Source organism: Sus scrofa, chromosome 12 (assembly GCF_000003025.6).
Source record: "Sus scrofa isolate TJ Tabasco breed Duroc chromosome 12, Sscrofa11.1, whole genome shotgun sequence".
In the NCBI taxonomy this organism is placed as follows: Eukaryota; Metazoa; Chordata; class Mammalia; order Artiodactyla; family Suidae; genus Sus; species Sus scrofa.
This window is the reverse complement of record NC_010454.4, coordinates 59,089,060-59,653,719: the sequence shown is the minus strand read 5'-3', so window position 1 is coordinate 59,653,719 and position 564,660 is coordinate 59,089,060. Positions and strand designations below refer to the sequence as shown.

The window sequence follows — 564,660 nt, the reverse complement described above, 5'->3', positions numbered from 1 at the left end:
AGTCCCCCGCGGGTGGGCGCGAGGGGCGGGCCGCGTGGAGGCCCGGGGTTCCCGGCCCTGCCCGGGGGCGGGGGCTGCGCCTTCTTCCCCGGGCGGGGGGAGGGGTGCAGAAACCCCGCGTTGGGGGCGCCCGCTGAGCCGGTCCTCGTCCCAGAGCTCTGGGGCGCCCCCCAAGACCCGCTCCCCGGAGCGCGCCCTCCCCCCTCGCAGGCCCCCCCCCCCAGAAGGTCCCCGCGCTCGGTGTCTGGGCCGCACCTTGTGCTGGGGAGGCCTCTGGGCGGAGTTTCAAAGATAAGACAGAGATAGAGGCTCTTCTAGGAAGTTGCTTGTTAGCTGCTTTCTGTTTAGAAGGTATTTCACCCCACCCCTCTCACCCCCGCGCCGGCCAAGGGCTCAAGCTGCTTGGTCTCCACCGCCGCCAGCAAGAAATGAAGTTTGGGGGTTTGCAGCCCTTTTCCCCACTGAGTCCAGTCTCTTATTAGAATAAAACGTTTAGGAGTTCCCTTGTGGCCCAGTGGGTCAAGGACCCAGCATTGTCACTGCTGTGGCTCAGGTTACTGCTGTGCTGCAGGTTCCATCCCTGGCTCAGGAACGTCCATATGATGTGGGTGGGGCCTAGGTACATAAATAAAACGTTTAGCTCAGGAATGCATGTGGGAAGCCCATCCTTTAACTTGACTGGAGAAATGCGTGCCCCCTCCTCCTGCTCCCCGCCGCCTCCCCCGCATGGGGATGCGGAGCTGGAGACACACAGGAACTCCTTTGACCAAGAGTCTGTTCCTGAAGCTCAGCTCCGCCTGCGCCTGTTTCTGTGGGTCGCGACTTGAGGGGCTGTTTCACTTCCCTTAATCTCTCCTTTGCCAAGTGAGTTTACACGCAGATCACAGCGTTGTGTCACCAGGAGACACCCACAGAGGTCCAGGAGGTGCCAATAGTGCAGCTCTGCCGCCCTTTCATTTGGGGAAAACCTCTACGTGGGAAGTATCTTTCCCTCTGTTTGAATTTCATTTTTCAAACACGTTAATATTTTTTAAAAGGATAAAAATAACGTTTTCACGTGCCTACCTTGCAGCAGGCAAGGCGGCGGGATCCCTCCACCCTCCATCCTCGCCTTTGATGCCCACAGCTGCCCTGCAGGACGCCCACGTGCAGGCTCTTCGGGCTTCAGAGGTGGGGAGACCGAGGCCCAGGCAGCTCCTTTAACCCCGCCGAGGTCGGCCGAGGTCTGCCAGACTGGACCGCGGTCCTTCTAAATGCGGAGTAAGTTTAGAATCATAGGAAAGAGTGACTCAACCTCATGCACTAAAACAACTTAAAAGTTTCTCTCTTTCTCTCCTACCTGTACGATCAAATTTTACAGCATACTTTTTATGTTATTAGTTCCACAGTTAGTATTTTTTTAAAGACTATTTATTTCTTTTATTTATTTATTTATTTATTTATTTTTTGTCTTTTTTTGCTATTTCTTGGGCCGCTCCCGCGGCATATGGAGGTTCCCAGGCTAGGGGTCGAATCGGAGCTGTAGCCGCCAGTCTACACCAGAGCCACAGCAACGCGGGATCCGAGCCGTGTCTGCGACCTACACCACAGCTCACGGCAACACCAGATCGTCAACCCACTGAGCAAGGGCAGGGACCGAACCCGCAACCTCATGGTTCCTAGTCGGATTCGTTAACCACTGCGCTACGACGGGAACTCCATAATTAGTATTTTTAAAGTTTATTTTATTGAAGCATAGTTGATTTACAATGTTGTGTGAATTTCTGCCACACAGCAGTGATTCAGTTGTATGCATTTACACAATCTTTGTCATATTCTTTTCCATTCTGATTTATCACAGGACATTGACTATAGTTCCCTGTGCTGTACAGTAGGTCCTTGTTATCTAGTTTCCCAATTTTTTTGGGGGGGTACACCCGCGGCATATGGAGGTTCCCAGGCTAGGGATGGAATTGGAGCTGCAGCTGCCGGCCTACACCACAGCCACAGCCACAGCCACAGCAACGCGGGATCCGAGCCATATCTGCAACCTACACCACAGCTCACAGCAACGCCGGATCCTGAATCCACTGATCGAGGCCAGGGATCGAACCTGCAACCTCATGGTTCCTAGTCACATTCATTTCTGCTGCGCCACGACAGGAACTCCCTGCAATTATTTTCAATGGTGAATAATTGTTCTACTGAGTGACTGTCCTTTGGTTACTTAACTGTTACCTGTTCTTAAAAATGGGGTTGCTTGTGTGTGTGTGTGTGTGTTTGTTTGCTGCTACAAAGGACACTTCAGTAACTCCCTTGTCCATATAATTTCCCTCTTGTTTTGGGATTATCTGTAGAACAGATTCTCAGAAGTGGGATTACTAGGTCAAGGGACATGAAAGAAATTTAACAGTGCTTTGTATATGTTGCGAGATTGCTTCTGTACCAACACTGTGTGTGAGATGCCAGTTTAATTTTATCCATTTCAGTGACAGTATCATGGGGGAAAAAAAAGGGTGGGAAAAGGCAAAACAGAATCACTTGTTTGTAATTTTGCATTTCTTTTAATAGAGTCAGAATGAACAGTTTTTCATACATTTGTTTACAAGTTGTGCCTTCTCTTCCTTTGCTCACTTATCAGAATCTTAACACCTTTTTAATTTTCTTGATAATTCACAAATGTTTTTAAGAGATAATGGTTTCATCAATTATTTTCCTAAGACTATGATTTACTTTTTTAAGAAGTTTTTTAAAAAAACATACAGCCAAAAAACAAAACAAAACAAAACAAAACAAAAAACCCCCAAAAAACCAAAAAGGGAGTTGCCATCGTGGCTCAGTGGTTCATGAATCCAACTAGGAGCCATGAGGTTGCAGGTTCGATCCCTGCCCTTGCTCAGTGGGTTAAGGATCCAGCATTGCCGTGAGCTGTGGTGTAGTTGCAGACTCGGCTCGGATCCCGCGTTGCTGTGGCTGTGGTGTAGGCCGGTGGCTACAGCTCCGATTAGACCCCTAGCCTGGGAACCTCCATATGCCTCTGGTGCGGCCCTAGGAAAGACAAAAAGACAAAACAAACAAAAAAACATACAGCCGGAGTTCCCATTGTGGCTCAGCAGTAATGAACTCAGCTAGTATCCACGAGGACTCAGGTTTGATCCCCAGCCTCGCTCAGTGGGTTAAGGATCTGGCGTTGCCATGAGCTGTGGTGTAGGTCACAGACATGGCTCAGATGTGGTGTGGCAGTGGCTGTGGTGGAGGCCGGCAGCTACAGTTCTGATTTGACCCCTACACCGAGAACTTCCATATGCTGCGGGTACGGCCCTAAAAAGCAAAAACAAAACAGAACAACAACAGCAAAAACAAAGGCCATACAGCCATTTAACGCTTTACGCAGTCAGCTCTTTCCATTTTTGACTGTGTCTTCTTACTTTGGAGATCCAAGGTATCTTCTCTTACAGGATTTATTTCCTTTTAGTTTTTACTTCGGTGCATGACGTGGAAGGTAGACTTAAACTGGCCTAAAAAAATATTTGGAGTTCCCTGGTGGCTCAGTGGGGAAAGGGTCTGGCACTTTTGCTGCTGTGGCTCAGGTCTCAGCTGTGGCACGGGTTTGATCCCTGGCCCTGGAACCTCTGCATGCCACAGGGATGGTTAAAAAAAATAATGCTAGTCAGTTTTCCGGTATCACTTTGGAAGGAAAGGTATTAGGTTTAGCTTTTCAGCAGGAGAAATGACTCAACTGTCAGTGAATTCAGGGGAGATGCCCCAAGAAAGAGACGAGAGAAAGGAGGGGAGATGGGGAGTATTTGCTTATGTTGTACAGTCACAGAGGGAGGTGAGCCACAAACCTGGGACCGTCATGGAGACGGAGGGTCCCTGGGGCAGCCTGAGCCACCCCTGGGGCTGCAGTGCCGCCTCATCACGGGAAGGGCTGGAGCAGCCTGGCTGGTGGTCCCCTGGGGGAGCCTCAGAGTAGCTGGGGAGGGTTGGGCTGTAGATAAAAGTCTTTTCCGAGCCTGGGGGCTTGAGCCCGCCCTGGTACCCACTGCCCCTGGGGCCTGTCTCGGCGTCACCTATGAGGTCTGAACGGAAGCGTTCCCGGGGCCCTGGCGCGCCCCCTGCGGGCTGGGCGCCTCCTGTGGCGAGGGCTAATGGCTCTGGGCTGCGGAGCCCTGGGCATCCCCTGGTGGTCCCCAGGGAGGAGCGGCTGCTCCCGTGCCGGTCCTCCTCGTGCCTCTGTGCTGCAGCTGGAGGTCCCCAGGCTTGGGTCTGGGCTCCCGCCTCCGCCCAGCACACCTTTCCCTGCCCCCTCCTGCCACTGGGCTCCCCCTGCCCCAGTCACCTGTCGCCAGGGCGGTGGCTCAGGCTTCCCTCCCTGACTCAGTGCTGGTGGCGCCTCTCCTGGGAATGAACTCCTACAGCACTGCCCGACACCCCTGCTTTCCCTGGGACCAGCTGGCAGTGCCCTGACCCAGACCAGGAGCCCGTGAGCGGGGCTCCTCTCCCCGCAGGGTGCTCCCCCACCCCCAGCTGCCTCGTGGGTGCGCCAGCGAGTCCGGGTTCAGGGCCGACTTTTCTCTGCCCAGTGTCTTCACCTGAAAGGGGTGCGGGCAGGCGGGTTTCCAGCAGCAGTGTGCGAGTGTGTGAGTGTGTGTGTGTGTGTGTGTGTGTGTGTGTGTGTGTGTGGTGGGCTGGTCTGTGGTTTGGAAAGTCTGCTGTGCTGGCAGTGTGGTGGCTGGCGGTGGCCGTGGCCCTGGCTCTGGGCAGGGAACTAGCGATGCTGTGCGGCCCCGAGAATCAAGAGCAGAGGAAGATCTAGAGCGACTTGGAATCTCAGGGCAGGACCTGCGGCTGGCGGGTGTGGGCTGGAGGGAGACGACGGGCTGCCGTTCTGTCATCAGGGCCCGGGTTCTGGGCCTCCGCAGATGCCCCCGTTTCGAACGTGTGATTTGATGACTTTTGTGATAAACGCGTCCTCGCACAGAACCACCGCTGCAGCCGGGGTGTGAGCCGTTCCTTCACCCCAAAGCTCCCTTCGCGTCCCTTTGCAGACGGCCCTGTGCCCGGCGCCACCCCCACCCCTGAACCCAGGCAGAGCCTCCTCCGCTTCCTGTCGCTCTCCTTCTTGGTGTGTGTTTTCGTGTAATTCTCTTTGGTCTTGGCGTGTGCTTGGTCGGCAGTGTTGTGTCAGGCCCGGGCGTTGAGCCGTCATTCAGTGGTGCACGTACACCCGTTCTTCTTCAGGCCCTTTCCCGGGTCGGTCGTTCCAGAGCACTGAGCAGAGGCCCTGCGCCCGACAGCAGGGCACTGAGCAGAGTCCCTGCGCCCGACAGCAGGGCACTGAGCAGAGTCCCTGCGCCCGACAGCGGGCCTTGCTGATTGTTTTGTAGAAAGTGGTCTGTCATTCCTCATTCTGCCTCCTCCAGAATTTCTTATCCGTGGCCACGCCGTGTGTAGTACTTTGTGTCTGATCTTCTTCACTCAGAGTGAAGACCCTTTTCAGGTTCTCCCGTGTTTCGCTCTGTGTGTTAGGGCTTTCTTTCTCTTTATTGCCGGGTGTGGATGTGTTAGAATTCATGATCCAGTCACGTGTGCGTATGTGTGTGTGCATGTTGTGTATGTGTGTATCTGCATGTCTGTGTGCGAACGTGTGTATGGTGTGTGTATGTGTATGTCTGTATATGTGTGTATACATGTGTACGAGTGTGTATGTATGTGTGTGAATGTGTGTATCTGTGTATCTGGTGTGTATGTGTGTGTACTTTATATGTGTGTATATGTGTATGTGTGTGTGTATGTGTGTGTGAATGTGTGTATCTGTGTATATGGTGTGTATGTGTATGTGTGTGCATTTGTATGTGTGTGTATGCGTGTATATATGTATACACATGTATGTGCGAGCCTGTGTGCCTGCGCACGTGTGTGTGTGTGTGTGTATGTGTGCATCTTCTAGACAGACTCTCAGAGCTGCCTTTTTACCAGCCCCTGAGAATGAGTCTGCAGGGGGTGCTGTTTAGGGGGGCAGGTCCCAAGCTTGGCTGTTCAGAGCCACCCTGGGAGTTTATTAAACAGTTGGAAGCAGGAGGACTCACCCTTGACCCACTGAAGTGGGGCCCCGGGGGTGAACCCCAGGCCCCCGAGGTCTTAATCAGTCTTGCGGGTCATTCTGCCCGGCCAGGTTGGGAAGTGCAGCTCGGGGTGCAGTAGCCGTGCAGCGACACCTCCCCCCCGGGCCCCTTTGCTTACCGCCAAGAGACCATCTTGGCTGAACTCCTCCGCGATGTGGGTCCTTCTGGGCGCGGACCACACCAGTGTACCTGCCACGGGTCCTTTGTGAGCTCTTGCCACGTGTCAGGCGTCGGTCAAGAAGCTGTGTGTGTGCAAAAGTGAGTCAGGCTTGCCCCAGACCATTTGCTGCGGAGCCGTGAGGACGCCCACGACCCCGGCACACAGGCAGAAGGTGCGGGACGTGGAGGCACCTCCAGAGACCTCCAGGTGTTCATGGGTGTGAGGAGCTGGTGGTCAGATGAGGCTGCAGGGGGAAGTCACACGGGCTCAGGGGCGATTTGTGCAGGGGGCCGAGACGGTGGGAAAGGCGGCTCAAGCAAGCAGGGAGGGGCGGCGGTGCTGCTGGGGGCTGGGACGCGCAGCCTGGGGCGGGGGAGAGGACGTGAGTCGGGAAGGAAGGTGGGCTCCGACCGAGAAGGCGAGAGGGTGTCCTTACAGCCCACGCGAGCTTGGCCCACGCGTGTCCACAACCCCCAGCCCCTGGCTCTCCTGTGCAGTCAGCCCCTGCGGCCCGTTTCCCAGCAGCACATCCGCACACCGCCACGCGGCGCGGGTTCCCGCGCGGCCCACCTGGACACGGGGTAGGCCTCGTCCCGCAAGACGGGCGGCGCTTCAGACGCGGATCCCAAGTCCAGGCCGACCCCTGGGCTTCTGACCCACCACCGCAGCTCAGAGGTTGCAGGAGCCCCTCCTTGGATTCGATTAATTCGCTGCTCAGAGCAACATTTTCCTACACGTTGCGGGCTCGGTATAAAGGGCCTTATTATAAAGACACGTGCGGAAGGGGCACAGAGGGTGGGGTCCGGAGGGATTTTCGGGGAGCTGAGCCCGCAGGCCCCGCCCCTTCCCTGAGGCTGGTGGGAGGGGCCTGTCTGGCGGCCGCCCCGCCCCCGGAGCCACCTGCGAAGGCCCTCCAGCCCCTCCTCAGGCTCTCAGGCGCTGAAACAAGCCCTGCCTGGTCCGAGAGGTCTGTCCCTGAGGGTTGCTTTTCCAGGACAGGGTGTAAATGCAAACCCAGAGGAGGAAGAAGCCTTTCGAGTCTGACTCCTTTCACTTAGCACAATGCGTTTAAAACTCAGCCGCTTTTTTGCGTGTTGCCCGAGCCCTTCCTTTTTCCTGCGCGACTCAGTGAGTGGACACACCACTTTAACCCCCGACCTGGAGACACGTCGGCTGTTTCCAGTTTTTGCTGTTCTGCGCTGTCGGTGAAAACATTAATCAATAGTCACTCTAAGAAATGGCAATTTTATTCGCGACAACGTGAGGATTATAAGGTGGGAGCTGGCCTCTCAGGTGGCTCTGAAAACTGTTCCCGAGAGATAAGCGGATGCGGTACATATGTGATTTTGGCAAACGGGGTGCTTTTTTTATTTTTAAAGCACTTTTCTAAATACGGGAAGATGCAAGAATCCGGGTTCATAAAAAAAAATCCCTCCTGCGAATATCTAACTGTCTGAGGGCTGCTTCTGCTGGTTTTCCCAGAGCACAGGTGCCTCATCCTGGTCTTTGCCCCGAATTCCTTCCCGGGTACCTTGTGGGTCGGCGACTGCACTGGCCGATGACCGGGTTCGTGCAGAGCTGGACGCTGAGCAACGTTCATCATGTTGCAGTCGTCTCGCCTTACGTCTTTTTTTTTTTTTTTTTTTTTTTTTGTCTTTTCACCTTTTCTTGAGCCACTCCCACAGCTTATGGAGGTTCCCAGGCTAGGGGTCTAATCAGAGCTGTAGCCGCCAACCTACGCCAGGGCCACAGCAGCGCAGGATCCGAGCCGTGTCTGCAACCTACACCACAGCTCACGGCAATGCCGGATCCTTAACCCACGGAGCGAGGCCAGGGATCGAACCCGCAACCTCATGGTTCCTAGTCAGATTTGTTAACCACTGAGCCACAACAGGAACTCCTCACCTTCTGTCTTAATTCCCACTGAGGTTGGGACGGTCTTTAGTGACGCCTTTGTCCCAGGGCTTGGGAGTGATGGTTCCTGGGTCAGGCGAGGATTTCGGTGATAGGCCACTCCGGGTGCTGTAACGGGACCGGGCCCCGTTCGCAGTGGCCCAGAGCCTTGGGCCGCCTGTCCTGCTAGCCCGGCAGGGTCCTTCCTGTGGCTTCTTCCCACACCTAGTTACACTCTTTCGATCACTGGTCTCAAACCATGTATTGGGTCCGTCGTTCCCAGCTGCCTCATCATTCATTTCGTCTGGGGCTCAGTCTCGCGGTTAGGGACATAAGGAGCAATGAGGTTATAAAATGGGCAGAATGCAAGCAGCGTCGCTGGTGATGTCATCAAGTTATGAGTACGTTTTAAGCGAAGAACTCCCACGCGGGCAGCCCCGTATCTCCCCAGGTTGTCAGAACAGCCTGTTCTGCCCCGGTCGTTACTTTCCCGGGAAAGAATATACCGGCATCGAACATCACGTCCAGCAAAGACGTCTGCCCGTCCAAGGCGAGCAGCAGGGCATCGTGCCCTCTTTGAGGACTGAGAAAGGAATTTCATCTTCTGAGGCGTCACAGGCCTGTTGCCAGGAGAAAAATTGATTATTGTGTCTGAATGGACGTTTCTGCCCTCGGGGAGGTCAGGTCAACACAAAATGCATATTCGCAATGCACACTAGTGGGGTGGGGGGCAAAGGGCATAGCAAAAGCGTGTGTTTGAAGGTTTCCTGTCTTGCCCTAAAATAAGAGTTTTATTTCATCAGCACCCAGTCTGTGAATCAGGCTCCCGTCAGGCACAGGTTTTCTTCTCTCTTGGGTAACGACGAAGGCGTGGGGTCACTGGATTGTATTGTATCATAGGTGCATGTTTAATTTTATAATGTTACAAACAAGAGGTCCAAAATGGAGTCACTTATGCTAAGCCCCACGCCACCAAAACAAGACTGAATTAGACTCTGAGGTCTCCCAGAAATGGAATCTGAAGCCAGGCAGTCTGGAATCTTCTGCTGAGTACTAGCTCAGTTATCTGCCAGGCAGACCCCTGCTTCTCCTAAAGGGAGGTGACCCTGCCTGACATAGCCAACCTGCTCTTTTGCCAACTACAACTTCCAGTTCCTACTCCCTTCTGCCTGCAAAACTCTTTCATTTCTGCACAGCAACTCAGAGGCCCTCTCTCTCTGCTGGATGGGATGCCCCTTGATTTATGAATCATCGAAGAAAGCCAATACGATCTTTCAAATTTACTCCATTGAATTTTTTTTTTTTTTTTTTTTTTTTTTTTGCTTTTAAGGGCCCCACCTGTGGGAGGTTCCCAGGCTAGGGGTCTAATCGGAGCTACAGCTGCCAGTCTACACCACAGCCACGGCAACTCCATATCCTTCACCCACCGAGCAAGGCCAGGGATCGAACCCTCATCCTCATGGATCCTAGTCGGATTTGTTTCCGCTGTGCCCTGATGGGAACTCCTGAATTTTGTGTTTTTAACAGTGAGAAATGACTACACTGATTTGCAAAGCAGCTGCACCATTTGCAGTGTCACCAGCAGCGAATGAGCGTTCCAGTTGCTCCATATCTTCGCCAGCGCTTGTTTTTATTGTTTAAAATTCCAAGTGGTTCTAACAGATGTGTGGTAGTAGCCCCTTGGGGGTTCCGTTTGGATTTGCTTGTAACGACCAGTCACGTGAAGCATCTTCTCCTGCGGTTATTTGCCGTCTGACTGTCCTCTTCCGTGAACTGTTTAAATCTTTGACCCTCTGGTTCTATTGGTTTGTACGTTTTGTCACTTGGAGTTTTGTTGAGTTTCTTTCTGAATTTAGAGACCAAGTCCTTTGTCAGCTTTGTGTTTTGCAGCTGCCTTCCTTCCAGCGGATGGCTTGTCCTTTCGTTTTCTTGACAATGTCTCCAGAAGGGTAGGAGGTTTGTTTTGGTTTGTTTGGGGTTTTTGGCGGCACCAGAGGCATATGGAAGTTGCTGGATCAGGGACTGAATCTGAGCCACAGTTGTGGCAACGCTGGACCCTTTCACGCGCTCTGCCACAGTGGGAACTCCAAGAGCACAAGTTTTGAACTTCGGTGAAGTCCAAATTAACAGTTTAATAATTTTTTTTTTTTAATTTATGGATCATGCTTTTGGTATTGATTCTAAGAAATATTCGGCTAACTCAAGGTCACAGAAATTTCCTTCTGGGAGCTTTCTTGTTTTCTGAAGGTTTTGGTCTGTCTGTAACGACAGAGGTTACGAGGCTCTGGACCCCGAGAGGAAGGAGGCTGTCCTTTGCTCCGGGGGCCTCTGGGCGGGGAGGTGGGGCTGGGAGATGGGTTACCAGGGTGTTACTCTGGTCAGGGTGCTGGGGACCCCTCCTGGTGGGGGGCAGGAGGACAGGACCGAGGGTTAGGCTCCAGGTGTGGGATGGGAATGGGCAACCCTTGTCCTGGCAGTGGGGTGGCCACAGGGAGGCTGGTGACAGAGCAGCTGCCCATTCACCAGGCTGGGCTGTGAGTGTGGGTGCCTGGCAGGCATGGGCACAGTGTGCAGTTGGCTTCACCCCAGAACAAAGAGAAGGTGGGGCTGCTGGGGGACACGGCTCATGCCGTGTTCCCTGAGGCACAGGGGATAGTCATTCTTCGCTGAAAACCAGTCTGCCTTGTCTGTGTCACAAGGAGCCCATCCTTAGAGGGCAGCCACCCTGGGGACCGAGCACAGAGCTGCTGCCAGCCTGCTGTTCCCAGTAGATCTGCTCCCGAGCCTGGGGGTGGGTCGTGCGGGGAGCAGCCTGTGCATTCATTATTCGCAGCTATTGTATGTATTTAACACCGGCTGGCCGCCTTGAGTGCTGGGGGCAGATAGGGTGTGTTCCAGGTGCTGAATAAATTAACCCTGCCAGGCACAGCAGGTGCTGTCGTTAGCCAGAGGGCACGACAGGAAAATAGCTGAAGCCTGTGGGTTAGAAAAGAATATTTCAGGAATGCGAAAACAAAAAAGAAATCAGTACATTCAGTGATTGAACTTAATCCGGTGACAAGAGGAAACGCAGCCCTGTGAGGGCCTGGACTGGCCTGCTACCCAGAAAGGGTGTCTGTCACGCTCTGGGGACACCAGGGTGACAGCGTGGGTGCGAGTCGGGTCCCTGCGCCCTCTGGGCCTGTGGAGGCTCCTCTCGGGGTCTGTCTGCTCCTTTCTTCCTGGGGTCCAGGAGCCAGGACAACTGCCAACCCTGAAGGCAGGCTCGCTGCCCCGTGGCCCCGAGCTCCAGGCCTCACCGCCCACCGTCCTGCAGCCCAGCCCTGTGGCCCCAGGCCTGCCGAGAGCCAGGCGCAGAGAGGACAGATGCAGGTTCCTGAGGCAAGAGCCCTTCCAGTTTGTCCTGATGCAGGTCCTGCCTCCCTTGCTGGTCCCCTGGGATCCTCCGTTCCTCCGACAGACAGACTGCCAGGGCCCCCCCCAGCCCGCCTGCCCACAGGCCGGGACCACAGCACACAGCTGTGGGGCCCAGCTGACACCTGCTCTCTGAACCCTTTAGCTCCTGTGTGTCAGGGCTGCCTTTTCAAAATGATGTCCTCCATGTGGACACCTCACAGCTGCCCCGTGGGGTCCTCTGTGAGCCCGTCGGGGACACAGGCCTCTGAAGGGGAGGAGGCGGCCGACTCTGAGGGAGGAGCAAGAGGCCACCATCTGGCTCTCCTCCCTGTACAAGCTCTCAATTTGTCAAGCTCAGAACTTGCACTGGTTGTCAACCTGGTTTTTTCCACTACCACACACACACACACACACACATGCACACACGCACACAGGCATGCACACACACACACACACATGCACACACGCACACAGGCATGCACACAGATACACACAGACACCCACACACAGACACCCCCCCACACACACATACACAGCCACACACAAATACACACAGACACCACACACACACACACACACAGACCTGCACACATACACCCATGCACACAGATACGCAACACACACACACACCCCTGTCAGCAACTGGCCGCAGCGTGGGCTGTGTCGGGAGGCCGCCCTCGGGCCGGCGGGAGCGGCGGGGTGAGCCCGTTGTCTTTCTTTGGTCTTTTCGGGGAAGAGAAGCTAGGTCGTGGCGATGGACAGCCTTGGAGGAGTCCTGGCCGTAACTCAGAGCCTGGTCCTGCCCCGCGGGACTGTGCTGGTGCCCACGCGCTCACGCCTGTCCCGCCCCGCATCGGGTGGGCAGCACTGGGAGCTCCCAGTGCATTTGAATTGTTGAGCTGCCTTCCCGGGAGGGGCTGTGGGAGGTGAGCCTCGTGGCTGCCCTGGTGCCCCATTTGCAGGGTGGGGGGCACGGCGTGGGAGCTGCCCTCTGAGTGGGCAGAGAGGGCCAGCTTCTTCCTGGCTTGTGTTTTTCTTTGTCCAGAGGCCCGTGTGGTTCAGTACAGTGAGCCCAGGAGCGGAGTGTGGGGACAGGTGCCACCTCCCCACCTGTGACAGGGGCTCCGCCACAGAGGGTCCCTGTGTACACTGGTGCCCAGCAGTGCTGGGGGAGGGGACTTGTCCCTTGCCCTCCCCCCCCTCCAGTCTGGAGGGCAAGTGCATTGAAGTGAGTTGGCGGAGGGCACAGGGCTTTTGCCGGGTGCGGGGGTGTGCCCTGCCCTGACGCATTGTTTCTAGAGGAAGTAGAACAGAATGAGCCAGACGTGGCTGCCTCTTCCCTTGGACGCTGGGCCAGTGACATCACAGGGCTTTGCCCCTTGTCCCCCCGCCTGAGGGGCCTAGTTAGGAGCAGAGACACAGAGAAGGCTGCATCTAAGTTCCTTAGACCTGATGTTTTCAATTAGTGGGTCCACAAATCTGTGGTTGCCACTGGCCACCCCTGAACGAAGCATTGAGCATAAATTCACATATGACGAGGTTTCCGTTAAGATGTGGCTGAAATCGGCTCACATAAAAGTGTAAAATATCCTTCGCTGTGCCCGTGAAACTGGAACATAGGGCACGTGTTTTAAAAGCTGCCCTAAAAATAAAAAAAATGAAGTGAACACGTCGTCCTTCAGGAAGGTCAGGAGTGGAGACGGGTCGGTAGATGAGTTTAGAGATTGGGCCTTAAACAATCCTCGGAAGCGTTTCTCAAGCCCTCATAAGGTAAACTGCGATTATTTTCTCTGCGGCCGGGGCTGCAGCATCCGCGTGAGCGCAGTTTAAGGGAACGATGCTGGGAGGCCCCGCTCAGTGTCTGTGGGCTTCTCAGCCTGCGAGCAGGTTGGGGACTGGTTGAGCTGGGGGCTGCTTAGAGGCGTTTCGAGGCCTGCAGGTGGGGGCTCGGCCGGCGCCTGCTGGGGGTGCCGTGGGACCCCAGGCTGGGCGTGGGCGTGGGGCCAGCGAGGGGTGGGCTGGGAGACCCGCTCATGTCGAGACACAGACATGCAGAGACACAGAGAAGGCTGCATGTAAGTTACTTAGACGGGCTCGAACCCTGGATGAGCCGAAGCTTGAGGAGCCCCTGCTCTGTGCTCAGCGCTGGAACCTCGGAGGGAGCAGAGGGGAGTGGCCCCCGGGGCGTGCGGGGCTGGGAGGGCGAGATGGCCCGGGACCGATGGCCCGTGGTGGCCAAGGACTGGCTCTGATGGCCGGACGGGGCGGCGGCCCGGGGATGGCCAGGCCGGCGCGGTCCTGAGTGTCCGTTTGTCTCTCCTCAGTGCCGCATCCTGTGGCCGCTGCATCAGTGCTTCTCCTCCTCCCCCCCACCGGGAGCCCGGGAGCAGCGCCTGCAGGGACGGGGACAGAGAGGTCTCGGGCCTCTCCCGGCTGCTCCCACCGAGTGCCCGTGGGCTGGCTGCGCTTCTCTTCGAGGCCTCCGCTTCCGGTCCCGGTCCAGCTCCGGGACCCGCAGGCCCAGGCCGGGTTGATAACGGCCACGCCGGGTCCTGCCCCTTCCTGTGCGGCTCCTCCAGACCCGCCCACACCCTTGAACCTGTCCCTTCCGAGGGCCCCCCCTGCTCCCAGCCGATGGCCCAGACACAGGCGCCCTGTGACTGGATGTTATGACTCAAGATGCTTCTGCCCAAAGAGAGGCGACGGTCTTGGTTCCCTTCCACGCTGTACTTGCTGTGATCACATTTTTTAAAAGTGCAGTAAAATACACATAATATAAAATGCACCGTCCTCACCGTGTGTGTGTGTGTGTGTGTGTGTGTGTGTGTGTCGTTTGGTGGCGTTCAGCACATTCACCCTGTTGCCCAACCACCCGCGTCACCCGCCGGGCGCAGGACTGTTTCCACCTTACAGAACCGAAAGTCTGCCCCCGATTCAGCAGTCCCTCCCGCGTCCCCCTTCCCCAGCCCCTGAAACCACCCCTTACCTTCCGTTCCCAGGCATTTGACTGCCCCGCCTCAAAGACGGCGGTGTAATGTCCTCACGATCCATCCGTCCGCGCTGTCGACTGTATCCGAACGCCCTTTCTTTTTAAGATGTAATCACGGTCCCTGGATGGCTGCACCGGGCTTGTCCTTTTGTCCACCAGCGATGCCTCCGTGCTGCTTTCGGCTGTTGTGGATGCTGCTGCTACGAGCAGCGGTACCGGTGCCTCTCTCTTGCTTTCAGGTCTTTGCAGAACGTGCAGAGTGGACCTGCTGGATCATAGGACACATCCGTTTCTGATTCTTGGAGGAAGGGCTGTATGTAGCAGCTGCATCGCTTTGCCTTCCCAGAGCCCGGGGTTCCAGTTTCCCCACATCCTCACCGACGTTTGTCTTTTTCTGGTTTGGTTGGTTTGGGCGTCATCCTCGTGGGTGTGGTGTGGTACCCAGTTGTGGTTTCGATTTGCATTTACCTGGTGCTTAGTCCTGTTGAGCATCTTTTCACATACCCATCGGCCTTTCATATGTCTTCTTTGGAGAAACGGCTATTCGAGTCCTTGGTCCGTTTTCAAGCCAGGCTTGGTTTCATTGCTGAGTCGTAGGGGTTCCTTAGGTATTCTGGAGATTAACCCTGTCTTAGTCTGCCTAGGCTGTCATAACAAAATATTGTAGACTGAGGGGCTTAAACAACAGAAGTTTGGTTCTTAACGTTCTGGAGGCAGGACGTCCAAGAGCAGGTGTGGCTGCTGTGGTTCCTGGTGAGGCCCCCTTCCGGCTTGCAGACGGCTGCCTTCTCGCTGGTCCTCACGGGCTTTGCATCAGGACATGACAGGAGGCGCTGCTCTCTCTTCCTTTTCTGATGGGGCCACTGTCTTTTGTATCACGACCAATCCTTATCACTTCATTTCACCTTAATTTACCTCCTAAAAGCCCTGTCTCCAAATTACAATCACATTGAGCTTTAGGGTTTTGACATGTACACGTGGGGCAGAGGACACGATTCAGTCCAGAGCAAACCCGTTTGCAAATATTTTCTTCCATCCTGGGAGCAGACGTTTCACTCTGCTGATTGTGGTCTTTGAAGCCCAAAAGTTTTTTAATTTTAATGGCGTCTACTTCATCTAGTTTTTCCTGTTGCCTATGCTTTTGGTGTCCTATTTAAGAATTCATTGCCAGGAGTTCCCGTTGTGGCTCAGGGGGTTAAGAACCAACTAGTACCCATGAGGATCTGGGTTTGATCCCTGGCCTCACTCATTGGTTTAAGGATCCAGTGTTGCTGCAAGCTGCGGTGTAGGTCACAGCTGCAGCTCAGATCTAATTGTGGCTGTGGCACGGAAAACTCCGATTCAGCCCCTAGCCTGGGAACTTCCATATGCTGCAGGTGCGGCCCTAAAAAGACAAAAAAAGAAAAAAGAATTCATTGCTAAATCCAGTGTCATGACGCTTCACCCCCAGAGTTTTCTTCTGAGAGTTTTACAGTTTTGGCTCTTACATTTGGGTCTTTGGTCCATTTTGAGGTAATTTTTCTCTATGGTGTGAGGTAAGGGTTCCTTTGAGGCAGTCAAGCAGGTTCTCAGCACCGTTTTGGGAAAAGACTGTCCTTCGTCACTGGATGGTTCTGACACCACGCCATAGTTCATATCCTTAGTTACTCTTTCCATAGACCTTTTGAGGGTCTTCCTGTAGAAGGAGCTCTTGAGGTATTTCATTTCCACCTCCTTTTCTACTGCCTTGGCTCCTTCTTTTTAAATTATTTGATGTGAAGCCCCATTATATAAGTAAGGGAATAACTACTGATTAGTGGCCACCAGCTCTGTGAGATGCTGGCTTCTTGGTTCAGCTTTGGAGCCGGAAGGATGGCCCAGGGCTGTGGTTCGGAGGATTTGGTCTCACAGATTACAGATTACAGCCTCTCTCCAGGGTCCGCCTTTTTTCGGATTTAGGGACCAGCCCTATTCATTATGGATTCCACCTCCGGGCAGTGTGTCGCAGTTTCTGCCAGTCCTTATTCCATTTTGAGTTTGTTTTTGGTTTGAGAAGGTGCGGTTAGTGATATGCCCGTGTTCTTTTCTGTTTAATTTTTGGTGTTATCACCTCTTGGTTCTGGTTTTCCTTGCATGGCTTCTGCCCGTGGGATCCACGAGTTTCTGTTTGCCCTTTTCCTTCTGGTGCCGTTGGGGAATCTGCTCCTTTCCTCATTTACGGGGAAGGAACCAAAGGCTAACGGGATGCTTTTTCACCTAGAGACCTTCAGGAAATGATACATGTTGAAGTGTTTCCTGTGGCCTCCAGGCGAAGTCCAGGATTCCCTCAGCTGCTCCCAGACCAGATTTTCAGCGTTAGCATCTCAGTGTCAGCGGAGAAAGGACCCCCCCACACACACTTCTGGTCCAGCTGCGTTTCTCATCCTTGGCTCTGGACACGGTTGTGAGGCTGCCCTTTGGGGACTGGACGTCCAGCAGCATCTCTGGCTCCGCCCCAGCCCCAACCAACCAAAAGCATCTCCGCCCATCATCGCCAAGTGTCCCTCTGGGGCAGAACCATCCCCCCACCCTGCTGCAGGGTCAAGGGCACCTCAGCACAGTGCTCCTGAAAGCTCTGGCTGGCTATTTTCAGCCTCTTGTTCGCTGGCGATCTATTTCCTGCGGAGTCCCCTGGTAGTTGAGTTATGTAAGGTTCTTATTTTGTTCGTTCTCAGGCTCGCCCGCCTCAGCCCTCGCCTCCTGGTGCTCTTTACTGGGAGCGCAGACCCCGCGGCCCTGCCACTCCCCAGGCACCTTGTCCTTTGCTGTGGTCCAGAGGGCTTCGCTTCACACGTGCCCCTCTGCCTTCTTGCCTTCAACGGGTGATAAACCTGGGACCCGGAACGCTGCTCCCGCAGAGGCTCCGAGGACGATGGAGAGGCGGGGCTGCACGGTTGGGTGGGGGGCGTGGGCGGGGCCCCTACTGGCGGGGGGGGGGGGGGGGCACCTCCTGGTGGTCCTCGCTGCAGCCGCCGCCCTCCCTCGTCTTTCTCGTCTGCTCTGCTCCATGCAACTTATGAGTTACGGTTTAAATATAAGCCTTCTGCTGTTCCGGAGAAGCAGGAAGCTTGATGAGAAAATGAAATGAACAATTTAAAGGAAACGCCCCTGGGAAGGCCTTCCGTCGTCCCCGTGGGAGCAGGTTCCTAAATTTCACTGGACACTTGACCCTCGGATGACACGGGTGTGAACCGCGTGATTCCACTTCCAAGGGGGTGTTTTTCAGTGGCAGACGCTGCAGCGCAGCTCGGAGGCAGGTTCAGTCTGCGGCGCGGGGACCACAGACGCAGAGGGAGGGTCGCGGGAACATCAGGGGCCGGTCAACCTTGTCTTGCTCCAGGCTCGGCTGTGACCTCTTGATCAGTTTGATCCTTTAGGGGGGCTAGGAGGATTTTTAGAAATCAGGGGATTAATAATAGAAATCTTTTTCCCCGCATTATCCTGTACTTGGCCAGAATGCCTCTATTTTCTGTTACTAATTCACATCCATAAAAGCGGCCTTCAAGCAGCCTTCACGCTGGGCTTAGCCTTTCAGCGCTGGAGCCAGTTCTCCTAAGGTGTTCCGTCCCCTGTACTCGCCCTCTTCCAAGTTTTCAGATAAAATGGGGTTTCTGTCCAGCCCCCCGCCTCTGACCCTGGATTCCAGACCCTGTGGCTGCGTGTGGCTGAGCCCCCCTTGGTTGAACACAATCACGGTGGGGGCACTGTGGGGGGCGTCACTGCCGTTTGCTGCGTGCCTTCTGCGTGCCCTGTCCTCCTTCATTCAGCTTCGCGAGGTGGCAGCGGCAGCTCCGTCTCCGGTGCAGGTGCTGAGAGCCATAGCGTAAAAAGACGCCCCAGCACAGGTGGTGCGCAGGGGAGCCGCGTTTGGAGCAGGAGCCCTGGGTCAAAAGCCGCCTCCTTTCCCGTGGGAGGGAGATTATCCCGGAGGCCAAACCCATCCCTGGCCTGCAAGAGCCAGTTAAAACTGGGTTTGAATCCCGGCTGGATCGTAAGCTCTGCGATCGGGGCAAGTGGCTTCACCTCTCGGAGCAGAGCCAAGCCTCCCCATCTGCAGCCTGGGCGTGACCCTTGCCTTTAGGCTTACGGCTAAGGTTTGATGGCACATCCACAAAGGTTGCGGGGCAGGCCCCGGGGCACCTGCTCCCTTCCAGCAGGAGGCCGGCCTGGGAGTGGATGGAGAGCAGGGCCAGCAGTGTGGGTGGCCCCTCTGAGAGCACAGCTTCGGCGGAGGGGGTGGGCTGCCCAAGGGAGGAGGGGCAGCATCGGCAGATGGGACACCGGGAACCTGGTCCTGCGGGGCTGGGTCGGGGGTGCTTGATGAGGTCCCGGGGTGCAGCGTAGGGAGCGGGCGCGAGGCTGGCCTTCAGCCTGGCTGGAGAGGCGCCCCCACCCCCTTGTCCTCTTGTGTCCCTGAAAAGCTGCCCTCAACCTGCAGAGCCCGCTGCCCCTCCCGGCATCCAGCCCCCGCAGCCCACGCTGCACTCCCGTTGCCAGCGGCGCCCCTTCCTGGTTCTCTGGCTGGACTTGATTTCATTTCTGTATAGTCTGAATTCTGAAAGAAGTTGGAATTTGAAGGGAGGAGTCTGGCTGGTGCCTGAGTACAAAATAGAAGCCGCCCTCTGGGAAAATAACAGGAAAGATGCAAGAAGAGAAGCCAAGGAGAGCGAGCCTGGCGGGGAGGGGGGGTTCCAGGGCAGCGGGGGTAATTGGCTTGGGTTCAGAAGGTTCTAGGAGAATGACGGGAGGTGTGATGATGCAGAGGAGGCAGCCTGAGAAGTTGCCTCCGAGCCACGGCCCTTCGGCCTTTGAGAAGTGGCTGCACTGTTTCTCTGGTGATTGTGTCCGGAAGCCCGTCAGGTTTGTTGCCAGAGGGAGAGAGGAGCCTAGATCTGGAGCCTAGGACCCCCCCCCCGACCCCCCCCTCGCCTAGAACTCCTTCCTCCTTCCTTCCCTCCCCCTCTCCTCCCCCTTCATGCTCTCTCTCTCCCTCTCTCTCCCTCCCTCTCCCCCCCTCCTCCCCTCCTTCTCCCCCCCTTTCTCTCTCTCTCCCCGCCTTTCCCTCCTCTCTCTCTCCCTCTCCCTCTCCCCCCCCCATCTGCCTTTCTCTCTCTCTCTCCCCCCTCTCCCTCTCCCTCTCTCTCTCCCCCCACCGTCTGCCTTTCTCTCTCTCTCTCCCCCTCTCTCCCTCTCCCTCTCTCTCTCTGTCTGCCTCTCTCTCTCCCTCTTCCCCTTTCTCTCCCTCTCTCTGTCTGCCTCTCTCTCTCTCTCCCTCTTCCCCTTTCTCTCCCTCTCTCTGTCTGCCTGTCTCTCTCTCCCCCGTCTCTCCCTGTCTCTCCCCCTATCTCTCCCCCCCTCTCTCTCCCTCTCTGTCTCCCTCTCTCTGTCTCCCTCTCTCTCTCTCTCCCCCCCCCCCGTGTCTCCCTCTCTCTCTCCCTCTCTCTGTCTCCCCCCCGTCTGTCTCTCTCTCTCTCCCTCTCTCTCCCCCTGTGTCTCCCTCTCTCTCTCCCTCTTTCTCTCCTCTCTCCCCGCCTCTGTCTGCCTCTCTCCTCCTCCCTCTCCCCCCCCCCCGTCTGTCTGCCTCTCCCCCCCCCTTTTGAGCAGGACTCAGGGACACACTAGGAGCGGCTGACAAGGGAAACGTCTGTCCTCTTCCCTCTGCTTTGCCTCTCGACATTCTCTTCTTTCTTCTGGGGATTAACTTTCATTCCAGGGCTGGCCTGGGACAGGTTGGGGCCTGGGACAGTTCAGGAACGCGGACATGCGTGGCCGAACCGTTGGTTTTCATCCAGCAAGCCCTGCGACCACCCTTTCTGAGTAATTTTGATCCCGGCACAAAAGGGAGCCTTGGTTGAGCAGACACTTGGTCATGTCCGTGGGTCCGGCTGCCCTGTCCCGGTTCTGCAGTGACGGGTAACACTCGCCGGTAACTCTCCCCGAGAATCCCTCCCTGGGGCCGGACTCGTTCTCTTTGTACCCGGCGTCCCAATAAAACCAGTGGCCTGTGGGTCCTTCCCAGGACCCCTCGCATCGTTGCTGTGGAACCAGCATCAGAAACTGTGGCCCAGAAAGAACACTTGGTGCTAAACATTGGTAAAAACACACGGAGGGGGTTTTAGACACAACGAAAAAGCACTCATGACTCCTGGAGCCGAGCTGGGACTAACAAGGCCCGGAACTAATCCTGTAACAGACACCGTGACCAGGGTTCCTTAGACACACTTGCCGCCTTCAAAAGGCCACGATCACCCGTGGCCACATTCGAACAGCGGCCAGTGCGGCAGAGCTGCCGAAGGAGCTCCCGGTGGGGTCTTGGACACCTGCCACCAGCTGATCCCTCTAAGTCGGAGCAAGACTCAGCGGCCCTGGCTGACCAAACGGTGACCTCGGAAAAGGGGTCAAAACCAGCAGGGGCCCGGCTGCGCCAGGCTCGGGGGACCGCCTGTTCTGTTTCTCGGAGGAGTGAGCAGGTGCATGGGATGCGGCGGGGGGCAGGCCCCGCCACCATCCCTCCCTAGGGGGCACTGGATCGGCCTCGCTCGGGGCCTGTGAGGGCAGCCCCTGGAATTAGCTGTCACCTGGCCGTGTGTTTTCAGGTGCATGTTCCAGCCTGTGTCTCGTCTGCGGCCTCCATCTCCTGGCTCACATTCCTGGTCTGGGGGTCCTGGAAATGGGCAGCTCAGGGTCAGAGCGGCAGGGCCCTCAACCCAGTCCCATCAGGCTGCTCAGGATGGACCAGCTCAGAAAGCTCAAGAGACGGCCGGCCCACCTCTCAGCAAGGCTCGCGAGACTCAGGCGGCCTTCCTGGTTTCTGGAGTGGACTTCACCCCAAGACCTTTAGCTGTGTGCTGCTCCTTTGCACAAAGGGTCTTTCACGGAATATTTGAGTTTGGGGTAACTCTGTCCTATGGTGTCAGGTCTGACCAATGACAGTCTGCTCTATTGATTTTTTTTTTTTTTTTTGTCTTTTTAGGGCCTCACCTGCGGCATATGGAGGTTCCCAGGGTAGGGGTTGAATCAGAGCTGCAGCTGCCGGCCTACACCACAGCCACAGCAACGTGGGATCCTTCACCCACTGAGCAGGGCCAGGGATTGAACCTGCGTCCTCATGGATTCTAGTCAGGTTCATTACCTGCTGATCCACAATGGGAACTCCTTTTTATTTGGCTTTGCTCTATTAATTTTTTTTTTTGATCTTTTTTGCCGATTCTTGGGCCGCCCCCGCGGCATATGGAGGTTCCCAGGCTAGGGGTCAAATCAGAGCTGTAGCCACTGGCCTACGCCAGAGCCACAGCAATGCAGGATTGGAGCAGCATCTATGCCCTACACCACAGCTCACGGCAATGCCGGATCCTTAACCCACCGAGCAAGGCCAGGAATCGAACCCTCAACCTCATGGTTCCTAGTTGGGTTCGTTAACCCCTGAGCCACGACGGGAACTCCGCACCTTTTTTTTAATGCCACTTTTATTTATTTATTTTATTTTCGCTGCACCTGTGGCATGCACAAGTTTCCAGGCCAGGGATCGAATCCATGCCACAAGTGACAATGCCGAGTCGTTAATGCTGAGCCACCAGGGAGCTCCTGCACATATGCTGTTAATAGTTCAAGGCTGCTGTGACGGTGGGGGCATTAGCCTGGAGCAGAGCTGGCCTCTCGGGCGCCTTGTCCCTGTCCCCGGGACAGCAGCGGTGACCGCGGTGCTTGGGGGTGCAGCTCTGGGATGTCACTCGGCAGGTTCGGGTGTGGACACATGCTCTGTCTTTTCTGCTCTTGGACAGAAGGACCCACGGGACGAGGATGAGGAGCGCAGCCAAGCCCTGGAGCCCCGTCACCAGGCCCGGCAGCCTCGGGGTGGAGCGCGCACGGCCCCTGCCCGCCGCCTCCCCCGGCATGAAGAGCTCCAAGTCGTCCACCTCGCTGGCCTTTGAGTCCCGACTCAGCAAGGTATGCCCAGGACCGCGGGCAGGAGCCCAGCACATCTCCTAAAGCACAGAGCAAAGCGGGGGCGGCAGGGGCCCCCCCGGGGTCGAGAGGGGGAATTTGCAGGTCAACCATGTGGACTCCAGGCAGTGTTTGCCCCCGGCACCCACGAGATGGGGTCAGGGTCACCAGAGAGCCTCAGGAGCCTGAAAATCCAGTGGTTGGTTCCCAGCCCCGTCCTGCTGGACGCAGGTCAAGGCCTCCTCCTCTCATGCTCCCCTCCCCCACCCGGGCAGCACCTGGGAGGCTCCACTGCTGCCCCCACCCCCGGGGGTTCCGATGGCAGGTGGGCTGGGGTGCAGCTTCCCTCTGTCACCCAAGATGAAGCTCAGAGACGGTGTAACCTACCTACACGCCGACTTCAGAGACGTCGGTATGATACCCTAACCAGGAAACCAAAGGAACATTGTTTCTAATTAAATAATCCGCATTTCAACCCAGGTCTGCCTGGGCGCGACTCGGCTCAGGGGCCTGAGATGCTCTCGGAGCCCCACGGACGTGGCCGCTCGGGGCAGACGGATCCAGGGCTGTGGGGTCGGTGACTCAGATACCAGGAAGGCTCCGCGGAGGGAGGCGGCGTGGTGGTTTCAGAGGTCAGCCCTCCTGGTGAAGCCCTGAACCCAAGTGCCCTCTTCCTTGTTATTCTCAGAAAGCGAGTGTGTCTTAAAGGTGTGCAAGAAATGCACTGTTCTGGACATAAAACAAGGGGATGCCTTAGGCTCAGACGGATGAAAAGGCGCTCCGCCTCTGCAGGTGTCACCGGAGTCTGTGACACGGTGAGATGCAGGACAGGTCTTTGTGCAAGACTGTCACTTCGCTGTGGCTCAGCGGGTAAAGAAGCTGACTAGATCCGCGAGGCTCCCTGGCCCCGCTCAGTGGGTTAAGGATCCGGCGCTGCCGTGAGCTGTGGTGCAGGCCGGCAGCTGCGGCTCTGCTTCGACCAGGGAACCTCCACATGCCGCTGGTGCCGCCCAAAAAGGGGGTGGGGGGGAGACTGTCACATCCACGGAGAGCAGGAGGTCTGGGCCCTCCACCCCCGCTCCCAGGCTCGGTGACACGTAATGAAGGCCCCCCCATTTCCACACGCTCTGGAGGGACAGCACTGTCCAGCTGAGCCAGGTCCTTCTAGGTGGCAGTATCTGTCCTCGTGAACCCTCACTCCGTGTGGGGACGACACCAACTCGCATCTCCGGCCAGCCCTCCCCCCACTACCTCGGTGACGCTGCCTCTTAGACAAGGCGTCAGAAGGCACCTGGAAGGTGACATGTCCAAAACGGAATCCAGACTCCGTCCCTCCCTCCGCTGAGCTCCCCCTCCCCAGCTCTGTGGAAACAGCAGGTGTCCTGTGCGGCTCAGCCCAGCGTCGGGGGCAGCATGCTTGGTCCCACCTTCTCCTACATCCCACAGTCCACCTGCAAGATGCCGTCTGCCCTAGAAATATGTCAACTCCCACCAGCTCCCAGGCATCACCGGGGACCTGCCACCACCTTCCTGCTTTCGTCTCCATCCCCAGTGGAAGCCGAGTGGCCCTTTCAGCACTCGAGTCCTGTCACTTCTCTGCTTGGAACTGTCCAGGCTCTCCCCACTCACTCAGAATGGAGCACAGCCCCCACTCCCTGTCCCCTGCCGGGGACACAAGGCCTCTTGGCGCCACTGATGCTGTCCCCGAGGGGTGGGGTGGAGTGGGGTGGGGTGAGCCGGCCGTGGGAGCTGCCTGGAGCACCCTCCTCCCATCCCCTGCTCTGCGCTTCTCCTCCTGAGTCTGTGCTCCAAGGTCCCCTGCCCCACCGCGCCCCCACCCTGCCTCCCCCTAGATCACTGTCCTCTCCCCACTGGAGCCTGGAAGCCCGAGAGGGCCGGGGGTCTGCCCTTTTGTCTGTGCCTCAGGCTTAGGAAGCACCTGCTACCTGCAGGCGCTCAGCACGGGTTGGACGCCCCGGCTCTCCCCAGAGGGGCGTCGAGGGCGCCGGAACCGGAGGCTTAGGCTCGCGGAGGGTCAGGCAGGCTGCGTTGGGACCCTGGCTCCGCCCCTGGGATCTGTACCCTGTTTGCCATGAGGAGCAAATGTGGGTAAGGTGGGCTGCACATAACTTGGTTTATTACCTGTCATCCGGGACCCGGTGTCAGTCCCCTGATCGTCATTTTTGTCTCTTTGACCTACAGCGCATTTGGAAGACAGCTGTAGTACGGATTTTAAATGAATACGTAGATTACCCCCATAGCAGACCCTTAGAGCTTCTGGAATACATTCAAGTATGGTCTAGGCAGTACTTAAAAAAGGGCTCTGGGAGTTCCCATTGTGGCTCAACGGGTTAAGAACCCAACTAGCATCCATGAGGATGTGAGTTCAATCCCTGGCCTTGCTCAGTGGGTTAAGGATCCGGCGTTGCTGTGGCTGTGGTGTAGGCCTGCATCTGCAGCTCTGATTCAACCCCTAGCCTGGGAACCTCCACATGCTGCAGGTGCGGCTGTAAAAGAAAGAGAGGGAGGGAGGGAGGGAAGGAAGAGAAACAAGCAAATAACTGGGAAGGGTCTCTGCTTGGCTGGACCCCAGTCCTCTCCTGCCCCTGCCCAGTCGCCCCCTGGGAAGCAGGGTCTCACAGTTGAGGCACGTTCTCCTCCAGTCTTGGGGACCCTGTCCGTCTGAGGGAGTGGGTGCTTCACCCTCGCCCCGGGAGGCCAGGAGCCCTTCAGAGGTGAGTTTCAAAAAGTAAAACACCTCACTAATAGGTCGCACACTGATTGATAATATGTTGAATACACTGAGTTAAGAAAAGACGTCACTAAATTAGTTTGACCTGCTTCACTTTACATTTGAAAAAGTTCCCACTAGACAGCGTAAACTTTGCCCTGTGGCTCGGGTACTATTTTCATGGATGGCGCTGCCCTAAAGCCTCTGGTTCTCAAAGTGGGCGTCTCACGGCAGCACCTGGGACTCGCTAGAAATGCAGATGCTCAGGCCCTTCCCCGGACCCTGGGAATGAGAAGCTGGGGCTGGGGACGGGGGCGCGGGCAGCCGTCTGCACCTTACCAGGCCCTCCGAGGATTCTGCGGGACTCTTAAGGCCGAGAACCGCTGCTTCACGCATGACGTGTTCTACACGTTCGAAGACCGGATTATGTTCTGTGACGATTTCAGAGCGTTGAATCCCCCCGTCTTTGTGGAATGGAAGGAATTTCTTAATTCCATTCATCTGTGAGCTGTTTAAACACCTTCCCTTTGCGGGCATTCACGGGCAGGTGCACAACAGCTTACATATCAGTGAAGCCATCTGTGGAAATCTGTAGCCAACATTCCAAAGCCACCCCGAGGCTTCCATCAGCACTGCCTCTAACAAACCAGAACTCTCAAATGTGCGGAAGTTGCCTTCGATGACCAGGAAATGAAGCCAAGAATGCAGCCGCGGACGGAGAGGGAACAAGACTTAGTAACACAGACCACAGCTTTGTGTGTCTGATGTTGCCTCCAAAAACTAGCCACGCGTAAGCCAGGCTTCAGTGACTTGCTTCGGAGGACAGGTAGCGTGCGTCTGGGGTCTGAGGGTCCTGCCCCCCGGGAAAGCCTCGAAGCAATGAATCTTTCCCAGTTGGAGCTCCTTGTGGAAGGTTCCGGGGAAACAAAGTGCTCCCCGCCAAGTCCTTGTGTCCTTGTGTCTGGAAAGGACAGGACCGGGTCTGGTTGGGTGTGGAGGGGAGGACTCAGAGCGGGGCCTCAGAGCCAGCCTTGTGTGTAGAAGCAGCTGCTGTCATTTGTGGAGACAAACGTGGCTTCTTTTTTATTTTTTATTTTTAGTTTTTGCTTTTTAGGGCCACCCCTGCGACATATGGAGGTTCCCAGGCTAGGGGTCTAATCAGAGCTATAGCTGTGGCCTATGCCACAGCCACAGCCACAGCCACAGAGGATCCAAGCTGCGTCTGCGACCTACAGCACAGCTCAGGACAACGCCAGATCCTTAACCAGCTGAGCGAGGCCAGGGATCGAACCCGCACCCTCCTGGATCCTAGTCAGATTCCTTTCAGCTGCGCCACAATGGGAACTCCTAAAATGGAGCATTTTGTATATTTTGTTTCCAATTCTCACAGTAGGTGTTTGAGGTGTCTGCTGTTCCTGGCTGTGCTTGGCACACGCCCACCCCAAATGTCTCCTGGACTTCGTGGTTATTAAAAGATGAAGAGTCTGAGGCCCAGGGAAGTTAGCCACCTGCTTTAAGGCTCTTCCCTGCTCTCTGGAATCCCTGTTGCATCACCTTCCTCTTTTCCTAAAACACTCTCTTCCATTTTTGCTGTTTGTGTGGCATCTTTAGGGGCAGCCATATGGAGTATCATGTCATTGGCATATAATGACAATTTTACCTCTTCCCTTCCAATTTGGATACCTTCTATTTCTTTTTCTTGTCTGAGTGCTGTGGCTAGGACTTCCGAATCTATGCTGAATAGAAGTGGTGGGAGTAGGAATCCTTGTCTTGTTCCAGATTTTAGCGGGAAGACTTCCAGCCTTTCACAGTTGAGTATTATACTAGCTGTGAGTTTACCATAAATAGCTTAAATTATGTTGCGATATCTCCTCTCTATACCCACTTTTGTAAGAGTTTTTATCATGAATGGATGTTGGTCATTCTGGGTTTTGCTTGAATTTAACTTTTGCAGGATAACAATAACGAAAATAAGAATGATTATTAAGCATGCTGTGCATCAGAAACTGTTATTCTAAGCACATTCTATGGCCACCTCATTCAATCCGCAAAAGCTACACTCTGAGGTAGGTGCCATTGCCATCTCTGCTTTTTAGGTGAAAAAACCAAAGCCCAGAGAGGTGAAGTGTTTCGCCCTAGGTCACACAGCTAGTAAGAGGCAGAGCCAAGATTCCAACCCAGGATTCAAAGTCTGGACGTGGAGCCCAAGTCCGTAGCCACCCACCTGCTCCGCTGCCGTGACCTGCCTTCCCTCCAGCCCTGTCCCCTGGCCCTCAGCCCTGAGGTGGGGCTGGAGCCTCCCGGCCCCCAGTGGTCCCGGCTCCCGGTGGTCCCTGCTCCGGGTGGCGTTGTGGACACGCCACCCCAGGCAGAGATCCCAGCTCGGCCTCGCCCCTGTGGTCCTGAGCGAGTGAGTTACTGTTTCGGCGCGGCCAGCGCGGGAGAGTTGCGGTTTGAATGAGAACGAGCGTGGCTCAAGGACCGCGCGCTCCCGCTCACGGAGGGTCTGTCTCCGCAGCGCAGACCCGCCCCGCGCTCGCTGGCTGCCGGGCTCCCTGCGCGTCAAGCCCGAAGCCGCATCTCCGCTCCTGACCTGGGGGGAATCTGGCGGGTCCCGCCCAGGGCCCACGCACCGCCCCCATCGCGGAGCACACACGTGCGGCTGGGGCGGCCTCTCCGGGCCCGGCTCCTGCCTCTCCGGCTCTGGTTTGCGGCGCTGTTCACCGCGACGTGCTTCGCCGCCCGGGAACCGGCCGGTCAGCCAGACCTCGGAGGCGGCCCGCCTGCTCGGCGTCCGCCCGCGCGCCCCCCGGCTTCCGGTGGGCTTTCCCAAAACGCCGGCGGGGTCAGGGCCGCGGGAGCCGCCCAGCCGCGGGCCCCCGGCAGAGAAGGGGCGGGGCCTCGGGTCTCAGCTCCGCCCCCCCTCCCCCCCGTCCCCCCAGTACGTGCCCAAGGCCGCGCTGGGATGAGGGGACCCGCTCCCATCCTCACCCTTGCACCGTCTTCGTTCTGCGCCGCTCACGACAGAGGGCAGAAAAGGGCCGAGGAGTCCTGCTTCTCTCCCCGCCCGAACCCTGTTCTGGCCTCCAAAGGCGTCACGCGCATCCTGGGCCGGGCTCGCTGGGACGCTCAGACCGCTCTATCTTTTCTCTCCTTCCGCCGGGCCTGTGTTTTCGCACTAGTTTGTTTATGTTTTAAGTTGCGGCTGATTTACCGTGTCGTGTTCGTTTCTGCTGTACGGCGGAGTGACTCGGTGATACGCATTCTTTTTGAAGAGTCTTTCCCAATGGGTTTATCGTAGGATGTTGGCTGCAGTTCCCTGGAGGTTCCCAGGCTAGAGGTCCAATTGAAGCTGCAGCCGCCGGCCTACACCACAGCCCCAACAAGGGGGATCTGAACCATGTCTGCAACCTACACCACCGCCACAGCAACGCCAGATCCTTAACCCACTGAGGGAGGCCAGGGATTGAACCCACATTCTCAAGGATCCTAGTCGGCTTTGTTTCTGCTGCTCCATGACGGGAACTCCCTGTACTCTTCTTTGAAAGAGTGATGAGATGAAGAGTCACCCTCTCCCAGTGAGGGCATCGCTTGGGCTGGCTCCAAGCCGCCGCCACTGTCCTGCTGCTCTCGGTGCCGTCACCGGACCTCGGCTACTGGGCAGGCCGAGCCGCTCGCTGCTTTCTTGGTTCATAGTGCTCCTTCCTGCAAATGCATCTCTTCACCTTCTGTCTCTCCCTCCACCTCTCAGCTCAAGAGGGCCAGCAGTGAGGACACGCTCACCAAGCCAGGAGGTGCCGCCGCCTCTGGGGCCATTCGGCCGAAAAAGACGTCCCCGTCCGGGGCCATCTCGGAACTCACAGAGAGCCGCCTGAGGGGCAACCCAGGTAGGAGGGGCCCAGGAGGGGGGGATCCAGGACAGAGGAGGACCCAGATCAGAAGGACCCAGGCAGGGGGTACTCAGTCTGGGGGGCCCAGGAGGTGGGGGCAGGCGAGGGGGGGCAGGTCAGAGGGCCCAGGCTTTGCTTGTCCACCTGAAGCATCTGAGGGATCCCTGTACCCCTTCCCTCATCAGATGTGCATTGTGCACTTGCTCTGGGCCGGTATCCCCCAGGGCAGGCTGAGCTCCCCCCAGTCCCTCTAGAGGTCTGTCACTTTGCCCTCGTCCCATCCTTAGGGATCCAGCAGGGGCGATGCAGGTTGTGGGGCTTCTTGGTGCTGCAGGTGTCTCATGGGTGAGACAGCCCATGGGTCCTGGCAGAGGCGGGGCACGGCATCCGTCCTGGCTCCCATGGAACCTGGGGGGGTCCTCTGGGAAGGCTGTGCAACGTCACCTAGACGCCAGTGGCCGCTGGACCCGTGGCCTTTCTCAGTGTTACTAGATTCTTGAGAAGCAGAAAAGATTTGTTTAAACCATTGTATTCGAGTTCAGAGTATAGGAAACTGAAAATGCCAAAGAATGTATCTAATTTTCTTTTGCAGCTCATAGATAAGAAAGCTATGTTGTCTGCAGTTGAACTCAATGCAGTTCAGTTAATAATGGTTGTGTACTCACAGTGGGCTCAGGATGCAATGTGTCACTGCAGCAGCTCGAGTTGCGGGTTTGATTCTGGTCCAGGAAGGTCCACATGCTGTGGGCATGGCCAAAAAATAAGAAGAGTAATGCACTGCTCAGTTGTCTAAGATGGGAACACAGCTGAAATATGTCATTATTCGCTTCTGTTAGGGGTTGAATGGTAGCCTACTTATGATTTTTGCACTTTTATATAAAATATCACAACCCGGATTCGCTTTCCAAAGGAACTTGTTTATTCAGTTTTCAAAAAGTTGCACCTAGGAAGAGTTTAAAGGGGCATGGTCTTGTGTTTCTATGTACTGGTTTTACTTTTTTAAAGATGGGTTTCATACTAAATACATTCATTTGGTTTTTAAAATACAGCATATGAAAGTTCCACTTATTTTTATCAAGCCAGCCTAACACTGCTTCTAAAAGTTGAAGCTCCACGGCAAAACTAACAGTGAGCGACCTCACTCTCCAATACTGATGCAACAATGTGAGATGAAAAATATTAACAAGTAAAATTCCGCAAGAAATTACAAGAACAGCAGTGCACACCACAGCCAGGCAGATTTGTGCCATCCAAGGATGGCTTAATAGGAAGTTCCCTCATATAATATTAACAGACTCAAGAGGAAAAACCTCATGGTTATCTCAATGTGTCGGAAGATGTCTTTGACAAAGTTAGTTCCCTGGTGGCCCGGTGGTTAAGGATCTGGCATTGTCGCTGCTGTGGCGTGGGTTCGATCCCTGGGCTGGGCACTTCCACGTGCTGTGGGTGTGGCCCCTCAAAAGCAAACCCTTGGTAGACTCTAAGTGTGTGGGAAGTTCGTTAGTGATGGGAAATTTATGTATCTCAAGCCAAAGCCAGCATTAGACTCCGTGGTGAAATCCTAAAAGTATTACATTAAAATCAAGAAGGGGAGTTCCCGTCGTGGCGCAGTGGTTAACGAAGCCGACTAGGAACCATGAGGTTGCGGGTTCGATCCCTGGCCTCACTCAGAGGGTTGAGGATCCGGCGTTGCCGTGAGCTGTGGTGTAAGTCGCAGACACGGCTCGGATCCCGAGCTGCTGTGGTTCTGGCGTAGGCCAGCAGCTACAGCTCCGATTTGCCCCCTAGCCTGGGATCTTCCATATGCCCCGGGAGCGGCCCAAGAAATAGCAAAAAGACAAAAAAACGAGCAAACAAAAAACAAAGAATGATTTAAGGTTGTCCACGTGACTGCTAGTGTGTAAAGTTTTTTGCAAGTACTGACCAAGCTCTAGGAGAGGACGCGTGTTGGAACTGAGGATGCGGGAAGATGAATTTACGCAGAGAATATGCTGTGCGCCTAGAAAAATGCTTAGAATTGCCTGAAAGTTGTATCGCTAGAAAAAACTTGGCATGACTTGAAAATCTGTTAGATACCATAAGAGTGCAGAGTGTGACTGGTTATAGAATATAAAAAATCAATAACTTATTAGTATCAGTCAATATCACTATCTCATCAGCGATGAGTTATAAAAGATAACAACATGGGAAATTATCCCCCCAAAAAAGAAATGATCCCATTTATAAAGGAACAAAAAAGGTATGGGGTTTCCGTCGTGGCTCAGCAGAAACGAATCTGACTAGTGTCTGTGAGGACACAGGTTCGATCCCTGGCCTCCATCAGTGGGTTAGGATCTGGCGTTGCCATGAGCTGTGGTGTAGGTCGCAGACTCAGCTCATATCTGGCATTGCTGTGGCTGTGGTGTAGGCCGGTGACTGTAACTCTGATTGGACCCCTAGCCTGGGAACCTCCATATGCCGCAGGCGCGGCCCTAAAAAGAACAACAACAACAAAAAGGTAAAATACTTAGTAATAAACTTGATAAAAGCTCATATTTAAAAATAAATCTTAAAACCCTTTTGAAGGACATAAAAATATATACATAAATAGAAGGGTACGTATGGTTCTGGGATAAGAAGTTTAAATGTAATAAAGATTAAATTTAGGTAAGTGTAATGTGTTAAATAGAATAAAGATATTTAAATTACTCTGAATAATTTCATCCCAATTAAAGTATCAGTGGGAATTTGGGAGGAGTAAAACTGATGAAGTGATTTGCGGTTTATCTAAAACAGAGGTTCTCAATGCGGGGACGGTGGGGGAGGTTGGGGAGACGGGGACCAAGGTTTCGCCTCCACCCCAGTCCAAGGAACAACTGGCAAAATCCGCGGTCGGTTTGGGTGATACTGACCTCTAGTGGGTAGAGGTCAGAGATGCCGCCAAAGACCCTGCAAAGCTCAGGACTCTCCCCAACAGCGAAGATGGATTCAGCCCCAAGTGTCAAGAGGGCTGCTGTTGATAAACCCTGATCCACAGAAGAATCAATAGTCTAGAAATACCCAGAAATTTCTGAAAAACAGTGATCAAGGGGCTGACCTAAGCATCGCGGAACTGGCGAAGAAGGAGGCCATTCGGTGGAATAGTGGAGGAAGCCCGGGGTTCTCCGGAGGACTTCCTGTAGGAGAAAGACGGCGTTTTAGACCAGGACAGATCATTCACTCCAAAAAAATGACTGATTGGGTCTTTTTTTTTCTTTGGTCACACCCTTGGCATGTAGAAGTTCCCGGGCCAAGGATCAAACCCACGAACCCACGCCACGGCCGCAACCCAAGCCACTGCAGTGACAATGCCGGCTCCTTAATCTGCTGAGCCACAAGGGAACTCCTGATTGTGTCTGTGGAAAAAATTAAGCTGGGTCCCTATCTCACCTCTCTCATCAGAATCATTTCCAAGTGGATTAAAGATTTAAATAGTAAAAAGTGAAACCGTGAAAGTACGGAGAAAATACCAGATAATCAGCTGTGGGAGTTCCCAACCAGGTGCAGTGGATTAAGCATCTGACTGCAGTGGTTCAGGCCACTGCGGAGGCGAAGGTTCAATTCCTGTCTCGGGGCAGTGGGTTAAAGGATCTGAAATTGCCACAGCTGTGGTCTAGGTTGCAGCTGTGGCTTGGATTCAGTCCCTGGCCCCAGAACAACTTCTTTGTTTTTTTGGTCTTTTTATCTCTTTAGGGCCATGCCCTCAGCATATGGAGGTTCCCAGGTTAGGGGTCGAATCGGAGCTGTAGCCGCTGGCCTACACCACAGCCACAGCAACTCGGGATCCGAGCCGCGTCTGCAGCCTACACCACAGCTCATGGCAACGCTGGATCCTTAACCCACTGAGCGAGACCAGGGATCCAACCCGCGTTCTCATGGATGCGAGTCGAGTTTGTTAACCACTGATCCAAGATGGGAACTCCCCAGAACTTGCATATGCTGCGGGTGCAGTCATTAAAAAAAAGAGAGAGAGACAGAATCAGCTTGTTATCTCAGCTTTGGAGGGGCCTTTCCGGGTGGGAACAAACACAGAAGCCACAGAGGAAATGGTGCAAAATCACAGAGATATTAAACACTGCCTTGTAAAAAGAGGATTTTTTTTTTTTTTTTTTGCGAAACACGTCACAAAGGGCTTATTTACAAAGAGTTGGTATAAACCATAAGAAAAAGAAAAATAGCCCAAAAGAGAAATGAGTAGTTCACATAAAGGAACACAGATAGTCAATAGAAAGATGCTGCCTCAGTGACAGCTAAGGAAATATAAATCAGAGCAATAATTACGGCACACGATTTCCCCTGACACATTAGTAAAATGAAAATGAGTGATACTTGTCGGTGTTACCAAGGGCGGGAGCCAGCATGCCACGTATAGGTGATAGAAAATCTATCTTTGACGTTCCTATAATCTTTCCCCAAAGGTTCCTACTGCTTAGCACTTAGCATTACTGAAAAAGGATGCTGATGTGTACATGGACAAGCCGTTCGGTTGTGGCATTATTGTAACAGCAAAATACTGGAAATACGTTAGTATGTGACAGTCTAGGGCTGATTGCACAGTGAGATTTTAGTACAGCAGAATAGTATGCAGCCATGAAAACAGACACGGTAGATTTGTATGTACCAATAGGGAAAGATTATTACTAAGTGGGCAAAATAACGTGGTACATAGGAGTTCCCGTCGTGGCTCAGTGGTTAACGAATCCGACTAGGAACCATGAGGTTGCAGGTTCGATCCCTGCCCTTGCTCAATGGGTTAAGGATCCGGTGTTGCCATGAGCTGTGGTGTAGGTCGCAGACACGGCTCGGATCCCAGAAGTTGCTGAGGCTGTGGCATAGGCTGGCAGCTACAGCTCCGATTGGACCCCTAGCCTGGGAACCTCCATAAGCCGTGAGTGCGGCCCTAGAAAAGACCAAAACCAAAAAACATGGTGCATAGAGTCTGACCTTATTTAATTTTTTCAAATATATGTTAATTTTTGAAATCATAACTTTTTTTTTTCATGGAAGGACGAGGAGAGTTACCAGAATTAAAAGTGGAGGAAGGAGACTTTTCATGTTAGATCTTTCTATACTGTTTCACAATTTTCAAAACACATGCGTACCCTGCTTTAAAAAATTAGAAACAGAAATACAAATCATAACCTTTTTTTTTTTTTTTTTTTTTTGCTTTAGGCAAATCCTTCCTCTTCTTGCCTTTTGCAGTCTTTCTTTTCTTTCTTTTTTTGTTTTTTTTGTTTTTTTTGTTTGTTTGTTTTTTTCAGGGGCACACCCATGGCATATATCCCAGGGTCAAATCAGAGCTGCAGCCGCTGGCCTACACCACAGCCACAGCAACACTGGATCCTTAACCCACTGAGCAAGGCCGGGGATCAAACCTACGTCCTCGTGGATACTGGTCAGATTCGTTTCCACTGAGCCATGACGGGAACTCCTGCAGTGTTTTTTAACCACTTGTTTTTGGATTATTTAATGGCTCCATCATAGCATGCGCTGCCTTTGTCCAGCATCCCAGAGAAAGACGTTGGTTCTACTGGTTCCCACACCCCACAGGCTTTAGCTTCCTTACCTGTCACAGTGAGGAAACGACCACAAATCTGCAGCACAGTGAGGTTATCCCAAGGGTCTGTGAACGTTTTAGGAACCGCGACGGGCTCCTGGAATGTAAAAAGCAGTTTTTTAGGTGGAAGTATCGCTGGTTTACACTGCTGTGTTCGTTTCCGCTGTGTAGCAAAATGATTCCGTCACACACACACACATGTTCCTTCCATTACGCTGTATCACGGGCTGTTGACCGTGGCTCCCAAAGCTCTCCGGTAGGACCTTGTTTATCCATCCTCTGCATAACAGTTCGCATCTGCTAAACCCCAAACTCCCACCCCCTGCCCCTTGGCAAGCACAAGGCTCTTTCTTCTCTAGGCTATGAGTCTGTTTCTGTTGAGTTCTTTGGTGCCATATTTTATAGTCCACATACAAGGGATATAATACAGTATTTGTCTTTCTCTGTCTGACCTAATTCACGTAGTATGATCATCTCTAGGTCCATCCATGTTGCTGCAAATGGCATTACTTTGTTCTTTTTAGGGCTGAATAGTATTCCATTGTATGTATGTACATCTTCTTTATCCATTCAGTGAGGTGCAGTTTTATTCCTAAGGTTATCATTCAAATTCAGTTCGCTGTCTACTTGATTATAATGAAATGATATCCTTTGACTTAATTGAGTTGAATTAGAAAATTACAACTGGCTCTGGAGCTTTCATTTATTTTTATTATTTTTTTTTAATTTTTAGGGCTGTACCTGCAGCATATGGAGGTTCCCAGGCTGGAGGTTGAATCAGAGCTGCAGCTGCCGGCCTACGCCACAGCCACAGCAACGTGGGATCCAAGCTGTGTCTTCAACCTACTCCACAGCTCACGGCAACGCCAGATCCTTAACTGCCTGAGCGAGGTCAGGGATCGAACCTGCATCCTCATGGATACTAGTTGGATGTGTTTCTGCTGCGCCACAACGGGGACTCCTGGTACTTTTATTTTTAAATACGAGTGGTCCTCAACATTTTTCGTATCGGCTTTTGGACTGCTGGCACTTTTACACATTGTCACGTATCCTCAAACTGCGTTTGTTGTAAATTCGGACCCGTCCGTGGGCTGATGAGCCCACCATTCGGAGCAGCGGCCGGAGTGGCGATGCTGCAGTTGTGCAGTGGGGCCAGGTGGTCATGTGGTATCAGGTCACATTCTGTCTCTGTTTTACATGCACGAAACCCAGGGAATGAGGGCGCTGGGACTAGTCACAAAGGCGGTTTTTAAATCTCAGTACCGCTGAGACAAAGAGGGAGGTGATACCGTGTGTTAGAAACAGCGCCCCCACTGGGCGCTCCCTGGACTCACGGCCTTTCTCTATAGACTCAGCTATAAAGAAAAAAATAAAACTAAAGAAAATAAGGAAAATGCTAGCAGCATGGCCTTGATTTCCTGTAAAGAAAAGAGGTCATTATACATTATACGTAGACTCTTAGAGGACGGAATTCTTTCTGTGGCCTTCGAGTCTTAGTTCTTGATCTTTCGGCTTTGGGACACATTTTTCTGTAATGCATGGTGTGGTGCAATCTGTTTTCTTTCCAGTGTATTCACTTGGGAAGGGATCTCGTCACGCAGTTGCCATACAGAGGAATAAGTCAGTGGTTCTAAACGCCCCATAGTTAAACCTGCGATCGGCCTGTAGGGCACTTTTCCGGGGCATCCATCTGTCCTCACGGAGGAGCCCTCAAACCTGGTAACAGGGCGATGCTCCCCTCTAGGTAAGACCCATTGCGTGGCTGCTGACGCTCGCGTGTGGTGCTACCCGCCGTCTGATACGGGTGGGGAGAAGCGCCTGAAGGGGGCTGGCCCATTCCAGGTCAGGTGTCCTGGCCGAGCACCCCCGGGGACCCTGCCACCGTCTGCAGTAACGGGAGCGCAGGGGCAGCAGGGTCTGGACCGGGGCACGTGGTCAGCCCTACCGCGTGTCCCGCTCTCCCTTTGGTGCTGGCCTCACACCCTCAGCCCAGCCTCCGGGAGGTCGCGGTGTCTCATCCACATCAGGACGTGCCAGAGAGGGCTGACCACGTGCCCCGGTCCAGCCATGCCCGCCGCCCTTGCACACGGAGCATCGCTCCTCTTAACGGGTTTTTCAGGCAGTATGAGAGCATCTGAGCGCAGCCCAGGCACCTTCTTCCTTGGCTCGCCGTGGTGCCGGGGGGTGGTACCTCGTCTTGGCCCAAGGGCCTGGCCCTCGTGCTAGGCAGCTGTCCTCTCGGCCCCCAAAGCTGCAGAGGGGTCCCGCCGCTAGATGGCAGCCTCGGCCGGAGCGCTGCGCCGGGAGCCCGGCCCCGACCCGCGACCCTCCCCGCGTGCGGTCCCGGCGCGCGCACGGTTTTGCGTCCTGCTGTGTGCCCAGTACTGTCCCAGGCAACAGGGGGACGGAGCGAGCAGGACGAAGATCCCCGCGTCGGCGCAGACGTGGAAGAAGCTGCGGCTGCGGGAGGAGGGGGAGCAGCCGTGGGGGAGGGGCATGGGCGGGGGCGGGGGGCGACTGAGCCGCGGAGTGAGTCGGCCTCAGCTCGCTTTGGAAGGATGGGGGGGCAGACCGCCTCGGAGGCCGGGAAAGGTGCTGAGAAAGGGGCTCTTTTAGGCAGGGTGATGTTCCACCCCACGTAAGCACATTCTCTTTCTCCCGCCGTCATCCACAGACCGGGAACGGGCTTTAACTTCAGGCGGTGTCGGGGGAGACCCCGGGGTGAGGGGGTCTTGAACTTGGCACGTGGACTACAAGGTCCTGGACGGTGAGAGGTACCTGGTGTTTCCTGGCCCTGCGGGACCCAGCGGCGCGAGGTCGTCGGGGCCTGGCGCTTCCCTGGGGCGTCCCCCCCAGGAATAGGGACGATTTTCCAGAGTCTTCCCAACCAGAAGAGTGGCTGCCTCGCCAGTTCTGGGCCTTTCCCTGAAGTCCGCTTATTTTCCCTCCCTCCTCCGTCCTCTCCTCCCCCCAGTCCGCCTCCTTCCATTCGCTGAGTTTATGCCCAGGCTTATATCTTTATTGCTTTGCGGATGGGATGCCTTAGTCATTGTATTCTCTTTCTTTCCCCTTTTGTAAATTTGGAATTCTTCCGAACTTGCATGTCACCCTCCCTTAATCTCTCTGTCCTTCCAATTTTAGAACATGTGCGGCTGAAGCCAGCACTCACTGTATTTTTTTAATGAGGTGTTTAAGAATACTGGGTTTGTAACCGACTCCTTCCCTCACTGGTACTAGCGGTTTGCAGTTGGTTCTCACGTGTCTCCCCGAGGGAAGGATTATATCAGCCGCTGCTAACAATGCCTTTTGTCCCCTCCGTCCCCACAGCTGCCTTTTCTTTCCGATTCCTGCCGGAGTGTGTGAGTTGCGGTGTCCTCATTCTCATTTCACTGTGATTGCTTTCGGTGCTTCCCCATTAAATCAGATGCAGAAATTTGGCTTGAGATGCAGTTGTGTGTGTTCAGTTCTTCTCATCCTTTTTTGCCCAGAGTTATTAGCATTGGGTGGTGGCGTTATTACAGGGCCTCAAGGCGTTCCCTTATTACTTTAATTATTGCTTTTCTTTTCACCCTGGAGTCGCCTTCGGGAAATTCACGTATGTGTATATTTGGTCTCCTGAGTATGTCTTCCACAACACGTATTTTTTTTTCATTCTTTTGATTACTTTCATAGCTCCTCTGATTTTTGAAAGTTTATCATCTAATATGCTTTCTGTACTTCAATGATGTGTCTTTAATCTTTAGTCTAACTCCTCTCATCTCAAATTGCTGCTTCTTTACGACTTCTGGCTCTAGCCTCATAGCTGCAAAAGCTCCTTGAATTTTTTTTAAGTTTTTTTTTTTTTTTTTTTTTTTTTTTTGTCTTTTTAGGGCTGCACCCACGGTATATGGAGGTTCCCAGGCTAGGGGTTGAATCAGAGCTACAGCTGCCGGCCTACACCACAGCTACAGCAACGTTGGATCCGAGCCGCGTCTGTGACCTACACCACAGTTCATGGCCGCGCCGGATCCTTAAGCCACTGAGTGAGGCCGGGGATGGAACCTGCATCCTCGTGGATACCATTCCGGTTCGTTAACCACTGAGCCACGATGGGAACTCCAGGTCCTTGAATTTCTTTTTTTTTTTTTTTTTGTCTTTTTTTGTCTTTTGTCTTTGTTGTTGTTGTTGTTGTTCTTGAATTTCAATGAGGATGCAAATTAGAGATTTTCTAAAATTTCCTCTTTCTTCCAGTAACAGTTTCATAGGTGCATATTTATCTGGATTCCTCAGATGGCTCCCCCCCCCCCTTTTTTTTGTCTTTTTGCCATTTCTTGGGCCGCTCCCGCGGCACATGGAGGTTCCCAGGCTAGGGGTCCAATCGGAGCTGTAGCCACCAGTCTACACCGGAGCCACAGCAACGCGGGATCTGAGCCGCGTCTGCAACCCACACCACAGCTCACGGCAACGCCGGATCGTTAACCCACTGAGCAAGGACAGGGACCGAACCCGCAACCTCATGGTTCCCAGTCGGATTCGTTAACGACTGCACCACGACGGGAACTCCCAGATGGCTCCCCTTTGATGAAGTGCCACAACTTTCCATACAGATGTGGTGATTTTCTAGACTCTTCCACCTTCACAAAGGGAAGTCTGTCCTATTACATCCTGGGGCAGTGTCCCAGCTGGTGACCTTCTGTCCTGCTGGGACTCGGTGAGCTTCTCAACAATGCAAAGTGCTGTCGCCCCTTGATTCACCTGTTACCTGCATCTCTGGGAAATTCAGCGTGTAACCGTGCAGAAACTCTCCTTGTGTTCCTGTGTAAGAGAGAGTTAGATTCTGGACGCATCACAATCGTTCTTTTGCTTTCGGAATATGCTGGGTGTCCTGGTAAAGGCACGTGAGCTGCAGAAAACAGGCGTGCCCCTGGCCTTTGCACGGCCTGGGCCAAGGAGGCGAAATCAGGGCCCACTGTTTATGGGGGATGTTCTGAGCAGTAATTAACTATTCTAGGAAAGAATATGAAGCACCAGGGATTTCAGATGGTCCATTAGGGTGTGGATTTGCTAAAAATAATTTTCTGGCTCATTTGCATTGTTTTTATCAGTAAGGAGTGGATTTTTCCTGGCAGATTTTATTCTTTTTCTTTTTTCTGCTCAGCTTACCGCCACCCCGAGTTCATGTTAGTATTTTGTAATTTCTACCATTTCATAATTCTTAAGGATTCCTTAAAAGATTTTTAAAAATGTAATGGTATTCAGAGTGTATACTTTTATATCAGTTTTCATCAGAATACAAGGTCAAGTCGATATGAAAGTGGAACATGTATTTCACATGTTTTTTAATTGCCTTTAGTTTTGCACTAACTATGGATTCACATGCAGCAGTAAGAAGTAACAGAGAAAGCCCCCTCGCCTGGGAGCCTCCATATGCCACAGGTACGGCCCTAAAAAGACGAAAGAAAGAAAGAAAAATAATAAAGATTCCCTTGTACCCTTTACCAGTTTCCCTGAGCGGTACCATCTTGGGAAACGATAGTACCATGTCACAGCCCGGGAGTTCCCGTCGTGGCACAGCGGAAACGCATCCGACTAGGAACCATGAGGTTGCGGGTTCCATCCCTGGCCTCCCTCGGTGGGTTAGGATCTGGCGTGGCTGTGGCTGTGCTGTAGGCCAGCGGCTACAGCTCCGAATAGACCCCTAGCCTGGGAACCTCCATGTGCCGAGAGTGTGGCCCTGAGAAGACACTGCTGCCATTGACCGAGTGTGGCTGCAGAGGTTCTCATCACCACGAGGGCCCCTCCCCTGGAGCCACCCTCGCCTCCCTCCATCCTCTGGCTCCTCGACCCTGGCAGCCGCGAGTCCGTTTTCCATTTCCACAGGTTCTATTTCAAGAATGTTACACACACGGAAGCACGCAGTACCCAAGCCTTAGGGCCCGGCCCTTTCACGCACCCCCACCCTCTGGACATTCCTGCAGGTTGTGTGTGTATCACATGTTGGCTCCTTTTTTGTTTCTTCTCGGCGTTTTATGGGGTGTAGGTACCCGTGTGCTCACACACGCGTCAGGGTCGTCTCCCGTGTTTTGCCATCCTGAACAAAGCTGGTGGGAACATTCACGTACCGGCTTTATGGTAACGTTTTGTGGACGCGTTTTTCTGGGATGGATGCCCAGGGGTGCCATCGCCGCGTGTGTGGTTTCGGAAGACGCGTGTTCTCAGAGTGGCTGCAGAGCGGCGGGGACACATCCCCGCCGGCGAGTGTGCGGGTGAGGGATCCACTTTCTCCACGTCCTTGCCGGCGTGGGGTGTGTCACTTTGTTGTCTCAGCTGCTGCGACAGGTGTGTGGTGCTCTTTCACGGTATTTTAGTTTGCGTTTCCCTGATGGGTGATGATGCGGAACCGCCTTTATGTTGTGTCATCGGTGTATCTTCTTCAGTGAAATGTTTGTTCATGTCATTCACTCGTTTTCCAACTGCAGGGGTTTTGGGGGGGTTTTTGGGTGACCGTTGCGTTCCGAGACTTCTTTATATATTCTAGAGGGTGTAGCTCTTTGTTGGCACTGCGTTTGGCAAGTATTTTCTTCCAGGCTCTCCTTTGTCTTTTCACGCTTGTGACAGAGTCGTTCACTGAGCAAAAGTCCTTGATATTGATGAAATTCAGCTGATCGATGTTTCGTTTTATGGATCTTGCTTTTGGTGTTAACTTTGAGAACTTCTTCGCCTCGCCCAGAAGAGAGTCTCCTGTTTCTTCTAAAGGTGTTGGAGTCTTACGTTTTGCATTTAGGCACGTGATCCATTTCAGTGACATTTTCTCCGCCTGGTGAGACGGAGCCTGGGTCTGACGGTTTCCCGGATGTCCAGTTGTCCCAGCACCGCCTGATGGAAAGACGGCCTTCTTGCACTGAATTGCTTTTCCACCTTGGTCTAAAATCACGTGGCCGTGTTCGTGAGGGTTTCTTTCTGGGTTCTCTGTCCTGCGCGTCTCTCCCTCTGCCAGTACCTCCCGGTCCTGAGGCTCGTGGCTCCAGTCCTGAAATCGGGTAGACTGACGCTTTGACATTAGCCTTCTCTTCCGAAGATGTTTTGTCTAGGCTTGTTCCTCTGACTTTCCGTATAAATTTTAGAATCACCTCATCTTCCTACACACAAAAGTCTTCTGGGAATTTACTTCCTCTTTACGAGGGGAAGTCTTCCGATACACAAACATTAATGAGTTCTTCTTTGATTTCTTTGGTCAGCATTTTGTGGGTTTTAGCATACAGATCCTGTACCTATTTTGCTAAATTTATACCTATATCTTCTTTTTTTTTAAACAGTCATAGGAAGTTCCCCTGGGGTACAGTGGGTTAAGGATCTGGCATTGCCACTGCTGTGGTGCAGATCACAGCTGCATCGTGGGTTTGATCCCTAGCTCTGGAACTTCCACATGACGAGGGTGCAGCCAAAAACAAAAAATAAAAGTAATCATAAGGAGTTCCTGTCATGGCGCAGCGGAAACAAATCTGACTGGGAACCATGAGGTTGTGGGTTCAATCCCTGGCCTCGCTCAGTGGGTTAAGGATCCGGCATTGCCATGAGCTGTAGTGTAGGTTGCAGATGCAGCTCAAATCTGTCATTGCTGTGGCTCTGGCGTAGGCTGGCAGCAACAGCTCCGATTCGACCCCTAGCCTGGGAATCTCCACATGCTGTGGGTGTGGCCCTCAAAAAAAGACAAAAGACCAAAAAAAAAAAAGTAATTTTAAATTTTAGGTGACTGTATTTTTTATTATTATCTTTAGGGCCGCACCCATGACATACAGAATTTCCCAGGCTAGGGCTTGAATCGGAGCTGCAGCTGCCGGCCTACACCACAGCCACAGCAATGTCAGATCCGAGCCAAATCGACCTAGACCACAGCTCTCAGCAACACCAGATCCTTGACCCACTGAACAAGGCCAGGGATAGAACCTGTGTCCTCATGGATACTGGTCTGATTCATTACTGCCGAGCCAGGATGGGAGTTCCAGGTTACTGTATTTTTAATTTTGGTGTTCATTGTTAGAGTATTGAAGGGCAGTTTATTTTCATATATTATTTTGTATCTTGAAAATTTGCTAAACTCACTTAGTTCTAGGAGATTTTTTTTCCTTTAGATTCCTTGGGATTTTCTGTGTAGACAATCATGTCATCTACTAGGAGGGACGGTTTTAATTCTTCATTTCTGGTCTGTACACCTTTCTTTCCTTTTCTTGCCTTATTGCATTGTCTAGAACTCCCAATGCTATGTTGAATAAAAGTGTGAGTGGACAAACTTGCCTTGTCCACAGCCCTAGGAGGAAAGCATTCAGTCTTTTATAATGTTAGCTGTTGGGTTTTTGTACATGCAGTTTATCAAGTTGAGGAATTTCCACTGTATCCTCATTTTTCTAGTATTTTTTTTTTTCTAAAGGATTCCTCTCTATTCCAGGTTTGTTTTTGGTTTTGTTTGTTTGTTTGTTTCTGTCTTTTTTTTTTTTTTTTTTGGTCTTTTTTGGGCTGCATGAACAGGAATTGCAGTCTCTCAAATGCTGCTTCTGCATTGATTGATGTGATCAGGGACTTTTTCTTTTTTCGCCTGTTCGTGGAGTGGACTACGTTGATTGATTTTTTACATATTGAACTTGTCTTTCTTCCCTTAAATCCCACTTGGTCATGGTGTATAATTATTTTTATATATTGTTGAATTCTGTTTGCCAATCTTTTATTAAGGATTTTTTTTTTTTTTGTCTTTTGTCTTTTTGTTGTTGTTGTTGTTGTTGCTATTTCTTGGGCCACTCCCGCGGCATATGGAGGTTCCCAGGCTAGGGGTTGAATCGGAGCTGTAGCCACCGGCCTATGCCAGAGCCACAGCAACGTGGGATCCGAGCCGCGTCTGCAACCTACACCACAGCTCACGGCAACGCCGGATCCTCAACCCACTGAGCAAGGGCAAGGACCGAACCCGCAACCTCATGGTTCCTAGTCGGATTCGTTAACCACTGTGCCACGACGGGAACTCCATATTAAGGATTTTTGCATTGATACTCACCAGGGGCTCTGTTTGTCTCTTTTGTACTATCTTTGGCTGGTTGTAGTATCAGAATAATACTACTTCGTAAAGTGAATTGGGACATGTTCTCAAGTCTTCTTAAATTCTGGAAGAAATTGTGTAAAGTTGTTAATTCTTCATTAAACATTTGGTAGAATTCTCCAGTGAAATCTGCAGATTTTTTTTTTTCAGAGGTGGGGAGAGTTGTAAATTACAGAGTCAGAGTTCTTTAAGAGTCATAGGACTATTCAAATAACCTATTTCATATTTTGGGCGAGTAGTGTTTTCTAAGCAATTGGCCCATTTCTTCTGTTGCACATTTATGTGTGTAGAGTTATTTTATCCTCAGTCTGCAGGGCCTGTAGAGAAACCCTGCTTTGTTCCATATTGATAATCTGTATTTTCTCTTTTTTTTCTTTGTCAGCCTTGCTAGAGATTTGTCTATTTTATTGATCTTTGTTTTATTAATTTTTCTGTTTTCTGTTTTCAATGTCATTAATTTTTTTCTTATCTTTATTATTGCCTTTAACTGTAAAATGAAGCAAACGCTACCCATTTCATAGCGTGGTAAGAATTAAGTGAAGTGACTTGTATAAGAAGAATGAAGACAGAACCTGAAATGTAGATGCTTTTATAAAATGTGACCCCCCTGCCTCCCCTCCTCCCCCTCGGCAACCACAAGTCTGTTCTCTATGTCTGTGAGTCTGTTTCTGTTGTGTAGACAGGTTCATTTGTGCCATATGCTAGACTCTACCTATAAGTAGAGTCTCTGTCTTACTTCACTTTGTGTGATAATTTCTAGGTCCATCCATGTTGCCGAAAATGGCATTATTTCATTCTTTTTTATAGCTGAATAGTATTCCATTGCAGAGATGTCCGCATCTGCTTAATCCTCTCCTCTGTCAGTGGACATTTAGGTTGCTCCCATGTATGGCTGTTGTAAATAGTGCTGCGGTGAGCATTGGGTGCATGTATCTTTTTGAATTATGCTTTGGTCTGGATATATGCCCAGGAGTGGAACTGCCGGATTATCTGGTAGCTCTCTTTTTAGTTTTTTGAGGAGCCTCCATACTGTTTTCCATAGTGGCGGCCCGAGCTTACACTCCCAACAGCAGTGCAGGAGGGTTCCCTTTTCTCTGCACCCTCTGCAGCATGGGTCGTCTGTAGGCTGGCCCTTCCGGTGGTGGACCCGGGACCCGGGAGCTCCTGCGGTTTCCGTCTCTCTGGCACCCGTCCATCGTCTCTGAGTGGTTATGATAACCAGGGGGCTTTCCCCGTTCTCTTACAGCTGCTTTAGGCGGTGTTAAAATTCAAGTCTAGTTGGTTTACACTGTTGTGTTAGTTTCAGGTGTACAGCAAAATGACCCAGTCACGCACATGTTCACGTTCTTTTTCACATTCCTTTCCCGGGTTTGCACAGGGTACTGAGCATGGTTCCTTGTGCTCTGGGGTAGGACCGCCTTGTTTATCCATTGTATGTGTAGTAGTTTTGCATCGCTAAACCTGAGCTCCTGTTATCCCTCCCTCGCCCCCTTTTCTAACAGCTCACTTTCATCAAGTCTTTTCAAAGCATTCAGGGTGGCTCCTCTCTCCTCATGTTTCATTGGTTCATGTAATAATTGTCATGTAAATAGAATCACTGAGTGCATCTAGCATAAACCGGGCTGGAACAAACACACCTGCTCTCAGGACGTGAACACCCCTTGTGCAGGGGGCGGAAGCGCCTCCCAGCCGAGGCTGTGGCTCTCGCCCAGGACATTGCTCGGCGTGGCCGCGTTGGGAGCTGGTGTCGGTGCAAGGTCGGGTGGAGGGCGTGCCAGGCGGCAGGTCTGCCCCAGAGGAGTCGCGGCCCTGAGCGCCCCGTTGGTCACCCGCTGCGCAGACACGGGGCGCTCCCCGCTGGGAGCTAAGGGACTGGGACAGCGCTCCGGCCCGGGCCCCGCGTGACCCCTCCAGCGAGGACGCGGCTGGTGCCTGGAGCGCCCGTCCTGGGCCCCGGGGCAGAGGGGGCGGGGGAACGGGGGTTCTCCGCGCACACTCACGACGCCCCGGAATCGGGCCTTTGTTCGCCGGAGGAGCGCAGACACGGCCCTGCCCCGGGCCCGCTCCTCGGACCCGACCCGCATCCGCGGCCCTGCCCTGCCCGTCTGCCGCTCCGCGGACCCACCCGGGAGCGGGGGGAGGCCTCGCCTCGCCCTTTATCTCTTCTGCTTCAAAGCCTCTGTCTTTCCAGCCTCCGTTCCCGGCGCGAGGCGCCCCTAGGCTTCAGTCACGCTGATTGAAGCAGCGAGGACGCGGCTCTTTTTAGTTCAGGAATAATTCATATAGAGTCCTGACGGCTCATCCATTTATCTCCCTTGCCTTAAAAAACTCAGCTTCACTGAAGTCGAATTTCCATATCATCAGATTCACCCATTTAAGAAGTGCAAGCCCATGATTTTTGGTAAATTTACTGAGCCACAGCCAGCCATTCACTGCCCCGGGGCTTTAGAACAATTTCCATCACCCCAGAAAGGCCCCCTGTGTCTATTCCAGCCCAGTCCGGGTTCCCCCCAGCTCCAGGCAACCAGGAATCTGACTTTGCTTTTGGTCCCTATGGACGGTCCTTCCTCTTTTCCTGCTGCCTTTTCATCCCTGGAGTGGTCTTTGAGACCAGCGTGCGTGGTATCTGCCGGAGGAGCTGGCCCTCTGATGCAGCTGCTGAACTTGGTTTACGATCAGTCCTGTCTTTCTTCTTTCTCCCTGAGGAAGTCTTCTTTGTGTGAACCTCAGCTCTTGTTAGCAAATTGGCCTTTGCCCTGTTAAGAACGTTGAGATTGGCACAGTCCCCGGTGGCCCAGCCGGATAAGGATCTGGCCGTTGTCCCTGCGGGGGCTTGGGTTGCTGCTGTGGAGCGAGTTCGATCCCTGGCCCGGGATCTTCTGCATGCCGCTGGTATGCAGAAAAAAAGAAAGAAATTCGAGGTTTTCCTTCGCATTTAGAATATGGAAAGCCTGGAGCGGGTCATGTACAAACAGGTTCTGAGTATTGATTGAATGGAGCAGCCCCGGCCCCTCTGAGGCACGCAGACTCGTCTGTTGGAGTCAGGGAAGGCCACGTACAGACCCTTTATTCGTTTTGGTAACAAATAGTTTTAGGTAAGAAAAATGTTGTGTTTGTTAAAATGATTAATGCTTGAGAGTTTCAAAAGCTCGCAGAGTACAAAGACTGTCAAAGCCGGACCCGGAACGCCAGCTCTCAGAAGCAGCCGGTGTCGCGGCGGCCACGCAGCTGGAAAGGCGGTTCCTGACAGCAGCTCAGCCTCGGGGAGACAGCTCTGGGGACACTGGGACTCCAAGCCTGACCTGGGCATCCTGGAGGGAGGCTTTTAGCAAGGGCAGCATCTGACCACACGAGGCTCGGAAGCTGTGGACCCCAGAGGCACTGGGTGGGTGGGTGGGGGTGGCAGGAGTGGCCTGCGGGGCAGCCCCACGGGGAGGGGGAGCAGGGGCAGTGGGCGCCTCCTCGCTGCTGATGGAGGGTGCGGCCCGGGCCGAAGCACCTGCTGCAGGTGCGCCGAGTCCTGGCTGTGAGAAGCGCTGGCTCCCTCCTGGAGGTCAAGTCGCTCCAGGGAGACTCTGGCGTGGGCTGAAGGTCAGGTCACGTGATGAGCCATCGATGCTCGGAAGATACCTTCTCATACTGTTACTGTGCAAGACCCCTGCTGTGCTCCTAGACGCGGCCAACTGGGGAGGCCCATGCTCACCTGTACGTTCACCTGGGCGCAGGTAGCTCTTCCGTCTAGGCCCGTCTTTCACGTACAATGTGAAGGTCAGAACCTGAAGGCCCGTGGTGCGTGGGTGGTGCTCCTACGAAGCTCCGGGGAAGGTGGGGCTGGATAATAGCGCCCCCGTGGGCTCCCGGCGGGCTGGGGGGCGGCCTGGACGCGGTCGCCGTGAGTCAGCAGCCGAGACCAGCGCAGACAACGGGAACTTTGCTGGAAGGGTCGATCGTGCTGCTGACCATCCTGCTCCCGACCCGCCTCCGTGTAGCGTGTAGCGACGTTACCCGTGTTTAAGGTAAGCCCTGCTGCAGGTGGAAAGTGTGTTTTCTGTCCTTGGGGTGGGTTTGCCAGCTCTTCTCCCGCGGCTTTGCGGTCACGTATTTAAATTACATCAGGGGGAGTTCCCGTCGTGGCGCAGTGGTTAGCGAATCCGACTAGGAACCATGAGGTTGCGGGTTCGATCCCTGCGCTTGCTCAGTGGGTTAACGATCCGGCGTTGCCGTGAGCTGTGATGTAGGGTGCAGACGTGGCTCGGATCCCGCGTTGCTGTGGCTCTAGCGTAGGCCGGCAGCTACAGCTCCGATTAGACCCCTAGCCTGGGAACCTCCATATGCCGCGGGAGCGGCCCAAGAAATGGTGAAAAAGACAAAAAAATAAAAAAATAAAAAATAAATTACATCAGGCTCTTCGCTTTTCTCCGTCCCGAACCAGTGGCTCCTCGGAGATCCCGGCCCCGCTTCTCCTGGAGGCGGGGAGGTCGAGGAGGCGAGACCAGGGCTCTGGAAGCGGCAGGCCCGATTCAGCTCCAGCGCCTGCCTTTTCGGCTCCGCGGCCTGGGGCAAGTCGCGAATCGCCCTGAGCTTGAGAGAAGGAGTAGCCACCAGGTCAGGTCCGTTCTGACTCACTGGACACCGACACCGGGGGAGTTCATACCGTGTTCTGCAACGAAACCAGGAGTAGGCGACTCGAGGGTGGCTTAATTGGGGGCCAGTTCTTCCCGTCTTTCGGGTCCACCCTCCCGAGCGGTTGGCATGGCCCTCCAGCCGGCTTCCCCTGCCGCGGTGATGGGGCTGGCCGCTGCGGTGCTGGGGACCAGCAGGAGAGAGGGCAGACCCCAGGCAAGAAGAGGGCACCTCCTCCAGTCTGTCCCCTCTCCTCCAGCGTGTCCCCTCTCCTCCAGTCTGTCCCCCTCTTCCCCAACGGAGAGAGAGCTCCCGCAACCCCTCCTGCCAGTCGTCCCCAGTCACTAGCAAGGGCGAGGCAGTCACTCTGATTGGCTTGGGCCGTGCAATTAAGATTCCTTCCTGAGCTGAGAACAGCGTGCCCTTCCGTCAGTGTCATCCTGAGGTTTTTAGCAAGAAAGGAAACGGCTGATGGACAGGTGATTGCCAGCGTCTGTTCTACCTGTTTTGGGGTGTTCCTTTGAGTCTGAGGTGACTATTTGGATCATGTTGTTTTTTTTTTTTTTTAAAGGAATAGACTATTGTCTAAAGAGGGTTCGGGTTCACAGAAAATGAGTGGAAAGTATCGAAAGTTCCCGTGTTCCCTGACCACCACCCCAGGTGTCCCCCGTTCTTCACCGCCTGCATTCATGGAGCCCAGTTGCTACCTGACGAGCCAGCAGAGATCCTTTGTTATTCACTAGAGTCCATGGTTAACCCTGCAGTTCAGTCTTTGGGTTGGGTGCACATTCTGTGGGTTTGGGCACATGTATAGTGACATGTATGCAGCACGGGAGTGTCGCCTGAATAGTTTCACCACCTTAAAAATGCCCCGAGTCCGCTCTCCCTTTCCCTACTGCTTGCGTTCGTCCATGTAGTTTTGTCTTCTCCAGAATGTCACACAGCTGCAGTCACGTGGGATGCAGCCTTTTCAGACTGGCTTTTTACAGTTTGCAGTCTGCATTGAAGTTCCCTCCATGTCGTTTTGTGGCTTGGCACTTCATTTCTTTTTGTTTGTTTTGGTTTGGTTTGGTGTGAGGTTTTTCTTGAAGGCACCCTTGGCATGCAGAAGTTCGCAGCCAGGGATTGAACCCAAGCCACAGCAGCGACAATGCCAGAGCCACCAGGGAACTCCTCGTTTCTTTTTGTTTTTTAATTTTATTTTAAGCATTTCATTGAAGTATAGTTGACTTACAGTGTTCTGTTAATTTCTGCTCTGCAGCAACGTGATTCAGTTATACATAGACATATTCCTTTTCATTTTCTTTTCCATTGTGGTTTATTACAGGACATGGGGTATAGTTCCCTGTGCTATTTACTGGGTCTGTGTTGTTTCTCCAGTCTATATATAATAGTTTGCATCCGCTAATCCCAAACTCCCACTCCATCCCACTCCCTCTCCCCTCCCCCTTGGCAACCACAGATCTGTTCTCTAGGTCTGTGAGTCTGTTTCTGTTCTGTAGATAGGCTCATTTGTGCCATAGTTTAGATCCCACCTATAAGCAACATCATATGGCATTTGTCTTTCTCTTTCTGACTGACTTCATTTAGTATGATCATGTCTAGATCCACCACATTACTGCAAACGGCATTATCTCATTCTTTTTTATGGCTGAGTAATATTCCATTGTATATATGTACCATGTCTTCTTAATCTGTTGACAGCCTCTTTTTTTCTCAATTTCTTTTTAAACGCTGAATGATATGGACACATCGTAGTTTGTTTATCCATTCACCTATTGACCGTCTTGGCTTCTTCCACGTTTTGCCATTGATGAATAAAGTAGACATTTCTGTGCCAACTTTTGTGGGGCTGTACCCTTCCAATGCATTTGGATAAATACCAAGGAGCGTGATTGATGGGTTATGTGGTAAGGATATGTTTAGTTCAGTAAGAAACTGCCAAATTGTTTTCCCAAGTGGCTCTACCATTTAACATTCTTGTGAGCAGTGAATGAGAGTTCCCGTTGCACCGCATCTTTGCCAGCATTTGATGTTGTTAGCGTTTTGGATTTTTTGGCATTTTTATAAGTAAGTTGTGGTATGGATCAGGATTTTTAAAAAGTCTTGGTATAAGTGGAAATATGAACTCTGATTAGCTATTTGATAAATTATTGTTAAATTTTTCAGTTGGGATAACGGGATTATGGTTTTGTTTTTTTCAAAAAAAAAGAGTCCTTGTCTTTAGAAACACATACTGAAATATTTACTAATGACATAGGATGTCTGGGATTGCTTCAAAATAATTGAGGCTGGGGGAGAGGTGGATGATGGTATTTGAAACAAGATTGACCGTGAATTGATAGTTGTTGAAACTGGGTTGATAGGTACATAGAGAATCATTGTAGTATTTCTTTCTACTTTTGTATATGTTTGAAGTGTTTCATAATAAATATTTTAAATGAAAGTTTGAGGTCATGTTATTTTAAAAAATGGTAGAGTCTTCAGTGTTTAGTCAAAACTTCAAACTGTCTTCTATTAAGCTTTCAGATTAAGCTCATTCTTTTTTTTTTTTTTTTTGTCTTTTTGCCTTTTCTAGGGCCGCTTCCTGCGGCATATGGAGGTTCCCAGACTAGGGATCTAATCGGAGCTCGAGCCACCGGCCTACGCCAGAGCACAGAAATGCGGGATCCAAGCCGCCTCTGCCATCTACACCTCAGCTTATGGCAACGCCGGATCCTTAACCCACTGAGCGAGGCCAGGGATCAAACCCGCAACCTCATGGTTCCTGGTCGGATTCGTTAACCACTGCGCCACAACGGGAACTCCCAAGCTCATTCCTTAACAGTCTTGCGGGGAAGAAATGACCACATGTTCAATAATTGTACCTGTAGTGGATTGATAACTATTTAAAGACGACTCCTAGAAACAGAAAAATATAAGCAGTTTTACATGAAATTATTTAGGGACTACATGTGATTTTTTTCTTCAAAGTGAATTTTTCAAGTTACAAAGGCAAAAAGCAGTCCATGTGCACTACAGCAAAATAAAAAACATATGGAGAGGCAAAAAAAAGCATAAAGGACATAAAAAATCTCACCCCCTCGACTCAAATAGAGCCACTCTGATCAGACCCTTAGGAAAAAATGTTCCAAACCCTTTCCTGCTTATCTGTGTATTTGTCTCCAGATGTTTTCGTTTGTTTGTTTACCCACAAAATTGAGAATTACATCCTTAATATATGCGCCATTGCTCTCATAACTTCACAGAGAGGCACATTGTTCGGGGGCTGCGTGGGGCGCCGTCGCATGGCTGGGTCATAGGTTACTTAACCAGGCCCCCTGTGTTGAACCCTGAAGGTTTTTCCCTAGCTTTTTGCTGTTACAAACGGAAGAGACGTGCTGGACAGTTAAGAGCACAGGTGGCCTGGGCACCTGGACCCTGGGCAAAAAAAGTGCGCCTGCCAGCCTGGGCGGCTGGGCATCGGGGCTGGGCTGGCCTCTGGGAGCTTGGCTTTGAGAATGGCTTCCCCCACCCGCTGACGGCGGGGGTCGCCCTGGGTGACGCTGAGTTCCCGCCTGCCCAGTGGAAGCCTGGAGCACTCTTGTTGGGTGCGATCAGCCCCCAGTAAAACCCAGGGGCCCCGCTCTCTAGCAAGGCTTCCCCGGGGCAGCATCGCCCTGGCATTGGCGCGCCGTTGCGGAGGAGCGTGGCACAGCCGACTGGATGCCCCCGGGGGAAGCTCTCCGAGGCCTGCGTCTGGTTCTGTCGGCCTTCGCCCCACGTGCTCTTTCTCCTCCTGTAGCCCTTCACCCGTCGGCATCACAGCCGCGGGCACAGCTCCACGCGCGGCTGGTCCTCCTGGTCAGTCTCCAAAGTGGCCCTGCCCTGGGAGACCCCCGACAGGCCAGTTTCAAATCTTGGCTCTGCCACTTCATCCCTGGGGAACCTCCCGCCAGGTACCCTCTCCGTCATTTCCTAAGGTTTTGTTTGGGTTAAAAAATAGTTTTAGCTCGTTGGATTTTTGTAAGGAATTAAATCAATTAAAATATATACAGTACAGGAAGTTCCCGTGTGGCACATCAGGTTAAGGATCCAGTGTTGCCACAGCTGTGGCGCAGGTCAAAACTGCAGCTCGGGTTCGATCCCTGGCCCGGAAACTTCCACATGCTGCAGGTGTGGCCAATAAATAAATAAACAGGACCTAGAAGAGTTCCTGGCATGTAATTATTTTTCAACAAATGTTAAGAATTATTACCTTGGGAGTTCCCATTGTGGCGCAGGGGAAACGAATCCGACTCGGAACCATGAGGTTGTGGGTTCGATCCCTGGCTTCGCTCAGTGAATTAAGGATCTGGTGTTGCCGTGAGCTGTGGTGTAGGTTGCAGATGCAGCTTGGATCTGGCGTGGCTGTGGCTGGCAGCTGTTGCTCCAATTGGACCCCTAGCCTGGGAACCTCCATATGTCGCAGGCGCGGCCCTAAAAAGCAAAAAAAAAAAAAAAAAAGAAATCTTGGAAGCGAGGTATTGATGTAGATTTGTCATTTTTTTTTTTTAACACATTCCTAGAAGAATGCTGGGTTTAAGGATCTGCATTTTTTTTCCTTTTCATGTGTTCTGATCATAAAAGTAAGATATGTTTATTGTTAAGGCATTAGAGATACTTGCTATAGAAAAAGCAATTCCTCTGTGACCCTGTTCTTCAGATATGGCTGTTGGAGTAATTTGCCACATACCCGTGCAGATTTACTTCTAGATGTACCAATTGCGGATGATCTAATAGAGCGTGAAGACATAGTGCCATGAACATATTATTCTATATGCTTGAATGTCAAGGGGTCCTTATACTCAGTGAAGACTCTTAAAAACCTTTTTTTGGTCTTCTTTAAATAACCATTTCGATATAGAAGGAATAGGAAATACATACTTTTAATGTTTGATTTATCAACTTTTACACTCTTACCTTTAAAATCACACGTTGCGTAAATACGGCCACTTAGAATTACACTCTTGCTCTTTTTTTTTTTTTTTCTTTTTAATTTTAGGGCTGCACTTGAGGCATATGAAAGTTCCCAGGCTAGGGGTCTCATCAGAGCTGTAGCCGCCAGCCTACACCACAGCCACAGCCACGTGGGATCTGGGCCTCGTCTGTGACCTACACCACAGCTCATGGCAACGCCGGATCCCTAACCCACGGAGCGAGGCCAGGGATCGAACCCACATCCTCATAGATACTAGCCAGGGTCTTAACCCACTGAGCCAGGACAAGAACTCTGCACTGTTGCGCCTTCAAAACAAGCATCACAGGCATTTTCGAGGCCCCTGGAATATTTTTGCGGTCACTTACCAAGTGGAGCACGTCATCTCCCCCCACAGCCCCCCCAGGTAAGGGCTCCGATTCCCCTAGGATTGTACCCTGTGCCCCTGGCATGGGGCGGGCGGCTGTCGTTTGCCCCGCTGGTGTGATCCCCACAGCCTGACTTCTCCCAGGCCTGCTTTCAGAGTTCTCTTTAGAAGACCTGTTTTCCTCGGTGATGGCTGGGACTGGAGGTGGTGAGCCCTGCCCTCGGGAATAACCAGCAGGAGGGCGTTAAATTTCTGCCTGCTGTTGTCAGGCAGCCTCTGTCCGAAGCTAAAACCATTACTGATCAGGGCTGTTCTCGGGACGTGTCTTCCTTAAGCAGTATTTAACATCGACGGCATCCTGAGTTTTTGAAAGAAGACATTTTGGAGACGCTTGGGGAACTCTCAATAGGGACTGTATACCTTACGGTATTTTGAAAATAGCATTCTCTGTCGTGTGATGATGGGGTCGCGGGCGAGCGCGTTGGGAGACGGTGCTGGAAGCCCGTGCGGGGGAAGGGACGAGTCGTGTGCAGTCAGCAACAGCCTGCGCTGCAGAGGAGCCTGGAGAGGGGACGAGACAAAAAGCCAACGTGGTGACATGTGTGCAGTTGGGCCGAAGTGTGGGGGATGGACATAGAAGCTGGTCACTGCGGTACTTTTGTCACGTCACACTTTCCTATACACCTGCAACGGTTCAGAATGAAATGTTGAGCAGTAAAAAAAAGGACGTATAGTCCAAAAATATTCACCCATGGGATGCTTACTTCTAGGACTTCGATATTTTCCTGTGTTACCCTTCAGTTTCTATCAAATTGGAATTTATTTTTGGCAGAAAGAGTAAATGAGGCTCTCACTTAATTCGAAGGGCTACTTTAGATTAAATTTTTTTTTCACTTCATGGCTGCACTTGAGGCATATGGAAGTTCCCGGGCCAGGAATTTAAAGCAAGCCACTGCTGTGGCAGCACCAGATCCTTTAACCCACTGCACTGGGCCGGGGAATCGAACCCACGCCTCTGCAGTGACCCAACCCGCTAGTGTCGGATTCTTAACCCACTGTGCCACGGAGGGAACTCCTATATTAAATTGTTTTAAATCTGTTTGGGGGGAATTTCCACTGTGTCGCAATCACATTTGTTCTTCTCATGTAATTCTATGACATGTATTTGATCCTAATAAGGCAAATCTCCCTTCATTATTCTTCCTCTTCCAAATTTTCTTAGGCTTTCCAATGCCCGTATTCCTCCAGGTGACTTTTGGAATAAACACATCAAGTTCAAGTTTAATTCGAATTTTGTTAAAGTTATAATTATTGGGGCAGACTCGATGTTTTTGTTCTGTTTAGCCTTTTCATGTCAGTAACACAGCATTTCTCTGGACAGCAAAGAATCCTTCGGAAGTTCAAGTGACCATCACAGAACTATTTTGGGAAGTTTGGTTTTAGGTGTATTATAGAGGAAGTAAAAATATAATTTACTTTAGTGTCTTTTAGCTGTGGGTGCAAAAGTGACTAAGACAGCATTACTGCCACTCAGAGTTCCACAGTCTTCTAAAGAAGAATAGTTGAAATAACATGGTTTTTGTGGGAAACACAACAAGCATTAACAAGGGACAGAAGCACCATAAGGCAGCATTTGATTCCGGCTGGGGCGGGCAGGCATTCCTGTCAGAGAAAGGGATGCCTGGCCAAGAATTGAGAAGAACGAAGAGCCATTTGCAGGCGGCCAGGTTACAGAAGAGTATCAGATCAGAGGGAATTCAGCAGATATGAAAGCACGGACGCCCAAGACGGTAGGGCTGTTGAGGACACCAAACTGGCTTCGAGTCGCTGAGAGATAAAGCGTGGGTGTCCTTTTGAAAGCTGAGGCTGGGGTAACAGGGGCAGAGGTGGGGTTCAAGATTACAGGTATGAAGAACTGGGAACTTATCCTAAAGGCAGAAGGGCGTCGTGGGGAGCTTTGTAAGCAGAGGTGTGACGGTGGGAGTTGCACGCTCGACGAGTCGAGTGGAGGAGGGCTTAGAGTGGCAGGAAACTGAGAGCATCACGGGAGCTGGTGCTGTCGCTGATTCACTGGTGTGAGAAGGAAAGGCTGAGTGACAGCAGAGACAAGAGAGGCGCGGTCAGAACACTGTGCAGGGGATGAAACACACACAGGACCTGACTGGATATTTTGCATCGTAACCGAGCGTCATGGCTGTCCAGGATGTATCTTGGGGTGGTATCGTACTTGTCCGATTTTCTGGAAGAGACACATGTTAATTGCATAACACTTTCTGGGATTAATACGATGACTCATGGGATAAGTATGTAACTGTGCTGTAAACTGAAGTTTTGTCACAAACTCACCCTTTGTTGATGGGTTCAAAAATATCTTGGGAAGTCAACCAGCTGTTCTGTGCTTATTCTCACTTTTAAGGGGGGGTGGGGGTGGAAGTTCCTGTCGTGGCTCAGCAGTAACAAACCCGACTAGTATCCATGAGGACGCAGGCTTGATCCCTGCCCTTGCTCAGTGGGTTAAGGATCCAGCATTGCTATGAGCTGTGGCGTAGGTCACAGATGCGGCTTGGATCTGGTGTTGCTGTGGCTGTGGTGTAGGCGGGCAGCTGCAGCTCCAATTTGACCCCTGGGAAAAAGACAAAAAAAAAAAAAAAAAGGCAAAGGGGGATGTGTCGAACTTGGTCTTATGTGCATTTCTGTTCTAAAATCACCCCATGCAACTTCCTTTTCTTAGTAGACGTGCTTCTGTGTGCTCTGTGTTGTGCCAGGTTTCGTAGGTTACAGAAATAGAACCATGACTCCTGTGGACAAACTAGTTTTGTTGGAGAAACTAACTCATGAAACTACTACCAGAAGAAGGAACGTGCAAGAGGTGGTACAGTACAGCCTATGAGCTCAAGCATCCTTCCCGGATCTCGTCCTGTTCCAGGAGAGACAGCAACCAGGAGACACGTCTCTGTGTGGTTGACTAGAGGGCGGGAAGTATCCCGAAGGCCAGCAGAGGGACTGTGTGCTGAGGGCTCTGGTTACTGTGGTCTGACAAGAGAAGCTCCTCTTAATAGAAAGAGTGACATTTGACCAGAGACCTAGGAAGTGAGAGGTCTGTGCGACATAGGAATGAGGGGAAAGGCTTTTCAGGCAGGGAGGGAACAGCAGGTGCGAAGCTCCCTTGGGTGGGAGCAAGTGGCTTATCTGAGGAACAGTGAGAAGGCCACTGTAGCGAGGCCGGTGAGGGAGGGGAAGGCTTGCCCACTGGCGGAGGGGACATTGTAAGGGCTTGGCTTTTCCTCCGAGTGAGACGGAAGGCCATTGGAGCGGTCTAACTGGAGCTGTGACATGATTTGACCTTGTTTGTTTTGTTTTGTTTTGTTTTGGCCTCGCCCTTGACCTGCAGAAGTTGCCAAGCCAGGGATCCAACATGAGCTGCATCAGTAACAACACCAGATCCTTCATCTGTTAGGTCACCAGGAAACTCCTGACCTGATCTTTATTTTTTTTTAAATTTTTATTTTATTTAATTTTTTGCTTTTGAGGGCTGTACCTGCGGCATCAGGAAGTTCCCGGCTAGGGGTCGAATTGGAGCTACAGCTGCCGGCCTCCACCACAGCCACAAAACGCAGGATCCGAGCCTCATCTTTGCCCTCATCAGGGCAACACCAGATCCCAAACACACTGAGCGAGGCCAGGGATCGAACCTGCATCCTCATGGATACTACTTGGATTCGTTTCCACTGTGCCATGACAGGACCCCCGTGACCTGGTTTCAGAAGCGTCACTCTCTTATGTAAAGGGGTGGGGACAGGGGCAGGGAGACGGGTCAGGAGGCAGTTGCAGTGACGCTGGTGGGAGACGACCGTTGGCTGGTCCGGGTGGTGGCCATGGAAGCGGGCGGAGGTGCTGGGATGTGGTGGCATTAGCACGTGCGTCCTGACATATTCCATTGGTGGAGATGGTGCCTAGGAGCGGTGGGAGAAATCTAGAATTTGGTTTTGTTCCCGGTAGCCTGAAGATGCCTCTTCGGACATCAACGGGAGGTGTCAGAAAGGCAGTTGGACAGGTGAGCCTGGAGTTCAGAATGCAGTGCCAGGCTGAAGATACACAGGCGGGACTCGATGAGCAAGTGAGACAGGCGACGGCTAAGTTGGAGAGAGGTGACTGGGTGTTGGGCACTCGGCGTCTAGAGATGCCGGCAGTGAAGGGGACGGAGACGAGCACCCGGGCGACGGCGGAAAACTCAGGGCGTGGGATGTCCTGGATGCCAAGGGAATGAACTGCTGTGAGTTGCTGAGAGTGACCAGCAGTGACCTAAATGCTGAAGGAGAGCTGAGCAGGGACCCGTGTTCAGGCGATGCAGGGGTGGAGCAGCCGTGCCGCTCACGGATTTATTTCCCCAGTAGAGACCTTCCACTGCAAGATTTAGTGAGGTCCGGGCGTCTTCTCCGTCCGGCCAGCTGTGAACGTCGTTCAGGGTAATTTCCCTAAGTCATTCCTGATAGCAGTTTCTACTTGCGACTGGCGTGCATTTTTCTCACGGGTGGCAGCATTCACCTGGGAGAATGAAGTCTTTGTTAAGGCGTCTCCTTCACCACCTCCTCCTCGAAAGGAGGGGCGGTCTCTTCGTCTGCTGGGTCATTCAAAGACGTACTAAGTACCAAAAAATACTTCCGAAGCGCCTGTCCTGCGCCATCCCCAGGTTTTCCCGAAGGTCTGATTTCTCACGCGCGAGACCGTGCCTTTCTTGTGACACTTGGCCTCAGCCTCCCCGCAGTGGGGTTTTTCCAGCCTGCAGTGTCCAGCTGCAGTTCTCGGCGACCGCCCCTAGGGGCCGGAAGTCGGGCAGCGGCCGCGCCCCGCCCCGCCCCCGCCCCCCCCGAAGGCTAGAGCGATATGCAGATGAGGTGGGCGGGCCGCATGCAGATAAGGGGAGCGGGCCGCGTCAGGAGGGCCGCCGGTGTCGGGGTGGGCGGGCCGCATGCAGATGAGGGGCGGGCCGCATGCAGATGAGTGGGAGCGGAGCGGCCGGCGGCCGCGGGGACCGGAGGCGCCGGCCCTTTCTTTGACTGGAGCGGACCCGCCGGACGCAGCCGCCTCGCCAGCCCGAGCCGGCGGGAGCTGCCGCGCGGTGGACACGCCGTCCGAGGCGGCCGGCCGGCCGCTGCCGGAGGCCGGCGAGCATGGGCAACCACTCGGGGCGGCCCGAGGACCCCGAAGCAGGTCGGTGCGGCGGGCGGGGGTCGCCGCGCCCCCTCCCCGCCGGGCGCCCTTCCCCCACCGCCTCGGGCCGGGCCGCGCTGCCCGCGGGCGCCGGGGGCCGCGGAAGGCGAAGTTCCCGGGCGGGGAGCCCTGCCTCTGGAATGCGCCGCGAGGGCAGTGAACTCACCTGTGCCCGCGCCGCCACCGGGAAGCGCCGCCGGCTCACCTGGAGCCCGGGCCGCGGGCGGGGGCGGGGCGGGGCCGCGGGGGCCGGGGTCGCCCTCCTGTCGCCGTGCGCGCGGGCCGGCGGTTCGTGCGGACTTTGAGGGCATTGTCCTTGTGCGCGTCCCACACTTTCCAGAGTCCCGTGGAAGGTGGCGGCCCGTCAGCAGATCGGTTACTCATCCTCAGACCCGGGGCTAGACTCTGTTTCTTACTCAAAAATAGCCAGTGCTTATTCTGGGACACCGCACGCTCCCTGGCTTATCAAATTTTCATTTGCTCCGAGATGGAGCGAGCTTGCTGGAGAGCAGCTGGCTTCTGGTTTTCATCTCTTGGTTGGTCCTCCTGGCCTCCTGCACAGAGTTAGAGGCTGGTGACCGCGGGGTTGATTTTAAAAGCAAAGCAGAGCATATCTGCACTGTCAGGGGCAAATGGGATTTCGTTTCGTCTCAGAAATTGCATCTTGGTCAGTTGGAGAGAGATGGTCGACCTAGGACTGGAGTCCTGGGCTGGCAGGTGACAGGTGTGTGTTTCAGTGACAGAGTCAGGACTCTGATTTTTTTTTTTTTTTTTTTTTTTTTTGTCTTTTTAGGGCGGCACCCGCAGCATATGGAGGTTCCCAGGCTAGGGGTCCAATCAGAGCTGTAACCGTCGGCCTACACCAGAGCCACAGCAACGCCAGATCCGAGCCACTCTGCGACCTACACCACAGCTCAATGCAATGCCGGATCCTTAACGCACTGAGCAAGGCCAGGGATTGAACCCTCCACCTCATGGATTCTAGTCGGGTTGGTTAACCACTGAGACACGCCGGGAAGTTGAGTTTGAAGAAGGAAGTTGAAGCCCTGAGAGGCGGAGCGACTTGTCCAGGCGCCTTATCCCTCTCCTTGGGGACAGTGCCGTAGCCTGGACTTGGGTCTCCCCGCCTCGGTCTGTCGCTCTTCACTCACCTCAGAAGGGAGGCCAAGCGGGGCCAGGCCATGTCCTTGAGGCCGGGCAGAGGTGTGACCCTGGACGGATACAACCACCAGGGTGGAACACTTCGCTGCACTGGGAGATGGGGAAGAAAAACTCTAGAGGTGGGGGTACTGCGTGGATCACCTGGGGGTGACTGAGTTACACAGCACGCAGCCAAAACTTCTTTGGGCAAAACAGCCAATATTTGCAAATTAATGCCTTTGCCATAAACAGCTCTGTGATGAACTATTAGGCAAAGGCTACGTAGCATTTTAAAAACACCTTTCATTAGTACGCACATGCCCAGGTATCGTGAAAACCATTGTGTATTATTTCCTTAGTGTCAAAAGGAAAACTGCCCGTCTTGGTAGTTTTAAGAGCAATTTGGGTGCTTGTGTTCCAGTTTCTGAGTGACCTTGCTTTTCAAAGTGCTCTAATGGCAAGGACATGAAAAGGACACTCTATGCCAGTGACTTATTTGACTATTTTTCAGGGTGGGAACTCAGTTGGATTTGCTGCGGGGAAAGCTGCTGCTGTGTAGGGAAGAGTATGACGCTAGGCCGTTGTTGGTGGAGAGCGAGTGTTTAACTCTAGGTGATCTCGGGGCTGTGATGAAATGCCGCCGAATGTGCCAGTAGATCCCGGAAGAGAGTTTTGTTAAAGATTAATGCAGCCTCCATCTGCTTTACTGTGTGTGGGGCTGGGACACGGCGGGGGCCTCCCCCGGCACTTGTGCCCTGGACTAGAATCAGAACAAGTGCCTGAGCAGGTCGTCAGAGCAAGGCCCAGAGCGGAGTGGTCGAGGGGAAGGGGACAGGGAGGTTGGACGAGGCAGAGTCACACCCAGGGCTGGTCTTACGAGGTTCCTGCGTCGTGTCACTTTTGTCGTCTGAGGCGCAGACACTGATACAGAATTGGGAATGAAAGAGGGTTACTAGAGGTACCACCTGAGGGAGACAGAAGGGGTGGGAGCAGAATTGGGCGGGAAACCTTGGGACTGGGACGCAGACCCCGCACCCCTGCCGGGAGAAGGAGGAAGCAGCAGGTGTGGGCAGAGAGCCGTGCCGGTGACCAAGCCCTGGCCAACCACCCGGGGAGCCCCAGAGCAGACTGCGCAGTGGAGCAGTCCCAGGTTGGGCAGAGAGGGCTGGCCCCAAGTCCCCTTGCCCGGGCACTCTTCCCGGAGGCTGCCTAGGAGAAGTGTGCCTTCAGCTCAAAAGCCAGGCTGAGTCTGGTGGCACGAACAGCTGGAGGTGTCAGCTAACCACCGTCCTTGCAGCTAAATGCCAAGTTCTTTCTCGAATAGAGATCCAGGCGGCACACCTCATGGCTGACTCCTCGGGGCCTCCGTTGCTGGGACAGGGCAGGGCTGTCAAAGGGCAAACGAGGGAACAGCCCAGCTCAAACCCCTACCCTACCCCGCCCACCTCCAGGGGCAGGCCTGGGGCCGAAGGCAGGTCCTCAGCTGCTGCTGCTTTTCTAGCCTTGGCCTGAGCTGCCTTGGCAGAAGAGTCCTCCTTGTGGGGTCTGCGATCCTCCGAGTTGAGTCATTGTGACGTCTTTGGTATCACAGGATGAACAGGAGAAGTGGATCACGTCGAAGGCATGACGGTTTGCTTGAATGAGGGCAGCTGGGATCAGAACAGGAGGGCGCATCGCTCACTTCCTGCGTCTCAGTTAATGGACCTTCCGTTTGCAGGTCATCAGCGCCTGCATGGCCAGAGGGGGCTGCTGGGCAGTTGTGCAGGTTGTGCACTGTTCACGGGCATCTGGGAGGAAAGAAATGAGTGCACTCAGGGGAGGCTGGATCAACCCAGGGGGAGGCTGGATCAACCCAGAGGGAGGGGTGCCAGTTTATGTTCACACGAAGGTGCCCAGTGCGCTGAAGGAGGCCTTGGAAGATGCTCAGAAGGCTCTGCCTCTTCGCCCTGCTGGCTGCTACCTGCTGACTCTTTGCTTTAAATTTGCACAAATGTGTTTAAACAGTGCCTACAGCTGTTAGGAAACAAAAGGAAACGCTTCCGCCCTCCCTCCCTCAGGGAATGTCTGTATTCGCTGCAGTTGGTGCCAACTGTGGTTAAAGACGATTCCAAAACAGCCCCTTCGACCGTAAAAGCTGATTTCTCCCTGGCATCCTGGCCCCGTGACTTGGGGGCCGTCGGGGAGGCCCGGGCTTCGGTCCTCAGCGCTGGCTCGGCGGGTGGGGAGGTCTCAGTGTGCCCGGAGGGGCCAGCTCCTCTGCCACAGTCCACCAGCCCCACGGGTGCTGAGCGCTGGGATGCGTGTCTGCGAGTGCCGAGCAGAGGCCGGGGGCATCCGCTCTCAGTCTGGTCTGTGGCGGCCTCTTCTTAGGAAGCTGTCCTCAGAAAAGTGGAAAGATCACACGGTGAGCAGCCGTGGGCCCCCCACGTGGACTCCGAAGTGACCATTTCGCTACATTTGCTTCATCCTTCTCTTCATCCCGCTATCCACCCATTAGTCTCCCTTATTTTATTTTTGCTTTTTAGGGCTGCACCCGAGGCATATGGAGGTTCCCAGGCTAGGGGTCCAATCAGAGCTGTAGCCGAGGGCCTACACCACAGCCACAGCAACGAGGGACCTGAGCTACATCTGCCACCTACACCGCAGCTCATGGCAACACCCGATCCTTAACTCACTGAGTGAGGCCAGGAATCGAACCTGCGTCCTCATGGATGCTAGTCGGGTTTGTTAACTGCTGAGCCACAGCGGGAGCTCCTCGTATTTTTTTGGATGCATTTCAAAAAAATGGTAGTTATGTCTATAATTCTGCATAGTATGCTGTTCCTCTAATGTTTCCTGGTGTATTAGCTTTCAAGGCTGTCTAATAACCCTCACCGAAAGTGAGCAATTAAGCACACTTTTAATATTAGAGTCCTCTCCTCCCCATTCCTGCAGTCATACTTAAGTTTTCTAAGTCTGTTGTTAGTCAAGTGTTAGTGGTGGAAAAAAGCTGTGGGGATATCGTTGTAAACGTCTGTAAAATTCTGACTTTGCTGTGTGACATTTTCATTCAGGAGTTCCCTGGTGGCCTAGTGGTTAAGGACCTGGTGTTGTCCTGCTAGGCCAGGGAGTTTCCGCGTGGTGTGGGCATGGCTAAAATGTTAAAAACAGAAACTTTCAGTCAAAAGACAAAAATTCTAGGGCAATCTTTTATCATTTACCACGTGTGCTTTTTGACCAAGCCGCTCTGAACAAGTTCTTTACTAGGTAAATGGGCCTATGCTGTCCCTAAATTTCATCTATCTTTTCCACTCACATGCTCCAACCAGACCTATTCGTGGTCTACTTTCAGTGGTTAGAATGTTCTATTTCTTCATCCGTACTGTTAAATCTTCTGTGCATGTTTGTAGGTTGGTTCTAAAAATTGAAAACCAATCAGCATTTAAACTATAGGATCGCTTCTCTATTACTCACTGGAAAACCAGGTAGTGCTTTTAGGTGTAGAAGAGAAATGTGAGCGTCTGTCATCAGCTTGTGATCTGTGCCAGCAGGAAAACAGAAGATGTCAGGAGACTGGAAAGTACTGTTGTTACTTATTTTTAAAATTATCTTGGGAGTTCCCGTCCTGGCTCAGCGGAAACGAATCCGACTAGTTTCCATGAGGTTGTGGGTTTGATCCCTGGCCTCGCTCAGTGGGTTAGGGATCTGGGGTTACTGTGAGCTGTGGTGTAGGTCGAAGATGCGGCTCGGATCCTGCATTGCTGTGGCTGTGGTGTAGGCCGGCAGCTGCAGCTCTGATTGGACCCCTAGCCTGGGAACCTCCATATGCCATGGGAGCAGCCCTAAAAAGACTAAATAAATAAACAAATGAATGAATAAAATTATCTTGGAGTTCTCTTGTGGCTCAGCAGATTAAGCACCTGACAGTATCCACGAGAATGTGGGTTCAACCCCTGGCCTTGTTCAGTGGGTTAAGGATTCGGTGCTGCCCCAAGCTGCAGTGTAGGTCCCAGACGAGGCTTGGATCCTGTGTTTCTGTGGCTGTGGGGTGTGGTGTAGGTCACAGACGCTGCTTAGATCCTGCGTTGCTGTGGTGTTGGACAGCAGCTGCAGCTCGGATTGGACCCCTAGTGTGGGGAACTTCCTTACATCACAGGTGCAAGGGAGGCCCTAAAAACGAAAGTAGTTACCTTAGCATGCTTTTCCTCTCCTAGCCGTCTTGATTCGACAGGTCATTACAGAGAAGTCATTTTCTTCTTAAAGATGGGGGGCCCGAGGGTTAAGAGCTTGGGCTCTGGAGCCAGACTGCATATTCAGATCCCACTTAAGTCACTGGGAGACTTTGGGCAAGTGATTTCACCCTAGAAAAGGGGTAGTGGTCTAATCTCCGTCTTTGGGGTGTTGTGCTCGTTCATAGGTTGAAACACATGAAGGGTGAGAACAGGCTGACCTGTCCTAGAAAGGGCTGCGGAAGCGTCGTTGTTACTATTCCTGGCCTTGTGACTCGGTGTGCGGTTTGGACGTGGTTGCCCTCTGGTCCTGTTGCCCTGGGTGAGCCCACGGCTTCTTGAATCCTGTTTCTCTTTGGTGCCTTTCCTTGGCTTCGGCAGGAGCATCTCCTGTGATCCTTTGTTGCTGAACTTTGATGTACGCTCTCATCTCTAGGTTCACCTTTCTCTTCCAGTTTTCCTGTTGATTTTTAACATTTCATCAAATGTATTTTCTGTTTCCAAAATTGTTTGTTATGCTCTGTATCATCTTATTCATAGCAGTTTGGGGTGTGGAGTTAAGGCGGAGGGGAGTAGTGGTGGTTGGAGGGCTTGAGCAGATGAGTTATTGGCTTCTGTTGTCCTTAGTTTTAGATTTCAAGGATCCAGAAGTCTTTACAATATTCACAAAGAAGATAATACAGCATTTTTCTCAGATGTGTTTTGTTCTGTGGAAGAATTTCAAAGTGGAACTAGTGTCCATAGAGACATACTTTGGAAAAATGCAGCCTTTTAGGATTAAAAAGATCAGTTATAACACATAGTAAAAAAAATGAGAATCAAATATATCTGTGATGGGTTAAACTCACTTAAAAAAAGATCCTCTTTTTCTAGATTAAAGCAGAAAACAAAATATATATGCTGCAGAAAAGCTTATTCAGATGTTACTTTGATTTTTAAAATTACGAGAATTAAAGTTGTGAATAATAAACTAGTTCAAGGAGTTCCCTTGTGGCTCAGCAGGTTAAGGATCTGGCATTGTCACTGCTGTGGCTTGGGTCACTGCTGTGGTGCGGGTTTGATCCCTGGCCCAGGAACTTCCACATGCCATGGGCACAGCCAAAAAAAAAAAACTAGTTGGGAAGAAAGCTTTCAAGTTTAGCATCTTGTTATTTTAAATTAGGAAAAATTTAATAATCACTATTTAAGGGAATCTTTGATTAATATTTATTAACCAATATTTATTAAACAATGGAATTTGTTTAATATATTCAGGTTCCTGTTAAAGTCTGACTGACAAGTCTAGTTTTTAAAAGTTTTAAAAATTTAATAATTATTCTTAAAAACATAGTGATTCTTTTTGTTTGTTTGTCTTTTTAGGGCCGCATCTGCGGCATATGGAGGTTCCCAGGCTAGGGGTCCAATCGGAGCTACAGCTGCTGACCTACACCACAGCCACAGCAGTGCTGGATTCTTAACCCACTGAGTGAGGCCAGGGATCAAACCTGCAACCTCATGGTTCCTAGTCGGATTCATTAACCACTGAGCCACGATGGGAACTCCTAGATGCACACTTTCAATTACACATTTTATTCTTTTTTTTTTTTTTTCTGTCTGTGCCTGAGGCATGTAGAGGTTCCTGGGCCAGGGATCGAATCCACGCCACAGCAGTGACAACACCAGATCCTTACCCACTAGGCCACCAGGGGACTCATTTACGCATTGTACACATTCCAGTTACACGTTTTAAATCGGAACCACGAGGCCGCTCTATAACCCTTGGTGGGTCCAGTTCTCTGGAACATTAAACACATAATTCCAAAGTGCAGGTATTTCTCAATCCATAGTACTATTACTACTTGCTTCATTATTTTCACTATTTCTCTACTTGATTCTAAACCCTTCTCGAATTTAAAATGTTTACCCAAGTGTTATCGTCCAGATAATAAACAGTATTGGGATTTTTATCCCATGTAACTTTGGGGTTGCCTTCTCAGCCTGCTGAGGTTTCTTAAGCAACAGAGACCGTGGGCAGGGAGAGGGTCCTGGAGCACCTCTTGCTGTGGCTGGAGCACCTCTTGCTGTGGCTGGAGCACATGCCACGATGGTCCAGGCGTGGTCCAGCCTCTGAGGATCCCTCTGTTTCGCCTTCTGCCTTACTGATGCTTTGCCGGGGTGTAGCGTTCTAGGCTCAGAAGTCTTTGTAGTGTCTCTGCGACACTGTCTTTGCAGCTTGATGCAGGAAGTGGTCATGTCCTTGTGCCTTAGATTCAAATTCAAATTATGTTTTATTTATTCTTTGTGGCTCCTGGTAGGAGACGAGATCTCTGTTCCAGGCGCCTTATCACTTGATTAGAGTTTGCACTTCTTTGGCAGTTAAAATATGTAAATAGTTTCCCTCTGACTCAGAAGGCCTTTGACTTGATAGAGGCTACCTACTTTCCTGCACTTTGTGTCGGGTAAGGCGGTATCTTTCTTGATTGTAAAGCAAAATATAATTTCATTGTGACTATCTCCGTGGCTTTGTCTGACTTTACAACTGGCTGCTGAACCAATAGTATCAGTTAAAGACACCCCCGCCACACACACAAAAGAACCTTAATCAGACAGGACCGTCTACACTGATACAAGTGCAATTCAAGGAATTCCCATTGTGGCTTGGTGGTTAATGAATCCGACTAGGAACCATGAGGTTGCGGGTTCCATCCCTGGCTTGGCTCAGTGGGTTAAGGAACCGATGTTGCCGTGAGCTTTGGTATAGGTTGCAGACGTGGTTCGGATCCTGCGTTGCTGTGGCTGTGGTGTAGGCCGGTGGCTACAGCTCCGATTAGATCCCCAGCCTGGGAACCTCCGTTTGCCGCAGGAGTGGCCCTAGAAAAAAGACCAAAAAAAAAAAAAAAAAAAAAAAAAGTGCAATTCGAGAAGAAAGAAATGGCAGTTACAAAATGCCGTACACTAGCACAACAGTGGAAGCCGCGAAGCAAGTGCTGTTATATGAGACATGCCTAGAAAAACTCAGATGGAGCATGAGGGCATTCAACAGTGTGTCTTAGATGGTTCTTCCAGATTGTTCGTGGAATGGTTAAAACATTGGTCTGTCCTAGAGCAGAAAGAAAACCTCATTCGTCTCTTAGGGGAAATGTCACTGGCCCCTGTGTGATCATTAGAGCAATAAAATTGAAATTTTAAAAACGTAGTCCGTTTGGGTACCGCGTGGTGTCCATGGTCAATAGTACGTGTTGTGTATATGAGAGCTGCTGGGAAAGTGCATCACTCTGTGCCTGGTTGGGGACCGGCCAGTAAGCAGACTTCCTGTGACCACCTCGCCCCGCATAGCACAGCGTTCTGTTCCCTGCCTGAACCTTGTGTAATGGTATATGTCAGTTACACCTAAAAAACCGCTTGGATATTTTGACCGAAATAGGAACGTTTTCAGTTATAGATCATTTAGAAAGATAGTTATGAAATACTTCATGAAATTACAAAGAGTAAGTAAATTCATTCCTCTGAAGACTTTTGCTATCATAAATGAATTAGGTGCTATACACAGGGAACTGGAAAATAAACAACAAAATAAATCTGGGAAAACAGGAGGGGATTTTTAAAGAAGGCAGAGGAGTTCCTGTTGTGGCTCAGCGGGTTAAGAACCTGACTAGTATCCATGAGGTTGCAGGTTCGATCCCTGGCCTCACTCAGTGGGTGAAGGGTCCGGCGCTGCTGTGACCTGTGGTGTGGGTGGAAGATACAGCTCCGGTCCCGTGTTGCTGTCACCGTGGCTGTAGGCGGGTGGCTGTAGCTCCGATTCGACCCCTAGCCCGGGAACCTCCATATGCCTCGGTGCAGCCCTACAAAGCAAAAACATAAGAAAGTAAAGAGGGCAGAAACTAATGAAGCCGATTATGGCCCTTCTTATCCTCAGCACCTGGCACGTTTCCTGACACATGATTGGCACTTGGTAAATATTTGTTAAATGAATATATGACCGTACAAAAAAGAAAAAAAACGACGGAAAAAATCTAATAGCTTCCCTGTTAATACAATGAGGTAGATAAAACTGTAGTTAGACTAAGAAAAAAGGAAGACACAAATAGCCCAAATTAGCAGTGGAAGAATGTATATTCTCAGAGATGTGGAGATTTTTTTAAAAATAGAATAAAAAATAGAAGTTTTTGATGAAATTGAAATTTTCTTGAATTCACGAAGCAGTGAAACACTTGGGTAGAAGCGTAATCTTGGAAGACGCCGCAACGTAACTTGAGAAGAGGCTCCAGGAGGAATCCTGAACCCAGGAGGTGGTCTAGATGAAGGCCTTCAGAAAAGTCGCGTTTCTGTGCGGGTTCACGCTGTCCAGTGCATCTCTTCCCGAGGAGTACTGTACTGCAGAGGGTACAGAGGGTAGTGATTTCAGGTATAGACTGATGACTGTTTTATTTTATTTTATTTTGTTTTATTATTATTATTTTTTTTTGGTCTTTTTGCTATTTCTTGGGCTGCTCCCGCAGCATATGGAGGTTCCCAGGCTAGGGTCGAATCGGAGCTGTAGCCACCGGCCTACGCCAGAGCCACAGCAACGCGGGATCCGAGCCGCGTCTGTGACCTACACCACAGCTCACGGCCATGCCGGATCCTTAACCCACTGAGCAAGGGCAGGGACCGAACCCGCAACCTCATGGTTCCTAGTCGGAATCGTTAACCACTGCGCCACGACAGGAACTCTCTGTTTCTTATTTTAAAAATTAAATTAAAATGTGTTCATTAGAACTCGTTCATTGAATCTATGTTGCTTAGGACAAGGTTGATTAAAAAAGTGAGTCAATATTAAGTTTATACAGAAAGGTATTAAATATAAAATAGGACCGGTAAATGCAAATATAGCCAAAATTGTGCAGGTGATGCTCAAACAATAGAAGCTTGAAAAATACTTGAGGGTACATAAAAGATGGAAAACATTTTCAGTTTATTTTGGTGGAGGCTAACAGTTTTAATGCCACTCCTGATACCAAAGACTTTTGGAGGGAGAGCTGGAAGGAAAGCCAGAGGACTCACTAGTATAGATGTGCTCGTGCTGAGTGAGACATAAGCCACATTTACTCCAGCAATGCCTTTTAAAAACAGTACACCACTGCTTAAGAAAACGATGGAGGTTATTCCAAGAAGGCTATCACATACATAGAATTTACAACATCGTTAATTTAAAGAGAAAAAATTTTCGTCTCACTGTATGTCAGTAGTGCATTTAATAACACTTAACAGCTACCTCATAAACATTTACTAGGAATGAATGGATTCTTTCCGAAGATAATAAATAAAATGGCCTGAAAGCTGCACACACACCGTGCTTAACAGGAAACTAAAAGCCTTCCTGCAGAGGTCAGGAACCAAACGGCGGTGCCTTGGAGGACATTGTTTTCAGAGAGACCAGCCGAAGCAGTCAGATTTTTAAAGAATGTTTCTTAAAAATGAGACAAAATTAGCTTTATTTATAGAGGCTGTAATTCTCCTCTCAGCATAGCCAGGAGGGTTGACTGAAGAACTGTTGGAACTAGTGAGAATGCAACAAGGTAACCAGCACAGACACGCGTGTGTGTTCGTGTATGTGTGTCTGTGTGTGAATGTGCATATTCGTGCCTGCACCTGTGTGTGTGGGGGGGTGTATACAGAGCAGTAGCGCACTTTCAGTTAGTGAAAACCAGAAACAAGGCTTTATGAAAAGGTCACGGAGTTCCCTGGTGGCAAAGCGGGTTAAGGATCTGACGTTGTCGCTGCTGTGGCCTGGGTTCCGTCCTTGGCCTGGGAGCTTCCGCATGTCTGGGTGCAGCCAAAAAAAAGTGTGTGTGGGGGGGTCACATTCACGATAAAGCCAGGGGAGTTTCATCCTCTTGGTATATGCGCCCTGAGCTCACATCCCAGAGCTGGACGCCCGGATCACGACACAGATGTGCTGGCGCACGCAGGAATTACGGGTTCCAAGGTCGGAAACCGTTGCTGGACTTTGGAGAATAGCTCTTGAGCAACCCCCTTGAGGTGGTGATTTTTCTTTTTAGGCCTCAGGATCGGCTTGGTTTGAAAATGTGCACCTCATGATATTTTATTTGGTTTTTTGGTGTGTGTTTTTGTCTTTTTAGGGCCACACCCGTGGCATATGGAGGTTCCCAGGCGAGGGGTCCAATTGGAGCAACAGCTGCTGGCCACAGCCACAGCCACAGCCGCGCCCGAGCCGAGCCGCGTCTGCGACCTACACCACAGCTCACAGCAACGCCAGAGTCTTAACCCCCTGAGCGAGGCAAGGGATCGAACCTTCGTCCTCATGGATACTAGCTGGGTTCGTTAACACTGAGCCACCATGGGACCTTCTCATGAAATTTTAAATCAGATTTTTCTCAATCCTCCTTTTGGAAAAAAGTCCTTAACAGGGAAGGTGAATTGTCAGTTGACGTTCTCTCATTGCCCTCGTCGCCTGTGTGTGCAGGGTCGCTTCTGCCTCGAGCAGCCTGTGACCTTGCACTTAAACTTTCTGAGAGACACGCTTTGGGGATGGCGGAGGCGGGGAGTTCAGCCGTGGAGAGCGACGCCCGAGTGTGTTGCTGGCCCACGAGTCCAGGGCTCTTGCATCCCGTTGTCCTTCAGGTGTTCCCGCAGCTGTGGTCCCCGGGCCCAGCCATCGGCCGCATCAGAAGCAGCACGGGGCACTGGGGGCGTTGCAAGGTCCCCTGACAAGGCGCTCCCCGGGCCGCCCCCGGCCCCACCTCCCGGCTCACGCGGCCTGCCATCGCCCTCCACAGGATGTCCTTTCCCGGCCACCCGCCGGCGCAGCCCCGGCGGCCCCCTTCCCGAAGACCTTGACCGGCGGCCGGCGCCCCGCCAGCTCAGTGGGAACCTCTTGGGAGCCTGTGTCCGTCTTACTTGACGTCCCCCCGCCCCGCGCAGAGCCCCCAGCACAGAGCAGGGTTTTGAGGGGCTGATGGCAGCTGCCCCTTGCATTACCAGGGCATTTTTGCATTCTCGGCAGAAAGTAGGTTTGATATTTCAGAATGAGTGTGATGGGCCAGATACTTAACATCGAGGCTTGAAAAAGCATTTTGTGTTATGGAATCCAGGGAGAAGCTGGTCTCATGGAAAGAGTTTTTCCGCCTTCCAGGCCACTGCAGAGATAACCTGATGCCCTGGGCCGGGGCGACCCCTGGGGGGGCTGGCACGGGGCCCTTGCCCACTGTTGTCCTGGTCCCGCCTGTCCCAGAGACCCCCCGCCCCCCGAGTCCTAGCTTCCTCTGTCAGTCAGTCCTCTCCTACCTGCGTCCCTCTGCCTCTGCCCCTTTCTTCCGACCCTTGCTCTGTTTCTCTAGACAAGTGAGTCTTCCCACCGCCGCCACCGCCGCTCTCTGTGCTCCCTCGTTTCCAGCACCGATTCCAAATGAAGCCTAATTACGGATGAGAGTTAAGATAGGGGTTATGACAAACCTGGAAAGTCCTAAGTTTTGACCTGAAACTCTATCCAGCAAAGAACCAGTGCCACCCACCTCCAGGGCCCTTGAAAGTCCCCTCTTGTTTTATCTGCCAAAGAATTCATCTCCCTCCTCTAATTGGTGCTGCCTTTTTCTCTAGCACCAGCAGCCAAATTAAAAGAAAAAAAATTGGAAGGTTGAATTATCAGCAGTCTGAGCTTCTCTTCTGATTTACAAACAGATCAACAAATGGCCTATTCAGAGTTCCCGTGGCACCATTATGAAAATTATCTCTTTCCAGCCTTATTTTGGTCTCTTCTGCCCTCTCTTCGGACTGAGCACATTGCTGCAGGGTCACATGGAGCTCTGTGCTTGCAGCCTGGACCAGAGCTGGGGTGCAACAGGGTCTTTCTGCAGGTTAACAGTGTGTTGTGTTGCGGGGTGCCGCTGTGTTTGGTTTGTGTATGGCTCTCACAATTTCCCTGACATCCTGATCTTCTGTGTCTCTCTGCTTTTGTCCTGTATTCCCTGGTAGGGATGGTCCATCAGTAATTGTAGGCTACTAAGAAAAAAGAGTGGGAGTTCCCGTCGTGGCGCAGTGGTTAACGAATCCGACTAGGAACCATGAGGTTGCGGGTTCGGTCCCTGGCCTTGCTCAGTGGGTTAACGATCCGGCGTTGCTGTGAGCTGTGGTGTAGGTTGCAGATGCGGCTCGGATCCCGCATTGCTGTGGCTCTGGCGTAGGCCGGTGGCTACAGCTCCGATTAGACCCCTAGCCTGGGAACCTCCATATGCCGCGGGAGCGGCCCAAGAAATAGCAACAACAACAACAACAAAAGACAAAAAGACAAAAAAAAAAAAAAAAAGAAAAAAAAAAGAGTGAAAATCCAGTGGTTGGAGTTCCCACTGTGGCTCAGCAGGTTAAGAACCTGACTAGGGGTGTTCCCGCTGAGGCTCACTGGGTTATGAACCCTATCCATGAGGATGCGGGTTCAATCCCTGGCCTCGCCCAGTGGCTTAAGGATCTGGCATTGCTGTGGCTGGATCGTAGGCCGGCAGCTACAGCTCTGATTTGACCCCTAGCCTGGGAACTTCCACATGCTACAGGTGTGGTCCTAAAAAAAAAAAAGAAGGAAAGAAAAAGAAAAGGCTTCCAACGAGTATCTGTGAGGATGCGGGTTTGATCTCTGGCCTCACTCAGTGGGTTAAGGATCTGGCATTGCCTCCCCAGGTCACAGATGTGACTCAGTGTTGCTGTGGCTGTGGCTGTGGCCTCCTCTGCAGCTCCGATTGGACCCCTAGCCGCCCGGGAACTTGCATCTGCTGCAGGTGCGGCCCTAAAAAGAAAGAAAGAAAATGAAGCAGTGACAGTCATTGGAGCAGTGACTCCAATTTAACAAAGTCTCTGTATTGAAACGACCTCTTCTTTCTAATGTTTTCTGGTCTCCAGAGCTTCCTGCCAGCCATTGCAATACAAAATCGTCCTGAGAGTGTTACCACCCGCCCCCTTTTGTTGGCTCAGACCATCAGTGTCAGCGTCAGTTCTGTCACCAGCCCTGACCCATGGGCTCACATGCTGGTCAGCATTCTGGTCCTCCTCCCACCCCCGGGGTACCATCTGCTGCCGCTGGTCTGGCCCCGTACACCTGGACACCAGATGTGTCTAAGCCAGAGGCGCTTCTCCGAACCGGGAAGAAGAGCGAGTGTGGGGCACAGTTTGCAGCATCTCTGGAGAGCTCGTCCTGTTCCCAGTTAGTGACGACACCCCAGGCGGCTGTTCAGATGAGCCTTAAGCAGGACGCCCCCGCACACCTGTGTCGTCCGTGCCACTCCTGGTGTCCGCGGTGTCCCGTGACCCTCAGCCCCCCGTCCTTGCCCTTCGCCTGATGCGCCCCTCAGCGGACCTCACAGCCCAGCCCGCTGCAGGCTGACCGCAGGTCCACACGTCCCCGTTAGCGCCCCTTGCCAGTTGTTTGCTTGCTAGTCCTGCTGTTTTCACCCTCGGAAGTGCCTCTGTTTGGGGGATAAACTTTCCCTTCAAGCTACTCCTCAGCCTCTGCTTCCCGCCAGCCTCCCCTCCCGGGGGAGGGTCCGCCTGTGGCTGCTAAACCGCTGGGCTGGGCTGGGCTGGGCTGGGCTGGGCTGGGGTTTGTGAGAAGCAGAGAACCTCGGCCTCTTCCCACGAGAAGACTGAGCAGGGCCAGGCCGCCAGGCCGGGAGGAGAGGTTCCAGGTGGCTGGGCGTGGGGGGCCTGGGGGGGGATGAGCCGGAGGAGGGAAGGAGGGGTCTGAGGGAGGCTCCCTGGGAATTCCGCTCCCCGCTCCCCCACGAGGCTGTCCGGGCCCGACTTGAGCCATCTAGACTCTGCGTGTGCACCTCCTGGCGAGCCCGATCCCGTGAAGGAAGCAGCCTGCCTCCCCTCTCGGTGCCCGCTGGGGACGTGAAAGTGTTGGCAGGCCCTGGGGGTTCGTTTCTCCTTTTCGACCCTGGCGGGTTTCCACGTTGGTGAGACGAGGGCCTGCGCTGTGCCTGCGTTTAGAAGAGGCACCCGAATCCCTGCCGGGCCTCGGAGAGGCCGGACTGGAAAGGGTTTTGAGTTTCTGGAGGACTGTTCTGTTTTCCCCGTTGCAGGCCAGAAAGGAAGACTTCCAAATAAGGGCGCCGGAGCGATTCTGGGAAACAAAGGGAAACAATACCTAAAGTGCAAGTCCAGCCTTTGCCCCGGCATGAAAAGAATGCAGACAGCTGACTGCCCTCAGGGCTTCTGTTTTATTTCATGTCGAGGTGGAGTGGTCGGTTTTGACCATTATTCCCAAAGCAGTTTCTCTTTAGACTCTGAAGGCGTCCGTGTCCAGTTGGGTTGGTCATGTTGTCCTTGAGAGGCCAGGGCGCGCTTTCATCTGTAAAACGGCCACGCTTCTCTGTGCATCTACCGGGAGCGGTGCTGGAAAGCCCGTCCCGGCCCGCAAATGAGGACCGGACATTCCATCAGCACCACCGGTGCGTCAGCCGCATTGCTTGGTCACCTCCCCACACCACGGCCGTTGGCTGGCTGTGCTGACCCGACTCACTGGGTGCGGCCGGGCGCCGCGTGGACGGAGTTGTCAGGATTGTCCTCAAGGATGAGGGCCGTGTGGACAGGGCCGGTGCAGAGTTAGGTGGGGAGCGGTCGTCTTGGCGAAAGTGCCGACGGCGCGGGGAGCCAGACCTTCCCCGCCGCGCGTCTCCACGTGTCCCGACGCCTCCCTCGGCTCCGCTGCGCCCTCACTTTGTCTTTCAGACCTTTATTTACCTGTGTGGGTCTCATGGCAGTGGGCATTTGACCTCTGATTAAAAACGTAATGAGACTAATTAAAATGAAACAAGGCTAAATTAAAATGAAGATTATTTTAAGATAAAATAATGGACCACGCACTCATAATGAGGTTGTCACGGTCGCTTCCTGGGGAAACCGGTGGGGAGACAGATGTTTGTGAGCCGGTGTGCGGTGGGGGGCTGCCGTGGAAACAGTGGGGGGGGCTGGCAAAGGCCACCGGCGGGCAGGGGGGCATGGATGCGAGACTGTCCCGGCCACTGTCAGCCCCAGGGATTTGGGAGCCCGATGGGCCTCAGCTTGTCCCTCGGCGAGGCCGGTGGTCAGAGGGACTCTGCCCTGAAGAGGGCAGTGAGGGCCTGAAAGCAAAGCAAAGTTCACCCGGAATCTCGTCCTTAAAAAGTTCACTCGGGGGAGTTGGCTGCCCACTGACCGCAGCCTGCCCCTCCCCCCGCCCCCGACAGGATGGGTGACTCACTGTCCCCCAGGCAGCCAGAGCCAAGCTGCCCTGCAGAGCTAGAGGCCCCGAGGTGTACCTGTAGGGTGAGAAATGTGGGTCCTTCCCGGTCTGACACAGAGTCCCAAGCCCTCAGAGTGACAGGTGAGGGGGGACTTTTACTGGTAATAAGCCCCCTTCTTGCCCCCGAGCTTCCGCTAAAGCGGTGACTTTGGAGGGTGGGGGCTGAGGCCAGAGGAGCCAACCAGGTGGTTGGATGGCGGGGACCTGGACCGGGGGTGGGTCCTGCCTGCATCGGGCGACACTCGTGGGGGACGGGGGAGCTTCCAGGCCGCTGACAGCCTGCAAGGAGGGGCTCCGGCGACTCCTCCATCCGGCTGGTCCTGAGCTGCATCCTCCCTGATCCACGGAGGTGACCTGAGGAGGAAACTGTCCCCTGAGCCCTCCGAGCCGCTCTAGGGAACGAGCCAGGCTGAGGTGGGGGTGGCGGGACCCCCGTTCACAGGCGGTCGGTCAGAGGGACGGGCGACAACCGGCACGTCTTGAGAGCCCGAGCCCTTGGCATGTGGGCTCTGCGTTCAAACCGGGGCTTGGGACACCCGGTCGGCCGGGAGCGGGCCTGTCCCTTCAGCCAGGGCGCCTCTGACACCCCCGCGCCTCTGCGGTGCGCCCGGCACGTGCCCGTCCCGCCATCGGCTCTCCTTCCCGCTTCCACCGGGTCTCCCCGAGCATCCAGCGCGTCTTAATGTGTAAAAATTGGATTCATGGCATTTCCTTTTCTTAGAATGCCGGGGGAAGTTCCTTAGCCGGTCCACAGGCTCGCGCACTGCTTTCCTGGCGCGGGCGGGCCTGCTGCGCATCCACCCGGAGCCCGGGAGCCGTCTCTCCCGACACGCGTTTTTCCCTTTTACTGGGGATCGCACCGAGGTGACACTTGCAGAGCCCTGCTGCCCCACGGGCCTTGCCGCCTGCTCTGGGCTCCGCCACCCCGGCTCCTGGGGTGAGCGGCCCTGGGTCACCCGCCTCCGTCCCGCCAACTTTCTTGCCAAAAAGAGCACTTTTTCCGGGTCACGGGGCGCCTCTGAGCCCCGTCAGCTCAGGTCCCTGTGCGGGGAGGTGCGCGGGGCCTCCTGTGGACCGGCGGACAGACGGGGGACACGGACAGGAGCGTGCGTGGGGAGGACAGGCCCCAGGTCGTAGGTTCGCGCCCAGGTGGGACTCAGACTGCGGAGCACAGAGCCCCACGGAGCACAGCGCCGGGACCGAGGACATTCCTGTGATACATCAGCCAGCCTTAACCTATCCTTCGTCCCGGGCTTATGTAAATGTGCCGACGCCCGCAGATCCCTCAGCGTGTCCGCCTTTCTTCTTAATACGCAACAGCACAGGCTGTGGAGCCAGAATCCCTGCGCTCTTCTCCCGGCTCCCCGTTTGCCTGCTGGGGGTCCCGGGTTAACTGCCTCACGTCTCGTTCGGTGGCCTTTCTCTGCAGCGCGGGAGGCTAGCGCTTGCTTGAAGGATTCTCGGAACAACGCAGGTGCTTGGAGCAGTACCGGGAAGGTGATGACCTCTCAGAAAGCCTTAATAGAGCTCCCGCCGTGGTAATTGTCACCCCTCCTCCCTCACCCCTTCCTGCTGCTTCCCCGTCATTTTCCCGGAGGCAGGCAGCGTTTCACTTGTCACCAGGTGTTGACCAGTGCGTCCCCTGCGCCCTGTCCACCGTCCCCTCCCCGGGCTGCCCAGGGTGCGTCTCGTGTGGCCCGGAGTCTGCCGGCTTCCTGCTGCTGCCAGAACCCGTCCGCAGGCTCCGCGCTCACAGCAGCACACGTTTAGGTCCCAGCGGCTCTCAAACCAGGGTGTTGGCCGGGCTGCCTTCCTGCTGGCGTCTTCAGGGCAGACCCATTCCCGTGCTTTTTCCAGCTTCTGAAGGTCACCTGCATTCTCCTCCATCCTCAAGTTCCTCCTCCCAGCGGAGGTGCTGTTGTCACATCTCCCTCGTCCGTCGTTGGCTTCCCCCTGCGGAGACCCTGGTGATTGTACTGGGGCCTCTAGATAATCCAGGATCATCCCCTCAAGTCAGGACCCTGCAGAAGCCCCTTTGCTGGGGGACCTGTTCCCAGGTTCCAGGCGCTGGTGGGCGGGGCGGGGGTGGAGGGGACGCTGTGGGACATGATTCACGCCCCCACAGGGAGGAAGGCAGCGTAAACCGCATCCCGGGGCTGCCGTAAGCAAAAGAGGAGTGGCAGCAGGCCAGGCAGCAGTGTCCTGCTGGGGACCCTGGAAGAGGAGGGGCGTGCACCTGAGCCTTAGGGGAGGAAGGGCCTTTGCGGGGGGCGGGAGGGGGCCCTCTCAGGCAGAGGAAGCAGCACTTGCCCAGGGACGAGCTGCGAACACAGCCAGCAGGTGGAGGACCGCTTAGACGCTGATGTCACCAGAGCGTCCAGGAGGGATGGGGGCAGAGACGGGGAGAGGGTGGGAGAGCCGGGGCAGCGGGCTTGCGGTGCCCTGTGAGGAGAGGGGAGCGGTGGAGCTGTTGGGTGGTTGTTTCTTTTTAATACAAATATTTTTGTCTGACTATGGAAGTTATACATGGTTTATAGAAAGTGAAGGAACTGACGAACTATGTCTAGAAAATAAAAACCACTCATGATCCTGCCACTCAGAGATCGTGGCTTTTAAAACAGTTTTTAATTTCGGTCACACCTGTGGCACCTGGACGTCCCTGGGCCAGGGATTGAACTCATGGCACAGTAGCCACCTGAGCTGCTGCAGTGGCAGTGCCTGGTCTTAGCTCGCTGAGCCACAGAGAAGCTCCTCAGAGATGGTGGCTCTTAACATTGCTGTGTTACGGTGATCAAGCCTTTTTCATATGTACTTTCACGCAGTTAAGCCAAGCCATGTTTATATTCAGACTCATACCTCAACTTCTTAAAGTTAAGATAAGCTATATGGTAAGATTTCTTTGTATCATCAAATATTCCCAAATATTCTTTTTTTTTTTTAATTTTTACTTTTTATGTCTGCACCCTCAGCATATGAAAGTTCCCAGGCTAGGGGTCAAATTAGAGCTATGGTTGTCAGCCTATACCACGGTCACAGCAACGCGGGATCTGAGCTGCGTCTGCGCCAAATCCCGGACCCACTGAGCAAGGCCAGGGATCGAGCCCACATTCTCATGGACGCCAGTTGGATTCATTTCCACTGCGCCGCAAAAGGAACTCCCCAAATATTCTTAACATCTGTGTAATATTCTGCTGTACATCTTACCATAATATTTTCAGTCTTCTTATTACTGGCTCCAATATTTTTCTCTATTGTGCATAATTCTGATACTTAAGTCTGCATTTAAGTTTCTGAATATGTCTTTAGGGATATTCTTAGATAGACACTTATTTGGCCAAAATATTGGATCATTTGTAAACCTCTGGATCTGTATTCTGTGTTCTTTCTTTCTTTCTTTTTTTTTTTTTTTTTTTTTTTGTCTTTTTGCCTTTTCTAGGGCTGCTCCCGTGGCATATGGAGGTTCCCAGGCTAGGGGTCGAATCGGAGCTGTAGCCGCCGGCCTACATCACAGCCACAGCAACACCAGATCCAAGCCGCCTCTGTGACCTACACCACAGCTCACAGCAACGCCGGATTCTTAACCCACTGAGCAAGGCCAGGGATCGAACTCACAACCTCACAGTTCCTAGTCGGATTTGTCAACCACTGTACCACGGTGGGAACTCCTTCTGTGTTCTTTCTATAGGAGTGTTATACACACATTCAGCTGAGTAGGGGAGAGTGTTGGCCTCCGGGCACCTTGCCAGTACCATTATGATGCTAAATCATTTCCCTAATTAGATAGGCCAAAAAAGTATTCCATTATTCTAATTCGCACGGCTACTGAATTTCATGTATTTGTTGGTCAGTTTTCCCTGTGATTTGTCTGTTCCTGCCTTAGCGTTTCATTGGGGTTTTACTGTTATTCCTGTTTGTTTTTTGGTACGTTGACACTACCAATCCATTGCCATTATATTGTTGCAGGTAACGTGTGCAGGGTTTTGTTTTGTTTTGTTTTTTTTTTTTTTGGTGGGTGTATTGATTATTCAGGTTTTTGAAATACAGAAACCTAAACTCTGACGATGCAGACTCATTTTTTCCATTGTGATTTCTTAACATTGTTTCCAAGCTCAGAAAGATTTTTCCTACCCAAAGGTCAGATGTTTTGGGGTTTCGTGTTTCATTTTTTAATATTTATGTCTCTGTCCACTGGAATGTACTTTGACATATGACGTAAGAAAATGTATTTAAAACGCTTGGCAGTTACTCCAGCAGCATTTACTGAGAAAGATTTCTTCTCCTTACTGACTTGAATTTGTCTTTTTGTTGTTGTCTTTTTGTCTTTTTAGGGCTGCATCCACAGCATATGGAGGTTCCCAGGCTAGGGGTCGAATCAGAGCTGTAGCCACCGGCCTACAACCACAGCCACAGCAACACCAGATCCCAGCCGCATCTGCAGCCTACACCACAGCTCCCAGCAACGCCGGATCCTTAACCAACTGAGCAAGGCCAGGGATCAAACCTGCGTCCTCATGGTTCCTAGTCGGATTTGTTTCTGCTGAGCCACAATGGGAACTCCGAATTTGCCATTTCTTATTTCATGTTAGACACACATATTCTTGGATATATTTGCTGTTCTTTATATTCTGTTCCGTTGATTGCGTGATTTTATTTGTTAGAGCTATGCCGAATTTCAATATCTGGCAAATCAAGTATTTGATGCTCATTGTAATTTTTTTAAAGTATTTTTTCTTTCTTATTCTTTCGAGTGAGTAGTTGAGTCGCGTTATCTGGTTTCCCAAATACCCGTGTGAATTTTGGTGGAGCTGTGTTACTCCAGGAGGAATTAGCACATTTTCCTTAGAGAGCTTTTCCTTCTAGGGTGTAATCCATGTCTCCGTTAAATGTCTTTTATATTACCTGGTAAAAAACTTCTAACGTTCTCTCTATAAAGGGAGAAATGAATTAAAGGTGATGTGTTAAGATTGGGCGACTGGGCAGTTGGGAAGGTGGTATCCCTGAGTGAGAGCGAGAGAGGGGGCTGCAGACAGGAAGGCCGGGCGGAGGATTGGCGAGACCACGTAAAAATTCACTTTTAGAAATTTTGGGTTTAGCCCGTGGGCACATCTGGGTGGTTCTGTGAAGCTGCTGTTGACTTGGGGTGGGGGAAGTGGCTGCCGGTCAGTGGAGGTGGCCCGTGTTTTTTCTTTAGGTCGAACCCCCCCCCCCGTTTCTTGTGGGGGCGGGGGCAGCAGTCAAGGTCTCTCGTACCGATCGTTGCACCGTGGGAGCATTTGCTGTGTCTCGGCCGCACTGCCCTCAGGCTCCTCCTGCCCCTTTGAGCGCCTTGCAGCATAAGGAGTTCCTGGGCCAGGGATCAGATCTGTGCTGAGCCCAGGCACCAGCTCGTCCTTGAACCCACTGAGCTGGGCCGGGCAGCAAGTCCGGGTGCTGTATGCACAGGGCCGATCCTGTGGCGCCGCAGCGGGAGCTCCTGCCTCAGTCTTGACAATCTTTTCTGCGTTGCCTCCTCTTACCTCTTCTCTGGGAGGATGCGTTTCAGGATGACGGGATGAGGCGGGCTCGCCCGTCGTCGCCAGGATGCTGTGTGCGGTTTTGTCTGCTGTTGCACGCGTTCCCGGGTTTGGGCTCCACAGGTCCCTCTGCTCTGTTGGGAAGACCTGTCCTCACCGCTGCCACTGGTCTGCCCCCAGGCCCCGCTCAGCCGCGACCCCTTCCTTGACCTCCTTCTCGGACGCCCTGGCCGGACCAGCGTCCGCTGCTCCAGGGCCGCGTGCCTTCTTCTTCCTCCAAAGCACACCACTTGCCGCTCGGTCTCCAAACCGTCTCCCCGGGGGTCTGTCCCACGCGCGCCCGCGTCCTCTCGTACCGCGGTGCTCGGCACCCACACGGTGTTCAGGGAAGCTCTGCTGAATGCAAAGCGTCTGAGCTGCATTCGTGCCGGGACACAGATAAGGAGAAATTTCATGGATGGTTGGAAATCTTACAGCCAGAGATGACTGTCTAGGAGCATCCGCAGGGAGTGGCTACTCGAAGCGTCAGAGGGGGGTTGCGGAAATGGTGCCGAAAGGGAAGAGCAGGTATTAGCTCCGCTGCCGCCCCCCCAACCCCCACCCCATGTCCAGGGAACCTTATTTAGGTCCGGGGTCTGGGGATGGAGAGGGCAGCTTGGGCCCCGCCCCGTCTTCTGACTGCTCAGGACGGAAGGGATTTTCAGCACAGGAAAAGCCACAACCTCGTGTCAGATAGAACAGCTGGCTTTGCCCTCCCTGCATTCAGGCTCCAAGGGGCCCCGGCTGCCACAGATCCAGGAGCCTGGGGCAGGGAGGGAGGAGCGGGCAGTTGGGGAGCAGTGGCTTTCCTCTGAGACGTGACATCAGACGGATGCCCCCCATGGCTGGTGGAGGGGGCCGGTGTGGCAGTCCACGCACTGCTGGGTTCTAGAATGAAAACTTGTGTGTGACAATTTCCACCTGCCCAGGAAGCATTGCTGTGTTTGGGGGCTGGGGACCAAACCCTTGATTTGCAAAGGGCAAGTCTGATCTGCTTTGAGACCTGATAACTTGAGCTGGAGAGCGCAAGCTGGTCGTTCAGAACAAAGCAACCGAAGAAACCACTCGCCAGAAAGTGGGGATAACTCTCCTGGATCTTTTTTTTCTTTTTTTTTTTTTTAGGGCTGCACCTGTGGCATGTGGAAGTTCCCAGGCTCGGGGTCAAATGGGAGCTAGCTGCTGCCACCAGCCTACACTGCAGCCACAGCAATACGGGATCTGAGCTGCATCTGCAACCTGCGTCACAGCTCACAGCAACAGAATGCTGGTAACTCTCCAAAGAGTTCGTGATGAAGTGTTCACTAGATGAAATACAAAGGGTTGCACCCCGTATTGAGAACTGAGTCGGTTTTCTGGAAGGAGTGTTTTGTAAACCACAAAGCCACTGGGGTCGTGAGGTGGGAGCGGTAAGATGCTGAACTCGGGCCAGGAGACGGAATCACTGACAGGTTTCTAGCAGGGAAGGAGGAACAGCTGGGGATGGAAAGAAGTGAAAGCAGAAGAGCCGGCTGGGGAAGTGTCAGCCATCGGCGAAGAGGGCTCTCGGAATTCTGGAAAGAGACCCAACTTCATGGCCAGACGGCGGCAATAAAGAAAAAAATCCTGCCAGCCTCCCGACAGGAAGACGATGGGCGTTGAGGAGAGTGGGGGTGGTGTTGAGAGCCCGCCTGGGGTCCAGAACTGTGGCCCTGGGGACCACTGCTGCCGGACCTTCCTGCCTTCTGGACAAGCCCTGCTGGCCTGGGCTCTTCCGGGCAGGCCATAGAAGCTGGTTTGGTCGCTTTAGCGAGAACAATCAGTTTTTAAAGGCTGCTGAGTTTGTTGGGAATCATCCCAAGGGCTGGAAAGCGGGGTGGGGAGACGCCGCAGCCAGGAGCTAAGCCCCTAAGGCGGCGGGCAGAGCTGGCCCAGGCTGGCACGGCCCCTGTGAGCACCAGATGGCTGGTACCTAAGCCACTGCTCTCCAGGACGGCGATTGTGCTGCAGCCACCACAGCCGCCAGTGGGCACATCTGGTCAAGTCCCTGCTGTGCCCATGGCTTCCCGAGTTACAGTCTGGGGCAGGTGCACGTGATGGCAGGTCAAGGGAGTGGTGGCAGCTGAGAAGGCGAACAGGTGACGTTCTCAGCTTATTGAATGGGACACGGACCCTTATTTAATGGGAGTGGGGACATCGCCAAGCTTAGGAAAGACAGGTTGAAACCTTGGTTCCTGGAAGGGATGCCCCGCACAGCTTCTCTCGCCAGGATGAATCAGTCCAGTGAATCCGGGCAAATGGATATTTTCAGCCCCGAAGGGCCTGTGTTCCCTTCTTGAGCAAATACTCCCATGCCCAGTCAGCTGGGTACCAAGGGATGGAGGATGAAGAACACAAGAAGCCGTGGAGGAGTTCCCGGCGTGGTGCAGCGGAAACACATCCGACTAGGAACCCTGAGGTTGCGGGTTCGATCCTTGGCCTTGCTCAGCGAGTTAAGCGGGTTAAGGATCTGGTGTTGCTGTGAGCTGTGGTGTAGGTTGCAGATGCGGCTCGGATCCTGCGTTGCCGTGGCTGTGGTGTAGGCTGGTGCCTGCAGCTCTGATTCAACCCCTAGCCTGGGAACTTACATGTGTCGCGGGTGAGGCCCTAAAAAGCGGGGCGGCGGTGGGGGGAGCAGTGGAGAGCCAGAATCCTGCAGCAGGAACCTCCGTGTGCCCAGGCAGAGGATGCTCGTGCTGCCGAGGACGCGTGATGTAAAGCAGCGTTCTTGAAAAGAAGCGTTATTCTCTCGGGAAAACCTGGGAACCAGCCCGGAACTAAAAGGTCTAGCCGCCCTCAGCCGAACCCAGGATTGCGAGTGGGGGCATCCAAGACATTCGGCTGTCCGGTTACGGCGAAATTGATCTCAGTCTTGCTGGCAGGGGACTGGGGGGCGGAGCTGGTTATTTTTGATGCGGTTTGGTTAGGCCCTTAGGAGTGGCCGGTAACCACAACCAGAGCAGAAGAGCTGGAGTCCCCGGATAAGAGGGATTGCGGAAGATAACGAGGCGTAAGCGGGCCACGAAGGAATAAAGGGAGACAACATCAAGTGAGCAAAAGTGAGGGAAGGAGCAATGGTGAATCCAGAGTCAACAAACCGTAAACAAGGTGAAGGGGAGAATGAAGCCGAAGAAAGGGCTCCTCAGTCCCCAGCCGAAGGCACATTCCCCTGTTAAAAGCAGAGGAGGCGACACTAGCGCCAGTCAGAGCAGCCTGCAGGACCAGAATCGGGGAGCAGGACCACGGGAGAGAGCACAGCGGTAAAAAGCAAAAGTAGGTAACCGTCTTTAATTTTCAAGCAACAAAATACATAGCACAGAAACTGGGAATCAGAGAATGGTTTAATTAAAGGACCACCGTGTTGTGTCAGGAGCTGTGGATTCTGTGTCTTTCCGATTGGACGGGCCAGGGAAACTGGGTTACCCGCTCGGATGCCCACAGGCGCCCGCTGGGCAGCGCGGCCGTGAGTCCTGGTGTCAGAGCAGAGATGACAAGATTTCCCAGGGAACTGGTGGGTGCACGCCTTGCTGGGGGGCGCCGAGGCGCAGGCATTTTAAAGCACTTTGCCAGGCAAACAAAACCTATCATACCTTGCAGCCGGCCCGTGTGCCACCCCCGAGACCAACGCAGGGAGAAAGCAAAGAATGCAGACCATAAATAACCCTCGGCACATTTCAGCATTCTTGCTCTAGGTGTAGGGTTGTTGACAGAAGTTGATCATGTGCCTTTGTCACAGAGGCAGAAAAAAGCAAAACACGGACATCGAGATTGTATTTGCAATGACGTGTCGTCTTAATCCAGTGAAATTAGTGATATGGAGTTCCCGTCGTGGCTCAGGGGTTCATGAACCCGACTAGAGTCCATGAGGACCCGGGTTTGCTCCCTGGCCTTGCTCAGTGGGTTAAGGATCTGGCGTGGCTGTGAGCTGTGGTGTAGGTCGCAGACACGGCTCGGATCCCGCGTTGCCGTGGCTGTGGTGTAGGCAGCAGCTACAAAGAAAAAAGACAAAAAAAAAAAAAATTATTTTAAAAAACTGCATTGGAATCCAGAGACACTTTTTAAATAATCTCTGCACCAAAAGAAAGTCAGTACATAAATTATAAATCATCTGGAGATGGAGGAGAGTTTTGTAGAAAAATGTGTGGAATAGAACTAAAAATGTACTCAGAGGAAAATGCATAATTACAGATGCTTCTATTGGTGTATAAGAAGAGAAAGACTAAAAATATCAGAGTGGAATATTTGTCTCAGGAAAGTAGGGGGTAAGCCACACAAAAGAGAAATAAATTAATAATGATAAAAGCCGAAGTGAATGAAATAGAAAATATAACATGGAAAGAAGAAGAAGAAACATAAGGAGTTCCTGTTGTGGCACAGCAGAAACAAATCCGACTAGGATCCATGAGGTCTCGGGTTCGATCCCTGGCCTCGATCAGTGGGTGAAGGATCTGGCGTTGCCGTGAGCTGCGGTGTAGGTCGCAGACGCAGCTTGGATCTGGCGTTGCTGTGGCTGTGGTATAAGTCGGTGGCTATAGCTCTGATTTGACCCCTAGCTGGGAACTTCCATATGCCGTGGGTGCGGCCCTAAAAAGCAAAAAAAAAACAAAAAAAACAAAACAAAACCATAAGACTGAATATTAGTTCTTTGAAAAGGCAAGTCATGGAAATTATCTATGATTAAAGAAAAAAGAGGGAAAACATTTGAAATGAGTAAGGATCTATAATGAAGAATTCAGTGTACATTTGAAATGGAAGAATTTCCCTCAAAATCTAAATTTACAGAATTGTTCCTAGAAAAAATAGAAAACTTGAAGTATTATCACCAGTATTTAAATTGTTTTGATATTAATTCAATAAGGCAAAAACATCTTTTGGTTTAAATATTGAAAAGAAAAAACAAATCAGACTGAAGAATAAAGGAATTTATATAGGTGATTGTATGTAAAATAAATATAAAAAGAACAATAGCTTTTTTCTATACTGGCAGTAACTGGTTCACACTGGAAATTGGAAAAAAAAAAAAAAAAAAACCACACACACAAGTGCCATGAAACATCTAGCAATAATTTTAACTGAAATATTATTGAATATAGGTGGAAAATGTTAAATCTCATTGTGATTCATAAAACAAGACTTTCAGCGATGGAGCAACCATACCGTGTTCCAGGATGGGCAGAGTCAATGTTATAAAATATTAATCCTTCTCAATTAATATGTTTGTATATACGGCCCATTTCTGCCCAGTATTATTTCTTAGGAAAAAAAGAAACTGCTTAGGTTCATGCCTCACAAAGTATGATTTTTAACTGGGTGTGTCCTTAATTACTTTGTCCTGAATAACGAAGTGATATTTGAGGAAGACAGACTGAAATAAACTCAATCTGTTTCTTTAGAGTTTTCATTATAGGGTTGGCTTAGGAAAAGGGAGACAAATTTCAAACAAATTTTGTGTTTAAACTATGATCTCAGAGTTTCAAGTGTTACAGGTTGTTGAGTCGAAGCTTTGAAAGATTCTCAGACAGTAAATGGTCAGTTCATAGAGCCTCAGGTGTGTACCCACAGGAAGAATTGTTCAAAGTACTTGACTTCATATCATGCAAATATGTCTTCGTGACTTGGGATAAAATTTTCAGGGACACACGAGACGGTCACTGGACTCAAAAAGTACAGAATCTCAACTTCAGCGGCCCCCTGGCAAATTGGAATAGCTGGTTTAAAAGCAGCTCTACGGGAGTTCCCACTGCGGTGCAGCGGGTGCATGATCTGGTGTGGTCTCTGAGGCGATGTGGGGTTGATTCCCAGCCTGGCGCAGTGGCGTAGGTCACACCTGCAACCTGGATGCAGTCCCTGGCCTGGGAACTTCCGTGCGGCCACAAAATAACGTAGAAGTGGCTCTAGGAGTGATGGAGGCAGTGGTACAGAAATGCCTGTGCTGGATCTGGACAGACGTCTTCCTGAAATGTGAGCATGGGATCAGTATTTCTGAGTGAATATGTTTTATAGAATGTGGGGTGTGTGTGTGTGTGTGTGTGTGTGCTTTTTTAGGGACCGAACCTACGGCATGTGGAGGTTCCCAGGCTAGGGATCCAATCGGAGCTGCAGCTGCGGACCTACGCCACAGCCCCAGCCACGCGGGGTCCTTAACACCCTGAGCGAGGCCAGGGAGTGAACCCTCATCTTCATGGATACCAGTCGGAGTCGTTACCTCTGAGCCACAAAGGGAACTCATAGACTGTGATTTTAGATATGTGCATATAAATAGAAGTACACATTATGTAAGGCAGTAGGATAGGATATGTAAGTATAATATAGATGAATGTATAAGGTAATGAACATGTAAAGTATATCTTTTACAGGGAAATGTGGAATATTTATTACATATTAAATAAATATGATATACAGATACAGACAGGGATTTGGCTCCTTTGCAGCAGTAAAAGCTTACTCGGGTTGGTCAAAAAACTTGTATTTTGTTCTGTTTTTGTTTCTTGCTTTTTGGGAAGTAGATTTCACCTTATGTTCAGAGTCGTTGTGTATTAAGATTAAATTTGGCTGCAAGTGCCCATCCCACCCCCACCTCAGCCCCAAACAATAGAGGTTGACGCCAGACCCAAGTTTATCTCCAACGGGAAAGCCTGAGTAAGTGGTCCCAGCGGCGTGGGGCTGGACGGTGCCAGGCCTTGGCTCCTGGTGACTTCGGCTCCAGCGTGTGAGACCCTGGCCTCGCAGCCCCACAGCCTGCAGGCAAGGGGCGTTAAGGAGAGCTTCTGGAAGATGCCTCACCCCTCTGGCTGGAAACCCAGTCACCCAGGCATGTGCAGCCGCAGAAGAGGCTGGAAAATGTCCCCAGTCTGAAACCAGGTGCCCCCTGGAAGGCTGAAAAGGGAGGGGACTCTGGGATACAGCCAGCCTCTGCTTAGATGTGTAATGATCTGGGGAAGATACTGCAGAATACCCTGTGGCTGCGAGGTCCACCTAGAAAAAGTCCGGAGAAAGTCACTGCCAGAGGAGGTAGTGGGCCAGGGCTGTTGGCAGCCGTGTGATAAGCAATTAAATGGCAAAGAGAAAAGAAAAAACAGAGCTGTGGACCGCCGGTTGTCATCAGAAAGACGGACGTCAAATGCAGCCATTTTCACCCATCAAGAATAGTGGTACCTGGAGTTCCCATTGTGGCACTCCGACTAGGAACCATGAGGTTGCGGGTTCGATCCCTGGCCTCGCTCAGTGGGTTCAGGATCTGGTGTTGCCTTGAGCTGTGGTGTAGGTCGCAGACGTAGCTCGGATCCCGAGTTGCTGTGGCTGTGGCGTAGGCCAGCGGCAACAGCTCCGATTAGACCCCTAGCCTGAGAACCTCCATATGCCACGGGTGCGGCTCTAAAAAGACCAAAAAAGTATTGGTACCTGAGTTCTCTAGTGGCTCAACGAGTTAAGGATCCACTGTTGTCACTGCTGTGGCTCGGGTCACTGCTGTGGCGCAGGTTCGATCCCTGGTCCTGGAACTTCCACGTGCCACTGGCATGGCCAAAAAAATGAACAACAGCCGTGGTACTTTCTGGCGCTGGTCGGGGACCGAGAACCCATTACTCCCGGTGGCAGCTGAGTGACGGGTCTTTTTGGAAAGCAGTCGGTCAGTAGCTTTTGAGATTGAAAATACACATTTCTTTTGACAAAGCAGTTTCATTTTGGGGATTCTTCCTCTAGCAATAACAACACCTGTACTTAAGCACGTGGTGAATGCAGAAAGTGTGTGAATGGCAGTATTTTTCGTGGTGGCGCAAATCTCGCAGAGTGCGCGGGTGTGTCGCGTGGGCGCTGGGGGGTAAGGTGGGGGCGTCATTCCCGCGAAGGGCGCGTTCTTGGAGGGAGCGGGGCATCTCTGCCCACCTGCGGCGGCTGGACCTGCCGCGTCCCCTCGGGGCTTGAGGTGGAATCCACCAAGGAGCGCGCGTCCGTCGCAGTCCCAAACAGAGGACAAGCCGGTCGTGTGCCTCAGCGGGAAGGACGCACGCCTCCCGCGTCTCCGGAGGGTCGGGGTGCGGTTACTTCGGTTTGAGGAAGAGCGTGGTCGGCCGTGCGCCTCTGCGCCTTTGCGTGGCGTGGAGAAGGGAGGCCCGCTTCTCCACAGACTGGGGGACCCCAGGTCGTGTGCCCAGCAGAGCGGACCTTACAGGGCTCCTCCCTGCGCCTCGGGGCTGGCCGGCTGTCAGGAGGACGCACGCCGACCGCAGGCGGGGCGTCTCAGGGATCCGTGCGGCAGCGGAGTGGCGCTGTCACCTGCCTTGGGGCTGCAGCTGCGTCTGGCCCGCGACGCCCCCCACCTGCCCTTCCCTGGCCTGGCTTTGCCGCCCCTCCGCCCCGGAATCTCAGCCTTGAATCTGGGCAGGCCGAGGGCTGCTCCCACCTCTAGCTGTGACAGAAGTGACGCTCTGTGACCTCGGGGCCAGGTGATGGGGCCGCGTAGCTCCCCGGTTACAGAAAGACGCTCGGAGCTCAGCGCCCCCCTCCCCCGCCCCCACCGCCTGAATTCCTGACCCACAAGATGCTCAGCAAGATAAAGTGGTCGTTTGAAGCACTGAAGTCCCGGGGAAGCTTGTCCTGCACCAGAGGAACGAGGGTTTGGTGAACGGGAGCTCAACTGGGACGAGCTCACCCACCCGGAGCAGGGGCGCCTTCGGGGGGCTGCTCCCGGCTGCGCACTGTGCAGACGGATGGATCGTGAACAGCAGTCACCTCGCCACAGTCAGCACCCTGAAAGCTTGGTATCCCACGCGGTGTTTTTTCATTAAACGTTTCAGTGTTAAGTGGCCCGCGTGAGCATTACGGTGCATCGGTGCAGCGTGGGCCCTGAGTGCGCGGCCAGCGGCATGTACGCAGTTGCGTTTCAGCTGTTGGCTGCTGTCCCCGGCTGGACTCTGAACCTGGAGCTTCAGCCGTTGTCCTGGTCTCAGGCTGGGGCTCCGTCGGGGACTCACCAGCTTTGCTCAGACCACGTTACAAACACGTCCCCAAAGCGGGATGTCCCTTCCCAGCAGCTCCCTCCCTTTTCTCTCAGGAGTCTCTCAGGGGGCTCACCATCTCCCCACTTCCGGCGGGTCAGCCCAGCCCCTTGACCTCAGCGACCCAGGGACCGTCAGAGTGAGAGGTGAGGGGACGTTGTCACGGCTTCTGGGCAAGAAGACCGTCCCCGTCACGTGAGGCCTGGAGTCACCAGAGGCCTCCGCGGTGACACCAGGCGGCTCACTGCTGACGGGGACAGTCCGGGGGCAGGCAGGAGCTGGAGAGCAGTGGGCCCTGAGGACACGTCCCCATGCGGGGCCCGAAGTGGCCACTCTGGGGCTTCCCGTTCTGCGAACCACAAACCTCTCGTGTTCTTGCAGCCTCCAGTTGGGTTTTCTGTTGCGAAACCTCGTCGTGACCACATCGGCAGCGTTTTTGTGGTTCTGGGTGACACTTTGGAGGGAGCTTGCTAGATCAGAGGGTCTCCGCCATTGATCCTCGACTGGCCCCAGGGTGTGGAGGCTGCTGGGAGGGGTCAGGAATGGACTAGAAGACCAGGGCGGGTGAAAGCTGCCCTGGGGACCTCAGACGTCGTGTGGCAAAGGCCATTCGTTTGTTCTCTGGGGTTCCAGATTGTTTCAGGACTGGAGCCCACAGGTGTCCTGTTGACGGAGACAGCACTCAGCCGGGTGTAAAGGGGGTCGTCTGACCACTCGAGCGGCCCGACAGCGGGCACAGCTCACGCCGGGTCCTCTTTCACGGAAAACATGCAGGGTAATTGGAACCCGAGGACTTAAAAGAGCAGCAGAGTCGGATGCCTCGCCGGTGCTTTGTGTGAAGGGTTAGGCTGCGGGGTTTCTCCGGCTTCCAGCTCTGAAATAGCGCGATGCCCTGGCTCCGCAGGTGTTCTTGCTCGGTGACCTGTGGGCAGACTGTGCCGCTTCTCGGACCCTCTTTAGCCGTGAAATGCAGGTGGTAGGTGTACTTGCTCCGTGACCCGTGGCAGGCCGTGCGGCCCCGCAGACCCTCTGTTAGCTGTGAAACGCAGGTGACAGTTCTTTGGAGCCTTGTCACGGGGGTGCAAATGCTCTGAGAACCCAGCACTCCGCAGACGGCAGTGGCTGTACGATTGCAGGAGTGGGAGCTCCAGTTTTAAGAATGTGCACAGGTCTTGAAAGTTCTTTCTGTGTTTTGACCTATGGGTGCTTTTTAAAAAAAAGAAAGAAAAAAGTGACATTGATCTAAATAAATAAATGGTCCACCTCCTTCTTGTATTTCTCCAGTCGCAAACCAAGTGCGCCTAATGTCTCTCCTTTTTTTAATTTTTTTTAAACGATTTTTATTTTTTCCATCATAGCTGGTTTACAGTGTTCTGTCCGTTTTCTACTGCACAGCAGGGTGACCCCGTCACACACACATATACATTCTTTTTCTCACATTATCAGGCTCCATCACAAGTGACTAGAAACAGTTCCCAGTGCTACACAGCAGGATCTCATTGCTTATCCATTCCAAAGGCAATGGTTTGCATCTATTAACCCCATAATCCCAGTCCCTCCCCCTCCCCCTTGGCAACCACAAGCCTGTTCTCCAAGTCCATGAATTTCTCTTCTGTGTGTTTAATGTCTCTTACGGGTGGAACTTGGAAGTTTCTCAGTGATCGCTGGGTGTTGAGCTAAGAGTCTCACTTTATTTTTATTTACAATTTTTGGGGAGGTGGGGCTGTGCCCACTGGATACAGAAGTTCACGGGCCAGGGATCAAGCCCTCACCACAGCAGCGACAGTGCCGGGTCCCTAACGGCTCGCCACCGGGAGTTCCCCCTGGAGTCTCCCACTGGGGAGTCAGAGCTGACTTGCCATCGGGCCAGCTGGCATTTGCATCTGCAGCAAGCCTCACGCAGCCCCCGTCCCATCTCCACTGAGAGGGGCCTCGCCCCTGGGGAGGCAGCTCCGTGAATTCCCTGAACTGGCTCCTCGTGCTTCACCTCCGCTGCCCGGAGACCCCGGCTGCGGCTGCAGGGAGACTCCCGGCAGGTGCCAGGCCCTCGGGCTGGGCAGTGAGCGTTTCCGTTGATGTGGGCCACGGACCGGGGAGCTCCTGGGTGTGCAGAGCGAGGACCAGCCCCTCCCTTCCGGTCCTCTGGCCACTTGGGGCTCCAGGGAAACGAGCCGTCCCTGCGCCCGTGTGCCCCAGGGCGGAGGGAGGGGGGACACGCCGGGAGCGGCCCTCTGTGCCCGCTTGCGTCTTGGCATCTCCCGGGGTGGCTGCTGGGCGGCTGTGTGGGCCGCCCGCGAGGGGTGCACAGACCTGCCTCCACGGCCTCTCCCAACACTGCCGCTTTGTCTCTGCCTGGGCGCCCTGGGCCTGGCACAGAGCGGCCACTGTGTCCTCCCCGGGCAGAGCCCCGCCTGAGTGTTAGGGGTCTTTTGTTCAGAAGCCGCTTGGTCCCAGAGCGCTGCTCGTGGTGGCCGGGGTCCAGCGCGAGTGTTTGTGGGGAGAAGAATGCAGATGTACAAGTGTTTTCAAGTCCACCCCAGGCTGCCAAGCAAGTGGAGCAGGAGCAGGTTAATTTTACGGTGGGGGCGGGGAGGGGGATGTAGAGGAGACAGCAAACACTGATCTGCCTACAAACCATCTCCGATGGGAGCCCGTGCGGAGCAGCCGACTGAGGACCCAGCCTTGTCACTGCAGCAGCTCAGCGGCTGCCATGGTGCAGGTTCAGTCCCTGGCCTTCGAGCTCCCACACGCCGGGGGCACGGCCGAGAAACCCCCCCAAACGAGCCGGAAGCTTCCAAACCATCTCTGAATGGGACCCTGCTGGTTGCCTTTAGCGGAAGGGCCGCACACCGAGCGGGTCATTCAGGTTTATTTTATGTGCAGAATCCTTCCATGTTGGTCCCTCTGTTGGGTTTGCAGAGAGTTTCCGTGACCTTGAGTGCAAGGTGTGTCCACGCTCTAGGCAACACTCCCTCGAGACGCAAAGGCAGCCCAGCTGTGGAAAACTCCCTGCCCGGCCCGAGGTGGGGCCGAGAGCCACTAACCTGCTCAGCTCCTTCCTCGGCGCCTCCACTCACCCAGTGGCCTCGAATTTCTCTTCTGTGTCCTTTGTTCTAAGTCCAGGGAGCAGGGCTGCCTGTAAAACCAACGGCTGAGTACTTGTCTTCGCGCCGTGGCCACACACGTTTGCATTTCTTTTTCTTAAATCTTACGAGCAGAGTGGTAGGCGCCTGGGTGGAGGAAAAGAAAGCAGATGAGACCCTTCTTGTGAACAGCGAGGCCGCTGCCCCGTCCGCTTCTCATCGCGCGTCTCCATTTCCACAGGCAACCGTTGCACCGTCTAATGCTGCTGTTTTTCCAGTAGACTTTTAGAGCAGTTTTGGGCTCTGCACCATTGAGAGAAAGTCCAGAGATGTCCCCTGTGCCCCCGGCCCCACCCCCGCAGCCTCGCCCTCCCCCCGCATCCCCCCGAGCGGCGAGCGGCGGGCTTGTCCCGTCGATGAACCTTCGCTGACGCAGGGTCCGTAGTTTGCATCCGGGTTCCTTCTTGGTGTTTGTGCGTTGAGTGGGTTTAGGCAGACGAGTGAGGTCAGGCACCCATCATCTGATGTTACACGAAATCGTGTCGCTGCCCTAAGAATCCTTGTGCTCTGCCCCTTCACCCCTCCCTCCCCAGCCCCCGGCAGCCACTGATCTTTTTCCTGCCTCCACGGTCTTGCCTTTTCCAGAATGTCGTCTGGTTGGAATCATACAGTACGTAGCCTTTTCCGATGAGCCCCCTTCGCCTGGGCACATGCATTTCAGGTTCTGCTGTGTCTTTCACGGCTTGATGGCTCATCTCACTTGCGCACCGACTTCATGTTCCATCGGCTGATGTACCGGTTCATCCACGCACCGTCTCGGTCGCTTCCACGTTTGGGCAGCTGCGGCTGAAACTGCTGTCGCTACCCACGTGCGGGTTTCTGTGTGGGCCCGTTTTCACCTCATTTGGGGAGATGCCAAGGAGTGGCTTGCATGCCAAGAGGGTGTTTAGTCGTGTAGGACCCCACCAGTGTGTCCTCCTGAGGGCTGCACCCTTTTCCACTCCCACCAGCAACGAGCAAGAGTTCCTGTTGCTCCCCGTCCCCGCCGGCATGCGACGTGGTCAGCGTTTTAGGCTTCAGCAGTTTTCATAGCTGTGCCTCGGTACCTCGCTGTTGTTCTCCTTTGAAATTCCCTGAAGACCTGTGAGGTGGGGCCTCTTTCCACGTGCTCGTTTGCCGTCTTGGTAATAAGGTGTCCGGATATGTTGCCTGTGTTTTGGTCAGGCCGCTCATTTTCCTATCGGTGAGTTCTTTGTATATTTCGGGTAACAGTCCTTTATCAGATACCTGTTTTGCAAATACTTCCCGTCTGTGGCTTGTCTAGTCATTCTCCCGACATTGCTATTTTTTTATTTTACAAATTTAGGCATCTTTTGACTCTTGCTGTTACAGATGAGGATTGATTGATTTATTTAGCTTTTTTAGGGCTGCACCTGCGGCATATGGAGGCTCCCAGGCTAGGGGTTGCATCGGAGCTGCAGTTGCCAGTCTATACCACAGCTACAGCAACGCCGGATCCTTAACCCACTGAGCGAGGCCAGGGATCGAACCCAAAACCTCATGGTTCCTAGTCGGATCCGTTAACTGCTGCGCCACGGCGGGAACTCCAAGAAGAGCTCAGATTTACTCCCGACCTTTCACCTCTGGGGTCGGTGTCCTCTCTACAACACTGGGATTGATGTCTGGGTTTTCATCCCGAGAAATTTTTTTGTGGACATTGTCCATAGTAAGTAGTATAAGTGAAAATTAAAAATATAATATAGAAAAAGATTAAGAATAGCTGGTAGCAGAGGGGAAGATAAGAAATAATTCCTTACACTTCCCATTGTAAGTATTCTAAATTCCGTATCATTTCCATGTTACATAAATCTGTCTGGCGTTCAAAACCCTGCCACAGGCAGACGGGTGGCGCCCTTTTCCTGCTTGTCCTTGTTTCTCTGTGAATAGAAATGAATACGCCTCTCCCGCTAACATTAAAGACAACGGTTCATGGAGGAGTTCCCTGGCGGTGCAGCGGGTTAAGGATCTAGTGTTCCATCCCTGGCCTGGGAACTTCCGCGTGGCAGGAGCGTGGCCAAAAAACAAAAACAAAAAGCAAGGGGCCACTGAATCAGCTCAGTCTGTCTTAGTATTCGTTGGGTCTTCTGATTTCATCATCGAATTTGTGTTTCGTCAAGATCCATTAAGGACCCTGTGGGGGAGTGTTTATTTGGGAATTCGCAGCAGTCCTGTATCTCGTCAAAGGGCTCTTGTTTCCCTGCCGAGACTGTCAGCCCCGTCACAGGTTAGAGAAAACCCCCCGGTTCAAGGGGACCTGCGAAGGGTGGCTGTTGGCTTGTGTGACTGGAAGGCCAGCAGTCGGCTGGCCAGACTGAGTCTCACTCCACTGCACCCCCTTCCTTCTGCTGGGCAGCCCCTTCTTCCTCAGCAGCCTGCCCACGGCACCTCCCCTTCCTTCCCTGACCTTGACCGAGGGCCGAGCCCTGCCTGGAGCCAGCCGCTGGGGACGGGATTCCCTGAGCAGCCCAGCGTGGAGTCAGCCTCCCCCGAAGTATAGGGCTGTGGGAGGGGGCACAGAAGCCCCAGTCAGAACTGGGTGGTCCCCGAGGGAGGGGAGCTGGAGGGGGCACCAGCCGCTCAGGTCGCCGGGCCCCCTGAGCTGCCGTCAGTGGGTTCCATCCATGCACGTGGTGGCTTTGCTTCACTGGTCTCTTCCTCTGTCTCCAGGGGCCGTGGCAGCCAAACGGACAGGCATTCCAGCCCCTCGAGACCTTTCGGTGACCGTCTCAAGAGAGCGGACCGTGCCACGGGGCCCCGCCAACCCTCGGAAGTCGGCGTCCAGCCCGACCTCTCCCAGCACGCCCACCCCCGCCAGGCACCCGCGGGCCGCCCCCCCGAGGCCCAGGCAGGGCCAGGAAGGCGCAGACAAGGCCGTGCTGGAGTCCCAGGTGCGGGAGCTCCTGGCCGAAGCCAAGGAGAAGGACAGCGAGATCAACCGGCTGCGAAGCGAGCTCAAGAAGTGGGCGGAGAGGCGGACGCAGGACAGGCCGGGGGCCGACGCCCCGAGCCCAGGCCTCTCGCTGGGGGACTCGGAGCCTTTGATCCGCGCGCTCGAGGAGAAGAACAGGAGCTTCCAGAAAGAGCTCGCGGGGCTGGAGGAAGAAAACCGGGCCTTGAAGGAGAAGCTGACGTACCTTGCGCGCTCCCCGGGTTCCGAGGCGGGCGCGAGTCCCTCCGGGGACAGCAGCTGCCCCGCGTCCTTGACGCAGGAGTCCAGCCCGGGGAGCCCGGCGGGAGATGCGTCGTTTCGGGACAACACGCACGGGAGCGCCTTGCGGACGTCGGGCTCCTCCAGCAGCGACGTCACCAAGGCCTCCTTGTCCCCCGACGCCTCCGACTTTGAGCATCTCTCGGCCGACGCCCCCGGCGGGAGCCTCCCCGGCGGCTCCAAGTGCCCCGCGGCCGGCAGCGCGGCGCAGCCCGAGGGCGAGCTGTCGCTGGCCTCCCTGACCGAGAAGATCCACAGGATGGAGGAGAACCAGCACAGCACCAGCGAGGAGCTGCAGGCCACGCTGCAGGAGCTCTCGGACCAGCAGCAGATGGTGCAGGAGCTGACGGCCGAGAACGAGAAGCTGGCGGACGAGAAGACGCTGCTGGAAACGTCCTTCCAGCAGCATCGGGAGAGGGCGGAGCAGCTGAGTCAGGAGAACCAGAAGCTGATGACCCTTCTGCAGGAGCGCGTCAAGAGCGAGGAGCCCAGCGTCCAGGAGGGGAAGATCCTGGAGCTGGAGCAGAAGTGCTCGGAGATCCTGGAGCAGGGCCGCTTTGAGCGCGAGAAGCTGCTCAGCATCCAGCAGCAGCTGACCTGCAGCCTGCGGAAGGCGGAGGAGGAGCACCGGGCCGCCCTCGAGATGGTCAGACACCTGAAGGAGGAAAACGGCCAGCTGAGCGCCTTCCTGGACCTGGAGCGGCGGGACAGCGGCCTGGCGGCCAGGACGCTGGAAGAGTGTCGCGCCGCCCTGGAAGGGCTCAAGGCGGAGAACGGGTCTCTGAAGGCTCGTCTGGAGACCGAGAAGGAAAAGGCGGGCGAGCCCGGTCCCCCGGGGCGCACGGCCGACGGCTCCGACGTGCAGGAGATGTTGCAGGCCGCTCGGGCCGAGAAGGATCAGCTGGAGCAGTCCTGCTCGGAGCTCAGGCAGGAGCTGCTCAAGGCCCACGGCGAGATGAGGCGTGTCTCGAGCCTGCTGGCCAAGGTAAGGAGCGTTCTCTCTGCCGGCGTTTGCTCGCCCTCGGCAGCGTGGCCCCCCTCGGCCTTTAGAGTCATGGAGCACAGGCTCAATTCCGTTCACCAGCCAGCCTTGTAGCCCCAGGCAGGCCGGGGACAGTTTCCGACTGCGGTCGTTGACCGGATAGTCCCCACTCTAGTGAGTGGGATAGAGGACATCTTCTGGGGACAGCCCGGAGGCCAGTGCAGGAGGGGCACCTAGAATCACGTGGATAACGGGAAGGCAGTCCAGGAGGGCTTCTCGGAAGAAGTGGCCGAGTCTTGAGGAGTGAGACTCATCCCTGTCTCTTGGTTACTACGCTTTGGGAACAGTTCCCCCCCGAGGAGTGATACCACCACCAGATCTCTTTGTGTGTGTGTGTGTGTGTGTGTGTGTGTGTGTGTGTGTAGGTGTGTGTCCCACAAGTTTAAACACACATTTTAAAGAGTCATCCTGTACATATGATTAACTTTTTAAAAATTTGGTATTTTCGGGGCACATTCTCACCTTTAACTATTCTTTTTTTTTTTTTTTTTTTGTCTTTTGTCTTTTGTTGTTGTTGTTGCTATTTCTTGGGCCGCTCCCGCGGCATATGGAGGTTCCCAGGCTAGGGGTCAAATCGGAGCTGTAGCCACCGGCCTACGCCAGAGCCACAGCAACGCGGGATCCGAGCCGCGTCTGCAACCTACACCACAGCTCACGGCAACGCCGGACCCTTAACCCACTGAGCAAGCGCAGGGACCGAACCCGCAACCTCATGGTTCCTAGTCGGATTCGTTAACCACTGCACCACGACGGGAACTCCAACCTTTAACTATTCTTTGAACGTGATTTTGAAGGCCAGATTGGCTCTCTGGTCTCTGTGTCTCGTGCTTTACCGGTCACCTGTCGTTGGGCGTCGGTGTTCTTTTCCGGTCTCGGCAGAGTGTACATCTTTCTTTCTTTCTTTCTTTTTTTACCCCCCTCTGGTTATTTCCTCAGGAGACGTTCCTAGACATTGACTCACAGGTCAAAGACTCCGATCGCGTCTGGCCAGACTGCCCTCTGGGAGCCTGACACAGGTGTGCCCTCGGCCATCAGAGGCGCTTGGTTCCCTGGCCCCTCAGGTTGCTGGTCATTTGCGTTTGGACCTCACTGCCTCTGTTCCCTCCCGCATCCCCTTGGAAAGGTCTTCCCCGACCCAAGCTCTGATACATGATCACCACTTCCATATCTTAAACAGTCTTTTTTCCGCAGTGAAGATGGCTGGTGGCCGTGTGGCGCTCCGCCCACTCGCAGAGCGGTGCCGGAAAGGTGTGGACAGGCGGCTGCCAGTTTCCCGTTTCCTCTGGACGCTGGGTCTCTGATTTAGGGATCCCCTGGTGAGAGAGGTTGAAAGTATCTTCCCACCTTACTTCAGGGGCTGTCGCTCTTCTGAGAAACAAATTACGCTGTGAACGCCCAGGGGATTTCTCTGCTGCTTCATCTGCCTGGAGGCTCATCAGGTGCACCAGATCCTGGCCTTGGGCCGCCCGATGATCTGAGTGGTGGCAGCATTAGGAGTGTTTAGCATTGTCTGTGTTCTGAATTCACAGTCTTCACCAAAAGTCTGGAAGCAGTTCCCTTAGCAGGTGCTACCCAGGTGCCCATGGGAGCTGTCGGTTGGTCATTTGCAGCTTTGCGCTGAGATTGCTGTCTGGAACATGTTCCCTCCTGGAAAACCTTTAACCTCCCAGGAGCCCTTCCTGAGTCCTCATCTGTGTCTGTGGGTTTCTATTGACATGACATGACATACACGTGTCAGGGAGAAATAATTTAGCGTCTTAAAACAGTAGCTTATCTTTCTCATCGTGAAGTTATATGTTCATTACAGAACATTTAGAAAGTACAGAAAAGTACAAAGAGGACAATACCGTTAATATCACTACTTGGAGAACACACGGCTGCCATTTTGCTGTTTGTCTTTTCAAACATTTTCCTAGTTTATGTGCATTTCGTCATGCATGCCAGCTCGAACTGGCGTAATCACGCTTACCTTTCTGTTCAGGAGAATGGAGTTTGTCACTCCACATTCCATGAACACAAAGACCCAGTTGGATCAGTTTATCAATTCTCCTGTTACGCTATTTCTCATTAATTTGTTTCTACATTTATTTTTATTCTTCCATCCTGTGTTTTTTTTTTTTGTACATTTCTTTGGTTTCTTCCTAGTTTCTTGAGTAAACTTCTTTGTTCGTTTAAATTTATCCTTTCTTGGTTGATAGTGGAAGTATTTAAACCTATGAATTTGCTCCTTATTATAGTTTTGGCTAAATGAAGACCATAACATTTACAGTTTTCTAGAATAAATGGAGTCTAATGTGGAGGAAAAGAAAAAGCATTTGCTTTCTCTGTAGACTCCAAGACACAACATATGTGTTTTAAATCAAGCTCTTGAATATATTGTATGCCATATCTTTACGGAGTCCTTGCGGATAGGAATTGTCCAATACTTGCTAGTAGGTTGAGATCCTGCCTCCGATTAGGTGATGTCTCCCATACGTGGGGGCAATCTGTAATTGCAGTGAAGCCGTAACTTGTACTCATCTTTGTGCCCTTTTCTGTTGTGTAGAAAAGTAAAACCCTGGCCTCCTAGGCTGACGAGTAGCTTATTGCAGCCCCGCGGGAGAATATCAGCGTACCCACCAGCAACTGCGAACTTAGATGTTAAGACGGAGGGGCTTCGGCCCGCGGGAAACGGGAGCACTTTTAGCAGAAAACTCTAACGAGGTTGTGACGTGCTGGACCAGGTGGAAAGCGGTCCTGGATGAGCCGGGGCCTCTCCCCGCCCCCCGCAGTGCTGCCTGTGGGCGGATGTCGTGGTGGGGACTTAGGGTCCCCTCCCTGCAGGAATCACCGACTGGATACTGATGGGGAGGTTGGTGACACCTGAGTTGTTTCAGCTGAGACGTGAGGTTTCAGTGAGCTTCCGTTCAGACAGTGCCCCTTCCCCCGTGCCTTCGCTGACAACAGCGGGTCAGGTGTCGTGGTCAGTCCTGTGACCCCGAGCTGGGTGAAGCCTAAGAACCGGGTGTAAGTGGGACCCTCGCAAGCCGGGCGGAGGTGCGCCAGGCAGCGCGGCGAGGCCTGAGCCTTCACGGTAGCTTCGGGGGGCTGCTGCCTCAGGAGATTTGCCTGGGGTGCGGAGCTGGAGGCCTGCTGCCCCCGGAGCCAGATCAGGAAGGTCGGGCTGTGACCCCAAGGGCCCAAGGGCCTTTTGGGGGCAGACATGCAGGTGCATGGCCAGGACGTGGTCCCGTGTGAGCCTGACGGCCGGATCAAACCCCACCCCAAGGGCCCTGCTCTTGAAACCATGTGAAGAGGGGACCTGACCCTGAGGGTTCAGCTCAAGTCCAGTGTTGAGTTAAGGAGGGTCTGGCCGGTGGAACCACAGAACCTGGGCTCCGCCCGCCCGCACTTCCCTGCAGCCAACAGGAGGGGGCGCAGCGTCCCCCTCGGACCCGCTGGCCTCTGCCGGCCTGGGTCCCCTTGGCTGGCCTCTTCCCTCTGGGCGAGCTGTTTCCTCTGCAGACCTGTGAACGCCCCCAAACTTGGGCCTGGGTGCCCTCCTCTTTCTCACCCGACGGCGGGCTTGTCCCTGAAGCCTCGGGCGCCTCACCTCTGTCCCTGGGTGGGGTCCTGGGAACCAGCTCAGCCCAGCTTCCGAGGGTCCCTCGAGCCATCCCAGGCGACCGTTGCCGTTTCTCTCCCTCCAGGACGGAAGTGCGCACTCTGCTCCCTGGCCCTGGGGAGCGCTGTGACACAGTCGGTCGGAGATTTCATCCCGTGTGAAGGAGTCACGGCCTCCACCTGCAGTGTCTGTGCAGAACCGGGCCAGGAACGCGCAGGCGTTTTAGAATAACCACGTCAGACGTGAAAACAGACACAGCAATGACGCGCCCTTGCTCAAGCCATCCTCCCACGTGCGTCCGTGTCCTTTCATGCTCTCAGGCTTAGCACTGACTTCTTGGAGTTCCCACTGTGGCACAATGCGGGTTAGGGGTCCCGCATTGCTGCAGCTCTGCTGTAGGTCACAGCTCTGGCTCAGATTCCACCCCTGGCCCTGGGAACTTCCTTATGCCACAGGGGCAGCCAAAACAGAAAAAAGAAAAAAACTGACTTCTTCCCCGTATTGGGCATCCAGTCACTGTTGAACGAGTGAATAAACGAATGTCAGAAACTTGACACAGAACTAGGAGAGAGGGGAGGCTAGAAGTGTATCAGCGTGTTAAAAAAAAATGCAGCTTATGGAGTTCCCGTCTTGGCTCAGCGGTTAACAAACCCGACTCACATCCACGAGGACGTGGGTTTGATCCCTGGCCTCGCTCAGGGGGTTAAGGATCAGGCGTTGCTGTGGCTGTGGCGGAGGCCAGCAGCTGCAGCTCTGATTGGACCCCTAGCCTGGGGACCTCCGTATGCCGCAGGTGCGGCCCTAAAAAGACACAAAGACCCCCCCCAAAAAAATACAGTTTATCATCATGTTTTAATCACAGCTACTGTTTTAGTGCTTTAGGTATGCGAGGCACTCAAAGCCTTTCAATCATTTGATTTCATGTAATTGTCCTAATTTTAGGCTGTAGATGCTGTCGTCTAATTTTTTTCCATTGAGGAAATGGAGAATAATTAAGGCAGAGAATAAGTTACTAGGCTTAATTAACTAAATGATGAAGGCCAGGATTCAAAGTTGGGTCTCTCCCTAGAGGTCTTCTTTTTTTTTTTTTTTTTAATAAATTGACGTGTAGTTGATTTCCAGTGCTGCTGAACAGCAAAGCGATTCGGTTACTTATTATTTATTCAGTTTCTTGTGTGTGTGCGTATATACGTATGTATATCCATTCTCCCTTTATCATCCTTCCCATTGTGGTTTGTGGTGAGATCCTGACTCTGGTTCCCTGCGCAGGAGAGCCTGGTTGTATCCATTGTTTAGGTGCTACTTCGCATCGGCTAACCCCGAACTCCCATTCCTCCCTCCCCTGCCAAATGCTTGATCGCTGACTCACTCGGCTTCCTGGTTACACGCAGATAGAGCGAGGGGAGCGTATCAGGCAGAGCCGAGGGCTCCCGTTGGCTGCAGCACTACAGCCACGGCCTTTGGCTCAAAAAGGGCAACCTGTCAGGTCTCCGTGAGCTCGGGCCTTTTTTCTTGGCTGTCGACGCCGTAGAGAAATTCACAGGGAAAACCTGAGCCATCAAGACACGTCCTCTTGTTTGTCACCTGCAGCTTGAGGGGGTTACCACGGATGTCAAGGAGGTGACGCCGCAGATTGCTGGAGCCTCGGAGCCACCTGGGGTGGGCGGGACGAGGCCCTGTCACAGCTCCACCTGTGGCCTTCAGCCAGGGGGAGGCTCTGAAGAGTGTTTTAAGTACCAGCTTTTTTTTTTTTTTTTTCTCTTCCCCCAGCCTTGCCCATGGTATGTGGAAGTTCCTGCACCAGGGAACCCCTGCAGTGACAATACTGGATCCTTAACCACTAGGCCACCAGGGAACTCCAATACCAGCTTTATTGAGATGTCATTTCTATAAAGTGGACAAGTCAGTGGTTTTAGAACATTCACGGAGTTGTGCAGCCATCACCACCATCAATTTTAGTTGTTTTTTTTTTCTTTTTTTTTGGCCACACCTGGGGCATGTGGAGGTTCTTGGGCCCAGGGATCAATCCCAAGCCTCTGCAGCAACCCAAGCCATTGCCTTGACAGTGCTAGATCCTTAACCCATTGTGCCACAAGGGAGCTCCAATTTTAGAACATTTTTATCACCCCATAAAGAGGTCTGGAACCCAGTGGTGGTCAGTCCTCACTGTCCCTCCCTCCCAGCCCCTGGCAGCCCCTGGCAGCCCCTGGCAGCCCCTGCTCTGCTTTCTGTCCCCGTGGCTTTGCCTGTCCTGGAACTTCATGGTCTCGTGGACACTTCATGGTCTCGTGTGGCATCTGCCTCTTTCCCTTGGCATGGTTTTCAGGGTTTTTCCACGGCGTAGCTTGAAGCCGAATTTCCTTCCTGCCTTGAGCTGGGTGATGCGCCATTGAACAGGCGCACGGCATTCAGTTTATCAGCTTCCACCAGGGACGGGGGGTTGTTGGGGTGTGCAGGAAGCGGGGTTCAGGGCATTCCGGACCTCCGGCTGTGTGACCGGAAGTGAGATGGTGTTATTTACGAGGGGGCGGGGACCTTACTTACGAGGAGGAGGTTTGAGGAGGGACACTAGCTGGGTGTGCGGATAGTGGCGCCAGAAAGGACCTCCAGGCGGGCCAGCCAGGCTGCGCTCAGAACCCCCCATCGAGCCGCGGACAGGGAGCCCCTCTGTGCCCCCGCCCCCGCCCCACATGCATCGCATCTTTGGAGGGCGCAGAAATACGTGTAACCCGGATGCCCTCCTACCAACATGTTTGGCATTGCTGAGGTTCGAGAGTCTTGGCAGCGTCAGAGGACACGTGGTTGACGGCGGGGGTGGGTAGGATGCTTAACGTCTCGCTTCCACTCTGCCCTTGTAGTTGACCTTCATCCATCAGGGTCAGATCACCTGGGGGTAAAACCATCATGACCGTTTGCCCACCCCCTGGGAGAGGACCCGCATGCGGCCAGCCTGGCATGCTCTGTGGTATCCGCAGTGGGCGGCGGGGAGGGGGGCACTGCCGGGGGCCCCCCAGGACCACGCCCTCCCTCCCTGGCTGCAGGGAGCGGGGGCAGGCCTTGCCCTCTGCGGGGGAAGCTGCCTCCATCCCCGGGTGGCTGCATCGCCTGGCTCATCACTGGGGCGGGGTGGGGAAAGGCCAGGCCCCCCGCTTCAGTTTGGGGCTTCCCTGAAGGGCGGCCGTCCCAGTGCCGGGCTCCCGGGGGCAGTAGAGCCTTGGCGGTGCCCGCCACAGCCCCCCGCCGCCTCTGCTGGGTCCTGCGTCCTTGTTCCTGCGGGTGTGGGTCCCCAGAGCCCATGGCCCCGTCTCGGAGTCCGTTTCCGGGAGCAGCCCGTGCCCAGGGCGGTGTTGGGGCTGTCGGGCCGGAGGAAAGGCAGTGACCCTGGCTCTGTCCCCACCTGTCTGACTCAGGCTGAGCCCCGCAGGAGGTCTCCGCTGCCATCTGCTTTGGGGCTGTCCCAGGGCAGGGACCAGCTTCCGCTGGCTGCTCTCCGGGAGGACTGGCGGCCCCGGGATTTGGAGCCTGTTTGTGATGCGGTTCTGCGCGGCCAGTTCCAGAGAAGTGGCGCTTGGCCTGCACGGCAGGGACGTCTCCTTTTCAGGGTCCGCGTGCGGTTCTGGAAGGAAGAAGCCGGACCCCGTGAACCGGCGGGGGGGCCAGGAGCGCAGGTGGCCAGACCGGCCTAGGCTGCTGGACACGGGGGATTGTTCTTCTCCAGTGACCCGATTTCTCTCTCTCTCCATTAGTTACTCTGCCAGATGGACGTGAAAATACCTGCCTGTCGTTACCCAGCCCGTGCGTGTGGCTGCTTAGGGTTTTCCTCCCTCCCTCCCAGAGCTTTCCAGAACACACTGCTCAACTTGAGCGAGTGACTCCAGAGTCAGGAAGGAAGGAGGCTGCGTGTCCTTTGGAGCCGCGCTCTGACTCTAGGTCGTCGCCGTCCCCCGCGCCCGGGGCCTGCGTGGCGCCAGAGCCGCTGAGAGGGAGCAGCCTCGACGGCACGCGGAGACCTTGGCAGGCCTCAGCCTTTCCCCACCGGTCACGTCCTCTCGTGTTGCGAGCTCCCGCCGAGGGCCCCGGGCTCGAGGGCTCCACGGCTCTGCGGCTCCTTTTTCAGAGGCCGGCTGTTCACATGCTGCGCCTCTTTCTCCTTCGGAGTCTGCTGTGTGTTAGTTAGAGCAGCTACCGTAAGAGGCGAGCCTTGCGGTCTCCGACTTTCCCGCACCTGTTCATCGCAGAGCCCCGCGGACGCGCAGACGGAAGCCCTTACGACAGAGACCGACCGCGCTGGGCCTGCGTGCGCGCCGCCCCCGGGCGGCCGCGGTGCTGAACCGCTGGGCGCGCTCTAAATTCCGCTGTTCCGACGAGGAAGCCCAGGCAGGGAGGTGGGCGCACCCAGGGCGTGGCTTGGAGCAGCCTGGCTCCCCTCCGCACCCCAGCCAGTGGGAGGTCGCACGGCAGCCGTCAGGCCTCTGCCGCGCCTGCGGGGACGTGCAGGTTCGGTCCGGAGCCTCGCCCTTCTCGTCAGGACGCGAGGCTCACGGCTCAGCCTCACCCTTGTCTCTCCTGCGTCTCGTTTCCCCCCTGAACCCGAACCGCAGGAGTGACAACACCAGAGGCCACCAGGTAACTCCCTTCTTTAAATCCTTTAGTGCAACCTCCCAGTTGAGAAACCGTGCAGCACCTCCTGCTGGTGTTGGGTTACTCATCCTTCAGATGTTCCCTGGCTGCGTCCAGCAGAGACCTGCCAGCACCAAGGATGCTCCCGGGAAGACGGCAGACGGGCTCGTCATCCCCGCGTGCTTACAGCCAGAAGGTCTTGCACGTGAAATGCCAATGCAAAAAAAAAAAAAAAAAAAAAAAAATTGTATTGACTATGGACCCCCCCCTCAAATCTAGGAAGCAGTCTATTAGGTATTAAGTTTATGTTACCTGCTAAGTATATAGCTATTTAATAACAGCTATACAGGCGGGGCATAGTTTGTAATGTTAATTAGCATATTCACACAGTGAAATACTGGACAGTTTTAAGGTAGTGGCCAAGAGCAACGTGTGTTACTGTGAGTACATGGCAAAAACAGAACCAAGGTATGAACGCAGGCTGAGTGCAGTATAGGCGGGCACAGCATCGTAGCAGACAGGAGCGCCCTACGGCTGCACGGCAGGATGATAGCGTGCTGCAAAGGCGTGGTGTGGGATGGTGTCCTTGTGTAAACAGTTTAAAACATCCAGAACAATACTCTGTATGCTCATGGGTGATACCGCCATCCAGGAACAACCTCCTGCCAGTTTTAGGGTCGTGCACTCACTCGCTGGGTGGGAGGGAAAGTTGAGGCTCAAACAAATCTCGGGAAAGTGAAAAAAAAGATTTAGCAAACGTGGCACAATGTAACCATTGGTTGGTTTTGTCGTCTGGTCGCCTTTGGTGCCTTTCTGTGTGTCGAGAATGCTTAGTGATTAAAACGGACCAGGTGGACTGGGTGTGCTGTGCGCTGTTCCTGCCTCGGGTGTGCCCGTTTCTGGTGTCTGCTGTCACACGAATGTCTTGCTTCTCTAAAGAAACGCTGTGGCCTCAGGCCCCTCTCTGATGGATGGCTGCAGCGGTGTGAGGTGCGTGGGGTGTCAGCCTCATGGTTCACCAGCAGAGGGCGCTGCTCCATCGCAGCTGGGCGCTGGGGCCGCACCGCCAGGCGCGGGAGAGAAGGGTGTCTCAGCAGGTGCGGCAGGAAGGCGCCCAGAATCCAGCCTTTGGGCCGTTTACATCCATCACGGTTCTTGGCACATTTGTAGGCTCAGAAGACAGAACCGGCTCCAGGCACGGCCCGGCCCTGATGCTGATGTAGGGGGAACCTTTTCCTGTCCAGGTGACCAGGGAAGCGTCCTTTCTTTCTAGGTGGAGAAGGATTACTCCTACTTGAAGGAGATATGCGATCACCAGGCGGAACAGCTGAGCAGAGCCAGCCTGAAGCTGCAGGAGAAGGCGTCAGAGAGTGACGCCGAGATCAAGGACATGAAGGAAACCATCTTCGAACTGGAAGACCAGGTGGAACAGCACCGGGCCGTCAAGCTGCACAACAACCAGCTCATCAGTGAGCTGGAAAGTAAGTGGAACCAGGCTTGGGGGGCAGGTGTCAGGAGTGGGCAGGGCAGCAGAAGCAGCAGCTGTGGGCATGGGGTGGGGGGCAGGATGCTGGGGAAAGGCCTTCCTTTTGAGCGGGCTCTCGTCCCCCCGGGAAGAAGGGCAATTTAAAAAGACAGAATAAGGAGTTCCCTTTGTGGCTCAGTGGGTTAAGAACTCGACACAGTGTCCGTGAGGATGGGGGTTCAGTCCCTGGCCTCACTCAGTGGTTAAAGATCTGGCGTTGCCACAAGCTGCCGTGTAGGCCACAGATGCGGTTCAGATCCGGCATTGCTGTGGCGGTGGTGTGGGCCTTCGGCAACAGCTCCGATTTGACCCCTAGGCTGGGAACCTCCTTTTTTAGGCAGCTGCAGCCCTAAAAAAGGAAAAAAAAAAAAAAAGAATAATGACTCTCCTAAATTATGTAGCAAAGCAGGGATGCAGAAGAAAAGCCCGTTGATCGCAGGTGGACAGCGGGGGGCGTTAGGAGCCACGCTGTGGAGCACAGGGCAGGTGCAGACAGGTGTTACCCTTGGGATCTGATGGAGGGAAAGCGGGGGGCGCGGGGGGTCGGACTTTCCCCAGCAGTGTGTGCTCTTGGCCTCGGGGGAAGACAGTTCGAGCACGGGTCCCGTGGGTGCCGGTGTCAGATGACTGAGACATGGCCCACTTCTTGCCGACCAGGCACCCGCTCGGAGCTTGTTTGTGCGCTCTGTGCTGGTTTTGAATAGGGAGGGGTATTTTCAAGAGATTAGTCCAACATTGCCTGCTTTGTCTGAGCAGAGCCTTATCCAATGATCACATCTAATGTGTTTTCCTTTCAAAACAAAAGAATTAGTGTACAGAGCTTTTAGTGGCATCAGCCTTGCTGAAAATAGCATGGCCAGTTGCCCGAAAAGTTCCCCCGCGGGTGCAGTCTCATTATGCAGCGAAGCCTCATTTGGGAATTCACCTGCTCCCCGGGACTTACTTGAAACTCCAAGGTCAGTACCACAGTCGCAGGTGCACGCCGAGCACAGTGGACAACGTGGATCCCCAGAGGGACCCCCGGCCCAGGTGGGACGGGGTGACACCTGCCTTCCTGTCTCAACACAGACCGTCACACTTTTGGCGTCTTTATGCTTTTATGTTGCCCAGTTCACTGTGTGGCACGTGTCCTGTTTCTGGCGCGGGAGAGCCGTGCGTGCCTGCCTCGCGGAGGAAGTCCGCGTGTCAGGGGAACTCGGTTCAGGCTCCGGGTGCGGGGCGGGGAGCCGGCCATCCCTGGTGGCAATGAAGCCGTGTTCCTCGGCTCCCGAAGCTCAGCGCTCCTGAAAGCTTCCAGAGAAGGAAGGGGAATATCGCCGCCTGACCCCGAGCTGCTCCGGAAACGGCTAGAGTGGAACAGATGGGAAAGTGCCGACATTTGTGGATTCATGAGATTCCAAAAAAAAAAAAAAAAGTCGTGGACAGCACTGCTGTGACCCCAAACCAAAGAAATGTGTGGTCGGTTTCCCAGGAGAGCGAGAAGCCCTCTCAGCCCGCGCTGGCCTCCGTGGGAGGAAGGCCGCAGGCCGGCAGATGAGGCGGGTTCTGCGGGTCAGGAAGCTGCGGAAGCGTCTGACACCTGCTGGGACTTGGACAGGAGGGCGCTGCCGGTGAGCGGCTTCCTGGCATCAATGGGATGGGCTTTTTTTTTTTTTTTTTTTTTAAGAAGGACATTGATCAACAAGCCTTTCGTTTGTTGGGAACCTTGGGACCAGAGGCTCTCGGAATGTCACCCATCCTTCCCGTGGGGCTGATTCTGGGAGCCTGGCAACCTCGCATGACCAGCAGTGTGAGAACTGGCCGTGGAGTCTGCACTTGGATTTATCGGGCGGCATCACACTTCTGTCCTGTGATGTGCGGGGGCTGTAGGACACCTAGCGTCACTGTCATCCAGGCTCTTCTCGTTGGTCACATCTGAGGATAACTGGCCCTACCTGGCACCAGACTGGACAAGTACCAGATCAAACAGAAAACTGGTTTCATGTGTTTTTGCTTTAGTGATCGCACGTTGTCGAGAATTTGGTTGTGTTGTCCCCAAACCCTAAAATGTCAGCACAGACCCACCGAGAAGGCGGCATGTCGCCAGTGTCCAGAGCATGTGTTGCGCCTGGTCCCGTGGTGATGCTATGACATAAGCAAGCCGAAGAGAGCAGCCACCAAGCGCACATCTTTGGAGAAGCGGTTTAACGTCTGTCGGGGTCCTCAGGTGTAATCCGAGGTGTTCTCACCCGGAGAGGGAGGGACCTGCAAATGCATCTCCCGATACGTCCCTCCTCCCCCGACCCTTCCGAGGAATGGACAGAAAAATAGAAAGAAGTCAGGGAGCGCTGTCTTACTCCGCAGCATTGATTCAAAACACAAATCGTTAGGCTCCACGGGTGAGTCAGAGCTGCTGGGGTAGAACCTGACCACCTGTGGGTTTTCAGCGTCTCTGGTGATTCTGGTTCGGATCCTTAGTAGACAGCGACCGCTCTGGAGGGTGGTGAGGACCCACTGCAGAGTGTACACTGGTGGATGAATACGACTGGGTTTACAGTGAAGAGACTCCGAGAGCACCAGGGAGAGAGCTGGAGGCAGAGAGGGACTGGGGATGTTCCTTTTTTTTAAGTTTCTCATTCTATTTTATTTTTTACTGAAGCATAGTTGATATAATATCCTATGTTACGGTGGTATCATGTAGCGGTCCCAATGTTTAAAGGTTATCCTGGCTTGATAGTTATTGTAAACGTTGGCTCTATTCCCCGTGCTGTATCCTTGTAGCTTGTTGGTTTTATACAAAGTAGCTGGTACCTCTTCACCCCTCCCCACTCCCTGCTGAATCACTAGTTTGTTCTCTGTATCTGTGAGTCTGCTGCTTCTTTACTTTTTTTTTTTAAATTTTGTCTTTTTAGGGCCGCACCTGTGGCATATGGAGGTTCCCAGATGAGGGTCCAATGGGAGCCATCGCCACCGGCCCACACCACTGCTCACGGCAATGCTGGATCCTTAAGCCACTGAGCAAGGCCAGGGATTGAACCTGCCTCCTCAGGACTACTAGTCAAGTTCATTTCCACTGCGCCACAACGGGAACTTCCGAGTCTGCTGCTTTTTTGGTCTTGTTTACTAGTTTGCTGTGTTTTTATTTTATTTTATTTTTTCTTCTTCTTTTTTTTTTTTTTTTTTTGTCTTTTTGCTATTTCTTGGGCCGCTTCCGCGGCATATGGAGGTTCCCAGGCTAGGGGTCGAATCGGAGCTGTAGCCACCAGTCTACACCGGAGCCACAGCAACGCGGGATCTGAGCCGCGTCTGCAACCTACACCACAGCTCACGGCAACGCCGGATCGTTAACCCACTGAGCAAGGGCAGGGACCAAACCCGCAACCTCATGGTTCCTAGTCGGATTCGTTAACCACTGCGCCACGACGGGAACTCCTCTTCTTCTTTTTTTTTTTTTGTTGTTGTTGTCCTTTTGCCTCTTTTTCTAGGACCGCTCCCATGGCATATGGAGGTTCCCAGGTGAGGGGGTCTAATCGGAGTGTAGCCACCAGCCTACGCCAGAGCCACAGCAACGCAGGATCCGAGCCGCGTCTGCGACCTACACCACAGCTCACAGCAACGCCAGATCCTTAACCCACTGAGCAAGGGCAGGGATCGAACCCAAAACCTCATGGTTCCTAGTCAGATTTGTTAACCACTGCGCCACGACGGGAACTCCTTGCTGTGTTTTAGATCCCATATATAAGTGAGATCCTGCAGTGGGATCTGGTCTTTCTCTGTGTGACTTATTTCACTGAGTGGAATACCCTGCACGTCAGGTGTTCTAACCAGGAAAAGGACTCGGGTCTCCAAGAGCGCCCTTAACAGACCCCCGCCAGACCCTGTAACCCCGGAAGGCTCCGATGAAGTGGGTCCAGGTCTGGGTCCTGAGCGTCTGCACTTGTGAAAAGCTTCCCGGGGGATTCAGGGCTGTACGTGCAGTTCAGGCCTGGTCTGGCGAGCACAGTGGGTAATCAGCCGTGTCCTGGGTTGTGCAGGAGCCTCCACCTGGCACAGCAAGGGGCGGTCCGGATGTTCAGGTGGGCGGCAGAGAAGCCAGTGTGTGCAGGTGTGATGGCTTTTTGGTCCCTTCTGGGTTGCCGTGAGGCTGTGCACACGTGGTCTGCGTGTGGCCTCCCCATGCCCCCCTTATTTCCCAATTGTCCCGGGGTCTCAGAACAGCCTGCGCCCTGGGACCTGTGCTCAAGGAAGCGGAGGGCATGGAGGGGGCAGCAGCCAGGGCCTCTCCCTGGAGTCCTGCCCCTTCCCAGCTGCCCGCCTTGTTCTTTTCCAGGCAACGTGTCAAAGCTGGAGGAGCAGAAGTCGGAGCTGGAGAGGCAGCTGAAAACCCTGACGAAGCAGATCAAGGTGTGGTCAGGGCGGGTGGGCCGCCCCCCGGTGCCGCCAGCTTCGGTGTCTCTGACCCTCCCGGTCAGGGCGGGTGGGCCGCCCCCCTGTGCCGCCAGCTTCGGAGTCTCTGACCCTCCCGCCTGCCTCCCAGAGCAGGATCGTGCAGCCAGGGCCTGGGCTGCGGCCCGTGGGGGCGGGAGGGAGGTGGCTCAGGACTCGGAGCGCCCTCCCCAGGCCTGCAGAGTCAGGCCGCCCGGGCCTGCGGGCCGCAGCCCTGACCGCGAGACCCCGCTCTTGCAGGAGGAAACGGAGGAGTGGCGGCGCTTCCAGGCGGACCTGCAGACGGCGGTGGTCGTGGCCAACGACATCAAGTGCGAGGCCCAGCAGGAGCTGCGCGCCGTCAGGCGGAGGCTGCTGGAGGAGGAGGAGAAGAACGCCAGGCTTCAGCGGGCGCTCGGGGACGCGCAGGCCCGGGGCAGGTGGGTCACCTCAGGCCTTCTCACAGCCTGCTCACTTCTCGGAACGTCCGCGCTCTAGCCGTGACAAGGGTGTGTTTGCCGCAGGGGTCGCCTCCCCTCCAAGCTCCCTCTGCCCTTCTGCCTCCACTCAGATTGGCATATAACTAACCCACAGCTGGGATATCTAGTTCCCCAGCCAGGTTTAACTAACTCCCCATCCAGGGTATAACCCACCCCACAGCTGGTATAACTACTCCCCAGCCAGGTATAACTAACTCCCCAGTCGGGTATAACTAACCCCACAGCTGGTATTCCTGGACCCAGAGCTAGTATAACTAACCCCACAGCTGGTATAACTAGACCCACAGTTGGTATAACTAGCTCCCCAGCCAGGATATAACTAAGTCCCCATCCAGGGTACAACCAACCCCACAGCTGGTATAACTAATTCCACAGTGGGTGTAACTGACCCCACAGGTGGTATTAACTAGACCCCACAGTGGGTGTAGCTGACCCCACAGGTGGTATTAACTAGACCCCACAGCTGGTATAACTGACCCACCAGCTGGTATAACTGGCCCCACAGCTGGTATAACTGACCCACAGCTGGTATAACTGGCCTCACAGTTGGTATAACTGACCCACAGCTGGTATAACTGGCCTCACAGTTGGTATAACTGGCCCCACATCTGGTATAACTGACCCACAGCTGGTATAACTGGCCCCACATCTGGTATAATTGACCCACAGCTGGTATAACTGACCCACAGTTGGTATAACTGGCCTCACAGCTGGTATAACTGATCTACAGCTAGTATAACTAACCCAACAACTGGTATAACTGACCCACAGCTGGTATAACTGACCTCACAGTTGGTATAACTGACCCACCAGCTGGTATAACTGGCCTCATAGCTGGTATAACTGGCCTCATAGCTGGTATAACTGACCTCACAGTTGGTATAACTGACCCACAGCTGGTATAACTGACCTCACAGTTGGTATAACTGACCCAACAACTGGTATAACTGACCCACAGCTGATATAACTGGCCCTACAGCTGGTATAACTGACCCACAGCTGGGACGTGCCACCCAGCACCTGTCGCCTTGGTCCTTGCTGATGGGAAGCTCTTGGCTCACGGGGACCGGGGCTCCAGGCAGATCCCTCGGGGCGTGGGGGCAGGGACACGCATCACTCTTGCTCGGTGCACCTTGACCCTGTCACCCTCACTGGAGCCCAGGACCTGCTTCCTAGCAGCACCCCTGGGCGCCCTCACAAAGACCTGGCAACAGCCCCCCTTTTTTATAAGACGAGTGAGCGTGGAAAACCCACGTCTGCCTGGGGCGGCGTTGCCGTCCGTCTAGGCCATGCTGCCCCAGAAAGCCCTTCCTGATGGGTTTCAGAGGGAGCCGTTCCCAGAGGGAGCTCAGAGTTGGTTGTGCTTTTCCGCTGAAACGGTTTACGACAGGGCGGGAGAGCATTTGAACTTGAGCTGGTGCGGGCCGTCTCTCCCCGCGCAGGAACAGGGTCCGTCCCGCTGCAGCTCTGGTTCCCAGGAAGTTACGGTGAGTTTTCAGATGTCCCTCAGGATAAAGGATGGTAGGGTTTTAACTCAGATCCAGTGGGTTCTGCACGCAGATTTGGATGGTTGGTTCTCCAGGGTGGCAGTGGCCAGGCGCCCTGGGGCGTCACGGGCTTCGCCGCGGTGCCTGGAGGCCCGTCGTCTCGGCTGTGTTCTCATTCCCTCCCCACACCTGCTTCAGCCCGTCCCCCGGCCCTTTACGTAAAACAGCCTCCAGGGGCCGCTTGAGATGAGAGGCGTAGCTCGGTCCACGGCTCCCTCCTGGACACGTGAGGGTGGTGCTTTTGCTGTCAGGCCTGGACCCTGCGGCCGCTGCGGCAGGGACGGGAGCTCTAGGTGAGGGCGCCGCGGAGGAAAAGCAGGTTTCAAAGCGTTCCCGAGGAGGCGACTCCCAGGTCAATCCGGGTTGCTTGCGCGTCTGCTTTTGTTTATTTGTCCACTTGTCTCGCTTTTCTCTTGTGTGTCTTTGAAGAAGAACCACGGCGTCAGTCGCGTGGCTTCATACAAACGTTGTTCTGGTCTAGGGCCAGCCTGAGATTCCGAGGTGGCCCCACATAAGTCACTGTCTGAACTGCTGCATTTCTTACATAGATTCCAAGATGCAGGTCAGATCGTACAACTCAAGCCTGACGTCAGAGGGAGTGTGTGTGCCTCTTGACAGTTAGGGCCCCTGGAGCGACAATCCTACATCTTCAGATGCATGTCACAAAAAAAAAAAAAAAAAAAAAAAAAAAAAAAAAAACCACCACAGTGTGTTTCTCCTATGATTTTCCAGTGATTTGTAAACCTACCTCCCACATGCAATGGTTTAATCCCTTACCACGAACCTTGCAAAATCCCAGAACTGACACCAGTTCAGAGCAGAGTCTGTTCCTGAAACTCGAGGCGTCGGTGGGCCTCTGGGTGCTCATTTGCCAGGGGCAGCCCTCCGGACAGTTGCCAGCCTGGGTTCTGGTCTGACGTTGCCCTGCTCCGGCAAGCTGCCCTTTTAACCAGCTGGCCGCTGGAAAGTTCCTTACCTTGGCGTCCGGGGTTCTTGACGGAAACTCGACTTGACTTTGACAGTCGTCTAACGAGAACTCAGAGGTCGTTCTTGGTTCAGCTACAGCCAGGGACTCGCAGAGGCTTCTCTGATGGGGTCCAAGCACAGCCGAGAGGAGGTTAAGAAAGAGCTTTGGCAGAGCACGTCAGTGGAGACGTCGGAGGAGCTGCCTCGCCCTCTTGTAAGGTGACATTCTTGAGAACACGGGCCGGCGTCGGGCAGGCGAGGGCCCTGGGGGTGAAGCCACATTAGCCTTTGTTACCAAGAACTCACTAACTAAAACCAGGTGGAATGTTACCAACATAGCGTCTGATGGTTCTGAAACCCGGCTCAGCCTTCTTCAGACCTGAAGGGGTTTTTCTTTCGTAGTTAGAATAACTGATGGTAGATGCATGGGAAATGAGGCGTCCGTCTCATCTTTGCCCCCAGCTGGCACGGCTTTCTTCCCAGACCGACCCGCTAGACGAGGAGCTCTCAGAGTAGGTCCGTTTTACGGCCCCGACGCTCTGCTGTCCTGGAGGCTGTTGACGGGCCAGCCGTGCTCTGACGGAGGGTCCGAGGGCACGAGCCCGCTGTCCCCTCTTCCCGGCCAGTCCTCCGGCCGCCCGTGACACAGCGGCATCTCTGTATGTGACTGGCCTGTGGACCACCTCTTGACCTTCCAGGAATCTGAACAAGCCAGCGTAGCTTTTGCGACGAGGGAGGGATCCGTTTCGCCAGACAGACAAGTTACGGGATGAAAGGCCAGTGAGTAACTTTTTCACCTCTGGCTGCCTCTCATTTTGAACCAATAAGAGAAGCACAGTGAACTTAAGCATCAGACTTTCTCCTGAAAAGCGGCGTCCTGGGCCTGGCAGATTCAGGGAACCTACGTGCAGCTCAGCTTCGGGCTCAGAGGGGCCGCGTGCAGCCTTTCTAAGGAAGGACGCTGGTGGGACGTGCGTGACACAGGCGCTCAGGCCCAGAAGCCCTGTGTCTCCTCTTACTCTGAACCAGTGACGACCACGCTTTATGGGGACTTCCTTGATGTTTGCCGTATTTATCATGTGACTCCAGTGAGCGCACAGGGAGGCGTCTTCACGAGTTCAACGCGCTGCTGTCCACGCCTGGTTCACTGTACTGCTTTCTAAAGTACAATGTCTCGGGTCCAGAGTGTGTCCCGCTTGCACCACCGGCCCTCCCGCTGTCCCCTCTGCAGCGAGCAGACTCGAGCTGGCTTCCGACTCTGTGTGCACGCGTGCCTGCCGCCTCGCGCCTCACGTCCGCCGTGTCTGTGCGCCCCGTGTGTCCTTCCTGCAGCTGTAACGTCTCGTGGCCGCTCGCCGGGTGTCCGGAGCTGTCCCTGGTCGGGAGGGTGGGAAGTGGAGGCCTCGCTTCTTGGGTCACCGGGGTGACCGCCAGCCGCTCCCCACGGACGCTCTGACACGGCGCCCCGGCCCCGGTGGAGGGGCTGCCGAGCGGTGTCCCAGCACACGTCACACACGTGCCTCCAGCCGTCGGAGGCCTCGGGCTGGAGACGGGGCCTCTGGCATCGGGCAGACACACGCCTTTCACCCCCACAGCGCTGATGTTTTCACAGTGTCGATGCGTTTACGGCCTGAGAGAGAGAACCTCTCGTTCTGAAGAGCGGGGTCTGCTCCCTGCTCCCCCGTCTTTACGGATTTGCTTCAAAAAGTGGACGTGAGCTCCCCTGAAGCCTGTAGCCTGTAGACGGTAATAGAGGAAGAAATTATTTTTTTCTCTTTCTTCTTTTTTGGCCTCGACTCGACCGTAACGGGCCGCACAGGCCGCTCGGTCCCTCCCGGGGGCCTGAGGGCGTCGGTCCTGGACGTCTCTGCCAACCAACACCGTTGCCGTGGGCGAAGGTGTGGTGGGAGGAGCCTCTCGTGGCATCCCGACTCTGGCATTTTCTCTGTCCGGAGACCCGTGACTTCCAAAACGGATTGGAGCAGTCGAGGCTGAGACGTGTCGGTCCTCGTCCTGGCTGCGCGCTTGCCCGCGGCTGGTGCCCACGGCTGCGGCCGGTGGTGCAGGCTGAGGTGGGGTTGCCTGAAGCGAGCCCTTTACCAGCTCTCCCCGTTTCTCTCTTGCAGCTCCGTGGTCTCCGTCAGCTAACAGAGCGGGTGCGGACGAGACCGCCAGCCCTGCCAGGACGGGAAACCGCAGCCTTGGCTAAATGAAAGGGGGAGTGTGTGGCGGAGAAATGCCCTCTTTAGAAACACCCACACGCTCTCCGGGTAACACCTGCCGTGTCACAGGAGCGTTGCCATCCATCCCTTGGCCTTTTTTTTTTTTTTTTTTGCTTTTGGGGATCAATGCTGCACCAAGATGAGCCTCCCCCCCCCTTTTTTTTCCTCCTTTCTTCTCAGAAGATTCAGCACCTTTATTTGGAACATAAAATGAAGTTGTCCTCAAAAAACCCCACAAAGTACAGGCCTGTCGTGAAAACACGTTTCCGGCGCAGCCCTGGTTCCGGGCGAGGGCCGTGGCGTCGGTGGCACAGCCCAGGCTCAGGCTTTAGGTTCTGGAGCTGATGTTTATGCGTCCTTTTGAATGCGGCCTCCAACAAGCTTGGAATCAACACTATTTTAGGCAAAATAGGAAGCCCTCTGCGTGACGTCCTGGACGCTTGAAAGTTCTGCTTCCTCTGGGTCCAGATATGATTTCTCCAGGGCTGGGGTCTGGCCTCTTTGCCGTGTCTGAAACAAGCCACGGCCGCGCTCTGGGCTGATCTCCAGCATCTCTTTGGGGTTCGGTGTAAGTAGACGTTGGGCTGATGTGTCACAAACAACGTCACTGGGTCGGAGAAGAGTACAGAGTGGAACCCGAGTGCTCCCGGACAGCGGCCGCCGCAAGAGCCATGAACACCAGCAGAACCCACCCTGGAAGTGCACACACTTTGCCAACCCAGAAGCGTGTAATTCAGAGGGAGCCAGGATTCAGAGTGGGATTTGAGAGCCTTGGAGGCCCCGGCACCTGTGCCGACGTGGGTCGGGTTGAGGGCGCCGCATCGGGCGGAAGCCCCTGCAGCTGCGGGACCCCGAGGCTGGAGGAGACGGGCGGCGCTGTGTGACCCACGGAAGATGAGGAGCCGGAATGCCCTTCGTGTAACTCGGAAGGACGCCGCGGCTGTCACTCCGGAGAGCCCAGAGTCCCGGGCGACGTTCCGCTTGGCTCTTGCGGGATCGGTCCTGGTGGGGCCGGAGCTCACCGCGGGACCTCACCTCGGACACAGAGTCCTTGGGGTGATGGGAAATTCACTGGCCGGTGCTTTCAAAGAGAGACGGTGAGAACAATGCACCCTCAGCTTCCACACGCACAGCCGAGCTTGCCCCGCGTACCTTGAGCCGTCTCTCTCTGGGGACGGATGAGTATTTTTCTATGTAGGCATTGATGAAGCGCTCAATAAATGCGTTCTCACTTAGGAGAGTCTGTTGCCTGGTTTTTCATCCTGGGCCACGTTCCCGCAGGGCCTCCGTGTGGCTTTCTTCTCAGTCCCCCAGGACGTGCAGGTTCAGAACTTGAAAGCCACGTCCGGTGACTAGAATCGGGGCAGACGCCAGCGGCATTTTCGGGACAGGCTGTAGAAAGGAGCTCAACTTTTAAAGGAAAATGCGATTTTAAAAATGACTTCACTATTAGAACAAGAGAGCAAGGAGCAAAAAATACTAATTCTGCGTGAAGTGATTCTTTTTTTTTTTAATGGCCGCACTCGAGACATATGGAAGTTCCCAGGCTGGAATCCAGCCTGTGCCTCCACAGCCACCTGAGCTGCTGCAGTTGGATCCTTAACCTGCTTTGCCACAACAGGAACTCCCATAATTTGATTTTTTTTTTTTTTTTTTTGCTTTTTAGGGCCACACCAGTGGCATATGGAAGTTCCAGACTAAAAGTTAAATAAGAGCTGCAGCTGCCAGCCTACACCACAGCCACAGCAACACCAGATCCGAGCCATGTCTGAGACCTACACCATAGCTCAGGGCAATGCCAGATCCTGAACCCACGGAGGGAGGCCAGGGATCGAACCTGCGTCCTCATGGATACTAGTTGGGTTCTTATTGCTAATGGGAGTTCCTGTTGTGGCTTAGCAGTAACGAACCTGAATAGTATCCATGAGGATGTGGGTTCCATCCCTGGCCTCGCCCAGTGGGTTCGGGATCTGGCGTTGCTGTGCGCTATGGTGTAGGTCACAGGTGCGGCTCAGATCTGGCATTGCTGTGGCTGTGGGGTAGGCCAGCAGCTGCAGCTCCGATTCAGGACCTTGCCTGGGAACGTCTGTATGCCGTGGGTGTGGCTCTAAAAAAGCCAAAAAAATGGGATTACATTCTGTACAGCACTGCATGTTCACGTCCTCGGCGGCGTGTCCTGGGCACCCTTCAGGTGGATATGTGCGAATTTAACTCATTCTCAAGCTGCATGTCCGAGAATGTCCCAACACCATCCCCCCAGTGGGTATTCAAGTTACAGATTCTAGCATTTCCCCCCAATAATTCCATGGTGACCATCCTTATTCACATGTCCTTATGGACTTGTGTTTTTAATTTTTTAAGGCTGGATTCCTGAAAGTACGGCTGCTGCCTTGGAGAATACGCATACTTAAGATTTCAATGGGTGTGGCGGGTTACATACCTGAGACAGATGACACTGTACTTGAGGCGAGTGTCTCTGCTGACACCCCACTGCAGCGGCTGCTGGCAGTTTTTCTTCTTAATTTTTGCCAGTGGGGTCAGCAAAGAACAGTGTCTCCTTTGTACTGATGCGTGCGTTTCCCTGAGCGTATTTTGATAGGTTAACCGTTTGCATTTTCTCTTCTGAGAATTGCTAGTTTAGCGCTTTTGTTTATTTCTTCACTGAGCTGACTGTTTGGTCAGTTTATGAATCAGTGTTTTATTAGGCATGTGTGTTTCTCCCAGGATGCTGGGGGTCTTTTGGCTTTATCACTTGGCGTGGAAAATTTTATATCGTTATATCACAGTCTGTTAGGAGTTCCCTTTACCCCTTCGGGGTTTTTTGTTTTTGTCAAAGGTTTCCTCGCCCCTGATGTTGGTACGAGGAGGCTGTCCGGTTTTCTTCATCTATTTCACACACACATACACACACACAACACACGCACACACACACACACACACACGCGTGCACACGCACACGCGCTGAGGGCTTTGGTCCGCTGTCGTCATTTAGTCCGACGGGAGGGCGGGCAGCCAGCGTCACTTCTTACCGCCCGGTCCTTTGCCGCTGAATTGAAATCCCGCCTTCACAGCGTTAGTTTCACCGTTTTCTGGAAGACTTTCCCGTTCGCCTTCATTCCTTTTTCTCGTGCGCTGGTCCTGCTTTAAACTACTGTCAGGGCATCATTGCTGATGGCGTATTGTTTTGCACTCGACCGTTCATTTTAGTTTTTATTTTTATGTGGTCTTTTAGGGCAGCATGTGCGGCATATGTGAGTTTGCAGGCTACGGATCCCCTCCAAGCCACGTCTGCGACCTACACCACAGCTCATGGCAGCACCGGATCCTTAACCCGCTGAGTGAGGCCAGAGGTCGAACCCTCATCCTCCTGGTTACTAGTTGGCTTCGTTACCGCTGAGCCACTGCCTCGCCCGTTCATTTTAAATGGTCATCTTTGTACAGTTCCTTGAATTTTACTGTATTCTCAAGGCTTCTCTTCAGCGTCCACACCTCTTCCCTGTCCTGTATGGACAGACGTCCGCTCCCCCTTGAGTGTAGCCCTTCTCCTCATTTTCTGCGTGAAGTCCACTCGCAGGTCGGGGCTCTACCTGCCTGCCACCTGTCCCTGCTTCCTCGGGTAAAAGTGGCTCAGGACCTGTCACCTGCCCAGGATCAGGGCCCCTAGGTTCCGCCGAGGTCTGTGCTTGCTCTGCCCGATTTCTCTTAAAATCTTCTCATCTCCTAAGCTGGAAGGAAGGCTCTTGAAGGTAAATTTCATTGCTTTTAGGGGACAGAAGTGCAGAGGGGTGCAGACCAGAGGCGCCAGTGGGGAGCTTCACTGGGTCCAGTTTCTTCTGTTTGGTGAAGCTGGCGCGTGGGAGCCGCTTCTGGGGTTGTCCGTGTCGGGGTGTCCCGAGGCGCTTGTCCCTTTCTGCTACCATCCTGTGTCTGGGAGAGCCCCCCGGCCTCCTGGGACAGTCGTGTCTTGGCGTCACTGACCCTTTGCCTGACTGCTCTGCGTAACCTAACCTCGGGCACGGCTCCCAGCCCCGTCCTCGGGGACGGGGGTGCTGGTGGTTTCCCACGTCTCCATTCTCTGTGCCGGGGCGTGGGGTCGGCCCTTGTGTCGTCTCTTCATGTCCCCGCGTATTCAGTGCAGCCTAAATCCTTCAGCGCCTACGGCACACACGTGCCATCTCTCTGTCGCTTCCGGAGCCCATGCGGGATCTTTACAGTATAAGCCTGTGGTTCTGACTGTTGGGATTCGGGCGTGAAGAGGCTTGTGGTCAAATTGCCGTCGTGTCCTGCTTGCTTTTGCCATCGTAGAAATGCCCGGTTGAATTCGGAAGGGACGTGCAGAGGCCCCTGAGACACATCACCGCCTCCTTTCCGTCCGTCTCACTGTGGGGGCTACGGAGTCCTTTTAGATTGTGTTGCCCCGACTAATAAGAAACAATTCGAGAAGGTGGCCTTCTGGGAAAGGACCTAGAATGAGCCAAGGCACAGAGGCAGGACAGAGGGGGACAGGTCCCGGCCAGAGGCAGGACAGGTCTAGGCGGCCAGGCTTCAGTCACAGAGCCAGTGCTGGAGGGCAGTCCCAGGCTGAGCACGTGGCATCAGGAGGGGCCGAGCTGGGCTTCGTTCAGTCGTTCTGGAAAGTGCCATCGAGAGCACGTGGTTGGCACGACTTGGCTTCTGTACAAATGTGGTCTGCCGATTGTGAAGTCTGCCGTTTCCCAAACAGAGTTAACCTTTGAGTACTTTAAAAATAATCACGTGGAGTTCCCGTCGTGGCTCAGTGCTTAACGGCTCCAACTAGGAACCATGAGGTTGCGGGTTCTATCCCTGGCCTCACTCAGTGGGTTAAGGATCTGGTGTTGCCATGAGCTGTGGTGTAGTTTGCAGACATGGCTCAGATCTGGCGTTGCTGTGGCTGGGGTGTAGTCTGGCAGCTGCAGCTCGGATTAGTCCCCTAGGCTGGGAACCTCCATATGCTGTGGATGCGGCCCTAGAAAAGACCCAAAAAAGACACACACACCCCCAAATAATAATTACATACCAGGACCCACATGTCCATGGATCAGAACTGACACCAACACCAAGCTGTGTCCCGTGCGACGACATTAAGAGCCACAGAAAACCAGCAATACATAAAGATTCTGTTCTGTAACCAAACAAGGAAAACAGGGCATCAGAGGGATTAGACAGCACTTTAAAAAAGGAGTCCCCGTGCACCCACTGTGGTGCAACGGGATCTGCAGCATCTCTGCTGCACCAGGGCGCAGGTTCAATCCCAGGCCCGGCACAGTGGGTTAAAGAATCCAGCGTTGCCACAACTGCAGCATAGGTTGCAACTGTGGCTCGGGTCTGATCCCTGACCTGGGAACTCCACATGCCTCAGGGTGGGCAAAAAATGAAAAAAAAAAAAAAGAAAGAAAGAAAAGCGTTCCCTGGTGGTGCTGTGGGTTAGGGATCTGGCGTTGTCACTGTTGTGGCTCAGGTTTGATCCCTGGCCAAGGAACTTCCGTGTGTGGGCTCGGCCAAAAGGAATAGAAAACAGAGAAAAGAAGAGAAGAGCACAGAGGCGGGCATGTCCGGTGCTGAATCCCAGTGAGGGGAGGTGGATGGCAGCCAGCGAGTGGGGACTCTCCTGCGAGGGCACCCTTCTCGGGTATCGGTGCCTCCGGGCGCCTCACCTGCAAGTGGCCATCGTTCTCAGCTATGGTTGCCACTTCGTAAGAGCAGAATACTGCATAAAAATAAGGAAACGAACATCAGTAGTATTTTTGTCTTTTTTTAGGGCCGCACCTGCGGCATATGGAGGTTCCCAGGCTAGGGGTCTAATCGGAGCTATAGCTGCCTGGCCTATACCACAGCCACAGCAACGTGGGATCCAAGCCATGTCTGCAACCTACTCCATAGCTCACGGCAACGCTGGATCCTTAACCCACTGAGCAAGGCCAGGGATCGAACCTGCGTCCTCATGGATGCCAGTCAGATTCGTTTCTGCTGAGCCATGGCGGGAACTCCTCGGTAGTATTTTTCTTAAATACACATAAAACGTGTTTGGAGGAGAAACCCCACCGGCTTTACTATTGTTTCTAGAGCCCTGTGTTCCTATCACAGGACAGCCACGTCGTGCAGAGACGCTGAGAAAGCCACGCCAGACAGCAAGGTTTCACCACATGCAAGCCTTGTGACCTCCGTCAAGAATTTCGTCTAAAGTCAGGGATCGTAACTTAACAGAGTTTTGGTGGAAAAACTAAATTTGATCATGTCTTTAAGGCTCTGATACTGATAGTGGTTTACGTTGTACACATATTTTTGTGGAAATTGCCGTCATCGCCCTTGCACGTGCTGGGAGCAGACGGAAGACTCACCTGTTCTCGCGGTTGATTGACCGCCGTCCCCGAACGAGGTGGCTCTTGGGGCTGCGCCTGAGAATCAGCCGCGTGTGCACAGCTCAGGAAGGCGCTCCAGGCGGCGCCCTGAGGATGGTGTTTTGCCCAGTGGCATTGGCACAACCGTGCACTTGGGGTGACTTGAGGGATTTCCAGGGTCCCTTTGGCTGCACGTGTGACTTTTATCTTGCAGGCTGGCGTGCAAGTCTCATGTCTGTCTTAGGAGACAGCAGCTGACCCCAAACAAGTGTGTACCCCTTGGCGGGCCCTCGGAGATGCCCGGCTGCGCACCTGGGTGTTGCTTCGTTATCTCTGAAGAATGCAGGGGCAGCCTTTCCTCTCCCCGGGGAAGAGGGGAAGGGATACCTCGTTTACTGCTGGCTTGGCACCGGCCTCGCATGGAAGGGCCTGTGTACCTGTTCTGGTTAAAGTGCTGATGTAAATCAGCAGCGTTGTCCGCGACTGTCGTCTGTGATTCTTTAATTCAGGCTGTTTTGTGACTCCCTGCACGCGCGTGCGCGCACACACACACACACACACGCACACGCACACGTACGCCCCCCACACTGCGACACAGCCCGGTGGGGATTCAGTCCAGCCGCATCTCTAACACACTGGAGCAGCTTGCAGCATGTTCTCCCCGCGCAGACTGGCGCTGCCCTTGAACCCTGAAGGCTGGAGGTGGGGCTTTGGTTCTTGCGTCTCTGCTATTTTGTTATGGAGTCAAAATGAGTCCTATTTATCCCTGGATGTTGTGAATCACAGAGAAACTGAGGTAGTCGAGGGGACACCTCAGAAGAAGGTAGGCGTCTCTGTTTTACTAAATTATCGGAGTGGAATGAAAGTAGGTTTTTGCGAATGTCCTCCCTTGAGGAGTACCCTAAGTCTCTCCAGGCCCCGAGCTGGCAGATCGTGTACGCGGACGGGCAGGAAGGAACCCACTTTGATTCTGGCCCTCCTGACAGTGTCTGGGACAGGAATAAGAGATGATTTTCCTGCTCGGATCGGCAACCAGATTTCACTCTGCGTATTCACTCTCTCATTTTATACCGTGTAACACAACGAGGAAACTAACAAAAACCAACCCTGTTCAAATAAAAAAACTTTATTGGAGTTCCCTGGTAGCCTAGTGGGTTAGGGACCAGGCGTTGTCACTGTTGTGGTTCGGATGTGATCCCTGGCCTGGGAACTTCTGCATACTGCAGTCATGGCCACACACACACACACACACACACACACACACACAACCCCAAAACAAAACAAAAACCCTCACCAACTTCTGAAATACCTACCTGATATTTCTTTCCAAGGAAGTCATCAGTTTACTGGTTTTTTGGGGTTTTTGGTGGGTTTTTTTTGGTAAGAAAGAGAAGGCTTTTTCAAAAGAAGAGGCTGTGGAGATGAGCGTGCAGGGCGGTGTGATTGAAGTGTGTTGGGTTCTGTCTCACCTAAATTCGTTCTGTTTGCACTGATGGCAGAACAATGGGAGAAAGTTCTGAGAACTGAGGGCAAGTAAATTCAGTCGCAGGAGCTTCCGAGTAGCTGGATTCCTTTCCCAAAGATCAGTAAACAAGTATTTTAAACTTCCACTGACCTCATTAAAATACACTGCCAGGAGTATCCTGTTTGAGCCGTTCTCATAAATTAGTCATCTTCTTGCAAAACAGCTGTGGCAATTCGATCTAATAAAAAGTGATTTAGACATCGGAAGATGGCTGATTCACAGGGAGATGAAATGACAGGCCAGCGTCCCCTGGATGAGGAAGCCGTGCTCGAGGGGTTGACTCAGATGGTCTGTCTTTCAGAGGCTCTTCTGTGGTCATTGCTCCAGTTTGGAAACCCCAGAAGCCACTTAGCAGGAGTGCGTGGGTGAGCCTGGAAGCTTCCCCTCACGCATAGCTGCAGCGTTACTCCAGAGTTACCACCCTCGCCCCGGGGGCACACAAGTGGGAGTCAGGATTCTGTGGCACCTAATGGGTTGCAGCCTCTCGGGCTTGAGCAGAAAGGTGTCAGGTGACCCGTGGGCTCGTTGGGAGGGCTGGAGAGACGGACTCCAGGCTGAGCTCCCGGGGACAACACCGTGAACCGGGCTGCTGGGGACCTGCTGCCTCTGCTATGATCCTGAGCCCCCGAAGCCAGGCGGCCACTTGTCCCGTCGGAGAGCCGCCCCCAGTCACCAGCCGCAGCAGCCCCTTGCCTCTGCTTTCCTCTGTCTGGACAACACGAATGCCCGGTGCCTCTCTGCCCACCTCAGGTCCTGGCCACATCTTTCCGGCGGGTGAAGCCTCAATGCTATCCGGAATCCCGGCTGCAGGCGGGTCCGGACACGGCACCCTCCCGCCTCTGTGGGCCGGGCCCGGGTGAGACTGACCCAGACAGGCTGGCCCCTGGCGTCCCCGCCGGACAGTGAGCCGTTTCCCGATCAATGGCCTGTGTCTGGTTTTTACAGTGTGCGGAGCAGATTTACCCCCTTTTATTTAGAGCTGACGTCCAGTCACCCTACATCAAAGAACGCCGTCTCTGGCCCTTCCCAAGGAGACACGTCCGGCAAACACTGGCAGCGAAGCTGATAGAGAAAAGGGCATTTTCGGTCTGGGATTCTCTTTCCAGATTTGTTCATCTCCCCCACGTCGGTGGTCTCCCTCCGGGTCCCTCCCCCGCGGGGCGGCCGCCCCTCTTCTGTCTGATTTGCTCTTTGCCGTGCAGACCCGCGAAGGACGAGCCCGAGCCCTCCGAGGCGGACGCTCCCGGCCGGTGGCCCGGCGTCTACGTGACCAGACCTCCCGCGGCGCCTGCGGAGTCGGCAACCACCGTGAAGTCCCTCATCAAGTCATTCGACGTGGGCCGCGCAGGTATTCAGTGCTTCCGCTTCAGGAGCAGAGGTCAGATGCAGACCGTGGCCCCCGTCCCTAGCTGTCCTGAGCCACCCGTGGCCCGGGGTGCTGCAACCACACGGCCCATTCCAGGTCGCCCCATGGACACTCACTACCACCCACCTGTGGCTCCAGTGGGGCCTCGGGGGGCTCAGCCCCCCACCCCCTCCCACCTTGCTTTTCTGCCTCTCTGTCCGTTCACCCCACGCCACTCCTGTCTGCCTTCTCACCATCTCATGAGAATTAGTGTACAGGGTCAGTCAGAGGCTTCATTTCCTGGGAAGTGAGGCCTCTTGCTGGCACCCCCGGCCTTCCTTTTTTGGGGCCCACGCCCATGGCATGCAGAAGTTCCCCAGGCCAGGTGGGAACCCGTGCCACAGCTGTGGCAGCGCGCCCCTGGCCCCCCTTCCCCTAGCACGTGCTGCCGCACTTCTCTCCGCCTGCTCTCGCGTGGCCACCTGTGCTGAGCTGCCAGTCCCCCATCATGGGCACTCTCAGCTTTTCCTGGAAACACCCGAGCTCTCCTTTATCCACTGTCACCTACACACGAGCAAAACACATCTCTGGACGGCACATCCACACCCACAGTAAATAGAAGGAACCCAAGGAAACTGTATCCAGAATGTGATGCGTTTCCTCCCTTGGTTGCAACACATGTGCCCGCTGTCTTGAAAAAGCTCATCGCAGGATGTGGTCTCTGCTCGGCGGTTTGTGGCTAAAGTAGATGAAGATGAGACTCTAGATGCCGAAAGCGACCCAGGGCCAGGGAGGCTGTTCGGTCTCTGCAGGCGGGCGATGAGCTGACTGCAGGAGTGGTTTCTGCAGTCGCGTCTGTTCCTTCTCGCCGTGGGCCCCTGGTTACCTGGACCTTTCTTTTTCCTCGTGTGTCCAAGACCAGCCCCTTGTCGTGACCCCCCCCCCCGCCCCCCGCACGCGCTCCTTCCCCAGTTCGGCACTGGTTCGGACAGGAAGAGAAGGAACGAGCAGGTGCAACAGTTCGTCAGCATCCTGGGGAGCTGTTTTCGTCGCCTGGAGAGTAGCAGGCGGCCCCTGTGGTTTCTCTTTTGAGCCGAGGCAGCACAGACACGTGCCCATCTCTCTGCCTGGCAGGTGGAGCCGGACAGAACGTTTCTGTCCCCAAGGCCCCCAGGAGCCCCCTGAGTGGAATCCCGGTGAGGACTGCTCCGGCTGCTGCTGTTTCTCCAATGCAGGTATCGGAGCCTCAGGCGGCGCGGGGGGCGGGGGGGGGTGGCCGGCGACCCGCGACGCCCGGGCTGCAGGAGAGAAGCGGAAACCAGTTGGTTTATTTTCGAGGCACATTGCTCATTTTTCTGAATAACCCTCACTGAATAGCAATGAAGCTTTCGTTTTTTAATGGGATTTTTCTTTATAGCTACACCCACAGTACATGGAAGTTCCCAGGCCAGGGATTGAATCTGAGTGGCAGCAATGCTGGATCCTTTAGGGATTGAATCTGAGTGGCAGCAATGCTGGATCCTTTAGCTATTGCACCTCCCTAGAGACCCGAGCTGCTTCTCAACCCGCTGCGCCACGGCAGGAACCCCAACGATGAAACTTTCATTAAAAGTGTTCAGATTCAGGAGTTCCCATCCTGGCGCAGTGGAAACGAATCCAACTGGGAACCATGAGGTTGCGGATTCGATCCCTGGCCTCGCTCATTGGGTTAAGGATCCAGCGTTGCCATGAGCTGTGGCTCAAGATGTAGCTCGGATCCACTGCTGCTGTGGCTGTGGTGTAGGCTGACAGCTACAGCTCCGATTAGACCCCTAGCCTGAGAACCTCCATATGCCACAGGTATGGCCCTAAAAACTCAAAAAAAAAAAAAAAAAATTTCGGATTCAGTCCCTGGGCTGGGAACTTCCGTAGTCCACGGGTGTGGCCAGAAAAAGCAAATTACCCTGTGGTATCTGCCGAGGGTCCGAGAGAGACACTCTAAGTGTCGTGCAGTCTTGTTAGTGCCTCTTTCTTGGTCTCCCGAAAGATGACGTGCTCAACGTTTTCAGTTCAAGACTCATTTTTACTAGAAGCTGACACCAACTAGGTATTTTTCTTACAGAGTTTTTTTTAAACGTCCCTGGAGAGAGAGAGAATGTTTACAGTGTATAAATTCTTTCAGTTCACCGGTCCCTTTGCCATCTCCAGAATGTTTTAGACCAGAGCTTCCTGGCATTTCTTGCTATGTATTTATTATTATTATTATTTTTTTTTGGGGGGCTGTGCCAATGGTGTGGAAGTTCCCATGCCTGGGACTGAACCCATACCACAGCTGTCACCAGAGCCACAGCCCTGACAACACCAGATCCTTAACCTGCTGAGCCGCCAGGCATTTCTGAGGCCAGGGCTTTTGACGCTATGAATAACCGGCTGCTTCCTGCCTCTGCTCAGGTGATGGATGTTCCTGTCAACAGGTCCCATTCGTTGATGTCCTTAGTCGCTCCGTGTATTGTTTGGGACCTTTTAAGCTTTTGGTACTTTTTCGCCCTTTTACCACTCTCTGTATAAAACCAGAGAAAACATTTATTTCTGTTAAGATGATCATTGTTGAATAAACCTGAAAGAGGTTATGCTTCATTTTTACCTATTTTTATTGAGCTGTCAACACTTGTTTGCTGGTAAATGTTGAGCAACTGGTTCTTTGGGGGATAGAGCCCAGATCTGTAATGTTTTCCAATTTCTTTTTTTTTTTTTTTTTTGCTTTTTAGGGCTGCACTAGCAGCATGTGGAGGTTCCCAGGCTCTGGGTCGAATCAGAGCTGCAGCTGCCGGCCTACACCACAGCCACAGGAGTACCAGATCTGAGCTATGTCTGCAACCTGCACCACAGCTCACGGCAACGCCAGATCCTTAACCCACTGAGCAAGGCCAAGGATTGAACCCGCAACCTCATGGTTCTTAGTCATATTCGTTTCCGCTGCACCGCGATGGGAACTCCGTGTTTTCCAACTTTTATGGCATAAATATTCCCACCGTTGCCAATTTCAAGCTGTTTCCGCAATCTCAGTGCCTGTGGAGTTGAGAAGAAGGAACATTATATGGTACTTTTACAGGACAGACAGCAGGTATGAAAACCCCAGTAGTAATGTAATTAGGAAGCATTGATTCTTGCCTGCTTATTCCTTTTGCTTGGAGACAGTCGAGTAACAGGAGTGTAAGAGGCAGCTCAAAAGTTGCTGAACACTTACCACTTGGCCCCCCTGAGCAGGTGCACGCCAACCGCAGCTCACCACTGGCTGTAGTTCACGTCCCCCCACCTCTGAAATATGCAGCTTTTCCTGTGTAGGCAACACCAGGACAGGGCATCTTCACCCCCAGAAGGGCCCACATGCCACCACCTCGTCAGTAACCCCTTGGGAGAACTGCCTCGGGCCTCACTCCCCGCAGCTTCGTTTTGTGTCATCTCAGGCTTGCTTTCATGGCGGGATGGTTTTGCTCAACGTTGAGTCTGTGAGATTTGCTCATATTGTTGTGGGGTTTGCTGTGCAGCCTGTTCCTCTGGACAGATGTGCACCTGTTGAGGGTTTAGCCATCCCACTGATGGTGGGTCAGTGCATTTCCGATTTGTAACTCCTGTGGTTTTTTTGGGGTTTTTTTTGTTTTTTTTTCCTGTCTTTTTGCCTTTTCTAGGGCCGCTCCCATGGCATATGGAGGTTCCCGGGCTAGGGGTCTAATCGGAGCTGTAGCTGCCAGTCTACTCCAGAGCCACAGCAACGTGGGATCCGAGCCGCGTCTGCAGCCTCGACCACAGCTCACGGCAATGCCGGATCCTTAACCCACGGAGCAAGGCCAGGGATCGAACCCGAAACCTCATGGTTGCCAGTCGGATTCTTTAACCACTGCGACACTACGGGAACGCCTCCTGTGCTTATTTTTTAAAATATCTTTTCCCAAAAGTTTCCGTATAAAAGGGAAGTTAAAAATCCCACTTGCTTCCTAGCCCCAGAAATAATCCTGTTTGTGGCTTGTGTATCCTTCTAGATATTTTTCTTTGGTGTAAAAATGTGTGCGCGTGTGTGGTGTGTGTAGGGAGGAAGAGAAAGTTTTATAATTGGATTACACTACGTGTTAATCAGACACTGGCTCCTTTCACTTTGTCATTGGAATGTAATCCCTGAGGGCAGAGGGATTTTTATCCATTTTGCTTGCTGTTGTTCCCTGACTAGAGCAGTGACTGGTGGGGAGTTCCCACTGTGGCGTGGCAGAAACAAATCCTACTAGCATCCGTGAGGATGTGGGTTCGATCCCTGGCCTCACTGAATGACGACGTTACTGCGCTGAGGTATTTAACCACTGCTCCCTCAACGGGCATTTAGGTTCAGGAGCCAACGTTGCCATGAGCTGTGGTGTAGGTCGGAGACGCGGCTCGGATCTGGTGTTCCTGTGGCCGTGGTGTGGGCCGGCAGCTGTAGCTCTGATTCACTCCTAGTCAAGGAACCGCCATGTGCCGTGGGGGTGGCCCTAAAAAGGGAAAAGAAAAGAACAGAACAGTGACGGGTGGAGTTCCCTGGTGGCTCCATCAAACAAAACGAAAAACCCCCAAAGCCGGTGCCTGGCATGTAATCACATCCAGTAGACGTCTGATGAATGTGTGTTGTTTGAAGGAATGAAAGACTATCAGGCATCCTACAGTGTCGGTGTTTGGAGCAAGAGTTCATTCTTTTTCAAGGCAGGGTGATAATGCGCTGATGTGTTTAACCGCTCCTCCGCCGAGGGGCATTTAGGTTGCTGTGGATTAAGTTTATTACAGAAGCCCTGCAGTGAACTTCCTTCTACAGACTTCCGCCCACTCAAGGCGCTGCTGACCTGGACGCGCGTCATGTCGACATGGACACGCGTCATGACGTGAACGTGCGTCATGGCGTGATGTGCGTCATGTTGACGTGACGCGTGTCATGTTGACGTGAACGTGCATCAGTTGACGTGAACGTGCGTCCTGACGTGAACGTGCGTCATGGCGTGATGTGCGTCATGTTGACGTGAAGGAGCGTCATTTTTACGTGAACGTGCGTCAGTTGACGTGAACGTGCGTCCTGTTTGCCCGGACGCGCGTCGTTTCGTTTGTCAGTATCCTCCGTCAGTCCCGCCGGTTAAGCAGACCGCACCTTCACCCAGGGAGGCTGCCGGAGAGGCTTCGGTCTGCGCTGCGCTTCCGGAAACCTTCCCGGGAAAGGTCCTCTCGTGCCCCCGGTAGAGAGAGGACGGTGTCTGCCGGAATGGGGACGTCTCCTCCAGGGCTCTGTGGGTCCTCGGCTGCCGGGATCCGGCTCAGCTCCCGGCCCCAGCACAGGTGCAGCCCTGCCAGCAGGTCACGCCCTCGAGGCGCCCCCGGGCCGAGCCTGTGCCAGGCTTGCCGTCTTCTCCGAGGCGAGTCACACTCCCTCCATCGCGTGCACATACCTCGTTTTCTTTATCCATCCTCTGCGAGCGGACGGACCGTGAGGTGGCCCCCGCCTCTTGGCCGCGTGACTCGCGCTGCAGTGAGCGGGGCCTGCAGATGCTCTTCCAGCCCTGTGTTCAGTTCCTCTGGGTGGCTGGATCACGTGGTAGTTCTATTTTTAAGTTTTCGGAGAACCTCCCGCGCGTCTCCCACCGCAGCTGCACCATGTCACATTCCCACCCGTGGGTCCCAAGGTCCCAGTTTCTCACAGCCTCCCCGGCACTGGCTTTTCCCGTGTTGGTGGGTTTACGTGACCGTCCCCCCAGGTGTGGGGTGATGGCGCCTTGCAGCTGGATCGGCAGCTCCCCAGTGAGGAGTGAGGCCGAGCCTCTTTTCTGTGCCTGTGGGCCGGTAAAGAAGCTGTGTGTTGACACACATCCCGGAGTCTAGGTAGCGTGTTCCAGGAGGCTGTTTCCAGAGCTCAGTGATTCCAGAGCTCAGTGATAACAGTGCTCCGGGGGGGAAGAGCTGGGGTGGGAGCGGAAAGGAGAGGTTATCGCAGGACACTGGCTGCGGCTCCTGGTGCCGTGCTGTCCACTCTGTGTCCATTGTGCCCTTGTCTGGGATTGCAGTTGCCCCCTAGTCAAATAAAGAAGTTGTTCTAGAAGGTCCCCCCGGTGATGCTAGCGACCTGGAGAACTGTTGTCTGTGTAGGTACCCGCACACCCCCAGCCCTTGTTCACCTGTGCTCCCTCTGCTTTCAGAGGCACTCAGCCTTCAGCAGCGCCCGGCCGGCCAGCAAAGGAGCGAGCCAGCGCCTGGATCTCCCTGACCTGCCCCTCTCGGGTGAGTCACCTCAGCTGGAAGTGCTTCTGACTTGGCACCTGTGGGGTTGACGTTTCTTCTCTTCTCAGTGTGAAACTGAGCTTAGAAAAGCCATCAGCGGCGTTTACTGCCGACGGTCTCAGACTCGGGCTCTACGTGTCAGCAACGCGAGCCCCTAGCTGTTTCCTGCTGGCAGCACTTCTCCGTGTGCGAGAGTTTGGGAGACATGTCAAACTCTGGGGGTTTTTGTTTGTTTGTTGTTAAATCTCATCTCTAAAAGTAACTATTTTGAGGGAGCTCCCTGGTGGTCTGCTAATGAGGCCTTGGCGCTTTCACCACCGTGACCCAGGTTCAAGCCCTGTTCTGGGAACCGTGATCCCACATCAAGCCACTGCATGCCGCAGCAAAAAAAAAAAAAAAAAAAAGTAACTATTTTGAGGAAAAAATCTTATCTGCTTCCGAAGGTCTCTTGCTCCCGCAGTTCCTGAAAGAGGCTCCTCTGAGACATCTTTGTGTTTGCAGGCCTCTTCCTGTTATGCCTCATGGTTTCAAAGACCCAGAGCCCATGGTGAAGCCTGGTTGTGTCCACAGGCTCCCGTGTCCTTTCTCACTCCCGTGCATCCCTTGAGCCGATGGCAGGTGTGGAGGAGCCACTTGGGGACCAGAATTGGACGGCATGGGCTTGAACCCTGGCCCCTTGGCTTGGCCCAGTTATTCCAGCCCTCAGTGCTGTGGGCCCCTTGCCTCTGAAACAGAAACCAGGCTGTCTGCCTCCCAGGGTGGCTTGGAGGGGTGAGTGGCGGCAGAAACCAGGCTGTCTGCCTCCCCGGGTGGCTTGCAGGGGTGAGTGTGGCCAGAGCCTCGAAGGGGCCAGCCGCTGTCACCCACCTGCTGTTCTCGACTGAGTCAGCTCAGCAACCAGAACAGGAGGGGTTAGCAGCACGTTGAGGTTGTCCAGGAAGGTCCAGGGATGTGTGTGCGTCTGCGTGGTTACTGCTAGGAAGAAACAGAAAGGATGAAAGACCACTAGGTGGGTTCTTCCTGGTGAGAAGGAGAGAAGACCAGAAATCTAGACTCTGCGTAGGAGAAATCCTTTGTTTCAAGCAGAAGACAGCGTTCTGTCACCTCCTGTGAATGAAGAGACTCTCCCGCTGTGCTTCCTTTACGGATGTGCGTGTTTATATTGAAGTTTAGTTGATTAACAGTGTGTTAATTTCTGCTGCACAGCAAAACAATTCAGTTGTACGTAGATATACTTTGTTTTCGTATTATCCTCCATCACGATTTTTCCCAAGAGACTGGCTGCAGTCCCCTGTGCTGCACAGTAGGATCTCCTGCTGACCCACCCTAAATGTCATAGTGTGCATCTGCTAACCCCAAACTCCCCGTCCATCCCATTCCCTCCACCTTGGCAACCACATGTCTGTTCTCCAGGTCTGTGAGTCTGTTTCTGTTCTATGGACAGGTTCGTCTGTATCATATTTCAGATTCCACATCTAACTGGTATCATATGGTACCTGTCTTTCTGTTTCTGACTTACTTCACTTAGTAGGAGAATCTCTAGTTGCATCCATGTTGCTGCCAATGGCATCATTTCATTCTTTTTTATGGCTGAGTAATATTCCATTGTGTATATGTACCACATCTTCTTTAGTCATCTGTTGATGGACGTTTAGGTTGTTTCCACATCGTGGTTATTGTGAATAGTGGTGCAGTGAGCATTGGGGTGCATGTATCGTTTCAACACATGTTTTTTTCTAGATATATACCCAAGAGTGGGATTGCGTGAGCATATGGTAGTTCTTTTTTTTTTTTTTTTGTCTTTTTGCCATTTCTAGGGCTGCTCCCATGGCATATGGAGGTTCCCAGGCTAGGGGTCTAATCAGAGCTGTAGCTGCCAGCCTACACCAGAGCTACAGCAACGTGGGATCCAAGCCACGTCTGCAACCTACACCACAGCTCACAGCAAGGCCGGATCCTTAACCCACTGAGCAAGGGCGGGGATCGAACCCGAAACCTCATGGTTCCTAGTTGGATTCGTTTGTGCTGAGCCACGGTGGGAACTCCGGTAGTTCTATTTTTAACTTGCCTTTCCACCAACCCGCTGGGCTTCTTTTAGATCATATCGTCAAGCGCAGGTTTATCCTTAAAATAATTGTTTCTCCGATAGAGGTCTTGCCCTTTGATTGTAAATCCCTTCACCTTGCCACCTGATTTTTGCTTTCTTTTGCCTTCGTATGAGCGTAGAGAATTAAGTAGATAAACACAGAGGATTTCACCCAACACGGAGAACTTGGAGATCACCTGCGCCCACCCACTGCCTTTTACATGCGAGACACGCGGGCCCTGAAGCGCTTCAGTGATCTTCAGTGGCCACACTGATTTTGAGTAGCTCTGGGACCAGGTTAGGACTTTTCCTGGTTCCTCCTGCCAGGGTGCCTTTAGGTAACGAGGCTGGGGACCACTTTGCGTAGCAGCTTCGTAAAGAAGCGTAAAGGTTTGTCTAGAACGTCCAGTTGTCCTCTGACGTCCAGGAAGAGGGAGGTGGTGAGCCAGGAGCACGATGGCACGGGGTCCGGAGAGTAAGGCGGGCAGCGGGAGGCCTGCCCTCTGGTGTGCCATAGGAAGAGCTCGGCCTAAGGCCCTGCTCTGGGCCTGGGCGAGCCTGGCGCCCCGCCCCCACCGTGATAACCTGCCGGCGGTGAGACATGTACCACTCGAACCGCTTCTCGTAGCGCTAAGCAAACTTTGGTCTTAGTATTTGTGTCCCATTTTCTCTAGCATTAAAATGTCCTTTGTGTAGAGAAACCGTTCTTTTAATCGACAGGGTAAATGCTGACGCCGAGACCACAGCGGCCCCGGCACCTGTCTGCCCAGAGGATTCTGTTTACTTTGCTTGAAAAGCACGGCCTGGTGCAAATCGCTTGCTTCCCAGTGGCCTCGCCAACATGAGTCACAGAGGCTGCAGGATCAGGGTTAATGCCCTGTTTTTGTTGTTCCCTTTAGTGATGCAAACACTGTTTTTCTCTGGTCTCCCGAGCTAATTAGCCGCACTCCCAGCTTGACCCCCCGTAATTGATGCTATTAGCTGCACCAGCATTGTTTTCTCCATGACTGTTTGTGGCGTCAGAGCAGGGGACCGTGGGCTCCGCCTGGTCACTGGCTGTGCGTGGCAGCCAGCAGGTCACCAGTGCCCAGACTCCTGGTTCCTCTGTGTGCAAACTGGACAGTCTGGGGAGTTTCCCCCTTTGCTACATGTTTGTGGTCCTTCAGGAAATACCACCTGGAGGGGTTGGCCTCAGATTACCGTGACTGCAGAGGGGCCGTAGAAGAACGGTTCTGCTTACGGTGGGTGAGCCAGGCCTGGGATTGGTGTGGCTGCCCTCCTGTGAAGTCATTGTCACTCTCGGTTCCAGCCTTTTGTCTGCAGTCACCTGTCACCTGAGGACCCCACCAGGCAGGCCCTGCCAGCTCCCTCGCTCAGACGCCCGTGGGTGAGAGCGGGGACAGGGCTGCCGGCAGTGCAGGAGCAGAGGCTTAGCAGCAGGGCCTCTGTTCAGTGCTCTGTGGTGCTGTCCGCACATCCGTGGGGGTTTCGAACAAGGGGCTAACTTGGCCGTGGTCCCTGTGACCCCCCCCCCCACATCGGTCCTGCCTGGGGGCTCCCTTCTAGAGAACTCCGCATACCTGTTGGCGTGGAGCTGAACCGGTGGAGAGGTGAACCGGTCCCCCCGTGTCTGGCGTGGTGTCCCGTGTGTGGCGGCCGGTCCCTCCTTGCCCTCGGGATGGGTGACTGTTGCTCTCCCCGCAGATCTCCTGAAGGGAAGGGCCGAGGACCTGAAGCCGGACCCTTTCCTCCGCAAGAGCCCGTCCCTCGAGTCGCTGGGCAGACCCCCGCCTCTGGGCTTCGGGGGCTCGAGACTGCTGAGCGCCTCCCCCGGGGGCTGGAAGCCGCAGAGCAAACTCAGGTACCCCCGGGCAAGGGCCAGAAACCGGAGCAGCGCGGGCGGCCTCTCCGCGTCCTTCCTGACCAGAGGGGGTTTAGACTCCACTGCTGGGGCCTGGACGGTGGGGCCTGCGCCGCCGGGGACACAAGGCCCGAGAAGAGGAGTTCTGGGGCTGGGAACCTGGGAGAGAGGCGACGCCCCCAGCTCCACGCGTGTTCGGGGAGCGCCAGGGGCTGCGGGTTGATGGGACCAGACCTGCGCGAGAGGCTGGCAGTCACTGGCTGGCAGGCGGGTGGGCAACCACAGCGGGGAAGCCGCTGGGCACCATCTGCCGGGGCAGGAGGTTTGTTCTCACGTGGGGACAGTGGGAACCACTCAGCTGGTGGGGTTTCATTGTCGATTCTGAGTAGTGGGTACAATAACCAGCGGCATAAAAGGAGGGTTAGAGGGCGTTTCGGAATCGGGGTTTAAAGACACATCCGCCCCCGAGGTGATGTGAGGGGTGGAGTGGGAGGGAGGGGACAGAGGCCTGGGCTGGGGGGTCCTCCGGGGGCCTGCCTCTGCCCCTCGTTGCCTCCCAGGACTCCGGGTCGCCCAGGCCGCGGCAGGCCCCTCGCGGCTGCTGCCCCACAGCCGCGTCCCCACTCCTCTCAGTGGGTGCACTGGGCACCCCTGTGTGCTCCACTCAGAAGCCCCACCCTGTGACCCCGCTCTCTGTACGTGGGCCCTTGCTGCCCCTCCGGGTTCTCTGCAGTGTAGACCCCGCCCCTTACCTGCCAGAGCGCCCAGAAGGCCTGGCCTCCAGCCGAGCCCGGTCTCCCCGCTACCTCTGCAGCTTCACACCGGCAGCCCTGACGGCTCAGGGTCTGGCCGGACCTGCCTTCCTCAATGTCACTTGCCCCACGTCGAGCCTTCCACGAGGCTGCCGCCAGCCACCCTTTTCTGCCTCTGGTATCTGACACCTGCTTGAGATCTAATTCACGGCCGTGTGGCACATATGCCCTTGGCCCCTTGAGGTGTCATTAGTGGACAGTAAATCCTGCATCTGACACTCGGGTGTCTTTCTCAGCCCCTCCTGTGGTGTGAGCTGCACAGGGTGTTGCACTCTGTAAATGTTTACAAACAGGCGGATGTTTAAATACCCGAAACGGGCCACTTTAAGGGTACTGGGGTTTTCTAACAAACATTGGAACTGCCATGATGAGTATTTTAAAAGGATTTTATAAAAGTCTGAATAACTCAGTGCAGCTTTTGTATCTTTGGGTGTGGCCTCTATTTGGACCCAAATAGATGAAGTCATATCTTTCAGAGGTTTAATTTAAAGCCCCAGATATTACATTTCTGTCTTGTTTTTGTGCAGGAGAGTTAAATAATCAAAACAGGACGTAGGGACCAGAATTCTGAAATGGCTCTTTTCTTTATGCCAGAAATGTACACACACAGTTTGTGTGTCTATTAATACACTACTCGTATCACCCATTCATCATGAGAGTTCAGATTAGTGAGGCTATTTTGTTATCATTTGTATTTTCATGCCATTGAGACAAACCAATAATAGCAGTTCTTTCCTTTAGAAATTCTCATATTATTGCAATCCTATCTGGTTAACTTCACTCTTTTAAAGAAAACTGTTTGGAAAATGTTTTATTTATTGATGCAGAAACTCTTTTCCAAGCCTTCACTCTGTCTTTCCTAATTTCCCAGGCCTAGAAATTTGGCCCTAAGACCAAGAATTAAGACCAGGTACAGTCAACACAGGCCAGGTCACCATAGCCTCATAGTTAACAGCGACAACTCTGAGCTCTGAAACTCCTGGGCTAGAGGTGACAAATACGCCAGATACACGGGGAGAGACCACCTGAGGTCTCAGAGTGTCCCTTACTCTTTTAACGGTCATTTTGAAGAATTTTAACTTGCAAAAGTAGCAGTAATAAACATGCCCTCAGCATGAAGAGCTAACAATACAGTGGAGATGTGCCTGGGGACCCACGTTCCAGTTGGAGGAAAACCACGTCCTGTGGAGTTTCCCTCAGTGTGTACCAGCCTCTCCATTCGCGTCATCTCCCTGCCCCTGCAAGGTCACCATCGCTCGGACTTTTCCTAGAAAAGCAAGGGTGTTTGCAGCCCAGGCAGCATAAGCAATGCATTATTTAAATGGTGTATTTAAACCTTTCTGTACCTGAAAACACACTGTTTTTCCCCCTTTTTTCAAGTTCACAGTTTTCCTGTGATTTACTCATGTTTTTGCCCAGTTTTGGACTCTAGCTTTGAGCACTCCGGAGTGCCGCATCGGATGCCCTGTCGGCACCGTTTGTCCGTTGCCTGGCGATGTGACTGTTTCCACTCTTCCGCTGTTGTAAAAGGAGCTGCTCCGGACCTTCTTGTGTGTGCCTTGATGGTACATACATCTGGGAGTAAATCCTGTTACTGTTTTTTTTTTAGTTGAGGTACAACTCGACGGTATTATATACGTTTCAGGTTCCAGCATAGTGACGCACAATCTTTAAAGGTTACCCGCCACTTACAGTTACCGTAACATCCTGGCTGTGTTCCCTGGGCTGCACAGTGTATCCTGGCGGCTTGTTCATTTTACACACAGTAGTTTGCACCCCTTGATCCTCTACACCCATCACACCCCTCCCCGCTTCCCCAGCCCCGCTGTGTATAGAGTTTGTTCTCCAGATCTGCGAGTCTGTTTCTGTTTTGTTGTATTTCCCCCCTTGGTTTTATCTTTCGGATCCCACGTAGAGAGGTTGTCTCGGAGGATTTGTTTCTCTCAAGTTGTGGCCACAGCGGATGCTCCAGGTGTGCCTTGGCTCCGCCCCCGGCTCTGCCCCCGCAGGTGTGGGATGCGACCCTCTCTCGGCCGTGGTCCTCGGGCCCCACGCTGCGGGATCTTCACCTCTTTCAGTGTTTGGAAAGTTTTAGGTCACATTCAAAGTAACACAGGTGCCCACAGACAACCGAGGCTGGAACGACGTGATATAAATCCGTGAAACCACTTCTTCGGCTTAAGCAGGGGCTCAGAACTGAGTTCCTGTACCACAGACCGTCAGAGAGTGTGGGGCCCCTCTTTTGAGTCAGTTCTACTGATTTTGTTTTTCACCTCTCTTCCCATCACCTTCCCGTAAGCAGCCAACCTGGTGTTTTTAAAAAACACCTTCCCATCTACCGTTTATATGTGACGCAGGTGTGGGCGTAGCCTTGAAACATACACAGTGTTTGATAGGCGTCCTTAATAAAATGATACTGTACTGGGGGCTCCCTGGTGGTGCAGCAGGTTAAGGGTTCAGTGTTGTCACTGCTGGGGCACAGGTTCGATCCTGGCCTGGGAACTTCCACATGCTGAGGGCACGGCCAAGAAAAAAATTATGCTGTATTTAAGTAAATAAGTAAAAGATGAGAAGGATGGAGTAGCAGGTGGATTAAAAAAAAAAAAAAAAAAAAAAACCAACCCTCTCCCCAGGCTTCTGAAAGCCAAGAAGCAGAATTTAGTTATTCTTTCATCCCATGAGACATAATTAAAATGCGTTGTCAGTGTGACTGATCTGGTTGTTTCTTTCGAATCTCGCTGGGTAGACCTTTTGCTTTTCCAGTCTGGTTGGTTATTGCTTGTGTATTTGTGGTTCTAAAAGTTAGCAGCTTCTCTTTACTCTGTGCTCTCCTTTCTTGACTAGTGTGGAAAGAAGAGACCCCCTGGCTGCCTTGGCCCGGGAATACGGCGGCTCCAAGCGCAACGCTCTGCTGAAGTGGTGCCAGAAGAAGACGGAAGGTTACGCGGTAAGGGGCAGAAGCAGCCAGCGTCCAGCCGGCTGGGTCCTGTGTGTGCGTGTCACCGCGTCTGTCTGTCTGTCTCGTCACCGCGGGGCTGCCGGGGTGGGTGTGCTGTCCATCCGGGCCGCCCCGAGGAACGCAGTCCGAGAGGCAGACGGTCTCAGTGTGGACCTGCGCCCCCCCGGGCGGGGACCGCTGTCTTTGCTCCCAGGAGGTACAAACGCCCGAGCAGTGCACCCAGCAGGCTGCTGCCGCCCCAGGAGCTGCTTTCACCAAGCGTCTCCCAGAGGTGTCTTTGCCTGGTCCCCATAAAGGCCCCGCATGTGTTCCATTTCCTGTGACGTCAGGAAATGACTTGCGTTTCGTTGAAGAGTTTCCGTCCACCAGGACAGTCTTGGTTCTCTGCGGAGGTCAAACAAGGAAGTAGTGCCCAGTATGCGTTTCAGGGTTGTTTTTTTTTTTTAATTATGTGTGAGCACACGCAGTGATAAACGTGCAGTGAATACGAGTCACAGCCTCAGGAGTGACTGGGAAGTGGAGGCGCACGTGGCGCCTGCTCCCCCCGGGGCCGGCCAGCCCCCAGACCCTCTCCACTCCCCCAGCTCACTCTCGTCCTCGGGGCTTAGGGTTTTCTGCAAAAGTCCCCAAGGGCCGCGTCTGCTTGGCCTGCATTTGAACTTCACCTGGGTGGAGTGAGGAACTGCGCCCGTCTGCCTTTCTAAGGCGTTGAGATTCGCCCTCGTTGCTGCTTCTAGTGAGGGTGTGTTCCTTTTCTTCCCCATCATAACCTGCTGTACAGTCCGGCCGGCGCTTATCCATCTGGTCCGTTGTGCACAGGCAGGTGCGTTGCAGCCTGTGTGGGGCTGGCGGCGTCTCGCAGGCGCGGTCCCGTGCGCCGCTCGGACACATGCTCCCTCCTCCTGGGTCTGCTGCGCCGCGGGCCGGCCAGGGATCACGCCTGGTACAGCTTGGTGGACGCGGTTCCGAGGCCGTGGACCGCGCACCTCCTGCCAGCGGTTTACGAGGCTCGTGCTTTCTCTGCCTTCCCCAGCACGTGCTGTGGTCAGCCCTTCACTCCCGGGCGTCTGGACTCTGGAACGTGGGCTCTCACTGTGGCCGGGCTTCGTTTCCTTACCGGCGGTCAGCCTGGGCTCCTCTTCATGCCCATCGGACCCTGGGCTCCCTCTCTTGGGAGGCCTGCTCAGGCCTCTTGCCCGTCGTAAAGATTGGGTTGTCTTTCTCGTCTTACTGCTCCCAGGAGTTCTTTGTAAATTCTGGACACGAATAGATTGTAGATACTCTCTCAGGGCGGTGAACTTTCATTCTTCCTTGAATGAGTTCTTTCTTTCTCTCTTTCTTTTTATGGCCACACCTGTGGCATATGGAGGTTCCCAGGCTAGGGGTTGAATTGGAGCTGCAGCTGCCGGCCTCCGCCCCAGCCACATGGGATCTGAGCGGCATCTGTGACCGAGCTTGTGGCAACGCTGGATCCTCAACCCATTAGCAGAGCCGGTGGTGGAACTGCATCCTCCAGACACCACGTGGTGTTCTCGAGCTGCTGAGCCGCAGCGGGAACTCTTGAAGGTCTTTGACTCAGTCAGATGTATCAGTCTCTTCTCGGGTGATAGGGCATTTCGTGCCTGTGGAGGGAACCCTTGTCCATTTCAAGCTCATGAAAATACCTGCATATGTTGTTTTTTTTTTTTTTCTGGAAGCTGGATTATTTTACCTTTCCTGATGAATAGACGCCCTCTGTATAACTGCCAGCTCCCGCACGCTCCTTATCCAGGCCCCACCCCGCACGACTTCACCCCATTTTTCTGAAAATTCTGAGGCTGCCGGCACCAGGACACTCCTTTTCCAGCCTCCAGCATTGGAGGGTGACAGGGGCAGAGGAGGAAAGAAACGAGCAAGCAAGCAGCGCCTCACCGAGAGCCCGTCCGGACGAGCAGGCAGCAGCAGGTTCCCACGCCCACGTGGCCTGAGCCGCGAGGTGTCCTGGATCTTCGCCGCTGCCTCCTTTCACCTTCGGCTTAAAAGGGCAAACTCGGAGTCCCGCTGTGAGGCAGTGGGTTAAGAATCCAACTGCAGGAGTTCCCATCCTGTCTCAGCAGTGAGCAAACCCAACTAGCATCCAGGAGGAGGCGGGTTCCATCTCTGGTCTCGCTCAGTGGGTTAAGGATCCGGCGTTGCCCTGAGCTGGGGTGTAGGTCGCAGACGAGGTTCGGATCTGGTGTGGCTGTGGCTGGGGTGTAGGCTGGCAGCTGTAGCTCCCATTGGACCCCTAGCCTGGGAGCCACAATATGCTGCGGGTGCGGCCCCAAAAAGACAAAAAGACAAGAATCCGACTGCAGTGGCTAAGGTCACTGTGGAAGGGCAGGTTCGATCCCTGGCCCGGCTCAGCAGGTTAAAGGATCCAGCGCAGCCGCACTCCTGACCCATTTTTTTCTCTTGGCTGCTCCGTCTGCCCTCTCCTTTCCGAGGGTGGAAACGTCCCACCCAGGAAGGCCACCTTAGTGGTGCTTCCTCGGCCTGCAAGCCCCGATGCTCTGCCAGGGAACCGTCAGGGAGGAAAGCTGGCCACCAGCCTCCGGTGAAGGAGGTGGTGGCGGTCACCGAGAGCCGAGGATGGACGGGCCGGGCCGGCCAGGGACGGGGCCCTGCCATGGCCGAGCCCCGGGCGGCGGCGGGTGGCCGGCCGCGGTGTCGTTTCCCGATCTGCAGAAGCGGCCGGGCGAGCTGCTCGGATGAGTGTGGACAGGCAGACGTTTCGGGAGGAATTGGCCCTGGAACAGCCACGCGATCGTCACTGGGCTGCCTCGAGGGATGTTGAGATCCTCCCAGCCGTAAGGCAGCGCCTGCTGTAGCGCTTTGTCTTGTTTCGTGAACACTTGAACTGGTTTTAAAATGTCTCAAGCTTGATGAGACCCAGAACTCATTTTGCCCGAGGGTATCTTTCCTTCATTGTTAAATCTGTAAGTTTAGAGGGAAATATGAATCATACGTGTCAGATTTATTGACTCTTCGCAGGCTGTCCTCTGTCTAGACGTGTTTGTCTAAGGCCGGCCTCCAAAGCTTGTTCTCTCGGACCTGGGAAGCCAAAAAGAAGGTGCAGAAAACTCAGGCCACAGTGTTCTTGTTGCGGGGGGGGGGTCTCTTGTCCTTTTAGGGTCGCACCCGCGCCATATGGAGGTTCCCGGGCTAGGGGTCTGATCACAGCTGTAGCTGCTGGCCTGCACCACAGCCACAGCAACACCAGATCCGAGCCACGTCTGGTGCTCACGGCCACGCCGGATCCTTAGCCCACTGAGCGAGGCCAGGGATCGAACCCGCAACCTCATGGTTCCCAGTCGGATTTGTTCCCACTGCGCCACCACAGGAACTCCAGGCCACAGTCTTTTTAAGAAACCAGTTACCATGTGCGTTTTGACTGAGGGTGGTTTCTTTGACCTCACAGTGTGTGTGTGATGGGTTATATCAAAATTCCATGCATTAATTCAATGAGTTTGACGGGCCTGTTTGGTGCCACATACTTTTTTTTTATTTTCTTTGCTGCACATTTGGCAGATGTTTCCAGGGATCAAACCCTGGCCACAGCAGTGCCCCAAACAGCTCCAGTGACAGCACCCGATCCTTAACCCGCTGCACCACCAGGGAACACCTGCCGTGTAATATTTTAGATAATTAATTAGAATTAAAAGTCATGCATGGACCGCATTAGAAAGCGGAAGGTGCTGTGGAGAGAAGCACCCCTAGGGACGGGGACGGGGTGTGGGGACGCGCAGGTGCAGCTTGCACACGCAGGGTGGGGAGGTGGCTGCGGGCGGTGGCTCGGCTCCCCTGGCGAAGGCGAGACCGTGCTGTCATCAGGGTGTAGCGCACGCCACATACCAGGCCTGGGAGGTCGGGAGGAGGAGGCTGTGGCCTCAGTGCTGTATCTGTTGGAGTCTTAGTGACTCGAGGTGGCCGCTCCGATGTGGTGGCACCAGGGCTGAGGACAGCAGGCCGGACCCGCACTGAGCCCCAGGCCAGGTTGCTGTGATCTGGGGTCACCCCAGGATGGAGGTCGGGGGGTTGAGCGTGAACGGGCACGTGCGGTGGGGTGAGGCTCTTGGTGGCTCCCGGGCTCGGCGCTGGTTGTGCCTTCAGCTGTACTCCCCACTCCCGACCCCGGGAACTCCTCATCCCCCTTCCTGAGTCTACTTTGGGGTTACGACAGGTTTCCTTCTCTGCAGTAATTATCAGGAGTTCCCCTGTGCCGTGGCAGGTTAAGGTCCCAGCACTGTCACTGCGGGGGCTGGGGCCACTGCTGTGGCACAGGTTCAATCCCTGGGCCGAGAACTTCTACCTGCCACATACACGGCCAAAATACAACAAAAAAAAGTCATTACCAGAACGGTTCCAAGGGGGCAGAAAACCAGGATGGCAGGTGGGGTGGGCAGAAGTCCGAGAATGACCCACAGCGACCCTCGCCTCCTGTCCCCTTGTGGCTCAGCAGTAATGAACCCAACTAGGATCCGTGAGGACACGGGTTCGAACCCTGGCCTCGCTCAGTGGGTTAGGATCCGGCGTTGCCGTGACCCGTGGTATAGATCACAGACGTGGCTCAGATCCCGCGTCGCTGTGGCTGTGGTGTGGACCGGCAACTGTAGCTCTGATTCAACCCCTAGTCTGAGAACCTCCATGTGCCACAAGTGCGGCCCTAAAAAGACCAAAAGAAATTTGGAGAGGGGCCCATGGAAAGGACCTGAACACCTTCCACCTGCTGACCTGGCCCCTCGCCGACAGCCAGCAAGAAAACAGGGACCTCAGTCCTAGCACCACAAAGCCCGTCAGCAGCCTGGGTGAACCGGCAGGTGGGTTCCTCCCAGAGTCTCCTCGTGAGGCTCAGCTGGCCCTGGATTTCAGCTGTGGGGGGACCCTGAGCTGAGAACCCAGCGACACCTGCTGACCTTTGCCCTTCAGGAACCGTGAGATCATCAACAGGTGTCGCTGTCAGTCACAAGTCTGTGGGAAGTTGTTACGCAGTGAAAGAAAATAGATTGACTTCAAAGGCAATGAAAAAGTACTCGGCCATTTCCAGCCAAACGCTTTCAAATTACGTTTCCCATAAGAGTGAGCTTGGGGAGTTCCTGTTGTGGCTTAGCAGGTTTAAAAACCCGACATAGTGTCTATAAGGATGTGGGTTTGATCCCTGGCCTCGCTCAGTGGGTTAAGGGTCTACCATTATATTTCTAGGTATTGTTTCAGGGAAGTAATCATGGGTGCCTGTAAAGATATAATTTCAAGCGTATTTATTGTAGTTTACTCAAAATTATTTTAGGGCGTTCCCATTGTGGCATGGTGGAAACGAATCCGACTAGGAACCATGAGGTTGCGGGTTCAATCCCTGGCCTCGCTCAGTGGGTTAAGGATCCGGCGTTGCTGTGAGCTGTGGTGTAGGTCGCAGACGCGGCTCGGATCCTGCGTTGCCGTGGCTCTGGTGTAGGCTGGCAGCAATAGCTCCGATTCGACCCCTTGTCTGGAAACCTCTATATGCCGTGGGTGTGGCCCTAAAAAAGACAAAAGACAAAATAAATAAATGATAAAATTATTTTACGAGTTCCCACTGTGACTCAGCAGGTTAAGGACTCACTGTTGTCTCCAGGAGGACACGGGTTCGATCCCTTGCCTCACTCAGTGGGTTAAGGATCTGACATTGCCTCAAGCTGCATCATAGGTTGCAGGTGCAGCTCGGTTCTGGTGTGGCCATGGCTGTGGCATAGGCTGGCAGTTGCAGCTCCAGTTCAACCCCTGGCCCAAGAACTTCCGTATGCCACAGGTGTGGCTGTAGAAAAACATAAATAAATAAATTTTAAAAGAACTGGAAGTGATTCAAATGTCTAATAATAGGAGAATCAAATAGATTACGTTATGTGTGTGCAATGGAATATCGTAAAGCCTTTAAAATCATGCTTTGAGCAAATATATTTAAACACACTGGGAAAAAATGTACATGTTACATACACTTAAGTCAAAAATCAGATTCTAGGGAGTTCCCTGGTGACTCTGGGGCTGAGGATCCAGCATCGTCACTGCAGTGACTCTAGATGCTATTGTAGCTCAACCTCTGGCCTGGATACTATGGGTACAGGCAAAAGTCAGATTCTGAACAGTCTCTCTCGTGTGGCGCCCGTTCTATAAATTCGTACACATGTTAAATGTTATACAGATGTCAGTAGTGGTCATCTCTTAAAATTGATTCGTGCTTTATTGTGGTATTTTCATTTTCTACCACGAATGTGTAAATTTTTTAAAGAAAAAATTATTATTAAAATTGCATCTTTTTAAAGGAAAGAAGCCAGATGCGAAAGACTACTCCTTACATGCTTCCACTCATATGAAGTGTGTAGTGGAGGCGAATTCCAGAGTCAGAAAGTGGAGGAGTGGTTGCCTGGGGCCGGGGTTGGGGGGCGGGGGGCCCTCGCCTGCGAAGCAAAGCCACCTACCGACACCACAGAAAGCACGGTGTTTATTTGCAGGCGGCCAGCAAGGAGAACGGGCAGCTCCTGGGGGATAGGCCCCAGATCTCCCTGGCCTTCAGGGCCAGGTTTTTCAGGGCAGAGTGAGGAAGAGAGTTCCGGGTGCGGACCGACTCCCACGCCGCCTTCTGATTGAGTGGAGGCAAGGGCAGGGTGGTGTCTTGGGAATCTTAAGCATCCGCCTTCTGGCTCCAGCCAGTCTCGGGTCTAGTGCTTGTGGGCAGTGTGCTGTCAAGCCCTTCGCCTGGGTGGGGGTCCTGGTTCCTGCAGACAGGCTCCGAGATACGCAGCAGACTGTAAAGTGTACCCCTCGGGAGGAACTGGGACTCTGCTTTATGGCTGCACTAGTGTTACTTTTTTTTTTTTTTTAGGGCCACACCTGCAGCATATGGAGGTTCCCAGACTAGAGGTTGAATTGGAGCTATAGCTGCCGGCCACAGCCACAGCCACAGCCAGAGCAACACAGGATCCGAGCTGCGTCTGCGACCTACACCACAGCTCAGGGCAATGCCAGATTCTTAACCCACTGAGCGAGCCGGGGATCGAACCCGCACCTCATGGTTCCTAGTTGGATTCGTTTCTGCTGCACCGTGACGGGAGCTCCTTGTTTCTTGATTGCTCGCCCTTCCTCTCTCCCTCCCCTCACTTCCCTGATTAGTAACTGCACGAATCTGCTCTTTGGAACTCAGGAAAAGCCTGGGAGGCTAAAGCCTTTTTCTACAAATAGGAAACGGGACACAGAGGGCTTTTGTACCTGGGCCCTTTTCTGTTTCGGCCCTGCCTTTCCTTTGATAAACTCCTGAGTCCTGCGGGGAGCAGGGCGGGACGAGGAAGGGAGTGAGGCTTTTGATGGAGAGGTTCGCCATAAGCCCCGCGGGGAACTCGGTTTCAGAGGGGCCGACTGGGTACCGGTGGTGAAAACGTTCTGGCACCGGTGGGGGTTGGACAGCCTTGGGTCGTCCTAAAACACGGCTGAGCTGTACTTGAGTAAAGCTGAACTTTATGGTATGTGCCTTATACATCAATAAAGCTGGTGTCTGTTTTTCAGCCTCTATAAGAGGCTTGGCAGAGAAATCAGGGAGACGCGGGTGGGGAGGTGGGGGCGGGGCAGGAAGCCGATTGTTCAGTTATAACCCTTATCCAACTATAACTTTAAAAAAAATACACTCCTGGAGTTCCTGTCGAGGCTCAGCAGAAACAAATCCGACTAGGAACCATGAGGTTGCAGGTTCGATCCCTGGCCTCGCTCAGTGGGTTAAGGATCCGGCGTTGCCATGAGCTGGGGTGTAGGTCGCAGATGCGGCTCAGATCTGGTTCTGGCATAGGCTGGCAGCAGTAGCTGCAGTGAGACCCCTAGCCTGGGAACCTCCATATGCCGCGGGTGCAGCCCTAAAAGGACAAAAAGACAAATAATAATAATAATACACTTGCGTATTATTTTGCATGCCGAAAAGTAACTGAAAGATAAAGTGGAGAGATGCAAGGCGTGGGTACTCTAGTTTTTATTTGGGCCGTGAGATGCCAAGGCATTTGTTACTATGATTCATAATCCAAATATATTCTCTGAATCAGACTTTGTATGATGGCAGGCAGTTTGGGTGAAGCCTGAGGGAAAAGGCCGTAAAAGTGTAGGAGAGTCAATAATTAAACCGGGTCCTGAGAAAAATGTGTAAGTGGAGAACAGACACCTGTGGAACAACAGTGTGGGGAGTGGGTGTGGGGGCTGCAGGTTTAGGTTCCTGATCTCTGCTGTGCCACGGCAGAGCCATGTGACAGTTACTAAGTCGATTAAAAAAAAAAAAAAAGACAACTGCATCTTTCAAAATTCAAACAAACACAAAAGACGAAGAAAACACTTCAGGAAAATGGCACTTTCCAAGTGGTGGGCCTCCCATGTCCTTAACCCTGAGTGGCACCTACCTCGTTCTCCTGGGGGCCTGGCCCATCTAATTCTTACTATTATTTTAGCATTTTATGTCATCAAAGCTTTGCCACTTGAAATGGTGATAGCGTAGGTCTGATCCTGCAACACTAGGTGACTTTTAAGTCTCGACTCAAGTCAGGGTTCAGCCAGCCATGGTCCGGGGGCCAAATCCCTCCATGTTTCTTAGGAATAAAGTTTTGTTGGCACGCAGTCACACCCACTCGTGCACACATTGCCCGTGGCTGCTGTTGTGCTCCCAACTGCAGGGCTGAAGAGTGGCAGTGGAGCCCGTTCGGCTGTGTGTCCTCCAACGCACAGTTGTTTACTGTCTGGCCCTTTACAGGAAAAGTAGGCTGGCCCCTTCCTAGATAAAGATGTACACAGGTCTCTCCTGCTACTCAAATCATGTTTGGTTCTTGCACTTTGGATAGCAAGAAGCCAGTGTTCAGACGGCAAGAGACTTGTTTGAAAACGTATCTGAACCTGTTCAGCGTGAGTTTGTGTTGCAGGAGTTCAGCCAGCGAGGAGAGAGCTGTGCCGTCAGGAAGGCACAGGTGTCTTTTGTCTTTAACCTCTTAGCCACCAGCTGCGAAGTCTTCCCCGTGGGAGAAAAAAGCAGCCTTTGTGTATTGTCCAAAACAAACCTTATTTTGCATTTGGAAAGAACACCCACGTTGCTGGTAGCATCTGAGGTCCCAGATGCACCAGCACGCCAAGAACAAGCAGCTGTTCTGGGCTCTGTTGCTTGTGTTCTTTTTTGAGACAAGTCTCCTGAGAGCTGCAGGCACCATTCAGAGAATGTAAAGTGCTTTGATTTATGCGTCGTCATTAAAGAGGCTCTTTTCCTGACTGTGAAGCTGGGTTCCCAGTAGGAAACGCATGTCATTCTCGGCCTGTACCCTGCGGGTGCCGTGTATCACCCACTGGCTGCTGCTGCTGCTGCTGCTGCTGTCTGTGAAACGCGGGGATCCACACTGGCCTTTTGAGTGGCACCGGGCGTTGTCGCATTGTCTTACAACCGGAGGCAACCGTCAAGTTTGTTTGGAGAACAAAGATGAGAGGCTTCGTGTCGCAGGTTGAGGTGGACACGCAGTCGCCTGGCGGTTGCCCAGCTGGTCTCACCCCAGAGCCCCTTTCCTGCTCGCGTTGAGCGTGAAACATTAAACAGTCACAGGGTTTTCCGAACAACAGTGTCGGGTGGAAGGTTGTCGGTTGTGAGGCTGTGGGCTCAGCACGCGCGGCGGGTCCCCCGCCTTCGTCTTCGGGACCCCATGTGACACCCTCGCCACCACTGATGGGCATGGGAGGGCACCCAGCCTAAGCCAGGGGTTTCGGAAATAGGAGGAGAGAAGCGACTCTGTGACACAGAACCGGCCGCTGTGCTGCTGTGTCTTCACGGCCGCTCGGAAAAGGGGGGGGGCGGGTTGGGGGCCCACGGGGCTGTGCCTCCGAAGGTGATTGGCTGAGGTGCCCAGGCTGTGTCTGGGGACACATGTTGGGAGGGCCCCAGCCGGCCCCAGAGCCGGAGAGAGAGGTTCGCGGTGCCCCAGCAGTGGGTGCCAACACCGGTTTCTGTAGTCTTGGGGGGTCTGGAGTTTGGGTTCGTGCTGGGCAGAGGGTGCCCGTGTGACCAGCCTCCAGGAAAAACCCTGGTGCCGAGTCCCCAGAGAACCGGTGGACAGCCCTCAGCCCGGGTTCTCACAGCTCGTACCGTGTGACTCCCCTGGGACTGGGCTCTGGGAAGCGGGCCCTCGTCCCCCGGCCCGGGCCCCGCGGGGCTTTCTCTCTGCTGATCTTGCTCTGCCCCCTTTCCTGGTGATGAGTGTGGACACAGCTGGGACTGTGACCCTGGGCTGAGTGCTGCGTGTCCCCCCGGCCGTCACCGGAGCCGGCGTGGAGGTGGTCCTGGAGACCCTGACACGGCCTGCTGGCTGGGAGGAGACAGAGGGTCAGCCAGCTGCACGGGGAGACGTCACAGAGCCTGGGACGTCCTCTCTCCTGATTCCGGTGCGTCTCGGGGACCAAGCATCCTTTGGGGCCTCCTTGCTTTCTACGGGACCTGAAAAGCCTTAGGGCAGATCCCGCCTTTTCTGGAATCAGCTCCAGTTGGGTTCTGTCGCTTCAGAGTCCCAGCTCGTACAAAAGGGCCATAACTGAGCGTCCTGCTACTCCTGTGTTTCCTGGGGATCTTGCACTAAGCACTTGTTCCTTTTATTGTTGGGGGGAAAAGTGCCGTTTCCTTGATTCCTTAGTTGTATATTTTCCCATTTAAAAATCATAATTCTTTGGGGGAAAATGAAACATTTGTGTATAAATAGTGACAGAGCTCCTAGCGCATTGCTCAGTTCTGCCCCAAAAGTCTTTTTTTTTCTTCAATAACAATTGGGCATTTTTCTTAAGTCGGGGTTCCTCAGCCTTCACCCTGTTGATGTTTTGGGCCAGGTCATTCTTCGTCATGGGGGCCGTGCTGTGCACTCGCCCAGGTGTAGAAACCAGAGCTGTCCCTAGAGGTTGACAGAGGTCCCCAGCCAGGAGAGGACGGGGACGGAACTGCCCCTGCTTGAGAACTGCCCGCGGCTTTCAGTACACGGGTGTGCGCATATGAACTCACCTTTCCGAGTGGAACCCTGTGTTGATCTGCGATGAATGTCTCGGGTGACGTCGCGGTCATCTTCCCGTTGGCGCCCCTGGGGCTACTTCATAGCTGCGTGGGTTTTCACAAGGTGCACCACCCGTGCTTCCTCCAGCGTCTGCTGATGAACCTTAGCAGTGCTGCTTTCTGACGTCGGGATGCTCCAGACCGCGAATCCACTCAAGGTGTTTCAGGCAGGAAGGGATTTATCTGGTAAGGGTATACTTAGCTCACAGAAGAGGTGGAAGTATTAAAGACACATACTCCAGGAGTTCCCGTCGTGGCGCGGTGGTTAACGAATCCGACTAGGAACCATGAGGTTGCAGGTCCGATCCCTGGCCTTGCTCGGTGGGTTAACGATCCGGTGTTGCCGTGAGCTGTGGTGTAGGTTGCAGACATGGCTCTGATCCCACGTTGCTGTGGCTCTGGCGTAGGCCGGTGGCTACAGCACCGATTGGACCTCTAGCCTGGGAACCTCCGTATGCCGCGGGAGCGGCCCAAGAAATGGCAAAAAGACAAAAAAAAAAGACACATACTCCAGACTCACATTCTAGAAATCACTCCCAAATTGTACATGTCAGAACTGGCCTGACACGGGAGCTGTGCCCCCCGTTTTTTGGCTGAATATCAGTCCCCTGCATGGAGAGACCCCTCTTCTCCGTCCATCCACCCATCAGTTAGTGTGGGCTGCTGTGATGGTGCTGCTGCGAACATTCGTGCACGGTATTTTGTTTGAACTCTTACGTTCAACTCTTTTGGGTACATAGGAACATCGTTGCTACTTCATAGGGTAAATCTACATTCAACTCATTGCGACGCCGCCAAGCAGCCTCCACTTTACATTCCCACCAGCAGGGCGAGGGTTGCCCTTTCTTCCCGTCTTTGCCAACACTTTTCACAGTTTTCATTTAAGTTGTAATACGTCTCAGCTGCAAAGTTTGTTTGGTCCCTTTTTACACCTTCGATCCCTTTGTAGACTTTCTCATTTTGTTCCTTAAGCTCTTGTCTGTGGTCCCCTCGAGCTCCCTCGTTGTACGTAAGGCAGATTGGTTTCAAGTCTTTGTCTAGTAAGTCCCGTGCCTGGGCCTCAGGGGCAGTTCCTGGCTTGTTGTCGTTGTTCCCGTTATGAATGTGCCAGACTTTGTTGCGTCTCTGCGTACTTGAACCTTGATATGGAAAACGGGCGTCTCGAGAATGACAGTGCGGCAGCTCTGCAAGTCCGAATCGCTCCTCCACTGTTTCAGGGGTGCCTGTTTGTGTAGTGACTTCAAACCAGTTTTGTAGAGTCCGTATTCTTTGTTGAGTGTGGCAGTGCGGTCTCAGTTCCATTAGTTTAGTTCCTCAAATGTGTGGGAAACCTCCCTAGTCTTTGTAGGATGGGTCTGGGCTCACAGCCCAGCCTTCTCTTGCAGAGCCTGAAGGTCAGGCGGGGTCAGAGCTCAGGTCTTGCCACTCTCTTCTGAGTCTCTCAGTTCTCAGGAGCCCACATACCTCCTTCCCCAGACTCCCTTGTTGGTCCGTCTTTGCTTGAGAGGACCAGTAGTTTATAACAGCCTTACTTTCTCTTTTCTGTATATCCTTTTGTTTTGTCTTGTTTTATATTTCTTTTTCTTTTTCAGCTGCGCTCAAGGCATATGGAAGTTCCCAGGCCAGGGACTGAATCCCAGCCAGAGCTGCCACCTATACCACAGCTGCAGCAACTTCAGATCCTTAACCCACTGCCCCATAGCAGGAACTCCTACTTGGTTTTTTTTGTTTGTTTGTTTGTTTTTAGGGCTCCCCCTGTGGCATATGGAAGTTCCTAGGCTAGGGTCCAATTGGAGCTGTAGCTGCTGGCCTACGCCACAGCCACAGTGACACAGGATCATTCGAGCTGCATCTGCAACCTACACCACAGCTCACGGCAACGCTGGATCCTTAACCCACTGTGCAAGGCCAGGTATCGAACCCCTGTCCTCGTGGATGCTAGTGGGATTCATTACTACTGAGCCACAACGGGAACGCCTTCCTACTTGTATTTTTTTAACCATCTTTGTGTTTCTTTGTTTACTTTAGTTTTCTACATGATCATCACTCATTCAATCCAACCCTCATGGACTGTCATCATATTACATCATACATGTCAGGGCTTCCCCCGTTTCCCCCTGAGCCTTCTGACCTCCTCCAACCGCCTCCGTCCTGCTCCTGCTCGTCCTCGGTGCCTGGTGCCCAGCCAGCAAACTGGGCTTGATTGTTTCACTGTTAAATTTCTGCCTCTCCCATTTTTTGATCTCTGTTGTTCCATGCTATGTTTTTTTCTCCCTTCTTTTGGATTCTCAGTATCTTCTGAACAAGAATTCATGGAAGGTCAAATTTTATGACCTTGCATCTTTAGTTGACTCTAACACTTGGTAGTTTCATTGGGTATAGGATTTCGGGTCATAAAATATTTTCCTTCATAATTTTGGAGACATCACTCCATTGTCCAGTTTCCAGTGTTGCACTGAGAACAAGGTAGTTCCATCCTTTGCATGTGACATGGCATGTCTACAGAAGCTCGTAGGAACGTCTGTCCCCAGCATCCTGACCTTCCCAGGGTCATGTGCCTTGTCATGTGTATGTCTTCTTGTTTTTCTATCATACTGGACACTCAGTGCACCCTTTCAATAAAGTAACTCATGTCCTTAGTTTCTTGAATTATTTCTTTGCCTATTTCTTCTGCTCTGTTTTCCTTTTCTCAGATTTCTCCCAGCCTGGTCCCTAATTATTGTATCTTTCTTCACCTTTTTTTCCAGCTCTTTGACCGGTTTGCTTTCTGAGACGTTGTTAACCTAATCTTCTAAAATCTTTTAAGTGCTTCACTTCTGCTCTCATACCTTTGCATTCTTTCCGTTTGTTTTCAACTTTAACCGTGGTAACACACACACAACGTAAGATCCTACCACCTGAACCACTTTTAAGTGGACAGTTCAGTATGAAGTTAGCTTCACACGCTGGGGCCATCATCACCACCATCCAGCTCCAGAACCTTTTCATCTTCCCAAGCTGAGATCCCGGGAGTTCTTTTGGGTTTTTTTTTTGGGGGGGGGCTGCATTTTTTATAGCCTGCTTATTCTTTTTTCACAGATGTGATACCCCCGTTAGCCTTGCTGCGATTAGTAGGTGCTTCCATCCCCGTCTTCTCCCTGCTCTGATTCTTTCCTCCAGATCCCATGTCCTCTTGGCACCGTCTGGACTCTGCACCGGGGCTTTTTTGGGGGACTGGTGGTCCTGGGCTTGCTGGCCTAATGTGGGGCTTTGCAGAGGTGGCTGGTGGCTCCTGCTTGTGATGGAGGCCCTCGCTGCAGAGTGCTGTGCCTGAGCTGTGCCCTTGATGGACGCCTGGTGTCCGTGTTTTGGGCTGGTCAGATTCCCCAGAAAATGACCTTCCAGTCTCTTGCCTGAAGGCCTCAGCCTGGCAGCCAGGGTTTGGGGGAGCAGATCAGAACAGGAGACTGGTGGGGGGCTCTGAGCCACCCGGGCACCCCATACACACCTCTTGATGCCCTGTTTTTAACACATCACTCGCATCTCACCGTGACGTGGGATTTTTGTATTGTTTTCTGATAAATTCCCTCTTTTTTTTTTTTTTTTTTTTTGTCTTTTTAGGGTTGCACCAACAACATATGGAGGTTCCTGGGCTAGGGGTCGAATTGGAGCTGGAGCCGCTGGCCTACACCACAGCCACAGCAACATGGGATCTGAGCCATGTCTACAACCTATGCTGCAGCTCACGGCAAGGCCAGATCCTTAACCTGCTGAGTGAGGCCAGGGATCGAACCTGGGTCCTCATGGATGCTAGTCGGGTTCATTAACCACTGAGCCGCAATGAGAACTCACGATAAATTCCCTCTTAATAAAAGGAAGCTGGCTTCTGTTTTGAGTTTCCTGGGAATTTATTTGTAAGTCCAGAATGGAGAATAGCTGTGTTCAGTACCCCCCGTCCAGGGACCCCACATGGTGCTGCAGACTTCGGCTGAGTCGGGGGCCGCCCCAGGCTGGGCAGAGAGGCCAGACACCTGTGCCCCTCAGCGCTGTACCGGGCTTCCTGCCCTGCGTCCTGGTCTTAGCCACCTCTGTCCCCACCTCCGCCTCCAAAGTGCCTCAAGCCACTTACCAGACCTTGAGGAGGTTCTGTGCTCCAATCAGGTGGGACCTTGGCTCTTTCCAGGCTGTCTTGGGGTTCCGTTTTCTTAGGTCTCTTGTGTCTGGTCCATCTGTTTTGTAGATGCCAGAATTTGGTTTCCTTTCCTGGTTCCTTTTTCCTCGCTAGTTAATATCTTTGGGGGGAAAAGCGAAATCTCTTCCGGGTGGTTTTAGTGGGGCTTCAAGAGGGCACGAAATTAAGTGCATGTGTCCATCTGCCTTCTTTACCCATCAGTCTTCAGCTGCCTCAGAGGTTCCAAATGATCTTTTTTTTTTTTTTTTAACATTTAAATCCTTTCTTCCTTTGCAGTTTGTGTTTATTTCACTAAATAGAATGGTAACCTTTTTTCTAAATACGCAGCCTGGTGCCTTTGCATCATTTATTTAACCATCTCTGATAAACCCCTTGGTAAACCCGCGTGGAGATGGGGGTTCAGCACCTGCACTTCCGAGCCTCTTCAGCTGGTCTGTTGGTCTGGTTCTCTGCCACCACCGCTGCCGTGCAGAAAAATGAGGAGGTGACCGGGTGACCCTTACCGAGGGCGGGACTGTGGGGAGGGCGCCTGAACACCTGCTGGCCCTGCAGCTGACCCCAGAGGTCACACGTGGTCGTTTTTCATTATGTGGTTGCACTTGTCGATTCTCTAGTTTTTGAGGCCGACTGTCGCAAATAATGGTGACTTTCCCCCTTCGTTCCAGCGTTTATACCTCCTGGGCTTTTTTTGTTTTGTTTTCTTCCTACGTGAAAGTCCAGAAAATGTTGAATGATGTGTCGGTGGTGGCTGCGGGGAGTGGCGTGCGGCCTTTGAATGCGATTTCTTCTTTGTTTCCTGGTAAACACTCGCAAGGCAACTTAGTTCTCAGCTTCCTGAGAGGCCTTTCTTTCTTTCATCCAGGAAGAGATAACACTTGCATCGCATTCCTTGTTTGGCTTTTGTGGAGCAATAAATACATCAGGTGTTTTTCGCCTTTAGCCCGTCTGTGTGATTAACATAAGTGTGTTGTGTTGTGTAACAGCTTTCCCAGCAGGAGAGCATTCTTACTTTCCGGGGGCAGAATTCCAGCACGGCCCGGTGGATGGTGTTTATCACTTCGGCATCTGATTTCCTGGCTGTAGGTTAATACGAAGCACATTGTTTTCTGTGCTCTGTTCATAATGAGGGACATCTGGCTTGTCGCTTGGTTTAGGCACAGATGAAGTTGTGTCTTAGTAGGACCTGGTTTTAAGATGTTGGCAAGCACCTGTGTCGTACGTACATGGTCACACATGCAGTAGGGATGGGACCGCCTCTCCAGACCAGTTGGGCAGAATTAATTCTTAGCCAAAAGGAACGTTAAATGCTGGGATACAGGACAGGTCCATCCAAGACAGAAGCTCCTGCTGAATGAGACCCAAGTTTTCTGAAATCTTGTCAGGTCGAAGCTGGAAACGTCTTACTTAAAAGTTTCAATTTTCATCTTCTTTAGAAGCGAAGCTTGAACTTTCCTCGGGATGGAACGCTCTTCTTTCTTGATAAAAGTCCTCTGTGGGGTGGTCCTGCCTCCTGATCCCAAGGGAGCCGGTCAGGGTGCTCAGAGCCCATCCATGTCCCTAAGCATCCAGGGGCTGGACGGTGGCCTCACTGTGGGGCCAGGCGATTTGTCGAAGTCTCTCACTCTGATTGTAGTTTTTGTCAACAGCTTTGATTTCCAGGGGCTTTTTTGTTTTTGTTTTTTTTTGTCTTTTTGTCTTTTTAGGGCTGCACCTGCGGCATGTGCAGGTTTGAAGGCTGGGGGGGTCTAATCAGAATTGAGGCTGGCGACCTACACCACAGCCACAGCAATGCTGGATCCTTAACCCACTGAGAGAGGCCAGAGATCAAACCCGCTGCCTCATGGTTCCTAGTCAGATTCGTTAACCACTGAGCCACGACGACGGGAATTGCTGATTTCTAAGGCTTTTTAACTTTGGATCTTTTGATACCAGACCTAAGCGTTCCTGGCTCCTGTAGATTTTTCCTTGTGTTTCACTTGATCCCTTTGACCTGGAAGTTCACCTCCTGTGATGCTGGGTATCACTGTTGCCGTTTCTGTCCAGCTTTTATCTGCCTGGCATATCTCTGTGCTTCTTTGTTTGCAGCCGTCCCTGCTTTAAGTATATTTCCTGCGAACAGTTTTATCCTCTTGTGTAACCTGAGCGTTCCTCTCGCGGGAAGTGCGGCCCATTCCCGTTTTCTCGTGACTTAGTCGCATGGGTTTAGTCGTGTTCTTAGTGTGCTTTTCCTACTGGTTTCTTTCCTTTTTTCTGATTTGACAACACTGGACAGAGCACTTGAAAAGGTTGAAAAGGTGGGAAAAGCACAGGCGTTCCTGCCCGAGAATCTGAGATTGAAACCGAGGTCCGTTCTTGCCGGTTTTGACTGGGAAAGAGAGACCTTTCGTCCCCCATCGAAATCAAGGTTTCACAGTGTAGACCTGAAGCGGCCCATCGAATGAATGTGAAATGGTTCAGTGGTTCCCTGCAGGGTCAGAAGGCAGGGCTGGGGTCCGAGCACAGGCGCGCTTTCCGGGTGCTGCCGCCGAGCCCGGGGCACCGTGAGGAGCTGCGGCGGGACCGCAGCTGGAGAAAGCCCGCGGGGCGGGGGTGGGGGCGCCCATGAGGCCACACCCAGGATGGTCACGGCCACGGCGCTTCTGCAGGACTGGGGGCCCTTAGCGCGGGGGCTCCAGGGACGGATCGGTGCCCACAGCACCGCCAAGCAGAACGTCTGCACAGTGACTTGCAGGAGTCGTTGGCTACTGTCGCCCGAATTGGGACGATTACCGGGCAGTGTGTCGGGCAGAACGGGACGCTCTGGGAAAAACTTGTAATTACCCGGGCGCGTCCTCTGCTGTCGCCAGACCACTGAGCCGCTGTGCTGGTGTCTGGGAGGACGGGGTGCTCGGCCTGCTTGTCATTCCTGTCCTCGAGCTTGCTCACTCGCTCGCGCTCTCTCTCTTGTGAAAAAATACACATACCATCAAATACGCCGTCCTGTGCTTTTTTGGCCACACCCAAGGCACACAGAAGTTCCTGGGCCAGGGATCGAACCCAGGCCACAGCAGTGACCCAAGCCGCTGCAGTGGCAACTGGCTCCTTAACCCCCCCGAGCCTCCGGGGAGTGCCCCGCCTTAACCATCTTCAGGCATACAGCTCAGGGGCCTTGTACCCACTCACGTTGCTGGGAACCATCAGCACATTCTGTCTGCACCTTTCTCCGCGTCCCAAGCTGAGCCTCTGTCCGCTGACCCTGACCCCTCCCCGGCCTGAGTCCCCTCTGCTCCGTGTTCTGTCTCGATGGCTTTGCCCGTGGACGCGGCTCATGCGCTGTTTGTCCTTCTGTGTCTGCTTATAGCGCTTGGCCCTCTGATGCCCTCGAGGTTTGTCCACGTCGGGCAGGTGTCATCCACCTGCTTTTGCAGCCCTCCACCCACCTTGTGGGGGCACCCAGCCGGGACGCATCAGCCCCCAGAACCACAGCTCTGGGGACCACTTGCCACTCTCGATGGCTGCACTGACCGAGTAGCAGACCCCGTGTGTAGGCCTCTGGGGAGGGCGGCCTTTTCTAACATGAGTGCCTGGCTGTTTAGTGTCCCTCCCTTTCCCGGAGATGTGGAGTGTAGAACCCCAGCTCCCCCCCCCGCCCCCCTCCCCCCGTCTCCGCCACCTACTGGGAAGACTGGGGGCGTGAGTCCTCTGGGTTCTTAAGAACACGGAGGGCGTCTGGGTCACTGAGGACGTGGATTCTCGAGAGCCGAGGGCATAGAGGCCTGTGTGGAGAACGGGAGGCCAAGAAGGTCCTGGAGGCAGAGGGCCAGGTGGGTGCAGAGCCTGGAGGAGCCAGAGGCCTGGCCGCCAGCTTCTCCGGGAAGACAGGGACCCAGCAGGGGCTCAGCCAGGCAGCCACACGGGCGAGGGACGCACATAGCTCCTGTTCCAACCTGCTGACATCTCGAGAAACACAGGAGAAAGCAGGGGGCAGAAGAGATGGGCTTTTAGGGACAGCGCCAGCGAGAGTCTTGTCCAGGCTCTCGGCGGGAGGTGCTGCATCTCGGCCTCACGGGGTCATTGAAACAAAACGCCTGTCCCCGCAACTGGCCAGGGCACTCATTTTCCACGTGCAAAGACGTGTCCCCCCAGCTTCTGGGAGCAAGAGCGTCATTGTCCATAGACGACAGTGTGAGAAGATTTCCCCTTGCTGTGGCCTGAGATTGATGTCAAGTGCCCGTGTCCGCTGCTCCCTGTAGAGGGTCAGTGTCCTGCTCGGGTGGGGTCTGTAGGTCAGAGGTGCCAGCAGCCCATGTGGCACCGCCCAGCAGCAAAAGCCAAGTCATGGGTGCTCAGTGCCCTTCCCTCCCATCCCCAGGCGGCACCTAAGTCCCTTTAGATGCTAACAGCCCCAGGCGGGTCGGTCGGCACTGCCTATTTTTTGTGTTCTCTTATTCATGAAATTTCATCTGGGAAAAGAAGCCTTTGCGCCCTGAGGGGCTTGTGCTTTCAGAGGCTGAGTTCCGCCTTTCTGGGGTGGGAGGTTAAGGCTGGGTCGAAGATTGTTTGTCTTGTATAAATTGAACTTGGTCCTGGAACAGAATTCCTCAGTACAAATTGTTTAGTCATTATGTAGTATTTTCTTAGTAAGTGCATCCAAAAATATACAAGCGCCGTTTCCCTTAAAAAAAAAAAGTTTTCCCTTACGAAAAATATTCTGCTTGTTGTGCTGGAGCATCAGAGGCTGCCCTGCACCACGTTGTCCTGAAACTGCAGGTTCCCTGACGAGTATGCGGAGAAGTGGTCCCTCGAAGGTGGTGACCGTGGGGGGGACGCACCAGGTGAAGAAGGTCTCGGGGGCGGTTGGGCAGAGTCCATTCCAGGTCGGTCCCTGTGTGTGCAGAGTCGGAACCAGAGGCTGGAAACGGCCTCAGGGTCAGGTGCGTGCTTCCACGGCTAGGAGAGAGGGGAGGTGACGAGCTGGCGAGTGGCAGGCATCTGCCAACGGCCGCCCTGGTCCTGAGTGCGGGGGGATCCCGCGAGTGCAGTGCTGCCAGTCATCCATGTCCGATTGAAGGATTTGGCAGCCACGGCCTAGGGAGGGGACACCGGTGCCCACAGCCATTCCACTGTGGCTTTTGGCTGCAGAATCCGCTTTCCTGTCCTCTCCTCCGTGACCGTTGCTCCGTGTCCGACGTAAGGGCCATTCTCTGCGGCTCTTGGTGGGGGGGGAGGTCCGGATGCAGAACTGTGCACGACTTGCCACCCTTCCACAAAAGAAAGGGAAGTGGGAGTTCCCATCCTGGCTCAGCAGAAACCAGGAGGGTGCAGGTTCAAGCCCTGGCCTCGCTCGCTCAGTGGGCCAGGGACCCGGCGTTGCTGTGAGCTGTGGTGTAGGTCACAGACAAGGCTCGGATCCCGTGTTGCCGTGCCTGTGGTGTAGGCTGGTGGCAGCAGCTCTGATTGGACCCCTAGCCTGGGAACCTCCATATGCCGTGGGGGTGACCCTAAAACGCAAAAAAAAAAAAGCAGGTTCCGTTGCTCATCATTTCACAGCCGTGAATCTGTCGAACCTTATCTAGTCATTTGAAAGATGAGGAACCTAAAGCCGGAGGAGTTGAGTCATTTGCCTGCAGTGACAGTCACATGGCTGTGTTGGGGACGGAGGAAGACCCCGGCCCGGAAGCCAGCCCCAGCTCGGGTTTGCTTCTCTTCCCTAGAGGCATTTACACTTTGGCCTGCCGAGGCTAGTTCCATCTGATCATCGGTCACAACAAGAAAACGAAAACCAGACTTGTGTCTCCAGGCTTCCCAGAACCCCGCAGGGAGCCCCGTCCATGACCTGCTGGCTCTCAGCAGCCCAGGCACCAGGGCCTCCTCCACGTCCCGGATTCAGCGCATCTGCCCTGCCCGCTCCACAGAACTGGGGGGGGGGGGGGGGGCCCCTGCGGGGCCAGGCTTTGTGGTTTGTCTGTCCCCCGACCCCTGACACGCAAAGGGCACAACATACATCTGCTGTGGTTCGATTTGCAGAGCCGTGTGTTGGGCTCTGCTTCAGCCTGGTCACGAGGTTTCCTCGCCTGGCCCCGCTGGGCCCAGGTGAGCTCTCGGCCAGGATAGGGTGGGTTGGGGCGCTGGCAGATCCCGGAGCCCGGAAAGGGGTGAGTGGAGCCAGCAGAGCTGCAGGCCACTGGGACCCGCTTTAGAAAGAGTAAGCCGATGAGTGAGATGGTGACAACGAGGTCCCGGCTCAGCAGGGGCGCAGGAGAGGAAGGAGGTTCCTGGAGAGGTTTCTCCAGGGCAAGGAGCAGGGGCTGGGCCTGCGGACAGGACCTGCCAGGGAATCATCTGGAAGCCGAGCTGCCGGCTGGGGAGACCTCACCGGAAGCTGAGAGGAGCTGGCGTCCCCCTGCTGGGGCGGGAGGGGTGCTGGCCCGGGTGTGGACCGAGCTAGGTGGGTCGGAAGACGGCCGGAAGCAGGGCTTTGCAGTGAAACTGGACCCCGTGTCCCAAGGCCAAATCATGGGGGGACCCCCAGCGTGCGTTGGGTGAAAAAGGAGGAAACGGAGACGTTCCAGCCTTGCCTCGGATGTCGGCGTCCTTTGGACTGTGTCCCCAGGAAGAGGTTCCACGTGTCTGCCTGCGCAGCCCTGGAGACACAGCAGCGTTTTTGCCGTCAGCCTGCATCCTCAGAGGACGGTCCTCTGTGCCCTGCAGCGGCCCTCGGTCCTTGCACGTAAGCAAAGGGCAGTCCTTCCTCGACCTGCGGCTCCAAGCTCGCCTCCCCAGGCCTCGAGCCTCAGCTCCTCTACCCAGATGCAGGGGGGAGGATCGTTGAAAAAGGCAATCATTCCGCACGAATCTCTCCATTTAATTCCCGTTAAAACCCCAACAGGATTGCTTTATTCTTGACCTTAATTAAAAATTCACCGGAAGAACAAACGAGTAAGAACAGCCGAGAGTGTCTTGAGAAAGAGTGAAAATGAAGGCGGTGTGCTCTGCCTGGAGCGGGAGGGGGCCTGGCCCCTTCGTCCCGCTCGTGGTCACCCCTCAGCACCTCCCGAGGGAGAACGCAGCCGGCAAAGCCACCGATCTCGGCTCCCGTGGCTCTTCCTGAGAGTGTCACGGGCAGAGGGACAGACCCTGATGGGAAAGAGTACAGAAAACAGCAGAGATTGGCACATAATGAATCAACTATAATTGTTTAAAAAAGAGTATCACAGGCAGTGAGTTGACGAGATTAAATCGGCCACATTTGAAAATTTTTGTTTTTTTAGGGCCGCACACATAGCGTATGGAAGTTCCCAGGCTAGGAGTTGAATTTGAACTACAGCTGCCGGTCTACACCACAGCCACAGCAACGTGGGATGCCTAACCCACGCAGCAAGGCCAGGGATTGAACCCTCATCCTCACGGATGCTAGTCGGATTCATTTCCTCTGAACCACGACAGGAACTCCCCGTCATTTTTTTATTGTAGTTGATTTACGACGTTCTGTCAAATTCTGCTGGCACCGTGACCCCGTTATACATAGTATGTACATTCTCTTTCTCACGTTATCCTCGTGCTGTTCTGTCCCAAGTGATTGGATGGAGTTCCCTGTGCTGCACAGCAGGACCTCACTGCTCATCCACTCTAAATGTCATGGTTTGCATCTACGAACCCCAATCTCCCCGTCCATCCCTCTCCCTCCCCCTCGGCAACCACAAGTCTCTGAGTCTGTTTCTCTTTCATAGACAGGTTCATCTGTGCCATATTTTAGACTCCACCTATAAGCAATCTCACATGGTGTCTGTCTTTCTCCTTCTGGCTTAGTTCACTTAGGTCCATCCATGTTGTTGCAGATGGCGTTATTTCATTCTTTTTTATAGCTGAGTAGTATTCCATTGTGTACATGTACCACATCTTCTTAATCCATTCGTCTGTTGATGGACATTTAGGTTGTTTCCCTGTCCTGGCTGTCGTGAACAGTGCCGCAGTGAACACAGGGTGCATGTATCTTTTTGAATGAAAGATATGTGCCCAGGAGTGGGACTGCTGGGTCATATGGGAGTTCTATGTTGAGTTTTCTGAGATACCTCCATACTGTTTTCCAAGTGGTTGTACCAATTTCCATTCCCACCAGCAGTGCAGGAGGGTTCCGTTTTCTCCACACCCCCTCCAGCACTAGTTATTTGTATACGTATTGATTCTGACCAGTGTGAGGTGGCACCTCATCGTGGTTTGATTTGCATTTCTCTAATAATTAGTGATGCTGAGCATTTTTTCATGTGCCTGCTGAATAGGCCACGTTTTTAAATATCTTTCATCTTAAATCTTACGAAATAAGTCAGAGAAAGACGAATACTGTGACATCACTTATATGCAAAATCTAAAAAATAAAAGAAACTAGAAAATATAACAAAAAAAAAAAAGCAGACTGACAGATTATAGAGAACCGTCTAGTGGTTACCATTGGGCAGAGCAGAGGAGAGAGGTGAGGTGGGGAGAGAGGGTTAAGAGGTACAAACCACTATATACAAAAAAAATAAACTACAAGGATTTACTGCTCAGTGCAGGGAACACAGCCAGTATTTTATAATAATCATAAATGGAATATAACCTTTAAAAATTGTGAATCACTGTTTCCTCATTTTTTCAAAAAAATTTTAAATCAAAAAACAGATGAGAATGATTTTATGGAGTTCCCTGGTGGTCTAGTGGTTAGGACTCAGCACTTTGACCACTGCAGCCAGGGTTCAGTCCCTGGTCTGGGAACTGAGACCCCACATCAAGCTGCTGCACACTGCAGCCGAAAGATAGTCATATATTTCTTTTTTGCCATACCCTCGACACGGGGAAGTTTCGAGGCCCGGAACTGAACCCTCGCTGAAGTGGTGGCCCAGGCCGCTGCAGAGACAGCACGGGATCCTTCACTTGCTGCACCACAGCGGAAACTCCCAATAATAATTTTTCAAAATGTGCCTGGAACAGTCAAGGGGGGAAAAAGATCGGCACAGTGTTCAGACTCGATTTGGGAGCTGCTTAGCCATAGAGCACCTGGAGTAGAGAAAGCCGTGATGGAAGCCGGGGCGCAAACAGGGTCAGAAGAGGAAGGGGCCTGTGGGAAAGGCCGCCGTTGTTTGCTTGAGGAACGGAAGGTTGGTTTCTTTCTCCCCTGGGCAGCGGATGTAGAGGGTCACTAAAGCGGGTTCTGAGTTCCCCACAGCTGGGTACCCGGCCACCCCCACCCGGCAGATGAGCGGGGCCGCAGCGTGTATTTGGTTCACACGTCTTCAGCTTGGAAGAAGCCCTCTGCCCGGGCGCCCGTCTGGGCCTCCAGCGCTGGGCGGGTGGCCGCACCAAGGGAGGGGCTCCCCAGGCAGAGCTGAGTCCGGGGACGCCTGGGGCGGCCGTGACCTCGCCCTGGGGTCCCGGCTGTCCCTCCTCCCCTTTCCCGCAGAGTGTCGAGGCCAGCCCGGGTTTCAGGAGGAGAAGGAGACACCCCCCTCACAAAGGCTTTCGGAGAATCTGGGGCCGCCTTTGACCTGTCCCACCCGCGACAAGAGGCGAGGGCTCCAGCTGCCTTTCCAGCAAGTGCGGAGACCCAGGTCCCTCTCTCAGCCACAGCCCAGTCTTACTCTTGATGCTCAGAGGTGGGGGCGCTGGAAAGAGGGCAGGACTGCAGGCTCGGTTCGTATCGGAACACACACGGGTCCGGCCTCTCATCCGTTCGTTGTCCTGGACCCGCCTTGGCCCACGGTGTCCACGTGGGGTGTCAGTAATAACGTGGCTTCCTCTCCTCGCTGTAAGAGTGGCCACAGCCATTGTAGGAGCAGAAGGAAATCAGACGCGCAAAGAACTGGGCTCCCGTCCGCTCGCCGTGGTGCCTGTCTCGGGTTGCGGACCCTTCGTGGGGTCCGGACCTCTCCGTTCGTGACCCTGTCTTCCCCACCCACGTTTCCTCGCCGAGTCAGTGGGGACGCAGCGACGTGCGGGCCAACCCGGGCGGACGCTTGGCCGGCGGTTAGTGAGGAAGGCCGAGAGTCTAGCACGTGCTGCATGTAGCAGACACACCAGAAAGCAGAACACCAGGCTTCCGCCACCAGCGTCACCGGAATGCATGCCAATTAGGAAAACCGAGTTACAGAGCGTTTTTAGTGACCCCCCCCAAGTTTATTTAGCTGAATTGGTAGTAGGCTCTCCCACTTCCTCATTCCAGAGAACAGTGCTGCGGTGCACTTTCTTGTGGGTGTGTCTGTGGGCAGACGCATCGCTACTTCCTCTAGAAAAGTTGCCCAGAAGTGAAATTGCTTGAACAAACCATGTTTTTGTTAAAAAAAAAAAAAAAAAAAAGTCCTTTGGAGTCCCACTGTGGCTCAACAGTAACACACCTGACCTGTATCCACGAGGACTTGGGTTCCGTCCCTGGCCTCGCTCAGTGGGTTGGGGATCCGGCGTTGCCGTGAGCTGTGGTGTAGGTGGCAGATGCGGCTCGGATCCTGCGTAGCTGTGGCTGTGGTGTAGGCCGGCGGCTGTAGCCCTGATTTGACCCCTAGCCTGGGAACCTCCACGTGTCGCAGGTGTGGCCCTAAAAAGACCGAAAAATAAAAACGTGCTCTCAGCCGCCACCTCAAAGCTTGTGCGGGTTTGTATTCCTCTCAGCCAGGGAAGAGCATTCATTTCCTCGTGCCTTTATCAACTCGGTGAATGAACTGTCGGCTTCACTTCGTTCAGCCTGCCGAGTAAAGTGTTTCGCTGTTTCTGTTTTCTGGTGAGACCGGACCCCTTTCGTAGCTTCCCGATCGCTTGTGTGTCCTGTTCAGCACATCCCAGTACGTTCCTCTGCCAGTCTTTGCTTCTCTCTTTCTCATCGATTACAGGAATACATTCTGCGTGGTAGGAGTTGGGCGAGTGTACGCATATGTCTTGTTTTGCGTTTTTGTCATGCAGGAACTTATTTCTGTGTCATCAGCTCTCTCAGTCCTTTCTCTAAGGCGTATTGCACTTTGTGTCTTAGATGGCTTGCTGTCCTCAACATTATACACCTGCCGGCAGTTACCAGCTGGCCGTGTGGTTAGGATGCGGTGCTTTCACCGCTTCGGCTTGGGTGCAGTCCCTGGCCCGGGAGCCGAGATCCTATGTCAAGTGGCTACACATCACAGCCAAAAAAAAAAAAAAAAAAAAAAAATTATCAACCTGTTCAGCCGTATTCTGATGTTTAAGATTGGTTTACAGCTTTAGCCGTCTGGAGGTCCTTCGTGGCTCAGCAGCCAACAAGCCCGACTAGGATCCAAGAGGACGCGGGTTCGACCCCTGGCCTCCTCAGTGGGTTAAGGACCCGGTAGTGCCGTGAGCGGCAGTGGAGGCTGCAGACGCGGCTCGGATCCGGCGTGGCTGTGGCTGTGGTGTAGGCTGGCAGCTGCAGCTCTGATTCAACCCCTAGCCTGGGAACCTCCCTATGCCCTGGGTGGGCCCTAAAAGATAAATTCATTCATTCATTCATTCATTCATTCAGCCGTCTGATAAGAGGTACTTACCTCCAGGTTCTGATCTCCGGGAGGAGGGATCCTCTCCCCGTGACCCCCTGGTCACAGCCCTCTGCTTGGGGTCAGTGAGCATCACGGGGCAGAGGGGCCTGTGCTGGGGTCACAGCGGCCCTCCTGATGCGGGGAGGCTGTGAGCAGAGGGGGCACTCAGTGGGCTGGGGCCCCAGAGGCCGAGGGCAGGAGTCTCCAGCCCAGGGCAGTGCTGTCCGTGCCCAAGGCCAGAGCCGCAAGGTTCACCAGCCGCCCAAGGCTGGGCCCGCCCCGGGATGGGGTGGTGCAGAGTGTGCCCAGCGGGGAAGGGGCTGCAGGACGCCTCGGCGGCCCTCTCATGTGTGCATGTGCTCTGTGCTTTTCCCAAAAGAACCGTCAAAGGAAGCGTGGTCCTGCCAGAGTTCTCCCCACGTGCACCGAACCTCACTCCTATCCTCCGTGATCTGTAAACTCGTACATCCCCCAGAACCCTCAGTTCGATTCTACAGCTGTGACAACAGAGACCTCTCCAAGAAAGGCCCAAAGAGGTCCCCAGAGTGAGGTGCTGAGGTCACATGGACCCAGGACGGTTTATCCTGCTTTGGGGCGGGGAGTGTCTCATCGGGCTCCTGTCTTCTTCCCAGAAGCTTCTCTCTCTCTCTCTCTTTTTTAAACTTTTTAAAAACGTGTGCACTGAGTGCCCACACAGCCCACCCACCCATAGAAACCTAGCAGAGGCACCCAGGAAGCCTCCAAGAGAACGACGACGTGGGGGGGACCGAGCCCATGACCCGTGGGTCGGCTCCGCAGAGGGTTTAATGTTTTCACCGGACGTTGGTGTCTCCAGGCAACGCAAAGCAAATGAAAGGCATCCTCTGGAAGCAAATGCTGTGGCTTGTTGGGGTTTGCTTTGCTTCGGTCCTCTGACGCAGAGCGCTGCTTCTGCACCTGGCCTTCTTTCTAGAGCTCGTCCACAGTCTCAGCCACTGTCATTATTTTCCAGAATGTTCACAGGGCTGAGTTGAGCTTCTTCCCACGTGCTCTTCAGCACTATCACGCTTCTCAGAAATGACCTCCGCTGCCCCCGAGGACAGAGTTCTGTTGTCTTGCAGGGTTTCTTCTCGGCACTCCTAGACAGGTCACCCGTTTTGGAGATGCTTAGAATGTTACCTTTTTTAATATCCGAGCCTTCCTTCCCCCCGAATTTCCTCACTCAGAAGTGTCTCTGCGGTATTTACATCCTAGAGAAAGTTAAGGGTAATTCACCTTGTGCGATGACCACCCCCTTGGGAAACTAATCGGCGAGTTTCTTTTGGCGGTCGCTCCGCTTTTTCCCCCAGTAAATCTTACAGAAAGTAAATTCCAGAATGTTGGCTTTCTTTTTAACAGTCGCAGCTCAGCCCTGAAGCTGGTCTGGGTCCCTGTCTGTTTTCTCCCTGATTCTTTTCTGTCTTTCATTCCTTGTTAGGCTGTATGTTTTCTCGCCCACGCGTGTCCAGCTCAGTGCATTTTCACAAAGTGCACGTACCATGTAATTGGCCCTCGGGTCTGGACTCGCTGTGATGCCACCTCCCCGAATCCTCTTCCCGCTCCCTTCCCGTTGCTGGCGTTCAGGCCAGGATAATAACGCCCTTGGCTTATTCGGGCATGAGGGACAGGGGGACGATTGGTAACGGGTCCTGCAGGAGCCTCGTTGGCCATTTCCTGTTGTTCTCTAGTTTTTCTTTTGCTGAGGCCCCAGAGTCAGCTGAATAGCCCTTGGAGGAGGGGGACATCATTTAACACCCCTGGGCATCAGTGTCACTCCCCCAGGACAGTGCGTCTGTGAGCGCTGGGGATGCTGCCCGCAAGCTCAGCGGACTCGCCCCCACCCAGGCTGAGCCGTCCTGAGCCTCCCCAGCCACAAAGGCTTTCGTCCCCGCCCAGGGCTGGGGCCTGAGCCAGCACCCGCCGTGGTTCCCTGGCGCAGCCTCCCCTGCCCAGGGAGCTGCTGTCCCTCGGCCTCCGCTGGGCACGCTGCTCCCGCCCCGAGTCCTCTCGGACCATTTCCTTGACCTCTGTGGTCACAGCAGTGGAACCGGCTCTCGGCCCAACTGCTGGGACCCCCAGCCCCCGCCCAGCCCACCCAGGGAGGCTTTTCTAGTCCAGGGAATCCAGCCACCCAGAGACCAGTTCTGTCCCCACGGTCCAGTCTGCAGGGCGGCCTGGGGAAGCCGTGCGGGCCCACAGGAAGCCGGGGCCTCCAGGGCCACACGGTTCCCCTGCTCCTCGAGGCCATCCCGCTGCGTCCTCAGCTTCCCCCGCAGCCCCTCGCCTGCTGACCGGAGTCCCGGTAGCGCTGGTGACGGCGGCTGAAGACGGGTGAACAGCAGTTGCAGTGAGAGAGACCCGTCATCACCCACCCCACCCCCCTCATCCTTGTGAAAAGCACACGCCTCATCCACCCGTGCCAAAGCTGTGGCGACATCAGGGCCTTAACCCGCTGTGTACCTGGGAGCGCCCTAAAAGCTTTCCCTGGGAAGTAAATTTGTGCAGGAAGGAAGTGGGGGGGGGAGAGGAGAGGAGGAAGGAAGCAGCCACAGACGGGCGGGCGGGAGTGTGGCCCTGCCTCTGCTGCTGGCCCCACTTCCCTTGGCCTCAGCTTTCTCATCCATACCGGGGTCCAGCGCTGCTTCACAGCGCGTGGTTGTTCTGGGGTTTAAACGAGCCCATGCCCGGGACAGCTGCCCTGTGGACACGCGGTGTCCACTCCTGCCCTGCCACCCCTTCCACCTTGGGGCGAGCATCGTGCTTTCTCTGCGCACGCGGGCTTCCTCGTGGCAACGCTGCCTCTCACCGGCTCCCTCCCGCGCTGTCAAGGGAGGTGTGCGACCCCACGGCCTCGGGGCGGGGGGGGGGGGGCAGATTGTTCCGAGCTCCAGAGGCTTTTTTCATGCTTTTCTGTGAATGGGCGTGAGTGGCGCCAGGCCACCCTTCCTGGTCCCAAATTAAATGTCTCCCAGCGGAAGGCAGCGTCTCACCCCGACTCGCTGCAGAGCCGGAGACGGACGCGCATCTCAGGACGGTCCCACGCGGCTTCCGGGACGCCCTCGGCGCGGCTTCTAATGCAGGCCGTTTCCTCCCACAGAACATCGATATCACCAATTTCAGCAGCAGCTGGAGCGACGGCCTGGCCTTCTGTGCCCTCCTGCACACCTATCTGCCCGCTCACATCCCGTACCAGGAGCTGAACAGTCAGGAGAAGGTAAGTCCCACCCAGGTCACGCCAGTCACCCTCTAGGACACGCATCCCGGCAGGGCTGGGGTTGTGGACCTGAAGTGGAATTTGCAGTGTTGACGCCAGCACGGGTAACCACGGAGGGCAGGTCTACACGGTACAATACCGCCTTCGGCAAATGTCCTGTTTCCCTGTTAGCTAGAAAAACGCAGTGAAGCCCCATTGAGTCGTTCCTGACGCTTGCTTTCAGGGAAAGCCCGCACGGGCTCTCCCCTTCCTGGTTTTGAGACCTTTTTGGCCAACGCTTTCAAAATCTTTCTGAAGACCAGAGAGCACCACCCAAGAGAGTTCCCTGCCCAAACCAGCTTGGGAAGCTGTAAGATGTGTCACACTTCTGGAGAGTCACAACACTTGCAGAGACTCTAAGAAATGTGACTCTGTTTAGCCCAACCTGTGTCAGAGCCACAGAACCTTTTTTAACTTACCATATCATCACCCATAAGAGGAGCTGGCAAAGTTCTGTCAGGGACCAACCGGTAGGCTTTCTGGGCCTGTGGTCTCTGTCACAGCTGCTTAACTCTACCACTGTGGTGCCCACGTGGCCATAGACCTTTGTAAACACACCACGTTCCAATAAAACTTTATTTACAAAATCGAGCTGAGGGCCGGATTTGGGCTGTGGTTTGCCAGACCCTGCCCTAGGACATCTGAAATCATACCACCGAGTGTCCTCTGGGAAATGCTGTGCCAGCCCCTCACTCACTCTCAACCAGCGTCTCCTGCCCAGCGTCAGGCACGGTAACACGGACGCAGTGAACACGTAGGAGGCAGATGGTCAGTAAACAAGTGAGTCAGCCTGTTGCAGGGAACCCTGTAAATGAGTGTAAACTGAGGAAGATGTGAGAGAAACCAGGGCTCGGGGGGACAAGGGCACCGAAGGGGCCAGCAAGGCAGAGCGGGAGCTTACCCGAGGAGGGGCAGCAGGTGTAGCCAGGGACGCGGGAGGCCAGCCAGTGGGGGCAGGGGCAGGGAGGATGGCCTGGGCGGCGCCGGGGCTTCCAAGGCGGCTGGCAGAGGGCCCTCTTGCTGGTCCTGGGCAGTGAGAACCAGGGCTCCTGCGCTTTGAAGACGTCTCCGTGGAAAGGTGATTGTCATGGGGACAGGGACGGAAGCCGAGCTGCTGTTGGAGTTGAGGTGAGCGCGCACCTCCTGCTCCACCCGTTAGCGGGGGCGGGGGGGGGGGCAGCACCGCGTGGGCAGGACCCGGAAGAGTGGAAATGCGCTGAGATGCAGAATCACCCGACTGACCGCTCCCAGGGAGGAGACGTTAAAGACAGCCCCAGGCGTCTGCCCACAGGCCGGTTTCTGAGAAGGTGAAGGAAGGGAAGAATTTCCCCACACTGGGATTTAACTAAAGTCCAAGAGGTCCTTGTGCTGATGGTGATGATAACTGAACCAAGTGATAGGATGTTTGGGTGTGTGTCAGGGTCCCCGAGAAACTAACGGGGGGTGTGTGTACATACACCGTAGAGGCGGGTAGAGAGTCCACTTTGAGCCGTGGGCCCGTGCAGGGGTAGAGGCTGCCAGACGCAGAATCTGCAGGGCGGGCGGGCTGTCCAGAGACACGGAAAGCGTTGGTCCCGGGGTCTGAGAGCCGTCTGCCCGCAGAACGCCCTCCTCTCTGGGGGGCCTGGTCCTTTTCCCTTTAGGCCTTCGCCTGACTGGGCGAGGCCCTCCCACATCATGGCGGGTCATTTGCTCTGCCCAAAGTCTCCCCGTGTATGTGTTGATCACATCTGAAAAATACCTTCACAGAAACATCTAGGGTAATTTTTAGCCACACATCCAGGTACCAAGGCCTAGCCAAGTTGACACATAAATTTGACCATCATGGAAGTATTCCAATTTCAGAGCACAAATTAAATTTTATGCATGGTGCTTTGTAATCTGTGAAGCAGGCCAGGCAGGATTATGAAGCATTGGTGGGGAGTATTCTGTATTAAGTCATGTTCCATCGGAGATGTCCGTGAAGTGGGCAGGCACCTGGATAGCCACCTGGGGTTCAGAGGGCTGGTCAGAGCTGGACGGAGAGCTCTGGGGCCACAGTGAACAGACCAGCTCTGCCCAAGTGACCCGAATTGACGGGAATGTTCTCCATCCTGCCGTCCCGGCCAGTAGCCACTCTCCGCCTGGGCTCCTGATGAAAAGCAGCTCGTGGGACTGGAAAATTTTATTTTCAACTAATTAAACAGCCAGCTGTGGCAAGTGGCTGCTGTAATGAACAGGCAGGTGCAGACAGTATTCAAAGCCGACAACGGCGGTCAGCTGAGCCCTGGTCCGAAGGGAGCCACCGAGAGAGAACAGCCCTGTGTCTCCTGTGCTGCTCTGGAATCACGCTGGCCTAAGAGCTGTGGCCTCAGAAACCCCCTTCCTCCCCAACACTGACCCAAAGGACTTTTTTTTTTTTGGCTTTTTAGGGCCGCTCCTGCGGTATATTGCAGATTCCCAGGCTAAGGGTCAGATCAGAGCTATAGCTGCCGGCCTGCACCACAGCCACAGCAACATCAGATCCAAGCCATGTCTGCGATCGACACCGCAGCTCACGGCAACGCCGGATCCTTAACCCATGGAGCAAGGCCAGGGATTGAACTCACATCCTCATGGATACTAGTCAGGTTCATTACCACTGAGCCACAGCAAGAACTCCCCAGGGGACTTTAAAATAAGGGCAGAGGCCTCATTAGTACAAATGGGAGATTCCTGTTGGTAGTTGGGGTTAAAGTAAAGGCCGCAGGAGCCACATCCCAGCTCCCCCTCAGCAGCGCCGAGAGCAGCGGTAAGACGGTGCCAAGCCTGCCGTCCGTTCACCCCCTTCAGTTACCTTCAGTGTGGAGGCGGGGGGCGCGGGGGGCGCCAGGCTGGGCACAGTGACCGCAGATCAGCAGCTTTCCAAGGCCTCGGCCCCAGACTGGCGGGGAGGTGGGTGGCCCTGTCGTCGGGTGCCGAGAGCAGAGCCTGCCTCAGCATCGGGCAGACCCTTAGTCCTCAGGCCCCAGATGTGCCCGCAAGGACAGAGAGCGGAGGAGTGTGGAGCAGCCTCGCACGCTCTAGATGGAATCATTCGCAACCTGGAGTTCCGTATCCAGCCAAGTTATTAACCAGGGGTGATGGTACAAGAGAGAAGACTTCATATATGGATGCATCCAGAAAATCTCTCTCCCACGTCCTTTCTTAAGGAGGAAGCCTAAGAGTGTGCTTTAGTAGAACCAGGGGTGTTATCCAAAAATTTACACAAGGTTTACGGACCGAAAAAATGCCGCCTGCCACATAAACAAAGGGTGCTGGGGCCATCAAGCCATCAGCCGCTGCAGCACCCGGAGGGGATTCAGCATGGAGGAGGGAAGGAGGCCACTGGCCCTCGGTAGCTCAGGCACACCTCAGAGAAGTGATTTCCAAGCCCGGACTCCTGCAGCCTCCCTTCCCAGAAAGGTGCTGAATTCATTCACTTGAGCTGTTTGCTGTTTTTCTTTAAGTAGCGCGAGTCTCACGCTGTTGAGCTGCCTGGGTTGTTTGTGCAGAGCTCCCGCGCATCCGGCTCCTCTCGCCCGTGCAGAGCTGAGAGCTCGCCTCGGGGACTGAGGTCCCTCGTGCATGTGCTGGACAAAACGGGCTTCTCCCCGTTTAGGTTGTGCATGTTCTTGTCCAGTCGGTGGGTTCGGGGCAGGGTGGGGTGGGGGGCTCCAGGGCCGCAGGATTTCCCAGAGTCATGATCCAGGCTTGAGGATGTGCAAGGGGGAACGTGAGAGGCAGGCAGAGACGTGAGGCCCAGGTGTGCGGCAGTCTCGCCGCGTTAGCACAGCAAGGCCGGGTGCCGCGAGGAGACTGGCCCCGGGAGCGATGGCCAGAGTGGGGACGAGCCGAAGATGAAGAGGAGGCCCACGGGTCCTGTCCCAGTGAGAAAATCCCGACCGGGCACAGCTGCAGACAGACTGGGAGACGCGCACAGCTCAGACCTGGAGGTCCCGGGACGGCGTGCGGCTTGCGGCAGGTGGCTGCGTTACAAAGAGGAAGATCCTTTGGAGAGAATGTTTTGTGTGGCATCGCATCGCGACTGAGGACCAGCACGGGGGGATGCGACCGCGGCTGCCGTGGAAACAGCGCAGACGTCTTCAGCCTTCAGAGTCGCCGGTTAAGAGGGAGCAGAACACAACGTGGTGGAAGGAAAGCAAGCAGTCGTGAGCTTTCACGGTATGAGACTCGACGCGGTGGAGGGAAGGCGAGGGAACTGCTTATCATACGAAGTGGAGTCTGGACGTGGTGGCACAAGACGTGGAAGTCCAAGGATGTTGGCTTTTTGGTTTGGTGGTTTTGTTTTGTTTTTTAAATCACATATGTGACACGCCAAAGTTCCCAGGCCGGGGATGGAACCTCCACACAACAGTGACAGCGCTGGATCTTTAACCTGATGGGTCACCAGGACACTCCGAGGATAGGGTGTCACAACCTAACTAACAAATGGAAGGAAAACAAGCTGAGTGACTGTAGCAAGGGGAGGAGAGGGGAACGTGAGACCCGAGTCCTCACTTGTCTCGGGCGGGAGCTAGAAGGTCACACCTCTGGTTTCGAAATCCAGAAAGGGAGTTTCCATCGTGGTGCATCGGAAACAAATCCGACTGGGAACCCTGAGGTTGCAGGTTTGATCCCTGGCCTCGCTCAGTGGGTTGAGGATCCATGTTGCTGTGGCTGTAGTGTAGGTTGCAGACGTGGCTCGGATCTGGCATTGCTGTGGCTCTGGTGTAGGCTGATGGCAACAGCTCGGATTAGACCCCTAGCCTGGGAACCTCCATATGCTGCAAGTATGGCCCTAAAAAAAAAAAAAAGGAAATCCAGAAAAAGGCTGTAGGAGGAGGGAGCAGGAGGGACTGGGGGTCTGGAGTCAGTAGATGCAAACTCTTGCATTTGGAGTGGATAAGCTATGAGGTCCTGCTGTACAGCACTGGGAACTATGTCTAGTCGCTTGTGATGGAGCCTGATGGAGGATAACGTGAGAAAAAAGAATGTATATGGATGTATAGCTGGGCTGCTTTGCTGTGCAGCAGGAATTGGCAGAACACCGTAAAGCAACTGTAATAAAAAATTTTAAAAAAGTGATGTAAGCAAGTAGAGAAACAAGAAGTGCTTCTCCCGAGGACCAGGGCTGGGGGAAGGAGCGGTTTTTCATACGATGTATTTAACTCTGTGCACACATGGCTTTGGAAGCTTTTTTGATGCAGCACCCTGATGAAACTGCTGCTGACAGGCGACGGAAAGTGTACATCACAAATCTGGACAAAGTTAAAACATGACCGAATGAACAAACATTTATCTCTGATGGTTAGGAATCAATCAATAATGTCATTTTTAGTGCCAGTTGTAACTTGTTAATCTTTTTTTCCCTTAAACTGAGACCACTGGGTACCCATGAAAAACTTAATTGTTTTGGAGTTCCCTTCGCGGATCAGCGGGTTAACAAAACTGACTAGGAGCCATGAGATTGTGGATTCCGATCCCTGGCCTCGCTCAGTGGGTTAAGGATCCGGTGTGGCTGTGAGCTGCGGTGTAGATCACAGATTCGGCTCGGATCCTTGAGTTGCTGTGGCTGTGGTGTAGGCCGGCAGCTGTAGCTCTGATTCGACCCCTAGCCTGGGAAACTCCATATGCTGCAGGTGTGGCCCTAAAAAGAAAGAAAAAAAACCTTAATTGTTTTATAAATAGTAGGTAATCTAGATGGCAGTGTCTGTTGGTGTTTTTTCCTAGCAAACGCTCTATATTTTTAGTTGATAATTTCATTCTCTTTGTCTTCTTAACCTAGAAAAGAAATCTCTTGTTGGCATTTGAAGCAGCTGAAAGTGTTGGTATTAAACCCAGCCTGGTGAGTATCCTCTTTGTTCCCTTGTGATGCTTTATTCCAACTCTATGAGAAAGAACTTGATGCTGTCTCCTAAGGAACTTTTATGGAATAATGAAATCTATTTGCCGAAGATTTGTTGCTCATGATTCCTCACATAAAATTATCCAGTTGGTCTGACCACGTATGATTTAGAGTTTTCAGTGGCGATTTCACTGTGGATAAATTTCAGTTCTAGACTGAATTATCATGCAAGCCCCTCTTGCATGTCACCTAGAAACAGAGTAAAACGTAATTTTTAAAATGTCAATATACCAAGTCACCTAGAAATCTGAGTAGAATGTAATTTTTAAAATGTCAGTATATCATTAACACACTGCAGATCAACTATATGTTAATAAAAATATATTTTAAAATTAAAAATGCTTAAAATAAAAATATCAGTATACAGCTGAGCTCTCTGACGAGAGAATGGGAAATAACCAGATGGCAGAAATTAAAACAGGAGTGGAGACCAGAGCCCCGAGACACATGCTGAGACGGTGGCCGCCCCCAGGGGTGGGGCTTAGTGATGAGCAAGGGCTCCCAGGGAACGGGCACCTCATGGGTATAGTCTGGGATTGGACCCCATGTAGGGGCAGGGGCCAAGGCCCTGAGCTCCTGTAAACACAGCACTAATTCTGTGACCCCTGCACCAACCAAGGCCTGTATACAAAACGCTGCTCTTTTTAATGAAGGGGGAATAAAAATCTCCACCTGCCAGTCCAGGGAGGTGAGAAAAAAGCTTGGTCTCCACCTGGGATTTTTTTGTGCTAAAAAAAAAAAAAAAAAATCTCCTGTAAGGAAAGAACTGGGCCAGATCTGGTTTTGAATCCAAATTGGTAATATCTGCTGCAAGAAGACCCCAGCTTATCCTGTCTCTGGTGCAGGAAGCTCCTGGGCCAGTAGCACAGTGGCTGCTGAAAATACACTCACAATCCAAAAATTACAAAACACTCAAAAAAAATGATCTGCTTTGAGTTAGTCAGCAGACACAACAAATGAAGATCCTCTACCAGAATTTGAGATAGTAAGACAAGTGAGTGAGGCCAGGGATCAAACTCTGTGGCATAGGTCACAGGCCACTGTCACAAGCTGCAACTTAGGCTGCAGCTGTAGTTCCACTTTGACTCCTAGCCTGGGAACGTCCATATGCCACAGGAGTAGCTGTTAAAAAAAAAATTTCTTTTGGCATTAAAAACACCAAATTAGTTCTGTTGTATCTAATTAGTTTGGATTGAAAACTAATTAGATACAACAGAAGAGAGAATTACTAAACTGGAAAATAGATCTAAGGAAATTACCCAGAACATAAAACAGAGACTTTTAAAATTGGAAGTGTAATGGTTTTGTTAGCAGGTTTTCAACTTCAAGAGATGGAAAATCCAACTAACAGTTGCTTCAGCCACCAAGATATTAATTTTTTTTTTTTTTTTAACGAGAAGCCCAGAAGTAGCTTTCAGCATGGTTCACTGTGCAGTGTTGGAATCCAGGAGCCCAGAGTGTCCCTTCTCTACGCTCCACCATCTTTAATGTGCTGGTCCTTTTTCTCCATACTTGTTTCTCTGGGGTTTAGCATGGCTGTCAAGCTCCTGACATCACTCCCAACTGCAGGGCAGGAAGGAGGGGGAAGGGACAGAGCAGGGGCCTCACCATCTTCCCCTTTGATAAGGAAATCAGGAGACTTCCCAGAGCCCCTCCAGCTCTTGGGCAGTACTCTGTGACATGGCCACCCAGCTGCACAGGAATTTGAGAAAGTAAGCACGTAACGTTTTTCATCCTCTTTAAGGGGAAGCCTGCAAGGAAGGGAGAGGTTGGGAATGACGATTGGGTTAACCAACTGTTAGTGTCTGTCTCAGAGCTTAAGAGGCATGGAAGATAAAATCAGGCCATGTTCTGTCCTGTGTCCAGTGGGAATTCCAGAAGAAGAGGAAAGAAAAAATGAAGAGAGACAATGTTTAAAGAAGTGGTGCCTGAAATTTTTCAAGAATGATGAAAGACCATAGATTCTTTTTTTAAAATTTTATTATAGTTGATTTACCGTATTCTTTCAATTTCTGCTATACAGCAAAGTGACCCAGTTATACACATATATACATTCTTTTTCTCATATTATCCTCTATCATGTTCCATCGCAAGTGATTGGAATAGTTCCCTGTGCTATACAGCAGCACCTCATTGCTTATCCACTCCAAATGCAATAGCTTGCATCTACTAACCCCAAACTCCCAATGCATCCCATTCCCTCCTCCTCCCACTCGGCAACCACAAGTCTGTTCTCAATATCATGAGTTTGTTACTTTTCTGTAGATAGGCTCATTTGTGCCATATTTTAGATTCCATATATAAGTGATATGGTAATTGTCTCTTTCTGATTAACTTCACTTAGCATGAGAATCTCTAGTTCATTTGTGTAGCTGCGAATGGCATTTTTTTCCTTTTTTATGGCTATGTAATATTCTATTGTGTATATGTATCACATCTTAATCTGTTCATCTGTTGATGGACATTTAGGTTGTTTCCACGTCTTGGCTATTATGAATAATGCTGCAGTGAACATAGAGGTGCATGTGTCTTTTTCAGTGAAAGTTGTGTTCAGATATATGCCCAAGAGTGGGACTGCTAGATCATATGGTATAGTTCTATGTATAGTTTTCTGAGGTACCTCCATACTGTTTTTCATAGTGGTTGTACCAATTTACATTCCCACCAACAGCACAGGAGGGCTCCCTTCTCTCCACACCCCCTCCAGCATTTGTTATTTGTAGACTTATTAATTATAGCCATTCTGACTGGTGTGAGGTGGTACCTCACTATAGTTTTGATTTGCATTTCTCTAATCATTAGTTACTTTTAGCATTTTTTCATGTGCCTATTGGCCATCCGTATGTCTTCTTTGGATACATACTATTCAGGTCTTCTAACCATTTTTCAGTTGAGTTGGTTTTTTGTTTGTCATTGTTTTTTGGGGTTTTTTTGTTTTGTTTTGTTTTTGGTTTGGTTTGGTTTTGCTGTTGAGTTATTTGTATATTTTGGAAGTTAAGCCCTTGTCAGTTGTATCATTTACGAGTATTTTCTCCCATTCCATAGGTTGTCATTATTTTTTAATGGTTTCCTTTTCTGTGCAGAAGCTTTTAAATTTGATTAGGTCTCATTGGTTTATTTTCATTTTTATTTCTGTTGCCTTGGGAGACTGACCTAAGAAAATATTTGTATGGTTAATGTCAGGGAATGTTTTGCCTGTGTTCTCTTTTAGGAATTTTATGGTGTCTTATTTTTAAGTCTTTTAAGCCATTTTGAGTTTATTTTTGTGCATGGTGTGAGAGTGTGTTCTAGTTTCATTGATTGACATGCAGCCATAAAGTTTTCCCAGCACCATTTGCTAAAGAGGCTATCTTTTTCCCATTTTATATCCTTGCCTCCTTTGTCGAAGATTAACTGACCATAGGTGTCTGGGTTTATTTCTGGGTTCTCTGTTGTATTCCATTGGTCCGTATATCTGTTTTGGTACCAGTACCGCACTGTCTTGATTAGTGTAGCTTTGTAATGTCTGAAATCTGGGAGAGTTACACCTCCTGCTTGTTTTTTTCCCCCCCTCAGGATTGCTTTGGCAATTATGGGTCTTTTATGGTTACATATCAATTTTGGGGTTGTTCGTTCTAGTTCTGTGAAAAATGTCATGGGTAATTTGATAGCATTGCATCCAATCTGTAGATTGCTTTGGGTCATGTGGCCATTTTTACAATATTAATTCTTCCAATCCAGGAGCGTGGAATTACTTTCCATTTCTGTGAATCCTCTTTAATTTCCTTGATTTTTTTTTTTTTTGTCTGTCTTTTGTCTTTTTAGGGCCACACCCACAGCATATGGAGGTTCCCAGGCTAGGGGTCGAATCAGAGCTACAGCTGCCGGCCTACACCACAGCCACAGCAATGCCGGATCCTTAACCCACTGAGTGAAGCCAGGGATAGAACCTGCAACCTCATGGTTCCTAGTCAGATTCGTTTCCTTTTCACCACGACGGGAACTCCTTCTTGATGAATTTTTATGGTTTTCAGCCTGTAAGTCTTTCCCCTCCTTAGCCAGGTATATTCCTAGGTATTTAATTTTGGGGGGTGCAATTTTAAAAGATACTATATTTTTATAACCCTTTTCTAATATTTCATTATTAGTGTACAGAAACGCAACCCATTTCTGAATGTTAATCTTATATCCTGCTACTCTGCTGAATTTGTTGATCAGTTCGAGGAGTTTTTGTGTGGAGTCCTTAGGGTTTTCTATGTATAGCATCATGTCGTCTGCATACAGTGACAATTTTACCTCTTCTCTTCCAATTTGGATACCTTTTATTTCTTTTGTTTAATTGCTATGGCTAGGATTTCCAATACTATGTTGAATAATAGTGGTGAGAGTGGGCATCCTTGTCTTGTTCCAGGTTTTGGTGGAAGGCTTTCAGTTTTTCTCTGTTGAGTATTACATTGGCTGTGGGTTTGTCATAAATGGCTACCACAGATTCTTAATGAGTCTCAAACAGGATGAATAGGAGTTTCCACTGTGGCTGAGCAGGTTATGAACCCGACTAGTATCCATGGGGATGCCGTCCAGAACGTAGAAGCTTCCTACCTTATTAACTTGCTTTGCAATATCTTGATGAGGATTGAAAAATAATACATTTCGTTATATGTAGCATTTAAAAAATACTCCCAATCAGAATTGGCAGCAGTAATGATCCCAAGTCTTTGGTCAAATTCTATTAGATGAGTTAGGAAAAAGAGGTTTCACTTATATGGTATATTCTAGTAAATAGAGGTTTCTGGGTGCAGCATGTTAGCAAGGATGAGATTTTCTACCAGTGAAACCCCTACACTGTTTCCCACTTTATTTTTTTTCTTTTCAGGGCTGAACCCGTGGCATATGGAAGTTCCCAGGCTAGGGGTCGAATCTGAGCTGTAGCTGCCCGCCTACACCACGGCCACAGCAATGCCAGATCTGAGCCATGTCTGCAACTTCCACTGGAGCTCACTGCAACACCAGATCCTTAACCCGCCGAGCGGGACCAGGGATCAAACTCTTGTCCTGATGGATACTAGTTGAGTTCGTTATGGCTGAGCCACAACAGAAACTCCGGAGGTGCCTTTTTTTTTTTTTTTTTTTCCTTCCCCCCCGAATTCCAGTTGTTCATGGCTGGTATGTAGGAAAGTTCTTGACCCTGTGGCCTGAGACTTGGGTAAACTCGCATGTTAGTTTGAAGAGGTTTTTTGGTGGACACTGGGGTTTTCTGCATAGACAGTCATGTCATCTGCAGATAAAGACACTTTGGTTCTTTCCCCTCTGTACACCATTTGTTTCTCTTTCTTGCCTCGCTGCACTGGCTAGAACTTGCGGACGGTGCTGGCGAGAAGCAGCGAGAGGAGGCCTCCTTACCTTCTCATTTCTGCCTGACCTCAGGGGTGAAGTGCTCAGTCTCTCGCTGTTAAATACGTGTCAGCTTCAGGGTTTTGTGCATGTCCTTTATCAGGTAAAAGAAATTCTCCTCTGTTTCTAGGATGTTGAGGATTTTTTCACCATCACGAATAGCTGTTGAATTTTGTGTAATGCATTTTCTACGTCTGTTGATGTGACCGTAGGGCTTTTCTTATTAGCCTGTTAGTATGAGTAACATTGACTGACTGATGGGTATTGCACCAGCTTTGCACTCCTGAGCTGAACTCCACTTGATCGTGATTCAATTTGCTAATATTTATTAAAGATCCTTGTGTCTGTTCATGTGAGAAATTGGTAGTTTTCTTGTAATATCTTTAGTGGGTGGTGCTGGCTTCACAGAATGTGTGAGAGAAACTGTTCCCTCCCTGTTTCCCGGAAGAGATTGTGTAGAAATAACCAGTGAAACCATCTGGGTCTAGTGGTTTCTTTTTTGGAAGGGTTTTAGCTACTAAATCAGACAAGTGTCATGTCATGCACTACCAGATTTTTTTTTTTTTTTTGTCTTTTGTCTTTTTAGGGCCGCACCCGAGGCACATGGAGGTTCCCAGGCTAGGGGTCTAATCAGAGCTGTAGCTGCCAGCTTACACCACAGCCACAGCAACACCAGATCTGAGCCGCGTCTGCAGCCTACACCCCAACTCATGGCAACGCCGGATCCTTCACCCACTGAGCAAGGCCAGGGATCGAACCCGCCACCTCATGGTTCCCAGTCGGATTCGTTAACCACTGCACCACGACGGGAACTCCTCCTGTTCTTTTCCATTACGGTTTATCACAGCGCGTTGACTCTCGTTCCTCGTGCTGTACAGCAGGACCTTATTGTTTACCGATCCCACGTGTAATAGTTTGCCTCTGCGAACCCCAAACTCCCACTCCATCCCTCCCCCTGTGCTTGGCCATCACTAGTCTGTGCTCTATGTCTGTGACTCTGCTTCTGTTGTGTAAATACGTTGATTTTTAGATTCCGCGTGTCAGTGACATCACGTGGTGTTTGTCTTTTTCTTTCTGCCTTCACTTAGTGCGGTCCTCTCTCGGTCCAGGCCTGTTGCTGCAAATGGCAGTATTCTGTTCTTTTTGTGGTTGAGTGATATTCCATTGTGTGTAGATGTGCCACAACTTCTTTATCCAGTCCTCTGTCGCTGGAAACCTAGGTCGCTTCCGTATCTTGGCTGTTATAAAGAGTTCTGCAGTGACTATTAGGGTGCGTGTATCTTTTGGAATTACAGTTTTCTGCAGATAGATGCCCGAGAGTGGGATCGCTGGATCACGTGGTAGTTTTTTAAGGACGCTCCACCGTTTTCCACGGTGGCTGCGCCAGCTTGCACTCCGCGCAGCAGCGCGGGAGGAGTGAGCACTGCTTTTCTGTTGAGGCTGTTCCGTGTGGGTCTGGGTGGAGGTTGCACGGGGCGCTTTCCTCCTCTCTTCCGTGACCCCTGACATGCTGACTCCTTGCATAACCGGGGAGCAAAAGTGGGAAATGCTCAGACACTGAAACAGAAGCGAAAGGGCTGGTTCCAGGTCTCAACCAGTCCTGCCCCCGCCCAGGAGCAGATGTGCTGACTTCAGCCTGTCCCTGCGTCTCTGCTCTGGCTTCACATCAGGCCCTTCCCGTCTGTACTCTTGTGACCACAAAAGCATCCAAGTTCAGTCCCAGAGGCTTATTACACACATTCAGCAGCATGAGCGTCAGGACAGCCTGACGCAGCTGGTCCCTCCTTCAGCCCCGCTCTAGTCCCTGCCCCTGCTCGCTCGCTCCCCGCAACATGGGGGGGGCAGCAGTTAACATGGACTGGTGACCCTCAATTCTGGTGAAATAGCTTTAAATTGGCCCAAAGCTTTTGTGTCACGAATTCAACCGAAGGGACGGGTACTGCCTAGAGACGCTCGTTGCAAAGTCTGTATAGTGAAGTGACATAGCCACACGCACCCTGGGGGGACAGGGGACAGCCGTTCTGGACAGCACACAGCCACCGCAGTGACACAGCACGTGGTGTGGGAAGTTATAAGGGAGCACGGGGCGCCCACTGATGGAGTGGGGGGCACAGGTGTGTATTTGAAGGCAGCTTGCAACTTGCAGGGGTGGTCATTTTGCAATTGTGGAATCATGGTGACTCTTTTCAGAACTTAAAAAACTTTTTTGTCTTTTTAGGACTGCACTTGCGACATATGGAGGTTCCCAGGCTAGGGAGCTGATTGGAGCTACAGCTGCTGGCCTACACCACAGTCATAGCAACTCGGGCTCTGAGCTGCGTCTGTGACCTACACCACAACTCACGGCAATGGTGGATCCTTAACCCATTGAGCAAAGCCAGGGATCGAACTTGTAACCTCATGGTTCCTAGTGGGATTTGTTTCCTCTGCGCTATGACAGGAACTCCAGAACTTTTTAAATTATTATTAATGGCCACATCTGCAGCATGGAAGTTCCTGAGCCAGGGATTGCATCCAAGCCGCAACTGTGGCAACACCGGATCTTTAACTCACTGGGTCGGGCCAGGGATTGAACCCCCACCTCTGCAGCAACCTGAGTCACTGAAGTCAGATTCTTAACCCACAGGGTCGCCGCGGGGACTCCCAGCACTTTTTGTGGTGCTCGTCATCCTGTTGAAAGATGAGAGAGGCGGGAGGTCAGGTGACCCGTGTTTTTAGAGGGACCCCATCTCCTGAGTAAACAGGAAGGAAGAGCTTTTCTCTCACCTGAGCGCCGTCGGCCCCCGTGCAGCGTGGCTTCTGCCCCTGCAGTCCGTGTGCGTCAGGTCAGGGGCGCCCTGTGACCTCTGTCTGCCCTCTCCCGCAGGAGCTCAGCGAGATGCTGCACACCGACCGGCCGGACTGGCAGAGCGTGATGCAGTACGTGGCCCAGATCTACAAGTACTTTGAGACCTAAGGCCGCCCGAGCTGGTCCCAGAGGCACCCGGTCCGCGTCCACTGCCCGGCGCCGGGATTTCAAAGGAAGGCTGGACCCCAGGCCAGCGCACAACTGGGAATCACCGCGACGCATTTGGACTGTGAGTGGGGCCCACGCACTGCAGGCCCCCTTCCTCCAGCGGGAGCCACCCCGCTTCCAAACCCGCTGTCTTTAGGAAACTGCTGGCTTCTGCCTTTATGAGAACACTGCCCGAGCCACCCTGCCCCCTCCAAAAAACAAACAGCCAACACAACAGAGAAAGACCGTTTGCTCGCAGGCAGCCCTGAGGCCGTGAGCCCTGCCTCCTCCCTGCAGACCTCGGAGCTTGGCGGCTCTTTGCTGGTCCTGCCCCTTGTCTGACTCTTTGACGGAAGAATGTGTGTTCAAGGGCTAGAGGTGTCCCCGGGGGCGGGGGTTAGGGCAGGAGGACGTGGGTCTGGGACGCGGTCACACCAGGCCCCCGGGCTCAGCGCTGGACAGAAGTCATCAGGGAGGGTCACCCGCTGGGCGTGCCCCGCACGTGGCCACACCCCGTCTACCCCCTCGAGTTTGTCTGCTCAGGGAACTTGACAGAGTCTCGCAGGCCGGGGTGGGGTGGCCTGAGCCGGCTGGGGTCCTCGTGCTTTTTACCAACAGGCTGAAGACGCATCTCTCGTGGGACCCTGAGCACAAACACGGGGCCGTAAACAGCGTGCCACGTCTAGCTGTGCTTCTCGGCCCTGCCCCGGGTCTCGCGTTTGCAAGGCCACGGAGGCCCTTGAAGGCGGAGAGGGCTCTGCTCCGTGAGCCTGAGGGAAGCCAAGGCGCTGTCCCCAGAGCCTGCAGGCTCCGCCAGTGGCGGCACAGTGCCCCCCTCCCCGAGCGGGCGGCCGGCTCCTGGCCAGTGGGGGGCCCCCAGTGCAGTGATCACCTGGCAGCTCTGCCCTGGGGCCCCTTGGGGCGGGAGCCTCGGCGAGGTGTGTCCGCCTGTCTCAAGCCGCTGAGGCTGTGGCCCAGAAGCAGCCCACACGCCTCGCCCGCCCCAGCGGGGGAGCCTGGCCGTCGGGAGTGGGGCAGGGTTGTGGTGGGTGTGTTCAGAATCCCCGGGGAGCCCTGAGGGAAGGAAGCCTTTGGTGACGGGGACCGTGATGGTTTGTCCCCACGTGGAAGGTGGAGGCACCATCCGGGCGGGCGTAGCTCCTTCCTGATGAACTTGGCCTATGAAAGTTGCTCCCCCAGCTCCTCCCTCTGTCTCCCCAGCTCCTGCTTCGCTCATATCTGGGGCCGGGCGGGGGCGGGGGTGATACCCCAGGAGCGGGGTTGAGCTGTTGAGTCTGGAATCACTAGGGGCCCCGTGATGGGGGGCGACTCAGAAGGAGCCTGTGCAGTGGGTGTGGCCGTCTCCCCTCCCCCACACCAGAGCTGCTCCCTTTAGGTCGCAGAGGAGAGGAAGGTCTCGGGTTCTTTTTCTAACTCAAGCAAGTTGCCTGACTCCGTTTGTCTGCAGTGGGAAGGCCTGGGAAGAGGCGCCTGTGTGCGGCTCACGGGAGCCCTGGGGGTGTCGGGGCAGGTCTGGCCCCTCAGGGCTGGGGGGCCCTGAGGCCGAGGCGGCGGGGGCAGGGTACCACCCAGGTCTGGTTTTAACTGGAGAGCTCAGAGCGCAAGGTGAGTGTGGAAAATCGAGACATTGAGAAAACACGGAGGTTACTGCCAGCAAAACGTCGCATCCCTGATTCTCTGTCCTGAGGCTTTCAGGAGCCACAGTCTCTGTTTCTTCCCATCCTCCTCAGCCAGTACTCAGTCATTTCAAATTACTGGGTTGTTCTGCAGACTCTTTTTCCAGAAAAATACATTATTTTTGTATAAGAGACAGATGCACATGCAAGACCCGTAGAGGGCGGGATTTCTTTCTGGAGACACAGACGTCCGCGGCTCTTTGCATCCTGAGTTGGTTCGAGGCCGATGGCCGCCCCCAGTCCTGTGCGTGGGGGTGGCCCTCTGGGGAGCCAGGCGGACCCCCGCGCCTCTGACGCCCTCACTTCAGCAAGGGCGACGGGCTTTGGTTTGGTTCTTCGCCAGCTGTGGTTTTCTCGCCCTTGGTGAGACCCCCCACCGGAGCCTGAGTGACTCACCACCTGGTGTGACAGCGTCCGTGGTTCTCGCCCCAGAAGGTGACCGCTTTCCTCTGTGTCCCCACCGAGGGGCTGGCACCGCGCTGCCCGAGACGGAGGGCTCGGTCATCAGACACAAGCCCTGGCTCTTCCCAGCCCGGAGCGCGAGGGCCACCTTGCAGGGATGTAGCAGTGGCTGCAGCAAAGGACGTGACGCAGCCGCCTTTTCTAAAAGTGTTTTTAATGTCTCATTTGCCGGGTTCACTGTCGCTTCTGGAGCCGGGTTAGACTTCAGCTAAATCTGCAACGGCCCCGGCAGCTCGGCGGTTTGGCTGCACTAGTTGAACGGGGCCGATGTGTCTGCGGCCTCATTTCTGCAAAGAGCGCCGCGGACGGGCCAGGCGGCGTCAGGACGAGAGGTGCCGACAGAGACGTGACGTGACAGGATGTGGACCGTGGGTGGCTCGGGGCTGTTTCTAATAAATCTATTTTACTTCCGTCTGGTTGTGCGTTTGTCGAGGTGACCGTCTGCTGTCGCCGTTTTCTCCACCTGCCAGGCTCCCGTGCAGTCTGTTTTCCACGCGGCATCGCACGGCCCCTCTCTGCCCCTCCCCCTCCTCCCCTTCGCAGCCCCCTGCTGTCCTTGCTGTGACCTCTGTCTCTGTGGAGACACCCTCTGGGGCCGACGCAGGTGGCTGCACAGCCGTGCAGAGGTGGCCACGGGCCGCTCCCTCCACGTGTGCACGGGTGGGGGCGCTGCGGAGGCGGAGTTAATATGAGCTTTAATGCGCGGGGCAGCCCGTGTGTTCTGACACGAAAGCACTGTGTGCACGGATCCTGCCCGGGGGAGAAAAAAATAAGGCTAAAAAAGTGTGACTGCAGCCACCTGCCATTCGAGTCGGTCGACCCTGTGCCCAGAGCGAGTGTGGGGCCGCCAGCACCTGCTGCCCACACCTGCCAAGGCTCTGCCTGGACGGACTGCAGACCTGCAGGAGGCAGTCTTCCCTCGGTTCCACACCCCGGCTGAGTCTGCCCCCAGAAGTCCCCTCGGTGCAGCTGTCAGAGGGGGAACGCAGGGTGTCACTCGGGGGTTAACGCGTGTTCCGCCTCCAGAGGTTCCTTGCTGTCCCAGGGCTGCGGTATGGCTCTTTGGTCTGCTGCTCTGTCCCACGTGACGTGGGAGCCTGGTAGCCACTGGAGGGCCAGAGTCACGCATGAGGTCAGGGAGCAGCCTGCAGCTTCTGCGCGGGGGCGGGGGCCGTGGGACCCAGTGGGATGTACAGGAAGGGGAAGACCCGCTTGCTCCAGCCACCTTCTGTAAGCTCCTTTCTGCATGAGGGTCTAGACAAGACGGGACGTATCACGCAGCCAGGGACATTTTTCGTTTTCCCGTGCTTCAAGTCCCGTCAGCCAGGGTTTGGCCTTATCCCCTAGACCAGGGCACCCAGTTGGCCCCTCAAGGTCTCAGGACGTAGTTTGAAGCTATGCACTATGACTTTTCAGAGATCTTTTTTTTTTGGTCTTGCCCACAGCATGCGTAAGTTCCCAAGCCAGGAATTGAATCAGAGCCACAGCAGTGATGATGACACCAGATCCTTAATCCACTGAGCCACTAGGGAACTCCTACAGGGTTTCTTTTTTTTTTTTTTCTTTTTTTCTTTTTAGGGCCAGATGTGCAGCATATGGAGGTTCCCAGGCTAGGGGTCAAATCAGAGCTACAGGTGCTGGCCTACACCACAGCCACAACAACACCAAATCTGAGCCACATCTGCAACCTATACCACAGTTGATGGCAACGCTGGATCCTTATCCCACTGAGCGAGGCCGGGGAAGGAACCCACATCCTCATGGATATTAGTTGGCTTTTTTAATCTGCTGAGCCACAATGGGAACTCCAGGTCTTTTATTTTGAAGGCCTGAATTTTTTTTTTTTTTGAAGTCTTAAAAATGTTGAGGATTCATGGAGGAGCTTCCATCATGGCATAGCGGAAAGGAATCTGACAAGGAACCATGAGGTTGCGGGTTCGATCCCTGGCCTCGCTCCGTGGGTTAAGGATCTGGCCTTGCTGTGAGCTGTGGTGTAGGCTGGCGGCTACAGCTCCAGTTCCACCCGTAACCTGGGAACCTCCATATGCCATGGGTGTGGCCCTAAAAAGACCAAAAAAAAAAAAAAAATTCATAACATAACAGTGACAGTTTAATATAAAAGTGGTGACGTTTCCCCTAAAGAATCTGTGAGTGAAGTCGACATGCCAGGAAGGTTGATCACCTCGTTGGACAGCTGTGTCCCGGGGCGTCGGGAACCCACAGGCGGGCCTCGCCTCGGGGCGCGAGTCCAGCCAGAGTCGCACAACGCTGCCAGAAAGGTGAGTCACGGAGGGGTGCCTGCAGGCCTCTGGGATTGGACACTGGGGATCGCAGTGCCTCCCGGCCGCCTCAGGGCCCCTCTCACAGGTTACTGGAAATGTTCTCCAGGCTCGTTTGCGCAGGACAGCAGGATTCCTGGAACGCTTGCTGGCCTTCCCGTCCCCCAGCTGGCGGCAGCCAGAACCCATGTGCATTTCCTTGTCCGTGTGCCTGGGCCATGCGGGATCGCACCCCACCTACCCACCCCCATGCCCCCGACAGTGGAAAACTCCCCCCCAGCAGAGAGCAGACCATGCGGCCTGGGGATTTGGCAGATCTGGATCAGACCTGGCTCCGGGCATCTTTTCCATCCTGTTTAGTTTAAAGCCGCAGGCAGCCTGCCCTTCCTTAACTGGCGGCTCTAAGCAAGGAGGCGATAGGCTCCCTGCTGCTGGAGAGGGCCGCTGGGAGTGGCTGTGAGGTGGTACCCTCAGCAGCATCGCCTCCCTTGAAAATGAAATTCTCCGACCTTGAAACCAGAAGTTGGAAGATCCTTCTGCTATAATAGTGTAAATGTCAGAGTTCCCACTGTGGCCCAGTGGGCTAAGGACCTGGCATTGTCAATGCAGTGGCTCAGGTCACTTCTATGGCGAGGGTTCGATCCTCGGCCCTGGGGGCTTCCTCGTGCAGTAGGTTCAGCCAAAAAAAGAAGTGGGTTACTGGGAGTTCCCATTGTGGCGCAGTGGAAACGGATCCGATTAGTATCCATGAGGATGAGGGTTTGATCCCTGGCGTTGCTCAGTGGGTTGGGGATCTGGCGTTGCCCTGAGTATGATGTAGTTTACAGATGGGGCTCAGATCCTGTGTTGCTGTGGCTGTGGGGTAGGCCAGCAGCTGTAGCTCCAATTCGACCCCTAGACTGGGAACTTCCATATGTCATGGGTATGACCCTAAGAAGAAAAAAAAGGGGGGGATTTACCAAAATTAACCTCCTTCCAGTATTTTAGTATACTTATGGATCACTTAGGATTGGGTTAAACTGTAAGGAATAAGTATCTGAGCAATAGTGTCTTAGGTAAGATAAGAAACTTACTTATTTCTCACCAAAAAGAGCAGTCCAGAGGTGGAAGGTCCAGGTCTGGTGTGTTGGAGTTATCAAATCCTCAGGCACTCAGGCCCCTTTCCACTCTGACATCTCTGAGGGAATGGTATCTACCCTCATGAGCTCATATGGCTGCCAGAATTCCAGCCATCACAACTGTATTCCAGGTGGCAGGATGGAGGAAGAATGCCTCATGCCTTTCCAAGTCTTCCTAGAAGATGCACTTACATTTCACTGGGCAAAATTTTGTCTCATGGCTGCACCTAGCTTCAAAGGAAGCTAGAAAATGTAGTCTTTTAGTGAACAGCAGTGAAGCTGGCTAAAAATTAGGAAGAGGTCAATTTTGTGTAGGCACCTAGAAGCTTCTGTAACAATGTATATACTTTTTTCAGCTGAAAGTTTAATTCTTTGAATAGATTAAAGAACTTTGCTTGGCATGGAGTTCCCACTGTGGCTCAGTAGATTAAGGATCTGGCATTGTCTCTGAGGCAACTCAGCTTGCTGTTGAGTCACGGGTTTGATCCCCGGCCTGCGAACTTCCATATGCCATGGGTGCAGCCAAAAAAGAAAAAAAAAAAAATCCTTACTTGGCTCAAAAATGTTAAAATTATGAAAAGATACACGATGAAGTCCTCTGTCCTCTCAGACGCCCCCCCCCCCCCCCGCCAATGCTCCCTGGTAACCGCGTGACTAGTGTTGTGTTTCCTTCCCGCGTGTCTTACACGAGCTAGTGTGAACACTTCTCCATTCCCCCCTTTCCAACCTGAGATGTGGCCGCCCCACCCTGTACTCTCCTGCATCCGGCGTTTTCTTTTGTGTGTGTTCTTCCCCTGGGGATGTGTCTTGGAGACACGTTCCCATCAATACAAAGAGCTCTCTCTCTGTTTTCACAGCCTGCGGGAGCATAAATTATGTATCTGGTCCCCGGGGGTTGGGTGGCCCTGCGATCTGTCATAAACTGGGACACTTTCAAGGGGGCCAGTGGGGGGTCAGTTGAGAACTATACTGGAGCAAAGGTGTAAACTGTCCCAAGCAAACGGGGACCCAGCCGCGTCAGAGGGCACCTGCATTCAAGCTTTGGGTAGAAACTGCTGCGCCGCCTCTGTGGAAGCCCAACCGGCTTCTCTCATCATCACAGCTCGGCCCGCAGAGCGTGTTGTCAGGCCTTCGGATTTTTGCTGATCCTCAGAGGTGAGACGTGGCATCTGAATTTAGTTCTGCTGTGCGTTTTGTTGAGAACGAGGCTGAATGGGCTTTATAGTCCCCTTTGTGTCCCTTCTCCTGTGACTTGCCTTTTTGTGTCCTTTGCCCTTTTTTTCCTTACTCTTTAGCAATCTTGTTTTGGAGCTTTCTGCGTGTTAGAGAGACGATGCCGGCTGGTGATTTGAGATGCAAATAGTCGCCCCACTGGTTGCTGTCTTTGCTTATGATGGTCTGTTGGGTTTCACCACGTAGGAGCTTTTTATTTTTATCTTCTCTTTTATGCCTTTGCATTTTAAGTCAGCGCTGGAAAGCCCTTTCCTGTTCCAAGGTTACAAGGGAACTCCGTTAGGAAGGAGTGCCCCAAGGTTCTTCTCGAACTTTCTTCGGTTTCAAATCCTTTGTCATTTAGGACTCCTTGCGGTGTTCCTGTGGGGTGTGGCTGTATATGTTTTTGAGTATGTCTGTCTTTTTTCTGTAATATACAAGTTCATGGTTAAAAGGTCAAATCACAATTCCGAAATTTCCTACTCTTTCCTTTCCCTGCCCCCCCCAAACCGAGTGGCCCTTTTCTGGTCTCTCCAAAGTGTCTTTTGGTGTCACCTCCATATTTATAAATAGTACCTCACACTGCTCTGTATTCACATTACGGACGGCAGGTGTGCTTTTTTGTTATGTCACACGAGAATTTAAGTCCTGTGGCTCCACCCCCACGTCCTTAGTACTCAAATGCTTCGAAACCTGTCCACTGGGCGGCAGGTTCTGGGATTTGACGATGTCCTGTTTCTCACCTTTGAAAAATGTACTGGGTTCCCTCGTGGCTCAGCGGGTTAAGGATCCGATGTTATCACTGCTGTAGCTGCTGTGGCTCAGGTTCGATCCCTGGCCCGGGAACTTCCACACCCATCGGTGCGACCAAAAAAATGTATTAACTTTTCAGTTTTCAGGCAGTGGCCTGGTTTCGTCATTGTGACCCTCTTTTCAAAAGTATAACACCCAGACAGATTTGGGGTTGAAGCGTGGGAGGACAGCGCCCGTGATCTGATGGTCTGAAGTAGCTGCTTGCATTTGTCCTGAATAAGTGATAACCTCATGTCTGTTTCCTTGACTGAGTGCCTTCAGCCGAGCATTTCCGAGCAACCTGAGAGTCACATGCAAATATTCCACGTGGTTCTTCTGTGCCGGGTGCTAGGGTACAGTTTTGAGGGAGACGGACTCAGCCTGGGCCTTTCGGAGGTCGCATCCTGGTGGGGGAGACAGACGAGAAAAAGGGGGACACGTAAGATGACAGTTCTAGATACGTGCTGGGAAGAAAAGCAGAGCCGGGGGAGAATGGGTTTGGTTGGTGAGGGCAGGTGCTGTTCTAGGACAGGCAGGCAGCGGAAGCTCTTTGAGTAGGTATCTGAAAGACACAAGAGGGGGCCTTATGAAAATGGGGAGGGGGGGTGGCTCGAGAGGCTGGGAACAGCATGTGCAAAGGCCCTGCGGCAGGAACCTGCTGGTTGTGTTGGGGTGGGGGTGGGGCAGGTGTGTGTGTGTGTGTGTGTGTGTGTGTGTGTGTGTGTGTGTGTGTGTGTGTGTGTTGGTGCAGCGGGGGACCAGGGCAGCAGCAGAATGTGGAAGTGGCTGACTGGAGGAGGAGACTAAAAACCTCCCAGCCTCACCAGAGATCATTGGAGGGTTTCAGAATATGGTCTGACTTACGTTCTTAAACACTCTCGTTGGCAGCCAAGCAGAGACGTGACGGTGGTGGGACAAGAGTGCAGGAGCAAAACGAAAGGAATAAAGCCTGGCGAGGAGGGCAGGTGAGCGGCGAGGGAGCTCAGACAGGTGCCGGAGGGAAGATGGGAGAAGCAGGTGGATGGGGAGTAGGTTTCAAGCTGAGCCGACACGTGCTTACACTGGGCGTGGGGAGAGAGGAAGCCAGGACGCACGCCCTGGGGCGTGTGAGCCGGGCACCCGGTGCCCCCTGGTGCCGCTTGCTGCACTGGACGAGGCTGGGGATCAGGGTCAGGTTAGAGATGCCTTTTCGCCATCCCAGCGGAGAAGTGGAGTAGGCAGGACAGTAGGCATCTGGAGCCCGGGAGAAAAGACAGGTCCCAGTCCTCCAACGTGAGTAGCTGCTGGAGCAGCCAGAGACTTCCCCGGGGGGCACTGGGGAGGCAGGCACAGCCCTGGCACCGGCAGCCAGCGTTTGCAGAAAGAGGAAGTGATGGACCAACGCTCTGAAAGGCTGAGGCAGCGCTGAGGATAGACAGACGGGGCCCGGCGCATGCAGAGCGTGCAGCTGGTGACTCTGCAAGGTGGGTTTGGGGACGTGGGAGGAGGAAGTGGGGGCCCCAGACCGCGCCTGGGAGGTGTTTGCTGCACAGGAGACAGAAGAGGGGAGATGGCTGGACGGGCCAAGGTTAGAGAGGACGCAGCGCTTCACTGGCCTGTGGGGGACTGTCCAGAGCAGGGCCAGGGGGGCAAGAAGGCTCATGGGCAGTGAGGCCCAGGCTGGGCAAGGCTGCGCGTGGGCACAGGCAGGCTGTGAAGCCCCCCGGGCTCCGGAGGCTGACGGGCGGGGCAGGAGGCCAGGCAGAGGCTGTTCACCAACCCGGGTGGACTCATGTCTTTGTTTTCACAGCTGGTGCAGCTGGACATGGTCCAGGGGGCCGAGCGTCGGGGGGTGGTGGCGGGGTCTCAGGAGATGGGCTGGAGGGGGTACTGGGGAGGGGGCAGCTCACCCAGATGTCCTGGAGCTGATTCGGTTACGGGCAGTGACTCTGGGGCAGGGGGAGGATGCCGACCAGGAAGCTGGCAAGCAGGCAGGAGTCGTCGGGGAGGCAGGTGTTGGAGCCGCCAAGAGTGGAGACGTCGGAAGAGAGAAAGACAGGGATGGGGCAGGGAGGCGACTGGCCTTCCTGCAGGGGGTCGAGGGGCCAGAGGTTCTGCAGAGGGCAGCGCTGCTACCCCGGGGAGGGAGAGTGGGGGAGGGGCAGGCAGCTCGGGGTCCCCTGAGACCGGATCCCCCCTCCAGAGCGAGCCTAGGGGAAGCAGCCCTGGGGAAGGTCAGGGGACACGGTGTTCAGAAAAGAGGCTGAGGATTGGGGGCATTTTCTGGTGACACTTCTAGCCCCCAGGGGCTGGGAGAAATTTGGGGAGGCAGCCATTTGATCAGATGAGGGAGAGCTCTGAGCTGGAGGCGGTCAGCATAGTGTGAACGGGGGCAGACTCCAGCCCAAAGCCGGCGCGCAGGGGCTCTCTCTGGAGGAGTCGGGGGAACGGGTCCCCCACGCGCATCCAGGAGCCCCACGCCAACCCTGCCATGAGTGGGACCTGCACTGCAGCTCCAGGAAGAAACACACTGGGCCTGCTGGTCTGTGCCCGGCTCCCGGGGGCCAGCCTGGCTGGGGGCCCCTTGCCTTGTGCGGGAGCCCGAGGAGCATTTGCCACCTCCGTGCATCCTGTCTCAAAAGCTGCCGTGGTGCCCACCTGGCCCAGCAGCAGCATTGCCGCAGCCAGGTCTGTCCACACAGCGGGGTGACACCGAGCCTTCGGCAGGGAGGAAACCCTGACATCCTCGCAGGCGCACAACGCGGCGGACCTCGGGGGCGCCGTGCAGAGTGCGATCAGCCGGGCACAGAAGGGCGAGCGCTGGGTGATTCCGCAAAAGCCCCGTGAGACAGAAAGTGGGGTGGCGGGGCCAGGGGGCAGGGCAGAGAGCTGTTGTTTAAAGGGGACGGGGTTTCGGTTTTGCAGGATGACCCGTGACAGAGCTGGAGGGAGTCGCGGTTGCTCAGCAGTGTGAAGGTACCTGGTGCTGCTGAGCTCCGGTGCGGTTAGGACGGTTTAAAAGAAAAGTCCACGTGTGGGGAGGCCGAGGCGCCCCTCTCGCCTCCGGGCCACACGTGGGGCCAGAGCCTGGCTCGGGACCCCAGCGCCCCGTGGGAGGAGGCATGGGCGGGTGGTGACTCCGGTGCCAAGTGCCCCGGGGCGAGTGCTCCCTGGGGATGCCTTGGGTGCCGAGGGTGAAGGTCTGCATGGGGGAGGGGCGGGTGGGCACCTGGGCAGCGGCTCCCTCCCGGCTCAGCCACAAGGAAGGGCTCAGACAGCAGGCCGGGCCCTGCGGCATCTCCCTGACCTCAGCCTCAAGCTCTGGATCCCCAAACCCTCATTAAGACGACCTGATTCTTTCCCTTAGAGAACACAGTGTCTGCCGAGCTCCGTAATTCTCACCCGAGCGTGGCTGCTCGGCCGGCCGGACGGCACTTGTTTGAGAGCTGAGAGGCAGTCTGACCCGCAGAGCAGAAGAGGCCGAGAAAGTTCTGAACAGGACCACAAATGCCAAAGTGCGGTGCCAACAGCGGGCCAGCAGGAGATCTGTCCAGAGATGCTCTCGGCTCAGGACAGGCACGTAGGCTCCCAGCCGGGGAGGGACCGCCCCAGGGAGACACCAAACCCAGAGCCACGAGGGCACCAGGGAGCCTGGCACGCGTCACCACACGAAATGAAAAGCTTCTGTTCGACAAAGACACCATAAACAGAATTAAGAGATTAAAAACAGGCTCGGGGAGAAAACAGGCGGGAAAAATACTTGCCGTACATGGCGAGCAATACCCAACACTCACTACGTAATAACGGTCATACCAGGAGCCCTAAAAATAGAGAAGGCAAACAATCCAGGCAAAGGGTGGATGCACGGTCAGCGCTTCGGGACCTGGCAGGGTATCCGTAAGAAGGAGGGGAAACTTGACTTTAGCAGAAAGTCATGTAAAAAAAGCAATGACGATACAAACATTTACTTATCTGATTGAAAAAAGTTGATAATGCTCCGTCTTGGCACCATTATGCGGAAATGAGTGCTCTCCCACACTGCTGGCGAAGGAGGAAGAGCCCGTACTCATCTGAAACAGTTTCGTTTTGTATCAGTGACTCCCCGATGTTAGCCCTTAAATGTTAACATTAGAACTTCAATATACAAATGTCCGATACAGTGCTCCCACTTTTGAAAATTCAGCCCCCAGCAGCACTCATGGCTGTTCAGAAGGTGCTAAGGATAAGCGTGACAGCAAAAATAACAGCCGTGGAGTAGGAATTTCCATGCGTAGAAGAGTGATTAAAAAGTAGGAGTTCCCGCCGTGGCTCAGCAGAAACAAATCTGACTAGCATCCATGAGGATGCAGGTTCAATCCCTGGACTCGCTCAGTGGGTGAAGGATCTGGCGTTGCTGTGGCTGTGGCGTAGGCCGGCGGCTGTAGTCCAATTCGACCCCCAGCCTGGGAACCTCCATGTGCCACAGGTGCGGCCCTAAAAAGACCAAAAAGAAAAAAAAGAAGGAAACTGTGTGACCAGTAGCGTGGCAGACGGGCGTCTGTGAGAAAGGCTGGGGTAACTGTGTTCTCAGGAAGATGTCCAGGAGGCAGCTGCTGAAAACAGGTTTCTTGACCGTGGCGGGGGTGGGTCTCCTTTGATTTTTAACCATCGGCGTATGTGTGTATATGCATATGCCCCACTCACTAATCCGGGCTCCGTACCCACTTCCCGATGTAACAGGACCATCCGCAGCCTCTTGGATGGTCTGTAACAGCTGGCTCCGTGTTTGCGTGAGCACAGAACAATGTCTGGGGCAGCACTCGAACCCGTGACAAGCGACAGGACTAAGGAGGTTGCGGACGGCACTTTCACTGCTTTAAACACGTCTGTGAGTTGACATCTGTACTGTGGGCACATAGCATCTTCGCCGTATGTGAAAACACACCAACAACACACGCACCGGACCTGGCCGTGGCCACACCACCTGAGCGGCTGGAAGGCCAATTTTACGTTTCCACCCTGGACCACCTTTATTCTTAAGGGGGCAGCAGTTCTTCTGTTGTGTCTTCGTCTTCCCCAGCGTCTGTGCTCTCACCCCAGATGCCGGGCAGAACAGGGCCGGGTGGAGCCAAGTGGAGGCAGGAGCAGGTGCAGGTTGCCCCCTGCGCTCTGTGGCAGGGGCAGAGTTCAGAGTTCTGTCCGGAGGTCAGAGAGGGGAGGGGCCTTAGAGGTCAGTGGATCAGCCCTCTCCTTTCGTCACTGAGGAAACGAAGGTCCAGAGAAGTAGTGACGGTCCCGTCCTGCAGGGAGAGCTGGCCCTGCCCTGGAGACTGGGCTTTGGTCCCAGCCGCCTTCTCTCCCACGGGGTCTTTCTGAACAGATGAGCCAAGAACTAAGACCCCCTTGTCCTAAACAGCTGCGAAGCTCTGGGCTCTGTCAGATGCTTTGCTGCGAGGCCTGGAAGGGCTGCCTATCAGTGGGGCATGTGCAGCGTCAGTGAACAGACAGTCCAGAGGGAGCTGTTCTTGGAGTTGGTTGTGATGCTCAAAGCTGTAGCCAGGGACACCAGCCCTTTCCTTCATCTTTCCTCTGTCACCTTCGGGGTGTTGGTTTTCACATCGAGCTGTCACCTCATGGCCGCAAGGCGGCTGCCATAGCTCTAGAGATGAGTTTTCCCACAGCAGTGGCCAAGGCAGGAGGGGAAGGAGGAGGTCCGACGGCACTGCGCACTTGCCCTTCCGTCCTGTGGGCCAGCGTCCTCACGCGCCATCCCTTGGACCCATCACTGGCAAAGAGGAGAGGAGCATCTGATTGGCTTAGACCACGCGTGACTCATCCTCCCGCCTGTGCTTGTCACTGCCACCACCCGGGGTCAGTTAGCAACCCAGAAAGGGGGTTACTGTCGGGAACAGTGAAGGAACAGCTACAAACAGGGCATGAAGAGCGCAGGTGCACGGTGGAGAAGCCAGTTACGGATTCTAGAGTTTCCCGACGGCTCCCACAGCCTCCTCAGATGACGTGTGTTCTGCAAAGCACACAGGTGCCAAATGGCATTTCCCCCCACCCCCAGGGTCTCTGAAAACAGCGACAGCAACACGTGCCTCATTTCAAATAAAGGAGCCACGGAAGTCCCCAGAGACAGGGCGCAGGCGTGAGCTTGGCGCTGGGTGGAAAAGAGAAGCAGCGTCCCCGAAAGCACCGGGGCTCCCAGGTGGCAGGAGAGGAGGGTGCCCGTCAGCTTCAGCCGGTCCTCCCTCTGCTGACAGGACAGCAGCCAGGACGCAGGGCACAAAGGAGCAGAAGTCTGCCGTCTTGGCGCCACAGACACAAAAGGGACGAGGGGAGAAGTGCGGCGTCTAGTGCTTCAACCCCCTGCCTTCCCTAAAGGCCGGAGCCTGCATCACCCCTCCCCCAGCAGCTCTCCGTCCTGCTCCAGAAGCCCCGCCAGCACCTGAGAGCCGACACCCTTAAAGGCCCTCAACGGATAGAAACGGCAAGACAAGAGAGACTTCAGAGCGGCCTCCGTACCAGGGATCCGCAGGCAGAGCTGTCCCTGCGTCACATACAGTGTGGGCATTGCCAGGGCACCTGGAGCCCAAACAGACCTGCTTTAAGACCCGCTCTGCCCTTGACCAGCTGTGCTGGTGGCTCTGGGAAGTCCTCCAGGCACTCAGCCTTGGCCACTAACCCCTCTACCACTCGAATTCTGTGCCCGTTGAGAAAATTGGATCCTCTCTTTATCGTTGAGTTTCCATATACTAGACCCTTAGAGTTATCAGAGTTCTGTCTGTATTCCGTGTACTAGACCCTTAGTTATCAGAGTTCTGTCTGTATCCCGTGTACACTAGACCCTTAGAGTCATCAGAGTTCTGTCTGTATTCCGTACACTAGACCCTTAGTTATCAGAGTTCTGTCTGTATTCCGTGTACACTAGACCCTTAGAGTCATCAGAGTTCTGTCTGTATTCTGTGCACTAGACCCTTAGAGTCATCAGAGTTCTGTCTGTATTCCGTGTACTAGACGCTTATCAGATATATGATTTGCAAGTGTTTTCTCCCATTCTCTGGACTGTCTTTTCGTTCTCTTGATGGTGCCCTCTGATGTACAACGGTTTTAAATTTTGATGAAGTCCAATTTGTCTGTTTTTTACTTGATGGCTTGGGCTTTTTGTGTCATATTTAAGAAACTGTCACCTAATCCAAGATTGCAAGGTTTACACTGATGTTTTCTTCTAAGAGTTTTATAGTTTTTGTTCTCACACTTTGGTTTTTGACTCATTTTAAGTTAATGTCTGCATATGGTATGAAGTAGGGGGATCCACCTCTTCTCTTTTGCATGTGGATACTCCACTGGCCCGGCACCATTTGTTGAGAAGGGCTATTCTTTCCACCACTGAATGGTTATGGAACCTTTGTTGAATATCACTTGACCACAGAAATAAGAGTTTATTCCCGGACTCTCAGTTTCTATTATTTTGATCTATGTGTCTGCCTTTAGCCAGTATCACTGATGACTGTAAGTCTGTGGGAAGTTTTGAAATCAGTAAGTCTCAGTTCTCCAACTTTGTTTTTCCTTTTCAAGATTGTATTGCCTATCCTGGGTCCCTCTCGCTTCCGTATAAATTTTAGGATTAGTTTGTCATTCATTGAGTTTCTTGGATGTGCACATCAATTTGGGGGGAGGGGAAGCTTCCATTATGTCTTTAATTTTCATCTGTTGCCTTGTCTCTCTCTTCTCTGTCTGGGACTCTCGTTTGTATATGTCAGCACCCTTGGTGGTGTCCACAGGTCTCTGACTCCGTTCACTTTTCTTTGGTCTCTTATTTCCCTGTTGTTCCCCCTGGGTCATTGTAATTAATCTTTCTTTGTTTCACTGATTCCTACTTATATCAGTTCAAATCTGCTGCTGAGCCCCTCTACTAAAATTTTTGTTTCAGGTATTGTACTCTTTAACTCCAGGATTTCTATTTGATTCTTTTTCATAGTTTTTGTCTCTTTATTGAGATTCTCTACTTGGTGAAATATCATTCTCATACTTTAAATCTTTAGACTTGGTTCTCTCTTTGAACATGTTCATAACAGCTGACTTTAAGTCTTTGTCTAGTAAGTCCAACATCGAGGCTTCCTTAGAGACTGTTTTTATTGACTGTATTTTCCTGTTTATGTCTCATAACTTTTTGTTGAAAATTGGACATTTTAAATCATATAACATGGCAACTCTGAAAATCAGATTCTCTCCCCTCTCCAGGGTGTATAGTTGCTGCTGTTTGTAATTGTTGCTGTTTGTTTAGTGAATATCCCGGATTAATTTTGTAATGTCCATATTCTTTGTCATGTGTGGCAGTTGAAGTCTCTGCTCTGTTAGTTGGGTGGTCAGCTCATGCCTTAAATGCCTTGAACCCATAAGTCTCCCTGCACTTGCACAAGAACTGTGTGTGTGTTGGGGCTTTGCTTTCAGTGCTCTGCAGACAGTTGAAAACTCCACCTTAGCCTTCATCTCTTGCTTACACAGAGCCTCAAAGTCAGCCAAAAGTGAGAGAGTCGGGTATTTTCAGGCCTTTCCTGGGCATGTCACACGTATGTGGCCTTCTAAGGGACACATCAGAGCTATTCAAAGCCCCTTATGGACACCTCATTTCCTGCTTGTTTTTTTTTTTTAAGTTTGGAGGCAGCCTCTTTTTCGTCTCAACTGGTAGTGCCACCTCAGGCAGCAGCACTGTTAACCGTGCCCCTCATCCTTCTTCACACAGGCACATTTCTCTGCCTCCACCGCCACTTCCTCAATAAGTTTTATCACAATTTTCTATTCAGTCAATATTCAGTTTTAGTGCAGAATTTCTGACTAAGGGCAGTATTAGTACTGGCGTCTTTGTGGGACAGTTCTCCATTGTAAAGGGCATTTAACATCCCTGGTCTCTACCCCAAAAGTGCCAATAGTGGGCACACAAAAGTGGGGACCAAAAGCAGGCACAGATCTGTGGACGCTCGCTGGAACTCAGGGGTCTGTGTCACTAAGAACCTCCACTTCTCAGAATAGTGACATCTATGTACTACGATTGCATTTTTTTCTTGCTCAACTTTCTTTTTTACCTAGAGTTGCTCTCTTTGATGCTGTACCTGCTCTGGGACCATCTTGATGCCACGTGGATTTTGCTCTGGCAGCCGTGGGGGGATGCAGCAGGAGTGGGAGATGGGAGATAGGTGCCAGCCATTTGGAAGAGGCCCACAGAGGGTCGTCTGGCTCCCACAATGTACCCTTCCACTTTCCACAATTAAGACCCTCTTGGGTTTCTATGGCTGTAGTCCTCATTTATCCAAATGCTCCCACTATGGCAGTAGTTTTCAAGGAGTCTGGATCCTACACACAGGTGGTCACCCAGCAGGTGGTTCCTGCTGCCCCCTTTCAGCCTGACCCCTGAGAGGTGAGTATTCTTAGTCCATCCTATGCACAAGAAACTGTGGCTTAGAAAGATCAGGGAATGTGTCCAAGGTCAATCTCGGAGCTGGGCATCAAACCTGGCTTCCTTGCTGCGGAGACCTGGGCTCTGTTCACCGCACCCCCACTGCTTCTGAGACTAAACCTCGCGATTCCCTCCAGACTCCACCCTTTCTCCTTTGTTTCCTCAACAATAATTGCCTGTTGCCCTTACTGTCAGCCTGGGGGAACCTATGAGTCCAGTTCAAATCCCAGTGTCAGTTCCAGACTGGGGGTGACAGTCAAGATAATTCTTCGTGAACTTGGCGGAGACGGTGGCTGGGTGAGTGGATGGGCACTGAGCTAGGTGGGGGCTGCAGGGGGGCGGGGAGGACAGAGAGGCTCTGCTCAGGGAGTCCCAGGGGTGGAACTCAGCACGCTGCTGTGGCGCAGGCAGGGGGAGGGCGGAGCCTGGCTCCGGGGGTCCTTGCCTGCTCAGGTGATTAAGGGAAGGAGGCTGGGCTTGGAAAGGGTACAGGGGACTCCAGGCACAGCAAAGGCCAGAGCTGCGTCTCTCCCTCTACCAGCTCTCCAGTCATCACGGCCGGGTGAGGCTGTGATTATCACTGTCCTGCTCCGAGGCGTCCCGGGCCTGGCGTCCAGCACCTCCAGCGGGTGCACCCAGCGCTCCATCCCGAGCTGGCCACTCTCCTTCCTCTGCCGCCCCCCAGCCCCGGCGTGGCTGTCCCTGAGCCGGCCCCTCCCCCGCTCCCCAGGGCAGGCTCCCAACCCGGATGCCTCCTCACCTCCCGAATTGCCCAGGAAGCCGCTCCTTGCTCTCTCCCCTCCCCCCACCCTAGACCCTGACTTCATCATCTGTGTGGTACCAGAGGCCCGTGTCAATGTCACAGAGGGAGCTGGTACAGGCGGTGCTGTCTGAACTCAGCCAGGGCGTGGAGTGCATGGGGCTTCCGATATATAACACGTGACATTTTTCATTACAGCAGGAACAAAACCACCGGGAAAATAGAGAAAATCCCCTGTGCTAACCTCACGAGGCCAGGACATCTACTGGGAGGGCCTGTGGGCAATTTGCTGCCCTGTTTGACCCACAGGCAGGTGGTACCGATGGGGCTTCCTTGTTTTCGCAGCTACACTGAGATACGCTTCACGTGCCGTTCAGCGCATTCATTTCAACGCGTAGCTGCTGGGTGTGTTCACAGAGCTGGCAGCCACCACGCTGCGGGGGGCACTTTCATCACCCCAGGAGGAAATTCTCTCCCCCCTCAGCTCCTTGTTTTATTTTTTCGCTTAACATTATTTTACAAGTATCTTTCCCTGTTGCTTTTTTTTTTTTTTTGGTCATTTTGATGATTTTAATTTTTTCCCTTACAGTTGGTTTACAGTGTTCTGTCAATCTCTCCTGCACAGCAAAGTGACCCAGTCACACGTACACATTTATCTTCTTTTTCTCACATCATCATGTTCCATCGCAAGTGACTAGATAAGAGTTCCCTGCGCTGCACAGCAGGGCCTCATGGCTTCTCCACTCCCAGTGCAAGAGTTTGCATCTGTTACCCCCCCAAGCTCCATCCCGCTCCCTCCCCCTCCGCTGGGCAGCCACAAGTCTGTTCTCCAAGTCCATGCCTTTCTTTTCTGATAACACTCTTCTTAATGCCCTTGTCTGGTGGCTGCCAGCAAAAGATGTGGGGTGGGACTGGCTCGCGCTGTGTTCTGGAAGCCTGGTGTTACCGAGGACCCAGGAGCCGCGGAGCCGGGTGCTGGACCAGGGCAGCGATGCAGGAGGGGTCATGGGAGTGGGCGGGGAGGATGGACCATTTAGGGGCGACTTTGGGGTGGAGAGCAGCAAGGCTCTGGAGGCAGCTCTGGGGAAGGTGGCAGCAGGGTGTCCGCCGGGGGAGGGGGGGGCGGGGCGGGGGGAAGGTCGGTAACTGAGTCCCAGGGCGGGCGAGCAGGGGACACGGGCCTGGGCAGAGCTGAAGACGCCCTTGGTTTGGGACTTGCTGGCCTGGGCTTGGGCTCTTCTGGGGAGTCCAACAGGCGCTGGGGGGGGACCTGCGGGTCGGCCTCTCAGGAGGCGCTGGGGCCGCAACCGAAAGGTTTGGGGGTGCGGGTTCGGGGCCACGTGTGAGGTCTCGGGGGCGGGGGCTGAGCTGACCTCGGGTGAACCGGGGTGCGGAGGAGCAGCACGCTGGGTGGGTGGGCGAGGAAGCGAGGACATGGGGCAGGCGGGTCACCGGGTGGACGCAGAGCAGGAGCCGCCGGCCTGGGGGAGGCTGGCGCGGGTGCAGGGACGGGGCCGGGACGGGGAGCGGGCGGGCGGTGGCGCGGAGCTGCCGCGCGGACAGGCCAGGCGGGACCGAGCGGCCCGCGGCGCCGTGAGTTCCGGCCTCTCCTCGCCGGTCCAGCGCGGGTCGCGGGGGCCGCTGGGGGAGCCCCAGAGGCCGCAGGAGGGCGCCGCGCCCGACGGGGGCGGGGTGTCCCCTCGAGGTGGGCTCGCGGGGACGGAGGGGCGCCGGGTCGCAGGGCGGAGCGAGCGCTCGGCCACCCCGCCGAGCTGCGCGCGGGCAGCGCCGGGGACGCGACCCGGCCGGACCCCGCGCAGCCGAGCCCCGCGGCGGGTCGGAGGGGGCGGCGCCGCGGGCGGATCCGGGCGGGCGCGGCCGGTGCGCCGCTCCGCCTTCGCCCCGCCCGGCAAGCCGGCCGGCAGAGCGCGAGCCCCGGGCTCAGAGGCGGCGGGGGACTCGCGGTCCTGGCGCTCGGGGCAGCCCGGCGGGGCCGAGCCCGAGGCGGCGGCCGGGCGGCGATGCCGCTGGCGGCGGAGGACGCGCTGTACATGGCGCTGGAGCTGGCGCTGGCCGCGCTGTCGGTGGCCGGCAACGTGCTGGTGTGCGCCGCGGTGGGCGCCTCGAGCGCGCTGCAGACGCCCACCAACTACTTCCTGGTGTCCCTGGCCGTGGCCGACGTGGCCGTGGGGCTGTTCGCCATCCCCTTCGCCATCACCATCAGCCTGGGCTTCTGCACCGACTTCCACAGCTGCCTCTTCCTCGCCTGCTTCGTGCTCGTGCTCACGCAGAGCTCCATCTTCAGCCTCCTGGCCGTGGCCGTCGACAGGTACCTGGCGGTGCACGTCCCGCTCAGGTGAGGCCCCGGCCCCGTCGGAGTCCGGCCCGCTCCCGCCTGGGGACCCCAGCCCCCCACCCCCGGCGGGCGCGCGGGGCGCGGGAGCCCCAGCCCGCAGCCTGGACCCACGTGCGCCCTGCCGCCCGAGCCCCTCGGCCGCCCGGACCCGCCTCTCCTGGAGGGGACCCGCGTAGGGACAGCTCTGGAGCCCCGGGGTGCGGCCCTGGGCGCCGGCTCCGCGGGGCAGCTCCGGAGGAAGCGGCGCCGAGCGGGCGGACGGGGGCCCGGCGCAGGGCTTTGCGATCACACCCGCTGGGCTCGGCCGAGCGCTGGGAGGCCTGGGGGTGGGGGCAGGTGGGTCCAGGGCACCCTTGGGTGCTGGGGCCCGCTCGGGCGGAAGGACACTACTCACCGCCCGTCTTGAGGCTGTACCGGTTGCCCGGAGTCCTGGGGACACTGCATGCTTAGTGGGGACTCTAATTCCTACACCCCCCCACCCCCCCAACCCCCCGGCCCCCCCCCCGCCACTGCACGCGCCTTATACTTTAAAGAGAGTTAAAGTGCTTCCCGGTTCGCCAAGCCCCACAGCCCGGAGAGCCTTGTGCGTTGTGTAAGCTTGTTTGTTCTTTGCTGCCCGGTCCCAGCCGCTGGCAGAGGGCCCCCCCCCCGGGGGGGGGTTCAGAAAGGTGGAGAACTTTCGGGCTGCTCTTTCTCCCACACTCGGAAGAGGATGGAGCTGGCCCGCAAGGCGATAGGGCCCCAGGTGGGGCTGAGAGCTCCGGCTTAATTGGAAGTATTTAACCTCCGTGTCTGGTGCCTGGGGCCCCTTTGACGTTGGAGTTGGGACCCCTTTGGATTTAGAAGGGAGACGGGAGCCGAAGCCTGGGGGGTAGGTGGGAAGGGGAGGCGTCCATTAATCTACCGAGCGCCACCTCCGAGAGGCCCTGTATATCCTTGCAGCGATTCCAGAGACCAGTCCTGCTACCTGCATCCTGTTGGTAAGGGAGGGATGGGGCTCAGGATGGTACCTCTGGAGTGTGGGAGCAGAAGCCGGACTCAGCCCTGGCCCCGTACCCCACTCTGCTGTCAGTGTGCCAGCAGGGCTGTGGGCAGCGTCACTGTTTGGGATGTGGGCAGAAAACGGACTGCTGTTTCTCAAAGCGGATTCTGCTGGCAGTAAACTGTGTTTGAGGGATTGATGGGGAGAATGCTCCCAGAGCCTCTTCCACAGGCTGACATGTGGAGCCTGCTCCCTGTGGTTTGTGACCTGGGTCCCAGCGGGAGCTGGAGCCTCCTCTGCATGTCTGGGCCCTTCCACAGGCTGCTGTCCTTGGCCTGTGACCAGGGGGCCATGCGTGTCCCATCAGGTGGACAGAGCCCAGGGCTTTCCAAGGCCTGGGGTGGCAGAGTGCACCCGTCTTTTCTCTTAGGCGTCCCTTTCCTGCCGCTCGGCTCTCCCGTGGTCACTTGGTGGCCTTTTGGACTGTTTGCAGCCGTCGCGAGCCCCAGGCCGAGTTGCCCTTCTGATGGCAGCCCCCTGGGAGCCCCTAACCGGGTCCAGAGAGACCTCAGCTGCGCAGGAGTTACTGGAAGCCTCCCCTGTGCCTGCAGAGCAGGAAGTTACACGAAAGTTTAAATCTGTTAGTTCTTGTCTGGGTCTGTGCTGGGTGGAGTCTTGAAAAAAACGGGCGTGGGCGTTTTAAAGGGAAAGAAATGTGAATCACAGGCCCCTAACTTCTGTTTTGCGTTCGATAAGGGCAGGAGGTCAGCATGCGGGCATGCGGCGAGAGGGCCCGGCGGAGAGCCCAGCCCGGCCCTGCCTGCATGAGCTCCCGACTTCCCATCCCGGGGACCGGCGGCTTCTGACCTGCCTCCCCACCCGCCCTCCACCCCTACCCCTGTGCCAGGCCCAGTCTCCTGGGCTGGAGGGGTTCTCATGGCTCCTGCGTCCACCTGTGGCTGGAGCCTGGGGAAGGTACTCTCCTGTTTCAGCACTTCCTGGCCCCCAGAGCAGACTAAACTGCAGACGACAGGGCCCGGGGGGCGGGACCCTCTGGAAGCAGAATCTCTGGGGTTGTGGGGGGTGTCTTTCAGTACCAGTGTGTAACCAGGACTTCTGGTCCCACCAAAGTGTGAGGGCCTTGGGAGGTCCCTTCTGGGCACAGTGGAAATGAACCTGACTAGTGTCCATGAGGATGTGGGTTTGATCCCTGGCTTCGCTCAGTGGGTTAAGGATCCAGCGTTGCCATGAGCTGTGGTGTAGGTCGCAGATGCGGCTGGGGTCCTGCGTTGCTGTGGCTGTGGTGTAGGCCAGCGGCTGCAGCTCTGATTCGATCCCTAGCCTGGGAACCTCCCTATGCCACAGGTGCCGCCCTAAAAAGCAAAAAGAAAGACAAAAAAATGTGAGGGCCTCGGGGAGTCAGGGAGGCTGGGGCCTCCTTTCCCTACTGACTTGGGCCGGTCAGCTCACTGGCTCCAAGGCCCTCTCTGGGGTCACAGATGGGAGTAAAGCGGGAAGTGAGCTGGGGAGGAGGTGTCTCCCCCGTCAAGGGGGCAGAAACCAAGGTGATGGCTGGGAGCTCAGGCGCACTACCTCTTACCTGGGCAAAAGCAGTGCTTGGACTCACCCTGAGTGCCCCCCGGGTCACTGGTGCCCACGGCTCGAGGCCAGAGAGCCCACAGTCCCACGGGTGCTGGTCACCCAGGTGGTTACTAAGCAGGGAAGTTTCCAGAGCAGGAGCAAAGGGGAGCCCAAGGAGATGCTGGAACCACTTCTGCCCCCGTGACCAGGCCCTGCCCTGGGCTCAGGGTGGGGGTGTCCACACGCAGGAGAAAGTCTGCTGTCTCAAGTTCAAGTCTGCCATTCTGATGCTGGCAGAGGGTCTCGTCCCAGTGGTTCCCTGGGGAACGGGTGGGAGGCGGCGAGGTGCAGGGTGCTGGTTGGGTGGCGCTGTCTGCCCGGCAGCTGCTCTCAGTTTACCCTCAGGCCACTTCTGGAGCTCTTCCTCCTCCAGAATCTGACCTTGGCACCGTCTCCCCACCCCCCGCCGCCACCTGGGGTGCTGTTTGACCCGCCTGGGTCTGGGGGGCCTGCCCTTCCCATTCTGAACCCAGTTTTCCTGCACTGTGCTGCTGGTGTGGGGGGCTGAAGGGGGGTGTTTTGGAGACAGGTGGCTAGGAGGGGAGGGCATGTGTCTGTCCCTGGGCGCCCCCCCCCAGAAGCTTGTCTGAGCCTCACAGGTGCACTTTGGGAGGGAGGCCCTGGGGACTTATTAGCAAGACTGTGCCTTGAGGGAAAAGTAGCTTCCTTTTAGCTTCTTTTAGGTGACTAACTGTAGGGTGTTGGCAGAGGATGCAGAGAGGTTTTTAGGAATTTTTTTTTTCTTTTTTTCAATTGAGCTACAATCCGCATAGGATAAAATTCGACCCTGATGTTGCTTTGAAATAAAGCTGGGCGAGGTTTCAGCTCTGGTCTGCCCACCTTGGGCAGTGCCGACTTTCTCTTCCAGAGCTTTCCCACCGAGGTGGGTTGGATGGTGGCTCCCAGAAAGAGGTCCGGGCCCTGACTCCCCTGTTACCGGAAAGATGGTACCGGAGTCCGGGTTCTTTTCATGGAGCCGAAGAATGAACTTGAGAACACACAAGCAAGCGAGCAAAGTCTGTATTACAGGAAAGCAAATAGCCCCCAGCTCAGACACGGAGAAGGGAGGAAGGGTCCCCCTCGCGATTGTTCTGCGGGGGTTTTGTCCCTTAAAGGCGGGGGCACCAACGTGGGGTCCAGACAGCAGTTCTTATGCCCATCGGCCTTGCCCAGTTTCCCTGGGTCCGTCCTTGTCCAGTAGGGGCCTTCGCGGTGGATATTTCCAGGCAGTCGCGGGCTTCCTTTGGTCTTCTCTGCCCCAGACGGGGAGTCGTCATTCGCCTCATTCCCTCTCCGTCGGCTGAAGAGGTCAGCATCACCTGGGGGAAGCCTGTGGGTGTTGCTCTCGGGGACCGTAAGTCACCGACGTTGACCAGTGACCATGTCAAAGAATGTATCGAAGCCCGTGTCCTGCGCTCAGCACCCGAATTACTCCTCTGCCTCCGCCAGAGCCTGAGAAACTAGTGGGGAAGAATGAACGCCGTCCCGTGTGCATCTTGGGAGCAGGTGCTTATCCGGGATGCTCTGGCCGCTTAGAAGAGAGACAGCGAGCCGAAGGGGGACGGGGGTGGAGCGGGCGTCTGAGATGCGGCCGCAGCCTGGGGATGCTTGGCGGCCACCGGAGGCTGGATGAGGCCTGGGAGCCTCTGAGGGAGTGTGCCCCCCACCCCGACACCCTGATATCAGGCTTCTGGCCCCCAGAACTGCGAGAGAATGAATAGTCTAAGCCACTAAGTTGGCGGCGCTTTGTCACAAACGTGGCCCCAGGAGGCCACATGGACGGACTCTCCCGGACCCCAGCACAGCCGCCCTTCCTTTGCTTCCTCCCAGGAAACTTCTCTGTCTTATCCTCTAGTTCCAGGGCCTCCCTTCCGTTGTCACCACGGTGCCACTGCACTGCTCCTGTCAGGTCACCCCGCAGGGCCCCCCACCGTCAAATCCTAGGGTCCTGCTTGGGCCTCGTCGCCCACGTCCTCCTAGCAGCTCGTCTCCTCCTGCTCCATCCGGAGGGCGCCTGGGTCGCGTCCCCTCGCTGGGGTGGAGTCCAACCAGCTGGACGGTGGCCCAGGAGCCGCTGGTGCTGCAGGGCCGGGAGGATGTGGACATGGAGCCCTGAGCCCTGGGGGTGGGAGTGAGGGAGGGTCCCGGGGCCCTGGTGACCAGCGGTCCCTCTGTAGAGGCGGCCACGACGGGACAGGGCGCCTGGTCAGGGTCTCAGCAGCGTGTGCGCGCAATTCTGGAGAGCGTGGGGTCGCCTCTGATCGTGTGGCAGACAGGCGGGTATAAGGGGCAGCGTTCACCAAACTTTCACCCGCAGGTGATCTGTGGCCTCCAGGCCGTGTCTCAACCTCATGCTCACCCTTAGCCCCGGTCACAGCTGGGCTCAGGGACAGGTGTGCTCCGGACACCAGAATATGGGACACGATTGTGAGCAGCAGCCGCTCTTTGCCTTTGTCTGGGGGCCGGGCCCTACGTGTGTCATCTCCATGGGTCCTTGCGACACCCTCCTGGGGCCATGCTGTCCCCTCCCCGCTCCACAGGAAGCCTGGGTCACACGCAGGACGGGGCAAGCCTGTCTCCCCCGAGGGAGGAGCCTGCTCACAGCTTGTGCTCTCGGTCTCGGAGGCTGAGAGCCTGGAGACCCTGCCCGGGGCAGCGGGCACAGGGTAGCGGAGCACAGACGTGCCTTCGCCGAGAGAGATCAGGCGGGAACGGACCGTCGGGGCGGAGGGTGGCTGCTAACGGGGCTGGACTGACCGAGGGGCTGGGCTTCGGCTGGGGCTGGGGGGCTGCTGCCGAGTTTCGTGGGACTGGGAGGGGCTGCCCAGCCTTGGGGCGGGGGTCCTAGCACAGCAGGTCCGGGGGGCGCCTGGAGGCTTGCAAAGCACTTCGGGTTTTATCCTTAAGGCGGTGAAAGCCCTTGTTCTGTCTTTCGAGTTAGAAACCAACCCGTGTGTGAGAAGTAAGCGCTCAAAAGTCCAGGGGGTTCAGGAGGAAGAAGCCAAGTGGCCCCCACCCCGGCCCCTCCCCAGCCGCCCGGGGTCACCCTCTGCGGTGACAGCTGGCTTTGTGCTGCCGTCTCTAAACAGACTCTGCTGGCTCGACCAGGCCACACAAGCCCTCCTGCCTGCCCGTTCCTTCCAGCCTTTCTTAGCTTTTGACTCTTTCCCTGTGGCTCCCAGGTCATCCTCTCTTTTGGGTTCCTGCCCTTTGAGACGGTGGCTGTTAACGTCCAGAAAAGTGAGGCAGGTGTGCCCAACCCACCACCGCCTCCCCCTCCTGCTGTCGCCTTTGGGCGCCTGCCCCACCCCGGCCCCCTGATGGAGGTTCTACTTTCCGAAGGTCACCCCGGCCGCGGTAAAGCGATCGACCCCGGCTCGAAGCGGGCACTGCGGCACGCAAGTCCCCCGGGCTGGTCCCTGTCTCCCAGTTCGCCTGTCCGAAGCCGCTTCTGCTTCTCGGGGCTGTTTTTCGCACCCGCGGGTAGTGAACACACATTTCCAACTTCCCACCGGGAGACTCAGAGGATCTTAGAGGAAGAGCGTGGCTCCTCGTCCTGGTGGCCCTGACGCGGCTTCTTCGCGGCGTGTCACCGAGGGTGTGACCGCCTTCCGGCCCGGTCCCGCCTCCGCCGCAGGGATTCCGCGTGTGTGGTCCCTGCACCATCCTCGGGCAGCGTCTCAGGACGCGGGTCCTCACATGCCAGCTGTGTTCGGTGGTTTGACTGGACGTGCTCTGAGGTTTGGTGGCACGGCTCTGATGCCCAGGCTGCTTAGGAAATCTGCCGTGGGGGTTCTTTTTCTTCTTTTTTCTTGGCCATGGCGTGCAGCAGCTTGATGTGGGCTCTCAGGTCCCAGAGCAGGGCCTGAACCGGGGCCACAGCAGTGAACGCGTCGTGTCCTCCCCACTGGGCCACCAGGGAGCTCCCTGCTGCTTTGCTCCACGGTCTGAAGTTCCCCGAGGGTGGGTGGGTGTTGACTTTCCAATCTCCCCCTTCTGGGGAGGCAGGGGGGCATCTGTAGGTGAAACTTTGCGGTCTGTCTCCATCTCTGAAATCTTGAAAAAGAATTTTTCTAGGAGTTCCTGTCGTGGCTCAGTGGTTGATGAATCCGACTGGGAACCATGAGGTTGCAGGTTCAATCCCTGGCCTTGCTCTGTGGGTTAAGGATCCGGCGTTGCCATGAGCTGTGGTGTAGGTTGCAGACGCGGCTCAGATCCCGCGTTGCTGTGGCTCTGGCGTAGGCTGGCATCTACAACTCCGATTAGACCCCTAGCTGGGAACCTCCATGTGCTGTGGGAGTGGCCCAAGAAATGGCAAAGAGACAAAAAAAAAAAGAATTTTTCTAGATTATCTCCTTACCTCCATTCCCTCTGTGTTTCCTTCCAGGACTCTTTTTTTTTTTGGTTTTTAGGACCACACTCATGGCATATGAAAGCTCCCAGGCTACAGCCGTTGGCCCACAGCACAGCCACAGCCGCACGGGATCCGAGCCGCATCTGCGACCTATACCACAGCTCACGGCAAGACTGGATCCCCAACCCACGGAGCAAGGCCCGGCCTGGAACCTGCATCCTCATGGGTCCTAGTCGGGTTGGTTACTGCTCAGCCACAGCAGGAACTCCTCACCTTGTAATTTCTAAAACGTCTCTGCTATCAGAGGGTATATACATATGTGTGTACACACACACACACACACACACACACACACACACTTGTATCCGTTTGACTAATCTACTGTGGTCTGTGGTTTCAGAAAGAATGAGTCATTCTGAAGGAGTGTATTTTTCTCACAACTTGCAAGCTGTAAAAGTCGTATAAATTCCCTGATGTCGACATAGCCCATTGTCCAGTGTCCCCACTATCCTGATTGTGTTCTGTATAGTTTTTTAAAGGCCAGGCGCCCATGAACGATCACACGTGCATTTCACATGGGCCTTTGGTCTTCTTCAGTCTGGGAGAGTCTTCTTCCCTCTCTTTGTAGACGGCACCTTGTTTTGGGTTCAGTTGTCTCCTTATGATGAGACTCAGGTTGCACACTTTAGGTGGGGACACTGTGTCCGCCTCAGCCTGTCACCGACCCAGGCGCACGCGGGGTCAGCCTGTCCCATCACCTGATCGGGGTTTTGCCCCATCTCATCGCTGGGTTACGCCGTGGGCGCCTGGCTTCCTCACCGGAAGTCTGTGGACCATCTCGCCTGCATCAGCTGTTACCACGTCAACTGGCAATTTTCTGGTTTCTCACTCCTTCCCGCGTATCGTCTGGCTCCTTCTGTAGAAGGAGGTTTACCTTTCCCTGCTCTTCTTACATTATCTTTTAAATACCAGTGGGCTTAGGGCCCAATTTTATTTCCACCTAGTGTGTTACAAGCCCTCCCTGTCACTCACCTCTGTTCGAGTGTTCCCATCGATTTTTTCAGCACTCGCTTAGGTTCTGGCACCAAAAGGTTTTTCCAGGCTCACAGTGTCTCTTTCTGCTTTGGGATCAGCCATTTCTCCAAGGATCCCTGTTGCCTTTCAGCGGAGAACGGCGTTTGGAAGCCAGGCCTTGGGTGGGGGTGCTCCTTGCTGCTCTGGGGCCTCGGTGAACAGAGCCTGGAGAGTTTTGTTTTGCATAATGGCTTGGAAGAGCCCCTGCTTATTACCGTAGCATGCCGCCTCATTAATGGGTGGGGATGACGAGTCGAGCCGATCTTTTGGCAACTATCACAGTAATAACTGGTTCGGGCAAGAATCGTCAATAGGTGATAAAACTCCCTGGCAAAAGTTTGAGGAGGCCTAGGATATTTACAAAGTCTCCTGTACCCACCGCAAAATACCTGTTAATTACAAAGGAGTAGCGGGGGCGGGGGGGAGCCCTGGCGGGCACTCCCATCGCCACGGGACCCAAGGTGCGGTGGCCGGGAACTCGCCCCCCCATGGCTTCTAAGTCCCCGACGCTCTTGACCGTGAAGGCTCGATCTGAAGTGCAGTGGGCTTGAGCCGCAGCCACGGGACGGTGCTTTGGAGGGAGAGGGGAGGGCGGGGTGTCTTCCTCTTCTCCGCTCCGGTTTCGGGCAGTGGCCCTTACTCTCGGGGGTTCCTACTCGGCCTGGAGGAGATGAGAGCCTGGAGCCCCACAACCTTGGGCTGCCCCCGGGTCCCAGCCGAAGTGTGAGACCCACCGAGGAGACTCGCCCCAGACCAGGCTCCAGGGCGCGCTCGGCCTGCACCTGCTGCGCTGGCGGCTTGCTTCCCGCCACCCGCGATCCCATCCCTTGTTCTCGGGTGACCGAAGGGCAGGGGCATCTGCTCCAACCACCATGACCGTCAGCGTGGGCTCAGCTCAGGCCCCGCCAGGCCTGCCCCGGGTGTCAGGCGTGTCTCAGCGCGTGGAGGGAGGAGACACCTTGGGGCCGGAGGGCTGAGGGTCCCGGCCTCCTCAGAAGCCGGCCCGCAGGGAAGCCCTGGCGACCGCAGCCTGGCATCCAGTGGGTGGTGGCACCATCCTTGCCTCTGCGGCCCCACAGCCAGAGCTGTGACCACCTCAGGCTGTGGACACAAAGCGGCGTGTCCTCAAAACGTTCACCACGAATGGTAAATGAGGGGCCTCCTTCCCCCCCAGGCCTGGCCGCCGCCTCCATGGAGCCAAACATTCTTTTTGTGCAGAGGTGGCTGTGCGCGCCTTGAGTGTCTGGCGGAATTCACGGCTGAAGTCGCCTGGGACTTTGGTCGTCCACGCGGGGAGGTTTGTGAGTCCTGGTTCTTCAGCAGGTACAGTGCTGGGCAGGGTTCCTTTCCTCCCTCTGTTTGTGGCATTTGAAAAACCGTGTTAACTTGCGGGGAAGCAGCCCTTCAGCCTAAGAATGTGATACAAGTGCGAGTAAGAGGATGGAGCTCCCTGGTGGCTCAGCAGGTGAAGGACCTGGCGTTGTCACTGCTGTGGCTCGAGTTCCGTGCCTGGCCTGGCAACGTGCACGCGCTGCAGGTTGGCCGAAAGATCCAACTTATTTAAAAAAAAAAAAAAAAAAGTGAGTAAGATGGAGTTTCTGCCGTGAAGGAGCACATGGCTCTGCGGGAGGCTGGTGGAGGGTGCTGTGAGGGTCATGGGGTCCCGGGGGCACAGGGGCACACCTCCCTGCCCCCCGCTGAGGTTCTGCCATGTGGACGGCGGCGCGTGGCGGGCGGCTGGGGAGATGCAGGAGTAGGAGCAACGCAGACCCTGCTTCGGCTCATCTGTGGCTCTGCCCACTCGGGGAACGAGCTCGACAGGCTCCAGGAGGAGAGGAAAAAGCCCTCAGTGACAGCAGAGCCATAGGGGACCTTTGGGGCGCCAGGACCGAGGAGAGAAAAACAGTGCCGGCCTGGCCTCCTTCCTGGGAAAGCTGCACCCAGCCTGCGACTTGGCCGTGGCCGCACCGCCCGCGGCGCCCAACCGCTGAGCCCCCGCTCAGAAGGCCTCTCCGCCGCAGCATCTTGGCACCTACCAGCCTCGCGCTAATTAAAGTTTTGCCAGGATTTCCACTAGGCTTTTTGGGTACATTTTTAACATTCACCGTGGCAGCCTCTAGCCCCTCTGACTTGCCCGCCTGAGCAGCCCGAGGTCTTTTGTTCGGGCTGGAGTCACAACTTTCTGTAGGTTTGAGTGGTCCCTCCTAACTCCATTTTTGCAGAAGTCCTGCTATCTTTCGTGTGTGCGTTTAGAGAATATGTATGCAGTACAGAGTGTTTTGGCAGCGTGTTTGTATTACAGAGGAATGAAACTTGTGGGCGAGACAGAACATAAAGAAAAAAGTCCCTAAACAAGCAGCCGACGATTTGAAGAGCAGGACGGGATTTCGTGGGGGTTCACTCAGTGGTTTGCACCCCCGAGTGCTCTGTGCACAGGCGGTCGGTGCCAAGAGGCCCAGCAGCACGAGGGGGGCTCTGCGGCCACCACTGTCCCCGTTTTTCTGACAGCAGAGCTCAGCCTCTCTCCAGCCAGTCTGGACTGGCCAGGCTTGACGTCCCTGCCCGGGGTGGCCGCCTGTGGGGACCGGCTGCGCTCAGAAGGCCCTGCGAGCCGGGAGTGGGGACTTCCGCGGCTGAGACGGCGGCCTGGTTTGAGCCGAGGGCTGCAGAGCCAGAGGAGGCGGGACCCTGGCCCGGAACGACGCCAGCCCTTGTCCCGGCCCTTGGCGAGCCCGCCTTTCATTACATAACCGGGTGCACGGGGCTCCCTTTGGCGGCCCCCACCCCACCCCGTGAGACTGTTTGGCCCTCGGTCTCCTTGGCTCACAGCCCTTTGTGTGGACAGGGCTGGTCCTGCCGGCAGGGGCCTTTCCCAGGTGCCCCCGTGTGGGCTGGCCATGTCCCCGATCCTTTGGAGTGAAAAGCCACCTGGGTCGCCTTCATTCATTTGGGCGCTGCCTTTCACGGACCTCCCGGCACAAGTGAGGAAGGGACACGCTGCCCACCTTTCAGGACCATTTGGGGACACCCACAGGGCTGCTCTGAGAGCCATGCGTGGGGGGGGGCATGGGGGGGCATCCAGGGGAAAGAGAGAGGCATGGCTGGAAGTGGGAGATACCAGAGACCCCGGGGCCGCCCTCCAGATTCCCACTCAGCACGGGAGCTGGGCTGCGTCCCACCTGTGCCTGGGTCCACGTCTCGTGGGCACTGCCTGTCCTGCCCTTTGGAGCCACGGCTCGTCCCCCTCCCCCTGAGGTCAGCCTGGGCCCACCATCTCTTTGCCGCCCTCTAAGGGCTGCCTGCCAAGAGGGCGGCCGAGGCCCCTTCCTGCAGGTTCCTGATGCCCACGTGGCCGAGTCGGGGGTGGGGGTGGGGGTCCCTGGACTGGCAAGCAGCCTGGGCGAGGAGGGTAGAGGCGTTGGAGGAGAAGGCAGGAGCTGGGCCCTGGCTGGCCGCCCCCTGAGACCCCAGGGCAGCTGGGATTTCTGAGAAGAGCCTTAGGGTCCTGAGCACAAACACGGCTGCTTTTGACAAAACTGGAATCAGAGTAGCTTGGGTTTGGATCCTGACTGCAATTTAGGGACAGGGGTTTCTGCGCCTCAGTCCCCACGTCAGTGGCTGGAGGACGCGCCGGGTCTGGGGTCTGCAGCCCAGCCAGCGGGGCTCTGAGTTTCCCATGTGCTCTGCACAGCGGGGGAGCAGGTGTCTATGATGTGGCGTGTGGCACGTGGTTGGAAGGTGGGTGGCAGGGAAAGGACCTGCCAGTCAAGAGGAGATCAGGAAGGAGAACTGGCTTCAGGTGGAGGAGCAGATGGTGGGCGTTTTTAAGCTTTAAGTGCCACCGGCGCGTTAGACGAAAATGGAGACGTGGCTTTGACTTTGAGCTTGAGCCAAGCCTTGCAGGTCCTCAGAAAAGGACTCGATTTTCAGCCCCATGGTTCTTTATCTCCCCGGCCGGCTGGACCCGGAGTCCCACTCGCCTCTGAAGCACCGCACCCTCTGGGACACCACCGGTCCCCTGTCTCCGCCTCTTCCCTGCCTGTCCCCTCTGCCACCTGGCCTGAGCCCTGCCCTAAGCTCTGCTGCCCTGGGCCTCAGCTGGGACCTGGGGCGCAGCCTTTCTCTGGGTTCCCCCTCCTTTCCAAAGGGGTGCGCCCCCTTCCTCCTGCAGCAGGCCTGACCCTCTAGAGGAGTCCCATGTGTCCCTGCGCCCCCCGCTCCTCCACCCCGTCCCCGGCTATCGTCCCCCTCGGCAGCTACACACCCTGGCCTGCCTCCCACTCTCCCTCGGCCTCTGCTTGCCAGGGTCCAGCCTGTACCTTGTCACCAGAGGTGGCACCGCCCTCCAAACCACGGAGGCCACCTGCCGAGGGTTCCCAGCAAGGCCCCCCGCCCCGTTCCTTCCCTGCTCTGGCCGCCTCCTCCCTCAGGGCGGCTCTCCTCACGCTGCCCGTGGAAACAGCAGGTTCTCGGCCCCCAAACCCGCCCTCCCTGCACCGCCCCCCACCCCGGCCCAGCAGAGGAGTGTCCCCCCAAAGCACTCTGGCCCCCACATCCTCCAGCCCCCTCAGAGCCTTTGCTTTAATAATCTTGCCTTTTTTCTGCATCCTGCCTACTGATGACTTTGATGAGGGCTGACAGCCACCATCCTCGCCGTCTTCGCCTCCTGGCATCGCCCCCTCCAGCACTGCCCCCTCCAGCACTGCGTCAGTAAACATGAATCCATCGTCGGAAAACCGTCAGGGGTCATCCTGGAATCTCATTCCTTCCCTTCCTGCATCCAGTCTCTGCCGCCTCCCAGCTCCCCTGGAACCCGGGCTCCGTGCTGCACGTTACGCAGCTAAATCCCCCCACCCCAGGGTGCCTCACAGCCCACAGTGGCTTCTGCTGCCCCGGGTAGCTGAGGGCCAAAGTCCAGCTCCTTCCCAGGCCTGGGGAGCGGCCTGCCTGTCTTCGCTTCAGCAGAGTGCCCGTCTCTCTGTGCTTCGCTCCCCTCGGCCGTGTCCTTGTCCTCATCCAGCTCTAAGAGGCCCCCTGCGTCTAAGCTGCTGCTGGTTTTCTCTTCCCTGCACCCTCCTTGAGTTGTTGGTTTGGCCACATTCACTCTGACTTGTCATCACGCATCCGTGCGTCTACCTGTTTGTGTCCTGTCTCTTCCGTCAGCCTTACAACCCACGAGGGCTGTGACCATGTCCAGGGCCCACACAGTGCGTGCCGCAGAGGCCGAGCTCTGGGGCAGGAAGGACCTGGGGGAGAAGGGCCCCGAGAAAGCTGTGCCCCACCCCCCATGGCACTGCTGCTCTTCCTCATCCAACACGGATCAGCGGGAGAGGAGTTTTCCATACATGCCGGGCCAGGAGGTCTGAGGCTGCAGATGGGGGTGGATTCTAGCTGTCTTGACCTCTGGCAGGAAGCCCCTGGGCCCGCCGTGGGCAGAGTGCGCCGAGCATCTGGAGCTGCTTAGGAAAAAGTCAAGCCACAGAAGCAGCATAAGCTGCTGCCTGGAGCACTGGCCTGAAAGTCTTGACCAAACTTTGGTCTCTGGTTCTCATGTTTGCCTTTGCTGCCTAAAGACTTTATTTTTGTCTTTTTGCCTTTTCTAGGGCCGCTCCCACGGCATATGGAGGTTCCCAGGGTAGGGGTCAAATTGGAGCTATAGCTGTCAGCCTACACCACAGCCACAGCAACGCAGGATCTGAGCCGCATCTGCAACCTACACCACAGCTCACAGCAACACCGGATCCTTAACCCACTGAGCGAGGCCAGGGATCGAACCCGCAACCTCATGGTTCCTAGTCGGATTCGTTAACCACTGCGCCACGAGGGGAACTTCAAGACTTTGTATCTATCTCTGTTTCCTCATTTGTAAAATAAGAAAAGCTGGACTAGAAAAGTCCCTTGCGATTCGGATGAGTGTGTGTTGGGCTGCAGGTAACCCTGGCTTAAGCCATCAACACAGTCAATGACCTCTTGAACTGGGACACGAGCCCTGATGGCTCTGGGGTTGGTGGAGTTGTTCAGAGACATCCGTCTCCAAGGCCCTGGACTCTCTCCTTCCTTCTGCTGCGCCTTCGCTTTGTCTTCAGGCTCATCCCTCCCCAGGCGTCAGCGCCTCCCAAAGGCAGGAAGGGAGGGGGCCGAGGGAAGAGCTCTCCGCTCGCTGGCTCCGGTCTCTCCTTACGCGTGAAGCCCTTCCGGAAGTACCCGGCAGAGAACCGCTGCAGGCACCCGCCCCAGACCATCACCCGCAAGAGCGTTTGCTTGCCCCCAGTCGAATTCACCCCCGGGGCTGGTCTGTATTCAGCTGTAGGCAGCTCGGTGCAGCTGAGAGCCCGAGCAGCACAGGCGTGCGGGCAGGGCTGCCTTGTGGGCCTGAGCTCTGGGACTCCAGCCACTCGGCCTGGCCACCCTACAGGGACGGACTGTCCTCTCCCTGTCACTGGGGAAGCACTGGCTGGGGGTAACCGTTTCATAAGGAATGGCTTGACATTCCCGAACGAGGAGGGAAGCAGAGAGGGCTTGGAAGTGGATGGATTTATTGGCCAAGAAGAACTCAGTGAGCAGCTGGGCCAGCACCCACGACGAGCTGCATGTGGCCGAGGCTGCCGTCGTGGTAGCAGGAAGGGTTTGGGGTCGCTGGCGGCGTGAAGCAAGATCTCGGTGACCTCCGCACCCGTGCCAGGCCTCAGGCCACAGCATCGGGCTTCCCCATGGTCCTAATGGTAGAACCTTGGTTTAAAGCTGCCTGATGACAGGTCGGGAACGTGTCCGCAGCGACCACATTACTGAGCCTCCTCCGGGCCAGCACCGTGCGAGCTGCTGGCGACACGGATGCCAAGGGACAAGGTCCAGGTGCTTAAGGGGCTGAATATTCTAGTTGAGAGGGAGGCTCCTGTACCAGGTAAACACGCTCTACAGCAGGTGTGCGGACAGGGCCGGAGAGTGGGCGTGGCCAGCCCTGCCCGAGAGGTGATGGGCGGTGACCTTTGGAACAGGAACAGCTGTTTGGTCCAGGGTTGAGGTCGGCAGGGCCTGGAGCAGAGGCACGGCGGTGGGGCTGAGGCCTTCCAGGCAAAGGGGACTGGACACTTTGTGTAGACAGGTTTCAGGATAACGTGATTTCCCAGTTTTCCCAGTCGTCTTCCCAACGCTTAGGGTTTTATTTTCTCGGGACGTTACATGGCCCGCAGACTACGGACCCGTTGGCAGCACTGGTGGTGTAGTGGTGAGCACAGCTGCCTTCCAGACCACGGACCAGTTATCAACAGCAAAGTTCATACCTTCGCTACAAACCAGATGTGGACTGGTCTGGGGCACGAGGTCCCAAATGTGTGCTGTGATTTCTGGAGATTTTTCGGGAAGACAAGAGTCGGTGGTCTGAAAATAACTTAAAAATTTCGTATCTGCTAAGTTTTCTCTCAGTGTATCAGCTCTGCTGCTGGCTGAAGCAGGGCCGCGGCCAGGCCTCGGTCCCCAGCATCGTACCCAGGAACTCGGGACGATTCTTCCCATGGCGTTTGTGGGACCAGAAGGCTTCCTGCCCAGAGTCTCGGGGCGTGCTGCCCCGGGCTTTGGTTCAAGCACCTCTGATCAATAAAGCCCCCCTGACGGGCCTCGTGAGACGAGTCCTTTGCCACACCCGACCCTCCTCACTCGGCTCTCTGTCCCCTCACACCACGCGGGCTCCTTCTGACCTGCCGTACGCCTGGCTGACGTAGGTCTGCGGGTCGGCATGGCCCGTCTGCCCTGCCGGCATCCAAGTCCCTGAAAGCGGAGGCCTCCTGTGTGTCCCGTCCCCTGGTGTCCTCGAGCCCCGGAGCGTGTCTTAGAGGAGGCCCAGACCCAAGATCTGGGGGTCAGGGCGCACCCGGAGGGTTAGAGCCGAGCTGGTTGTGTTGGGGTGCGTGTCCCCAGTGTCGAGGGCTAAGGCCACGGGGTGCCCCTGGAGGCCGTGGGACAGAGGGTGGAGGTGGCCTCGGGCCTGGGTCGCGGGGCACGTGGGCTGCCAGTAACAGGCGGTGTGCTCTTGAACAGGTACAAGAGCCTGGTCACCGGCGCGCGGGCGCGAGGCGTCATTGCCGGCCTCTGGGTCCTCGCCTTCGCCATCGGCCTGACGCCGTTCCTGGGCTGGAACAGCAGGGCCATCGCCACCGGCAACTGCACGGCGTGCGGGGCGGGGCCGGGCAACGGCAGCTGCCGCCGCGTCAGGTGTCTCTTCGAGAACGTGGTGCCCATGAACTACATGGTGTACTTCAACTTCCTGGGGTGCGTGCTGCCCCCGCTCGTCATCATGCTCGCCATCTACGCCAAGATCTTCACGGTGGCCTGCCGGCAGCTGCAGCGCACGGAGCTCATGGACCACTCGCGGACCGTCCTCCAGCGGGAGATCCACGCGGCCAAGCCCCTGGCCATGATCGTGGGCTTCTTCGCCCTGTGCTGGCTGCCTCTTCACGCCATCAACTGTGCCACGCTTTTCCACCCGGGCTGGGCAAAGGAGAAGCCCAAGTGGGCCATGAACGTGGCCATCCTCCTGTCACACGCCAACTCGGTCGTCAACCCCATCGTGTACGCCTATCGGAACCGAGACTTCCGCGCCACGTTTCACAGAATCATCTCCAGGTACGTCCTCTGCCAGACAGACGGGCTCAAGAGCGGCGGCGGGCAGGCGGGGGCGCAGCCGGCTCTCCCCCTATGACCCCGGCTCCGGCCTCGTCCCCAAGGCACGCATTCACAATGACGAAGGGACGGGACACTGACGGGACGGGCCGCGGCGCTCTGAGAAGGACCCCCTCGGCCCCAGCCGCCAGCGGCTGCCTCTGTGGAGCCCTCCCTGGAGCCGCCACCTACCCAGTGAAAATGTCCCCGTTACTGGTGGGTCCCGGGGTTGGCGAGGGCACGTGTGGTTCTCTCGGGCCGCTCTTCCCGAGGGGATGATGCTGCGGCTGGAATGGACTGTCAGAGACTGATTTGGGGGGTCTTTTTTGGTACGAGTTCCACCTCTTTCAATGGTGGGAGATGCTCGAAACTATTTTACTGTGAAACACCGTGAACTATCATCATACAAATGTTTTTAACTTAGAGGCAGTGGGCAATTTGGACGTGCTAAAAGTGTATACTTGTTCCGAGGAAGGGGACCAGGAGAAGGAACCGTCTAATCAAGACACTGCTGCCTTAACTGAGGCAAACGACGCTCCCCTGGCGTCTTAGGTTGAGTCCTGTCACGGGAGTTGGGATACGCTCTTAGGTAGAGAGTGGGTTTTCCTTCTCTCCCAAGTTCAAGTTTGGCCAAGTTGCTGGAAACTTTATTAAGTACAATTATGTGATTGTGTCTGTATATTAGGTGGAATAAAAATAAAACTCAGAAAAAACCCCAAACCGCGTTTCCGGTGCTGCGTGGCTTGTGATGCAGAGGTGCACCTGCCTGCTAGTCTTTATCCCAAAGACCCCCTGGAGCCTCAGTTCACAGCCGGGCCCGTTTCCCACGCAGTGGAGCCCGGAGAGCTTCCGCTGGTCACACCGCAGCTGAGCAGAAAGGGCCTTTCACGCAACACTCACTCCTCCGGCTGGCTGGGGGGCCCAGGCCGGGGGCGGCCTCGGCTGCTAAACCAGCTGCCCCATCTGCGTCTTCACTGACGCGGTGGGTGCTTCCACGTGCACCCTGGCAGGGATGCTGCAGGTTCACGAACCGCCTGGAGGCGGGGAGGCCTGTCTTCCTGGCCCCGTTCCGTGGACAGCGTCCCCTACGAGACGCCCTTGCCCGTGCTGCTGTCCATCTCCTGTCCACACCGCCTTCACAGCCCCTTCCTGTCCCTCGGAGTCCACACGAGTCCCGCGTCTCTCCCTTCCAGCACCCTCCGGGAAGCTCTTTGGCCTTCTCGTCCTCAGACCGAACCCCCAGCAGCAGGTACAGCTTCCTTCACAAGGTGAGTTAGGCCCTCCTGTCATCCGGCTTGACATAAAGCTCCAATACTGCCTGTTTAGTAAGCTGTTTTGGCACCACCACAGGTAGCTGAAGCTTGTTGAAACCATCCCCCCGCCCAAGCCTTTTTATATTTGCTCCATTTAGCCACATCTCTGTTTTTTGTTTTTTGTGTTTTTTTCGCTTTTTAGGGCTGCACCTGTGGCACATGGACGTTCCCAGGGGTCGAATCAGAGCTGCAACTGCCGTCCTGCACCACAGCCCCAGCAATGCCGGATCTGAGCTGCACAGACAAACCACACCACGGCTCACGGCCACGCTGGATCTGAGGAGCCTCAAGGATCCTAGCTGGATTCGTTTCCACTGCGCCACGATGGGAACTCCTGCTTCTGATCTTCTTCTGGACCCAACAAGAACGCACGCTTATTCATCTAAATGTCATTCTTCTTAGCGACTCGCCTGCCATTTCAACCTCTTCAAAATCACTAGCACGTTAGTCGCTTGGGACTCTGACTAACTGTGGACTTGATGTGATATGAGGCTTTCGAGTCTAAAATGCTTGATTCCACCTGGAAATGTTTTACCCCCAGGCCTAGAGGCCGGCTCAGCTTTGTCGCGAAGGCGTCAAACTGCACGCGCACCCCGAGTCCAGCCTGCAGTCCCGTCCGCAGGCCAGGGGGCAGGGGACAGTACCAAGCCCAGCTCCTCCTCCTCCGGGTGAGCCACGCGGGACGGGCTGCGTGCGTTTCCCGAGGGGCCTTCTATTTGGAAAGACGGCGAGGCTCCACCTGCTCCTCTTATGCGTCCTGCGTCCGCTCCATCAACAAGTCGGTCAGTTGCTTGTCAGAGACGCTGAGCTGCTGACAGGTCCCCAGGACCTGGCTTAGATAAACTGCCAGGAGGTGCTTGCACTGGAATACGAAGCACACAGCCAGTTAGAACTGGGAGGGCCAGGCCGGCCAAGCCCTGACGCCCCCGTCACCCACGGGAGAGGGGCCGGGCCTGCAATGATGGGCCTTTGACCTTGCTGCCGAAAAGCTGCCACAGAGGGGGACAGAGGAAGGCGCTCTGGAAGTCAGTGGGGACAAAAGTTTTGCGTTGCCTGCTGTTCTGGGCAATAAGGTAACCCCCCCTGAAAACCAAGATGGGCTCTGTATTTCAGTTCTAAATTCTCTCTCCTCTGCCTTCAGACAGCTGTTAAGAGCAGTAGCTGACATGCCTTGGGGGGCCTGTGTTCCTCCTGGGAGTCTCTCAGGTACGTCTGACAGCCCCCCAGGGGGACAGGTCTCACCCCACTTTGTACACGGGCTCGGGGCCTACCTGCTGTGTTAGAGTCCGGGGCCTGGGGAGGGGGTAGGACCCGTACCTGAGCTGGCCTGTGCCACCTCTAGGGAGACTATCTGTATTGCAGCCCGCTTTAGTCCTGTCACTTTACAGGTGACATCAGCTGCGAAGGCGGCATCCTGTATAAAGGGACAGTGGGCTCGCCACCCCATTCCCAAGACGTGTGATTAGCGGTGTAAAGGAAAGGGGAGGAGGGCACAGATGCTGCAAGACTTAAACACAGCTGCCTGCTCTCAGGTGGGCAGTGCCCGCTCCCCTGGATGAGGAGTCCTGTCTGATGCCTGCCTGATGCCCTGGACTCCTGGGCAGTGGGTGGGGGCACTGCCGTGCCCTCCTGCCCTGTGAAAGTCAAGCTCGGCTACGGGCCAGGCTGTCTCGTGTGCCGTGGGAACAGCTCCTGGCTGGGGTTGGGGGTGTTCGAAGTTGCCCATGTCTGATTTTTACTGGGCTGGCGGATTCCCCAGGGCTGCATCTGTGATCTTGGGAATTAAAATGGGGAATTGAGGTAGTTCTAAAAACGACACTGCTTTTGGGAAGGTGAGCCAGAAAGAGGTGACTGGCTGGAGTCAAGGACAATCAGTTCTCTGCTTCGAGGAGGTGCCGTGAGACTCCTGCTTTGTGTGGCTCTCTACAGCACTGCGGTGAGGCGGGGGAGGGGAGGGGGGAGGGGGGGAGGGGAGGGGGGAGGGGAAGGGAGGGCCCGCCCACCCCATCCTCACCAGCAGGCTGTCACCCTTCCGCAGCACCGAGAAGGCAAAGGCCGGACACGAGCAGTAGTGACAAGAAGCCAAACACGTGTATGTTTTGCCAGAACTTCCAAGAACCTGGAAGGAAGAGGACAGACGGGCTCAGGCTTGAAAAGGCGTTTGGGATGCCACTGCTCTGCCCTCGGGGACCCCACGCGAGGCCGAGGAGCTCCAGGCGAGTGAGGGCATCGGCGCGGAGCGGCCTGTTTCTCGGGCTGGGGGCCCCGCTCACACGTCCCAGCCGCTCAGCCCTCGCTCCCGGCCGTGGGAGTGGGGTCGGTGGGGAGGCGGAAAGCGGGAAAGGGCCTGTGGAGATGGGGACGGGAGATGAATCAACAGGGACTCTGTACATCACGGGGGCGACACGGCAGCTGGGGGCGGCGGGCGCACAGATCCTGCGGGTGGAGGAGGCCTGGGCAGGGGCCCAAGGGGGACGTGTAGGGACACGATGCGTCTGCAGCGTGACTGGACAACCGGGAGAAATCACTTGCTTCACGTCTCTCTAACCGCCAGGCCGCCGAAGCCCAAAGTTGAGGCCAATTTCCGACCTGGACGCGGAGGGCCAGCTCCTGAGGCTTATTTACAGGGAAGTGCCGCTGAGGAATTTGCTGCGGGCTTTCAGGTTTGTTTCGGGCTCTGCGATGGCATCTGCAGGAAAAGGCCAGCGCTGCCAGAGTCCTCTCCTCTCTCCCCGCAAAGACTCCAGCAGCAGGTAGGGCTTCACCCCGGGGCAGCAGTGCTTCGCCACGCGTGGGGCCTGCTGGCCAGGTGGCCAGGGGTTCACACGACACACGGCTCTGCCAGCCCGGTGTTTGGACCAGGTCGGTAGAGTTCTCGGGGCTGTAGGATGACCCGGGAGGGCCAACGGCCGGGTAAGAAGAGGCCTTTGCAGCCGTGAAGGATCCCGGCGCCAGGCCTGAGGCGGGGACATGTTTGGCCGGGTACCGGGTGTCTGCGAGTGTCAGGAGTGTCAGCGGAGGCATTTCCCAGGGGCTGGGAAACCTCAACTGAACAGAGAGCCCGAAAGCAGACACTTCCCACCTGATCCTGGGAGAACGCCCATCACCTTGCAGCCGTGGCAGGAACACTGCCTGGGTCTCCAAACTGTTACCAACTACCACAAACTGTAGATTCTTCTTCCCACTGGACTTGGTTTCGCCAGGTGTGAGCCTCTGGAATTCCGCATGGACCTGAATGGCTCACTGTCCCTTCTTGTCGTGGTCCCCAGGCCCTCAGCGTACTCTCTGGACAAGCTAAATGCCCGGAACTCAGGGACGCAGAAGTTCTAGAGGCCCCCGTGCCAGTCCTCTCAAAGGCTGGCTAAGACTAGACATGTCCAGCCGCCCGCGGCAGAGTTACTGCAAAGGGATGGGAGATGCGGCACGTGCTGCTTCTTTATCCAGCAGTGGACAGCTAAGGAACCAACCGTCAGGCCAAGGTCAGAGGCAGACTTGTTCAGAGCTGGAAACCGGCCTCCGGGACCACCTAACCCAGTTCCTTCACCCTCTGATGGAAAGTGGCCTCCGCTTACGGGAACGGCTCCCAGTTCTCCCTCTCACGGTCTGCGATGTTTGTCCCCGGGAGGAGAGAGCTTTTAGAAAAAGAAATGCAGGGAAGCTGGACCCGTGTGTCCCCATCTCACCGAGGTTCTAAGGACAGCAAGTCACCTGCACGGCCATCCATTCCCAGGGACAGCTGGGACTGCCCAGGCCTCTAGCACCCACCCAGCGGTCCGCTGCACTGCCTGCTGTCCCCGCGTCCGCTGCCTCTCTCTGCAAGAGGACTGTGCGTTCCTGCCCTGCTCCGTGCAGGCTGGCTCTGTGACCTGCTTCAGCCAGTGACACGTGGGCAGCCGCAGAGAGGCTGAACACTGGCCCGCTCTGCTGAGACCACACGTCCCAGACCCCCGGGGACTGGGCTCCCTGAGTGGAGGAGCCCTGGAGCGGAGCTGCAACTGACTCTCAGTGGATAAGCACGGCAAACGCGATCGACCCTTCGTTTTTATAAGCCTTTGAAATCTGGGGGTCCCCGGCATCACAGCAGAACTCAGCTCCTGCTGACGGATGCATCCCTTTCCTAGGTGAACCCAGGTTTATCAGAAAGCAACTCAGGGGACAAGGGAACTGCAGCTTCAGAGTGCTTACCACTCTATGCCTGGAGGAGGCTGACCTGTGCAGGGTATCAAGGCCATGTCTGCCTGGCACAGACCCTCTGGGTTAAGCCGAATTCTTATGAGACCACTACACACAAGGAAACCACCAAGGCTGCTCTGACAGCATCTACATGGTGTGGCTGCAGCCTCACTGGGTTCAGAGTCCAAGCTGCCCCACAGTCCCAAGACGGTAGCATTTTTATGACAAATAAAGCAGTCTAATGCAGCACAGAATATGAATGATGAGAATTACGTCACGGTGACCCTGGGAGGAACACAAAGTCAATGACAACTGAAACCCTTCAAAGGCAAGCGTTTTCAACTAAAAACTAGACCGTGGAACTAGACAGTTAAGAGCCTGCTCGTGCGGGTCAAGTGTTCTGCTGATACTGGAACCGAGACAAAAAATCTGAAGCTAAAAGACATGGGAAAATCTCAAAGGCCCTTCTTGAGGGTGTATTTTAGCTACGTAAAAAACCAGAACCCAACCAAAACAAACAAACAAAAACCCACAACCCTGGGAAAGAAAACGGAAGCCCTTCCTCAGGTATAAACAATCATCATTTGCGTTCCGATTACTAATCTATGAAGTTCGCCGTGAGAAAACCTTAATGGGCGGCTCCTTTAAGCGAGTACACCCCCCAAATTTTAACTGCAGCTTCCGACACTGATGACCCCATCCTGGCTAAAGCAGAAACGCACGGGGATGTGCCAGCGGGCCGAGCCGTGCTCCAGCAAGCGAGTCCACTGAGCAAAGCCACCCATCTGCCCCAGAGGCTCAGTCCCCATTCCCTGACCATCAATCCACACGGTCTCAACGCTTTCAAAAGGTCACAAGTAAATCCAAACAGGCAAAAATTCCTCTTTTCCTGGCCTTCAGCAAGGCCTGATTACATACAAGAGCGGACGGCTTCTTTTTTTACCCTTCCAAGCCACGCACACAATTGGGAGACCACAGCCAGTGTTTTTATTTCATTCCCAACAGCTCCTTCTTTCTGTCCTGGCCACATGTACCACGGTCTCATACAGCCAAACCCGGGGCAGTGTGAGGTGGCAGTCACAAACCCCCGATGCCAGATGAGACTGCTAACTTACTTTTCTGCACCTCGGTTTCCTGCAAAATAAATCCCTTTCTGGGCTTTTGGAGAGACGGATCACTGACACGTGGAAGTGACTCAGAATCTGCTCAGAGGCTGCAACGCTAAAGCTCTATCGTAAGCTCCAGGGGGCAGGACTCAGGTCCAGGTAAACGGCCTGCATCCGGCCCAGTGTGCTCTGTGATGAATGCCTCCCGACAACGATTCTGCCAAATCATCTCTAGCAGCTGAATCTGGGCATGAGGAAGGACCTTGCAACGCATTTGGTTTTCGTTGGTAAGCAAGAGGTAACGAACAAGGCGAGGCTGTCAGCGCTTCCCCGGGGGTGGGAAAGGACCTCTGTTCTCAAACTTGAGGAAGGCTCAGGTTGACTGTGCGCCCTCAGACGCGAGGACAGCCTCTCCACACCACTGCTGGTTCGCCGCGCTGCTCCCAGGCAGAGTTAAGAGGCCATATGTATCCTATTCTACCTACCACCACTCTAATTTCACTAGGTTGGCTCAACTGTTTTTCAGTCATCCAGGAATGACTAAAAGCTGGTCACTGGCTTTCATGGCGACTCATGAGGACATTCTGTCCTAAGGGGATTCTGTTGACGGAATCCCCCCCCGCCCCGAGAGTTCTACCTGGTACACACGCCGCCCACTGGGCGATGAGATTAGGGTGATGGACTTCCGGTCTACGAGGTCCAGGGCCTGGACGGCTGAGGAGCCGAAGACAAACTTCAGCCTGGGGAGCAGAAGAAGCTTGGGATTAGACTGTGGGGCTGCAAGTCACTTCTGTAACGTAACCCCAAGGGTCATCACCAGCAGTTTTTAAAAATTCAATTTGTTTCAATTTGGGGGAAAACCCCCCAAAAGATATAATATAGCAAAAGACCAGGAATCCACCGCCCAGAATAAATGTCAGCATTTGTTACAGATGAAGAAGCCCTCTCGGAGTTCTTGTCATGACACAGTGGAAACGAATCCGACGAGGAACATGAGGTTGCAGGTTCGATCCCTGGCCTCGCTCAGTGGGTGAAGGATCCGGTGTCACTGTGGCTGTGGTGTGGGTTGGCAGCTATAGCTCTGATTAGACCCCTAGCCTGAGAACCTCCATATGCCGCGGAAGTGGCTCTAAAAAGCAAAAAAATTAGAAAGAAAAAAAAAGCCCTCTCTAGCTTCGGGTGTGGCCATTAAAAAAGAAAAGAAGCCGTCTCTATACCCGAGTGCTTCCTACCCTTCCCAGGGTCCCTCATCCCTGACGGGGTGTGTTGGCTGGTTTCCTTCCTGTGAATGTTTTTCTGTCATTATATGTAGTACATGTGTGTATGTACTCACACACACACACAAATACACCCGCATACATAAACACAAGTGGTACTGTTTATAAGGTTTAAAACATAAAAGGTATATTGTAGGTTTTATTGGCAGCATTTTTTCCTCCACCCACTGTGCTTCTGAAAATGATGCGTGTATATGTGTGTGTGTGTATATATTTTTCACTTTTGAATAACATCCCGTCGTATGCACAGAACACAGTTTATTTCCTGCAGTCTGCCGATGTGCGTTCTGAATGTTTCCCTTTTATGCTGTCATTCTCGTCCGCAGTTACCTCCGCACTGTCATTGCCTTAGTGCACGCAGAGGAGAATCCTTCCCGGGCACATAAGCGAAAGTAGAAGTGCTGGCTCTTAGGACACGTGCACTTTCCGACTTGAATAAGCAGTGGGAGGAGCCCCCCCCACGGGAGAGAGTCTCGCTTCCTCCACATCCTCCCCGCACCAGTATTACCAGGCCTTTTCAAGTCTGACCATCTGACGGGTGTTAAATTTGTACTTTCCGGATTGGCAGGAACGGCATCCAGCTGATAAATGATGTGCTGGTAAAAATCCCATACGTGGGAAAATTCTTATGTGAGCTGAGAAAGGTTGGGCAGAAAATCGTGTATTTAGAAACTCTCAATCATGCTATAAATTTTTTTCCTTAGGTAAATCCATAATTATCTCAAAATAAAACATTACATTAAAAAAAAAAAAAAGTAATAAACCCAAACGGGGAGTTCCTGTCGTGGCGCAGTGGTTAACGAATCCGACTAGGCACCGTGAGGTTGCGGGTTCGATCCCTGGCCTCGCTCAGTGGGTTAAGGATCCAGCGTTGCCGTGAGCTGTGGGGTAGGTTGCAGACGTGGCTCGGATCCCCAGTTGCTGTGGCTCTGGCGTAGGCCAGTGGCTACAGCTCTGATTAGACCCCTAGCCTGGGAACCTCCATATGCTGCGGGAGCGGCCCTAGCAAAGGTAAAAAGACAAAAAAAACAAAACAAAAAAAAAAAAAAACCTAAACAGAACAGGAATTATCACTGGGTGGTACACTGTTGATGTTGTTTATGTTTTATTTCCCAAGGACTTTTTTCTTCCCCAAGTATGGGTTATTCTTATAAACTGGAGAATAAAATGGTTCAGCTGAATTAAAATTAAAAAGGTAATATTTTAAAGAACCCATATGATTTGAAACAAAGCAGAAAGACAGCACTACTAAGGCTGTAAAATTAAGTGTTCAACTTCATTTTCCAACAAAGTAAATCTCATTACATGACAAACTTTTACGATGGGAAAATTTTTTTATTTTTTTATTTTTGTCTTTTTGCCTTTTCTAGGGCTGCTCCTGCGGCACGTGGAGGTTCCCAGGCTAGCGGTCTAGTCAGAGCTGTAGCCGCCGGCCTACACCACAGCCACAGCAACACCAGATCCGAGCCATTTCTGTGACCTAAGCCACAGCTCACGGCAACCCTGGATCTTTAACCCGCTGAGCAAGGCCACAACCTCCTGGTTCCTAGTCGGATTCGTTGACTACTACGCCATGACGGGAACGCCGGAAAAAGTTTTTTAAATTAAACATATGATGACTGTCTATGGACAATGGAAAATAAAGACATAAAATTGGGCAATAAGTTTATCAGAGATAATCCCAATTAACTGTAAAAATGGATCTAAGAAGAATTTTTTCAAACTGCCGTGTCTATTTTTTAACATACTGTGTACATCTTGTGAACGCAGTATTTTTCTCTCCCACTTCTTTTGTTTTTGGCTTTTAGGGCTGCACCTGTGGCATACGGAGGTTCCCAGGGTAGGGGTCAAATCAGAGCCATAGCTGCCGGCCTGCACCATAGCCACAGTAGCACGGGATCTGAGCCATGTCTGCGGCCTACACCACAGCTCACGGCAACACTGGATCCTTAAACCACTGAGCCAGGCCAGGGATCAAACCTGCGTTCTCATGGATACTGGTCAGATTCGTTACCCCTGAGCCATGATGGGAACTCCTCTGTGCCACCTTTAATGGTTACAAAGAATCCCATTGCAAAGATGAGTGACTTTTATTTTTCCCTAAATGCTGTTTTTGGGTAGTGAGAGTTTAAGTCCACTTTGAATGATTAGATTGTTTCCAAATGTTTTTTTCTTTTCGCTGCCATGAACAACAGTGGAAGCATATGTTTGTTGTGAAGTCTGTATGAACATCCATGACTCCTTCCCTGGGTTATGTTCTTAGAAGTGGAGTTTCTGGGTCAAAGAATACGCATATTCTAAAGCTTCTGTTGCCAGCTGCCAGATTCCCTTCCAAGTCATACCGCGCACCATCAGGGCATCAGGTAACCTTTCTCATGCTCTTGCCAACAGCTGGCACATTCTCACCAACATCTTTTCTGAGGTCACCAGCTGTACAGATGCAAAGTTACCTCATTCTTTGAATCTGTATCTCTATGATCACGAGTAAAATTTACTTCTTTTTTCCAGTGCTTTTGGTAACTTGCGTCCTTTTATTTGCGTGTTACCTTTGTTTTAAATGTAATTTTTTTTCTAATAATGCATAATCTCGGCAAAAAATTTAAGAAGTAGAGAAAAGGTTAAATAAAGCCTTTCTCCAAACCCCACCTCTTTCCTTCCCCCTAAGATGATCTCTGGTGTGGGCTGGCATATAGCTTTCCGGACTTTCAAATACGTGTTTTTGTGCAGTTAAATGTCCAGTTATTCCTAGGTAGCTTTCACTTCTTTGTTGCTATGGAGAATGTAATTGATGTTTGAACTTTGTCTATGAAGGAAAATGATTTTAAGTTTCTGTATTTAAAAAAATAACTTTATTCTTTTTTTTAAAGTAGTGCTATCACCAACAAATCGGGATAACTGTCTCTCCCTACAGACAGGTATATAGTTGACTCTTGAGCAGCCGGGGACTGGGGCACTGACTCTGAGCACTTGAAAATCTGCACGTCTCATTTCTTTTTCATGTGTGAGAGTAACAGCCACGACTTTTACAACAATGTCAGCAGCAAATGGGACAATAAGGAAATGCCTTAGACTGTCAAGTACAGTGCTGCTATTCACTTGAGACAGAGTTTTTGTTTTTTTGCTTTTCAGGGCCGCACCTGCAGCATGTAGAAGTTTCAGGGGTCGAATCTGAGCTGCAGCTGCCGGCCTACACCACAGCCACAGCCACACCAGATCCGAGCCGTGTCAGTGACCTATGTCGCACGCAGCTCATGGCAATGCTGGATTCCCGGACCCACCGAGGGAGGCCAGGGATCGAACCCTCATCCTCATGGATACTAGTCAGATTCGTTTCTGCTGCACCACAATGGGAACTCCCGGAGATAGATTTTTAACAATTGTATCAAGAAAATATTGTTTCTAGTTTAGTAAAAATATTTTTTAAAATCAAGAGCTGATTTGAAAGAATGTGGCCTTTAAAACACATTAAAGTTTAAAAAAAAACACAACAAACCAAATACACCAGGATGTATACTTACGATAATAGATGCTCATCAGAAACTGTAAAACAGGAACAGAAAGAAAGGTAACTGTGTTAAACCAGTAACCATGGACAAAAACATCTTAAAAAGACTAAAGCTAAAAAGATCTTTGTGTCAGATGGTGAACTGAGCCTAGGCATCAAATTTTACTCTTTCCCAATATTCCACTCAACAGTCACCAAAGGATAAAAACAAAAACAAAAACCAAAAACTCCCAAGGATGAAGCCAGGAGAAACACAACTATGATGAAAAAGAACTTATAAGACCTGAGAAAACTGAGCTGGAAGCTGTCAATGGGGAAAGCCAAGCAACAACCTGATTTACACCTCAAAATCTAGTAACCCCCCCAAAAAAATACCTCAGAAACGGGTGGCACCAGACAGTTCTGGAGGTCTTTGAAAGCAAGTTTAAGAAGCTAGAAGGTAGTAAAATAACACTTTGAGATGTCTGAAGAAATATATCCAACATATAATTCAATACCTAGCCAAACTGTCAATTAAGTGTGAGATGGGAAAACAACTTTTTCAGACATGCACAGCCTCAAAAAGTACATCTTGTACTCTTCTTCTGGAAGCTACAGAGTATGTGCTCTATAAAATAAGGCAGTAAACTAAGGAAAAGAAAACTGTAGCATAGGCGTTCCCGTTGTGGCTCCGCAGTAACAAACCCAACCAGTACCCAGGAGGATGTAGTCCCTGGCCTTGCTCAGTGGGCTAAGGATCCAGCATTGCCGTGTGCTGTGGGGCTTGGGTCCCGAGCGGCTGCGGCTGTGGCGTAGGCCAACAGCTGTAGCTCTGATTCGACCCCTAGCCTGGGAACTTTCATATGCTGTGGGTTTGGCCCTAAAAACGCAAAAAAAAGAAAAAAAGAAACTGGAGGATATACTAAATTTAAGGCCCAACTTAAGTAAAGGGAATTTCCTTAGATGATGGCAAAGGGCGGTCAGGAGAGAGGCCACTCCATATGAGTGTGCCCCAGGAAGCTCTGGGGGTGACTTCTACAGGAAAAGGAAGTTGCTAAGACATTTTATTCATCCTAACAGCTTGAGTAGATATTTAGAACGCTGGTATATTGAGTGAGGGAAAAAGGCATAGAAAAGTAAACAAGCAAACAAACACAGTTTTAATTCCAGAGAAAGCAGAAAGTTACAAGAAAGAAAAAGTAATCATAGCTTTGTCCATGACTCAGCGGTAGCTAGATTTTTTCCATCATCAGACATGTGTAAACTCAGGCTACTGATCTACAGAAATGATCATTACAGGACGGGGGTCAGGAAACTAGTCTAAAACACAAGTTTTTGAATAGCAGAAAACGACTCTGCTGAAAAAGAACATGAATCAGTGGTGGTGGTCCCTCTGAGTCACGAGCATCAGGGCACCCACCGTGCCCCCTTCAAGACCCTCGCAAGTGCACAGATGAATCCATTGCGATAGAGCCCATTTCTGGCAGGCAGCGTTTGAGCTGACAACGGATTGGCTTTCCCCCATCCTTCTGCGGATCAGAAAGTGTTTGAACACCTGGCTGCCCTAATCGCTGAAGCCTATCCGCTGCTTTAGTTTTAACGAGAAAGTTTACTTTAAACGAGAAAGCAAAAGTTGGCTTCCTTTTCTCAATTCTTTAACAACAGTAACAAACACTTTTCAAAGTGCAGCCCTTTTCAAACAAAAGCCATGCAAGTGAACAAGCAGGGGCAGTTCTGAGGCCACTGAGACGTTGGCTGAGCAGCCCGACGGCGGCGATGCACTGCGGTCACTTTGGGCAGGATGCTCTCATACAGGTGTGAGCACGCGGACGCCGCCGAGGTCGGCCGGGCGCCCGGGAGCCTGGTCACAGAGCATCCTCTGCTGGTCAGAGAACGAAGGCACGGTCACAGTGCCCAGCTGTTCTCCAGTCACTGCGTCCGCACACGGGTTCGCAGCCCTAAAATATTTATTCGCTGAACAAGGTGTATGCGAGGATTAATTTCAGCGAGTCTGGACTCTTAAAAGGGCTGCAGTGGAGGCGAACAGGCCGGAACCTCCCTCCCGGGGACTCCGGCCCCGGACCCCTCGACCGGCCCCCCGCCCCCGGACCCTTGCCGCCCGCCCAGCCCAGCCCAGCCCAGCCCAGCCCAGCCCTACTCGGTGCGCCGTCCCGCACCGCCGCCGCCATCTCGCTCAGCAGCTCTTCCACCACAGCGGGCAGCGTAGGAACCCCCGCTGCCACCGCCATCGCCGCTTCCGCACCAGCCGGGGGCGGGGCGAGCGCGGGGACGTCAGCGTGCGTCCCGGCGCACGCGGGCGTCGGGGCCAATCCGACGAGCGCTCGACGCGGGGGCGGGACTTCCGGGGCCTTGGGCCGCAGTGCGCAGAGGACGCGGCGCAGCCATGTACCGGCTCCTGGGCGTGGGCCTGGCGCGCGGCCTCCTGCGGGCGGCTGGGCGGCAGCGCGGGGGTCGCCCGGCGCGCCTGCCGCCGGGGCCGGTGCGGAGTCGGGTGGACGTGCCGCCGCGCCTAGGGGTGCCGCGCGGCCGGGGTCCGGGGCTGCTGCCGCTGTTGGCAGGTGAGGGGCGTGGGCCGGGCGGGGGCCGGGCGCGGGCCGGGCGCGGTGACTTCAGAGCCCCTTCCCGCAGCGCTCGCCTGGTCCTCGAGGCCCGCCGCGGCGGAGCGGGAGCGAGAGCGAGAGCGGCGGGGCGAGGGCGAAGCAGCGGCCGAGGACGCGGCGGCCGAGGCGGAGGCCGAGATCATCCAGCTGCTGAAGCGAGCCAAGGTGAGGCGGCGGCGGCGGCGGCGGGGCCCCCGGTCACCGGGGCGGGTGAGGAGGCGGGAGGCCCCCCGTCCTGGGGGTGCCTGTCAGACGCCGCAGCCGGCTCGGGGCGCCGGGCCACAGGTGCAGGTGCTGGTGCAGCGCGGGCGGAGCTGTCTATCCAGACGGAGTTAGCGGGACGTTTGGAGCTGGAAGGGCGGGCAGGGAGGAAAATGCGCCTCGGTGTGGGTTATGCGCGATTTAGTTCTCTTATTCCCAGACAGTCCTCTCTGGCATCCTCTCCCGGGTTTCCGCACCGCTTCCCTTGGGCTCGTTGACCGCCGCCTCGGGGCCGACGTCATGCACACTTGCGCTCCCAGGCTGCGGGGTGCCGCCGGCTTCACCTGCCAAAAGCTAACCTTTGATCTTAAGGGCCTCCCCGACATCTTGCTTCTCCATCTCCTCTTTACGGCCATCCCCCCGTGTTCGTAGTCATTCTTAGAACCTGGCATACCTAACCATCACTCCCCGTACAGAGTCCAGCCACAAGTCCTTAGAGGATGTTGCCATCAAATCCAAACTATTCGGCAAACCTGTCCCCTTCTGTGTCTCTCTTCTGCTGTCACCCTAGCCGCACGGCCGCAGCCTGCTCCCTCCTACTGCCTCCTTGCCATCCATTCTCCAGGCAGCAGCCAGAGTGGGTTTTTTTCCTTTAATTTTTTTTTATATTTTTCAATTTTATTTTATTTTTTAGGACCATACCGGCAGCATGTGGAGGTTCCCAGGCTAGGGGTCGAACCGGAGCTGCAGCTGCCGGTCTTTTACTACAGTCATGACAACACCAGAACTGAACTGCATCTGTGTCCTACAATGCACCTCACAGCAACACCAGATCCTGAACCCACCGAGCAAGGCCAGGGATCGAACCCTCACCCTGGTGGATACTAGTTGGGTTCTTAACCTGCTGAGCCCCAAGGGGAACTCCCTCTTTTTTTTTTATTTGTTGTTTTTATGTGAATCAGATCATATCCCTTCCTTCCCCCAAAACTTGGGACGCCTCTCCTGTGCATTTAGGGCAGAATCAAACTCCTTGCTGTGGCCTGTGGGGCCTTTCGTGAGCCACCCCACACTGCCTCCGTGTTTGGCAGTAATCCTCTGGCTCATCGCGCTCCTTTCACATGTTTCCTTTCCTCCTAGCCGTTTACTTTAGCGGGGGGGGGGGGGGGGGGCGGCCTTTGTGTGCTTCTCTGTGTTTGGGTCGTTTTCCCCACAGTCCCTTATTTGCTGGATGCTGTCTCTTTCTTCTTATGCCAGTTTAACTGCCACTTCCTTGGAAGGCTTCTCTGACTCCCATTTCGAGGAAACCTCTCCATGTTCTTTTCTGTTGCTTTTCTTTGTAGCTTTTGTCACAAGTTGTAATGAAGCTTAGTGGTCCTACAGGGTCACGTCCAGCTTTCAGGAAGAGAGAAAGAGGACGGAGGGCCAGCAGCTTCCTTATAAGATATGATAAGAATTTGCTTACAGGAGTTCCCGTCGTGGCGCAGTGGTTAACGAATCCGACTAGGAGCCATGAGGTTGCGGGTTCGGTCCCTGCCCTTGCTCAGTGGGTTAACGATCCGGTGTTGCCGTGAGCTGTGGTGTAGGTTGCAGACGAGGCTCGGATCCCGCGTTGCTGTGGCTCTGGCGTAGGCCGGTGGCTACAGCTCCGATTCGACCCTTAGCCTGGGAACCTCCATATGCTGTGGGAGCGGCCCAAGAAATAGCAACAACAACAACAACAACAAAAAGACAAAAGACAAAAAAAAAAAAAAAAAAAGAATTTGCTTACATTCCTGCAGTGTGCATCTACGGGCTGCAGTTTTGTCATATGGCCACGCAGAGTGGCGGTGGAGGCTGGCCTCCCAGTCACCGTTATTGGCGAGGGTCTGGAGCCCAGGAGGAATTAAGGGAACACGGGATGAATGAGTAGCTTCCTTCTGTGTATTCAGCTGTGCCCACTTCTGTCTGGCAGCACCTGCACTTGCTCGCTTGGTATGTCATTTTACATTATTTTCTTTGTTTTCTCTTTGCAGTTGTGCATCATGAAAGATGAGCTAGAAGAGGCGGAGCTAATTTTGCACGACGCCCTTCGTCTTGCTTTTAAGAGTGATAACAAGAAGGCCATCACTTACACTTACGATTTGGTAACTCTTCTAACCAGCTGGAGCCACTGACAGTGGAGGGTGGAGCAGCAGAAGGGTTGTTTGCTGTCCTAATTCATATTCTTGACCAGCAGGATGTCCTAAAGCTCTCTGGTTTTTGTTTTTACTAAGCTTCCTTTTGGTTTCCTCTTTTAATAACCCTTGGGGTTTCACTTATAAGACTCGGGAGTTCCCTGGTAGCCTAGTGAGTTAAGGATCCGGCGTTGTCACTGCAGCGGCTTGGATTGCTGCTGTGGCTCAGGTTCAGTCCCTGGCCCAGGAATTTCCACATGCCGTGGGCATGGCCAAAAAAACCAAAAACAAAAGCGCAATCCTGGAACCAAAAGAAGCATCATCAGTGTTGCTTTCTCAAGTGAGGAGTGCATCTCGATTGCGCCTGTTATCGTCGGGGCTGTGCACGTATTTGCTCTCACGTCATTGCTCTGCTTTGCTTCTCGCAGATGAGGACACGTTTTTGTCTGGACGGTTTTTTTCGTTAGAGGGTGAAGGCAGGTGGGAGGGGTCTGTAGCTTAAGGGATTTGAAGTAGGTCGGAACACAGTGGTCTAAACTGAAAACAGCTTGTGGTTTCTTTCAGATGGCCAATGTAGCATTTATACGGGGGCAGCTTGAAAATGTAAGTAAATCACTCGGTAATGCTGTGAGTACGTGAAGGACTCGCCTGGTGTTAGGAAGGGTGCACACCAGGCCGCCGTAACAAAGAGACCCCGACGTAGACTCAAATCAAAGGGGAGTGTGTTTCCCTCCGACACGTTCGTTCGTCCAGAGGTGGCGGGACAGGTACCTCTGCTGCACAAAGTGGCCAGAGGCGCAGTGATCCCCTCTGAGCTTTGTCCGCATCCGCCTGGAAGAGGAGGCTCCCTCCAGCCTGCAGGAGGGAGCAGGGGCTGGGGGCCAAGCAGCTTCCTTGGAGAGAAGGACTTGGAAGTTGTTCCCTTCACGCATGTGCCTCTCTTGGCTGCAGCTCATTGTAGGACCCCACCTAACTGGTACAAGTTTGGAGGCTTCACCTCTTAAAAATTGAGGGGACGCTGACTAAAAACACAGCGAGTGGGTATTAGGGAATTGTTTGCAGTCTCTGCCGTGGTGGGTCTGGATGAGAAGTTAATGTCCGAAGTTGGTTTCTACTCACTTGCAGAGTAGTTTTTAAGGGGCCCAGGGGATGCGGGGTCCTGGTACGTCGTCGGTTTTCCCACCACGGGGTGCTTTTCTCTGTGTGTTGTGAGTGTGACGTGTGTTGCGATGTTCTAGGAGTGGTGCCTCAGGCTGCTGCTTAGAGTCCAGGGTCATACAGATGGGGGGCCAACTAAAAGCCTTCTTCTTGTGTTTTTAGGCAGAAAAACTTTTTAAAGCCACAATGAGTTACCTGCTTGGAGGGGGCCTGCAGCAGGTAGGATGTTGTGTAGGATTGGGTCCGAGCCGAAGCCATTTTCACAACAGTCTTGCTTCCTGAAAACTCCACGCGGACCCCACATGTGCTTCGGGCTTTCTTTCCCCCCAAGGCCGTTATAAAAATTGCCAGGCTTTTGTGCCTGTAAAAGCGTAGTACCTGAGGAATTCACCGCTGCCCGATTTTGCCAGAAGGATAAGGACCATGGCTTTCAGGTCACATTCATTCGAGAAATTGATCTGAGAAACTCCGTGAGGAAATGGAAATTTTGCTTGTCATGAATTCCCTTCATTTTTCTTTTCCCAACAGGAAGACAATGCAATAATTGAAATCTCTCTGAAGCTGGCCAGTATTTATGCCGCTCAGAATAGGTAAGTGTAGTCAGCATCCAGGCGCAAGCCTCCGGGGACTAAAGGGCCAAAAGCTTCGACCCTGGGATGTTGCACGCTCTTCACTTGTTTCCTGGTCCTCTGGCGCCGCAGGAAACGGGGCGTCACCCTCTTGGTGTTGCATATCCATCATCTTTGAAATCTTGAGTTGTTTCTGGTTTTGCTCTGCTGAGTGGGGCATGCCGCCCTCACACCTCTGCCTGCACTGGGACAGCTCCAGCCAGGTTTCCTGCTCCTGCCTGAACCAGGAAGGGAAGTGGTAGCTGAGCTTCAGTTTAGCTCTTCCTAGGAGAGGAGGGAGCAATGTTGAAGCGGCTGGGTTGTCAGCAGTCCGGGAGGTTAGGTATCAAGGTATTTTTTAAAATTTTATTTCTTTGTCTTTCTTGTCTTTTTAGGGTTTCACCCATGGCATACGGAGGTTCCCAGGCTAGGGGTCCAATCGGAGCTACAGCTCCTGGCCTACGCCAAAGCCACAGCAACGCCAGATCGAAGCCTCGTCTGCAACCTACACCATAGCTCACAGCAATGCCAGATCCTTAACCCACTGAGCGAGGCCAGGAATCAAACCTTCAACCTCATGGTTCCTAGTTGGATTCATTTCCACTGTGCCACGACGGGAACTCCAGTTAGGTTTCAGGTTAAATGATGAGAGTCTCTGTGTCTTGGTGGCTAGCTCGGTGGGCAGTTCTTACGGTACCTGGGAGTGGGGGAGAGACCTTTGCGTAATAGGGTAGGAAATTGGTGCTCCCTTGAAAGTGATGGGTGAGTCCAGGTTCTTTAAAGAAGAAAAAGTCTGCCAGCTACACTGAGAAGACTTTGGGAACAGTTTGGATGTGTGCCAAGGATCAGGAAGACTGATGAGAGAGGCCGGTGTCCTGCATTCTCTAGGTTCAGAGAATAAGCACTAGGCTGTGAGCAGAGAACTCCTCCAGAGAGGTCTGATTTGGGGTGAATTCAAGGGAAGACCTAAGTCAGCCTGGCTTCCCCTAGGTTTCCAGATGCTGTGGAGTTGGGAACCAGAGGTTTGGAGTGACACAGCCTGGTGCTGCAGAGGTGTTGCTGTGACCCAGAACGTCCTGTTTGCAGGTCCTGGGTGGAGAGGGTCCCTCCTGCCAAGGTGTGGGTCGGGGGACGCTTTTGTTCCTCCGTGAACAGAGTAGGATGGTGGGGTCATGGGGCAGAGCGGGCAGGACCGGAGGGGAGGTGAGCTTGGCTGTGCCAAGGTCTGATGGTCTGGATGGGTACGGAATCTCTGTCGTGTTTCTGTGCTTCTCTGTGGAAACCAGCAGGTGACGCTTGTTCTGTCCAGAGTCCGTCTGCCTCCCGCTTGGGGCTCCTCTCCAGTTGGCTGAGGGTCCCTGGAGTTGGGCTCAGCGCTTTCTGGTGCCGCAGCCGGGGGCTCCATTTCTGTAAAAGAAGCTTTCGGGGGTTCCCGTCTCTGTGGAAACGAATCTGACTAGTATCCATGAGGATGCGGATTCGATCCCTGGCCCCATCAGTGGGTTAAGGATCCGGTGTTGCTGTGACCTGTGGTGTAGGTCGGAGATGCGGCTCAAATCCTGTGTGGCTGTGGCTGTGGCGTAAGCCGGCAGCTGTAGCTCTGATTTGACTCCTAGCCTGGGAACCTCTATATGCCAAAGGTGCAGCCCTAAAAAAAAAAAAAAAATAAGATTTCAGCAAAGGCCCTTGGCTTGGGAGAAGTACAGTGCTGACTCCCACCCCCCAGAAAGCACGTGAGCTCAGCATGTGGGATCCTTACTGTGGGGCCATCACCCCCGTGGGTCCCGGCCTCCCTCCCAGCAGGGCTCAGCATATCGCCATGGGGAAGCTGCCTCCCTTGGAACTGAGTTAGGGGGAGGTCCTGTCAGTTATTGAAACCATGGCAGCATTCCTGGGTTGTTATGTCTTAAGCTACCATTAACTTTTCTTTTTGTCTTTTAGGGCCGCACCTGCAGCATATGGAGGTTCCCAGGCTAGGGGTCTAATTGGCGCTGTAGCTGCTGGCCTACGCCACAGCTCATGGCCACGCCAGGTCCTTCACCCGCTGAGCGAGGCCGGGGATCGAACCTGCAACCTCATGGCTCCTGGCTGGGTTCGTTCACCACTGTGACCTGACAGGGACTCCCTGCCATTGACTTTGATGAGTGGTAGATTGACCCCTTCGAGACCCATGAGGCCGACCTCCCGCTGCTCGCCTCTCCTCGTCTTACTCTTGCTCCTGCTCGCACCCTGTGTGTGAAAGGTGAGCCGACATGGGTGATTTTTGCCTTACAGGCAGGAATTGGCTCTTGCTGGCTATGAATTCTGCATTTCGACTCTGGAGGAAAAAATTGAAAGAGAAAAGGAGCTAGCAGAAGACATTTTGTCAGGTAGGGAAGCCTGGCGTTTTTGGACAGGTGCCTTTCTGCACGGGGGTGGGGGGGGGCTCTCACTCTTTGGCCGCAGGAAAGGAAGGGAGAGATCTGAGTTGGGGGGGGCGGGTGTCATGTGTTTTAGAAATGAAGTTGCCTGAGGTCTGTTCACGGTCCCAGGGTTTGGAGTCAGGTGTGTTCGTTACACGACCTGACCGCTGTTGTTCTCTTTAACCCATGGTGCCATGCTCGTAATAAAACTGTTGACTTTCATTATATACGATTTTGGAAAACTGGGGAGCAGAAAGGGAAGGGTTTTTTTCCTCTTCTTTCGTGCACAGTGTTGCGTTGTCTCTCCTGGCAGCACAGCGGTTCCGTTCCGGTTTCCTGTGCTGCAGCAGGCCCTGTTTATCCGTCCTGCGGATGCGCGCGTTCACGTCTGGGCTCTTGTAAATCGTGCTGCTGGGAACATCGCAGTACCTGTGTCTTGAGTTCGAGTTTCATCTGGATATGTGCCCAGCGGTGGGATTGCGGGGGGTCTTCTCTTGCCTCTTGGTTCAGCCGTCAGTCACCGTGCTAGTTAAGCGCCTTTTGGTCCCAGAGACCCGCCAGGACGCGGGAGGAAGTGGGGCTCCTGTTTGTCGGGCCGTCCTCACGGTGGAGGGAAGGGCATGTGGTCCCTCTGGGAACGGAGTGGTGGATGAGCGGAGGCTCCTGCTCTTAGCCGTTTGGGTGTCTTAGTGGGGTCTGAAGCACCGGGAACTTGCAGGCTGGATCCTCATTCGGTAGCTCTGATCTCCTCCTGGCTCTGAGCCGAGAGCTCGCAGACGCTGGGCCCCACGGCCCTCCTGTCCCAGCAGTGCTCGCGCCTGCAGGGAGTCTGTGCTCAGCGGTCTTCCAGGTCGCCCCTGCACGTGACTCGGGTCCCCCGTCACTCGGCGGACGCCCCCTTTCTCAGGGTCACCCGTCCTCAGCCGTTACCTGCTTACCCAGGGCAGCCTCTCCTGGTGGGTACACCCTTCGCTGGGCCTCTGGGGCACGGGTCCGTTGCTCCCCCCTTAGCCCCCTCTGAAGTCTCACACCCTGGGAGATGCCGTGTGGTCCTGTGCCCTCTTTAAATGGGTTTTCCTCTCCAGCCCCGAGTGAGCCCGGCTGAGGTGCTCTGGCCACTGTCTTGACCTCAGTGCTCAGTGCCCATCTCGTGTGTAATGTGGCTGCGGTGGGGCGCTCTCTTTTTTTCCTGAGTTCATGTATCGTATTGTATTGTGTTTTACCTTGTAGGGCTGCGCCTGTGGCACATGGAGGTTCCCAGGCTAGGAGTCAATCGGAGCCGCATCTGCGACCTACACCACAGGTCATGGCGGCGCCGGATCCTTAACGGACCGAGCGAGGCCAGGATGGAACGAACCTGCATCCTCATGGATCCTGGTGGGATGGTTACCGCTGAGCCTCGACGGGGCCGCCCTTAACGTGTTTTTTTTCTTTAATTAAAGTATAGTTGACATATCGTCATACATAAGTTACAGGTGTGCAGATAGAGTCAGTGGCAGTTTTTAAAGGTTATACCCCATTTGTAGTTACTACAAAATACTGGCTCTGTGCCCTGCTGTGCAGTGCGCCCTTGTGGCTCATTTTATGCCGAGTGGTGTCTGCTCCTCCCCCGGGGTTTTGCCCTCACCAGCTTGTTTCCCACCAGGCTGCCCCATCTTTTGGCACCTCCCTTCGCCCAGCGCTTTGGCCAGGAGCCCGGGGCGGGAGCCCGATCTGCCCTCAGCGGCCCGGTTGCGCCTCCTCCCCCCCTTCCCCGCCGGGCCCTTCCCCACCGCTGTCCCCGGGCCTTGAGGCTGCTGCTCCCGCTCTACCCGGCCGCCTCCAGCCCCCCTGCCCGGCCGGCTGTCCCAGGCTGCGCGTCGTCCGCCTGCCTGCATGTCCTCCGAGCCTCTCCCTTCTCCAGGGCGGCGCCTTGGAAGGTGCGAGTGTGGGGTGCTTGCGTCGCGTGGCCTCTGAAAGTGTCTTTGCGTTCCCGAGTTCTAGCGTCTCGCCTCCCGTCAGAGAGGCGGGACGTCGTGGGTTGGGTCCATCCTCTGCTGAATCCTCGGACACGGGCGGGGCGGGGGCGAGACCCCGCCGACGCCGCTGCGGGCGGGGGACGGGCACGAGATGGGGGCGCCGGCGCTGCTGCCTTGGAGCTGCCCGCAGCCGGGCTCCGCCTCCTGTGCAGTCTCTTCAGAGTCGCCTCTCACGTGGAGCCGTCTTTTCTGCCTCCAAAAGGAACCCGGGGCGTTCAGGAAAAGCCTCGAACATCGGTAACGGGGAAGAAAGGTCCCTCGGAGTCATGCTCAGCCCTCGTGTTCATTTTTTGGTGTCCATCTTTCTAGGCTTGTTTTTCACATACGCTCTGTGCATTTTAGGAAGCAAATTAGGGGTCACACTGTATATACTACTTTGTAACCGCGTTTTTAAAAGATTTAGTAGTAATAGTATGAGAGCACTTTTTTCCCCAGACCTGGGGAATGCTTGTCAGAGCAAAGTAATTTCTTTTTTTTTTTTTTTTTTTTGTCTTTTTTTTTTTTGTCTTTTGTCGTTGTTGTTGTTGTTGTTGCTATCTCTTGGGCCGCTTCCGCGGCATATGGAGGCTCCCAGGCTAGGGGTCTAATCGGAGCTGTAGCCACAGGCCTACGCCAGAGCCACAGCAACGTGGGATCCGAGCCTCGTCTGCAACCTACACCACAGCTCACGGCAACGCCGGATCATTAACCCACTGAGTAAGGGCAGGGACCGAACCCGCAACCTCATGGTTCCTAGTCAGATTCGTTAACCACTGCGCCACGACGGGAACTCCAGTAATTTCTATTATCAACATTTTTACATTCTACTAGTTGTTCAGTAAAGAAAATGTGTTACATTATTATTAATCGTTTTTGTAAAGAAATACATTCTCTCAGTTTTTGTTTTGTTTTGTTTTGTCTTTGACTTTTTGTCTTTTTAGGGCTGCACATGGAGGTTCCCAGGCTAGGGGTCGAATCGGAGCTGTAGCTGCCTGGCCTACACCACAGCCACAGCAACGCAGGCTCCGAGCCGTGTCTGCGCCCTACAGCACAGCTCATGGCAACGCCGGATCCTTCACCCACTGAGTGAGGTCAGGGATGGAACCCGCAACCTCATGGCTCCTGGTCGGATGCGTTTCTGTTGTGCCACGACGGGAACTCCACCCTCTCCGTTTTGAACAAGGCGAGTCCATTATCAGATTCATCGGCTTTTTATTGGCATGACTAGCTCCATCCCAAGAGCGTGTGACTTCAGATCTCATAAAGCGAGGACTAGGGTGTGCACTTGGAACCTCACGATGTGGACATTTATGTTATTACGGGGAAATGCCCCTAAAAAGTTAAGTGAAAACACGCGTTGGGAGGAGCCAAATCTTCGGAGTGCGAGGTTAAGTGCAGGCACAGAGCAGGGCTGAGGGTTGCTGAGGCGTGGACAGTGGTTACCTCTGGGTGGCAGATTTACGGGGCTTATGTTTGATTTGTGTTTTTCTAAATAGCGTACCGTTTTTCGCACCAGATTTTAATTTTTCTTTAAAAACTTCTCTCTAGTATTACCTCTGTCTTATAAAAAGCCAGTATCGTGACTTGCTTTTAAAAAGCATTTTTTTTTGCCCAGCGTGTTCCTAGAGTCATTTTCAACTCTTAGCGATCTCTGCCGATACTTTCCTTTCTCTCTCTCAGGAACGTGTAAAATTACGTCTTGATTGATTCTGGAACCTGCTGACTTAGAAGCGGAGGTCTGCCACGGTTTCGAGGCGTGTCTGCATCACGTGACTACGACATAACATGTCAGCTCCCAGGCCACGCAGCATGCCTGGAAGTTGTCTCCTCCTTGACCTGCAGCCAGTGGCTGCCTAGGTGTTTTGTCCCCCTTTTTTTGTGTATGCGGCAAATACTCTGAACCGCGGGGCTCGCCTCCTGCGTTCCTGGTCCTGCCCGGGCTCCGGTGTGCAGACTGCGGCTCATGGGCCGTGGTCGTCATTCTCCGTCCGCCTCCCAGGGGCTCCGTCACCCCTCCTCTCTGCTGCTCCTGTCCCACAGTTCTCTGTCATCTCCTGATTCTTCTCTTCCCTTCCTTGCCGCTTTCCGTCGTTTTCACGCTTACACTTTGTGTGTTTGGGGGGGAGTTTGCACGGATGTGGTCCAGCCAGAGGCACAGTCCCGCCTCCGTTACTGGACATGAGGTCGTGTTCAGAGCGGTTTCTCAGGACGGAGTCTTAAGGCTGCAGTTGCAGGCCAGCACGTTTCAAGGTGGTTGGTGAATTTTGCAGAAGCGCCTTAGGAAGGACGGTGTTCGTGTACATTTTCTGATTCGGTGACTGTATTTGCTGTGTGTGACCTGTCAGATGTGTTTGGTCCTCAGCGCGGGATTGCGCGTAACGCTCTCTCGTGGGGCTGTTCGAAGGGTTGACCGAGGTCATATACCAAGTCAGGTGCAGAAGACGTGGTGCAGTGCCCGATACTTGGTAGGTGCTCCCAAAGGGACAGGCAGTCGTCTTTATTATCGTGACAGGCGTGCGCCCCTTCTCCCCAGGCTCACCGATGTCTGTGACCTCTGTCAGGTCGTGATAGGCTTTGATACGTGAGCGTTTCTTTGATAAGCCGAAAGGTTGGTCATTTATTGGTACTTTGATCCTGTTGACTTTTCCTTTATTTGTGTGTGTAGAGTGTAGAGTTGTTAATTTAATAGCAACGGGAAGCTAACATGATGTCAAGAATAATGAGAAGAACTTAACTACCTTTGAAGCCCTTTGCCTGCCTGGCCCTGGCCCCCTTCTCGCCGCCCCAGACGTGCCGCTCTCCTGAACCTTCATTATTCACTTGTGTTTCTCTACTTTGACCCCTGAATTCCTTATGAAGTTACTGTTTAGTGTTTGCGTGTTTCTTTTCAAACTGCACGTGTGGAGTTCCTGTTGTGGCTCAGTGGTTGGCGAATCGGAATAGGAACCGTGAGGTTGGGGGAATTTGATCTGGGTTCACTTATGTTTATTTTCACTGCTTCTGTGAATTTCTGATAAATCTTGAGTAGCTATTCAATGTTAGATGTGGTTCTAGGATTTGAATCAGAGTCAAGTGAGGCAAAAAGTCCCTGATCTTCTGGAATTTAGCTCCTGGAAGGTGTTTGTCAACTTGGAAATCAGATACGTATTCACTCTTCTTTCCTTGTAGTTTTCTCTTTCTCTCTTTCTAAACCGTTTTAACACTGTTTAATACATCTGCAATCTATTTTGCTGTGAAGCTGGTAACTACTTTTTAAAAGACAATAATCTGTCATCATTAAGTACCTAAAACGTATTGATTCGTCTGCTTGTGTTTCTTTTGGGGTTTTCATTCTGATTTATTCACCTGATGGCTCAACAGCACATGTTGTTTGGCTTACGTGTTATCGTTTGAGTTATATGTGACAGATCTCACATGTCCTTTTGCAGAATTTCTTCCCGTTTTGTTTCTCCTGGCTTTTCACATGGATTTTAGATATTTTCCACGTGAATCTTAGATCATTTTGTCAGGCCTTCAGAGTGCTTTGGGACTGAATTATTAGATTTGCGTTACAGTTGTGAATTAGTTTTGGGAGGTTACAGTCTGAAAGTTTGCGATCTGTTCTTTGACTGCAAATAGCAGAAAATTTCCGCTAAATTAAGTGAAACGGTGAGGACACCCCTGTCTCGTGTGACTGGCCGTTCAGCAGAAGGGGCAGCTGCAGAGGCGGTTGCTGTCTGGCTCCCTGAAGCCCCGAGGGATAGGGTCCTGCCATCTCTTCACCGTCACTCCCGGTGCGCTGGCTCTCTCGTCACCCCGCCTGTCGAGTCCCGGGCATCAGGAGGAGGCGGCCTCGCAGATGCGAGGTGGTGGCACACGTCCCTCCCAGGCTCATCCTCTGCTGGCCCCGTGGGGTTTCGTGGCCTTGCCGATGCCGGCCTGGGGGAGAAGCGGGCTTACCATGGCCGGCCAGCTCCGGTGGGGGGCGCACGGGAGGAGAGCGAGGGTGGTGACAGGAGGTCACCCAGGGCACCGTCTCTGCCTGCTGCGTCCCCTCAGGAGGGGACACGGGTGGTCCTGGCGTTGTTTGTCATGGACGTGCGAGAGCTGCTCTGCATTTGCTGCTCAGGGGCCATCCTGCTGAAAGAGTGGCCTTTCCGTTGATCTTCATGTTCGTGTCGATGTTGGGGACGTCGTGAGAATGGGTTTCCTCTCAGACAGTGTGACTTCCCTGTCCTCCCCCTTCCTCTTGGTCCGTTTAGTTGATTGGCTGTAACCCCAGCACTTTAGGTAGCGGCGGTGATGGGCAGCTTTGTTTCGTATCTGATTTGGTGCCAAACTGTATGAGTAGGTCGGTTGTTGACTAACTGGTGCAGACGAGGCTTGCTAGTAACGGCTTGATGGTTCACCATATACCGCTGGAGGGTGTTCAGTGCTGATGCTGGATCTAGAACGTCGGCTTGCCTTTTCTCAGGTGAGGTCCAGCGTTTCTTTCTCGAGCTGCTGTCACGGGACGGCACTCTCGTGAGGGAACGGGCTGGCCCGCTTTCTCTGTTTTCCAGCGCAGCCCTCAGGTGTCCATGGGAGGAGGGAGTCCTTGGAAGCACGGGGCACGGGTCTCCTTTACAGCGGACTCCCTGCCTGCACGCTTCTTCCACTGGCTTGACCTGGTTTCAGTACCCAGGACAGTGCCAAGGACACAGGTTCCCCAAGCATCTGCCGGAGGAGTGAATGCGTGGGCGAGAGGACTTGGGAGACGCGTCGTCCTGGAAGAAACTTGCCTAGGAGTTTTGCTGTTGCAGCATAACGTGCATAGCCTGCCGTGTATTCAAGGTCATGTTCTCGCCAGTTTTCTCTTTGAGGGATTTATTTCCTCTTGAGGAGATTTTTTCCCCCCGTCGAGTCCTTGTTCCTCTCCTTGAGATGAGAATTTCACTCATTTTCATGTTTTAAATAGATGAAAACATTTCTGGAACGTGGGAGTCATGCTGGCGGCCCTTTTGGTGTCATGGGTACCATGGCTGGAGCCGCGGCTGGAGCCGGGTCTGAGCTCCAGCGTTTCCGCTCGGAGTTGCAGCGGGACTGGACCGCTTCGCTCCCCGGCCTCAGTGCCCTCCTCCGTGACCTAAGAGCGGCGGTGGAACCTGCGGAGCAGAGTCGGGAGGGGGTCCCAGGCTCTGGGACTGCGAGCAGCTTCTGCGGGACTGCGGAGGTGGCTGCCGTGCGACGTGTCCTCAGCCTCGCTTCCCAGGTGGTGCCGCTCCTGCGTTGTGTTCTCCCCTCGGGGAGGACCTTCCCGACTGTTTTACTCATAGTTTCTCTTGGTTTTGCCGATCTCATGGACTTTTTCAAAGAGCCGACTTTCCGTTTCTTTTCTGTATTTTTTTTCAGCTTCCTACCTCACTTATTTCCACTTCCATCTTGCATATCTCTTCTGCTCGCTGTGGGTTTCTTTTGCTCTTTCATAGTTTCTTGGTGGAAGATGAGGTTGTTGATTTAGGATCTTTCTTTTCAGTGTAGGCATTTACAACGATAACTTTCTCTCTTGTGTTAGCTGCAGCCTGTAAATTGTGGTTATGTTGTGTTTTTATTTTCATGTATCTCAAAATATTTTCTAACTTTTCTTGTGATTTCTTCTTCGATCCTTTGATATTTCGGAGTGTGCTGGTGAATTTCCATATATTTGTGAATTTCCTTCTGTTGCTGATTTTTAAGTTCATTCTCCTACGGTCAGAGAATATGCTTTGTATGATTTCAGTCCTCCAATTTTATTGAGACTTGTTTCATAGCCTAGTTCGTGGTTTATTCTGGGCAATGTTGCTTGTGTGTTTGAGAAGAGTGTTTCTCAGGAGCTCCCGATGTGGTGCAGCAGCATCAGGAGCATCTTGGGAGCATCCTGGGTTTGATCCCCGGCCTGGCACTGTGGGTTAAGGATCCATCGTAGCTGACTGTCAGGTCCGGTTGGTTTATAGTGTTCAAGTCTTATGCATTCTTGCTGATTTTGTCTTGTTCTAAGCAAAATTTTTGTTTTGGATTTTTCTTTACATGCATTTCTCTGCTGTTTAGACTCCTTGGTACAGATCTTCATTGCGAATCATCCGTTCGTCAGGAAAGTGATTCTCTGTTGTCCTGTTTGAGGTTATCTGTCACAGATTTTAGCTTTGCATCATTGACTGTATCTCACTCTTAAACTTCCTGGGTCATTTTGTTTTCAGTATGTCTGTTGTAGAAGGCTGTGTTTGGGGTTTGGATTTTCAAACGTAATCTGAGTATTGTCTTGTGATAGAGAATCTTAAAACCTTTTCAGGGAGTTCCCGCCGAGGCTGACTGGTATCCATGAGGATGCGGTTCGATCCCTGGCCTTGCTCAGTGGGTTAAGGATCCAGCGTGGCCGGGACTGTGGTTTAGGTCACAGATGTTGTTGCTCAGATCCTGCATTGCTGTGGCTGTGGTGTGGGCTGGTGGCTACAGCTCCAGTTCGACCCCGAGCCTGGGAATCTCCATGTGCCGTGAGTGTGGCCCTAAAAAGACCAAAAAACCCTCAAAATACCCTATTTAAAGTGAGAATTGAAAGTGATATTTGGTCTAATTTTGTGCATTCAAAGCTTTCCACTTCTGTTACTTCTTTTGTTTTGGGGTCCCTCGTAGCGGGACTTTTTTCTCACTAGTTGCATTTTGGAAGGAACGTGTACATATATGTATGGTTTTTAGTTCTGTCAAGGGAGCCTGAACACTTCTTCAAGACATTTGGCTGAGACAAAAAAAGTGTTTTCAGCTTCTCCTGTAAGATGAGTGGGCTGCAATGTAACATTCTTCTGCCTTTCCCTACTAGTTTTTTCTCTGTGATCTGGAATTTTAGCTGTAGTGGGATTTGTTGCAGAGAATTGGGAAGCCAGCTTTATTTGTCGTCTTTTGTAGAGAGGCTGTTTTCTCCGGCCTCCTTACTTTGCACGCGTCAGGAGTTTTGAGCATAAGGTGAAGGGGGTTAGTCTCTGGATTTGGCCTGGGCCAGTCCTCGCTTCTGTCCTTGAACTGTGAGCATCACGGTTCTACGCTGCTGTGGTCTTTTTTTCAGGAATCTCGTCACCTGTGTGTTGGCCTCACTCTCTTTTTTCTGCTCTATAATGTGAAAAGAGAGTAAATTTAGTCTGTGCTCTGGGAATTTTTTCAGAAAATTCTCAGTTACTTAGAAAAGTCAGTTCTGTGCTTTTCTTCTGGAGTTTCAAGCAGGCAACTAAACTAACACATGTGCTTCAGACTCAGATGATCTGGGGGGCAGGCCGGGGGGCGTCTCATCTGCTGTACCCCTGAATTTGGTTTTGGGCTTTAGCCTGCTCAGGCCTATCTTATCACACTGTATAAACAGCGACAGCACCGAGTCTTTAAACTTGGCATGAACAGCGTGCTGTAAGTCACTGCTGCAGTTTTCTCACTCATCGTAAGTGTTGCCGTGTACACACTTTGATATCTGAGCATCCCGTTTTGCGTGCCCCGGGCCTGCTGTTAGTTCAGTTGCTTGGTTGTTTAGTGCCAGGCTGCCTGTCCTTGGGGCCACACGTGTCCAGGGGGGTAGTATGCCCTAATTCATCCCCTGGGCTGGGCTGAGCGGGGAAAGGCGGTTTGGGCTCCAGGGTGCAGCCCTCAGCTGTGCTGAGCTCCTGTGTGCTCTGCTGGGGGCAGCGACAGGGACCCTTGGGTGCAGGATACTCCCTGGGGACCTGGGGGTGGGGTCACTGGGCGAGGACGCGCGACCCACCAGCCCTCCCCAGCCTGCTCGACGACGTGCTCCTGGCACTTTGGTTCTCACCAGCGGGGTGTGAGCGTTCTCGCTGCCCCACGGCTCCGTTGTTGCTGGACTTGAGGTTCGGATGCCCTGGTGGGTGTGAGGGCGTCCCTGTGGGCTCAGCCGTGCCCCTCGGTTACTCGTGAGGTCCCCATGGCCTCCTCGTGCATCCCTGGCCATTCCCATCTCCCGCCCTGAAAAGTGCCTCTGTGTTCCTTTTGCTTATTTTTTTGAAGGGTTGTCTTTTTCTTAATGATTTGTAGGAGTGAATTTATTTGAACATTTTACATTGTGTTGGTTAAATTATTTCTCTGTGGCCTTGTCTTTTCACTTCAGGGCATTTGACAGAGAGAATGATTAATTCTATTGAACGGAATGGCAACTAATGCTGTTTTCCTTTGTAGTTTGTGCTTTCCTGTGTCTTACTCAGTAACATCCTTCACTTTTCTAAGGCCAGAAAGATAGTTTCTTCTAAATAGTTGCCTTTTTACATTCAGTCTTTAAATTACCTGGAATTTATTTAAAAAAAATTTTTTTTTCCTTGCTTTATGGGGCCGCACCCATGGCATGTGGAGGTTCCCAGGCTAGGGGTCGAATCGGAGCTGTGCCTGCCAACCTCCACCACAGCTCATGGCAACGCCAGAGCCTTAACCCACTGGGCAAGGCCAGGGATCAAACCCGCAACTAGTCTGATTCGTATCTGCTGTGCCGTGACGGGAATGCCATTTTTTTTTTTTAGTGTTACAGTTTGTTTTTCGTTTTGAGTAAAACTTAGCCACATGAGGACTTTGCTTTGTAACGTGGCGGGAGGTCACGACGTCGCCGCGCCCCACGCACAGCGGTCGGCTCAGATCTGTTCTGCTGGTCTGTCTGTCTCCGGTCTGGGGTGCCGTCTCCGTACTGGCCTCTGATGATTATTTCGTTTCCTTGTATCTCTCTCCATATTTACTGCAGGACCTTTCCGTTTCTAATGGGGTCTTTTATATGCTCATCATTCAGCCAGGCAGGCAGGAAGCCCCGACGGAACGCTGGTCCGCACCGGGCACGTTGCTGGGTAGAGAATCAGCTGGAAGGAGAGTCCGGCCACAGCCTCACGGAGGCAGGACGCCACCTGCCGACTTGGTGGCGTGCCCGCAGGTGACGCGGGACGGGCGCTGCGGAGGCCCGCTAGGGAGGAGGGCCGCCCCAGGGGCTTGTTGGGCAGGCAGCTGGAAGCAGCCGGGAGGACGCGGGCCAGGCGGGCATCCCTGAGGAGGGGCCCGGGCGAGGCTCGGAGGTGGAGCCTGCCTGACACCCGAGCACGCGTGGGCCCGCCGCTCCTCCCTCCCCGTCTTCGCGGATGTCGCACCTGCGGGCCTTCGCTGGGGCTTAGAAGTGGGCCCGCGGCTGGCCCGCGGCTCCGGCCTCCGTGGACGTCCGCGTGGAGACGCGCAGCTACACGCGGCCCAGGCCTGGGATGCAGACGTCCCTGCGGCTGCAGGTGCGGCCTCGGGGACCATCCGGGATTGCGGACACTCGGGCCGCACCCCCGCACGGCCAGCCAGAGGTGCCGCCCGCTGGGGGCTTCGGCTGCGTCCTAGCTGCCGGCCGTGCGGTGGCCTCGTGGCGGGAGCTCAGCTGCAGCTGCGCGTGTTCGAGGGTGCTCGGTGTACTTCATCGGATGTTCAAAGCAGAAGCGTTTTCAGGGTCTCGCTCACGTTCCGGGAACCCAGAGCTCCGTCCACCAGCTCCGTAGTGGTCCCGACATGCTGCTGCTGGGGGCGTGGCCAGCTGACGCGGGGCTCAGCCTAGCGGAATTCCAGATGTTGCTGGAACGTGAGCGCCAGGTAGCTAAGGGTCCGAGGTGATCATTGGTGGGGTTGGGGCAGCTACGTGCTTGTGCTCGGTTTTCCTCAAGTGGAGGTGGATGGAGGAGCCCTATTCCTGTTGTAAAAGTGCATCTGATTGTTCCAGTGTCTCACCCGTTCCTTTTACTGGGCACTCACGCAGGCCTCACTTGATACACTGGTACATTCAGGGCACTGCGCCATTTGAGGCCTTCCTGGAGGAAGTGCTGCTCGGTCGGTCCTCTCCTTAGTGCATTTGAGAATTCAGCTTGCTAGTATTTTGAGTAAAAATTCCTGTAATGCATCTTGTTTCATAGACTGATTTGAGGTTGCTCAGTTTTTTCTCCTGTGGAGGCACTAATTTGTTCCCCAGCCTGGTGCATTGGGTTAAGGATCCAGTCAGTGTTGCTGCAGCTGCGGCTGGGATTTGATCCCTGGCCCGGGAACTCCGTGTGTGGTGAGGGCAGCCGAAAAAGAAAACAAAAAAGGTTGAAGAAACAAGCCCCTCCCCATTCAGATAATCACCTGGAGGAATGCTGTCTTCTGTAGAAGCAACCCCAGTGTGTTTCTCAGCTCTTACTAGGTTATCTGATTTGTTCTCGTCTCCTGTTTTTATGTTACTATTTCAAGGAACCATATTTTGTTATTAGCTAGAAAAGGAACTTTTTTTGCTATTTATCAAAGGTAGTATGCTGGGAGTTCCCATTGTGGCTCAGTGGTAACGAACTCAACTAGTGTCCATGAGGACATGGGTTCGATCCCTGGGCCCTCTTAGTGGCTTAAGGACCCGGCATTGCTAGGAGCTATTGGGTAGGTTTCAGATGTGGCTCGAATTCTGTGTTGCTGTGGCTGTGTTGCAGTTGCAGCTCTGATTAGACCTCCTAGCCTGGGAACTTCCATATGCTGCGGGTTTGGCCCAAAAAATTAAAAAAAAAACAGGTAGTGTGCTGAATGTTTTATTATGGAGCCTTTTTATTTCTCTTGGTCCTATTTTTAGAGAAGTATATTATTAAATAATATTTCCATTTTTAATGTTACTATGATTAGAATGTAAAAAAAATAGCTAAAATTCTATCTCAATTCTTTCTAAAAAGCTTTTCTGTCTTCTAGTTAATTTTCATTACTAATAGAAGGGGTAGTAATTTTCATAGAATTACTTGTCACTTTATTCTTATACTTTTGGTTTTTTTTGTCTTTTGTCTCTTTAGGGCCGCACTAACAGAAGATGGAGGTTCCCAGGCTAGGGGTCTAATTGGAGCTGTAGCCACCGGCCTACACCACAGCCACAAAAACGCGGGATCCAAGCCGCCTCTGTGACCTACACCATAGCTCAGGGCAATGCCAGATCCTTAACCCACTGAGCAAGGCCAGGGATCGAACCCACAACCTTGTGGATACTGGTCGGGTTTGTTAACCACTGAGCCACGAAGGGAACTCCTGATCTATTTAAAACTAGCCCTAAGTTGATTTTAAGAACATGGTTGTCATTCACCTTTTATGTATAACTAGACCAGAGTAATAATTGGGGATTTCTTCTTGAAGAAAAGTTTTTTTTCCACTTGACCTTCTGGTATTATCTCAGTAGGTATTTTCATTTGCATTGTTCTGTCTCGTCAGTAACTGGTCATATTGTTTTTTGGTGATAACATCGTCTTCTTGAGAACCTGTGTATGCTCTTCCGAAGTTTCCTGAAACTTCGACCTTGCGGAGGGAAAGGTACTTGGTGTGAATGGTACTTTTCTGGTCAACCCGTCTGACCCCTCACTTGGGCGCCTAGTGGTGGGTATTACGGAAGACTATCGGAGGGAAACCTAAGAAGTAAGTCCGGTAAGCAAACACCGACTTTGAGCTGAGCTCTCGGCGGAAGCCCCTTTGATCTGGCTCGTGACTCTTTGCACCGTCTCTCTCGAATCTTGCGCAGGTTTGGCTCCGGGTCACTGGCCCCGATCTGCTCCCGGTCCCACAGCATCAGGTGTCTTACCGAGTCTGTGCAGTCAGGTCTGTGATTGCGGCCTTTACCGCTGTCCTTCCCAAGCCGGACTACCCGGTCTTTAAACTGGGCTTGTGCGGTCTCATTCCAGGATTGCCTGTTCTCCGCTTTCTCTCCGTGTTGCTGTTTCGTACCTTAGCGTTTTTTCTTTGGCCCTGAACTTTCTGTTGTTAACTCATCGTAAGTTTATCATCACCTGGTTCCGCTAAATGTTACTTGTCTCAAACTCAAGGTGATGTGTCAACGGAAAAAAGGCGCAGTGTGAGTGAGCATTGTAAATTGTTGTATTTGGGGCCAAGTGGGGACCGCAGCCCGGGAGACAGGCCGTTAGGCGGTGGAGGTGGCGGGAGGTCACTGCTGTCTGTGACCTTAGGGACGGGGGCGGTGCCATCAGGTACACCTGTTGGCAGCAGCTTGCTGCTGGTCACAGGGAGCAGATGTCTCCTTGAATGACTAGAGCTTTTCTAGGTGCGAGGCGCACAGGTTGGGCCCGTGACATCTGGAAACACCTCCCTCTCTGAAGGCCTGGAGCACAGAGCGCCTCCCTTCCGCCCCCACCCCGAGCTTGTCCCGGGTGTTGAAGACGAGCAGCTGCCGTGGCTCGTGACGTCGTCCTTGCGGAGGCAGGGGCAAGGGCCAGGTTTTAGGTGGCACATTTAGCCTATGTGTGGACCGAGTCTCCCTTCAAACGTAGGGAAGGATCGTCACTTAGTTGCGTGGTGCAGTGTTGTGCTTTGGAAGCAACGTATGTCTGGTTTTCATCCACGTTCCTGCCTCAGAGCTCCCCAGACCCTTGGGATTTGCTAGTGACGACTCGGAAGCACCTGGGGTGGGGCTGGTGCCAGTGGAGCCAGCTGCGTGCCCAGGGGGAGAGGGGCTGGAAGTCAGAGCACTGGCGGGCGGCCCACGATTTAAGCAGTGGTGCCGTGTGCCGAAGCTTCCATGAGACCCAGAGGGTGGGGTCTGGGGAGCCCCCGGGGCAGTGCAGGGACAGCCGTGCCCCTTCGCACACCCGCCCTGTGCCTCCCTCCCTCCTGGCTGCTCCAAGTCTGGCCTTTGTCCACTGGTGGTCTTGTCAGCGCTGGGCCTCCAGCAAGCCCATGGGACCCATGGGAGGGGTCCTGGGAACCTCTGGTTTCAGCCAGTTGATCAGAAGCACAGGTGACAGCTTGAACACACAGTTGGCGTCTGAAGGGGGTGGGGCCGGGGGTGCAGTCTTGCAGGACTGAGCCCCTAACCTGTGGCCTCTGCGAGGTAGTGTCAGAATTTAGGTGAATTTTTGGCTCCCCTGCTGGTGACCAACTGCTTTTTGGTGTGGCACGGCTCCCCCCACACACACACCCGTATTTGGGTCCAGCACCGATTCAGGGGTCAGTCCACCTGAGTGGTCCCCTTGGCGGCGCCGTGGGAGGCTGGGCGCGCATCTCCAGCGGGAGCTGTGGGGCTGGTGGAGGAAGGGCGGGGGGCGGGGAGCTTCGACTCCTGCTGGGCTCGTTTACCCTGCTCTCGTTTGCTTCCTAGCCGAGGAGAAAGCCAATACCCACCTCCTCTTGGGTATGTGCTTAGACAGCTGTGCCCGCTACCTTCTCTTCTCCGAGCAGCCGTCACGGGCACAAGGCATGTACGAGAGGGCTGTGCGGATTTCCGAGGAGATCCTAGGAGACCACCACCCACAGGTAAGCGCGCAGCACAGGGCGCGGGCGTGCCAGACAGGTTTCCGAATCAGGTGGCAGATGGGGACACGGGGAAGCGGAGGCGGGCCCGCCCGGCCGTCCCCAGCCCCCGCGGTCTCGAGGGGGCCTCGGAGCGGCTGAGCGGGGGCGCGTCTGCCCAGAACCTCTCACGGGAGGATAGGTTTGCACAGCACCGTATCTTGAAAACGCACTCTTGGGACAGGCCTGGGGGCGCAGCTCAGCCCGGGGCGATCCCTGCTCCCGAGCCCCGCAGGCGAAGGCCCGGGGAGCGCGGGCGGCATGAAACGGTTAAGGGCCTCGACCCGGAGCCGAGGCCTCCGTGCTGATCCCGTGAGAACAGTGCGTACAGCCACCACCTTACCGGGCTCTCAGGGTGAGGGGTGGGTCGCCGTGTGAGCGCGTGGTCCCCTCCACGCGGGACGTGGCAGTTTCACCTGGACCGAACAGGTCCCAAGGCTGGGGGTGGATGGGCAGCACGAGCTACAGGGCTGAGGGACTCGGGACGCGCCTTCACGACCGTCTCGGAGAAGTGAGGCGACGTAAGGAAGGCCAGCAAGAGTGCAGACCCAGGGCCGAGAGCCTGGCGGGGGCGGGGGCCACTGCTCTCGGCCCCCCGCCCCGGCCGCAGTCTTAGACGCTCCGTAGGAATCCGCCTAAAAGCGATAACGTGCTCCCTCTGGGGGAGTCTCAGGGTCCCCAGGAGAACGATGTCTTGGCTCAGGAAGGCCCTGGGCGCCAGGGGCTCCAGTGGCTGCACGCCCACTGGAGCAGGGTCGGCTCCTTCGGTTGCTCCGTGCTGTTCCTTCTCATTTGCTGCCTCCGCTAGATCATCGGGTTGACAGGTGACATTCGCCCGTCCGCTCCTCTCTGGATCTGTCCCACTCGGCGTGAATTCAGGGTGAATGGTGACGACTCAGCCCGGGCGGCTGCTGGGCTGGGGGCCCTTGGCCACGCTCCGCGCGTCCAGGTGAGCGCCTGGCTGCGGCTTAAAGCGGCCGCAGCTGTGTTTCCTTTTGTGTCCAGACCGTCGTGCTGCTGAGTGACCTGGCCACCACCCTGGACGCGCAGGGCCGCTTTGACGAGGCCTACGCGTGCGCGCAGAGGGCGGCAGAGCTGGCGAGGCGGGGGGAGCACCCCGAGCTCCACGTGCTGCTGCGGAACCTGGCCGCCATCCTCACGCACAGAGGTGGGCAGCGGGGAGCTGGGCCCCGGGCCGGGGGAGGTGGTGGCCGGTGGCTGTCTGCGCCGCTGGCCTCTGGGGACACGGCCGCGTGAGGACGTTTTGCGGGAGACCGGTTTCGGCAGCGCTCTCCGGACTCCCGGGTCCGGCTCCCTCGTTTGTTCGGGTCTCAGCAGGCTGTCGCCACAGGGGAGGGCCGTGCGACAGGCACACCATGCCAGGCTGCTCCGGCCTCGCCTCGGACTTGCAGACACCGGGTCTCTTACGGGAACCAGCGTCAGCGAGGCCCCTGGCGTCCCGTGGGCAGCCTCCGAGCAGTGGGTCCGGCCTGGGCCGTCCGTCGTGCTGTCAGAGTCCCCTGAAAACATGTCTTTTCCTCACTCTCCCCTTTCTCTGGTGTTCTAGAACAATATGCACAAGCAAAAGCCGTCTACCAGGAAGCGCTGCAGCGAGCAGAGCGGAAGAGAGACGAGGTCTCCGTACAGCACATTCGGGAGGAGCTGGCCGAGCTATCGCGGAAAAGGAGCCCTCCGGCCTAAGCGGAGCCCGCTCTGGGCCCCTCCTTGGTGTGGGGCGTCTCTAGGAACCGCGATCGTCCCGTCTCGGGTGCTCGAAGCTTTTGTCCTTAAGCTCCCTCAACTGAGCCTCGGTGGAGCGGGCCGTCCACGCGGCCGCACGTGCTTTCCGCGGCAACCGGTTGCGCGGGGCTGCCTCGCTGCCCGGGTGGAGCGAGGTTCCGGGAGGCCGGCCCCCTCGGGCTGGGTGCGCCTCAGGCAGGCAGTGCCTCCGGAAGGTTTGGGTCAATCAGCGTGCTGCCCTCCCTTCTCTGACGTGTCGGTACCTGGCAGACCAGAGCCGCCTGTCTCATGCCAGACGGTGAGTTACTCTTTCCTGTCATCTGTCCCGTGAAGCCAGCGTGGGTCTAACGCCTCAAGGAGGAAAAGTGCTAGTACCTTGGCTTTGCCCCCGAGCTTGCTGTTTTAAAGTGGGCATCAGGCACTTGGCAGGCTAGCGCCCACTCCGCATGAAGAAACTGAATGGTGTGGCTTTGGACGGCTCTGGCCATGTGCGACAGCGTCCCGCTGCCTGTGGCCTGCTCCGCGCCCAGGTCAGGGAAGGGCCATCGCGTGCCCTACCTGAGGGCGGCTCCGCTGGTCCCCTGGCAGAACTGCTGACCTCGACTTTGGGAGTTGGGGCTCGTGTCCTCCTGTGTGAGGCAGGGGACGGATGAGGCTAGCCCTGGGAGTGGACTTGGCTGGTGACCTGACGGGACCGGGTCACCTCGGGCTGTGTGACACCTGTCAACACAGGACATGGGGCCTGTCGTCACGCCAGCAGCCTGCCCAGGAGCCTGGAAGGAACGGGGCGTGCTGCCGGGCTCCTAATGAACCTGAGACGCCACCCCAGCACTGCACAGGAGCCGGCTCTGCGTGGCCCACGGAAGGGACCTTCCTGCAGCTGCTCCCGCTTGGCTCCCCAGTCCGCTCCTTTACCCCCCCCTCGAGTCTGAGCTGCAGACTGGGCGTTGATGGGTGATTTAAGAAAACTCGACTACTCACCTTCCACACTGAAAACGTTTTTACCTTTTCACCGTGAGAGCCGTTACTGAAAGTGAGGTTTTTGGCACCCCAAGTTTTACTGAGGAATGTCCAGCCCTCCCCCCCGGTCCCGCCGCTGGGGGCCCCGCCCCGGAGGAGGGGTTCTCTGGGCGGCTGTCGTCATGACCGCCCCCTGGGCTGCTGTGAAACCAGGCTGCGCCACAGGAAGCCTTTCGTGACTGGCCTGCATTCAAAGGTGACCTGTTGCACTGGCGTGATCAGAGCATGAGAATTTTAAGATGGAATCGCCCAGCTTACCCCAGTTCAAGCACCTTGAATCTTCCAGTCATAAGCGTGGTGGAAACTGGCCGTCAGAATACTCCCGTGGTCAGCAGGCAGGCCTTAACTTAGCGCTCCGGATGCTGGAGAAAGTCACGCGTCAGGCTGCGGCTTCCAAGCACTGGGGCTCGGCCTGCGGCGGACGCAGCCCGGCCCCCGTCCCGCTCAGGGCTGTGCTTGGTCTCCCAGCTGCGCAGAGCCAAGGCCACCACCTCCTGGGCGGTCCGCCCCGCAGGTGTGCCCGGCAAACGCTGCCCTGCCGCTTTTCTCATCCTCGACAGGGCCCTTGTCTCCTGTGCCGGCGGGAGGGGTGGAGGGAGCCCAGGCGCGTTGGGAGGGGGGCGTGTGGTTACCCGCCGCCCCCTTTGGGGTCCCCAAGTGGAGCTGCAGCGGTGAGGGGCAGGGCTCTGTTCTGACATGTTCTCGAGAACTAGTCATAGGAAGGTACCAGCATCATCTCTTTGGGACAGTTGACAATATAAATTATTAAAGTCCAAAAACTGCTGAGCAGATAACTTCAGTTTTTCATTCGCATTGAAACTATGTACAAATACCTGTAACGCTGTACCAGCTTTCCAGGCAGAGCTTCCTTTGAGGACACGGTGACGGGTGTGGGTTTGTGGGCAGAGGACTGAACCTGTGCTCTCAGCTGTACAGGAGGGACCGGGCACCCAGGTGATGGGCGGGCCTCCCGCAGCAGGCCAGGTGCCTTCTCGAGAGGCAGGCCTGGGTCTCCCTGAGCGTCTGTGAGGTGCCAGCCTGAGCACCCTCTCGCCCCCTTTCTAAACACCGCGCCATCCTGCCCAGGCCAGCAGCCCCCGTGTGCTGCTGAAGGACGCCTCCATGCGATGCCCGAGTGTGAAAAGCGCACTCAAAGCTCGCCACGCGGTGATGGGCGAGGGATGAGCCGGAACCTCTAGGACCCTCATCAGGTTCAAGTTCAGACTGACGTTCGCTGCTCCTGAGAGTCAGTGCAACAGAAACGGCTGCTGGCAAGCTCTGGCCCGCCAGAAACCGAAGGGGAGAGGACCGCGTGCTCCCCGCGAGCGCAGCGCCAGGCAGGCCTGACCACCTACCTCCACCGACAGCATCAAGCTAGAGAGTCTGGATTTTCCCTCTGAAACCTGAGACACCGAAAACCTGAAACCACAAATAATCTACGGTAGCTAAGGACAGGGCAGTCAGGTTTATTTCAAAACAAAAGCTCCGGGGCGGCTCGGAAGGCGGGAGGACGTGGTTAGTGGCCAGTGTGCGTACCCGCGGGCGCCTGAAGCAAGCCGTCGCGCAGGGCGCGCGGCACCCGTGCGGCACTCTCTGCGGCGCCACGGATTAAAGATCAAAGCCTGCGCTGGGAATTTACAGCACGGCCGAACCGCGAGTCTCCTCGTGACCCTGATGTGTCCGTGTACAGGTTTTATGCCAGGGTCTGTGTTAAAAATCTAAACATTTCCACGAGATTTTAAACATCACCAAGAATCTGGTTGAGAGGAAACAAAACGATGAAAGCACGATGCCCGTGACGGCCGCCCCGTGAGCGTGGGCTGGGCGAGGTGCTTTCAAGAGGCAGGGTTCAGAGGAGGGACGAGAGGCTAAAAAGCACCCCTGACGTCGAGGCGCTGACTGGAACGCAAGTCCACCAGAGGCTGGCGCGAGGGCAGCACTGCAAAAAGGCCGTCTATTTACAGGAGCGTGATCTGAGGGCAGGCTGGTTGTCTTTACACCCCGAGGTGAGGCAGGACGGCCCCGGAGCGGCCTGGCTCCAGGCAGCTTCTCCCCGCCCTCGTGTGACACCAGGCCGCTCTCGGCCCCGTCTCCGTCCTCCGTGGTCCAGGCTCTCCGGGAAAGTCTGCACCCAAGTCCTGGGGGGGCGGGCTCTGACCTGACGCAGAAAGGAAACCAGCAGGAGTCCCCGCGCGCAGGGTCAGTCGTCGCTGTCGGACAGCGTCTCGTACTGCGCGGAGAGCAGCGGTGCGGGCTCGCGCTCCCAGATCCTGCTCTGCTGGTGCGGGGCGGCCGGGGCGGCGGCAGTGGCGGCGGGAGCGCAGGCGACGGGCGTGGGGGGCGTGCTGCTGAGCATCCGCAGCGTCAGGGGGTTGTAGGGGAACTGGGTGGAGCCTGGCGGGAGAAAGTCGGGTAAGTCTCACCTGCCACCAGGGGCGTGCTGGGCGGCCTGGGGCCAGGGTTCACGCCGCCAACTGGTGCAAACCCGAGTCTAACGACAGGATTCTCTAAAAGCCTAACGCGAGAGCCCCTGCTAACACCAAGAACCTCCTGACTCAAAACCAAACACAGGCTCCAGCGGGCCAGGGACAGGCCACACGCCTCCCGGACCCCACTGGCCTGCGGCCCCATTCTAGGCCGTCTCATGGTCCCTGGGGAGCCTCCTACAGCCCGAGAACCTCCAGCACAGACAGGCGTTCCCACTGTGGCACGACGGGACTGGCACCGTCTGTGCAGCCGCAGGACGCAGGTTCAGTCCCTGGCCCGGAAACAAAAACAGCATGATGGCTGCCCCGAGGAAGTAACGACGAGCAGCCTACTGATGACTCACCTCCTGAGAGAGGCGTGACATCTGGTCTGGGGCTGAAGCGCCCACAGCAGCACAGCCCCCCGCGGCTGGTAGGAGAGCGGTACAGAAGCGAAAGCCTTAAACCGACCCGTTTATGTGGACAGTGAAAAGGACACCTGGAACCCTTAAGTCCGCAGGAAATACACCAGTTTTATTACCATTTCTTAAAGTCTGTTCCTTTTCAAGACTCATGATCATGATTGAGGTTTTTTCTTTTTAGAAAAGCTTACAAATAGGTACAACATAGGGACACTTAAAAATACCCTGGAGTTTTTTCCTTATTGGTTTGTACAGACATAGTGAGCTCACAGGGATAGCAGCTTTCTTTTCTTTTTTTTTTTTCTTTTGCTTTTTAGGGCCGTACCCACGGCATATGGAAGTTCCCAGGCTAGGGGTCGAATCAGAGCTACAGCTGCCGGCCTACACCACAGCCACACCAGGTCTGAGCTGCATCTGCGACCTATACCCCAGCTCACGACAACCCCAGCTTCTTAACCCACTGAGCGAGGCCAGGGATCGAACCCACAAACCTCATGGTTCCTAGTCAGGTTCGTTTCCGCTGCACCTCAACGGGAACTCCTGTGCTCCCATTTCTGACTTGGTTTCCTAGTCCTTCCCTAAGAGCCGCCTCTGGCGGTGTCCGTCGGGAAGGCCTGGGGCAGCGCTTCCCAGAGACCCAGAGACGTGCTCCCCTCCTCAAGGTAACCTAACCTGCAGTCTTACAGCTTTTAAGGCTGTAGGCGCTTTCAACTGCTGCTCAGGACGGTAAGAGAAAAGCGTTTTCTCAGCAGGCTCCAAGTCTAGAGGCGGCGTGGAGCCCGGGGCCAGCGCCTCCCTCACCTGTCGAGGAGGGCCTGTCCTCCCAGGCCCAGCCCGGCGTCTGCCTGTGGTAGTCCCCCTCTGAGTGCACGGAGGACACGGAGGAGGGCCGTTCCGTGCCCAGGTAGCCTTGCCCGGGGATCGGGGACTTGGACTTCCTGCTGCTGGACTTGCTGATCAGCTTCGGTTTGCAAACGGCTCCTAGAAGTGCAAGGAGTGACGAATTATCGACACACGGTAATTACGTCCACACCTTTGAGGTCTACCTGGAAGCCCGTTTAAGGAAAACGAGTCAGACAAGGGAGAGGCCCTCGTGCCAGAAACGCAAGCGAGTGGCAAGGAGCCGACGTCTCCACTCCTGGCTTCCTCCTGGCCTCGGGGCACAGCAGCTGCGAGGGTGGGGATCCTCCCCTCGCCTCCCACGGGCTGAGGGAGAAGCCGCCGTGCGCCCGAAGCCCTCAGGGCCCTGCTGGACCTCGGCAGAGGCCGCAAGGCTCCGCGGCCCTTCCTGCGTCCCCGGGATGTCTGGCTGGTTCATGGCCTTAGCAGAAGTTCACAGCAGTGGGGAAGCCCCGACCGGGCTCTAGAACACTCTGAAAAGATGCCGGAAGAGATTAAGCCCAGGCCCCAGCAAAGGTTTCCCTCCGTCCCAGCAGAACCACTTCACTGTGCCCACCTCCTGCAGGGTACAGCGGCAAAGGGTCAAAAGCAACTCCTCTCCCTCTGTCTGGAGAGAGGAGAAAGGCAAAGTCCTTGCTAAGGAAGAGGATGTAACAGAAAACAGAAGAAAAACCGCAAGATGCGTGAAGCAGGTTCAGAAAGGAAGCTGAGAAACGGGTAGCCAAAAAGGAGGAGGTGGGAGGCTTCGGAACCAGCGTTCAGCAAGGCTCAGACTAGACGAGGGAATCGGCAACGCAGGGGACAACCCGAGAGCCTCGAAGTAAAAGCAGCACAAACAGGTCAAGGCGACCGGGACCAGCGGGAGCCAACGGGCACAGAGGGCGGGCCAGCCGGTGCGGCGCTGACGTGACCCTGAAACCACCCCACAGGGGACATCGACCTGGAGATGCAGACGCCCTCCCGAGAGCAGGAGGCTGACTCGGGATGAGGAGCAAACACTGAGGTGCTGACGGCTTGTTCACTGAAACCGAGGGAGAGGGAGTCCTGAGGCGGGTAAACTGCCGCCACCAGAAGGGGGCACATCTGGTCTTCCTTCGAAGACAAGAGCGAATGCCAGCTTGAACTTGTGGCCTCCAAGCCGTCCAACACGAATGCAGCAAGAGGACAGCACGGAGGACGGCAGATCCGGGGAGACGGCAGCCTTTGTGAGTGACGGAAGCGGGGACACGGCTCCAGAGGTCACCCCAGCGGCCGACTGTCCCTGTCTGAGCCACCAGTTCCGCAGCCTCTCACACCAACACAAGTCGGAGGTGAGAGCAGAAGTGGGAAGGCAGCAGCTCCCCTCTCGGAGCAGGAGGTGCGTCCGCACAGCTGCCGACCTCCAGGTAGCCCTGAGGGGGCAAGGATCTCCGACGGCCGAGAGAAAGGCTCTAGAGACCCAGGCGCGGGCACGGCTCCGCGTGCTCCCGACGGGATGGACACGCGCCCTTTACACCGACCGCCACGCGGCTTTCTGGGTGATGGGAGCTGAGGTGAAGGCTCGTTCCCTTCCTCCTCTGGCTTAAGACTCTCCCGCTGAGGCTGTCATGTGTATTGCAACAGTAAGTCTCTCTCATTCGAAAGCAGGATTTGGAAGGACGGTGTTTTCATCAGTCACCAGGTGCGCACACAGATAAGGACCAGGCCACAGACCAAAAGCCTCGTGGGTTGGAAGGTGTCGTTTTGGTAAAAAGGACAGTTGGCAGAGGTTTTCGTCCTTCCCACTTCGGGTCCCTGCCCTGTCTGAGCAGGTAACGGAAGACCCTCCCAGGTGGCCCAGCGCAGCGGCCTCTAGAGCCCGGGCCCGGAGGGCTCTCCCCCGGGAAGGGAGGGCAGCCCCGCGGGGACACTACCTGCGTGCGGCGGGGGGTCCCCCTCCTCTCTCCGGGCCTCGCCGCTGCTCACGACCGAGGTGCCGGCCCCGCCGGGCACCACCGCCCCCGGCTGGGGCAGGACGCCGCCGTGCTCCTCCACCTTGTCGTCGAAGCTGCCCATGAGCGCCTTGCGGATGATGTCCTCCAGGCCCAGGTTGCTGGCCGGGTCGGCGAAGGTGTGGCCCCTGGAGCTCACCGCACCTGCAGGAGACGCGGGTCAGCCCCGGCCCCGGCCCCCCGCGTCCCAGAGCCGCTCAGAGGCAGGCCGCCGCCGCCTCCCCCACGCCGCTCCGCCTCCCCTCGCTCCTCTCTGTTCTCAGCAAGCGTCTGCTCGTCTCGGGTCCCCTCCTGCTGCTGCTGCTGCTGCTGCTGCGGACCACCCTCCCCGACTGGGGGACAGCGGAGCGGAGCGGCCCCCTGGGTGCGGTGGGACGCAGCCGTCCCGTTTCCGGCCGGCAAACAAGGTCTTCTGAGTCGTACCTGAGGTGGTGACAGCTGGCAGGTTAAATATCTCCGTTCCTGGCTGAGCAGCTGCTGGATGGAAACAAGCATTCCAGTTACTGGGGCGGATCACAAACATCACGGAGAGAGCCCCCCCAAGACCCCCGGTAAAATCAACCTTCCTATTTTCCATGCTCTTCATTTTCACCCATCTAGTGAAGATGAAGCGAGAGAAATACTTTTTTTAAAAGGAGATCAGGAAATGAATCGGGTGCGGTAGGAACATCAGAAGAGTGGCGCTGGACCCACGCGGGAGAAGCTGCCAGAGGAGGGACCCAGGGCTCCTGCAAACGTCCAGGCTGGAGATGCGACCGAGGGGAAGGACGCCACTGGGGACAGCACGAAAATGCCCCTGCCGAGCGTCCCAGGGTGAGACAGGTCCCGCCTGTGCCCCGCTCCGTTTAATGACAACAGCGAGGACAAGCTGGATGCTTCTCACAAAGCACAGGGTGGGTTTTCGTCCTGTCTTCCGACGGGATGCTGAGAACTTGAGAGCGAGAATGCAGGAAGGGCGCGGGTGGCTACGGAATCGGCCCGGAGGACGGGCAGCCCAGGCCCCAAAACGAACGTTCTCGATCCGGAGAACGTCACAGCAGCCACACGGGTGGCGGGCTGCCGGCTCTCAGGTCGGCAAAGGTGATCCTGACGCGCACCGGGGCGAGGCCAGGCTCGCGCTTCTCCCCGGAGCCCGGAGACCAGGACGCCACTACCTCACAGGCAGTCACTGAGTGGTCATCTGGACGAGTCAAAGCGCAGTCACCTTGTTGATGCCGAGTGGCCGATGAGGGCCACTTCCCACCCCTGGCTCAGGCATCGGCAACGCGGAGAGACCGCCTGCAAAGCCCGGTCCTCGACTCCTGCGGGCCTGGCACCCGGTGTAGACAGCGGACCCGGCCATCACTCGAGGAGGGGGAGCAGAGCTCTGGGTGCAGCCACGAGACACTCCGGGCGCAGAGAGGCCCACAGAGGTCTGTGCGTGAGCTTAGCTGCAAAAGCTCAACTCCAGACGGGAGTCGGGAGGTTTCCGCACGGTGTAGACCACCAGAGTGGAGGCGGTGTGCAGGGCCAAAGGGGGAAGGGGCGAAGCCAACGCCCAGGACCAGCAGAGCAAGACCTGGATCCAGGGGGAGGTGGGGGGCGAGAGACCAAGAACAGGAGGCGGCAGGACCTGAGAGCCGGGCAGGGGCCTCCCCGAGGTCAGCGGCTGTCTGTCACATCGTCCTAAGCAGTCGAGGTGCTGGCATCGGGGCAGGGGGCAGTGGGGGGGGGGGTGCAGAGCTGAAACGAAGCTGCCCCCGGGACCCCGTGAGTCCACCTGTTCCTTTGACCTCAACCCCCCAACTGTCCCTTCTCCACAAGCAAAAGGCCCTGGTCCCCTTGAGACGTGAAAGAACGTTTATCTCCTGCTACAGTCTCGTCACGCGTGTCTGGAGAGCGGAGATCAGCTGTCGTCCCCAGGCAGCCCCCGCTCAGCACATGGTTCCCGAGCTAACGAGCAACTGAGCAATGCCTGCGACAACGGGAAACGCTCCAGGAGAGAAAACTGTAAAATCAGCTTCAGCTCATACATGGCATTTTCTTCTTGACAAGTCTTGCTGCTAAAACGGCCAAAAACTCAGGAGGAGGCGTGCAAACCACGTGATGCCGAGAGGCGCTGACTGGCTGCTCGGACACCTGCGCGTGCCCACCTGTCATCTCTCGGCTCTGAATCTGAAGGTCCCCACCTATGTGCTGAGGACGCCGAGCCCCGCGTGAAGCCACTCAAGACTGGAAATGGAAAGACACCCTGACGGTGTTTTTTAAAGAAGGAGAAAGGCTGTAAGCTTGACAGCAGCTCCGCACAACACCCTCAAGTTCTCTTTGAATTTATTGCCTTGAAAAGGCCAATCTCGTCACTGAGAGCCAGGATGAGTGACACTGGCTCTCTTTTCTTTCTGTTTGACCTTCATCAGTCACAAGCTGTCACAGGTGCACCTGGCAGCGTAGGCTGGCAGCCCAGTTTCCCTTCTTCTGAGCGTCGGGACAGCTGCAGAAACAGGGCCCCCACCTGGGCCTCTGGATCTCTGGGTAACAGCGAGGGGGAGGCGGGCTCCAGTGAGCTCAGGCCTGTCGCCCTAAGGGAAGGCTGGACGCTGCAGGCTGGACCCTGGTGGGCACTGCCAACAGCGGGCGAGGTGCCAAGGGCAGAGTGCCTACCAGCCGGCCTCAAGCCTCAGTTTCCCTGCCACTGAGGGACAGCTAACCGCGACATGGCCGTGTGGGCCTTAGGATGCTGCCTGGGGCACAGGTAGAGCTGCAGAGCTGCAGCGGCTGCACATGCAGGGAGGGCAGGAAGGGCGCCTCGGCTGTGCGGGGTGAGTCAGGAGGCACGGTCAGTGCGGGGACGTGGTGTCCGCGTTGACACTCAGTGCACCCGGCCTCGGAGCACACAGGCCCCCGGCGAGATGCAGCTGGGACGGGCCCTGCCACGCTGCTTGGAACTACGGGAAAGGCTAAGCCAGCGAGGGACACACATGGATGGTGGAGACACCAGGCCTCGGAGAGACTGAGGGACCTGGGGACATCTGCAGAGGCCTCCAGACAGCTGAGAGCCCACGTGGTGACGCAAGGCCAGCGGATCAAACCAGGGAGGGCTACGCCCGACCCCAGAGGAAGCAAGTCTGGGAACACAGACAGCTTCGCACAGGAGCGCGTGCTGGCTCCGAGCCGGAAATCCCGGGCTGAGAAGGGTCACGTGAGCCTGGACGGGGCCTAGAGGAGCCTTCAAACGCAAGGGCTCCACACGAGGCCACCCTGGAGACACCGCTACTAACGCCGGTTTTATTGGGGGTTCACGAAAGAAATCCCACTTACCCATATCAGAGTCACCTCCACCAGAGGAGTTCAACTTACGAAAAATCTCCTGCTTCTTTGATTTAACCATGGGGGACGTGTTTTCCAGCTTGGTGAAGAACGAAGGCAAGTAGCTTATGCTCCCTGGCGAGCGGGAGTCGCTCCTGTTGGGAACAGCTCTGGGTCACTGTCACGTGGGACTGCCCCGCCCCGCCCCGCCCACCTCTGCTAACAGCCCCTGGAGCAGCGAGGGACCACAGCCCATCTGGGCCCACGGGAACTGCAGCGCCAGAGGTGGCACCAAAGGAGGAGGCCTGGGATGGAAGTCACCCAGAACCGGGGTTCGGGACAGGGCCGGAGGAGCAGCGGCTCCCGGTGGGGCTCAACGGTACCGAACCCGACGAGTATCTATGGGGCCTTGGGTTCCAACCCTGGCCTCACTCAGGGGGTTAAGGATCTGGCGTTGCTGCGAGCTGTGGTGGAGGTCACAGATACAGCTCGGATCCCAAGTTGCTGTGGCTGCAGTGTAGACGGGCTGCAGTGTAGACGGGCAGCTAGCTCCAATTGGACCCCCAACCTGGGAACCTCCATATGCCGTGGGTATGGCCCTGAACAAAGAAAGAAACAAAAGAATGAAAACAAATGGGAGTCGCCAGGCAGCACTTATCCTGACACTGTCTGCACAGCACACACGGAGCGACGTGTGGTTGCTGTAGAAACCGGGAACCCATGTGCGAGCAGAACTTCTCTCAAGTACAGGAAGACGGGAGCTCAGCACACTTGCCCGTAAAGAGCAGGCCGGCACACCGAAGCCGTCCACAGTCCGACCGGAACAGAACGGCTGCCGTGGAGAAATAAAACTGCCTTCTCCTTGGAATCTTTTCGAGCCTGTGACCAGATGAACCCAGGTTCATGGGAAGGGTGTCCGACTTCACTGTCAGCTCCTTGTACTAACACACCAAGGAACACAAGGTTCCCCCGACAGCTCGAGGCCACCCCGCCTCCGCCCAGAGCTGGAGACAGCCACAGAGGACAGGCGGGAAGGGGCTGCCACCCTAGACGGGCCCATCACCCCCACGGGAGGACACCCACCGTGTCCAAGTCAGAGAGAAGGTGACAGAAAAGCGCCTAAGACGGGGTGGTCCCTGACCCCCAAAACTGTAAGCTTAGGGGGAACATGCAAACGCATGACGGAATGTAACGCTGCTCCCTTTCCAAACCCGGCGTTCTTCCCACTTCTCTGAAAGGCACCACCGTCCATTTGGTTGCCTGTGAGTCACACACACAGTGAGTAGTGACTTCCACCGCCCTGTAAACACGCACGAACCCCCTGGCTGAGACCCTGGTCTAACGCGGGACTCCCCCTGCCTGCATCGGATCACCAGCAAACCCCGGACGCCCCCCCAGAGCATCGGGGCGGGTGCTGCACAGCGAGAGAACTGCACGGGGACAGACAGCGCGTCTGGCGCAGAGGGCGAAGCGGGGTGGGGGTGGGGGGGTGGCAGGAGGCAGGGGGGACGGGGGCCTGGTCGCAGAGGCGCTCACTGCCACGCTCACAACCAAGGTCCCCACTCGACCAGGCGTCTCAGACGCATCCCTGGTGTGGACCGGACGGGGGCTACATCAAGGCGTCTAAACCCGATGGGAATAAAAACCGAGTAATTCACAGGGCTGGGCCAGGGTTAGACATGGCTGAGGCGGCCCAGCCCGAGTGCCCACCGTACCCACCCATCCCAGGGTGCGGGCAGCACTCAGACGGGGGTTCCAGGACCACCCAGACAGAAGGAGCGAGAAGGACCTCACTTCGAGAAAAGCAAGGACCGATTCTGTTCCGTACCCTATTGAAAGCGTGCACTGGGAAAACAGACGCGACATCCTCCTGCCACGGGGACCCAAGCGAGGACAAGGCCAAGCCCTCGCGCCCGCGGCTCACCCACCTCTGCTCCGGGGGCTCGGGGCCTCGCGGGGCCAGCAGCAGCACGCCGTCCTGCTTCTCGTGCGCCGCCGGCACCTGTGGCGGGGACACGGGCTCGTAGGGCTCCGAAGAGATGTGGCTCCTCTCCGGGGACTTCCCAGGCCTGAGGCTGGAAGGTGAAACACGAGACGTTTCTCGGGGCTCACCCGCAGCTCTCCCTGAGCCCAGGCTGCTGCACCTGGTGCCTCATCCATGCTGGGGAACCCAAGTCCAAAGCACACAGCAAAAGCAGCCTCGGGTGCCCACCAGGTGCCTGGTCATCTCCAAGTCTGTCCCCGCTGCTTCACACCGAGGCTGCCAAGGGGAGGCACGGTGCAGACGGTGTGGGGCCAGGCGGCGCCCAGAACCCTCAGCCCTGGGCTCCCTGCCCCCAGCTGGCACCCAGGTGAGCCAGGACCTACTAGCTGTTGCCATTTGGTTCAAAGGTAAAGGCCCTGACAGCAAACGGAAACCCGAGGAGGGTGACGGGCGAGTGCGGAGCCCTCAGGGCTGGGCAGCTGCTGCACCTGGATGCTCCCCCGCCACGGCGCCAGGGCGGACGTGCGAACACACTGGGCCGGCCCTCGGCAGTTTCTGGCTTGGTGGTTAGACCCTTAGTTAAAGCCACCCGTGACCTCGAACGTCTGCCTTTACGGCGATCACGGGTAACGACGCGTGTTCGGTTCCCTTCCACGGAAGCTGCTTTTAACCTTGAACTCTGCGTAGCCCACGTGGCTGTTTCTGCAGGATTTACAAGTACGTTCTGTTCTAGAACTCTACAACAGTTCCTGTGTTTTACTCACAAACAAACATCTCTTTGGCTCAAGGATTCAAAACGGTGTTACTAACACTATGGATTGATTGTGACCCTTTTAAACGATACGACAAGGTCATCTGATGAAAACCAGTGAATCATTCGGCTGGACGGGGAGTGGAGGTGGCGGGCACAGACGCCCAAGGGGTTCTTCTCGGGAGCGGCCTCGGCTGGTCGGAGTCCTCCTCGCAGCGTTTTGTAGCAAGTGGGCCCCGAACGACGCTGCCCCACAGCTTTCTGCTCTTTGGTCACTGAAGTTCTTTTGGTTTTGTTTTTTGTTGAAAGAGAGTTTGTTTTCATCTTATCCTTAAGCCCATCCCACCTCTGGACACAGTTAGGGCGTCTGAGACGTGCTTCGCAGCAGCAGAGCCTGATGCGAGCAGGTGGAAAGAGAGGGAGCCGAGAGGCCGGGCCGGGGCCCCCGAGCAGGGCGGTGGGCGCACAGAGGCGCCTCGGCTGTTGCCTCAGCGCTCCTGCCTTCAGAGGCCCACAGTAAAGGTGCTCTTTGCCCCGAATGGCCCCTGTCCGCCTCTAAATTCGCGACTCTTACGCCTTTATGTTGCGAACTGGGGGGGACAGGCCCGAGAACTGCCTCTGCTGCTAACGGCCCTCTTGCTGCCAGAGCTGTGGCCCCGCTGCTCTGGCTCGCCCACCCGGACACCTGCAGAACCTCTGGCCTGCTGACCCCCAGCCTCGTCCTTGGAGGAACTTCACGGCTGACCGCGCCGTGCCGCATCCGTTACCAGGTGCCCTGGCCGAAGAGCCCCGAACCCATTTGGTTAAGTTCTGAGTGCAGGGCCCTGGGTGAGAAGACACGCGCTTCTCTTTGCAGAAATGAGCTGCTTCTTGGGGGGCCTCTCTCGGGCTCACTTTCACTATGTCACGTCCGTCTCCCAAACATCTGAACATTCTTACGGTTCTTAAGAATCCCACTCAGTGTCCCTGTGTTACCCCCAAAGCACACGTCCTTCTGCAAACCCACCAGCAGCCGGAGTGGTCACCTTGCGGCCTCGTATCAAAGACAGACTACTGACTGCCCAGATGGGCCTTCCGAGAAAAAGAGACAGGAAAACCCTCGCACACGTTCCAGGGGATGAAGGCAAAGACACTTCAGGTGTAAGAAACGGATCCCCTGCCTTGTAGACATATTCAAATTGTTTCACTGTTGGAAAATCTGAACATGGCTCGAAACAAGGACCATACCTTCCCCTGGGTTTGTCCACAAGGTTTTCCGGAGAGACCCTTGAACCTGGTCTCTGATGGTGGACAGACGGAGGCTGGGACTCTGGGCTGTAACGGTTGGACGTCTTAGGCCTCACAGGTGTGGACACCAAAGCAGAGGGAGAGTTCTGGAATGTAGAAGTGGGGGGCTGCTGGGGGGGCTGCGCGGAAACTTGATTTCTAGCAAAATCTTGAGTGATAATTTGCTGTGAATGAGAAAAGAAGGAATTGGTTAAATCCACGGAGTACTTCCCAAAAAATGTCACATAAAAAAATCTACGCATCTTTCTTGGGATTCTGCATGCAAGGCACCTTCTGCCTGATCCAAACGGAAAACCAGGGAGACCAGGGGACGCTTACACAGATGTGATCGGCGAGCGTGATGAGCCGGTGGGTCCTGGGCACCTGCCCCGCCCCCTCGGCCTGCGGGGCCGCGGGCGGCGGCGACTCCTGCTGGGGCCGGTAGTGGTGCAGCGGTCCCTCATACTGGCGGGTGGCTTCGTCTAGCAGGGGACAGACAGACGGCTTACTCCGGGGAGCCGCCTCGCTCATCAGCAAAGAGTAAGCACGAGGCAGAGAGGTACACGGGAGGGAATGCCTATCTGATTTCTGCAGAAACTACTGTTTGCTCACTGACAGAAATCACAAGACTAGCAGAGAATAAGACGGAAGGCATGAGTGGGCAAACGGAGTCGCTCTCAGCTATTTTCTGCATCATTACAACACAAACAAAAACCTCATCGATAACGGCTTAAAGACAGGTTGCCCTCAGTGCGCTTTTGCGCTTCTGGACTCACACGAGATCACTCTAAAGAAAACTAACAAGCCATTTCCTCAGTGCCCTGGACAGAGCGTGGGAAGCAGGTGGAAAACGCGGGAGGCCTACTTTCTGCCGGGCTCGCCTTGACGACCTCGGGCTGGTAGGCCTGCAGTCTCTCCGGGGGCGGCGCGGGGGAACTGGCAGGGCTTATCACCTCAATGGCATCACTCGGTGCTTCATACCGGTGAGAAGATACTTAAAAAAAAGAGAAGAAGCTCATTTTAAAACTAATCCTATGAAGTCTTAGAAGTCCAAGCTCTTCAGACCTGCTTTCATATTTTCGTTTTTTTTCTCAGAAACGCTCAACGGCACCTAAGGTTAAGGATTAAGACAAAACGCAAGAGCTCCACGGATGGTGTCAAAGGTCAGGAAGTGCTTCCCGGGGCTCCTGCTCTTGGGAGGTCTGGGGTTTCCCGAGATTCTGGGGGCTCTAAGACCTCTGGGTGAGGCAGAACACAAGCAGACGGGTGCCCTCCTCCTGGGAGCTGGAGGGACGGTCACCAGGAAACGCATCAAAAGAGATCAAACAAGCGAGCGTGGATCGCAGCGGTCCGCTGTCTGCAGGAACTTCCGCTCTTCTTTACCATGACGGTTTTAAAGCCGCAAAGTAACATCGCGTGATTTTCTCAAATCACTGAGTGCTGCTGATAAAAATACCTCCAGGTTTTTAGCACCAGGGCACACGGTGGCGTTAAAGGGAAACGGCAGGGAGTGTCCGAAGGGAGCAAGTTCCGTCAGAGCTCCTCTAAGATGCGGCCCAAGGACACTGAAGGTCTAGGCAGCAGGGTCCAGGCAGATGTGAGCGCCCGCTCAGGGACCTGACTTGAGAGTGCTGCCTGCATCTTCACTGCCCTGCAGAGTCAGGAAACCGTCAGCCCACAGTGTGTCTGACCCGGGCCGGGTCAGCAAGTGCGACCGGTCGAGGCATCCTGGACACAGGGCAGAAGGCGCGCTGAGCTCTGCTGCCCGACCACCACCTGGGCCTCCAGCCCCTTCCTCCTGCCCGTCCAGGCCACAGAAGCGCCCTGACCTGGGGCCCAGAACACAGAGACCGCAAACCTGGGAAGTGGGCTGGGAACTAAAAGAAAGCTCTACACGCAAAGGACTTTATCCCAGTCCGTGAGTGGCGCTCATCACTGTGAAAGTACCAACGCCCTAACTCTGCCCCACGCCCAACACCCAGTCAGCGCAGGGTCTGGTGCCCAACTGAGAGCAAAGCCTGAGGAGGGAAGTGGAAGCCAAACCGGGCAAGTGGGAAGAGCCTGGGCCTCGCGCAAGGCAGCAGGGATAAGAGAGAACCCGCACATGGGCGCACCAACGCCCAGGACGAAGCCAGAATCTCTGCTCTCCGGCTTCTGCGGTGCAAACTGAAGGGACGTGTTGTTGGGGACTGGGGGGCAGGGGGTAAGCCCCAGGCTGGGTCACCACAGTGTGCTGTACGGGTGACATCTCTCCCAAAGGCCCATCCACGGAACTGCAGGCCCTGCTCTGCCGCCAAGTGTCTGTGTGTCTAACGCCTAGTCCAGTTTTCATACCCCCGGGCTAAGGCATGTCTTCCACCTGCACAACAGGCTACCAAGCTGCCCCCTTCTCTCCAGAACCTCAGCGATGAGGCGTTTACCCAACCAAGTTCCCATCAGGCACGAAGCACACAGAACCGCTCCCTCCCACCGGCTCTATCCCGCTCAGCCTCGCAGAAGCGCGAGGTCACCACCTAGGTCACGACGTCAAAACATCGACGGACTTCTGCGTAAACACCTGCCTGGTCCTTCAGGAGTTTGGGCTACACTTAAGATTAAAATTGAAGCAACTCTGTCTTTTCTGTCTTCCTTTCTTTTCTTTTTTACAAGTGGCTGCACCTGCCGCCTGTGGAAGTTCCCAAGCCAGGGGTCGAGCCACAGCCACTGCTGAGGCAACGCCGAGCACTTATGCTGCGAGCCACACGGGACGTCCTAAAGTGGCTTCTGGGCATTTCACTGTAACCTGTGGACACTTCCACTTACAGGGAGATGGCAGCGTGGCTGGATCGAAGGCCGACTTGCAAAAGGGGCCAATGTAAATACCCGTGGCCACCGAGGTGGTCTCACGTCTCAAAATCTGTATCTTAGAGAAAGGACAGAGGCGGCTTTGGGCTATCGGCCTGAACACTAAGCCACGTCCCAGGAAACGTCTCTTGAGAAACGAAGCCTCAGTAGCCCAGAGCTTGAGGACACATCCGTCACCTTCCAGGTGCCTGAGAGTGGCTCGTGAGCTCTGCCTCTGTGTACGTGGCAGCCTGAGCTCTGTAAGGCACGTGGTTTTCTCGCGGAAAACACCTGGACAGGCACACGCAGAAACCTGACACTTAAAGAGTCCCAAGAGCAGGAAGCGTGGATGCCCCCTGCGCCCCGGGGCCTTCCTTCGCCGCCTCGCCCCCCGTGCGGTCCTGCTGCCCCTCAGAGCCAGGCCACTCCGTACTCGGAACCGAGGGTCGGGTGATACATACAGCTACCGGAAGAGTCTGAGCTCTGGGAGCCTCGTTCCCTTCCGTCCTTGTCGGAGGCAATCTGCCGGGTGATGATCACGTCTATGAAGTTAGCTGCCGTTATGGTGGTCTTCCCTCGGGTCCTTAGCTCTTCCTCATATCTGGATTTTGGAGGAGGCCCTTTCTCTCTCCCAGCCTCAGAGTAAACTACCGCAGGATGAGGCTGGGGCTTGCCACTCGGAAGGGCTGAAGACGTGTACAGACCCTGCCCGGGTCGCTTCTCCGCCTCCAGGCTTTTCTGCTCTAGCTGCTGCTGCTCACTAACTGCTGCTGACCTGCTCCTCAAATTTTCTTCTAACCTGGCAGCTTCATGCTTACTCTCTTTCGTTTTGGACACGTCCATCTGGGGAGCAGAAGCTGCGGCGTCCACAAGAGCAGCCAGGGCGTCTGCAGCAGTGTTGTAGCGGGAGGCTGGCAGGCCCTGGCTGATGGAGGGGCCCCCGGCAGGCAGCGGCCTGGAAATGAGACCAAAGCAGAGTCTGTGAAGGGGAGCCTCCTGGCGGCGATGGGGAGACGGACGAGAGCGGGGCGCGAGACCACGCGGCTGCCCGTCAGCCCCCGCCCTCGCCCAGCGCGCGCGAGACGGGACTCGGGGTCCCGGTGAACGCAGAGACTCACATGATCCGAAGCTGAGCGCTGGGGTCCAAAGGGGTGATCACGCTGGTTCCGTTGGTTCCCTGGAAAACGCTGGGCCTCTGCTGCAGCACAGTCTCCTGGGCTCGCACGGAGGGGGATGGGGAGCGGACGTAGCCGTGACTGCTGGGCCGGCTGGGCTGCTCGGAGCCTGTGGGGCAGAGGGATGCAGAGACCAGGGCCGTGAGGAGGCGGCCAGGGAAGTGGCGTCCAGGCACCGCTAACTTCCTGATCCTCAGCAGCAAACTGGAAGACGGGAGGAACGCGACACCCCGCTCTCCGGCCTTTCTAGAGACACCCTCTGGGAGTTTTTCAATAAAGATGCCATAAAACCACACGAGTAACGTGACCCCAAGTCCCCAGCTATCTTTCCCTGTCGTTGCCACCTCTGGCAAGTTTCCACCTTGACTCCAAAGGGGCGTGAGGACAACACGAGCCACGAAGCACCGACACACACCGGCTCCGCTCACCTCGCAGACCTTTCCCCGCACTCTGCGCGTCTGCCACTTTCAAAACAAGCATCGTAGTGACACTCACGCATGGGAGCTGCCCAGGGCCTGCTGCCGCTCCCTTGCCCACAGCCTTGGCCTTGGCCCCGGCTCCTCAGCCCCCCAGCGCCCCTGCCCCTCAGCTGAGCCCCGCTTGACAGCAGCTTTTCCATGGGAAGCCAGGATCAGAACCCGTCAAACGCCTCCACGCAAGGCCTCAGGCTCCCGGGGTCCTGCTGCCTCCTCTCGCCCCCACTCTGATGTTCTGAGCGGACGGACGGGCCCCGGTGTTCTGAGCAGGTGGCGCCCAGCACAGCCGCTTCGGCGGTGCCCTCCCCTCTGACCGTGTGGTCGCCTGAGTGTTTCTACAGCGTGTGTTCCTGGAAGTGGACTCACTACTCGAATGTTCATGTCTCCTACACAAGTAACCCCCTGCACGGCCAGGGACAACGTGGCAGAGTCAGCGCTGCTTCAGACACCTCGGAACAGAACAATCATCAACATTTTAAGTGTCTGATAGAGAAAAATGTCATTTTACGGAATTAAATCTGCACGTTATTCATTAGCAGGATCACAAGCGTTTTTAAGATACGGCTCCTACAAAAATTATGTATGATTTGTACTTGGCTTTCTTTAATTAAACCCACTTGGGCGGTTTTTATAGAATCAACATATAATCACATTGTGTCACCCCGTGAATCACTAAAGCACTTCTACGGTCGGAACCGTGCTAGGCTTTCAGCGACAGACCGACAACAGGTCTCAGCAACCTGGCCTTGGACCCTTGCAGCTGAGTCCCCGGGAGAGGCGATGACGGCTCTGAGCTGCGTCTCCACCCCCACCCCCCCCCAAGTCCAGCGCCCGCCTGCTGACACCACAGGAACGTGAGTCTCCAGCGGGGCTCTGGTCCCCTCCGCCTCCCCCTCGGGCAGCACCCCCAGAAACACCTCAGGATGGCCCTGCCTCTCCCCACGTGCCCCACCAACGGCGTTTGAGCCGGAGTCCCCGCTCTCGCACGCGTTCCTCTTAAGTGCCTGACCTGTGTGTCTGGCCACATGGACACAGCCAGCGCTCTGGTCTCACAGACTGAACAGCCAGCACGCGTACAACAAATGTTCGGAAGGCGGTCCCTGAGCCAGAGATGACTGTCTCCCGCCTCCACCAAGCCTGTTGCCTTAAGTGGGCACGCGCTCCGCACACCCAGTTGCTGTCGAGTCCTCCAGAAATGGCGCAACAATGTCCGTCCAGGCTGCGCCCCCCTGGCCATTCCCAGAGTTAGCCTATCTTGGGCCACCGGCTTCCTGTCCTCCAGCATCTCCCCGAAAGCCACACGCACGTCACACAGCCTTGTGCCCATGCTCTGTGCCCGCCCTTTAGGCCCCGGCTCCGCCACACGCTTGTGCGCAGGTCTGGGTGAGCTCTGCGCGTGGCACCTTCAGGCCAAGCCTCAGCCAACGGCCAGGGCCACCTCCAAACGATGCCATCGCCATCGTGGCGGCAGCTCCGGCTCTCACGGCGCCACCTCGGCGCTTAACCACCTGTCTGGGAACCCTCCTGGGGGAGACCGCCTGGCACCCACCTGGCCGCAGGTAGAGGTCCGAGGAGGCGGCGGCGGCGGCGGCGAGGCGCTCCCGCTCCTTCTCCCGCTCCCGCTCGGCGCTGGCCGCCACGGCAAGGTGGGTCGAGTGGCCTGTAAAACACGCAAGCCTGCAACTTGAGGACAGAACTTTGTCGGCCTGGCAGGTACATCACGTAAGTGACCAAAAACCTTCCAGAGGGCTCCAAATGCGAGACGTGGGAAACGGGGAGGAGTCTCGGGAGACTGGCTCCTGGCACGAGCTCCCAGAGCCCCCCGGAGTAGCCAGGGGACAGCGCGTGGGGACGACCACCCAACACCAAAGGAAGACAGCTGGCTGTCGGCGGGGAGCGCCCCACCCACGGGGGCTGGCAGCGGGTCCCCGGGGCGCAGGCTGCGCACAGCAAAAAGGTCTGAGCCACGGACCTGGTGACATGGAGGCGGAGTTGTAGGGCCTGGGCGGGAAGCTGATCTGAGTGCCAGGGATGTACGTGATTCTGTCCATGGGGGGCGTGCTCGTCCCCCCCGGATGGGGCACCAAAATCGCGGGAGGCATGTTGGTCAGGTCGATGATGCCTGTTGAAGAGAAACGCGAAACGGCCTTTCCCTTAAGTGTCATGCTAGGGGCAGAGTGCCACACGTGGGTGTTTCACTGTGTTCGTCTCTATAAGCCGAAGATGACGTGGCAGGAATACAGACACAACTAAGAGCATCCCTTCTGTGTAAGGCCTTCTTGTCCAGAGAGAGACCCGAGGGGATCGGCCCCCTCCCAGCAACCGGAACGCGTGGACAGTGAGTGGAGGCAGCTGGTCAGACCACAGCTGGGAAGCCCGTCTCTGACACCAAGCACCCCCTCCCCCATGTCCGCTGCCCGCCCTCCGGGGCCCAGGAGGGGCTCCCCCGCTCCCGCCCCCCCCAACCGCTGGGAGAGAAGCGGGGAGCCCCGGCGCCCATCCGTCCGCAGAGACACACACCCCTGGTTGCCGGGTACGGGAGGCCCAGCTGCTGCTCCCGCGGGGACAGCCCTCGGGCCACGTCCGGGCGCAGGCTCACTTGCATCTGCTGCGAGGTGATGTAGTCATTCAGGATCGTCTGCCTGGTGTTCTCCATGGCGTAGAGCTGGTACTGGCTCGGGTAGCCGGGGGTCGGTGACAGCTGCCTCTGGAACAGGTAAGCGGCAGCTGCTGGTGGAGAGAAGGGAGACAGGTGTCTGTGGTCAGTCTGTGTAGAATCCACCCACACAGAAGGAGCAGGAAAACCAGCTGGTGAGCTAATGGGCCCAGCAAGCTTCTGCGGGGGGCGGGGGGGCAGCACTAAGGGGGCCTTCCTGGGCCTGGACAGGCCGGCAACACGAAGACGCCCTTCTCGTGTCAGCACTAAAGGAAACCGGGAGGGCAGAGGGACCGGACGGGGCGGTCGCCCTCGTGGCCACGAGAGCAGTAGCTGACAACAGTCCCCACTGCTGGGCTTTGCCAAGAAACTGTTCCACTTCACCTGGTCTCCAAGAGCTGGGTTTGAAAATGAACCTACTGTTCGTTGGACTGGTCATCTAAGACAACTACATGGAAATGCACGGGAGAACACTTGGCAGCAAACAGTGACTTGACTTTCCTGGGGTGAAAATGATTAGCCTACAAGCATGTGCTGAGTGTGTCCGAGCAGAGACCAGCCTGCAGAGGCCCGAGGGTCCGTATCTGGGGCTCTCCCGGTCTCCCTCCCTCGTGACGCAGCTCTGCTGCTGCCACTGAGAGCAGCCACAGACAGAACAGAAACAAATGGGTGGGGCTGCGCCGTAACAAAACCGGATGTGCACAAACAGGCAGCAGCAGGATCTGGCCCCCAGGCTGCCGTCTGGGAAGCCTGGTTTAGAGCAGGACACGGAAGCTGGGACTGGGCGGTACGGGGACGAGCAGAACGTAAAACACACAGAGAACTTCACCAGCGCCGAATGTCAGTTACACCTCAATAAAACTGGAAGGAAAACAAAGTAGGAGATGATGCCTCTAAGCCTCCAAGCGTTTATGATCCAGTTCAAGCTCAAAGATGCTCAGCAGGGAAAGCGCTATGCAAGAAAGGACTACGAGACACACTAAATCCAAGACACATGCACTTTGGTCTGGGAACTCGCGAGAACTGCTTTACATATAAATGTTCTGCCTAGAAAAGCCGCTCTCTGAGCTCCCTCCATCCAGACCACCAGCCGGCCGCCTCTGAAACTCCGTGTTCTCATGCGGCAGACAGCATGACAGGCTGACATCACAACAGCCCGGCAGAGACTCTCGTCCCTGCAGGCAGGGCCCACGGCCTGGTGCCTGGCGGGCAGCATCACAGAGCCCCGTGCAAGCCACTCGCTCCTATGCCTGCCAGAATCACGTTCCCTCCCAGCCAGGGGTGCCTGTTCCAAGGCTCCTTCCCACTGCACTTGCTACTGTGATTATGTCACTGAGGTCGGAACAGTCTGTCAATCTCTGACAGAGGAGTGAAGGGTGGTGTCTCCAGGAACCGGGGGACTGCTTTGGAAAGACGCGATACAGACGCCGAGGGAGGGAGGGACCAGACAGTTTCAGAAGACTAGGGGAAAAGTCTAGAAAGATTCTGTAGTTAGACTGCTTTGAAGTCTCTTGAAATTCTAGCTTCATTTAAAAAACCAAACCTGGAGACGTAACATTTACACCAGACAGACAGTGGCGAGGTTCACTCAGAGCCCGAGCGAGTGCACGCCAGTGACTGTAACTGAAAATGCATAATGCACGCCTGCGTCATTTAAGAAGGGTTCTTTACGAAGCGCCCTGTGGCGCAGCAGGCTAAGGATGCCGTGCTGTCACTGCAGCAGCTGGGCTGCTGCCGTGGCGCAGGTTCAGTCCCCGGCCCAGGAACTTCCACGTGCTGCAGGCACGGTCAGAAAGTAGCAGTTCTTCAGATCAACTCACTCTTCCAATCACTGAGCCAGTTGTCATCCGGTAAGAAGCCTTTCCATACACCTAGTACTTTCAGTTCTTTAAGGGGTGCCGGTAGCATTTTGTCTCTTGATGTGGGAGCGGATTATATGTGAACAGTTGATGAAAATCCACTGAAGTGTACACTAGTAAGTTTAAAACGTCACACAGGCATATTCCCTCTTGGCCTGAACGTGCTGCTAGACATATGCTTACCAGGATCCAGAGCCCGGTGAAACGGCATGGCTGGGTCCAAGTGCGTGGGCAGGTGGCCCCGATAGGCCTCCCCCGGGGCCCCGGCCCTGTGGTGCGGCTCGAAGGGGCTGTGGCTCACGGCAGGGTCCACCCCAGGCACTGGGGACTTGGCCACAATGCTCTCCCTCTGGGTGGGGGTCAGCGTCGATTTTCTCTCATGATTGGTCGACTTGCCAGAAGCAATCGTAACTGGAAGAAAAAGGGCCGACACCGCAAATTCTTACGCAGACTTGAGGAGGGTGCCGCTCGTCTGCTCCTTGCCCGTCCAGCACAGACCGCGAGCATCTATTCGGAAGTCTCTCTCCACCAAACGTTAACGTCTAACCCTGCAGCGCTGGCTGATGTGAGGCACGGGCAGACACTTCTGGAATCTGGAGACTGGGCCCTGTCGGCTCACAGCCCCAGCCTCACTACCTCCTGTTAAGACCGAAAATGACCTTCAACGCTCTTTCAACCCCATTACACACGACCTTTTCTCCGCGTGACTTAATAGTCTCCGTTCCCCCAGGGCCGCACGTGCGCTCTGCTCTGCCTGCCTCGCCCCCGGGCTGCGCCGTGCTTCCCGGCCCTGTCCTCTCGCCAGACCTTCCCGCCAGCAGGCGGCCTCCCAGCTCTTCGTCCCTGATGCTGCTGTTCAGAGGCTGGAGGCTGGGTGACTCCATCAGTGCTCTGCCATGCCAACACTGTCAGCCGCCACCATTTCAGGAATTACGATAAAGCACACGGAACGCAACTATTTTAGCCACTTCAAAAGGCACACGTGGAGACATGAACACACACCCAGTGCTGTGCTAACACCAGCACCGTCTAAGCACTAATATTTTGGTCATTTCAACTCTGCCACGATCAGACGAGCCTGCCTGCCGAAACCAAGGCATCACGACGGCTATTACACCTCTTCACGCCCCAGCGTGCCTTTCCCCCTGCAGGCGATGCTCCTTCCAAACCAGGGCCACAGGGCCTGGCTTCCCGACTGGCCCCTCCCTCCGCCCACCGGCTCTCCACTCTGGGCTCCGGCCCGGTCCAGCCCAAGCCCCTACACATAAGCCCTCAATAAATGAGTATTGCCATTTTATTTTATTATTATTTTTTTGTCTTTCTTTCCCCCCCTTTTCTAGGGCTGCTCCTGCGGCACACGGAGGTTCCCAGGCTAGGGGTCCAACCAGAACTGCAGCCACTGGCCTACACCACAGCCACAGCCACGCGGGATCTGAGCTGCGTCTGCGACCTACACCACAGCTCACAGCAACGCCGGATCCTTAACCCACAGAGCGAGGCCAGGGATCGAACCCGCAACCTCATGGTTCCTAGGCAGATTCGTTAACCACGGCACCACGACAGGAACTCCGAGTACTACAACTTTAAATGACAAGTGGAACCATTTTCGAGAGCCTCAGATTCCTTGAGGGACCACCAGGTAAGAATCCATGCCTCTCCCCCTACTGATGTACCTGCGGCAGCGGAAACCCCAAGGAGGTGTGGCTTTGCAGCGGTATCGACAGTAACAACAACGGCTCGCACGTTTACTCAGTCCTGCCGGCAGACTAGGCACCCTTCCTTTCAAGTCCTTTAAACCCACTACCTTATTGTACCCTCACGACCACCCGGTGAGGTAAGCGAGCCTCCGCACTGCCGACCACTTCATGGAGGAGGAAACGGAGGCAGGAAACGCCAAGGCACTGTGCAAGGCAGCCCAACAAGAGAGACCCTGGATCCAGCTGCAGCAGCCTTGCTCCACGGGCGAACGTTCGGCCCCCTCAGCAGGCCTCGCTGAGGAGGCCGTGGTCCAGCCCGGCCGCCAGCAAACCTCCCGGAGTGGCTGACAGTCCATGCCCAGCACGACTCATCCGCGAGCCCTTCTGGACCAACTGAAACGTGAGGCATTTCACCTACCGTCACGCCTCCTTTTCATCTGGGGCCAGCCTGCCACAGCCCTGGCATCAAGCACAACCTACAGGGCACGTGCCCCTGGATGGGCACGCGGGGACCTGCCCGCGTGCGGGGTGCACAAGCGCAGTGAAAGCCTCAGCCCAGGACACACGCGGCACACACCGTCGGGCGCCCGGCCCAGCATGGGCGAGCCTCTGGACGCGGGGCTGGCGTAGCTCCCCGGAGTCCGCCGGGCGCTGGCCTCGTCGTAGATCCCGGGGCTCAGCTGGGCCTTGGGAGCTTCGTGAAGCGTTGACCTGAGAACCGAGGGGCCCGAGCTGACCACTGACGTGTGCCGGGAACGCACCGGCTCGCCCGCCTTCACATCCTCGTACTTGCCCCGCTCCACCGCCTTCGCGCCCTCGGGCACCACTTCCAGCGGCGGCAGCCCGCGGGGCAGCTTGCTGGGGCCCGTGATCAAGGACTTGACGTTGTGTTTGATGGCAGACTGGCCTGAGCTGCTGTCAAACTTGATGGGTGTGCCCTGCGGGGAGAGAGCACCTCGGGCGTCCGTGCCAGGCCCACCGCTGCCCCCGGCCACCCCCTTCCCACCCCTGAAACACCAGGGACAAGACACACACAGCCGCCACGCTTACTGCCCAGAGACCTGTGTCTCGACAAGGACCGGGAGCCCCCGCGGGGGCGGCTACCTGGGAGATGGAGCCCTCGACCAGGGGCCTCGCGCCCGGCACCACCTCGGGCGTCTTCCGGCTCTCCTGGGTCAGGGCGTCCTGCCGGGGGATCTCGTGCACGGAGCGCCCCATCTCTTTGATGGTGGTGATGCCGTCGTAGGGCTTCCCTTTGGAAATGGCGCCTTCAAAGGCTCTGATGGGCGGACTCTCCCTCTTAATCTGTTTGGGGTACTTGAGGCCGTCTTCGAAGCTGTCCGCTGTCGCCCTTGGCGTGCCTTCGGAAAACACTCGTGTTAAAACAGTGCCACGGAGCCATACACTTAAGAAACCAGCAAAATGGGAAATTCTGTTGCATGTAACTGACCACAAGGTAAACAGATTCATGCCTTTTGCCATCTTGCATTTTCTAATCCATTTTCTGTTCACAACAGATTCTTAAATAAACATTCACTGGTCTTTATTTTTCTTTCGGACTGTTCAAGATCTGATCCATCACTCATCCCAATCACGGAGCACTTCGGACATAATGAAGTGGCCTCTACATTCAAAGATCAGGCAGCTCTCGTCCCCAACTAAATGACACAGCTCGGAGAGCTATGATCAGGACTTAAACACCTGATATTTCCAAAGGGAACATGTCCTGAGCAAAGGTTTCACGCCCCGTAAACCAATGCCAAGGACTCCGCCGGTGCGGCAGCCGTGAGCAAGAGCGAGCGAGCAGACGGTTTACCCTGCATTATGGAGCCGGACGGCACGGTCCTTTCTTTGAGGTCAGGGTGAGGGCTCCCCCTGGGCAACGCCCGACATATCAGCCCTGTGGGAAAAGAAAGCAATTCAGGCGTCAGAGCAGGACATCAGGATGGTCCCGGAGCAGGCGCTGTGGATACGAGCTCCCTGGGGAACCAGGAGTCGTTTTAAATTTGGGGACCATTTAGGAGAACAGCATGGAAAACACAAAAGCTGAAAGGACCCCACGTGACAGCGCCCATTTCTTTCTAAACATTTTCCCGAACAGAAAATGGCCACAGAAGACACCTACGACGGGTCAAAAAGCAAAGGACGTTTTCAAAGTTAAACCTAGATTCCCAGCGCTTTTTCATTAAGGTGAGAGAACACAGAGGAATGAGAAATCACTGCTCAGCTCTGAAGTTCATCTGGGAGAAAGGGAAACCGTGATAAATGGACACCTCAAAAAAAGGCGAAACACATGCAACGAAACATGCACGTCAAAATGGAAGAGGTCTAGCAACCTCCTGAGAAGTTTCGTGTGATGCTGCCAACAATCTGAATCCGGAAAATAAGGAAAAGGGAGACTGGGACATTTTAACTACAGAGAAAACCCAGCTCTTCGATAACTTCATAGGCTTTCCAAGACTGAGGAGTCTCTATTTTGTCTGCATTATTTCATCTAGATTGAAATTAAACAGTTGAGGCAGGTTAAAATTTAAGAAGAGTGAGCTGTTATCAAAATGAAGCCATAGCTACTATCATTTAATAAACACACACGGCATGATCAGCATGAGGCTGGAGACCAGACTCCAACCTCACACAACGGCAGGTACGACCCCTTAATTCAATAAAGAGCGAGAAAGCAGCCAAGAGTGAACCTGGAATTCAAATACATGTCTCTGTCCATTACACCACTCCATCGGCCTCACAATAAACCCACTTAAAGAGGAATCTGCAAACTCGAGGAACCGTCTAACTGCTACCTATGCTATGACCGGTTACGCTGAATTGTTACCTCTCTCCACTCACATACCACTTGATTTACATGTAGAGATGAACCTAATTTAAATGCTGGTTAACATGTACATGTCATATCAATACACGAACGTGTATTGATACGACATGCGTTAATAACACACTGCTATGTTCATGCGTCGTTCACATACGGATACAAAACCTCAGGCAGGAAGGAGAGACGGCACACGGCCTCGCCCACGGGGAGCCCGTGGTACAGAAGCCGGCGTCGCCAACAGGGCTGTGCACGCGTTTTACCCTCGAGCGGTGTGGACCCAGGAGACTCCCTCACGGGCAGGCCCTGCTTTAGAGCTCCTTCCACGGACTCGTAGCTTCTTTTCAGACTGATTTCGTGAGCCGTTCTCGGACTCCTCGTCCCTTCCCGGGCATTCTTAATATCTGCAGGACAGACACGAGAACTGCTTGACGGAGCCCAGGGTCCACAGGACAGTCTACGGTGTCTTCATTTCAGAATCTTACAAAACTAATGGTAAAAACTGCTCTTAACCTACCACATACCCCCACGCAGACGGCATGTTTAATGAGACATGTACTGAGCGTCAGGCATAAACGAGGCTTGCAGACGAGGCTAACAAACTAGGTCCCTTCCCTTGGAACGTACGTCCTACAGAGGAGGGAGCACTGCGGACAAGGGGCGGCGGGAACGCTGGCGGGGAGTCCTGACCGCCCGCGGATACCCGAGGCGCGTGGGCCTCCGACAAGGGAGAGCCGCGTGCTGGGGGGACAGCTCCCCATCTACCGCTCAGGACGACGTCTAAGTGTTCAGCTCCATCGAGCCGTCAAAGACTTAGACCCGAGGAGAATTCAAAGGCAGTACTCCCTCCAGGATTAGCCAACTGTTACCTACCCCCCAATTCTTAACACGCTACAGCGGTATCCCTTTAAAATACAGGGACTCTACTAAAGACTGTTTTCCTAAGCTGAATCAGCTGGCCACAGGCGACACCTGAACAGCATGCTTTGCACTGTCCGTCACCTTTCACGACTGTCTTGGTTAACTTTCCACAGAAGCTTCATGAAACGTCCTAACATTAACCTTTTTTTATTTTTTTTGTTTTTGGGGCCATAGGTGCAGCCTATGGAGGTTCCCAGGCTAAGGGTCGAGCTGGAGCCGCAGCCGCCAGCCTACACCACAGCCAGAGCCCTGCCAGATCCGAGCCGCATCTGCGACCTACACCACAGCTCACGGCAAGGCCAGATCCCTGACCCACTGAGCAAGGCCAGGGATTGAACCCGCATCCTCAGGGATACGAGTGGGTCGGATTCGTTTCTGATGCGCGCCCCAACGGGAACTCCTACCCTTTCTTACATCACAGTGAGGAAACCTGGGCTCAGGGAAGGAAAAGGAACTTTCCCAAAGCAGGCCCGTGGGGAAGCAGGTCCTGGGCACCCGTGCCGGTGCCAGCTTCCAGACAGAGGTGCGGTACTTACTGTCGTAGGATAAGATGTGTCCGCTTTTGCCCTCGTAAATGACATGGCCTTTGGATGCAGCCTCCTCTCGGCCCTTCTCAGGACTGCTCTCTTCAACAGACAGTCTGGAAATGGATCCCTTTACCAACGCCTCCGCTGGAATGCCAGCTTGGGACAGAGCTGGGGTGCCCTGTCATCAAATCAAACACAGCCACCACAAGGGCCACTGGAGTTTACAGGGAACACAAGACCCTGAGAAAAGGTAAAACCCGCCTCACCAAGAGTCACAGCAAGCCATGACCTCAATGAGAAAGGCCAGCACACGCCTCACAAACACAAAGAAATGCTGCACCTCCATCCCTGAACCCGCCATAAAAAGTGAGTTGAATCAGTTTTCTTCCCCCACCTGGAAGTCAGACCTCCATGAGGACACTTAACTCTGCGAAGCAGAATTTGTCTTAAGGCCTAAGATCATGCAAATGTGCAAAAATGTTCTCAAAGTTTCTAAGAAAAATGAGATGACAGCACAGGATCCCGGGCGTTCCTGCTGTGGCGCAGCGGTTAACGAACCCGGCTGGTACGGGCAAAGCGCTGCAATGGGCAAAGCGGGGAGGCTTTTCTTGTGGTTTTCTCAAAAGCTGCTTACCGCTCAGGGTCCCAGACAGGAGCACGACTAACCTGGGTGATGGAGCCCCGCAGAGAAGGGACGCTCTCCACAGGGAGTTTGCCGGACGGCGTTCCCCGGGTTATGCTGCCCTCCGCAATGGCACCTGTGGAACCTGGATAAAAGCAAAACCATGAGCAAATCACAGCCCTACACCTGCAAAGGGCCAAGCAAAAAGCAACGGCCCTGCTCGAGCACGAAGAGAAGCAAACGGCAGCACAAAAAGAGGAGTTTTACTGGATCGAAATGTACTTCTAACGTAATTGTGCAATTATTAGGAAGGACTACAGAAATGGGAAACCTCCACGTTTTTAAATCATTTTACACAGAAAGCAAGCTTAAATTTGGAACTCAAAAGCCCATCGTTAAAACATACTAATGACTCCCTTTAATGAATTTAGTGGGGACCGACGCTCGCTATTTCTGCCGAAGGGCAGGCACGTTTACCTCTGACCACTCCTTCGTGCTGGGCTCTGACCAGTAAACCCTCAGGCTGTGAGTTCTGGCTTCGGGGAGAAAACTCCTCCTGCTTGATGTAGGGCACAGCAGCTGCGGAGCAAAGCCAGAGAAGGCGAGGGATCAGGCCCGCGTCCCGACGGCCGGGCTGCTCCAGCGCCGAGCCCCGGGCGGGCCTCACTCACCTGGCTTGGCGGCCTCCTGCGGCCGCGGCAGTCCCAGGGAGATGGAGCCCGCCGGGGGCTTCGCTGCCTCTGGGGCGTAGGAGGCCTGATTAGGAGAAGGCAAGTAAGTGCCGGGTGTCCCCTAAAAACAACGTGAAAGGACGAGGATAACACCGCCTTTTCGCAGCGCAGCGTACACACTTGGCTGTCCAAACACCTAACCCTCCCCACCAAGTTAACCGCAGGCATTTGGGAAACAGGACGCTCCTCGTCCCAGGTGAGTAAACGAAAACGGTCTCTTCCGCAGCGGCCATCGTCTGATAACAAGCTGCGGGCCTGCCCGCACGGGAGCGGGCCACTGCCCACGACATCGGGCCCTCGGACGAGGGCCACGGGGCCATGACGGCGACAAACACGGTGGAGAGAGCGCGCCAAAGCTCTCGTCCAGCGAGGCGGCAGCATCCTAGCAGACTCAACCTCCTGACAACTCTTCAGCCTAAGACTCTGTTTATTTATTCGAGAAAGGGGCGGCATGCAGGTGCGCAGAGTGCCACGGGCTCTGCGCCACCCCCGCACCGCCTCACCCACGCGGTTCGACAGCAAGGCTCCATTTTCGCCTGGAAAACCCACAGCCCTCGATCCCAGCAAAAGCCAGGAGCCTGGCCTGGCAGGCACCACAGGGGAACGAGGGGACTTCTCATTCCCAGACACTGTCATCACCAGACCGGTCTGGCGGCTGAGAGACGCCCTGGCAAAGCTGCCTGTATCTGGCCTGACCGCGGCTGGGCGGTGGGGGTGCAGCTCTGTCAAAGCCGTGGACTAACCTCTCCACGGACTGAGGCAGGAGAGAACAGCCCGAGCGAAAAACATGCCAATCAACAACCGAAGACATGTGCACAGGGGCTGGAGAAGCCCCGCGTCTTCCCAGGGGCCTCGGGGACCTTGCAGGCCGGGTGCCGCCAAGGCTGTGCGCCTCCGAGGGGCGACCGGAAAGGCGGCGCGCCCGCGTGCCTGGCCGAGCCCACGGCTCTGGGGCAGCAGCAGCGAGGACCGAGGCCGAGGCCCCCAACCCAGACTGAGCCCTCAGGTGAGACTGGGACGCTCACTGCTTCGTGGCGCGGAACGGCAAGACCGCTCGCGAGGCACACAGAGACGCCAGGGCCCGCGTGTGACACAAGAAATCAGACTTCACAGAAGTAACAGCAACAAAAGGACACAGCAACAACCACCAATCTCAGGGAGAGGGGAGAATCTCATTTCCAGAGTCACCGCATTATGTTTTTTTCAATCGAAAATCACCAGACATGCAAAGAACGAATGACCCACACATCGGGAGGGGAAAAAAGGCAGTGAATCACAACTGCCTCTGGGCTAGAAAAAGACTTTAAATCAGCCACCCCAAGTATGTTCAGAGAACTCAGGGAACCGCACGCGAAGAATTAAGGGAAACGGCGACCGTGCTGATCCGTCCAACAGAGACTCCCAACAGAGAGACCCAGAACCACACAGATGCTCGGGTTGAAAAGGGTAACGACTGCAGCAAAAGAAGCTCTCGGCAAACTACAGACCCCGGGGAGAGCCCGTCGCCCTGACGGGCCCGGAGAGCGCGTGGCTCACACGCCTACGCGGGACGTGCTGAATGCCTCCCTCCCAGCCCGGGCACCACGGAAGGCACAAGCTCTTCACCACTTCCCTAAACACCGTTCTCAAAGTGCCGCCCTCATCGGTTTCAGAAAAGGAAAGAAGGGCACGGCCTAAAGCCCGGAAAGGAAGAAGTCGGACTGTCCTTATCTGCAGATGACACGCACACAAAGACTTAAGAAATCTACCCCCTAAAACCCAAAAGTAAGACCACAAGTCTCTCCTAGAAGCAGTAAGGGAATGCCACAGGAGATAAAGTCCAGATATGAAAATCAACTATTTTTCTATATAGCAGCAAAAACTAGAAAACAAAATTTAAAAAATGATATTTATAAAAACATAAAACATATCAGATATAATCAAGTTAACTGATAATAAATATAATAAAATAGGCACAAAATCTCTACAGTGAAAGTTACAAAACACCGCTAAGAGAAACTCAAGCCCTAAATAAATGGAAAGATGAGCATGTGCATGGGTGAGGCTCCATTTTCTCAGGAATCTACACGTTGAATGAATGCCAACCAGGTCGCAGCAGGTTGCACCGAGGTCCCGCTGGAGAGCACGGGGGACTATACCCAGTCTCTTGGGATGTACGTGATTCAGGAAGACAGTATGAGAAGAGGAATACATTTACAAAGGGCCACTCTGCTGCACAACAGAAACTGACTCAACGCTGTCGATCAACTGTACTTTAATAAAACAACAACAGACTCCCAGAAGGTCCTGGTGTGGCTCAGTGGTAACCGACCTGACTGGTATCCATGAGGAGGTGAGGGTTCGATCCCTGACCTCACTGTGGGCGAAGGATCCAGCACTGCTGTGAGCTGTGGTGTGGGCTGCAGATGCAGCGTGGATCCCGAGTTGCTGAGGCTGTGGTGCAGGTCGGCAGCTGCGGCTCTGATGTGACCCCGAGCCTGGGAACTTCCATGTACCACAGGTGCAGCCCTAAAAAAGAAAAAAAAAAAGAAAAAGGAAAATCCCAGCAGAATTTTTTTGCAGGAATTGACAAACTGATTATATAATTTACATGTAAATACAAAAGACACAGAAGCGCTAAAACCATCTGGAGAAACAGAAGCCCTGCAGGACTAAGACTACATCATCTCAAGACTCACTCTAAAAGCACAGCAATCAAGACTGTGGTGCTGCTAAGAGGGCGGACAAGTGGGCAATGCGACAGAGCAGAGTCAGAAACAGAAGTGAACATGCAGTCAGGTCACTTTGGACAAAGCACGGAAGCAATCAACCAGGAGAGAGAGCAGACTTTTCAGCCAGTCGCTGGGGCTGCAGGGCCACCTGATGGGTAAGGCCCATCCTGGCCTCACACTGTACAGAGACTGGTTCCACGTGAAGCACAGAGCTAAATGTAAACACCCAACTACACAGCTTTTAGAAGAACATCTGGGAGAATATCTCCACAGCCTGGAGGCAGGTAAAGACCTCTTAAAGAGGAGTTCCCGTCGTGGCGCAGCGGTTGGTAACGAATCTGACTGGGAACCATGAGATTTTGGGTTCGGTCCCTGGCCTCGCTCAGTGGGTGAAGGATCCAGCGTTGCCGTGAGCTGAGGTGTAGGTCACAGATGCGGCTCGAATCCCACGTTGCTGTGGCTCTGGCGTAGGCCGGTGGCTACAGCTCTGATTAGACCCCTAGCCTGGGAACCCCCACATGTGGCAGGAAGCGGCCCTCGAAAAGGCAAAAAGACAAAATAAATAAATAAATAAAATGTTCATTAAAAAAAAAGACTTCTTAAAGACATCGATTAATCATGAGAGGGAGAAAAAATTATAGGTAGATGTCATCAGAATTTAAAACTTCTACCCATCAAAACATACAAGCCACAAAGAGGAAAAAAAGGGTGTGTGGGTGGGGGGGGAGAGAGAACTTTCACCCAAGATAATATAAAGAACTTCTGCAACCAAATAATGAAAAGACCCAGTAAAAACAGACAATAAGACTTAAAAACAGTCACTTCACCGTCGGATGTACAAATGGCCACAAAGTCTATGAAAAATGGGCAACATCACGTGTTTATCAGGGACACGCAGACCAAAACCACGATGAAACCACACGCCTCTTACCATGACCACAACACAAAAGGACGACCACAGCACGTGGGGCTCGGACCCTGCTGGTGGCAGCATCAAACTGGAGAGCCACTCTAGAAAACGATAAAGTGACACATACACAGACCCAGACATTCCCTCTCAGGGACTCTGCGAGAGAAATGAAAACACAGGTCTACAAAGAGCGCAGTACAAGAATGCCCGCACCAGCTCTACTCCTTGTAGCCGAAAACGAGGAGCAGTTCAAATTTCCAGCAACAAGAAAACAGGTACGCAAACTGGCATGCTGGCCCAGGGGAGCACTGGTCAGCAGAAAAAGGAAGACAGTCCCGGTGACCCAGCGACCTGGACCGATGCCTAGAAGCTCTACGCCAAGTTAAGGGAGACAGGCCCACGAGCGTGCCCGGCTCGTGACGCCACCGACAGAAGCTCAGGAAAGGCAGCCTAGCCTGTGGGGCAGAAAGCGGCTCGAGGCGGCTTCCGACGGGAAGAGCAGAGCGCCTGGGAAGGGGTGGACAGGCTCCCTGCCTTGGCGGGGCGCTCCCCGGCCATGTACCTGCTCGGCCCTCTGCACCCCAAGGTCAGACCCTGCTCCGAGGAGCCTTTACCTGCGAGATGGAGCCTCCCAGGATAAAGGACGGTTTCTCCGAGGCCACGGCGGTTTTGGACGATGGGATGAGAGGAGGCGGCGGCCGCGTGGGGCGAGTGGTCGGAAGCCGAACCCCTTCGGGGAGATTAGCTATCACTTGATGTGGAGCAGGCTGGAGGACTTGTAAAGGGAAGAAAAACACAATTCAAGAGTCCGTTTCCGCGTGGGTGCCAGCGCGCCCATCTCAACCGCTTCCCAACTTCTCAAGCACAATGAAACCCCGCGTGCGAGACGAAGCCGGGGCGAACGTTGCTGCTTTAAGCGTCTTGCCCCAACTCAGGTCACGAATGGTGCTTGTGAGGCGGAAACACCCAAAGCCCTGTCAAACCACAGCTGTCAAACTGATGCCCGTTTCCAACTATTTCTGCTTAACGTATGCAAATGGCAATCTAGTAATTTCTTCCCTCTCTCCATCACTCTTTGGACCTCACAGTGGAGGTGAGAAATAGGGTGCATCTTAGGAACAGCTGCTGTCACAACCCCAGATAATATCGATATGATGACAGCCAGTTATACGTCCTCTTTGCATCCTGCATAATTCGAGAAACATTTACTGATTCTGACTCTTGCGGACAGTTTTTTTTTGGGGGGGTCTATCTCAAGATCGGCAAAGTACATGTATCTTAAAAGGAAAGGCAGTCGAGGCCACAGCATCCACGTGTGAGCACAAACCCTCCCGTGGCCCGGTGAGTCTCAACTGAATACAACTGAGGAGGAAATGCGGAGAACGGGAACGTGACTCTGAAAGGGCACGGACATGTCCTGGGGGTAAACCCCCCACGGCCAGCCTGAGGCCGCTGGGCAGCAGCCACGGTGCGGGGGGCGCTATCTGCCTGGCGGGACACTAGGGCGGGCTGCACGCACACCGGGCCGTGGCGCGGCGTTACTGCCTTCCCTCGGAGGGAGCCTCCACGGCGGCGCTGCCCTGGCTGCGGGGCTGTGCAGCTGGGCTTCCTGCCCTAGACACGTCTGACCTCAGCGTAAGGCATACAGGCGACTGATTTTCCCACGCAAGTTAAAGTTCTCAAGATAAGGGAAGAACCCCAAATTAGAAGCGTAAGAGCAAGAGGACCGAGCCCACACCGTCCAGGGGCAGATCCGATTACACACTCCGATCACAGTCTAAACCGCGTTGGGGCATCCACCCGCAGAGAGGCTGAGAAACCCTAGAAGCCTAGCTCTGCTGGGTGAGCACCAGAACTGCGACCTAATGAAATCCTTGAAAATCCAGTTACAATTTCTCCCTTCAAAGGACAAGAACTTCTCTTTCCTCTCATTAAGAGAAGCAAATATTCTCACACATGCAATAAGGACCCTCATAACAGGCAAACGTCAGGTCAGCCAGCCATTCTGTGACTTCAAGTATGGCCTTAATTAGAGGCCACAGCTCTGAAGATTTCGACTCTTCTAATCAGCCTGCTGAAGCCCACTGCTTCATACTCAGAGAAATAAATGTCATCGAGAGACGGAAGGAGGATTTCAAAAGATGCAGACAAATTCATTGAAAAAAAAAAGGCTACACAAGCTTAGAAAACTATGGATTTTGGAGTTCCTCTGCAGCTCAGCAGTTTGAGGACCTGGCGCTGTCATTGCAGCAGCTGGGGTCCCTGCTGTGGTGTGGGTTTGATCCCTGGCTCCAGAACTTTCCCATGCCACGGCCAAAAAAAAAAAAAAAAAAAAAACCTATGAATTTTACTGCAACAATGCTAATGAAAATTACTTTGCATAACTTACGTCCACATTAAGCACAAGAAAAAAACTAAGCATTTCAAAGGCACATGAGACATGCAGTTATATTAAGACTTAAAAATAAGATACACATATATAAAATAAGTGAAATTGACATAACTTTGGAAAATCAGAAACGCACACAGAAGAAAGTAAGAATAATCCATAACCCACATCAGCTTAATCTGTGGCACTCTGACGTCTGCCAGAACAAATTTCCATTCTTTTTTTCACTCTTTTGCTTACCTGTCTTATCCATTAATTCTTCTAGAAAAATCTAAATTTAAAATCATTTTGAGTACTTCCTCCCCAAAGTATCAATGGAATTTTCACTGGACATGCATTAAATTTACAGATACAAGAGGACTCCTGAGTGTTCTAGTTAAGGACCTAGATGTTTTTCATAATTTCACGAAACCGTTTGTAGGTATTTCGTACTTTGTGGTGAGGGAAACCATCTTTTTACTGTATGTGATCGTATATATATTGATATACACTGAGTAATGCAGATACACAAGAAAGATGTGGACTTCTGTCTATCAGTGTTTTCCTGAGAAAGTTCATAAACTTTCCTCTCAGCTCTAATAACTTCTCAGTTAATTCTTGTGGGCTTTCTAGGTGAATAACCTACCCCGTGAATAGTAACTCGCCTCTCCCCTCAAAGAGCTGACCTCCTTTTGGGCTCCTTTCCCGGACTGCACTGTGGCAGGGACGGTGGACACCGTGCAGACCCCGTCTAAAGAGAAGGGCTCCAGCATTTCAGCGTTAAGTGGAAAAAAGCGCGTGGCCGGTTTCAAACAGTCATCAGCCCGAAGCCTGAGAAGCTCTTTGGTTTACTGAGATACTCCAACAGCCAGAGAGGACAGTCATGTCAGCTAACGGGAAGCCGTGCCACGGGAAGAGCACCGTGCATCGCAGCAGGTGCCTCGTCCAGCCCTCGGGACTGGCAGGATCGTACTCGCCGTCTGACAGAGGAGGAAGCGGAAGCTCAAAAGAAGCCCAGCTGATGGCCCGACCACGGCCGAGAGCAGTGTGACTCCTGGCCCTGGGCTCGACACCTCAACGCAGCGTCTCCCCGAGCCCCAGGGGTCGACGTTTCCGACGCCTCTGGGGTGACCGGCGGCGCGCTCCTCGCTCCTCCTTGGCCGGATCAGCGTGATCACTGAGCACCCGCGTCCTCACACTGTGCGGACTCACGAAACAGACTGACTTCAAAGGAAAGCACGTCTCCCCTTCCTAGAGGAGACGCGGAAAGTTAACTCGACAGTGAGTGTGCTCTAAGGTTAGCGTCTGAGGTTTTTACCACTTCCAGTAAGTCTGCAGAAAAATACACTTTGTCCTAAGTGTTAAAGACGGACATTCGGATGGTTCTAGACACAGCGATTTAAATTGTGTACGCAGCTGAAAAAAGAAATAAAAGCAACAAAATAAACTAGACTGAGTTTCACAGAAGCATCAATTCCCTTTTTGTTTTTGCTTTTATTTTTTGGGGCCACACCTGCCCTACAGCCCAGGGTAGGGGTCGAATCCGAGCTGCAGCTGCCGACCTGCGCCACAGCCATGGCAACGCCAGATCCAAGTCACATGTGCAACTTACAGCACAGCTCGTGGCAACACCGGATCCTTAACCCACTGAGCAAGGCCAGGGATCGAACCTGCATCCTCACGGATTCTACTTGGGTTTGTAACCTGCAGAGCCACAACAGGACCTCTCTCAATTCCTATTCTGATTGGATATATATTTTTTTAAACCTGCCTTAGAATTTCACTTCTAACTCTATCTTGACATGTATAACTTTGAGTTCTTTCCCTGCAGAAAAATGGCTGCCAACTAAAGCAGGAGTCAACTTGAGTAAATGTTACGAGGAAACTCTGAGGGTTTTTTTTTCAAGCTTTTCTACAAATGGAAAGGCTTTAAGCCACTTAAAGGGGCATATTTATAATATCCTCGGTCCCACTGACATGAAGAGAAGGGGAACACAATCTAACAGGTGCTGCCTGCTACTTTCTAAACGAGCCCATGAAGGCAAAGGCCAAACCATGGTCCTAACTCAGTTGGACTAGTCCAGTTTGGTGATGGCTTATAATCCTTATCCTCACTGTACTTAACACTCTATGATGCTGCACTGGAAACACTGTATCAAACATTCTACACACCAGCAAGTTAACTGCAAATACATACATGCATTTAGGAGAAAGCCTTTAACTGAATTCTAGGAGAGCTATAAATCCAGAAAAGCCCTGGGCACATGTTAAATAAACGTGCAGTGATGAACATACTAGCCAGATGAGCTAAAACAAAACTTAACCTTAGGATAAAATGTAATCAACCAACTCAGTTTGTAGAGAGTCACCTTCAAACAAAGGTTTTTAACAAATACTGTGGTGTTATACGGATCAAACATATCACAGTCTGGTTTTAAAGCCAGGGTATTATGATTAAAAATAAAGATGCCATTCAGATCCACACCACGTGGATTAATGCGGCAGACCACAGGGAAATGCAGTTCACAGTTTGGAGCCTCAGAATTGAGGGCTCTGGCTCCCAAATACAACCCATTCCACAAAGGAGATAAAGAAAAGAAACTGAAGGCCTTATAACTACACAATATAGACATATAAGAATGATCCAGGTATTATCAACTGAGTAACACTGAGCTTCAGCATGAGTTCAGCAAATACCTTTCTTTCTTTTTCCTCTGCTGCACCTGCAGCATGTAGAAATTCCCCAGCCAGGGACTGAACTTGTCCCACAGCAACGACCTGAGCCACTGCAGTGACACCACCAGATCCTTAACCTGCTGTGCCACAAGTGAACTCCATCAAATACCTTTTGAATGTCATTCTTTTCTGTTTTAATTCTGCCTCACAAAACTTATTCTAAGTAACTTATGTAAAGAATAGATAAACAGACATTTAAATTATCCTATAATTTATGGTTCTCATAATGACAGATCCTCTCATAATTGGAATGCTTAAAGGACAATCACTTCTGCTAAATCCATTTATATCTATTTCATTTAATTCATTCCTTTAACATGTAATTCCTGAGTACCTACTGTAACAATTACTGAGTCAGGGATTAAACATTCTCTAGATGCAATATACTACAAGCCCAAAAGTTAACAACGTTTTTTTCCAACCTTCATTCAAGAAATATTCGTGTAGCATCTACTGTACTCAGACCTGGTGGGTATTAGTAACTCCGGTTCACTTTTTATAGAATTAAGATTTATACTGAAAACACTCCCAACCTTATATTTAAAACTCTCGAGGTTCCACGTGTCATGTAACTAGTAACTCACTACTGGAGTGATGGGGGAGGGAGCCAGCAGGTCAGTTAAGTACCACGGTTCCTGTTCTCGGCATCTATTAAATAGCCCTCGAAATGCATGGCATTCTAGAGCTGACAGCTCTTACATCTACACAAGGTTCTGCAAAGAGTCTTCTGACTCATCACCAAGAAAACAAAGCCACAATCAAGGAAGGCCTTCACAGTCTTACACTCTGGGCACATGGTACCAGACAGTCCTAAGTTAACTATTAACCAGCACGCATGTGCCATTTTCTAACCACGCCAGAAGAATTTACTGAAACTTGGAAATCACCTTTCTTCTTTCTTAAAAAGAAACTTCTTGAGTACACAAAACTCAAATCTGTCACTTGGGGTAACAACAGGGACACGCAATGAAAACAGCACCTTCAGGGCCTCTATGGTACCACACATGTACTAACATGAGAATGCCACATACTGTGTTACATACAAAATCATGCTGTGTTCTATACCACGAAACGACACTGAATGCTCCCTCCTTCTTATGGGGTGTAATCCCCACAAGACAGGGATTTAGCTGGATTAGACAGCTGGCCATATTGTCTGCACTTGGGGGCTGAGAAAGGTCAGGTGGCTTGCCCACGGGGCACACAACTGGTAAATGCCAGGGTGTGGGGTAGCTCAAGGTCTGATGGGCTAAATGCCACGTGACGTTGTCCCCCATCCTATCAGAGACTTAGAGCATGACCCTGTCATGCAGGTGACGTGCTTGGAGAACCGGGTAACTGTCCCCGACTCTGAAAATTCAGAGGAATGTAGCATAAAGCACGGCTTTTATACAGTGATCTCGCTCAGATGAACATCAGACGATTCACTTGAACAAGAGGTCTACGGAAACTGTCACTGCCAGCCTTTAATAGTCACTAATACTGGCACTTCTTAAGAGTGGGCCTGAGGTCAATGGAAAGGAATTTTGTCGTTCGGGATAAGAGCCATAAATCAAGTTAAAAGCACTATGGACACTACTTTTGTTTTTGGCCACACCCGCGGCACGCGGAAGTTCCCGAGCCCGGGATTAAACCCACGCCACAGCAGTGACCAAAGTTCCTGCGGTGACAACACCGGATCCTTAACCCACTGCGCCACCAGGAAACTCCAGGACACTGCTTTTATTTATTATTTTTTTAGGGCTGAACCCACAGCATGTGGAGGTTCCCAGGCTAGGGGTCCAATCGGAGCTAGAGCCGCCAGCCTACACCACAGCCACAGCAACACCCGATGCGAGCCGCGTCTGTGACCTACACCACAGCTCACGGCAACACCTGATCCTTAACCCCCTGAGCGGGGCCAGGAATGGAACCCGCAACCTCACGGACACTGGTCAGATTGGTTACCCCTGAGCCACGGCGGGAACACCCCAGGACACGCCTTTTAAACACAGCTTTGTTTTCCGTCAAGAAGGTCCTTTGTGGTGAGAGCTCTACCCACCTTCCCACTCCCTGCCGGGACTCTTGGAGGCCCCACAGGGGCTGGTGGAACCTCTGCACTCCAGGTCTATCTGCTCTTGTCTCTGCCGCTGTTCCTCGAGGAGTGCCGACTCATGCATGGCTTTGATGTGTCGCTGGTAGAGGGCATAGCCGCTCACTGGAGTTCCGACTGGTATGTTACACGGGGTGCAGGAAACCTACAGGAAGGAAGAAACCCTGAACCCACCAATGACCAACAAAACAGTAAGCACCGCTGTTGTCAACAGCGCAAGTGTCTGTGACATGACCGGCTGAAGTGGTGTTATCTGCTCTGTTTTGTTTTTAGGGCCACACCCACAGCATGTGGAGGTTCCCAGGCTAAGGTCCAATAGGAGCTGTAGCCGCCGGCCTACACCACAGCCACAGCCACGCCAGATCTGAGCCACGTCTGCGACCTACACCACAGCTCACGGTAACGCCGGATCCTTAACCCACTGAGCAAGGCCAGGGATCGAACCCACAACCTCATGGTTCCTAGTTGGATTCGTTTCCACTGTGCCACAACGGGAACACCGATTTTATCATTTTTTACAGCAAAGTAATCGTCAAGCACAACGGTAAAAATGCAGAACGTGGAGTTCCCATAGTGGCTCAGTGGCTAACGAATCCGACTCACAAATTTCTGAGACGTTTCTCCACAAGTTCCATACTCACAAACTGCCTACCTAACGACTCCATGGATATCTCAAAGCCCCTCAGAAGTCTAACCAAAACAGCACTTTTCATTTCACAGTGCCAGTCCTTAACCCACTGTGCCACAAGGGAACTCCTGAACTCAACTGCTTTGGTCCAACTGGAACTTCTTTCCTACATGGAGTCCTCTTTAAGTGTCCCATTAAGAAGATGCTCTCCTTCCTCTCAACTGCCCATAGAATGTTTTTCAATCTAACTGAACATCGCATTTTAAATCTTTTAACTTCTCATTGACTTTCTCTATACCTTCTTATCAGGACAAATGTCTAAGTTTCCTGAAGTCGGAGATTATGATACAGCATTGAAATGTTATCTTGAACTGGGCAGACGCTCAGTAAATGTCCATATGACTAAATCAATGAGTGAACATTTAATGATTATTTATGTAAGCATATTTACCATAAACATGCACTTAACTTTTCTTTTTTTTGTCTTTTGCTTTTTAGGGCCGCATCCATGGCACATGGAAGTTCCCAGGCTAGGGGTCCAATTGGAGCTACAGCTGCTGGCTGTACACCACAGCCAGCTTGTACACCACAAGCTCACGGCAACGCTGGATCCTTAACTCACTGAGCAAAGCTAGGGATCGAACCTGGGTCCTCATGGATGCTAGTCAGATTCGCTTCTGCTGAGCCACGACGGCAACTCCAGCACACACTTAACTTTTACATGTTATTGTGACAGGAAATAAATATTTATCCTCTGAAACCAAGCAAGAGCTAGAACAAAACTAAGAAACTGCGACCCAAGACTGGAATTGAGGATCAAAAGGAAGTCAAGCGCGTAGAGATTATTCAGATGTGAACTTACAACTAAAAAGAGTTCAGATAGTAAATTTCTCTTTAGGGCCACACCAGCAGCATATGGAGGTTCCCAGGCTAGGGGACTAATCTGAGCTGCCAGCCTACACCACAGCCACAGCAACACCAGAGCCAAGATACACCTGCGATCTATGCCCCAACTTGCATGGCAATGCCAGAGCCTTAACCACTGCGTGAGGCCAGGGAACAAACCCGCATCTTTGTGGATACTATTTGGGTTCTTAACTCACTGAGCCACAACGGGAACTCCAAGATATTAAATTTTATATGATTTTTTATAGCTAAAAAAAAAAAAACAACAACAAAAAACAAGCACTAGAATTCCTGTTGTGGCACAGTGGAAACGAATCCAACTAGGAACTGTGAGGTTGCAGGTTCAATCCCCGGCCTTGCTCAGTGGCTTAAGGATCTGGTGTTGCCGTGAGCTGTGGTACACGTTGCAGACACAGTTCGGATGTGGCATTGCTGTGGCTGTGGCGTAAGCCAGCAGCCACAGCTCCGATTAGAACCCTAGCTTGGGAATCTCCATATGCCAAAGGTGCAGCCCTAAAAAGACAAAAGACAAGAAAAAAAAAAAAAAATCAAGCCTCCAAAGCTCTTCGTTTCTCAGCTCTGCTTTTCTTACTTACGTTAGAAACTTACCATTGGTGGGATAACAGCAGCTCGATGCTGAAGCTGCGGCAGGTCCAGCGGATTTGCTTTTATTGGGGATGAGACCAGCATAGATCCAGTGGGGTTCAACAAGGAGGGCTTTGAGTCCAAAGGAAACATTCTGCAAATACAATAAAAAGAAGATAAATTAATATATTCTTTTTTTTTTTTTTTTTTTTTTTTTGGTCTTTTTGCCATTTCTTGGGCCGCTCTCACGGCATATGGAGGTTCCCAGGCTAGGGGCCTAATCGGAGCTGTAGTCACTGGTCTACGCCAGAGCCACAGCAACGTGCGATCCGAGCCATGTCTGCGACCTACACCACAGCTCACGGCAATGCCAGATCCTTAACCCACTGAGCAAGGCCAGGGATCGAACCTGCAACCTCATGGTTCCTAGTCAGATTTGTTAACCACTGAGCCACGATGGGAACTCCAAATTAATATATTCTTATTTAGGACTCTAAACATATAATCACCATAATTCCTTCTAAGTTAATATGTGTACATGCACACACTGTATCATGTCAGCTGTATGAGATATCTGAAGAGCAAAGAGAAAGGAATCAATGATGCTAATTTTCCAGGTAAAGAAACCCAATATTGACTTACAGATTGGAATGCATCTGAATTTAACCATCTGTACTTAACCAACAGAACAGTCTGAATAAATGACATCATAAAACGATAGGTCCTAATTTACCGCTAACATAGGTTACAAACTAGCTACATGTTACAGAATGTTTTCCTAGTATCACCGCGTATTTTTTAAGATATCTGAATAAACCACCACCACTGTAAAAACGAGAATTTCACCCCAAATTCGAGACTCCTGGTTTCCCATGGAAAATGGGCAGAATGGCAAAGCAGGAAGAGGCAGCAGCCCTCAAGCGACGGCGTGCTCACCTTGCAGGGCTGCCCTCCACACAGCGTGTACCCCACTCGCCCCCACCACCTGGCCCTCCACCCGCTGCACCGGTTTCAGGACTTGCAGGTGAGGTCAGGACACCCACTTCTCGAGCTGGGAAATGACACTCTAGAGCCACACCTTACAGGCCCCGTCCTACTTCCCAGTGTTGTCAGTGACGAGGGAGAGAGCAACAATTTACAAGGCGTAAATTGATCAGAAAATCAGAATGTGTCGAAGAACATAATCTACACTTTACACAAAGAATAAAGACAGTATTAAGGACACAGGACACTGGCGTTCCCGTTGTGGCTCAGGGGTAATGAACCCCACCACCATCCAAGGATGCGGGTTCCACCCCGGCCCTGCTCAGCTGGTTAAGCATCCAGCGTTGGCGTGAGCTGTAGTGTAGATCGCAGACACGGCTCGGATCCCATGTTGCTGTGGCTGTGGTGTAGACCAGCAGCTGCAGCTCCGATTCGACCCCTGGCCTGGGAACTTCCATATATGGCGGGTGTGACCCTAGAAAGAAAAAAACAAAAGACACAGAAAATTGCAAGTGTTCTTTTGGTAGTTTGGAACTGAACTTTAGAGTTCCACCCGGAGACCACACGTTTATACAGAATTTCACGACTCCTTCAAGTTCTTTTCTTAGGGGCCCCTCTCCCTCAGGATTGCTGCCTACGTCTGATACGAGGGGGGCAACAGCGTGCAGCAGGCGGCCGGTCAGACCCTGGCTCAGCCCTCAGCCTGGCGCTCGCCAGCCGTGGTGCTAGAACACCATCGAACATCACAACGATTTCTGGGAGACACTCAAATTTTCATTCCACGAGAAAGGAGACAATAATGGCAACCACTGGTTTTTCAGAAAATTGAAGGTTCTGGCACTTTTCCCTTTTCATCCCACAGCAACTGAGATTTTAACTGTCCCAGGCTTTAGAGTAAATCATCAGTGGGTTCGAGCTGCGTGGTCCCTCTTTAAGCATGTTTTTCCGAAAAGTCTCATCTAAAAATAGAATTATCTGTGTTTTGCACTGTTGGCTTCAGCAAGATAAATTTATAAATGAAGGAAATAATTATAAAAAAGCCTCCTTGGAGACGCCACCATTGTCACGTTATTATTCTCGCATCAAGTCGCATTCTAGAATATGTAAGATACAAAATACACTGGGTGCAGACAGAGCACAGTGACACCACAACGCCACAGTGTGAGCTCTGAACAGAGTCTGGCTGTTGAGTGGCTTATTTTCTTCTTTCTTATTAAAAAAGGGGGGAAAAAAGAACAGCTGAATTGGGTTAAGTGATGTTTTCATCGAATTCATTTTTAGAATTTGCACCGATCGAACGTTCTACTGCATTCTAGGTGATTCCCCTTCATTCAAGGAAAAGGAAGCACCCAGGAAATAAAATATACCAAATAAAGCAGTATCTGCTCTTGAAAAATATATCTACTTTCACTGTAATTTTTAGAAAAACCAGGCATCTGCATATTATTACTGTGATTAAAAGTAGTTATAAACTACCTCGTACTGTACCTGATATCTTTAGTTACAAAAATGCAACTGGCGCCAAGGACCAGCACCACCAGCACCAGCGCGAGGGGAGGTTGAGCCTTCTCGGGCCCTGCACCGCGCGCGGCTCACGCGCCCCTCCCCCGCCCCCCCCCCCAATCTCCAGGCACCTGGGGGGCTGGGCCAAGTTGGGGCCACCTCCCTCCTCCACCCTCGTGCCCAGAGACGCGCACCTGCGGCGGAACCCCTTTTCCTACCACGTGGGCCGCAGGTCACGACCCCCTCGTTTCCCTGGGAGCCAACGACCCCGCAGCGGACTGTGCCGCCCCGGCCCCGACGCCCCCGCTCACCGCTGCCTGTCCGGCTCGGCGTCCACGTCCTCGTCGGCGCTGCACGTGGCGCTGGAGTCGTGGTCCGACGCGGGCTCGGGCCTCGGGGCGCCGTCCTCGCGGGGCTCCGGCTGCACCGTGTCCCCGTCCACACGGCCCGGGCTGCCCGGCGCCCGCGGCTCTGGGTCCGCTGGCTCGGCCGCGGGGGGCCCCGGGGCAGGAGCCGCGTCGGCCCCGCGCTCCTCGGGCCCCGCGTCCATGGGCTCCGCCGCCGCGGCGGCCAGGTCGCCGGCCGGGGCCTGCTCGCCTCCGTCCTCGGCCGCGCCGGGGGCGGCCGCGGGGGCGACGCGCCGGGCGCCGGGGCCTCTGGCTGGGCCGCGGGCTCCGTGCGGTCCTCGCCGGGCTTGACAGCTTCAACTGGTGAAGGAGAAGGAGCACTTTCTGTATCAGAACTATTTTCAGCACCTTAAAGATAATGATACAGCATAAAGATCTGATAATGAACACGTGTCCGGTGGTGGCAGAAGCCGAGCTTCAGCGTACATCGTCCTCTGGTGACCCCCCGAGTCTAAGGCCCTGGGGAGCGAGGGGGACGAGCGGTGACCCCCCCCCCCCCCCCCCCCCGAGTCTAAGGCCCTGGGGAGCGAGGGGGACGAGTGGACCGGCTAGGCCTTCGCAAACTGAAAATGCTTTGCATGTCTAAAAGCAATTCATAGGGAATTAGAAAAACAAGGAAAGCCAGAACAGCACAACCACACCAAAAAGCACTCCCCCAAACGCTAACACCCCGGGTCGGTTCTGCCGGCCTGGTCCCGGGCTTTTCTCTCTACCCCAGGGAGCTGCAGGTGGGGACAGCCCTGCCAGTGGAACACAAGCCCCCCGCCAGTCGCTTCTCAAACTTCAGTTTTTCGGGAGGGCACGTTGACAACGTAAAAAGGGAGATAGGAAAAAGCAACTTAAACGATATACTTTATTTAACCCAATATATGCAAAATGTCACCATTTTAAATGTCACCAGTATTGAAAACCCGTAATAAGACGGTTTACCTTCTTTGGTATTAGTCTTCAAAATCTGACTATATTTTCCAATTTCAGCACATCTCAGTTTGGGCACAGTCATGCCTTGGTGTCTACAGGGGACTGATTCCAGGACAAGCCCCTCCCGCACCACAGGTACCAAAATCCACAGGTGCTCAGGTCCCTCAGGGCAAACGGTCTGTATTTGCAATAACCTATGTGATCCTCCCTATACTTTAAATTACCTCTACGTAACTTACAGTACCTTACAAAAGAATACAAATGCTGTGGAAATGGCTGTACATACAACATAAATGCTACGTAAAGCGGTGCCACTCTGTGAAACACAAGTTTTGCTTTTTGGAACTTTCTGGAATTTTTTTTTTTTCCTGAGTATTTTCAACCCATAGTTGGTTGAATCTGCAGATGCAGGACCCTTAGATAAAGAAGGAAGAGAAGTCACATTTTAATAACTCCATGGCCACATGTGTGTTTGCGGGCTACCACATCAGACGGCAAAGCTCCAGAATAATTACTACATAATTTTTTAGCTAACATGATCACACTGGTTCTTTCCCATTGTTTGTGCCATTTTATAAATATACCCTTGATGCCCTGACCTCTTTGGCCACGTGTCTCCAAGGAATCACAACTTCAGTATGTCCTACACGGGACATGTACTGAGACTCCCAACTCCCGGATCAGGTTTAGTGTTTACTATCCGCTAGAAACCATAAACCTAGGAGTCATCTTGTAAACCTTCTCCCGCTTATCATCATGTCCTGCCTAGATGAGTCTCAGATACTCCCTCTAAAAATATTCCTTTAATCCAGCCACTTCTGTCCAATGCCACAACTGCCACGCGCCTCCAAAAACAACTCTTCTTCTCATCTCCAGCCCAGACCATTCCTACGACAAAGCCAAAATGAGCTTTTTATTTTTAAATTTGTTTTGGTTGTACCCACCCACACCATGTGGAAGTTCCCAGGCCAGGGATGGAACCCTTGCCACAGCAGTGACAACGCCAGATCCTTAACCCCGTAAGCCATAAGGCAAGTCCCAGAGTGAGCTTTTTAAAAGCCAAATCTTGCCCAAACTTGCATTCCCTCCCTCTCAAAACATTTCACTCTTGGGATAAAGTTCCAAACTTTGGAGCATGGCCTTGTTGCAGCCCCCTGGCTCCATCAGGTGCCCTGAATTCTCTGTGTCCCATAATCAGCGGCCTCCTCTCAGTTCTGTGACTGCCCCATGTGGCCCCTAGCACAGATGTCACACGTTCTGGATAGCTTTCAGCACTTTTCCCTTTGGATATTAGACCAACTATTACATGCTTTAAAAAAGTCTTCTATCATTTCCTTAACAAAGCTGACTTTTGCCACGATGACTCCAATACCGCATGTACTGATAATACTCACATTTTACACTTACTCACAATTACGTGATGTGATAAATACCCTAAGGGCAAGGATCATATATTTTGCTCATCATCTAAGTCTTAGTGACAGGCACAAGGCCGAGTGCCTGGCACCGAGCAGACTCCACCACCTGCTGAAGCACAAATGGCACGAATGGCTGTGAGTGTGTCTACACACTGTGTTCACCTTCCTCTACTTCTGGACCTTTGGGCTACTTCCATCCTGACACCGCCATAAAGAGTCCTACGGAGTGTTCCCTTCAGCACTAGGTTTGATTATCTTCTTCAAAGAGACTACAAGACAACAAAAAATCTATATCTACCTAAAATGAATACACCTCTAATAAAAATCCCAATGAGCTATAAAGAAAACATTCTTAAACTAGATAAACCAATTTATACGAATGAGTCTCTGAGAAAAAAACCAAGCAAACGAGAAGAAAACAAAAGTGCTTCTTGCCTCCCCAGATACTTAAACTTTCTGTAAGGCCAACGGACCACAACATGCTTGGAGCCGCCACAGAGCAACAAACTCAATCAGTGGAGTGGAGGACAAGGTCCAGGATCAGGTTCCAACGTGCGTGAAAAATTAACACATGCCAAAGGTGACACTTTAAATCACTGATGACTTGTTTATTAACAAACTAGCTTTCCCAGAATCGGCTCTTTGTCTAGAAGAAAAACATGGACCCTGTCTTACTCTATGCAGAAAAATAATTCCACGTGGAATAAAGATTTTTAAACCTCTAAGATACGTACTACAGGATACGTATAACCTCAGGAGGTACGCGGCAGTCTCATCAGCAAAATGCAATCTTTGAAGCTCTGCATGTGTCATTTACACAAAAAACAGTCAAATGAAAACTTAACCGACCATTTGGGAAAGAATGCTTTCCCTGCAGAACATCACATTTCAAAACTCTACAAAATTCACTCTTTCCTTCATTCGAATATGTACTAAACACCCACCACGGAGGGAGCTGTTTGAAGTCTTGGTGACACGGCAGTGGGGAAAAAAATTACACTCAATGGAGCTGAAATTCTACTGTGAACAGACCACAAACAATAAAGAGGTGAGGCGTCAGGTGGGCACAAGAGCAGAGACTAGAGAACAAACGGGGGACCGGTGGGTAAGGAGGCACTGGCGAGCTCAGGGGACATTTCAAGAGGCCCAAAGGCAACGGGGCAGCTCATCCCAGGTAGAGACTGGCACGCGGAAGAGCCCCTCAAGTGGGTGTTCACGTCGGTCGGGAGCAGCCGAGAGGACGGGCGGGGGGGGGGGGGGGTCAGGCCCTGTGGACTCTTAAAAAGAGAGAAGTACAGACCCAGAGCAGGACCGGTGGCCGTCAGAGGCAGGCGGGGAGGGCGGGCTGAATGGAGGGAGGCGCCCAAGGTACCCAGCCCCGGCAGGCACCTACGTCCTGGCGATGTCACGTTCGGCGTGGTGACTGCAGTTAATGCTGTGCTGTGAGTCTCAGAGCTGCTACGAGGAGCATGAAAAACTCCCCTCACAAGAAAAAAAACTAGCTGTATGTATGCTGGGTGTTGAGCAGACCTGCTGCGACCCATTCACAACATACACACACATCGAGAGAGTATGCAGCACACCCGAAACTAAGCCACTATTCGGTGTCAACGGGGTGTCAACCGACACCAGCAGCAAAGAACGTGCTGAGCAAGCAGAGGGGCCTCTGGTGGCTTTTATCCTCCACAGGTGAGAATCCGGAGGCGGGGACAGCTGATCGGATTTACACCATGTACGGTCCACCCCGGCTATTCCTCAGAGGAAAAAATACAACGGAACAAAGAGCAGCAAGCATGTTCTAGGACCGACCCGAGGCTCTGCCTCCAGCGGCCGCCTCACCCCCCTTGGGCCAGAGCCTGACCGCACAACCGACACGGGCTTCGGCGGGGCCTCCGGCGGCGCAGGAGGACGCAGCCGGCTGGAGGAGACCGCGCTGTACTCCCTTCTCTCTGACACTTTCCAAATGAAACTGAGTCGAAGGAACTGGAGGACCCCCCCATGCCCGTGGCAACTTCGCTTCCTACTCACAGGAAACCACTCTAGACGCCACAACACAACCACTCGGACACACGGGCACGCGTGACCACGCCGCCTGCTCCAGAGCCACCGGAAGCATTCTTTTCATACCTCACTTAACCTTAATAGCCCTACTTGAAGAAGTGAAAAAAGCTTCACACTGAGACAAAGTAACAGGAAGAAAACAGCAGAAAAAAGTCACTTTGTGGTGCTCAGTCTCTGAGACTCTGGGAACCCACACGCATGGGTAGGGTTCTTGGTTCTGAAATAAACATATGTATGATAAATGGGGGTGGCCCTTGTTATGAACTGAATTGTGTTTCCTAAAAACGTTTGTTAAAGCCCTAACCCTCGCAACGCTGTCCTGGGAAACAGTGCCCTTCAGGAGGTAGTTCAGGTTAAATGAGATCCTAGGGACGGGGCCCTAATCCAACAGCACTGGTGCCCTTCTTTGCGGAGACACCAGAAGCACAGGGGTACTGAGAAAAGGCCAGCGGGGGACAGCCAGAGGCGGCGTCTGCAACCAGACAGAGGGTCCCCAAGCAGCGCCGTCACACTGATCCCAGCCTCCAGAACTGCGCGGAAGCCACTCCTGCAGTGTACGCCACCCGGTCTGTGAAACACGGGCTTCCTGCACATCCGTGGCCCAGGGACCACGAACTACAGGCCACGAGTCCACGCAACGCACACTCTGCTGACCTCTTCCCGGCGGCCGGAGCACCTCCCTCCAGCCTGGGCTCAGCCGGCTCCACCGTTCCCTTCACTTTTGAACACCTGCCTCATTTTTCACAAAACCTCAGAGTTAAGTTTACTGATTGTTCAAAGCCAAAGCCAAATTTCAAGACAAATTTTAAGTTTAAAATCCAACAACTGGTAGGAAAAAAAACCAAAACCTAATATTTTTAAAACTCCCTGAAGTTAGAGAACCTCTTAAGCTTAAAATATGAGCCTGCAAAGGAAAATGAAAACAGCTCTAATTACCTGCAGAGTTTAAGCTCTGGTAATTTAAAGATAAAAGAAAAAGCAAATGGGAGAGAGAAAATATATTTACACACACAAAACATGAAAAAATTTAACGTATATCCTAAGGAGCTACACCTTTGCGAAAACTGTGAAAATCTCCACTTCGGAAAAGGGCGATTTACAAAAGAAACCCACAGAAACTTCGATCGTAAAGTAAGCTAAGATGAAACAGACCTCTTTTTTTAATTAGCGAAAGCTCAAGAAAATAGTTACTTTTTAAGAAACCTGTCACTAGTTTGTTCAAATTGGCTTCTCAGATTGACATTTTTTTCTGCCAGTGCTTCTAGGGTCATGACAACTTTTTATGCGAGAATATGCGTATGTCGTGTGGGAGTCTTCGTAAACCCGGAAACAAACCAAACCCGACGGCCGGAGATGGAGCCGATGTTGCTGCTGGCACACACCCGTGTGGCAAGGCCAGGGCCTCTGGTCGGGAGGGCGCCCGGCCCACGAGGGCAGCCCGGCCTCGGGAAACACCACCCCGGGTCGCGGGTGCCCGGCTGCGCCACGGAGACACTGATAGGCAGCTTCCTACACAGTCAGGTGACCAAGCGCACGTCACCCCCTGGCGGCAAAAGCCACAGGCAGGCGCGAGAAGAGGTACCTTCGCTGTCCTCGGGGTTCTCCTCCTCGTTGGAGGCTTCGATGTCCTCGTCCTCCTGCGCAGAAACAGTGGACGCCACGCTCTCGCACTGTGACACGTCCCGCTCCTCCCGGGGCTTCCGCGAGGTCTAGGGGAGTGAGACAGGCCAAGGCACTTAGGGTTTTAAACAGCGAAAAGCAAAGGGACCCCTGAGCAGAGGCAGGACTCGGGCATGCAGGCAGCAGAGCGCCGGCAGTGTCCGCCCTCCGGGGTCCACTAGCTGACCTTGGTGCAGGGAGCTCACGTCCAGCACACTGACCACAAGTCCCATCGGAGCCATCTGGGGAACCGCGCGTCACAACGCAGGTACCGACAGCCTACATCACAAAACTCCTGCTCATCTCCCCTCCGAGCAAATGTATTTTTCTAATAAAAATAACGTGGTGCAAGACACAGAAAACTGTTAGGAAAAATAAGAACTGTTCATAATTCTGGCAGCTGGAGAAGAAAGAACACGGCTGCATTTCCTCCCATCTTTTCCGTGCACGTGCGTGCGCGCGCACGGACGCTCACGGGCGCCTGGGAGCAGAGCCACAGGGGCCTGTGCAGACACACACCCTGCCTTCTCTTAGCCTAATACAGCCATGAACTGAACAGACTCCTACACTCTCGAGTCTTCAAAGCTACTGTTTTTATGAATGAATCCATTAAAACGCTCTGTACCCACACGTATTGCAAGTTCTCCTGTTGAAGGCATTTAGGGAGTTTTCAAATTTTAGAGTTGTTAATCGGGCTCAGCAGCCTTCCTCACTAGCATGAAGAATTCAGCACTGTTGCTGAAGTGGTTTGACTACTGATGAGAACGAACTCCCCCTTTTTTAGAGGAGGATTTTCCCTTCTGCAAACTATGTGTTTACGTGAAATTACCCATCCTTCTACTGGGATCATTTATCTGTAAGAGTATGTTTATTTACGTCATGTAGGACGTTGGTGGATCATTACATTTCTTATCTCAGGTGGCCAAACAGAAGACGTAAGATCTCCTGTCCTTGCAGGTCCGAGGGCCCCACACCTGGACGCTCTCTGTCCCACGCTTCCGCTAGATCCCATGTTCACCAGACTCTGGCTGCCAGCCTCTCCTGGGAGAGTCCTCGCAGAAAGGAAACAAACTATTACTACCCACCACTAAAAATTACCGGTATCGTCATTATTATTTTTCTTACTCTTCCTTTTTTTTTTTTGCCACACCTGAGGCATGCAGAAGTTCCTGGGACAGGGATCGAACCCGCACCACAGCTGTAACCAGAGCCACAGATAGCAGTGACCACACCGGATCATTAACGCACTGCACCACCAGGGAGCTCCAGCTCCTCTTCCTATTCTTAGTTTAGATATGAATACACTATTTAGGATCCAAACTAAAGCACGGATTAGGTCGAGAGAAATTCATCTTCTGAAGTCAGAGAAGAGAATCAGCAGGAAGTCTGAAGACTAAGAAAAATCCATCCTTATGTTCTGGGCAAGAACACAAGGGAAGACTCCCCTGGCTCCACTTTTTAAGCCTGCGGAAGACCCCTTGAACGCTGTACTCGAAGCAGTAGCTAACAGCTAGTATGTGGGCTTCCTCGTGTCCAACCGACAGCCCACTTTTGCAAGCCTCCACCCATTCTGGCTGGCCCTTTGCTCGGGGGTCACAGAAGAGACAGCAATTTACCAAAAATGTGCCACACTCTTCACATGAAATAATCTAGTCTATCTCCGAGCATTTTCTTTACTATATGAGAGTATTCATTTTAATGCAATTATTCAAATATACGGAATATAACATCTATAGATCTTCCACTGAGTTTTAACAGATATCAGATGTTGTGCCATGTTTCATGAAAGTGAGAAATCACCCAGAGGTTAGTTGCCACGTGAAACCTGAAGCCGTATCAATACATGTTTTGTACTCTATTAGAAACCGCCCGTCTTGTCTTATTCTTTGGCGGATTAAAACCATTCATGGACCTGCTGTCCATTCACGACATCCACAGTGACGTCATGAGCCGGCCATGTGAAAAATAACGAGTCATGGATTTTTCTTTTTTCTTTCTTTCTTTCTTTCTTATCTTTTTTGAGCCATACCCAGGGCATGTGGAAGCTCCAGGCTAGGGACTGAATCAGAGCTGCAGCTGCTGGCCACAGCCACAGTCACAGCGACCCAGATCCCAGACGCATATGCAACCTACACCACCACAGCTCATGGCAACACCAGATCCTTCGCCCACTGAGTAAGGCCAGGAACTGAACCTGCATCCTCATGGCTACTAGCTGGAACTCCTGGATTTTTACAATTTGGATACATTTCATGATACATCAAAACATCACACCTGCTACTGTTAGCACTGACCTCACGGAAAAGTCTTTGAGTATCGAAAAGATTTTAGAGCTAACAGGGAGGGATACCCATTTTCCAAAATTCTAAGTTTTGCTAGGAAGCTCGAAATTTAAAAGCGGTAACAAATACTATTGGTTGTTTTCTTTCAAGATAGGCTCACCCATTTTCAAGAAAATGTCCGCAAAATATTCAGGTCTGAAAATCCACAGTTTGTCATTCTTTTAAACTAAAAGTGCAGTCCATGAAACGGGGGAGACTTGGAGCTCCCGTCATGGCGCAGTGGTTAACGAATGTGACTAGGAACCATGAGGTTGCGGATTCGACCCCTGGCCTTGCTCAGTGGGTTAAGGATCCCGCATTGCTGTGAGCTGCGGTGTAGGTCGCAGACACCCCTCGGATCCCGCGTTGCTGTGGCTGTGATGTAGGCTGGTGGCTGCAACTCCCATCAGACCCCTAGCCTGGGATCCTCCACATGCCGAGGGAGCGGCCCAAGAAAAGGGAGAAAAAAGAAAGGCCCTAGAAAAGAGAGAAAAAAGAAAGGCCCTAGAAAAGGGAGAAAAAAGAAAGGCCCTAGAAAAGGGAGAAAAAAGAAAGGCCCTAGAAAAGGGAGAAAGACAAAAAAAAAGAAAAAAAGGAGGTGGGGGGAGACTGGTTTGGCTTGAGCTTGAACTCTAACAACTGCAAGAATGCCCTGCTCTGGGAGCCACCACCACCCGGGACACAGCAAGGGCTCTCTGCTCCCTCCCATCATCCTGTGGGCGGGGGGCAGGGTTCACTACGGCAGGTGTGCTTCCTCCAGAACAATCTTGCGAGAAACTGCCATTAAGGCCAAACAAGAAAAACCAGCCACCAGCAACTGCTCAGAGATGCCAACCATGCAAAGCGGAATAAGGCGGTGCCCCGCGGGGCTGGCACGAAGGTACCAGCGCTCACTCACAGCTATACTGACACCTCGGAACAAATGGCAAGACAGTAGGAAGGGGGAACCTTCTTCGTGTTTTTATGGAAACAGTTTTGACCTCAAGGAACCTCAAAGAGCTCTGTGGACTGTAAGAACATTGGAAATTCCTGCTTAAGAAATTTTCAGTCATCTTACACTTGCTGGTTTTAGTATTTACCCCAAAGAGTCTTTCTGAGAAAATGTTTTTTTAATAAGCCAGACCAGCTCATTCAACATCGTCAACAGAACTCCAAGGACGTTCTCAGTCCAAACTGCATGATGCTTATGTACACTTTTCCTGTCTTTCCTTCTGCCCCCCCCCTTTTTTTTTGGCTGCAACCGTGGCATGTACAGAAGTTCCAGGGTCAGGGATCAAACCTGAGTTACAGAAGCATCCAAGCCAGAGCAGGGACAAGGCCAGATCCTTAACCCACTGAGCCATCAGGGAACTCTGAAAATGCTTCTATTTTTCAAATCCAATCTACAGTAATTCATAAGTACTGAACTGCCATTCCCAGTAACAAATTCTACACCATGGGCAGTAAATAAACAGTCAACTTGTGCCCAGAAACTAGGGTATCCTTTACAGGTACACGCAGTTAATAAAAATACAAGATAGAAAAGTTTCCTTCAAAACCAATCTTTGAAGCTAAAGAAAGGAAAAAATAGTAAGTAAAAGACTCATTACCTCAGACATACTCACTTTCTGTTTATGCTGCTGCAAGAGGTTGTCAAGATTGTGTCGCCTCTTATAGTTAAAATAGAAGTTTTTACATTGGGCTTCACTTTTCGTTCCCACCATTTTGGCAATTGCTGCCCAGTTTCGACCGTGTTCTACTAGACCTGTATTTCAACAACAGACCAAGCATTAAGTGAACAGTCACCTGATAAAGCAATCAAGAAAAATAATAAAATCAACTGAATCACTGCATTCACAATCATTAACACAAAAATTTATTTTCAATGACATTTTTTTTCTTTTCTTTTTTCTTTTTCCCTTTTACGGCTGCACCTGCAGCACATGGAAGTTCCTGGGCCAGGAGTCAAATCGGAGCCACAGATGGGGCCTACACCACAGGAACACTGGATCTGAGCTCATCTGTAACCTACTCGGCAGCTCGCAGAAACGCCGGATCCTTAACCCACTGAGCAAGGCCAGGGATCAAACCCACATCCTCACAAAGACAATGTTAGGTCCTTAACCAGCTGAGCCACAACAGGAACTCCCTTTTACTGAACGACATACTTCAATACCTGTTGAAATGTGATGGATACAAAACTCAACAGCTCTTGTCTTTCTAAAGTTGAGCCATGCTCACTAAGAGTAGGGCTCGGCCTCCTCCTTGTTCTGTATCTCCCAGAGGGTTGGGGCAATGGCAGACACACAGCAACAGCTCGAACACTGTAAACTGAGGGATTAGATACTTCTCAATCTTTGGAAATAGCCTCTCAATACCAGGTTAAGAGGTGATTGAAGGCAGAAGATGCACACAAAGCACAGGTGGACCTAAGGACCTGTCTTCAGTCCACTCTCGGTCTCGGAGGTCCTCCAAGCATGAGCCAATGCTTCTGGAAACGTGCTGCACCACCATGCCTCACAATCTGACACGTCTTCCAAAAAATAATACATCTGTGCACACATATACAGGTGTGCAAGAAAGAGGATATGTAAATGCATAAATACAGAGAGATATTTTATCTTATTCATCTATTTTTGCTTTTTAGGGCCCCACTCAAGGCATATGGAGGGTCCCAGGCTAGGGGTGTAATTGGAGCTACAGCTGCTGGCCTATGCCACAGCCACAGCAATGCCGGATCCTTAACCCAGGGCCGCGAGCCGCATCTGTGACCTATACCACAGCTCACGGCAATGCCAGATCCTTAACGCACTGGGCGAGGCCAGGGATCCAACACACAACCTCACATTTCCTAGTCAGATTCGCTTCGGTTGCATTATGACAGGAACTCCTCAGAAAGGTACTTTAGACACAGATATATCCAAGCTGGAATTTCTAGTACAAATTTAATAATTCACCAATTTTTCAAGGTTAATGCAAGTAGCTTCTTTAATAACGATCTTTGGAAGATCACCTGCAGATCCTGCCAGATGCCCAAGTAAGCGATGAAAGCAGTGGTGACTGAGCAGCGGTGTGTAGGGACAACCACCTGAGCCAGCCCTCAGTGACCTTACTCCATCACACTTCACGGTGACAGTCAGATGAGAGTAGCATATGTAACTGTGACAATCACTAATGTGCTAATTCTGGCCCATAAACTCCAAATAAAATTACCTGAAGACAGAATTTTAAACTGCTGTATTTTGGCAAGGTTGGCTTACAGGGTTCTTAACTGTGTCCCTCATTACCTACTACACAGAAAATACGGCTCAGAGGTAATGAATCCGACTAGTATCCATGAAGAGGCCAGTTTGATCGCTGGCCTTGCTCAGTGGGTTAAGGATCTAGCATTGCTATGACCTGTGGTGTAGGTCACAGACTTAGCTCAGGTCTGGCACTGCTGTGGCTGTGATGCAGGCCTACAGCTGTAGCTCCAATTCGATCCCTAACCTGGGAACTTCCATATGCCAAGGGTGCAGCCCTAAAAAGCAAAAAATAACTAACTAAATAAGAATAATAAATCTAAAATACGCCACTAAAAGGTTAAGCTATTCACAATAACTTCTCTTTGGAACTACAAGGTAAATCCTTAACCCCCAAAGGAGCTGGCCAATCTTTTTTTTAATTTATAAAACTTTTTTTTTTTTTTGGTCTTTTTAGGGCCGCACCCTCGGCATATGGAGGTTCCCAGGCTAGGAGTTGAATCAGAGCTGCAGCTGCCAGCCTCCACCACAGCCACAGCAACGTGGAATCTGAGCCTCCTCTGCAACCTACACCACAGCTCACGGCAATGCTGGATCCTTAACCCTCTGAGCAAGGCCAGGGATCGAACCCACATCCTCATGGATACTAGTTGGGTTGGTTAAGCACTGAGCCACAAAAGGAACTCTCAAATTTTTAATCTACTAAAAATCTTAGTTCAATTTCAAACTGTATGACATTTATAAGCAACAACGGAAAAATACACGACTCATCATGTTCTGGAGTAAAATGAAGGCCACACAGCTGTGACGGTGTCAGCGGTGGGACTGGAACCTTTGTCTGGCTGCAGAGTTCATTCTCTCTCCTCTGAATCACAGTGCGATTTCTCGGTAGTTTATAGTCAAACTTACAGCTTAGCCTAACTATAAACTGAGACAGTATTTATCGTTCCAGTAAATGCAACTTTTAAATAATAGAGACTTTTCAGGAGTTCCCACTGTGGCACAGCAGGTTAAGGATCCAGTGTCATCTCTATGGAGGCACGGGTTTGATCCCCAGACCCATGCAGTGGGTTAAGGATCCAGCATTGCTACACCTACTTACTGCTCGAATTCTCTTCTTGGCCTGGGAACTTCCATGTGCTGAGAGTGGGGCCTTTAAAAAAAAAGGGGGGGGGGGAGACTCTTTACATCAAACACCTTTCAAAACAACTCTACTACCATTTAATTACTACTATCCTGAGAAAGCAAAAGTAGCTATCGACTCTCTAATAAGACATTCAAAATAAAATGAGAACAAATCTTAAATCCCTCAAAAATGGGCCGTTTTTAAGGGGTACTTTACAAGGCACCTCCCCATCCAAAAGAACTCTTAAATATACTTCTAAATTCTACTCACCATTGCGGAAGAACTTTTTTTTTTCCGATGAAAAAATGAGTTCCATCTCACCCATTACTAGTAACCCTAAAACACAAACCTGAGGGACCGGAACGGTCATCATTTTACCTTTTTTAGCAACTTCCATTTCTTCTTCTGTCCATCGAGAAGTCTCTACGGGTTCTGTAGAAACTGAAAGAGAGGCACCCAGTGAGGCCAAGGGGACTGAAGCCCTTCACACCTCACAGATTATACGCTACCGACCATGTAACCATCACCTATTTATCTGCCGGGAAGCCTGTGTGGAGACGCGACGGAAACAGGATGCTGCCAGCCTCGCCTCTGCTCTGCCACGGGGAGAGCCCGCATCCTCAGTGTTCTGAGCTCCCTCCGGGCTCTTTAACGCTCCATCCAGGCTGCGTGCTGGAACGCAGTCCATGTCCCGAGACGTCCCGCCCCGGCCAGGGCCTGCCGACTTCTGGGATCTCTGACCCACCCCAGGGTCGCAAGGAGGAACCACCCCCGTCCCGTCCAGGCAGGCCCAGGTCTCTGCTGTTCTCTGAAACCCCAGCACCAGCTCTGGAGGCCCTGTGTCCATCCTCAGTTCCCACCACCTACTAAACAGAGGGACCGCAAACTGAACAGTCTCCTTTGCACTTTCAGAAAGCAAATTCAGATGATCAGGCCCCAAATGAGCCCCTGCTGTGTTCCCTCCTCAGTTAACAGTGCTACCATCCACCCAGGCTGTCCAATTAGCACCAGAATCTCCAGACTAATTTTGAAGCCCCTCCTCCCATCTGGCTCTCCGGTCAATGACCTCTGTCAGTTCTCATCTCCTGAACATAGCCCTCCTTGCCTGGCCACTGAAAGCATAACGAGGCCCTTCCAGCTGGTTCCTCTGCCTCCAGCCCTCACTCCAAACCCCCCCACCCACACACACACAGCGGCACCAGAGTCATCTCTGTAAAACCCAGTCTGATCACAGTGCAGAACCTCGTAGGCTCCTCGCCGTGTACACAGACAAGGCCCACCGTGACCTGCCCCCCTCTGCCTCTCCCATTACCCCTTCACTTCATTCTTGTCACCCCCAAGTGTTTCCTTCACACCTCATGCGATGATAAAGTCGGGACCACCGGAGGTGGTACGTCAGTAATCTGCCCTTTTATAAACTAATGAAGGCGGCCCTTGAGAGAGGAAACGCCTGCGTCAGGGGCCGTTCTCCCTTGCCGAAGAACTTGCTCTTAGGAAAACTAATCTCACAAAGAAGCTCCGTGAAGGAGGACTGCTTTTGTTTTAAGGCTGTGCCTCTGCTAGTTTTAAAGGGCGAGGGGCCATCCAAGCGCTCAGCAGCAGGGCACAGACCGCCGACAGCCGGCAGCCATCAGAGGCGAAAACGAAGACGGCTTAGAAACCAGGAGACATGTACGTGCCCACGAAACATGCGAACACAAAGAGGCGGGTGCGCTAGAGCTACAACGAAGCAAAAAGAAAACCAGCTGGAGTGGGTAGTAAGACTGGGGCTGCTGTTCTTTTTCAAGACGCTGTGATATGAAAGCCTGCCGCATTTGAAGGCCAGCCCTTCTGACCCTATTTCTAGGCTGTCAATAGCAGAGGTCCCTCCTGCCCTGTCCTAGGCCGGAAACAGAATCCCAACAAAGTCATGGTCTGTTCCCTCCAGCGGCCTCCACTCACTGGGTTCTGGTGGCGGGGGCAGGGGCGGCGGGGGCTCCTCGGTGGCCGCGGCTGCCGCAGCACTGGCAGCTGCGGCCTCGTTGGTCATGGACCTGGTGACACGGCCCTTTCGGCGGCCCTGACTGTTGGCGGTCTTTCGGCCCCGGGGGGTGGCCTGCTCTCTCTCCTCAGCTTCCTCTGCTGTTCCTTCTGTCTTGTCCTTTTCCTTGGTAGTTTCTCTAGAAGCAACAACGGATGAAAAGTTGTGTGATTTAAAAGGATACAGATGTTAAAAAAGATTACGGCTTTGAAAATTCTTTAAATAGAAGTTGAATGAAACTGCCCCAGCATCGGCAGTTCCTTGCAATGAGCACCTGGGCCTCCCCTCAACGCAACCCAACCCACCCAGGCCGCGCTCATCCTCACTGCCTGCCTCCTGCTGCCCTGCCCCTCCGGCCGCCTGCGGCTGGCGGCGCCCCAGGCTCATCATCCCTCAGGTTACATCTGCAGCTCTCCCTGGTCCGCTATTCCTAATGTGACCCAGGGCCACGTCATCTCGCTCATGCTCTTCCCGGCTCCGCCAGCTCTATCTCCAGTATCGCGGGCTTCTTCAGTCCGTGTTCCGTGGCAGCCTCCGATCCAGCCATGCTACACGGCCAAAGGACCCACATTCTAGCATGAGCGCTTTGGCAACAAACCGTTTGTGTCATGCACACGAATCCTACCTGTTCCCAAACAGAGCCACACAGCCTCGCGAGAGAGGTCCACGCTCCGGCTTTCATCAAGCTTTGCACGTCGAACCCCAGCCCACCTCCACTTTCCTCCCACAATCCAGTCTCGTGAAACCACCACCTGCCGTTCCCAGGAGGCTGTCCACTCACACCCCATTCTATCCTACCCACATCAACCACTAAGTCCTGCACCAAGTCCTCCAAACTCTCCAGGCAGGAGTAAACCTCAACCTTCTGACTTACTTGACGGGTTCCGCTCATTCCTTCTAGGCTTCTCCTTTCTCTTTAAGAGTCGCTGTGTCTTGTCTAGTCCCCCCACTGGTCTATAAACTACCTGGGAATAGTACATAGTTTATGTACCTCCGCATGCCCCATACGACTGAGCTCACATTAGTAAAAAAGGAATGCTTACTAAATAAACTAGGGATTCTAGGAAAAACGACAATCAAGGTATGGCGCTTCCGTATAAGCAGAACCAGAATGCCTGGGGGCGCTTTACCTGAATAACTAAAACAGTTGTTTCTAGGTATCATCTCCTCAAGCACAGAACTAGAAGGCACATATACCCAACTCCTGAAAAACCATGCAAGTGATTTAGGCTGTTTGAATTGCCTCAAAACAGTATAAACATCCAGTATTTCCAAGAGGATTAGAGCAATAACACAATAAATATTAAAAAGAAACAAACTACTAACACAAGCAACAACCTGCATGGATCTCAAATTCATTATGTGAAGTACAAGAAGCCACAGGACAGGAAGTTACATACTTACGCTCCCATTTATATGAAATTGTGGAAAAGGCACAAGAGATGAGTAGTTATTGAGGGATGGGAAGGGGGGGAGACCCGTGCAAACGAGATCAGGGAACTTCTGCAGGTGACACTCATGTTCTAAGTCACGACTGCATATGCCACTGCATTCAGCTGTCAGAACACATCCATGTGCACACTCACAGCTGGTGACATTTACTCTGCAAATTATGCCTTACTACAGCCGACTCTCAGAGGAAAAACAAACCGAGCAGCTGCTAAGGACTGCCCCCCACCCAACCCCACCGTAGTATGTACACGAAGGCATCAACAGAAGCCACCTCTGACTGGCAGAATCACGGGTCCATTCTCATCATATTTTACCCTCTCTTCCTGATGGTCTATAATGAGTAAGAATCACCAGGAGTTCCCTCGTGGATTAGCAGGCTAAGGATCTGGTGCTGCGACTGCTGTGGCTCTGGTTACAGCTGTGGCACGGGTTCAACCTCTGGCCCCAGAACGTCCAAAGGCCACAGGTGCAGCCAAAAGGAAAAAAAAGATTTATAACCAGGAAAACCACCACCATGAACAAACCAGGAAGTCTATTTTATATGAACACTGAGGTCGATAAAGCTAGAACATAAAGTACCACAGAAATGAAAACCCTTTGTCACACTTTTACACGGATGTACACCACCCAAGGTTCAAAAAAGTCATCTCACGGTATCTTCCAAATCAAAGGTTAAGTTATGCTCAGTATGTCTCAGTGACACTGTGTGTTACTGAAACCTCTCTCTTCTGAAAAGCAGTATCTCAGGTCTGGCAAATAAGCCCATGAAGCCAAAAGTTATACCTACTGGAATATTCCACTACTTAATTATGTCACATAACTAACAGACGGCTGAAGCACACAGCCTATTGATTCTTTTATCTAAAATTTCGTATCTTCAATAGACTCAATCCCGTGATTTAAAAATCACTGTATTTAACTCACTTTGAGTCCTCCTTTTCATCTTTTTCTTCTTCATCTTTCTTTTCCTCCTCTTTTTTTTCTGTTTTTTCTGCTTTATCATCTTCTTTTTCTTCTACTTTTTCTTCTTGTGAGGGTCGGGCAATTTGCTGCTAGAATGAACCATCATTTGTAAAATTGAAATGTAAAAAGAAACCGCTCCTTGAATTGCAATGATGAATAATAAATATCTATACAAAAATTTAGCATACAATATAATTAGGGGCAACGTATTAAAATTAGTCTAATGCTCTCTATTTTCTTTTCGCTTTTTAGGGCCGTACCTGCAGCATATGGAAGTTCCCAGGCTAGGGATTGAAACAGAGATGCAGCTGCCGGCCTACACCGCAGCCACAGCAATGCAGGATCCGAGCTGCATCTGCAGCCTACACCACAGCGCACGTCGACACTGGACCCTTAACCCACGGAGCGAGGCCAGGGATCCAGGCCGCATCGTCATGGGTACTAGTGGGATTTGTTCCTGCTGAGCCACTAGTACTCTTTAGTACAGTCCATAGGTAATGTGTAAAAAGTCAGTCACACACACACACACACACACACACACACACACACACACACACACACACGCTCATCGTGCCTGGAGCCATCAGAGGTGACGATGAGAAGATCCCACTTAGAAACCCGAGGTTGGTTCCCTCTCCTCGTAATTTCCACATCTCGTTTGTCACTTAAGCATTTCAATTCTACCTTGAAATTTGGTTAACTCTAATTTATCAAACCATCGCCCCTAGTGTTAAATACAAAATATGTTCCTTTTCTTGGTCTTTTTAGGGCCACACCCACAGCATACAAGGTTCCCAAGCTAGGGGTCAAATCGGAGCTGCAGCTGCCGGCCACAGCTGCAGCAACGCGGGGATCTGAGCCCATCTGTGACCTCCACTGCAACTCACAGCAACACCTGATCCTTAACCCACTGAGCCGGGCCAGGGATGGAACCGGCATCCTCACGGGTACTAGCTGGACTTGTTACCGCTGAGCCACAGCAGGAACAACTGTTCCCATTTTGTTCATCGTCATGGATGACACTACGAGGACGTCTTTACGCCGTCCCTCTTGCGCTCCCTCCTCTCCAACGGAACAGCAGGAAGCCAGGGCCATCATCAGTCTCGATAATGGAATTTGGAAAAGCTGCTAAGGATGTAATACAGTGAAAAGGAAAACACTCAAATATGCCTCAGCTGTAATTACAACGATATACCTGTAAATATGTACATCGACAAAGACTGGGAGACACTAAGATTGCGGACCTTTCTATCTTTGCTGTCTCATTTGCTAACACTGTGACTCCGAGAGAGAAAAGTGCAGTTGAGTTTGGGTTGAGTATTATTATTTTACCTAATAAAGAAATCGAGGCTGGCTAATGAAACGGGACTGAAGTCACGCTCACAACAGGCAGGCAGGCACCGACTCCGAAGCCCAAGCCTCCCCACAGCACGTGCGCTCCGACCTGCCCTCAACACACGCAGCATTTTCATGCCTTTGCCCAGAACCAAGTCCAAGCTTCCTCCACTTTCAGTAGCAGCTCAGAGTCGTCCATCTATGCACCCAAACTAAAACCTGGCTTTGGCCAAGAGAACAAAGGCCTTCCTGGCCTCTCCAGCAGAGGCCTCAGGTTACGCCTTCTTCTCGGCCAGGGCAGAAGGAAGAAGGGTCTGTCTACTTCTCCTCCCTACTGCCACTTCCAGAACACTGGGGGGGGGGGGGTGTCTTTTTGCCTTTTTTCTAGGGCCGCTTCCCGTGGCATATGGAGGTCCCCAGGCCAGGGGTCTAATCGGAGCTGTAGCCACTGGCCTACGCCGGAGCCACAGCAACGTGGGATCCGAGCTGCGTCTGCAACCTACACCACAGCTCACGGCAACGCTGGATCCTTAACCCACTGAGCAAGGGCAGGGACCAAACCCGCAACCTCATGGTTCCCAGTCGGATTTGTTAACCACTGCGCCACGACGGGAACTCCCCAGAACGCTGTTTAACTGCGACATTTTTAAAACTTGCTTTTATGAAGTGGAGGAAATCTACCTCTGACGCCTCTCCTCCTCGTCTGCTGTTACGGGCTGACTCTCAGACCCCGGGAACACAGGCGACTTTATCACGTGGCTCATCGCGCTTGTCCGGACTCTTGAGGTTTCAGGATGCTGGTCAGCGCCTTTTCTGCCAGCATAACGTCCTCCGCGTGAACCACTTCCAGGTCGTGCCCCCTGAGCCTGCCATCCTCAGGGGGCACTGCTCCACGTCAGGACCCTGCAACCCGACAGCCTGCCTACAGCCACCAGCACTCAGGGCCTCCCGGCCCTCGCGCCCGCCGTCCCCGACCCCGCCTGCTGTGCTCAGCCCTTTATCCTATGAAATGTCCGCGGTCCGCAGGGACTGTGTCCACTACTCCACTCTGACCCCTGCGGAATCGTCTCAACACCGAGACTCCCTCACTCACCTTCTCTGCCCTCCCAGGGCCTCGGCCTGGGTCACCACCACTCTCCTTCTCTCCTGCGTACATATTAGCACTGGGGAAACAACAACAGCAGGACGACCTTCAAACGCGTGCTTGCCAACTGTGACCAGTTCTGCTCCCCGACTGGGAACACTTTCTTCATCTCTGACTCCCTAGCACACCGCAGGGGTCACAAACCCTGTGTCCAACGCTAACAATCTCGCCCTACCCCCACCAACACAGCATTCATCTGTCACACTAAACCAAAAAGCTGAGCCACCAAGACAAACTGCCCTCTGCCCAGAAAATGGGTCGGAGCCGAAAGGAATGAGGAGGAGGGTTGCCGGCCCTGAGACCCGGACAGCACAGCTAACTGTGCTCTCCCAGCACTTTGCGCTGGTGATGCCAGCCAGGTGCTGATGTAAGCAAGCCGTCACCCACCTCCCCTGCTGCCTGAAGTGCAGCCCACGGTGGACCATGCTCCGGACAGACAGCCCAGCCGGAAGAAGGCAGGGGCCCTTCTGAAACGCAGCTCTCAGCTGTGCAGAGAAGGCGCTGCGGACAGTCGGAGCAGGACGTACACTGCGGCCCGCCCACCCGGAGGAGAGGGGCGACGGGGGCTGGCGTGCAGAGCGCACCAACCCGGGAGACGCTCGTCCAGACCCGCAGCAGTGACTGCCACCACCACCACTCCGGCTCTAACAAGTGACTGAAACCACTTTTGCTTCAGGCAAATCTGTAAAGAAAAGTGCCAACGCCCAGGGTCCGCATGGAAGTTACAGCCGGCATCCCCGAGCCCTTTCGGCGGCTGCCCGGAGCGCAGGTTCAAGGCTCCAGAAGGACTCTCCAAAGTCCCCCTCACAGACACTGGCTCCCGAGAGCTTCAGGAAAGACCTCTCCAAAGCCCAACACTTGACAGGTAGTTTAAAAAGTTTCGTTCTGTTAGGGAGGTTCTCCCAACCGGAAGCGCTCCCGTCAAACCACGAGCTGGTCACTACGAATGCCAGGGCACACGACAAAACAAAATGAAAACGCCGATGAGGAAAGCGCACACGTGCTTTGTGATGACAAACGAAGAGCCGGGTCAGCTCCGGATCCTCCAGGGCGACATCAAACGCTGGTCTCCGCTGGGCCTTAACCACTGCCCCTCACGGAGCTCCAGCACCCAACACCCGCAGGGGGTCGCCTGACACCTGCTCAGGTCTTCGGAAAACAGGCAAACAAGGGCACCCCCCCCCCCCCCCGCAGACAACGAAGCTGCCAAGAAGTGAAGTGACTCAATTGAACAGCAGGGAGCTAGTTAACTAACAGCGTACCAGAGGCAGAAAGAACGAAGAGCGGCCTCAGCCACGGAGCTGTTGTTTTTAACTACTTCAGGCAGTAAACAGAAAATAAGGCAATCTTATCAAACTATACGAATAACCAATGCCCCCAAACCAACTGAATCTCAGGCTACTTACTTCCTGAAGAGCGCGCGCCCTCCGCCACCGAGAAGCACTCCCGGCTGAAGGCGGAAAAGGCCAGAGCCCTGCGTTCACGGGCGGTCCTGGTGCCCCGGGCACTTGGCACGCAACTCGTCTGCAGTTGGCCCTGCGAGTTGGGTGTCACTGCTCCTGCTCTCACAGATGTCACCAGCGGAAGGGACATGTCTAGGGGGGTCACAGATAACAAGAGGCAGAGCACCTGGAGACCTCAAGCTTTTCCCATCATAGCCAATTTCCTGTCTAAATCATCTTTCTATCTAGGATATCGCCAACAGTTCAGGCAAGAACTCAAGCTCAGCAATGCTACGTTCGCATAAGCACAGCTTTCTGAATCCCTCTGGGGGGGAACCAAGCCGCACATTTAAAGGGGAAGATGACGTCCCCGGGAAGGGGGAGCACAGACGCTCGCAAAGGCAGTCGGGAGCTGGAAGGGAGGGTGGTGTCTCCACAACGACTTGCTCATTGCAGGTTCCACAGGACTTGCCTCTGCGCAGTCACAGGCTTATCAGATGGGAGGGAGTTTATGCTGGAAAGCACGACGGAACTCTAACTCTTACGTCTAATAAAAATGCTACACAAATTACTACTTGGCACGGTATTTATAATTCTAGATCTCAAACGGCAACACTGAAGAGTGGCTTTCAGCGTCCCGTCTTTGATATGCATTCGCTGCCTCGACTACAATTTATAAAGACCCTACTTGGTCTCGCCACAGGATGCCAAGAAGCTGAACTATAAAAACGGTTTGGACAGTAGCTAACAGAATCTTGAGAGAAGAGTTAAAACGTTTGCCAACAATAATCTCTAGACACAATTGTAACAAAAATATGAGTATTTCTCATTTCCCTGAGATCCTATTTTCTGAATAGATAATACGCAAGTTTCCCTACAGCAACGGCAGGTTAAAAACTCACTGACATCGCATCTCTCAGCCAAGAGCAGAGGACATATTCATCTGCTGAATACAAATTCCTCCCCATGGGAAAGAGGCTGGGAGTGGGGCATGGGAGCCGCCCCGTCAGCAAGCTCCACAGTCAAGGACAAACCCGCTCCAGTCACTCCGGGGTTCCCGAAGGCAAGCAACCTTGAGTGGATATAAAGCAGAAAATGGACTTTCACTACTAGGCTCTCTACACCCCCCGGGGTAAAAACACTCATGCGAAATTCTCAACTTGTAACTAGATTCTTCTTTAAGTCTCCCTGAACTTTTGTCTACATGGCAAATTCTTTATCTCCAATCCAGATCATGCTAAACTCCAGACTTCTGTATCTAACTGCCCACCTAACGTCTCCACAGGGACAGAGTCTAAATGAGTACTTAAAATCTAGCAGAGGGGCCAGTTACCCCCCACCTGCCCCTCCGTCCGTCACGCCCAGCACAGTCAAGGCAACTCCACAAGCCAAGACCTCGCAGCCCCCAAAATCCATCCATCACCGAAACCCCTTGGCCTCACCCCCAAAAACATACCCAGAAATTGGCCAGTTCTTTTCCCCTGCCCCCTTCCCAGCCTAGGCCAAGCTGCTGAAATTATGAAAACAACCCCCCACCTGGCCTCTCTTACCATCTAGTCTCACCAGAGCCACCAGAAGGACCTGGTCACAGCTGAAACCTGCCAGTATGTATCTGTTCAGAAGTCGAAGGGCTTCTCTCCCCTCCTCTGGCTTCGGCCCTCATCATTCAACCCCAAGGAGGGCTACCAGCGCCCAGCAGCCCCTGACGTCTGAAAAGCTGTTGTCTATTTTGACACAAGCAATCACCAGACACGGTTAAGATTCTTTTGGTCTGAGAAGGTCATCTGAGCCCATCATTTAATCCGCTCCTCTCCCAAACTCCCAGTGAATCGACCAGAGGAATACACAAGCAGAGGGAAATCTTCCAGGTAAGCAGAAAAGCTCCAGGACGAGCCGGCTGGGCGCCCGAAGCCTGGGGTCACGGCGAGGGTGGCAGGGACACGTCGGTCCTGCACACGCATTCGGGGACACCAAAGGCGCTGGCAGCCAGGACGAGTAGGGGACACCGCTGCTGGAGGGCCACGAGGACAAGCACACGGAGGGAGGGAGATGCTGTCCCAGAAAACCTTAGCACCGAAGACCAGGGGCTCAGAGAAGCAGAAACACTCCTGACACAAAGAACCTCCAGCTCTACCCCACAAGCAGCACGCGGCTAAGTGGGCCAAGGTGAGATACAAGAAATGCCAAATTATCCCCTGACGCTATCTGCAACTGAAAAAACCAAACAGTAACACAAAGAATCTCTAAAAATAAACATTAGAAACACTAGTTTGAGTTCCCGTGGTGGCACAGCAGAAACAAATCCGACTAGGAACCATGAGGTTGCAGGTTCAATCCCTGGCCTTGCTCAGTGGGCTAAGGATCCAGCATTGCCATGAGCTGTGCTGTAGGCTGCAGACTCGGCTGGGATCTGGCATGGCTGTGGCTCTGGCCTAGGCCATCGGATACAGCTCCGATTGGACCCCTAGCCTGGGAACCTCCATATGCCGTCGCTGTGGCCCCAGAAAAGACAAAAAGACAAAAGGAAAAAAAAAAAAAAAGAAAGAAAGAAACACTAGTTTGTAATTAGGACCAGAACTGCTATTAAAAATCAGCAGCTGAAACTTGCTTAAAATGCAGAGGGGCTCTACCAGCCCTGCCAGAGGACATGATCCCACCTTCCCTGTGGGCGATGGGCAAGCCGGGCTCCTCCAGCGGGTCAGTGCTTCCAAGGTCAGTGCCAAGGCGCACGCAGCCCCGCCCTCACTCAGCAGGCCCTCCCGCCCGCAGGCATCCCATTCTGGGTCTCTGCAGCACCGATCCCGAACCAGCAAGCACCCCCCCCACCCCCCGCGGCCCAGTAGCCCCACCACCCATGCCCTGCTCCCTTTCTCAGGCCCATCTCCCAACCAACAAGGGGCCCAGGGACTCCGCACGCCCTTCTGTGCCCTCCCCAGGCCACCGCAGCCTGTTCAAGCTCTAGCAGCGTTCTTCACTTACTCATGAAACTTGAGCTATACCTTTTCTTTTTTTTTTTTTTTTTTTTTTTTTAACCAAGAAACACTATTGCTAAAGAAGACGTCATGGCATTTTGTGAGGTGTTACTGTTCTACAGGAAACAACGCCCCAGACAACGCCGAGAGGTAGCGACCACGATCGCAAGAGAACGGCATCCAATAACCCAGGCCTGGCCGCCAGGGAGAAGGCGGGGGACTGTGGGGGGACGGGGCGCGCTAAAGACAGCAGAGGCTGTCCTGTGCACTGCTCTGGGGCGCGGCAATGGGGATGTGGTGACCCCAGCAGCCTCGAGGGAAACCAGCTGAGAGCTGTGACAGAGGCTGATCAGCTCTTTCGGGAAAATGGTTTTAAAGTACAGGACTGCAACTGTGAACACAGGTACTGCACTGTATTAAAAACATTATCTCGGGGAGTTCCTGTCGTGGCGCAGTGGTTAACGAATCCGACTAGGAGCCACGAGGTTTGATCCCTGGCCTCGCTCAGTGGGTTGAGGATCCGGCATCACCGTGAGCTGTGGTGTGGGTCACAGACACGGCTCGGATCCCGCATTGCTGTGGCTGTGGTGTAGGCCGGCGGCTACAGCTCCGATTAGACCCCTAGCCTGGGAACCTCCATATGCTGCAGGAGTGACCCTCAAAAAGGCAAAAAGACAAAACAAACAAACATTATTTCGGAGTTCCTGTCATGGCTCAGTGGTTAGTGAACCCAACTAGCATCCACAAGGACAAGGGTTTGACCCCTGGCCTTGATCAGTGGGTTAAGGATACAGCATTGCTGTGAGCTGTGGTGTAGACCGGCAGCTTCAGCTCCGACTGGATCCCTAGCCTGGGAACCTCCATATGCCATGGGTGTGGCCCTAAAAAGACAAAAAATAAACAAACAAACAAAACCAGTCTTTCAAGGTCAAGTGCTTTTAAGACTACCCAACCCCCAGAGTGAAGTGACTCTGAAACACAGTCAGGCCCCAGGTATCTCAGGCTCCAGCCCTCGGCTCCGGCCAAGGCTCCACCCTTCTCCCTGCCCTCCGTGGACCAGTGGACAGAAGAGGAGGTGCCCTAGGCGGCATGGTCTCATGCGCCGTCACGGTTCCTGCCACCTGTGACCTGCACACTTCAAGACCATGGCACTAAAAAGCTTCTCATTAAATTTATGTTATCGGAAACCTAAAATACACTCAAAACAGAAAATATGACACAGTAAAAGTAGTCAAGACATGGTCACAAAACTCTAACTACTTTAACAGCAGTGTGGACCCCTAGAGTGCACCTTGTCACAACCAAGCCCCTGTCACAAAATCTGTCTTCATGTTCCCAGCAGCCCGCAGCAGCCCCCCAGCAACGGAACACACCTGGTTTCTTCCTCTGCGTTTACCATAGTTCCTTCTTACTAGGGCTTTATAGTTTTCATTTTTCTTGGTTAAGTAGTAATATAAAACACAATCAGGAACACTCTACAAAGAAAAAATTATTTTTAAGAATCCAATGAAATAATTTCTTTCAAAAAATCAAGTAACACTTTCATAGAAAAAAAAAATGTCTAGCATTCTCAGAGTGTAAGCTGAAGAAAAATACACGTGGCTCCTGGCGTTTTCAGGCATGTCTAGGCATATACATGTGAGTGTGTGTGTGTCTATGTGTATATTTGCACAGAGTACCTACTATTTTAATGGATGATTACAGTTATCTTAACACAAATTATGTAAAAGATACCAGCAACTATCAGAAACATTGAAGCAATTTCTTACTAACCAGTAACTAAATTCTCTTTCTTCCTGTATATATGCAAATATTCCAAATGTCTCTTATTTTGCTCATAAAAACAACAACCCGCTGTGAAAAAAATTTAGGGAAAATCAAGACTGAAATTTTAATCAGAAATTTAATGAAGTTCAAAAAGTACTGTAACCTGTGTGTTTTTAAGGAACTATATCAGGTCATTTTTGTTAACCATGAAAATCAGTCTTGTGCTTAGAATTTGTCATCGTATAATTGTAAATATCACTATTCACAGGAGAAACTTTTCTGTATGAAGCCCGTTGCAAAAGTTCTATTTAACTACTTCTATTTCTGTTTCACCTGTTCTGTGCATTAGAGCACAAGAGCTTCAAAGCAGTGACCATCACAAACCTACCAACGCTCTCAACGCAAAGCATTTCTTACCTTCCTTTCCAAGTAAGATGCGATTAGTCCGAAGTTTTTAGGATGTTGGATAAATCTGAGTAAAAGGAAAACAACGCACACATGCACACAAACATTTACCAACTTAAAAAGAGGGGGAAAACCCCTGAGACTAGAAATATGCTATAGACTAATTCCTAGTGACTCCTAAATGCTAACCTCCAGAATTAAGAGTCTTTTAAAGGGTACAGGGTCCTGGGCCCCACCCTCCAGGCACTGACTGGCTTGGTTTATGGTAGAGCACAGAATCTGTAAGGTTTGTTTTTTTTTAGGGCCACACCTACGACATATGGAAGCTCCTGGGCTAGGGGGTTGAATCAGCTGCAGCTGCCAGCCTATGCCACAGCCACAGCAATGCCAGATCCAAGCTGCCATCTGTGACCTGTGCCATAGCTTGCAGCAATGCTGAATCCTTAATCCACTGAGTGAGGCCAGGGATTGAACCTGCATCCTCGTGGAGACGAGTCAGGGTCTTAGCCCACTGAGCCACAAAGGGAACTCCAGAAATCAATTTTTTTTTTTTTCTTCCCCCAGAAATCAATTATTTTAAAATGCATCCCCACGTTTGGGTTCGACTCCTAAAATGACTCCACAACCCCACCCTGACCTGGTATGTGCATTCTCATCTACAAACTCAGAGCAAGGCCACGTCAAATCTATCTTCTCTGCTCTCCATGGTACCCGTTCAAATGCCAAAACGGGGCCAATGTTTTTGGGGAAACGGTTTGTTTACATGTAAATGCCATTAATTTTTACTAACTTACGTAAGCTTCTATTAAAGGATAATTTAAAAATTAAATTACTTGTCCTTAAAGATCTCCTTCTCATGGTCAGTCCAAACATTCATGAACTGCCTATCTTTATAAACCTTCATAGGATCCTCCATAAGCCCATTCATGTTAATGAACTTGACCCGTCTTTGTTCTGCATCAAACATCATAGGTGGGATTACAGAGAGCTGCCGCATTTGTTTCTCATTATTCTACGGGAAAAAAAAAGAAAGAAAGAAGTGCAGTCTACATGGAATAAAGGGGGCAGAGACCAACGGTCTTAACAGACATTGAGGCACTATGGACATACTTTTAACTGACAACGGCCGTGGCATCATAACACCTAACAGACACATTACACACGTATCTAATAAACACTCACTGAATGAAGAAGAGAGGAAGAGAATACATGTGTTTTTGGTTTTGTTTGGTCTTTTTTTTAGGGCCACACCCGTGGCATATGGAGGTTCCCAGGCTAGGGGTCCAATCGGTGCTACAGCTGCTGGCCCACACCACAGCCACAGCAACACAGGATCCGAGCCGCATCTGCGATCTACACCACAGCTCACGGCAATGCTGGATCCCTAACCCACTGAGCGGGGCCAGGGATCCAACCCGCATCCTCATGGATCCTAATCGGGTTCGTTAACTGCTGAGCCACAATGAGTACAGCTAGGAAGACTCGGTGTTAGGACGTGAAATCGATTCTTCCTCAGCCCTGATTTATGAGCATCACGTGAGATCTCTCCTGCAAGCTCACTGAGCACTCTCTGAACATGCTCTCAGAACCTCAGAGAGCAAAACCCAACATACAAACACCTGCAAAACACATGCTCTCTGCTATTTCAGGACGTGGCCCCGCCAGCTCAGTCTCCCCACCTGGAACTGGGGAGTCACTGCGCACTGCTCTTCCGCCAACCTCCAGGCTGCATCCTGCCCACTCTCCACTCCCCCTGCTACAGCTCTCTCCTACCGGTCACCTCCCACACAGCTCTACCACTGCCGCCCTGACTCAGGTCCTTATTTCATCCTGACAGCTTCCTCACCTCTCTCTGGGCCTCCCTGCTGCCAGAGCCACCTCTGCCAGGTGCCAGTGTCATCAGAGGACAGCTTCGTGTAAAACCTTCAATGGCTGGCCACCAACTGTGGCACAATCCAAACTCCATAAATGCTCCCTCATCTACATACAAATACACCCTTAGTTTGTGGGGTATGAAGCCAAAATACCCGAAGAAGTAATAAATCAGCTTGAATTAAATCAATTGACTGTCTTACCTCCTGTTCAGAGAGCCCATCAATAATTTCAGAGATCTCATGTTCACTCCTAGCAATGGTGGCTGAAAGACCAGCTCCCCTCTGCCCAACTCTAAATATGAGGGAGAAATGAGAGACATGTGTAAAGGCCTTTGATATCTTTATATAGACATATCAATTATTCTGCTTTTACACCAATTTCTTTTTGCTTTTTTTTTTTTTTTTTTCTTTTCCCTTTTCAGGGCCGCACGTGCAGCTAGGGGTCGAATCAGAGCTACAGCTGCCGGCCTACACCACAGCCTCAGCAACAAGGGATCCGAGCTGCGTCTGCGACCTGCACCACAGCTCACAGCAACACTAGATCCTTAACCCACTGATCGAGGCCAGGGATCAAAACCCACAACCTCACGGTTCCGAGTGGGACCTGTTTCCACTGCACCACAGTGGGAACTCCCTGATCCCTTTTCTGAATGGGACTTTTTAAACTAGAAGTCAGAGAAGAAACCCAAAATGCTACTAACTACTTTTAAGTCATATATTTGAGTTTTCTATAAATTTAGTAACAATTTAAATGCTGAGATTAAGATTTAAAAATTACATGTCCAACTGTTTACAGAACTGTTTACAGGCAACTTCTGGAAAACTACAGTTATTGATGTCATTTCCATTTCAAATGGCAGTCGTGTGTCTGCCTTCCAGAAAACAGGACAGCAGACTTAGAAAAATAACAAAACGTTTTTAAAGGGAGGGGGAAAAAACCCACAATCCTCATCCTTCACAAGAACCGAATTGTGATTAACAGGCCTTCGTGGTTCACCGACAAGCCACAGCAAGGAGAAAACTAAAGCTTCTACCTTAGAAGAAGCACCTGTTCTCTAAAAATAAAAACAAATCAGAAACCAGGTACCAACATGAAAGACTTCTAATTAGCAATCAAGGTAATAGTTTTGAACATGTCAGGAGCATTTTCAAGAACCGAAGAATTCCTTTAAAAATACTCACAAATTTAGATTCAACAGCATCGTTAAATATAAAAACATTAAATTCACCACGACACAAACCTGCTAGTTGATAATGAAGTTTTATATTCAAAATAAAAGTTCTTTATGAACTTTCTTAATGACTGGATTCAGGCAACAGTAAATACTGCGAAAGATCAAAAGTATGATTCAAAGGCAAAAAGCAGAGCCACTAAACTTACCGCTGAAACCTTTCCTGCTGTTCTCTTTGTTTTCGAATTTCTGGAAACTGCTTTTCATAGTATTCCCTTGTTTTGCTTTCTTTAGCTTTCCTCCGAGGATTATTTTCTATTCTGTCCACTTTTTTCTCCCATGCTTCCATGAGCTGATCATAACGTTGGCAGATTTTTTGTTCCTATTAAATACCCGTAGCAAATTAATAATTAAACTAGACTCTGTGATCCTGACAAACCTAATACTTTAAAGCAAGGGCTACTTCGTAAGGCTAAGTCAGAAGTGCGTTTGGCCTACGACTCATTGTGAATGAAAAGCTGTCCTTGATCTGAAAGAAGAGAAGGAGCTGTTTTTAAGGAAAGATCAGCCAATGAAGCCCACGGTGGCTGGACTTTCTAGTTCACATGAAGACTATACACGGGAACGAGCCACAGGATGGGTCACTACTGGTCAGCGACCATCTGCTTTGTTTTCTTTTAATGGCCACACCCGCAGCACATGGAAGTTCCCAGCCACGGACTGAATCCAAGCCGCAGCTGGGGCAACACCAGAACCTTTAACCCACTGTGCGAGGCCAGGGACTGAACCCTCGCCTCCACCGTGACCCGAGCAGCCGCACGTGGATCCTTAGCCCACTGCGCCGCAGCAGGAACTCTACGACCAGCTAATCTTATTACTTTCCTGACAACATCTTCACTGTCAAAATAAAAAAGGAGACAGAGATGCAGAAACATGTCCACAGTCTGTGACCCCCAAGGCGACAGGTTAACACCCTCAGACTTCACCCAACCCTCTACTGCTGGAAGTTCTGGTTCCCCACAGTTTTTTCTTATTATACATAGGGCTATGGAATGAGTTTTTTTCTTTTTTAAGCTGCACCTGTGGCACATAGAAGGTCCCAGACTCGGGGTCAAATTGGAGCTGCAGCTGCCAGCCTACCCCACAGCCACAGCAACATGGGATCCGAGCCATGACTGCGACCCACCCCACAGCTCACGGCAACATCAGATCCTTAACCCACTGGGCGAGGCCAGGGATCGAACCCAGATATTCATGGATAGGAGTCGGGCTCGTAACCCAATGAGCCACAGCAGGAACTCCCGCGTGCCATCTTTTCAACTCCTGTCAGTCTCCTCTGCCTCCACCTTCTCTCAGCCCTCCTCTGCCACCCCTCGGTCCAGGCCAACATCATCCCCGCTCTGGATTAAGGCAATGGCCGCCCACCTGACCCCCATGCACCCTGAGTGCTGTGACCAGATGCAAATGCTTAAAATACAAACTGAACACTGTACTTCCTCAGCTCAAACACGTAAAAGATGCCCTCGCGGTGGAGCCCAAAGCAGCCCTGACGGTCCAGGGCTGTATGCAGCCTTGCCCTCGTCTCCCCACGCCTCCCGTCACACCGAGCCTCCCGGCTCAGCCTAAGCCCCGGCCGTGCCCGAACCCGCCACACGCCTTCCTCTCCCTCTGCTTGTCCAAGTTTCCACAGGACTGGTTCTCCCCCGAAACAACCCTCACGACTCACACCTGCACCAGCTGTCCCTCTTAACATGCTCTCACAGTCCCCTGCAGGTCCTGAGCCACCGTACGGTCACAATACTGTCAGCGCCTGCAGCCTCATCTGCCCCAGCTGTACCTTAGGCTCCTCGAGGGCTAAAATCAGGTGGCTACCCTGCTCCCTTTGCAGAATGATACATGGGACACAGTAAACAGCCAAGAAATATTTACCAAGCAAATCAGTGAACAGATAAGCTTTATAACTAAACACTCTGGGAATTATGGTAACAAAGTCTGTGCTTCCGTGTTGTGTCTCGAGATAGTAAATTTAGCAATTACTACAATTACACCCAAATTATTGCACAGGAAAAAATACTTGAAGCCTAATTGCAAGACCAGTAATTGAAGAAATATCTAAAGACCTAGACTGGCAAGTTAGAACGTGAGACGTTAGAGACCAAATGAAGGCTCTCACGGTCCATTCAACTGTCAGGACCTTAAGTTTGCAGGGGACAAAGTTCACTTCTGATGTGGGGCAAAGACCATCACTTGCTCACTACCCGTTTACAAGAGATTTGTCTACGGTAGCATGAACACGCTCTAACGACAAGAATACTGACGGTTTCTTTAAGTTTCATGAAGATTATAACCACAAAGCTTTTAGACTACAAGTCATACAAAAACTATGGAAAACGAGGTAAGTTTGAAAAGGCTGAACTTGAGCTGACCCGGTTTTTAGTAAAACGAACAGCGGTGTCTCAGCAGCACGACCGTAACTTACCTACATTGGTCTGCGGGTTAAGAGACTAAGGCAGAGCGTCCTATTTCTCTTTCACACTTTTTACACTACTCACCATTCTCTTTATTCTGGCTAGACGAAAACGCTATACAGAGATGACCAAAGACATTAACCGATAACGACGCTGAGTGTGATTTACGGCACCAGCGCGTGGCCAGAGCAGATTTATGGTTACGTCCGTCTACGGTTACGTTCTCCGTCAGCACCTGCTCTGAGGGTGGCCAGGATCCGCTCTCGCTAACAGGGGGGGCGACGCCTGGAGAAGCGCGGGCGGGAAGGTGGCACAAATGTCAGTGAACAAGGATAGGACCTCACCCTTTGTTTTCTTGCATGATTTCTTCTTTTAAAAAATAAAATGAGTTTTTTCCTCATCACCTGGTTTCTAGAAGAGAAAAATATGGTTGTGTGACATTAAGAAAAAGTACAACGGAATAATGCATTCGCGTTTTTGTGTTCAGACACTGAAAAACAAGCAAAGATCACTTAAGAATATGACGTAATCAACGTTAATCCTAATTTTTTCACCCTGCAAAATAAGACTCCTGCAGTAATTAGAACTGACTAAAACTCCTCCCATTCTTCAACAAGACTTCGTACAAAGGGCCCGTTTTCTATTATTACACTCAATTATGAGGCAAATGCTATTTTCCAGCTCTAGTTACACAGCTACTGGTCCTTGTTCAGAATCCTTGACAGGCAGGTCTTGGTGCACCCCTGGGGGAGGGAGGCAGAAGAGGAGGAAGAGCTCTTAGCGCCCAACCTCAGGCACAAGCTGCCACCCTGCTGAGGGAGTATGCCAACAGAGACGGGACCTCTGCTCCCGCCTCACTGAAGCAACACCGTCCACTCTAAGGGGCCGCAGGGGGCAACGTGACAGGACGGAAAGGCTTCTTACAGCCTAAGGGACCAGCTTTCACTTTTTAAACGTGAAGCACTATAACCTTCAAAAAGCAACGACATGCAGGTTCCGAGATGAACATTTACACCCCCTACTTCCAGCAAAGATTTCAAGCTGATGATTCAAATACAAGTACAAAGCCAAGGCAAGAAGTAATTTTTTGGAGCCTGCCACTCGGGACTAACGCTGACACGGGCTCTGTTCACATGAGCCTGTGCGGAAAGTGTAACAGGTACACCTGCTGTTTCCTACCAAGCCAACGATGGGATCAAAGACCAGAGACTGAACAACCTGTATGCACGCATGCAGCGGAGGAAACGACACTCCACAGGGGCACGTACAGCGCAGGTGTTACCACACACTCAGTTTGCCACTCAGAAGCAAGTGACAGTTAATAAATGCAACGGAAAATGGGTCCCAAGACTTTAAGTGAAGACCGCTGCCGTCTCAGCACAGTGTGCTAAGCACTGCGGCTGGCAACGCAGCTCCATGACACCACTCAGACAAGGCTGCTCTGCAGCTACCCTCAGGGAAAGACAGAACACAAACATCACGGAAGCTAGGTGGGGGGAAAAAATCATTGAAAGTAGCCAACTCGATTTCATCTGCTATTCTCATTTTTGAAAATGTTAAAACAGATAAACTGTTCCAAAACAAGGTACATTTTGAGTTTTGCCTAACCTACTTCTAAGGGTTGTCAAGACCATAGCAGCATCTCTCAGAAAAATTCTTAGTATATGACTTTTATTATGAACCACGTACTTAACAAAAGTTAAAATTACTCAAATTTCTATTTTTGTCATGCATACTACCATGCAAGTTATATTTGCCACCAGTTCTGCAAAGTAGTCAACTACTGCACATACTCTCAGTACAAAATTTTTTGAAAAGAAAAAAAATATATATATATATAAATAGCAATGTGCTCATTAGTAACTGTACCAATAAATAGTTATAATGTTCTTGTTATACTTAATAAAACATATAAAGTAGAAATATCACATTTTTGTTACAAATTAAGAATAACTCATCTAAAATTATCTTAAAATATGATAATTGTTTTTAAAAAAAGAGAGCTATCTAGCTTCCTCTCTTACTTTCAATCAGATCAAGAAATTAGGTTTTCTTTCCACTTATTTCTTATTCCATAAAGGCCTGGTGTCTGGGATGAGCAAGGCTAAGCAGACTACATTCTGGAGCAGCCTCCACACCCACAGGAGGTGGCTGAGCACTTCCAAGGCACCAGGACATGAAATGGCAGAAGGATCTACAAATACCGTCATTAGCAAGAGTCATGGAAGGGATTTCCCTAGAATAGGATTTTGAATAATGATAAAATGATCCGTGGCACTTCTACTTTGCAATGGCAGATGTGGCTTGGTGGGGACGGTGTCATCACTAGTCTTAAATGAAAAAGCTTCATTATCTTACTTCATCATGCGCCTTGCAGGTACTCCACTGAAAAAAAGACAAAACAGGAGGCAAAAAATTCAAGCCTCAAGGTAAGCCATTTCAATGTTAAGTATTCACCTTTTTTTTTTTTTTTTTTTTTTTTTTACTAGCAGATTATAAAACCAGCTAGTTTTATGCAATAATTTATTTCATTTTTTGGCCTCGGAAACTCAAAGCTGTTTCCCCAACCCCCAAGAAGCCAGAGGAAGATAACATATAGTAAAACGACAGCAAATTACACAAATCTAAACACACCTACACTATATTACAAGGCTACGTCAGCAGTAACATAACAACGATCTCTTTACAGAATATATGGTCTTTAACTGAGGAACTCCGAAGACGATGGACACTTACGTCTTGATGTTCTCGTGGTACACCTTGGTATCTGACGGCTGGTTGTAGAGCGGCTACAAAGTAAATCAAACGTTGATACATACAATGTTGTACATGTCTGCAAGGCGACAAAGACACAATTCCTATCCTAAGAGAATCCTGGGTAAAGCACTGACGGATGTAACAGATGCCCTACCGAAAACCTCCAGACTCTTGGGTCCCCTGAGTAACTCTGTCCACTCAATCCCCTCACAACGCAGCAGCAATGGCTGTAAAATGTTTCCCAATCCACCGCACCCCAGAATGAATACCGTCATCCATAGACTCAAAGGCAAAAGAAGACAAAACGTCAATATCACCCTAACTTATGATGCAAAGAGCTTTCTACTCCTGTTCTCACTTCTTGTTCCCGCTACCCGAGTGATTAAATGGCTGCTTAGGCAAAAACACCATCAAGATAATGCCTCTACAAAGGCAATCACGTCTGTGCCCATTATTTTAAATTTATCACGTTTACTGCCCAGCTGCACAACCCTCATCCCAAAGTAAACAGACCACATTCCATCTCATCCCAAGAAAAACTACTACAAAGAGAGCACTAGACATGAAAAAGGAAACGTCTTACTTACCAGTTCAACTTTTGGGCCAAGACCTTCAAATATTTTATGAGCTTCTTCTGCTTTTTTCTACAGATAAAAACATTATTACATTGTATAATTAAAAATTACATGACCTAAATGCAAGATCACTACTAATTTAATAATACGTACCTAAAGACTAACCTAGAGCTAAACAGATCTTTCTTTCCAAATATTCTTCTTTCACATGATAGGCCGAATGAAATGCTCTCTGGCTTTATTTTCATAACTTCCTCACCAGATTCAGTCAAAGCTTAACGTCTGCACTGAAAGCAAACCCTGAAGAATTGGTAAGTTCTTAAAAGCAAACAGACTCTAAGATACCAGAGAGAAGGAGCACAGATTCACTCTTAGAAACGAGTCTCTCTGGCATTTTCATACTTCAACTCTTAACGTTTTTAATAAAAATTTAAAAACGTAAAACATGAGAGTGGTCAGTCTTCACTGTAGTAAGCCAAACTGACCGACCTCTTTGAAAAAAGCTTATAATGAGCATATTTTCTCATAAGAAAACCTTAGGAGTTCCCCTCGTGGCTCAGCAGAAAGGAATCTGACTAGCATCCATGAGGTCGCAGGTTCGATCCCTGGCCTCGCTCAGTGGGTTTAAGGAGCCGGCGTTGCCGTGAGCTTCGGTGTAGGTCACAGACCCGGCTTGGATCTGGTGTTGCTGTGGCTGCGCTGTAGGCTGGCGGCTACAACTCCGACTGGACCCCTAGCCGGGGAACCTCCATATGCTGCGGGTGGGGCCCTAAAAGGATTTTTAAAAAAGCAAAAGAAAGAAAACCTTAGTAGTAACAATAGAGCAGACAACAGTCGAATTACTTCAAGTGCCCAGCAGTCAATAAAGGTGCATTACATTCTTCTCCATGCCTTTCTCACGAGTAGAACCATCCAGACCAGGGCACTAGCTACCAAGTCTTCTTTAACAGACAAACATGTCGGTGGCTCTCCACGTCCCCCCTGCTCCACAATGCTGGGCAGGGACGGGCCCAGGGCCTGCGGCAGAGGCCCCAGCTCCGCACGCAGTGGCGGGGAGACGCCCCCCCGACTGCGGTCGTGACCGAGGAACGGGGGCGGGATCGGCCAGGATCCCCAGGTATGAAGGAAGGCGCTCTCTTAAAACACACATTCTCCTTTCAGCCATGAATTCCATCAGCCAGGCAAATATTTACTTAGCATGTATGATGTGCGAACTATGCTTCACCAGCCTAAGAAGCTCAAAGGAGTGTAATGCACTCTCCAGACTCTAAGAAACTAAAATGTTAAGCTGAGAAACCAACATCAAAAACGTCAAATACAAAAGTACAAAGCCCACTACATTTGCAGCGCAGAGTCAATGTGTGCAGAGTTTTAAGGCATTTTGTTGCCCTTGGCACTGTTGACATTTGGGGGTGGATACGTCTTTGTGACGGGGCGTCCTGTGCACTTCAGGCTTGTCAGCAGTAGCTCCGGCCTCTCCCCGCCAGGAGCACCCCCCCCCAAGTCACAACAGGCAAAAAGGCCTCCAGTAGAAACCCACTCTGCTAAACCTCAAGAGGCCAAACAGAACTATCAGATGACTCAACTTTGCCAGCTTCAGGTATGTATCAAATAACCCACACATAACACCATCACCAATGACGACTCTGCGAATACCTCACGCCTGCTACTAACTCTCTCTAGGTGACCTAGGCTCAGGGGTTTCTGAGTTTCCCTTCTGGGGCACTCTACATTACACAGTCTAACTACAGACAGGCAGACTAAGCAGGATTATATACAAATAACACTGAGCAAGGGGGTGGAATTACATTAAGGCAAGTATTTACTGGTGTCCTATTATGTAAAGGCACTTACCTCTTCACGGCTAATTTCAAAGGCTGGTACTTTGGGTGTTTGCAGATCCCAACCTTTAAGTTTTGCAAAGTTTTATTAAGTATCTGACTTCACGTTTGGCTTAATTGCTTAGAGCAGATTAACCTACCAATTGTTCGGCAGTAAAAGTTTGAAGTCCCCACATCTACATACTGTGCCTTTTACTCGAGGCCTCCAGAGAGAAGTAATCAAGGCCTCAAACACACGCTGGGTACATTCCCGGGCCAGGTGCTCGCCAGACCCTGAGGAAACAATGATTGAGGTGCCCTCCCCGGGAGCCAGGAGCCAGGAGCCGAGAGAGGCTTCTGCAGGAATCGATCCTCGAGCTGGGTCCCAAGGAGGGCCCGCGGCAACAGGAAGCCACGGGGACGCCTGAGGGCAGCGCAACCGCCCGGGTCAGGTACTAACTTCAGGGGCGCTCCTGCCGGCTCCAGAAGGAGGTACTGGGAGAGGAGGACTGGGCCACGGGCCCGCTGGGCAGCTACAGCCCCGACCGAGAGGTTGGCTATTCTGCAGAAGGAGGGAAATCATTACAGGATTTATCCGGGGAATCTCATACGGGGACCAAATATGAAGGATCGATTAGAAAGGCAAACAAGCCTGAAGGGAGTTCCCGCCATGGTTCAGGGGGTCAAGAACCCAACAGTGTCTGTGAGGAGATGGGTTCAATCCCTGGCCTCACTCAGTTGGTTAAAGATCTGGTGTTGCCACAAGCAGCGGCACAGGTGGCAGATGAGGCTCAGATCTGGCGGCTGTGGCATAGGCCTTAGCTATGGCTCTGATTCGACCCCTAGCCTGGGAACGTCCATATGCTGCAGGGGCGGCCCTAAAAAGAAAGAGAAAAAAAAAAAAAAAGAAGGAAGGAAATTCCCTCTCTGTGAGAAGTGGGGGCTTAAACTAAGCTACTGCCAAAGAAGGAAGAGACAAGCGATGGACCAGACCAGTATTTAGGAAGCAGGACTGAGTTCTTCACTGATTCACCCAATCTGCAGAGTGGCAAAGAGACAGCAACAGTTTCCAGGAAATGGCCTCAGTGACCAGAGGTTGGTGGCACTAAGTACATTCTCTACTTTCCATCTTTTCCTCCTCGTGCCACGTTAACTTGCAAATCATTCAATCAAAATATAAACAAGATGCTTCTTGAAACTACACTCCACACCCTTCTTTGCCACATGTGTCATCATTCTGCAATCAGAGCACCTACCAACACTTTCGGAGCCTGCAACTGGGAAGGGTAACAGCGAACTCAACTGTCAACAACAGGCCAGGAGGAGAGTCTGTTCAGAGAGTAAACGAATCTTGGCCTCAAGTTTAAATATGATGCAATGCAATGTTTCTCTCAGGAAGCCAACTTTAAAATTAAGTCACTTTTGGGTAGTTTTCTTCCTCCCACTTTTTTTTTTTTGTCTTTTTTCCATTTCTTGGGTCGCTCCCGTGGCATATGGAGGTTCCCAGGCTAGGGGTCGAATCAGAGCTGTAGCTGCCGGCCTACGCCAGAGCCACAACAGCTCGGGATCCGAGCCGTGTCTGCCACCTACACCACAGCTCATGGCAACGCCGGATCCTCAACCCACTGAGCAAGGCCAGGGATCGAACCCGCAACCTCATGGTTCCTAGTCAGCTACGTTAACCGCTGCGCCACGACGGAAACTCCCCTCCCACTTTCTAAATAAAAGAAAGCGGCCTCCTACAAGAGAACGGCTCCCATCTCTTAGGCCACATTTGGCTTAATTCCCAATTCTGTCAGATAAGAAAAAAGGAGATGGACTCTTGTCAGCTCCCATCTCCTTTCACCTGTCAAAGCAGGTAAGGTCATTTCTTAAAAAAAGCCACGGAGGCAACGAAGGTCTTGGGGCGGGAGGCGGTCAGCAGCGGGGAGCCCTGCCCAGGCCCATCTCCAGCCGCACAGGCCCGGCAGACGACCAGCAGCAAGAAGCCAACGAGAACAGGCTTCTTGAAAGATGACTCCTACAGTGACCGAGTTAAAGACAGCCTTCACCCCAAGTCTACTATGAAGACACCCCAAGTCTACTATGAAGACACCCCAAGTCTACTATGAAGACAGACCTCAAGTCCGGTCCCCCCCTTCCTCGAAAGTGCCACCCACTGAAGTCTGGACGTGCTCAAACGGAAAGCGGGGCTGGAAGGAGCCTTTCGGTTTTGCTGACGAGCGTCACCTGCCTGACCCACGACCGACCGCGCCGGCAGAGCGCGACTCCCCAGCAGAGCGCGTTCAGTCGTGTTGGGCCTCGCATCCTAGTCAGGCAACGGAGGATTCAATGACACAGGAACCGTCTAGCCTGCGAAGAAAGGCTCACTGAGAAACTCAGTCAACTAATAGATATCGCTGAATTCAGAGGACTTGAAAGTAACCCACACTAAGAAGTCAATCCTTTATTTTACTGTACTTAACGTTCCCTTTCCATCATTATCAGCTCTCATCCCTATTGACTTTGCCCTGAGGCCACCAGCTAGCCAGGAGGCCCATCAGCCCACTCCGGTATCTGACTGTTCTCTGGCGTTTTTTTTAAAGCAGGAGACGTCACAGGAGACTCCCTGTTCTGGCTTCTCTTAAACAGGGGAGCACCTGAGGGCCTGGGCCACATGCCTGCAGGGACGCCAGTGCCGCAGCCTCTAGGTGTGGCCTGAGGTGGTCCTCAGCAGTCACCACCCTCACTGGACCCTCACTGGACCCTCACTGTCCAGGTCCCTGTGTCCAGTCAGTACACTGGACTGACTGAGTTGACAGTCACTGCCCACACTTCTGCCTGTGACACTGACTATTCTCTTCGGTATCACGCAGCTGCTGCCTTTCACTCCTGTCTACACACACGCACACACACCCGAGTCCAAGATCATTCCTATAAATGTTTACTCCATGACTGCTGCACAGCTGCTTTTCTTAAGGCCAAGTTCCTCGAGGGGCTGAGCTCACACAGCCAGAGGCTGCCCGGGTAGGGGGTACCGAGCCTGGTGACTCTACTCACCAAAGAAAGGGAAGCCAGACTGCCCACGCTCGCCCTGGTCACCTGTAGCTAACAAGCTAAGCTCTCCACCATGGAACTTAGAGCATATGGTTCTTTCCTGAACCGAGGGCTTCCGGAAGCCCAGGGTTCAACAGCTCTGTTGGGAGGTTTTCTTCAGATGAAGGAGAAATTAGGGTCCCTTTAACCGCTGGCTCCAGGCTTGATTCTAGCCAGAAAGTAACTTCAGCATCACCAAACTATTCACAGAATTGAGGCCCAGCTTTCCTAAATCCATGGACACTTTTAACTATGAATATGGATGAAGAAACGGTTTGAATAAACCGAAAAAAATAAAAGCTACCTCAAGGTCCACGGCCTCAGGCTTTAAGAGCCAAACCACAGCCCAGCCGTCAGTTCCTAAGCTGATACTGCGAGTCATTTCCACGCCCAGGGACCCACCTCCATTAGGACAGTAGGAGCACTTGGCATCAAGTGTCCCTCATAAAGTGAAAAACGACCGAACGGCTCTTCTGGCCTACCACCCTCTGTGCAAAAGGGCACAGCCTCAGCTGAGGGAATCTCACTGGCACGAAATACCATTCACACAGCACATGAACCATTAAATAAGGTGCAACTGTCCACTTTTCCTCGGCGCCTAAAGGAAAACAGGGAGGTGCGGGGTCGAAGCGCATCAGGAGTTCTGACCGACCCCGGCTCCGGGACCATCGGCACCGCCGGGGACACGGACGCCTGGGAAAGGCACAGCCCCGGCCTCTAAGGGCCTGTGCCGTCAGGAATGGCATCGACTTACCCGATTCTCGTCATAAATGATTTGGACAATACTTCGGTGCTTCTGCTCCACGGGAGGAGGGGACACAGGCTTCTCAGGCTCTGGGGGTTTAGCAGCTTCTTCTTCGAGCTGTTGCTACGAGACCCAAGAAAGGAAGCGTCAGGCGTCTGCTGCACGTCCCCGCCACTCGCGATTCATCGCCAGAGAGAACACACTGCTGCTTCCACAGGGTAATCCCTTGATCTCCTAGGGCCTAATGGACCCAAGGGCTCGAACAAACCCAATCAGCCTTATTTTGACTCATAACTAAGACATATAAGTCATAATTTGATAGATAAATCTGTTAATATTTTAGTTCTGATAAACTCAGAGCAAACTAATGAGAAACCCTAAACACAGGAAGGTGCCCCATATCCTCTATCACCATGTCCTTTGGTGCCACTGGAAAAACACTTCTGTGTGTTACACACACACAGTATGTGTGGAAACCTGATGGGGAGAGGACAGCCGGACGCTTAAGGGTGCACAGCGACAGGCCCCACCCCACTCCCGAGCCGAACTCCACGCTCCGTCCACAGTGATGACACCCTGGCAGAACCAAGAGTACGGACTGCAGGTGAGTGCAGTGACAAAGCAGAAAGCCACCTGAATTCCTCGGCCAGGTTTCAGCCTTGGGGTCACCCTCTGCAAGTGGTATGACCCTAGTCCTTCCCGCAATCTTGAGCAAGTATAAACCCCTCATGTGTAAAGCAGGGGCACTAACCTTACCTACCGCACGGCTCAGGGAGAGGCTTAAATGACTCAGTATATGGCAAGCGCACTACCACACGTGTTCAGCAAACATCACCCGCTGTCATTACCGAACCAGGCAAGGACTTTGCTTTTGCTTCAATGCGTTGTCCCTCCCAGCACCTAACGAGTGCCTGAAACCTGGGTAAACGTTCAACAGAGAGACACACGGATATAGTCCGCCACATAAGCTGATAAACAGACAAGGGTAGAGACAGCAAGTCCACTCTGCACCACCGAGGAAGACTGCCAGTCAAGCCTCCAGGTCACGGAAGTCAGGCCGCAGCCAGACGAAAGGACAAACTCCTCTGAGAGAGAAGCTTTGGGGACCGTGTCCACTGGCACAGACGGTGCCCTTGCAATCGCCTATGGGCAGAAGCAAAAGAGAGACATCTGGAGCTGTGAGGTCATTTTTATGGGAATGGATCTTCAACCATGCCCTTTCGCCTCTTTGCTCAGAGGGCCTTCTTCCAGAATCCCTGCTAAGTGGGTGTAGAGGGAGAAATAAACAAGCTTCTGGAAATCACATTTTGTCCTGAGCAGTTAAGGAGCCCCGGGACAAAAACCACTGTAACAGAAAGGCTTAAAAACAAACAAAAAACCAAAACCAGGATCCTCACCTATTTATCCTTTTATATTAACTTCAAAATAACTTTGGCAAACTTTAAAAAATTAGTTGGAATTAATATTGAAATTGCATAGAGCATGAATTAACATATCAGGAACTTTTTTTTGGGTCTTCAGGGCCGTACCCGTGGCATATGGAGGTTCCCAGGCTAGGGGTCAAATTGGAGCTGCAGCTACTGGCCTGCACCACAGCCACAGCCACACCAGATCCGAGCCACATCTGCGACCTACACCACAGCTCACGGCAATGCTGGATCCTTAACCCACTGAGCAAGGCCAGGGATCGAACCCTCGTCCTCATGGATCCTGATCGGGATCGTTTCCGCTGGGCCCCGACGGCAACTCCTGAGCGCACACTATTAATCCTGTTTCCATGTGTTTCCATGTCTTCACTCGAGTCGTCCTTTATTTTCCTCAGTAACCTGTACAGCTCCTGTCCACCTCGTGAGAGTCACACCGTACGTCTCTTTCTTTTGATGGGTCACAGGTCACTGACCATCGTCGTGTGACCCAGGATACAACACGCTCGTTACCGCAACCCACACAACCGTCACATGATCCAGACGTTAATAGGAATAGTATTACTATTTAATACACGAAGAAACTAAGTAAAAACGAGACCAACCCAGAAGAATCAGACCTAGTAAGATTTAAAAGAACTGTCAGATGTATTACTATAAATCTAATAGACTGAATAAATAAGAGAGGGCTCAACATATAGGAAAAAAGGCAGTAGAATTTTTTTGGGGGGGGCTCTTTTAGGGCCACACCCATAGCATATGGAGGTTCCCAGGCTAAGGGTCGAACTGGAGCTACAGCTGCTGGCCTACACCACAACCACATGAAGAAGGGAGCCAAGCCTGTCTGCAACCTACACCACAGCTCACGGCAATGCTGGATCTTTAACCCACTGAGCAAGGCCAGGGATCAAACCTGCATCCTCATGGATCCTAGTCGGGTTCATTAACCACTGAGCCCCGGAGGGAACTCCAGAAGGAAATTCTTTTTAATCACCAAGCAGATTTTAAAATGGGCCAGCACTAAAAACATACCTACTGAAACTGAAAATATATTTGACAGCAGATTTGACAGAAATGAAAATATTGCCCACAATGAAGCCCAAAGAAGGAAAAAATGGGAAAGAAAAGCAATTAAGAGACCCAGAAGACACGAGTGATAAAGTACTGCATCTAACAGGACTTTCAAAGGGAGATAACCAAGACATTGTAGGAAAGAGTTTTATAAAAAAGACAACAGTTTAGGAATTTTCCAGAACTGATGAAAAACTTAGGAAGTCCAGTGAATCTCAACCTGGACAGATTTAAAACAAACAAACAAAAAACACTTCTAAATACATCATCATAAAAACACTAGCACCCAAAGAAAAAGACACTGAATGCAGCCAGAGAGAAGATTCGCTCTCTACAAAAATCAACAAATTACACTAAGGGCTAATGCCTTTGCCATAGAAGCCAGAAGACTAGAGAAAACCGAGAAAACAACCCCATTCCAAACAAAATTCCTTTCAAAAAACAGGCAAACATAAAAGATGACAGTTAAGCCATAGAGACCACACAAATCCTGACTTCGCCAACGAAGAGACCCTCACGAAAGCAAAGTCCAAGGATGTTCTTCAGCAGGAAACATGTTCCCACAAATGCAAGAAGGTCTGTGTGGCAGGCAAGACGCAATGACGGGCAAAGAAGGGACCGCAGCTGCGGGTGAGCCTCAGTGAAGACTGGCCACGTCAAAGCATCACGTCTCGGCCAGTTTAAAAACAAACAAACAAGAAAGAGCTGAAGTGTAGGCCGACTCTCGCACAGAAGCCGGGAGGAAGAGGACGACCTCAGGAGGCTCTGTGCCTCGCACGCCTCCAGCTGCGGGAGACGCGCCTTTCAGGCTTCAAGTCACACAGGCTGCGAGGATGTCTGGGGAACCACAGGGAGGGGAGCAATCACGACCACCAGCTTAAAAGAACCGAATCAGCCCGTGGAAAGACGGCCTGCCAGGCTGGTTAAAAACGTGAAACACAGGAGCTCCCGCCGCGGCTCAGTGGCTTAAGAACCCAACTAGAATCCGAGAGGAGTGGGTTCGATCCCCGGCCTCGATGAGCCGGCCAGCAGCGGCAACTCCGACGCGAGCCCTGGCCCAGGAACTGCCATATGCTGCAGGTGCAGCCATAAAAAGAAAAACAGGAGTTCCCGTCGTGGCGCAGTGGTTAACGAATCCGACTAGGAACCATGAGGTTGCGGGTTCGGTCCCTGCCCTTGCTCAGTGGGTTAACGATCCGGCGTTGCCGTGAGCTGTGGTGTAGGTTGCAGATGCGGCTCGGATCCCGCGTTGCTGTGGCTCTGGTGTAGGCTGGTGGCTACAGCTCCAATTCGACCCCTAGCCTGGGAACCTCCATATGCCGCAGGAGCGGCCCAAGAAATAGCAACAACAACAACAACAAAAGACAAAAAGACAAAAAAAAAAAAAAAAAAAAGAAAACAAAACCAGCTACAAGCCTACAACAGAGAAACACCTTAAATGTAAGCGCAGAAGATAAAGGGAAGGAAAAAGATTAACTAATACCAACCACAAGAATGCTGATCAAGCTACACCATCATCAGGCAGAGCAGACTTCATGGCCAGCCAAGCACTGTGAGCACGCGGAGAAAAGGGACCTCGGGCACTGCTGGGAATGCGCACTGGGAGAGCCACTATGCAAGCAGTGGGTCGATTCCTCAAAAAATTAAAAGCAGGAGTTCCTGTCGTGGCGCAGTGGTTAACAAATCCGACTAGGAACCATGAGGTTGCGGGTTCGATCCCTGGCCTTGCTCAGTGGGTTAAGGATCCGGTGTTGCTGTGAGCTGTGGTGTAGGTCAGCAGCTACACCTCTAATTCGACCCCTAGCCTGGGAACCTCCATATGTTGTGGGAAGCGGCCCAAGAAAAGGCAAAAAGACCAAAAAAAAAAAAAAAAAATTAAAAGCAGAAGTCAGTATGACCCAGCAAATACATTCCTGGGCATTTATTTACTCCAAGGAAATAAAAACATAAACTCAGAAAGATACATGCTCCCCCACGTTCATTACTGTATTGCGGGCGGGGGGCTCATGATTAAAATGGGCCCAAAACGGGAAATGAAAGGGAGGGTACCAGAGTTTAGGGCTACCGGGGCTGCTGCACTGCAGCCTCGTGCCAGTCTGATTCCTCCTCCTGGCCCCTGGAGCAGAAACACGAGGATTTCACAAAAGCTGAAGCAGCGCCCCTTGCAAATGGAAAGGGGTAACTGGGGGCTGCTGTCCCCGTCATGAGAACCCAGTTTGGTTGGCGAGCCTTCCTACACGGCGCCCACTGTAGTTTTCAGACTTTTGTCCAAGCACAACTCTTGCTGAAGGCCTTCCAAACGCAGGCTTCCCCGGGGATGAGAATCCCCGCAGATTCGGCGGCTTGCTCCAAACAAGCCTCGTTCTAGGCAAATGAAGTTTCAAGACAATTTAGCCCCAGCTCTTCCTTGCAAGCACACTGCCATTCCTGAGTCTTTTCTACAGAGAATTCTTGCATCTGTCACTGTATGAATTTCTTCGAGAGCTGAGCTGAAGGCAGAAATCTTGGACTCCTAGCATGCGTCTGAGTTTAGGCTTGGACACATTTTCCTGGGGCATATTTTGTGCTTGGTTTCCCTTTTATGACAGAAGAGATGAAGAGAAGCATCAGTAAAATCCAGGGCCCATGTTTCTACATTAATATGAAACTGCTGGTCGTGGAGAGTCTCTGGAGAGGCACAGGGTGGCCAGGGCTCACCCTGAGGACACAGACACTGGCAGCGGTCACTCTTGGGAGCTCCCCCCACGGTGTGGATGCAGGCACTGGCAGCCCCACTGTGGCACTATTTACAAACCCAAGAGATGGAACAACTTAAGCGTTCAACAGATAACTGGGTGAAGAATGTGCTGTACAGGCACTGGAACATTTTTCAACCACAGAAAGGAATGAAATCTTGCCATTTGTAACAACGTGAATGGACCCTGAGGGCATGACTTTAAGCGAGATAATTCAGACAGAGAAAGACAAATGAAGGCGGATCTCATGTGTGGAATCTTCTTTTAAGAACACAAGCAAGCTCACAGACACAGAGAACAGACCGGTGGCTGGGGGCAGGGGGCCCAAGTGAGCGAAGGGACTCCGAAGGTAGAGCTAACAAAACTGTGCTGTCTATGCCAGAGCTGCTGGGAGAGTGGATCTTAAAAGGTCTCATCCCAAGAAAGAAACTGAGTAACCACGTGTGGTGACGGATGGCGAACAAGCCCGATTCTGGAGGTCACTCTGCAATACGTGCAAAAATCAAACCATCACGTTATTCACCTGAAACTAACAGAATGCTGTACGTCAGTATCACACAATTTTTTAAAAATTTGACAGATACTGGGAAAAAAGAGAAATCCAAAATCATAGTGGTAATTGATAAGTCACAGACAAAAATGAGAGAAAACACGGATTTTTGGGGGGAAGGGGGGTCTTTTTAGGGCCACACCTGTGGCCTACGGTGGTTCCCAGGCTAGCGGTCAAATCAGAACTGTAGCTGCCAGCCTACACCACAGCCACAGCCACACAGGATCCTGCGACCTACACCACAGCTCAGGGCAATGCTGGATCCTTAACCCACCGTGTGAGGCCAGGGATCGAACGTGCATCCTCGTGGATGCGAGTCAGATTTGTTTCTGCTGAGCCATGGCAGGAACTTCCTATAAAGATAATTTTTTAAAGAAAAAATACATACTCTTCTCAAGTATTTTTATGAAAACCAATCATTATCTAGGCCAAAATTCAAGAAACAATTACTACAAAAGACTGGGCCTTAGAGACCATGCTCTCCGGCCACAATAAAGTTAGAAATCAAAATAATCAAAAATAGTCCAAAAAATTATACACTTACCAATTTAAAAGAACACTTCTATTAATACAAGGGTCATAACAAAAAAGAACAGAATAGATAATAAAAAAAGTAGTACAAATTGGCAGTTCCCGTCGTGGCTCAGGGGTTAACAAATCCGACTAGGGACCATGGGATTGCGGGTTCAATCCCTGGCCTTGCTCAGCGGGTGAAGGATCCGGCGTTGCCATGAGCTGCGGTGTAGGTCGCAGACGCGGCTCGGATCTGTCGTTGCTGTGGTGGAGGCCGGCGGCTTCGGCTCCAATTCGACCCTCAGCCTGGGAGCCCCATGAGCTGCGGGTCCAGCCCTAAAAACCTAAGTAAGTAACTGACATTGCTCATTCTATTAATACAGTAAAGGAGAACAATACGATCAACACGTGCAGAAAAAGGAATGAACTTCAACAGCTCTCACGATGAGAACTGTGAGCTGCCAACCTCACAAATGAGGGAAAATGTCCACAAAGCCGACATCACCAGGTGTGGTTCACAAAAGACATTCCTACACGGCAGACGAGAGCAAGGAAGACCACTTTCAATCCCGCGCTGCGCCTTAAGCAGAGCGCCAAGGCAAGAGATAAGGAAAAGGTTTGAGAACGGGAAGGGAAGAAACTGCCTTTTTCTTTCCACTGTTGATATGACCATTGCTTACAAAGAAACCCCCAACATCATCTCCGAATAAGTAACCCGCATTAAAAGGATAATTGAGGAGCTCTCTCATGGCTCACTGGGTAAAGGATCGAGCGTTGTCGCTGCTGCAGCACGAGTTTGATCCCTTGCCCAGGAACTTCTGCAGGCTGTGGGCACGGCCCAAAAGAGAGAGAGATGGGGAGAAAAGAATAATTTCGGGAGGTTGCTGGTATGCAGTAAAAACAACAACCCTGCAGATGAACAACAAGGACAGGGAGAACACAGGGAGCTGTACTCAGTGTCCTGTGATAACCTAGCACGTGAGAGAAGAACGTGAAAGAGGATTTATATGTATTTATATACAACGGAATCACTGTGCTGAGACTAAGGCACTACTGTAAATCATCTATACTTCAATCTTTAAAAAACAAGTTATTCTAGCATGTGAATAAAAAAAACTCCAACAGTGAGAAAAAATGTGATGTTTAGAAAAATATTATTAATGGAGTTCCCCTGGTGGCACAGCAGCTTCAGGATCCAGCTGTGTCACTGCAGCAGCTTGGGTTGCGGGCTGCAGCCCGGACCAGGAATTTTCACATGCCGTGGGTGTAGCCCACCCCCAATATATATAAAATCCCTAGAGTTGATTCTAATTAAAGCATATAAAATACTTATGGACAGAAAGTAATAAAACAGGAACACCCTTCGAAACAAATGTAGAGCTATGCCACAGCCGTGGACTGAAAGATTCATTCACACAAAGATAGCATCAGTGTCAAGTTGATGTCTACATTCTATATGACTCCAACAAAAATTCCAGAAAGATGTTTTGCAGAACTGAAAAAGAGGATTCTAAAAGTTATATGAGGTGGTAAAAAAAAAAAAAAAAAAAACTTTACAAAGTTAAAACATGCCCGTAGAAGTAGGGTTTGTCTGTCTGGAAAAAAAGAGAATTATTATAAAGTTCTAGTAATTAGAAGGATATCTATCATATTCCTACATCACAATCCCACAAAAAGGCCAATAAATAAGAATGCAAAGCCCAGAAATCAATCCGCACAGAGCTACGAACCTGAACTAGAACAGAGCTAAACGTGCAGCGGAGCTGGCAAAGGAAGAGCTTTTCGATTAACTATCCACACAGCGTTAACACTCCTGTGGACCACGGCCTTGAGGCAGACACGAAAATTCAATTTCTGGTGGACTGAGAGTCATGTAATAAGCAAACTGTAACACTTTTCAAAAGACAACACAGTAAACTTTTAATGATCCTGGGGTTGTCCCATACAAAATCTAAAGAAATTATGTACACCAAAAAAGGCTGACCAAAATACAAGAGTGAAAACTGTGGAACTTGGAAGAGAGGACGTAGGTATAAATCTCTGGGACCCTGGACAGCACAACCTGGATGGTGCTTCCGAGACACGACACCAAAAGCACAGGCAGCGGAAGAAGACAAAGCCTGGACCTCCTCCCGACTGCAGACTTCGGCCCTCAGGAGACGCTGTCCAGCTGGGCTGCCTCTGCAAGGGCCTTCGCTTCTCTCCCACCTAAGAGATGCCCCCGGGCCCCAGACCCGCCTCCGGTGGTCCACCAAGGACCAGCAGAGACGAGCACTTTGAAGTGGGCAAAGGTGCAAAGGAGCAGTTATCCTTCGGAAGGGTCAGTGTGGGGGCGGGGGCGGAGGATGCAGACGTGTCGCTGACAAGCAGCCCTGGCACAGCCATGAAAACGTCGGCACAGCCTCTGGCTGCCCTGGGGGGCCCTGAAACAAGGCCGCCTCTGGCCAAGAGCGGTTCGGGGCTCGTACGCGGAGGGCAGCACTTAGCAGCTGGGGAGGAAGAGGTGGAGGAAGACGACGAGGAGGCGGCGGACGCCTAAGCAGGGCTGGAAAGGAAACTGCCTCTGAAGGGCCTGCAAGGTTCCACAGAAAACAAGCAAAACCTGCAGAAGGAGACGCTGAAGAGCAAGCTCCGGGACAGAAATCTACACAAGGTACTCTAGCCGAAAAGGCACAAAATCAAACCAGAATGGACAAGACTCAAAGCCATCAAACACCAAGACCAAAAGGTCAAGAACCCTTCAAAAACCAGGAAAACAAACAAACACCTTCTAAAACACCCAAAGAGCCATGGTTCTGTAAAAGACATTAAAGTCCACGTGCTGGCAAGCCTCAGCAAAAGCACCATCGACAGTCTCAAGAGAAGAAAAAGAGAGACAAACACAGTTCAAACTGAGTATCTCGGGCAATTCCAATGACGTCTTCTTTTTAATCCCAATCCCACCCACCCGCGCCCCCTGCAGGCTAGACGCAATCTCACGCCTTATTTCCCAAGCACTTTCATTTGACTTGACTGCCAGGATTCCGTGAATCTCACACTTTGGTTGCTATCACTTATTCTTTCGACTCATCTCTTTGATCATGTTGTAATCACTTTTGTATCTCCCTAAATAGTTGCTTAATAAATACCTGAATGAATCAAATAGGAAGGGGGAAAAACTGCTGCACATCCATAAATACTATCAGGAAAGTGAAAAGACACCCTACACAATGAGAGAAAAGATCTACAATCATATATCTGAGCATCCAGGATATATAAAGAACTCTTACAACTCAACAATCAAAAGATAACCCAGCTTTAAAAAAATATGGGCAAAGGATCTGAGTAATAGTTCCCTGAAGAAGATAAAAAAATGGCCAAAAAGCACATGAAGAGATGCTCACCACTGTCACTAAGGAAATGAAAATGAAAACCACAATGAGATACACTTCACAGTTACTAGGATGGCCATTAGAGAAAAAACACAAAACAGTTCCCTCGTGGCACGGCAGATACGAATCTGACTAGCATGCCTGAGGACACAGGTTCCATCCCTGGCCTCACTCAGTGGGTTAAGGATCCAGCCAGCGTTGCCATGAGCTGTGACGTAGGTCATAGACGCAGCTCGGATCCTGGCGTTGCTGTGGCTGTGGCGTAGGCCGCCAGCAACAGCTCCCATTTGACCCCTAGCCTGGGAACCTCCCTATGCCACAGGTGCAGTCTAAAAAAGAATAAAAATTAAAAATAGAAAAACAAACAAATAACAAATGTTGACAAGGAAGTAGAGAAAATGAAACCCTCCCTCATAGACTGCTGGTGGGAATTTTAAATGACATAGCCACTTTGCAAAACTGTCACTTTCTAAAAATTTAAAGAGAGTTTTTTTTTAAAAAAGGGAGTTCCCATGGTGGCTCAGTGGTTAACAAACCCAACTAGCTTCCATGAGGATGCAGGTTTGATCCCTGGCCTGGTTCAGGGGGTTAAGGATCCAGCGTTGCACTGAGCTGTGGTGTACATCAGAGACGTGGCTCAGATCCCGTGTTGCTGTGGCTGTGGTGTACGCTGGCAGCTACAGCTCCGATTGGACCCCTAGCCTGGGAACCTCTATATGCCACAGGTTTGGCCCTGAAAAGGAAAAAAACAAACCAAAACAAAACAAAACAAAAAAACAAAAAACAACCCCCTCCCCAAAAAAAGCAAAATGAGAAGCCAAAAATTAGGGGTGATATCCATACACACAACTGACTGGAGACTTCAGAGGATACTAAAAGTAAGAAAATGACAAAATAACAATCCACATAAGGAACACAAATAACCCAGAAACAAATGAAAATGAGCTCTGCCTCATTCTTAATCAGAGAAATGCAAACCGTCTCTTTCACAGCCACGTGAGGGCAAAGACATGCACGAGCAGCAGCTTCAACACGCTGCTGACCGGAAGGGACACGGCGCTGCCTCCTCAGCAACTTGGTCTCATCTAGCATACTCACACACGCGCGCACACACACATGCACGCACACACGCACACTCGGGTCAAGGAGTGCAATTCCTGCGCCTGTGCCTGCACGTGAACCAGAAACACAGTGCCACTGGGCGGAAGGGCAAGAAACCAGAAGCAACACACCCAGTAAAAGATCAGACAAAATGGACAAGAAATTCTTCTCTCTATAATCACACCATCAGACAGCAAGGGAAATGAACTAAGGAAACTAAGAGCAAAAACATGCAAGTCACAGAACATACCAGGCTCGATTCCCTTTACATGAAGTTAAAGCTACGGAAACTCAACGTTATCTTCCTTAGGGAGACACACAGATTCCTCGACTCGGGTAAGCAGTCAAACCAAACACTTACCTGCTTCTTTTTCAGTTTAAGGATCTGCTGTTCTACTTTCGCAATTTCTCGATCGACACGATCCATGCTCTGTATCAGCTCTTCCTTTGACAGTTTTGAAGGTGAGGCATTCTGATCATCTCCGCATGGCTGCCCAGAGAGGGGAGAGGAAGGAGCTTCATGTTTGACTCCAAATGCCGGATCCTTGAGAGAAGAAAATCAACAACTGATTTTTCACTAACAGCCAAGGTCAGCATCAAGATTCTCCTGAGAAAAGTCAGCTGTAACCCTTAACAGAGCCACGGGTGCCGTTTCTCCGCGAGGGGGTCCTGGGAACACGGGCTGTCGTTCCCTCCCTCCCCCGCCTCCCGCGGGCGCACAGACCCCCCCGATGTTTACACACGTTTATAGTTCAGACACATCCGTCCCGGTTCTGAAGATGCTAGAAGCTATCCAGAATGAAGGCGCTAAGTGGCTGATAAGCCCTTCATACACTAACACTGAGACTACAGAGAATTTCTGCAGAAATAACAATCCAGTCATGACAAAGGAAGCTACCAATTCCTCAGCTGTTTCCTGGTAAGTTTCCTCCAAAAGGTGTGAACATGTACCCTCTGTGTGCCCACTGCCCACACAAAGTAACGGCTATGATGTGGCCAACAGTTCCTATCAAACTCCTCAGGCTTTCCAAGGCCCATTACTGAGGTACAGACTTCAGAGAAATGCCCCAGAACTCTCGGGGCTACAACACCCGGCAGGCCTACCCCCATTAAGGGCAACGAAGCCTGCCCACCCTACAGTGCACATGGCATCTGTTCAGCCAAAGACACCACCCCACTCCACCCCCAAACCAGAGGGAATTGCAACAGACTGAAGGGCCCTCCCCGCCAAATCTAAGACCCCCCGCAACACACACACACACACACACACACCAGTCTCCAGTCTAAGGGGAAGATATAAGGACCATGGAAAGCAGACGAAAGTGAGATTACGGTACTAGTTCTGCTTAGGCTGTAAGAAGCCAGAGGAGCACTTTCGTCGGAATAGAGAGCCCTCAACGTATTAAGTAATGATTAAGCGACTCTGAGAAATCCGTAGTTCTAACCAGGAATGCGCTCAACCACACCTGGACAGTTGTTCCGGGACACCTGGGAACAGGTATTTCACTGCAACATAATATGTACAGTCCTGATAGCTGCAACAATATAGCTGAATATAAGACTGCTGGGGAAAACGGGACATAATTATTACTTAAAACCTATAAACGCTAAGCAGAGCACTCACAACAGCAAGAGCAATTCTAATAGAAATAATACGACTCTTAAAGCTCCATCTGCATTCTGACTACAGTCAATTCTTTCACAGCCGTCAACCCGGCACGCCACGCTTCCTTTCTTAATCCTTGAGGTCATCTGCTTCCAGTAGAAAACAATAAGCTTCACCAAAACCAAAAGCAGATTCAGGGTATAAGCATTTTCATCAACCTTTAAAAACAAGAAAGTATACGAGAAAATGTCTGCACAGTTTATTCTCGACATTCCAGGCCTCCTTAAACACAGAAAAGCAGAGCAGGTCTCTAGAATTACCTATGCCCGCTACTGCCTGCACTACATGAAAACTCTAAATCCAGACCTTCCAAATCTTCCTAAGGTCTTCACTGACCTCAAAGACTACTTCTTAATTATGAGACAGTTTGACCCCGAGAGCTTTAAAACATTCACGTGCAGGAAACAGTCACTCACGAAGCATTAGGACTTCCGTGCTCTATAACACCATTCTCCTACCACAGGCATACGAGCTCACTGCTGGAAGAGCAAAACAAACTCTACTTCAACGCAGCAGGTGCTGCAGATGCTCCGCAAGGGAATCTGATGCATACGCCCTAAGAACTGCGACTATAAATCGCTATTTCCCCTGACTCCTTCTCTAGTTAAATATTCAACAGAAACCTAATTCCTTGAGCACCTACTATGTGACAGGCCCTCGGCAGACTGGTGACAGAACAGGAAGGACGCTCACCTTCAAGGACCTTACAAGCTTGTGTTGGAACTTTCTGATAGCTATTTTGGGGCAGAAGTTAGATTCCTACCTCACATCTTATGTCACAATGAAAGCCAAAAAACCGCAAACATGTATGAGATGTATTACAAAATCACAACAAGTCTCAAACCAAAAAAGGTATTCACATTATCTTGAGCTCAGGAAAGCGAACAGCAAAGATATTTACAAAAAAAAAAAAAAAAAAAAAAAAAGAGTTCCTGCCGTGGTCCAGTGTGTTAATGCCACGGTGTAGCCTGCAGCTGTGGTCTGGATTCAGTCCCCGGCCTGGGAACGTCCATACCCCATGGGTGTGGAGGGGGAGGGGAAGATTGCTGAATTCAAACAAAAAACCTAATTTTCTCTTTATCAAAATTGTGGTAACTGTAGTTCCTGTGGTGGCTCAGTGGTTAAAGAACCCGACTAGCATCCACAGGGATGCGGATTCGATCCCTGGCCTTGCTCAGTGGGTTAAGTATCCGGCGTTGCTGTAAGATGTGGTGCAGGTCACAGACTTGGCTCAGATCCTGTGTTGCTATCTATGGCTCTGGCGTGGGCCATATGCTGCGGGTGTGGCCCTAAAAAAAAAAAAAAAGTGCACCCAGGTTAAAGAAAAATATTACAAAGTTAACAATGATTTCATCTAACTGGGGAGGCTGTAACTTTGTCCTTCAAGCTTATCTAACTTAATTCTTCTATAAATCGTGTACCTGGGTTTAATAACAATATTTTAAAAAAACCTAACAAATGCTAATTCTTTCAAAAATCCCTACTTCTAAAAAACAGAAACTCACGATTTATAACTTAGGGGCAAAGGGCGCCAGAGGTCCTGGTTTTCGCTCCAATTCAGGAAATACTTGCTAGTCACTCAATTCTCCTCAACACCTGTCCTCCCCACTATAAAATGGCAATCAGCTACACTCTGACCCCACATGCCACATTTTCATGGACGAAGGCTGAAGATCTCTATCTGCCAAAAAAAAAAATCTAGCTATGAATTACATTTGTGCTAATTTATTCAGCCTTGGAAGAAGACCTTTATTCACAGTATTTTTTTTCTTTCCTTCTTTTAAATGCTAGAAACATGGAGTTCCCGTGGTGGCGCAGCAGAAACGAATCTGACCAGGAACCATGAGGCTGCGGGTTCAATCCCTGGCCTCGCTCAGTGGGTTAAGGATCTGCCGTTGCCATGAGCTGTGGTGTGGGTCCCAGACTCAGCTCATATCTGGCATTGCTGTGGCTGTGGCCTGCAGCTCCAATTAGACCCCTAGCCTGGGAACCTCCATATGCCGTGGGCGTGGCCCTAAAAAGAGAAAAGATAGAATAAAAATAAATAAGTAAAAATAAATAAATAAGTGCTAGAAACATTCGCTATAAATCAAAAGACTATAATACAGATATTTCACATGGTAAAGCTCGTCTCAAAATTCCCAGCTTAGCTCATCTCTAGCTTAACACAGAGCTTTCCCCACACAACTTATTATGCTTTTTGTTTGTCTATTTTACCTTTTTAGGGCCGCAACTGTGGATATGGAAGTTCCTAGGCAAGGGGTCAAATCAGGGCTGTAGCCACCAGCACCAGAGCCACAGCAGTGCCAGATCCGAGCCACCTCCGACCTACACCAAAGCTTACAGCAACACCAGATCCTTAACCCGATGAGCGAGGCCAAGGATGGAACCCACATCCTCATGGTAATTCGTCAGGTTCCTTACCGCTGAGCCACCACGGAAACTCCAACTTACTGTTCTTTAAATTTTCAAATTGATACAAAAGTTAAAAGACTAGTGTAACAGATAATCAATCACCCTTCACCTAGATTCACTAGGTAACATTCTGCAATATTTGCTTTGTCTGTAACACTTTCTTTCCCCCAGTTGATCTATCTGAAAGTAAACTGCAAATGTATTCACTATGTTTTCAATCACTTTTCACTGCATAAAAATTTAAGGAAAATGTGTGGGTACTCACCTACCTGGTATCAGGGTGAAAAGGGCTATGAGCCATAAAGATAAACGAACTTTGCAGGAAAGCGATTTGACAACAACAAGGCAAAAGGATAAAAGGTATCAACATCTGACAATGGTAAAAGAGTTTTAAAGAATTATTCTTCCTAAAACAAATCTTTACTTCCTGCCTACGAAGTGCCAAGCACATCCTAATCTGCAGATTCGATGATAAGCACGGCAGGCAGCTGAACACGACAAACCCAGAAACAGAACTAGCACATAATCCACAAGCATGCACTTCACAAGAGAAGAAGACAACATGAGAGGAAAAGAGGTTGGATCTTGATAGAACCTTCTCTAAAATCCACAACACACATTGTGTGGAATGTCGCAAAATACAGCTGCATATTAAAGGTAGTTGTCTTCAGGGAGTTCCCATCCTGGCTCAGTGGGAACCCGACTAGGATCCAGGAGGATGCGGATTTGATCCCAGGCCTCGATCGGTGGATTAGGCATCCGGCATTGCCATGAGCTTGGTGTGGGCCAGCAGCTGCAGCTCCAGTTGGACCCCTAGCCTGGGAACTCCCATGTGCCACAGGTGCAGCCCTTAAGGAAAAAAAAAAATTAGTTATCTCCAAGACAGAATTATAGATAACTTTTTCCAGGAAAAACACGCAGGAACATTTATGTAAAAAATATTTTTTCGCATAAATTAGAAAAAAAAATTTCATATAAATTAGAAAAAAATGTTCTTTACAAAAATTATAAGCACTGTTAAACCTTAACTAAAACCTGCCTTGTTTCATGTAGCAAGTTAATAAACTGCAACCAAATTTAAGGGAATTGTTTTAAATTTAATTAAATCTAACGAATGTGTGGTGCTCTGGAGTACCCGTGACCACACTTTACAGCCCAGCACACGGGTACAAGATGCTGGAGAGCCACTCAACAGCAATTTTTCTTGCTGTGTTCATTTACCAGAAAGGCAAAAGTACTGACTTGTAAAAAGTCGGAAGCATTAAGTCTGTGGCTTTCAGTTTTGTTTAACCGAATTTTTACTTTCCCATAGCACTAACCTTTAGAGACTGGCATAATGGGACTTTCTTGGAGGCGCTGTGCCGGAACACGGATAAACAAACATTTCAGACCGACAACTCCACAGGGTAAGAGCACAAATATTTACCTTCTTAGCATCGGCAGAAGACCTCAGTCCTTCTGGCAGCGTGTGCACCAAAGGGAGGACGGCAGCACTGATGCGCTGGAAGTGGGAGTCGGAAACCTGCTCCAGGCGAGGCCGCTTGGACTCCAGCGAGTCATGGTCCACCGGGGAAGGGCCCGGGTGGAACTGCTCGTATCCACTTCTCCTTTCCTGGGGCCTAAGGCACAAAGACGACAATCACTGACCACGTCTGCGCGATGCACAACTTGCGGCTAATACCCCTGGGTGAACTCTGAAAGCAAGCACAGCTTTTCATTCCCTTCCAAGTGAATTCTCCCACCCCAGGAGACCAGAGGCCCCCACCCTGAAGTGCTATGAAACCTCTAACTCCGACGGAAAGAGTTTCTTCAGGGGAGCTGGGCGTGCTGGTGGTAAAATAGTAAAAGATGTAACCGAAGACTTCCATTTGCAGATTTATTTTGTTTTTTTATTTTTTTGCTTTTAAGGGCCACACCTGCCGCATGCGGAGGTTCCCAGGCCAGGAATCGAATCGGAGCTACAGGTGCCGGCCTACACCACTGCCACAGCAACGTGGGCTCTGAGCCAACCTGGGCCTCCTCCCTCCCCTTTGCCGACTGTCGGGTGGTGGCGGCTCACGTCCCTCCCCCTGACTGCGCTGCACCCCCACCCAATCCCACAGCCTGTCCTCCTCCAGGGCTCTGGCACGTGCTTCCAGTCCCTCAAACGCATCCTGCACAGAGCAGCCAGAGGTGAAGCACCACACCCAAGCACCCTGTGCAGAAAAAGGCCAACCCCCTGACACGGCACGGAGAAGAGAGCTGCTGCTGGCCTGCTCGGAGATCTCCTGGAGAACCTCCGTTAGCACTCGCTGCCCTCTGGGGCACAGAGCCTGACATTCGGCCCCAAAGGGACCCCAGCCCGCCGGTGTCCCTTCAACTGGGCACCTGTTTAGGACACAACCTACCAAAGGTGACCTCCAAGGATCACGCTGTACCTCCAGCCACTCCACCTGGGAGATTTACCAAAGCCGGAGGGCAAGGTATACCCAGTGCTGGGGGCCTCAGGAAGCCAGGGCACGGGGCAATTCAGAAAAGCAGAGTCTGGAAAGCTCTCGATTCATCAAGAGGTCAGACTATTTCCCATGTCAGCTTGCCAATTCTTTCTAGGAGGAGGAAATTATTCATGCATAAATAAGTAAATACGGGAGTTCCCCTTGTGGCTCAGTGGTAATGAATCCAACAAGTATCCCTGAGGATGTGGGTTCAATCCCTGGCCTCGCTCAGTGGGGTTAAGGATCCAGCACTACCGTGAGCTGTGGTGTAGGTCGCAGACTCGGCTCCTATCTGGCACTGCTGTGGCTGTGGTGTAGGCTGGTATCTATAGCTCAAATTCAACCCCTAGCCTGGGAACCTCCATATGCTGCGGACGCAGCCCTAAAAAAAAGGCAGCAACAACAACCCAAAAAACTCCTAACATCCAGAGTTTCCTAGTGCCTCAGCAGGATAAGGATCCAGGGTTGTCACCACTGTGGCTCAGGTCACTGCTGTGGCACAGGTTCAATTCCTGGCCCAGGAGTTCCCGTTGTGGCTCAGTGGTTAACGAATCCGGCTAGGAACCATGAGGTTGTGGGTTCGATCCCTGGCCTCGCTCAGTGGTTAAGGCTCTGGCGTTGCCTTGAGCTGTGGTGTAGGTTGTAGACGAGGCTCCGATTTGACCCCTAGCCTGGGAACCTCCATATGCCGCGGGAGTGGCCCTAGAAATGGCAAAAAGACAAAAAAAAAAAAAAAACCAACCAATTCCTGGCACAGGAACTTTCAAAAAAAAAAAAAAAAGAAAGAAAGAAAGAAAAGAAAAAAGAAATGAGTTAAAAAATGTGCATTAAAAAATATCTAAATAAAATAAAAAAATTAAAAAATATATCGAACACCATATAATGGTGCAGCCACTTTCTAGTCTGGCAGTTTTCCAAATGGGAAACAAACAGACCCACCACCTAACCCAGCAGCTCTGCTCCTAGTCCTTTTTCTTAAACGAGTCCATGCACAGCCACACAAAGACCTGCACCCGAATGTTCACAGCATCATTATCCCCAACAGTCCAAAAGTGAAAACAACGCAAATTATCTACCAACTGACAAACAGAAAAATAAAATGGAAGCTTTGTTGGCTTCCAAAGTCAACAAAAAGCCCACCAGCTCTTCATACTGAAAAGTCTCTATAGAGTTTTAAACTTAAAATTTCCTATATTTTACTGACTTTCATTATCTCCTAAAACATTTAAATTATCAAATGGATTTTTTACTGTAATATACCTACACTTTATCATTTTAATATTAAAGAAAAGGTAACCCTTGGAGTTCCCGTCGTGGCTCAGTGGTTAACGAATCCAACTAGGAACCATGAGGTTGCAGGTTCGATCCATGACCTTGCTCAGTGGGTTAAGGATCCAGCGTTGCCGTGAGCTGTGGATCAGACAGCCACAGATGTGCCTCGGATCCTACGTTGCTGTGGCTCTGGCGTAGGCCGGTGGCTACAGCTCCGATTCGACCCCTAGCCTGGGAACCTCGTGGGTGAGGCCCAAGAAATGGCAAAAAGACAAAAAAAAAAAAAAAAAAAAAAAAAGGTAACCCTTATTTAGGGAAATATGTCATAAAGTTTATAGCTATTCAAAACAGTGGCCCACAAAGACAATCGAGAATTACATCAATTTATTTATTATTTCCAGCTAAGGAAGGCTATCTGAAACTAAATAATTTCACTTTAGTTTTAAAATGTATAAATATGATTTGGCTTCCTTGGTAGCTGAAGGGAAAACCGAATTTTCAGTAAATCTATTATAACACTTAAAACTATCTCAACTATTCTGCATTGGCTTATCTAACTATCCAAATACTCTAAATGTTATTGAGAGCCATTTTTCCAATGAAATCTAGGAAACATGATGGATGATATTCACACAGAAATGACTCCTTATAACCACTGTGTTTATAAAATGATATAAATTTGCTAACAAAAAAATTCCCAGAAGATATATAACAGCACTAAGTAGCAAATCACATAGAAACAACGCTATAATCAGGGATGAACGGCTTCCAAGACATCATTTTATGTTCATATACGGATGGATGGACAGAGAAGCAAAAATATACTCAGCCATAAAAAACAACAAAATAATGCCATTTGCAGCAACATGGATGCAACTGGAGACTCTCATACTGAGTGAAGCAAATCCGAAAGAGAAAGACAAATACCATATGATGTTACTTGTATCTGGAATCTAACATATGGCAAAAATGAACCTTTCCACAGAAAAGAAACTCATGGACTTGGAGAACAGGCTTGTGGTTGCCGAGGGGGAGGGGGAGGAGTGGGAGGGACTGGGAGTCTGGGATTAACACATGCAAACTATTGCCTCTGAATGCATTAGCAATGAGAACCTGCTGTATAGCACTGGGAACTCTATCTAGTCACTTACGATGGAGCATGATAATGTGAGAAAAAGAATGTATATGTATGTATGTACGTGTGACTGGGTCACGTTGCTGTACAGAAGAAAACTGACAGAACACTGTAAACCAGCCATGATGCAAAAAATAAAAATCATTTTAAAAAAGCAAAAATAAAACAGAAGAATCACACAGAGTATTTTTAAAATACAGAGTATTTGGGAGTTCCCATCGTGGTTCAGTGGTTAACGAATCCGACTAGGAACCATGAGGTTGCCAGTTTGATCCCTGGCCTTGCTCAGTGGCTTAAGGATCCGGCGTTGCCGTGAGCTGTGGTGTAGGTCGCAGACACGGCTGGGATCCCGCGTTGCTGTGGCTCTGGTGTAGGCCGGTGGCTACGGCTCAGATTAGACCCCTAGCCTGGGAACCTCCATATGCCGCGGGAGTGGCCCAAGAAATGGCGAAAAGACAAAAAATAAAATAATAAAATATAGAGTATTTGGTTTACTTTTACACAAACATATTTTAGAAATGAAATAAAGCTTAAAAATGGAAGGGACTGCTATATTCCAGGTAAATGCTCTGTTAGCACAAGAAATCAGTCCCTAAAAAATTTTTGCTAAAGTGTAAGGAAAATAATTATGAAAAGCATTAAGAAGGTGGAACTCTTTTTTACCTAACATGTTTCCATTCTGGAAGTCATCAAATCACTTTTCAAATGAATACCTTTTTTGTATTTTTTTACTGAAGTGCAGTTGATTTACAATGTTGCGCCAATTCCTGCTGTTCAGCAAAGGGACCCAGTCACACATATACACACTCTTCTCCTCCTATCTCCCCATCATCACGGTCGATCCCAGGAGACTGGATCGAGCTCCCTGTGCTGCACAGAGGCCCTCACTGCTCATCCACTCTAACGGAACGGTTTGCCTCTACGAACCCCAAACTCCCCGTCCTTCTCGCCCCCTCTCCCTTCCCCCTGGCAAACACAAGTCTGTTCTCCAGGTCTGTGAGTCTGTTTCTGTTTTGTAGATAGGCTCATTTGTGCCATATTTTAGATTCCACAGATACGTGATATCATATGGTATTGGTCTTTCTCTGACTGACTTAATATGAGAAATTCTAGCTGCATCCATGTTGCTGCAGATGCATTATTTCATTTTTGTTTATGGCTGAGTCATATTCCACCACGTACCACATCTTTTTAATCCATTCGTCTGTGGGTGGTCATTTAGGTTGCTTCCGCGTCCTGGCTGTTGGGAATAGTGCTGCTGTGAACACACGGGTGCAGGGATCCTTTTCAACGGTGGTTCTGTCTGGGTATGTGCGCAGCCTGCTGGGCACATGATGTTTCTGTTTCGTTTTCTGAGAACCCTTGACACACACATAGCGGCTGCACCACTGTCCATTCCCACCAACAGTGTGGGAGGGTCCCTCAAACGCACACCTTTGAACATTCTCCCAAGACTCACCACACCTCTGATCTGGGTAGTTACCTTCTTTTCACTTTGGCAGGATTTACTCCCGACACTCGGTTAAAGAACCATGATTACCTAGGTGTTACCTGAGTGGTTTATGGCTACGGTGGTCCTTTGACCACAGCTCCCAGCCTCTCTTTGACCGAATTCTACCACTTAGAAATTCTTCAAGGTTTCAGATGCTCAGTGTTTTCACATCAAAACACGTCTGCCCGTCGTTTTTAAATGCATCTGATACAATATCCTTGGATGGAATTTTTCTCAGCACTGTGTAGCTGCTACTCTGCTGTCTTCTCAGATCCACCACTGAGGACGTGTTCTGCTTCCCGGTGTCCTGAGTCTCTTCCTCACCCTTACACTCCAAGACACTCAGCCAGGAGCTGTGCTGCTACTGACCACTTCGTGCACATTTTTCTTGGAGCAAGGTATGTCCCATCAACCTACGAAGTTCTTCCTTCTTCAAGGGGAATAAAAGGCTGCGGGGTTTTTAAACCATGAATATGTTATTTCCTTTCCTTTACCAGGGTCTCCGCTTTGGAAACACACGTTCTTATGACGTGGGATGATCTGAATGTGTTCTCCGTATTTATCAACTTCTTTCAACTTCTGTCCTTTTCTTCTGCATCCACTCATCACATCAAAGACTTTCTTCCCAGACTTTTTAACCACCTGTTCTATTCCTTGTTCCTCATCACTTTACATACCAAATTTAAAGTGGAGGGCTGGGAGTTCCCGTCGTGGAACTCCCTGAATGAACCTGACTAGGAACCATAAGGTTGCGGGTTCGATCCCTGGCCCCGCTCAGTGGGTTCAGGATGCAGCGTGGCCGTGAGCTGTGGTGTGGGTCGCAGACGCGGCTCGGATCCCACCTTGCTGTGGCTGTGGGGTAGGCCGGCAGCTGTAGCTCCAATTGGACCCCTAGCCTGGGAACCTCCATATGCCGTGGGTATGGCCCTGAAAAAGACAAAAGACAAAAAATAAATAAAAAATAAAATAAATACATACATACATACAATGGAGGGCTTAGGGCACAGGAGAGTCCGGTCTCTCACTTCATCTGACACGGCTGTCTTACTCTGTTTCTGAACCCTTCGGTGTTAAGTGCTAGAGGCACACACTCACGGGGCCCGCTCCTTCTTTCTGCCTTCTTGCGGACGGCGGTCTCTGCCTTTGGCAGACTGCACAGCTTTAACTTTCCTCTCCAGGAATACGCCTTCCCTGTGCGCGGTGGCCCTCACCCCTGCTCAGGCACACTGTGGGCAGCCCTCCCCAGACTCCCTCTTTGCTGTGGACCAGTGTGGGGGGTTCTCCTCACGCCTCCCCACTTTGCCTGACTTGCGTCTGTCTACACATCAAGGACTGGAGGTGGCTTTCTATACCCTTTTCCACAGCCTGAGGCAACAGAGGAATGGGGCAAAGGAGGAGAAAACTCACTCGGGGCCTTCGCTAAGGGCCCTGGCCCACACCACCTGCCACACGAGTACCCCAGTCCTGAGGTGTGGACACTGGCACACGGTGTCCGCCCTTCCTGCAGGATGGCATGAGGGGTTCCCAAGCAAACCACTCACCACACCCTTCCATTTTCCCAAATTAGGGAGCGTTCAGCACTCCCTTTGCTCCCCACTGCTTCTCTGACAACGGCTGGAGCCAGGAGGCCACACTGCACACGGGTCTCCTCAGTCCTTCCTCAAAGGCCACGTCTCCGAGTTTATGGCTGTGCTGTGGCCTCTCCTTCTTTATGCAAGGGACATTTTTAGCCCTTTTTTAAAAAACTATTTTTGTATATTTGCTAGATAGAAGGGGGAAAACCATCTGAATTTTCTCCACAACCTTTACCAAGAGATGTATTTTATGATAATTTTAAACATGACCAAATAAGTTCAAACTTTTTATCATTTTCAAACCTAAACAGTAAAAACCAGTTTTAAAGTAGAAAGTCAGGGCAATTCCCAATGTGGAGCACAAGGTCAAGAATCCGACCGCAGAGTTCCCGTCGTGGCGCAGTGGTTAACGAATCCAACTAGGAACCATGAGGTTGTGGGTTCGATCCCTGCCCTTGCTCAGTGGGTTAACGATCCGGCGTTGCCATGAGCTGTGGTGTAGGTTGCAGACGCGGCTCGGATCCTGCGTTGCTGTGACTCTGGCGTAGGCCGGTGGCTACAGCTCCGATTCAACCCCTAGCCTGGGAACCTCCATGTGCCGCGGGAGCGGCCCAAGAAATAGCAACAACAACAACAACAACAACAAAGACCAAAAGACAAAAAAAAAAAAACAAAAAAAACAACAAAAAAAAAAAGAATCTGACCGCGGTAGCTTGGGTCACCGCAGAGGAGTGGGTTCAAATCCCTGGCCCAGGAACTCCCATATGCCCTGGATGCGGCCATGAAGTAGGTCCGTGATACAAGGAAGCAAGAGAGGTGATTTAATAAAGGCAGCTGTACTTCGAGGTGCTTTGGGTTAAAAGAGAGAATGGAGTAAAAGCAGAGATGGTGAGGCCACTGGAGAAGATGAGTCCTTACCAGGGACCGGGGCACCGGTACCTGACCAAATACTCACCATCCCCTGCAGACAACGCCACTGTTACCCTCGTTTTTACCGGGAGAAAACTACGGCCCGAGGAGACTAAACCCCTCAGTGGGCAACCCTGGCCGCAAACGAGTGACTTGGGCCCAAACCCAGAGAGTGATGTGATCACTGAGATGAGACTTAGGCACGTTTTGAAACCTCCCCAAGTGGCTCTACACGCAGCCTGAATTGACAACACGGTTCACGCGATGTGACCGAGGCCACGGCAGCCGGCCACGATTCACGGCTAGGTCTCCCCGACGTCCAGCCACACAGCATTAACTCGGAACTCTGGTAACGTTACGGTCAACTACTCTAAGAGAGCAAAAAAGACAGACGATAGGAGTTCCCGCTGTGGCACAACAGGACCGACAGTGTCTCCACAGCAGCACCAGGACACAGGTTAGATCCCAGGCCAGCCCAGAGGGTTCAAAGGATCTGGGGCACAGGCTGCAACTGCAGCTCAAGTCGGATCCCTGGCCTGGGAACCCCATGTGTCCCACGGCGGCCGAAAATGAAACAAAAGTACAAAGTGTAAATGGCCAGTCACAGCACTGTTAGTAAGATAATAAAATAAATACAACAAAATTAAACTTCAGGTAATAAAATAAATGAAACCCCTGTGGAGTTTACACACACTTCCCAAGTTCAGTCTGGATGGAAGCAGCACAGAGAGCCCCTTACCTGTCGGAACCCGGGTGAAACTCGGAAAGCAGGGAAGGCCGTCTGCGAAGCTGCTGCTGCTGCTGCTGCTGCAAGAGCTGTGACGCCTGACTGACTTCAAGATGAGAAGAACGGTAGTCAGGGACTGCAAATTCCTAGTAGTAAAATAATCAAAAATTAACTCCTAACCAAGCAGTGGAAAGCATCACGAAACCAAACCAAGTTCAACTGCACACAGACAGTTACGGACCACTAAGTACGGACAGAACAGTGATGATGGCAGCACTCCGGCACCCACCTCATTCCTTCCCATACACCTGAAACGGTCGGCAGTAACTGCGTATCACTCAAAAGAACTCAAAATGCTTTGCTGTGGCTCTGGCGCAGGCCGGCGGCTACAGCTCCGATTCGACCCCTAGCCTGGGAACCTCCATGTGCCGCAGGTACAGCCTTAGAAAAGGCAAAAAGACAAAAAAAAGAAAAGAAAAAGAAAGAAAAAAGAATTCAAAATGAGACTTCGTGTTCAACCTATATTTGATCTATTCCCCTAATAATACATCAGAGTAACTCCCAATCTATGTTATTCACATAGTAGGTTCTCAAATCCCTATGTTCACTATGAAATTCTAAAAACCATTTCTTTCTTAAATGCAAAAAGGGTAAAGCTGGAAAGGTCACAGAAGCCATCCAGCTAAATGCAGAGAATCGACTTGCTAGTTAAGAGTAAGAGCTTTTCCATCACTCTAGGTGGGAGTTTTTATGTGTCTTTTCCTACTTTCTTTTGCTGACTTTTTATTGAAAAGATCAAAGGTTTTTCTTAAAAGAAAAAAAATCTAGACGCAATCACAAACATATAAATCCACAATTATCAAATAATCTAGGAATTTCACTCTTAGGTATGTAGACAAATTAACTAAAAGCATATACCCAAATACAAAAATTTGTACACAAATTTTCAATGCAGAATTCATCACAACAGCCAAAACAAGAATCCCAGTGTCGGCTGACTCACACATAACCGTGCGGTGTGTATCTATACGATGGAGTGTCATTCAGCCATTAAAAAACGAAGTACTGGAGTTCCCCATTACGGTGCAGCAGAAACGAATCCGACTGGAAACCGTGAGGTTGAGGGTTCCATCCCCGGCCTTGCTCAGTGGGTTAAGGATCCCGGCCTTGCTCAGTGGGTTAAGGATCTGGCATTGCCGTGAGTTGTGGTGTACATTGCAGATGAGGCTCGGATCCTATGTTGCTGTGGCTGTGGCGTAGGCCAGCAGATACAGCTCCAATTCAACCCCTAGCCTGGGAACTTCCACATGCCGCAGGTGCTGCCCTAAAAAGCAAACAAATAAATACATAATTTACATCCAGGAGTTCCTGCTGTGGTGCAACAGGATCAGCAGTGTCTCTACAGCTCTGAGACACACACAGGTTCGAACCCTGGTCCAGCAAGCACAGTGGGTTAAGGATTCAGCATAGGCCACAACTGTGGCTCGGATCTGATCCCTGGCCTGGGAGCACCATACACCACGGGGCAGTTACGAAAGAAAAAAAAAAAGAAAAAATTTACATCAAAAGACACAGATAAAAGATTTAAAGTCAAAGTAAAAAAGGACGCAGAAGTATGACTAATACCCTCAAAAAGAACCTGACAGCAATCAAAGAAATTAAAAAGGTGATCCCTGAACTTGAACAACAGAAGAACAGACACAGGTGCAGGGCTAAGGCAATAAGCAACAGCAGGACCGAGGGACTCTCTCCGAGCACAGCAGGGCACCAAGACAGGATCACAGGTTCAAGTCAGAAACGGCCCCTGCAGTCCACGGGCGAGCGGCGGTCGTCTAAGCAGCAGCAGAAGAGCACTCCTCCCAAGTCCGCAAAGCCTGTCCTCAGATGAAAAAGGGCCTGAGAGAAAAGCTGAACAGATTCCTTAACATGAGTCCACAGCGAACCTGACAAGATTTTAGAAAACCGAGGACGAAAGAAACGACAGAAACTCTACTACTGGTCCTGAGAAACACACCTCCCGCAAGGAAGGATCCTCTCACCAGCAGCGCTGGGGAGAACCAAACAAATGCACATTCCTAGTTCGGAGCAACACAAACGTGAACCCACAAACTCGGTAACAAAGGCATCATTCCAGTTTTAGGGCTACAAACTTCCCAGAACTCAAGAGCTCAGAAAATTCACCAAGCACGGCCTCTCCGAAAGAATTTCTAAAGGATGCGCCCTTACAACCGAATTCACCCTATAAATCAACAAGACTTCAATAAAACTTGAAAAAAAAAAAAAAAAAAAGGAAGGAAGGAAGGATGCGCCCAGCAAGACAAACTTAAGAGCAAGGAGGGAAATGGAGCAACACGGTGCTTCCGCCCAGGCAGCGCCCTGCAGACCACACGCGCACAGCAGCGGGTAACCCGGACACAGGGCAGGAGCCCTTTCGGCCCCGGGACGGCAGGCGGCACAGGACTGGCCCTGAGCAACGTGACACACATGGGCCGCCCTACCATACCCTGGGCCTTCCCTTCTGGAAGCAAGTCCTTCCGGGAGGGACATTCAAACAGCACCCAGACTCTCATGCACTGGAGCAGCCGCCGGGCGAGGGCAGGAAAGCACAGCAGAGAGACCCTCTCTGGAGACCTGCGGAGAGAAGGCGGCGACACAGAAAAGGTCTCCTGAAACATGAACTGGGGTTCCCTCGAGAGCTGGGCTCAGGGCCAATCTGTGAATGCCCAGCCGCGAGAAGCGGAACTCCCGCTGAGAAACCGTGAGAAGGAAGGACACGCCACCCCCAGGGCTCACACAGGACCAGAACGCATTCGAATTTCCTCCAGTCAGAGAGTGAGCTCACCGAATACAGAGACACTCAGGAGATACCCCAGGAGAGACGCGTTCAGGACTGGCGGATAAATGAGACCTAGAAAAGAGAGACTACTCTAAACTCGCCCCAAGAAGTTTAAAAATAAACCTCAAAAGTAACTTCAGCGTTAATGAGAAGGAACCCAACGTCCTCCAAGGAACACGCAAAAGCCAGCGATGGTCATACAAAGCTAAAAATGAAAAGTCCGGTGCCTGCAATGAGGGCTTCACAGGATGATGTCAACAGTGGGCTGGAAATTATAGAAGAAAAGATCCCTGGATTTGCCGCTGTGGCTCGGAGGTTACAAACCCAGCTAGTATCCATGGCGACATGGGTTTGATTCCAGGCCTAACTCAGTGGCTTAGGTAAGGACCTGGCGTAGCCATAAGCTGTGATGCAAGTGGCAGCTGAGGCTCAGATCCTGAGATGCTGTGGAGAAGGCCTGCAGCTGATTCGACCCCTAGGCTGGGAACTTCCACCTGCTGCATGTGCCCTAAAAAGACAAAAAAACAAAAACAAAAACAAAAAAACAAACACTGAACATGAGGTCACAGCAAAATGAAACAAACGGATTTTTATTTTTATTTTAAGGAGAAATCTTTGCTTTTTTTTATATAATTTTTTTTTCCAATATAGCTGACTTACAGTGTTCTGTCAATTTTCTACTGCACAGCAAGGTGACCCAGTCACACATACATGTATACATTCTTTTTTCTCACATTATCATGCTCTATCATAAATGACTAGACATAGCTCCCAGGGCTACACAGCAGAATCTCACTGCTAATCCATCCAAAGGCAACAGTCCGCATCTATTAATCCCAAGCTCCGCCTCCATCCCACTCCCTCCCCACCCCTTCAGCAACCACAAGTCTGTTCTTCGACTCCATGATTTTCTTTTCCGTGGAAAGGTTCATTTGTGCCGTATATTAGATTCCAGATATAAGTGATACTATGTGGTATTTGTCTTTTTCTTTCGGATTTACTTCACTTTACGTCTCTAGTTCCATCATGTTGCTGCAAATGGCATTATTTTGTTGTTTTTTATGGCTAAGTAGTATTCCACTGTGTGTGTGGGGGTGTGCGTGTGTGTGTATACACATATACACACATACATACCACATCTTCCCTAATCCAATTGTCTGTCGATGGACATTTGGGTTGTTTCCATGTCTTGGCTGTTGTGAACTGTGCTGCAGTGAACATGCAGGTGCATGTGTCTCTTTCAAGGAAAGTTTTGTCTGGATATATGCCCAAGAGTGGGATTGCTGGGTCTTATGGTAATTCTATGTATAGATTTCTAAGGTTATCTCCAGACTGTTTTCCATAGTGGTTGTACCAGCTTACATTCCCACCAACAGTGCAGGAGGGTTCCCTTTTCTCCACACCTTCTCCATTTGTCATTTGTGGACTTATTAACGATGGCCATTCTGACTGGTGTGAGGTGGTATCTCATGGTAGTTTTGACTTGCATATCTCTAATAATCAGTGATATTGAGCATTTTTTCATGTTTTTGTTTGCCGCAAATGGATTTTTAAAAAAATGAAAGAGGAGTTCCCACTGTGGTGTAGTGAGTTAAGGATGTGACTGCAGCAGCTTGTGTCACTGTGGAGGTGCAGGTTTGATCTCTGGCTTGGCACAGTGGGTTAAGGATCCGGAGTTGCCACAGCTGTGGTGTAGGTCACAGCTTCACTCTGATTTGATACCTGGCCCAGGAACTTCTATATGTCGCCAATTCAGCCAAAAAAAAAAAAAAAAAAAAAAAAAAAAAAATCATGGATTAAAAAAAGAAAAAGGCCAGCGGTTCAGTGACCTAGAGGATAGCAGAAGAGTAACTGGTGGCTCTGAAGGAAACTAGGAATAGAGGAGACAGGAAAACATACCTGAAGAAATAATAGCTGAACATTGCCCAAATTTTATGAAAATTACAAATACACAGAAGCAGAAGTTCAGTGAATGCTAAAAACAGTAACATATACATTCAAAAAGTACAACAACGCATTCTGTAATCAAACTACTGAAAACAAGTGAAAAAGAGGGAAGTCTTAAAAGCAATGAGAGAAGGAAAAAAAAAAATATATATATATATAAATAAAGGTAAGAATGGACAAAGACTTCCAGTCAGAAACCATGAAGGCCAGGGCACAACCAACAACATCTCTTGATGCAGAAAGAAAATAACTGTCAACCTAGAATTCTATGTCCACTGAAAGCATTCTTCAAAAATAAAGTGGAAATAAACTTTTTCAGGTAAATAAATGGTGAGCGAGTTCACTGCCAAAAGACCTACACTGAAAAAAGAAGGTTCTTCAGGCAAAAAGAAAATGATAACAAAAAGAAACCTGGAAATAGGCAGTGAAAGGAGTTAAATCATACACATGTGGGCAATCACAGAAGGAAGAAAACATGGAGCAGAAATCAGCACTTTCTTAAAATAGTGTAAATGGATGAAGCTAAAGCTGGTTCTTCAAAGAAAAGAATCTACTAAATTGATAAGCGTCTAGCTAGACTAATAAAGAACAAAAGGGGAAAAGAAACACATTACCAACATGCGGAAAGACACCACAGCAGATCTGAAAGACACTGAAACGGCATGGAAATAAAGAGCAGAACAACGTATGCCAAGATAGTTACTATCAGAGCTCCCGGTGTGGCTCAGCAGTAACAAGCCTGACTAGCATCCATGAAGACACGGGTTGGATCCCTGGCCTCGCTCAGTGGGTTAAGGATCTGGCGTTGCCATGAGCTGTGGTGGAGGTCACAGACTCAGCTCGGACTTGGTGTGGCTGTGGCTGTGGTGTAGACTGGCAGTTACAGCTCTGCTTCGACCCCTAGCCTAGGAACCTCCATATGCCGCAGGTGTGGCCCTAAAAAAAAGGCAAAAAAAAAAAAAAAAAGATATTTAGTATCTTGAACAAAAGTTACCCAAAGTGACTCAAAACAAGTAAAGAATCTCAATTATAACAATTAAAGGACTTGAATTCTTAAGTTAAATTCTTTGCACAAAGAAAATTCTAGGGGAGTTTCCCAGTGGTTAACAAATCCAACGAGGAACCATGAGGTTGTGGGTTCGATCCCTGGCCTTGCCCAGTGGGTTGAGGATCCAGTGTTGCCGTGAGCTGTGGTGTAGGTTGCAGACACGGCTCGGACCCCACGTTGCTGTAGCTCTGGCATAGGCCGGCAGCTACAGCTCCAATTCGACCCCTAGCCTGGGAACCTCCATGTGCTGCAGGAGCAGCCCTAGAAAAGGCAAAAAGACAAAAAAAAAAAAAGAAAAGAAAAGAAAATTCTAGGCCCAGATGGCTTTGATTCTATCAAACATCCAAGAAAGAAAAAATACTTATCCTACAATGACTCTGTAAGAAAATACAAGGAATACTTCCCAAGCTAACAACATCCTTCCTTAATGGTGAAAGACTGAATGATTCCGTCTTAAGAACCAGGCAAGGACGTCCACTCTCAGCCTTCTATTCTACGCTCCACTAGGGGTTCTAGCCAGTGCAATAAGCAAGAAGGAGAAAAGACATCTGGTTTGCAAAGAGAGAAGCAAAGCTGTCTTTATTCTCAGGCTACAGGATCATACATAGAAAATCCTGTGGAATCCATTAAAAAACCAGTAGAAATAACAATTTTGCAGGATACATGATCCATATACATAGTAGCAGTAAAGAGCTGAAAGCTGAAATCCAAAAAGCAGTACAAGGTACAACTGCATCAAAAATATCAAATATTGGAGTTCTTTTGTGGCTGAGCAAGTACAGGATCTGGCATTACCACTGTAGCAGCTCAGGTGGCTGCTATGGTGCGGGTACAATCCCTGGCCTGGGAACTTCCACGTGGGCAGCCAATAAATTAGTTAATTAAATGCTTAGGAATAAATGTGACAAAAGATGTACATGACCTGCACAATGAAAATTACCCAACATTACCGAGAAGCATTACGGCAGACCCACATAAATGGAGGGAGACGCAATGTTCACGGACCAGAAGATTCAAAGGGAAGATGTCAGTACTCTCCCAAATTAATTTCCAGATTTAACATAATCACAGTAGAAATCCAGGAAGCTTTTTTTGCAGACATTGACAAGCTGATTCTAAAATACTAAGGACATCACAGAAATATAAAGGACCATAAGAGACCACTACAGGCAACTATATGCCAATAAAATGGAAAACACAGAAGAAATGGACCAATTCTTAGAAAAGTACAATCTTCCAAGACTAATCTAAAGATGAAATAGAAAAGATGAATGGACCCATCACAAGTAATGAAATTGAAACTGCGAATAAAAAACTTCCAACAAACAAAAGTCCAGGACCAGATGGCTTCACAGGCGAATTCTATCAAGCATTTAGAGAAGAGCTGACACCACTCCTTCTGAAACTACTCCAAAAAATTGCAGAGGAAGGGACACTCCCAAACTCACTCTATGAGGCCACCATCACCCTGATACCAAAACCAGACAAAGATACCACAAAAAAAGAAAACTACAGGCCAAGTTCACTGATGAACATCGATGCAGAAATCCTCAACAAAACACTAGCAAACTGCATCCAACACGACATTACAAGGATTGTACATCATGATCCAGTGGGATTTATCCCAGGGATGCAGGGGTTCTTCAATATCCGCAAATCCATCAGTGTGACACACCACATTAACAAACTGAAGAATAAAAACCATATGATCCTCTCAGTAGAAGTGGAAAAAGCCTTTGACAAAATCCAACACCCATTTCTGATAAAAACCCTTCAGAAAGTGGGCATTTTTCACAGAACTCGAACAAAATATTTTAAAGTTTGTTTGGAAGCACAAAAGACCCAGAATAGCCAAAGACATCCTGAAAAAGACAAATGGAGCTGGAGGAATCAGGTTCCCTGACTTCAGACTATACTACAAAGCAACAGTCATCAAAACTGTATGGTACCTGCACAAAGACAGACATATAGATCAGTGGAACAGGATAGGAAGCCCAGAATTAAACCCACGCACCTACAGCCAACTCATCGATGACAAAGGAGGCAAGAATACACAATGGAGAAAAGACAGCCTGTTCAATAAGTGGTGCTGGGAAAACTGGACAGCCACATGGAAAAGAAGGAAATGAGAACACTCCCCAATACCATACACAAGAATAAACTCCAGATGGAGTAAAGACCTAGATATAAGACCAGACACTATCAAACTCTTAGAGGAAAACATAGGCCAAACACTCTATGACATAAATGAAAGCAACATCTTCTCAGATCCACCTCTTAGAGTCATGACAGTAAAAGCAAAAATAAACAAATGAGACTTAATGCAACTTAAAAGTTTCTGCACAGCAAAGGAGACCCTAAACAAAACAAAAAGACAACTCACAGAATGGGAGAAAACATTTGCAAATAAAATGCTAAGGACTGGAGTTCCCATTGTGGCTCAGTGGTTAACCCGACTGGTACCCATGAGGACGTGGCTTCAATCCCTGGCCTCGCTCAGTGGGTTAAGGATCCAACGTTGCCATGAGCTGTGGTGTAGGTCACGGATGCAGCTTGGATCCCATGTTGCTGTGGCTGAGGTGCAGGCCAGTGACTGTAGCTCTGATTTAACTGCTTGCCTGAGAACTTCCCTATGCTATGGGTGTGGCCCTTAAAAAAAAAAAAAAAAAGGTGCATATGCTCTCCCAAGGATACTGTAAGAAAATAAGCCAAAGCTTATTTATGTAATCTAGATACAACATACACAGATATATACTTTCTAAATATTTTTATTTGTGATAATCAAAAATTGGAATAAGTAGATAAACAAACTGAGATGTATCCATACCCAGCAATAAAAAGAAAATAATTATTATGATGTGCCAAAATATGGCTAAATCTGAAAAACATCATGGGAAGCAAAAGAAGCCATTGATAAAAGAATTGCTATGAAACTGAAGACAATTCTAATCTGTTGTGATACACAGTTTCCTGGGAGCTGAGGTCTGGGCAAAGCTGGGAAGGAAGCCTGACCTCGATGGGGCACGAGGGAACTTTCTGGAATGACAGAAATGTTCATTTCTTCATTTTGGTACTGCTGTTATGGGCGTATGATTCTGTCAAAGTACAGACATATAATAAAATTTTATTATATACAACTAAGTCCTAAAGTTGATTTTCTTACAGCAATAGCAGCAGCAATAATAATCCAGGAAATCAGTGATGAGATGAATAGTACTGGAGCAGGGAGAACACACAACCAAAATTCAACCCCAGTCACAGTAAGACTCCTCAATCCAGCAACAGTAAGTGACTTCTTCAATCGCCAAAAACATGCAACGAGCATTATACTTTCCAGTGAAAGCTGAAAGTTTCCCTAGACAGAAGCGAGACGCCCATTCTCAGTGTGCACTCTTGACCACAATTCAAAGGAGTCTTCAGTCGTGTCCAGTAGAACCCAACTGTATTTGCTGGTAATTTGCTTTCATGGCCCCTCAAATAACCATTTCATTCCTTCCCTTCTCTTTTTCCACAAACCTCTCACACCTCTGCCCCTGGTCTGCTCTAAACTGATAACTTCACCTGTTTTACTGTCCACAAGGTAACACAATACAAACTCATCTTCCTACCATCAACTCTCTCGAGAAGGTCGAGGTTCTTTAATTTATCACAAATAATAAAGTAGCTCATAAAGTAAACACACATACTTAAAATCTTAACACAGGAACTGACTCTCACTCAAGAGAGGCCAAGTAAACCTTAACACTGAACCAGAATTTAGGGTATAAACATAGGTCTTAACTTAGAAATTCTAAGCAACTGATACTTTTTTTTTTCTTTGTCTTTTTAGGGCTGCCTCTGAGGCATATGGAGGTTCCCAGGCTAGGGGTCAAATCAGAGTTGTAGCCAGTGGCCTACACCACAGCCACACCAGATCCAAGCCATGTCTGTGACCTACACCGCAGCTCACAGCAACGCCGGATCCTTAACCCACTGAGCAAGGCCAGGGATTGAACCTGTGTCCTCAGGGATGCCAGTCAGGTTCATTTCCGCTGAGCCACAACGGGAACTCCAGCAACTGACACTTTTCTATCAACACCTCCTACAGTCAGAAGCAAAGAAACTGGAGTAAAGCCACAGGAAGAAGACAAAGATACTCATCCATAACTTCTGGTTTCCCACCTTTGAGAGTGGTTTTTGCCGCTAAAAAATATGTGACAATTACGACAATTATATTTGGTTTCTGACCAATAAATGTACTAAATAGGAAAAGTAAAGAAAAGCAAAATCGGAGTTCCCATCGTGGCGCAGTGGTTAATGAACCCAACTAGGAACCATGAGGTTGCGGGTTCGATCCCTGGCCTCGCTCAGTGGGTTAAGGATCCGGCAGTGCCGTGAGCTGTGGCATAGGTCACAGATGCAGCTCGGATCTGGTGTGGCTGTGGCTGTGGTGTAGGCTGGCAGTTACAGCTCCACTCCAACCCCGAGCCTGGGAGCCTCCATATGTCACGCGTAAGACCCTAGAAAAGACAGGAAAAAAAAAGAAAAGAAAAGAAAAACAAAATCTCTATGCAATGTGCATAATGTTTGTTCCTTACCTGCTGGTGACGGGCGCTGGGAAAGGTGTACTGAACCGAGTGCGAAGGGTAGCGACTCTGCTCTGTGCTGAACGCCCCCTGGTTGGGAGGATAACCTGAACTTGACATTCTCAGGACAGAGGCCTCACCAGGCTGGGAGGTCAAGGGCAACAAAAAACCATGCTTCTAGGAAATCACCTAAACAGGATCAGGGAAAAACAGAACAGGTAAGAATTATAGCACCAGGTGTACTTCTAATAATCTAGAACTACAGTTACATACACAAAACCACTCTTATCAATAAGAGCTCTCTCTCATGTAGTTGCTTAATGTAAAAGAAGTTACTGGAGTTTGAGAAACATTAACAGGTCTTTTCCTCGACACCTAAAAAAGGTTCTTTAACACACCACAAATAATACCAGTAGCTACATAAAGTAACCACATATAAAATATACACCCGGGAGCTGGCACATAGCAACTGCTCAGTAAATGTCTTTTTTAAAAAAAAATGTCTGAAAAATAAATTGAATATTACAATAACAAAATTCTATGGCTGTAAATTTTGGGATTGTGAAAAAATCAACTGTTAGAAGGGTTCAAGAATATTTATAAGGTAAGCATTTGTGCAGAGGAAATATTAGCTTAATTAAATTACTCTGCCCCAAAATAACACGCCAGGAAGGTACTAGGGAAGGAAAAGCTCTCAAGGAGGAACAAAGCGAGCCTGAAACCTCAAGGGAAATAACTGCCAAATTTTTTTTGAAAATTTGGATTTTGGAAAAACTTGCATCTGCCACCAGAAGCCTGACCTCTCCCCTCATTTAAAGACGCAGTGGTTAACGAATCCAATTAGGAACCATGAGGTTGCGGGTTCAAACCCTGGCCTCGCTCAGTACATTAAGGATCTGGCGTTGCTGTGAACTGCAGTGTAGGTTGCAGACATGGCTCAGATCCTGTGTTGCTGTGGCTGTGGTGTAGGCCGGCAGCTGTAGCTCCAGTTTGACCCCTAGCCTGAGAACCTCCATGTGCCGCGGGTGCGGCCCTGAAAAGACACACACACACACACACACACACACACACACAAAAGACATCTCTGGCAAGACTGGTGTTGATATTAACAAGCCTGAGTTGCTGATTTTACACAATGAAATTTAAAGATCTGCATAATTCAATGAATCCATATTTTCTGAACGACCAATACAGAATCCTCAAGTACAAAACAATTAAATGAAACGTAAGACAAACCAATAAATCTTTAATGTGACAGAATATGAAAGGTTTTATTGATATGGTTGCAGATTCCATGCAGCAACTAATCTTTTTTTTTTTTTTTTTTTTTTTTTTTTTGTCTTTTTGCTATTTCTTTGGGCCGCTCCCGCGGCATATGGAGGTTCCCAGGCTAGGGGTCGAATCAGAGCTGGAGCCACCGGCCTACGCCAGAGCCACAGCAACGGGGGATCTGAGCCACGTCTGCAACCTACACCACAGCTCACGGCAACGCCGGATTGTTAACCCACTGAGCAAGGGCAGGGACCGAACCTGCAACCTCATGGTTCCTAGTCGGATTCGTTAACCACTGCGCCACAACGGGAACTCCAACTAACCTTTAAAAACTTACCACTTGTCCGGTTTGGGTGTGATATCAGAGGATATCCACAATTATGTATAAAGTCTATTAAAATACCCCCTACCGTTTATTTTTAACGTTTTTGTCTTTTTTAGGGCTGTACCCGAGGCATATGGAGGTTCCCAGGCTAGAGGTCTACTTGGAGCTGTAGCCACCAACCAACACCACAGCCACAGCAATGCCAGATCTGAGCCATGTCTGTGACCTACACCACAGCTCAGGGCTATGATGGATCCTTAACCCATTGAGCGAGGCCAGGGATCGAACCCATGTCCTCATGGATGCTAGTCGGGTTCGCTACCCACTTAGCCACGACAGGAACAACCCACCCCTCCCTTTTAAAATCGAATACATATCTATGTGAGGTTAGTTTTTCCCCATAAACTTCCATCAAAACAACACACTGGAGGAGTAAATGAAAAAGCAGGAGTGAGGATCAAGCTGTCTTCTCAGATTCTAAAGGGGTCTGCACATCTGCACAAAGGTAAGACAAGATTTTGTTCGGTTCTTTTGGAAAATACTCATATAAAAATATTATTTGTGGAGCTCCTGTTGTGGCTCAGCAGAAATGAACCCTACTAGTATCCATGAGGACACAGGTTCAATCCCTGGCCTCCCTCAGTGGGTTAAAGATCCTGCCTTGCTGTGGCTGTTGTGCAGGCTGCCAGCTGCAGCTCCAATTCGCCCTCTAGCCTGGGAACTTCCATATGCTGCAAGTGAGGCCCTAAAAAGACAAAAAAATAATAATAAAATTAAAATATATAAACCTCAAAAAAAGTAAAGCTTAGTGAAAACAACTTAAAGCACGATACATATATCAGAAACATAAAACAACACTACATACTATTTATATATACACATAGTTATTCTTTGCTTCCATCACTTAAGGGATTTGGGAAGACAGCAAAATTCAGCCAGCCAACTCAATCCAACTTCCCCATTTTAATCAACAAATTCTTTACCCAGCTAAGCTTAGAAAATAAAATTTTCTAGAGGACTGCCTTTCACTCTAACCTTAAAACAACACTTAAAGAAAGAACTTTCAGGATGTTCCATGGTACCAGGCAACACACATTTTAAATCACAGGCCATCCCGACTACTCACTGCACTTCCCAGGGGAGGAGCTAGAAGACAGACCCCTGACAGGTTTGCCTGCTCCCTCCCAAGGCCCCAGGCAATGAAGGCAGAAAATCCAAGTATCAGGAGGCTGTCAGGTTGACCCAACTAACAGCTCGGGAATCTGAAGCATGGAGAAATTCACTAACTTTTCTATGCCACAAAGCTGTGTGCAGCAGCAATGGGAGAAGGCAGTGTTTCCTGTGATGCTGTGCAGCTTTCTCGGCAGGTAGTGGCTACTCTGAGGAGCTGAGGGGTGGCTGAGACCACACATCAAAACCACCCGGGCAGCCCTCCCACACCCAAACTTGCAAGCGAAGGGGAAAAGCCAACACGTGGGGTTTTGTTGGTGGGGGTGTTCAGTTTGTTTTGGGAAACATATTCTATGTATGATTTAAAAGTTTCTAAAAGTACCATAAAAAATCTCCTCCAGGAGTTCCCGTTGGGGCTCAGTGGTTAACGAATCTAACTAGGAACCATGAGGTTGTGGGTTCAATCCCTGGTCTCGCTCAGTGGGTTAACGATCAGGCGCTGCCGTGAGCTGTGGTGTAGGTCACAGACTCGGCTCGGATCCTGCATTGCTGTGGCTGTGGTGTAGGCCGGTGGCTATGGCTCGGATTAGACCCCTAGCCCCGGAGCCTCCATATGCCGCGGGTGCGACCCAAGAAGAGGCAAAAAAAAAAAAAAAAAAAAAATCTCCTCCTCACCCTCGTCCCAGCCTCTAGGCCGTTCTCGCCCCCGGAAGGCAACCAAAGTTTCTAGTTTCTGTTACAACCTCAGAAATAGCACATGTGCGTGCGTGCGTGCACACTCTCTCTGCCCCCAAATAAACGGTAGACACAGACCACTATGTATATAAGATACAGAACACTGTGCACACAGTATAAATAAGACATATAGTATATACAATAATACATAACATTATACAGAATGTTCTATGTCTTCCTCTTATGAGGCCGTAAAGAGCCTCTTTCTAGTGCAGTAGAGTGTTGCCCTGCATGAATGTTCACAAGTATTTTATAAAGTTTTCCAAGTAATTCCGATCTTCCCCTAAGAAATGCTTATGTGATGTGTCTCTAGCTCTCCTCCCACCTCAGACGTCCTAAGTAAATAAAGCTATAAATGGAATGGAGAGGCAAAAGGAAAGACCTTAGCTCAAGGTCATCCAAATTTTTTTCCATCCGTGGCCTACGGGATGAGAACTCTACGCAGACCGTGTTGTCTGCGGGTTGTTTTCATTCTCAGTAATGGTGAGTCCTGGGCTCAACACGTGCATTCAGTATCACTCAGACATGAGTCAAACGATCTGTCCACGTTTCTCCAGCTCTCACGACATCCTAGTTTTCTGATATGACTTGTAGTTAAGTTTAACTCGAATGTCTTAAAAATAAAATAAGGTTAGTTACCATCAGCCCAGCACAGGTGGAATAAAGCATCAGCAAAACTGGAGAGGAGCCCTCCTGGCACACCAATTGCTGTTGGCCTCCGGTCACAAGAACTGCACCTTGGAGCCCACTACCACCTTCTTCCCCAAAACTTACCCATGAGAAGTACGGCAAGAGCTCAGACCTTTTCGTTTTTTAACCAACACTCTTTCCTCAAACATCTTACATGGAAGCCGAATGTATAAAACATGCAAAGAAATCCTCTGAGTCAGTGAGAACCAGGAACCCAGCAGGCGGCTTCTCAGTCTCCGCCCCACCCCGTCCTGCCTCTGGCCCTTCCTCCAGTCCTGGCTCACCAAGACCTCGCCGCAAAACACTTTACTGTTTGAAAACAACCAAAGTGAAAGAATCCAGTTTAGTCTGGGACGCAGTGGAAAAGAATCCGACGAGGAACCAAGAGGTTGTGGGTTCAATTCCTGGTGTCGCTCAGTGGGTTAAGGATCTGGCATTTCTGTGAGCTGTGGTGTAGGTCGCAGACGAGGCTCGGATCCCGTGTGGCTGTGGCTGTGGTGTAGGCCAGCGGCTACAGCTCCAACTGGACCCCTAGCCTGGGAACCTCCATATGCCTCGGGTGCGGCCCTAAAAAGCAAAAAAAATGAATCCAGTTTAAAGTAAGGCTAAAGAGGAAGGAAAAACCTTAAATGGCAGATTCAAACTTTTCAGTTCTGTTCATAGCATCAAAACTCATTAACTCACAGTTAGTTGTATGCTTGACTCATGAAATGTAAAAACTCTGTGAAATGTTTAAGAAACCTGGTCAAGGTTTTATATACAATCCTCATATCCTAAAATATACAGCCACAGTTTAGGATGAAAATAACACACTAAAGCCAGAGGTCATCGGCGTACGTGAGGACAGCACATTTTTTGTGAATTTCAGAGATAAACTCAGAACGACTCTCCAACATTGTGCAAAGAGGTAGTAAAATATAGTAAAATGAAATCAGTCTATTTACATTTTCTTAATCTTCCCCTATTAACGTAATAAAGACACACACACACACACACACACACACAAATTACTCAGAGGAAACTTATTTTAAAAAACAAAATTTCAAACGCAAGCCTAAAAAAAAAAATCAAATCCCTTCTCACCAGGAACTCTTGGCTTTTGGCCGACAATCTCTGCATAACCAAAATGTACTTGGATAGGTTTTCAAGGTGGCCTAAGCTATCTTGGAAAAAGAGCTAAAAATACACTTTGTCGTGGCAGGACTACAGATGCCTCTTTAGACAGCAAGAGGGACAAGACTGACAACAGACGTGGCATCCGCATTTCTCCAAAGCAGAAAAGGGACCCTTTAAACACACAACTCAATTTTCTTTTAAATGATCAAATAAAACTTTGGACTCAAGCGTGGGGTGGGGAATGGCCTCCGACATGGAGGATGCCAAACATGAGGTCTTCAAATGAGGCAAACGGGGCTGCCTGATTCTCACAAAGCAGCTCAGCTCTGTCCAACTCCCAGAGGGCGTTAGGCGGGAGGCTAAGAATCTTCCAACCAAGATTTGGAGAAAGCCTATCTGGGCCCGTCTTGGGGTGCAGCCTCCAGGAGAAGAGACAGAGGCCAGAAACCAAGTGACTTCTGTGATTTGTATGAGATCGGAGTGGCGTGCCATTGGACTAGAATGTCTCCTGTAAAAGAACCTAAAGCTTTCTTCCCTTTAGGGAAAGACAAAAACAAAAAGAGGAGCTACTCTGGGGGCAACGCCATTAGCAAGGCGTTTCCTTTGTGGCCTCTTCTGACTTAATGACATCTCATTTAGCCTGTCCTACCCCAACAAAGTACAACATTGAAGGAAAAGCGTTAATATGGGCACAGTCATCTGATTAATCTCAGAATGAAATACACGATAAACACGTCTTGAGTGAAAACAACACGACTCCACCCCTCCCTAAGGTGAGAAAGAAGCTTCCCAGACGGCCGCGGGAGCCCTGAGAACTCCGGCGAGGGGGCGCTATACCGACCTGAGCCTCTAAACTGAGAGACATTCAGAATGAACAGATTTCAAAACCAGAATGGACAACCATTTGCCAACTCTCTCCTCCATCAGCACAGAGAAAGAAGAGAGTACTGAGATCAGAAAATGTTTGACTTCAGATGCTTGGCCAGAAGTACTGGATATGACAATGGATATGACAATGCCACTTGTCAAGCCTTTGTTATACACCAAGCGGTGCAAACTGAGAAGGCGGCCAGCAGGAGCTCACCTGCAACACCAGTTCCTTCCCGTCGCCAAGGAAGGCTTCGGCAGGGCTAAGCAACTTCCCTGGGTTATTTTCTTAGCTCAGGAACAGGTGGAAGATCGCACTCTGCTGCTTTCCCTCTGACCCACTGAGAGACTGCTAACAGTCAGGAAGCACATAAAACAAGGCGAACGAACAGACACTCCTTCTATGATACATAGGAAAATAAAGTAGGGGGAAAAAGCAAATGACTTAAAAAGGACTGAGTTCTACACAGAACACCCCCCCACACCTGTGTGGGCAGGGACGGCCCCAGCACCTAGCAGTAACACCCAGCCCAAGGGCAAGTCCCAGTCTTCCCCATACCGCCCCCAGGCCCCCCCGCCCCCCTTCTCCAACTCAACCACCCTCACCCTCGTCTCCTGCTGCAAGAAACTCCAAACTGGACCTCCCATGTCAATGCTTCCTCCACTCAAAAAGCCCGACTTCTGTAAACCATGAATCAGAACATGCCACTCTGCTGTTCAGGGCTCCCCAGGGGCTGCCAGGCCCAGACTCCGACTCCTCCCTGCGCCCTCGAGGCCTCCTGAGCTGCCTGCTTCCTCCTGGGCTGCTCAGGAGGGCCAGCAACTCGAGCTTCCTCCCAGCTCGATCGCGGTGCCAAGCCCTCCCTCGCCTGGAATGCTCGTCCTGGCTCAGGCTTGGGCCTGAGGACGCCTCCAACTTGGGTCTCAGTTCAAAGGCCGTCTCCCGGAAAGGCCTTTCTCGACCACCCTCCAAGACAGGCTCCCACTCTCTTTGTTCCATTATAGACGAATCATAATTTGAAATAGGTATTTGTTTTCCTTACACTGTCCTCCCCTACCAGAATACAAATTCTGTTTGATTCTCCACTATATTTGCTGGACAAAAGAAAGAAGGACCATGAAGAACTTACTTGAAGAAAACCTTGAAAATCGACAGAAAAGCATAATCGTCTATCTGAGCAAAAGGAGAGGAAGTACACAAAGGTGTCAACATTAACCTGGGAGATCAATATTCTCCATCAAAGCCTCAGCCAGATTTCTTTTTTGAACATCACAGAACGGTCCTAAATCCAAAAGAATACGCAAACCAAAACCGCCCAAGTCAGAAGAAAGAGGAAGGAACAGGTGCCTGACCTTATCGGTATTAAAATCATGAAACAACAGTCATTTAAAGGATAACGTACAACAAGAGATCAAGAAAACAGAACAGATGAAAAACACTCCAAATATACTGAGTAAATGACAAAAAGGGCAAATCTAGTCACTGAGGCAAAGACTGGATAGTTCACAAAATAGTGCAACACAACCAGTTATCTGAGGGGAAAAAGTACAAACCTACATCCTTCCATAATACCACCCACCTCATCTCCTGTACTAGAAATATATTCCAGATGGACCGAAAAATTAGAAATTTAAGAAAAAAATAACAGCAAAAGAAAAGCAAGAGTTCCCCTCGTGGCACAGCAGACACGAATCCGACTAGGAACCATGAGGTTGTGGGTTCGATCCCTGGCCTTGCTCAGCAGGTTAAGGATCCGGCGTTGCCATGAGCTGTGGCGTAGGTTGCAGACGCAGCTCGGATGTGGTGAGGTCGGCAGCTGCGACTCCGATTTGACCCCTAGCCAGGGAACTTCCATGTGCCACAGGTGCAGCCCTAAAAAGAAAAGAAAGAACGAAATACCCCAAAAAAGTATACAGTCAAGTCTTCTAGCTCATGTGTCTCCGTTTCTCAGTCTCCTTCCTACAACTACTGACATTACCAGTTTCTTGGGTTTTGGCTCAGAAATATTCTGACAGGAAAGCAAGTGTGTATACATTATTTTTCCTCCTTAAAACAAGCATGAGCGGCGTTCCATGGCTCCGTGGGTAACGAACCCGACTAGCATCAATGAGGACGAGGGCTCGATCCCTGGCCTCACTCAGTGGGTTAAGGATCTGGTGTTGTCGTGAGCTGTGGTGTAGGCCGCGGACACGGCTCAGATCCTGCCTGGCTGCAGCTGTGGCTGTGGTGTAGGCCGGCAGCTGCAGCTCCGTTTCAACCCTTAGCCTGGGAACCTCCATGTGAGCATGTGCAGCCCTAAAAAGCAAAAAATGAATAAATAAATAAACAAGCAAGCAGTAGCATACTATACTTAATATTCCTCCCTTTGCTTTTTCAGTTCAATAGATGACTATTTTATTTTATTTTTTTAGATGAATATTTTAAAGCTTAGAGTGAGGAAGGTCCAGGCAGAGCATGAAACTCAGAAGCCACACAGAGCTCAACAGGGAAGACAGCCCACATTCACTGAGATTTTGCTGACTGTGTGCCAGTCACTACGCTAAGTGCTATTTACAAATAAGGAAATTAAGGCTCAGAGGGTCAGCAAGGCACACAAGGTCACGAAGCCAGCACACTTCCCGGCTGTGTTTATCTGACTATGTGATACTGAAAAGAACAGCTGGGAGCTAAGGAGAGGGGCACATGTATGAAAAAAGTGAATGCCCTCATATGTAAACAGCTCTTCAAATCAATCTGAAAAAGACCAACAATTCTACCAAAAATAACCAAAGAACAAAAGCAGGTAATTTCAAAAAGAAATACGACTCCAGTCATCAAAAAATGGTCAAAGTCAAACATGATTGATAAAAGGCCAAGAAGAATCACTTTTTTCCCCCTACTTCTTAAACCCAAATGTTTTTTGTTTGCTTTTTAGGGCCGCACCTGGAGCATATGGCAGTTCCCAGGCTAAGGGTTCAATCAGAGATACAGCCACCGGCCTACACCACAGCCACAGCAATGAAGGATCTGAGCAGAGTCTGCGACCTACACACAGGCAATGCCAGATCCTTAACCCGCTGAGTGAGGCCAGGGATCGAACCCACAGCCTCATGATTCCTAGTCGGACTCACTTCCACTGAGCCATGACAGGAACTCCTTAAATCGTCAAAATGTTTTAATGTGTAAATCCAGGGCTGGCCAGAGTCTAGGGCGTCCCCATACGCCTGTGACAATATCCATCCAAATCTACACTGTTCGTGTAACTCCACTGTAGACACCTACGCCACAAAGCCGCTTCCATAAATACACGTAATACACACACACACACACACACACACCCGACTACAGCTTTGTTTTCCCAACAAAACGCAACACCAGTGGCCATAAAATGATTGAACAATTGATGGTATTTTCTTTCACAAAAGGAGTACCATGCAGCTATTAATGACAGAAGCCACTCTAGACACACAAAGGTCCAACAGCAGTATACACAACAACAGTGCATTCTAAGTCCATAACATAAAAAACAGCACACACACTCACAGAAAAGAAAAAAGAAAAAAAAAAAAAAACTGAAAGAATATACACTTAGCAAATTACATCAAGGAAGCAGCACTTTCAATTTCTTTATATGCTTCCATATCATACTTGTGTAAAATAATGTATCACCTACAATAAAAAAGACAAGACTTTAAAATAACACCCCCCTTAACTGAGTAAAACGGTTTCCTATAACAGAGTAACTGTATCCTTCCCTCCCCCTACCCCCCCCACTCCCCAGCCCCCCACCCCCTCATTTTAGTCCCCCCTCCCTTCGCTCCTCCCGCCTCTCCCCCTAAACAACACGAACTGTCAATGAACTACACACTCCCTACCTCTGGCATATTTGTGCAGTGTATATTTTAGGCCATAACTCCTAGAAAGCACAAAGTTCTGGTTTCATTCCAAATCCATAAAAGTCATTGTTATTCAAAATGGAATTAAAAGAACTTAATCAAAAGTAACACAAAGTTAAATGTCTCTGAACTCCCGCCGAAAGACACAATGATTACTATTTTAAACAAATATTTCAAAATTATACAAATCCATATGCCATTGCCAACAGAAACAGCTGCCTGAAACAGACGACTCTGACTCTGAACTGTATGATACCCGAAATGTCAAGAAAAGAGTCTGTCCCTTAAATAAAACGTCTGGGAGTGGGAGGCAATCTGTAAAGGTGACCCTGATAACAAATGAGTCAAATTTTCCTAGAAAAATGCAACCGCCACAATTTATTCTGGTCCAGTATCAGTTTATTTAAAAACAAAGAAAAACAAAAACAAAAACAGAAAAACAGCCCAAATTTTGTTCCCCAAGCAGAAACTGGGAGGGGAGCAAGGGATCAAAATAACTTGGTAAACTTTTCTCTTCCTTTGCTGCAACTGACTAATCTAAAGATTTAATTTTTGTATAAAATTAATCAAGTACTATTCTTTCAAAGGGATCCCCTCAAAGGGATTCTATAATAATTCCATAAACTAACTATTCCTAATTCACATTTTTCTCTGGCACTAAAACAACTCCAAAATCCCCTGCATATATAAATTAACACATTTTTGTTCCAGCATTACCTGGGAATACAAATAATCTGAGATGAACCAATCCAACACTTACTTCCTCTTTCTCCCCCAAATCCTAGTAAGGTGAAACACTTTTTAAAGAAATGCTTTGATAATTCACTCATTACAGACATTTTATCTCACTGACCTGAGAATTTCTACCTGTTTTTTAATTTCCAAAGACTATTTACCATCAAATTCTCACACGTGTATCAGTCAGCTTCCACAATAACCACACCAAATACCTCTAGCAGCTAGGCTCCTTTTCACGCATTCAACAAATTTTTACTAAGCCATTTCTGGGAAGAGTGTTATTCGGGGAGTGGTGACGGAGGAAGGATCAAAAAAATCACAGAGATACAGACATGCCCACAACCGGCTTAGAGTCTACTGAGGACTAAATGGACACGTACATAAACAGCCATGATGCTCTAACAGAGGCAAAAGTGAAGCATTAAGAATTTCCAGGAGTTCCCGTTGTGGCTCAGCGGTAAGAACCCAACTAGTACCCATGAGAGTGCGGGTTCAATCCCTGGCCTTCCTCAGTGGGTTAAAGACATGGCACTGCCGAGAGCTGCGGTGCAGGTCACAGGCAGATGCTGAGGGGCTCTGACATTCTTGTGGCTGTGGTGTAGGCTGGTAGCTGCAGCTCTGATTTGACCCCTAACCTGGGAACTTCCACATGCCTCAGGTGTGCCCCCCCCCAAAAAAAAAGATTTTCCAGACCCAAAAAGACAGGTTTTCAGAGAAGAGGAAGGAGACTTCCTGGAAGAAGTGATATGTGATCAAAAACCCTCAAAAAATAGGCAGTACGTAGGTGTGACAGAGTTTGGAAGAGTAAGGTAGGGAAACAGGATTCCAGAAAAGAGCATAGAATGGGGAAAAACAACCCTTCTTAATTCAACACAATATAGCCATTTTACTTAACAGCCCAAAAGAAATAAAATGCCACGCTTCAGTATTCATGGGAGGACATTAGCTGAAAAAGAATATGCCTTTTCCTTTGCAATAAATTCTATGGCACAAGTACCTATAGAAAACTAACATTACATAAGAGCTCTACAACGCAGTATTAAGAATATAGTTTGCGTTCACATGGCTTATCTAAGCTTTTATGTAACAACTGAAGTTTCTCACACTTAAGAAAGACAGAAAGTCCAGAAGTTTGAGAGCAAGTGAAACAAGCAATTTGCTAATTTATACAATGATTTAACCCATCTATTTGTATCTCAAACGCCTAACCTTTGGCACAATAAAATTTCCATCACTGTCACAGTGACATTCCGTGAAGGGCCAACGGGTCCAAATAACCTCCAAGGCGTTATTGTTTAAGAAGACATCCATCGTAGCAGATTAAAAATTCAACACACTAATAATTCCCAGTGACCGTATTACTGATGTAGATCAATGCAATTTTTTTCAAACTATTATTTTCACTGCAGAAATTTAAACTTATGGAAGTACCTAAATTCAACACCTAAGCTGAGTAAGTGAACTCCCACTCCCCACCCACCCTGATTTTTGTCTGAAGTAGTTGTCAATCAGCACACTGAATCACCCCACGGTGTAACAGAAGGAGCCACCCTGGATGCCAGAAGCCCGGCTGCTGCTGCCGGCCAAGGGCAAGAGTCTATGCAGACCACCTCTCTTCTGCGACCCTCCGTTTAGTCACCAGAAAAACAGTAAGAAGAGGTCACCTACATGACTCTACATTCTGTAATTCTACACTAGCGGCGTTTCATTTCAACCCGTTTAGACTCGTTTTTGAGATGACTTTCAGGTCAGAGTCACAGCACACACGTGGAAGAGTCACACTGAAGAACCCCAGGAACATTCCCATGCCTCTGTATGGTCTCATTTCCACATGCAAAGAGAATCCCAAAAAAGGCTGCTGGATCTGAAAACAATCCAAGTAATATCCAAGTAATATTTTGACCACACAAGCTTCTGGGGCAGAAAAAATGGGAAAAGAGTAAAAATGCTCAAGGAAAACCACCACCAGCAGTAAACCAAAATAAAAAACAGATGCTCTACCGTTACTGCTGCATGACAGAAGCTTTTCATAGCTTTTCGATTCTCCCAAGATGTCCTGATAGAAAAACAATGTTTTCTTAACCATCTATCTCAACGTACTTTGCGTCCTCAAACCTGAAAAGGACGAAATGTGAAACGCTCTATTGACTGAGTTCTTTGCGCACAGCTACAGCTCGTCTGCTCAATCTTCTACCTTTCCAGCGTTTAGAGATGTGCCCTGAGCAAAAGCACGCCGCGCCAGCTGGACAGGTGAACGAACTACACACCAACAAAGAAGCCCATACATAATAAACCCTCACCAACCCCGGCTCCTGCTTCGTACCACATTCCAGTAAAACCCAATCTCTGAAGCGAGTGAATTCGAGGTCTCCGTCAGCCTCCGGCAGCCGTTAAGAATTTGAAATTGCCCTTAAGACAGACGGCAACATACAAGTAAAAATGAGTAACAAAACCAGCACACACAAAAAAGCCGAGTGACAAACAGCCTGACATTTACCTACATCAATCCTTGGCCTATTTAAAGCCCTCTGCTTTCTCCTGTAGACACAGCAATGGGAAGACAGCCTCACCTCGTCACAAAATTTAACAACAACAAAAAAACTTGATTCATCTCAATTTGCCTAGCTGTGGAACAAACTTTTACGCCACTGAATTCAAAGAAACATAGTTAATTTTGAGCATTTTGTGCTTTTTCAAAGAATTGTGTGAGCGGGCCAAATTCTTCAGTTTTACTGTATGATTAAATTCAACAAGACAGCCAGTTAAAAATATTTATTCTTCATAGGTCATGGAGAGAATCACAACCACATAGCTATGTCACAGCCGATTAGCAGGTGTACTCCGGTTAGGTTGTAATGCGGAATACACTTTTCTAACTAGAATACAATGTTTATTCATTCAATAAACATTTGCTGTGTCAATATCATACGCAGTGCCTTAGAGTCAGAAAAGGGCCTATCCTGCCTTTGAGAGCAGATAAAACAGGCACATGAATACCTAACTACGAGGTAGAAAGGGCAAATGCCATGAGAAGAGAGAACGCATTTCAGGAGTGCAGAGGGAGCTGTTACCAAGGCACAGAAATGTAACCCTTTCAATCTTTTTAAAGCAATGTCATAACTATTAGTTCTCTTAGGCTCACAGCAACCTGGGAGAGCAGATGTTTCCCTACTATCTGTCATGATGAGGAAACTGAAGCAGAAAAAGGGTGATCAAGCTCCAAAATGACACAGAGTTAAAGGAAGAGTCAGGACTCTGTACTGTATTGTCTCTGGGGGAGGAGTTCAACATATGGCAAGCCTTTTATAAAAGCAAAGAGTATTTTGGAATTGCAAGCAATCCCATCGTTATGCATGTATGTGCATATTATTTATATGCACGTCTGTGTGTTAACCTGGATTTCCATTAACAGGTGTACTCAGAGCGAGGCAAAGTAATTGTCTACTGTAAATACCACAATAAATAAATAAAACCCCCACTGGACTTTAACAGAATGAGAAGATCAACACACTCTTTCTTTCTGCAACAACTTGTGGTTATTTCTTCTGTACTCTTTACCCACGTCTAAAAGGGGTCTGCTCCTGAGCCCAGGCACGTTGGTTCAGCCAATAAATACCTTTATGAAAGGATACATGAAAACATTCTCAAAAAACTATTATACATCAAATAAGGCCATCAACTCTTCAGTTACCCAAGGGACAGTCACATGTGACCCAACAACGGCAGCAGCTGTTGACCAGGATATGTTGAACGAATGAATGACTATTTGGAGGCCTTTAAAACATCCCAGGCCTGTTGCTCTTTACACACGTCCCGCCTCCCATCAATGCCTCACCAGGGCGCACACAAGGAATGCAAATTTCAATACAATTAGGCTGCAATTAGGGAAGCAAATCTGATGCAGGTGAGTAGACTAATCCCAAAGATTAGAATTACCCAGACCTCTACTCGCCAAGGTTAACTCTGCCGCCGCGGCCCTGCGGCGAGCAACACCAGGAAAAGAAAGCTGACACTTCCTGTGCAAACACTTTTCACAAATACCGCTTATTCCCATCCGCACCGTCAATACACGACGCTACCTAACCCGGCTAATTCCAAGAATTCAGTCTCCGCTCCCTAAACCCCGCTCCCCAAGTGCACTTCCTCAAACCCCGTACCCCAGGGCGAGAATTCCCCGACTCCGCACGTCCCAACAGCGGCGCTCAAAGGCAGGAGGGCCCGGGTTCCGAGCCCGCCGTCTCCCCCGCCCACCTTCGCCATTACACCCGGAGCGGCGCGGTGGGAACCGGGAGCCGGAGTTCGCCCTCCGCGCACTTGTCCGCCGCTGTCACCCGCCCGCGGCCACCAGCTCCGCCCCGAGCGAGCGCAGGCCGCCACCTGCGCCGGCCCCACCCGCCGCGGCCCGCGCCCGCCGCGGCCGCCGCGGGCCCGCAGCCCCCTCCCCGAAGGACAGCCCTCGGCGCCCCGGCCCGGCCGCAGCCCCTTCTTCCTCCCAACTCCACGGCCGCCCCCGCCCGCCGGCCCCAGCTCCCCGCCGCGCCCGCCGCCGAGGCGAGAGGCCGGCGCCGGCGGGTCCCGAGCCTCCGGCCCGCGACCGCCCTCGCCGGCCGGGGAAGCCGCCCGCGGCCGCAGCCCCGAGCCCTCGGCGGCCAGGCGAGCGGGGGCCCGGAGGCCGGCTGCGGGCGCCGGGCCTACTCACCGGGAGCTGGCGGGGCGCGGCGGCCGGCGCGCCCCCGGCCTCAGGGGCAGGACGCGGCCCGCGCGCGGCCCTGCCCGGCCCTCGTCGGCGCGACGAGCCGGGCGCTCACTCCTGCCGCCGCCGCCGCCGCCGCTGCTTCGCCACCTCAGCCGCCATCTTGACTCAGCCCCTCTCCTCCCCCCGGCCCGGCGGCCGCGGCCGAGGCGGCTCCCGCGCCGGCTCCTCCTCCTTCCGGAGGCTGGGAGGCCGCCACCCTCCGCCGGCCGAGCGCGGCTGCGACCGCGGCCGGGCTTCCTGGGTCGCCCGCGCGCGGCCATCGCGCCGCGGCCGGCGGCGGCGTGGGGGAGGGAGGGCGCGGGGCCGCGGGCGGCGGGGAGCGGGCCGAGGGGCGCCCGCCCGCGCCGGGGCCGCGGACACGCCGCGCGAGGCCGACCCGCCCGCGACGTCGGTGCCGACTCGGGCCCCGCCGGGGAGCCGGGGCCTGCGCCCGCCGAGCGCGCCCTCGGCCTTCCCCGTCCCGGCAGCTGCCGGGACGGGCCTCGCGGCCGCGCACTTTCCTTAGAGAAGCCGCCGCTCCACGCCCAGAGTTAGGAAGGAGAAGCGGGGTGGTGTCCCCGGGTAGTCACCACAGAGTCCGGGCTTTAAGACACGAGTGATAAAATGGTTCGTACTCAGGACGTCGGGGGCCTTTGCAGACGCTCCCCGCTGAAGTCCACGGTACTGTGTGGACGGCAAGGGGCTCGGCTGGCCCTGAAGCCGGGCGGGCAGCCGAGCTCGCAGAGGCCGCATCGAGCAGAGGGAGCCGGAGCGAGGTGCTGGGAGGCGTCCGCGTCCGCGCACACCCAGCCCGACGCTTAAAGCCTCCGGCCGTTGGGGCAGGACGGCAGGACCGACTTACACTCGGAACGCAGCTTCCGCGAGCGCGGTTTTCCCGCCGGAGCCCGGCTCGGCTGCAGCCTCGCTCCTGCGCAGGCGCAGCGCTCCTCCCGGCATGGAAGTGGCGGGGGTGCTGCTGTGTCTGGCGGCGGCGGTCCTGGCATGGGGCCTCCTCAGGGTCTGGGACGCCTGGGAGCGAATGAAGAGTCAGGAGCAGGCGGGCCTGCCGGGAGGCGGAAGCCGCGCTCTCCTGGTGACCGCGCACCCCGACGATGAAGCCATGTTCTTTGCTCCCACTATTCTGGGCTTGGCCCGCCTGGGGCACCAGCTGTCCCTGCTCTGCTTCTCTGCAGGTAGGAGGATGTAGGCCCGGGGCTGGGAAGGTATTCAACCTAGGGAACCAGGCGCTGACAAAGGCGGCCCCTTCTCTGGGCGCTTACCGAGAATGGGCGGCCCCAGCGTGGGACCTGCAGGGCCAGCCACCCAGGTGAGCTGTGGGACGAGGGCAGCATTCGCGCTCCACTCCCCGTCACCTGGGACTGGAGAGCCCAAGAGAGCAGTCCACTTTTGGGTCCACTCAACACTTGCATCTCCGTTGGGAACTGTGACTGTAGCCGTTATTCTGCGGAATCCTTTTATTTATGAGGAGGGCCAAGGATAATGACCAGACAGACTCTAGGTTGTGTCATGCCCGCTCAGCCCAAAAGTTTTACTTATAACGGGTGCAAAAGACCTCGCACTGCTTTTAGAGTCAGTTCTGCGCAAGATGCATGTGCCAAACTGGAGAGACCATTAGACTAGAAAATAATTGTATAGGTCATTTGACAGTCAGCTCCACCCAGCTTTCACTGAAAGGGCTTTCAGAGACCAAGTCCTCCTTTACCACAGAGAAAGATGAAATGAGCGAACAAATCATGGTGATAACTGCACGACTGTATAAAGAACTGAACTGTACATATACAGTGGGTGAATTGTATGGTATGTAAAATCATACCTCAATAAAGCTGTTTTTAACAAATGCCCAGTGACCTCTTCCCATTTGGGTTCATCTCCTACCAATTCTCTTTCTACGCAGATTTTTCTCGAAAGCACGTTTTGTACAATTTTGTGTTTTTCACTGAACATTACTGTTTCATTCATTTCTCAAATATTTATTAAGAGTGTACGTGCAGTACTAGCTATTGGGGTGGCCAAAATCCTGAACAATGACAACACCAAATGCAAAGGAACTCTGGTTCATCATTGGTGAGACTGCAGGATGGTTCAGCCACTTTGGATGGCATTTAGTTCGGCAGTCTCTAACAAAACCTGACAGATTCTTCCCAAACCATCCAGCAGTAGCCCTCCCTGGAATTTACTCCAAGAAACTGAGAACATGTTCACACAAAAACCTGCACACATATTTAGAGCGGCTTTATTCATCACTGCCAAAACCTGGAAGCAACTAAGTTGTCTTTCAGTAGGTGAATGGAAAGATAAACTGTGGTGGTGCCTCCAGACAGTGGAATATTAGCGTGAGTTAGAAATGAGCTATCAGATCATGAAAAGGAGGAATCCTAAGTGTGCCCGAGTAATTGAAAGAAGACAGTCGGAAAAGGCTTCCTACTGTGGGATTCCAACTGTATGACAATCTGGAAAAGGCAAAACTATGCAGACAGGAAAAAGATCAGCAGTTGCCAGGGGTTGGGATGGGAGGAAGGATGTATGGACATAGCCAGAGGACCAATTTTTAGTAAAAATACTCTGTATGGTGCTTTAAGGATGGATATAGTCAAACGTTATTACACATTTGTCCAAACCCATAGAATGTACAGAACCAGGGGTGAACCCTGATGCAAACTCTGGACTTTGGGTGATGATGGCGTGTCAGTGCAGGTTCATCCTTTGTCACAAAGGTACCATGGGGGGAGAGATGCTGATAAGAGGGATGGCTGTGCACGTGCGGGGGCAGGGAGCATACGGGAACTCTCTGTACCTTCCCCTCAATTTTGCTGTGAACCTAAAACCGCTATTTAAAAAGTCTTGATTAAGGGAACTTGTGATGGAGCCTGATAATGTGAGAAAAAAGAATGTATACATGTGTGTGTGACTGGGTCACCTTGCTGTGCAGTAGAAAATTGACAGAACACTGTACACCAGCTATAATGGAAAAAATAAAAATCATTATTAAAAAAAACTCTTGATTAAAAAAAAACTTTTTTTTTTAAATTAAAAAACGTTGTTCTGGAGTTCCCAATGTGGCGCAGTGGGATCCACGGCATCTTGGGAGCACGGGGACACAGGTTTGATCCCCAGGCAGCACACTGGGCTAAGGATCCCAGGTTGCTTCAGCTTAAGGTCAGCAGTGTGCAGCTTGGATCTGCTCCCTGACCCCTAGAACTCCATATGCCATGGGGCGAATAAAAAAGAAAAAAATAGTAGTAATAATAAAAAGGTTTCCAGGACTTACTCTCCGCCCTAGGTATAAAACCGTGAAAACAAGCTAGGAAAAGACTATGGCTTTGTGGAATTTATAATTTAAACCTTTACCCACGTTGGTAAGAACTGTATAGCCTTTTAGGTGATTTCACAGAAATAAATCTTAGTTTAGTCATCCTTATGGTATATAGATTTAGGAGTTTTTTCCTCCCCAGTTTATCCTAAACCTCTATATGTTTATTTCTTGATTTGATTAACATTTTTCACCAAAATCTCTGGTTGCCAGGAAGATTAAACTGTTTTCTGTGTATATTGAGAATTCTGCTTTGAACACTTTTCCTCTCACTTTGTGCAGTTCAGGATATTAATTGTAAATAGATGCAAGTAATGGCCTCATTTTTTTGTTAGCTTTTAATTTTACTTATGTTTTATACCTCAACTATGGGAATCAAATTATAAGCAACATTAGTTTTGAGATGCCTGGATTTTATTTACAAAGTACTATAGGTACAGTGGATTCTTTAATACATTTCTCCTTATTTTTTAAGAGGTGAGGACCAAAAATCAAAAACTTTTTTCAAATTAAAATAGATAAGGAGTTCCTGACATCGCTCAGTGGAAACAAATCTGAGTAGTATCCATGAGGACGCAGGTTCCATCCCTGGCCTCGATTGGTGGGTTAAGGATCTGGCATTGCTGTGATTTGTGGTGTAGGTCACAGACAAGGCTCGGATCTGGTGTAGCTATGGCTGTGGTGTAGGCCGGCAGCTACAGCTCCAATTTGACCCCTAGCCTGGGAACCTCCATATGCCATGGGTGTGATAATATTATTATTTCAAAAAAATAATAATAATAAGGCCAGGAGTTCCCACTGTGGCTCAGCAGTAATGAACCTGACTGCTATCCATGGAGACTCGGTTCGACCCCGTGGGTTAAGGATCCTGTGTTGCCGTGAGCTGTGATGTAGGCCAGCAGCTGCAGCTCCAGTTCCACCCCTAGCCTGGGAACTTCCAAGGGCAGAGGTGGGGCCCTAAAAAGCAAAAAAATATATAAGGTCATGTTCCTTAACACATGCTAAAACGCACTGTCCTTGCTGTCTTTTATCCTCTCCCCTGAATGGAACTTCCCATTCAAATTGTTTTCTCTTGTAATGTTTTAAATTACTTTTTACAATCCCAACTCATTAAAAATTGAATGGATTAAACATTACCCACCTTCATAACGAATTCTGACATGAAAAGCAGGAAACTAATAACGTGTGATGTAACGTAATGACAACGAATTGTGTGACATGGAAACACTGTGGACGTGAAATGGGGAAAAGCACGAGCGCTCTTTGCAGGGGCTGGATTAACGAAACTTCTCAAAGGTTTTCTTTTGAGCTGGTCTTTAAAAATGGGACTTAGGAGTTCCCGTTGTGGCACAGCGGGAATGAATCCGACCAGGAACCATAAGGTTGAGGGTTTGATCCCTGGCCTCTCGCTCAGTGGGTTAAGGATCCAGCGTTGCTCTGAGTTGAGGTGTAGGTCGCAGACGCAGCTCAGATCCTGCGTTGCTATGGCTCTGGTGTAGGCTGGCAGCTACAGCTCTGATTCGACCCCTAGCCTGGGAACCTCCATATGCCGCGGGTGCGGCCCTAAGAAGACTAAAAATAAAAATAAAAAAATAAAAATGGGACTTAGGTATACAGGAGATGGGCCAAGTCGTTCAGGGCAATAGTAACAGCTTAAGTAAGCCTTAGACTCATTTGAATAATTCATTCTAACTACATCTCCAGTTTTAGGGGTAGGGAGAGGCAGAAGAAAGTATATTTTGTTACTAGTGGCTCATTTAATACTCTCAGCAATTGTATGATAGGTGTTATTAAATATACAAATTCAGTATATTTGGGATTTCTAAAAATATGTGATCTTAAGTATTAACTACCTTCTCTTAGAAATGGAATAGCAGTTGTCTCATGGCACAGCAGGTTAAGGATTCAGCATTGTCACTGCAGTGGCTTGGGTCGCTGCTGTAGCACAGGTTTGATCCCTGGTCCAGGGACTTCCACATGCTGCAGGTATAGCCAAAAGAAAAAAGAGAGAGAGAGAATGGGATAAATTAGTAATATTTTAAAACATGAAGAGAGTTATAGAAACTAAAGAACAAGACCCAAAGGTTACATCTCCGGCCCTATTTTGTAAAAAAAAAAAAAAAAACAATAAATAAATAAATAGATACAGACAGCTATAAAGTATATCACAAATACTGAAACCTGGACAAGGAAGTCAGAGAACTAAAGTATTTATGAATGGCCTGCACATGGAGGGCAACCCCCCAATTCGCCACCAACCCCGGCCATGTCCCTGCTCCTCCTCGAACCTGTGTCCTTCCCAGAGCCCCTCTGGTGCCCGGCGCAGCCACGCTCCCTTGGCAGGGTCTGGGAGAGCCCGGGTATTCAAGGACCCGCACGGGCGAGTGGGTCTAGATCCCCAGCCCCACCTACAGGGCGGGACAGGCTTTACAGTCTTTGTTTCAGCTCGAGGCTCCTCATAAAGCCAGTCTGCTGGGTCCCTGTCCTCTTGCTGGTTCCATCTCTCAAGGTGGACATCGGAGGGCATCATCCTTCCCCGCTGCGCGCACACGCACACGCGCACACACTCAGGCGCCTTCCCCTAGGGTTTGGGCTGATAGGATTTCCATGTGATCAAGCCAACTAAAGAACACACAGGCTTCCAATGACTAACTGGAAACAAACGCCTGTTGATAAATGTTGGCACTGACAGGTTAACTAGCAGGTTAAGTGATTAAAAGAATCTTATGTATCTCTAAGTATGTACTTACCTACCTTTTTTTATGTAATTCAGCTTAGGATGTATATGCCAGGGAGCCTCTTCCACACACCCCCAGTTTGAACCTAACATAGCATGTAAGTGTTTATAAAAATGTTCACATCTTGCTGAGTATTTATTTAACTGCAGAATGTTACATGCTTTCCAGAGCTTTTTATTTACATAATGAGGTCGAATTTTTTAACTGTTATAAAAATAAAGGACTTGCTTAAACTCTGAGAAAGCATAAAAGAAATGCTAATGAGAGTTCCGTCGTGGTGCAGCGGAAACAAATCCAAGTAGGAACCATGAGGTTTCGGGTTCGATCTGTGACCTCACTCAGTGGGTTAAGAATCCGGCATTGCCGTGAGCTGTGGTGTAGGTCGCAGACACGGCTCAGATCTGGTATTGCTGTGGCTCTGGTGTAGGCTGGCAGCTGCAGCTCTGATTAGACCCCTGGCCTGGGAACCTCCATGTGCCGTGGGTGCGGCCCTAAAAAGCAAAAAAAAACAAGGAAATGCTAAAGAACATTAGGACAGAGGCCATGCAGAGAGGAACTGCACACTGGCCCAGATGGCCTGTAAACAAGGGGGAGGAAAGATGAGGGTGTGAGAAGGAAAGAAAGAGCTGCAGGACGACTCTGACAGACACAGACTGGGAGTACCCAGCCAACCAGAGGCAGGTGTCCACAGGGCCTGCCCTGCCTACCGGCTGCAGGGGTGGGACACGGCCCTCACCAGCGCGTGCCTCCCGTCCCTTCTGCTGCAGTGCGCGGTGGTGGTCAGGAGGCACCTCCCCGTTCGTTTCCCCTTGGGAAGGACCATCTGTAAGGCACAGATCAGAGAAGCCAGTGAAACAGCGTGTTTCTGTTTGTCAAAGTCAAGATTAGCATGCATCCCTCTGGGGAGCAACGAGATAACACAGCACTCAAGTCTGGGTGTGCTGCACATACGCCAGCAGCACAGTGCCAGCGAGCGCAAGGGGGGCTTTGGTTTGGTTTGGTTGCTTTTTAGGGATGTTTCCAGGCTAAGGGTCAACGTGGTAGCTGCAGCTGCTGGCCTACACCACAGCCACAGCAACACCAGATCCAAGCTGGCCACACTGCAGCTCATGGCAACACTGGATCCTTAACCTATTGAGCGAGGCCAAGGATTCACCCTGCATCCTCATGGATCCTAGCTGGGTTTGTAACCTGCTGAGCCACAACAGGAACTCCGAGAGGGGCTTTTTAAAATGCATATGTGGCTCTGTTTCTTTTTTTGTTTGTTTGTTTTTGTCTTTTTGCCTTCTCTAGGGCTGCTCCCGCGGCCTATGGAGGTTCCCAGGCTAGGGGTCCAATCAGAGCTGTAGCCGCCGGCCTACGCCAGAGCCACAGCAACGCGGGATCCGAGCCACGTCTGCAACCTACACCACAGCTCACAGCAACGCCGGATCCTTAACCCACTGAGCAAAGCCAGGGATCAAACCTGCAACCTCATGGTTCCTAGTCGCATGCGTTAACCACTGCGCCACGACGGGAACTCCAGCTGCTCTGTTTCTTTTGGTTTTTAACCATGTAACTCTTTTACCTATCCAGAATAATCTTTTAAGGTAAAACAAATGTCTACCTTTATACACTGTGGTGTATAAATGTGGGTCATTACAAAGTGACTTTAATTTCTATTAAGTGTCATTATGTTTGCTAGTGATTACTAAGTATGAGGTATCACAGACTGGAAGACTTCCCTAGGCAGACAATTATCCATAAGCTTATGTGCACACGCACGGCGTGCTTCTGTTTACATCAATCTACATTCACCCCATGTACTTCCTGCCTCCTGGAATAATGACCTGCAAACTTTTTTTGGTCACATATTCTTATTGGTAAAAGCTTTTGAGCATATACTCCAATTATATGTATATTTATTTATATCAATGGAATTAATGCATACATTATGAAACAGTAACAAAAGCTGACATTTATGAAGGACAGAGCAGACAAACAAGAAGTTCCAAAGCCTTTTCTCCAGCCCAGCAGAAGGTCCTGTGCAGCCCAGATGCACTGGGAACATTCTCCTCCAAAGTGTCGGTCAGGAGCTTCCTCCACTGAAGTGCCCACTTGTTCACTGAACTTGGTGAAAAGGTTTAAAATGATCTCTGATTTCATCTCCCTCACTTGTTCTAAGTTCCTCAATTCAAACCCAAAGCAGAGAGTTCCCATCGAGGTGCAGCAGAAACGAATCCGACGAGGAACCACGAGGTTGTGGGTTCGATCCCTGGCCTCACTCAGTGGGTTAAGGATCCAGTGTTGCCATGAGCTGTGGTATAGGTCACAGATGCGGCTCAGATCTGGCATGGCTGTGGCTGTAGCCAGCAGCTGTAGCTCCGACTGGACCCCTAGCCTGGGAACCTCCATGTGCCACAAGTGTGGCCCTTAAAAAAAAAAAAGCAAACCCAAACAATAAAGCAATGCCACCAGCTCCATGAATGCACTGGCCTCCCTGCTACACAGCTTCTCACCCTCTCAGTCAGAGCCCGACCTCTGAGGTTAGAAATCGCATCACAGGTGTACCTGAGACTCTTCACCTGCCATAGACATAAGCGACCTTAAGACAGAACTGCAGGGCAAACGTGTGTCTATTTGAGAGGAAGCTATGATATAATGGCCATCACCAAATGGATGACAATTTGTATCAGACTTTTTAAAAAAAAGGAACTCGGAATTCCCATCGTGGCTCAGAGGTAACGAACCCAACTAGTATCCATGAAGACAAGGGTTTGATCCCTGGCCTCACTTAGTGGGTTAAGGATCCAGGGTTACCATGACCTGCATGGTAGGTTGCAGATGCAGCTCAGATCTGGCATTGCTGTGGCAGCTGCAGCTCTGATTCGACCCCCTAGCCTGGGAATTTCCATATGCTGCAGACGCAGCCCTAAAAAAAAATAAGTTCAAAAATTGCAACGAGGGCAGCATAAAATTAAGCTGTTATCTGGGGTCCTTCTGTTGGTTACAACATAATGAGTGTCTCCTATCTGGGTTCAAACAGTTCAAAACTAGCCCTCAAGTAACCCCTGCCAAAGTCGAAAGGTTTCGCTTGGGCGTTCTCTCTGAGTTTTCTGGAACAGGAAGCAAAGCCACTGTCTGCTTAGGGCCTCATGAGCGCCTGCCATGTGCTGACACAGGGTGATTCAATGCTGAATGAGACCGTGACTTTCGAGGTCAATGACATCTAGGAATGAATAATCAGATCACAGAGAAAAGTCCATGCTCCTCAGCAGGAGCCTGGAAATGATTACTCGCCAGGGAAAATAGCAGAAGGCTCCCCAGAGGGAATGGCCTCGATCCGGACGAAGAGAATGGATTATGGTTCAGGAGGCAAGGAAGGGGAGGAGGGGAAAGCAAAGCCAGAGCCGTCAGCGAGAGAGAAAATTCACACGGAGCACCGAACACGCGAGTGGCATGTATCGTCATGAGACCCTCAGGAGGTGGGAGGGAGTGGGATGGAGGGAGCGTGTGGGGTTCGTAGCTGCCGACGATTCCACTTAGAATGGATAAGCAGTGAGCCTCCTGTGCAGCACGGGGAGCTCAATCCAGTCTCGGGGATAGACCCTGATGGAAGAGAATACAAGAAAAGGAATGTATCCAGACCTACGACTGGGTCACTTTACTGTACAGCAGAAATGGGCACAACATTCTAAGTCAACTTTACGTCAACAAAAAAAATAAATAAATTAAAAAAGACAAGCCTCAGGAGACTGCCATTATCCCTGCTTTACGGTGGAGAGACTGGCTCGGGAGGGTTAAGCAGCGGGCACGAAGCACACACGCGGTTCCCTCTGGCGGTGAATTAGAGGGCGCAGGAGCTACACAGTTGCTCTCACGTGCTATTTAAATGACACCAAAACACCACTGTATACAGTATTTGTAAGGATACAGAGGAGTGGCACTCGGCAGAACTATCCTCGGAAGCCGCGTGGAGTGCGCTGTGGGCAGGATCCCCAGGGCATCCGGGACAGCTGGTTTCTAAACTCTCCCAAGGAGGATATTTTCTTACAATACTGAAATACTATTACATTATATTATTTAGAAAAGAGTATTATAAAATAATTTTATTTAGAAATATGACTCTATTATAAATATTATAAATAATATTTGCAACATTGTGATATTTATGTTAATATATTGGTAATATAATTTATATTATTTTATAATTTATAATAATATATTGATATTATTAAATAATGGTATGAGTGTTATTTATAAAATATATTAAAATATTGTTATTTATTATATTATATTATATGATTTATTATTATTAAATAATATTATGAGTATTATTTATAAAATATCATTATATTAAAAAGTACTGTTATTATTTTTTAATATTGAATAATATTTTTAGGAGTAGCACCCTCTTCTTTCTCTATTTACTTATTTTTGGCCACACCTGCAGCATGTGGGAGTTCCCAGGCAAGGGACCAAACCCACACCACAGCAGCAACCCTGAGCCCCTGCAGTGACAGCATGGGATCCTTAACCTACTGCGCCACAAGGGAACTCCAGCAGTGTCTTCTTTAAACAAGTGTTTATCAGATACTTGAGGACTATCAATTTAAAGGAGCCTAAACTAATACTGTGTCCAGAAACCCACCTGTTCTGAGAGGTTATTGAAGGGTCAGGCCTAAATCTGCTTAACCCCCAAGCCCGAGCTCAAAGCCTCTAGCATGTGACTGAAAGGCAGACAGACAGACACGTGGATAAGAAAGAAGGGGAGGAATTCCATGGTGACAACAAAGACGGTGTGTCTCCAGGAGCGTCTGATGCAACTTAGTGTTGCATTTTCTTCAACCATTTATCATAACCACAACATTTTTAGGCAACTTAAATCCTTTAGGGAACAAGATAGGAATGAGTGAACCAGGAGTTCCCATCGCGGCTCAGCGGAAACGAATCTGACTAGCATCCATGAGGACGCAGGTTCGATCCCTAGCCTCGCTCAGTGGGTGAAGGATCTGGCGTTGCCGTGAGCTTCGGTGTAGGTGGCAGACTCGGCTTGGATCCCACATGGCTGTGGCTGTGGTGTAGGCCGGCAGCTATAGCTCCGATCCGACCCCTAGCCCGGGAACCTCCATATGCCATGGGCGTGGCCCTGGAAAGACAAAATAAGAATTAAAAGAATGAGCGAACCAGCGGATCTCCACTTAAAGAAATGTACCCCCGTCTGTTTGTCATCCTCAGGAGATTACTACAATCAAGGGGAGATTCGTAAGAAAGAACTCCTGCAGAGCTGTGACGTGTTGGGGATCCCATCCTCCAGCGTAACAATCATTGACAACAGGTAAATTTCTCTTTTCACAACGCAGAAGTTCATTGGCAGTAGACATGCAGTGGGACTCTCAAAAGATGCCCAAAAAACCCCTCATGTGGGTAGATAAGGACATCTCATTTGAGAAGTCTACTGGAAATAGTTTCACATTTGTTTTTAAATGACAGTGTGATGCAAGTGAGTTTTTTCAACTGCTGTTCAGATTGGGCGTCTTAAGACAGCTACTTCTCTTAAATCTTTAAAAAAAATTTCCCTGTAAAAAATTTCAGAAATACAAAGACCAGTATTGTGAACCCCCTCGGGCCTCTTACCTGAGGACTGGTAATTACCAAGCCTTTGCTACACGTGTTTCCTGTGTTCCCCAGATGCCGTCTTGTGTGTGCGTGTTATTTTTTTAAAAACCCACCCACCAGGTGATGCTGTGCCTACCTCCTTAGGTGTACACCCCTTAAGGAGGTGGACATTTTTTTCATGTATCATCACCCCATCTGACAAAACTGACAGCAACGGCAGTTCCTCGGTTCCTCCAACACCCCGTCCATGGTAAAATTTTCTCCACGTAGCTCAAAAATATCTTTTTACAGCTCGTTTGTTCAGATCAGGATCTAATTCACACTTTACAGCCGGTCGGTTGATAGACTCTGCACTTAATTGCGGTCCCCTCCTCCCCCCGAGACATTACTGACGGTTGAGAAATCGGAGTCCGAGGTCGTGGAGGATGTCTGTCCCGTCGTGGCACCGAGTTGTTCTCTGTCCCTCACATTTCTCGCAAACTGGAAATCGGCCCTAACGTTCCAGGCCAGAGGCTGGCCTGTGTACTTTCTGCCATCATTTCAGGAGACACGTATTGTCCCACTTTGGGTGATTCTGCAGTTGATCAGTGACCTCGCATGGCAGTGGATGCTCTTTTCCTTGTAAAGGCCAGACATCAGCCTTTCAAGTGGTGTTTTCTTGGTCGCTTGCGTCATTAATTTACTGGCAGCTGCAAAATGGTGACTTTCTGTCTTACGCGTTCTAGATGTACTAGCTGCGATTCTTCTGGAAAGCAGAACTGTATCCACCGGGGCTGTTTAGTTACCCTGAGGTACAGTTTGACCCCAGAGAGAGGCTGAGTGCTGCACTCTTTCCCTCTCGCCGCCCTTTTCCGCGCGAGGAGCTGCTCCCCTGCGTACCTGCGGTGCTGAGGCACGGGCTGGCTCTTGGGTGGGGAGGGCCCTGCCTTATTGCCTCAGGAACTTAGGTGGTCATGTGTTCGGTTTTTCAGTTTAAGTCATTCTGTTCTTAGATGCTCCAACTGTCTCCTCTTTGGCCGCTGAGCCTCTTCATGGTGACTCATGTGTCCTTTTGATAAGAAAGTGAGATTCTGACTTCATTTATTACAATTTTTAAATCCCCTGAAGATCCTGCAGCTTCAGCAACATCCTCTGCTCGTATAGTGCTACAGCAGAAGAGCAGTAAACTTGTTAAAAATAAATACTTTCAGGAGTTCCCGTCATGGCTCAGTGGTTAACAAATCCAACTAGGAACCATGAGGTTTCAGGTTCGATCCCTGGCCTCGCTCAGTGGGTTAAGATCGAGCGTTGCCATGAGCTGTGGTGTAGGTTGCAGATGTGGCTGCAGCTTGGACCCTGCGTTGCTGTGGCTCTGGCCTAGGCCGGCGTCCACAGCTCCGATTCGACCCCTAGCCTGGGAACCTCCATATGCCGCAGGTGCCGCCCTAGAAAAGACTAAAAAATAAAATAAATACTTTCAAGGACGCTGCTTTGAAGATTCAAGGAAACCAGGTGGCTTAGTTGGCTCAGGCTGCCCTAGCAAACCTAGACCAGGGGCTTACACACAGAAATGTGTGTTTTCTCACAGCTCTGGGGACTGGAGGTACCAGGTCAAGGTCTGGCAGGGTTGATTTCTGGAAGGGTCTGCTTCCTGGCGCAGTGGCCGTCTTCTCACCGCACACCCCCACGTGGATGCAAAAGAAGTTTCCCTCTTCCTCTCACATGGCCACCAGTCGTGCAGGGTTAGGGTCCCACACTGCGACCTCGCTTAACTTGAGTCGCCTCCTACACACCCATCTCCAAAGGCTGGGGATCAGGGCCTCAGCAGGTGCATGCAGGGAGGACCCGATTCGGCCCCCAGCAGCAGGGGACTTTTGGTCATCCAGCCTCTCGTTTCCTAAGCAGAGCTTTGGCGTCTCGCTTGGGGTCACTGAGACGCGTCCCAGGGCTGCACGCAGACGAGGGAGAGAGGGGAACGCTGTGTGGAGGACCTCTGCCCGGAATCTGAAGGCAAAAGCATGTCCTAACTCATTACAGTCCATGGTCTGCGTTCACCTTCAAAAGAACCCACTGTCCCCACGTGAGACCCGAAGCCGAGGCCTCGTGAGAGGCTGAGCGTCTCGCCGAGGTCGTCCGGCTCACCGCCTGGTCACTCTGCTTATTGTCGCCTCGGTGCCTGAGACCCAGGTTCACAACCATCGTCTCATTTGGTTCTCCAGCAAAGGACAGGTTTTATCATCCTTTTTTCATTTCACATGAAGAAAGGGACGCTTAAGAGCCTCCTCGGAGGTCACATGTTACTATGCGGCCATCGGCACTGGGCAGGCAAGTGACTCCCGAATGCCTGGCTTTCTGCAGGGAAGCAGGTCGCCGCTCTGCCACTGTGTGCGGGCGTCGGGCGTGTGTTTAAGGCGACCCTTGGTAGGCGTGGTGCACGGTCAGCGCTTTCTCCCACTGATCTGAACTGCACGGCTGGATTTCAGGGAGACATGGAGCCAGAGGGGCTCCCCCACTAAACCCCTCCCCTGACCCCTTAAGGAGGGAAAAGAGAAGGCCTGGCCTCAGCAGTGTGACAACCCAGTGGATTTTTGGTACCTTTACCTGGTTCCTTACCACCCAAGTTCTATGAACTTGCCCAGATCGGGGCGGGGGGGGGGGGAACACCTTTGGTGACAAGCTCGTTGTCCCATCATATCCTAGCGTACACACCATCTTTCACTCTGCACAGTAAGCCCCTCTGTATCTTTTATTCCTGAAGCCCCAACCTCCATCCTAACCCCTGACATACCGTAGCTGCTCGTTTCACGTTGAATAAATGGATGACTCGCTTATACCACAAGCGACACCACGTACAGGTGTCGACTCAGACAACCTGAAAGATACCTAAGCCCCAGCCCCCTTGCCCCACTGTCTGTGTTTACCCAGAAATGGTGATGAGCAAACCTATTTCTGAGACTTCAGTGAAACGGTTTTCACGTTCTTAATTGCACGGAACAGTCTGGATCCCTGACTTACTGGTTATTTTTTTACCTTATGGGACGTCCTGAGTGAGAACTTTTGGTAGAAGGATTTTCGCCTTCATCTCTTTGCCATTCTGTAGATTTGCTCCACCGTCCTGGGGGTTCAGCATCATGAAAACCTCGCCTCTCCCGGGGCTTGTCTTCATATCACTCTGGCATCAACAAGCCCAAAGCGACGGCCGACTAATTTTAGCTGAACGAGGAAACGGAACCCAGCTCCCGCCAGGAAACACGAGTGAGCCTGGCTTGCTAGCAGCTCCTGGGCATCCTCGTGTTTTCCAGCAAATGCGTGCCCATCTTACAGTGAAAGAGAAGCCACAAGGCAGAGTCGGGGACTGCCGGGGACATGATGGTAATGAAACCCAGTAAGAGCGTTCCCTCACCCAGCCCTCCAAAGGCCACGCGCACACAGCCAAAGCGGGCCTGACCAGGCAGCCTCTCACCGCGAGACCTGAAAGCCAAGCTTCCCGCAGGCCGCTCCTCCAGATGCAGGGTGACTGGGCCGAGGCACCAGTCCCAGTCCCCGCTGGCAGGAGCCAGGCAGGGCTCGCGTCCTCCCAAAGGGCGAGCAGGGCAGGGCCGTTTCCTAGAGGAGGAACCAGGGGAGGGGACCGAGGCGGACCCGGCGGACACAGAAGCTGGCTCCCCTGTCAACACAGAAAACTGCAGCACGGCCACTTCAAAGGCAGATGCGGGAGCTGAAGGGAGGCTGGGTCTCTAGGTCCCATGAGTCAGTGCAGAAGCAGAGTGGGACCAGGGAGGGGGGCCTGCTCCTTGAAAGAGGTCGCAAAGACACCACAGACAGAGGATTGTCCTCATTCTGCCCGACACTTTTCTCCCTGCTTTGCGTTAATTAACTGCTTCGCTTCTCAGTCCCGCGACGTCGTCACTGCTACTCCTCCGCTTTGACAGACGAGGAAACCCACACGCCAAATAACGGGCCCAAAGCACAGCAGGGCCCCGCGGCCTCGCCCTCGGCTTTGGCCTGTGCTCCCAGCTCCACGGCCCTGGCTCTGGGTCCAAACAGACCCACCGCAGTGGCGTTTCAGGCAGGGGAGGGACTCCGTGGGCCTGGCGCCGCAGAATTACCTGTGTGCTTGTTAACGCAGGGATGCGGGGACAGAGGAGGCTTAGCTGGTCTTCCTGCCTGGAGCACAGGCCTGGGAGCCAGCCCGGGGCCGGGGAGGCGGAGCAGGACGGCCTGTGAGGGGGATGAGGACAAGACTGGAATCGCCAGTCCCGGGAGCTCCTGGAGGAAACCTCCGTGTGTCAAACAAAGTCCCCCCCCCACCCCCCCAACAGACAGCACAGCCTCAGCTCTGTCCTGTCCCCTGTCACAGGACACTTGGTTCTGGGTCCTCAGAGGCCGCTCCCCCCGCCCCCACCTCTGCTTCCTTCTGCCCCACAGAGGCGGCTGAAGATCTGCATCTTTCACAAAGCCGGGCTGCGGGCTCACTCTTAATCTGCCGTCGCTTCCTCCTTGTCACCGGCCCATCCAGCGTCTTCCTTGGCTTTGGAAACCACAGTTTTTCGGAGGCCAGGGTACGGCAGGGACACACGTCCGTGGGTCCTCGCTGAGCCCAGGGAGAACCAGGTCTGTCATTACTCCTGTGACACCACCCACAGTGTGCACAGGGGCGCTGTCCTGGGCTCGTCAGGTGACAAGGTGGGCGTTTTTAACCCCTCAGCCTGCGGGTGGGCTGGACCGCATTGTCCAGGAGCAGAAGTCAGGGCCAGAGGCACCCCCAGAGCCAGAAACATGGAGCATCCGTGCTCCCTGGGGCCCCAGGGGCCCAGCCAGAGGGTGGACCCGGGGGGCTGAGACCGGGCTGTGGCCAAAGCTCGCAGCTTGCTGTCTGGCCCCTCAGCCTCTGCGGAGACGGGAAGCCAAGGGTTTGTTTGAAAGAATGAGTCGCTACCTCGGTCAGGTATCCAACCAAGGCCGACTTCCTAACCTGAGCCCCTATGGAGTTAGACGGCTGGGCCCAGGTGCTCAGGCCTGACCTGAGCGTTTCAGGTTATAGCCTGACGCCAGCCTGGCCGTCACGCTCAGCTTCCCACTTCCACGTATCTGACCCCCACCCTGGCCTCCGTGCCTGGCCTGGGTTCTCATCATGCGGCTGGTTTCCTGGACTGGTCCTCTGTGATCCCCCAGGTAGTTTCAAATGACGCGATGGGAGCTGAGATGAATGTACGGGGCCTATTTTTTACCAGATGTGATGAGTCACCTACGCACAAATGCGCGAGCCGTTACCCGCAGGAACTTGCGCAGACACGGCCTCTCCCTGGACTCGGGGCCAGCAAACTGTCACCTCTCAGCCCCTCTGTGACTGGGATGCTAAACGGGCCCGCTCAGTGCGCCGAGCACGCCCGCCTTAAGCGCGCTGAGCGACATCACCGAACAGACAGTGCGTCCCTCTTTACGGCAAAATGAAGTGACGATAAGACCTCTGAGAGAATTTCATGACGTCCCTGGGGCTCGCCTCCCAAGCAGAACTGGCAACGTCTCCTCCGTGACACCCCCCACCTGGGGACTGTGGGGTCTGGGCCCCCCGCCCCCTCCTTACCAGCGAGGTGACAGCAGGCAGGCAGATCTGCGCTCGCCCCGTGTTCTTCCTTGAGATAAAATAAGGATGCTGAGTTAGAGCATCGCCGAGGTCTGTCCTCAGAGCCAATGTCCTGTGATGCAGTAAACACAGGACCGTCCTGCAAAAAGACAGGTACCTGAAACAGGGCTGCCAAAGAAACTACAAGAGGCCCAGTGGCATCTGTTTTAGACAAACGGTCATTTTTGGTAAAATCTAAGTATATCCCACGGGACATAATTATATTTTGAAAAGGAGGCACGGTTTATCTGAAAGGCAGGTTTTAGCTGGCATCCAGCCTTGGCAGCCCTAACCCCAGATGCCATTCCTCTGATCTCATTTCTGAAGGTGGGCCTCGCCACGTCCCCACCTGTGCCTGCTCGTCCCCTGGCTTTTTATCCTGAGCCCGAAACAGGCCGTGAGTATCAATTGCTGCTCCCTGGGTGGCCTCACCTAGGAAATAAGCTCCCAGAATGTAGAGGGGATGGCTACCCACTCCCTGTTTCCTAGAACCAGCTGCTCGGAGACACCTGGCCACCTGTTACTTACAGCCTTGCCCATAACCGCGCCTTGGCCACGTGCCTCGCTGCAGCCGTAATGAGCTTCGGGAGAAATTTTCCTTGGCTTCCGTGTGTTATTTCATGGTTGTGGCAGCTTCCCGGATCTGTCTGTTCAAGATTCCCTCATCATTCAAACAAGAAGCCCTCCGCTCGACTGGCGCGCATCTGTCCCTGCCCCTCTCTCTTGCTCTGAGTCAAGGATCGTCCGTACTCACCACTCCGGCCTCACCTCTTACCCTCCCCGACGCGGTGAGGTCTGGCCCACGGCACTCACGCCTCCGCCCCCGAAACCCTTCTTTGTCACAGTCACCCTAACGTCCTCATTGTGCCATCAGTAGGCCCTTTTCAGCCCAGTCTTACCAGCCTCCCGGCAGCCCTGGTGAAGGCTGACCCCACCACCACCACCTCGGGAAACTACATTGGCGTCCGTGACAGTTCTCAGCCCCAGCTGTCCCCTGCCTCCTTCCTTCCCGGCCACCCTGTGCCGTCGCCTTCACATGCCAGCCGCAGGTATGGGCCCGAGCTCTGTCCACAGCACCTGCACGCCCCCTAAGCCTCCCTTCCCCATGCTGGCGCATGTCCCCACCATGGTCCCCAAAGCCCCGGGCGCCGTCCAGGCTCATGAGGGAACAGCCTGAGAGCACTTGGGCCTCCGTGTTTCTTTACTGATCTTTGAAACATGTTCACTCGTTTTATCTTCACACGCGGCGCACCTGCTGGATCTCAGATGCCGGAGGAACGCAGAGTGCAAAGCCAGTCCCTGCCCCCAGGCTCACACTCTAGAACATAGAACATGCATTGGGCAGAGGTTAAGGGGTCTCCAAGTTTCTTAAAACCATGAAAAGCTTGGAGTTCCCGTCGTGGCTCATTGGTTAAGGAACTCGCCTAGGAACTAGGAGGACGCATGTTCGATCCCTGGCCTCACTCAGTGGGTTAAGGATCCGGCGTTGCCATGAGCTGTGCTGTAGGTTGCAGAGGTGGCTCGGATCTGGCGTTGCTGTGGCTGTGGTATAGGCTGGTGGCTGTAGCTCCGATCAGACCCCTAGCCTGGGAACCTCCATATGCCATGGGTGCTGCCCTAAAAAGCAAAAAAAAAAAAAAAAAAAAAAAAAATAGGGAAAGCTTGATGTGATGTGCCACGAGAGAGCTCTGGGACTACCCTGGGGGAGCACAGTTGGGGGACAGGGACCTGCTGGCATCATCAGGTGAGAGAAATGCAGCGAGGGGGGAGGAGACGGAGAGGGAGGCAGTTCCAGGGTGCCCCCCTCCCCAGGGACCAGCAGCAGCCCCCCCCCGCCCCCCGCTGTCAGAGCTGGGAGCCAGGTGTGGACGCGGCGCCTCTGTTACGACTCGTCTCCCTCCCCCGCCCGTCAGACCGACTTGACACCAAAAATGCCACTACCTGCAAAAGGGAAAGAAGTATTTTTCCAAGGCCTGAATTTCCCGCTTCTCCTACCGCTAAAGTGAGCCGTCAGAAACGTGCCGGGGGCAGGGGCGTCAGAGCCGCAAGCAGGCTTCCTGGGCCAGGTGGGTCCGGGGGCCCAGCGGGGAGACAGGCGAAGGGCTCCGGCGGTGACCCTGGCGCTTGCGGGGCAGGGAAGGTGTCCTCTGACGTGTCCCCAAGGGGCCCGTCGCAGATGGAGAAGCAGGTTGCAGGAAGACACTGTCAGGGGTCGAGTCTGACCAAGGTCAGACACAGCAGGAGGGAGCGGGCGTGGTGGGGACAGAGGCGGGGGCAGGACGCCTCTCCTTGCAGCTGTTGTCACCGGCCGCTGATTCTGTCGTGTGAGGGCCGCTCTGTGGGGCGTAAGGGGAGGCTTGCTGGCATCACGGGACCGTGCCTTCTGCGTGGATCAGAGACTCACAGGGCCTGGACCCAGATCTAACCTTTCCGTCCTCCTCACCTTTGCCTTTCATTTCTCTGCGCTTCCCGACAGAGGGTTTTGGATGCGTGGTACACATCAGACCTGAGCTCAGCCCCCGCTGCACCCCCCCCCCAGGCTGTCCCATCGGCAGGTGTGGCCGAGGGAGGTGAGGAGCTTAAAGGCACCAGTGACCACCGCCCTGGAACTGGACCCGGGTCTGTTTCCAGGCCCGATCTAGTGGGTGAGACGCTGCAGCAAGCGTCTGGCTGCCAGGGTGGCTTGAGTCGGGCAGGTGGCCGGTGGTGACTCTGAGATGACCTTGTTTGGAGCTAGACCACAGCCGGCATCCGTGATGGCAAGCTAGGACAAGGCCCTCCGTTTTAACATGTGACCTCACCGCGCCCACCGAAAACATGCCTTCAGTCCAGGCCCTACCTGCTCCGGGCATGTGTCCCACTGAGCCGTGGCGCCTGGGTTCCCGGTGACCCCGCGCAGAGGGGCTCAGGGTCCCAGAAGACGGCGGAGCAGGGGGCTGGCACGGCGGGGTTAGCCTTGAGTGCCTAGAGCCCGAGGGCTGGTTCCCCCACAGTGCTGTGCAGCGGGGTGTGCCCATCTCGGGGGAGGTAGGGATCTTTTTCTCCTTCTAACTTAATTTTCTGTTCACGTATAGCTCTCATATACCATCGAGTCTTTTAAAAAAACCAGCTTCAGCTCTTTGTGAACACATGTGGTCTCACACCCATAAACACAAGTGCTGAAGTCACATGAACACATCCGCTTTCTTATCAACGAAATAACCACAGCTTTTTCAGATTGTTATCTCAGTAAAAACATCTTTTTCTAAGAAGTGCTGGAGCCCCGAGACTTTGGCTACAGACACGCAGGACCTCAGATGAAAGACCCTGCTGCAGAACAACAGTTGATTTTGAAATCAGGTCTTTACAAGATAGATTTTGACTTGTTTTAGATGTTCATTCTAGGAGTAGACCTTGCCTAAGAAAAGTCTAAGTTGTTGTTTCTTTGGGTTTTGTTTTTTTTTTTTTTTTTTTTTTTGGTTTTTTTTTGCTATGAAAGAGTATCAGCTTATTTTATGTTTCAGAGGCGGGGAAGTAGAGGTGGCTAATGAATAAATTCACCCCATCCCTGAGAACGTGTGTTGCCACCTAAGCCAGAAGCAACATTCCCAATAACGAAGACGGTCTCCTGGCCGCACGGCACGGGCGCCTTGCCTACATTCTCAAGTACCCGCGCCAAAGAGAATGAACCCAACTGGGGAGGATAGTGAAGTGGTCTGGATTCTTTCTGGAGTATTTTCCTTTTAAGTTCCTAGCCTGGCAGATGTGTATACTTTTTGCTGCAGGATTTAAGACTTAGTTCTTTGCTTGTGTCTAAGAAATACTAATTTTAGAAGGATGTGGATGCTGATACGGGTGAATTTTTTACAAGACTGGTCCAAAGGAGAAGAAGAAAAAAGGGGTTCCTGATAGAATTTTCCACAAGAGGGAAATAAGGCCTTGCTCTAGTGCAGAAGAAAGAGCTGGCGCTCTGTACACAGCTGGTGGTGCCTGTTGTGGCAGCCTCTGTGTGATAAGAAGTGAACAAACCACAGGTGCACCAGAGCAATGAAACCTTTGCACACTCAGCCTCAGAAGTTCTGAGTCTGATCTGAGAATGGAGGGAGGGGACAGAGGGAGGGCTTATTCACCTGTTACAGAGTTAGCGACAACTGGGAATCCTGTTGACCTGGAGGAAGAATCCCCTTGGGTTCCATCAGAATCCATTGATCAGTGGTCATCCAGAATCACTGATCCATGAGGCGCTGCTAAGATGGGGCTGACCCGTGGACCAGCACTAACTCGTGGACCAGTGTAGACTCCCTTTCAAGAAGCATTTGCCGTTTAGAAGCCATCTGAGCACCAGCAGAGAGGGTCTTCCTGGGACATGTCACATACCCCAGACCCCCTCAGCCTTGAGGTCCTCTCAGAGGCCTCCCTTGTTCTGGGCTGAGGGTGCCCTGGCCCAGATGCCTCCGTGCCCAGATTCCCAGGGACTCGGAGCAGGAGGGCACTGGAATAGTCCCTACGTCTTCACAACTTTGGAAAAGCCCTAGTTGGAGCAGACACACAGCGAGATCCTGACTTAGAAACGACGATGGGTCTGGCCCTTATTTCATCAGGTGGCTGATACCACTGTGGAAAACCTCTATTTCTATGTAGCCTAAATACCTATACACAGACAACCTAAATGGCTGCAAACAGAGCCGTTTCACCTCCCAAACCCTCCAAGGCGGTGCTGATTCCCCGAAAACGGCCCAGAGCGACTCTCGCTAAGGCTAAGAGCACAGGTTAGATGACGACTCCAATCCCTTCCAACCCCTGCATTCTCTGGGTAACAAATCCACAGTCCCATCTGGCAGGAAGGTAGTCTTTCCACGGCCACTCTTTTATTTAATTTTTTATTTTTTTGTTTTTTTTTTTTGCCACTTCTTGGGCCACTCCCGCGGCATATGGAGGTTCCCAGCCTAGGGGTCCAATCGGAGCTACAGCCGCCGGCCTACACCACAGCCACAGCCACGTAGGGTCCGAGCCGTGTCTACGACCTAAACCACAGCTCACAGCAAGGCCGGATCCTTAACCCACCGAATGAGGCCAGAGATTGAACCTGCAACCTCATGGATACTCATCAGGTTCATTTCCGCTGAGCCACAGCGAGAACTCCTCTGTAAACACTTTGAGTCACTGATTCTACTAAAGTTCTTACTGAGCTATTACCGAGTTAGGGACAAATATGGAAGCTGCTGACGGAGAGTAGGGATCCCCTCGCGTCCCACTGGAGTCCACTGATCGAAGTCCTACCCCAGAGTTCGCCTCCCGGCCTCTCTGTGGGAGACGCTGGGACCCCCCCGTGCAGGTCACTCCTGACACTTAGCTGCCCCTGGCCAGCCCCTGGACTCGCATGCCCTCTCAGAGCTGCTGGCGTTCTTCGTGGGGCCTGGGTGGAGGGGGCTCCGTGCCTCACCGCAAACCTGCAAGGCCTGCAGGACACGGCTGCCTTAGACACGGTCGGGCCCCGAGCACACTGTGCTCGTGACCAGCACCCAGCCTCGCCCTTGGCGCTAAGGTTCCCAGTCCACGTCTGTGTCCATCCAGAGCCATCGGACAAGCAAGTCCAGCCGCTCCCCTCAGCCTCCCTCGCAGCCACCCCACCTCTTCCAGGCGGCCTCAGCTCCATCCCCCACGGAGGGGACCCGGGTCCCCACTGCTTCCTCCCCTGCTTCTGCTCAGCCTCCTGCTGTGTCTCGGTTTCTCTCCATCTCGGGACCCCCAGCACCTGCACCCAGGCCCTCGTCTCCTACCTGGGCTTCTGGAGAGATGTTCCCACCAACATCTTCCTGGGTTAAGGCCCCTTCGGGTCACACGGGACTGCCTGCTGCTGGCGGCTCTGCCTTGCGGCCTCGGCCCCGCTGCCCATTTCCTTCCTCAGCGGGGAATCGCCTTCACAGACCGTGGGCCTGGCTCTGTCCTCAGTGTCTGTCAAGCATCCTCTCGGCTCATCCTCACGGCGACCCGATGACCGGCGTTAACCGGGCGAGCCCGCCACCCTCTGCTAGCAGGTGCCTCCCCCACAGCCATGAGCTCCTGCCCTGCCCTCCGTGGCCCTCTGCCAGCTCTGCCCCTCTGCTTCATCCCCACGCAGCCTCCGGGCAAGACAGACCTTCCCCACGACCTGGGTCCTGGTCCGGTGGCCTCTCGCCTCTCACTTCCTCCCAAACTTCTCCCCTCCCACTGACCTCGTCCTGCTGTCCCTCCTGCCTGTCCTGCCCTGCTGCTTCCAGGGCCACCGATGGTCCCTCAAGGGTGACATCCGGCGGCCTGTGCTTCCTCAAGCCCTGAGCTGCTGGGCCCTCTGCCTTTCCTCCACCAGCCCCGTCCCGCCCCATCCCGCTATGCTTCTGGCTCTCGCTCCTCTCAGGCAATCCCCAGACCGTTAATCCAGTGGCTGCACCTTCTTCCTGAGAATTCTTTTTGAACGTGCTATTTCAATTTTGATGATCTTAAACCCAAAAAAGTAAGCACCATTCCCTGGTATTCCCCGGTGGGCTAGTGGTTAGGATTCGGCACTTTCACTGCCGCGGCCCAGATTCAAATCCCTGCTCTGGGAACTGAGATCCCACCTCTAGCCGCTGCATGCCGGGACCAAAACCGAAAAAAAGAAAGAAAAAAAAAAAAAAAGCCCCATTGGCTGAGCTTTGCCTAACTGGGTAGCGCCAGTCTCACTGCCAGCCTGTGTAAAGGAAACCACTGTTCCCGAAAGTGGAGCCCTCGGCCTTTCCCCCCCGCGCGGGTACCGCCCTGAGCTGCTAGATCCACCGGAGCCTTCTTCAGTGAGCGCTCTCGGTGCCTCGGGTCCGCGGTCCCCAGGGCCACGTCCTCTGGACCCCTGCCGAGGCCTCATCTCTGCGCCCCCCTCCCCCAGCTTAGCCCTCATGTCCCCAGGCTGGTCGCCCAAAGCCGACTGGGTCTGCCACACCCCTGTGAAAGGTGCCCTCGGCCACGGCCCTGGTCTCACCCCCCGGACCTCTGCTCCGCGGTCTTCCTCTTTCTGTTCAGCCTGATCAGCAGAGACGCCTCTGCCGCCAGCGAACTGGTTTCCATCCGCACTGTACAACCTTCCGTCTCCTGTCCGATCCCCAGAGCGGCGTGTCTGCCTCTTTCTTCCACGGCCTTTTCGTCCTGGATTTCGTTATCTGAGCACCGATCTGATCCTTCCGCCCACTTTCACCTCCCACGGCGCCAGCCCCTTCTCCGCCCTGACCTTCTGCGGGTGCCTGCGCCAGCCCCTTCTCCCACCCCTGCCAGGGCTCTCACTGGGCGGTCGGGGCTCAGAGGGACGCCAGGCCCCGGCCTCTGACGGGTTGTGTGCTCGCGTTTCTTGGCATGTGAAGGTGTTTCAGGTGCCAAAATCTGGGCGGAACCCCTTGGCTGAGGCAACCCTAAATTTGGCTCTTTTCTCAAAAAGGAATGAGGGAGAAGTTGCAGGCACCGGAAGATGGGGAGCCCGGTCAAAAGGTTAGGCCTCTGCTTTTGCTTGGGGTCTAGGTAACATCACACAGCCTCTGCTTGGGGGAGCCCTTGTCTGTCGGGGTGGGCACAGGGAAGGAGGGGTCGGGACCCAGGCCTGGGCCCCCTCACCGCTGAAGTGAGTTCAAACAGCAGGTTCCGGTTTTCAGCTGCCACCCAAAGCAGTAAACTGCCGATTTGGGAGAACGATTCCTCCCAAGGATGTTGCGAGCTTCGCACACTTTGTACTCGTGTAAAACTCGTCTAAGAAGGGCGAGCTAGGAGTTCCTGTTGTGGCGCAGTGGTTAACGAATCCGACTGGGAGCCATGAGGTTGCGGGTTCGGTCCCTGCCCTTGCTCAGTGGGTTGAGGATCCGGTGTTGCCGTGAGCTGTGGTGTGGGTCACAGACGTGGCTTGGATCCCGAGTTGCTGTGGCTCTGGCGTAGGCCGGTGGCAACAGCTCCGATTAGACCCCTAGCCTGGGAACCTCCATATCCCTCGGGATCGGCCCAAGAAATGGCAAAAAGACCAAAAAAAAAAAAAAAAAAAAAAAAAAAAAAGAAGGGCGACCTACACGCAGTACGGCAGGGTGACAGCTCACACTCCTGGTTTGCAAATCGCTTTTGCCCACTGAGAAGGGAAAATCCACTCTGTGGTCAGGGCGGGGCGCCCCTGCGGACCAAGTTCCCTGCGCCCTGGGTCTCAGTGCGGAGGGGCCCTCATCAGCCGGACACCGGTTTTTATGTGACTCTTTGGCGGCCCTCTTCCTTCTGCTCCTCTTTTCCTCTTAGGCTGTCACTGGCGCGGCGCGGCCCGGCCTCCCAGGTCCCCGACCTCTGCCCGCCTTGGAGGACAAAGGCGGCCGGGGCTTAGGAACGCGCTGGAGAGGCGGCGGTGCACCAGCCGCGACACCAAATAAGGGCTGCGGGCGCCCAGGGGGCGGGTGCGGGGCAGCGGGAGAAGCCGGCCCCGGCCGTCGCCCCGGAGGCGATGGAGGGGCGTGGGGGGCCGGGGTGAGCCCCCCGGCAGGTGTGTGGGGCAGAGACCCAGGCGGCTCCGCCAGCAGGAAAGCACTCAGTGTCCCTGCGCATCAGCGCCGCGCTCGCTCCCTGCACGGGGCGGGGGCCGGGGGACAGGACTGCAGCGTCCGCCCTCCCCAGCCACGGAGGCCGGCAGGCCGGGCCCCTGAAGTCCTGGAGGAGCGAACCCGAGCGCTAAGTACCTCCCTCTTTCTCCGGCCGCAAGATTCTAAGATGCTCTCCGTGCCGCCGGCGCCCCCACCTCGGGGTCGCCTCCCGTGCGGCTCCCCCCGCCCGCCCCCCCTCTTCCGCTCACACCCCGCGGGCCGTGGTCCTGACTCGGCCTGCGGGGAGCCCAGGCCCGGATCCCTGGGGACCTGACAACCCAGGGCCCTTTAGCCAGACGTTTTCGCGCAGACCGGCCTCGTTTTCAAAAGTCAGCTCCTCTAAATCTAGTTCCCATCATTGGCCGGGAAGGCCGGGCAAAGTCACCCTTAGGAACTCGGGGTCCTTCCTCCGGCTGCGCGTCAGCATTGCCTTCCTTGGGTGTAGGGATGCTCTCTTTGCTTTTCCCTTGAACAGACCCCCAAACTCCGGGGCGTCCTGAGCATTTTCTTGGCCACAGTCCACGAAGTCAGAGCAACTGCTCCCTGGCGGCAGGAGGACAGATGGTGGAGCCCCTTCCCCCGCAAGTGCAGAGAAAGCCAAGTCTCCACCTGAGCTGACTCTGACTTTAAGGCGTCCCTGTTTCCTCAGAGCAACTTTCCAGAAGGATAAGGTCAAAGGGCACAGATAATCCCCAGAGGCCAACCACCTTCGCACAGAGATGCGGCTGTTTAAACTCGCCGGGTCTGGAGCCGGACCCCTTCCGCGTGCACTTGTGTTTGTTCGTTCGTTTGCCTGTGTCTGGGCGTCGGAGACCGCTTGCATCCCCTGCTTTGTAAGAGGCCTGCTTCCTTCAGACAGCCTTTCGCAGGCCTGTCGGAGGTTCTGGACAGTCTCCAGGCCTCCTCTGTGACCCTGCAAGTGCCGCCCCCATTCTCAGCCGTCCGCTGCAGGCTTCTCATCAGGAAACCTCACCTGACTGACCTGAGATGCAGAATGAGGGGCGCAGGGACCTGGGTCTCCTAATTAGAAAGTCTGGGTTCAAGGTGTGACTGGCCAGGAATGTCAGAGCTTCCCTTTGGGCATGTCCAAACTGCAGAGGAGTGCTCCTGAAAGGGGGCCCATCAGCAAAGGGCCTGCTTTGCTGTCCCTGCTTTGCTTGGGCAAAACCTGCCCAGAAACTTTTCAGCCCACCGTAGTCTTCTGTCTCAGCCAGAGTTTCTCAGCTGCCCATCTTAGTGGAGTTACCCAGACACGTCGCATCTGAGGGGTTTCCGTACTCTTTTACTGCAATTGCAGTAGAAGCTGAGGAGCTTGCTAATGACCAAAGGACATTTCTAGAGCCTCTCCATGACTTCATCACCACCCCTGCAGGCCCGGCCGATCTGGATCCCGGGAGAGTGACGAGCAGCGCAGGACACCCGGCCGTCAGTGACGCAAGCCACCGCTCAGTTCACAGTTGCCTTGGGTGGGGAGGCCGTTCCAGGCGTTCCTTTTTTTCTTAAATTACTTAATGAATTTATTGCATTTATAGTTGTACAATGATCATTATAATCCAACTTTATAGGATTTCCATCCCACAACCCCAGGGCATCCCCCCACCGCCCGAACTGTCTCCTTTGGAAACCATGAGTTTTTCAAAGTCTGTGAGCCAGTATCTCTTCTGCAAAGAACTTCATTCTGCCCTTTTTTCATATTCCACGTCAGTGAAAGCATTTGATGTTGGTGTCTCACTGTCTGACTGACTTCACTTAGCTTGATAATTTCTAGGTCCATCCATGTTGCTAAAAATGCCGATATTTCGTTCCTTTTAATGGCTGAGCAATATTCCATTGTGTGTATGTACCACCTCTTCTTGATCCACTCCTCTGTCGATGGACATTTAGGTTGTTTCCATGTCTTGGCTGTTGTAAACAGTGCTGCAATGAACATCGGAGTACATGTGTCTTTGCGAGTCGTGGTTTTCTCTGGATAGATGCCCAGGAGTGGGATTGCTGGATCAAATGGGAGTTCTATGTTTAGTTTTCTGAGGAATCGCCATACTGCTTTCCACAGTGGTTGCACCAATTGACAATCCCACCAACAGTGTACTAGGGTTCCTTTTTCTCCACACCCTCTCCAGCACTGATGGTTTGTAGACTTTGGGATGATGGCCGTTCTGGCTGGTGTAAGGTGGCACCTCATTGTGGTTTTGATTGGCATTTCTCCAATGAGTGAGGTTGAACATCTTTTCATGTGTTTTTTGGCTATCTGTATGTCTTCTTGGGAGAATTGTCTGTTTAGATCTTCTGCCCATTTTTGGATGGGGTTATTTTTTTTGGTATGGAGCTGCAGAAGGTGTTTATAAATTTTGGAGATTAATCCGTCAGTCGATTCATTTGCAAAGATTTTCCCCCATTCTGCGGGTTGTCTTTTCGTTTTGTTTCGGGTTTCCTTTGCTGTGCAGAAGTTTAATTAGGTCCCATTAATTTTTGCTTTTACTGTCATGACTCTAAGAGGTGGATCTGAGAAGATGTTGCTTTCATTTATGTCATAGAGTGTTTGGCCTATGTTTTCCTCTAAGAGTTTTATAGTGTCTGGTCTTATATCTAGGTCTTACTCCATCTGGAGTTTATTCTTGTGTATGGTGTTGGGGAGTGTTCTCATTTCCTTCTTTTCCATGTGGCTGTCCAGTTTTCCCAGCACCACTTATTGAACAGGCTGTCCTTTCTCCATTGTGTATTCTTGCCTCCTTTGTCATCGATGAGTTGGCTGTAGGTGTGTGGGTTTAATTCTGGTCCTATCCTGTTCCACTGATCTAGATTTCTGTCTTTGTGCCAGTACCATATGGTTTTGATGACTGTTGCTTTGTAGTATAGTCTGAAGTCAGAGAGCCTGATTCCTCCAGCTCCATTTGTCTTTTTCAGGATGTCTTTGGCTATTCTGGGTCTTTTGTGCTTCCAAACAAACTTTATTTTGTTTGAGTTCTGTGAAACGTGTCCTTGGTCATTTGATAGGGATTGCATTGAATCTGTAGATTGCCTTGGGTAGGATAGTCATCTTGATAATATTGACTCTTCCAATCCAAGAGCATGGGATGTCTTTCCAACTATTTGTGTCATCTTGGATTTCTTTCATCAGTGTCTTAGAGTTTTCAGAGGACAGGTCTTTTGCCAGGTGTTCCTTGACTAGAAAGCTCCACTTCCCTGGGCGGCCTGATTCCTGCTTTCCTGCTGGCTTCGAACCACACCCGGGGATCTCCCAGGAGTGGGGCTGGGGTCCTGACAACACTCCGTCTGGCCCTCGGCGCCATGTAGCTCACCCCTGTCCAGCCAGCTCCCAGCCCCCTCTGGCTGTAAGGGGCCAACCAGCTGGGCTTTCAGGGAGCTCACAGGCTAAGAAAGTGGGTGTGAGACACTGGAGGTTTTAGGCAGCCTGGGGCTCCTGGTAAGAGCTGTCCCTGTTGGTCTCTCCCTTCAGCCTGTGAAACACCCATATCTCTCTCTCCCTGGTGCTGCACTCGGGGTAAGTTACCTGGCTGCCTGCCTTTTTTTTTTTTTTTTTTTTTTTTTCTTTTTGTCTTTTTAGGGCTGCACCTGTGGCACATGGAGGTTCCCAGGCTGGGGGTCCAATCAGAACTGTAGCCACCGGCCTACACCACAGCCACAGCAACACGGGATTCGAGCTGCATCTACAACCTACACCACAGCTCACAGCAACACTGCCTCCTTAACCCACTGATCAAGGGCAGGGATCGAACCTGCGTCCTCAGGGATGCTAGTCAGGTCCTTTAATCACTGGGCCACAACGGGAACTCTCACTCCCTCGTCTTAACAAGGAGATCTACCCAGGTTCTCTTCACCTTGGACTCAGAAGTTACATCCCTCTGCTTTTACCCCATGGAAATACCGAGATGCATACAAAGAGTTATGTACAGAGATACCAGTTACCTTATTTCAACAATAAAAATTGGAAACAACCTAAATAATCAAATGGATGCCTCAAAAAATGATGGCATATTTAAATCAGGATCTGGTGATGCAGAAAATGACGGCATAGCCACAAGTACCCCAAGAACTGTGCGAGGCAGTGCGCTGTCTGGGGCGGGGGTGAGGGACCGGGTTCCTTCTTGTCGGTCACTCTGCTGTGTCCGGCTTTCGTACCCAAGATTACTTCCTGGACCAAGGAGGCTGCTTAGGTTCCGGCCCGCGGCGCACACTCCAGCCAGCGAGAGGCAGGACAGCGCGGAGGAAGTGGGCCAGAGGCCATGGCCAGCTCTCCCTCAGGAGGGGCCAGCGGCTGACTCACACCGGTGTTTCCATTCCGCCAGCATGTTTCTCTAAGGCGGACTTGTTAATCCATCAGAGAAGAAAAGATCCATTATTGCAAAAGTTATTACTTGGAGCCAAGCCTTGAGCTGATTAGGGCTGAACTTCAGGCAAAAGACAGCTCATATAGTTGGTTTCAGAAGAGTCACTTTTTCTACACTGAGTAGTTTTAAATTTCCCATTGTCAAGCTGTGTCTCTCTCTGCCTTGGAGGCAAGTAGTCCCAGTTGGGATGCCTTGCTCTTCTCAGCAATTCACACTTTTTTTTTTGCCCCTAATCTGTTTTATAAAATTGCTATCTTCTGGAGTTCTCCTGTGGGGCAGTGGGTTAAGGATCCGGCATTGTCACTGCCTCAGCTTGGGGCACTGCTGTGGCATGGGTTCAATCCCTGGCCTGGGAACTTCTCCATGCAGCCAAAAAAAAAAAAAAAAAAAAAAAAATTATCTTCCACAGCTCTTACTTGCATGTTCCGACCCCCAGAGAGGGGTGTAGAGAACTGAAGCCTGCCACCAGTACAGCCCCTTGACACAGAGCTTGGCGCCTGGTCAGCCTCATTCATTGTCGCGTGTGTTTAAGTGAACCACTCTTTGACTTGAATGGTACAAAGCACACATGCGAACTAGGGCTGTGAGGCGCAGGTCTGTCCTCATCTCAGTCTATAGGTGGAGAGACACAACACAATGGAAACGAACGGACTGTGCCCTCTAATTAGGTGCTGGGGGGCGGTCCAGGCCGTAGCTGCTAGAAAAGCTCTGTAGGCTCCCTCCCTGATGCAGGTAAGGTTTGTCATAAAGAATCTGGCCTCGCCCAGAGAGGTCTGGCCTTGGCCCTTGGCTTCTGGGAGGTAGTTTAGGTCACAGCTGATGGCAGTGCCTTTGCTTGGGGAAGGAGTGGCACCACCTCAGCTCCCAGGCTCTGGGTCGTGGGGTGTCAGGTCCACCTTCAGGCTGAGATCGATCCCGGGGCTGGAGGCAATCCAGGGATCATGCCTGAGTCATGGAGCCAGTAGAGGCTCTGGACACGAAGCAAGGGTGAGCTCCCTGGTGGGCAGTGCCCCGTGGTATCGTCACACACCAGAGCTGGCAGGACTGTGCCCAGACTCCAGGGCCAGGGAGCGTTAGCCCCCCCCCCCCCCCGGCATTCCACGCCCTCTGGACTCTGCCCTGTGTCCCCTCCCCCTTCTGATTTTCCTGTGTCATTTCCTGAAAACCCATAAGCCTGTCGCCCAGAGAAGCTCTCGGTGAGTTGCGATCCTCACACCTGAGGGTGGGTTGGGGACCCCTGGACTCGCGCTTCTCGTCAGAAACGAGGGCGGTCTTGTCGTCGGCCCCCAGCGCCCCCGGGAGGCTCCGTGGCGGAGGCCAGCGCCTCGTGACAGCCGCACCCTGACACCGACCTGTCGCTTTACAGTTTCAAACAACCTCCTCGCGCAGCTTATCTTAGTCCCTCTCCCGGAAAAGAGCAGTCAAGGGATCACGCGGGACACAGACTGGGGACACTGCGAGGGCCCGGCCACGGGGGTGTGGACGAGATCCCAAAAGCAGAGCTGCCGAATCGCACGTGCCAGGTCACAAGCGGGGTTACCGTCCAAGGGCCCCAGACGGCTGACCTCATCCCCGGTCGGCGCGCTCAGCCCGAGAGAAGGGCGTGGAGAGACCCGTTCCGGGGACCTCGCTCTAAGGCCGGTGCCCTGCGGGCGGAGCCCGTTCTCGGCACAGAAAGGGCAGCGGCCGTGAGCTGCCCAGCTCCGGGCGTCGTCCCAGACCCGCGAATCCATGGGCTCAGCCAGCTGCTGTCCCACCCCTCCAGCCAAGGGGACACTGGGGGTCGGTTCTGACGCCTGGCCACCGTCGCGAGGCCCCCACCCTGTCAGGGCCGCGAGCCGAGGCTGCTTTCAGGCCGTCTTCCCCGAGTCCTGTCTCTCCTCCCCCTCGAGCTCAGCAGGTCACAGGCTACAGCCTGAATTCAGCTCCGCTCCCAGGGAGCAGGGCTGGCCCCTGCGTCACCGCTATGTGTCCAGCGGGAGGGCTAGCAGGACAGGGCCTGGCAGAGCACAAAGCCACCTGGATAGGAGGCGCCCAGGGAGCTGGGAGAGGGCGCCAGGGAGGCCAGGGACGCACCCGCGTGCCACCTGGTACTGAGGTCACGTCGTATTCCCCCCGCGAAGCCCCCGTGACTCTCCCTTGACCGAGGTCCTTGGAGGGTCCCTTCACGGCCTTTGTCCAGAGAGCGCTCAGAGCCCCTGCCGGGTGGGAGGCAGAGAAAGCCCGTGTTCTCCTGGTGGCATGTGGGGGTCACCCGGGACCTGAGTGCGGAGGTGGCCCCCTTTACAAGACTAGGAATAACACCTTCAAACTGAAGTTAGATGGGGCCGCGGCCTCAGCTCCAGCAGCGGGAGGGGAGCCCTCTGCCCCTGCAGGCGGCCTGGGGGCGGGGGCCCAGCTCCCCGGGGCTGAAACCTCTCCGCTTTGCAGCCAGAAATCCTGGGTCACACAACCCTAACAACCTCGCACCAGGCCTCTCAGCACCATCCATCCAGGCTCCTCAACAGGTGTCTGAGGCTACACGAAGTGACAAACTTTGTACCCTTGACCAATGCGTGGTCCCCGTGACCCATACAGACACACGTCCCTCTACCCTGCATCCGAGCTGGTGGACAGGGCCTGTCTCCCTGATGTCTGCTTCCTCCCATCGGCCCCAAGCACAAAGCTCCCAAAGCGCGCGGTGCAGGGTCCGGCAGCCACTCCTGGCCGTGTCCCCTCCGACGGGCCACCCATACACCTACCAGAGCTCAGGGACAAGCTCAGCCTGCTTCGAAACGGTGACGCCGCTGTGCCTCTTCCTTCCAGGGACTTCCCAGACAACCCGGCTGTGCGGTGGGACCCAGGGCGGGTGGCCGACGTCCTCCTCCGGCACATAGAGCTGAACAGCATCGACCTGGTAAGGGGCGCCCCCCGAAAGCAGAAAGCAGAGCCGGGCCGGTCACCCCGGGCAGCCGGTCGCTCTCAGCAGAGGCCCAGCCCTGCCTCTTAGACCTGTCGGGGGAACGAACACGCCTTTCCTGAGGCTGTGACCGAAACCCAGTGCTCGGGTAGGGGCCACGTCTTTCCCGAGCTGAGCTCCCCCTCCCACCCCCACCCGCAGCCCCCGAAACTCAGGTCCCCGCGCACGTGTGCCGGGACCCGCCTTGGCCTCGAACTTCCTACCAAGCGTTTTCATCTTAGAGAATCACTCTGACTTCGGCGGTAAACGTTACAGGTCTCATCTCACACTGAGGAAAGTGAGGCTCGGGGGGGCCCTGCAGCTGCCCAGGGGCGGATGGTGGAGCAGCTCCCTGGGCTTCAGGCCTTGATTTCGCACTCCAGAAACGTGAGCACAATCAGTAAACGCGGGGGAACCTCCCGGCACAGCTAGAGCACCAGCAGACATGGGCTCACCCGCGGGCTGCACAGCCTGGGAGCTGCCACCTCCGCGCTCCGCCCCCGGCAGCCGTCTGCAATCGTGACAACCCTTCCTGAGTGACTCCTGAAATGCCTACCATGTAAAGCCCCAATCACCTGCTTTAAGTCCTGATGAATCCTTGTGAAAAGAGGGAGCCTGCTGGCAGAGACACGGGAGGCTTTCGCTGGTGAAGGATTCAGCTCCTGCCGGCGGGTGAACTCACTAGACCTGTGCTGGGAGCAGATTTTTGTGGCCACGATCGTCAGACCATCTCTGGGTTCCAATGGTGGAAACTGGGTCCACGTGGCCCAGAAGCGGCTCGTAACTGGCTGCTCAGAATTCACACGAGGTGGGCTGCAGGTGGGCCCTGGTCCTGCCTGCTGAGCTGACTGCCCTTCTTGTCCTGGCTGGAAACACAGGTCACCAACAGGGGGGGCACCACCAGCCCTCCCGGCGGTGCCTTCCCACGGGGTGGGGGGGGATAGTCCATAGCTGACAGCACAGTGGACGCCTGTTGCCGTGCGTCCTGTGGGTTTTGACAAATGCATGACACGTACCCGCCACACACTATGATTAGATTGTTCTAAGCCTTGGAAAATGTTCCCACTATGGAGAATTTCAAGCATATGTAGAAAGAATAGTTTGATAACCTCATCTTTCCATCACTCAGCCTCCGTAATCATTAACTCCGTCAATGTTATCTTCCCTTAAACACCTGTTCACCTCCCCGCCGCCCATGTTATCGTCAAGCCAGTCCTCGGGACCATACTGCACATTTAAATGTTCAGTATGCCTTTCTAAAAGGTACTTACCGAGTTTGTGTCAACACATAGCGCCGCAGTTCCCGGCGTGAGTCAACGGTAATGAACACGACCAGTAGCCGTGAGGATGCAGGTTCCACCCCCGGCCTCGCTCAGGGGGTCAAAGTCTGGCGTTGCCGTGGGCTGTGATGTAGACCGGCAGCTGCAGCTCTGATTTGAGCCCCAGCCTGGGAACCTCCATGTGCTGCAGGTGCGGCCCTAAAAAGAAAAAAATACACACAGAGCCATTATCACACCTGAAAAGTAATAATTCACTTATATCATTATATGTTTTCAGACGTCTCATGTCATAAATGTGTTTTTATTTTGTTTTTATTGTTCCAGCTTATTTGACTCAGGATAGGTTGACAGGACTTGAAATTTTCTTTTACTTGATAGCCCTCCCCCGTGTCTGGGCTCAGTGAATGTCAGCTGCTGTTATTGTAGCAGGTTTTTCTGTATATGAGGTCAGTGTTCTGTGGTTTAAAATAGAAGGACCAGGGATTTCCCTGGTGGCTCAGTGGGTTAAGGACCCAGCACTGTCACTGCTATGACTAGGGTTCCATCCCTGGCCCCGGAACTTCTGAATGCCACAGGCATGGCCAAAATAACGAATGAAAGAGAAAGTCCCTCAGCGCTTTCACGCCCTTGACATGGCACAAGGAAGAAACCAGACAGGAGTTCCCGTCGTGGCGCAGTGGTTAACGAATCCGACTAAGAACCATGAGGTTGCGGGTTCGGTCCCTGCCCTTGCTCAGTGGGTTAACGATCCGGCGTTGCCGTGAGCTGTGGTGTAGGTTGCAGACGCGGCTCGGATCCCGCGTTGCTGTGGCTCTGGCGTAGGCCGGTGGCTACAGCTCCGATTCAACCCCTAGCCTGGGAACCTCCATATGCCGTGGGAGCGGCCCAAGAAATAGCAACAATAACAACAACAACAACAACAACAACAACAAAAAAGACAAAAGACCAAAAAAAAAAAAAAAAAAAAGAAACCAGACAAATCGGGCAGCACCGACACGAACAAGGGTCACAGGTCACCAGCCAGGAAACCAGTGTGCTCGAGGGGCCAGGCAGATAAGAAACAAAGGCAGCATGAGGCCAGGTTCCGGGCTGGCCCCACTCCGCTCTGCTCCCCTGGCCAGGACCAGAGCAAGCAGCAAACCCACAGAAACCGTGTGCCCCCACTCGGCCCCCGAGGCAGTCCGGGGCCTCCTGTGCTCCCCGGGCTCTGGAGGGAGGCGGGGGAGCAGTCCGCACGGTCCCCAGGGAAACCCTGTGTCTCTCGGCAGGTGGTGACCTTCGACGCAGGCGGAGTGAGTGGTCACAGCAACCACGTGGCCCTGTATGCGGCCGCCAGGTAGGAGTCAGGGTGAGGGTGGAGGAGCGGGGTTGCGCACGGGCCCGGGCTGGGCCCCGAGGCCTCCAGCTGCGTCGTCGGAGCCCTGTTTTCTCTCCACGTGCAGTCCCCCAACCCGGGGCCTCCCTCCAGCCTCAGGACAGAGCTTCCTGACCCCACGGCTTCGCCCAGTGGGGGACGAGGGATTCTCACTCAGTGGCCTCAGACGGCTAGAGGCCCCTTTGAACTCCTTGCAGCGCAGCCCAGCCGGAGGCCGCCCTGCCCGGGAGGCTGCGGTGCCCTGGCCCGGATGCCGTTTCTCGTGCAGCCCCGCGGGGGACGGGCCAGCTCGGGAGGGTCTTTCCAGCCCCGTTGTCGCCCTGGGGCCTGGGCTTGAGGCTGGCATGGACTCAGCTCGGCCTCCTGGGCCTGTAGCGGCCCCTCCTCAACACTGCCTGCAACACGCACAGCTGCGGGGTCCCCGGGGAGCCTGCACCCCAAAACCCTCCCGGCATCCTACGCTGTGTTCTCTAAGAGCCCCACACGCAGGCTCACGGAGCCCCCATCGCCCCCCAGCCTCCCCCACAAGCCTCCCTGGCTGCCCCCTCCTCCCCTTCCCGACCCGCCCTGCTGCCTCCCCACCTCCAGGACACATTTCTCGGGCTCAGCCAGGCCTGTCCCTCCGTCTGCCGGGTGAGGCCCACTGTGCCTGCGTCACAGAAACCAAGGCAGCAGCGCGGCTGGGCCTCCCCGACGGCCGAGAGCCCCATGCACGGTCGGCCTTGACCGGAGCCCCTCTCGGCAGCAGCTGCGCGCCAGGCCCCAGTCTGTGCCATGAACAAGGTCACTGCGCTGGGCCACCCCGCCCTCCTCTCAAGGCCGTGAGCACAGGGCGGCCTCTGCTGTCAGGGGTCGGGGACGGACCAGCAGGGAAGAAGTGCCACTGAACACTTAAGATCCCCTCCCACCACACTCTCCTCGCAATTTCAAGACAAAACTCGAGTCCACCGTCGTTACCTTCACCCCTGATGGGCAGAGCGTGGACAGGGCGCTTCAGGAGCCACCGGCCACCTCGGCCGAGCTTGGGAAAGGGGCCCACCCTGGTCCCTTCAGCCGTGGCCAGAGGCGTGGACTCCGAGGACCCGACACAGTGACTGACGCAGAGACCACCCAGAGGCTGAGAGCGGGGCCCAGGGAGGGCACTCTGGCTCTGAAGGCCCTGCCCGCAAAGCGCGGCGGAGTCGTCCTCACTGTCACTCCTCTCCCTCCTCCAGGACCCTGTGCGCAGAAGGGAAGCTCCCTAAAGGTAAGGCCCTTCCCTCCTGCCCAGCCGCCAGCCACTGTCCCACGAGGGTGAGGCTGGTAAAGGCAGAGAGCTGTCCTCAGCCAGGCGGGGCGGGGCGGGGCGGGGCCCCCCGCTCCTGAGGAGCTCGGGGTGCCGCCTGCCACAGCCGTCCCCGGGTCTCCACACCCCGGGCGGGAGGGAGGCCAAGTGTCAGGCAGGGCTCTTGAGACACAGAACCAACAGGGAGCGTAGACAGAGGCGAGGCCGGGCATTGCGCGTGCAGTAAGGCGGCCGAGACGCCCCCATCCGCCGCCTGCGAGCAGCGGGCATCATTCAGTCGAGTCCAAAGGCCTGAGGATGGGGAGCTCCTGCCGCAAACCCCAGGCTCAGGGCGGAGGACCAGGGCCAGCTGGGCAGGCAGAAAGGAACCGTCCCCCTCCCTCCACCTTCTGCTCTGTCGGGGCATCGGACGAGGCCCCCTCAGGGGAGGCCTTCTGCTTTGCTGAGCTGTCCACGCAACAGTCACAGACACACCGAAAAGAGTGTTCGGCCAGGGACCTGGGGACCTGAGCCCAGCCAGGTTGGCGCATGAAATCCACCCCCTCCCCGGGGCTTCACCCCCCGACTGGCAGGTCTGTAATCTTCGGGGATGTCCCCCGAGACCCACGTCCACCCCCAGCTGATCAGCCCAGTCGTAAGTGGCAGGTGGGCCCCAACGTCTGACGTTTCTAACTCACAGGAAGGCGTCGGACCCGCCTGGCCGGTCGCCGCGTGACCCCCGCGCCTAACTGCTCTGAGCCGTTTCTAGTAAAGGGCCATGGCAGGTGTCCCTCCCAGGGGAGCCTGAGGATGGCGGGGTGACCACGCAGGCAGTGTCCCCTCTGGCTGGGCTCACTGCATGACGGGGCCGCGAGGGCGTAAGAGCAGGACTCCGTGCCTTTGATTCTTCCCAACCCGGGAGACAGGCGGCCTGCACTCACTACCAGCCCATCTTACAGAGGAGAAAACCGAGGCCCCCAGGGCCCCTCAGTTCTGTAGTGATGAGCAGGAAGCAGGTGTCTGGCCTCCCGGGACAGAAGTCCTGGGTGCAGCCTGGCCCCGGCCCCTGGCAGCCGCCCTTTCCTGCTGGGTGTCCTGGGGCCCTTCCGCCCCTCTTACCTGTGAGGATGAGGGACAGAGGGCAGCTCTGGTGCCACGGCGCGGCCGCCACCCTGCCTGGAGCCTGAGGGAGGCGGGGCACTGAGCCTGGATGCCCCGCCCCCCAGGGTGCAAGGTGCTCGCACTGCAGTCTGTGAACCGGCTGCGGAAGTACATCTCCCTGCTGGACCTGCCCTGCTCCCTGCTGCTCGCCCGCGATGCCCTCTTCGTGCTCACCCGCCAGGAGGTGGCCCAGGCCCAGGTGAGGACAGCCCGCCCGCCCCAGATCTGCGCCCCAGACCCCAGCTCCTCAGAGCCCCTCACCGAAGGCCTCACGGCGGCAGTGCCCCCCAGGCTGGCCCGCAGCGGGGCCTCGGGAGCTGCAGACACTCAGGCACGTGCCCCTTGTGTTCCGATGAGAGAAATCACACATGTGGGAAAGAAGCAAGTAGCACAGGCTCATGCTGAAACCCTGGAGATACATAAAAGAAAGAAGAAAATAATTCATGAAAATTACCTGCGCTCCCACCGGTCGGAGGTGATCCCTGCTAACCCAGCACGTCCTCTATATAAACAGTGTGCACGGCACACGCAAAGTGCGATGCCACAGAGTTCCCCTGTGGCGCAGCGGAAACGAATCCGACTAGGAACCATGAGGTTGTGGGTTCGGATCCCGCGTTGCTGTGGCTGTGGTGTAGGCCGGCGGCTGTAGCTCCGAGTGGACCCCTAGCCTGGGAACCTCCATGTGCCCCTAGTGTGGCCCTAAAACAAACAAACAAACAAAAAACCTACTGCAGGAGTTCCTGTGTGGCTCCGAGGTTAAGGATCCAGCGTTGTTGCTGCTGTGGCTCTGGTTCAATCCCTGGCCCAGGAACTGCCACATGCCGCGGACATGGCCAAAACCAAAGAAACGAGCGTAGGCTGCAGAATCAAGCAGACAGGGTCACATCCCAGCTTTACAGCCCACTTGCTCGCTGAGGCTCATGAGTTTCTCCATCTCTTTGTTCAAAGGCCGCACTAACTGCAGCCCTTTACTCCCCAACCCTCTGCTGCAGCAGCGCCTCCCGCTGTTCGCAGAGCCGAGCCAGGACCCGGGAGGGGAGGCGGAGGTTGGGGGGCCAGTCCAGGGAGGTATAAAGGTCCAAGAAGACGCCAGATCCGGCTGTCGCACGGGCATGAGGGCGGGTGGCAAGAGGCGAGGAGGCAGGGCTCTGCTCACAGCCACCCTCTGATTCTTCTAGAAAGCCATGTCCCGCCACCGCAGCCAGCTCCTCTGGTTCCGCCGCCTGTACGTGCTCTTCTCCAGGTACCTGAGGATCAACTCCCTGCGCCGCCTCTGAGCCTGGGGGCCAGGGCTCGTCCGCAGCGGGCACGGCGCCCCTCCAGCCGGTCGGCCGGCCTCTGCCCAAAGGGAGGCTGTGCAGACCAGAGTGTCCCCCTCTGGGAGCAAAACCAAACAACCGCACACCAGCCAGCCTGAGGATGACTCCAGGCACCCCGCTGCGTCTCAAGCTCTTGTGGGAAACAGCTCACCCAAGGGCACAGTGCAGTCAACCCCCACCCCAGCCCCCTGTCGTTACAAAAGAGCCTCGAGGCGCTGAAATCCCTTCTCAGGTGCCGTGTATTTTCATGCTGTCACCAGACAGACACACGCACCGAGGACCAGTCTCCGCTGAATTCGTCCAACCCTGGTTCCTGCACAGGCCACATCTGCGTCTAGGGAAACGTCTCCGTTTAACATCACTGCTGCAGGCCGGGCTGCCGAGGCCCAATCACCATGCCCAGCGCTTCCCAAGGAGACCGCGGTGCCCGGCCTGCCGGCAAGGAGCTTACAGTCAAATGGCTCCCCGTGCGCCATCCGGGAGAGGCAGGACACAGGAAGAGAAACCTGGAGCTTCTCTCTGCAGCCAAGAATTATGTCTTAAAATCGTGCTACAAGCCCAAGTGCAGGGAGAGGAGAGGTCGGCTTGGGAGCCCAGGGCAGGAGGTGGCCCGGGGCAGGGAGCAGACGGGGACTCGGGGTGAGGCCAGACTACCAGCTCCGGGGCCTCGGCCCAGGGCTCAGGCCCTTTTCTGCCTCAGTTCCCTCACCTGCAAGATGGGACGGCGATGGCCCCTGCAGAGGAGACGATGCCCAAAGGCGATGCCACGAGTGTGGCCCTAAAAAGAAAAAAAGAAAAAGGATTATCAACAGCAGCTGCTTCCAGGTGGTGGGACTTGAGGCTCACTTCCTGCTCCTTTTGTCTTAATCTACATGCGGACCTTTTTTTTTTAAGTAAATGAAGTAAAAGTCTAGGTGGAAAAAGAAAATAAACTAACCTTTTATTTGCAGATCCTGGTGCAGGACGGGTCCGTGTCAGCCAAGGGCAGGCTCCTGCGCTCCGGCCGTCCTCTTGCACAGGGCCCTGGGCACCACCAGCCCTGCCCTGGGCCCCCCGCTAGAGCAGAGCTGGTTCTCCTTGGGACAGGGCTCGGGGCTGCCTCCAGCCCCTGGGGCTAGGGAAGGGACCCCCGTGGGACGCAGCCCCGGCAGGAAGAGGTTGGGCAGCTCCCAGAAAGCAGCCTTCCTCGGGCAGACGACCCCGCGCAGTAGAGCCCAGCAGGCGGCCTGAGCGCAGCCGTCCGTCCCTGGCCCTGGGGTGGGGACACCTGCTGTGGGGTAGCCCGCGGCCTGGGACAAGGATTGGAAGTTCCTGGTTCCCCCAAAGAGGGCGGCACCAACCTCAAGGGAGATGCGGGTGGGGGCTCATGAAGAAAGGAAAATACACACACACACACACACACACACACACACACGCACGTACGCACGCACGCACACACACACACACACACACACACACGCACACACAGGAGCTCCCCCTGTGGCTCAGCGGGCCAAGAACCCAACATGGTGTCCATGAGGATGGGGTTCGATCCCCGGCCTCACTCAGTGGGTTAAGGATCCGGCGGTGCCGTGAGCTGTGGTGTAGGTCGCAGACGCAGCTGCATCCCGTGTTGCTGTGGCTGTGGTCGAGGCCGGCGGCTACAGCTCCGAATGGACCCCTGGCCTGGGAACCTCCAGATGCTGCAGGTGCGGCTGTAAAAAGGAAATGAAACACACACACACACACACACACACACACACTCTTACTCAATAGGAATTCCCTGCGGAGAGTCCTGGGAGGCTGCTGCTGGGGGCGGGGGGGGGGGGTGCTGCCCCCACCCCCCAAGGTTGGGGGAGGGTGACCCCCTGCAGGAGAGACCCGCAAACTCCCTCCGGCAGCTGTGGGGAGGGCTGGCCTTTGCCAGTTCTCAGCCCCCTCCCCTCCACCCCGACACCAAGGGCACAAACAGGGGCCCCTCCCCCAGGAACCTCAGAGGGAGGGGCCTCCGCTGGGGGGAGGGGGCTCCCAGCCCTCACTGAGGGAGCAGTTAATGCAAGAGACCTCATCAAAAATGATCACAAAAGCTCAGCCGGGCCCAGACCCCGGGGGGCTCTCAGAAGAGGCCAGAAGCGAAATGGGCGTCAGGCAGAAGGTCCATCTCAGAGCCGGAGGCGGGGGGAGGCCAAAAAACGAAGTCACAGTGGAGAGGGGACGTGAAGGACACATCCGGGAGCCCGAGCACGGTCACAGGCAGGGATGGGCAAGGACCCCACGACTGAGAGACCACGCGTCTGAAGGGCCCACTGTATCCTCGCCAGCTTTGACTTTTTATTTTAATGTATCTCTTTTTTTTGGCCTTGCCCGCAGCATGCAGAAGTTCCGGGACCCAGGCTTGAACCCATGGCACAGCAGCAACCAGACTCACAGCAGTGAGGACGCCAGGTCCTTAACCTGCTGAGCCACCAGGGAACTCCTGTTTTTAAAAAAAGATACACAAGTATGCCGGCAAAATTCTAAATTTCAGGTCAGGAAAGATAAGGTGTCCCCAGGGGTCCCCAGGGGAGCTCGGGAGGAAGGCAACAAGGAGACAGACACAGGACCAGAAAGGCCACCACGAGCAGCATCGAAAAGCACAGGATCCGAATTCACATGGGGAAAACGGGAAACGAGACTTAAAAGCCTGCGAAAATAAGAAAAGAAGGAAAGGGAAGCAAAGGATAAAATATAATGATAGGAATGACCGGAAAAGAATAAAACCAGATTTCAGTTACTTGAAAAAAAATAACAGATGAGCTGAATTCCCAACCAAAACAGAGACTCTCAAACTGAGTTAGAACAAAATCCAGTGACATTTAACAGGCGACAGAGGCCGAAAACAAAAGCTGAGCCGGCCACATACACCCAGCGAAGGCCGACAGAAGGCAGGAGAGACTGACTGCAGGCCCTCAGACATCCAAGAGGTCAAACCTGGACCCCGGGGGCTACTGCACAACCGCAGCACGCTCACGCCCCTCTCTGAGAAGCTGCAGGCCAAGCATCCGAGCAGCCAGGTACGTGAAACAAAATCTCTCAGAAATGCAAGCTCTTTATAAAACATGGAGTCATAACAAAAGGCTTTAATATTCGTTTAGAATTGCGACAAATCAAATTGGCAAAAACACACAGCATTTAAATAATATAAGGAACTTAAAGTCAGCAATCACTTCTTATGTGACAGAATATTTACAAAACTCAATTATTTATCGGCCACTAAGAAATCTTTTTTTTTAATTTCTATTTTTTAAATTTCATTTTTTGTCTTTTTTGTCTTTTCTAGGGCCACACCCACGGCACATGGAGGTTCCCAGGCTAGGGGTCGAATCGGAGCTGTAGCCACCGGCCTAGGCCAGAGCCACAGCAACATGGGATCCGAGCCACACCTGCGCCCTACACCACAGCTCACAGCAGCGCCGGATCCTTAACCCACTGAGCAAGGGCAGGGACCGAACCCGAAACCTCATGGTTCTTAGTCGGATTCATTAACCACTGAGCCACGATGGGAACTTGAGAAATCTTGAATAAACTCCTCAAAGTAGATTTTGCAGGCCACATTCTTGGATTATAATCAAATAACATTCAATAAAATGATGAAATGACAAAAAAAACCTGCTTAGAAATCAACTGCCTTACTTAGAAACTGCCTCCCAAATGGCTGCCAGAACAGAGAAAATTACAAATTATCTAAAAAGTAATAAAGTTTACACTTATGTGGAACCTGTATTTCAGGTAATTTATAGCCTTAAATACGTCTATTTCTTTAAAATGATTGACAAGTGATTCTATTTTTAAAAAACCCAACAATGTAAATCAAGAGAAAGGAGGAGGAGGAATTTAACACGAGTAAACCAACCACTGAAGCAGGAGAAAGGGTGAGTTTCTCTGAACGTCAAGTAAGCCACACCCGCCAAGCGCAACCCAGGGGAGAAGACGGCAGTGCCACGACTGGGAACAGAATGGAGGTGACAGCCCCAAAAATGGAAAGGACCGGACAGGTTTTAAGAAACGGCGTGCACGCCCAGGGCAGCAAAACGACACCCTAAAGGATGTCGTCCGAGTGAGGCTGGGCCACTCCCAGACCCTGTCATGATGCCAGAGACAAGACCCAGACACCACCAGGTTGTGCCACCGCAAGAGTTACGAACTCCGGGGCTTTTCACCTTCCAAGGACTCGGCATCAGTCCAGCTGGCGCACCCAGGACCCGAAGGAGGTGGGGGCTCCTGGGCCAAGTCCAGAAGGAGGGAGGGACCCCTGTGTGGCCAGGTGCTGACGTGGCAGCTGACTCCTTGCACTGGAGGCTGCGCCTCTGCAAAGTAAAACACGCTCCAGAGCAAGTCCCAAGCCAGGGTCACCTCCAAACCGGCTCCAGCCCCAGCTCCCAGGACAGCTTTGGCTGCTCACATTCGAGCACAGGATTAGGGAGCAGGCACTGCACGACGCCCAGCGGCAGGACACTTCCTTACCAGGGTTTCACAGGACTCGAATTTACTGAACTCGTGCAAGAGAACAGACCCATAGCCGCAGAAAAAATGAGAAGGTAATTCTAACAGATTTGTTTAAGGTTCCTTGTCTAGATGGTTTGACAGCTATCTAAAAATAATTCCAATATTATTTAGAGCATCAGGTAGACAGAAAAGTACTCCAGGTCACAGACAAGCTAACACGACACAGCCCAAAAAAGAAAACCAACAATTTGTGAAGATAGGTGCAAAATATAAAAGAAAATATTCGCAAACTGATTCCAGCAGTGTGTCAAAAGAAGGACTACTCCATGACCAAGTACGTACTATTCCGGGAGCAAGAGTGGTCCCACTCTGGGAAGCCCTTCAACACAACTCATTACATCAACGACTCCAGGAGAAAAGCCGTATTCTTTTACGTACAGGTGCTGAAAGATAACACAATTCAGTCACTGTTCCTAGTAAGAACTTTCGAGAAAAACAGGGGAAAAAGTAACAACTGAAGTATAATGAAGACTATTTACCAACATCTAGGCCCTAAAACTCTGTGGACACGCGGCCACTGTCATGACCATCAAGGCTGTTCAGGAGGGTGAAGCCGACAGAGGAGGACGGAGAAAATTAACTGGTGTGAGGACGGGAAGAGAGGGCGCTGGGCAGAAACCCCAGAGGCCAAAACATCCGCTCTAACGCAGGAGGGGATCTGGTGAGGCAGCTGGGCACGAGGTATCCTACGGAAATCAAGAGACCGGCTTTAATTCGGAATCATGTGACAGCAACGGAAATGGGGGGAAAAGCCCCAACTCAGCAGCTTCAAGACTATAAAATACCTAGGAATACATCCCACATACATACGTTCTCTCTGACAGGAGATCTAAATGTTTCTTTCTTTTTTAGAGCCGCAGCAAATGGAGGTTCCCAGGCCACGGGTCTAATTGGAGCTACAGCCGCCGGCCTTTGCCGCAGCCACAACAACGAAGGATCCGAGCCGTGTCTGCGACCTACACCACAGCTCACAGCAACGCTGGCTCCTTCACCCACTAAGCAAGGTCAGGAATTAAACCCGAAACCTCATGGGTCCTAGTCAGATGCGTTTCCGTTGAGCCGCAACGGGAACTCCAAGATCTGTCTAAATTTCAGTCACTAAAAATCCCAGCTGTCTCTTGCAGAAATGGACAAACTGATCCTAAAACCATATGGAATTGCAAGAGACTCAGAAGCCAAAACAATCTCAAGAAAGAACAGAGCTGCAAGGCTCACATGTCCCGATTTTAAGAACTACTACAAAGACCTAATTAGTAGGAGCTAAAATCATCCGCCTCTTGGAAGGAAACACAAATGTTAACTTTTGTGACCTTGGATGAGGCAACAGCTTCTTAAATACGACACCCGACACCCAAGCAGCCGAAGACAGCACAGAAACCTTTGTGCATCCAAGGACACCGTCAAGGAAGTGAAATTGGAAAAAGTATTGGCAAATCATCTGTCTGACAAGGACCTGTACCCAGCACCCTCCCCGTGACGGAGCTGAGAACCGTGAGGAGGCCTGGTGCCCCAACCTGCCTTAGGAACTCAGAGCGCTCTCAGTCAAGAGCCGAACAGGACTTTGTCCGGCCCTCACGATACCAATTCTAACATTCATCTGAGGAGCTCCCTGGTGGTCTAGTGGTGAGGACTCTGAGCGTTCACTGCTGAGGCCTGGGTTCAATCCCTGGTCTGGGAACTGAGAGCCCACATCAAGTTGCTATATGCTGTGGCCAAAAAAAAAAGTATTTTGTTTTTTTAATCTCTTTTTTGGCTGCACTTGTGGCACATGGAAGTGCCCAGGGCAGGGATGGAATCCAAGCCACAGCTGCAGCCTATGCCACAGTGCAGTAATGCTGGATCCTTCACCCACGGTGCCAGGCGGGGGACTGAACGGGGGCTGCCACAGAGAGAAGCTGGATCATTAACCTACTAGACCACAGTGGGAACTCCACCCAATTATTTTAATAAAATTCATTTAGAAGACAAAATAGTCCAAACACAGTAATGAGGAAGATGCACACTAGCAGATTTTTTTTTAAAGCGCACATCGTAAAGCTTTAGGCATTTAGGACTCTGATATAATTGGGACCGTAGAAAAATAAGGTTAAAAAACAACAAGTGTCCAGCAACAACCTTATCTAGAAAACACACCTGAAATCACTAAGGGATGGTCAGCCAGGGGAAGAGGTGATGCAATGGTTCCCCATTTTGAGGACAGAGAGCTAAACCCGGCCTTGCACCGCTGACAAAAATGAAAAATGAAGGGGAGGTCAGTGGCGAACGAATCCGACCAGGAACCATGAGGTTTCGGGTTCGATCCCTGGCCTGGCTCAGTGGGTGAAGGATCCAGCATTGCCATGAGCTGTGGTGTAGGTTGCAGACACGGCTCGGACCTGGCGTTGCTGTGGCTCTGGTGTAGGCCGGCAGCTGTGGCTCCTATTAGACCCCTAGCCTGGAAACGCCCATATGCCGCGGGTGCGGCTCTAGAAAACACACACACACAAAAAATAAATAAATAAAATAAAAAATGAAAACCACTAAAGAACTATATGGGTTTTTTTTTTTTTTTTTTTTTTGTCTTTTTATGCCACACCTGCACATATGGAGGTTCCCAGGCTAGGAGTCTAATCGGAGCTGTAGCCACCGGCCTACACCACAGCCACTGCAATACCAGATCCAAGCTGTGCCTTTGACCACACCACAGCTCACAGCAGTGCCAGATCCTTAACCCACTGAGCAGGGCCAGGGATCAAACCCAAAACCTCGTGGTTCCTAGTCAGATTCCTTTTTTTTTTTTAAGCACCAAAAAACTATGAGAACAGTAGAAGAAAATCAATCTGGGTAGTATGTTTATAAGCTTGATAGGAATGTACTCCCAAATAAGACATAAATCACAAAAAGCTAGGGGTTCCCTAGGGCATGAGGGCTCAGGATCCTGCATTGCCACTGATGTTGCACAGGTTCAATCCCTGGCCCAGGAACTTACACATACTTCAGCTGCAAGTGAGGCCAAAAAAAAAAAAAAAAAACAACTCTTGTCCAACAGGTTGGTCACAACCATTGTGGAGCAGAGGAAACGAATACAATAGCATCTATGAGGACACAGGTTCGATCCCTGGCCCTGCTCAGTGTCCGGTGTTGCCATGAGCTGTGGTGTGGGTCACAGACGCAGCTTGGATCCCACGTTGCTGTGGCTGTGGTATAGGCCGGCAGCCACAGCTCCAATTCGACCCCTAGCCTGGGAAGCTCCATATGCTGCAGGTTGCAGCCCTACAAAGACAAAAAGAAAAAAGAAAAAAAGGAGTTCCCTTGTGGCCCAGCAGCTTAAGGACTCAACATTGTCACTGCTGTGGCTTGGGTTGCTTTTGTGGCGCGAGTTTGATCCCTGGCCTGGGAACTTCTGCATGCCACATGTGCAGCCAAAAAAGAAAGAGAAAGTCTTGATTATAACACGAAACAACGTGAAACAAGGAAGGTGGGGGCGGGGAAGCCGTCCAAAGACTTCAGAGCTTCCCAATGCCTACAAAATGAACACTGTCCACATCCAGCTTCAGCCTCTCTTTCCGGCCAACTTCTTCCCAGGCTCAGAGCTGCTGCTTACAGGTGGAGGGTTCAGTTTTGCCAGATGACGAGGCCTGGGAGTCAGTGTCCCGACAGTGAGAACACAGCCGACCCTGCGGAGCTGTGACTTGCAAACAGTGAAGATGGTGCCTTTTGTTGCATCTCGTCATTTTCTAAACGAGACGTCAGAACCAGATTTACCTTGGGAAAAAAAAAAAAAAAGGAAGACAGACTCACTCCCACCCCCGGGCCTCCAAGGGCCGGCCTCTCTCCTCTGAAGCAGCCCTGGGCTCCGTTCCCTGCCCAGCTCTCCGGCCTGCGCCCACGAGCCCTCCGGCATCTTTCACGGCGGCTCCTCTGCCTCCCGAGCCTCCCTCCCAAGCCGGAGGCAGACACCCGCAGCACAGAGGTCGCACCTGCCGCCAAGTGGCCTCGGGAGCAAAGCCAAGGCACAAAGGAAAGGAGAAGCCACCGGAGCTGCTTTCATGTTAAAAATATTTATTTTGCTAAAAGATCACACAAAAGTCGGGAAGAGATAGAAGGGTATCAACTAGCCTATGTCAAAATCCAAATCCGAGCTGCGGGAGGACAGAGCCGCTGAAGACACTGTGGCCCGAGGGACCTGCAGGGAGGAGGGGGCCGCGGGCCGCCTCCCCGCCGGGCAGCGGGCGCTCACTCCTTGGACAGGCTCTTGATGGTCTTGTGCTCCCTCATGGCCTTCTCCCAGTCGCTGCCGTTGAACTCCTCGACCACCACGCTGCGCACGGTGCCCTCGTCCAGGCAGTGGGGGGCGATTCCTGCGGGCAGGGGTCCAGCCCGGGTCAGACCAGGCGCCGGCTCTCGGACACTCCCACAGCTGCTCACGGGGCGGCCTCCTGGCTCACCCCCCCAGCTCTCAGGGCGTCAGACGTCCCGAACCGGGGCGGCCGAGGCGGGCATCACTCAGCACCAGCCAGGAGGACAGCAGGGCAGAAAGACTCAAGCGCAGGGCAGTCTCTGAGCCGCAGCCTGAAGGACCCCCGGGCCTCATCCGGGGCTCGGAGGGTGACTTTCTAAGCATCACACGCCTCCCGTACTGTACAGGATTTTCTATTTTCCAAAAGCCCTTTGCGATCCTCAAGGGAGGCAGGAAAGACTCTCCATGTGATGGATGAGGAGCCAACGAGCTGCTATGGGGAGGCGGGTGTGACATCACAGCCCCCCACCCCACCCCCACCCATGGCGCAGCCACCTGCTGCAGGTCTGGAGGCCGCGTCTGGCAGGCCCAGGACCCCAGGGCCACCCGCCCTCAACTCCAGGGCAGCTGCTGTCACTCTCAACAGTGTCTAAGGGTTGTGCTGCCCCCACATCCAAGCGGGACCCGAAGAGGGCCCGGGGGTTCTCCTGCTGGTGTTTGAACAGCCAGTTTATTAAAGGGCAGCATAAACCCCCAGCCCGTCTCCTGCGCCCGCTCCCGCTCTCCTGACCAGCAGGCCACGCCGACCTGGATCTGGACGCCTCTGCGAGGCCCTGCCCGGCTCCACACACCTGCCACCGAGCCCCGCTGCCCGGAGGCTGCGTGGAAAGGGCCTGGCGAGGCGGGCGGGGGCCAGTGTGCCAGCGCCCACCCTCCCAAGCACGCTCGGCCGGCGGGCAGCTCCCACTCACCGAAGCCCCCCGGGTTGGAGCGGGGGGAGTAGAAGCTCTGGACGCCGCATCTCTTGCAGAAGGTGTGCTGCGCCTTGTGCGTGTTGAAGGTGTACGTGGTGATGCTCTCCGCGCCCTGGGAGGCAGACCAGTTGGCATCCACAGAAACACGCCTGGCAAAGGCTGACTGGGGAGAGCCCTCCCGCCGGGCCCAGAGTCACCAGGACACGCCCAGGGTCAGCGGGACAGGACCCCGCAGTCTGGAGCGGGACCGCTCAGGCTTCCCCCAGGTCCGCTGCACACAACACCTGGCCTCAGGCCTCGCCTGCGTCCCCGGCCTACACAGGAGGGTCAGCCAGGGGACTGGCCCCCACGTCCCTGGACAGCACCGCTCAAGGAGGACCAAGGAGGAAGGAACATCTGCCAGACGTCAGGGACAAGGCTAACTTCCTCACTGGACACCACGCGGGCAGCTGGGCAGAGGACGTGAGCAGACAGTTCAGAGAACTGGGTGGAGGGGGGTCAGCCCAGCCCTCGGCGGGTGGGGGACGGACCCTCTGTGCCCCAAGGCCCCTCCGCCCCATACCCACCACACCAGAGACAAGTGGTCCCCTGTCCAGAGACGTCTGACTGCACCCCTTCTCCCAAGAAATCAGAGGGACGAGGAGCCGCCCCCCACCCTCCTGTACCGCATGTGCCACGCACCCACCAGCAAGACCCCCCCCTGCTGGACCACATGGCCTGTCACCATCAAACTGCAACACACTGAGCTCTGGTCATTTCTTCTTTCTTGCTGCCCAATCAGACATCACCACCATCCGCCACGACGACGCAGCTATGGTCACCTCTCTTGACCGCTGCATTTGTTTTAGGGCCGCATCCGCAGCACATGGAGGTTCCCAGGCTAGAGGCTGAATCGGAGCTGCGGCTGCTGAGCCACATCTGTGACCTACACCACAGCTCACAGCAACGCCGGATCCTTAACCCACTGAGGGAGGCCGGGGGTCGACCCCACGTCCTCGTGGATGCTAGTCGGCGATGCTCATCGGGTTTGTCACCGCTGAGCCACAACGGGAACTCTGACCACCGGATTCCGTACTCGTCCTTCTGAACCTGACCTCTCCGCTCCGCACTCCCCTCCTGAGGACGCCTCACTCCCACCTTTCCTCCCTCCCCCGCCATCCTTCTAGGGGTCTCTGCCTGCTTCTCCTCCCCTGCTGTTCACCTCGCCATAAACGAGCGTCCCAGGCCCCCTCCCTTCTCTGGCTGCGCCCTTACCCACTGGCCTCCCCCAGCGAGTCCCGAGTCAGGGCGACAGCTCTGCTCCATCGCTGGGGCTCCAGGCGTGCACCCCACTGCCCATCTCATCTACCTCAATGTTCGAGACACCTCCTCAGTGTCTTCAACAAGGAGCCCTGACCGCAGCGCCCTCCACCCGCTTCTCCCGCAAGACCCAGCATCTCCAGTCCCCCTGCTGCTCAGAGGCCCAACGTCCTCTCCCCCTCTTGACATCCAACCCCACCTCTCAAACAGCGGCTCGCGGGTGTGGACCCAGGACCCGCCACACCACCGTCACCCGGAGCTTGTGGGAAACGTCCGCCTTGCTCCCCAGGCCTGCACGGTCGGGGTGGCTCCGCCCTCTGTTCACGAGGCCTCCAGGTAACGGTGCACACTCTGGGGCCTGCGAACACTCTTCCAAGACACACCTGCAAGTCTCTGCTTCCCTCCCGGGCCCCTGACTAGCATCCCTCACCTGGCAGCCACCACCTCCAGCTGCCCTCTCATCTCCACTCTTGCCTCCTGCCCCTACCCTCCACACGGCGGGCTTCGCACCACAAAGCACAGGGTCGGTGCCCCCCGCTGGTCCTGCCCCTCTCCCCTCCCAGCGTGGGTGTGCAGCACCCCCAGCCCCTGCCCGAGACCCCCACATTGCCCCAGCTCAACCCCCACCCTGCCAAGCAGCCGCCCGCTGTCCTGTCACACAGCTCTGCTCTCTCTGTCCACACGGCACCTCCGGGCTTCTCCTCATCTCCGTCTCCCCAGAGAAAACCTCAGCTCCATGGGGACAAAGGCCCGGGCTGCCACATTAGCTGGGGGGCTTCAGGGGAGCAGGGCCTGGCACAGGAGGTGCCCCGACAGCACTGCTGAAGCAAGGACAGGCTCTGCACTTGACTCAGAAGAGCAAAGAGGGAACTGCTCCTTCCACAGGCTGGGCCGAAGAAGAGCGAGCTGGGAAGTGACCCAAGAGCAGGCCCGCAGGGGGCGACTGTCAATTTCTGAGTCTAGAGCCCTGGTGTCCTCGGGAGCCGCCTGTCACCAGGGCTCAGGGCCACAGCCCCCAGCTGGCCCAGAGAAGGACTTGCGCCCACCTGCCCCGCCAACACCCAAGGCAAAGGGTCAAGAGCAAACGGCGGAGCGGGGACAGACTGCCCAGAGTGTCTGGGGGACATTCGGCGAGCCCCTCCTCCTAGACTCTGCAGGGCGGCCGCCCAAGGCCGGGAGCACAGACAGGACCAAGGCTGGCTCTGGAGGCCCTCCCGGCAGGCACAGGTGACCACATCAAAGCCGGAACGTCAGCCAGCACACAGCGGAGCCACGGGAACCAGGACAAACCAGAGCCCCGGCCCGCCCCACGTTGGCAAAGCTTGCTGTAAAGCCTGCTGAAGCCTTTTGAAAGTGTATATTCTTAGATGGAGGTTCCCAGGCTAGGGGGTGAACTGGAGCAGCAGCTGCCGGCCTCCACCACAGCCACAGCGAGGCCAGATCCAAGCCACGTCTGCAACCTACACCATAGCTCACGGAAACACCAGATCCTTAACCCACCAAGTGAGGCCAGGGATTGAACCCGCAACATCACAGTTCCTAGTCAGGTCTGTTTCCGCTGCACCACAAGGGGAACGCCCCTAAAGTCTGTATTCTTTGACCAGAGGTTTTACTTCTAACAGAATCGATTCAAAGAAATAATTTCTAAATTTTGAAGATTTATACACAGCGAGGTTCACGATGGCTTGTTTAAAACTGGGGGAAAAAAGAATTCTGGCTGTAGCAGAGTGGGTCAAGAATCTGACTACAAGGAGTTCCCATTGTGGCTCAGTGGTTAACAAATCTGACTAGGAACCATGAGGTTGCGGGTTAGATCCCTGGCCTTGCTCAGTGGGTTAAGGATCCAGTGTTGCTGTGAGCTGTGGTGTAGGTGGCAGATGTGGCTCTGGTGTAGGTGGCAGATGTGGCTCAGATCCCACACTGCCGTGGCTGTGGTGTAAGCTGGCGGCTACGGCCCCGATTAGACTCTTAGCCTGGGAACCTCCATATGCCGCAGGAGCGGCCCTAGAAACGGCAAAAAGACAAAAAAAAAAAAAAAAAAAAAAAAAAAAAAAAAAAAAAAATCCGACTACAGCGGCTAGGGTTGCTGTGGAGGTGTGGGTTCGATCCCCAGCCCAGCACAGTGGGTCATAGGATCCAGTGTTGCCGCAGGTTCAGTGCAGGTTGCAGCTGTGGTTCAGATTCAATCACCGGCCCAGGAACTTCCATATGCTGTGGGTGCAGGTGTTAAAAAAAAAACTGCACTCGACCTAGAAGTTCAAATGTAGAAAACTGCTTGTGGTACATTCATATAACTAGATATGCTGCAGATACAGGAGGAATTACATAAGTAAACTCGGAAATGGTTGTGGGGGAGGAAGGAACCGGGGGCTGAGGGACAGTGACGGGAATACCTTTCACCATTATACACACACTCTATTCCTTCCGAATCTCGTACCAAGCACAAAAAATTCCCTCAAAATAATAAAGTTAAAAAAAACCTTAATCGGAGTTCCCTGGTGGCCTAGTGATTAAAGGATCTGGTGGTGTCACTGCTGTATCTCGAGTCACAGCTGTGCCACAGATTCAGTCCCTGGCCCGGGAACTTCTGCATGCCATGGGCGCAGTCAAAAAAATTGTTTTTATTCATTTAGTTTCACTGGGAAAAGAAAAGGTAAAATTCTACTTTGATAAAAACATGTATGATATTTTTTTTTTTTTTTTTTTTGCATTTTAGGGCTACACCTGCCCTATGGAGGTCTCCAGGCTAGGAGCTGAATCAGAGCCACAGCCACAGCCACATCTATTCAGGATCTGAGCCGCGTCTGTGACCCACCCCACAGCTCACAGCAACCCACTGAGCAAGGCCAGGGATCGAACTCGCATCCTCAGGGGTCCTCGTCGGGATTGTTAACCACCGAGCCAGGAAGGGAGCTCCCTGTGGCCCATTTAGAGGGATCCATGTCCGAAATAATACACAAGGGTCTTTACCAAGATACGACAGTGGTTCCCTTGAGGATGGGATTTGGGTGACGTTATTTATTTTTTGATCCTTTGTGTTTGCATGTGCTTCCGTTGTACTACCAAATACGTGTCCAAGATATAAAGAGGAAAAGTAACATAACCTTTTAAAAAGAAGCAGGAAAGCGGGTGAAGAGGGACACAAAGCCCGGGCACTCCGCAGCGGCAGGCTCTTGACACTCACCTTCAGGAGCTTGAAGCGAGAGGCGGGGACAATGAAGTGTCTGTTCTGCTTCTTCTTACAGATGCTGCAGCTGCAGAAAGACAAGTGCAGACCCCAGGCTGTCAACAGCCACCTGCACACTCCAAGTGTCAAGGGGGGTGCCCAACCTGCCACACCCAAGAGCCAGCTGACCCCCAGAGGTGAGGCGTCTTTCAGCGCCACCCAGGGGAGGGCAGCAGGCAAGAGGGCCAGCCTCCTGGGGCCTCAGCCCTGCGTGCACCACCACCTGCCACGAGGCCGTGACCCCTCAGAAAACCAGGACCTGCAGAACTGCGTTCCTGTTGCCCATCCCAGTGTATTACAGTGGAAAGAACTGCCAGAATCTGCAGACTCCGGGAACAAGGACCTGGCACTGCTCTGACCTTACGCCTCTGGGACACGCTCACCAAAAGCCACCAAGGAAGCTTAGGCTTCCCTACCCTCATCTGCACCTCGCAGGAAGCCCAGCTCGTGTCCAGCAGGTCCTCAGCATCACGTCCTCGGAATTAAACCTAAGTCCATTCTTTTCGGTCCTCCTTTTAAAAATGCTAAGTTCGAACAGAATCCTCCAATGTCTTAGTTCACGGAGCTGCTGCTTCTGCGGGGGCTGCACTGTTTGAAGTCTGGTCTGGCCCCCATGGGAGGAATTCCGTGGTATTGGGCGACTACGCAGGCGTAACTCAGGCATCACTCCACCAAGGGCAGAAAGGACTGGATCCTCGAGAGAAGTCAGTTATCGGCCCACTACAGGTCCCTGTTCTACCACAGCAACCGAGGAGGTGCCAAGCGCAGGCCCACCGCAGACCCTGCAACATCACCTGCCTCACCTGGAAGGAGGAGGCCAGGAGGACAGTGAGCCTCCAGGTGTGCAGCCCTCACCTCACCCAGCTCTGGACTCCCGGGGATTCTGCCCACGGCTCTTCGTTTGGTCCCAGCCCGACCGTCTCCAGGAAACCAGGCCACCACCCAGCAGTGACATTCGTCGGCAGGGCACGCAGCTGGGCACAAGTCGAGGCCCCTGGACCACGACCCCACACACAGCAGGCTGCTACTTTCAGCCTCCCCCCATCTTTTTATTGCGTTTTAAGGCTGCCATATGGAGATTCCCAGGCTAGGGGTCAAATCACAGCTGCAGCTGCCGGTCCACACCACAGCCACAGCAACACCGGATCCTTAACCCACTGAGCGAGGCCAGGGCTCGAACCCACAACCTCACGGTTCCTAGTTGGATTTGTTTCCACTGCGCCACGATGGGAACTCCCCTCCCCCATCTCTTAAAAGAATTTATCATTGAACCCGTCTCACACACAAAAGGAAGCGAACAGAACGTGAACCCGCTCGTCCCTATCACGTGACTTCACCAGCACCCTCACAATGGCCATCTGTACCCCACCTCCTCCGACGAGGCGGAAGCAACCCTCGAGCACTCGAATGCTCACGTCCTTTCTAGCAACTTGGAAGAGAAAACACTCACTTGCAGTCAAAGATATGCAGGTCTGCCGAGGCCCAAACTTCAAAGCGCACCGCGCCGCAGTGGCAGCCTCCTGTGTGTTTCACCAGGCCCTGGTATTCGCTGAACAGAACAAAAAACACAACAATCAGGAAGATGGCAATTTCAGAAGAGTCAGGCCATGGTTGACAGCAAGCAGCAAGATGGGGCAGAGGTCCTCCAGAGACACCCAGCCGCACGCCTGCCCTTGGGGAGACACTGTCAACTTCATACAACGACGCGGCCCCGTCTCTGCCTGTGAGCTCGCTTTTCTCCATTTCCTCTATTCGGTTAAGTTGTGAAATAAGACATTCCAAAATCATGGAAAATGAGAAGCGGGTGGAAGATCCTAATCCAGCCACCGGGGCATGTTTACTTCACGGCAAATACTTAGAGATTCTTTTCACGAGCTAGGCGGGGGAGAGGGCAGTAAGCAAGATACAGCAGACGTGGCTCCGGGTTTTACTGACCTTTCGCAGCCATCAAACAGATTAACGGAATAACATTTACACAACCGTGATAAAGGCGGTACAGGCTGCTCTGATAAAGAAAGGCGAGGGGACCCAACCGCATCTGCTGGTTCCGAAAAGCCTTCGGAGAAGGGGAACAAAAGGCTCCTGTGATTCTGCTAGGTTCCTCTCCAGTATTTTGCATAAACATGACTCTTCACAGAGCTATCCACATCTTAGGCACAATTTTTATCCTTTTAAAACTTACTACATGTATGTTAGGCCCTTAATTAACCGTGAACACTTGATAAATCAGACTGCTTCCCGAAAGGGCTGAACACAGAGAAAACATTTCACTGTGCCGTCTCAAGCAATAATTAGAGGAAAAATAGCTCACTGAAGTTTTAATTTGCATTTATTGGGTTATTAAGACTGAATGCTTTTTCGTGTTTCTGTACCAGCTGAATCCGTTAGCTTGATGTATTAAAATTTTCTTCTGCTTTCCCAAATGCTTACTGTAAAAAATTCAGTAAGTATGAATTACTGCATAATTATATATACTGTAAAATTCAATTTACAACATCCGATGTTAAAAATCAAAGTCTCCTAAATCCTAACACCCAGAGGGCTGCACAGTTAAGTATTTGCTATATGTGCCTCCAGACTTTCTTCCATGCACTAATGTTTTAACAATAACAGTGAAGAGTTAGTTATATATTTTTAACTTAGCGAGTTTTGGTTTCTTTTTGACAAATGTCTGCAACTTTGCGCCAATCTGATAGGTAAAAAAATCCCACCCTTTTTTGTCAACGTTTAAAAATCCTTCTCTTGATCATCTGTCAGTCAGTGCGCAAGTAAAAAATTACTTCGAGTTTGCCTTGTACACTTCTGAGACCTTGATATGCCCCCACTCAGCAGCAGCTGGCACAGCTGAGGAGCTCGAAAATGCTGCTGTAGAGAAATTGTCCAGCTCATAGTCCAAGATGATGGATGAGAGAGTGAAGCACAGGGAAAACCAAATATTCCGTCTCTGAAGAAGACTCATCCTAACGCGAATTTCTTATGGAGCAAGGACAGAGGACATTTTTGTCCAAGAAAAGGACTAATCCTCAGGTTGTTACGCAACTGTTAGGTTGTTTTGTTTTCTCGGGGGGTTTCAGCTTGAAATGATGGGTCCTGAGAGACTCAGGGCGCTAAAGCACGTCCCTGCCGCACAGCTGCTCTACGGGGCAGCAGGGGCCCATGGAGACCGGGACCCCCGCAACTTAGGGCTCACGGCTCGCGCCTCGGCCGCCCTGAGGTCCCGCCCGCGGCGGTTGCGAACCGGCGGCCCGCGCGCTCCTCCCCGCGAGACGCGCACACAATAACGGGCGCCCGGTCCCCGCACAGTCCCAGCTCCCCCAGGCCCTGCCGCCCCTCCCGGCCGCTCTCCACACCCGTGCGCAAACCCCAAAGCGGCTCCGGGACCGGGGCAGCCGGGCGCCCCTCTTCCCGGGAAGGCCGGCCGCTCGGGCGCCAGGCGCGGGCCGGACGCCTCGGCCTTTGTCCGGCCGGTGCGGCGGCTCGAGCGCCGCGGGAGACGTTACGGGCGCCGGCCCGGCCGCGCCGCACTCACTAGGTGTCCAGCAGCAGCTTGGCGGCGCCCTCGAAGCTGAGCCTCTGCCGCTTCTGGAACGTCTCCCAGCGCTCCCGCTGCTCGCCCAGGTCCAGCTCGGACGCCGAGGGCGCCGCGGGCGGAGGCGGGGGCAGCGGCGGCTCCGGCGGCGGCTCCCCGGGGCCCGCCTCCGGCGCCCGCGGCGACGACTGCGGCCGCCGCTTGGCCGACGGCTGCCTCGTCGCTGCCCGGCTCCCGCCCCCCGTCTGGCCCGCGGGTGTCCGTGCGCGGCCGGCACCGGGGGCCGAGGCGGCGGCCGCAGGGGCCCTGGAGGCCCCGGTCCGCTTCTGCCCGCGTGGCTTGGCCGCCGCGCCGCTCCTCGCCCGCCGCATGGCTCCCGCAGCCTGGCGCGCAGGCCTCGCCGCCGCGCGTCCCCGCTCCGCGCGCGCTCGCTGCGCCCACGCGCCCACGCCGCCCGCGCGCGCCCGCTGCCCCGCCAGCCCAGGGGCCGCTGCGCCCGCCCGGCCGGTGCTTGCCCCGCCGCACCGCACCCAGCCCGCCCCCGGCCGCGGGGCCTGCACCTGCGCCGCCCCGGCCCGCAGGCCCTGTGGGACCGCGCCTGGGCCCTCCTACCCCGACACCCGGAGCCTCTGGGAACCTGCCGAGGCGCCTCCGCGCCCCGAACCCGAGGGCTTCTTCCTACCCTGCTGAGTCCTGAATTCAGAGCCACTTCTGCGCAGACACCCCGGGACGACTTCACCTCTCACATGTGGAGGACAGCACCTGCCTGGCAGGAGCTACGCGGCGCATGGGGAGCTAATCTGGGTAAACGGCCGGGCACCTGCAGCTGCGGGACACACAGCAGGTGCAATCACTGATCCTAAACTTGGACTTTTCTGCCAGATTATAAAGCAGCATCTTTAGGATTCCCTCCTGGCTCAGCAGGTTAAGGATCTGCGTTGTCACTGCTCTGGTGCGGGTTCTGTCCCTGACCTGGGAACATCCGCATGCCAGGAGTGTGGCCAAAAATAAATAAATAAATAAAATAGAACGTCTTTAAAAATAAATTTAAAAACAAAACAGAACAGCGACTTCAGAATCTCAATGGGCAGCAGATCCTTTAAACGTAATAAATGAATTCCGCACCAAATCCCATTATGATGGTTTTGTTGAACATGGTACCGAAGTTTAAAGACAAAAATCTTGAGACCCACTAATGGAACCCAAGTATTTTCCAAACCTATTTTGTTCCTCTATTTTATTCATATCTTCAAAGAAATAACGTTCTTTTACTCATTTTTCTACATTTTTGTTTTCTACTCCCTTAATGTCAACATTCCTTTTTGTTTTTACCTTACCGTTAGTAAACTAATACATAGTTCCTTTATTTTTAGTATTTGGTAATAAAATATTAATGACTATAAATTTTCCTCTGAGTATAGCTTTAGCTGTGTGGATTAGAGTTTCACTGAAGGTATAGTTTATATGCAGCAAAATGCACATATCTTAAATATACAGCTTATGTAATGGCCACCAATTTAAATATTGACTATTTTCAGCACTCCAGAGAGTTTCTCTCAGGTTAAAGAAAACACAGGGGAGCACATTTTTTTTTTTTTTTTTTTGCTTTTTAGAGCTGCACTCGCTGCACATGGAGATTCTCAGGCTAGGGGTCAAATCAGAGCTGTAGCCGCTAGCCTATGCCACAGGCTCAGCAATGAGGGATCCGAGCCGCATCTGCCACCTATACCACAGCTCATGGCAACGCCAGATCCTCAACCCATTGAGCAAGGCCAGGAACAGAACCCATAACTTCATGGTTCCGAGTCGGATTCGTTTCCACTGCGCCATGACGGGAACTCCGGGACCACTACTCTGACTTGAATCACCAGAGCTTGGTTTTACCTGTTTCTGAAGCTTTAAAAATAGCATGTACTCTTTTTTTTTTTTTTTTTTTTCTTTTTAGGGCTGCACCTGTGGCATATGGAAGTTCCCAGGCTAGGAATCAAATCAGAGCTACAGCTGCTGGTGGGATCCGAGCTGCATCTGCTACGTACACCACAGCTCACAGCAACACCAGATCCTCAACCCACTAAGCAAGGCCGGGGATCAAACCCGCAAGCTCACGGATCCTGGTCGGGTTGGTTAACAGCTGAGCCACAAAGGGGACTCCAGCATGTACTCTTTTATGTCCAACATCTTTCCTTCAGCATACTGTTTCTGAGCATCATCTGGGGTGTTCTGTGTACCGTGGGTTTTGTCTTTGCTGTGTAATACAGTTCACTCTCCTGTTGATGGACATCTGGGTTGTGTGGGGGCAATTATGAATAAAGCGCATTTCAGCACATGCTTAGGAGTGGAATTGCTGGATCACGGATTATCGGAAGGTTTTTCCAAGGACTGCTAAACAGCCTTCCAAAAGCCTGTACCACTTTATACTCCACCGGCAACGTCTGAGAGTCACAGGTGCGCCACACCCCCATGACATTTGATATGGTCAGTCTTCTTAAATTTAGCTTTCCTGTGTAAACAGAACAAAAAGGCAACCCACAGAATGGAAGAAAATATTTGCAAATGACACGACTGACAAGGGATTGATTTACAACATATACAAGCAGTATAAAAAAAAATCAAAAAATGGGCAGGAGTTCCCACTGTGGCTCAGTGGTCAGCAAACCTGACTAGCATCCATGAGGACACAGGTTCGATCCCTGGCCTCGATCAGTGGGTTAAGGATCCTGTGTTGCTGTGGCTGTGGTGTAGGCCAGTGGCTACAGCTCCGATTCCTAGCCTTGGAATCTCCATATGCCGTGGGTGAGGCCCTAAAAAGACAAAAAGCCAAAAAAAAAAAAAGAAAAAAAAAGGCAGATCTAAGTAGACATCTCTCCAAAGAAGACATACAGATGGCTAACATGCACATGGAAAAATGCTCAACATTGCCAATCATTAGAGAAATCAAATCAAAACTACAAAGAGGGGAGTTCCTGTTGTGGCTCAGAGGTAATGAACCTGACTAGTATTCATGAGGATGTCAGTTCAATCCCTAGCCTTGCTCTGTGGGTTAAGGATCTGTGTTGCCATGAGCTCGGAGCTGTGGGGTAGGTCGCAGATGCAGCTCACATCCTGCGTTGCAGTGGCTGGGGCTGGGGCTGACAGGTGCAGCTCCAATTCAACCCCTAGCCTGGGAACTTCCATATGCTGCAGGTTCGGCCCTAAAAAAAGCAAAACAAACTTAACAAAAACTATAAAGAGGTATCACCTCACTTTGGTCAGAATGGCCATTATCGAGAAGTCTACAAATAAAAAATGCTGGGAGTGCCCGGTGGCTCAATGGGTTAAGTATACAGCATTGTCACTGCTGTGGCTCAGGTCTGATCCCTGGCCTGGAAACTTCCACATGCTTCAGGTGTGGCCAAAAAAATTGAGTAAATGCTGAAGAGGATGTGAAGAAAAAGGAACGCTCCTGCACTGTTGGTGGGAAATGGGTTCAGCCACTATGGAGAACAGCATGGAGGTTCCCCAAGAAACTAAAAGTAGTTACCATATGATTCCACAATATCACTCCTGGGCTTATATCCAGATAAAACTATCATTCAAAGAGAGACCTGCACCCCAATGTTCACTGCACCACTGTTTACAACAGCTGAGACATGGAAGCAACCTAGATGTCCATCAACAGACGGACGGATAAAGATGTGGTACATACATACAGTGGAATGTCACTCAGTCATAAAAAAGGAGGGAAATGCCATTTGCGGCGACATGGATGGACCTGGAAATTATCATAGCAAGTGAGGGAAGCTAGACAGATAAGGACAAATATCCTATGACATTGCTTACATGTTGAGTACGAAAAAAAAATACACATTAAACTTATTTACAAAACAGAAAGAGACTCAAAGACACAGAAAACAAACTTACGGTTACCAAAAGAGAAATGCGGGGAGGGATAAAGTTAGAAGGTTAAGATAAACATATACACACTACTGTGTATAAAGGAGAGCATCAAGGACCGACTGTGTAACACCGGGAGCTCTACTGAATATTCTGTAAACACCTATAAGGGGAAAGAATCTGAAAAAAGACTCATATATATATATATTATATATATAAATAAATAAAATTGAATCATTGGGCTGTATGCCTGAAACTCCATACTGTAAATCAACTATACCTCAATTAAAAAAATAAATAAAAATAGGGCTTTCCTCTGTGGTGCAGTGGATTAAGGATCCGGAGCTGCCACAGCTGTGGTGCAGGTCACAGATGCAGTTCTGATTCAGCCCCTGGCCTGGGAACTGCTCGTGTGACATTTCTCAGTGGTGTGTTTTTTGCACATCTTTGCCAAGCAGTGATGTGGAAGCTTTTCATGGGCTTCCTGATCATCTGGACCTCTGCTTTATAAAGTGCCCGTGGACAGGCACTAAATCGGCTTGTTTGATGTATAGGAATTCTTTACGTCCTGATATGAGTGCTTTGCCAGACAAGTGTATTTAAAATATCTCCCAGTCATGGCTTTCCTTTTGATCTTATTATCTTTCAACGAGTGGATTTTTCAAAAATTTGATGAGGTATTTTCTTCTGAGAAAACTCCACTTGCGAGGAGTTCCCGTCGTAGTGCAGTGGCTAATGAATCCGACTAGGAACCATGAGGTTGTGGGTTCAATCCCTAGCCTCGATCAACGGGTTAAGGATCTGGCGTTGCCATGAGCTGTGGTGTAGGTTGCAGACGCGGCTTGAACACCGAGTTGCTGTGGCTGTGGTGTAGGTTGGCGGCTACAGCTCCGATTCGACCCCTAGCCTGGGAACCTCCATATGCCGCAGGAGCAGCCCTAGAAAAGGCAAAAAGACCAGAAAAAAAAAAAAATTCCACTTGCGAATTACTTATTTTATGGTTACTGTTTGTGCCAGGTTTTTACAAAAATCTTTGTCTACCCTAAAGGCATGAAGATTTATCTCCTATCATTTCTTCGAAAAGCGTTCCAGTTTTAGCATGAAAGCTAAAAAACATAAATCTATGATCCAATTCAAATTAATTCTGCAACTAGTGCAGGTGGAAGCCAGGTTCTTCCTTTTTCCTCCTTATCGCTGTGCTGTGGCCGAGTCTCCATCCTCTCCTCTGCTCCACCGACACACTGACCGTCTTTACCCCAGGACCTCTCTGTGTCAATTACTTAGCTTAGTTACTTAACCCTGAAGTCAGGGTAAGTCTTTCCGATTTGTTCTTCTTCAAAGCCACCTGTCTTGGCTTTTCTAGTCCTGCTCATTTCCATACAAAGAATAGCATCAGCTGTTAATTTCTACAAAAAAGCCTGCTTGGTGCTCCACGCTATCAACCCGATTCCTAGGACATCCCTCGGTTCCTCTTATTTAGTATTTCTAACTTCATTCCTTTAATTTTCACTCCTTCACTGCTGCTCTTCTGAGAGCTAGACCAATTAATGTTTTTCATATTATTCAGTTACTCGAATGAATCAAGTCCACTTCACTCCAGAGTTCCCGCCATGGCATAGTGGGTTAAGGATCCAGAGTAGCTGCAGCTGTGGTGTAGGACACAGCTGCTGCTAGGATTCTATCCCTGGCCCAGAAACTTCCATATGCCATGGTGCAGTCCAAAAAAAAAAAAGAAAAGTCAACTTCATTCCTAGGGTCAGGCTATTCCAAGAATATACCTTTTGAATCACCTTGGGTGCTCAAGGTGCAGTAACCTTGTTTTCTCCAACTCAAGCCAATTTAATGGTATATCTTTTTTCTTTCTTTCTTTCGTCTTTTGTCTTTTTTAAGGCCGCACCTGAGGCATATGGAGGTTCCCAGGTTAGGGGTCCAATTGGAGCTGTAGCTGCCGGCCTACACTACAGCCACGGCAACACCAGATCCGAGCCACATCTGCGACCAACACCCCAGCTCATGGCAACGCCAGATCCTTAATCCACTGAGAGAGGCCAGGGATCAAACCCGCAACCTCATGGTTCCTACTTGGATTTGTTTCTGCTGCACCACGACGGGAACTCCATGGTATAATATCTTTAAAATAAAATTCTAGTTCGTTTTTCTTTTTGTTGTATTCATTTCTTAGATTTCACATATAAGTGATAACATACAGTATTTGTCTTTGACTTATTTCACTAAGCATAATACCCTCAAGGTCCATCCATGTTGTTGCAAATAGCAAAATTTTATTCTTTTCCTTTTTTTCGCCACACCTGCGGAATGTTCAATATCCTGGGCTAGGGGTTGAATTGGAGCCCTGGCCTACACCACAGCCATGGCAACGCCAAATCCAAGCCACATCTGCCCACTACTGCAACCTACGTTGCAGCTTGCAGCAATGCAGGATCCTTAACCCACTGAGCAAGGCCAGGGATGGAAGCTGCAGCCTCACAGAGACCATGCTGGGTTCCTAATCTGCTGAGCCACAACTAGAACTCTGATTTTTTGCTTTTTTCTAAAGCATAAGTTCCCACGATTTTGGCCAGAATTGCTAGAAGTGTAGACGCATAAGCAAGTAAATAACATTGCCCTCCAAGGCAAATATGCTTGAAATGGATGGTACCTGGCTGTTTTAGCTCCAGGGAGTGTGCAGAACCCGCACTGGCCACCAGGGGGCAGGGGTCTCCGTCGGACAGAACAGGTAGGCACAGGGCCTCAGGGAGGTAGTGCCCACTGTTAAAGTCATCAGTACCTGCCAAAACCCCAGCTACCTGCAAGTGGGAAAAGCAGCTGCCAGGGGTTAGGGTGGACCTGGCTCGCCGTCCTCTCTCAACCAAAGGAGATGCACCCAAATCTCTCAGTTTGTGGGACAGACCTGTTTCTTTCCCTTCCGATACGTTTATCAATACCTACCTACATCCCTCCTACCAATGGTAAATTCTGTTTTCTGAGCATTTGCTGGGCCACCACTAACCGTGGTGCTCATCAGAACAAGAAGTCTCTTCCAGGCAGACACAGACTTAGGAGGCTAACTAGTGCTCCTGAGTGACTTAGAGGAAGATCCCCTCCGTCTGGGCAGCCCTACACGGTGGTCCTGAGACCTTACTGAGTACCAGGCACTGTGCTGTGAGGCACCGCACATCCCGTGTCTAAGAGTCCTCAGCACGGGGCAGGCACTGTTCTCGGCCACGTGTTTCCGATGTGAAACTGAGGGTGTAAGTCACTCATGCTCACACAGTCGGCTGGTGCTCGAGCTCAGGCCAAAGGGAAGGGCAATGACCTTGGTTGCCCTAAACTCCCTCCCACATCCAGTGCACTCAGTGGAGTCCCAGCGGCTGCAAAGTCTCCCACGGCCACCTCCCCGTCTATGTCCTCACAACAGCAAGGGTGATTTTTTTTTTAGCTCTTTCTTGTTTTGTTTTGTTTTTTGGGTTTTTATTTTTTGCCTTTTTCTAGGTCCACACCTGCAACATATGGACGTTCCCAGGCTATGGGTCCAATCAGATCTGTAGCTGCTGGCCTATGCCAGAGCCACAGCAACTCGGGATCCGAGCCTCGTCTGCGACCTACACCAGAGCTCACGGCAACGCCAGATCCTTAACCCTCTGGGCAAGGCCAGGGATCAAACTCGAAACCTCATGGTTCCTAGTCAGATTCATCAACCACTGAGCCACGATGGGAACTCCTAGCTCTTTCTTGTTATAATAAGTAATGTACATCACGTATATGCAGAGTTCAAATAACACCAATAAAAGGAATGTCCAGGGAGTTCCCGTCGTGCCTCAGTGGTTAACGAATCCGACTGGGAACCATGACGTTGCGGGTTCGATCCCTGGCCTTGCCCAGTGGGTTAAGGATCTGGCGTTGCCGTGAGCTGTGGTGTAGGTCGCAGACCCGTCTCAGATCTGGCGCTGCTGTGGCTGTGGCGCAGGGTGGCAGCTGCAGCTCCGATTAGACCCCCAGCCTGGGAACCTCCATATACCACAGGAGCGGCCCTAGAAAAGGCAAAAAGACAAAAAAAAAAGGAATGTCCAACTAGATTAAGGGGCGGAGCTTTACCAATGTCTCTGGTTTACCCGACATCCCAGGCCCTGCTCCCTGAGAGGGAACCACCAGCCTGAGCTTTTGCTAATCTTTATCGCGCATATACATATATCTGCAGGGGATGCTGGCTTAGCCTTGTCTGTTTCTGAAATCTATGCAAATGAAACAGTATGGTATGCACTCTTCTGAGGCCATTCTCTCTTTTTTTTAATCTTCTGTGGCAGTCCTGCAGCACATGAAGCTCCCAGGCCAGGGATCAGATCCGAACTGCAGTTGCCACCTAAGCTGAAGCTGCGGCCATGCTGGATCCTTAACCCACTGTGCTGGGCTGGGGATTGAACCTGCGTCTCAGGACTCCCAAGACGCTGCCCATCCGGTTTCGTCACAGCGGGAACTCCCTGAGGCCACTCTTTTGTGATCCCCCCGTTGCTGTGTGCAGTGGGAGTGGACACGTGTTCCCTGTTGCTTAGTGTCCACTGTATGAATCTCCCCGTCTGTAGATGCGTGTGTCGAGCTTGGGCTGTTAGGAGCAACACCGACATAAAGTTCTAGTTCTTCAGACTCTTGACTGACAGCTGACAGTCGATTGAGTATACGGGTTATCTAGTTTCTCAGAAAAGACCTGAATTTGTTTACAGTCTTGAATAAAACCACTTAAATGTTTTATTAGCAATGCTGTTTGTGAATTATGTTACCCCACAGGCCAGGTCAGGGCCAATTTTTCTGCTACAATACGTGAAGTGAGGTTGCTGGATCTAGGGCACGTGTTCCATTTTGTTTTCCAAAGGGGTTCCGGTGTAAGCAGCCTTTGGCAGGAAAGTGCTCTCTGCAGGAGGCACCCCTTTGTCTTGTTACTAACCCAAAACCAGGCACCCCAGGCTCTACTCATCTCCAGCCTTAGCACATCTTTCAAATCATTTGATCACACAAAACCTTGCCTAATGCGTCGGGTTCTTTCCATAGATCAAAGAAGTAGAAATGAAGAAAAAGTCATTAACAGGTGACCAAATCTCTCCCCCAGTGTCCCCTTCAGTAACACCAGTAACAAACTGTGTAAAAAAAAAAAAAAGAAAAAGAAATCGACAAGCCTGGGCACGCAGTGGGGCACAGCGGCAACTCTGACCCCTACCCCAAGGACGAACTGAGATAGTTCCCTTTTTCCCCTTTAAAAACTTTCATGGCCAGGGAGTTCCTGTCGTGGCTCAGCGGTAAAGAAACTGACTAGTATCCATGAGGACGCAGGTTCGATCCCTGGCCTTGCTCAGTGGGTTAGGGATCCAGCCTTGCCATGAACTGTGGTGTAGGTCACAGTTGGATCTGGCATTGCTGTGGCAGCTGCAGCTCGGATTTGACCCCCAGCCTGGGAACGTCCATATGCTGCAGGTGTGGCCCTAAAAAAAAGACAACAAACAAACAAAACTTTCAAACAAAAGGCCAAGCAGAATCTTCGGAGGTGGTTTTTGAGGACGCTGAGTCCACCACCTCCTCAGACTCCCAGCCTTCTGACCTAGGGCATCTCTGCTTTCGACTGACCTTTGTCTCTCCCTTGAGTATTGGGTTTTGAGCTGAGTTCGGTAACAGCGACAACTTACACTCTCAGCATAGGCGATGAGTTTCTGTTGCTCTGCATCCTACCCAACAATGTTATCGTCTGCCTTTTTATTTTTTATTTATTTTTATTTTTTGTCTTTTTGCCATTTCTTGGGCCACTCACACAGCATAGGGAGGTTCCCAGGCTAGGGGTCTAATCGGAGCTGCAGCCGCCGGCCTACACCACAGCCACAGCAACGTGGGATCCGAGCCACGTCTGCGACCTACACCACAGCAGCTCACGGCAATGCCGGATCCCCAACACACTGAGCGAGGCCAAGGGTCGAACCCTCCACCTCATGGTTCCTAGTCGGATTCGTTAACCACTGAACCACGATGGGAACTCCTCGTCTGCCTTTTTAATCACATGTCTGGAAGTTGTGAAGTGGTATCTGGAAGTTGTGAAGTGGTATCTCATCTTTGACGGGTCTGCTCCTGGTCTGGTTGAGCACCTTTTTATCTTGATTCCACCCTATTTCCTCTTCTGTGTGCTTTATATATTCTAGACCTGTGCTATCCACTATGATAGCCACTAGTCATAGGCGACTATACCTAGGGTTAAATACAATTTATTTTTTATAAGACTTCCAAGGTCTCTTTATTTTTTTATTTTTAGGGCCATACCTGTGGCATATGGAAGTTCCCAGGCTAGGGGGGTCGAATTGGAGCGGTAGCCACTGGCCTACACCACAGCCACAGCAATGCTGGATCCTTAACCCATGAAGCAAGGCCAGGGATTGAACCCACATCCTCATGAATACTAGCCAGATTCGTTACTGCTGAGCCATGATGGGAACTCCAAATTAAACACAAATTATAGCTGTGTTTCTCAGTCTCTCTGGCCATAATTCAAGTGCTCAATAGCTACGTGTGGCTAGTGGCTACTGGATGGTGCAAATACATGATATTCCCATGGTCGCCAAAGGGTCACTGGACTGTCCCACACTAGAGAGCAGTGCTATGCACTGCAAGTCTCTTCTCCAAGGCTGTGGCCAAGTTTATGTCTTCTTGCTTCGTTATCAGGCAGGTTGAGGAGCAAAAGTCCCATGTGTAATGTAGTTGAATTGAAGCTCTTTATCTTAGTCACAAAGACATTTGCCTAGACTCCCTTCCAAAAAATATAAAGTTCTGCCCCTCACATTTAAGGCCTGAATCCACCCAGAGATGGCTTCGGCCGTGATGCAGAACGGGGATCTGTTTTTACTTGCTCCACTTGCCCGGCACCGCAGCCTCTCCCTTCCCCACTCGATGGGCATCATCAGCCTTTTACACACGCACGGCTCTCTCTGAGATCCTCGTCTTCCTTCACCGATCCTGAGCCAAGCACAGTCTTAATTACTGTAACTCGAAAATGTGAGAAAGCTTGGATATCTTGGTTCTTCAGGAGTGTCCTGACTGTTCCTAGCCCTTTGCAGCCCATACAAATTTTAGATTTGCTTTTCAAGTCCTCTATACTACAATCCTCGTAATTTTGATGGGAGATGCATTAAACCTGCAGATCAATTTAGGAAAAAAAAACGACGGATATCTATGCACTAGACACTGTTCAGGGTCCTGGGGGTGCCGCACTGCACAAGACAGACCGGGGGCTCCCATCAAACTCAGGATAAAATCCAAACTCTTCACCATCGCCCTATAAACCAGTTCAAACAAGTCCCCATCGTGCCCCTCCCTCGGAGCTCCAGACTCACCTTCCTTCACGTTCCCGGAACTCAACGAGCCTTCTCAGGCTGTGTTTTTACCAGAACCTGCCCCGCTCTCTCTGCCCCTTATTTGCAGGACAGGCTCCTTCACTTCAGTTAGGTGTTTGCCCAAATAACCACCTTTTCACAGAGAGGCCATCCTGCTCTTTCAAACAGCTATAGCATTTCTAACCTGTGCTTTATTTCACAGCACTCATCCCTACCTAACACAGTAAAGGTGGTTTGGTTTCCTTGTCTGCCTCCCTATTAGAAACTAAGCTCCTGGAACCAGAAATGCCATCTGTCTTGTTTACTGTTACGTCCTTGGGACCTTGATCTATGTCTGCAACATAGCAAGCCCTCAGTGAACTTGCTGAATGAATGCAAGACACAAGATCAGACGAACCATCAGGAGGCTTTTGGAAAAACCCAGGCAAGCTCTCCGAGTTGTACTTGTAGCCACTGTGTCCACGATTCTTGAAGATTTCCCACAGTATTGAAGCACCTAATGATTTTAGAATCCTATTTCCAAATATGTCGTCCATTCTAGTTCTGTATGAGGGTTTGGGCAGATTGATTTTAATTAATTTCCATTTATCGGTGTTTTCTTTCACAGCTTACATTTGTGGTGTTATATATAATTAAGAAGTCTTTGGAGGAGTTCCCGTCGTGGCTCAGTGGTTAATGAATCCGACCCCTGGAAACCTCCATGTGCTGCGAGAGCGGCCCAAGAAATGGCAAAAGACAAAAAAAAATTTTTTTAATAAAAAAAAAAAAACTATCCTTTCCCCATTCACTTTGCTTTGGTGCCTTTGGTGAAAACCAGTTATTCATAACTGGGAAGATCTATTTCTTTTTTTTCTTTTTTTTTTTTTTTTTTTTGTCTTTCTGCCTTTTCTTGAGCCGCTCCCATGGCATATGGAGGTTCCCAGGCTAGGGGTCTAATCAGAGCTGTAGCCACCAGCCTATGCCACAGCCACAGCCATGAAGGATCCAAGCTGCATCTGCAACCCACACCACAGCTCGCGGCAACACTGGATCCTTAACCCACTGAGGGAGGCCAGGGATTGAACCCACAACCTCATGGTTCTTGGTCGGATTCGTTAACTACTGTGCCACGACGGGAACTCCGGAAGATCTGTTTCTGTGCTCTCTGTTCTGTTCTGTTGATCCCTGTACCAGCATCACACTGTCCTGGTTCTTGCATCTTTACAGTTAGCAAGTCCTCCAACTTTGTTCATTATTTTCCCAAAGAATACACTTGGCTACTCTAGGTCCTTTCTGTTTCCGTATAAATTTTAGGATCAGCTTGTCAATTCCAATTTTTAAAAGCCAGCTGGGGAGTTCCCTTGTGGGGCAGTGAGTTAAGGACCTGGCTCTGTCACTGCAGTGGCTCAGGTCGCTGCTGTGGTGTGGGCTTGATCCTTGGCCCCAGAACAACCACATGCCACAGGCTCGGCCAAAAAAAAGGAAGAAAAAAACAAAGCCCTGCTGGGATTTTAGCAGCGAGTGAATTAAATCTATAGATCAACTTGGGGAAAATTCCCATCTTACAATACTGAGTACTTCAATCCATACACATGATATGTTTCTCCATTTGGGCAAATCCATTCATTTTTTTTCTCTTAGTCCAGCTTGTTTAGAGGCTGGCTTATTGCGGCATAACTGTTTCTTTTTTCAGCCCTCATTTCAATAGATGTGTAATGATGAGTGTTTGTCTTTGTTAAAAACAAAAAAGCAAAAACAAAAACAAAAAACCACTCAGAACTGTTCAGAGCTTTCTTTTCCTCTGTTAACACCTTGTTTCTTAGCACCTGGGGCTTCTCCGGCGCCTGAACCCTGACTCCTCCACTTTCTATGTTCTAGTGCCTTCTCTCGAACTCCTATGGACTCTGCCTCTCCACATTAATCCATTCAGTCTCTGAAGCTTTATGTCCTCAGCACTGCGTAGAGGGCTTTAAGCCTTTCTCTCCTCCATCTCACCCCAAATATCTACCATCTTACTTGTTCACTTCTCTCTCTTCTGGAACGTTCCCGGGAGATGGACGCAGGACACGGCCTCCTGACGAGCCAGATGGGGCAGTGGCTGCAGAACCAGATGCGACTCTGCACCAGTCACGGGTCCCAGCTGACGTCCTCTGGTGTCAGGACAACATTGCCGTGTTGGCATCTCTTCCAGGTGGTCCAGGAACCCCACGGCCTGCTTGCCACAGCGCCCTCTAGTGGAGCCCGGGCACGGCCCCACTAGCTGGAGGACCAGTTCCTGCAGCTCTGGGAGGGAGTCCGCCAGCCAGAGAGGGCCAGGAAGTGCCTACTGTGTGCCAGGCAATCCGATGTACAGGGGGTGAAACATGCATCAGCTGAGTGAGTTCGGGCACTGACTGGTGTGAAGGCCACAAAGGAATAGTCCTGGGTAGCATGACAGCATGCTCGGGGAAGGCCTCTCCGAGGAGCGGGCCCCTGGGGTGAAACCTGAGCGATGAGGAAGAGCAGTCCAGGCAGAAGGATGCACAAGTCCGGACTCGGCGGGCCTGGGAGGCGGGAGGAGGGGCGCAGAGCAGGGTGACATTGAGAGGGAGGCGTGCACTGACCACACTGGACCTGGAGGGTTTTATTCGGAAAGAGCAGGAAGCAGAGGAGTGACGGGCATGGGATGTGCCCCAACTAGACTGCACTGTGCTTGGCTTGGGCTGAGAGGCTGGAAGGCAGAAGAGGCACCAGAAAAACCATCTTCAGCCTGGCTGGTGAGATGGGGCCTCTGCTGCCCCGGAGCAGGTGTCTGAGCCAGGGGGGTTAGCACCCTGCTGACTCCGACTCCAGGGTCTGCCCTGGGATCCCCCCACCCCACCCAGCTGCAGCTGAGCGCGTCCTGGACACAAGGCTTCACAGAAGCTCCTCTGTATCAGTTTCTCACACGGTATGAGTTACTGGCGTGATTTCCGCTCAATGGGATGAGGAATGCTTCAGGACAGCCGCCACGCTGTCCGGCTCTGCTGTGCGCTGCAGATGCAGGTGCCTGGTTTGGTGAGATACGTGGGTGGGGAGCAGCCGAGGACAACCCTGAATACAGAGGACATTTGGACTTGCTCCAGGAGCACCTCGTTGCTGTCACATCTTTAGCAAGGACTGCTCCTGAAACCCCGGAGTGACGGTGGGCCGACCAGAGGGCATGTGGTCCAGATATTTTTTCTCTGAAAAGTGTCTGAGGGAGTTCCCTTTGTGGTTCAGTGGTTAACAAATCCGACTAGGAACCATGAGGTTGCGGGTTCGATCCCTGGCCTGGCTCAGTGGGTTAAGGATGCAGCGTTGCCGTGAGCTGTGGTGTAGGTTGCAGACGTGGCTCCGATCCCGAGTTGCTGTGGCTCTGGCGTAGGCCGGCGGCTACAGCTCCATTCGACCCCTAGCCTGGGAACCTCCATATGCTGTGGCAGCGGTACTAGAAAAGGCAAAAATGACAAAAAAAAAAAAAAAAAGAAAAGAAAGAAAGAAAGAAAGAAAAAAGAAAAGTGTCTGAGATTTTGAACAGCTTGGCTGGACCCTCACTGAACTAGGGCCAGTATAGGAAATGGCTGCAGTAAAATTCTTTTTCTTTCCAGCTGAGGTATAACTGACAGGCAGCACTGTGTAAGTTTAAGATCTATAATGCGATAAACCTTTCCTTCTTCTCCCACCAAAAAAGATACATAAGGTGAGGATTTAGGATGATTAGATTAAGATGGTCTAAGCGCTAGTCTCTCAACAACTTTACATTAGATTCCCGGGACTTACTCATCTTGGTGCAGTGATGCTTTCAGTCTTTTTTGTGGCCATGCCTATGGCATGTGGAAGTTCTATTCTAGGGGTCGAATCAGAGCTGCAGCTGCCAGCTTTTGCCACAGCCGCAGCAATACCGGATGCCGGTCTGATCCCTGGCCTTGCTCAGGAGGTTAAGAATCTGACATGGCTGTGGTGTAGGCTGGCAGCTGAAGCTCTGATTTGACCCCTGGCCTGGGAACTTCCACGTGCCACAGGTGCAGCTCTAAAAAGCAAAAAAAAAAAAAGACTTTGGAGTCTGGCAACCTGGGTTAGCATCCCTTCTGCCACGACTTAGCAGCGCAACTGCGGACCACACACCTATTTTCCGTACTTATAAAAAGGGCCGATCTCATTACGGACTCTGGGAAGTCACTCTGTTGTAAAGATTAAGGGGTACAACGCTAAGCACAGGGTCTGGCACAGCAATCAACATAATCATTTTCTTTTTTTTGTCTTTTGTCTTTTTAGGGCAGCACCTTCGCCATATGGAGACTCCCAGGCTAGGGGTCCAATTGGAGCTGCAGCTGCCGGCCTACCCCACAGCCACAGCAACACCAGACCTGAGCTGCGTCTGCGACTTACACACCACAGCTCACGGCAATGCCGGATCCTCAACCCACTGAGCAAGGCCACGGATCGAACCCGCAACCTCAAGGTTCCTGGTCGGATCCGTTTCCACGGCACCAGGACAGGAACTCCTAATCATCTTCACTTTAAGGTAAGTAGTTCTGTGTCCACGTCCCTCCTCCCTTTAGTATTTTCCAATCCCTAGAACACACACACTCACACACACACACACACACACACAGACGCCTTCTACCTCAGTAAACCCGTTACATACGCTACAGATGAGAGTCTCGGGAAACTTGCCGAAATAATTAAGTCTGCATCTGGGAGGTTCTCCCTCTCAACGCCTACAGCAAGGAGGCATTTACATGTCCAACGAGACTGGAAAACACCGAAGAGCCGTGAGTGTCCTGCTTGAGGCCTTCATCACTGAAGGCGGGTGACCCTTGGTCCCACTGGTGCATGGCTATCGCCGTCTTCTGGGACAGCCTCTGACAGCAAGTCTGTGTGGGTTCAAAGGGCTGCACCTAATTCCAAAGCAATGAAGGCATCTGTGCTTAGCTTCTGTTTGAGGTCAAGTCAATGCAAACACAGGGACCCTATCAGGCTGAAACGAATGTCAGGTACAGTAACATATTTAAGAGGCCTCAAAATGGGTAAACATACCTTTACATTTTATAAAAATAAAGAAAACTCTGATGTTTATGCCTAGAAAACTTTTTTTAATGGCCATACCCAAGGCATGCAGAAGTACCCCGGCAGAGACTGAACCTGAGCCACAGAAGTGACACCGAATCTTTAACTGCTGAGCCACCAGGGAAGTCCTCTCTGGCCTTTTATGATCCATCCCACCTCATTCGTTCTCCTCGCCTCTCCCTCAAGTGCCCACTGATGTGCTTCCTCGCTCACTAGGTTAGTCCGCATTTTCCACAACTACACATGGAATGGCATCATACAGTTTATACCCTTTTTTTTCCGGCTCCTTTCATTCAGCATAATTATTTTGAGATTCATCCATGCTGTTATGCGTATCATTTTTTCTTGCTGAGTCGTGTTCCACGGTATGGATGCACTGCAATTTATCACATGGATTTATCATGTAACTGTGTCTTTCTCGCTCTACACTGGCTGGAGGGAAAAACACCAAAACACTAAAGCTATGGCCCACCTCTAGCAAAAGGACAGGCTTCAAAGCCAGCATTTTCTAGCCTAATCTCATTCTTAGATTCATTTTTTTTCTTCTCCTTTTATACTAAGTTCCCCATGCATTTATCTTTCTTTTGTTAAACTGTAAATATTTAAGTCAGTCATCTTGCTTCTTTCCTGAAGCAAGGGCCAAGAGCAAATACACAATGCTCCGTTTTTACGTGAGGTTGTTGGCTCTTTCCTGCTGCATCCTTTAGGGATGCTGGGTTTTGCTGACTTGGTCTATTTATATACACTTTTCCTCTCCCGCTGGGAGAACTGCCACCATCTCCGGAGGGCTGCTCTCTAATCTCATCCACCTTGTATTCACCGGCTAGGACGTCACCAGGTTTTCACTCTACAGCTGAAATCAGCTCCCGTCATTCCCACGCACAACACCCAGAGGAAGAATCTGAAGTCCTCTGCGTGGCAAGACAGGCCCTTCATCCGTCATTCCTGCTCTCAACAAATACTTACTGAGCGCCCATTACATATCAGGCTCTGGGCTGGCTGGCTACGTGTGGAGGGACGGTGACGAGCCAGAGGCTCATGGCCTGTACCCTCATGGAATCTAGTCCACGGAGGAAACGAATGAAGAGACACACACCTATGTAAGCAAAACAATTATGGATTGAGCAACCATGACATCGTTTTGAAAGAACCACGATGCTGCAACGGGTCCCGGGAGCAGGAACGGATGTCAGAGAAGGCCTCTGCGCAGAGGGGAGGCCACATTTTCCGAAATATTGAGAGAGCAGTGGCCATGGGAGAGTTCCAGGCAAAGGAGACATCAAGGGCACAGGTCCCAAGAGGGGAGGCTGGGACGGCCAGGGCTGCTGGAGGAAGTGAAGCTCCTGGAGCGCCGAGCTCCGCCGGCTTCTCCAGCCGAGTTTCCCACCGGCAGCCGCCCTCGGTCCCAGACACGCAGAGCTACGCGGTTTCCTCACCCTCTGCGCCTTCTCGCTCTTCACCTGCTCCCCCTCTGGACCATCCTTATTCCTCCCTGGGATTGGGTTTCTATGTGAGACTTTTCTTGTGACTTCAGGTTGCCCTTCTACCCCCTCCAGGCAGCGAGATGGCGCCTTCATGCTCTGTGCCTCTGCAGAAGCCTATGCACGTCTCCACTTTCAGGCAGTTAACACTCACTGGGTGCATCCTACATGCCAGAAACTGCTCTAAGTACTCGACCCGTGCAAATTCAACCGTGCAAGGCAGGTACATGCAACGCTCAAAGCCCCCTGAGCAAGGGTTTACTTAATTATTACCATCCCTGCCCTATCTCTGGGCCCAGAGTGCGGCCCAGAGAAATTAAGCAATTTGCCCACGGTTACACAGTGAGTGACTGGCAGAGTCAGGATCTCAGTCCAGTCCAGTTTGTACTTTAACCACTAGGTTCCTTTTGCCTTTCAAGATTGACAACAGCAGCTGGCATTTAGCAAGCGCTCCCTCTGTGCTGGGCTTTCGTCTCAACCTTTGAGTGAATTAACTCACTGAATCCTTCAACAACTCTCTAGGATAAATACTCTCAGCATCAAAACCACCCCCTTACTGGCAATAAGACCATGATGCCCCTTGGGTGGGGTGCCCGTCCTTTCCCCATCAGCAATCCCAATGCCCCCCAAGCCCAGAGGTTGCCGGACATGTGTCTGCTGAATGAGTGAATAAACCAACAGACCTATCCTTCCTCTTGGCTCAACATTCAAACATCAGGAACCCACAGTGCCCAGCAACAGCGTCTTGGAGAAAATTATAATGGACTATAAATCTGTTGTGGTAAATACACAGCCATGAGAACTGATGGATACAAAGGATGACTTAACACGCTTGTTTGCCACATTTGGGGGCTTTTCTGGGGGGAGGGGGCATAGCTGAGCCATGTGGAAGTTCCCAGGGCAAGGGTGGAATGTGCACCACAGCAGTGACAATGCCAGATCCTTAATCTGTTGTGCCACCAGGGAACTCCCATTTTGCTGCATTTTGAATATGAGATAAAGAAATTCCTGGGAGTTCCCATGGTGGTTCAGCGGTAATGACTCTGACTGGTATCCATGAGGATGCAAGTTCGACTCCTGGCCTTGCTCAGTGGGTTAAGGATCTGGCGTTGCCATGAGCTATGGTGTAGGCCAGCAGCTACAGCCCCGATTGGACCCCTAGCCTGGGAACCTCCATATGCCATGGCCCTAAAAATCACTAAAAAAAAGTTAATTCCTTTATGCATCAGAGATTTACTAACCATCAGAAGATATACTAGCCAACCCCACAACAGCAAAATAGGTGCAAAGGGCTGCTTTCAAGACAATTCCCATAATGAGGCACAGCAAACAAAAATAACACATCAACTTATCTATATCTTTTGTGTAGCTCTTCTGTTCTTTTCACTTGACAGCAAATATTAAAAACAATAAATAAAAATTTTAAATGTCACTGAAATCTCAGATTAAATTCTGGACCCTAAAAAACAAATTGGGAATTAGTCAATAGTAACCAGAAAAAGAAATGAATAGCTCCTTGGAGTCTAAGAGAATAGTGCAAGATTAATTTATTTATCCAAGCAATAATAGCTACTATTGCCTAGTTATTTCTGGATACCTAGTATAATTTTCTAACAGGTTGGGAAATTGGTATGATAAGCCTCAATTTCTTGGTTCACTGACTAAGTTTGAGAATTACCTAGAAAGGTACTGGAAGAAAAGAAAATACCAGTCTTTCCAAGGGCAGCTCTGTAAACAGCAAAGGAAATCAAGCAAAACAGCAAAGAGAAAGCGATGGTAAATGACATTTTCTCACTACCGGCTCAGTGCCAAATGACCTGCCTAAATTTAGGACTCCCAATTCGACAAGGCAGGAAGACGCCGGGTCTACGATTGTTCTTCGCAGAGAGGGAAGTTAGGGTTAATAATACACAGTCCCGGGGCTGTCGTGAAATCCAGCTGGGAATCCGGTCAAGTCATGCGGGATCCCGTCTCCTGCTCTTCTTGCTGCAGCCCACTGCCTTAGGTTCCCCAAAGGAGCTGTGGAAAACGTAACAGAGTCACCCGATTCTTTAATTAAAAATAAGTTACTAAAAACTGTAAAGGCAAGTTGTTGGTAGGAGCTAAGCCAGCACTCATTTGCACCCTCGCGTTCCCCCCATTAAGAGTCTCACGTCACTGGAGGTCCCGTCGTGGCTCAGCAGGTTAATGAACCCGACTAGCATCCATGAGAACGCGGGTTCGATCCCTGGCCAGTGGGTTAAGGATCCGGCGTTGCCCTGAGCTGTGGTGTAGGTCGCAGACTCGCTCGGATCTGACGTGGCTGTGGCTGTGGCTGTGGCTGTGGTGTGGGCCGGCGGCTACAGCTCCACTTTGACCCCTAGCCTGGGAACCTCCATGTGCCTTGAGGGCAGCCCTAAAAAGACAAAAACCAAAACCAAAACACCAGTCACAAGTCCCATTTCAGAGGCTCCTTAGAGCCTCGCACAAGGGCCTCTCACGGCCCAACGACCAAACTGTCAGACCTGCCTCTGCCGTGTCCCCTCCCTAGAGTCAAACCCCATCCGAAAGCAAAGAGGCTTCTATTTATAAAGGGAACTGAGAGGACTTCGTAAATCTTGTTTTCTCAACCTTCCCGTCAGATCGGCCAAACCTCAAGAGTCTGACACCACCGAGGGCTGCTGCGGACACGGCCCTGCGGGAACGCTCCTGCACTGCTGGAGGGACTCCAAGCACCCCCACTTCGAGAGCAATTCGGCCAAGCTCAGTAAAGCTTAAGGTGCACGGTCCGCTTCTACTCCTGGGCTATCTATCTCCTAGGCATACACACCTGAAGGCATCCTGACACATCTGTGTAAGGCTATGTACGAACGCTTTCAGTGCTGGTGGGAACGCAAAATGGTGCGGCTGCTGTGGAAAACTGTATGGTAGTCTCTCAGAAAATTAAAAGCAGAATTATCACAGGACCTAGCAATTCCAACTTCTGAGTAGATACACAAAAGATGTGAAGGCAGGGCCCCACAAGCAGATTATCTGTACGCCATGTTCACAACAACCAAAAGACAGAAACAACTCAAGAGCCCATCAACAGATGAATGGATGAATACAGTGTGGTATACACACAGAATGGAATATTATTCGACTATTGCTTCTGGCCACACCGATGGCATGCAGAAGTTCCTGGGTCAGGGATCAAACTCTCACCACAGCAGCAACCTGAGCCCACAGCAGTGACAACACCAGATCCTTAACCCACTGAGCCACCAGGGAACTCGCACTCAGCTTTTAAAAGGAAGGAAATTCTGACACCTGCTGCAGTATGCATAAACCCTGAGGACATTATGGTAAGTGAAATAATCCAGACACAAAAGGACAAATACTGCATGATGCCATTTATGTGAAGTACCTAGAATAGCCGAATTCACAGAAACAGAATGTAGAGTGGTGGTTACCAGGGAAAAGGTGCGGGATGGACTGGGGAGTTACTGTTTACTAGGTACAGTTTCAGTTTTGCATGATCAAGAGAGTCCTGGAAATGGATGGTGGTGACGGTTGCACAATAATGTGAAGGTACGTAATGAACTGGACACTTTAAAATGGTTAGGATGGAAAAGTTGTGTCCTTTACCACAATTTTTAAAAATAAAATAAAATGTCAAATAAAAATTTAAAGTGCTTTTAGCAGTTCTGTTTGTAACAGTGAAAACTAGCAACAGCTCATGTTAAATGACAGCATCTTCACACAGCAGACACTACACAGCAGCGAAGCAGCTAAAGTAGATTTAGCAACACAGCTAAATCTCAAAGACAATATTAAAAAAAGGAAACTGCAGAATGACACCATTTATATAAAACATGTGTCTGTTCAGGCTGCTGTTAACAGAATGCCATAGAGCGGGTGGCTTATCAACAACAGAAGGCTACTGGTTACAGTCCTGGAGGCTGGGAGTCCAAGATTAAGGTGCTGACAGATCAGTGTCTGGTGAAGGCCCACCTCCTGTGTCCTTACACGGGGCAAGGGGGCTCTGCGATCTTTTATAAGGGCGCCAATCCCAGTCTTTTTTTGTCTTTTTTTTTTTTTTTTTTTTTAATACAGCTGCACCTATGGCATAGGGAAGTTCCCAGGCTATGGGTAGAATGGGAGCTTCAGCTGCCAGCCTATACTGGAGCCATGGCAACATCGGATCCAAGACACATCTGTGCCACATCTTGTGGCAATGCTGGATCATTAACCCACTGAGTGAGGCCAGGGATCAACCCCACATCCTCATGGATACTAATCAGGTTTTTAACCTGCTGAGCCACTGTGGGAACTCCACTAACCCCGGCTCTTGAGGGCTCTGCTCTCAGGGCCTAATCGCCTCCAAAGGCTCCGCATCACGTTGGGGATTCGTTTTCAACAGAGGAATTCTGGGGGAAGCACTGGGTCTACAGCAACACGTAATATTTATGGAAACATAAATGCATACTGTTAGTTTCAAAAGGTTCCTGCAGTTGGTAAACATCAAATTCAGCACTGAGTTAACCTCCAGGAGAAGAGAGAAGGGACTAGTACAGGAAAGGGAATTCCTTAGAAAAACAGGCAACTAAAACAGATCCAAACAAACCCAGCCAACTGGAGTTTCGACAAAGGTGCAAAAGGGATTCAATGGCGGAAAGACAGTGTTTCCATGACGATGGAGGAAGTGGACATCCAGAGGTGACAAAACCTCCAGTTAAACCTCAAAACGAATCAGAGACTCATGCACAGAGAAAACACAGGCGCTCCCTGAGACCTAGCCCTGGGGGAAGAGTTCTCAGACATGACATCAAAAGCACAATGCATTAAAGAAAAGAACCCATTTGGACGTCATCAAAATTTAAAATTTTGCTCTGTGAAAGTCCCTGCTAAAGAGGAGAAAACCGAGAACTGGGAAACTGCAGGTGTTAGGCTTGCAGAGATGTCAACAAGGTAGAAAGCGCGAGAGGTGGGCCTCAGAGAGTTGAACACTGAGATCTAAGCAGAGATCAGTCAGTTCTAGGTGACGTCAAGTTCCCTGCCGAGGTGAAATGGGGGTGACTGTGGAAGAGATCAGGGAAGCAGGATAGAAGGCAGGGTGTTGGGACTTCATAAAAATCACAAACCTCAAAAGACACTATCAAGGAGGTGAAAAGACAGCTTACAGACTGGAATAAAACGTTTGTATTTTCTTCTAGGAATTTGTTTTAGAGTATATAAAGAACTCTCAAAACCCAACAGTAAAAAGGCAAACAATCCAATTACAAAATGGGCAAAAGACATGAACATACATTTCAGCAAAAACAATATCCACATAGCAAATAAGCACATGAAACTATGTTCGGTATCATCAATCATTAGAGAAACACAAACTAAATCTATGATGAAACATCGCTACACAGTATTACGTAGTGAAGATTAAACACGGCGACAATGCCAAATGCTGTGAGGATGCAGAGAAACTGCATCTCCCAGACACTGGGGGTGGGAGGGTAAATACAGCCCCTCTGGAAAACAGCTTAGCAGTTTCTTAAAAACTCAACCGTATACTTATGATATAACCCCGGAGTTACACTACTGGGCATTCATCCCAGGGAAATTAAAATACATGTTCACACAAAAACATACATGAATGACCACAGGAGCGTGTGTTAAAAAGGAGACCACACCCCCCCAAATGGCACCTGTGACAGGCCCCCAGGGCAGCAAACCAAGACTTGATACCTAACCCAGCAGCAGCTCCAAGCTTGCCCAGGGATGGGACCTTTCACCAGACAACCTGGAAGACCCCGATCAGCACTCGGAGGTGATCTGTGGACACACCCCTTCCTTCCCCTGAGGAGGGTATCCTCCTCTTAAAAAAAAAAAAAAAAAAAAAAGGCATTATTTACCAACGATTTTCTATTTTCTGCTTCCTCTCTGCCTTTAAAATTTTTCCCTGGAGTTCCTGTTGTGGCTCAGTGGTAACGAACCTGATGAGGATCCATGAGGACGTGGGTTTCATCCCTGGCCTCGCTCAGTGGGTTAAGGATCTGTGTTGCTGTGAGTGGTGGTATAGGTCACAGATACGGCTTGGATCCCGGCGTTGCTGTGGCTGTGCTGTAGGCTGGCAGCTGCAGCTCCAATTCAACCCCTAGCCTGGGAACTTTCATATGCCCCAGCTGTGGCCCTAAAAAGCAAAAAAAAAAAAAAAAAAAAAAAGCGTTAAGATGGTAAATTTTGCATCTTTTTACAACAAAAATTTTTAAGCTGAAGCAAAATAGGAATATGTTAAGATTTAATAAAATTACGTGGTGATTATATGGTATTTGTAATATTATTAGGAAGAGCACCTTTAAGAAGCTATTTCAAATGGACAGATTTTTGTAATTTTGAGGCCCAACATAAAGACAATATAAATTTTGATCTGTGTTCATTTGGGCATTCAATATCAGAATTTCTAATCTGCTGTTAAGAAATTAGGAGCTAGTCTCATATTTCTGTTGAGATAAACTGCCAAATAAGGAAATAACAAACCACAGACCAATCCCATTTTTTTTTTTTCTTTTCTGGCTGCCCGGGAATATATGGAGTTCCTGGGTCAGGAAGCAGGTCTGAACTGCAGTTGCGGCAACACTGGATCCTTTAACCCACTGTGCCTTACCATCTAGCCAAGTAAAAAACATCCACTTTGAGGGAGTTCCCATCGTGGCTCTGAGGGTTAAGAACCCAACTAGAATCCATGAGGACATGGGTTCCATCCCTGGCCTCATTCAGTGGGTTAAGAATCCGGTGTTGCCATAAGCTGTGATGTAGGTCACAGATGTGGCTTGGATCCCACATTGCTGTGGCTATAGCATAGGCTGGCAGCTGTAGCTCAGATTTCACCCCTAGTCCCAGGAACTAACAAATGTCATAGGTTTGGCCCCAAAAAGAAAAAAAAATCACTTTGAATCTCAGAATCAACTCCTCTGTTTCTTTCAAAGGAACTGCCTAGACAAAAAAAAAAAAAAGGAGTTTCCATCGTGGCACAGTGGAAACGAATCTGACTAGAAACCATGGGGTTGAGGCTTTGATCCCTGGCCTTGCTCGGTGGGTTAAGGATCCTGAGCTGCCATGAGCTGTGGTGTAGGTTGCAGACGCGGCTCAGATCTGGCCCCTAGCCTGGGAACCTCCGTATGCTGTGGTTGCAGCCCAGAAGAGCAAAAAAAAAAAAAGGAAAAGAAAAATTTTCTATGGATATTAAATGTTTTATATTTTAAGTGTCTAAGGCTGTCACAGTAGCCCCTCCCCCCAGATGAACAAATTGCACTTTACTGAATAAACATTCATTGAGCACAATGCCCCAAGTATTGTGCCAGATTTCCAAATTCCTGATCTTTGGGGTTTTTTCATTCTATTCTTTAACTTGTTTACCAACTACCTTTTACAACTTATTACCAGAAATGATGTTATTATTAAAAGTTCCATTTATAAATAGGCCATAGAAATTTCATCTTGTTTATCATACAGGGAAGGCTGTGCCTCCCTTCTGAAAACATTTTGCTTTGTTGAGACTACAAATGACCTTTGGTAAACATTAAACCAGGAAACTGTGTGACTAATTTATTTCTGGCAACTGCTAGATTTCCCAGTGAAGTCATCATATCACACCTTGAGACCTACATTCTAGATCATTCTACCAATTCCCATGTATGACTCAGGAGGAGCTGCTAATTGGTGAAACAGGCTCATTACTCACTACTATTTAGGTTAATAAAAATAAAAATTCGTACTTTGTATGATAAATATTTTTTTTGTCTTTTTTTTGGGGGGGTGCCGCACCTGCGGCATATGTAGGTTCCCAGGCTAGGGGTCAAATCAGAGCTGCAGCTGCCAGCCTACACCACAGCTCAAGGCAACGGAGGATCCTTAATTCACCAAGTGAGGCCAGGGATCCAACCCACATCCTCATAGATGCTAGTCAGATTCCTTTCCCCTGAGCCACGATGGGAACGCCTTTTTTCTTTTTTCTTTTTTTTTTTACAACAAACATTTTAACTACCTCCCAATCCAAATTATCTTAAAGCAACTGTTTATTTCTATCTCCTATCATTCAAGTTGTAATAAATTTAACTTAAGAGCTGTCTAGGCAGAAACTAACATACCTGCCATACAGTACATCCGATGTCACAGTCTCTAAAGGACACGCTTAGAAATTTGAACTCTCTCAATCCTTGTCATTGTCTGAGCAACGGTGAGCCTTCCGAGCCCAACCTCCCCACTGTCGGCGAGCTGCTGTGTTAGGAGGAACTTATTAAATCTGTTAACAGTGACCACAGCAGCAACGTGAACAGAGACGCTGATTGGAACTGGGGGGCATAGTTTCTCTTTGTGATTGCCAAGAGCCAGCAGCTCCCAAAAAAATAAACATTCCCAGGCAGCACTCTTCAGTATTTGTCCTGACATCGGAGACTGGGTAGAGTCATTAAAAAAGAATGCTGTCCTTTCCTGACTAACGACCTTCTGCAGTGGTGTCTAGCTAGTTCGTACTACTGAGCACATCTTCAGACCACCTCTTAGGAAGGCGGATGTCACGTGACAAACAGCCATGGGCATGTTTATTTACACCCCACCTGCATGACTCAGACGCGGGGCTGCAGGGCTCACGGTCCAAACACGCCTGCCTTACTCACCTTCCTTGCCGACCGGCGGCCACACCCGGGGCGCAGGGAAACACGCCCCTTTAACGTCGCTTGCACAACCAACACAGTAACGGAACGCTAAAGAGACTGGTTATTTCTTGTACCCGAATGCTGCCTCTTCAAGTGGGTTTTCAGGCCCCTAATCCACATATTTCTCTCCCTACCAGGCTGAACAGCAGCGAGGGAGGGGATGTGCGGGTTTGGCCGGAGCCACAGGGTCACCTGGCGCGGGGAGCGGGCCAGGGCCCGCGAGTTGGGGGGATGGGAGAACCGGGGACTCCGCGGTGGGGGAAGGGAGACCCTCCGCGGAAGGGACGTGGGGGAGGGGAGGCCCTCCGCGGAAGGGACGTGGGGGAGGGGAGACCCTCCGCGGAAGGGACGTGGGGAGGGGGGTCCTCCGCGGTGCGGGCAGACCCCGGGCCCGGCAGCGTGTCCCATCAACGATGTCTAGATTTCGTCGTCCCAGACAAGGCCGGAGCATCCTAACAGTAAAGCGTGACTAAAGCGCAACAACGCTGCTCTACAGACAACTAAAAACCAGCCTGTGTGATGCGGAGGCTTGTGTTTTAGGGCAGACATCACCGCCCAGGTCGTGGACCTCTCTTGACCGGGCCGGGTGGCTTTCTCGATAAGTCGCCGCAGAGCCGGCGGTCTCCTCGCCGAAAACAATATTGGAGGGGTCCGGGCCTCCGTGGCGGGAGCAAAGCACCCCTCCTCCCCCTCCCGCCGGAAGTACGCGTCTCCGGCGAAGGCGCGCCTCTGCCGCGCACGCGCACTCAGTTACTTAGCAACGTCGGCGCTGAACCACCCCGGAGGGAGCCCAGCAACAGCCGAGCCACCAATCAGCGCCGGCCTCGCCTCCCACGCCTCACCAATCAGCACCGGCGCAGCAAGGAAGTTTCCAGAGCTTTCGAGGAAGATCCCCTTAACTCGAATTCATCCGCCTGATCATTTCCCTACCTTTTCCTAAAGGAGGAGCAGAACAACCTGGAAGAGAGGAGAGCTGAATTTTTTAGGATCCTTTCTTCCGGTTTGAGGAATTCAGGGCTCCGCTGAGGGGCCTCGCTGCGTCGCGGAGGTGAGGCCGAGGGAACTACTTTCAGCAGCGCACGGATACGGCGCCTACGCAAGCGTGATGAGTGACGCAACAGACGTTGCATAAATTTCGGCCCCGCCGAGCCGCAGCGTTCAGAAGCGACTGGCATTGTTGGCGGTTTCGCTGTTGCGGTCGAGGTGATTCGGTGTGATTGGCTTCACAGCGTCTGTGCCTTCACTCACAGGTACTGAGCCTTCGCCCGTGAGCGTGGGGAGCAGTGGAGAGGGGTTCCCGGGGCGGGCGACCCGGCGGGTCTCAGGCGGGGCGGGGTGGGGGAGGGGAGGCGCGCTGACGCGGCGCCGGCCTTTGCGGAAGAGCGGGCCTTGTTTACGTGTGGGGCGCGGGGGCGCTTGGCGCGGGCGCCCGCAGAGGTCAACGGACACTTAAGCGAGGGAGATTCCATCGTGTCTGCCCCAGGGGGGAAGGTGGGAAAGAGGTAGTATAGCCGGGCTTCTGGAAACCTTGTTCCGAATCCTGACGTGGAGAGGGTGTCGCACCCACCTCCCAACGGGAATTTCAATGCTACCGTCATTAGGTTAGGGGGACGTTGGGGGCTGGCGGCGGCGAACCTAACGAAGTATCTGGAGCAGTTGAGAAAGATTTGGATCCTGGTCTGGGCAAGCAGTTGCGATTATTCTCCACCCTGCTTTGATTGACATCTTGACTAAGGAATCGTGTGTTCGGTGGCTTCATTCTCGCGTAGTCTAGTCAAAATCGGGGGAGGTTTGTGAGGGACCTTAATCTCTTCAAGGCATTTTGGAGTAATAGGTCGTTCCAAAGAACTGGTTAGATACGAATAGTGAAACATCGTGAGGTGATACAGTACGTTTTCTTGAACTCTATAGGTCAAAATGCAGATCTTCGTGAAGACCCTGACCGGCAAGACCATCACCCTGGAGGTGGAGCCCAGTGACACCATCGAGAATGTGAAGGCCAAGATCCAGGATAAGGAGGGCATTCCCCCCGACCAGCAGAGGCTCATCTTTGCAGGCAAGCAGCTGGAGGATGGCCGCACTCTTTCTGATTACAACATCCAGAAAGAGTCCACCCTCCATCTGGTTCTGCGTCTGAGGGGTGGTATGCAGATCTTCGTGAAGACCTTGACCGGCAAGACCATCACCCTGGAGGTGGAGCCCAGTGACACCATCGAGAATGTGAAGGCCAAGATCCAGGATAAGGAAGGCATTCCCCCCGACCAGCAGAGGCTCATCTTTGCAGGCAAGCAGCTGGAAGATGGCCGCACTCTTTCTGATTACAACATCCAGAAAGAGTCCACTCTCCATCTGGTTCTGCGTCTGAGGGGTGGTATGCAGATCTTCGTGAAGACCTTGACCGGCAAGACCATCACCCTGGAGGTGGAGCCCAGTGACACCATCGAGAATGTGAAGGCCAAGATCCAGGATAAGGAAGGCATTCCCCCTGACCAGCAGAGGCTCATCTTTGCAGGCAAGCAGCTGGAAGATGGCCGCACTCTTTCTGATTACAACATCCAGAAAGAGTCCACTCTCCATCTGGTCCTCCGTCTGAGGGGTGGCTGCTAATTCTCCAGTCTTGCATTCATAATGCCCACTGATGGCATTACTCTGCACTCTAGCCATTTGCCCCAATTTAAGTTTAGAAATTACCAGTTTCAGTAATAGCTGAACCTGTCCAAAATGTTAATAAAGGTTTTGTTGCATGGTAGTGTATTTGTTGTCTGTTCGGAAATTATGTAGTGGTAGAGGCTCCTAACAACTTTGAGATTGTCCATGTGACCATAATTAAGTCATTTGACTTTGGTTAAACACTGCGTACGAACTGTGTCCTTTGTCCAGGGTTTTTTACAAGTCAGGTAAGATTCTACTGTAATTAAAGCTATTTCCAAGTGTGAGCCATTTAAAATTTTTGGAGTATGAAGGCATATTGAGGGAAAGCATACTTGCCTGTTTCTCAAATAGTAACCTAATTAAGACTTCTAGAGTATTTTTGGTTAAGGCTTCTCAATTGTTTTCAAGTCTTAAGATGATTATTTGGCTGTTAGCTTTTTGTTTCCTCTTTAGGGCATTACAGTTAAGTGTTGAATGGTAGGAAATGAAATAGAACCTTGCTTATATGAACTGATAGGAGAATCAAGTGGAGCCCTAGTTAACAGGCTAGGAAGGGTATCCTATCTGAGGCAGTTTGCTGATTTTGGTGTTAGCCAATTAAGATGGCTCCTAATAACAGGTTTACCTCATTGTAAGAAAAATCTAAGTCCTACACGAGCTTTTTTTGTTTTCCCATGCCACTAAGTGCTAGACACTGTATTTCCAATATGAATAAAACTAAGGGAGTAAGAACCTCTGGGCACAAGGTACTCTACAAGGCTTTATTCTCAACCTTTTTCTCCTTCAGTCACTTCTCTGTAATGGAAATCAGTGGTGGTTCTCAACTTGAGACAAAACTGGGAGAGAGGAGAGGCTTGCAAAGCAGAGGAGGAAGTTGGAAGCCCACCTGGTTTTCTCAACTTTATGCTAGGGAAGTAGCTATTCTGGTACTAGAGCTGTTGTAACCACAAGTGCAACATTAGTGGTAAGAATCACCCAGAGGTGTAGAAAGGCATGCCCCACATCTGGAAACAACTTCTGTTATTATAGGTGTACCTGAGAAAAGCTTAGTCCATAATTTTAGGAACTGTTGCCCTAGCATTAGCTTCTTAAATTTTTGTTCTAGAAATCCATTTGATTACCTGAACATAAGATGTTGGAACAATTAAGGGGTTTTCCCTGTGCAGTGGGTTTAAGGAGCTGGTGGTGTCCTTGCAGCAGCTCAACACAGTTGTGGGTTCAGTCTTTGGCCCAGGAACTTTCATATGCTGTGGGTGCAGCCAAAAAAATGTGTGTATGTAAAAATAGGAATACTTACTTTTCCTCAAGTTAGACTCTGGAGACAGGGCTTTGTTTTAGGCTTAGTGAATTAATGCTTCAACTTCTTGGAGTGGTAGAAGGAAAGGGCGAGAAAGCAGGAAAAGCTGCTTCTATCAAACTTATCAGTAACAATGGAGTTTATATCAAACTTTTGGTTAACAATGGAGTGAGTTCCCACTGTGGTGGAACTGGATCCTCAGCCTTTTGGGCGCACTGGAACTCAGGCTGGATCTCCAGCCAGGCACATTGGGTTAAGGATTAAACATTGCTGCAGCTGCAGCTTAGGTCGAAACAGCAGCTTGGATCTGATCCCTGGCCTGGGAACTCCTTATGCCTTCAATGGCCAAAAAAAAAAAAGGGAAAGGAAGATGGTAATGAGACATGAAGCTTTTCAAAAGCCTCAACTTAGTTCTCATTGTGGCTCACAGTTGAAAGAATCCTGAGAACTTCCATATGCTGCAGTTGTGGTCCCACCCCCCCCCCAAAAAAAGCCTTTCTTAGAATTAAGGGAACACAGATTTATTGTGAGATTGGAAGGTTATGTCCTGCCAGTCCCAAAAGGCTTTGTGTGTGTGTCCTTGCTTCTGTTTTTGTTTTAAGGCCTAGTTTCTGTTAGGGGCAAACCAAGGACTGGACTCCAATGACAGCTCTGACTCAGAAAATTGATGAAGTTTTACTAGGTCCCTTTCCCTTGAGGATGTCCTCAAACTAGTGCTTATAGGACAGCCTTTCTGCTACGCTTAACTAGCTGATTAGGCCTTTTGCTAGTAAAGATGGGTTTTGAGGGTTAAAAGTTCTTTCCTATGCTTTACACTTAATAAACCTAAAAAATAAAGGCAGTCCCACTGAATAGCTAAGTGAAGACTAGTGGTTTGGGCAAGAGGACTTGCACCATTGTATGTCCTTTGTGCCAAATCACTATGAGTTGGCAGGCTTTCCAGGTCTGCAGTCTTGTGAATCCCTTGAGGAAAAAAGGTTTCGGCTGTTGCTCTAATTCTCTTGGGATCTCTTACTTTCCAGAACGATCCCTGAAGTGATTTACACCCATCTCAGAGTAGTTACGGGGATTACAAGTGAAGTGCTTAGAACAAAATAACTGCCTAGTGCTTACAATGCCATTGTAATAATAAAATTGGGAATGACCTAATCGTCCATCAAAGGGGAGCAGCTAAGTCATGATAATGCAGCAGTTCAACAGAATGGCAGAGAGAGGAAGTGGCCTGGAACACTTGAAGACAGTGAGAAAAACTAGAAAAAGGTGTGTATGTGAGCAGAAGCGTGCAGGTCGGGGGGGGGGGGGGGGCTGTTTAACCCTGGTGGCTCCAGGAGAGTAAAGTGTCCTTGTGAAGGGAGACGTATTGCACCTGCTTTCTAGATATTTTCTAATTGCCGCCCCCAGGCTTCCGGGAAGTCTGAAGTCACTGACAACACAGCAGTGTTCACAACACGCAGCCCCTGTCCAAGGGCCGGCAAAGTCATGCTGTCCAGAGGCCAGATGGCACGCCCAACGGGACGGAGGAGACTTTGCAGCAATCTCTACTTCATCCTCTTTGGAAAGTACATCTCATGAGACTTAACTGAACTTCAACCTTCATTTTAGTGACATTGTCCTCACTCCTCAATCCGAAGGGGCAACTAAGTCATGGCTCCCTTGTCCAATCAGGCCCCACCAACTCCAAATGGGAGCTTTGGACAAATGGTGATTTCTGTGAAAGATCTTGCACTTAGTGCAACAATATTAACCGGGAAATAAGTTTTGAGATTTTCCTTTTTTCCTATACTCTTGATCCCATATTCGCCCTTATTGCTCCATCTTTTTTGTGGTCATCGGAAGTTGAGTGGTGATGGAGTTCCCTGGTGGCTCAGGTCGCTGCTGTGGCACAGGTTTGATCCCTGGCCAAGAACTTCCACATGCCGTGGGTGGGGGGGGGAGAAGTTGAGTGGTGATGTTCGCTCCAGCTAGTAGGTCTCTTCCAACCCCTATAATTTATCCTAGCACCTCCTGTCCTGGCCATGTTACACCTACCATGGCTTGCTGTGGATCTCAGTTCCCAGACCAGGGATTGAACCTGAGCCACAGCAGTGAAAGCGCTGAGCTCTAACCGCTAGACCACCAGGGGACTCCCAGGACTCCTCTTAAGGAGGACCTTTACCTTCAGAAAGGCCTTTTTTTTTTTTTTTTTTTCTAGGGCTGCACCTTCGACACATGGAAGTTCCCAGACTAGGGGTCGAACCAGAGCTGCAGCTGCTAGCCTACACCACAGCCACAGCAATGCTGGATCCAAGCCACATCTGTGACCTGTGCCTGCAGTTTGTGGCAACACAGGATCCTTAACCCACTGAGTGAGGCCAGGGATTGAACCTGCAACCTCATGGATACAAGTTGGGTTCTTAAGCCTCTGAACCACAAGGGGAACTCCCTGTCTTCAGAAATTCCTGGTATCAGTGTTGTCCAAACATTGTCCTCCAAACGCTATGACCACTGTGAGAAGGAGGCCGTGGTCACAAGAGCTCAGGAAGTTGTCTGTTATCTCCTTGGAGACCATCTGGAAGGCTCCCGCAAGTTCTGCCTTAAAGGAACTGATTGCATGATGTTCAACCCACTGTTTTCCAATTTCACTTTTTTTTTTTCACTTTTCAGTCAGTTCACGTCTCTCACTTCAAGAAGTCTTGCTGCAGCCAAGACTCCTCCCATCTCCCAGCCCAGCACTGCTGCCTTGGTTCCAGGCCTCAAACTGGGTCTGGATAGTCTACTGCTAAAATAGACCAACACAAATACAGAACCATATACATGAAAATATTTTCCAACTCACGGGGCAATGGATAAAAGTTTCCAGGTTAAATGTTTCTTCCATAAGTTGTTCTTAGTCAGCTGGTACCTGGCTTGTCTTCAAGCAGCTGTTAACAGACAAAATAATAGTAAATTTTGGACATTTGATTTTTTTAAAAAATAGCTGATTGACTTTTTAAAATACAAAAGTGATGCAAGCTCTTGATAAAATACATCTAATGATATATAGGAGTATCCAGTAAAAAATGAAAATCCTTCTCCTACCTTTCTTACACCCCCAGAGGAAAGCACTGAAAGAGGCAATTTTTCCATTCATTTATTCAAGAAATAGTGTCTTCTGTATTTCCAGCATTGGAAATGCAGCCTTGAACAAAACTGACCAAGTCTGCCCTCATGGAACTCATATTAAAGAAGACAAGAGGGAATTCCTGTTGTGGCGCAGCAGAAACGAATTCGATTAGTATCCATGAGGATGGGGGTTCAATCCCTGGCCTCACTCAGTGGGTCAGGGACCTGGCGTTGCCATAAACTGTGGCGTAGGTCGCAGATGTGGCTCAGATCCTTGAGTTGCTGTGGCTGTGGTGCAGGCCAGCAGCTAAGCTCTGATTTGATCCCTAGCCTGGGAACTTCCATATGCCGGAGGTAAGGCCTTAAAAAGCAAAAAAGTAAAAATAAAGAAAACAAGAGACAGACACGTCAGTAAGTACATCGTATTTGAGATAATGGCAAGTAATACAGTGAAAACATAAAGCAGAATAACGGACATTGGGCGATCAAGGAAACACTCACAGGTAATACGACATTTGAGCAAAGGCCTGGAGAAAATAAGGGCCTTGCAACCTGACACCCGGGAGAAGCGTATTCCAGGCAAAGGGAGCAGAGGAAAGCAAAGGGAGCAAAGGTCCTAAGGAAACAGAAAGCTTAAGTTCAAGAACAGCAGAGAGAGGAGCTCCTGCTGTGGCGCCATGGGTTAAGGACCTGGGGTTGCTGCAGGTGCGACGTAGGTCACAGCTTTGGCTTGGATTCGATCCCGGGCACAGGAATTTCCATATGCCTCAGATGTGGCCGAAAAAAAAAAAAAGAAGAAGAAGAAGAAGAATGGTATTATGGCCTGAAGAGCAAGAAAGAACCAAAAGAGTGGAACGGAGGTAAATCAGGCGTAATGGGACCATGACTTACCAGTTCATAAGGACACTGTGAGAACACAGGTCATAGGTGTCCCTCTGACGTAGGTGTCCCTCTGGACATCGGTGTCCATACTAGCACCTGATGTGTATACAGGCCCCAATATACAGATTTACTTCAATCTCCTTCATGTCTGCATAATAATTCACAGTGGGGACACCACTTTTTCCTTAAAATAATTTTATCGTTTTCCTAATTATGAAAGTAATACATACTCAGTGTAGGAAACTTGAGGAATACAGAAAAAGAAAAAGAAAGCATCTCTTAATCCTACAATCCAAATGTACTCAATTTAGGATATTTCCCATTATCTCAGTATTGATTTTTTTACTTAAATAAGAATGAATTAGAGTTCCCTGGTGGCCTGGCATTTAAGGATCCAGTGTTGTCACCGCAGTGGCTTAGGTTGCTGCTGCGGTTCAGGTTTGATCCCTGGCCTGGGAACTTCTGCCTGCTGGAGGTGAGGCCAAAAAAAAAAAAAAAAAAAAAATTGGAGGTGACAGCTGTGATGGTTGCATAACAATATGAACATACTGAATGCCCCTGAATCTTACACACACTGAAAAAGGATTAAAAGGATAAATTTCGTTGTGTATTTTTTTCTTTGCTTTTTTTTTTTTTTTAAAGGGTGCATCCAGCAAAAGCAAAGTTCCAGCATATGGGAGGGAGAGGGGCCTTGGGGCTTCTCCAAGGAAGGCCTTACTTCCGAGAGAATGCCCTGCCCCCATCATCACGCTGGACCTTTCCACACACCAGCTGAGTGGCTTAGTGGCAGCTCCAACACCAGCAGCAGCTCCCCATGCCACCCCACCTCCACTCCCCTGAAAGCTGTTTTCTGAGCATCAGGCCTGAGTGTCATCTCATCTCCTTTAGAAGCCCAGGCCCAGGCCGCATGCTTTCACTTTAATTCGGAAGCTCTGATGCCCTTGAAGAGAATCCTACTCCTCTCCCTCCCCCAGCTCTTCCTGGAAGCAGCCTGGCAAAGCTGACAGGAAGACATGGCTGCTGCCCCCACAAGAGCCAGGACCCGGAGAGGGAAGACGGCCCTGTGCCACCCAGGGGCAGGGGCAGGCAGCTTAGGAAGATGGGGCCCTCCAGAGGCAAGAAGACTGGGCTGCAGGGGTGCGGCAGGGCTGGAGTGTCTGCCCTGCTCACCCTCTGCCCACTCCTGGCCTCCCCCGGGGCTGAGCCCCTGCTGTCTGGTCCCCTCTTTACGGTAAAAGCACGAGGAGGAGCCGGGTGGAGAAGCCAGCAGTTCTGGTTTCTTCCAAGAGGCTGCGCCCCTGCAGGCTGATGTCATCCACCTAAAATACTTCACTGTTTTCACTTCAGCTCTGCCCTCCCCGCTTGTATTTCAGGCTAGAGCAGCACAGCAGGGCTCCACACGCAGGGCCCTGGGCTCGGGTGAGCAGGGCCTGAAAGGGGTCTCCTTTCCCGGAAATATACAGCAAAATAAGGGCCCAGGCCTAAAGACACCCCACAGGGAGTTCCCTCTGTGGTGCAGTGGGTTAAGGACCGGGTGTTGCTGTAGCTGCGGTGTAGGTCGGATCAATCCCTGGATTCAGTCGCAGGAATTTCCATATGCCTTGGGTGTGGCCAGGACACAAAAGAACAAACAAAAAACATCCTACCAAGTAGAGAAAGCATGTGTGCAGGCTCTTGCAAGGGGCGGAAAGTGGAAAACACAGACTTTCTTTTTTCTTTTTTTTGAGCCTTGCATGTGACAGGCACCTGTGCCACAGCAGTGTCAACAACAGGTCCTTAACCGGCTGAGCCACTTGGGAACTCTGATACTGTCTTTCTGGGGGGCGTGGTTTGTGGGGTACGCCCAGGAACCAGCAAATACCACCTCTTCCATCTGGAAAGGTGGGGCCAAACCTCTCCGAAGAAAATGAGGGTGTTGCTGAGACTTACTCTGAAGCCTGCTATCTGAGAAATAACATCGGTCTTTGTTACTCCGGGCCGAGGGCTGAAGCTGCCCAGACAAACGCAGCCATGGAGTGGAACAGACCCTGCACCGAGGAGGATAACTACCAAGCCAGGTCGTGGTCAGGCGGCCTTTGGGCTCCGGCCAAGAAGGGAAGGGTGTGAAAGTCTCCTGGGGGCATGGGGATGGCCCCTCCCACACCACCGCCTGGAACACCGGTGCCTGCCCCCCAGCGCCCCCCACCCACAGTGGCCTGATCTCTGTCTCAGGCTTTGGGAGTCAAATCAGGGCTGCCCAGACCGCCTGCTTTTGGGAGAAGCTGAGAAAAACAGGTTGGGACAGACTGATTCTGAAACTGCCTACTCATCCCCCTCAAACACCCAGGCCTGGGATGAGAGCTCCTGTGGCTGCCTCCCCCTGGAGGGCAAAGTGTGAAAACAGGCTGGGGTCGGGGGGTGGCGTCTCGGGGCTGAGGAGGGGCGGGCTGTGTTTTCCTGGGGCGTCCCCCTGGGGTTCCTCCCAGGCCCAGCTCCTGGGGGCCTTCGGACAGAGCAGGTAGAGCCCAGAGGACACAGCAGGGCAGGCTCCTCCACTCACATCCCTTCACTGCTGACACTTCTGGTCCCCAAATGTGAGGGTTCCCCACCCACCAACACCAAGCAGTTCATCCACACGAGCTGGGAGTCCTGCAACTTAACTAATTCTGACACTATCCCCGTGGAGACAGTGTCAGAGCCCTCAGGTTAACGGCATCACCACTTTCAAGAGAAAAGCTGCACAGTGTATTATCTTCAGAACACACATTTAAAATTAGACTAATAGACAAGTTAAAGGATATAAGGAAGATACTGGAACAAGAACACAAAAACATCATGGAGTTCCCATCGTGGCGCAGTGGTTAACGAATCCAACTAGGAACCATGAGGCTGTCGGTTCGATCCCTGGCCTTGCTTAGTGAGTTGCCATGAGCTGTGGTGTAGGTGGCAGACACAGCTCGGATTCCATGTTGCTGTGGCTGTGGCGTAGGCCGCAGCTCCAGTTAGACCCCCTAGCCTAGGAACCTCGATATGCTTCTGGAGCAGCCCTAGAAAAGACCAAAAAAAAAGAACACAAAAACATCAAAAGGAACCAGTGCATAATAGTTGAATACATAATAGTTAAGAACAATATTCAACAATATTCAGATATCCTCTCTTTTTAAAAAAAAAAAAATTATTTATTTATTTGGCCCCTCCCACAGCACACGAAGTTCCCTGGCCAGGGAGCAAAGCCACGCCACAGCCGGGACAACACTGGATCCTTAACCAGGCCATCAGGTAACTCCCTCAGGTAGTCTCAGGAATGGAAGAACTAGATAGCTGGAGCATAAATTAGTGAACTGAAGTAACAGAAATTCCCCAAAAGGAAAAAAGAAAGAACAAAGGAAGAAAAAATATAGCAGAGGTTATATATCTTCGCTGAGAGATATAGGGCATAAGAGTAGAAGTGATAATATTCAGAAAACAGGAGTCCTGGAAGGAGACACAAATGGAGATGAGGAAATATCCCAAGACATAATGGAGAAAAATTTCTTGGAATTAGAAAAAAAAAAAAGATGAAATATGAACACATGATCTATGCATTCCACAGATCGTTATTCCTCATTAAAAGTGTATATTTTTGGGGGGAGTTCCCATCGTGGCGCAGTGGTTAACGAATCCAACTAGGAACCATGAGGTTGTGGGTTTGATTTCTGGCCTCGCTCAGTGGGTTAAGGATCCGGCGTTGCCGTGAGCTGTGGTGTAGGTTGCAGACGCGGCTCGGATCCCGCATTACTGTGGCTGTGGTATGGGCCGGTGGCTACAGCTCCAATTCGACCCCTAGCCTGGGAACCTCCATACGCCGTGGGAGCGGCCCAAGAAATAGTAAAAAAAAGACAAAAAAAAAAAAAAAAGTATATATTTTTTGGTCTTTTCTAGGGCTGCACCCGAGGTATGTAGAGGTTCCCAGGCTAGGGGTCAAAGTGGAGCTGTAGCCGCCGGCCTACACCACAGCCACAGAAACATCAGATCTGAGCCACATCTCCGACCTACACCACAGCTCACGGCAACCCCAGATCCTTAACCCACTGAGTGAGGCCAGGGATCGAACCTGCATCCTCATGGATACTAGTCAGATTCATTTCTGCTGAGCCACAGCAGGAACTCCTAAAAATAATTTTTTTTAAAAAGATGCACTATGTCAGAGTTCCCGTCATGGCTCAGGGGTTGAATCCGACTAGGAACTATGAGGTTGCAGGTTCAATCCCTGGCCTCGCTCAGTGGGTTAAGGATCCAGCATTGCCATGAGCTGTGGTGTAGGTCGTAGATGCAGCTCAGCTGTGGCTCTGAGGTAGGCCGGTGGCTACAGACTGGGAATCTCCATATGCCACGGGTGCGGCCCTAGAAAACACAAAAAAAAAAAGACAAAAAAAAAAAAAAGATGACATATATCAAAGAGAAAAGGGAAGGGAAAACCTATGGTTAGAATCACTTGGGGGAAATTTAGGAATATCAGAAACCAAGAGAACATTCTCAAAGTTTCCAGAGAGAAAAAGGAGATCTCAAATAAAGGAACAAAAACCCGTTGACATTAGATTTTCAACAGTAACAGGAGAGGTAAGATGACATCGGAGTCCTGTTTTCAAATGAGGAAGGAGAAGACCTTAGAACCCAGGAGTTTACGGCATTTAAATGTGAGGCCTGAATGTCTGTGCGTCTCCAAAGCTCAGCGGAGGAAATCCCAAGGCCTAAGAAGACAGGCTTAGGAGGTGGGGCTTTGGGGAGTGCTGAGTTCAGGAGGATGGAACCTCAGGAATGCCACCAGGGCCCTAACAAAAGAGACCCAGAGTGATGTCACCTCTTCCAGGAAACCCAAAGCAATACAGTCCCTTCCATCAGGAGAGGACGCAGGGAGGACGTGGCTCTGCGTCAGGAAGAGGCGACCAAGCTGGGGCCTTGACTTGAACTCTCAGCTTTCAGAACCTTGAGAAATAAATTTCTACCTAGTCTGTAAAGAGGCCACGACACCTTCAGACATCCTTCCCTTTCCAGGCCTGCAGGAGCCCAGGCAGGGCCACACACCTTCCTCAAAGTCTAGGGGCCCGGAGGAGGTGAGGGTGGGGGGCAGACGCCGCCAAGGGCAACTGCAGCAAGAGCACGATATTCGAGACCTTCAAAGAGGCCAGGGGTGACCCATGCTCCGTGATTCCACTCACATGACATCCGGAAAAGGGGAAATGGTGAGGACAGAAACCATCAGTGGTCATCAGAGCATGGTGGTGGGGGAGGCTCGGGCAAAGGGCCACCAGAGCACATTTTAGGGGGATCAAAACATTCTACATCTTGAACGTTCTACAACTTTTTTCCTTAAGTTCCCTAGCACCCATTCTTCAGCCCCATCCTGCTGAGCTGGTCTCAGCACATATGCTGTGGGCTTAGCCCTTAAAAGACAAAAAAAAAAAAGAAAGAAAGAAACAAGAACCCCAATGTTCACCCCAATGTGGTACTATTCACAATAACCAAGACGTGGAAGCTGGTTGTTTCCATGGACAGATGCATGGATAAAGAAGTGGTACATGTATACAATGGAACATTACTCGGCCATCAAACAGAACGAAATAATGCCATGTGCAGCAACATGGGTGGACCCAGAGATACTCATACTAAATGAAGTGTCAGACTAATACATTTGATATTGCTTATATGAGGAATCTAAAAAAAATGATACAACTGATACAAGTTCATTTTGTAAATGAACTTATTTACAAAACAGAAACGGACTCACCGTCACTGGAAAGAAACTTATGGTTACCCAAGGGGAAGAGGGGGACGGATAAATTAGGAATTTAGGATGAGCAGATACAAACTACTATATATAAAACAGATAACTAGGAATTCCCATATGGTTCACCAGTAAGGAAGCCGACTAGCATACCTGAGGATGTGGGTTCTATCCCTGGCCTCCTTCAGTGGGTGAAGGATACAGCATTGCTGAGACCTGTGGTGTAGGTTGCAGACACAGCTTGGATCCCGCGTTGCTGTGGCTGTGGTGTAGGCTGGCAGCTGCAGCTCTGACCCCTAGCCTGGGAACTTCCATATGCTGCGAGTAAGGCCCTATAACAAAAAGCAAAATAAATGAATAAATAAATAAATAAAATAGATAACCAACAAGGACCTACTGTATAGGACAGGGGACTATATTATCTTGTAATAATCTATAAAGAAAAAGAATCTGAAAAAAAGGAAGATATCTATACATATCTATATATAGATCATAACCGAATCACTGAGCTGTACACCTGAAAAATCAACTATACTTTAATTAAAAAATTCCAAAGCACATTTAAAAACTTAAGGGTGTAAATTATACTACAATAAACTACTTTTTTTAAAAAGAGACGGGAATGCAAACTGAGAACAGACCACCCGGGTTCAAATTTCCCCCGCCACCACTCGCGAACTATGCTGTAATCCAGAGCAAGCCAGTCACTTCATCTCTCTGACTCGGTTTCCCCTTTTCTGAAACGGAGACGCCCACAGACCTACCTCCCAGGGTGGAGGTGAAGATGAAAAAAAGTAAGTGCCTGTGACGCCTGGGCTGCAGCGCGCAAGTCCAGCTTTGCCGGGCGCCCAGGGGGCCGGAGGCAGGTGCTCCCAGTGCCCCCCGCCCAGGGCACACCTGCTGCCTCAGAGCGAGGCAGGGCCGCAGCCCAGACTCCTCCACTGCCTGGCGCTGTGACTGGGCAGGGGAGTGCGGCCTCCGAGGGGAGGCTCGGCTGCGCTCCTGCGCTGTCCTTACCTGGGAGCCCCAGCGGGACCGCGGACACCTGGTGGCGGGTCGGGGAAAGGGGCGGGGACTCACCCGGGCAGGGGCGGTGGGGGTGCAAACGGAGGGAACTGGGTAACCCGGGCTGGGAGCGACGCTGAGGCGCGGGGGGTGGAGTTCCCAAGTTTGGGCGCGGCTGAGGCGCGGAGGGGAGGAGTCATGGGGTGGAGGCGTGGCTGAGTCGCGATGGAGGCGGGGTCCCATGAGGGGTGTGGCTAAGGCGCGGAGAGGAGGAGTCCCGGTGTGGGCGTGGCTAAGGCACAGCCCGGGATTCCCGCAGTGGGCAAGGCTGCGCAAAGGCGAGCCCGTTGAAACCTCTGCAGGTCCTTTGGCTCGACCGCAGCCCAGGTCATCCTTGGTCTCAGTCAGGCTATCCGATGCATCCTTGCCAGGCTGATTCTGTCTGCGTCTGGTGTTTCTCCTGTCGTGGCTGCCGTCGCTGGTTCTGGCCTGCCTGTCTGGATCTCAGGCCTCGGGCTGTGTCTTTGTTACCCCTCTCAACTGCGTCTCTGCGACCGGAGGCGTCTTTATCTCAATTCTGCCTCTCCGCTCCGCTTTCTCTATTCTTGTCTTCCAGAAGACAGAATATCTTTCTTTTAATAGTAAAATCGGACATCCATTAGCCAATAGCTGGGACTGTTGAAAACGGGCCCAGCGCCAGCTCAAGTTGGGGAAACTCCCCGGAGGCTCTGGGCTTGGGCCTGGGCTCCCAGATTTGACCCCGAGCCTGGGTGTAGCTATTTTGGGTCCTGAGAGAGAAGCCCCACATGTGGGCCTGGCTGAGCAGTGGCCTCTGGGGTGCAGAGGCAGTGTGGGAAGGGGCAGCTCCTTGAGAAGATTCTCCCAGGCCAGGCAGCCTCCACCCACCCAGCAGGACTTTGGTCCCCTTCTCCTGCAGAAGGCACTCTAAAGGCCAGGGCCATCTCGGCTAGTCTCCAGTCTGTCTCCCTTGTTCCAGGAAGCCTGACTCCTAAGCTGGCTTATTTCTATTTTTCTGTCAGACTCAGACGCAAAGCTGCTCAGAGAGGCTGCTTCTAACCAGTAAACAGGCCCAGCCCAGGCTTTGGACCAAGTTTTGGGAGAAGTAAAGGTGCAGGCTCTCGCTTGTCCGCCTCATTTACCCCAAGTCTGACCCTTTCTTCACTCCAAGGCCAGCACTACCCACTTTCCAGACTCTGAACCCCTCTCTCCCATCTCTCTCTAGAATTTACGTTAAGTATGCCCAGGTTTTTTTTTTTTTTTTCTTTTTGTCTTTTTGCTATTTCTTTGGGCTGCTCCGCGGCATATGGAGGTTCCCAGGCTAGGGGTCGAATCGGAGCCACAGGCACCGGCCTACACCAGGGCCACAGCAATGCGGGATCTGAACCGCATCTGCAACCTACACCACAGCTCACGCAACGCCGGATGGTTAAGCCACTGAGCAAGGGCCGGGACCGAACCCGCAACCTCATGGTTCCTAGTCGGATTCGTTAACCACTGCGCCACGACGGGAACTCCCAAGTATCCTTAACCCACTGAACAAGGTCAGGGATCAAACCCACATCCTCATGAATACTAGCTGGGTTCTTAAGCCTCTGAACCACAATGGGAACTCCTGAAATTGTTTATTTTATTTATTTATTTTTTTGTCTTTTGTCTTTTTAGGGCCGCACCCACGGCATATGGAGGTTTCCAGGCTAGAGGTTAAATCAGAGCTACAGCTGCCGGCCTACACCACAGCCACAGCAACGCCAGATCCTTAACTCACTGAGCAAGGCCAGGGCCCAAACCTGCAGCCTCATGGTTCCTAGTTTCTGCTGCGCCGTGATGGGAGCTGCCTGAACTTTTTTTTAAGATTTTAATTTTTACCAGTATAGTTGATTTACAGTGTTCTGTCAATACATATGGTGTTCAGTCATACACACATACATACATACACATATATATATATATTCTTTTTCTCACGTTATCCTCCATCATGTTCCATCACAAGTGGCTAGATATAGTCCCCTGTGCTAAACAGCAGGATCTCATTGCTTATCTGCTCAAAATGTAATAGTTTGTATCATGTCCTGGCTATTGCGGATAGTGCTGCAATGAACATACCGATGCAGGTGTCTTTTTCAAGGCACGTTTCCTTGGGATATACACCCAAGAATGGGATTGCTGGGTCATATGGTTGTTCTATATTTAGTTTTCTGTGGTAGCTTCATATTGTTTTGCATAGTGGTTGTACCAATTTACATTCCCGCCAATAGTGTAGGAGGGTTCCCTTTTCTCCACACCCCCTCTAGCATTTGTTATTTGTAGACTTATTAATGATGGCCATTCTGAACGTTGTGAGGTGGTACCTCATCGTAGTTTTGATTTTCATTTCTCTAATAATTAGTGATGCTGAACATTGTTTCATGTGCCTGTTGGCCATCTGTATGTCTTCTTTGGACAAATGTCTATTCAGGTCTTCTGCCCATTTTTCAATTGGGTTGTTGTTTTTTTTTTTGCTGTTGAGTTGTATAAGTTGTTTGTATATTTTAGAGATTAAGCCCTTGTCATTTGCATATTTGAAACTATTTTCTCCCATTCTGTATGTCGTCTTTTTTTTTTTTATGGTTTCCTTTGCTGTGCAAAACTTCTCAGTTTGATTAGGTCCCACTGGTTTATTTTTGTTTTTATTTCTGTTGCCTTGGGAGACTGACCTAAGAAAACATTTGTATGGTTGATGTCAGAGGCTGTTTGCCTATGTTCTCTTCTAGGAGTTTTATAGTGTCTTGTCTTACATTTAAGTCTTTAAGCCATTTTGAGTTTATTTTTGTGCATGGTGTGAGGGTGTGTTCCAGTTTCACTGATTTACATGCAGCTGTCCAGTTGTTCCAACACTACTTGCTGAAAAGACTTTTTCTTAGTTTATATTCTTGCCTCCTTTGTTGAAGATTAATTGACCATAGGTGTCTGAGTTTATTTCTGGGTTCTCTGTTCTGTTCCATATTAGTCTGTATGTCTGTTTTGGTATCAGTACCACACTGTCTTGATTACTGTAGCTTTGTAATATTGTCTCAAATCTGGGAGCGTTATGCCTCCTGCTTGGTTTTTGTTCTTCAGGATTGCTTTGGCAATTCTGGGCCTTTTATGGTTCATGTAAATTTTTGGATTGTTTGCTCTAGCTCTCTGAAAAATGTCATACTTTGACAGGGATTGCATTGACTCTGTAGATTGCTTTGGGTAGTATAGCCATTTTTACAGTATTAATTCTTCCAATCCAGGAGCATGGACTATCTTTCCATTTCTTTGAATCCTCTTTAAACTCCTTGGTTGATGTTTCATAGTTCTCAACATATGAGTCTTTCACCTCCTTAGTCAGGTTTATTCTGAAATTTTTAAGGTAGAATTCACAAATAGTTTTCCAATTTAAAGTGTACAATTCAATGGTCCTTGGCGTATTTACAACTATTATCTCAATTAAATTGAAGACATTTTCATCGCCACCAGAGAAGCCCTTTACTTTTGCTCCCCATGACCCCCCATATCCTGTTGCCCACGGAAGTCCCTAATGTAGCTTTCTGTTTCCATAGAGTTCCCTATTTTGGACATTTCACATAAATGAAATCATGCAATATGAAATCTTCTGTGACTGGCATCTTTCATTTAGCCTCATTTTTTCAAAGTTCACCCATGTCGTAGCGTGTATCACTATTCCATTCCTTTTCATGGCTGGATGCTATTCTACTGTGTGAAGAGACCACATTTTATTTATCCATTCCTCAGGCGATGGGCACTTGGGCTGCTTCCATTTGGCTATTGCAAAATAATGCTGTGAATAATGCTGCCGTAAACATTTGTGAGCACGTGTTTGTGTGGGTATATGTTTCCATTTCTTTTCAGTACATACCTAGGTGTGGAATTGCTGGCTCATATGCTAACTCTATGTTTAATTTTTTGTTTGTTTGTTTTAGGGCCACAACCGCGAAATGTGGACGTTCCCAGGCTAGGGGTCAAATGGGAGCTACAGCTGCCAGCCAACACCACAGCCACTGCAATGTGGGACCCAAACCACATCTGCAACCTATGCCACAGCTCATGGCAATACCACATCCCTAACCCACTGAGAGAGGCCAGGGATCGAACCCTCATCCTCATGCAAACTAGTCAGATTTGTTTCCGCTGTGCCATAACAGGAATTCCAATGTTTAATTGTTTTGAGAAACAGCCAGACTTTTCCAAAGTGGCTGCACAGAATTTTATAATCCATCTGAGTGTATGAGGGTCCAACTTCTCCATATCCTCACCAACACTTATTATTATCTGTCTTTTATTTTTTTTTAATTTTATAGCCACACCCACAGCATATGGAAGTTCCTGGGCCAGGGATTGTATCCCAGGGATTGAATCTGAGCGACAGCTTCGACCTAGGCCACAGCTGCAGCACTGCCAGTTCCTTTAACCAACTGTGTCAGACTGGGGATAGAACCTGTGCCTCCACAACTGCCCAAATCACTGCAACTTGATTCTTAACCCACCATGCCACTGCCACTGCAGGAATTCCTTTTTTTTTTTTTTGCTTTTTAGGGCCGCACTTGGGGCATGTGGAGGTTCCCAGGCTAAGGGTCCAATCAGAGCTACAGCTGCCAGCCCACACATGCCAGAGCCACAGCAACGCCAGATCCAGGCCGGGTCTGCGACCTCCACCACAGCTCACGGCAATGCCAGATCCTTAATCCACTGAGCGAGGCCAGGGATTGAACCCACAACCTCATGGTTCCTAGTTGGATTCATTCCACTGTGCCATGACGAGAACTTAAGGAATTCCTATTCCCTTTTCTCTTTTTAATTATAGCTCTCCTTGTGGTTTTTGATTTTCATTTCCCTGATGACTGGTAATGTGACAACTTCTTATAAATATCATTTGCAGCTAGGGTTATTTGCCCAATTGTGACTGCTGTGGTTTTACCTCTGAAGGACTTGAGGGTCTCCCCTTTTTAATTTTCCCCCAGCAGCACAGTAATGCCCCCTGCATTGTGAGTGTAATTCAAAGTCTTCTTGAGCACCAGCTGGGAGCTGGGCCCTCCGCTGGGTGCTGAGGATGCAGCAAAAAAAGCAAGATCTCACCTCTTGGAGAGCTCGAGGGGTGAGGGTACGGCTGTGGATTCGAATCCTTGCTTTGTCATCTCCCAGCCGTGTGGCCTTGGACAGCCTGAGTTTCCTCATCTGTGAAATAAGGTTGCTCTGCGAGTTACATGTCAGGTACTGAGCAGTGTCTGGCACACAGTGACTGCCTAGAAGGTATTTGCTGTTGTTAAAGATGAAACCAGCCAATTAAATAAATGTTAACAATGGCTAATGAGTTATGAACAGAGAAATACAGAGTGTCATGGGACACAGAGTGGGGATCCCTAACCCAGTCCAGGATCTGGAAGAAGCTGCCCAGAGGAAGGGAAAAAACAGAGAGATGATTGGAGTTCCCTTATGGCACAGAGGGTTAGGGATCAGCATTGTCACCGCAGTGGCTTGGGTCACTACTGTGGTGTGGGTTTGATCCCTGGCCCAGGAAATTCTACATGCCATGGGCACGGCCAGAAATAAATAGTAATAATAATAGAGATGATGGACGGGTAGGAATTGGCGACAGCGAGGGCAGGGAGTGAGTATGTGTGTCAGATGCAACAGCTTGTGCAAAGACTTGGAAGCTACAGAAGAGAGCATGGCATATTGGAGAGGCTGCAGTGTGTTCAGAATGTCTAGAGAAGGGCTACCCACTGAAATTCTTTGCTATGAAGGAAAATTACATCTGTGCTGCCCAGGGTGGGAGTCACAAGCCACATGTGACTATGAACGCTTGAAAGGTGGCTAAAGTGACTGTAGAACTGAACGTTTAATTTTATTACAACTGACTTAAATAGCCACTGTGGCTAGTGGCTGTATATTGGCAGCACAGGTGTGTGCACTGATGCATGACGTGCAGGACACGGTTGCAATGAAAGAGGAAGTGGAGGATGGCAAGGACCTCCGGGCTGCAAGGGGTTGGTATGGAGCTTGCACTTAATCCCAAATGCCAGGGGAAGGCACTGGTTGGAGATGGGAGGGTTAAACTGGGGGGGTGAGGTGACCTGGTTTTCATCTTTGAAGGATCACTCTCATTGCTGTAAGGAGCATGGATTGGGGTGGGGGCAGGGGGAAGCAGGGAGACCAACTTGGAGGTGGCCGTGATCCCCCTGCAAGAGATGATCGTTTTTTGGGGGCGTGTTTGTTTTGTCTTTTTAGGGCAACACCAGCAGCACATGAAAGTTCCCGGACTAGGAGTCAAATCGGAGCTGTAGCCGCCTGCCTACACCACAGCCGCAGCAACGCCAGATCCGAGTCACAGCTCATGGCAATGCTCCTTAACCCACTGAGCAAGGCCAGGGATCAAACCTACGTCCTCATGGATGCTCGTCGGGTTCGTTTCTGCTGAGCCAGGAAGGGAACTCCTCTGCGATGATCTTGCTTTGAATCAGGGAGAGGTAGACAAATTGGAGGTTGGGAGTGTAGGGTTCCCTTTGGGCTGGATTTTAGGAGTGAAGGAAAGAGAGGGTACCTGGGGATGCTACTTACTTGGCTGGTGTCTGTGTCCCCAAGCCCCAAGTCTGCGTCTTGATCAGGACCAGGAAGGGAGGTCTAGTTTCAGAAGCACAGGTCGACCTCGCTGTCGGCCCCTGCTGGCTGGTGCTGGTAGCGCCTTTAGCTCAGGGAAGGCGGGAGCCTTCAGGGCCCCTGGCTTGGGGACTGGGGGGTTAGGGGCTGCGGGAAGGCCCCAGGAGATCGGATGGGTGGGGTGCATTTCTAGAGACAGGTGCTGGCCTGTCCCTCCTCTCCGGGGGGTGGGGGAACGTCCACATCAGCTCCCAGTCTGAGCCACATGGCCCCTGGGAGGCAAGTGGTGGGGAAGGGGAGGGGCAGAGGTCAGTGCAATGGAGCAAGACCCCTCTCCCCCTCAAACCACGACAGGCACCTCCCCACCCGAGACAGGGTCCTGCACCCAAGGGTTGCCTCTGATTGCCCCCCCAGTTCTGGGGCGTCAGTGGCAAGCAGTAGGTGTGGGGGCAGGAGTGGGAGGCGGAGCGTGTCTCCCCAGAGGAGGGTGTGGCCCGTGGTCCGGGTGGCCAGCGGCTCCTGCCTGGGGAGATCTGACCTCGCTGCAGCCAGGCGGGCGAGCCAGGTGGGCTGAGCGTGCGGAACGCTTGGGGACCCCGGGGGGCTCGCCTGGCTCCCAGCCGCCGCGCGCCGCTCCTGCCGCACTTCCTCCGCAGCGCTGCCGCCCGCGGCCGCCGTGCGCCTCCGCCGAGCCGGTGAGTCAGGGATGATGCGGGCGTCGGAGAGGCCCGGGCCCCCAAACCTGACAGTGAAGGCTCCCTCCACCTGGCCTGCCAGACCCTTCCTCTCGGCCGGGGGTGGAGTTGGGGGTCCAGGAGGGGCAGGGGCAGGGCAGATAGCTGTTGCTGCCCAGGCTTGGGAGTGGTGGGCTGGGAGGGAGAGGAGTGAGGCGATGGGAGACATCAGCCAGGTTAAATGGCCTGTGGTCCGGGAAGGACGCCTCGGGGTGGGCAGAAAGATGCTGGGTCAAAACTCCGTGATGAGGCCTCCCCCGCCTCTGTGGGAGGATGCGGCACCCGGGTCCCCGGGGCGCTAGGGCTGCGCGGAAGAGGGCCCGGCCCCGCCGGCGTGCCGCCCGCTCTCCCAGTCCCCAAGCTCTGCTTTGCACCCTGTCCCCTTCTGCCGCCTGCTCCCCCCCGCCTCCGCCTTGGACTCTCGCCTTCTGTCTGCCTACCCACCTGGGGGCCCAGGGGCTTCCCCCTCCCCGCACTGGGGCCCCACCCCTGGCCCTGTGGTGGCGCTGGGGTCTCAGCCCTCCCACGAGGGTGAGATTGGTGCCGGGAGCTGAGCTCCTGGCCCCTCCAGCCTGGGGCCTGGAGGGGCAGCTGGTCAGGAGGGGCTCTGAAAGCCCCTAGAAACCCTAAAGCACAGAGAGGGGGCATTGGATGCCTTCAGAGTCTAAAAACACAGATGAGCCCCGAAGGGTTTGAGAGCTGAAGAGGAACGCCCTGGCAGGGCGGGGCAGGTCAGACCAGGCTCTGCCCACAGCTTGGGACCCTGGGAATGTCACTTCCCCTTTCTGAGCCCTAGCCGTCCTGGTGGCAAAACGAGGGCTTTGATAGACCAGTGGTTTTCCAACGGTTTCCCCCAGAGCCGGCCCCCTCTGCGGTGGGAGGTCGAGGGTCCTGGCCCCACCTGAAACTGCATTTTTACGTCATGAATATGGACCCCGGGTAGAGAAAGGGTTGTGCTCTTAACACAAACACTTTTGGACCCGCGGCTGTGGCCTCTTAGAGATCAGGATGTCCCAGAGCGAAAGTCAGGGACAGTTGTGGTCCCCGTTCCCCCAGCCTGGACTTCCGGCCCTGTGTACCCCCCTCTCGCTCCCCCGCCCCCTCCTGTTGGGCTGAACTCTCTAGACGAGGAGGCTGGGTCTACTTGGGCCCAGCTTCTAAACCTCTCCGGTCACGGGCTCCAGCCAGCCTCCCGGGCGGTGCCTCTGACTCTCTGTCCCCACAGAGGTTCCAGCTGTCCTCTGCTTAGGATGGCCTCGCCCTCCAGCCCTCCCGCTTTCAGGCTTGAGACGTCAGACAGAAGCCGGGAAGATGGTGCTGAGCGGGACAGAGGACAGCCCGGTGGTGGGGCCAGGCCGCCCCCCATGGAGTCCGCGTTCCAGCCAGAGGACCGGATGTTCCCCCCTCAGATCACAGTGGATCTCCACTACCGGAAGAGGGCAGGGGCCAGGTGAGGCCATGTGTGGAGCCCCGGCCACCCCAGCCTCACCTCCAGGAGTCAGCCGGGGGCCTGGCCCAGCCCCCGGGCCCCTTCCGCACAGCCTGTGGGGTCCTCTGTCAGACTCTGGCGGCTCCTGGGCCCTACAGGCTGAACTCTGCTCTGCTCTCTGGGGTTGCTCCTTCCAGAACCTTCCCCATTCTTGGCCTTCTGTCTTCTGGGGTTGTGTTCTTCTGGGTAGGGACATACTTTCAGGCATGTCCCTTGTTGGTGCCCACAGTCAGAGTCCAGTCCAGGAGAGTTGAGGACATCTGGAAATGTCCTGGCTTTGCTCCAGGGCTGAACCTGTGGTCCCAGGGGGGGTGGGCTCTGGGCGCTGAGGACGCTGGGCTTCTGCTCCGAGCCGTCTTCACTTTAACTTCCCGGTGATGCTTGCTAATTCAGACTGTGGGAGTCCACTCTCCTCGGAGTGCCACTTCCAGTCCTGGGGTGCACTGCCACCCCCATTGTGAGGCCTGACATAGGCGGCTGGAGATCCCGCGTGGGCCAGCCTTGGCCTCCTAGCCCAGAGCCCCCGTTCTGCTTGTGCAGTAGGACTGAGGTGAGACTTGGACCAGGGCAGGAGAAGAGGCTTGCGAGTGAGGCTCCTGGGAGCTGGGTCACCCGCCCAGGGCAGAACAGGCCCCTCAATGCCCTTTGGTGCTTCCATCTGTGCCCCTGTTGGGCTTTCCTTTCCCAGGACCACCCTGTGACAGGAAGTGCTTTGTTCAAATAGCCACTTCCCCGGCCGGATTGCCCACAGGCCTCCAGAGTCAGCCGCATGGCGCTCCTGGTCATGTTGCAGTCATGTGGTCTGCTGGGCGGATGATGGTGTGTCTGATCCGGCCAGGCAGTCTTGCAGCTTCCTGCCGTCAGTCATGCGATCGCGGCTGAAAACATGACTGATCCCAACGTTTAGAGTGTCCCCAGCACTGTCTTGGTTGACCCCTCCTGGGCAGACCTGAGGCTCTCCAAAGCCCCGTCTTGGCTGTCCCTTCACGTCTGCTGGTTGTGATGCCAGCAGCCCCGGGGGTGAGCTGGCCTCTGCGGGCAGTGATAGGCCCGGGAGGGGGCACCCCATGGACACTGTGCATTCAGAAGGGCTACAGGCCCCTCCTGGGCCTTTCCCGGAAGCGTGGTTTCTCAGTAAAACCTGTGACTGTCTCGTTTCCACTCTGGGCCCCGCCTCTTCGAGAAACCTCTGTCTGCCCAGCCCGAGTCTCCCTGAGGCTAGGAGTGGGGGGCTGGAGTTAGCTGATCAGCCCCCTTGAGTTCTGCACCACGTGACTTTGGGAAAGTTGCTTTATTTCCTTGTTTGTCGGATGGAGAAAATAGAGATTCCAGACCCAGGGCAGAGGTGAGGGGCAAAAGAGGCAAAAAGTCCACTGTTGGTCTGTAGATGGTTTCTGAGAACACGAGGGCTTCTCTTGATTCCGTGGTTGAGGCCAGTGGTGCACACAGCCCCTAACAGTTCCTGGGCGCCTCCTGGAGCCCCGTCCTGACCCAGCCCATCAGATTTCATTCTGGTGCTGAAATCAGCCCCGTGGGGCCAGGAGCCTTTGCAAGTCCATCGGGGCAGCTGTAGCAAAGGATAACAGCCACTGCCCAGAGATAGCCATGGTGCCTGGACTCGTGCCCTGGGCAGGCCTCTCCCTCCGCCAGGGGGCTCTGAGCACTTGGGGTCTCCTTGGGCTGCCTGGGACAGGGGAGGCTCTCCAAAGGCTCCCTTGGGGCTCCCTGCAGCATCCGTCACAAACCACATTCCCACAGCCAGCCAGACCCAAACCGTTTTGACCGGGACCGGCTCTTCCGCGTGGTGGCCCGGGGGGTCCCTGAGGATCTGGCTGGGCTGCCAGAGTACCTGCGCCGGACCAGCAAATACCTCACGGACACGGAGTACAGAGGTAGGCTGTGGCTCCTGGCCTGTCTGGGCCTCCCCGGCCCCTTCCACAGGCTTCCTCCCTGCAAATGTCCACTCCACTCTCTTTGTGTCCAGTAGTGTTGCTGAGACCTGGACACGCACCACACACTTCATCCGTCTCACAGCATGCTGTGCCCCATATCCAAAGATCTGTGTTGTTTGGGCTGATTAGAAAAATAGCATTTATTTAAAAAAATAAAAAGAAAGGAAAAACAAGAACATTTGCATATTCTAGAAGGTTCAAATAGTAATGAAATGGCTGAAGCAAGGATAAAAACATCTGTCATCCTGGGCCTCTGAGCGTGATCTGGAATACATCTTAAATACAGGAGCTAGATATTTCTGTCAACGGGAGGGGCCATGTGCCCTGATTTGCAGTGTGCTCCCCCCTACTCACCACCTCTTGTCTCACTCTCCGTTTTGGTACAAAGGCCTCTAACTGGTCACCTTAACAGCTCACAGTTCCCCACGGGGTGCACTGACTACAATTTAGTTACAACCCATTTCTTATCAGGACCCACTGAGGTTGACCATTTTGGCCTCAACACGCTGTGCCAGGCGCTCTGTGTGCTGAGAATTTTGTATGTAATTCCACGTGATCCTTTTTCTTTTTCTTTTCTTCTTCTTTTTTTTTTTCTGGCTGCACCTGTGGCATGTGGAAGTCCCAGGGCCAGGGGTCTAACCTGCACCACAGCTGTAACCAGAGCCACAACAGTGACAACACCGGACCCTTAACCCGCTGAGCCACCAGAGAAGTCCCATGCGATCCTTAAAATACCCCGGAATAGTCCCACTTTACAGTGAGGAGAACTGAGGGTAAGAGAGGCCAGGTGACTGGCCTGTGAGGGGACAGGGCCACGTAACAAGCACCAGCCTCTTGTGCAGGCAACCCTGCACACACGACGAACAATGCCTTAGGAACGTACTGTCTAGGGTAGAGACTGTAGTTAAGCCCGTTGGCATTTTCATGCCTGTCGTCTGGAGCCTTAACACCCGGCAGTGGGGGTGCTTTGGAGCTGGGTGTGCTTTGGAGTGTGGGCTCGTGGTCCAGGTCGGGGGGGCAACCTGAGCACCGTGTTGCCCCTTCCCCTGGCCTTGCCCCGCAGAGGGCTCCACGGGGAAGACGTGCCTGATGAAGGCTGTGCTGAACCTTCGGGACGGGGCCAATGCCTGCATCCAGCCGCTGCTGCAGATCGACCGGGACTCGGGCAACCCCCAGCCTCTGGTCAACGCCCAGTGTACAGACGCCTACTACCGCGGCCACAGCGCCCTGCACATCGCCATCGAAAAGAGGAGCCTTCCGTGTGTCAAGCTCCTGGTGGAGAATGGGGCCGACGTGCACGCCCGGGCCTGTGGCCAGTTCTTCCAGAAGAAGAGTCAAGACCCTTGCTTCTACTTTGGTGAGGAGGCTTCCCGGGCAACCTGAGCTGCAGAGGGGTAAGGCCTTGCCCAAGGTCACAGAGTCCACATGTGGCAGTGCTGGCCATTAAACCCAGGTCTGTCTGACCCTGAGGCTCATGCTTCTAACCGCTAGGCCGTCCATTAGGATAAAAGAGGTGTTTTATCCTTGGCTGGCCCAGAAGCTCACTGCACACGAGCTCAGACCAGGGCGGGGCAACGGTCATATGTCGAGACTTGACCAGACAGGGCCTGGATAAAGGGGCCTCTGTGCCAGGTGGCAGAGGGTCCTGGGCTCTGGCAAAAATAAGAGGAGGCAGCGGGGTGGGGACCCTGGTTGGAAGGCCCCTTTCTGCTCCCTTAGATGGTGGAGAGCTTTGGGGCCCTCTTCCTTGGGTCAGAGCTGGACAGACTGGCCTTGACCGGGCTTCTAGGAGAAGAGAAGGAGCAGCTGCCCTAAGCTGGGCCCGGGGACCCTCTCCACTTACTGCACAGGCCTGCGTGGGCCTGGGACCCATGGCAGTGCTCCCTCCCACTACACCCATGGGTGCCTGGGAGGCTTGGCCTTCTGTCCAGGGAGGGTGACAAGCAGGCATGTGGGAGCTGGGAGCCCCAAGGCCTAAGCCACCCCCTCGGCCCCCAGGCGAGCTGCCCCTGTCCCTGGCCGTCTGCACCAAGCAGTGGGACGTGGTGACCTACCTCCTGGAGAACCCACACCAGTCCGCCAGCCCGCAGGCCGCTGACTCGCTGGGCAACACGGCCCTGCATGCCTTGGTGGCAATCGCTGACAACTCAGTCAAGAACACTGAGCTGGTGACCCTGATGTATGACAAGCTCCTCCAGGCTGTGGCCCGCCTCTACCCCACAGTGAGGCTCGAGGACATCCCCAACCTGCAGGGCCTCACGCCCCTGCAGCTGGCCGCCAAGGAGGGCAAAATCGAGGTGAGCAGCTGGCCCCCCTCCAGGAAGCAGCAGGGCTCAACTTGGTGGGTTTTTTTTTTTTTTTTTTTTTTTTTTTTTTTTTTGTCATCTTTTGTCTTTTTAGGGCTTCAGCCAAGGCATGTGGAGGTTCCCAGGCTAGGGGTCGAATCTGAGCTGTAGCCACTGGCCTACACCACAGCCACAGCAACAGGGGATCCGAGCCGTGACTGTGACCTACACCACAGCCCATGGCAACTCTGGATCCGTAACCCACTGAGCAAGGCCAGGGATTGAACCTGCATCCTCATGGATGCTTGTCACTCGTTTCCACTGAGCCATGACAGGAACTCTGTCAACTTGGGATTTCTGTAGGAGGAGCCTGCACTGGTGTCTAGCTAGGGATATTTTCAGCGGGCGCCTCTTGCATGTGTGTGTTTATTGATAAATTATATATAACCTATTATAAAACAGGGACTGTTTCTTTAAAGCCATTTGGATTCCTTGATTCGGAGACAGGCTTCTCATTTTCTGTGCCATCACGTTGTCTTCGTGCTGATGGCTAAGTGTTCTCGACGGCACGTGTGCCAGCATTTCGTTTACGGTAACAGCTGCCCGTTTGCCTCCCAGTTTGACATTAAAAAGATTGTATGGAGTGTCTCTGCTGGGGTGCAGAGGGATAAGGACCTGGCGTTGCTATAGCTGTGGCTCTGATCACAGTTGCGGCTCGGATTCGATCCCTGGCCCAGGAACTTCCACATGCGGCTGAAAAAAGAAAAAAAAAATTTTTATGGCGTTTTTTGCTGCACAGGATTTTTTACTTTTTTATGGGTCCAAGTGTAATTATCCTTTCCTTGAGATTCCTTGGTTTTGCCTTTGCTTAATTCCTTCTACCAGGTTTTAAAATCTTGTGTATATTCCATGTCCGTGTTTTCTTCAAGACTTTTCTTTTCCCATTTATTTTTCAGTGTCTAAAACTTTGATTTATCTGGAAGTTATTCCAGCATAAAGATTAAACATGATCCAGCTCTACTTTTTTCTCAAACGGCTTTTTGGTTTTCTGATCGTTACTCTCAGGGAAGCCTCATGGGTCTACAACCCACGCTGTTGATACAGGGCCCTGTGCTTAGACCACAGGTATTTTTTAAGGTTAAGATAAAAGTGAACACACATGGAGGGAGTTCCCATCGTGCTGTAGCAGAAACGAATCTGACTCGGAACTGTGAGGTTGCAGATTTGATCCCTGGCCTCGCTCAGTGGGTTAAGGATCCGGCGTGGCCGTGGGCTGTGGTGTAGGTCCCAGATGCAGCTTGGATCCTGCGTGGCTGTGGCTGGGGTGTAGGCCGGCAGCTGTAGCTCTGATTTGACCCTTAGCCTGGAAACCTCCATATTCCGTGGGTGCAGCCCTCAAAAACAAAAACAAAAGCAAAACCAAAACGTATATGGAAGTTTCACTGTTTTTCCCCTGCCCTCCAAGGTCCTTGGGCTGTAGGAACCCCCTTGGCCGACCAGAGGGAGCGTGGCTGTGTGGCCATCCCCCAGTCGGGCCCCTCCCTCTCCCCCGTGCCTCACTCGTAACCAACTGCTTCTGGATCTGTTCGGGTGAGGGTGCTTTCTAGTCTGCTGAAAGCTCTAGACTCTGGCCTAGACGTGTAACTGGTAGCCTCTGATCTCAAGGGCCTGAGGGACCCCTGGACTGGGGGTCGGTGTGCGGAGGTGGCCACACAGGCCAAGCTCACGGGCGCCCCTGCAGATTTTCAGACACATCCTGCAGCGGGAGTTCCCTGGGCCGTGCCAGTCCCTTTCCCGCAAGTTCACGGAATGGAGCTACGGGCCTGTGCGGGTGTCGCTGTACGACCTGGCCTCTGTGGACAGCTGGGAGGAGAACTCAGTGCTGGAGATCATCGCCTTTCACTGCCGAAGCTCGGTGAGCCCGCGGCGGCGGGCCTGGCAGGGCTCCTGCTGGGCCGCACCTGCCCTGCCACTGTGGCTGCCCCTCTCGACCTGGCTGCTGGGCACACACCCACTCCCCGCCAGGGTCCCGGTGGCTACCACTGGGGCCTCGCTGTTGACCAGCACCTCCTCTGGACTGGCCACTCCACGGCCACAGGGTGGGGTGGGGGCCGGAGGGGAGGGGTCCCTTGGGGCCCCATCCTCCCCCCTGAATCCCCGCATATACTGGGGGGCCGCGCCTCTGGCTCCCCCCTTCCCATCCCAGGACCGACACCGAATGGTGGTTTTGGAGCCGCTGAACAAACTGCTGCAGGAGAAGTGGAATCTGCTCACCCCCAGGTTCCTCATCAACTTCCTGTGTTACCTGATCTACGTGTCCGTCTTGACCGCCGTCACCTACCACCAGCCCGCCCTGGAGAAGGCAAGCCTGGAGGGCGCACCCTGGTGGGAGATGGGGCGGGGGTTACCGCCTGGCGGGGCTGCGCATGCGCTTACACAGCTGGGCCGAGCGGGGAAGCTGGCGCGGCGGCGGTGACAGGAACAGCACTGAGATGCGCCCCCTGTGCGAACGTATTCTCAGTGATCGATGTGCGTTAACTTATTTAATTAATGTTCACAACAACCCTCTGACCATTATCATCCCCAGTTTATAGCTGGGCGAAGGGAGGCACAGAGAGGTTAGGTAACTCATCCAGGGTCACACAGGCTGCGAATGGTGGGAATGGGACCTGAACCCAGGCAGGAGTCTGGCTCCGGCGCTCGCCTTGCTCCGCTTCTCTGGGGCCTCTCCACGGCTCACGCTCAGAGGGCCCTCGGCCCAGCTCTCAGCGGGGAGCTGCCGGGAGGGGGCCCAGGCCCAACCTGAGTGTCTCTCCAAGCAGGACCTCCTGACGCTTGGGAACTCCACGCTGCTGCTGGGCCACATCCTGATTCTGCTCACGGGGGCCTACCTCCTCATGGGCCAGGTGAGGGTCCCCTCCCCACCCCCAACCTGGAATCTGCTGCCAGGCCTTAGAGCAAGGTAACGGCATCCCTTCATTTACGGGAGATGAACCCCACACCTGGTGCCAGGGCAGCTGAGGGCCGGGAGTTCTGGCCTTGCCTTTGGGGCTGGGTACCCTCCTGCCACGCTCTCAGGGGTGCCACGGGACAGCACGTGACTCCTACCTGCCCTGGGAAAAAGCTGGAAGCCCCCGACCCCAGGGAGCACAGAGGGAGGGGGCAGGGGGACCTCAGCCCCGTGCCCCCAGCAGGGTCTCTTCAGGCGAAGATGCTGCCAGTCTGCAGGACACAGGCTGGGCCGTGGCATTGAGACTCTGAGAGCTGGCAGGATTTGGGCCCCAAGGCCAGGGTGGCTGGCCTATCAGGTGGTCCCTGGGCGGAGGAGAAGGAGGGACAGAGCGCCCATCACCATGTGGAGGGGAGTCCCTCACCTGGACCCACAGGCTGTGCTGTGTGGGTGTCTGCGCGGCCGCACTTCTGGGAACCAGGGTCCAAAGCTTTCTCAGTTATCAGCAGGATTCCCGAGCCTCCACACGAGTCAGAGCTGCTGCCTGAGCCAGGAGGCGGTCCTGGGCAGGGAGGGGCGGCCGGCCGGCGGGCTCCATGCCCCCCTCTGCTCCGCAGCTGTGGTACTTCTGGAGGCGCAGGCTGTTCATCTGGACCTCCTTCGTGGACAGCTACTTTGAGATCCTCTTGTACGTGGCCCACTCCTCCGCCCCGTCGGTGGCAGAGCCCAGCAGGCCAGCTTTTAGGGCACAGGACCTGGGGCCAGGGAGCTGGGGGGCTGGGACCAGCGCCCGGGCCCGACTCAGACAGGGGCGTGGGCGGCTGTCCCGTCAGTGTCGGTCAGGATCACGGTAATTACATCCACCGCGGCCTCGCTCTGCACCAGTGGAGCCTGAGCTCTTTACAAGCCGTACCTTTACAAGCCGTGCCTCGAGGGGGCGATGGCGGTTACCCCCGTTTTACCAAGGCCCACAGGGGTTAATACCTTGCCTGAGACAGATCGGTCCAGGCCCAGACAGAGGGGAACGTCTCACCTCTCAGAGGGGTGGGAGAGGCAGGGGGATCAGCACTGGGAGGGGCGGCCTGCAAGCTGACTGCAACCCCCACCCCCCCACCCCCGCCCCGCCCCGCCCTGCAGCCTGGTCCAGGCGCTGCTCGCGGTGCTGTCCCAGGTGCTGTGCTTCCTGGCGGTCAAGTGGTACCTGCCCCTGCTCGTGTCCTCGCTGGTGCTGGGCTGGCTGAACCTGCTGTACTACACGCGTGGCCTGCAGCACACGGGCATCTACAGCGTCATGATCCAAAAGGTGAGGGCAGAGAGCCCGGGGCGGCAGGGGGTGGGGGTGGGGTGACTGCGCAGGGCTGGGCACGGCGCCCAGGGGCCTCCCTTGGGCCTCAGCCAGCAGGAGCCTCCCCACAGCTGAGCAGCCAGGGGGAAGATGGGCGTGTCCGCTGGGCACCTCGCTTCCAGACACGCCAAATGTGAGCATGGGGGGTGAGCACGCATGGGCCACACGGAGCACGTGCATCCCAAAGGGACAGAGACTGTGCACACAAGCTCATCCGTGGGCCTGTGACACTTGGGCACATGGATGTGTCTGCATTCATTTATTCATTCAACAAACGTTTAGGAAGTGGGTGCTATGTATGGGCAAAGTCCTGTTCTAAGTGTCAGGAACACACTATTTTGTCTTTTTTGCCTTTTCTAGGGCTGCTTCCCATGGCATATGGAGGTTCCCAGGCTAGGGGTCTAATCGGAGCTGTATCCGCTGGCCTACGCCAGAGCCACAGCAACGCAGGATCCGAGCCGCAACTTCGACCTACACCACAGCTCATGGCAACGCCGGATCCTTAACCCACTGAGCAAGGCCAGGGATGGAATTCGCAACCTCATGGTTCCTAGTCAGATTCGTTAACCACGGAGCCACGATGGGAACTCCAGGAACACACCATTTTGTTCTGGAATAGAATAGACAAGTCCTCGCTCTTCTTCTTTTTTTTTTTTTTTTGTATTTTTTGCCATTTCTTGGGCCGCTCCCGCAGCATATGGAGGTTCCCCAGGCTAGGGGTTGAATTGGAGCTGCAGCTGCTGGCCTATGCCAGAGCCACGGCAACACCGGATCCCTAACCTACTGAGCAAGGCCAGGGATCGAACCCGCGACCTCATGGTTCCTAGTCGGATTTGTTAACCACTGTGCCATGATGGGAACTCCTGAGTTCTCGCTCTTCTGAAGCTGACATTCTAGAGGAAACAAAAACACTCGGAAGCTGATGAGAATGGTGCAGGCTGCCAAGCTCTCTGAGGGAAATACATAGGGCAGTGTGACGGCCAGTGACTGGGGCAGAGGGTGCTTTAGGCTGGGTGCTCCGGGAGTCCTCTGGGAAGAGGTAGCATTTAGGTCGAGACCTGGAAGAATGATTCAGCCAGCACGGACTCAGGAAGCAGCATTCTGGGCAAACGGGAGAGCAAGGGCCAAGGCCAGGGGCCAGACCAGGTCTGGAAGGCTTGGGACGGGTGGAGAGGCTGGGAGAGGGAGCTGGGGGGAAGGTGGAGGTGGGGGCTTTGCTGGCCATGGGGAGGGGTCTGCAGGCCCCAGAGGACTTTTTTTTTAAATCATGGCAAAATGTACATAACAGAATTTACCATCTTCATCATTTTTAAGTGACCCAAGTACATCACGTCATGCAGCCATCAGCCCGTCCACCTGCAGCACCGTCTCACCTTCCCCAACTGAACTCTGCCCCCATTAAACACTCACGCCCCCATCCCTTTCCCCCCAGCCCCCATCCTAACTCTGCTCTGTGAATGGCACTATTCCGGGTACCTCAAATAAGGGCAGTTGTGCAGCACTTGTCCTTTCGTGTCTGGCCTATTTCGCTGAGCGCAGTATCCTCAAGGTCCATCCCTGGGGGCGCATGGCAGAGTCTCCTTCCCTTTAAGACTGAATCGTACTTCACTGTACGTAGATGCCGTATGTTGTTCATCCGCATGTCTGTCCGCGAACACGTGGGTTGTTGCCACCTGTTGGCTGTCGTCAATGATGCTGCTGTGAACGTGGGGTGTGCAGGTGTCTGAGTTCCTGCTTTCAGTGCTGTTGGGTGTATTCGAGACGTGGAGTTGCTGGATCCCAGTTCGTTTTTCGACCCTGGAGGGTTTTGAGCAGGAAGATGTGGTCTGATGCAGATTTTTTACAGAGACGTCTTCTCACAGTGGCCCCACAGGCCCCGTGTTTGCACACCTGTGCGTGCGTGCGGTGGGAGCTTGGGGCTGAGGCAGGGTCTGGCCAGCTACCCACCCGGCTCCGGGCGCCTGTGTTCTAGGTCATCCTTCGGGACCTGCTCCGCTTCCTCCTGGTCTACCTCGTCTTCCTCTTTGGCTTTGCTGTAGGTAAAGGCCCCCATCCCCACCCGTCCCTGGCCCACCCCTGAGGCTGCTGGCTGGTCTCCCAAGCTGAGGACCCCCGCCTCCCTCTCGCAGCCCTGGTGAGCCTGAGCCGGGAGGCCCAGGCCCTCGGGGCCCCGCTGGGCTCCAACGCCACAGAGGCGGCAGGAGAGGGGGACAAGGAGGGCAGCGAGGCTCTGTACAAGGGCATCCTGGACGCCTCCCTGGAGCTGTTCAAGTTCACCATCGGCATGGGGGAGCTGGCCTTCCAGGAGCAGCTGCGCTTCCGCGGGGTGGTGCTGGTGCTGCTGCTGGCCTACGTGCTGCTCACCTACGTGCTGCTGCTCAACATGCTCATCGCCCTCATGAGCGAGACTGTCAACAGCGTGGCCCACGACAGCTGGAGCATCTGGAAGCTGCAGGTGCCTGGGAGCGGCCCCGCCCCTCCCCACGTTCTGGGCACAGCAGAGCCCCGCTCTCACCGGCGTCTCCCTCATCCATCCTTTCCTCCCTGGGGTCATGTGAGGATGGAGTAAGGTCTCGGGCGTGCCTGGCACACAGCAGGCGCTCGGCGTGTTAGTGGCCGTCATCATTAGGAGTGTTTCCCAAGTGCCAAGTGCAGGGCTAGGCACAGTCTCAGACTCTAAACACAAAGCAGAGGACAAGACAAAGACCCCCCACACACACACACCTCGTGAAGCCCCCAATCTGTGTTCATCACATGCTAAATGGTGTCGGCTTGGTGGGCAGGGGCGGGGGCAGAAGCAGGACCCTGGGGCTGACCCAGCCTGGAGGAGGTGGGGAGCAGAGGGAGCTGGGAGCTGTAGAAGCAAGAGCTGCCTCTTGACCTGGGAGGGCTGGGTGGGTCTGGACACCCAACGCCGGTGCAGGGAAGCCTTGCCCGGGGACAGGGGCTGGACTGCACTACCTGGTCACTGCTGACCCTGGGCAAGCCCCTTACCTCCTCTGGGCCTCACCTGCAAAGTTCTATGCCCCACCCGACTCGGCCCAGCAGCAGACACGTGTAAAGTTCTGTATCTGGTGGTGTGAAATTCTAGAACCTGTAGCTGTGCAACTGCAAGTTGCTGTAGGGCAGTCCTTACATGCTGACTCCCCAGCAACACCCAAAGCATGTTATCCTCCAGCTATACGTGCGTGGGTAACAGATTCAGAGGGATGCAGGGCGCACCACATAGGTAAACTAACTTTGGACCTGGATTCAAATCCACACACTTAGGAGATGTTGAGTTACACTGGAAAATGCTGGCCACGCTGTCTAATGCATCCTTTGTCCCCAGAAAGCCATCTGTGTCCTGGAGATGGAGAAAGGCTACTGGTGGTGCAGGAGGAAGAAGCAGCGGGCAGGGGTGAAGCTAACAGTTGGCACCAGGCCAGACGGGAGCCCAGATGAGCGCTGGTGCTTCAGGTGAGCAGGGCTTTGGGGACCTTGCTGAAAGCCAGGGGACAGCAGCTAGAGCCGGGTCTGGTGGGAAAGGCAGGGCCTCAGAGCGCCAGGGGATGCCACCCCGGGCAGGTGAGGTCAGCGACGCTGCATCTCACAGGCCTGGGCTCCCCGGCCTGCCGCTCTGCCTCAAGGGTCATCTTCCGCCCCACGGACTGAAACTGAAGGTCCCTCCTTGGTGGCCCCTGACCTACTCCTTCTGGCCTGTAAGGGAGTGGAGCCAGGAGGCCCAGAAGCCGGGGGGTCCTCGGGTGAGAGCACGCCCGCCTGGCCCTGGCTGGTCTGCTTTGCCCTCCCAACTCCCCGATCCTGACTGTGGAGACTACGACCCTTCCCTGGAGAGCAGACTCTCCCGCAGGAGAGGGGACCTGGTGACAGATGCGCAGCCAGAAATACACCTTCCTGAGATAGCGGCCAGGCGAAGGGGGTGGGACTTAGGCATGTGCAGTAGCCACACAAGGGCCTGGGAACGTATGATGCAGCTGGTCTAAATGCCCTGGATGCTGGGGGCACCGGGCAGAAGCAGCGGTCTGAGAGCTTCAAAGATGGGGCTTAGGCTGGGGGCTGGTGATGCCATGTCCTGCGGAGAGGGGCAGGGGAACCCCATCCTCCTCAAAGTCCCCATGCCCCCTGCCCCCAACCAGGGGCGGGCCCCTCTCCTGGGGAAAGGCAGGCTGGCCCCTCGGCTCCCTGGAGCCTCATAGCTGCCCTGTCACTCTCAGGGTGGAGGAGGTGAACTGGGCTGCGTGGGAGCAGACGCTGCCCACGGTGTGTGAGGAGCCCTCGGGACCACCAGGCAGCTCTGGTGAGTAGGTGTGTGCGTGTGCACGTGTGTGAGCTCGGGCGCGCTTGGCCGCAGGGCACAGAGCGTCTGGGGCAGGACCTCCTCTGGGGCCGCTTCCCAGCTCCACTCAGGCAAAGTGTCTGCCCCTTAAAGGGGCCTTCCCCAGCCTCTCCACCCCGCGTCTTCGCAGTCACCTGGGAAAACCAGCTCTTGGTCCCTCCTCGCCCCCTGCCCCAGCCCAGCGCCCCCTCCTGGCTGGGCTCCAAGCCCCTGCGCCCTGGTCCATTCAGTGGGTGCCAGGCCTGGGCTGAACCTGGGAGCCAGCAGGGAACAAGCTAGGGAGGCCGCCTCAGTCCCTGCTGGCTCCACCCCAACAGGCCAGCCTTGCGGTTCCCACACCACCAAGAAGCCACTTCCTCCCCCCCCCCCGCCCCCTGCACCATCACTCTGTGGCCTTCCCCCCACAGGGCCCTGCTCTGGGACCAGCTCCTCCAGAGCAGGCCCCTTCTGGAAGCTCTAGTAGCTCCCAGCTCATCTGCACCCTTCCTCTCCTTTCTCACGCTCTTTCAAAAACACTCGCTGGGTCTGTGTTCCTCAGCCCTCCCCACAACAGCCCCCACGTCGCCGTGGCCTGGGTGTACGGAGTGTCCCGCCGGCTTCCCGGGCTCCTGTCCTGCCCACCTGTCCCTGTGCCCCCTTCCTCCGTGTCCTGCTGCCGAGGCTCTGAAAGCCTGCTTGTCCCTCATCTTGCCCCAAGCATTCCACACACCCACCCACACCCCCACCTGCCTTGGCCTCCAACTGGACACCCCCAGTGGAAACAGCCTTGGGGCGGCGGCCCTACCTAGACCGCGTATGCAAGCCCACCCATGCCAGCCCAGGCAGGAGGCCCTGAGGGCCCCCCTCCCGCCGGTGCTGAGCGTCCTGGGGACCCTCTGCCCATCATCATCTCGCACGCCCGCACCATGGCGGGGCTGCTTGCCGGCTCCCAGGCCTCCAGAGTAGGCTTTCAGCTCCAGGCTTAGCCTTCGGATGTGGACGAAAACTACGCACAGCCCCCGCCACACAATACCTCCCACTGCCTGGAAGGCCGCCCTCCTCTCCACGGGCCAAGGCCCAGAGCTGTTGTCCAGCCCCCTCCAGCACCTCCCTCCACGCACAGCAGGTCCCTCAATGGCACGCCTTGTTCCTCTCCTTCCTCTGCTCTTGTCCCTGTTGGAACTGCCCTTCCTTGGGGTGTCCAAATCCAGCACCTTCCACAGGTGGGGGCGGGAAGGGCCCTCTCTCATCTGAGCCGTGACTCTCACCTGCTTCTGGTTCATCAGCACGTCGCAGGTGTTCTGGTTTCTAACACAATGCTGCCACTTCCAGGGACCATCAGCTCCTCGGCAGAGGGCCCTGACTGACCCAGGGCAGGGGTACAGGAGATAGTTGGAGAGCAGGGAAAGGGATTGCTGGGACTCCGGGATCACCTGTTGTCCACAGGGCATGTTGCTGTTTCATGCCTGTGAGCTCCTCCTGTTTCCCTGGCACCTGTCCTTGGTGACACACACCAAAGGCCAAGCCACAGTGGTCTCCATCCTGCTTACAGGTGACACGAACGAACCCCTGGCCTCCCAGCCCAGCCAGGACAGTGTGACGGAGGAAGACAACGTGCCCCTCCAGCCCCTGGAGTCGCGCTGATTCAGCAGGAGGCCTGAAGGCCAGAGCGGGGAACTAGTCTAGCCCTATCTGCTGGCCCTGGGGCCCCAGAGAACATGGGTGGTCAAAATAAATATTTTCCCATGACTGCCTCTCCTGAAAACATTGTTTGCGTAAAGGTGCTGGGCCCCTGGGCTGTTGCATGTCTCCGTGAGCACAGGTCTGTGTCTGGGCACAGGGGACCCTCACCCTGCAGGTAGCTGGCCAAGGTACTGGGCCTGCTGTCACCCCAGACGCAAGATGGTGGACATGGGCAAGCACGGCCACCACTCCTTCCTCTCTCACAGTCTCCAGATACCCCTCAAAGCCGCCCCCAGGTCGTCTCTAAGCCTTCAGGTTCCTGGGCTTGCTTAGCTCAGGCTGTGGATTATTGCTCCTCTCCCCACGGGCTTCCGGCTTAGTTCCCACCCCTCCAAGCCAGAGGGACCTTCCCTAGACAGTAGGACAACACGTTACCCCTGTCTCTGAAGGCCTGAGAGGCTTCCAGCGCCCTCGGGGGCCCCTAGCTGGCATCCCCAGCCCTCCATGGTTCTGCCCAAGCATTTCTAGACACCACCTGCTCTCCCTTCGCACAGGCCGATGATCTCGTGTGTGACTCCTAGGTTCGGCTCTCTCAAGAAGCCTCCATTAAAAGCCCATACTTATTTCTAAGACCAGCTCAAAAATCTTTGTCTCACTATCGCCTTTCCAGTTTCCTCCCTTGGGGTAATGTGTGTTCCTAGGACGTGAGGGCACGGGTTGAATGTTTTAAGTAGCAAGCCTGTTCCCACGCTGGGAGGGAGGCTTCCCGGTCGGGGTGACGGGGGCACTCCTGAAGGAGTCCCGATGGAGCCGGGGCGGAGGAAGGCGAGTGAGAACGGTCGGTCGGAATGCCGGGGTTGCAGACTCGTTCGGGGAGGCCAGACAGCACCGCCCCCCAGAACCTGGAACAGCTAAGGTGGGTGCACATTGGCTGCAGGCCCGGGCTTTGCAGCGTCTCAAGGGCCTAGTCGCATGTGAAGCTCAGAACAACCACCGCTGGTCTCTGCAGCTCCACCTTCCAGACCCGCAACTGCAAGCGCTATTCGCCGCAAACCACACAGCATCAGAACAGAGCCCGTCCGGCGTGACTGCTCGGGCCCTGCGCAGGCGCTCTGGGGCTCTCCAGAGCCTGTGACCCAGAATTCCCGAGCCTCGGAAGAGACCATTGGCTCTACAGACGGGGGGAGTTCGGGGCGGAGCGGCGGCGCCTGTACCGTCAAACAGGCTGGAAGTTCCCGTGAGCCTTTGCCAGGACTCCTCACCCTTCTGTAAAGAGTGGAATATTCCAACTCCTTAAGAATCTGGGACCGGAAGGATGCGGCCTTTTCCCTGTGGGGTTGAGTTCGCTCGGTGCCTCGCTCCTGCTCGCGGGGGGGCCGGGGCCGGGGCGCGGGCGACAGAGCCTTTCTCACTTCTCAAAGATGTTCGCGGGAAGCGTAACTGCAGGGCGGCGGGCGGCTGCGCTCACACAAGCATTGGGGCGGGCGCTGTGGCCGGGTGTTGGGGGATTGGGCCGGAGGCCCGAGGACCATGTGCATGTTTGTCGGGAGCCTGAAGTCCCTGCAGGTCAGGGCCCTGCCCCAGGCTAGCCGCTGGGAGTGAGCAGCCCCGAGAGAAGCGGGTAAGCGGGCTGCCTGCACCCGAGGGCGCGGAACAGGGTTCGTAGTGGGATTGCGAGGGGAGCTTGCTCGGCTCTCATGATGATTATGTATAAAATGTCGTCAGAAGCGAGAAATGACGAATTTAACGCCGATCTGACCGCAGTCGCTGAAACCGACTTCAGGTATGGTAACTGCCAGAATGCGTCCTAAGTGCACGTTCTATTCCATATTTCAGGTGGCAGGCCCGCTCAGGGCTTTGGGAACCGGAGCAGCATCCTTGCTCGAGGTAAGGGCCAGTCGGGGCAGGGCTTGGCAGGTAACCTAGCTGTTTTAATCTCAAATGCACTGATCTTGACGTCTACTTCGTCGCCGTGACATAATTATGAACCGCCTCCTTGCGTAACTGCAACGTTAGGCGGTTGCAGGCTTCTGGTCTGACACTGGTTATGTCTAAGGAGCATCTGTATCGAGGAGCAATTGTGTCAGAATGCCTCCCTGCAGGCTGTATTTTAGGGTGGTTTGGGGAGTCAGGGCTTTGGCGTGGTGAGGTACTTGGCTGCTCTGATGAAATCACTAATAGGAAGTGCCGTCAGAAGCGATAACTGACGATAATAACTCCTGGCTGACTGCAGTCGAGCCCTCACAAGTAGCTGGTGCCCAGGAGTAAGTTGGTCTGGGCTGTGACCTGGAATTTTTTGTTCACCCAGGCTGCAGATTACCAAGGTGCCAGCATGTGATCACCAACAGCTGAGCATGGCCTGCTCAGAAGGTAAGCAAGCTCTGTTCTGTGGAGGGGCTGGTGGTTTCAGGGGCCTATTGGCAGTGCCACCTGGCTGATCTGATACCTTGTACTGCGTAGCCCTTGACCTTTATTGTCAGAATGTGGTTCATGGTGTCTGGGTCAGACTGCACAGTGAGCCCAGGAATTCTTTTTTATGTCATAGAGCCCTGAGCAGTCTGCTTCTGTGTTCAGAGATGCTCTGAAAATTGATGGCCTTAGCTTTGTAATGTTTAATGTGACTAAATGGGTTAAAAAACATCCGCAGTGAACCGAGTTCTTTAGGGACTCGTGATAGGATGGCTGTAATTTGTAGTGGTGGCTGGCAGCACAGAACAATCTGTCCTTGGCACCTGCTGTCTGTCAACAGGTGCCTCGTGTGCATCCCACCAGGTGTTGAGCGCTGAAGAATGATCAGCAGAGCAGAGTTTTAAAGCTGCCAGCGGTGGCCCAGAGACCTCAGCCCAAGAAGAGGTAAGATTTGATCTGAACAGTAACCACCACCCTATGGTAGAATGCCTAAGCAGCTAGTTTTGTTAAAATTGGTTTGAAGAAAAAGATATCAAATGATGAAATAACCCAAAAAAGCTGGAATTACCGGCAGATGGTACAGTGGTGAACCTATGGTTTTCTGAAGATATCTTTTATGCTGTGATTGACTTCTTGGAGTATAAAGTAAGATTGATGGATCTGAGTTTCTTTACAGGCTGTGCTGCAGCAGAGGCAGAATTCGAAGGCCCAAGGACCAGTCCTGGCCATCCATCCACTTGGACTCTGAAAACCGGGCCTTGACAGTTGGTGTAGAAATGATGCTCACCTCGTGCTGAGGGGACAGAATTGCCACTGAGGGAACCAAGAAATGGACTTGTCAACCTTTCCCTGGGACAGGCACTTTCGGTGTTAGTAGATTCATGAGTTTTTCATCATCGTCTCTTAACCAAAAGGAGCTTTTGCATTTTAAAATACTGTAAATTTGTTATATTTGGTGTTTTAAACTGGAAATGTCACAAAATGTCCATGCAGTTACAGTAAACACAATGAAAGGATGGTCTTTGCAGTCGGTTCTTTAAAAATGTGTATTTGAAGAAAAGGTCAAGTTAGATCACTGCTGATGAGTAGTAGCAGTCCAGGTATTGGTACATACCACCTTCACCTCTTGAGACATGGCAGAAATACCCAGGCATTTAAGGTATCTCTTTAAGGGAGTTCACTTCGTGTTGCTCTGGGCTTTCTGTCCTTCCCATGGACTTCTCTAGCTCCTGAAGCTGCCCCACATCTGCCCAGACAGTAGCACTCAAGGTTCCAGTCTGGTGTGGGGGCTCACCCCCAACCCTTATCCTGCCTTCTGGCCTAGAGACCTACCTGGCAGGAGGCTGGAGGCCTGTCCAGCTGTGCCTCCCCAGCCCTGCTGTTTGCGTGAGGGGCTCTGGTTCCCCATCTCCTGGACTTGCTAATTGTGCCTAGAAGGGGTTATTTTTTGGTTGGTAGGTTTTGGATACCGGGGTGGGAGGGCAAAACCCTGTCTTACTCCCTTTGGGAATCTCCAGTCATCCCCCAGCCCCCCCCCCTACTTCTAGCTGTCTTGGGAGGCACCTGGCTTTGGGGTTCTGGGTTTTGGGGAATGTAGCAATGATGAGGGATGCCATGCATTGGAAGGAAAAAGGAAAAGGAAGCAGGGCTCGCTCTGGCCAACACTAGCCCATGTCAAATCAGGTAATCTGAGCAGAGGGGTAGACAGTTTGCCCCAGACTTCATGCCGTAAGCGGTGAAGGGGATAGGGGGTGGCTCTGCCCACCCCAGGGAGGCCCCTGGGATCGGAGGCTGAGACTGGTAAATTGGTTCCAAGGAGCCCAGGGCTCTGCAAAGAAGACAGCCTTCAATCCAGATGGGGACTAGTTGGGGGGGGGGTCTGGCAGTGAGCCCCCCCACCCAGCTTTCATGCAGGAGTTACAAGTTGTCACTTCCTTGATCAGGGGCATGTCCAGCTGGCTGACTGGAGTCTGCTCCCCCAAATATGACATAAAAAAATGCTGAGTGACACATAGGGCTCCAATTAACACTTTTCTGGGGGGGGATAACTTCCAGCGCTTGGAGGCTGAAGGCTGGTTCCTCTAGTGCAGGGGAGGGGGGTGACCCTGGATCCAGGAGGCAGACAAGGGGTGAGGAGGGGATACCCAGAGGGCCAAAGGAGTTATCACCCCTTCTGAGATGCTACCAACCGTCTGGCTTCCTGTGGGGGTGGTGCTGCCCAGGCTAATACAGTCGGACGCTAGGCAGAGACCCCAGGGGACCCTCAGCCTGTCCAGCTGTCCTACCCAGTAGGACTCCCTGGTGAGGCCCCCCCGCATCCATCACGTCTGGGCTGCACCTCCAGTTTCCCTGCTCTCCTGGGCTCTGGTAGGGGCTCCAGGGTCCCCTCCAGGGTCCTCCTGGCCTACCGTCTCGTCCCGGGCTTCATCCCCACAGCCCGGGCCCTCGCCCAGCTCCAGGATTGTGGGCAGGTGGCCCTGCTTGGGGCAGCGCTTGCGCAGACTGAGCAGGAAGGGCTGGGGCAGCGAGAAGATGTCCACGTTGTTGCCCAGGTCGATCCACGTGACGCTGGGGAACTTACTGGGGTCCTTGAGGGCATCCGTGAGGTCACGCAGCAGGGCCCGCGTCAGCCGGTTGCCGTTGAGCGCCAGCGTGGTCAGCCGGGGCAGTGTGCTGAGCGCCGGCAGCAGCTGCAGGACCATGTCGTCCGTGAGGCCTGTGAAGCCCAGCTCCACGCTATCCACCTGTTCCCCGCAGCGCTGCAGGTAGCTGGTGACCCGCTCCAGGTCACGAGAGGTCAGCGGGATGCCTGACAGGTCCACCGTGTTGTCCTGAGGGCTGCCAGCCAGGACGGCCTTGAGGCTGAAGGGGAGACAGGATAGCAGGGCTCAAGTGAGCGGGCAGCAGTGGTGGTCCCCACAGGCTGCCCCCCAAGGGTGGCAGAGGACCATCCTCTGCCAGACAGAGGCGCCTTAGGGAGAGCCCTCCAGATAGCAGGTGGTGTGGGTGCAGGGGCCCTGAGCTCGGTGGGAGCTGCTGTCCACTCCCTTCCACTCCCTACCACCCTCCACCCCTCGTTCTTCCTTCCCCCACCCTTGCTCTGGAGCCCCCAGGAGCCCTGAGGCTCCAACCTGGGAAGGAGCTGGCGGGGAGGGGCTGTCACCCTCAGCAGCCCTGGGATCACACCCTGGACCTCCTGTTGGCTCTGCGGGAGCCTAAAACAGGAAGAGCTGGGGAAGCGGTCAGCAGAGGGAATGCAAGTGCGAAGGCCCTGAGGCTGGTGGAGTGCAGGTGTCCGAGCAGCAGCAAGGCCAGTGTGGCAGCCTCTGGGTTTCACTCAGCGGGACAGGAAGCCCCCCGGGGGCAGCGAGGCTTCTGAATGAAGAATGGCCTGAGTGTGCCTGTGTGCTGGGAAGAGTCCCCTGGGTCCCAGCAGCTTCCCCATCCTGAAGGACCAGCTCACACATTTATTTCCTGGCGTTCCAGGCTCCGTGGGTCCTGTCCTGTCCCCGCATGTGGGCCCTGCCCTCAGCCCAGATGGAGCCCTCCAACCCCCCCGGTTGCCTGTCCTCTACCTGGAAGGGTCCCGGGATCCCCCTTCCTCTCCGGGCTGGGGAGGGGCGGGCGGGAGGCGGGGGCCACAGCTCTTCCTTCTCACGGTGGGGCTGTGCTTCCCCCACCGTCTCTGCCCCAGGATTCCTGAGAAATTCCCTCCGCCTCTGCTAACCCACAGCTTCTGTGTCCTGGTGCCCTCTGCTCCCACTGTACAGGGGATACAACCTGAGGGTCCTCACTGCTGCACGAGGACGTGGCCGGGGCTGGGGCCCCTGGGAGACATCAGGAGAGCTGGGGGCTGGCCGAGTGCCCCACTCAGCGCCACCAGGAACCCGCAACTGTCCGAGGGGCGCACACTCCCAGCCCCACCCCATAGACCAGGGCCGGCCGCCGGCACCTCGCAGGGCTCAGGCCCGCCTGGAATGCCCCCTGCCCCGGCTGCTCGCCCCCAGCCCCAAATCCTTCATCTCGCCTCCTCCAGGCAGGCTTGCCCTCCCCACTGCGCCAGGAGGGGGGACCCCATGTACCCAGCACACACAGCTGGCCTGAGCTGCCCCGTGGGAGGAGGCTGGGCGGGGGCAGGGCAGACCCGCCTCAGGTGACCTCCGGCCACTCACCAGGCCTGCGGCTTCCTCTTCACCAGCCCGCGGTGCCGCCTCCACTGGGAGTGGGGGCTGAGGTGGTAGGTCAGCTGCCGGCACAGCTTCTCCATGGCACCCAGCGCGTCGCCCTCCTGCAAGAGGCAACCACAGGCAGCAGGTCCCTGAGTCGCTGGAGCGGGTGAGGGGCCCAGGCCCCCACCTCCCGCTCCCCACCTCTGCGGGACGAGCCCGGCACCCCCGGGGCTACGCTGGCCCAAGTTGGCCACCCTGGGCAGGGAGCAGGGGTTGCAGACTGATCTGCACAATGGTTCTAGTTTCTGTGATTGGTTGCTATCACTTTTTTTTTTTTTTTTTTTAAAGAGAGATTTCTGTAAAAGTCTGGATTCCAGGTGATGTGACGGTTGAGCCCTTAGCCAGAGTTCACCACGGTCCCTACCTGTCCTGGACGCCCAGAGCTGTCCTGATTGCTCCCTTGACAAACACCCACTGGGCACTTGCTCTAGGAGTGGAGGATTCAACCACGAGCAAATGTCCACACGGCAAAGAGGAAAGTGAAACACCTTCTGCCCACATCAGCAGTGGGAAAATCAAAGAATGAAAAGCCAAGTTTTTCCCAGCCCAGTTCACTCATCTCCCGCCTGGCCCATCAGCATTTGAGCTTGAGACCCTGGGTGTCATGGCCTGACTTGTGTCCCTCCAAATTGTTAAACTAAAACCTAATCCCCAGTGATCCCTCAGAACGAGGCTGCCTTTGGAGACAGAGCGTCCAAAGAGGAAAGGAAAGGAAAGACGAGGTCACTGGGGTGGCCCTAATCCCGTGTGACTGGTGGCCTCCTGAGAAGGGCTGACAACAGATGTGCACAGGGACGTGGATGGTGGGCGGGAACATGTGAGGACACAGGGAGAGAGCGGCCGTCTGCAAGCCGAGGAGAGAGGCCTCAGGAGAAACCCACCCTGCCGACGCCTTCATCACCAGCCTCAGAACTGTGAGAAGATTTCTGCTGTCTAAGAGCTATGTGTCCCGGCGGCCCCAGCAAACACATACACGGGGTTAAAGGTGCAGCAGAGATTGTAGGGACTGCAACTGTCCCAAGAGAAGTCAGTTCAACAGAGTCCTCGAGGCCCTGGAAACTGAGTGGCCCAGACCGTGTGCGCCCCCCCCCGCCAGATGGCTCAGGGCCAAGGGCCGAGGCCAGGAGTGCCAGGCTCCAATGCAAACCCACTTGCAGACAGCGGCTCGATGTGCTGAGGTCAACCATCACCCAAGCCCGTGCTGAGCAAGACGCCCGGCACAGCCCGGGTACTCAGTGAAGGCCAGCTTGGTCACCCCCGTCGGCATCATCACTCTGCCAGGGCAGAGGCAGCACACAGGGCCCCCCCACCCCTCCCTGTCCTACTTTGCAAGGTTCCAGTTACCTGTGGTCAACCTCAGTCAGAAAACACTGAACGGAGGATTCCAGAAATACATAGCTCATAAGTTCAAAACTGTGCTTCTCTGAGTAGTGTGATGAAAGCTCCTGCTGTCCCACTCCGTCCTGGCCAGGACATAAATCGCCCCTTTGTCCAGAGTATCCCGCCCGTTAGCACAGGAAAAACAGTGTTCACAGGGGTTGCTACTATCTGCAGCTTCAAAGCATCCACTGGAGGTCTTGGAATGCAGCCCTCTGGATAAGGTGGGAAATACTATATTGAGTAGTTAAGAGCATGGACTTGAAGCCAAACTCCATGGATTCAAATTCTTGCTTTGTCACCTCCTGTGTAACCTTGGGCAAGTCACTTGACCTCTCTGTGCCGCTGATCCTCATCTGTGAAGGATAAACAGGATGGGGGAGTGACCAGCAGCACATGAGGCCACGTGGAGTTTGAGGGGCCTATGGGACCTCCAGCTGGGAGAGACGACTGGATTTATGGGGCTGGGGCTCAGGATAGGTCTGGGCTGGACACACTGACAAGCATCTGACTAAACCCCTTGGCCAGGGAATGAGCAGGGTGGGAAGGCAGGGGCAACAGCCAAACAGCAGAGGGGCAGGGGAGGACGCACTGGACAGATGGAGGAGAAAGCGGAGCCATGGGCACCAAGGAGAAGGACCAGGCAGCCCACGCAGGCCACTGGGACTCCATCGAGGTGGGGCTGGCCAGCAGGGGCTCAGGGAGCAGTGGTACAGTACTGGCGAAGGCCGACTTTGGAGGCCAAAGGGAGAAGGGACAGGGTTGGCACATCTCAAGACACAGATCTGCACTTGAGACCCTCGCACGCCAGAATCACCTAGAGTGAACACCGGGCCTGGGCCACCCCCAGCGACAGATGTGCAGCTTGGGCACGGGAGAGTTTTAAAGCTACCCCAGGTGATTCCCCTGTCACCAGATGGACTATCTATCTTCATTCCTTCCTCCCTCCCTTCCAAGTTGTATCTTTTTAAATTAAAAAAAGTTTTGTTTTGTTTTGTTTTGCTTTTCAGGGCCACAGGTGCAGCATATGGAGGTTCCCAGGCTAGGGATGGAATTGGAGCTGCAGCTGCCAGCCTACGCCACAGCACAGAAACACAGGGTCCCAGCCACGGCTGTGACCTACACCACAGCTCATGGCAACGCTGGACCCTTAACCCACTGGCAAGGCCAGGGATCAAACCCAAGTCCTCATGAATACTAGTTGGGTTCGTTTCCGCTGAGCCACAACAGCAGTTCTTAAAATGTTTTCATTTTTTAAAACGGCTGAACCCAAGGCATATGGAAATTCCTGGGCTAGGAACTGAGTCGGAGCTGCAACTGTGACCTATACCACAGCCGTGGTAACGCCAGATACTTTAACTCACTGCACCGGGCCAAGGATCGAACCTGCGCCCCTGCAGCAACCCCTCCTGCTGCAATCGGATTCTTAACCCACTGCACCACAGCAGGAACTCCAAGTGGACACACTTCAAAGAAAAAAAGGACCAGTGGGTGGGATGCGGTGGTGGGCCCAGCATCACTCCTGGGACCACCCGGACAGGTGACCAGCTTCCCAAAGCTGAGAAATGAGCTCCTCCTCACCACTTCCTAGGGATTCCAAAATCGTGGGTCCCAGTCTCTCCCTCTGCCCTCCCCCCCACTCCCGGAGGTGAAAAACAGGAAAAGAGGCTGCGGAGCAGCCGCCGCAGTGCACCGGCACTGCCACCAGGGGGCAGCCGCGCGCAGGGCGAGACCCGGGACTGACCCGTTTCCTCCTCTACTAAACAGGGACAGAAGATGCGGTCGCTTAACAGAGCAGGCTTGGGACCAAACGTGGGCGAAGGTCCTCAGCTGTGAGGGCTTGCCTGGACTAAACGGCGAACATGTATCCAGTTATATTCTCGTCCCCTGCATGAGCTCATCACAATCCTGTAACTCACAGCCATGGAACAGATGCTCCTCTAACACAGCGCTACAAATGCGAGGACGGAGGTACCAGGAAGCGGAGGCGATGGCATCAGGGTCAAACCTCCCAGGGGCTCTGAGGTTGGGCTCCGCCCTGCCCTCGGCTGGTAACATCTCCCGAAGGTTAGTTCAAGGTGCCTCTCTCATGGGCAACAAGAAAAGCCTCAAGCCAGCCCACCCAAGTGTTCCCACCTCCATCAGTTTGGAAGCCTCCCCTACGGCTCCTGCTGCAGGAATGGGAGGAAGCAGGACGGGCCCGGGGGTGGAGGAGGAGGAAGGGGAGAGAGGAGGCCGGGGGGATGCTGGTCCCTCTCCTCTTGTTCTGAAAGCCACAACGCCCGCAGTCCTTCTGCACCACCAGACCCCGCTCCCAAGCCACAGCTGATTGGGCCAGAAGCGGCCAGTGGAATCCCAACTTGAGACGAGACACATCCCGACTTTTGGGGGCTACACCCTGACAAATCCACTCGGGAGCCACGTGGCTGGGATGAGGGGACGGGAAGTGAGGCAGGGGGCACGGTGCGGGGGATGTCTGTGCTGCTGTCCGAGGTTCTAGTGCCTCTTCCAGGCGCGGCTGCCTCTGGGCCCCACAGCCCCCACAGGGTGGGAAGGAGAAATCTTCCAGGCCTCAGGCCGCCCGCGTGGGCTTCTGTTACTTGCAACAGAGGCTTAACCCACACCGGACGCTCCAAGGCAGTTATGGAATCTGCTCCCAGCAGCTCTTCCTTCCACCCGTGGGAAAGGAAGGGGGGTGGGGTGAGTCGGGGTGACTCGGCACCTGCCCAGTGCCCCTGGCCGGAGGCCCTGGAGACCCTGCCTGAGGGACTCGCTGACCCATCGGGAGCCGTGCTCACAGCCGACCTGCAGGCCCCTGGGGCGGGTGTGTCCCTCCGACGGACCCCTGCCGTTCACCCCGCAGGACTCAAGCAAGCACAGCCTCCACTGCTCTGCACCGAGGCATGTGGGTTTTCTGCTGAGCCCTCTCCATCCACTCCCAGTTCTCCCCGCTGTGAAGGCTGAGCTCTAACAGCACCCGAACCTGCGCCTCCAGCTTCCAGCCGTGCCAGCTACGGGGCAGGAGAGAAAAGGCCAGGATTAACTCTTCGCATTCCCTCCACGATAGCCCCATGGACGCTGGGCCCTGGGTACCTCCCTCCACACTGCTCAGGGCTGCTTGGGCCATCAACAGATGACAGCAGTTGTGACAATACAGGATGTCTGAGCCTGGCTCATAGAGAACACTGTGACTTCTCCCTTGTTCTCTAGGGTCACCCCCGCTGGGATAAGCCAGCTGCCCCGAGGTGGGGAAGCTCAAGCAGTCCTGTGGCCGGGTCCTGGGGCGCAGAGCTGGGGCCTCCTGCCAACAACCATGAGCTGCGTCGTCCTGGAAGCCCGTCCTGCAAAGCCCGGTCCAGCCTTCAGGTATGCGCGGCCACTGTCAGAGCCCCAAACCACAACTGCCCACGCCGCTCCTGATCTCCTGACCTATGGAGGCAGTACAAGGACGAACATCTGTGGTTCTGGGGTGCTTTTTTTTTGCAGCAGTAGAGAGTATAACGCGGTTCCGAGGGAGGCGTTCTCCTGAGGGCTCCAGCAATGCAGCTTCTACCCCCGGCTTCTCCCACGGTGACAACATCCTGCTGCGAGTCTTTGGGTGTCTCAGCGGCCCCAGTCTGTTCCCTTTACCCTGCCCACCACCCCGGAAATATTTCCTTATTAAACCCTCTTAAAAATTCACAATGGGGGTTCCCGGCATGGCTCAGTGGGTTAAGGATCTGGCGTTGCCATGAGCTGTGGTGCAGGTCGTAGATGCGGCTCGGATCCCGTGTTGCTGTGGCTGTGGTGTAGGCCGGCGGGCTACAGCTCCGATTCGACCCTTAAACTGGGAACCTCCATATGCCGTGGGTATGGCCCTAGAAAAGACAAAAAGACAAAAAAAATCAAAATAATAAACTTCCCTCTAGATGACCTGTGCTGATGTGGGCTGGGGGGGCGAGCTCTGGGGGTCAGGGTAGTGACTTAGGGAAATCCTGGCGGAAACAGGGTGGCTTTTGAGCTGCAGACATAGGTCCAGGATTCATCAGTACACAGTCCTGGGCGGGATGGGGTTTTGCCTGTTCCCCCTCTTCAGGCAGGCACGGCACCCGCCCCCCTTCTAGGGCCTTGGTGCACACCCAGCAGGGATGCAGGGAACAGCTTCTGGTAGGTTGGGAAAATAGGCAGGACTCATTCCCAGCAGGGGGAAGGGGTACCTCCAGGAGACGACAGGAAGGCTATGACCTTCGTCCCATCTAACAGAGAGGGGAGGACCCTCCCAACAGCGGGTGCCTGTCTACCACCTCTTGGCTCACACGTGCCCTGATGTGAAATCCTCAGATCAAAGAGGGCAGAGCAGCAGGTCACGGCCGGCCCTGAGCCGGCTCACACAGCAGGAGTGCGCTCAGGGGCTGCCCCATCACCGGCCTGGGGACCATGTAGCTGGACCTCCCGCTCTGGCCTCAGCCACAGCTGGGAGAGTCCTTCCCAAGGGCCTCTCCTGCCTCATGGCCTTGGGATGGGAGGACGCTGGCTGGGCCCTGGGCCTCCAGCAGGGCGGAGCCCCTGCTGGCTGCCTCTGGAAATCTGGGCCGGACGCCAGCCTGCTGACTTCCAAGACCCCGAGCCCACAGGGGCCGCGGCCTCAGGCCATGTCTTCCTTGCCTCCGTGTCCCACAACTGACCTGCTAGGTCTGAGCACCCTGCCTGGCACGTGGCTGGTGCCAACAGCCTGGTTACACCTCGGCTTCTGTGCGTGGGACGCTTAGCCATGCCAGACACACACCCATGCTGCCTGTAAATCACCTCCCTGACCTCCCAGATTGGCCCTAGAGGAGAGGGTGGGGCTGTGCCCGCCTCAGAGTCGGGAAGACAAAGTTCAGCCTGCTCAGCGATCTGAGCGAGCGGCACCCCTGCACCGACCGAGTGTTTGCACCTCCCCACCCCACCCGTGTGAGGGTGTCTAAGGGGGGCCTTTGGGGGCGCTGAGGATCAGACGAGGTCGTGAGGGTTATAAGAAGGGGCCAGGGTGCTAGTTCCCTTTCTTTCTGCCACGTGAGGCCACAAGGAGAAGGCGGCTGGCTGTCTACACGCCAGGAAGGGGGCCCTCATGGGAACCCGACTGGGCTAACACCCTGATCTGGACCTGCGGCCTCCAGAACTATGAGCGGTAAGAGCCTGTGGTTTACAAGCCACCCAGTCGGTGGTAATTTCATACAGTAGCCTGAGGAAAACCACCTACAACCAGTGCTCAGCCCCCCCGACCAGTACAGGACTCCTCTGCCCACCCCTTGCTTCAGCCCCGGCCCGCCTCCCGGGGTCAACACGGGCAGTGGGCACCTGCGTGGAGGGAGGCAGGCGCTGGGGCTGCTCCCTGTGAGCCCATGGAGCACTGACGAGCCAGCGGTCTACCCCTGGGCATCAGCCTGCACTGCCCAGCACCTGGCCCAAACCACACCTGTCCTTACCTGGGCATGTCACTTCCCCACCTGAACTTTGTCTTTCTCAGCTTAAGACGAACATAAAAATACTCCTCTCCTACTAGCTGCTTTGAGCGCCCTGAATCTGTCACCCCTCACACCCGTAGGCAACTAAGTCCCTGCTCTAGAAAGGGCAGGGGTCTGGCACCTGCCAGGCCTCCAGTGGTCAGGCCTCAGCTCCCCCTGCAGCCAGGTGTGACCTGAATGAGACGCTCCCATCGGTCCCCTGAGGCTCCTGCATCAGTTCTTCCTCCCCAGGCCTTGGGGCTCCCAGTCACCCACCCTCACTACTGTCACCCAGCATCCCTGCTTCTGCCGCCTCCCTCCACCTGGCCCCCCTCACCCCAGGGTCCCAGCCCACGGCCAGTCCCCACACCTTGGAGTCTTGGCACCAGAGAGCCCGAAGCCAGAGGGAAGGCCTAGTCCAAGCCCCAGACAGCAGCGCCGCGCAGGGCAAGGTCCCAGCCCCTGGGGGGCCAGGGTGGGGTGAGCTCGGAAACCACCTCTTGCTTTGAGCCTAGATCCTGCTCCGGCCTCCAGACCCTTCCTTCCCGCTACAAGGGAGCACATCTTTTGAAAGCTGACGGAAATTGAGGGATGGGAGAGAAGAAACCAAGACAGAGAGAAAAGCCCAAGTGTGGTGCTGCCCCATCCTGGCCCTCCCCTCCTGCCCAGCCTGGGCCGGGAGCCAAAAGGAAGGGCTGGCAGCCGCCGGAGGGTCGGGCAGGAAGTGGACAGGGGTAAAGCAGGGGCTGGAAGATGACACTCAGCCTCGAGAGGAAGACCTGGGGAGGAGTGGGGATGGGGCAAACAGCAGCTTGCTGGGCCACGGCTACCCGTGGACAGCACCTTAGTGCAAAGAAGTCAGAGCCCATCTCTAGGGCCCCCTATCCTGCACCCATGCCCTCGGCCGGTGGGCAGAGACAGGCTGGATCTGAGCTATGTCCTGTCTCCCCCACCCTGCCCCCTCTGAACAACCTACACAACTCAAAAGGGCTGGCTACTCAGCTCCAAGCCTACAGAAAAGAGGAACTTTCCATTTCTCAAGGGCCGCTCAAATGGGGATTGTGTGAAAGACTGATTTTTACATGTTGACAATGGATCTAGATTTAATACACCCCGTGAGCCAAATAAGACCAATCCTGAGGGTGCCAACATGCAGCCACAGACGCTGGGCCTGGGGCACGGTGGGCACGGGACTGCCCAAGGAGCCTGGGCAGCACTGACCTGTCCCCCATCCCGCGCGCTGGGCCGTTTTGCCCAGGAAGGTGCCTGCCTCCCACCCAGCCCCAGCTGGCCCAGATCACAGCTGCCCTACCGGCTTGGGGCAGTGGATGTAGCGGGCCAGGCTGATGATGAGGTCGTGTGTGATGGGGTCCACCAGGTTCCGGAAGCTGGCGTAGCGGTACAGAACGTCATCCAGCGAGGTCGACTCCATGCCCAGGTCCTGCAAGAGTGAAGGACGCCCAGGGGTCAGCCAGGCCCCGCAACCTAAAGGTCACCCGACATGACCAGAGCAGCCCCTGGGGGCGGCTCAGCCTCCTGCAGAGCCCTGCACGGAGAGCCTCTACAGAACTGGCTCGGGGGGCCAGGCAAGCCCCCCGCAGAGCCAGCGCTCCCAAGACAGCCCCCAGCCATCTCCTGTCCAGTCCCCCAGGATGAAGCCAAGGAGGAGGAGGAGGCTGGCCACCTGCTGGAGGCTGCTTCTCCATCCAGGACAAAATCTGCTAACAGCAGGATCGTAAAACTCCTCTGCTTTGTGACAGGACCACATAGTGCTATTTATTTCTTTTCTCTTGCATCGGAGCTCATTTTCACTGCTGCTTTTATAAAGGATGTGACCTCAGGGTTCTATTATCTCGCGGGGGATGTGAGGTCTCTGGGTTGTGAGAAGCTGCCAGGCTCCCAGAAGAAAACCCCATCAGGCCTCCTTAGTGTCAGCTGGGGTCTTCCTAAGAGGAGGGGAGGGAGCATGGAGGCAGGGCACACAGAGTGGGGCAGGGGCTCCCCAAGTCTGGGGAGGGATAAAGCTAGGAGGCACGACCATTAGCAGAGACCCCTGCCCATCAGCAAGGGACCCCACAGGCTTGGCCAAGAGTGGTGCCCGTCAGAGTCCTGATTCCAAGGGCCGTACTCCAAATGTTCTAGACTAAGACCGCAAGATTCTTGTCCAACCCCGGGAAAGGGACAGCACCCCCCCCAAACATGACTAAGCTTGAATGTGAGCTTCATACATTTAATTGCTTTAGAGAAGTAAAGAAAGACGGTTTCCTGCCCAGAGTGTTGGATTAAACATGCCCTCTGCATCTGGAAGAGCTTAGGTATGGCTGGTTTTTGTTGGCTTTGCCCATGACATGAAGAAGCTCCAGGGTACAGGGATGGAACCTGTACCATAGCAGTGACCACACCACGTCCTTAACCTATTGAGCCACCAGGGAGCTCCTTGGGTATGCCCTGACTCTTCTCAAACCACCTCCCTGGTTTCTGTTGTCCTTGGTGGAAGCTGTGGTTTCCCCGAGCTTGGGGCCTGGCACAGAGCAGGAAGGAACAAGAGCATCCCTCCTGGGGACCCCCGCACCCTAGGTGCCCTGGGACCCCAAGCTGCACATGTGCTGCCCCATCACAGCCCAGGAGGAGGGCTTCCAGCACAGGTTCCCAGGGTCCAGCGACCTGGGTACAGGGAACATGGGATGACAGATGAACCCCAGCTGGCACTGGCTCCCTGTCATTTGGGTGAGTTATCCTGAACTTTTCCAAGTGCCTTTCCCATGCGATTCTTAGAAATCCCTGAAAGCAGGCAGGCTGGGCCTCATTCCTCCCAATTTACAGTGGAGGGAACTGAGGCCCAGAGCCGCTGAGTTTTTTAAACTGTCAGAATCTCAGGGATGGACTGTAGGACTGGTGACCACAGTCAGCCCTGCTGCTGCTGTGTTGGGAGCCGTGAAGGGAGCAGATCCTAAAAGTTCTCATCACGAGGAAGAAAACATTATTTTTCTAACTACATGAGATGATGAATGTTAACTAAACATGTAATTAGTATTACTGTTGCTGCAAATATTATTGGAATCTTTGTAGATCAAGGCTTTATGCTGTACACCTGAAACTTTGTGCTCTGTGTCAGTTGTATCTCGATAACACTGAAAGAAAAATAAATCACACGTAACAAAGATGTTTAAAAAAGAATTTCAGGAGTTCCCATCGTGGCGCAGTGGTTAACGAATGTGACTAGGAACCATGAGGTTGCGGGTTCGATCCCTGCCCTTGCTCAGTGGGTTAAGGATCCGGCGTTGCTGTGAGTTGTGGTGTAGGTTGCAGACACGGCTCGGATCTGGCGTTGCTCTGGCTCTGGCGTAGGCTGGCAGCTACAGCTCCGATTGGACCCCTAGCCTGGGAACCTCCACATGCCACGGGAGTGGCCCAAGAAATGGCAGAAAGACAAAAATAAATAAATAAATAAATAAATAAGAATTTTAGGCAGAGTCGGGGGCTTCTACCTGGGCCGGAGCTGCGATGGTTGTGTGGCAGGCTGCTGCCCTGTGGTTTGGCAAAGGAAAAAATAGCTTTGCTGGCATGCCTGGAGGGGCCTCAGGAGCCCATGCCCCCGGCAGGGTCCCACCCGTGATGGTTCTGGGAGCTTTGGCCCCTACCCGCCCTCTGCCCCTGTTGGAAGGAATGGGTCTCAAGCTCTGCTGAGGGCACCGAGGGGCCAGTCTCAGGCTCTGTTTCCATTGGGCAGGAATGAGCCTCGGGGACAGGGGCCGTGTCCTGGGCCAGGTTCTCTGGCTGCCGATGTGGGTGAGGGGGGCTTCAGAGTGCCGGCCAGCGCAGTCCAAGGCCCAGGGCCTCTGCAGAACTGGGGCAACCCTGCTGTGGGCTTCTGTCCCCAGTCCGCTAGTCCGGACCCTCAGCCAGAGGGAGCCACCTGTGCCACTTCATCTGCTTCCTGTAAAATAGGGACGGTGACTGTCCATCACGGGGAGGTGGGGGGGTGGCAAGAGGAATCAGCTGGTGTCACAGGTGAAGCCCTGGCAGGGAAGAGAATCGCCTGTGGGCTCCCCTCTCCCGTGTGCCCCCACCCCGCCCCAGGCAGAGGTTCCTGACTTCTTTTTGGATCCCAGCCCATTAGAGAACGCAACCAAAGCAGTGACCTCTCTCTCTTTTTTTTTCTTTTGTCTGTCTTTTTTTAGGGCTGCACTTGTGGCATATGGAGGTTCCCAGGCTAGGAGTAGAATAGGAGCTGCAGCTGCCAGCCTACACCACAGCCACAGCAATACTGGATCCAAGCCTCTGCGACCTACACCACAGCTCACGGCAATGCTGGATCCTTGACCCGGTGAGCGAGGCCAGGGATAGAACCCGCAACTTCATGGATCCTAGTCAGATCCGTTTCTGCTGTGCCACGATGGAAACTCCAGTGACCTCTCTTTAGGAAAGCCCAGGAGTTGGGGCAGCGCAGGAAGCATGGCATACAGACCATGCTGGCCTCATGGTCAGCAGGGTGTGTCAGGGCCGTGGGGACACAAGCTGTTTCCCGAGCAAAGTGCAAACATCGGCACTGCACCCTGTGTGGTAGGAGGGGCTGGGAAGGCAGGAAGGGGACTCAGAAAATGTGTGGGTGCTCTTCCCTCTGGGGGTCTGTTTCCCCACCTGTGAAATGGGCAGGTGGGGAAACAGCAGTCACCAAACCGTGTTCGAGATCTCGGGGCTGACAGCGCCAAGAGAGAGGCCCGAGGAGTGGGCAAGGCTTGGGGCCCAGCTCATGTTTGAAAACATAGCTCTGTTGTCAAAGAAAAGCCTGAAGCCCCTGGACTGGGTGGCTGTGTGGTTTCTTGGGTTCCTACCCGCCCGCCCCATCTTCCCACAGTGCTCCTCTCCAGGCCAGTAGAGGCCATCCCATCCCACGAGGACCAAGAAAACCTGGCTGCTAACCCAGGGCACTGGGCAGGTGGGGAAGGTGACACTGTCCTTTCCTGAAGCCAGGTCCCTGTCCTTGCCGTCACTCTGGGCACCCAGCCTGCCCACAGTGCTCCATTGCTCTGGTGGCCGTTGTCTGCGGTCAAGTCATTGCTTCTGGGGAGGGGGCACGGGGTGGGAGGAAGGAGGGGATGGGGAGGGTCTCCCCAGGAAGCAGGCGTGGCCCTGCTCATGGGTAACTGTGAGTCATGGCCGCCACCTGCCTGTGAATTCCAGCTGGGGTGGGGCTCCCCAAGGTCGCAGGGCTCCAGCTTGCCGAGGAGTGGTGACAGGGAAAACCAGACGGGGAGTGGGGAGAGGCTTCCGTACTTTTCACGTTGTAGTTCTTTACGTTGAACCCACCTCGGACCACAGAATGCTTGTGTGGCTTTAGGACACCTCTCATGCCCCAGGACCTTAGGCCACTTCCGGCGTCCTCAGTGCCCTCTGCATGTCTTCCACCAAAAACCCATTTACTGGGGACAAGTGTGTCACGACTGCAGTGATGTGACCCATGTGCCCAAGAGGGACCAGAAGGCTGCATGTGGGGCAGGGGTGGGGGGAGTGGAAGAATAAAGTCCATAGCGCCACGCTCCCCCCACCCCCGCCGACCCAGGCCCCCGGCACAGCCTTGGCCCTGGAGGTGCTGGCCCACCTTGCCAATTCTGGGCAGTGGGAAGGATCCTAGCTTCCTCATTATGAATCTAAATGGCATCCCCTCCAGGAAGTGCTCATGCAGACGGGTCCCCTCAGGAAACTTGGGACTGTTAGCAGCTGTGCACTAGTCACCACAGTGGGCAGCTTGGCAGGTACAGTGTCACTGGCGTGGGACCAAGGGGGTCAAGGGCCAGCATGTAACCACCATGTAACTTGAGCTTGCAGAACCAGGTTTGGGGATTCACTCCAGCAGGAAGAGAGATGATGGGCTAAGGGTGAGGGGTACGCTTTCGGAAAATGAGCAGGAGGGGGAGGGAGTGAGATGCACGGCGGGTTCAGGGTGAGTAGACGCAAACAACCACATTTAGAATAGACAAAAAACAAGGTCCTGCTGTGCAGCACAGGGAACTGTATCCAACCTCCCGGGATAAACCATAATGGAAAAGAATATAAAAAAACAATGTATATATATGTATGACCGAGTCACTTCGCTGTACAGCAGAAACTGGCACAACATTAAATCAACGAGCGAGCGGGGATTCGCATAGGAAGGTTCCAAGGGCATTTCTCAGAGTGTGGAGGTGGCCCTGCGGGCCCTTTCAGGGGCTCTACGAGGCCTGCTTTTTCAAGGACATATAGGCGTGATGCTACACGTTCTCTGCGGACTTCAACCACAACCACCTGTGGCAAGAGATGGAGGGCAGGAGCCACAGACGGGGGATGCCAGCTCTCTCCTACCATGCCCACCACACACCAAAGGGGTCCACAAAACCGAAACCGTGCCACTCTTCTCGCTATATTTTTTCTTTTGGAAAATATAGTTATTTTCCTAAAAATTATTTCTTTCACACACAAGATTATGAACTTTATTTATTTATTTACATTTTGCTTGTTAGGGCCGCACCTGCGGCCTATGGAGGCTCTCAGGCTAGGGGTCGAATCAGAGCTGTAGCCGCCGGCCTACACCAGAGCCACAGCGATGTAGGGTCTGAGCTGCGTCTGCGGCCGACACCACAGCTCACGGCCGCGCCGGATCCCCGACCTACTGACTGAGGCCAGGGATCGCACCCGCATTCTCATGGATACCCGTTGGATTCGTTTCTGCTGCACCACAGTGGGAACTCCAAGATTATTAACTTTAATTTCATGACTCAGAAGTCTTTTTGTTTTGACTTCTTACACAGTCAACAGCATTTATTAGATGTGACTCCCATGGAGAAAACCTCTTTGAGGTTCTCAAAGAGAACTTTAGGGTATAAAGGGTCCTCAAAAAATTAAAAATAGAACTACCATACAACCCTGCAACCCCACTTTCCGGGTATGTACCCAAAGGAAATGAGATACGTGTGCCCCCATGGTCAGTGCAGCATGTTCACAGCAGCAAGACACTGAAACCAGCCAAGTGTCCATCAACAGATGACCAGCTGCAGCAGACGTGGTCTCTACACCACGGGACGCTGTTCGGCCGTGAGAAAGCAGGAACTCCGCCACGTGCAACAACATGGATGCACCTGGAGGACGTCGTGCTAAGTGGGATGAGTTGGGCAGAGAAAGACAAACACTGTGTGATTTCACTTATAGGTTAAACATAAAAGGAACCGAACTCAAGAAACAGAGTGGCTGGGGGCTGGAGGTGGGGGAAAGGGAGATGCTGTTTCTGGGTACATACTCCCCTAATTTCTCTTTCTCATCTTTCATTGCTGGTGTATAGAAATGCCGTCAGTTTCTGTGTATTAATTTTGTACGCTGCGACTTTGCCAAATTCTTGGATGAGCTCTCACAGTTTTCTGGTAGAGTCTTTAGGATTCTCTAGGTACAGTATCATGTCATCTGCAAATAGTGATAGTTTTACTTCTTCCTTTCCAATTTGGATTCCTTTTATCTCTTTTACTTCTCCGATTGCTGTGGCTAGAACTTCCAAAACTATGTTGAAGAGTAGTGGCGAGAGCGGGCATCCTTGTCTCGTTGAGAATGACATTCGCCGTGGGTGTGTCATAGATGGCCTTTATCATGTTGAGGTGGGTTCCCTCTAGGCCCACTCTCTGAAGGGTTTTTATCAGAAATGGGTGTTGGATTTTGTCAAAGGCTCTTTCTGCATCTACTGAGAGGATAACCGGGTTTTTATTCTTCCGTTTGTTTGTGTGGTGTATGACACCGAAGGATTTGCGGATATTGAAGAACCCTTGCATCCCTGGGATAAATCCCACTTGATCATGATGTACAATCCTTTTAATGTATGGTTGGATCTGGGTACATACTTCAACTAGAAGATAAATCGGTCCTAGAGACTAATTACAGCCATTAGAGACAACAAAACTATTATAAACATCCAACTGGCTGAGATTGGACCTTAATTGTTACCAGCACTAGAAAAAATGATATTTTGTGACAAGAGAGTGGTATTGGCTAAAGCTACAATAGCAACCATACTGCAACATAAACATATAAAATCACTACATTATGAGCCTCAAACCACGTTATATGTCCACTGTATCTCCATTTTATTTTTTTTTAATTTTTTCTTTTTAGGGCCACACCCGTGGCACATGGAGGTTCCCAGGCTAGGGGTCAAATCGGAGCTACAGCTGCTGGCTTACACCACAGCCACAGCAACATAGGATCTGAGCCGCGTCTGTGACCTATATCACAGCTTGTGGCAATGCCAGATCCTTAACCCACTGAGCGAGGTCAGGGATCGAACCTGCAACCTCATGGTTCCTAGTCAGATTCGTTTCCGCTGCGCCACAACAGGAACTCCGTATCTCCATTTTTAAAAGAGATACAGAGTTCCCGTTGTGGCTCAGCAGGTTAAGAGCCTGACATAGTGTCTGTGAGGATGCAGGTTCAATCCCTGGTCTCACTCAGTGGGTTAAGGATCCAGCATTGCTACAAGCTGCAGCATAGGCCACAGATACGGCTCCAATTCAGCTCCTAGCCCGGGAACTTCCACATGCTGTAGCTATAAAAGAGAAAAAAAAGAGAGATAAAAATGTACAAAGAGGTATCTTGATACTGAAAACAGTTTGAGAACCACGGGGTTAGAAGAATGGGAGAGGGGGGCTTTCCTGAGGGCAGGGGGCCAGTCTAGGAGCCCGGCAGCCCTGGGAAGGGTTTCCTGCCCAAGGCCTTTCCTTCATGTCCCACTCGACACAGAACTCTCGCTCTTCCCTCTCCCATTACTTGACCCTCAGGGAGGCGCCCTGTTGATGCAGGTGTAGTTTTAGTGGGGGTGGGGGGTCCGGGAGGGGATGCGCAGCCCATGCCCAGAGCTTGACATCAATCCCAGGGCGGCATCTGAGGGGACAGAACAGGACCTAGGCAGTAGTTGGTGTTGGAGGGTCCTTGGGGCCTTTTGTCACTTGCTTGCCTGCCCGCCCGCTCCTCCCCTTCTTGGCCTTTGTGGGTATACTTGGAGGTTTTATTATTATTATTATTTCCCTTTTTTTATAGGGCCGCACCCAAGGCATATGAAGCTCCCAGGCTAGGGGTTGAACTGGAGCTGTAGCTGCTGGCCTACACCACAGCCACAGCAATGCAGGATCCCAGCTGTGTCCGTGACCTACACCACAGCTCACAGCAATACCGGATCCTTAATCCACTGAGCCAGGCCAGGGATCAAAGCCGCATCCTCATGGATACTGGTCAGGTTGGTAATCTGCTGAGCCATGATGGGAATTAACTGGAGGTTTTAGATGCAGGTTTGTGGGGTTTTTTGCTTTGTTTTTAATGTTGAAGCTACTCTGCCGATGGTGATGAACTCTGGCCCTTTGCATTCAGGTTTGGACACAGATTTGCAAGTCACCGGGACTGAGCTGGGGCCACACCCCAGCCCTTCCCTGGAGCTGCTCCACGCCTGTATCTCGTGCCCTGTGCTGCCAGAGAACTTCATTCAGAACAAGTTTTCGCTCGAAGGGAATACAGGGGTGGTTAGTTTCCGAGCTCTAATCTGGAAAAATCCTTTACGTTAACGTCACGCTTGAAGGCAACCCGGCCAGAGAGAAAGTCCCTCCAAAATGCCGGCAGCTGACTCTGAGGCCACTTGATTTTTGGGTCCTTACTGATTTTTCTGCCCTTTCATCCAGAGGATTGTCTTTGCCACTAACCTCTAGCTGCCTCTCCTGTGCGGTCCCAGCGCACTGCCCTTCTAGGAACGTCAGTGCAGCGCTCAGGGGAGCCTGAAGAGGAACTGATGCCTTTCAGCAATCTCTCAAGGTCACCACAAGGGCATCCCTTCGTGACACCCCCCCAAACTCCTAACATCCCTTCCTTGTATCTCTCCCATGACTCCAACTGTCCCTCAATTTCTCATCTCCACCCTGCAAACCCTCACAGGACCCAGCCCTTCCTTCCTAATACAAACTGTATGAACTTTCCTGGTTTATTCGGTTCCTAGATCAAACCACTCCCAACCCCACCCCAATCAGAAAATGACAAGAGCTGATGAGGCTGTGCAGCAAGTGGAGCTGGTGTGCATTGCTGGTGGGGATGGAAAGTGGTGCAGCTGCGTGGAGAACACTACGGCAATTCCTCAAGAAAGTAAAAAGAGAATTATCTTAGGACGCAGCACCTCCGATTCTGGGTACATACCCCAAAGAACTGAAGGCAGGGTCTCCAACAGATAGTTCTACCCTTATGTTCACAGCAGTATTATTCACAAAAATGGCCAAAAGGTGGAAAGAACCCAAGTGTCCATCATCTTCTACAGATAAATGGAATGTGGTCTATGTAGACAATGGGAATATTATTCAGCCATGAAAAGGAAGAAAAGCAGACACGTGCTACACTGCAGATGAGCCTTGAGTACATTACCCCAAAGGAAAGAAATCAGGCACAAAAGGATGAGTCCACTCAAAGGAGGTACCCAGAGGAGTCAAGTCCACAGAGTCATGTGGTGGTTGCCAGGGGCTTCGGGCGAGAGGGCTGGGCAGCTGTGGTTTAATGGGCATTGTTGTAAATGTTGTTTAAAGTTTCAGTTTTCCAAGATGAGAAAGTTCTGGAAACGGATGGTGGTGACGGTTGCACAGCAATGTGAATGTACCTAACAATAGTGAACACTAAAAACAGTTAAGATGGTAAATTTCATGTGACGCGATGTGTATTCTGCAACAACTTTTACTTATTTGTTTATATTTTTATGGCTGCATCTGAGGCATATGAAAGTTCCCGGGCCCAGGATTGGATCCAGATGCAACAACGCTGGATCCTTTAACCCACTGTGCTGGGCCAGAGGTCAAACCCTTGTCTCCTCAGCGACCTGGGATGCTGTAGTTGGATTTTTTTTTTTTTTTTTTTTTTTGTCTTTTTAGGGCCGTACCCGCGGCATATGGAGGTCCCCAGGGTAGGGGTCCAATTGGAGCTACAGCTGCCTGTCTACACCACAGCCACCAGGGATCCAAGCTTCATCTGCGACCTACATTACAGTTCACCACAACGCCGGATCCTTAACCCACTGAGTGAGGCCAGGGATCGAACCTATGTCCCCATGGATGCTAGCCGGGTTCATTAACCACTCAGCTGAGACGGGAACTCCTGCAGTTGGATTCTTCACCTACTGTGCCACAGTGGGAACTCCAGCAACAATCTTTTAAAAAAGGTCCAGAGACCCAGTTGGGCAAACACTTTGCTGAGACGGGTGGGAGCAGAAGAAGGGGTCATGTGCACCTGGCCTTTTTGTCTGCCTGTCACACGTGGTTATTAAGATTTTTTACCATCATGTGTCCAGTCGCGGGCATTTTCTTTGAATTTACCTTCCAGTGCGGGGCCTTTCATCCACAAGCATGGACCTTATCACAGCCTAGCTCTTCACTAGCAAAGTCGACGCTGGCTCTCGGGGTCTCCATGGGTGTATCTGCTCTCGTGCTCTTCCCATCACACACTCTCACGGAGGGTCCGGGCCTGCCTTCCCGACACTGACCGTCCATGCCACTCCCTCCGCCTCCAGCCAAGACTGCGGGTCTGCTGGCCTTTCGAATCCTCGCCATTCTTATTTGGCTCGTTAATCTCCTTTTTCTTCTCACCGTGTTGTCCTCTTTCAGCGCGCCCTCTTTTTGTGGCATTTTGTTCTTTTCCCACAAGGTTCATTTCCTCCCAATCCTGCCACAGATCATCTCAGAGGAAGGGTCCAGCCTCCACAGTATTTCCCAAATGTGCAGGTTTTTTCTAACCCCATTTGTTTATGCTTGGAGGCGGGGCAGTTTAGCGAGATCTCCGTCCGTCATCTGTCTACTGCGGTGTTGTGATTTATTATATCTTTGTCCTGTTTCTGGCACGGAGCTCCTAAAACCCTCGGAATTCCTAACTGATGAAAAGAGACAAAGGTGTCTTTTGTTGTGAGCTGATTTTTTTGTTAATGAGGTGACTTTCGGAAAGCCCCTTGGTCATCTGAGGATGGCAGCTGGTAGCCAGGGGAACCAACCATGTGATTAGAGGCTGGAACTTTTGGTCCCAACCCCTGACCTCTGGGGAGGGGAGGGGGCTGGAGAGACTCTGTCACCAATGGCCAGTGATGAAATCGGTCTGGCCTATGGGATGGAGCCTCCATAAAACCTCCACAGCGTGGGCCTTGGAGAACTCCAGGCTGGTGAGCGTGTGGCGGCGTGGAGGGTGGAGCACCTGCAGAGAATCTGGAAGCTCTGTGTCCTACCCAAACCTCACCCTGGCCCTCCTGGCTGTCTCCCACCTGGCTGTTTCTGAGCTATTTCCTTTGACAATAAACCAGTGATTTCATGATTTACGGTTTTCCTGATTTCTGAACCACTCGAGCAAATTAATCCAACCCAGGGGCAGGGTCGAGGGAACGTCCCATTTACAGCAGGTGGGTCAGAAGCACAGGCGACAAGAACCTGGACTGCGATGAGATCTGAAGTGGGGGCAGCCTTGGGGGCAGAGCCTGAGCCTGTGGGGTCAGACACTGTCAGAACTGAGTTGAAGGAGGACTGCTTGTTGGTGTGAAAGCCACACCCGCACATTGGAATTTGGACCACAACTTTGACCTTGTCCCAGGGCTGCCTCGCTGTAGTAGCTGAGTCCACCTCTTCAGGTTCTGGCTTATAAGGCGCCCCAGCTCCGAGGCCACACCCCAGACATTGAGCTAATGTGACTCTGACCTTGGGATGGGATGGCTTGGCCTACCTGTGGCCTGGGGTCCCTGATACTCCAGGGATGGAGTCCGTGGAAATGCGCAGTGGTGTCCACATCCCAGGACCTCCATGCCTGTCAGAGTCCATGGGCCACGCTGGACTTTCAGTGGCCACACTTCTGGGGTTTCCCTGTCTCCTGCCTTCCTGGTGGAGGTGGCTTCAGAGGGCGCCTTTCTCTGAATACATGCAGAGACGTGTGCATGGGGAGGGTGCAGTGTGCAGAAGTGTTTCTACCCCCAAGTCATCACTGTGTGGGAAAGGGGCAGTGGCCTGACCTCCCCAGGCTGGAGAGGAGGGGCTCCCCCTTGCTCTGGGGAGCTGGCGCGGCTCCGTCTGTCTCAGAGCCAGAGAAAGCCCTGCCAGGCTGCCCACCTGGCTTTGTGTGCAGGAGTTCTCATCTTTTTTTGGTGTGTCTCCTCAGGTATTTTAGGGGAAAGCTGGGGGAAGCCACATAGGAGGCTGCCAGGCACATGCTATTTTAAACCGCCACCACCCCCTTCCCTTTGAAGCTGGAGGTTTCAAACCCCTTCCCAGGAGGAAGGCCCCACGGGAAACCAGCTTGTGTCTGTCTCTCTCTCCTCCAGGCATGAAGCCGAGGTTCTGCAACAACAGAGCCGGGGGAGGGAGGCGGGCGGCGAGGCCCGCATATTAACCAGCAAAGGTACACGGCTCAGCGCTGAAGCCACCGCGGCGTGTGTAGGGCCGCTGATGAGGCTGTGATCAGACGCAGTCCTCCTGAGGAGAGGAATTAGTCGGAGGCCAAGCAGGGGCGCAGCGGGCCGCCCCCTCTCCTCCCGGCTCTGCAGCCTCAGACGCCGCTCTGAGGGAGGGATACAGTCTGGAGCGCCGGCCCGCGGCCTCGCTGGGTGACTGGACTGTGTCCCCTCCCCCGGGACATTCTGGCTGCCTCTGAGGATTCCCGGGGGAGGAGAGGGGCCTGTCAGGTGCTGTCAGGGACATGCAGCCCCAGGAAGAGCCAGGGAGAGTAGCTAGGGGACCTTGGAAGACAGAGAACCTTGCGGACTCGGGGCAGCTGCTGGCAGAATGAAGACACAGCCCCGAGGCAGGTGGGCAGAGCCCGGGGGTGCGGGAGCGGGGACGCCTGGGGCCACGTACAGGTCGTGAGGAACAGATGCAGACGCCCTGTGCTACGCGGGAGCCCGCCCCCAGCAAGTCCACGCTCCTCGTAAATGCGGGAACGCTGTCTCATTTGGAAAGAGGGTCTTTGCAGGTGTGATGAGATTAAGGATCCCAAGATGAGACCATCCTGGGTTATCCAGGTGGGCCCTAAATCCAAGGACAGGTGTCCTTATAGAGAAGGTGTCCTTGTTACACAGAGAGGAAGGAGGGAGGAAGACGGAGGCAGAGACCGCAGTGATGCAGCCGCAGCCTCCGGAAGCTGATGTGGCAAAGAATGACCTCCCCGCCCCGCGCCCCCGCCACCACGGCCTCTCCAGGGAGCGTGGCTCACCCACGCCCCGACCTCGGACTTCTGTGAGAGAGTAAACTTCTGTTGTTATAAGTCTCCAAGTCGGGGGGCCTTCATTGTGGCAGCTTAGGAAACTCATACACTTGATGGAAGCAGAGGTGGCACTTTCCCCAAGGAGTACGCCGAGGGAAGAGGTCAGGGGAAGCCGGGTGGGACCCCCCGACTCCGGCCCCTGCTGACCTCTGCCAGGAGCACAGGACCGTGAGCGGCGGAAATCCACGTGCCGCTTCCCCAGTCCAGAGTCCTCCCTGGGTGCGAGTGACTCCAACTGGCTCTCCTTTGCTGTCCGCTCCCATGGGTGGGGCTGGCGGGTCAGGGATGCACCCCGTGGGACCATGGGCCCTAAGACGGTTCCCATTTAAAAGCAGGTGGTGAAGGGAATCCGGACACGTGCTCCAACACGGATGAACCTTGAGGGCGCGATGTTAAGTGAAACAGGCCAATCACAGAAGGACTAGGCCTGTCCGGTTCCAGTGGAATGAGGTCCCCAGAGCAGTCAAATCCACGGAGACAGAAAGTGGAAGGGTGGCGCCAGGGGCCGGGGGGAGGGGTGGAGGGTGTGAGTTTAACCAGGACAGAGTTTCATTTGGGGAAGGCGACGAGTTCTGCGGCGGGGGTGGGGGGGAAATGGCTGCAACCTGAATGTTCGTAATGCCACCGACCTGAACACCTAAAAGCGGCTAAAATGGTAAGTTCCAGCTTCTCTACACTTTACCACGATTTTAAAAAAGTAAGAGGGGAGTTCAGAGACCCTGGAAGTATGCAAGCAGAGGAGAGAGATCTGTTCGCACTGCCAGAGCAGGATTTCTGTGCCAGGAAGCAAGGCCGTCACTAAGGAACCCTCCTCCTGGCTCCTGGGATCATTGGCGTGGCCTTGGATGCGCCATCCTGGAGCCAAGGGTGTGGGCTGTGTGCCATCCAAGAGCCGGCTGAAGTTGGGGGGGGCCCGCATACGGGAAGAACAGGGAAGGAAGTTGGGAGGAATCAGCATCAGAATCTAGCCCAGTCCAGTGATGGGAGAGCTGGAGGAGGGGTTGGGGGTGGGGGCTGGAAGAAGAGGAAACCGCTGGGGCTGTGCTGGCCTGGCCGAGACCACCCACTGGAGGTGGCACCAGTCACTTGGCCCTGGGCTCATCTGCTTCCTCTCACGTGTCCAACCTGGACGTAGCCGACAGACCCTGACTGGAGTAACGCTGCCCAGACACTTGGGAATGTGTCAATCTGGCTCTTGAGACATGCCTAACATTTTAGAGAATCAGCTAAGTCCGAGTCCCCAGCAGACGAGGCCCGCACCTCCAGTCCCACAGGGTTGGTGAGGAAGCGACTTCAGGCTTATGATTCATGATTTAGGCAGAACGCTGAAGGAGCACTTGGCAGAGTCTGTGACATGTTTTGAGCCATTTAAGAGAACTTAATATTCACCCTATTTATAAGCTTAATTTGCTACGTTTTAAGAACTGTTTAGGAACTTGGGAAAGTTTTGCTTTTTAAAAAGGATGGCTATTTATAAACTTAAAGAAAGCTACATATATTTGTAAAACTACTAAGATAGCTAAAGAAATTTAGTTAAAGTTAAAAGCCCTCCATCCTTAAATATGATCATTTGAATCTACTACCTTCATAAATAGAATAATGGCATTTGTAGGTTAAACTTAAAGTCTTAGGGAAACAGGCTTTAAAATTTTCAGCTCAATGTAACTGAAAACAGCAAGCACCCATAACTACTGTGCAAACGTGCGTCTGTATGTGTGTATGTTTATGTATATACATGTGTGTGGTGTGCGTATGGAGTGTTTGTGTGTATACACGTGTCTGGTGTGTCTGTGTGTGAATGCATATGTGTGTGGGGGGTGTGTGTACGTATGGATGTGTGGGGTGTGTGCACAATCACTCCCCAAGGACACCGTGAACCTCCCAGGATCAAGACACTGTGGCCAAGGTCTTGGAGGCGGGGCTCTCAGGTAGGTGTCTGTCTGGCTCTCCCCGTCCCGGGGAGGGAGGCACTTAGGTTGGAGCCGGAGGCACATATGTGCTCAGACTTTAGAAACACCCAACAGCAAAGTCGAAAGAGTCATAAAAGCAACGGCCACACTGGCCTCTCCCTCAAAAAACCCTGCCGGTGTTGCCCTGCTTGCCAGCAAGCCTGCACCCCCAGGTCCAGGTGGCCAAGCCGAGGGCAGCTGGCTGGGTGTCACCCCCGAAGGCCCAGCACCTGCCCCCCCGCCTCCGCCCGGCGCTGCTGGAAAGGCCCTGGCCACCACTGCCCCTGCCTGCCCCACAGAGGGGCGGGGATGGTTCCCTGGTCCCGTCACAGAGCCGCTGACCCCCTGCTCCTCCATGAGCACCAGCCCTGCAGGGCTTGTAGGCCCTGGCAGGTGGCCCTCCTTAACTGTGACAAGTGCCTGGCGGGTCTGCCTCCCCACCAGGACGCAGCAAGCCAGGCTTCATGGCTGCGCGTTGTTTGTGTTTTAACTTTGAAATCTATAAAAATGACACCCTCTGCACAAAACAGGCCTCTGGAAACAGATGTCTGACCGTTGCCAAGTGTAATTCAATTAAAATCCAAGAAACAGCAGTAGCAACAAATAAATAACAAAACGAAGCTCTCTCTTCAGAAAAGCATAAAATCAGCTGGGAGGCACGGCAGGCCCAAGGGGGGTTTGGTCTGCTCCCTGTGGTCACCAGTCCCCCCAGACTCTGCCCAGGGGGGGGACGGGAGCCCCGGGCACGTGGCCCCCTGCACACTGGCTACAACTGCACCCAAGCTCCCCACCTATAACGGAGCACGTTGCCAGCTCATTCTCCGCAGAAAGTGGGAGAGCCCAGCAGAGGAGGGCCCTGGACCAGAGGGCTTAGGAACACAAGGAGTTGGGCAAACAGCACTGCCCTTCGCCCACTGGAGGTTCAGCCAGCAGGCTTTAGGACTCTGCAAAGGGGGTGGCGTTGGTACTACCTCCCAGCCAGAGCATCCTGTGGGACTGGGACTCTGCGGGAAGGCTGAGGCCAGCGGTCCCAGGGGTCCACCAGCTCCTACATTCCAGGAATTCTCAGCACTGTGTCATCCACACCGCGCCTTCCTGATCTCTCTGCCTGGGAAATTATCCGAATCCGCCGCTGACGCCCTGTGGTGAAGGATTTAAGCCCATTTGTCCCCCTCTGTGTCACGGTTAGGGTTAAAGGACAGGTTTGGTCTGTTGTGGAAGGAAACGGAGGTGACAAGAGGAGGTGGGGGAATGACATCAAGGCTTTTCTGACCTCCCAACAACCTGCTCCCCAAGCTTCCACAGGAACAGCCCGTTTCTTTGAGTGAGAAGCCGAGGGCCGGAGCGTTGTGACAGGAGGGCTCCAGGGGCCCCTGCAGTTTCTTACTCCATCTGCCCATCCGCCAGCCCTTGGAGAACAAGTGCATCAGTCAGGGTTCTCCAGAGAAACAGAACCAAGAGGGGTATGTGTGTGGGGGCAGGGGCGGGGGAGAAAGAGAAAGAACGAGAGAGAGAGAGAGAGAGAGAGAGAGAGAGAGAGAGAGAGAGAGAGAGAGGTGTAAGGAAAAGTGACTGGCAGGTCTGGCAAGTCTGAAGCCTGTAAGGCAGCCTGGGGGCAGAATTCCTCCCAGTCCTTTCTCTCAACGTCTTCAACTGATTGGATAAGGCCCACCGACACTACAGAAGGTCATCTGCTTTACTGAAGGTCGAGTGGTTTAATATATTTTTAAAAGTTGTACTAGATATAGTTGATTTACAATGTCGTGAGAATTTCTGCCGTACACTCAGGTGACTCGGCCATACCTCCACACACATCCATTCTCTTTCAGACTCTTCTCCCACGTGGAGTATCACAGACTATTGGGCAGAGTTCCCTGAGCTGGACAGCAGGTCCCTGCAGGCCAGTTATTCTGTCTACCACAGTGGGCATACGCCAATCCCAACAACTGATTTAACATTAGTCTCATCTAAAAATACCTCTGCAGTGACATGGAGACTCCCAAAACTGGGTCTGATGGCCTCACCAAGATCTCACGTAAGGTCAACAGCATGCCCCCCCAACACACACACACTACGGGTCTTTACCACTTTAAATCTCAAGGTCAGAGGCAAGGCCCAGGCACAGCCTCCAAGAATCCGGGTGAGCAGAGATGAGTCACGCGAGACAAGGAGTCCAGCTCGAATCCAGCTCACGCCCAACTGTGAGGGAAGCAGTGCAGGTGGGGGAGGAGGCCCCCAGGTCCATGGCCGTGGGCGAGGCCCTGCCTAAGAGCAAGCTTCCCCAAGACCTTCTCCTGGGTGGCAGGGAGGGCAGGGGTGGGCCCGGGGAGGGGGGAGCCCAGCGCCCTCTCCAAGGGCTTCCCAAGGACGGAGCAGGGGGATTCCTCCCACCTGCTCTGCTCAGGGCCTCACTGCACCGTAAGAAGAACCAGGGGGCACCATCAGCAGCACCAAGAGAAACCAGTGAGCCTGAAAGGCTGCAAAGCCAGGGGTACGGGCAGTATCCTAGGGGAGGGAGGGGCCTTGGTGGGGTCTCTGGGAGGTCACTGAGTTTGTCCACAGTTTCCAGGGTCCCTGGGAGGGTGAGGCAGGAGGTGGAGGCAGGCAAAGCGAAATGGCCGGAGCCACAGGCCAGGTAAAGGCCCAGAGCCTCCTGCCAGGGTCCCAGCGTCCCAGGATTCTGCCACGAGTCCCTCGGTGGCCGTCTTCCCACAAAGGCACGGCCCAGGGGCAACACAACTGCCTCATGTTCCCAACTCCTGCCTGTTTTCCAGAACTGTTTCTCTAATTCCATCCCAACACCCCCTCTCCTTTCAGGCCTGCTTCCCCGCCTCCCCCAGCCTGCACTCCCCTCCGAGGCCCTAGCTCATAGACCAGCCTTCCTGAGATGGCTCACACCAGAAACATGTCTGTTATTCTCCCCCTGCCTGACTGGCGGTTTCTGCAGAGACGGGAATTCTTGGAGCAGGTAACGTGGAACCTTTCGAGTCTGAGTTTCCACATCCAAGAACCTCCCCACTCCTGAGGGTGTCTGGGCTGGCAGCTGTTTGGAAACCCCACAGAGTTTTTACTCTGAAAACCCACAACTCCAGAAGAAAACGGAGAACCCAGATCTGCAGTTGAGAACAGTTAGAAGTTCAGGAAACCGAAAGCTTATTCCAGGAAAAACTAAACCGAGGGGAGTTATTTTATCTGGAGACGTGGAGGTTATTCACTGGGGGTGGGAAGCATCCTGACCTTATTTCCCCAAGAAAGGGCAGAGGCGGGAATGCAAACAGTCTGGGAAGCTGGAGGGGAATTCCTGTGTCCCCAGGACATGGTGGTGGCTGGAGTCCGTGGGAGCCCAGCAAGGAAGGGCTCTCTGATGTCCCTGTGTCCCACTGGGCCCGACTCCAGCCCCACTGAAAGTGTCTTTGATTCTGACGGACGCCCTTGGAGAGGCAGAAGGGTTGAGTTGGAACCTTCCAGAAGATGTTCAATTGCTTCAGCTCTCTGATTCAAGAGGAAGAAGGCAAGCATCCAGCTCGGAGGCAGAAATCATGTTCTGGCTGACAACGCACTGTCCCCTGCCTTAGGTGACCTGGGAAGACTGTGCCTGAGGGGACACATGGGAGAAGAGGTGCCTGCCATCTGGCCTCAGCTGATAAAGACTGATCTTCTGTGCGCCTTCATCAAGGCTGCCAAGTACAGCTGTGTAGGATGTGCACTGCACAAGGGTGTCTGGGTGGGGCTGAACTCACCAAGCCTTCCCTCTGTCTCTGCCACTGGAGAGGGGTCTTCTACTTCTTACAAAGGCACCATCTGGCCTAGGAGCTGCCTTACACCTCCCCCAGGAGGGAAACTGAGCTGATGAGGCTTCCTAGGGTCATCTGGACCCACTGAATGGCCTGCACACCCCCAAAGCCCTTGGCTGCCAGGAGCTGGGCTGTGGCCATGCTCTACTGTGGGGGCAGTGAGCTGACGAAACAGGCCCTTCATGGGACCACCTTCTCATCAGGCCCTGGTCCCGTGCTCCACTGCCTCCAGCATTAGTTCATCTTGGCCACCACTGTCTCAACATGTGACTGTAACAAACAAACCACTGAAAAAGTACCTCTTAGAGAACATGCTGGGGCCAAGGAGCCAAGCAGTCAAGGGGCCAAGAGTATGGGAAGGTGTTATGGACAAGGAGAGGCACAGGTCTGAGTACCAGGGCCGCTGGGAGGGGCCGGTCAGCGCAGGTGAGACAAAGCCCCGACTAGGAAGTTGGGGGGCTGCCCCCCTGCAGCTCCCATCCAGGCGCCTGGTTCCCATGGAAGCCCTGAGGGAAGAGGCATTTGTGCCAGTCTGGGCAGGGGTTGGTCAGCTCCAGGGCCCCAGGGGTCTGCTTCCCTCCAGAAGCCCCTCCCTGGGTCCCAGCTCTTGCACAAGCTGGGGACAAGGGAGTGACATGAGAGGATGACTATGAATCTGGCTCCTGTGGGAAGGAAGGGGTCCCTTCCTGAAACACAGGAGCCTGGTGGAAGCTGGTGGAAGCTGGTGGCGTCAGGGACCTCAGAGGTCATCTGAGCCACATAGCCCTTCATGCTACCTGCTGATGGGGGGACGGAGGCCACAGAAAGGAGCGGGCTGGCAAGCTAGGGTTTGAGCTGGGACCAGAGCTGAGGGCCCAGGTTCCCAGGGACTCGAAGGTGACCACCCCCATGGAACCCTTTCCCTGGGCCCCCTAGGCACTTGGGCCACCAGCCTCTTGGCCCCTCACCATTCCTTCATGAGACAGCGGCACAGCTATGACCACTTTTCTCCTGTGCGCAGCCCTGGCGCCTGGAAGAACAGAATCAATCATTCCAAGTCTCACTGCTGCTCACCTGTGTTTTCCCGTTTTGTACAATGCTTACACCCTGCTTTTACAATATTGAAAGAGAAAATCCATCCTTTTTGACACCAAGCAATAGCCTGCTGATCTCACAAGACTATTTAAGGAGCAAAATAAACAGGAGAAAATACTTCATGATTGGGAAGCAGCACGCAGGTGGGAGGGGAGTCGCCAACGCCTGCCTATGGCCCAGGGGACCCACGGGACCAGGCGACGAAACCTTTCTCGAGACCCCCTTCTCACCCCCTCCGAGTTCTCATGGCCCCGCGGCCTGCCTTCCTGCCGGGGAGGCTGGGGGGCGGGCTACGAGGGAAGCTGACCCAGAGCAGGCAGACTAACAGAGAGGAAAAGCCGGCTTCTCGCCCAGGGAAAGGGGGACACATTGGGAAGGCGCTGGAGGCCGGCGGGCAGGAGAGCGGCAGAACAGGCAAGGACGGGAGGACAGGGCGGGCAGGGGCAGCCTCGGAGGTGGGCACAGACCCCAGGCCCAGCATGAGGCCACCCTGCAGGAAACACACTGACATTTTCCACTCTTGCCCAGCTCCTGCGTCTATCCTGGTTAAGATTAAGTTAGAAACATCAAAATGCCACATCCCTTGAGCAGCAGCCGTCGGCAGAACTCCATATGGCTGCAGCAGCCAGGAGTTTGAGCTAATAAAAGTTAAAAAAAAAAAAAAAAAAAAAAAAAAGCTGGGAAATGCTCCCAGAGAGCCACGTGGGCTCTGCTCAGGCCAGTGGGGGTGTTGGGGGTGGGGGAGTGGCTGCAAAGGCCCGGCCACCGGCCCCGCTTGGCCTGCCAAGGTCACCGTGCTCATCGGAACAGCACTCTTTCAGTGACAGTGACGGAGTCGGCTGCTGAGATAACTCCCCGCCACCCCAGTTTCTCCTCAGAGTGGATGCGACACAGCCAGCAGGCCAGGGGGTGGAACATAGGGAGTGTGTGTCATTTAACTCAGAGTCACTCATGGTGCTGCTCTCGGTGGGGAAGTGGGGGGGTGTACACGGTGGGCTGAGACCCCCTCACTTTTGGGGGGTCTCCTTGGACGACTCCACCCTTGGGCACCCTGATGGGAAGCCAGAGAAAGACCCTCATCGGCTGGGTAACCCTTCTGCAGGGGACTCCCCCCTACAGGTGTGTGGGGGGGTGGGGGCGCAGGGGGGGCCACTGGAACCCTAAAATAAGGAGGAGTGACAGTACCAAGCCCTCTGGTTACTGGAAGGATGACTCAAGACATCTGAGCCAGAACCTGCTGGTCCCTAAGTGAGGACATCGGGGGCAGTGGCTGGGGAGAAGTGTCTCTGAAGAGATGCTTCAAATCCACTCGACATGGATTTCCCGTGCCCAGTACATGGTCTTCGGCCTCTGCCTGAAAAAGTGCACTTGGAAATGAAATGACTTGGGGGGAGGGGGAGGGAGGTGCACCAGGGGACCAAGTTGGGGTTACACCAAGGCTAGGGGTCCCGGGTGGAGCCCAGGCTACTTCAGGAGCTCTGACCAGAGAGAGAGTTCCTGGTGAGCTCTGAGCAGGTCCCCACCAGACCTGCAGTCAGAACAGCTGGCCTGGCCTCAGGCCTGGCCATGCAGAACCAACCGTGTTCCTGGCTTTGGGAACCAGCAGAGCAGGCCCTGGCCCGGGTTCCTTCTGCATCGGCATCACTGGAAATGCCTGAGCCCAGCACAGTCACGGAGCAGCAGAGTTTAAAAAGGAAGGTTTCTCTTTGTGGAGGGAACGAACATGATTCAGCAAAGCAGCGAATGAGGAATGTGGAGGCCAGGCTCTCCCGCCAGCTCCCTTCCCGCCCGCCCGCCACTCCAGCAGAGGCCCCAGACTGCACCTGCCGGATGGGATCCCCGCAGTGCCCTTGGGGGCCGGGCACCACGCCACTCCTCTCTCCAAGAACACCACTGCTTGGCGCGCAGCCAGGAACAGCCAAGCCCTGCGGACACGGCTCCCAGGAATCCAACCGAACGAAAGCAAAGTTGCCAGATCTCACTGCCATACCAGCAGGCCTGGTAAGAAGCCCCCGGATGCACAGCCCAGATCCAAGGGTCTGCTGAGGACACTGGGGTTCAGCCAGCCCTCGGCACAGACTTACTAAAGCATGTCTCGGCCTGCTGGTGTTCAACACCCTGCCAGGGACAATGTGCTGGGGGTCTCCAGGCTCAGGACTGACAAACAAAAAAGTGGGGAAAACTATCTACGGATGACTAAGTGTCACCCAGTATGGTGGGGCCTAAATGGCAACTGGGTCTCAGAGTCGTGGGCTGACCTGGCCCGGGAAGCTGGCCTCGGAAAGGTAAGGAGCGGTCCATGGAAACAAGGAGGTTCCATCCCAGGTGGAGCAAGAACCAGATCAAGGCCAAGGGTGGGGAAGCCCCTGCTCTTTGGTGGCCTCTGACCTGCTCACCTGAGAGATCTCCTTGGGGTGGAGGATGTTGAAGGAAAAAGACTTTTCTGTCCCCAGGAAGGAAAGACCTGCCCGGCTCCCACGACCCCGAGGAGCCTCCACGCGCATGCCCCTTATCCAGCCACCAGGGAAGCCAGTCACCCTAGGCTCCTGAAGGTCCTTTTATTGCACTGCTGGTGTGGCTCATGTTTGCAGATGTAGAGCATAGTCAGCCCAGCCACCCTGGCCATGTGGACCGAGTCACACCACCTGGCTAGCCCTGGAACAGCTCTGCCCATCAGGGCTGTGCTGTACTGAGCGGTGGTAAACCAACCCAACCAGACCCTCCTTTCGGGAAAGCAGGGAGAGGCCACTTTAGCCTGGTGTAACCCCAGCGAAATGAAGCCCTTCCTCCGGGGCTCCACGAAGCTGGCTGGCAACTGGGTCTGGGATCTGCGCTGCAGAGATGACACCTCCCCTTCCGTGTAGGCTGGCACTCGCCCTCTCCTCCACCAAAGGCAGCTTCTCCCCCAGGGCTCCTTGTACATGGCAAGTGTGAGCCTAAGAAGCAACATCTGCGGAGGGGTGAGAGCTGCAGGGACAGGGTCCGGGGAAGAGAAGAGGAGTGGCCTCTTCTATCCAAAGCTGGCTACTTTCATCCTCATAAGAAGCGTCCCACACCGCCTCTGAACTTGCAGTGAGCTTCTGACCCAGACTGAGCCCTGGTTAGGTAGAGTCCAAGACATCCTGGGCCTGGCCTGAGAAAGGGTACCAAGTGCATGCCTGCAGCCCAGCCAGACCCCCAGCGGGCTGATTCTCCTGCTTCTTACCATGGTTGCCGGGAGAACAAGTCTCGATTTGCAGAGCCAACGCAATTTCACACACTTTGTAGCATCTGCTCTGCTCAGTACCTCAGATACCCTCTGGGAGATGAGAAAACACAACCTGCAGGTTATCAGCTGGGCCAAGGTCAGAGCAGACTGAGGACTGGAAGGGTGGGCCCAGGCTTGGCCCCAGGCTCTTCCTGAGATGACACAGCTCCTACAGACAAGAGAACTGCTCTCTGTTCCTTCTAGGCAGCTGGCAGCTCCCTGGCATCCAGCCTGCACCCCGCACAGCTCAGCATCCCCAACATTAAGGAGGCCGCCCAAGACCTCGCCGGCAAGTGACAAGTAAGGACAGACTGGAGAGTCTCCAACTGGGAAACCACCCCCCAAATCTCACGTGAGAAAGAACCTCAGGTTCAGAAGGAGCAGCACCAGCAGTCACAAGCCCTCAGCCTGCCAGGAATTCCACGCAGGGCCTGGGGGTCCCTGTTCCCACATCCTGAGCCTGTGGCAAGTCACGTGGTGGGGGAATGGGTGCTCCCAGATGGGGGCATATTCTGAACTTGGGGTCTATGAACCCTCCAAAATTCTTGAAGAATGCGTATATTGGTGCATCAGTCTGGGAAGAGCGTCCAGAGCTCTTTCGGGGACACAAAAAGCTCGTGGACTCAAAGGGGTGAAGAGCCACAGAGACTGAAGGTCTCCAGCCCCCTCCACCCTAGGGCTCCGGGTGAACACAAACCCGGCTGCCACACACATGGTCAAACACAGGAGAAAGACCCCTGCCTGTCGCTGTTCTCGAGGATGCCCACCCTGCACCCTGCGGGGCCGGGACAACATCCCAGCAGAACAAGCCTCTGCCTCCGGTGGCGGCGGTGCCGGCAGCAGCAGCAGCGGTACTGATGAGGCCTCGCCAGTCCGCCCCCCCCCCCCCCCCCCCCCCGTGAGGCCCTGGTGTTTTCCAGTCTCTCAGCGACTGCTCATTCCCTTTCTGAACATCACCACCTCCAGACTAGAGGAGGAAACTGGAAGGGAAAATACGATTTGGGGGAAAGAGCCACTTCAGTGCACAGCACAGATGCAGCTCGACATTCCTCCCAACAGCCACAGGGTCCTAGAAAACGGCCCCTGGATTTCTCCGGGACATCTGGACACCTGGTGCTCCCCTCCCATGCTGCCCCGGGCCCATGGCCACTTCCTGGAGGGGCCTGGTCTGCAAGTTCCAGGAAACACAGGGCAGCAATCCAGGTGCCTTGGGCTGCCCGTCGCTGGCCCTGGAGAGGCCCTCAGACCTCACCCAGAGGCCAAGAGAGCCCAGGATATGCCTGGAGCCAGACATGGAGTCACTGTGCTGCTTTTACAGAAAAGGGGAAGTCTGGATAACCTCCTCCGCCCCCATCAACCGCCCAGTGCAGCCACTGCTCCCAGTCTCATGGACCCTATGCGGACACAGGGATGTAGCTGCTCTCCAGAATCCAGAGGAAAACTCGGCTTTTCCAAGATGTGGAATCAATCACATGCAGCCCAGAGGGCCTGCCTCATCATTCTGCAGGCCCTTCTCGCCTGGCCCCCGAGGATGCCAGCTGCACTTTGCTCTTTTACCAAGAAGAGCCTGTCTCGACCCTCTCCGTCAGTCCCTCCACACACTCCTGTGTCCTCCAGCACCCACCCCAGTGTGGGGAAACAGCGTACGATCAGAAAAACCTGCTCACTGCCTGGTGTGCAAATGGATGTGATGGCCTGGAAAATCCATTATTCTGTTTGAAAGCAAAAGAGTTTCTGCAGAGACAATCCACCAGTTTCCAATTTTTGAAAGACAAAGAAATACACATCACCCAAGTTATGCGGTGCATAATGTCATTTTTCTTTGATAATTCGGTTCAGAGAAGGCACCTCTGGGATCCAGCCTTCTGCATGTTGTTTGGGAAAGCAGAGGCAAGAGCAGAAACACCATGCTTCCCAAGTCCCCAAGTCTCTGCTTCTCTCTCCCTGCACAGCACACACCTTGGGGACACACACTCCAGGGTAACCGCACACCAGCGACAAAGCTGGTTGAAGGGCTGCTACTGAGTTCAGCAGGATGTGGGTCTGATTGGATTTTGGAAGCTCCTCCCAGGAAAGCTCTCCTACAGCCTCTTTCACCAGTGATGGGAGAGCTTCCGAGAGGCCACCTGAAAGGTCCTACCCCCACCCCCAGTGGACTCTACCACCAACTGGGTCTCTAGCCAGAATATGGGGCTCTGGCTCGGCTGCTCCCCAAAGCCTGGACAAGACAAACTGCTTGGTGATGCAGAAAGTGCCCCCTCTGCCTCTCTCCCATTCCACAAAATCCACAAAACAGGCCGTCTTCCTTCAAAAGGAAGAAACCCAAGCTAAAGAGAGGTGGATGACACAGTTGGCCCCAGGGCAGACCCAAAGCAGAGGGGACTGCCCAGATCCGCAAAGACAGTCCCTAACCAGCAGGACAGGGACAGGAACAGACCTGGCAACCTCCTGAAGTTCCTTTGACCAGACAGTCACACAGGAAACAATCTGGCTTCCCTCTCCCCACTGTTCCACAGGGGCTCCTGGCTAAACACTTGTCAAAGTTGGTCTGGGGAGAGGAAGCCCTGTCTCCCACCCGAACCGCATCCCAGATGCCTCTCACCCAGGATGCCCCCGGGCGGGCGAAGCCCCTGGGGACTGGCACCTCACCAGCCCCACGGCTGTGCCCTTGGACTCCCGCTGGGGAAGCTGACAACTGCGCATTCTTTGAGGACCCTTGACGGGGCTGACTACCAGCGGGGAGAGAAAAGAGCCTTGGCCCCGGCAGGCTTCCCCTCCCACCAAGCGTCCCGGGGACCAGTCTCCTCCTCTGCCTGCGAAGGAGAGAAGCGGGGACATTATTCCAACAGGTCCCCCTCAGCCGGGCCTCAACCGGCCAAGCTCCCTCCGCCCTGCCCTGAGGCCTCAAATTCAGGGGCAGCGCCGAGGCACCTGCGGCCAGAACCGGCTCCATTCCCGCGAGCGGGGGTCCCGCGCCCTGTCCCTCGGCGCTCCTGGGCCTCCTCAGGAAGGGGCGGGGCGCCCCCGCGCCCCCTCCCCGCGCTCACCTGGCGCAGGTGCTGCAGCAGCGTCCCCGCCTCCTCCCGCCGGCCCTGGCGCACCATCCGCAGCAGCTCCTGGACCATGCCGACGCGCCGGTGGTAGGGGGGCAGCCCCGCGCCCGCGCGCCCCGCCTTGTCCCCGGCGCGCAGCAGCAGCGACGCCCAGAAGTCGGGCCGCTCGCGCCGGGGGCCAGGCGCCGCGCCGGGGCTGGCTCTCTCCGCCAGGCTGCCCTTGGTCTGCCGGGTGCCCATGCCGCCGCCGCCCGCGCTCTCCGCGCTCCCCGCGCCCGGCCGCGACGCCGCGTCCCCGCCGCCGCCCGCCCCTCGGCCGCCCGGCGCGCGCGCCTCCCGGGCGGCAACTTTGGGGGAACTGTTGCGCGCGGGCGGGCGGGGGCGGCGGCGGCCGCGTTCCCCGCGCTCCTCCTCCGCGCTCCCCGGGCGCGCTCCCCCGGCGCTCGCCGCCCGCCCCGCCCCGCCCCGGCCGGCCGCCCCGCCCCCGGCTCCGCCGCCCCGCCCCCGGCTCCCCCGCCCCGCGTCCCTTCCTCCTCCCCTCCCCCGCCCTCCTGCAGGGCCCGGGCCGCCCGGCGCCCCCTCCCCGCGGGTCTCAGCACCGCGCCCCCTGCCGGCTGCCGCGCGGCGCCTCCCCGGCGGAGGTGCGGGGCGACCGGGGCTTCAGTCTCAGTTGCCACCACGTTCCCCAGATGTTCCACGATCGCGCGCGGGTGAGGCCCGCGGGAGCAGATGGGAGGCGGCCGGCGCGCCCGGAGACAAGGGGAAAGTTTGGGGATCGGAAGCAGTGGGGATGAGGGTGGAGTCTCAGCCCCATAGTGGGTTTTCTCACAGTGGGTGCCGCTGAGCACCCGCGCCCGGGGCGTCTGTGGGGCTTATGAGAACGCAAACTCCTGGGCCTTGCCCCAGACCCGCTGAATGAGAATCTGCGGTGGGGCCTGGCCATCTGCATTGTTAGCCAGCTCCTCGTCTGATTTTGATGGACGCTCCTTTGAGACTCGGCCAGTGGGGGTGGGCGGTGGTGCATGAACCGGAAACCAGGTGCAGGGTTGTGGTGGGTGCTGAGTGCATGTCCTTAGGGAGAGTCTTTGCTTACACGTTAGTCTCAAAGGATCTGAAACATCCAGATGTCTTCTTTTGTTCTTGCTCACACTTCCGGAGAAGGGTCCTGGGGGGGAAATCCCCGTACATGCCAGCAAGTTGGCCCAACTGCAGGCCCCTACTGTCCTCTCCCCCCGACCCCCTTCTCCCCTTAGTGCACCAGATCCCCAGGGGTATGATGGTGCTTTGAAAGCCCACCAGGGCCCTGCCCCAGAGAGGGCCCAGGCACTGGAGAACCTTTCCTGTCCTGGACACAGCACCCGAGAGGGCTGAGGTGGCTGCCCTGGTCTCGGGCAGGGCTGCAGGAGAGGCAGCAGCTGTGTCACTTCCTCTGACCCAGGCCCTGGGTGCTGCTTTGGGAGAAAGGGCAGTGTGGGCTGTAGGGGCAGGATGGTCAGATCCTGAATCAGCGGGAGCTGCAGCCCCGTGTCCTGAGCCCTGAGCATCAGTCAGGCAAGTCCCCCCACCACCTCCTCTGTCCTGTGGGACAGGAACACTGGCGAGAATTGGGAGAGTAGGTCCAGGTGCTCCCTGAAGGACTGTCCTTCTCCCGCTCTGTGGGTGACGGCTGCGTCAACCCCCAACATGAGGATGGCCCCACGGGGCCCTGGAGGGCTTTCTGGACACCCCTCTCCCAAATGCCCCCCTCTGCCGGTGGGCAGCCTTCCGAAAGGCTGGCTTCCCAGGGCTGGCGACACCTTCCAAACTTGCCGGCATCCTTTGTGTGTAGAACACACCTGTTGGCATCTCCAGAGACTGCAGGCTGGGAAACACTCCTGTGCCTCCCACCTCTAACCTGCAGGACCACCAGGCAAGGCGGCCACTGGAGAACCTGCGACCAGGCCCTTCCCTCGGGACAGGAGGCTCCAGACAGACTGCAGCCCAGGCTGGCAGGTTGGCCGGCTGGAGGAGGTGTGGCTGGTGAAAGGCTCGGTGGGTGGAGGAGGGCCCAGGCCATCCCTCATGGGGTCTGAGAACCACTCCTCTCCTCTTCCTCAGGACCTGCTTCCATCCTTCTCCTTGCTCTTAAATTTCTCCCCGCAATTTCTCTGATTTTCTGGCTCGTTCTCCTCAGGATATACTCTGCGGAGAGCTCCATCTATTTAGAAAGAAAACTCTTTCCTCCATCTCTCTTTCCTTTTCAGCCAAGTTCTTTGGAAACACCTTGTATTTGAGTCCATTCATTTCTCACCCACTCCAGCTTGGCTTCATTGAAACGTCTCTTGCCAGTGACCTAGTTGCTAAATTCAGTGGCCACGTTCAGTCTTCATCTTGCTTAAGCAGCTTCGGATCGTGCCGCCTTCTCTCTTTGGATGGAAACTCCACTCCCTTGGCCTTCAGGGAGCTGCTCTCCTCCAGGCTTCTTGCTTGAGGTCCTCTGGAAGCTCCCTTTCTGACCCCCTGTTGCTGCTGCCCTGGGCAGCCCCCGACCTCGTCCTAGGCAATGCTATCTATACCCGTGGCTTCACCCGGCACGCACACCCTGATGACTCTAAGTCTCTTTCTAACTCAGGAGCCGGCAATTTAACTCATCACCGATCCCTGGATGCCGGCGGAAGACATGGCACTCCTGGGTCAGAGACAGGACCTGCTACTCGGGCACACACAGCACACAGCGTGAGCATCAGCGTGTCTGCATCAGCTCTCCTGGCCTCCGAGTCCCGCAGGAGCCAGAGGGGTGCTGCCTGTGCAGGGGGGTTTGTGTCACCAAGGGTGAAGGACACCCCCCTGGGGAATCTGCTGCTTACACAGGAAGCGGTAGGCAAGCCCGGAGGGAACTTCCCAGCACTGGGAAGTGGTCCAGGTCTAAAGTGGCCGAGGTCTTGGCTTCTTGGCACAAAAGGCAAGGTGTGAAGGAGCGGGAGAGGCCTGTGGAGGGTCGTTTCCACCAGCGGGCTCTTCATACCCCACAAATGAGCCCGTCTCTTCCAGGCCTCCTACCCACCTGCCAGCTCCAGGCTCTGTTTCCTCTGACAGCGGCAGCCAGAAACCCTGGACCCCTGCATGCTGGGGTGTCTGTTAGCAACTGCATCTGGTGCCAAGTCCAGGTGGTGCCCAGGAGGTAGCACTCATTTGTGTGCGTTCACTGCGTGCTCCTCTGCCTGGACGGTGTTCTCTTGTCTTTTCAGCAGCTAGGAGGTCAGTCTGACTACTGCTCTGATTTCCTAGTTGAGGACATGGACTCAGTGAGGTTGTGAATATGCCTGGATAAATGGATCCTACTGTGTAAGTATTACCTTCTACAGCCACGGCCTTGTTGATGGCGGGTCACTTTCACCCTGATCACTACATGACAGTGGGGCTTCTTTCTAACTCTCTCCCTACCTCCAGCCTCGCCCATCCTGGCACCTCTCCCATGGAGGGGCTGGAGAGGACATCCTAAAAGGGGAGCACACAGTGGGTTAAGGATCCGACGCTGCCGTGAGCTGTGGTGTAGGTGGCAGACGTGGCTCAGATCCTGCGTTGCTGTGGCTGTGGTGTAGGCCAGCAGCTACAGCTCCAATTCGACCCCTAGCCTGGGAACCTCCATATACCGTGGGAGCGGCCCAAGAAATGGCGAAAAAGACAAAATAAAATAAAATAAAATAAAAAATAAAAGGGGAGCACAGTCACGCAGTCCTTCTCGCTCGCTCTCCCTCCTCTCCAGGATTCCTTTGGCTTTCAGTACAAGCTACTTAACAGGCACAGGCATTGCTGTCCCTCAGGTGCTGCACTGTCATCACCCTGTACTACTTACACCTGTCCCAAAATGCCAGCACCTCTGCACACACTGCCTGGGATGTCCTTCACCTCCCTTGGGAAGTCTTCCCTAAATTCCTCCCCACCTCCTCCGGGGGACTGCAGTGTGAACATGACCGTGTAATGTGTTTCTGCTGGTCGCTGACACAGGTTGTTCTGCCTGGAGAATCCTTCTTCATACCTTCTTTGGTCGATCCCTCTTCTCCCCTCTTCTTTCTTCTCTTGTCTCCCACCAGCCGGGTGGGTGTTCGTCTTGTGGTTCTCCAAGTCTCACTGCCTGTGATCCCCTCAAGGGCTGGCTGTCCACCCCCGCCCATCGGAGGAGCTCAGCGAATACCTGCTGAATGAAAACGATACAGGTGTCCTGGGCATGGCTGGCACTCAGGAACCGAGCACTAAGATACCAGTGGGGCGGCAATGACGTGGGAGCTGCCGATGACCTTTGGGAAAGTAGTTTGCAGGAGGTGAGGAACAGATGGGAGGCAAGTGGGAAAATTGAGGGAGTGCGTGTAGCTTGTTCTTTCAGGAAGCTTGGTTGTGATGGGCTGGTGACCAGGGGGGAGAGGCTGCTGTTCCCTGTTGTGGTTCATTAACAAGGACAATGCATTATTAATTTAGAGGAAATAGGGGAATTTATCCTTTTGGTCATTCTTTCTCTCTGTTTTTCCTCCAGTCATTCTCTTTTAAGCAAGTAATTTTTTTTTTGGCCACTCCTGTGGCATGTGGAAGTTCCCGAACCGGGGATCAAACCTGCGCCACAGCAGTGATAATGCTGAATCCTTAACCACTAGGCCACCAGGGAACTCCAGAAGCAAGTAATTTCTTTTGGGAGGGGGTGTTTTTAGGGCCGTACCTGCAGCATGTGGAGGTTCCCAGGCTAGGGGTCCAATTGGAACTGTAGCAATGAGCCTACGCCAGAACCATAGTAATGTGGGATCTGAGCCGCGTCTGCAACCTACACCACAGCTCACAGCAATGCCAGATCCTTAACCTACTGAGCAAGGCCAGGGATTGAACCCACATTCTCATGTATGCCAGTCGGGTTCGCTAACTGCTGAGCCACAAGGGGAACTCCAGAAGCAAGTAATTTTTGCAACATGAGAAGGACTGGACTTTTCTCACCATCAAACCTGGAGTTACAGAATTCTCATCATGATTTTTCTTTGAACATTCACTTCAGTTTCTGCTCCTATTGTAAGAATCTCAAGTATGAGATGCCTAATGACAATTGAAGATCTTTCAGATTATATAAATGTTTAAGTAAAAACATCTAATGTATGGATCAAATGGTAAATATCTGTAATGACTCTGTCAAGCTCTTCTGACTGCAACACATTTTACATCGATAATACTTACCCCTTTTTTAATAATCATGCAAAAATGTCACGATATCCCTTTTTACAGCAGAAGAAGCCAACATTTAGAAAAAAGTTAAGAATTCAAGGGAGTTCCCTGGTAGCCTCACAGTTAAGGATACAGCCTTGTCACTGCAGTGGTTTGGGTTTGATCCCTGACCCAAGAACTTCCACATGCTGTGACAGTGGCCATAAATAAATAAATAAATAAATAAGTAAATAATTCGACCAGTGTCTCACTGAAAGCTGGGATTCAAAACCCGATCTGCACTGCTTTAGAAAATAGATGCTCAATATAATTTTAAGACTTCGTGTTTGAGAGGTTTTGAAGGCATGGGTGTCCAAGCATGGGGAATGTGGACTTGGGCCCGGGGGAGCACGGGAGAGGAAGGCCCCTGCGGAGGTGGTGGGGCCTGAGGGGTGGGCCTCCGAACAGGCTCAGCGAGACTCTGACACAGATTCGGGAAAGGAGGTGGAAAGGCATGAATAACTCTGCAGATGGAAGAGAAACCCGGGGTGTCTCTACCTGCTAAAATGCCAGGTAGCAAGAAGTGAAGGGGGAGAGCGACAGGGAGCTGTCTGGGCAGCTGGAGGGAAGATCCGGCTGGATGGGCACATCCAGAGGCTTCTGCAGGCGGAGACAGGGGCTCGGCGGCACCCCCTTCCACGAGGTTTGCTCCAGCCTGAGAATCAGGGCCCAGAAAAGAGGGATTCGACTGAGGGTGCTAGGGCTCCTCGGAGCAAACTGGGAGACAGTGGGTCCTAGAAGCAGTGACCTGTGGGGTACTGTCAGGGAAGGAGGTGGCGCCAGGCATCCAGGGATGGGACAAAAGCTATGTC

General features: G+C 53.1%; 10 protein-coding genes and 5 long non-coding RNA genes across 32 annotated transcripts in view; 9 read left to right on the top strand and 6 right to left on the bottom strand.

Annotated features, from left to right (window-relative positions):
- Nucleotides 1–186,942, top strand: part of SPECC1 (sperm antigen with calponin homology and coiled-coil domains 1) — a 238,825-nt gene extending 51,883 nt beyond the window's left edge. For 2 of the 9 annotated variants that reach the window (XM_021066294.1, XM_021066293.1), the window contains exons 2-15: nt 22,345–22,510; nt 28,990–29,125; nt 95,904–97,429; nt 106,984–107,191; nt 111,545–111,618; nt 111,901–112,079; nt 125,961–126,106; nt 127,238–127,338; nt 132,286–132,367; nt 136,158–136,314; nt 139,971–140,073; nt 169,941–170,057; nt 175,882–175,941; nt 184,238–186,942. In XM_021066294.1, the coding sequence (XP_020921953.1) occupies nt 22,364–22,510; nt 28,990–29,125; nt 95,904–97,429; nt 106,984–107,191; nt 111,545–111,618; nt 111,901–112,079; nt 125,961–126,106; nt 127,238–127,338; nt 132,286–132,367; nt 136,158–136,314; nt 139,971–140,073; nt 169,941–170,057; nt 175,882–175,941; nt 184,238–184,327 (3,126 nt within the window). In that variant the 5' untranslated portion in view covers nt 22,345–22,363 and the 3' untranslated portion in view covers nt 184,328–186,942. Of the gene's footprint in view, nt 1–19,270; nt 19,424–22,344; nt 22,511–28,989; nt 29,126–58,722; nt 58,929–95,903; nt 97,430–106,983; nt 107,192–111,544; nt 111,619–111,900; nt 112,080–116,778; nt 118,111–125,960; nt 126,107–127,237; nt 127,339–132,285; nt 132,368–136,157; nt 136,315–139,970; nt 140,074–169,940; nt 170,058–175,881; nt 175,942–184,237 lie in introns of those variants that run through there. The other 7 variants (XM_021066292.1, XM_021066295.1, XM_021066296.1 and 4 more) reach the window with 7 other exon arrangements.
- LOC110255896 lies at nt 112,086–114,385 on the top strand. Its single transcript, XR_002336866.1, has 2 exons — nt 112,086–112,258; nt 112,324–114,385. It is a non-coding gene; the product is annotated as an uncharacterized LOC110255896 (long non-coding RNA).
- Nucleotides 192,644–199,008, top strand: LOC110255895. Of its 2 annotated transcripts, none has more exons than XR_002336864.1 (2): nt 192,644–192,891; nt 195,273–199,008. It is a non-coding gene; the product is annotated as an uncharacterized LOC110255895 (long non-coding RNA). The 2 variants fall into 2 exon arrangements; XR_002336865.1 differs by lacking the exon at nt 192,644–192,891 and adding an exon at nt 192,898–193,389.
- Nucleotides 204,019–221,886, top strand: ADORA2B (adenosine A2b receptor). Its single transcript, XM_021066285.1, has 2 exons — nt 204,019–204,460; nt 220,546–221,886. Exons 1-2 carry the CDS (start codon nt 204,126–204,128, stop codon nt 221,204–221,206), a joined length of 996 nt encoding a protein of 331 aa, XP_020921944.1. The 5' UTR covers nt 204,019–204,125; the 3' UTR covers nt 221,207–221,886.
- Nucleotides 219,031–234,815, bottom strand: ZSWIM7 (zinc finger SWIM-type containing 7). The gene is made up of 5 exons (XM_021066289.1): nt 234,678–234,815; nt 232,554–232,575; nt 228,396–228,498; nt 224,494–224,598; nt 219,031–223,341 (listed from the first exon to the last, which is right to left on the bottom strand). Exons 1-5 carry the CDS (start codon nt 234,766–234,768, stop codon nt 223,228–223,230), a joined length of 435 nt encoding a protein of 144 aa, XP_020921948.1. The 5' UTR covers nt 234,769–234,815; the 3' UTR covers nt 219,031–223,227.
- LOC110255894 lies at nt 223,348–231,542 on the top strand. Its single transcript, XR_002336863.1, has 2 exons — nt 223,348–224,415; nt 224,518–231,542. It is a non-coding gene; the product is annotated as an uncharacterized LOC110255894 (long non-coding RNA).
- Nucleotides 234,899–260,503, top strand: TTC19 (tetratricopeptide repeat domain 19). The gene is made up of 10 exons (XM_021066288.1): nt 234,899–235,098; nt 235,169–235,305; nt 237,354–237,464; nt 238,059–238,097; nt 238,815–238,871; nt 239,181–239,242; nt 241,535–241,629; nt 256,759–256,913; nt 257,955–258,117; nt 258,517–260,503. Exons 1-10 carry the CDS (start codon nt 234,924–234,926, stop codon nt 258,648–258,650), a joined length of 1,128 nt encoding a protein of 375 aa, XP_020921947.1. The 5' UTR covers nt 234,899–234,923; the 3' UTR covers nt 258,651–260,503.
- NCOR1 (nuclear receptor corepressor 1) lies at nt 261,156–396,852 on the bottom strand. The gene is given in 47 exon segments (XM_021066291.1): nt 261,156–262,103; nt 263,398–263,577; nt 265,389–265,610; nt 265,890–265,943; nt 268,764–268,906; nt 270,680–270,826; nt 272,714–272,937; nt 273,092–273,234; nt 273,618–273,746; nt 276,037–276,530; nt 276,694–276,859; nt 278,776–278,886; nt 279,199–279,348; nt 279,747–279,956; nt 281,925–282,152; nt 284,016–284,376; nt 284,543–284,799; nt 285,255–285,338; nt 286,526–286,666; nt 287,720–287,888; nt 288,377–288,477; nt 288,810–288,911; nt 289,004–289,124; nt 293,299–293,459; nt 299,830–300,025; nt 302,024–302,153; nt 304,798–305,024; nt 305,027–305,241; nt 310,876–311,002; nt 314,878–315,017; nt 317,999–318,061; nt 319,562–319,779; nt 322,017–322,141; nt 330,322–330,423; nt 331,133–331,187; nt 331,954–332,132; nt 333,196–333,286; nt 334,376–334,548; nt 336,979–337,045; nt 339,371–339,423; nt 339,979–340,035; nt 345,616–345,729; nt 356,733–356,915; nt 361,879–362,071; nt 370,048–370,181; nt 380,444–380,620; nt 396,591–396,852. Coding segments are annotated over 46 exon segments (7,242 nt in total). The 5' UTR covers nt 380,552–380,620; nt 396,591–396,852; the 3' UTR covers nt 261,156–261,909.
- PIGL (phosphatidylinositol glycan anchor biosynthesis class L) lies at nt 396,824–436,453 on the top strand. 3 transcript variants are annotated; one of them, XM_003132024.4, is made up of 7 exons: nt 396,837–397,148; nt 407,242–407,341; nt 428,973–429,063; nt 431,654–431,721; nt 432,975–433,006; nt 434,251–434,384; nt 435,364–436,453. In XM_003132024.4, the coding sequence occupies exons 1-7, from the start codon at nt 396,911–396,913 to the stop codon at nt 435,460–435,462; spliced, it is 762 nt and encodes a 253-aa protein (XP_003132072.1). In that variant the 5' UTR covers nt 396,837–396,910; the 3' UTR covers nt 435,463–436,453. The 3 variants fall into 3 exon arrangements, with proteins under 3 accessions (XP_013835841.1, XP_003132072.1, XP_013835842.1); XM_013980388.2 differs by lacking the exon at nt 396,837–397,148 and adding an exon at nt 404,868–405,460; XM_013980387.2 differs by lacking the exons at nt 428,973–429,063; nt 431,654–431,721; nt 432,975–433,006; nt 434,251–434,384; nt 435,364–436,453 and adding an exon at nt 410,702–410,990 and having other exon boundaries at nt 396,824–397,148.
- On the bottom strand, nt 407,323–431,149 carry LOC102164805. Of its 3 annotated transcripts, XR_002336861.1 has the most exons (8): nt 430,377–431,149; nt 429,681–429,971; nt 428,909–429,060; nt 415,169–415,563; nt 414,480–414,545; nt 413,756–413,874; nt 410,632–413,327; nt 407,323–408,767 (listed from the first exon to the last, which is right to left on the bottom strand). It is a non-coding gene; the product is annotated as an uncharacterized LOC102164805 (long non-coding RNA). The 3 variants fall into 3 exon arrangements; XR_002336860.1 differs by lacking the exons at nt 414,480–414,545; nt 415,169–415,563 and having other exon boundaries at nt 407,324–408,767; nt 410,632–413,874; XR_002336862.1 differs by lacking the exons at nt 428,909–429,060; nt 429,681–429,971; nt 430,377–431,149 and adding an exon at nt 418,987–420,679 and having other exon boundaries at nt 410,632–414,545.
- Nucleotides 437,779–453,679, bottom strand: CENPV (centromere protein V). 2 transcript variants are annotated; one of them, XM_021066286.1, is made up of 5 exons: nt 453,276–453,679; nt 451,197–451,295; nt 449,705–449,774; nt 445,219–445,333; nt 444,050–444,368 (listed from the first exon to the last, which is right to left on the bottom strand). In XM_021066286.1, exons 1-5 carry the CDS (start codon nt 453,644–453,646, stop codon nt 444,244–444,246), a joined length of 780 nt encoding a protein of 259 aa, XP_020921945.1. In that variant the 5' UTR covers nt 453,647–453,679; the 3' UTR covers nt 444,050–444,243. The 2 variants fall into 2 exon arrangements, with proteins under 2 accessions (XP_020921946.1, XP_020921945.1); XM_021066287.1 differs by lacking the exons at nt 444,050–444,368; nt 445,219–445,333 and adding an exon at nt 437,779–438,166.
- Nucleotides 472,253–495,649, bottom strand: LOC102164714. Its single transcript, XR_001299414.2, has 3 exons — nt 494,381–495,649; nt 486,473–486,557; nt 472,253–473,058 (listed from the first exon to the last, which is right to left on the bottom strand). It is a non-coding gene; the product is annotated as an uncharacterized LOC102164714 (long non-coding RNA).
- On the top strand, nt 480,879–482,462 carry UBB (ubiquitin B). 2 transcript variants are annotated; one of them, NM_001105309.1, is given in 2 exon segments: nt 480,879–480,958; nt 481,620–482,431. In NM_001105309.1, a coding segment is annotated over 1 exon segment (690 nt). In that variant the 5' UTR covers nt 480,879–480,958; nt 481,620–481,625; the 3' UTR covers nt 482,316–482,431.
- On the top strand, nt 501,087–521,191 carry TRPV2 (transient receptor potential cation channel subfamily V member 2). 3 transcript variants are annotated; one of them, XM_013980349.2, is made up of 19 exons: nt 501,087–501,705; nt 502,970–503,194; nt 504,992–505,125; nt 506,249–506,542; nt 507,184–507,482; nt 509,212–509,385; nt 509,677–509,832; nt 510,293–510,376; nt 511,038–511,108; nt 511,558–511,723; nt 513,738–513,804; nt 513,895–514,220; nt 515,097–515,224; nt 515,983–516,065; nt 517,636–519,387; nt 519,603–519,653; nt 520,075–520,136; nt 520,516–520,619; nt 520,852–521,191. In XM_013980349.2, exons 2-15 carry the CDS (start codon nt 502,995–502,997, stop codon nt 517,725–517,727), a joined length of 2,274 nt encoding a protein of 757 aa, XP_013835803.1. In that variant the 5' UTR covers nt 501,087–501,705; nt 502,970–502,994; the 3' UTR covers nt 517,728–519,387; nt 519,603–519,653; nt 520,075–520,136; nt 520,516–520,619; nt 520,852–521,191. The 3 variants fall into 3 exon arrangements, with proteins under 3 accessions (XP_013835803.1, XP_020923577.1, XP_020923578.1); XM_021067918.1 differs by having other exon boundaries at nt 501,521–501,705; nt 509,212–509,832; XM_021067919.1 differs by having other exon boundaries at nt 501,521–503,194; nt 509,212–509,832; nt 520,539–520,619.
- Nucleotides 521,204–559,007, bottom strand: LRRC75A (leucine rich repeat containing 75A). Its single transcript, XM_003358299.4, has 4 exons — nt 558,623–559,007; nt 532,559–532,687; nt 524,348–524,463; nt 521,204–523,037 (listed from the first exon to the last, which is right to left on the bottom strand). The coding sequence occupies exons 1-4, from the start codon at nt 558,866–558,868 to the stop codon at nt 522,497–522,499; spliced, it is 1,032 nt and encodes a 343-aa protein (XP_003358347.2). The 5' UTR covers nt 558,869–559,007; the 3' UTR covers nt 521,204–522,496.

What these genes read in the sequence shown, in the direction of transcription:
- ADORA2B (XM_021066285.1), top strand. Translation starts at nt 204,126, where the DNA reads ATGCCGCTGGCGGCGGAGGACGCGCTGTACATGGCGCTGGAGCTGGCG. An exon ending in GCGGTGCACGTCCCGCTCAG is followed by an intron (nt 204,461 to 220,545) that starts GTGAGGCCCCGG and finishes GCTCTTGAACAG; the next exon opens with GTACAAGAGCCTGGTCACCG.
- ZSWIM7 (XM_021066289.1), bottom strand. Translation starts at nt 234,768, where the DNA reads ATGGCGGTGGCAGCGGGGGTTCCTACGCTGCCCGCTGTGGTGGAAGAG. An exon ending in GGTGCGGGACGGCGCACCGA is followed by an intron (nt 232,576 to 234,677) that starts GTAGGGCTGGGC and finishes CCTGTTTTACAG; the next exon opens with TTTCTGATGAGCATCTATTA. An exon ending in GGAAGGGTGACAGCCTGCTG is followed by an intron (nt 223,342 to 224,493) that starts GTGAGGATGGGG and finishes TTCGTATTCCAG; the next exon opens with TGCAAGCACCTCCTGGCAGT.
- TTC19 (XM_021066288.1), top strand. Translation starts at nt 234,924, where the DNA reads ATGTACCGGCTCCTGGGCGTGGGCCTGGCGCGCGGCCTCCTGCGGGCG. An exon ending in AGCTGCTGAAGCGAGCCAAG is followed by an intron (nt 235,306 to 237,353) that starts GTGAGGCGGCGG and finishes TTCTCTTTGCAG; the next exon opens with TTGTGCATCATGAAAGATGA. An exon ending in AGCAGAAGACATTTTGTCAG is followed by an intron (nt 241,630 to 256,758) that starts GTAGGGAAGCCT and finishes TTTGCTTCCTAG; the next exon opens with CCGAGGAGAAAGCCAATACC.
- PIGL (XM_003132024.4), top strand. Translation starts at nt 396,911, where the DNA reads ATGGAAGTGGCGGGGGTGCTGCTGTGTCTGGCGGCGGCGGTCCTGGCA. An exon ending in AGAAGGGAAGCTCCCTAAAG is followed by an intron (nt 433,007 to 434,250) that starts GTAAGGCCCTTC and finishes CCCGCCCCCCAG; the next exon opens with GGTGCAAGGTGCTCGCACTG. An exon ending in AGGAGGTGGCCCAGGCCCAG is followed by an intron (nt 434,385 to 435,363) that starts GTGAGGACAGCC and finishes TGATTCTTCTAG; the next exon opens with AAAGCCATGTCCCGCCACCG.
- CENPV (XM_021066286.1), bottom strand. Translation starts at nt 453,646, where the DNA reads ATGCGGCGGGCGAGGAGCGGCGCGGCGGCCAAGCCACGCGGGCAGAAG. An exon ending in CTGCATATCTTTGACTGCAA is followed by an intron (nt 449,775 to 451,196) that starts GTGAGTGTTTTC and finishes GTCTTTCTGCAG; the next exon opens with CTGCAGCATCTGTAAGAAGA. An exon ending in CTCCAACCCGGGGGGCTTCG is followed by an intron (nt 444,369 to 445,218) that starts GTGAGTGGGAGC and finishes CCCTGCCCGCAG; the next exon opens with GAATCGCCCCCCACTGCCTG.
- UBB (XM_005653994.3), top strand. Translation starts at nt 481,626, where the DNA reads ATGCAGATCTTCGTGAAGACCCTGACCGGCAAGACCATCACCCTGGAG.
- TRPV2 (XM_021067918.1), top strand. Translation starts at nt 502,995, where the DNA reads ATGGCCTCGCCCTCCAGCCCTCCCGCTTTCAGGCTTGAGACGTCAGAC. An exon ending in ACAGCGTCATGATCCAAAAG is followed by an intron (nt 511,724 to 513,737) that starts GTGAGGGCAGAG and finishes CCTGTGTTCTAG; the next exon opens with GTCATCCTTCGGGACCTGCT. An exon ending in CCTCTTTGGCTTTGCTGTAG is followed by an intron (nt 513,805 to 513,894) that starts GTAAAGGCCCCC and finishes TCCCTCTCGCAG; the next exon opens with CCCTGGTGAGCCTGAGCCGG.
- LRRC75A (XM_003358299.4), bottom strand. Translation starts at nt 558,868, where the DNA reads ATGGGCACCCGGCAGACCAAGGGCAGCCTGGCGGAGAGAGCCAGCCCC. An exon ending in TGCTGCAGCACCTGCGCCAG is followed by an intron (nt 532,688 to 558,622) that starts GTGAGCGCGGGG and finishes TCACTCTTGCAG; the next exon opens with GACCTGGGCATGGAGTCGAC. An exon ending in AAGAGGAAGCCGCAGGCCTG is followed by an intron (nt 523,038 to 524,347) that starts GTGAGTGGCCGG and finishes TCTCCCCTTCAG; the next exon opens with CCTCAAGGCCGTCCTGGCTG.